At 44.8% G+C, this 537,028-nt stretch overlaps 2 protein-coding genes and 1 long non-coding RNA gene across 3 annotated transcripts; 1 reads left to right on the forward strand and 2 right to left on the reverse strand.

Annotated features, from left to right (window-relative positions):
* Positions 1 to 31,175: 31,175 nt before the first annotated feature.
* YJEFN3 (YjeF N-terminal domain containing 3) lies at positions 31,176 to 390,147 on the reverse strand. The gene is made up of 6 exons (XM_077475431.1): positions 389,895 to 390,147; positions 218,436 to 218,544; positions 114,952 to 115,062; positions 69,884 to 69,997; positions 64,693 to 64,846; positions 31,176 to 31,425 (listed from the first exon to the last, which is right to left on the reverse strand). The coding sequence occupies exons 1-6, from the start codon at positions 389,948 to 389,950 to the stop codon at positions 31,226 to 31,228; spliced, it is 744 nt and encodes a 247-aa protein (XP_077331557.1). The 5' UTR covers positions 389,951 to 390,147; the 3' UTR covers positions 31,176 to 31,225.
* Positions 139,744 to 170,691, forward strand: LOC143974257 (uncharacterized). The gene is made up of 3 exons (XR_013272190.1): positions 139,744 to 139,859; positions 146,950 to 147,018; positions 170,459 to 170,691. It is a non-coding gene; the product is annotated as an uncharacterized LOC143974257 (long non-coding RNA).
* Positions 390,148 to 450,105: 59,958 nt separating the features above from the next.
* NDUFA13 (NADH:ubiquinone oxidoreductase subunit A13) lies at positions 450,106 to 499,566 on the reverse strand. The gene is made up of 5 exons (XM_077475433.1): positions 499,402 to 499,566; positions 477,376 to 477,454; positions 453,126 to 453,197; positions 451,341 to 451,410; positions 450,106 to 450,277 (listed from the first exon to the last, which is right to left on the reverse strand). The coding sequence occupies exons 1-5, from the start codon at positions 499,493 to 499,495 to the stop codon at positions 450,158 to 450,160; spliced, it is 435 nt and encodes a 144-aa protein (XP_077331559.1). The 5' UTR covers positions 499,496 to 499,566; the 3' UTR covers positions 450,106 to 450,157.
* Positions 499,567 to 537,028: the final 37,462 nt, after the last annotated feature.

Below are 537,028 nucleotides of genomic sequence, written 5' to 3' on the forward strand. Positions count from 1 at the left end.
TTCTGGTCCAACTGTTTTGTGCTACCTTGTGCCTGCCATAGTTAAGTGCCTGGCCTTGCTATGAGGATCATAGGTTATAGCTACGCAACACTATGCCTTGGGGTGTAGGGACCGAAAAAAGCAGTTCACCTGCTATGTCTCAGTACAGCCTGAATCCAAGAAAAATATGGAAGCTGTCAATTCTAGGTATACAGAGCCAGTGAGGGTTACATTTTAAAAGTGCAGTACACTATTGCACCTTAGTACCGTAAAGCTACATTTATACAATAGAGTAATGTCCACTATATTGTCAAAGGTATTGGGATGCCTGCCTTTATACGCACATGAACTTTAATGGCATCCCAGTCTTAGTCTGTAGGGTTCAATATTGAGTTGGCCCACCCTTTGCAGCTATAACAGCTTCAACTCTTCTGTGAAGGGTCTCCACAAGGTTTAGGAGTGTGTCTATGGGAATGTTTGACCATTCTTCCAGAAGTGCATTTGTGAGGTCAGGCACTGATGTAGACGAGAAGGCTTGTCTTGCAGTCTCCACTCTAATTCATCCCAAAGGTGTTCTATCAGGTTGAGGTCAGGACTCCGTGCAGGCCAGTCAAGTCCCTCCACCCCAAACTTGCTCATCCACAGAAGTAAACATAGAAGTAAACACCCTACCTATGAAAAGCATTTTATTACATTTATTAGCCAGAAAAGCCTTGTTTGTCCTTATTTCTGATTTAGTTTCCTTTTGTTACCATACGTTGCCTGACTTTGTGGCTGAACCCCATACTACAGTAACCTTGTCAAATGATAGAGCCCTTACTGAACATGGAAGCATGAGGGTAACACAACCATGTAGCGGTAATTAACTGATCCACCTTTTTATTCGTTTTCGGTTTTCGACATACAGGAACAATGGTGGCTTTGAGAGTAATGTGACTGAGGCAATGCTATCAACAACTTTTTCCGTAGAGGCAAAAATATGGTAGATCTGTAGATGTGGAAATTGTGAACGAAGAATAAGGGTGGGAGGAGACATAAAAGAAAGCAAAAGTAAAGTTACGAGAAAAGGTGATAAGTGTGGTATAAGGGCTAGGGGAAGAAAAAGGGTCAATAACGGAGTAGCAGAGTAACATCAGGCCTACACTCCTCTAAAAAGGCAAGAGGTCTTAATGAAATCTCATAGAAAGGAAATGTGATGTCCATGGATGCCAAATGCAGAGAAATTTGTCTATTTTGTTGTGAAGTCTAGCCTTTATTTTATCATGTAAAAAAGTTGCTTCTGGATTTGGTCTCTCCCATGGAGAGGGTGGGTGTTCTCCAGGCCTTAGCAATTGTCTGTTTGACCATGGTAAGAATGAGCAATATCAACTTAAAGTTGTGTTTACAAATGTAAAAAGGCATGTTGGGATTGGATAGGGACTGGAAAATCTACTAATTCAGAAATCAACTAGTAGACATATTTCCAGAACTTGTGTGCTACAGGGCAGGTCCCCCCACACATGGAAAAACATTCACAATTGGTCACACTTCTGAAAAAATGAGTGGAGTAGTCCAGAACATACTGCAGTTAGCAATTCTATAAAGAGCTAGGTACCATCTTGTCATAACCATAAAGTTGATTTTGACTTCTGAAACATTAGTGTAACAGAATTTAGTAGTTTCCCATATTTGACTACAGTGGTGTATATCCAAGTCTGATTTGATGACCATTTTTGGGTGCAAGAGGGGAGTTGTTGGGAAGAGGCTGTCTGTAGAATAAAGTATAAAATCAAATATGGTGCATGTGGATCATTATCACATTTGTATTCAAATTGGGTGAGCATCCTGGGCTCATCAGGGTAATGAATGTTATGCGCAAGAAAGTGTTTAATTTGCAGGTAATGGAAGAGTTCTCATTATGGGAGTTCCTCTTGTGGTGGTAATTTAAAGACACCAGGTGACACAACATCTTTAAAGAATTTTCTTATTTATGCAATGAATAATAAATAGTATAGTATTGCAACATGTGGTAGCATTTGGAAGGTTTTGTCCTGCTACAGGTCTACTTAACTTTCCGATATGGGTCTTCCAGATAGGGTGCTGTGCTGGGATTTGTAGGGTGCAAGGATGTGCCAATCCAAATGTAGGCTGGGTAAAAGTATACTTTCTCAACTCAAAGTAGTATTGTAGGGGAACACCAGACTATCCCTATTCTGGCCCTGTTCCACAGGAATTTTTTCATGCACTAGGCCTATCTCTCCCTAGTCAATTTGTATCTGACCTTATCTGCACACTTCCCACAGAGCAAGGTGATCAGAATGGCACAGCAGGTTCTATATAACCTCAGTGGGTCTAATATGACTGCCCAAATCTCAGGAGAGCTATGTGTAAATGGTGTGCAGAGTGCTGCTACGGTAATAATTCACACAGTCAGGTGCAATGTAAAACTTGTATTGGAATAGTACAGTGACAGTTCACAACAAACCCGGTAGGAAGGCTGCCTGACCGGGTGCACTCATGGTTTCCAGTAATGTCAAGAGAGCGGGTATCAGCTGGACTGACAGGGTCTGTAAAGGGAGAAGATTGGGGCCCGGCCGTCTCATGGCCAAACAGGATGATGGCCAAAAGAGTTGCTAGTACTTTCCCTAACAGACAGATAATCTGTCTCTATTGACCCAAGATGGCTGCTGGGGTTACATGGGGCAGCAGCATACAATAGGATAGCTTCCCCAGTGACCCAGCAAACCATTGAGGAACCCTATTGACTTTCTCTCCAACAACAGTGTCAGTGCAGAAGATGCCACCTGCTGTGGAGAAAGTAGAATGCATCTGGCTACATCTGTGTCTAATCACACACAGATGCCCCCAAAAAGGGAACCCAGAGTGAGTCCTCTGCGTGGTTCCCCCAGCAGCAATCATGTGATGATTGTGTTGAGTGATGTTTGGGTCAGTGCCTCACTCTCCTTGCTCTGCCACCTGCTTGAGGGGCAAATTCTGCCAGGTGGGATAGCAGAAGCTGCCACCCAGAACCCTGCTACAGTCAAACTTTATTGGAAAAGTGTAATTACAGTGTTTAGCTGCAAAGTCAGGGAAAGTAAGGCCTCCATCTGCAATGTCATCAAAGCAACTTTTGTTAGTGGGAACATTTACCAGTTTGCGGATGGCTCAGTACATATTTTTATCAAAAGCAGAGCACATGCATGTAGATTTGTTTTTCCAGCAATGACATTTATGGAGCATGTTCTAACTGCTTAAAGGAGAAATTTGGCTATACTTCTACCACGAATCACAGAAATCATGTGTAGACATCAAAGAGCCGATCCAGGTTCTGAAAAGATCCCAACCATATGGTCAGAAATTATCTAGAGACCTGGATTGTCATTTGGCTCAGCCTCTCAGCGAGCCGCTGACAGCCTGAGTCAGCCGCTCCTGCCTCTTCCACCGCCCAGTACTCCAGTACTGACAGTCACGGCTCTCTGCTCCGAGCAGAGGGGGAGAACTGACCAAACAGCTCAGAGCCGGTGGAAGACAGATGCAACATCGGATCAATGCTGCATCCACATAGGGGAGTATATATATATATATATATTTCAAATTCCCATACTGCTCTTTTAACAACTGTCACAAAAATAAGTAATGCTTATCTCCTGAACATGTTCTTTGCCATGATCATATAGATTGATATTAAGATGTTAATAAGACTGTCACAAGGAAGGGAGCAACATGAAGAACAGTCACCTAGAAAGGCCCACACATACCAGCATCAGCCTCTTAAACTTTCCAGGCATAGTTAAATGCCTGTCTATGCTGGGTATTGTTTTGTATTTTGTATATTCTGAGTATTGTAGCTTACAGCCAATCACCAACCCACCAACCCTACAAATTCCTATTGACCCATCACTATATTAGGAAGTATAACTGGCTAATAGAAATGTGCAGGGTGGAGAAAGAGGTGGCATTACTTAGGCACAATTAGGAAGTACCTAAGCCAGGTAGGTGTGGGAGGCTGCTAGGTACCTGCAATTTGTATGTGCAGCCGTTTTCCCCCCTCCCCTTCTTTAAAATATACAGTATATGAACCCAAAGGTCTCTTTAAGCCTCCAATGATGAAGGCTAAACAAACATTAAAGTCTGATCCCCGTTGAAGGGATATTTTAGTTTATTGTTTGTTTCCCTGTATTAGCATGTATTATCAGAAACAAGCTGATCGTACTGCTATGAAAGGGAAGGGAGATCATGAGTGAGATCATGCCCCAAGAGACTCACCCTGGTTGTATCTGAGAACTGCATGGTGTGTGCGTGTCATACTTTCTTATCACAGTGGTCTCCAGGCCTGCTGGGTTTGAAGGATACTCTAGGCAGATACCTTAACCGAGGGACCACTCACCCCTAGACCACCCTACACCCCAACAAATGGCAACTTTGTTAGTAAACTGTTCATATCTTTGCAACTACTTAGTGTATCCAGATGAATTATACCTTGCTTTTTTTTCAGGACACTTTGGGTCTTCATTTGGTGGGTAATGTTAATGGATATCTCCTGACTTTTCAATGAAAAATTTTAATATTATCACAATCTGTTTCCTGGTACTAAAGAAAACTGTACCTGTGTATTTTTTTTTTACAAATAAGCTCTAGAGAACCATCTGGATCAAGTATATTGTAACCTTTTTAAATGTAGTCCTTGTTTTCATTGTGACCAGGTAGGGATGTAAGACCTGGTCAAATAGATCAACCACAGTCATGTACTTGTATTCAGTGACAGAGAGTGGCTTTTGCTTTTGTGTAGCTCACCCACATTTCATCTCTGCCACTGTCCCCTCTGGGTGGATGGTCGTCAGCTTATGTACATCATTCCAACCAGCAGTTCTTCTTGCTGAAAACTTTTTGCTGTGTCTCACTGTAAATGCCGTCTCACCAGCTGCTGTGGGAATCTTTTTTTCCCAAAGCAACTTATGGTCTCACATGCTCCTGTGTTTGCAGCATGCAAAAATCTAAAAAGCTGTAGCCTGGTACAGTAGCCATCTATGTATCTAGGTAGCTTTTTTAGAGAAGAAAAATATAAATCACGAGACAAATTTTCTGTTTATTCCTATATTTTCTGGGCAGCCTGAGGATTAACTTAAAAGTCCCTTCCTTCATATACTTTGAAGACAAACATGCACCCTGTCATGCTTTTGATCTGGTTGTGAATATTAACCCCATATCGGCGCTCTTGAAGTGTGAGAATTGCCTAAAATGGAGGAAGATTTTAGCATGCATTAATGATTTATCCTGTTTTTTTTTTGTCTGGTGTAAATACTGCAGAACATTTGTAGGATAAAAAAGAAATTAGTGTTTCAAATTGAATAGATCAGTGGTGTACTTAGGGGGCTTCTAAGGCCGCGTACACACGCGCGGACTGTTCGCCCAACTTTGTCCGTCCAACAGTTTCGGCAAACAGTCCGCTCAAACTTAGCATGGACGGACATGGCCACACACGACGGACGAACAGTTTGCTGAAACCGTGCGCGATGACGTGAACGGCACGTACGACGGGACGAAAAATACGACGTCCTATACACTGCATTATAGCTTTCGGCGTGAAAATCCTTTCTGAGCATGCGCGCAACTTTGTTTGACGAACAAGCCTACACACGAGCGGACTGTTCGCTGAAACAAGGTTTCAGCGGACAGTTTTACGGAATTTCCGAAAAACCTTGTCCGTCCAACTGTCCGCTGAAACTGTCCGCTGAAAGCCCACACACGAGCGGACTGTCCGCCCAAACACTGTTCAGCGGACAAAGTTGGGCGAACAGTCCGCGCGTGTGTACGCGGCCTAACACTCTGAGGGTGTTGTGGCCACCCAGCGTTTTCATACTGCGCATGTACTCCTGACCCCTGCATTCTATGTATTACGTATTTCTGACCCTAGAGCTGTCTGCATTATGCAGATCTAAGAGCTGCACCCTCTGCTTTACGTAATCCTAAGTGCTAAATTCTTTGATTTATGCATTCCTGTGTGCTTCGCTCTCTGTATAACTACTTTTGGCCTTGCTACACATGCCTGAACCCTGAACAATAAATATGTTACATATGCCATTTTCTGATGAAAAACTCACAAACACCTTGCAGAAATCATACTGGACTAAAATTAGCCAAATCTAAATTTATTTGGACTTAAATGGTTGGATTAGTGGGGGTTAATGACCCTGCCAGTATCCACTGAAATATAATGTCTGTTGTCATGCGTTGTCTGTTTGTTTGCATTTTTTTGATGTAGCAACCTGGGGTTTAGTCGGGGAGCTCCTCACAAATTTACTTGCCAAAAGTAGTTGGTCGACTGTTAGAGATCTATTGGTTTCTTCCTAAGTTTGGCCTTGTTGCACTTTTCTCTTCTACCACTAGGTGGCTGTGTACTTGGTGGTACTAGAGGCACTATCAGGTTATGACTATATAGGGTATCTCAACCAATGAGCAGGGGTTTTCTTGAATCTCTTGGCCTGTTGGGAGAACCTATATATTTGGGTGAGGTCAGGTGATCTATGTTCTGTGCCACCTGGACGGCTCTCTGGGAGGAGGTGTGTCATATGTGTGTCGGAGATAGGGCCTATCCTGGAGGCATCTGGCTGATGGGTTGTGTAAGGATGTATCCAGAAGTAAGAGGGCAGCGCAGGGTTGGGTCTGCGGCTTGCGGTCCAACCAGAAGTGATGGTTCTGTCGGCCAGAGAACCTGTCAGTGGTCAGAGGTAAAAGGGAAGCTGTCGCCACAAAAGGGACCAACCAATTTTACCAGGGACAACAGTGAGTAACTGAAGCAAGTATTGAAACCCTATTCTCACCGAAAGGGCACGGTGGAGAATCGGGGAACTTCAGGTGGTGATCATGTCAGGGACCCAACCCGCGAATGAGACGCTTGCAGAGCAGCCTTGTGAGTCAAGCCAGGGACCTGGCTGGTTAGCAGGGGTGAAGCTCGAGAAGTATCTGGAGTGCCAAGCTAAGGACCCAGCAGGGAAGTGTGGGTGATGCTTGAGGGGATACCACCGCAAACCTTGGAGGAGCTAAAGGGATTCAGAGTCAGTGAATCAGAGGGTCTAGTGAGAGACTGGGAGCTCAGTGTTGAAGAATTACAAGAGTTAGTTGTAGCGAAGCTGAAGGAACTGTTACGTTTGAGTTAGAAACTGTTAAAGACTGTTACCATAGGAGACAGCACTCCTGCTAGTGCAGATGTGGCTCCTTGCTGGGGTCTTTCCCTGCACAGCTATTGTCTTATTTAAGTCTCGGAGTCTGCCAATTGAATTAGCAACTATCTAAGGGTGTCCTAGCCCTAACCTTCTTTCCCCCAAAATTACAAAAACAACTCTTAAGAGAAATAAAAACCTCTTTTACATCCAAGAAGTGTCTGGCGCCCAATAACTTTGTCCACCTTGCACCCACTATGCCTCACAACCCACCACATACAGAAGCATGTCAGCTATCTTTGGTTTGGAAAGTTCTCATTAGACTGGACAAGGCCTAAGACTTTGCTACATTAATTTTGCCCCTACCTCACTTTATATCTAGGGGATATTCTAGTTAGACCCACCCTTCTTCTTGACAGTTTAACCTACATTCTCCACATGCATTGTATTCTGCTGGAGCTAGACTCACTATAATTTTTTGACATATTCAAACCTGTTTTGCAAAAGTTTTGGATTAAATCTTTCTACAATCTGTAAGATGTCATTTGGATCAAGTCACTTTCTGCCAAGCTACTGAGACTGTAACTTAAAAGAGAAGTATTGGATTTTTTTTATCCCATATTCATACTTACCTAGGTGGATGCAGCATCGGTTCGATGCTGCATCTGTTCCCGCTGCCTCTTCACTGAGAACCAAGCCATTGAACATCACGATGGCTGGGTTCTCTCACCTCCCCGAGCAGAGAGCTGCTGCCTGTCAATCAGCAGCTCTCCTGCTCTGCTCCTCCAAGCTCACTATAGCGCTGAGCTGTGGAGGGGCAGGAAACAGCCGTCTTAGTGGCTCGCTGAGAGGCTGAGACACCTATTAATCCAGGCACCTGGCGGATCCAGACTCCCAGGCTTGGGATAACAGAGTAATCTTGCTAGGACTAATCTTGGTGACGTCAGCAGAGAGCGGACTTCAGCCCGCTCCCTGCTGAAAACAGGTCGCAGGAGTGCAAAACGAACTGCACTCCTGGGACCCATAAGAGAAGCACAATGAGCTCAGGCAGAACTTATCCTTTAAGCTATCTCAACCCAACTTGATCAGTTATAGAGATCACATTTTCAGTGCTTAGATTGCAGAACAGATATCACCAGGTTGAGCAGTGATTTGGTTTGCATCAGCTGCTGTAATGCTGCCCTGTGCTTCCCCCTAGTACTAGGGCTCTTAGGCCCCTTTCACACTGGGGCGGGAGATGCATCGGCGGTAAAGCGCCGCTATTTTTAGCGGCGCTTTACTGTCAGATTTGCTGCACTATTCGCCCGCTAGCGGGGCAGTTTTACCCAGAGGCACTTTGCTGGAGGTATAGCCACGCTGCCCCATTGATTGCAATGGGCAGGAGTGATTTAGGAGCAGTAAAGCCCTCAGGGCTTTCACATTGGAGACAAAGCAGCGGCTGTTTCAGGGTGCTTTGCAGGCGCTATTTTTAGCGCTGTAGCGCCTGCAAAGTGCCCCAGTGTGAAAGGGGTCTAAGAGTCAGGAGAGCTGTCTGAAGTGACACACTCACCATATTTTGTGGCTAAAGCTTTATTGTCACATGGAGGCAGGGCCGGTGCTGTACTATTTTGCACCCTAGGCAAGACCAGCTACTTGCGCCCCCCCCCCCCCCCACTTCAAAAAAAAACTACTATGTTAAAAAACGGTAGAAAATATTAAAACATCTAAATATAAAACTGCTACATTTCTTTCAGCCCAATCCAGCAAAAAAAAAAAAGAAGAAGAAAACAGCCCAATCAAGCAAAGAGACAGCTAAATCCAGCAAAGATACATTCCCATATAACAAAGACGGTCAAATCCAGCAAAGAGACAGCCCTATCCAAAGAGAAATCAAAATCCAGCAAAGAGACATCCCCGTATAAAAAAGACAGCCCAATCCAAAGAGACAGCTGGAGGGTAGTGTGACAGGTGATGGTGGGGGGCGCAGTGTGACCGGTGGTGGTAGGGGACGCAGTGTGACAGGTGGTGGGCCAGTGTGACAGGTGACGGTGGGGGGGCCAGTGTAACAGGTGGTGGTGGGGGGCAGTGTGGCAGGTGATGGTGGGGGGGCAGTGTGACAGGTGGTGGTGGGGGGGCCAGTGCGACAGGTGGTGGGGGGGCCAGTGCGACAGGTGGTGGGGGGGCCAGTGCGATAGGTGGTGGTGGTGGGGGGTCCAGTGCGACAGGTGGTGGTGGGGGGGCCAGTGTGACAGGTGGTGGTGCGGGGGCCAGTGTGACGGGTGATGGTGGGGGCAGTGTGACAGGTAATGGTGGGGGGCAGTGTGACAGGTGATGGTGGGGGGCAGTGTGACATGTGCAAGAACTTCACTCACTGTGTTGGCTGTTAGTGTCAGCTTCTCAAGAGGCAGTCACGTTGCATGGAATCCTAGCTCAGCAATAAACAGCCCGTCAGAGCAGCCAATCATGGAGTCGTATGCTTGTGGATGCATGACCAATCAATAGCAGGGGCGGGCGTTCCGTGTGGTGGTGGGCGTGGCCAATAGCTTCCAGTGTGCTTTTCTGTCCCAGGGCTCAAGTCGGCATCGAGTAGGGGCAGGAGGATGGCGGCGAATGTATTGTCACCTGTTAAGTGTTCCTGCTCCGGGGCGGGACAGGACGGCCTCCCCCGTTATTGGGATTGGGATTGGGCTCCTCCCATTCAGTAAACAATGAGAAATGGCCCGAAGTGAAGGCAGACAGGAGGGGGAGCGGAGCACTCACAAACATGCCGCTCTGTGTGTGTGAGTGGAGCTGACGCGGCCAGCCGTGCTAGCGTGCTGTCATTGTGCGCGCCCTGTGCATGCTGGACTATGGAGAACGAGGCACTGACAAGCTCCCAGTGCAAAGTAGGGAAACCAGTGGTCCTGGCTGCGCCCTAGGCGGCAGTGCACCCTAGGCGGTTGCCTAGTCCGCCTAGTGGTAGCACCGGCCCTGCATGGAGGCTATGTATCGTTATCCGAGCATAGCAAACCATATGCTTCATTTTTTTCTCCGCACAGACATTCTGATGAGAAAGAGATACAGGGGAGGCTTTTATTAGAAGTAATCAATGTGATTGGCAATCACAGTGATTACGTGATTGACACCCAACCAACCCCCCCCCCCCCCCCCCATTCTCTACCTCTCGTTTTTAGTCCAAGACCAGAAGATAACAGCTACAGTGTTGGGGATGCACGATAGAGCCCATTCCCAGCACAACACTGATAAGCATACACATGGCAGCACAGCATGAGGCCTAGTTCATGCTGCCACATATATGCATACAGCCAAACTGAAGGGGTTAAAGTATATCTAAGCCCAAAATCAAACATGTAATGCATTGCGGTTTACCAGGTAGCTGCATTAGGCATTTAGTTTTTTTCACTTTATCTTCACCTGGCAACCCTGCAAATAACACACTTCCTGGTACTATAGTCACTCCACAGTGGAAAGACACATGGTTGCCACACAAGGTGAACACAAACATGTCTGTCTTTGTTCATCTCCATTAAATTAAGGTTGAAGGGATTAGCCAGCTACATAAGAAATTTAAATTGTTTTGCTCTCTGTAAATAAGTCAACTGAAATATATTACATTTTTGTTGGTGGGTTGGGATATCCTTTAAAGTTCAGAGAACACAGACTATTGGTTATCTTCAGTTGATTTTAGGGTACACGAATTGGACATAAACATTTTTTTTTTGTGACCGCCGCTTTGTCTAAGACCAGAAGCAGTAATATGATGTTAAAGCTACATTCTGGGCAAACAGCTAAATACAGCACCTTGAAAAACTATTTATACCCCTAATGCCGCGTACACACGACCAGACTTATGTCCAACAGACTTTCGAAGGAGTTCTGCCGGAGTTCTGACAGAGTTCTGACGGACTTTCCGAATGAGCGGACTTGGCCACACACAATCACACCAAACTCCGACGGATTCGAACGTGATGACGTACGACTGGACTCGAATAAGGAAGTTCATAGCCAGTAGCCAATAGCTGCCCTAGCGTCTTTTTTTGTCCGTCGGACTAGCATACACACGAGCGGATTTCTCGGTGGGAATTGGGTCCGGCAGAGTTCTTGCGGAAAAATTTGAAGCATGTTCCATTTCTAAAGTCTGTCAGACTTTTGCGAATCAAAAGTCCGTTGCAGCCCACACACGATCGAATAGTCTGCCGGAATCATTCCGTCAGACTTTTGATGTTGAAAAGTCCGGTCGTGTGTACGGGGCATAACATGACAAAATGTGGAAAATTTCAAGGGGTATGAATACTTTTCCAAGGCACTGTATATAAATAAAATACATATATGAGAGTTGTTTCATTTGCCAAACATTTTGGATTTCTGCCCTTCCTTTTCTGAGATTTACACAGCTCTGCAATCATACAGCTCAATTGGATCTAGCATGAGAGAAAACTTGATCTTTCTCTGCTGCAGTTTCACTTTCGCTTACAGGTCTGTTGCCCACCCTATTGGAGTAAAGGAAAGCTTACTTCTCTGTCACTCTGCCTTCTCCTTATTTTCAGCATGCTCCTTGCACTGCAGCACACCTGATTGGTAGATTCTTCATCCTCCATCTGAGCATAAACAAGACTGCCAGCGGCTAATTTAAGACAAATTCATATACTTGTAATGCTTGCATAAAATTGGGTGTATTAATTAATAAAGAGCTGCACTAATTTATGTGTTCCGCTTTATGAACTGAATATAGTCCGTCAGGCAGCTTTTAAAAAGAAGGATGTAGGGTCCTTTCACACGGGGCGGATCAGTTCTAATCCGCCCCGTGGATATCCGTGGATATCCGTTTGCTCAGCGGGGATCACTCCGTCGATCCCCGCTGAGCAGGGAGATGACAGGTCCGTCTCTGCACACTGCGCAGGGACAGACCTGTCACAGCGCCGCTCTCCCCTATGGGAGATCGGATGACGACGGACCGCAGTGCCCGTCGTCACCCGATCTGATCCGCAGACGGATGGAAAAATAGCTTTTTCCTCCGTTACACTTTTTCGGATCGGAGCGGGTCGGATGTCAGCGGACATGTCACCGCTGACATCTGACGCTCCATAGAGCTCTATGGAGCATCCGTTCAGGTCCGCCTGAAAAACTGACAGGCGGGCCTGAACGGAACGTCAGGCCGCGTACACACGCGGGGACTGTTCGCCCAACTTTGTCCGTCAAACAGTTTCGGCAAACAGTCAGCTCAAAATTAGCATAGACGGACATGGCCACACACGACGGACGAACAGTTTGCTGAAACCGTGCGCGATGACGTGAACGGCACGTACGACGGGACGAAAAATACGACGTCCTATACACTGCATTATAACTTTCGGCGTGTAAATCCTTTCTGAGCATGCGCGGAACTTAGTTTGACGAACAAGCCTACACACGAGGAGACTGTTCGCTGAAACAAGGTTTCAGCGGACAGTTTTTCGGAATTTCCGAAAAACCTTGTTCAGCGGACTGTTCGCTGAAACTGTCCGCTGAAAGCCCACACACGAGCGGACTGTTTGCCGAAACACTGTTCAGCAGACAAAGTTGGGCGAACAGTCCCCGCGTGTGTACGCGGTCTTAGTGTGAAAGGGGCCTAAAGTGGTTGTAAACCCATTTAAACAAACAAACAAACAAGAGAAAAGCATAATGAGCATAGCATTCTAGCTCATTATGAATTACTTACCTGAGATCGAAGCCCCCGCAGTGGTCCTTGTTCACTGCTCTGGTTGCCGACATCTCCCCGGGAGAGGGGGGGTTACTTCATCGCGGCTCCAGCGCTATGATTGGCCGGAGCCAAGATGACGTCACTCCCGCGCGGGAGCCACCGGTAACGGCACAGTACAACTGAAGCAACGGCATTTACGTGCCATTGCTTCAGTCTGCTTAAGTGCGCATGTGCCAATGACGTCGGCACATGCAAATACAGGGATATCTCATAAACTGTTCAGATTTAGGAGATATCCAGTGTAGCTACAGGTAAGCCTAATTATAAGCTTGCCTGTAGTATAAAGTGGTTGTAAAGGGTTTACAACCACTTTAGCCACTTGCCGACCAGCCGCATTCTGTACTGCGACAGAATGTCACAGCTGGGTGAAATGACGTTATGTAACGTCGCTTTGCCCTGTGGCTACTAGGGGCCAGCGCCCGCCAAGCTGATGTGAGTGCCCGGTGGCTACGATCACCACCGGGCTCCTGCGATCGCCGCTGATACATGGAGAACCGGAATCTGTGTGTGTAAACACACAGTTTCCGGCTCTCTGAGGGGAGAACAGACAGATTGTCTGTTCATACAGAGTATGAACAGCGATCTGTCATCTCCCCTGCACAGTCCCCTCCCCCTTCAGTTAGAACACACACTAGGGAACACACTAACCCCTTGATCGCCCAGTAGTGTTAACAGCAATCAATGCATTTTTATAGCATTTATCGCTGTATTAATGCCAATGGTCCCAAAAATCTGTCAAAATTGTCTGATGTGTCCACCATAATGTCACAGTCATGATAAAAATTGCAGATCACCGCCATTACTAGAAAAAATTTTTTATAATAAAATTGCCATAAAACTATCCCCTATTTTGTAGACACTGTAACTTTTGCGCAAACCGATCAATATACGCTTATTGTGATTTTTTTACCAAAAATATGTAGAAGAATACATATTGGCCTAAACTGAGGAAAAAAATAGTTTTTTATCTATTTTTGTGGGATATTTATTATAGCAAAAAGTAAAAAATAATGTATTCTTTTCAAAATTTTGCTCTTTTTTTGTTTATAGCACAAAAAATAAAAACCACAGAGGTGATCAAATACCACCAAAAGAAAGCTCTATTTGTGGAAAAAAAAGGACGTCGATTTTTTTTTGGGTGCAATGTCGCACGACCGCACAATTGTCAGTCAAAGCGACGCAGTGCAGAGTAAAATCTTCCGGGTTTGAAGTGGTTAAAGCCAGCATGAAAGCAACCTCCTCACCTGTGGGCTAAATTGGATGATTTATCATACCATAAATGCAAAATCACGATTGAACTGTCATTGTCTTTTAAAATAATGTATTGCTACCAAGATTTTACATCGCTAGACATGAGACCAATATAGTCTGTTTATGCAGTTTCACATATATGTCACACCACCAGAAGTTCACACAATTTATTAGGTCTGTTGGCTTCAACAGGCCAGGTAATAGATTCACATTTACAAGACTTTGGGGTTTTATTTGCTATTTACATCTCTGTAAGAGTAATTTTATGTGATTCAAGTCATGTTTCCTTACCAATAATTAATGGCAGTCATTGAAGCTTTCAATTCGAAAATTAAATTTCACTTTTGAAATTATGAAGCCTAACTCTGAGAGACTTAAAGGTTAACAACAAATGACAGTAATGATAATCTTACATGAGAGGTTTTCATGCTGATTTAACTTTTCGTTTTTAAACAAATATTTCTTGAAGTATGCAGATAATTTATTTATTCGTTCATTCATTCATTCATACCTAAAATCTTCTCTGCATCCTTCCAACTATACTCTTGCTTAAAAAAAAAATCTGTCTTTTTTCGATTTCGATATATCGATTTTAAAATATCCACCCGCACATACTATAGACACCTCAGTGCACAGTCACATCTGAATGCAAAATCTTTTGTTACCTTTTTATTAATTTGTGATTAAAACTTACTACACCATAGAGTTTTTTTGTGTGTCCTTGGTGGAGTCTGTTCCCTTATCCCCAGCCGCCATCTGAAGGGGGTCACGTAGTTGAGAGATGCCTACCTAGGATTCCTGTGGTCAAGGGCATTTTGACCTACTGCAAAAAAGTGGTCAGACACTTTTGGTGAGTTGCTATCTACCTCATGGGGAAGTTTTTATTTGAAGAAACATCAAACAAAAAGATTTAATTTATCTATGGTGTTGGGATTATCACTTTGGACTTTAAATATTTATTTGCTTATGTAATCACCATTTGCCTTTTTACTTTCATTTTGTATGTTTTTAGCGCCAACACCTTTATATTAGATTTTTCTATACTCTTACTTAACTTTTAAAGGTCATTCTACCCAAAACTGATACATTTTCTAGTTGCTTCTAGTTAGCCTTCTGCCAATGTTGGATGTCTCAGGGAGTCCCTTGGTGAGATCTCTCGTGCTTAAGCCATTATTAGAGGGTCCTAATCTTACTTTTGGACTATTTAATATTATATACATTTCCAAACAGTCACCCCACTCCAAAAGTGTCTTGCTTATATCACAGATATCTTTATTGTCATGACATACATCCTTGTGAAATTCATAGCAATTTCAAGCCTCCTGGCTGTTCATCAGTCATGATTGATGGAATGACAATAAAGAAACCTGTGATATGAGCAATACATTTTTGGAGTGTGGTGACTCGTTGGAACTCTGTCTAACTAGCAGTTTGAAGGCTGTCTGTCTCCAGCACCTGGTACATAGGTCATTCATCTCACCTATTTGTGAAGATATATTTATTTTCGCATAATCTTAAAAAGTCCAGAATAGGTCCTAGAGCCCAGAGGCTTTGTAGAGCTTTAGTTGGGTTAAAGCCTCCTTTCCTTGGTCCATATCTTACCTGGTAACTAGAACTCATTATCAGTTGTCTCAGCTGTCCACAGGCTTTTTTACGTATGAGCTAACAAATGCTCAGGGCTCTCTTGCTCTCTTTGCTGTTAGAACCAGCTAATGAGTTAAAGGATGACGGTTGACAGAACACTAAAAAGCTACAAGTGCTGCTTGCGTGTTTTAGTGAACCCATTAGGGGACACCCTTTTAGTTACGAACTGACCTAAGTTTAGTTTGGAGCTTGTATGAGAAGATGTTTTGTTCTGTTAATGCTATGGACTCACAAAGCCTTTCTGCATTGAACTGTGTTTGTTAACTTAGTGAATAGAAGTGCAGAAACCTGTTTGGAGTGTTCCTTGTATACACTATAATTGCTACATACAAGCTATTTAAATTTCATTTTAGAAAAAAAAATACCTTTCCATCTAAGTCTGCAGCTACCCATATTTCTCATAAACATATAAAAATGTTAATGTGGCTTCATTTCAGTAAAGAACTTTCCCCAAAGAGTCATTACCCACATATGTGGTTATCTACTGAGGTGTTGATTGAGGGCATAGTGATAATGCCTGCTCCTTCTGTTGCAGCTGACACCAAAATACAGTAGCTTGTGTTGGCTGGTGTCAGACCCTCAAGAGTTCATTGACATCATTCCCTCTATCATCTCACAGTACTCAGGGGTTAGTGATAGGCTATTATTCCTAAGCTCTGTCACAGAAAAGGAAGTTGAATGCTTGACACAGTTCCCGGTCTCTAGTAATGATTGGGAGTTGGCAGGACAACCACTGTGACAGCTAATAACAGTGATCATGCCCCTTGGACATAAATAGCCAATTAAAGGAACACTGGGGCTTTGGGTGAAGTGGTTAAGATGAAAGTCAAAACTATAGAAGACACTCACCCTACCACTAATGGGTCACCACAAATATGAAACACTCAGTCCTCTGAGTACATATTTCAACAACCTGTGCTGCAGAAGAAAGGTATACAATTCTCTCAGCTCCAAAAAATGTGCATGGAGACATTTCTATTATAGCCCTACTTTTAAATGTAAGCGTACCTAACTTTTACAATTTGTTTAATAAAAATCTAGAGTGCTGGTTTGCTTTGTTGCTTTTGTTAGACCTTCAAAGTGCAAGTAATTAATAATTGACCTGGAGAGGATTTTTTTCTTATAATCAGTGTCTATAAACCCTAACAATGAACTTCTACAGTTTGCTCCCATTTGTCTGTTAAATATACCACTGAAAGTTATTTTGTTTTATCTGTTTAAGAAGTGCAAGAAATTCAGAGCTGATCTGTGCCTTGTGCACACTTCCCAAGGTATTTCAATGAGTCTATATAGCCTCCCTATTTTTTTTTCGTGGGACTACAGCATGATAGTCTCTATGTGGTGGACAATGGGATAGGGGTGGGTTTGAGTAGTTTAGCACAAGACAACTTGGCAGAGATGACACTACTCCATTCACAACATTGCTATGTTGTCAGCCCACAACAGGGCTTAAAGTGGTTGTAAACCCTCCCCCACAAGTTTGTCCCATGTAAATCAGCATAAAAAACCCACGGCTTGTAGATATCTCCTTACTTGCTTAGTATTGTTGTAATTCTACTGTTCTTTAGAAAAACATCACTGAGCATGCCCAGATCACCCCTGATTTACGGCACACTCTCTATGTCTTACCTATCTGTTATCAGGACATCCTACGGCACACAGCTCTGAACTCCCAGGAGGCTGTTAATCACTCAGAGCTTCCTCCTACACACCATGTGACCATGTGACATGACATACAGTGTAAACCAGGGAATGGGACAGCATTACTGCAGACTTATCAGCTGAAGCTGATAGGACTCATACAGGCAAACACTAGATAATCAGCACAAGTAAATACTATGAAATAAAACAAGTCAGCTATGAACAGGGAAGCAGGGTTGCCATAGAAACGTTGGATTGAGATGGAGGCTTGGTTAACAGTACAGGAAGTGCTCAATGTAAGGGTGGAAATACACTCCATACACTGTGGACTCCACTGTTTAAAGAAACTTAAAGTTTCTTTAAACAGTAAGTAATATGCAATTTGGGCTGGATTACAGTGGCTATACCTTGATAATTACTTATTATAATGGACTAAATGAAAAGAAGCGGGAGAATTTACTTCCTCTTTAAAGCGGGAGTCCGCCGGGACTCCGCGTTTTTTTTTTTTTTTTTTAAAGCCAGCAGCTACAAATACTGCAGCTGCTGACTTTTAAAATAGTGACACTTACCTGTCCAGCGCGCCCGCGATGTCGGCACCCGAAGCCGATCTCTAGATCGTCTTGTCGGGTGCTGCCGCCGCCATCTTGGGTATGGGTATCAGGAAATGGAGCCTTTTCGGCTTCATTTCCCGGTTCCCTCCTGCGCATGCGCGAATCGCGCTGCGCAATAAGGATGGTCCCCGCTGCCTCTGGGATCTGTGTGTTTCCCAGCAGGCAGCGGGGCACTTGTGGAAAGGGGCGGGCACTTGCGGAAAGGGGCGTAATCTATGCCCCTTTCTGCAGAGAGCTATCCCGGAAGTGGGTGCAGAATACCTGTACTGTACAGGTATCTGCACCCCCCTCCCCCCTGAAAGGTGTCAATTGTGGCGCCGGAGGGGGGGAGGGTTCCGATGAGCGGAGGTCTACTTTAGGGTGGACCTCCGCTTTAAGTTTTAAGCTTATTAGATGGGAAAACTTGCATGTATTACAAAGATTTTTTTTTTCATCCTGGCATACATTTAGACTTCGTTTGTTTAAAAATAATTTGTAGTAATTTCTTGTTTCAACTGACACTGACAGGTGCAAGGATATTTTAAGAAAATTAGATGTCCACTGAATCTAAACTTGAAACAAAGCACACAACCCTGCCTTTTTTATCATCTGTATTATTTTGATTGATAGTAGCCATATTAATATTTTGTTCATGCAATAGGAAAAGAAAATGCCGCTCCAGGTGAGTGATGGATCCAGGTAGGCTGGGGAATGGACTCCTCCCAGGGTTGCTAGCCTCAGCTTGCTGTTCCTGCAATTTGGATAAAAGGAATGGATGGCTGCACACTGAGGTAGGGATGAATCTCTCTATTGTAAAATCCATAAGATGTATAACACTACAGGACAGGCAAACAGGTACAGGCAGACGTGTTTCACACAGTGACACTGTGCTTTTTCATTACCCTGAAATGCCCCACTGACATCCCTTAAATAGGGCTCCCCCTTGTGTAAAACACAGGTCAGGACGACGTCAGTGGAACATCTTAAATCACTCTCAGCTTTGTACCTGGTTAGAACAATGGAATCACATGAAGTCAATCAGAACTTTGGCTAAACATACTGAGATCAACAACGACATAGACATACACAGACATCATAGCCAGTCAAAAGCAGAAACAGGGAACGTGGGAGCAACCAAAAGAAAACAATCTATGTCTAAATAATCATCCCATCTAACGCCCCTGTCTTGCCATATAAACACTCTATATGAATTACATAAATAAAAAGGACACATATGATAAAGGCAAACAATTATTGAATAAAATGTTAGATGCATAGAATTAAATTATATTGTTGAAAACCACAAACAAAATGTGTTCTCATGCTATTTTTTTCACTCCTTATGCGTTTTCACGCATTTTGTGTACATATTGGTCCATATTCCTACCCTTATGCATGTTTGTATGTGGACATCATGTTTTATGGTAGCTCTCTTTCTGTGTGAAATGCATCTACCTGTACCTGTTTGCCTGTCCTATGGTATTGTTCATGTTACAGATTTTACAATAAAGAGATTCATCAATACCTCGGTGTGCAGCCATCCATTCCTTTTATCCAATATTTCTCTTGTGTCAGACTTATGTATATGACACAGATATGTTAAATATTTATATGGTTTAATATGTGGAGTCACTCCAAAGAGTATATATATTTGCAAAAGAATTCCTATCATAAATATGAAGCTTTTTTTTATTCACAGACATATTTTCTAACATTACAGCAAGTTTTTATAGCTGGGCATTTTAGATATTGTTAAGTGCAATTCTCAAACCAATTGCTTTTCCTCTTTGTAATGCTGAGTTCAAATCTTATGCTTCTGATAGAAATGAAATACAGGAGACCTTTTCTGTAGCCCAAATCCAAGCTGAATGGCCAAAAGTGTATTGTTTTCTCAGTTCTTATATACACACAAAAATGATGAATCATGTAAAACAAAAGTACCATAATAAGGGAAAAAACACAAAAATATCAGATAAGGAGTAAACAGCCTTTCTCCATCGTGTGGTCAGCAGATGGGCGTAGTCTGAGTGACTTTACACTTTTCACAATACGTATCTTATAACACAGCAATTTTGTACACATAATGTCAACTCATAACTTAAGCTGGAACTCTGATCCTATCATTTTCCCCCTTTGACATCATCCTTCTCCCAACTCTGGGTCCTTACTCATGAGTTATAGCCAATACTTTCCTGAGTACTATCCCTGACCGCGGGTTGTCAGAGGAGAACAATGTCCTCATCCCCCAGTTCCATATCAGCATCTCAAAAGCAAAGAGAATCAAAGAGAAGGGTGACGTCAACTCATAATCCCAAACTCAGAGTTCTATAGGGCACCCCTATTCATTCTTTTAACTTTCTTTTGAATTCTCAACAATTAATAATTGTCATTATAACAAAAGCAAACATAAGTATTAGTATAGGACTCAACATCCAATTAAGTATAGTAGTGGCGGTAGGAGACCATCCACTGAAAACATCGTACCAATGGTGGGTAGTTTCATCTCTTATCTGTGAGGATAAATGTATTAATTTTCCTTTATCTATAACTGCAGATATTAGATTATTTTGAAGGGTATGTTCCTGTGTCTCCTATGTGTTTTCTAAGTATTTCAGACTCTCTTAAGATTTGTTGTAAGGGCTCTAATGATATTATGAAAGGGGTAGTATCAGTAAGGTTATCTACCGTCCATTCTTGATTAAATATTCTATGTGCATCTGGTTCAAAAAGGAAAGTTTCATTCTGCCATTTAAGCATTTTAACATTCTTTACACATCCTGAAAAGGGAGCTGTTTTATTTAAACTTTCCATAGTTCCCTGATCATTTGTAATTAAACAAATATGTTGTGGTCCTATCTCCATAAATCTGTTTCCTACACTTACTGGTCTGGGACCCTTTCCCTTCTGTAGGTTCCTGTAGATTTGGGAATCTGGGGTAGAAAGTAACATTTGTGTTTTGTCAAATACTTCCCTCCATGTTTCAGATGGACCTAACTTATGACATTTATGTGGTGTGTTATTAAAGGGTGATAGTAAATTGTCCTTCCACTGGAAAGTTATGTTTACTTGTGCTTGTGACTTAGCTTTTATCCACACTACTGGTGAATCCACATTGTGCATCATGTAAAAAGGACCCTCCTGTCCTGTTACAGTGAAATTTCCTACAGTATACCATTCATAGTAAGGATATTGCGTTATACTCTTATCCTGATTTGTCCATATAAGATCAGTACTGTTTTCATGAACTGTTACATTGATACCGGGAGTCCATGTGTAAACAAACATTTGAAAACATTCAAGCACTATCATCATAGTTAGAAAGATCGTCATTCTGTTTCTCTCGGTTCAGGACTCTTTTTGCAGTGTGATGCGTGGATCCAGGCTGCTTTTCCCTCCAACTTGACCGATGTGGGAGTGGTCAGCAGTACTTGATATGGTCCTTCAAACCGTGGCTCTAAAGCTTTTCTGGTATGTTTCTTTACATAGACCCAATCTCCGGGGCTAAGTGAATGAGTACCTGCTATAGAGTTGGGATCTGGAATGGAAGCATAAACACTCTTGTGGATCTTGGTTAGATGCTGTTGCAATTGTATCACATATGCAGTCAAACTATCACATTGCAATTGCATACTCTGTGGAAAGTATAAACCTAATCTAGGTGCATTCCCAAAAAGTATCTCATATGGAGACAACCCTGTTTTTCCTGTTGGGGTATATCTTATGGAGAACAAAGCCAAAGGCAGGCATTCTGGCCATGGCTTGTTTAACTCTTGCATGGCTTTCTGTATTTTTAGCTTTATTGTCCCATTTACTCTTTCTACTGATCCTGAACTCTGTGGGTGATAAGGGGTGTGGAAACTCTGTTGAACCCCTAACATGGTCATCACATTCTGCATTACTTCACCTGTAAAGTGTGTCCCTCTATCTGATTCTATTGTTTCAGGTAATCCAAACCTTGGTATTAATTCAGTGATCAGTTTCTTAGCCGTGGCTTTTGCCGTGGCTGATTTTAATAAATATCCCTCTGGCCAGCCTGAAAATAAATCGATGCACACAAGTACAAATTCAAAGGGGCCACTTTTTGGCAACTGTATGTAGTCAATTTGCAGCCTTTGAAAGGGGTACTGGGCCCGAGCTTGGTGTTTTCGTGGCGTTTTTACCTTTTGTCCTGGATTATTCAGGAGACAGATTTGGCATGCTGCACAGTAGTTTTTGGCCATACTACTGAATCCTGGTGCTAGCCATCCTTGGTTCACAATTCTATACATGGAATTGGAACTGACATGGGTAGGTAAGTGGATTGCCGTGGCCATGGCTGGGTACAGAGACGCCGGTAGGCATACTTTACCTCCTGCCCTCCATACATTGTCAGGGTCAATTTGGGCTCCCATCCTTACCCACTTGTCTCTTTCACTGTCCGCCGCTTGCTCCTGTAGCTTGCTCAACTGTTGCCATGAAGGCTTTACTGTACTTACCTCTGCCACTGCCACTGTCTCAGGGTACATCTCTTTCTGAGCTGCCTGTTTCGCAGTTAAATCTGCGAAGGCATTTCCTTTTGCTTCCCTTGTCTTTGCACTTGTGTGTGCCGCTATCTTCAAGATGGCTACCCTTTTAACTTTTTGAAGATGTGTCAAAACCCGTTTTATTCCTTCCGCATGCTTTACTGGTGTGCCTGCTGCTGTCAGATACCCTCGAGCTCTCCATATATGGCCGAAATCGTGCGCTACGCCGTAAGCGTAGGCAGAGTCAGTGTAAATATTTCCTTCTTGTCCTTGTAAATATTCTAAAGCTTGTTCTAAAGCTTTTAATTCTGCTTCCTGTGCTGACATGTAGGCTGGTAAGGGCTGCGCTTCAATCACCTGTGTATCAGTTACTACTGCATATCCTGTGTGATATCTTCCTTTATCATCAGCAAATCTGCTGCCATCTATATACAAAGTGTGCTCAGCGTCTAAAATTGGTGTATCTATAACATGAGGGAACCCCATTGTCTCTTGCTCCATGAGCTGAAAACAGTCGTGTTCAACTATCTCTCTAAACAGAAGAGTGTCAGTTTCCTCATCTCCTTCCTCCTTATTCCCCCTTGTCAAATCTGGTGACTGAAGAGGCAAAAAGGTGGCCATATTGAAAGTTGTACAGCGCTGAAAAGTGACATTTGGAGGTAAAAGTAAAGTACACTGTAACCTTAGTTGCCTAGCCATTGAAATGTGTTTGGGCTGTACTTGAGACAAGATTGCATGTATGTCATGTGTGGTGTGCACTACAACTGGATTGTCTAGAACAATTTCTGATGACTTATCTACAGTGGTGTGAAAAAGTGTTTGCCCCCTTCCTCATTTCCTGTTCCTTTGCATGTTTGTCACACTTAAGTGTTTCGGAACATCAAACCAATTTAAACAATAGTCAAGGACAACACAAGTAAACACAAAATGCAATTTGTAAATGAAGGTGTTTATTATTAAAGGTGAAAAAAAATCCAAACCATCATGGCCCTGTGTGAAAAAGTGATTGCCCCCCTTGTTAAAACCTACTATAACTGTGGTTGTCCACACCTGAGTTCAATTTCTCTAGCCACACCCAGGCCTGATTATTGCCACACCTGTTCACAATCAAGGCATCACTTAAATAGGAGCTGCTTGACACAGTAAGGTCCACCAGAAGATCCTTAAAAGCTACACATCATGCCGAGACCCAAAGAAATTCAGGAACAATTGAGAAAGAAAGTAATTGAGATCTATCAGTCTGGAAAGGGTTATAAAGCCATTTCCAAAGCTTTGGGAATCCAGCGAACCACAGTGAGAGCCATTATCCACAAATGGCGAAGACATGGAACAGTGGTGAACCTTCCCAAGAGTGGCCGGCCGCCCAAAATTACCCCAAGAGCGCAGCGACGACTCATCCAAGAGGTCACAAAAGACCCCACAACAACGTCCAAGGAACTGCAGGCCTCACTTGCCTCAGTTAAGGTCAGCGTTCATGCCTCCACCATCAGGAAAAGACTGGGCAAAAATGGCCTGCATGGCAGAGTTCCAAGGAGAAAACCACTGCTGAGCAAAAAGAACATCAAAGCTCGTCTCAATTTCTCCACAACACATCTTGATGATCCCCAAGACTTTTGGGACAACATTCTGTGGACCGATGAGACAAAAGTGGAACTCTTTGGAAGGTGTGTGTCCAAGTATATGTGGCGTAGAAGGAACACTGCATTTCATAAAAAGAACATTATACCAACAGTAAAATATGGTGGTGGTAGTGTGATGGTCTGGGGCTGTTTTGCTGCTTCAGGACCTGGAAGACTTGTCGTGATAAAAGGAACTATGAATTCTGCTGTCTACCAAGAGATCCTGAAGGAGAATGTCCGACCATCTGTTCGTGTACTCAAGCTGAAACGAACTTGGGTTCTGCAGCAGGACAATGATCCTAAACACACCAGCAAGTCCACCACCGAATGGCTGAAGAAAAACAAAATGAAGACTTTGGAGTGGCCTAGCCAAAGTCCTGACCTGAATCCTATTGAGATGTTGTGGTATGACCTTAAAAAGGCCATTCATGCTCGAAAACCCTCTAATGTAACTGAATTAGGACAATTCTGCAAAGATGAGTGGGCCAAAATTCCTCCAGGACGCTGTAAAAGCCTCATTGCCCGTTATCGCAAACGCTTGGTTGCAGTTGTTGCTGCTAAGGGTGGCCCAACCAGTTATTAGGTTTAGGGGGCAATCACTTTTTCACACAGGGCCATGATGGTTTGGATTTTTTTTCACCTTTAATAATAAACACCTTCATTTACAAATTGCATTTTGTGTTTACTTGTGTTGTCCTTAACTATTGTTTAAATTGGTTTGATGTTCCGAAACACTTAAGTGTGACAAACATGCAAAGGAACAGGAAATGAGGAAGGGGGCAAACACTTTTTCACACCACTGTATAATTATTGACACTGCTGCTACCGCCCGTACACAGGACGGTGAACCTCTGGACACTGGATCTAGAGCTGCTGAGAAGTAAGCAACGGGCCTTTGTTTTATATGTGACTGTGTCAAAATTCCTGTTGCATGTCCAGTGATCTCAGCAATGTATAGATGGAATGTCTTTGTATAATCGGGGATACCTAGAGCCGGTGCAGAAATCAACAACTGTTTCAAAGTGACAAACGACTCATAAGCTACTTCTGTAAGCATATACGGCACAATTTTCAAACAATCGTATAATGGCTGCATCAAAGAGCTAGCGTGGGGTATCCATTGTCTACAATATGACACGATACCCAGAAACATACGCAATTGTTTGAAATTTCGTGGGGGTAAGATTCCCTTTATCGCCTGTACTCTCTCGTCTGTGAGATGTCTTGTTCCTTGTGATATGCAATGTCCTAAGAAGACAACTTTTTCCTGACACACTTGTAACTTTTTCCTGTTAACCTTGCAACCCTTTTTTGCCAAGAATTGCAAAAGTGCCAAAGTGGCATGGAGACATGTTTCCCTATCTGGACAGCATAGCAATAGGTCATCCACATATTGTAGCAATACACAAGAGTCTGGAGGTAACCATTCCTCTAGCACTGTTTGTAGAGCCTGTGAATAAAGGGTTGGCGAATGCGCCATTCCTTGAGGTAGGCGTGTCCTGCCTGTTGGTTGCCGTCTGCGTCAAACCGGTCTATAGGTCGGTGCGGACCTATTTCTGTCACAAATTGCTGAAACAGAGTAGGAGTCATTTTATGTCTACACAAATCTTCCCCGTCTTGCCATGTTGCATCATGTGTATCCATCAACTGTCTTACAAATCTACAAAACGCTGCTGGTTTTGCTACTGGGTCTGGGGCATTCTGTATTAGTGCCATAAGGGCGTCTGGTGTCCATGGTGCCCAGGTCCTTATCTGCATCCTACGAGTAACAGTAGGTGGGGCATTTGGATGGGCTACTTGTCCAAATTCCGGATTATTTACCTGTACAATGTGTGTATCAGTGCGTACGGGGGCTACAGTTTCTGGATGAGGTTTTTCTGCCCCACAATGCACACATTCTATTGCCCATTCTGGGTTTTGTGTTCCACAAACCTGACAAACCCATCCCCTGCCTTGGAGTGAAGGATATATCTTATGTGGTTTATGTTCTATGTCAGTGTATGGGGTGGAATGGCTGAGCTGGGGTCAACCAGAGCCTCAGCATTTTTTGTTCTTCTATCCTTCATGTCCCAACCATCACAATCTGGGTTATATTTCCACCCCTCCTCTTTTGCTCTATAAGAGACCTTAATTAAGCGCTGAACCTGATGCATCCATTGCTTCTCTAACACCTCTCCTTGTCTGTCCCTTTTTATTTCCTTCCACGCGTCTGGGTCTAAACCCGCTGCTCCTTTTACCTTAAATTTATGAAGTATAGTTTTTACATTTTGTGCTTCATCTTTCCCATATATGTTCTTAATTATCTGTGGCACCGTATAGTGGGCCACAGTTCCTTGACGGGGTTTTGTGTACCTCTGACCCATTCTAACAGTCCGTGCCTAGGTAGCGTGTGGGACACTGTTATATGTCCCAAAATAAAAAAGAAAAAAGTGTGTATGCGGGACCCTACAACAGTTCCTCGTTGCCTTCCTCCTAGGATGCTAGAATACTAAAAAACCTCCCCGGGATGAGATTTCTGAAATCGAATTACTTTATATGCTAGCCAACTGACAAATATTATGACCAGACTGACGGCTACAACATATACAAGCATTCCTTTAAGTGGCCAGGTATCCGACTAGATCTCCGGGCTTGTGGAGACCTTATTCCCCCTCCCGTATCTGGGATCCCTCTCGTGCACTCTTATCCCTGCTTTATGGAGCAGACAGGGCTTATACTCTCAACCCGCCTATGGTTTATGAATTAGATGTGAGGTTAAGCATAAGCGTCAGACCCCCCCGAAAGGGCGCATTCCGTTGCTTAGTTCGGCAATCCCCTTCTAACTCATACCATCCTTGACAAGGCTCATTCACTTTCTCAACAAGACAGACAGACAACAAATTATCAGCAAAACAAAGGTATTATAGTTCAAGACTCACCCCTACAGAGGTTGCAGTTAATATGCTGCGTGGAGACCCGTTTCTGACAGAACTGACTAAAGGCACAAATCAGGGAAGCTCAGAGTATAAAGAGAAATAAAGGCTTTCTCTTACCTGGCCAGGCTTTGTGGTCTGTGGTTCCCGAAGTGCCCCAGTGTTATGGTTCCGTCAGCTCCGTTCGTCCACCTCTTGTAGGATCATTGATGAGGTCCTTGTTCTTCGGGCGCCAAAATGTTAAGTGCAATTCTCAAACCAATTGCTTTTCCTCTTTGTAATGCTGAGTTCAAATCTTATGCTTCTGATAGAAATGAAATACAGGAGACCTTTTCTGTAGCCCAAATCCAAGCTGAATGGCCAAAAGTGTATTGTTTTCTCAGTTCTTATATACACACAAAAATGATGAATCATGTAAAACAAAAGTACCATAATAAGGGAAAAAACACAAAAATATCAGATAAGGAGTAAACAGCCTTTCTCCATCGTGTGGTCAGCAGATGGGCGTAGTCTGAGTGACTTTACACTTTTCACAATACGTATCTTATAACACAGCAATTTTGTACACATAATGTCAACTCATAACTTAAGCTGGAACTCTGATCCTATCAATATCAAGAAGACTATTTATGAATGTTTTCACCCAAGAGTCGCACATTTTTATAATTGTATTCAATTGGAAAAATATGTGAATGTTAGGAGAAGGTTGTATTTTGAGTGTATTGCCCCGTACACACAATCAGACTTTCCGACAACAAAACTGTGGATTTTTGTTCAAAGGATGTTGACTCCAACTTGTTTTGCATACGCACAGTCACTCAAATGGCAGCACAATGGTGTAGTGGTTAGCACTCTCACCTAGCAGTAAGATTGGTCGCTGGTTCAAATCCCAGCCACGACACCACCTGCCTGGAGTTTGCATGTTCTCCCTGTGCCTACATGAGTTTCCTCCCACAATCCAAAGACATGCAGGTAGGTTAATTGGCTTCTGTCCAAAAACTTGCCCTAGTATATGAATGGGGACCTTGGCTTGTGGGCTCCTTGAGGGTAGGGACTGATGTGAGTGTGCAATGTACAGGGATAGGGACAATTGTAGACACTCACTCAGGATGGACTGGTGTCTTTATTCAACCTTACTGACTATTTAAAGAGGAGGGCCGGTTTAAAAAAAAAAATGAAAAAGTCAGCAGCTGCAAACACTGTAGCTACTGACTTTTAATAAGCACATTTACCTGTCCAGGGTGGCCGTCCGAGGCTGACTCGGTCTCGGGTCCATTTTGGCTAAGGGAAACAGGCAGTGGAGCCTTGCGGCTTCACGGCCCGTTTCCTACTGCGCATGCGCGAGACGCGCAGCGCTTTGTGAATGGGGCACGCTGTATTCTGGAACACACAGTTCCCAGAACACAGCACGACCCATTACCCAGAAGACCCCACACGGAGGAGAGAAGACAGAAGATCTCCGCGGAGGAGGAAGAGGCAGATTAGGATGATGTGCCTAACAACAGGCATTTCTGGTAAGTTAAAAAAAAAAAATCTTTTTTTTTCTGATCTTTTTCTAATTTTTTATGTATTTTTTTTTTCAGGGTGGCCCTCCACTTTAACTATGTAAATGTTGGCCAACAATTACAAACGTAGTGACATACAAGATGTACGTGATATCTCCATTATGAACACTAGTTATATCTCCGGCACGTACTTGATTCCGAGCATGCGTGGACTTTTGTCCGATGAACTTGTGTACACACAATTGGAAAGTCCGACAACAGACATTTGTTGGCGGAAAATTTGAGAACATGCTTGGCAGAAAGTCTGACAACAAATGTTTGATAGAGCATACACACGGTCGGACATCCAACATTTGTTGTCGGAAAATCTGATCGTGTGTACGGGGCATTTGGGTGTACAGTGTGAAATATGTTGTTGTGGTGCCTGAGAGCCACAGTTGCAGAATATTTTGCAAGGAATGCATTACAGAATAACAAACTTTTATGTTTTGAAAAATACACCCATATACTTATGCTTTTGCTGGAGGTTTTGGGTGCACAGTGTTTTTGTTATGCATTCATAGGGGCAACTATATGCTACAGCTGTGGCTCCCAGGCACCACAACAGACATCTTTTACAGTGTATGCTCATACACTGTACTTTATAGTCATGTGCAAAAGGCCTAACTCAGGGAAAAGACCTACCCAAACTTAAAGTTTAGCCTCTCACTGACGCAGGGGAGCCAGAGCTGCAGGATTACATGACAAGATCAGTACACACATTTTTTATATAGGTTGGACAGGATAGGTAGGAGGAGGGTGAGGGATCATTTTTCAAAAATAGTTAGTTAGGCTTTTCTTAGACTTTAAGTATATATACACTATTGCATATAAATAGCTCATCTTTACTTTCCAGCTAACAGGTGGAACTCTGGGCCCCATTTCAAATTTTTAACCTTGGCCCTGTTGCTGTTGTAACTCATTGTTTATCGAGCTCTATAGCTCAAGCTCAAATATACACACAAAACTGAATAGGAATGACTTATCCCCCCAATTGGGCCATATGTAGATTCAGATAGACAATCTGAAGGAAAACAGCTTCTTCAATGTTCTCTTTATACAAAATCCATAATGATCAGTGTTTTAGGTGTTGCATTTTTTTAACTAACAATTTTATGTAAACCGGGGGTCAGAAGCCAGTAGATCACGGCCAGGTGACTGGTAGATCACGGTGTGGGCTTGCTGACCTGCCATCACAGAGCATCAAACAGAGTGCAAGATAGAGGGACTACATGTAAAGTTGGAGCTGTAGTAGGGAGCGAGAGCCACATAAGCAGATGCCTCCTCTGTAGCGCTGGCTCCTGTCTCATGTGGAGTGATACCAACTGCACTCCGCCTCTTATCCCAGGTAGTGGTCTCCAGAGTGGTGTCAGCAGCAGGAAAGAAGAGATCTTAAGGTCAGTGTGAAGAAATACACTGGGCATAATAGTATAGGGCTGCTTTAACACCGATTTTCTGGGATTTACCCACACCACGGGTGGAGTGCAGTGTACCTGCAGCTTTCCTGAAGATTAGCTGTGCTTAGCAATATACTTCAACTATATCCTGCGGATTTGTTGCGCTTTCTGAATGCAGGAGTTTTGGTGCACTTTTGAAAAGTGCACCACACCCGCAGGATATAATAAAAGTCTATGGCAAAGCGTAGCTAACCCAGGATGATCACCAATGTACTGTGCTGCACCCATGGTACAGGTAAACTGCAGCATATTAGTGTGAAAGCAGCCTTATAGGGGGCCTTATAGGGAGCTCAGCACAGTAAGGGTTCATTTACATTTGTAGTTGGGGGTGGTAAAGCTCCATAGTTAAAGATGTGTTTTTACCACCCCTGCCACAGCTGCACCCTCTTCAGCTGCAGTGACCAGGGTTGTACACATGTTGCAGCCGCAGCAAGAGTTATACGCCCTGTTATGGTTGATGGGCGTTGCACCTGCCATCATTACCGGGCAAGGTCATCCAGCGCCCAAGGCAGAGATGCCAAACTGCGCCTTTCCTTAGAGTTAGGGTGCCCCCATTCCTGTAATAAACCATTGGACCCAGGGCAGCCGCACCTCCTGCACACCCCTTGTCCCGGCCCTGCCTGCGAAGCATGACACATTCAAGTGAATGAGGCCATTCTGCAAATGCCCTGCAACCTTGTGCAGTACAGCAAACAAGAGGTTACAGCAGGCAGTGTTATGTTGCTTTAACCTTTTGAATACCGCAGAAGCATGCAGTTTCACTTTGCTTTAATGGGTTGCATTTGACAGGCAGTAGCACCCTCCAAAAGCAATGGGGGGTTTCATCCATGCTGCAGCATGTGTACACCTTTGGCTGCTGCCTCAGCAGCTAAAGGGTGTAGGGATTGGGGACAATAAATCTGCAAATCAGCTGCAGGGTTTTACCACCACCTAACTTTGTGCCGCTGCCGCTGCCGCTGCTGATCTTTGACATCTCTCATGTTGTTCAGGTAGGTCTCCACCACTTTAAGGTTGCCTACCCCTGATGTAAACTGTATAAAAATCTAAAATATCAGTTTGAAATGTATACAATTTAAAAATAAAAATGGCCTATAACCATTAAAATTTTCCTTTGACAGAGAGATGCAAGCTTTTCAAAGACAAGTCAGTTCCCCACATCACAAAAAAACACTGTACAATACAGAAAATGTACACATTTATTGACAGATTTAAAAACAGTTTTTTCATTCTAAATCTCCACCACACAGTCTGTCTCAGAATACTTTGGTAGGTTCAATTCAAATTTCTTCTGTATATCATAGGGCAGGAACCTCCCTGCAACAAAGTGACGTTTCCCAGAAAATTGAATGGCACATCTCTTGGGCGCAGTAAGGGAAATGAGTACCTCAGGACTGATGCCTTCAGTATTTCCAGCGTCCACATCCCAGCCTGGAAAACAGAGACACTCATCAATAAATATGTCCATATAACATACTGTACATTTGTATTCAAGACTCATTTGAACTTGAATCCTTGGCTTGCATACAGAGGACTTAGACTACCAACTCTGGGTTTCTGTTTTTTTTTTAAACCGGAGTACCCGTTCCCCCTTCCCCTCAAAAGGTGTCAAATGTGGCACCGGAGGGGGGGGGGGGGGAGACAGATGAATTGAAGTCCCACTTTTGGGTGGAACTCCACTTTAATTAGGTATCACTTGAAACACAAGGCAATGACTGCTTACCTTTATTGAGAAAATGTGGAAAGATCTCTTGATAACCTCTGCTGATAAATATGCTAGTTGTTTGACTGTCGTGCTCATGCCATGTCTTCAGCACTTTCTGAGTCACTAACCTGTAATAGGTATGCATATTATGGGTTTTGACCTCAATCTGCATGCCTGATCCAGGTCAATCTCTCAAATTATTACTGTCAGGGATAGCCAGACAATTAGCATTTTCAGGAGGAGGTCAGCAATGGCAATTATTCCTAGTACTGTCCTCCTTTAACGTATGATTTAAAGTCAAAGTAAAGCCATTGATTTAAACAGTAACATTCCCGGCATGCCAGGAATGCTAACTGCACAGTGGCTGTGCTCTCAACCAAACTGTCAAACCATCCATTGGCTGGTGTCATAACGGATCATATGTGCAGCACCGTGGCAGTTGAAGATTAAACAGAGGCAAAGATGGCAGCTTCAATAGGGAAGTTTACTTCCACTTTAAAGTATCACCATGTTTATTTGGATAAAGTGGGGAGGGGTTAGTAACCTTGTCAGATTTTACTGCTATCCAGGGCTCTGTCAGAGCAAATTTCCCCTTACTTTCTGTTTTGAGTGCAAACTTTTTCAAGAGAGTAAATGAGGGAAAATCTGCATCAGGGAAACAGACAATAAAAATGCTGTCAGGGGATCTAGCAGGGGTGGCCCATCCATTAAGGGTGCACCGGCGCCACCCCCTTTCTTCAGCCACCCCCCTCTATGTCTAATGGATAGATTCATGCATTGCATTTGATGAGCACAAGTGGTGGCAGATAATGGGCACAAGTGGCTGCCTATGATGGGCACTAATGGCTGCGTTTGATGGGCATAAGTGGCTGCATTGGGCACAAGTGACTGCATAAGATGGGCACAAGTGGCTGCATATGATGGGCACAAGTGGCGACATTTTATAGGCACAAGTGTCTGCATTTGATGGGCACAAGTGGCTGCATTAGACGGGCACATGTGGCTGCATTTAATGGGGCACAAGTGGCTGCATATGATGGGCACACGTGTCTGCATATGATGGGCACAAGTGGCTGCATTTTGTGTAAAGCAGCCCCCCTTTTGCAGGAGTGTCTCAGCTTCCCAAGACTCCTCTCCTCATCGGCTGAGACAGCAGTGCAATGGCATTGGCTCTCGTTGCTGTCAATCAAAGTCAGTTAGCCAATAAGGAGAGAAAGGGGACAGGGCCAGGCCGCGGCTCCATGTCTGAATGGACACAGGGATCTGCGGCTTGACTCGGGTGCCCCCATAGCAAGCTGCTTGCTGTGGGGGCACTCAACAGGAGGGGGGGGGGGGCAGGAGCATGGAAGAGGGACCCACTTCAAAGAGCAGATACAGTAAGTATAACATGTTTATTATTTTTATCTAAAATAAAATGAGACTTTAGTATCACCTTAAAAAAAAAACATTTTTACTTCACTACTACTTTACTTTACGTCTAAATTGCCATTGGAGAGTTTCCTTCACTTGCTGTTTGGTAAAGGGCTATCTTTGAGTGTAATGCCGCGTACACACGACCGAATTGTCCGGCGGACTTAGTTTGCCGGACCGCATTATGCCAGACAACTCGATCGTGTGTGGGCTCCAGCGGACCTTTTCATTGTAAAGTCCGGCGGACTTAGAAAGTAGTTTTGCATCAAAATTTGTCCGCCGGACTTGGCTTTCAGAGGACAATACGTTCGTCAGTGTGCTAGTCCGTCGAACTAAGAATGACGCATGCTCAGAAGCAAGTACGAGAAGGAAGCTATTTGCTACTGGCTATTGAACTTCCTTTTTCTAGTCCCGTCATACTTAGCAATCGCCGGACTTTTGGAGTGTCCGTGTGTGACCAAGTCCGTTTGTTAGAAAGTCCGCTGGATTGTTTACCGGACTAAGTCTGCCGGACTATTCGATCGCATGTACGTGGCATAAGAGAGTAAATCCCTCTAACAAAGTCCTGCACAGCAGTAAAAACCTGACAGGGCTTCTAATCCATCCCCCCATTGCATCCAAAATGAAAAAGTAAAAAAATACTTTGACTCTGTTTACACTTTCATGTACATTTGTCACTGCTTCCTACACAACATTAGCAGCTTAAAAATTAACGTCACTTGTCCCCTGAAATTGCACTCTATCTGAACCTAAGCAGGAAGCAGTGACAAATGCTAGCCCCTTCAACTATTTATATGTGTGTTCCCTTCACAGGGTTATGGCATTGTCACTGCATGTCCAATGCCCAGAGATATTAATCTACTCAAGTGTCTTTTGTATGCTGAGTATAGAATGAGAGAAGCCTTTAACACCCATTATTCTCTGTGATGTCCCATGGCACACTGATGAATCTAAAAATAATAAAATGACCCAGACTTAGGCAGGACACATGACAAGTCAGGGTTATGTCACAGTGTCATAAGGGTTAGATGTTATCAAGGGTTGCCACCAATTCAGGTTGAGGGGCTCCAGGATGTTTTTTTAAGAGGAGAATGATTTATTTATTACTGGTAATTCTAAACATTTTTATATACAGTAGGTACAGATATTTGCTGTATATAGCGCTTTACATATATATTGTATTTTCACATCAGTCCCTGCCCTCAAGGAGCTTACAGTCTAAGATTCCTAACCCACATTCATACATATGTAGTGGTTGGGTACCACTAGTTACTAACAGAGCTTGTCTTTTGAGTGTGGGAGGAAATCAAAGTACCCTGAGGAAATGTATGCATGCGCAGGGGGAACATGCAATCACTACCATGCATGTAGTATCATGGTTGCAATTCAAACTGATAACCCTAGTGCTGCCACCCTGATTTTTTAAGCACGAAGCAACTGTGCTACCCAAAAAAAAGTGGAGAAAACTGGCTTTGCAGTTTTCTCCAGGATTGGTAAATCCTGCAATGAGTTCTGGAGTCTGGAGTCTTTGTAGAGTAGGAGCATGCACAGCGCAAGCTGGGCAGTTTTCTAGCCATGAGATTAAGTGAGATTAGGTAGTAAATCCGTGTAGAGATGGGCTCAGAGACTATGCCATCCAGATAGATGGGGGGGGGGGGTTGACAATTTCTGTTGTATCATTATGGTGCTAAAAACTCCTGCAGGTACAAACTTTTTCTGTAAAAGGAATTCCTTTAAATAAAAGTGGGCAGGAAAGCTCCTAAATCTGGAGAGTGAAACTGTTCTTAAAGCTCTGCACTTGAAGCTGAATCCTCATCATACATATTTACGATAAGGTGTAAGTCCAGTTCTTGAGGGCATTTATAAAGCCCAAAATAGTTAAATTATTCCTGCAAGCTACCTTTATTTTGCACAGCAACAGCTGGGGAGCCAGTATGTACGATGAGGCCACAATGTAGTGCACTGGGAACAAGATTAGAGATTTTTTGGATACATTCTGGTGTCACTTTGACCGGGTGTTTAAAAATTGGTCTTTGGGTGTCGGTGGCGCCTTCCTACCGTAACCCTATAGAGGTAATCTTGATGAAAGCAAGAATTAGCCTTGCTGTAAAAAATGCAATGCTATGCACCTGTCAAACAGGTGTAGAAAAATTAATCTTTGGGTGTCGGGGCGCCTTCCTACTGTAACCTTATAGAGGTGCTCTTGATGAAGGCAAAAAAAATGCAATGATATGCATATGGTTGGTGTTTTTGCCACATTTGACGTGCCTGAGACACAGTTTGCAGATAGCAACAGTGCAATCTGCTGCAGATGTGCTGAAAAAGGCCCAGACAGCTGAGCTTTGGGGAGTGGACCGGGAAATAACAGCTGTAGAATGTGATGGAATATTGTGGCTGCTCTCTATTCTTTCTTGATGTTGGCCTCCTTGGGATTGTGCCGCCAGTTTCCTCCTCTGCTCTTTCTGGCACCCAAGTCGCATCAGTAACTTCATCATCATCATCTTCATCTCCTTCATCTTCATCATTACCACTGGAGACAACTTGGCAATACGCTGCGGCTTGGGGAACATGAATGCCAATTTGTCTACCAGTGTTCCTCCTTCTCTCTAGGCTCATGTTCCTGTCATCCTCAGCCTCAGAACCAACATCTGAATCCAATAATGGCTGGGCATCATCAAGAAGCAAGTGGCTGACGCTGTGATCAAATAACTCAGCTGACTCCTCAATGGCTGATGTTGTGGCTATGGGAGGAATAGATGTGGACAAGGAGGCAGGTTTAACCACTCTGGCAACTGCAGGGGACTGACTGCACACTTGTCTCTGCTTGCGTGACAGAGGATGAGGAGGATGAGGAAGGTTTAGTAAGCCAGTCTACCACCTCCTCTGCATGCTGTGGCTGGATAGCATGGGCCAACTCACTAAACAGAGGAAATGATGCCCTGCCTGAGGACTGACCACCATGTCCACCTTTGCCTGTGTATACATTTGTTGCTGCAAATCAAGGTGAGTACCCATATGAGTAAGCACTACGTTTAGTGTGACCTACCTACCCAGACCTACCTGGAGCGGTGGTAACCCCATCTCTTTATCTTGGACCCTTACAGTGCCATGAGAATGTTTGCCTCTCCTTGTTGTCCTCCCAGACATTATTGGGAGGCAGGGGGCAGTGCATATAAGCAAATGTAAAGAATAAGTTGAAATCTGTTCGTGGATGCACTTTAATCAATGTAAAGAGGTGTTTGGGGCACTTTAATATGAGTACTTATGCTACACAGACACACTCCACGGATACACTATAATATAATGCACCAAACGTACAGTGATGCACAGAACTATATGGCGTTAAACTGGCAGTACCGCACAAAACTATATGGCGTTAAACTGGCAGTAAAGCACACAAAAGTAAATGGCGTTAAACTGTTAGTAAGGCACAAAACAATATGGCGTTAAACTGGCAGTAACACACACAAAACTATATGGCATGAAACTGGCAGTAACACACACAAAACTATTTGGCGTTAAACTGACAGTAATGCACACAGAAGTAAATGGTGTTGAACTGACAGTAACGTACACAGAAGTAAATGTTGTTAAACTGGCAGTAACGCAATCAAATAGACAGAGTTCAACTGTCACTACACCAACGCTATCTAAACTGTCCCTACTCTAGCTATACACTAATGTAAAGATTACTGACACTGTCTCACTACTCTACACTGAAACTATCTGAGCTTTTCCTACTCTACACTAATGTATATGAATGACACAGTCTCACTACACTACAGTGAAACTATCTGAGCTGTCCCTACTCTAGCTGCACACTATGTAAAGCTGAATGATGGTCTTCCTCATTACACTCACAGTATCCCTAGACTGACACTAAACTAATATTCTATTCTATTATAATCTAACTAAGTAACTAATAGCACTTAACAGAGCCCTGTTCCATCTCTTTCCACATCAAACTCACACTGAAAATAGCTGCCATTGAAAGAATACTTTTATACTATGGGGCGGGAATGAGCCATGATTGGATAAAGTCATGATGACAGTGTGCAATCATAACTCTGACAGTGCTCTGTACCCTGACTGGCTGAAGCTTTCATTGCTTCAGCCAATTAGGGCTTGCAATGCACTGGTCAGCAGCGCAATGCATTGTGGTTTGTTCAGGGGGCTGAACAAACGGCTGAACAACAAGTTCGTAGGACATCCGAACAGCTAAAGTTTGGGCCGAACCATTGAGTTATTTTGAGGGGACAGCAAATTTACACTGTTATACAAGCTGTACTTTCACTACTTTACATTGTAGCAAAGTGTCATTTCTTCAGTGTTGTCACATGAAAAGATATAATAAAATATTTACAAAAATGTGAGGGGTGTACTCACTTTTGTGAGATACTGTATGTCCTTATTCTTATATGTGTCAATCTTCATTAGAGTGTCACATCAGACAACTCCTAAGAAGCTCAGTCTGTGCGCCTCTGGATAGAGGTTAGAAATAGCCAAGTGGTTTAACAAGATGATTGCCTGTAGCACTTCCTACGACCAATCTTTAAATAACTTGTGTGTACCAGGATGAAACATAATTCTCAAATAGATATTACAAAGAATTTGGGGGTCGCTATGGACTGATAACTAACAATGTAATATCAGAGCGAAAAAGTTTGGTAGATACTCAATTTCAGCAGCATGAACAAAGAAATGTGTTGATCAATGAATTTTTTGAATTTACATGCACAGCGTATATAAATGGTAACTATCCAGTAGGAGTAATAACTACGTGATTATGGATTAGCCATCATTATAAATGCTAGACACATAAGCTTCTGTTTAAGGCACAGTAGCATATTATTATGAGTATTACTACGATTGTGGTTAGAGGTTACAAGGTAGACAGAAAGAGATGGAATTGACAATCAACTGTTTCTTGCTGACATTTTTTCATTCATCCCCTCAGTTCATTTTTCTTCCTGTTGTTGAATGGATTTCCAGATGCAGATGGGCAGTGAAGTGTTTTCACATGACATCACGTCTACTGCCTCTCATCTCATAGCTCCTTACTCTAGAGAGTCCCATCAAAGCCATAAAAATGAGGTACAGAAAAACAATCTCCCAACAGTGACCTGTACTGTTAACCTTGAAATGTCTAAATGTGTAAAATGTCTAGTGTCTGCCTATGAGTTATGCTCATTTACTAAACACTTCCATAACTCTATTGCCCTAAAACTTATGAGAAAAACTGTTTGCTCCTTTTGATTACTGCGACCTACTTTCAAACTTTAAATTGGCATTAAACCCCAAAAAAACAAAAGTCTAATATATTGCAGCTTACTAATTGTTATATGTAGTGTCAGCATTATTTTTCTTTTTTATATTTCAATATGTTTATTAGTAAAAGAAAGAACAAATATCCAAGTTCCATACAGCCAAACAATTAGGTATACTGACATTAATTTTTCCGAACATCATACAACACTTCAGAAGGTAAACAAAATTACCATAGTACCCCATCAGCAGCTGTTAAAACAACCAAACAAAACAGCCTTAATATGTGTGCATAGTATTGGTAAGACACCCTAATGGTGTCCCACTGTATCCAAAGTATTTTAATAATAGGGGGTAGAGGAGACCCAGAATACCGGGAAACCCCGACCGCAGTTGCTGGAATGGTCCCGGGACCCACCACAACGTAGGGCCTCCTACTATGGCAGTTGTGTTGTACATAAACACTTCAAGAAATAAAATAATAAATAAAAAAAGGAAAAGAAGAGAAGAGGAGAAAGGAAAGGGAGAGGTAGAAGGAATGAAGGAAGAGAAGAAAGAAAGAGGGTCATCCTGGAGTTCTCTACGGAATTGAAATGTAGTCAATCCATGGATCCCATTTTTTATTAAACATCAACATCTTTGTTTTTTTATTAAGAATATGAGTGAGCTTATCATTGATCATAATCCACCTAAGTTTACTTTTAACCTGATCAAAAGGAATCTTATGCCGCGTACACACGAGCGGACTTTTCAACATCCAAAGTCCGAAGGACCGAGTCCGTCAGACTATCCGATCGTGTGTGGGCTGCAACGGACTTTTGATTCACCAAAGTCTGACGGACTTTAGAATATGGAACATGCTTCAAATTTTCCCGAAGGAACTCCGCCGGACCCGGTCCCCTTCGAAAACTCCGCTCGTGTGTATGCTACTCCGACGGACTAAAACCGACGCTAGGGCAGCTATTGGCTACTGGCTATGAACTTCCTTATTCGAGTCGGGTCTAGAGGTCGACCGATATATCGGCCGGCCGATATATCGGCCGATATTTGCCGTTTTTTAAATAATCGGCATCGGCCGATTGTGTTAATAAAAAGCCGATTCTACAGCGGGACTTTGAAATTACTTCTGTAAGAAGTCAGTGTGAGTTGCCTGAGTCGTCATAGCAACACTTTCCTCCACTCTGGGCAGACTGCCAAGAAAAGAACTAAATGTTACAATGTTTACACTTCTGAATGAATGATCTCATCTCTGTGTGTAGAAGTTCTCAGTTTAACCATTTAAAGACTAAATCTTTTCTGACACTTGTTGCTTACAAGTAAAAATCCAGTATTTTCTGCCAGAAAATCACTTAGACCCCCCAAAAAATATATATATTTTTTTAGCAGAGATCCTAGGGAATAAAATAGCGGTTGTTGCAATATTTTATGTCACACGGCATTTGCACAGAGGTCTTTCAAATGCATTTTTTTGGGAAAAAAATACACCATTTAAAAAATAAAAATAAAATAAAAACAGTAAAGTTAGCCCATTTTTTTTTTTTTTTTTGTCCAAAAGTTTTGACTACCTGTTTTTATTTAATATATAGGTTTTTTGTTTTTTTTTAATCTAGATCATACATACAAGTAAACTGATTGGAGGTTTGTTTTGTTTAATAAATGTTTAAAGCGGGAGTCCGCCGGGACTCCGCGTTTTTTTTTTTTTTTTTTAAAGCCAGCAGCTACAAATACTGCAGCTGCTGACTTTTAAAATAATGACACTTACCTGTCCAGCGCGCCCGCATGTCGGCACCCGAAGCCGATCTCTAGATCGACACTCGAGTGCTGCCGCCGCCGCCATCTTGGGTATGGGAATCAGGAAATGGAGCCTTTCGGCTTAATTTCCCGGTTCCCTACTGCGCATGCGTGAGCCGCGCTGCGCAATGAGGACGGTCCCCACTGCCTCTGGGATCTGTGTGTTTCCCAGCAGGCAGCAGGGCACTTGCGGAAAGGGGCGTAATGTACGCCCCTTTCCGCAGAGAGCTAGCCCGGAAGTGGGTGCAGTTACCTGGATTATCCAGGTAACTGCACCCCCCTCCCCCCTGAAAGGTGCCAATTGTGGCGCCGGAGGGGGGGAGGGTTCCGATGAGCGGAAGGTCCATTTTAGGGTGGACCTCCGCTTTAAGTGTAAGAAATTTTCTGTATCACTTATGAAGACTGCTTTCACACTGGAGCGGGCAGACGTTGATGGTAAAACGCAAGTTTTAGCGGCTCTTTACCATCATTTTAGCGGTGCTATTTGGCTGCTAGTGGGGCACATATAACCCAGCTAGCGGCCAAGGAAGAGGTTAAATGCGCCCATGAAGCACCGCTGCCAAATCGCATTGCATGCGCTTCGGCAGTGGTGCCCATTCATATCAATGGGCAGGAGTGGTGGAGGAGCGGTATACACCACTCCAAACGTGCTGCTTGCAGGACTTTTTTTTTTAAGATCCTGCCAGAGCATCGCCTCAGTGTGAAAGCACTCTGTCTTTCACACAGACTGCAGGGGAGCCATTTTGCAGGCACTTTACAGGCGCTATTTTTAGCCCAAAAGCGCCTGAAAAATGCCCCAGTGGGAAAGGTGTGTTAGATCAAGGGGGATTAAAAATAAATAAATAAAATAAAATCGGCCTAACATATCGGCCCAAAAAAATCGGCATCATATATCGGCTATCGGCCACCATGATTTCTAAATATCGGCATCGGCATCGGCCAGAGAAAAACCCATATCGGTCGACCTCTAGTCGGGTCGTACGTCATCACGTTCGAATCCGTCGGAGTTTAGTGTGATTGTGTGTGGCCAAGTCCGTTCAGCCGAAAAGTCTGTCAGAACTCCGTCGGAATTCCAGCAGAACTCCGACGGAACTCCTTTGGAAGTCTGTCGGACTTAAGTCCTCTCGTGTGTACGGGGCATTAGACTTTCTCCAGTTTCTTGCAATCGTGATTCTCGCCGCCAATAATATGTAGTTGATTAGTCTTGTTGATTTTTTGGGTGTTCCGTTGGGTAATTTATGAAAAAGTGCACTCTCTGGAGACCTGTGGAGGTTTACTCCCGTCACCGAATTGTTTAAATTAAAGATCCGTATCCAAAATCTGATTACAAGTGGGCATTGCCACCAGATATGGTGCATTGTCCCAATCTGTCCGTAGCATCGGAAACAATTAGATGAGGTAGAAGGATACATTTCAGCTACTCTAGTGGGTAGTGGGTACCAGGTACCAGCGTAAGAGCGTTTTGTAGTTGGCCTCATTAAGGGTGGTATTAATGTCAATTTTGGATAGCTGATAAGCAATATCTTGCCAATCTGGCAAATCAAAGGTGAGGTTCAGGTCTTTTTCCCATTGGCCCATATAAGCTAGCTTAGTACCTGGGTCAGTAATGGAGAAATATATGGCAGATATCTGACCTCTCTGTAATCCTGTAGTTTGACAAGTTAGTTTAAATGTAAGGGGGTAGTTTTCTTTTTTAAGTTTATTTTTCCTTTACTTTCATCTGGTGATCCTGGCAGTAAGCCTGTTTTTTTCAACTTCCTTTTACAGACCAAGCTGTCCAGGCAAAGTAGCGAGTTGAGGGTTAAGACTAGGGATGAGCTTCGTGTTCGAGTCGAACGTACGTTCGACTCGAACATTGGCTGTTCGGGCGTTCGGCGAAATCCGAACTCTTGGTCCGTTCGCGTCAAAATTCGTATGGCGCGCGCGGACCACAATGCACTGCGATGGCGCAGTGCATTGCTGGCTCATGATTGGCCAAGCATGCACTGTGACCCCGCATGCTTGGCCAATCGCAGCGCCAGCAGCGAGGAGAGCCATGATTGGCCACAGGCATCCTGCCTGTGGCCAATCATAGCTCAGGCTGTGTAGTGCACGCCCCACACTATATAAGGCCGCCTTTGAGGCGGCCTCGTGTAGTGTGTTGGAATCTGAAGCAGTGGGTGTTCTGTGTACCTTCAACACAGTTACACACCAATCGTTTTTGGCTGATTTCCTATCTTGCTCTTGTGTAGTGGTTATTGTCTGTGCCCTGACCGCAGTATACACCACTACACTATATTCACCTCACCTATATAGCTAGCTAGTGATCTATCTTTAACCACTTAACAACCGCCCATTGCCGATTAACGGCTTCAGGGCGGTTGTTTAACTCTGAGAGGCCGTTAATTAACGGCCTCCCAGAATTCTGCTCTCGCGCGCCCCCTGGGGCGCGCACTCGAGAGCATCCGTGACCGCCGGGTCCTGTGGACCACGATCACGGTAAACGGCCGCTCGTCGCGGCCGTTTACCACGTGATCGCTCCGTCAAATGACGGAGTGATCACTTGTAAACAAACCGGCGTCATGTTATGACGCCGGTTCCTCCCTCCCCTCTCTATACCGATCGGTACAGCGGAGGGGAAAGAGATCGGTGTCAGCAGCGATGTGGGCTGCATCTGCAGTGCCCACATCGCTGCTCACCGAATTTAACCCCTCAATTCCCTGCCAATACTCTGCAATACCAGTGCATACTCTGCAGTACCCTGCCATTACTCTGCAGTACCCCCCATTACTCTGCAGTACCCTGCCTTTACTCTGCAGTACCCCCCATTACTCTGCAGTAACCCCCATTACTCTGCAGTACCCTGCCATTACTCTGCAGTACCCCCCAATACTCTGCAGTACCCGCCATTACTCTGCAGTACCCCGCCATTACTCTGCAGTACCCTGCCATTACTTTGTAGTACTCCCCAATACTCTGCAGTACCCTGCTATTACTCTGTAGTACCCCGCCAATACCCCGCCAATACTCTGCACTACCAGTGTATACTCTGCAGTACCCTGCCATTACTCTGCAGTACCCCGCCATTACTCTGCAGTGCAGTACCCTGCCATTACTCTGCAGTACCCTGCCTTTACTCTGCAGTACCCTGCCATTACTTTGTAGTACTCCCCAATACTCTGCAGTACCCTGCTATTACTCTGTAGTACCCCGCCAATACCCCGCCAATACTCTGAAATACCAGTGCATACTCTGCAGTACCCTGCCATTACTCTGCAGTACCCCCCATTACTCTGCAGTACCCTGCCTTTACTCTGCAGTACCCTGCCATTACTCTGTAGTACTCCCCAATACTCTGCAGTACCCTGCTATTACTCTGTAGTACCCCGCCAATACCCCGCCAATACTCTGCAATACCCTGCCATAAATTGCCATACCCAGCCATACTCGGTGATACCCTGAAATACCCAGCCATAGACGCCCCCCACCCCTCACCGCCCTCCGGTGCTTCTACCAACTCGCCAGTACGATCAAAGCCAGAATCTTTTTTTTTTTTTTTATTTCAGGCTTCCCAGCCTAGAGGTGAGATGTGGGGGTCATATTGACCCCCAGATTTCACTGTAAAGAGGACCTGTCACCCCATATTCCTATTACAAGGGATGTTTACATTCCTTGTAATAGGAATAAAAGTGATCAAAAATATATTTTTGGGGAAAAAAATGTCAAACTAAAATAAATAAAGTAAAATGAACAATAAAAAAAAAAAAAAAAATTAAAGCGCCCATGTCCCCATGTGCTCGCATGCAGAAGCGAACGCATGCGTAAGCCCCGCCCACATATGAAAACGGTGTTCAAACCACACATGTGAGGTATTGCCGAGAACGTTAGAGCGAGAGCAATAATTCTAGTCCTAGACCTCCTCTGCAACTCAAAACATGTAACCAGTAAAAAAAAATTTATGAAGAAAAAATTACTAATCTGCTACATTTTATAACAGAAACAAAGAAAAATTCATTTTTTCGCAGAATTTCCGGTCTTTTTTCTTTTATAGCACAAAAAATAAAAAAACTGAGAGGTGATTAAATACCACCAAAAGAAAGCTCTATTTGTGTGAAAAAAAGAACAAACATTTCATATAGGTCCAGTGTGGCATGACTGAGTAATTGTCATTCAAAATGTGAGAGCACCAAAAGCTGAAAATTGGTCTGGTTATTAAGGGTGTTTAAGTGCCCAGTGGTCAAGTGGTTAATAATAGAGCTTGCAGTCAGTAGTGTTAGGAGATAGTGCGTGCTGTCTGCGTGCTCTGTACCCAGTACATACCGCTATAATATAGGGCAGGCCCCTACTTTCAAACATCCAACATACAAACATCTCCTACTTGCAAACGGAAGGAGACAGCAGCAAGTGAGATGAAAAAAGACGGATGGCAAAACAAATTATACAGGGGTGATAACCCTTCCCTATGTTTTCCAAAAAGCTTAAAAATAGTTTTTTTGACTGGAGCTACACTTTAAAAATGTACCAGTTGAAAATTACAAACAGATTCAACTTAACACAACAAACCTACACAGTCCCTGTCTTGTTTGCACCGCCTGTATACTGCTGTTCTGAGTATATAGGGCCTGGGGGCCACACGCATTTCCTTTTTTTAATATGGGTACAGGGTTCCCCTTAATATGCGTACAAGACCCAAATAGGCTGGTAATGGGCAGGGAGGGCTACCCATGCCATTTTTCTGAATGATTTTCAACCATATTGCAGGAACCAGATATAACATTAAAACCGCAAGCAGTTTTAAATGGTGTTATTTCCGTTAAATGTCATTTTGTGCAGGGACTGTTCTAAATACGGGAAACACGTGGCATTTCACAGGCATACTACAGACACCCCCAGGCACCATATTTAAAGTAATATTTCACTTTTTTTTTTCACTTTAATCGTCATTAAAATCAGTGCTCCCGCCAAAACGGCCGTTTTTAAAACTTTTTTTTGCATTGACCCATGTCCCCTGAGGCAGGAGTCAGGTCCCCAAACCCTTTTTAGGACAGTATCTTGCATATCAGCCGTTAAAATGAGCACTTTCCATTTCGAACGTTCGAGTCCCATAGACTTCAATGGGGTTCTAACGTTCGTAACGAACGCGGGGGCCGTTCGCAAGTTCTGGTGCGAACCGAACTGGGGGGTGTTCGGCTCATCCCTAGTTAAGACAAACCATTTTACACTGATAATAGAAATAGAAGCACTATAGAGACAATTACTAAAATAAATTAAAAATAGAAACAAAACAGCACTGCTCTAACAAACAATAAAGTGCTTATGTTAATATAATCAATACGATAAAATGAATTAACAATATAAAGTGCTTAGTGCAAATTTAGTGCAAACTTATAAAGTGCAATCATAGAAAGTCCATCCATATATATGGTGTGTTGAACTTGTGCAGCTTGTAATGTGCAGATCCTGGTGATATTCCATGCTCCCCTGCTGGGTCCCCACTCACCAACAGTAATCTTTTTTTTTTTTTGTTTTTTATTGAATATAGTAGGAATACAAAAAAAAGCACATCTGGTACATTAAAATTCAAAAGATTCAAATGTAGATCTGGTAACAACAAGCAGATCTAGTACATAATGTATAACAAAATAAAGGTTTATACAAGGGAGTACAATCAAAGGGCCATAACCAAGAGGTAGTTGAATACTGAAGATAAGGGACTGAGATGATGGGTAGTTAAATGGGGACTAGGTGGGATTTAGAGGTGTGGTGCTGTAATCAGAATTGTCCTACAAATCCCAAACTCTGTCAAATCTGTTCACTGCTTCTTCCACCTGAGCTGTCTGTATCACATCACGGGCTCCGTTCCCTGCGAGCGTTGCGACGCACGGGGACGGAGAACGGTGCCAAATTCCAAAAGTAAAACACACAGTATACATACAGTATAATGTAATCTAACATCCCCTTTGTCCCTAGTGGTCTGCCCAGTGGTCTGCCCAGTGTCCTGCATGCAGTTTTATAATATAAAAACTGTTCTTTATGCCTGGAAACTGGAGATTGCCCATGGCAACCAAAACTGTCCTTTTACATCAAAAGAGGTTTTAGACCAGCTAGAAAACAGCGATAATAAATTAGAATCACTCGCAGAATTGAGCGATATCGTTTTGTGGGGAGATCCGTCATCAAACACTGAAAAGTAATGACAGTGACAATTCTGCAACTGAGCAAATTTCAGTGTTTTTGATTTGATTACATTATTGAATCATTTTTATTATTATTATATTGTTATTTGGTATAATTATTTATAGTTATTTATTATATTATAATTTATGATTTCATTTTTCAAACTTTATCATACCCGAGATGCATGGGCGTCCGCAGGTAGGGGAATCAGGGATCGGATCTTAAATTCAGCACAGTTGCGTCGCTATCGGGGGGGGGGGGGGTCACCCGCCAATGGGGTGTCACCATTAAGGTGCTGTCAAGCCCCTCCATCAGTGTAGTGTGACTTTGGGCTCTTTTCCCTGCTCAGTCCAGCAGAGAACTCAGCGGCACTGTGACAGGAGAAAGGCGAGCTGCGGGCTATCAGAAGTTTCCCCCACTCACCCCCCCCCTTTGTCCTCTCAGGGAAAAGAGATGGCAGCTCTTACCAGGCTTTCTTCCTCGCCGCCGGCCTCTTCTCCCGACTTCGGGGGTGTTGTCCCCCTCTTCGGTTCTTCTGCCGGGCCACCGCGCCTTCTTATAGCTCTTTTACAGGCGGTGGCCCGGTCTTCTGTTGCCGCTGCCGCCTTCCGTTCTTCTTCTTCTCCTGGAGATGTTGACTCGACGCTCTCTCCGGCCACAATGCCAGGAACGCGCTGCGCGGCCACTTATATAGGGACAAGGGGCGGTGTCACATGGCTTTATGTCACATGGGTTGGTGTCACATGGTGACCCCGCCCCCTTACGATGTCACAGTCCCCATGTGACATCAACCCATGTGACCAACCCATGTGACATAAAGCCATGTGACACCGCCCCTTGTCCCTATATAAGTGGCCGCGCAGCGCGTCCCTGGCATTGTGGCCGGAGAGAGCGTCAAGTCAACATCTCCAGGAGAAGAAGGAGAAGAAGAAGAAAAATAAGAAGAACGGAAGGCGGCAGCGGCGACAGAAGACCGGGCCACTGCCTGTAAAAGAGCTATAAGAAGGCGCGGTGGCCCCGCAGAAGAACCGAAGAGGGGGACAAGACCCCCAAAGTCGGGAGAAGAGGCCGGTGGCGAGGAATAAAGCCGGACTCCTCCGCTAGCAAAGACCCCCGAAGACGGAAGACCCCCGGAGCTGTGCAATAAAGTATTTTATCTTGTGTGTTGTGTTTTTTTTTGTACTTTTATTTTACAGGTGAATGGGTAGGGGTACATTGTACCCCATACTCATTCACATAGGGTGGGGGGCCGGTATCCGGGGGCCCCCTTATTAAAGGGGGCTCCCGGATTCCGATAAGCCCCCCGCTCGCAGACCCCGACAACCAACGGCCAGGGTTGTCGGGAAGAGGCCCTTGTCCTCATCAACATGGGGACAAGGTGCTTTGGGGTGGGGGGGGCCGCGCGTCCCCCCCTTCCCCAAGGCACCCCCCATGTTGAGAGCATGCGGCCTGGTACGGCTAAGGAGGGGGGGGCGCTCGCTCGCCCCCCTTTCCTGGCCGGCCGGGTAGCGTGCTCGGACAAGGGTCTGTTGTGGACTTGGGGGGGACCCCCACGCCGATTTTTTTCGGCGTTGGGGTTCCCCTTTAAGTCCATACCAGGCGGCGGGGCCAGCGACGTCTCCTTTGCGGGCCCCGCCTACCTGGAGACCCGCTCGAAATGAGCGGACTTTTCTCCAGGCGGGAAAAGTCCGCTCATTTCAAAAGTACGGTGGACTGGCATACACACGGCCAGATTGTCCGCCGAAAAGTACGGCGGGCAGATTGTTGTGCAAACCGAAATTCTAAGGCCGCGTACACACGGGCGGACTGTCTGACGGACTTGGTCCACTGAAACGTGTTTCAGCGGACAATCCGCTCGTGTGTGGGCTTCAGCTGACTTTTTCAGCGGACAGTCTGGCGGACTAAGTCTTTCGGAATTTCCGTAATATTGTCCGTCCAAACTTGGTTTCAGCGGACAGTCCGCTCGTGAGTAGGCAAGTTGGACGGACTAAGTATGGCGCATGCTCAGAAAGGATTTACACGGCCGAAGGTTGCATTGCAGTGTATTGGACGTCGTATTTCTAGTCCCGTCGTACGTGCTGTACACGTCATCGCGCAAGCTTTCAGCGGACTGTCTGTTCGTCGTGTGTGGTCAAGTCCGAAATAGAGTCAGAAATAGAGGATAAAATTTGATTGTATTAAAGTTATGCAATATAGACATTGGTCAAATGGCTGCCTATTTATATAAGAAATTACATTGAAGACTGTTGCTCCCCAGAGCATCCAGTTGCTTTAACCACTTTAGGATCGCCGCATGTATATATATGTCGGCAGAATGGCACGGACGGGCACAATCACGTACCCGTACGTGCCTGTCTTCCAGCAGGTGGGGGGTCCGATCGCCCAGCCCACCCAAGTGCAGTATCGATCGATCACTGTCACTTACAAAACACTAAACACATAACTGCAGCGTTTGCAGAGTCAGGCCTGATCCCTGCGATCGCTAACAGTTTTTTTTGGTAGTGTTTTATATTTGAATCCTGAAGGCAGTGCTTGGTTTTTGGGGTCCCGTATGCGGCTAGGCTCCCAAAAAGTCCCCCACATGAGGTATCCCCATACTCAAGAGAAGCAGCAGAATGTATTTTGGGGTGTAATTTGACTTATGCCCATAGCATGTGTGAGCAATATATCATTTAGTGACAACTTTGTGCAAAAAAAAAAAAGTTTGTAATATTCCCGCAACTTGTGGCAAAATATAAAATATTCCACGGACTCAACATGCCTCTCATTAAATAGCTTGGGGTGTCTACTTTGCAAAATGGGGTCATTTGGGGGGGTGGGGGTTGTACTATTTTGGCATTTTATGGCCTTGGAAACTGTGATAGGTAGTGAGGAGTGAAATCGAAAATTTGCACCCTTAGAAATCCGGAAGGCGGTGATTGGTTTTCGGGGTGCCGTACGCGGCTAGGCTCCCAGAAAGTCCCACATATGTGGTATCCTCGTACTCAGGAGAAGCAGCAGAATATATTTTGGGGTGCAATTCCACATATAACTAAGGCATGTGTGAGCAATATATCATTTAGTGACAACTTTTTGTAAACTTTTTATTTTATTTAATTTTTTTGTGTCATTATTCAATCACTTGGGACAAAAAAAAAAGATTCAATTGGCTCAACATGCCCCTCAGCAATTTTTTGGGGTGTCTACTTTCCAAAATGGGGTCATTTGGGGGGGGTTTGTACTGCTCTGCCATTTTAGCACCTCAAGAAATGAGATAGGCAGTCATAAATTAAAAGCTGTGTAAATTCCAGAAAATGTACTCTAGTTTGTAGACGCTATAACTTTTGCGCAAACCAATAAATATACACTTATTGACGTTTTTTTTTACTAAAGACATGTGGCAGAATACATTTTGGCCTAAATGTATGACTAAAATTGAGTTTATTTGATTTTCTTTATAACAAAAAGTAGAAAATATCTTTTTTTTTCAAAATTTTCAGTTTTTTTCCTTTTATATCGTAAAAAATAAAAATCGCAGAGGCAATCAAATACCATCAAAAGAAAGCTCTATTTGTGGGAAGAAAATGATGCAAATTTCGTTTGGGTACCACATTGCATGCTCGCGCAATTACCAGTTAAAGCAGTGCAGTGCGAAATTGTAAAAAGACCTCTGGTCCTTAGGCTGACAATTGGTCCGGGGCTTAAGTGGTTAAGGGATCAGGGATGATTTATTTTCCCTATTGTGGCAAATTGTACTATACTTTTTATGGGTGGTTTTTTATGGGTTGTTTTCATTTATTTACAGGTCTTTTGGTTGAACTAAATTTGAAATGTGTCTTTTGAAGCCCACGTATATAAAATAGTATTTTTCATTGCAAAATGTAACTGTCTTTTAAAGTGGGAGTAAACCAAAATCTAAAAATGTATTCTATTACAGCCTACCAATCATTAGATGCGGTGGCTGCATCCATTTTCTTTTTTTTTGGGCTTTTTCCCCTCTGTTTTCACATGGTGATCTGGCCAATAACACACCTCCTGTATTAGTGAGACAGCACCCTGGAGGAAGAGAACAGGGGGCACAGCAAACAGCAGCATTGTCAGTCTGGGGGGGTTAAATGTATGAGCAGATTTAGATACACTGACAAATTGAAGCCAAACTCCAGCTCACGCTATATATTCAGTTACAGCAAACTGTTTTTTTTCCTTTTGGGATAAAGATTTTGCATGAATAATAAAAGCTGAACAATTTAATCACCCCTGCCACTGTCAAATGGTTTATCTCGTCCATATAAACTGACACATTCTGCTGGAAAGGTTGTGAAAGACAATAGACTTGCAGGCTGGATCACCAGATGAAAATAGAGGAAAGAAAGCTTAAGCTTTCTACTACTTTCTGTCTACTTTCCAAAAAGGGGTCATTTCAGGAATGTAGGTAATGTTGTGGTATTTTATTTTCTGTTAAACCAAAAAATAAGGGAACATTTTTTTCAAATTGTTTTTATACAGGAAAAATAGGAACCCAGGGGTTAATACATATTTTAAAAAGAAAACTATATCTATCTCAAAACAATTATATAAAAAATATTTCCTACCATTCCATTTGTTTATTTGGAGCATTTTTTTTGTTTTAGTTTTCTTTTGTTTAAAAATGTTCCAATGTGCAATTAGAGGGACAAAGTGAGGGGCAATTTTTTAGCGCATTAACAAACAACATAACTCTGAAGCCTTGAGACTGGGTTCATACAGGTGAACATTGCATGCCAGACATTGCATGTGATTCGCACCACATGCCTGTGCACATCACAAGCGATTTCTGAGCATTGCATATTCAGCCATACAGTTTGTATGGCTGAAATCGCACTTGGGCCAAAATGGTGCAGGACCCTTTTTTTTGCCTGCACTGGAATAAGATCGCATGGGTGTTCAGACCCATTCGAGTCGATTCCATTGAATTCCACAGTCCGCATTGCCTTCTGCGAACCAATTTGGGGGTGTCATTAACTTTATGTTGACACTCGCAGCGGTTTGTAGAGAACAGTGTAAACTTCCTGCCATTGAGATGTGATGCGGGAACCCGCACAGGAATTGCACCAGTGTGAACCCAGCTTGAGATCCTTTGTTAGGATAGACAGTGTGCACATCTAGGTATGGAATTATAACAATATCAGCCAGCATAATGCAGACAGGGTTAATAATGGAAAATATAAATTCACATTTGGAATTGTGGAAGTGAGGGGCTCTATTTCAGTGAAAGTTTTCCGCTTAATCAAATCTTTTTTTATTGTTGTATGTTTAGCCTCATACACACAATCGAACTTGTATTGCATACACACAGCAGGACTTTTTCAGTAAACTTTCACCAAATCACGTGGTATTTCTGCTCTTTACCGCTACCTTTGGTCAACTTCTGTATTGTTGTCTGATCTTTTGAACATGACCTGTTGGGATGCCTTTTGGACTGGAGTTGAGAAACAATGGTGTAAGGCGTAAATTTCAGATTTTAGGTCTCTCTTGCAGTTAGGGTTGCCTCCTCACCCCTTTATACCCAAACACATATTAATTACACAGGTTCTGTGGCTGATTAACCACTTCAGCCCCGGAAGGATTTGCCCCCTTCCTGACCAGGCAATTTTTTGCAATACGGCACTGCGTCGATTTAGCTGACAATTGCGCGGTCATGCAACGTTGTACCCAAACAAAATTGATGTCCTTTTTTGCCCACAATTAGAGCTTTCTTTTGGTGGTATTTGATCACCTCTGCAGTTTTTATTTTTTACCCTATAAAAAAAAGAGTGACAATTTTGAAAAAAAAAAAAAAACACAATATTTTGTACATATTGCTATAATAAATATTCCCCCCAAAAAAATTTAAAAAAAAAATTTCTTCATCAATTTAGGCCGATATACATTCTTTTACATATTTTTGGTAAAGCTTACATTGATTGGTTTTGCGTAAACATTATAGCGTCTACAAAATAGGGGATAGGGGATAGATTTATGTAATTTTTATTATTATTTTTTTTTTACTAGTAATGGCAGTGATCTGCAATTTTTATCGGGACTGCAACATTGCGAAGGACACATCAGACACTTTTGACACTTTTTTGGGACCACTGACACTTATACAGCCAACAGAGCTAAAAATAGCCACTGATTACTGTATAAATGTCACTGGTAGGGAAGGAGTTAATACTAGGGGGTGATCAAGGGGTTAACTGTGCTCCCTATAAAGGGGTTAACTGTGTTCCCTATGTGTGTTTCTCACTGTGGGGGGAATGTGGCAGGTGGTCAGGAAGTGGTTAAAGTGGTAATTAAACTCACTTAGTGCCTTATCTGCATTCAGTTAGCCTCAAAACCTGTGTAATTAATGTATGTTTGGGTCTAAATGCATGAGGTGGAAAGTCTACTTGCAGTACATAATTTGCAGTTGTCTTTAGAGACTTACAAATCAAATCATTTAAAATATTATTGTTAAAGTTTAAAATGTTCTTCGCAAATTACTAAGTAATACAATAGTACACTTGTGGTTGTAAGGAGGCATTAGATATAATGCAAGATGTAGCAAACATTTTTAAACTGAGCAGTAGTGGGGTTAGCGATAAAAGTAAATAGTGAGTGCAGTCTGAAGCCCCTTTGACATGACAGGCCCTTTTTCAGGCAGCACGGAGCAGTTCATCCATTAACTCCTATGGGGATATTGATGTCAGCGGGGATGTGTGCTCTGACACCGGTCTGCCATCCAATCCGCTAAAAACAGACGTATGGTGATACATTCAGCCATCCGGTTCGGATTGGATGAGATCTAATGAAAACGGACATGGTGTCTGTTTTCGTCCGATCTCCCCATAGGAATCAGCGGCAGTCTGACAGGCCTCTCCTGCTGAGCTGGTGGACTAAATGGATCCATCCCATGTGAATGAGGTCTAAATGTGCCTGCATAGACAAGAACGCAGGTGTATCAAGCCATACAGCTTATTACACACCTCGAAAGGCAGATGTTAAAAAACGTTCCTTTATGATGGCTATACTGACGTATGAGGATCAGATGTAAGTCCAACTGCCCTATGTTTGGCCAATAATCATACTGTCCATACCTTTTTATACATAATGTTTAAGTACTCATGCATGAGGGCATGGCCAGGACTGGCGTGTGAGAGGAAGTGTGTCTCACTGCTCCGCTGCAGCACAGGCAATTGACCCTCTCCCAGCAGAGATCCAGTGGTGACAGACGGCTTTCCAGCTGGCTACCGGCCTGGTCAACCTCCCGGTCCACCCATTGGCCCTCTGCATCCGCGGAATGGTGAAAAAAAGGAGGATTTATCAAGTCCAGAAATTCTTAAGGGCGGCACATACACTCTATCCAAAACTAAAAATAAAGTTTTGCCTTTAGATGTACTTTAAGGTAAAAATAAACCTTCTTCCTTTAGAACCACTTTAATGTGATATACATTGTAGGTATGTAAAGTATGAGGCCGAGGGGTGCTGAGAAAGCTAAAGTGGGCGGCAGCAAAAAGACACAAAAGAACCAGGTTAAGGAGTAACCAAAGGATATGCTGTATTATACCCAAAAGCTGGAGAGACATCAGGACCAGATCGGTGGGCACACAGTCATCACACCTGTCAGAACAGGACACACTGGGGCAGTCTGCAGGAGACACGGTGTGGCATGGAGAGCCTGAGTTCCCTGCAGAGCTGCTCCTCTCTCTGCCCACAGATCCTGATACTGAAGAACCTGAGCAACCGACTCTGTCTGAAATACTCAGAGTAGTGCATGTGTGTATAGCTACAGTGAATACACTTAAGGAACAGTTTGGGGGCCAAAGAGAGGACGTATCCTTGCTGAGGCAGGATCTTCAAAAAATCCAGGAATGCACGACTGCAGTGGAGAGCAGAGTAAGCGAGATTGAAGATAAATTGTCGCCAGTGGCTCAGGAAGCCAATGGAGCCCATTAGCTGGCCAAAGACACCAACAATAGACCTGATGACATGGAAAACCGTCTGAGACACAACAACATATGCATAGTGGGGCTGCCAGAGAAAACCGAGGGGAGAGATCCAACCTCCTTTGTTGAAAGGTGGCTTATTGAAATATTTAGGAAGGATGCCTTTTCCTCATTCTTTACCGTTGAGAGGGCTCATCATACACCAGGTTGCCCACCGCAAACAGGTGCCCCCCCCCCCAGGCCCATCCTAGCCTGCCTCCTACACTACAGTCACAGGGAAGCAGTGCTGATAAATGCCCAGGAGCTGGCAATATCCAGTTCAATGGCATCAGAGTGTCCTTTTATCCAGACTTCTCTACAGAAGTGCAGAGACGCCAGGCCAAGTTCTCAGATGTAAAGAGGCGTCTGAGGTCTCTGCAATTACCCCATGCCATGTTGTACCCCTAAGCTGAGAGTCACTATTAACCAACAGGCGCACTTCTTTGAATCGGCCCCAGAGGTGGCCACATGGCTTTATCACAATGAGCAGGCCCTACGCCACTGCAGAGAGGACAAAGAAGGAGATTGATGTGCACTACACTCCTGCAAGATCAGGCACCTGGTTCCTGTCTGCACAGAACTCTCTACAAGCTTTGTAAGGAAAGTTTTTTGTTACTTTACTGTTTTTTTTCTTTTACATAATAATTTCTTAAAAGAAAAAGCTCACAATTTGTTCTGCTGGGAGACATAATATTATTATGTAAACTTTGAGCTACCTTGTGAAGTTGAAAAAATGTGCCTTATCTACGTGAGAAGTAAAGAAAAATCGCTATATGTGTTTTTGTTCAAATTTGGATTACAGTGGCCTGTCCTGTTGACGGCCTGTTTTTTTTTTTTTTCCCCTTCCTCAACACAGGCTTTTTATGGCAGATACTCGACCCTGGAACTGTCACTACGCAAGACTTGCACACTAGTGCTGTGGTGCTTATGGTTTGTGCTGGCAGCCCTTTGCCGGTGGACAGTGTTCTCATCCAGTCTTCCCTCTAGGGGCTCTCTAGACCTAATCAGACCTGTGTATCTATGTCCCGAGAGGAGCTCTACAGATAATATACTGACAATATGTCCTTATTTGTGCCCATTTCTAACTGTTCCCAATGGTTGAAATACCAGTAATATCTTGGAAAATTAGGGGTCTAAGCTTCCCATTTAAACGCATGATTTCTACTTGTTTGAAATCATTCCATTCGGCCATCTTATGTTTCCAGGAGTCCCATTTAACTGCAGAAACCCTGATCTGTCTTAAATATTCTTGAGTGGGGAAGGCAAGTGTGGTGGTGTACAGCTCTATAGAATTCCAGGAGTTTGATGCATGTATAGCTTCAGAAGGGCGCTATATCTTTTTGCCCTGTTGTATTGGCTCGTTGCAATGTATTTTTGCATGTATATATATCCCTCCTCCATGTACGGTGGCGGTGCTCTGGACTCTGCTATCATATTTAGAGGGGAGACCGAAATTGCCGTTGCTGATAGTGTGAGACTTTAACTGCTGGCTGAGTCCCTCCATGGACAGGCACCCAGGTTTGGGGGGTCCTGTTGCATTGAGAGGATCTCCATGGCTAAGATTGCTTAATGAGGTGGGCTTTGTAGATATCTGGAGACATAAGAACCCCTTGGATAAACAGTTTTCCCGTTTCTCCAAAATGCATGGAACGTTGTCCAGAATTGACCTAGTGATCGGTAAATCGGCCATGCTCCCATCTGTCTCTGAGGTTGTATACGAACCCAACAGTGTGTCGGACAACTCACATATGGTGATTAGTTTAATTGTGTCCCCACTGTCCAGGCTGCCTAGGGCACCCTGGAAATTTAACACCTTCTGGCTGAAGCTATTTTCATCTCGCAAGGGGATGGAGCGGATGCGTGAGTTTTTTGCTAGCCACGATTCTGCTGACTCCCCTTTAGTGCAATGGGAAGCCTTCAAGGCTTATCTGAAGGGACTCCTTATCACAGAAATTGTCAAAGTTAAGCGTAATTCATCTGGACTGAGGGAGGAGCTAGAAAAACAGGTGCATGTATTGAAGGAGCAGAATGTACAGGACCCTACTAACTCGGCCAGGGAGGCTTGGCAGTCAGCTCAATCTGCCTATTAACGGCTGCTGTCCTCCACGGCGGAGAAAAAGTGGTTCTTCTCCAAACTGGCATTCTTTGAGGAGGGAAAAGCAGGGGACGCCTTCTGGCCAGGATTGCTAATTCCCAGCAGCGTTCCCCTGCTATTGGAGCTATTAGAACTACAGAGGGCAAACTGGTGCATTCCCCGGATCAAATCTTGCAGGAATTAGCAGGTTTCTATGAAAACCTGTATCTTCCTACTGGTGAGTACACCCTAGAACATTTAACAGGGTATTTACATGGCATTCGTTTCCCACAGCTCACAGGTGACCAAAGGAGGGCCCTAGATGCTCCACTCACTTTTAGTGATGGACGAACGTTTCGCCCGGCGGTCGTTTCGCGGCGAATTTCCGACTTTCGCCGTCCGCGGGTTCGAACGCCTTTTTCCGTCGTTCGCCCCGGCGGACTTACGTGTTTAATGTATACAAGAACTTTAACCTTTCGTGACACGTTTATCATGTGTTACAGGACAACCAATTGAGACATGACAGCTCATGGACACTTGGACATTCCCCCTAACCTATAAATACACCCGATCCGGTGGCCATTTTACATTCTTTCTTCTGTCACTGTAGGGAAAGGATCCTGTGTGGAGTAGGGACAGAGAAAACGCTAGCTATTTGGTACACAAAAGTTCTTTTCAGGACTGGTATAGGTGTTAGGTCAGCAGCCTGAGTTTCTTTTGTCAGTTTAGATAAAGGGACAGAGCGCTGTATGCTGCTATTTTAGGGACAGCTCAGCCAGATTAGTCTTTCTTCATCATCATCATCATCATCATCATTAGCTGTTACTATCAGGTCCACAAAAGAGCTGTTCCAGCTAATCGTTCCAGCCTACTCTTTTTTGCCAATTTGTATAGGGACAGGCAGGAAGCAGTGTGTCAGGCAGTGAGGATAATTTTAAAGACTTGCTGTTACTATTAGTTCCACAAAGGTTCTTTTCAGGACTGGTATCAGTGGTACGGTAATAGGCTTGTACACGTATAATATTCTTTCTTCCAAATATAGAAAGAATATTATACTTGACTGCTGCCCTTCTGCTGCAGTCTGCTAATCATTCACAACTCACTTGTTCCACAAAGCTCTTTATCAGGACTGGTAACTTGGTCTGTCTAGGGTGCTACGGTACATAGGCTTGGGTGCGGTACAGTCTGCTGTTCTGTAAGGACCGCTATCGGTCCACAATACATAGGGTTGCCGTGCACTACTGCTGACCGCTGCCCTATACTGCAGCAGTCCTTCAGCGGTATAGGGACTGACGCACAGTCTGCTAAACACTAATACACAACCTGCTTGGTCCACAAAAGTTCTTATAAGGACTGGTAACTTGGTATAGGGTGCTACGGTACATAGGCCTGAGTGCGTTACAGTCTGCTGTTCTGTAAGGACCGCTATCGGTCCACAATACATAGGGTTGCCGTGCACTACTGCTGACCGCTGCCCTATACTGCAGCAGTCCTTCATTGGTATAGGGACTGACGTACAGTCTGCTAATCACTAACACACAACCTGCTTGGTCCACAAAAGTTCTTATAAGGACTGGTAACTTGGTATAGGGTGCTACGGTACATAGGCCTGAGTGCGTTACAGTCTGCTGTTCTGTAAGGACCGCTATCGGTCCACAATACATAGGGTTGCCGTGCACTACTGCTGACCGCTGCCCTATACTGCAGCAGTCCTTCAGCGGTATAGGGACTGACGCACAGTCTGCTAAACACTAACACACAACCTGCTTGGTCCACAAAAGTTTTTATAAGGACTGGTAACTTGGTATAGGGTGCTACGGTACATAGGCCTGAGTGCAGTACAGTCTGCTGTTCTGTAAGGACCGCTATCGGTCCACAATACATAGGGTTGACGTGCACTACTGCTGACCGCTGCCCTATACTGCAGCAGTCCTTCATTGGTATAGGGACTGACGTACAGTCTGCTAATCACTAACACACAACCTGCTTGGTCCACAAAAGTTCTTATAAGGACTGGTAACTTGGTATAGGGTGCTACGGTACATAGGCCTGAGTGCGTTACAGTCTGCTGTTCTGTAAGGACCGCTATCGGTCCACAATACATAGGGTTGCCGTGCACTACTGCTGACCGCTGCCCTATACTGCAGCAGTCCTTCAGCGGTATAGGGACTGACGCACAGTCTGCTAAACACTAACACACAACCTGCTTGGTCCACAAAAGTTTTTATAAGGACTGGTAACTTGGTATAGGGTGCTACGGTACATAGGCCTGAGTGCAGTACAGTCTGCTGTTCTGTAAGGACCGCTATCGGTCCACAATACATAGGGTTGACGTGCACTACTGCTGACCGCTGCCCTATACTGCAGCAGTCCTTCAGCGGTATAGGGACTAAGAGTTTTGTCACAGGGTGATTTAAAAAATGACAGGCAGAGGAAGAGGCAGGCCCTTCCGCAGGGGTGGTAGGGGTAGGGCAGGAGCAACAGCCTTGAGCCAAAGTGGGAAGTTGCAGAAGGTGCGTTCAATTACTTTAAAGGACGCACCAGACTTGGTTGAGTGGCTCACTCAGCCTTATTCTTCTGCACCCTCCTCATCCTCTCGATCTGCACCCTCTTCTTCACTCTCTGCTATGTGCACCCCCAAAGACACTACCACCAACAACACCACCACCACCACATACCTTCCGCTTGAGTGCAAATGGGGGCCTTCATGCTCCAGTGTTTTAATAGGGACCCCCGTATAAAAAGCATGAGGGTCAAGGACCAGTACTGGGTGGCAACGTACTTAGATCCCCGGTACAAACACAAAATGGCGGAAATGTTACCGCCGTCGCAGAGGGCTGTCAGAATGCAGCACTTCCAGGCCTTGCTTCGAGAAATGCTGCATTCTGCTTTTGCGTGCGCTGGCAGAGGAGCAATTCCCACTCCCAGAGAAGGATTTGCGGGTACCAATCCAACAGCGCCTGCAAGAAGAGGCCGGTTTGAAGATGTGTTGGTGACTTCGGATATGAGGTCATTCTTTCAGCCGACCCATCGACAGGTGTCATCCGGATCCAGCATCAGGGAACGCCTAGACCGTCAGGTGTCCGACTACATTGGGTTAACGGCCGATGTGGACGCTCTGAGGAGTGATGAACCCCTAGACTACTGGGTGGGCAGGCTTGACCTCTGGCCAGAGCTTGCCCAATTTGCAATCGAACTGTTGGCTTGCCCCTCATCCAGTGTCCTGTCCGAAAGGACGTTCAGCGCAGCAGGGGGGATTGTGACCGATAAGCGTACTCGCCTAGCTCACGACAGTGTTAACTACCTCACATTTCTAAAAATGAATGAGGCATGGATCTCGGAGGAATTCAACACATGTGATCAGTAGACCATGTATATGTCTATAAACAATTTTTGGAATCAAGCACACAGACCTTCTTAATTCATTTGGCTCACTTCCCTGACCCAAAAAAGCACACCGTACTATATGCCCCTACCCTCCTCTTTGAAGAGGTTGAGCGGTGTCATATTTCTACTGGGGCTGCTTATTATGAGGGGTTCCCACCATCCCTGTGCTGTGCTGACTTCCTCCTGGGTGTTCTTATTATGAGGGGCTCCCACCATCCCTGTGCTGTGCTGACTTCCTCCTGGGGGTTCTTATTATGAGGGGATCACACCATCCCTGTGCTGTGCTGACTTCCTCCTGGGGCTGCTTACGGTGCTGCTGTCAGCGCTGTATGTCACGGAGCTGCTGTCAGCGCTGTATGTCACGGAGCTGCTGTCAGCGCTGTATGTCACGGAGCTGCTGTCAGCGCTGTATGTCACGGAGCTGCTGTCAGCGCTGTATGTCACGGAGCTGCTGTCAGCGCTGTATGTCACGGAGCTGCTGTCAGCGCTGTATGTCACGGAGCTGCTGTCAGCGCTGTATGTCACGGAGCTGCTGTCAGCGCTGTATGTCACGGTGCTGCTGTCAGCGCTGTATGTCACGGAGCTGCTGTCAGCGCTGTATGTCACGGAGCTGCTGTCAGTGCTGTATGTCACGGAGCTGCTGTCAGCGCTGTATGTCACGGAGCTGCTGTCAGCGCTGTATGTCACGGAGCTGCTGTCAGCGCTGTATGTCACGGTGCTGCTGTCAGCGCTGTATGTCACGGAGCTGCTGTCAGCGCTGTATGTCACGGAGCTGCTGTCAGCGCTGTATGTCACGGAGCTGCTGTCAGCGCTGTATGTCACGGTGCTGCTGTCAGCGCTGTATGTCACGGAGCTGCTGTCAGCGCTGTATGTCACGGAGCTGCTGTCAGCGCTGTATGTCACGGAGCTGCTGTCAGCGCTGTATGTCACGGAGCTGCTGTCAGCGCTGTATGTCACGGAGCTGCTGTCAGCGCTGTATGTCACGGTGCTGATGTCAGTGCTCTGTATTACGGTGCTGCTGTCAGTGCTCTGTATCTCCTGCACCCTCTTGTTTGCCTACCCTGGTCCCTGACCTTCCCTCTCCTCCATTGCCTTCATTAGCTCCATAGTCCTGAATTGTCAGAACAATTTCCCAAATAAAAAAAAAATGCTTGTAGTTATCGATCCCAAATTCACCTCATACATGTATTATGCTATTGTCCAGGTGGTGGGACTACGTGCTACCCCCTAATAATTACCCCGTGGCCGCAAATTCGACCTAAAGGTTTGCGAAATTCGCCTCCCATTGAAGTCAATGGAGCCCGCGGCGAACGGTCGTTTTCGCGAACGTTTGTGTCCGTTCGCGTTCGCGAAACGTCCCGTCGGAAGTTCGTCCATCACTACTCACTTTGGAGGAGCTGCAGACGACACTCGACGAATTCCCTAACTGTAAGGCCCCTGGTGTGGATGGTCTGCCCATGGAAATTTGCAAGCAGTATGTGGGATTCCTTTCACTTGCAGGGTTTAATACAGCTAGGGAATGACAGGTCTTACTCCCTTCTATGGCCATTGCCAACATTGTCTTGATATTAAAACCTGGGAAGGACCCCGTAGATACGGGTTTGTATAGACCCAAATCCTTGTTACAGAGTGACATTAAACTCCTAGCCAAAATCCAGGCACTTGGATTGAATTGGGTCATTATGTCTGTTGTGCACCCGTACAAGCCTGGATTCCTGCCCAACAAGTCCAAAGCGGTGAACCTAAGGAGACTCTTTCTGAATATGCAATCACCAGCAGATAACATAGGACAGAGGGCCCTGCTTTCACTGGGAGCCATGAAGGCCTTTGATATCGTTAAGTGGAAGTATTTGTGGGGGACTCTCCGGAGATTTGGATTCAGGGACACATACATTTCATGGGTCCTCTTATGCCGCGTACACACGATCAAACTATCCGGCGGACAAATTTTGAGTCAAAACTACTTTCTAAGTCCGCCGGACTTTTGGATAAAAAAAGTCTGCCGGAGCCCACACACGGGCGGATTGTCCGGGTGGACTCGAGTGACTGTGACATCATAATGGGCGGGGACATCACCCGGCGATGTCCCTATATAAGTCGCCGCACGCCGCGTCCCTGTCATTGCGGCCAGAGACAAAGACGAGTCAACATCTCAACAAGAGAAGAAGAGAAGCACAGAAGGCAGTGAAGAAGACCGGGCCACCGCCAGTAAAAGAGCTGGAAGAAGGAGCGGAGGCCCGGCAAGAAGAACCGAACAGGGGGACAAGACCCCCGAAGTCGGAAGAAGACCCCCGGGCGGCCCTCCGCTAGTAAAAGAGCTAGCAGAAGATAGCGGAGGATTCTGGCGAGAAGACCCCCCAAAATGGAAGAAGACCCCCGGAGCCGTGCAATAAATTATTTTTAACCCTTGTGTGTTGTGTTTTATTTACATTTTTTTCACAGGTGAATGGGTAGGGGTACATTGTACCCCATACTCATTCACATAGGGTGGGGGGCCGGTATCCGGGGGCCCCCTTATTAAAGGGGGCTCCCGGATTCCGATAAGTCCCCCGCCCACAGACCCCGACAACCAACGGCCAGCGTTGTCGGGAAGAGGCCCTTGTCCTCGTCAACATGGGGACAAGGTGCTTTGGGGTGGAGGGCCCATGGCCTTGTACGGCTCAGGAGGGGGGGAGCTCGCTCGTCCCCACCCCCTTTCCTAACTGGCCGGGTTGCACGCTCGGATAAGGGTCTGATATGGACCTGGGGGGGACCCCCACACCGTTTTTTTCCAGCGTAGGGCTTCCCCTTTAAGTCCATACCAGATGACAGGGCCAGCGACGTGTCAATCTCGCCGCCGAAGGCAGCGACATTGACTTCCTTCGCTAGTCCCGGCTACCTGGAGCCGCACTCAAAATGAACGGACTTTCCTCCTTGTGTGGGCAAGTCCGTTCATTTCAAAAGTACGGTGGATAGTCCGGCGGACTGTGTCTGCCGGAAAAGTCCCGTGTGTGGGAAGGTCCTCTCGTTTGGACAGTCCGACGGACTTTACGGCGGTTTGTCCTCCAGACTAAGTCCGCCGGATAGTCTGATCGTGTGTACGCGGCATTACTGGCATCGGGTAGTATGTCTCATACTTTTGCTTTGGGTAGGGGCACAAGACAAGGGTGCCTGTTGTGACTCTTGCTCTTTGCACTAGCCACTGAAACCCTGGCAATTAAAATCAGAGACCACCCGGGTATTGCCGGCTTCTGTTATGGAGACAGACAGGAAAAAGTGATGCTCTACGCGGATTATACAATGATTCTGCTTGGAGACATTAAAGTGGTTTGGTACATATTCAGGTCTCAAGATCAACTGGACAAAGTCCTCCCTAGGAAGGTTTACCTCCTGCTCATTGACACGGAAGGTAAACCTTCCAATGCTAGCTCCATATCACTGGCTATCTCCTTCAGGTACTTGGGGGTCCAGGTAACGCCCAGTTTCCGAGATTATGGGAGGCTGAATATCTCCCTGCTGCTACAAAAATTCCAGGATCAGATCAAAACTTGGAATTCACTCTGCCTGTCAGTAGCTGGTAGGGTGAACCTGATCAAAGATGATTCTAATGCCCCAGCTACTCTATGTGCTGCACAACTCACTGGTAGTGGTCCCTCTCAAGACATTTTGAATAGTGAACTCCCTATTCCGCACGTTAATATGGAAGAACCGCTCCCTAAAACTTGAACATCTGCAGCGCCCTAAGAATGAGGGGGGTCTAGCCTTGCCAAACCCCTGGCTGTACTATCTAGCCACACAGTTACAGCACCTGATAGTGATTAGTTGGGATACGGAGTGGTAGGGCGCCAATGGATGCTCCTCTGAGACCGTGATGCTGCATACAAAAAAGAGCGAGGCAGTTCTGGTGGCCCTTGAAGCTCTGGCCTTCAGTAAACCACATAAGATATAAATCAGATATCTGCAGGGAGTAACTGAAATTTAGCCCGATCTGGTCTAATGGAGCCTACCTTGAAATTGCCACGTTGTGGCACGGGGCCTTATGGAAGAGGTATGGGGTGCTATACATTAGACATATTTTCCATAACGGAGTACTGTTGTCATTTGAAGCTCTGCAGGAGCTGTTTGGTTTGTCGTCTTCGATGCACTTTTATTATGTGCAATTAAGGTATGCCGTGACAGCTAAAAGTAGATCTTCTGAATGGTCTACTTCTCCGACACTTTTTTTAACTTGATCAAAAGAGCCTCTACCACCGAGGGATTTACATAACAGTGTTATAGTATGTTATTGCAGAATTCTCTGAAAAAACACCTTCTGTGAATGCTGGATAAATGGGAGGGAGATGTAGGTCGAATGGGTACCAATGGGAGGAAGCTCTCCAGGTGGTGCCAATCTGTTCACTGAATGTCTCATAGAGGCTAACGCAACTGTAGATCATACTGAGGGTGTACTATACCCCACATAGAATGTATATTATGGGTCTCAGGCCCACCCGGCTATGCACTAGATGTACTAGATGTAAACAAGACCATGGTGACCTGATCCATCTACTGTGGAGATGCCCAAAGTTACATTCCTATTGGAAGGGAGTGGTGGACACCATAAACAGGATATTTCAGATTGTTATGCCTCTAGACCCAAAACCCTGTTTGCTCAATTTTCTGGAGGAGTTTGAATAGGAAGAGTGTACTAGAGTAGCAGTTACCAGAACCCTATTTTTGGAACGTAAGTTAATAATGATAAATTGGAAGCCAGAGGACCCTTCTACGATTAAGGAATGGATCAATGCAGTGGTAAATATGCTCCAGATGGAGAAATGCATATGTTTACTTTAATAAACTTTTTCTTTGGATAAAAAAAATAAAAATACTCATGCATGCTATGACGCAACCACAGTACCTAGCTGAAACCTGAAACCATGTTATTAAAACTTACACTCTGATATTGGAAAAAATAGGTGTTAGTTACCCACCTGATGGAATATCCAGACTGATAATGGGTATCTTTATCTGCTTCATTATTCCCAAAATAGTGACCCATGGCTCTTTATTACCTTCTTCGCTATTTGCCTCAATGCCCAGCACTGCGTCCACAACTAGATTATAGGCATCGTTAATTAACTGCACCTATAGAACAGAAAACAAAGCACCAGTTTCATATTCAAATTGCTAACATAAATAACAGAAGGAACAATTTTTGTCAGTCAGGAATAGAACTTTTTTATGGATGCATTCTTGATGGCTTATATGTCACCTGCAAATAGTAAAACACTATACTTCTACGATCACCTTTAATCTCTTTGCATGATGCAGTGATCTTCTTTTTTTTTTTTTTTTTTTTTTTCGCGACATACAGTATGTATGACCGAACAAGTTAACAGCTCACCTTCTGAATTTGCGCACTGAAAATTTGAGAAGCCTTCTACACAGCACCATGCACTAAGGTACTCTAATTGTTCCTAAATAATTATATGCGGCATATCTTGTGCTTTGTTCTCTATCGGCAGCTATTTTTCTTTAAATACTGATTCTGGCATTTATCACACAGAGAAGAAGTTAACGTGAAATTAAAATTACACATTGCTTATCACATTTTACTTTGGGCTCATGAAGGGTACAACCACAGGCTCAACTAAATGCTGCCCTTCTCAGCTGCACATCTCTATCCTTTGGTCCCCTACCACTCCATTAAGACACTGGTGGGAGAAAAGAGAGAAAGAAAAGAGAAATCCCTCAAAGCTTCCATGGGCTGAGACCTCCCAGAGCCTGGGCAGCCTATCTGCAAGCACTGATGATGTCAGATGAGAGGAAGGAAAGTAAGTCAGATGCTCTCAATTTCTAAAAGTACCAGCTCTTCACAAGAATACAAGAGCAAGGTAGTGAAGGAAAGTCGATTATGTTTAGCTGGGGATAGTGATAGTTAAAGGGGTTGTAAAGGTTCATGTTTTCTCACCTTAATGCATCCTACAACTGCCAACCAGCCCCCCCTCGTTTTACTTACCTAAGCCTGGAACCTGACCCAGCAGGGATGCTCTTGATTGTATAGATTGATAGCAGTGCAGCCATTGCAGAGTCCGGCATTCTGTGTCTATAGACGCAAATGTTGGACTCGGGAGTGCACCTGCAAGGTAACCCCCTCGGGGAAGCGCTTCTCAGAGGGGGTAATCAAATGTGGGGAGGAGCCACGAGACCCGCCGGGGGATCCAAGAAGAGCAGGTTTGGGGCCACTCTGTGCAAAACGAGCTGCACAGTGGAGGTAAGTATGATATGTTTGTTATTTAAAAAAAAAAAAATACCCTTACAATCACTTTAAAGCAGAACTAAACCTGCCCTATTCTTTAGGATCAAGGAAGCTGCCATCTTAAGCCCCATATACACTATTAGATTTTCTGCAGATTTTTGTCTTCAGATTTACCAAAACCATATAATATGAGGTCAAACCTTAAGAATTTCAATTTGTATGCAATCAGGCCACTACGTGGTTTTGGTAAATCTGAGGACAAAAATCTGCAGAAAATCTAAAAGTGTGTATGGGGCTTTAGCCTCTGTTGATCTGCAATTGCTATGGTGCTGCCAGAGGCATACCTAGAGTTTTTGGCACCCGGGATCCTACATCTGGTTCCCCCACATTAAAAAGTAAAAACACCCCACTGTGCCCCCTGCATACCTCTGCATCCCCCAATATCTCTTTGTCACTACTGTGCACCCTCTCTCCACAACTGCACCTCTGTACCCCCTTTACTTTACACAGAACCTTGCATCACTGGACCCCTTTACATTACACAGCTCCCTGTACCTCTGGACCCCTTTACATTATACAGTACCCTGCACCTCTGGACCCCTTTACATTATACAGCACACTGCACCTCTGGACCCCTTTACATTACACAGCACCCTGCACCTCTGGACTCCTTTACATTACACAGCTCCCTGCACCTCTGGACCCCTTTACATTACACAGCACCCTGCACCTCTGGACCCCTTTACATTATACAGCACCCTGCACCTCTGGACCCCTTTATATTATACAGCCCCCACAGCTCTGGACCCCTTGCATGTTACACGGACCCCACCCCCTACAGTACAGACCCACCTTCAGTGCAAACCCACCATTCAGTGCAGACCCCCCCCCATTCAATGTAGACCCCCACCCCCACTTGGTACACCACTGGGTGCTGCACATATGATAAGTAATGATACCAGCTATTTAATGGCATGACAGTTCAGCTGAGAGCTCAAATAACTCTGACAATTATCAGTTATGGTGTGCTTTACATGTTTCTATTTTTGTAAATAGTTACTAGGTTTAGTTTCATTTTAAGTGAACCAATTGCTTCTACCTGCATGATAAAAGGACCGGTTCACTTCAAAGAAACCTTGTACTAACCTCCTAAAGATAATAGTTGCCTAGATGGTACTTCACTCAATACTTTCTAAATCACTGACCTGACACATGCAGGTTAGAAAGTCAGAATGAAGTCAGAACCCCTCATCAGTTTACTTGCTTCAGGTCTTTGCCTTAAGGCCCATACACACGATCAGACTTTTTGACAACAAACATGCAAATTAGCTGGTTTGGAGCAACATCCGACCGTGTGTACGCTCCATCGGACAAACTTTTTTGGTTTTCATCAGACTTTTGTTGGCTGTGCGAACGGACAAACTTTCTGGCAACAAAAGTCCGATGGAGCAAAGTCTGATCGTGTGTACAGAAAACCATAGGACTTTTGTACAAAGTACAAACAGGCATGCTCAGAACCAATGCAAAAGATCAGACAACAATACAGAAGTTGACCAAAGGTGGCGTTAAAGAGCAGAAAAACCACGAGATTTGGTGAAAGTTGGCTGAAAAAGTCCTGCTGTGTGTATGCAATACAAGTTCAGGGCCGACGCCCTTTGTACAAAAATCCAAGGGAAAGTTTGTACAAAGTCCTATCGTGTGTATGAGGCTTTAGAGTATATCAAAAACATTGGATATGCATTGCACCCAGGCAACTAACATTTTCAGAAGGGAAGATCAGCAATGACAAGCACTATTCACTCAGTAAAATTTTTCCCCTACTAATGCATGACAGGCCTGTTTAAAAGTTTGTGTGTTTAAAAAAATGAGCCATGTGCCCCCAGGTTTAATAGTAAAAACGTAAATGCAGTCAGTAGCTCCTATTATAGAGAAATTAGTGTTTTTACGGCCAGCTTGTCAGAGGTCAGCACATTGTACTGTTTCTGGTGCATTTGCTGAGCTGAAAACAGACATGGCAGTGCAACACCTATAAAGGCCCATACACATGATCAGACTTTTTGACAACAAACATGCAAATTAGCTGTTTTGGAGCAACATCCGACCATGTGCACGCTCCATCGGACAAACTTTTTCGGTTTTCATCGGACTTTTGTTGGCTGTGCGAACGGACAAACTTTCTGGCAACAAAAGTCAGATGGAGAAAAGTCTGATCGTGTGTACAGAAAACCATAGGACTTTTGTACAAAGTACAAACACACATGCTCAGAACCAATGCAAAAGATCAGACATCAATACAGAAGTTGACCAAAGGAGAGCATAAAAAACACATGATTTGGTGAAAGTTGGCTGAAAAAGTCCTGCCGTGTGTATGCAATACAAGTTCTCGGCCGACGCCCTTTGTACAAAAATCCACAGGAAAGTTTGTACAAAGTCCGATCGTGTGTATGAGGCTTTAGAATCAGCCGTATACTCCTCTGCTGAAGTTGGGCGGTGGACGGACTGGCCATTAAACTTTGTGGCTATACCCTGTCTATCGCTCACCATATTCCAATGCTCTGGATTCCAATGGAAGCAGGCAGCACTGGAGCTGGTAAGCACAGTGCTGAAGCACAGACTGCTGAATAATAAAAATGCCTCTACGTTCACATCTATGCGTTTTCTTTGGGAGGTGTTTGCGCAGGCACAGCAGCCCATTTATTTGAAGAAGCTGCTGTACCTGCAGGAAAGGCAGGAAAAAGGTCCCCAACCATTTCTGAGACTGCAGCCACATGGGAAAACGGGATGTGAATTAATGGCACCCCTGCATTTTGGCTGCAGGCATGGGAACGCATATGATTTACATGCATTTCCACACCCGCAATAGTGTCAACCTAGGTTTACTTCACAGCATTGGCAGAGTGTGCTGTATCATAGTACTGGTTGGAAGCTGCTTGGTCTTTACAATGTTAAGCAACATACACAGGATCTGACTTTTTACAAACTTTCCCATGGACTTTTGTACAAACGGCGTTGGATGTAAAGCCTCATACACACGATAGGACTTTGTACAAACTTTCCCTTGGATTTTTGTACAAAGGGCGTCGGCCCTGAACTTGTATTGCATACACACAGCAGGACTTTTTCAGCCAACTTTCACCAAATCATGTGATTTTTCTGCTCTTTACCGCCACCTTTGGTCAACTTCTGTATTGTTGTCTGATCTTTTGCATTGGTTCTGAGCATGCCTGTTTGTACTTTGTACAAAAGTCCTATGGTTTTCTGTACACACGATCAGACTTTGCTCCATCGGACTTTTGTTGCCAGAAAGTTTGTCTGTTCACACAGCCAACAAAGGTCTGATGAAAACCAAAAAAGTTTGTCCGATGGAGCGTACACACGGTCAGATGTTGCTCCAAAACAGCTAATTTGCATGTTTGTTGTCAAAAAGTCTGATTGTGTGTACAGAAAACCATAGGACTTTTGTACAAATTACAAACAGGCATGCTCAGAACCAATGCAAAAGATCAGACAACAATACAGAAGTTGACCAAAGGTGGCGGTAAAGAGTAGAAAAACCACACGATTTGGTGAAAGTTGGCTGAAAAAGTCCTGCTGTATGTATGCAATACAAGTTCAGGGCCAATGCCCTTTGTACAAAAATCCAAGGGAAAGTTTGTACAAAGTCCTATCGTGTGTATGAGGCTTTAAACTGATGCCATAGACACAAGCCCAAAGCCCGTTGACATATGCCCTTATTCAAATAAAAAGTGTTAATGCACAACCATCCTTTAGTCAGGCCTAGCAATCAGTTCTAATCTATTTCTTCACTGTTACAATTGTTTCCTAAAGTAATTATATGAAAGCTGCTGAAGGTCCATGAACAACCACCCATTTAGTGTCAAATTATTTGATTACACATTTGAAATAGAATTATAAGCACTTACTTCTGTGGGAAGGTAGGATAAAAAGGGGATATCCATCTTCTCACACTGAATTGTAAAGTCTTTGTACAGATTATCGAGTGATTTCTTGGGGTAGAAGATTGTAGGTTCATAGTCCTAGAAAAAACAATTAGGGTTTAATAATTAAAACTTTAGAATCAACAGTTGAGTGGTGTTGACATGTAACTTTAAGGCTGGGTTCACACTGCAGTACAGAGCGGCTCACAGCAGGGATCCGGTGTGTCTCTGCTCACCGTTTCAGGTCCGATTTCGCTCCGAATTGTTGGCTGAATTCGGGACCAGCAGCTCCGGAAATATGTGAATCAGCTTCATTGAGAGCCGGTCACACCCTCCTGACATGCTAATTGGATGCGGAGAAAATCTGCATCCAAAACGTAATAGTGTGAACTCAGCCTAAAGTATTACTAAACCCAGGACCCTGCATTCACTATATCTGATCTCCCATAGTGCACATAATATGGAAATACAATTGTTTTAGTAAATATAAACTGATAAATACTCTTTCTCATCAGCAGTATATAGCACTCATGTCACTTCTATCAGTAAGTATGTGGTTAAAGCTGGTAGGATGAGTTTTATTTCTACTCTGACTATCCTTTGAGGCCACATGACCCCTGACCCTCTGCCTGGTCAATGCTGATTGGCCCTGTGCTGATCACATGTACCCTCCCAAGAAAAAAAAATTCTCTAGCAATACACAACAAACTGAGCATGTACAGAGTACCTCCAATGACTATGTACTATCAACAGAAGGATTGAGGACAGTAAAAGGGGTTGATCAGAGAAGGCAGTATCAATCAGCCTTTTTACACAATGGAGAGTATTAACCCCTTAGGATCGACAAGCATGCTTTACTGCATTTACAGTAAAGATTGTTTAACTGTTGTGGGTTTAGTAACACTTTAATAAAAGTTAAGAGATATAGCTATAACGGCTCAATTGTTATGGTGCCAACCAACATATCTGATACAGTACAGGGTGATCCCATAATTTATTTAGGCACAAATAGGGATGAGCCGAACACCCTCCGGTTCGGTTTGCACCAGAACTTTCGAACAGTCCGAAAATTTGTGCGAACTTTAGAACCCCAGTGAAGTCTATGGGACTCGAACGTTCGAAATAAAAAGTGCTAATTTTAATGGCTAATATGCAAGATATTGTCCTAAAAAGGGTTTGGGGACCTGGCTCCTGCCCCAGGGGACATGGGTCAATGCCTAAAATGCCTAAAATGTTTTATAAAAGGACGTTTTTTCAGGTGCACTTATTTTAATGACGATTAAAGTGGAAAAAAAGTGAAGTGTTTCCTGTGTTTAGAACAGTCCCTGCACAAAATGACATTTAACGGAAAAAAAAGTAATTCAAAACTGCTTGCGGTTTTAATGTAATATCTGGCTCCGGCAATATGGATGAAAATCATTGAGAAAAATGGCTTAGGTAGCCCCCCCTGCCCATTACCAGCCCCTTTGGGTCTTGTACGGATATTAAGGGGAACCCCATACCCATATTAAAAAAAGGAAAGGCGTGGGGCCCCCAGGCCCTATATACTCAGGACAGCAGTATACAGGCGGTGCAAACAAGACAGGGACTGTGTAGGTTTGTTGTGTTAAGTAGAATCTGTTTGTAATTTTGAACTGGTACATTTTTAAAGTGTAGCTCCAGTCAAAAAATCAATTTTTAAGCTTTTTGGAAAACATAGGGAAGGGTTATCACCCCTGTATAATTTGTTTTGCCGTCCGTCTTTTTTCATCTGTTCCTGTTGTCTCCTTTCTGTTTGCAAGTAGGAGACGTTTGTAAGTTGGATGTTTGAAAGTAGGGGCCTGCCCTATATGCTCTGCAGAAATGGCGGAACAAGGTGTTGGTGTTGCCACAACACTGTAAGCCCTCAAAGTGACTCTTGGTGGGCGCAAAATGTCATTCTCTTCTGCAGAAAAGTAATATAAATGAAATAAGATGTGTGTGTTTTTTTGCACTGGTACACTGCAAGTATGAGAAGTTGATGTGACAGATGTATATAAGTAACTAACCATCTTCCAAAATGTATAATTCAAATAGAAAAGATAAGAAAAATATATAATTTAATAGAATAAAATAGAAAGAATATACCACCATCTTCTGAAATTCAAATTTCAAATAGAATAAATTTGAATTTCGAAAAGTATGAATTCAAAAATTTTAAATTTGGATAGAAAAGATTATAATAAAATAGAAAATAGACTAGAAAAATTATAGAACAGAACAGAATAGAATATATTATATTTTATTCTGTTCTGTTCTATTGTTTTTCTAGTCTATTCTTTTATATTCTATTAAAATCTTTTCTATTAAAATCAAAATCATTATATACTAAATTCAAATTTCGGAAGATGGTTTTATATATTTATATTTGTATATATATATATATATATATATATATATATATATGTATATGTATATTTTTGACATTTGAATTTCGTATAGAATGAATTCGAATTTGAATAGAAAAGATTAGAATAGAAATAGAGAGTAGACTAGAACAATAGAACAGAATAGAATATAGATACTATCTATAAAATTGGGCCTTATGCACTGCTTGCTGGTGCCACAACACTGCAACCTCTCCCAGATACTCTAGTTGGAGTGCAGGAATGAGCCCTGCTGCAAAGCATTGCATTAAAAATTGTATTACATGCCCCTGTTAAACAGGGGCTGAAAAATTGGGCCTATACACTGCAACCTCTACCATATACTCTATTTGGAGTGCAGGAATGAGCCCTGCTGCAAAGCATTTAATCAAAAAATTTAATTACAGGCCCCTGTTAAACAAGGGCTGAAAAATTGGGCTGGTGGCATTACCCAGAACCAAAAATGTTCTTCCAAGATATCAGGAGGAAGAGGATAGACAGTCAACATAACAGGACAGTCACTCAGCATCAGCATAGGCAGTCTTGAAGGGATGTGATATTTCCAAAAAAATGATTCGGTTACATCAGCTTCAGGTGCTTGGTAGCTGGTGGTGATCTAAGACTGATTCATCTTTATGAAGGTAAGTCGATCAACCGAGTCGGTGGACAGGCGCACCCTGTGATCGGTTACAAAGCCACCAGCAGCACTGAAGGTGCGTTCCGAAAGAACGCTGGATGCAGGACAGGCCAGTAGCTCAATTGCATACTGTGCAAGCTTTGGCCAGTGATCCATCCTCAAGACCCAGTAAGCCAGAGGATTTTCGGTGGGAAAGGTGTCCAAGTCTGACCTTGCCCCTAGGTATTTCTGCACCATGTAAATCAGACGCTGGCGATGGTTGCTGGAACCGATCATACCTTGGGGCTGCGGACTAAAAAATTGTCTGAACGCATCGGTCAGACGGACACCTTCTCCACCGCTCCCTCCTCCCAGCCACGTACAAGTCTACGGATTTCTTGGGACTGTAAATCATCCCTACAAGACTGCTGCTGCTGAGCGCCAGGCTCCACCTCCATGCTGACACAATCATCCTCCTCCTCCACCTCCTCCGCCTCGTCCTCTTCCTGTGTGATGGGTGGGACAGCAGGAACACTGTCTGGATAAAGGGGGCCTTGAGAGGCAAGGAAGTCCTCCTCTTCCTGCCTCTGTTCTGCCTCAAGTGCCCTGTCCATTATTCCACGCAGCGTATGCTCCAACAGGTGGGCAAGAGGTACAGTGTCACTGATGCATGCACTGTCACTGCTCACCATCCTTGTGGCCTCCTCAAACGGTGACAGGACAGTGCATGCATCCCTGATCATGCCCCACTGACATGGTGAGAAAAAACTGAGCTACCCTGACCCTGTCCTGGTGCCGTAGTCGCACAGGTACTCATTGATGGGTCTCTGCTGCGTGTGCAGCCGCTGCAGCATGGCCAACGTTGAGTTCCACCTGGTGGGCATGTCACATATAATGTGGTTCTTGGGCAGGTTCAACTCCTTTTGGAGCTCAGCCAGCCAAGCACAGGCATTAAATGATCGGCGGAAATGCACACAGACTTTCCTGGCCTGCTACAGGACATCCTGTAAGCCTGGGTACCTGCCCAAGAACCGCTGCACCACCAGGTTAAGGACGTGAGCCACAAAGGGCACATGGGTCAGTTGTCCCTGTCGGAGGGCGGAGAGGAGGTTGGTGCCATTGTCGCAAACCACCAATCCTGGCTTAAGCTGGCGTGGTGTCAACCATCTCTCAGCCTGCCCCTGCAAAGCTGACAAAATATCTGCCCCAGTGTGGCTCCTGTCACCAAACAAACCAGCGCAAGCACAGCATGGCATTGTTTTGCCTGTGTACTTGCGTAGTCCCTTGAACGCCTACGGAGACATGGAGGAAGAAGAGGAGGGGGTGGAGGAGAGAGGGGTGTCACAACCATTAGTAGTATTTTCGAGGTGTGGTGGAGGAGCAACCTCCAACACTACTGCACCTTGTCCTGCATCCTTCCCAGCTGCCAGAAGAGTGACCCAATGGGCAGTGAAAGACAGGTAACGTCCCTGTCCATGCCTGCTGGACCATGAATCAGCGTTAATATGCACCTTACCGCTGACCGCCCTGTCCAGCTAGGCAAGGACATTGCCTTCCACATGCCGGTAGAGAGCTGGAATTGCCTTCCATGAGAAAAAGTGGCGTTTGGGGACCTGCCACTGAGGAACTGCACATTGCACAAACTCACGGAAGGGGGCTGAGTCTACCAACTGAAAAGGCAGCAGTTGAAGTGCTAGCAATTTAGCCAACCTAGCATTCAACCGCTGGGCATGTGGATGGCTGGGAGTGAACTTCTTTCGACGGTCCAACAGCTGGGGCAGGGAAATTTGCCTGCTACAATCGGACGTGGGTGCACTGCTAGCAGAGTGCCCGCAAGCGCTGTGACACACCTAATTCTACACCTTCATTCCTCTCAGTGCAATTTTCAGAGAGGACTGAAGGTCTAGTGGGGTTGGAGATCCCAGCTGATGAGGAGCAAGGAGAGGTCTGCATTGTTCTTTGGTGTGGGTCTTTGAGGTAAGCTTGCCAACGAGCTGCATGGCAGGTCAACATATGTCTGGTCAAGCATGTGGTGCCCAAGCGGCTGATGTTTTGGCCACACGAGATAGGATTGAGACATATGTTGCAAATAACAGAGGTGCGATCTGATGCACTCTTCTCAAAAAAGGCCCACACCAAAGAACTTTTAGAATAACACGCAGAGGCAGCGCCCTGCACAGGCAGAGCTCTGCGGTGTGATTCAGTCGGTGTGCTGCCCCTAAGCTGGCCCCCGGAGGGCATCCTGCCTCATTGGAGATGTGCCTCCTCCTCCTCTCTCCTACCAGGCACCCACGTGGAGTTAGTGCCCTCAACATCCCCAACCTCTTCATCACTGGAGCAAACCTGGCAGTATGCTGCAGCTTGTGGAACATGACTGCTAGATTGCTGTCCTTCTTGAGCATCCCCTCTCTCTGCATTCACGCTACTGCATTCCTCTAGCTGAGTATCATCATCAGAGCCTACAAAACACTGGGCATCCTCCTGGAGCATGTACCCAACACTGTGCTCAAAGAGTTTGGGGAATTCCTCAGGAGGACGTGGTGGGTCTAGGGAAGGAGTCACTGATGATGACATTGAGACGAGGGAAGAGGATGCGTTGGCAGCTGCTTTGCTAGTACCCTGAGCCTGGGTGAGAGAGGATGAAGAGGATGAAGAGGGCTTGGTCATCCACTCTACCAAGTCTTCGGCATGATGCCGCTCAACACGTCTAGCTGCCAAAAATAAGGACAAGCGTGTTCCATGGCCACGTGCTGATGACGATGCACCGCATCCATGACCAGCACTGTTGTCTCTAGACACAGAGCCTGCTTGCCCTGTTTAATTGGCTCGTGCCTGTCTGCCTCTCCTTGTTGGCCTTCCAGACATGGTAATGGCCTGAAGGGAGATGGGAAAACCAGCAGTTGGGTAGTGTATATTGTGCTGGAGGCACACAACACCCACTAACTCCTGCAGATGCCTGTATGATAGAACACCAGCAATAAAGGGTATATACAGGTGTATACTGGGCTGGAGGCACACAACACCAACTAAGTCCTGCAGATGCCTTTATTATAGAACACCAGCAATAAAGGGTAGATACAGGTGTATATTGTGCTGTGCTGGAGGCACACAACACCCACTAACTCCTGCAGATGCCTTTATTATAGAACACCAGCAATTAAAGGGTAGATACCGGTGTATACTGCGCTGAAGGCACACAGACAACACTCACTAACTCCTGCAGATGGCAGATGGCTCAATTAGAGAACAGCAATATAGGTAGCTACAGGTGTATACTGCGCTGGAGGCACACAACACCAACTAACTCCTGCAGATGGCTCAATTAGAGAACAGCAATATAGGTAGCTACAGGTGTATACTGTGCTGGAGGCACACAACACCAACTAACTCCTGCAGATGGCTCAATTAGAGAAGAGCAATATAGGAATATACAGGTGTATACTGCGCTGAAGGCACACAAACAACACCCACTAACTCCTGCAGATGGCTCAATTAGAGAACAGCAATATAGGTAGATGCAGATGTATACTGCGCTGGAGGCACACAGCACCCACTAACTCCTGCAGATGGCAGATGGCTCATTTAGAGAACAGCAATATAGGTAGATACAGGTGTATACTGAGCTGGAGGCACACAACACCCACTAACTCCTGCAGATGGCTCAATTAGAGAAGAACAATATAGGTAGCTACATGTGTATACTGCGCTGGAGGCACACAACACCAACTAACTCCTGTAGATGGCAGATGGCTTAATTAGAGAACAGCAATATAGGTAGATACAGGTGTATACTGCGCTGGAGGCACACAACACCCACTAACTCCTACAGATGGCAGATGGCTCAATTAGAGACCAGCAATATAGGTAGCTACAGGTGTATACTGTGCTGGAGGCACACAACACCCACTAAGTCCTTCAGTGGGTTCAATTAGAGAAGAGCAATATAGGTAGCTACAGGTATATACTGCGCTGGAGGCACACAACACCAACTAACTCCTGCAGATGGCTCAATTAGAGAAGAGCAATATAGGTAGATACCGGTGTATACTGCGCTGAAGGCACACAGACAACACCCACTAACTCCGGCAGATGGCAGATGGCTCAATTAGAGAAGAGCAATATAGGTAGATACAGGTGTATACTGCACTGAAGGCACACAGACAACACTCACTAACTCCTGCAGATAGCTCAATTAGAGAACAGCAATATAGGTAGCTACAGGTGCATACTGCGCTGAAGGCCCACAGACAACACCCACTAACTCCTGCAGATGGCAGATGGCTCAATTAGAGAAGAGCAATATAAGTAGCTACAGGTGTATACTGCGCTGGAGGCACACAACACCAACTAACTCCTGCAGATGGCAGATGGATCAATTAGAGAAGAGCAATATAGGTAGATACAGGTGTATACTGCGCTGAAGACACACAGACAACACCCACTAACTCCTGCAGATGGCAGATGGCTCAAATAGACAATAGCAATAAAGGGTAGATACAGGTGTATACTGCGCTGAAGGCACACAGACAACACCCACTAACTCCTGCAGACGGGGGAACGCGCTGGCAGCCTTATATAGTGTGGGGCGTGTATTACACAGCCTGAGCTATAATTGGCCACAGGCATCCTGCCTGTGGTCAATCATGGCTCTCCTCGCTGCCAGCGCTGTGATTGGCCAAGCATGCGGGGTCACAGTGCATGCTTGGCCAATCATGAGTCAGCAATGCACTGCGATGGCGCAGTGCATTGTTGGCCGTGAGCGCCACACGAACTTGGCGCGAACGGCCCACAGAGTTCTGGCTTCGCTGAAACACCTAGCTCATCTCTAGGCACAAATATCCTATTGTTTCTCAGACCCTTTGTTTACATTTTTTTTTCCACAAAGATTTTATTATTTTTCAAAAAGAAAACATGTAACAAAGATCGTTGTTTGAACAAAAGAAGCAGGTCAATCAGCAGGATGTATAAGCAAAGAATACACAGGGTACATCATATGCATAGCACATTGAATACACTGAACCGGCAGCACAATCGTGAGAATATGAATCATAACACGTGGAGGGAGGGTCTTCAATCCGTATCCCCTCCCTCCTTTGTTTACATTTTGCTGTAAATAGGATAATGTAGGCTGCATATACACAAGGAACTTTTGCAATGCAACAGTTGATCTCCAGAATTTTGCCAGGCAAAAGTACTGAGTACTGTATACAAAGTATGATTAAGACAAAATAAAATTTCTGAGGTGTACCACATAGGCCCAAGATCTAACAGCAGCAGTATGGGCAGGGACTGATGTGAATGTATAATATATACGGAATGTGCTGAGTAAATTGTCAGCAGTATATAAGTACCTATTATAAAAAAAATAGGTATGGGTCCACTAGTAGTTCCTGATAGACTCCAAAATTGCCTCAACAGGGATCCCCTGCTTCACATATCTACAGAGTGGTCAAGGGATGTTTTATACTAGTACAATATTACATTTCAGCAGCAGTGTGTGAGAAGCTGCAATCTTTTCATGAAGATTTTTCACATGCCCCCTGCCTAACTGGGTGGAAAGTTAAATAAATCTTCATAGATTTTTTCAACAAAAAAAACCCTGCAAGACAAAGGCATAATGAGCTAGTATGCATCGCATACTAGCTCATTATGAAATACTTACATTAGTTTGAAGCTGTTGCGTTGGTCCCTGTACATCGTTGTAACCAGTGACATGTCTCCCGGAGTTATTTTTGGTCATGGCACAGGCCCTTTAGAAACGACACGATCGAGCCGTTTCTTCTGTGCTCTTGCGCCAATGACGATGCCTGAGTTACAGAAACAGAACAACACCAGCAATAAGGGGTAGCTTCAGGTTTATACTGTGCAGGAGGCACACAACACCCACTGTAACAGCGCCAGGTTCACAAGCAAAAAGACACTGTCCCTGCCTATCCTGCTCTTTCCCTGTACACCAACACACTACACAAGGCCACCGCCCTGGTGGCCTTATGCTTAGCCAATCATGAGGCAGCAATGCACTGCGATGCATCAAATCCTTGAGACCGAGATAAACTTATTTGGTTCAGATGGTGTCAAGCATGTGTGGCCACAACCAGGTGAGGCATACAAAGACCAGTGTGTCTTGCTTACAGTCAAGCATGATGGTGGAAGTGTCATGGTCTGGGGCTGCATGAGTGCGGCCAGCACTGGGGAGCTACAGTTCATTGAGGGAACCATGAATGCCAGTATGTATTGTGACATACTGAAGCAGAACGTGATCCCCCTCCCTTCTGAGACTTGGCCGTAGGGCAGTATTCCAACATGATGACGACCCCAAACACACCTCCAAGATGACCACTGCCTTGCTAAAGAAGCTGAGGGTAAAGGTGATGGACAGGCCAAGCATGTCTCCAAACCTAAACCCTATTGAGCATCTGTGGGGCATCCTCAAACGGAAGGTGGAGAAGAGCAAGGTCTCTAACATCCACCAGCTCCATGATGTCGTCATGGAAAAGTGGAAGAGGACTCCAGTGCCACCTGTGAAGCTTTGGTGAATTCCATGCCCAAGAGGGTTGCTGGAAAATAATGGTGGCCACACAAAATCAAAATATTGACACTTTTGTGCACAATTTGGACATTTTCACTTAGGGGTGTACTCAATTTTGTTGCCAGTGGTTTAGACATTACTGGCTATGTGTTGAGTTTACATTGTAGGAAAGTGTCATTTCTTTAGTGTTGCCACATGAAAAGATATAATAAATAATATATATGTGTGTGTGTAAAACACCTTTTCATAATCAATATATTTATATTTGAAATAGTGCTGTAAGAAGAATATATGCTCGTATGTTGGCATTACCAGATATCCCAAACACATATATATAAAATCACATGACCACACTTGTATCATGAGAAAGTGCACAGTCCTACAACAAATTATTTAGAACAGCCATTTCTTGCCTTAGGATGACACATGGTGGCTAAGAGAGGCAATGCCTGAACAAATAACTGAATTAATATTTAGCCACATGAACCAATACATAGAAGTTCCACCCTCTGGGCTAGGCTTATTAAAATTGTATGAGCTTATTGTCCAGAACAGTATATAGGACCAGGATAGGAAGCCATTAGGACACTTCACAGAGGCACACACAAACACGCATTAGATCATACCATTCACATCTCATCATACAAAACACACTTCATCCATACGAAACCAGACACCTCATATACTCATCATCACGCCTCATCCTCTGACACTTTAAGAATGCCAAGACACAGTTCCACCCTAACGAAAAGCCATTTTGGAAAGGCAGCCATTTTAGGGGACTCTGGTAACAACCATTGTAAGCCAGCAGCTATTTGGAAGGGTAATTTTAATACATTGATCTTTTCAAGATTCATTGATTATTTGAATATACCTATTATTGATTTTTGGCGATAATTCGATTGTTCTTCCCCTGATAAAATAAACATTTTAGATTTAGATAACACAAAAACCTTTCACCCATGGTTAGTGTTTGGCTGAAGCCATTTATTATCAATCAACTGTGTTTACTCTTTTTAAATCATAATGACAACAGAAACTACCCAAATGACCCTGATCAAAAATGTACATACCCTGGTGATTTTGGCCTGACAACATGAACACAAGTTGACACAAAAGAGTTTAAATGGCTATTAAAGGTAACCATCCTCACCTATGATCTGTTTTCTTGTAATTATTGTGTGTGTATAAAAGGTCAATGAGTTTCTGGACTCCTGACAGACCCTAGCATATTTCACCCAGTGCTGCAGTGATGTTTCTGGATTCTGAGTCATGGGGAATGCAAAAGAATTGTCAAAGGATCTGTGGGAAAAGGTAGTTGAACTGTATAAAACAGCAAAGGGATATAAAATGATATCCAAGGAATTGAGAATTCCATTCAGCAGTGTTCAAACTCTAATCAAGAAGAGGAAAATGGGGGGCTCTGTTGAAACCAAACCATGGTCAGGTAGACCAACTACAATTTCAGCCACAACTGCCAGGAAAATTGCTCTAGATGCAAAGAAAAACTCACAAACAACTTCAGGAGAAAGACAAGACAAGCCTCAAACCTTCTGGCACAAAGTCATTTGGAGTGATAAGACCAAAATTCAGCTTTTTGGTCACAACCATAAACGCTACATTTGGAGAGGAGGCAACAAGGCCTATGATGAAAGGTACAGAGGTGGATCGCTGATGTTTTTGGAATATGTGAGCTACAAAGGCACAGGAAATTTGGTCAAAATTGCTCGAAAGATAAATGCAGTATGTTATCAAAAAATACTGGAGGAACATTTGCTTTCATCAGTCAGGAAGCTGCTCATGGGATATGCTTGGGCATTCCAACATGACAATGATCCAAAACACAAGGCCAAGTCGACCTATCATTGGCTACAGTAGAATAAAGTGAAGGTTCTGGAGTGGCTATCTCAGCCTCCTGACCTCAATATCATTGAGCCACTCCGGGGAGATCTAAAACGTGCGGTTCATGCAAGACAGAATTTACAGGAACTGGAGGCTTTTTGTCAAGAGGAATGGGCAGCTTTACCATCTGAGAAAAAAAGAGCCTCATCCAAAAATACCACAAAAGACTTCAAGCTGTTATTGATGTTAAAGGGGGCAATACACGGTATTAAGAACTGGGGCGTGTAAACTTTTGATCAGGGTAATTTGGGTAGTTTGTTGTCATTATGATTTAAAAAGAATAAACAGAGTTGACTGATAATAAATGGCTTAAGCCAAAAACTTACCACGTGTAAAAGAAAAGTTTTTGTGCTATTATTAATATTCTTTGAAAAATGGCCAGGAAATCATAAATGCTGCCAGGGTATATAATGTGTATATATATATATATATATATATATATATATATATATATATATATATATATATATATATATATATATATATATATATATATATATATATATATATATATAAATAGAGAGAGAGAGAGAGAGTATATATATATATATATGGGCCTAGAAGCTGTTAGACTATACCTGGAGAGGGGGTCAGGCCTTGTGCCCGCACAGATCGAGTTCATTATGGAACTTTTGGAATATGCAGCAAGTCACAACTATTTCTGGTTTGATAATCAATTTTTTTGCCAGGATAGGGGAGTGGCCATGGGGGCTAAGTATGCCCCCAGCTTGGGCAATTTATTCATGGCCAAATGGGAGGAGGACGTCATCGATGCCCCTAGGAGACCGGAAGTGGCCCTATGGGCACGATACATTGATGACGTCCTCCTCCTATGGGAGGGAGCGGAGACTGAATTACAATCATTTATGGCCAACCTCAATATGAGCAATAGGGGCATCAAGTTCAATTTTGAGGCCAGTCAGACAGAGATATGTTTCCTAGACCTTAGGATTAAGATAGAGGGTGATCGTTTTGTAACATCAACCTTCTTCAAAACAACCGATCGTAACTCCTACATCCCCCTAGACAGTTGTCATTATGAACCCTGGTTGAGGGCTGTACCTCAAGGGCAATTTACGCGTTTGAGGCGCAATTGCACTGAAATTAGTACCTTTGAAGATCAGGCTACCCTCCTTTCAAAGAGATTTTTAGAAAAGGGATATAATAACGATCACCTATTAAAAGCACTTCAAACAGCCCGAGCACAGGATAGAACAACATTGTTAGGGGACAGGAGACCTGGTGGGTGACACAATTGCACAAAATAGGATCCCATTTATCACCACTTTTTCAGCACAACATCGCAGTATTAAACAGCTAATACAAAAACATTGGCATCTGTTAACAAGTGACCCAGTCCTTGGCACTGTCTTACCATCCAAACCACAGGTGGTATTTAAGGGAGCATCAACCCTGGGGAGCAGGGTGGCACCAAGTGTACACGACCCCCCAAAAGCGAATAGATCTTTTTTTCAGGATATGAAAGGCTATTATAAATGTAGAAATTGTCAAGTGTGTACTTTAAATAGCTGTAAAGACAGGAAGATTTACAAGTTTTCATCCACGAGTACATCACGATCCTATGACATTGAATCCTTTATTACCTGCTCGTCCGAGGGAGTAGTATATTTGATTCAGTGCCCTTGCGGCCTCCAATATGTAGGGAGGACCAAAAGGGCACTGAAGACTAGGCTACATATTGGCAACATTAGGAGGGGTTTCGATAAACATCCGGTGTCACGCCATTTTGATGAAGTACACAATAGGGACCCCTCCAATACGCTATATGTGGGCATTGACAAATACAGACCCCATTGGAGGGGTGGGTCACTTGTTCGAGAGATCTCCAGACAAGAAATGGCCTGGATATACAGACTCAAAACTTATGTTCCGTTCGGGTTGAATGTGGACACGGACGTGAACACGTTCATCAATAATTCGTGAGGGCGCACACGTCCTTGCCACATTCTTCCAGTTGTTTGTTCACTTTGTGAATATCCTTTATAAAATAAGGAACCCCAGTTATTGTGGGGCCCATAATAGGGACTGAAATTGGTATGCTGTGGGCATTGTTTTGTATTTATTATTGAATAACTTTCCATGTCCTTTGTTGGAGAAATTTTTTGAAAATGGGGAATACAGTTTTATATGATGTTTTATTTTTACCAGGTCAAGGATGGTAGCTTTTCTAAGTCTGTTCACATACTATGTTCAATTTATGATATTGTGAGCTCTCCCCACTAGACTTACACTCTGGGCCGGTGGCTTTATGACATATGTCCAAAGGGGATACTTATGAGGGAGTCCCCAAGGTCAGAACTATGGTAAATCTTGGTATATCCCGATTTTAGGATCTTAGTGTGAAGTGGCATGTGGTAAGGGGTCACAAAAATCTGTCTATATGGAATGATGGGAACGTAACATTGATTTAACATTTTTTATATATCAATGGCAAGCCCAAGGGAGTCAGCAATGCCCTTTTTTTGGGGTTAAAATTATGGAGGTTTTTTGGTGTATTCCGATCTTAGGACGTAGCGAGGAGAGGGGTCTGGTGATTGACCCACCTCCATCTAATGCAGGCGGAGCCTCCATGTACCAGAACAAGTTCCCTATCATTTATTTTTAAATTCATTATTGATCGTATTTTTTATACTTCTATTTTATCATTTTTTATCTAATAATATTTATCTAATAATATTAAATTTTCCATCTATGGTACCTTTCTCCTCTTCTGTTGGGGTGATATCATGTTCCCCCAAGCTGTAAGAGTATACAGATTGTATTTTAAAGTAGCCTGAGCCTGGTATCTGGGCTGATATTTGTGGTAACCGTCTTTTGTCTATTAGATTATTAATGGAGACTTTGTTCTGTGTGTGACTGTGTGTGGTTCCACAATTGGGGCGCTAGGTGGTGCCCTAATATAGATGCTACCTTTGTGAGGGACATTAGCTTGACTCTATGACTAACAGGTGCGTGCCCGAGCGGACGGTGATTGGCTACCGGACGGGACGCACTGGAGACTACAGGCTGATGAAAATGAGGCTTGGTAGCTTCTTTAGTGAGCCATAGACTGGATATGACATAAAGAAATGGGAATGAGGCTTGATCCAGTATATGGCTATGACAGCGGAAGTGAGGCGTGGTTACTGTGGGCACAGCCAATGAGTGATGACGCCGGACCGGAAGCCAGCCGAGAGTGAGAACGAGGCTTGGCTTCAATGGACGGCCGTTAACCGGAAGTGGGGCGGCAGTAAACCGGAAGTGGGGCGGGAGAAGTCCCAATATAGTATTCCATGTTCATTCCCCCTTTTTAACAATTTTTCCCAAAGAGATAGAGATATACACTAATGTAAATGAGCGCACGTTACACTGAATATAGTTGAACACCAAATACTAGTAGTTTGCATACCGGACCTCGTCGAACCGGAAGTCATCACAGACTGAAAGCGAGGCTTGGCTTTACAGGATGGCTGTAGACCGGAAGTGGGGCGGGAGGATTTTTAACATGATGTCCCACGTTTCCTCTTCCCCTCTTTTACAGTTGGAGGTATGTACTAGTGTGGATGGCTGTGTGACCCAGGAGATTTAGTGGGATAACATATACCAGTGTTTCATGTGCTTGATCATTGGTTCCATTATAGTCTGGATAGACATTAGGAAACTAATGCGATTGGTTGCCCTTTGGGGGGTGTGGTTCTCTGACCCGGATCCAGTCTTTGATTGGTCTAGGGGGTGGGGATCTGACCAATCAGGTATGGACATCAGAATGAGGCTTGGTTTTGGCGGGAACAGCCAGGTGCCCAGAGTGAGGTTTGGAGGATAGAGACAATATAAATGGAGGTGATGCAGCGTGCCGCTCGTGCCCCTGGATGATGCAATTTTGTTGCGAAACGTGTAGGGCTGCATGGTACGCTATACATCACCTCGTGTTTGTGACGGTTTCCAGGAGAACGGGTCTGTCTGTGTGCGTCCGGCCGGCGCAACGGACTTAAGGCTTATTTTCTTCTATACATTTGTAAGTGCATTTTTATTTTTTTATTTTGAGAAATAAAGGGTTTTACACTATTTGGAGCTTTATCTTCCCTTTATGGTTCCGATGTCCCTTCTTTTGAGTCCTTCTTTGGGCCTTTGAGGAATACGCTTGGGAACAGGCCTTCTTCCCAATCCCCAGTAGTGGAACCAGGAGGAAAGTGAGGATCCCCCTTTGGCCGGAAGTCATCCTTACAAGTCTCGTGTGATCCTCTATAGTGGGGGGTCATGTTTTTCTGGTAAGCGGCAAATCTTTATCACATGTTGGTGGCGGATTGAACACTTACCCTCTCATTGGACTAAGTGGCTGTTTTTCCATGAATATGGTGGTTAAGTTTTGGAAGGACTTCATCTTCACACTTTATAATAATTGTTTTTGTGGTTCACTGTTTAAATACTGGATGTTTTTGTTTTATTTTCTTTTATGCCGATAGAGGCCCACATAACGGAAATTTATGTTGTAAGGGTCAATTTTTATGTTTATAAAGTTTTTTTATATGTGCTTTACACTATGCACACATGTTCACTAATTTATATATGGTTATTATACTGTGTTTTCAATTTTAAATTTTTGTGCACAATCAGTTGTCTGCATAAGTTAAGCGCGGCTTAGTAGTGTATTATATATATATATATATATATATATATATATATATATATATATATATATATATATATATATTGTTCCATTCATATTGCGTTGCAAAACCCACTAGCAAGTAAGTATTGCCTAAAATGTTGTTATTTTATGTAAGATTGTTGTCTATGTCCATCCACAAATTTACTATTTATTATGAATACATGTCTAGTGAATAAATATTAATTTAATTCAATATTTAGTCTGTATTCATATCATTCGATCTATGTTTTTAAAGAATTTAAATTGGAGAAAATTACAACATACATAACAGCTGTATTTGGAAATGTCTGCCATCAGCTAGAGTATTTGCTTTTCTGTTTCTGAATATAGGTTAAAATGCAGGTTGTTCTTAGTTAAAATCTTTTTTTTTTTTATATGCAATCCTTAGATTTATTTTAATCACTTAAGCCCCTGCCCATTTTGCTGGCCAAAGACCAGACCACTTTTTGCGATTCGGCACTGCGTCACTTTAACTGACAATTGTGCAGTCGTGCAACGTGGCTCCAAACAAAATTTACATCCTTTTTTTTTCCCCAAAAATAGAGCTTTCTTTTGGTGATATTTGATCACCCCTGCGGTTTTTACTATTTTGCGCTATAAACAAAAAAAGAGCGTCAATTTTGAAAAAAAACGCATTATTTTTTACTTTTTGCTAAAATAAATATCCCCTAAAAATGTATAAAAAACTTTTTTTTCCTCAGGTTAGGGCGATACATATTCTTCTACATATTTTTGGTAAAAATCGCAATAAGTGATTATTGATTGGTTTGCGCAAAAGTTATAGCGTTTACAAAATAGGGGATAGTTTTATGGCATTTTTATTAATAATTTTTTTTACTAGTAATGGCGGCGATCAGCAATTTTTATTGTGACTGCGACATTATGGCGGACACATCGGACATTTTTGACACATTTTTGGGACCATTGTCATTTATACAGCAATCAGTGCTATACAAATGCACTGATTCCTGTGTAAATGACACTGGCAGTGAAGGGGTTAACCACTAGGTGGCAGTGTAGGGGTTAAGTGTGTCCTAGGGGCATGGTGCTAACTGTGGGGGGGTGTGGCTGTGTTTTACACATCACTGATCTCTGCTCCAATCACAGGGAGCAGAGATCAGTGTAACTGTTGCTAGGCAGAACAGGGAGATGCTTGTTTACTTTAGCATCTCACCGTTCTTCCTCCCCGTGAGACGATTGCGATTGAGTCCGCGGGACCGCGATCGGACTCACGGAGGTCCCGACCGGCGCGCACCGCCAGTGGCACGCACACGATGGCATGGCGGCCAATTTAAAGGGATGTACCTGTATGCCCAGTTGCCTCTCCGTGCCATTCTGCTGACGTACATTGGCATGCGCCGGTCGGGAAATGGCTAAAACAGCTTACCTTTAAAATACTTTTTTTTGAATTACATCACTGGACACAGAGCCATAGTAGTTACTATGTGGGTTATAGGCCACCTTCAGGTGGTGGACAATGGCACACCCTAAGACAAGAAGTCCACTCCCTATATAACCCCATCCCACTACTGGGAGTACCTCAGTTTTGTAGAAAAAAAATACACGTGTATACCAAAAAGAAGGGAGGATCCTCTGTGTCCCCTGATGTACGTCAAAGAAAAGGATTTTACAGGTAAGCCGTTTTAAAAATCCTATTTTCTTATCATACATCACGGGAAACAGAGCCATAGTAGTTACTATGTGGGATGTCCCATAGCAATGCCAACTGAGGGGAGGGAGACACAACAAAAGTAGGACACTAAGAGACTAGAGGACTTATACTGCAGCCTGCAGTACACTGCGCCCAAAGGCGATATCCTCGTGACCTTTTACATCTATCTGATATAATCTGGTAAATGTATGGACTGAAGACCAAGTTGTGGCCTTGCATATTTGAGCCATGAAGGCTTGGTGATGCACTGACCAGGAAGTACTAACAGCCCTGGTGGAGTGCGCTTTAATATGAAAAGGTGGAATTTTCATCTTTAAACCATGAGCTTGAACAATCACTTGACAAATTCATTTAGAAATAATAGATTTCAATGCTACTGGTCCTCTTTTAGGACCTTCTGGCAACACAAAAAAAAAAACATCTGTTTTACGAATCTGAGCGCTCACCTTCAAATAGACCTTGACTGCTCTCACCACATCAAGAGACTGTAGTGACCTTTCTTCTGCAGAATGAGGTTCTGGAAAAAATGAAGGCAGAACAATATCCTGCTTTAAATGAAAATCTGACACTACCTTCGGTAGGAAATTAGGATGAGAACGCAATACAACCTTATCCTCATGAATAATCAAATATGGCTCTTTACAAGAAAGAGCAGCCAACTCTGATACTCTTCTTGCAGAAGATATGGCAACCAGAAAAACGAATTTCCTTGTCAAAAGGACCAAGGGAATATCTCGTATCAGCTCGAAAGGCTGTTTCTGTAATGTTGACAGGACTAAATTCAAGTCCCAAGGGTTCAGGGGTGACCTAACCCAAGGATTAATCTGCATAACCCTGTCTGCCTAGAATAAAACTACGAACCAGAGAGTGTAAAGCAAGTGGTTGCTGAAAAAACACTGAAAAAAGCCAACACCTGGCCTTTCACAGTACTCAAGGCCAGCTTCATTTCTAATCTCATCTGTAAAAATGCAAGGATCCTAGCTATGACATATTTCTTGGGGTGCCAACCCCTGGATTCACACCAGGAGACATATGCCTTCAAGACTCTATAATATATGACCCTGGAGACCGGCTTCCTAGCATTAACCAAAGTAGAAACTGCTGAACCTGACAGCCCACAGTCTTTCAGAATGTGGGTCTCAATAGCCAAACCGTTAAATTAAGTGTTTGTAAGGTAAGATGAAATACTGGACCTTGCGAGAGAAGGTCTGGCCATGGTAGTAGGGTCCATGGGTCCCCTACCACCATCTTTACGATCTCTGCATACCAAGATCTCTTGGGCCACAAGAATCACCTCTTTCCCTTCCTGCTTGATCCTGCAAAGAAGGCGCAGAAGCAGCAGAACAGAAGGGAACGCATATATCAGAGAAAACTGATCCCACGGAAAAACCAAGGCATCTGTTCCGCATGCCAGCGGATACTTTTTTCTTGACACAAAGTTGTTGATCTTTTTGTTGAACCTGGACGCAAACGGATCCACGTCCAGACAAGGCCATTTCTGTTTTGGACCATTTCCCTTGGACAGACGCTTCTTCCAGGACTGCTCCCCAGCCCAGAAGGCTGGCATCGGTTGTTACCACCTTCCTGGTAACTGGTAGGAAGGATTTCCCTTTTTGAAAATTCTTGGATATCAACCACCAACTGAGGCTTTGACGCACTTTGGAGGATAAACGCATTGGGCTTGGACCTTCTTGTTCCAAGAGGACAGGATACTGTTTTGCAGCAGTCTCGAATGAAACTGTGCATAAGGAATGGCCTCGAATGAAGCCACCATCTTTCCCAACAATCTCATGCAAAGTCAAGTAGAAGGATTCTTCTTTGCTTTGACCACCTGAATAAGTTCTCTTATGGAACTGATCCTTGCTTGGGGCAAGAACACCCTCTTCTGAGCTGTATGTATGATCAGACCCAAATACTGCAATCTCCTAGAAGGTTTTAAGGAGGATTTCTCTTGGTTGAGAATCCAACCTAGGTATTCCAGGTAGCTGACTGTGGTGACCAAACTTTGGTTTAAGTGGGCTACCGACTGATCTATCAAGTGCAGATCGTCTAAATAAGCTAGAATGGTTATACCCTAAACCCTTAATCTGGCTAAAGGTGGAGCCAGAACCTTTGTAAGCACTCGAGATGCAGTAGCTAGACCGAAAGGCAGATCTACAAACTTAAAATGAAGATTTTCTATCTCGAAGCGTAGATATTTCTGGTCAGCTGGAAAAATAGGTACATGGAGATAAGCATCCTTGATGTCGATTGGTGTTAGCAGGTCTCCACCTTGTAGAATGGAGGCCACTGATCGGATTGACTCCATGCAAATTTAGGATTAGGATTTTGGATCAGGATTTAGCATTTAGGAGCAGTGGCATTTTATTTGCGTTTTTTGTAGTACATCAGTGCGCTTCTGAAAGAATGATCAAACATTCACATAGACACACTCCTAAGCATTGAGGACAACCTTCCCAGAAGAGTTAAAGCTGTTATAGCTGCAAAGGGTGGGTAACTCAATATTGAACCCTATGGACTAAGACTGGGATGCCATTAAAGTTCAAGTGTGTGTAAAGGCAAGCATCCCAATACTTTTGAAAATATAGTGTATATAAACTTTCTAGCACACTAGAGGGTGCTACAGAGATATAAAAAAAAAACATTATAAAAACCCTTTTTCTATAAATGCTCATGTAGCAAGGTCTCCACCCTTTTCCAGTCTAATGAGGACCTCCAAGACCAAAGATAGCTGACATCCTTCAATATGTAGTGGGTTGTGAGGCAAAGTGGGTGCAAAGATGCTGAAAGTCATTGGGCACCAGAAACTTCTTGGATTTAAAAGAGGTTGTATTTCTTTTGAAAGTCCTTTTTGTATTTTTGGGGGAAAGAGGGTTAGGACCAGGACATCCTTAAGTAGTTATAGATTCAATTGGCAGACTCCAAGACTTCAGTAGGAAGACAGCCGCACAGGGAAAGGCCCCAGCAAGGCGCCACATCTGCACATGCAGGAATGCTGTCTCCTATGGTAACAGTCTTTAACAGTTTCTAACTCAAACATAACAGTCCTTTCATCTTCACTACAACCGCCACTTGAAGTTCAACACTGAGCTCCCAGTCTCTCACTAGACCCTCTGATTCAATTACTCTGAATCCTTTGAGCTCCTCCAAGGTTGGCGGGGGTCCCTCCCTCAAACATCACCCCTGCTTCTCTGCTGGGTCCCTAGCTTGGCACTCCAGATACTTCTCAAGCTTCACCCCTGCTAACCAGTGAGGTCCCTGGCTTGACTCACAAGTCTGCCCTGCAAGCATCTCCTTCAAGTGTTGGGTCCCTGACTTGATCACTGCCTGAAGTTTCTCGATTCTCCACCATGCCCGTTTGGTGGGAATATGGTTCCGGTACTTTCTTCAGTTACCCACTGTGGTCCCTGGTAAAGGTGGTTGGTCCCTTTGTGGCGACAGTCTCCCTTCTACCTCCGACCACTGACAGGTTCTCTGGCTGACAGAACCGTCACTTTTGGTTGGACTGAAACCCGCAGCCCCAACCCTGCGCTGCCCTCTTACTTCTGGATAGGCCCTCACACAGATCAAACAGCCAGATGCCCCCAGGATAGGCACAATCTCTGGCCTAGCAGCCCGGGCCGTACGACATGTGTCCACCCAGACAGCCGTCCAGGTGGCACAGCACATAGATTGCCTAACCTCACCCGAATATATAGGTTCTCCCAGCAGGCTAAGGGATTCAAGAAAACCCCTGCTCATTGGCTGAGATACCCCATATACTCACAACCTGACCTTGGGTTGCTCTTCTCATATCTAATACCGCTAAGTGCTCGGCCACCTAGTGGTAGAAACGAAAAGTGCAACAAGGCCAAATCAATAGATCTCTATCAATAAACCAAGATAACTACTCGTGGCAAGTAAATTTGTGAGGAGCTCCCTGACTAAACCCCAGAGTGCTACACTTACATTCCCTCTGTTCTCAGCTGCATAAGAGCTGGAGGGAGGAGAAGCAGCAGCACACTAAGCTTGCAGTGAATGGCTGTGCAGAGGTGGGGTGTCAGGACAAGTCTGATCATTGGAGTGACACTGAGTTCCCAGTATAGCAGGAGAACTGACCATGGTGTGCTCTACTACTTAGCGTGGTCCGTTTTTAATAGGAAAGCAAGGGGATTGGCAGGAATACCAGGGATTTCACATAAAGGAAACAATACAAGGAGAACAGGATACTTTCTCATCCAAGTAGATGGCACAGCAGGCACATATCAGGAATATGAAGTGTTGGTGTAATAAACGCTTGAATGCATATGGAAACCCTAAATCTTTTTTTTTCCAGTATGCTTGACATCATGCTTCACTGTATAAAGTTTTCTTGAACAAATATTTTTTGCATATAAAGTGCCTTGCAAAAGTATCCACCCCTTTTACCTATTTTGTTACATTACAGCCTTTAGTTCAATGTTTTTTTAATCTGAATTATGGTATATGTGATGGATTAGAACACAATAGTCTAAGTTGGTGAAGTAAAATTAGAAAAATTTATACAGAAATAAAATAAAACGATAATTGCCATGTGCGTATTTATTCACCCCCTTTGTTACGAAGCCCATAAAAAGCTCTGGTGCAACCAATTACCTTCAGAAGTCACATAATTAGTGAAATGATGTCCACCTGTGTGCAATCTAAGTGTCACATGATCTGTCATTACATATAGACACCTTTTTGAAAAGCCCCAGAGGCTGCAACACCTAAGCAAGAGGCACCAGTAACCAAACACTACCATGAAGACCAAGGAACTCTCCAAACAAGTAAGGGACAATGTTGTTGAGAAGTACAAGTCAGGGTTAGGTTATAAAAAAATATCCAAATCTTTAATGATCCCTAGGAGCACCATCAAATCTATCATAACCAAATGTAAAGAACAGCAAACCTGGCAAGAGATGGCCGCACACCAAAACTCACAGACCGGGCAAGGAGTGCATTAATCAGAGAGGCAGCACAGAGACCTAAGGTAACCCTGGAGGAGCTTCAGAGTTCCACAGCAGAGACTGGAGTATCTGTACATAGGACGACAAAAAGCTGTACGCTCCATAGAGTTAGGCTTTATGGCAGAGTGGCCAGAAGAAAGCCATTACTTTCAGCAAAAAACAAAATGGCATGTTTTGAGTTTGCGAAAAGGCATGTGGGAGACTCCCAAATGTATGGAGAAAGGTGCACTGGTCTGATGAGACTAAAATTTAACTTTTTGGCCATCAAAGAAAACGCAAAACTCAACACATCACATCACCCAAAGAACACCATCCAGTGTGACTGGGAAACTGGTCACAGTTGAGGAAAAGATGGCTGGTGCTAAATACAGGGATATTCTTGAGCAAAACCTGTACCACTCTGTGTGTGATTTGAGGCTAGGATGGAGGTTCACATTCCAGCAACACAATGACCCCAAACACACTGCTAAAGCAACACTTGAGTGGTTTAAGGGGAAACGTGTTGGATTGGCCTAGTCAAAGCCCAGACCTCAATCCAATAGAAAATCTGTGGTCAGACTTAAAGATTGCTGTTCACACAACTTGAAGGAGCTGGAGCAGTTTTACAAGGAGGAATGGGCAAAAATCCCAGTGGTAAGATATGGCAAGCTCATAGAGACTTATCCAAAGCGACTTGATAGTTGTGATAGCTGCAAAAGGTGGCTCTACAAAGTATTGACTTTGGGGGGAGAAGAGTTATGCACGTTGACTTTTTCTGTTATTTTGTCCTATTTGTTGTTTGCTTCACAATAAAAATCCTCAAACAATCCATGTTAATTCCAGGTTATGAGGCAAGAAAACACTAAAAATGCCAAGGGGGTGAATACTTTTGCAAGGCACTGTATGTTGCAATGTTTTTTACCTGTAGATTCAGCCAGTAGCAGTACTGCCTCACAATTAGAAGTTTTGATGTCAGTGTACCTCTTTAGCTGGCTATTGGACAGCCTATCAAGTAGGCAGCCCAATGGGCAGCTAAGGGATTTTGAATATCAGGCTGAAAACACTTCTGTTAATTGCAAGGCTTAAACCTCGTACACACGGTACGATTGTTGGTCAACCGAGCATCTGATTTTTGTCAAAGGGGCACGTGCCAGGATCTTGTCTTGCATACTAACGGTACACAATTGTCGTGCCACAAACACAAACATAGTGAGGTACCATGTGGAATTTCAGCTCTCGAGCTCCCCCCTTTGGGACCCTTCTATTAATTTTGTGCTTGGTGAGCATTGATTCCAAGCATGCATGCTTGTACTTTCGATTGTTGTGTGATGGATTTGTGTACTGACCATACAAAAATTTGATGTCAAGCCGAAAATTTACTAGCCTGTCATCCAACATTTGTTGGCAGAAAATTTGACAATGGCAAAAGGAGCATACTAATGCCGCGCACACACGGGCGGACTGTATGGCGTACTTAGTCCGTCAAAACACATTTCAGCGGACAATCCGCTCGTGTGTGGGCTTCAGCTGACTTTTTCAGCGTGCAGTCCGGCGTACTAAGAATTTCGGATTTTTCGAAATTCTGTCCGTCGTACTTTGGTTTCAGGGGACAATCCGCTCGTCAGTATGCTAGTTCGACGGACTAAGAATGGCGCATGCCCAGAAAGGATTTACACGGCGGAAGGGTGCTTTGCTGTGTCTTGAACTTCCTATTTCTAGTCCCGTCGTACGTGCTGTACACGTCATCGCGCAAGCTTTCGATGGACTGTTTGTGCATCCGTGTGTGGTCAAGTCTGTTCAGTCGAAAGTACGACGGACTGTCCGTCGGATTGTATGACGAACTAAGTACGCCATACAGTCCGCCCGTGTGTACGCGGCATTACGGTAATATTTTAGGACAGTCTGTCAACAGACAATCCCCTGCCAACAATCTTACCATCCCCTGCCTGCAACAGTAAGTGTTGCCATTAAAAGGCAGGTAAGAAACTTAGCAGCAAGTTTAAGAGTTGGTATACAGTGAGGTATAAAGCCAAATAGTGAAACATAGATTTTGGGTTTACATATTCTTTAACCCTTTTGCCTTTTGTAAATATTAAGTTGGCACCAGTGACAAATTCCCAGTTGCTACAGTGCCTTGAAAAATACTTCACACCCCTTGAAAATTTCCACATTTTGTCATGTTACAACAAAATTTATTTTATTGGGATTTTATGTGATAGACCAACACAAAGTGGCACATAATTGTGAAGTAGAAGAGACATTTTAAATGGTTTTCCAAATTTTTTACAAATAAATATATGAAAAGTGTGGTGTGCATTTGTATTCAGCCCCCCTGAGTCAATACTTTGTAGAACCACCTTTCGCTGCAATTACAGCTGCCAGTCTTTCATTTGTGTCAATTCTTCTTTGCAAAATAGCTCAAGCTCTGTCAGATTGGATGGAGAGCATCTGTGAACAGCAATTTTCAAGTTTTGTTACAGATTCTCAATTGGATTTAGGTCTGGACTTTGAGCCATTCTAACACATGTAAAAAATGTGGATAGAAATTGTGCAGGTGAAATACTAAATAATCAAAACAGCAGCTGACAATTACACAACAAAACATTTGTGCATAAAAAAATAGAAAACCCAGAATTGCTGTGCTAAAATAGGAGGTGATAAAACCAAAATACAAATGATATATACAGTGATAAGTCCATGAGAACATCTACAATATTAATGTTCAAATCTGTGAAGAAATTCAACATAAATAAAGTTCTTAAATATACGTGTCTCAGTGATGATAAATAGGGATGAGCTTGATGTTCGGGTCGAACATAAGGCCGCGTACACACGGGCGGACTGTCTGCCCAACTTAGTCCGCCGAAACACATTTCAGCGGACAGTCCGCTCGTGTGTGGGCTTCAGCGGACTTTTTCAGCGGACAGTCTGGCGGACTAAGTCTTTCGGAATGTTGGAAAGACTGTCCGTCGGACTCGCATTTCAGCGGACAGTCCGCCCGTGTGTGTGCCAGTCCACCCTACTTTTGAAATGAGCGGACTTTTCTCGCCCGGAGAAAAGTCCGCTCATTTCGAGCGGGTATCCAGGTAGGCGGGGCCCGCGACGGAGACGTCGCTGGCCCGCCGCCTGGTATGGACTTAAAGGGGAACCCCAACGCCAAAAAAAATCGGCGTGGGGGTGCCCCCCAAGTCCACAACAGACCCTTGTCCGAGCACGCTACCCGGCCAGCCAGGAAAGGGGGGCGAGCGAGCGCCCCCCCTCCTGAGCCGTACCAGGCCGCGTGCCCTCAACATGGGGGGTGCCTTGGGGAAGGGGGGGCCGCGCGGCCCCCCCACCCCAAAGCACCTTGTCCCCATGTTGATGAGGACAAGGGCCTCTTCCCGACAACCCTGGCCGTTGGTTGTCGGGGTCTGCGGGCGGGGGGCTTATCGGAACCCGGGAGCCCCCTTTAATAAGGGGGCCCCGGATACCGGCCCCCCACCCTATGTGAATGAGTATGGGGTACAATGTACCCCTACCCATTCACCTGTGAAAAAAAGTACAAAAAAAACACAACACAGGGTTAAAATATTTTATTGCACAGCTCCGGGGGTCTTCCGTCTTCGGGGGTCTTCTCGCCGGACTACGCCGCTATCTTCTTGTAGCTCTTTTACTAGCGGAGGAGTCCGGCTTTCTTCCACGCCGCCGGCCTCTTCTCCCGACTTCGGGGGTCTTGTCCCCCTCTTCGGTTCTTCTGCCGGGCCACCGCGCCTTCTTATAGCTCTTTTACAGGCGGTGGCCCGGTCTTCTGTCGCTGCCGTCGCCGCCGCCTTCCGTTCTTCTTCTTCTTCTTCTTCTTCTCCAGGAGATGTTGCCTCGACGATCTCTCCGGCCGGAATGCCAGAGCCACGCTGCGCGGCCACTTATATAGTGACAATAGGGCGGTGTCACATGGTATATGTCACATGGGCTGGTCACATGGGTTGATGTCACCATGTGACACCAACCCATGTGACATAAAGCCATGTGACACTGCCCCATTGTCACTATATAAGTGGCCGCGCAACGCGGCTCTGGCATTCCGGCCGGAGAGATCGTCGAGGCAACATCTCCTGGAGAAGAAGAAGAAGAAGAACGGAAGGCGGCGGCGGCGACGGCGGCGACAGAAGACCGGGCCACCGCCTGTAAAAGAGCTATAAGAAGGCGCGGTGGCCCGGCAGAAGAACCGAAGAGGGGGACAAGACCCCCGAAGTCGGGAGAAGATGCCGGCGGGGAGGAAGAAAGCCGGACTCCTCCGCTAGCAAAAGAGCTACAAGAAGATAGCGGAGGAGTCCGGCGAGAAGACCCCCGAAGACGGAAGACCCCCGGAGCTGTGCAATAAAATATTTTAACCCAGTGTTGTGTTTTTTTTGTACTTTTTTTCACAGGTGAATGGGTAGGGATACATTGTACCCCATACTCATTCACATAGGGTGGGTGGCCGGTATCCGTGGGCCCCCTTATTAAAGGGGGCTCCCGGATTCCGATAAGCCCCCCGCAGACCCGACAACCAACGGCCAGGGTTGTCGGGAAGAGGCCCTTGTCCTCATCAACATGGGGACAAGGTGCTTTGGGGTGGGGGGGCCGCGCGGTCCCCCTTCCCCAAGGCACCCCCCCATGTTGAGGGCACGCGGCTTGGTACGGCTCAGGAGGGGGGGCGCTCGCTCGCCCCCCTTTCCTGGCCGGCCGGGTAGCGTGCTCGGACAAGGGTCTGTTGTGGACTTGGGGGGGACCCCCACGCCGATTTTTTCCGGCGTTGGGGTTCCCCTTTAAGTCCATTCCAGGCGGCGGGGCCAGCGACGTTTCCTTCGCGGGCCCCGCCTACCTGGAGACGCGCTCGAAATGAGTGGACTTTCCTCCGCGTGTGTGGGCGAGTCCGTTCATTTCAAAAGTAGAGCGGATTGTATGGCGGACTTAGTCCGCCGTATTAGTCCGCTCAAAAAGTGCCGTGTGTGGTCAAGTCCGTTCATTCGAAAGTAGGACCGACTGTCTGTCGGATTGTCTGATGGACTTAGTTGGCCAGACAATCCGCCACGTGTGTACGCGGCCTAAGTTGGACTCGAACATTGAGTGTTCGCCTGTTTGAGCGCCGAGGATTGCTCCATAATGCACTGCGAGAGCTCAGTGTGTTGCTGTATGATGATTGGCCAAAGCATGCACTTGACCTGCATGCTTTGGCCAATCACAGCGCCCTCTGCTAAGAGCCATAATTGGCTAAAAGCAGGGTACCTTTGGCCAATCATGGCTCAGGGGGACTAAGTCCACGCCCCATACTATATAAGGCTGCTTACATGGTGGCCATGTGTAGTGTTGTTGGTGTGGACAGAGAGATAGCTTGATTAAGATTAAGCAGGCAGGTTATTCAGGTAGTGGCAGTGTATTTGATTTCTATATGTATACAGTCAGTCTAATATCCAGTGTAACCTATACCTACAGTGCATTCCGTGACGTACTGTTTCTAATACACTTCAGGCGGTGTACACAGTATCTAACACAGTGTTTACAGTGTCTACTAAACTTCTGGTGGTGTATATAGTATAAAATACAGTGCAGCCAGTGTACAGTTTCTAATACAGTGCAGGCGGTGTACACAGTATCTAATACGGTGTGTACAGTTTCTACAACACTTCTGGTGGTGTACACAGTACACAATACAGTGCAGCCGTAGTACAGGTGCTAATACAGTGCAGGATGTGTACACAGTATCTAATACAGTGTGTACAGTTTCTACTACACTTCTAGTGGTGTACACAGTACACAATACAGTGCAGTCATAGTACAGTTGCTAATACAGTGCAGGTGGTGTACACAGTATCTAATACAGTGTGTACAGTTTCTACTACACTTCTGGTGGTGTACACAGTACACAATACAGTACAGCCATAGTACAGTTGCTAATACAGTGCAGGCGGTGTACACAGTATCTAATACACTGTAGTGTGGTGTTGCAAAACAAAATATATATCATGTCCAGAAGGCCACCAAGGAGAGGCAGAAGCTCACAGGCCACTAAAGGAGGGCAAGTAGCCTCTGTGTCTACAGTCGACAGTGCTGGTGGTGGACATAGTGTATCCTCTGCAGGTGGCCGCGGGGCACGCTTGTCCATTTTTTCTGCTGCTGGCCATGTTATTGAGCCAGAACATGCAGAAGAGTTGGTGGAGTGGATAACAAAGCCGTCCTCATCCTCCTCGTCCTCTGTCACACGGGCTCAGAATAGTGTGCCTTCCAACGTAGCAGCTAAAGCAGCCTATACCACTGGCTCCTTGTCCACAGTCACTCCTTCTGAAGCCCCACCATCATGCACAGAGGAGTCCCCAGAATTATTCAACCACAGTGTTGGGTACATGCTGCTGGAGGATGCCCAGTGTTTTGAAGGCTCTGATGTTGGTTCCCAGGTTGAAGAAGGGAGTAACATGAGCCTAGAGAGAGGAGGTGACAAGAAACTCTCAGTCATGTTCCCCCAGCTGCAGCATACTGCCAAGTTTGCTCTAATGACGAGGAGGGAGGGGATGATTGATGAGGTCACTAACTGTACTTGGGTGTCTGAGAGAAGAGAGGAGGAGGCACAACTCCAATGAAGCAGGATGTCCTCTAGGGGGCAGCTTAAGGGCAGCCACCCTATTGCATCACACCACAGAGTTACGCAAGTGCAGGGTGTTACTGACTCCTCGCTGACATTTAAAAGTTCCTTGGTGTGGGCCTTTTTTGACACATGTGCAGCAGATCGCACCATTGCTGTTTGCAACCTATGTCTGAAGTAGATAAAGCATGGCCAGAACAGCAGCCGTTTGGGCACCACCTGCTTGACCAGACATATGACAACCTGCCATTCAGTTCGTTAGCAACAGTACTTGAAAGACCCACATCAAAGAAAAAAGCAGATTTCTCCTTGCACCTCATCTGGGATCTCAAACCCTACTATATCTCCAGTCCTCTCAAAAACCTGCACTGAGAGCAATGAAGGTATAGCAATAAGTGTCCCAAGTACTTGCAGCCAATATGCTAGCAGTACACCACCATCTGATTTTAGCAGGGAAATTTCTCTACCCCAGTTGCTGAACCGTAAAAAGATATTCGGTCCCAGCCATCCACATGCTCAGTGTCTAAATGCTAGCTTGGTGCTAGCACTGCAAACTGCTGCCTTTGCAGCTGGTAGACTCTGTCCCCATTTGTGAATTTGTGGAATGTGCTGTACCTCAGTGGCAGATTCCAAAGCGCCATTTCTTTTCACGGAAGACTATTCCGGTTCTCTACCGGCATGTGGAAAGCAATATTTTGGCCTTGTTGGACAGAGCAGCCAGTTGTAAGGTGCATATTACCGCTGACTAAAGGTCCATGGGCATGGGCAGGGATGTACCTTTCCTTCACGGTGCACTGAGTCTGCTGGCAGCTGGGAAGGATGCAGGACAGGGTTCAGTGTTGTTGGAGCTTGTTCCACCACCATGCCTCCAAAATGCTAGTGGTGATTATGCCACGGCTCTCTCCTCCAACCCTCTTCTTCTTCTTCCTCTATGGTCTATTCTGCAGATTTGTCCTCTGAACCAGCGGTGCTCCGTAAGCGTCCAAGGGGCTACGCAAGAAATTAGGCTAAAAGATGCCATGCAGTGCTTGAGTTGGTCTGCCTAGGGGACAGGAGCCACACTGGGACAAAGATTCTATAAGCTCTGCAGGGACCGGCTCAGAGGTGGTTGACGCCACGCCAGCCTCAGCCAGGAATATTTGTATGTGACAATGGCACCAACCTTCTATCCGCCCTCCAACAGTGACACTTGACGCATGTTCCATGTTTGGTACATGTCCTAAATTTGGTGGTGCAGCGGTTCTTGAGCAGGTACCCAATCTTACAGGATCTCCTGAGGCAGACCAGAAAAGTCTGTGGTCATTTCCGCTGGTCATACAATGTCAGTGCTCCCTCGGATGACATTCAAAGTGGATGCAACCTGTCCACCAACTGCCTCCTTTGTGACATGCCCACCAGGTGGAACTCAAAGTTGGCAATGCTGCAGTGGCTGCACATACAGCAGAGGGCCATCAATGAGTACCTGTGAGAATATGACACCAGGACAGGGTCAGGGGAACTTGGCTTCTTTTAGCCACACCAGTGGCTACTGATCAAGGATGCATGCACTGTCCTGTCACCATTTGAGGAGGCCACAAGGATGGTGAGCAGCAACAATGCATGCATCAGTGACACTGTCCCTCTAGTCTTCATGTCGAAGCACACGCTTCATGGAATCATGGACAGGGCACTTGAGGCAGAACAGCCGGAGGAAGAGGAGGACTTTCAAGGCCCCCTTTATCCAGATAGCATTCCTGCGGGCCCGCCAAACACACATGAAGTAGAGGAGGAGGAGGAGGAAGAGGATTGTGTCAGCATGGATGTAGAGGATAACACTCAGCAGCAGTCTTCCAGGGATGGTTTTCAGTCCCCAGAAACCCAATGAGTTGTACGTGGCTGGGAGGAGGTAGTTACAGATCATGTGATCCTTAGTGACCCAGAGGACTTAGAATCAAATGCCTCTGCAAACTTATGCTGCATGGCCTCCCTGATTCTGCAAAGCCTGCGAAAGGACCCTAGGATTTGTGATATCAGGGAGAGGGATCATTACTAGCTGGCAACCCTTCTTGAACCAGATTGGATCAGCAGCTATCAAGCACCTATGCTGAGGTAACTGATTGAATTTGATATGGATGTGGGGTCCCTTGAATACTGCCTATGCTGACTATACTATTCCTCCTCCACCTTGATGATGCTAGGTTCCAACTATATTTTTGGTTTAGGGCACCACCACCCAAGGCCCAATTTTTCTGCCCCGTTTAACAGGGGCATGTAATTACAATTTTTGATCTAATATTTCACAGCAGGGCCCGTTCCTGTGCCCAACAAGAGTAACCGAGGGCATACAGTGTTGTGGCACCACCACCACCAAAGGGCCAATGTTTCTGCCCCTGTTTAACAGGGGCAAGTAACTACAATTCTTGATATAATATTTCACAGCAGGGCCCGTTCCTGCACCCAACAAGATTAACTGTGATGCTTACAGTGTTCTGGTACCACCAACACCTAAGGCCCAATTTTTTGCAGAGTATATAGGGCAGGCCGTATGGCACAGTATTTCACAAAAGTGAGTACACCCCTCACATTTTTGTAAATATTTTATTATACCTTTTCATGTGACAACACTGAAGAAATGACACTTTGCTACAATGTAAAGTAGTGAGTGTACAGCTTGTATAACAGTGTACATTTGCTGTCCCCTCAAAATAGCTCAACATACAGCCATTAAAGTCTAAACTGCTGGCAACAAGCACCCCTAAGTAAAAATGTCCAAATTGGGTCCAAAGAGTCAATATTTTGTGTGGCCACCATTATTTTCCAGCACTGCCTCAACCTTTTTGGGCATGGAATTCACCAGAGCTTCACAGGTTGCCACTGGAGTCCTCTTTCACTCCTCCATGATGACATCACGAAGCTGGTGAACGTTAAAGATCTTGTACTCTTCCACCTTCTATTTGATGATGTCCCACAGATGCTCAATAGGATTTAGGTCTGGAGACACGCTCTGCCAGTCCTTCACCTTTACCCTCAGCTTCTTTAGCAAGGCAGTGGTCATCTTGGAGATGTGTTTGGGGGCCCAGTTTCCAAAGGGAGGGGATCATGCTCTACTTTAGTATGTCACAGTAAATGTTGGCATTCATGGTTCCCTCAATGAACTGTAGCTCTCCAGTGGTGGCAGCACTCATGCAGCCCCAGACCATGACACTCCCATCACAATGCTTGACTGTAGGTAAGACACACTTGTCTTTGTACTCCTCACCTGGTTGTTGCCACACGTGCTTGACACCAACTGAACCAAATAAATTTATCTTGGTCTCATCAGACCACATGACATGGTTCCAGTAATCCATGTCTTAAGTCTGCTTGTCTTTAGCAAACTGTTTGTGGGCTTTCATGTTTTGAAGAGGATTCCTTCTGGGATGACAATTTGATGGTGTGTGTGTGTCGTATGGTCTGGTTCTTCAATAGTCCATTGTATCTTTCAATAAAATCAGCTGCCTGTGGATTGTATGGGATGTGGCACAACCAGTACACTCTTGAATCTCTAGCCCACTGCTGTACTGTTGATCCAGTGAAGTGTGAGCCGTTATCACTTTGGACATGTTTGGGACAACCATAACCAATGACACGTTTCTAGAGCTGCTGAAGCATTGTGGCTTGATCTGCACATTTGCAAGGATGAACAAGTAAACGTCCTGAATAGGTGTGAACTGCAGTACAACAATATCTCAGTTTGTTGTTTTCCCGGGGCAGGGGACTGAAGTCAACCTGCCAAATCTCTGCAGCCCTCTCCCCCCTCTGAATGGACCCAGTGGAGTACTTTTGCAATATTCATTGTCACATTTCTCCACACACTGTACAGTTCCCTATTACAGTCTTTATCATGTCCATAGATATAAGAAATCCTCTCTGCTGTGCCCATTCATATGTTGCTTTCTGTCCCAAATGTCTAGATTGCTTGTGGGCCCAGTTGACCAAGTTCATCAAGACAGGATCACGTGGCACAACTGCCTTCACTTTGGTGATTTCATCTGCAACTCTGTTATAGGTCTCAAGGTCTGGAACTAGACTCCCACCTCGCCTTTCCATGAATCATTCAATCATTGGACTTCCACGTAGGCATCCAAGTTGTCAGTCCTTTAAAGCCTGCCCAGCTGTCAGTGTAGATAGTGACATGGGAAGAAGGATCCTCCTGAAGAGTCATCACTACAGCTTTCAACTGTGTCTGTACTAGGGTTGTAGGCTGCTGCTGTCTATTTACGCCCAGATGAGGTAACTATGACGGAACCATCAATGAACCATACTAACTCCTTCATGTCTTCCAACAGAGACTCAAAGGGTGAAGCCTCTTGAATGGGGGATGATTGCAGTACAGGAATTTCTTCTTCTGGCTGGGTGCTAGTGAAAGTAACAAGCCCTGCCAAATGTTTTGAATTTGTTTCTGACATCCCAAGCTGCAATACCCCCTCTTTCTTAAAGGTACTACGTCCATTTCATCAGTGTCTGGTTCTGGGCTACAGCTGCCCTAGTGGTCAGTCCATTATCTCTCACCCATCCTGCTATTGACAATGCAGTATGTATGGTGATTGTGTCCTTTGTAATGGTCTCTACATGTTGAAGTGCTGTGTAGGCCCCAAACAGGTACTTCTCTAGGGTAGTGTATATCTTCTGTGCCCCTGTCAGTTGTTTGGACCAAAATCCAATGGGTATTGCTCTCAGTCCTTTCTTTTTATTTGGCTGCCACAGACTCCAAGACATAGTACCATCCTGCTCCACTACATCCAGCTGAAATGCTACTCCTTGTCTCCCGGGTCCCAATCCCTGATGCTGCAAAATGTCTTCTTTAGCAGCAAGGAATGTGGTCTGCTACTCTGAATCCCATGAGAACTCAGTCTTTTTCCAGGTAACATTGTATATAGGCATCCAAATCAGTCCAAGATGTGGGATGAACAATCTCCAGAATTCCACAATTACAATTAATTTCTGTGCCTCCTTTTAGGTAGTAGGGGGCAAAAGCACCTGGATAGTTTGCACAACTGTCTCTGGAATTTTCCTCTGTGGCCCAGTCCACATCATTCCTAGCAATTTCACCTCATTGGCAGGTCCTTGGACTTTGTCTTTGTTGATACCCCACCCTCTGCTCTCAATGTGCTGCATCATCAGGTACAGTGCTTCAGCTACATCTTATTTTGTCCCAGAGATCATGATGTCATCAATGTAGTGAAACACAGTGACTTTCAAATTCAGCGTACTTAAATCTTGGGCAATCGGTCCATGACAAATCATGCAGAAGGACAGTGAAAGTGTACTGACAGCCATCCCACACCATAGCAAACTGGTCTTGACAACATTGAAAAGAAAGCCTTAGCCTGGTCTATCACAGCATGATATTCTCCTGCCTTATTAGCAATTTTCTCAACAATTGAGATCATATCCGGTACAGCTGACTTCAATGAAGGCACCACTTTGTTTAGACTTCTGTGATCCACAGTCTATACTGTTGGGACATACTGTATGTCCCATCAGGTTTCTTTACTGGGAACACCAGAGACCAGAAAAAACTTATAGCAGGTCTAAGGATTCCTACTCTCAACAGTTCTTGAATAGTCTCCCCAATTTCTTTGTGGCCTCCAGGAAGTCTGTACTGCTTGAGACAGACTGGCTTTTCTGGTGGAGGAGAATGTAGACGGGTCCATTTTGCATGACCTCTTCACCGCCCTAACCATATAAGCTTTATAAGGATACCCGAATATGAATGTACCCCTTTCAGTCTGAATTGACTGACCTTGAAGTACATCTATCTCAAGAATATTTTCGGTATTTTCGGTAGCTCTCATACCAAAACATTTGTCAAAAATCCTGATCCCTTGCTAATAGCCAATTTCACCTGTATCCTAACTGCTGGTGTGGTTTGCCCTCCCAAACCTTCTACATAAATCAATTATCCTTTGTGATGGGAAAGATTTCCTTGCAAAAGTGTAACTTCAACTCCTCAACTCCATTACATGTATAGGAAAAGATGACTTCCCCCACCATACAGTGACAGGTGCATATGGGCGTCGGTCTCCACTGCCCTCACTGCTATTACAGAAGACTCACATTCCCTTCGTAAAGGATAAGGAACCTCCCAATCCCCCTTTCTGAGTCTCTCTAACTCCTCCCCAGGATAAAGGGATTTGGGTTTGGGTTCATGTTCAGTTTTGGGAATTGATTTTGGGCTAACAGGAGGGGTCTGTTCTGTTTTCTCTAAGTCTAGGCTGATGTTATCTTCACTAGGAGTAGTGTTTCTAACCCTGACAGTTTTCCCTACTAAATGTTTCCACTTTGGACTCCACTGAGCAATCACATGGTAGGCCTCACATATCAGCAACAGTTGCCATTTCTGCTGGGGAGAACTTTCCACCAATCAGAGAACAGAACCTTTGTTACCATGCTGCTGTTGCTACAATGGAATCTCTAACAAATGGACAGGAATTCACAACCTTGTGTAACAGTCATGTTATTTTGAACCATTAATAGGGATGGCGAACGGTTCGCCCGGCAGTCGTTTCGCGACGAATTTCAGCTTTTCGCCGTCCGCCCGATCGGCGGACTATTGGCGCCGTTCGCCCGGCGGACTTCCGTGTTTACTGTGTAAAAGAACTTTGACCTCTGATGACACATCCATCATGGGGTACAGGACAGCCAATTGAGACATTACAGCACATGGACACTTGGACATTCCCCCTAACTTATAAATAGACCCGATCCGGCGGCCATTTTACATTCTTTCTTCTGTCACTATAGGGAGAGGTTGCTGTGTGGAGCAGGGAGAGACTTCAGTGACCCAAATCGCTATCTATTAGGTCCACAAAAGTTCTTTTAAGGACTGGTATCATGGTATAGGTGTTAGGTGTAGTTCAGGATATAGGTTTGAGGCAGTGCTGTGCTAGTGATTGTTGCAGCAGCCTGAGTGTCTTTTGTCAGTGTAGAGAAAGGGACAGGACGCTGTGTGCTGCAGGGACAGTCAGTTTAATCATTAGCTGTTACTATTAGGTCCACAAAAGTGCTATTCAAGTTATTGTGCCAGCAGCCTGTGTTTTATCAGTTTAAATAGGGACAGGCAGGAAGCTGTGTGTGAGGCAGTGAGGGACAGTCAGTTTAATCAGTAGCTGTTACTATTAGGTCCACAAAGGTTCTTTTCAGGACTGGTATGGTAATAGGCTTGTACACGTATAATATTCTTTCTTCCAAATATAGAAAGAATATTATACTTGACTGCTGCCCTTCTGCTGCAGTCTGCTAATCATTCACAACCTACTTGTTCCACAAAGGTCCTTATAAGGACTGGTAAGGTCTAGAGTGCTACAGTACATAGGGTTGAGTGAGGTACAGTCTGCTATTCCTTAAGGACTGGTATAGGTCCACAATACATAGGGTTGAGGTGCACTACTGCTGACTGCTGCCCTATACTGCAGCAGTCCTTTATCAGTATAGGGACTGAGAGTTTTGTCACAGGGTCATTTAAAAAATGACAGGCAGAGGAAGAGGCAGGCCCTTCCGCAGGGGTGGTAGGGGTAGGGCAGGAGCAACAGGCTTGAGCCAAAGTGGGAAGTTGCAGAAGGTGCGTTCAATTACTTTAAAGGATGCACCAGACTTGGTTGAGTGGCTTACTCAGCCTTACTCTTCTGCACCCTCCTCATCCTCTCGATCTGCACCCTCTTCTTCACTCTCTGCTATGTGCACCCCCAAAGACACTACCACCAACAACACCACCACCACCACATACCTTCCGCTTGAGTCACAGGAATTATTTTCCGATCCATATCAAGACATTTCTGATGCGCAGCCACTCTTGGTATTGGATCAGGAAGAGGAGCTAGCAACAACCGATACTCAGCAGTCTGACGACAGTTCCCAGATCAGCCCAAGGAGGAGGTTGGTCCCCGGTGTTGCTGCCTATTCCGAGATCTCTACTTATAGCGGTGGGGAAGGTGACGTTGATGATAACGTGTCTAGTGATGTCACGTGGGTGCCCACAAGAGAGGAAGAGGAGGGGAGTTCAGAGGGAGATATGGACCAGCAGATAGGGAGGAGAAGCAGGAATAACTTACATTGCACAGGAGGGACAAAGCAGACTGCAAATGTATCAGGAGCGAGTCATCGACCATGTACGGTCACATCTGGCACTCCCAGGACACCAGCACATGGCTCCGCAGTGTGGGCTTTTTTTAACGTGTCCGCTGCTGACAATAGCGCTGCCATCTGCAATCTTTGCAGTCAACGCATTAGTCGCGGTAAGCCCAACACTCACCTAGGGACGACCGCCTTAAGAAGGCACATGAGCAGCCATCACCGAGCCCAGTGGGAGCAACGGAACACACAAAGCCACACTCCAGGCTCTCACCGTCCAGCCTCGTCTTCTACTTCTCCTTCTCCTTTCTCCTCACAATTGTCCTCCACTCCACCTTCCATCACGCCAAGCTCACGTTTTTCTGCAAAAAGGCAGGCTTCCATGGGCCTAATGTTCGAGCGTAAAAAAATTATGACACCGGATAACCCTCTTGCCCAACGGTTGACGGCTGGCTTGTCAGAACTGATAGCCCGCCAACTACTGCCATATAAACTGGTGGACTCGGAGGCCTTTCGCAAATTTGTGGCCATTGGAACACCACAATGGAAGGTCCCAGGAAGGAAGTAAGTATTTCTCACAGAAGGGCATCCCAGAGCTATATGGCCATGTTCAGCGGCAAGTGAATGTATCTCTGGCACACAGTGTCGGTGCAAAGATACATCTGACCACAGACACGTGGTCTAGCAAACACGGGCAGGGAAGGTATATCACTTTTACTGCCCACTGGGTGAACCTTCTGACGGCCGTCAAGCATGTAACCCGTGGCACCCGTGTAGATTTGGTTTTACCGCCACGGATCGCATGCAGGCCTGGCTCTTCTTCTCCTCCTCCTCCTACTCCATCCTCCTCCCTCTCCTCCTCGGCTGACTCCTCCTTTTCCGCTGCTTGCGTCTCTTCCGCTGCGCCGCCCAAGCTCCCCAGAACCTATTCGACATTCCAGGTGAGACGTTGCCATGCCGTGCTGCGTCTGTTGTGCCTGGAAGCCAAGAGCCACACTGGCCCGGCACTCCTTTCAGCTTTGCGTTCACAGGCAGATCAGTGGCTAACACCGCTCAATTTGACAGTTGGTAAAGTGGTGTGTGACAACGGTGCCAAACTGCTTAGCGCATTGAAACAGGGCAAAATTACACACGTGCCATGCATGGCACACATCTTAAACTTGGTCGTGCAGTGATTCGTTGTCAAATACCCTGGGGTCCAGGACATCTTGCGGCAGGCAAGGAAAATCTCGGCCCATTTCAGAAGATCTTACACGGCCATGGCTCGCCTTGATGACATTCAGCGGCGACACAATCTGCCGGTCAGACGTCTTATTTGCGATTGTCCGACTCGATGGAACTCAACCTTCTATATGCTTGATAGGCTGCTCCAGCAGAAATGTGCAGTTAATGCCTACCTGTATGAACTCTGCGGCAGAACAGGTTCTGGGGAGCTGTTTTTTTTTTCACCGTGCCAGTGGCTGCTCATGCGCGATGCATGCAGACTTCTGCGCCCATTTGAGGAGATCACCAAACTGGTCAGTCGCAGCCATGGCGCCATCAGTGACATGGTACCTTATGCCTTCTTTATGGAGCGTGCATTGCGTCGTGTCATTAATCAAGCTGTGGAGGAGCGGGAAGATGAGGAAGTCGCAATGCTGGATGAATTCCCAGGGGGGGCTACTCTATCTGAGACAAGTCAACAACAGGAGTCTGAAGAGGAGTCAGAGGAGGATGGTGCCGGGGCGGATGAGGAGGAGCAAGAAGAGCATGCTTTAAATCTTTCTGGGATCCCTGTTGTTGTGCGTGGATGGGGAGAGGAGAATGAAGAGGATGACATTATCCTGGATGATGAGCAGGAGCAAGGCCACCACACCGCTTCCAGTTTAGTGCAAATGGGGGCCTTCATGCTCCAGTGTTTTAATAGGGACCCCCGTATAAAAAGCATAAGGGTCAAGGACCAGGACTGGGTGGCAATGTACTTAGACCCCCAGTACAAACACAAAATGGCAGAAATGTTACCGCCATCACAGAGGGCTGTCAGAATGGAGCACTTCCAGGCCTTGCTTCGAGAAATGCTGCATTCGGCTTTGCGTGCGCTGGCAGAGGAGCAATTCCCACTCCCAGAGAAGGAGTTGCGGGTACCAATCCAACAGCGCCTGCAAGAAGAGGCCGGTTTGAAGATGTGTTGGTGACTTCGGATATGAGGTCATTCTTTCAGCCGACCCATCGACAGGTGTCATCCGGATCCAGCATCAGGGAACGCCTAGACTGTCAGGTGTTCGACTACATCGGGTTAAAGGCCGATGTGGACGCTCTGAGGAGTGATGAACCCCTGGACTACTGGGTGGGCAGGCTTGACCTCTGGCCAGAGCTTGCCCAATTTGCAATCGAACTGTTGGCTTGCCCCTCATCCAGTGTCCTGTCCGAAAGGACGTTCAGCGCAGCAGGGGGGATCGTGACCGATAAATGTACTCGCCTAGCTCACGACAGTGTTAACTACCTCACATTTCTAAAAATGAATGAGGCATGGATCTCGGAGGAATTCAACACATGTGACCAGTAGACCATGTATATGTCTATAAACAATTTTTTTAATCGAGCACACAGACCTTCTTTCTTCATTTGGCTCACTTCCTTGTCCAAAAAAATCACACCGTACTATATGCCCGTACCCTCCTGTTTGAAGAGGTTGAGCGGTGTCATATTTCTACTGGGGCTTCTTATTATGAGGGGCTCCCACCATCCCTGTGCTGTGCTGACTTCCTCCTGGGGCTGTACCTCTGCTGTGCATATTATGAGGGGCTCCCACCATCCCTGTGCTATGCTCATTATGAGGGGCTTCCACCATCCCTGTGCTGTGCTGACTTCCTCCTGGGGCTGCTTATTATGAAGGGCTCCCACCATCCCTGTGCTATGCTGACTTCCTCCTGGGGCTGCTTACGGTGCAGGTGTCAGTGCTCTCTATCACGGTGCTGCTGTCAGTGCTGTATATCATGGTGCTGGTGTGAGTGCTTTATGTCACGCTGCTGATGTCAGTGCTCTCTATCACGGTGCTGGTGTCAGATCACTCTATCACGGTGCAGGTGTCATTGCTGTATGTCACGCTGCTGATGTCAGTGCTCTCTATCACGGTGCTGGTGTCAGATGACTCTATCACAGTGCTGCTGTCAGAGCTGTATATCACGGTGCTGGTGTTAGTGCTTTATGTCACGCTGCTGATGTCAGTGCTCTCTATCATGGTGCTGTTGTCAGATCACTCTATCACGGTGCAGGTGTCATTGCTGTATGTCACGCTGCTGATGTCAGTGCTCTCTATCACGGTGCTGCTGTCAGTGCTGTATATCACGGTGCTGGTGTTAGTGCTTTATGTCACGCTGCTGATGTCAGTGCTCTCTATCACGGTGCTGGTGTCAGATCACTCTATCACGGTGCAGGTGTCATTGCTGTATGTCACGCTGCTGATGTCAGTGCTCTCTATCACGGTGCTGGTGTCAGTGCTGTATATCACGGTGCTGGTGTTAGTGCTTTATGTCACGCTGCTGATGTCAGAGCTCTCTATCACGGTGCTGTTTTCAGATCACTCTATTACGGTGCAGGTGTCATTGCTGTATGTCACGCTGCTGATGTCAGTGCTCTCTATCACGGTGCTGGTGTCAGTGCTGTATATCACGGTGCTGGTGTTAGTGCTTTATGTCACGCTGCTTATGTCAGTGCTCTCTATCATGGTGCTGGTGTCAGATCACTCTATCACGGTGCAGGTATCATTGCTGTATGTCACGCTGCTGATGTCAGTGCTCTCTATCACGGTGCTGGTGTCAGATGACTATATCACGGTGCTGCTGTCAGTGCTGTATATCACGCTGCTGGTGTTAGTGCTTTATGTCACGCTGCTGATGTCAGTGCTCTCTATCACGGCCTCTACCCTGACCTTCCCTCTCCTCCATTGCCTTCATGCGCTCCACAGTCCTGAATTGTCACAACAATTTCACATATAAAAAAAAGAATGCTTGTAGTTGTCAATCCCAGATTCACCTCATACATGTGTTATGTCATTGGCCATGTGGTGGGACTATGTTTACACAGCTATTAATTATTTTGTGGCTGCAAATTTGACCTGTAGGTTTGCAAAGTTCGCCTCCCATTGAAGTCAATGGGGCCCGCCGCGAACGTTATGGTTCGCAAACTATCAGCCGCGTTCGCGGTCCGCATTCGCGAAACGTCCCGTCGGAAGTTCGTCCATCACTAACCATTAATACGTGTTCTTGAAATTTTATAAATAGGCAACTCATATCCTCATATTGATTAGTGGTTCCAAATTAATAACAACTACTGCAGTAGGGAACAGACATAAAAACATACACTTCCAAATAACTGTTCTATTTATTTGGTGTAATTATAGAGTTTTATACACATGATTACGTAGGTATCACATTAATATTTCAAATGTACTTTTATGGTAACAAGGGGCGCAACATAGGCAGGCTATATTCTAATCAGGACTAGAGAGGATGCAAAATGTAATCAAAACATTATTAGTGCCGTGTGCACAATGAGTGCAGTGTGCACAATGAATGCAGTGTGCAATACATAGGCAAACCATCCAAATATAGAATATAGTTATATATAAGCTCTAACGAGCAGGGCCCTCTGATCCCTCCCGCATTGATTTGTATTGTAAGGGTACTGCCTGCTCCATGTTGTAAAGTGCTGCGTAAACTGTTGGCGCTATATAAATCCTGTATAATAATAATAATAATATACAGAATTTACACATTTCCTTTACAATTCATATCCCAGACTTGGCAGACTATGGCATTATGGTGATGGGATTATGCAAATAGAACAGGGTGGTTTTACAAACTTTTATACTTAACATCATGTTCTTTGGCAATCAACAGCTGCCTTGACACAATTCATGGTGAATGGACTAAGGTGACTTAATTACACAGGTGGGGTTTGTTCTGGTACACATTATAATAGGTTCACATATGTGTGGCCTCGGTGCCCAGCATGTGGTCCAGTGCATCCCTGTTCACCGGTTCAGGTGCCATTCAGGTGAGAATCAGGTTGGCATTTTTGCCTGAATTCTCACCTGAACCGGACCCAAAGACACACAGGACCCCCTTTTGGAATGTGGACCGCAGCCAAGCTGAACCTCTGTGAACCAGGCTCCATTGTGAGCCAGGCACAGTCGTACCTCATGGGAATTGGATGCAGAGAGATCTGCATCCAATTTGTACATATGTGAACCTGGCCTCAGGGCCTGGACTTTTGCTGATGCCATTTGTTCCTGAGGCTTGTGACATCATTCAGAAAGCAGTGAGGGTTACTTTTGACCAATAGTTTACTTCCTTTTGACTTGCATTTTGGTTGCTTCAAGCTGCTTTTTCACACCTATAGACTAGAATGGCAATGTGAAGGCTGATTAAAGCAAGCAAGCAGCCCACTGACATAGGTCCTTAGTCATGTTGCATAGAAATTATGATACACTCAAAACTGAAAACAAAGTGTCCCTGTATATAAATCTGCTTCATCCACAGTTATCTTGTATTATTCACAATTAATTATATATAATAATAAAATAAAAATCTTCAAAATGCAATGCCATCTCAATATAAAAGAATGACAAATGTTCTGTAGAAATATACACAGCTAACATAAAGAGGCACTGTCAGTTTATCCTATATAGGCCAAGTGACAGTGACTGTGAAAAATCCCAAACCCCCAGATCAGCCAGCACAAAATACCTGATACATCTGGGTATGGGGGTACATATGACCAATCACTAGTCCTGGCTGTCATATGTCATAGGGGGTGACATCACTGCTTCCTAAAAGTTCTACCAAAATTCAACACCGGGGGAACAATTGCTCCAATGGGGACATGACAACGACAATCCTTAAACATTAAACAATTTATTACTATAATGTTTTGGTTGCTCATTTGTTTTAAAAAAATATTTACTGTGAATAGTTTTTTTAGAACTGTGTATGGTACAGGGCTATATACAGGAACACTTTGTTTTCCAGTTTTGATGACAGTGTTTTATTATCTGTGACTCCATCAAGATGTTGACTGCTTGAATAATACATTCCATCGCTGTACAGTATTGCACACTTCAGCAAAATAAAGTCTTCTACTTGTACGCAGCTGCAATTTCTATCACAGGCACCCAATTCTGTCAGCTGCTGCTAATAAACATATGTGAAAAATAAAATAAAGTTTTTGAAAGTATCATTAGGCATAGCAAAGCATCAGTCATTCAGAAATGCAGGCGTTATTAGCTCCCAAACAGCCACAACACCAGATTGAATAGTGACAGTTTTGACTATACTGCAGTAACAAAGTGGTAAATAATTTAGTAAAGATAATCTGATTAATTGGTGTAGTGCCTTCCATGCACAATACATCACCTCTCAGCTGGGACAAGATTGCGGCTGCACCTGCTCCCTAAAACCCCAGGAGTGTTTGTTGGTTATGTTGTGCCAAGCATGGTTGCCCCATGTGTCCAGATAAGCAGAATGTGTCATAGACATTAACAATTTTAAAAAAGTTGAATAATTTAAATGACAGGACAAAAAAAATGAATGCACTGTACTTTAGGTAAGATGGACGTGAAAAGAAGAGCAGAGGGGAAAGAAAATATAAATGGATTGGAGAGAACATTCTCTTTCTGACAGAATATGTATCAAATTAAACGCCTTTGTTTATAGTTTGATTTAGTGTATCCAACAGATTTTGAAGGCGCTCCAGCTTTCCGTGTATGCTACACTCCATTGCCTGTGTTATATGCACATAACAAGGTCCATTATGCCTAAGCAAACATTGTTTAACAGCAACCCCTTTAGCAAAAACAAAAGAACATGGAGAGATTGCCTGAGTAAACCAAAGCAGAGAGATGAAAAGCTGTTGAGGCAGAAAACCATTTTTTTAAAGTGGCTGTAAACCCTCTGAGTCAACTTAATGTTATCAGATACTAGATAACAAAGGCAGCTAATCGCTGCCTGTGAAAGTGCACTTACTTGTGTATTTTCCATGAAATTCGTCAGTTTATCTTTGATGACGTCATGCGCGATTGCGCAGTGTGTACTTTCATTAACAGCATGTATATAGTGCCATTTGTTTATTTCCGGCATGTCTGTAATTGACTATGTGCGAGCTTCCCCTCTGAACAGCACAGAGGAGAAGTCTCGCAATGCATGCAGGAATGATTCTAGTCTGTTCTGGTTCAGAATGCTCTGTTGCTGTAGTAACGGCAATCGAGATTGAGGCTTGGTAACGACGCTGCGGCGCATGAGCGAGATTTCGGCAGGGATACAAACGAAGGGCGGAAATGATATCCGCATCGGCTTCAGGAAAACAGAACAAAGAATGGTGTGGACGATACCCGGAAGAGAATTCACAATCAAACAACAAAAAAGGTACTTCTAACACTTGTTTCGGAGTAATTTATAGACCTCTTGATTAGCAATGTAAAACAACATTGTAGTATTAGAAAATTACGATTTTTTGGGCGGGGTTTACTTCCTCTTTAACTCAATATCCATGTGTATGCATGAGTTCTAATAAGTTAAACTTAGAATGTCAAAATGAAAAATAAAACAGAGAACCTTCATATTTTCACTATATTATAAATATTTTACCAATCCACTCAAATCACTTACATAAGTACGAAGGTTTCGAGCACAGACAAGGCCAATAGCACCATTCTCCTCTGAACCACAGATAATCAAAACCGTTGGTTGCTTCTTAGGAAGAGTTTTCAGTGGGTACACCTGGCAAAAAAGAAGGGAAAATTTTTTATCTGTGTGGAATACAACAAAGATGTGCATTTCAGGGAACTTGTGACCTTTTTTGATACAATTCAGTGATTGGCATGTGAAAAGGCTCACTAAAGATCAGGTCACATTGGTGATCCGATCACTGTTGGCAAAGTGTTAGCAATTGGATAATTAAAAAGAGCCATTCACCAGCCTCACTGGCCAAAATGCTTACATTAATATTGATTGGATCCTGGGAAAACATTTTCTTACCCCCCCCCCCCCCCCCCCACACACACACACACCACTGGCCTCTGCCATGCAATGCAATTTTGCTCTCCATCTGCTCTGAAAGCAGCTAGAATCAAAAGTGGTTTACTATAGCACATCAGGCAGCAATTGAGATTGGTTGTCAGAGGATGCAGCATATTATTACTGCTCACTGACTGGTTGCTAGACTTTACTGCACAACCTTTTTGCTCGCTGATTGGTTGCTAAAGGTTACTGCACATTATTACCACTCACTGATTGGCTGACAGCTTCCCAACCCACCCGCTGGAAGAAGACAATGGCTCCACAGGACAGATTCCCCCATCAACACTGACTGTGTTCACTTGAAGGAAGAGAAGAAAGATCCCTGGTGTCACACATCCATGGAGCCCTATGGTAATATGAGAGAGAAAATCTTAGCCTGGGCTCCTGCCAGGCCACGCCCCAAATGTGTATCACTCTGCCCCCAGAGCTTAGTCACCCCAATGACTAAGCTCCGTAAGGGTGGAGGAAAACAGGTTGGGGGCGTGGCCTGGTGGGAGACCAGGCTGAGGTTGTCTCTCTCATACACCATAGGACTCCGTGGATGTGTGGCACCGGGGATCTTTCCTCTATTCCCTCCAGTGGCTACAGGAGCTGAGACAAGCTCCATCTTTAGCTGGCACTTTTGCAGTGGTTGTAGCATAACCCACACTATTCCCCATAGTGATCGGGCCTAAATGGCACACGTAACAAACTGTGGGTCACAACACTGACTGTGTTGATGAGGAAATCAAGCAAATTTCTTTCCTGCAACCACGGTTTCAGGAAAGAAAATCGCTCTGTCTATGGCTGACCTAAGGCTCTCAAAACAGTACATCTGCTTGCCCCACAAACTGTGATCACCTCCAAGGCCGGCTGCACTCCCTTACCGAATCTCGCCAAATCACTATGAGCCTTGCAGAAGGCTCTGCCTCAGGGATCAGTACTCCAGTAGGAGCCATTTGATCACTGCTGAGGGTGGAGGTGGGAGGATCTGTCCCTGGCATGTTCTGCAGCGGGCCCCTTTCCTGCCATCTGGGGACCCCACAGTGGTGGAATACCAGGGCCAGATCACAAGTACAACCTTTGTGACCCTGGGTGTTCTGCCACTGGTACCACAGCTATAAGGTGGCTGGTTAGGTAGTTCTTAATGGCTCATTCCCTGGTGGTTGTAGCAAGTAGTGGCTGCAAAGTCCTCCTACCAGATCTAGAGACACAGCAGCAGTGGCCCCTTCAATCAGGTGTCGCAGGTTACCCGTGACTAAGGATGAGCCAAACACCCCCCTGTTTGGTTCGCACCAGAACCTGCGAACAGACCTAAACTTCGTGCAAACTTTAGAACCCTATTAAAGTCTATGGGACTCGAACATTCAAAATCTAAAGTGCTAATTTTAAAGGCTAATATGCAAGTTACTGTCCTAAAAAGTGTTTGGGGACCTGGGTCCTGCCCCAGGGGACATGGATCAATGCAAAAAAAAGTTTTAAAAAAGGCCGTTTTTTCAGGAGCAGTGATTTTAATAATGATTAAAGTGAAACAATAAAAGTGGAATATTCCTTTAAATTTCGTACCTGAGGGGTGTCTATAGTATTCCTGTGAAGGGGCGCATGTTTCCCCTGCTTAGAACTGTCCCTGCACAAAGTGTCATTTCGCAAGGAAAAAAAGTATTTTAACCACTTAACAACCGGCCCATAGCCGAATGACGGCTACAGGGTGGTTGTTTAACTCTGGGAGGCCGTCATATGACGTCCTCCCAGAATTGCGCGCACTCGAGAGCATCCGTGACCACTGGGTCCACAGGACCCGGCGCATCACGGATCGCGGTCGTTTACCACGTGATCGCTCCGTCAAATGACGGAGTGATCACTTGTAAACAAACTGGCGTCATGTTATGACGCCGGTTCCTCCCTCCCCCTCTCTGTACCGATCGGTACAGCGGAGGGGGAAGAGATCGGTGTCAGCAGCGCTGTGGGCTGCATCTGCAGTGCCCACATCGCTGCTCACCGAAAATTTAACCCCTCAATTCCCTGCCATTACTCTGCAATACTCTGCAATACCCTGCAATACTCTGCAATATTCTGCAATACCCTGCAATACCCTGCAACACTCTGCAATACCCTGCAACACTCTGCAATGCTCTGCAACACCCGCCAATACCCTACAACACTCTGCAATACCCTGCAACACTCTGCAATGCTCTGCAACACCCACCAATACCCTGCAACACTCTGCAATGCTCTGCAACACCCGCCAATACCCTGTAACACTCTGCAATGCTCTGCAACACCCGCCAATACCCTGTAACACTCTGCAATGCTCTGCAACACCCGCCAATACCCTGCAATGCTCTGCAACGCAATACAGTGCAACGCCATACTCTGAGATACCCAGCCATACTCTGAGATACCCAGCCATACCCAGCCATAGTCGGTGATACCCTGCAATACCCAGCCATAGACACCCCCCCCCCTCCCGCCGCCCTCCGGTGCTTCTACCGAATTGCCAATACGATCAAAGCCAGAATCTTTTTTTTTTTTTTTCAGGCTTCCCAGCTTAGAGGTGAGATGCGGGGTCTTATTGACCCCATATCTCACTGTAAAGAGGACCTGTTTGTTTGTTGATCAAAAAATGTATTTTTGGGGGAAAAAATGTCAAACTAAAATAAATAAAGTAAAATGAACAATAACATTTTTTTTTTTTAAAGCGCCCCTGTCCCCATGTGCTCGCATGCAGAAGCGAACGCATACGTAAGTCCCGCCCACATATGAAAACAGTGTTCAAACCACACATGTGAGGTATCGCTGCTAACGTTAGAGCGAGAGCAATAATTCTAGCCCTAGACCTCCTCTGTAACTCAAAACATATAACCAGTAAAAAAAAATTAAATCGTCGCCTATGGGGTATGGGGTATTCCACGAGCATGTGCAATTTTGAAGAGTGACATGTTAGGTATCTATTTACTCAGCGTAACTTCATCTTTTACATTATGCAAAAATTGGGCTAACTTTACTGTGTTTTTTTTTTTAAGCACAAATCTGTTTTTTTTCCGAAAAAAAGCATTCGAAAAATTGCTGCGCAAATACCGTGCGAGATAAAAAGTTGCAACGACCACCATTGTATTCTCCAGGGTGTTTGCTAAAAAAACATATATAATGTTTTGGGATTCTATGTAATTTTCTAGCAAATAAATGATGATTTTTATATGTAGGAGAGAAATGTCAGAATTGTCCTGGGTGCTCCAGAACGCCTGATGGCGCTCCCTGCATGTTGGGCCTCTGTATGTGGCCACACTGTGTAAAAGTCTCACACATGTGGTATCGCCGTACTCGGGACTAATAGCAGAATGTGTTTTGGGGTGTAATTTGTGGTATGCATATGCTGTGTGTGAGAAATAAACTGATAATATGACAATTTTGTGAAAAAAAAAAAGTAAAAAAAATCTTGATTTTGCAAAGAATTGTGGGAAAAAATGACAACTTCAAAAAACTCACCATGCCTCTTACTAAATACCTTGGAATGTCTTCTTTCCAAAAAGGGGTAATTTGGGGGGTATTTGTACTTTTCTGGCATGTTAGGGTCTCAAGAATTGAAATAGGCCGTCAGTACTTCAGGTGTGATCAATTTTCAGATATTGGCACCATAGCTTGTGGACTCTATAACTTTCACAAAGACCAAATAATATCCACCAATTTGTACTTATTTTTACCAAAGATATGTAGTGGTATAAATTTTGGCCAAAATTTATGAAGAAAAAATTACTATTCTGCTAAATTTTATAACAGAAACAAAGAAAAATTCATTTTTTTACAGAATTTTCTGTATTTTTTCTTTTATAGCACAAAAAAAAAAAAAACGAGCGGTGATTAAATACCACCAAAAGAAAGCTCTATTTGTGTGAAAAAAAGGACAAGAATTTCAGGTCCAGTGTTGCATGACTGAGTAATTGTCATTCAAAATGTGAGAGCACCGAAAGCTGAAAATTGGTCTGGTTATTAAGGGTGTTTAAGTGCCCAGTGGTCAAGTGGTTAAAATCACTTTGAATTGTCGGTTCCCTTAATACAGAGAACACTCAATGAGTGTTCTCTGTATTACGGGAGCCGACAATTCATTCATTGAAAAAAAAAAAAGCATGGTTCCCCTAAATTCAACTACCAGGCCCTTCAGGTCTGGTACGGATATTAAGGGAAACCCCACATCAAATTTTTTAAAAAATTGACGTGGGGGTCCCCCTAAATATCCATACCAGACCCTTCAGGTCTGATATGGATATTAAAGGGAACCCCACATCAAATAAAAAAAAATTGACATGGGGTCCCCTTAAAAATCCATACCAGACCCTTTATCTGAGCACGCAACCTGGCAGGCCTCAGCAAATATTTAGGGGGAACCCCACATCAATTTTTTTTTTAATTTGACACGGGGTTCCCCTTAATATCCATACCAGACCTGAAGGGCCTGGTAATTGAATTTGGGGGACCCCCACGCTTTTTTTTTATCAATGAATGAATTGTCGGCTCCGTAATACAGAGAACACTCATTGAGTGTTCTCTGTATTACGGGAGCCAACAATTCAAAGTGATTTTAAAAGACTTTTTTTCCTTGTGAAATGACACATTGTGCAGGAACAGTTCTAAGCACGGAAAACATGCATCCCTTCACAGGCATACTATAGACACCCCCCAGGTACAATATTTAAAGGAATATTACACTTTTATTGTTTCACTTTATTCATTATTAAAATCACTGTTCCTGAAAAAACGCGCATTTAAAAAAAAAAATTTGCATTGATCCATGTACCCTGGGGCAGGACCCAGGTCCTCAAACACTTTTTAGGACAGTAACTTGCATATTAGCCTTTAAAATGAGCACTTTAGATTTCTCCCGTAGACTTGTACAGGGTGTTCCGGCTTTTCGAATTTGCTGCAAACAGCCCAAATTGTTCACTGTTCGCTGAACAGGCGAACAGGCAATGTTCGAGTCGAACATGAGTTCGACTCAAACTCGAAGCTCATCCCTACCCGTGACTACTACAGTAGTGAGCAATAAGGCTTGGCAACATAGCCCTTTCGCTTTTGCAGTCTTCCCCACATAGTACTTGCTTGGTGGTTTTTCAGCAGCTCAGTGTCTCTCTGGGGGGAATTGTACCACATGTTCCTCTCACTAACTCCCCTAGAACACTGCACTGTCCTGGTGAATTTTTGCCCCAGGCAAATGTTGCTCCCTCCTCCTTTAAAAGCAGGGTATAGGTCAGGCACCATAGACTTCAGTGAACAGTTCATTCCTTGGGACTACATATACCATCATGCCACTACTCGAGTCTCTTCTGATTGGCTGCTTGTTCTGCTGAGCCAGAGGGAGAGGAAAGAGCAAGCAGTGATTAGACAGAACTGGCTGCTGATGGGGGGAGGGGGGGCAAACGGTTTGTGAGTACACAGACAACCCGCAGTTGTGCCTCTCCTCTGTCATAGCACAACTGACCTGAGACCTGTAGTGGCCCATGCAGCAGTGAGAGGGGAGATTGCACAGCAACACTGATGACAGGGAGGCCACACGTGCCACTGTAGCTAGGAGCGCCCCAAGATATTAAGTCTATGGTGGGCTCAAGGGGCAACTGCTTTGGGCCCCACATAAATGACTGAGCCCAGTACAGTTGTGCCTTTTGCCCCACCTTAACCAGTTGCCGACCGCCGCACGCCGATGTACGTCGGTACAATGGCACGGGCAGGCATAAGGACATACATGTACGTCCCTTGCCTCCCGCGGGTCGGGGGCCCGATCGGGCCCCCGCCCGGTGCCTGCGGCGGTCGGTATTCGTTCGGGAGCGATCCCGGACGAGGGGACGGCCATTCATTCATGGCCACCCCCTCGCGATCGCTCCCGACGAATAGAAATCCCCGGTGACATCACTTCCTCTCCTGTAATGTAAACACAGGAGAGGAAGTGATGTATTCTCTCCTCCGTGTCGGTATTTTTCGTTCCGACACGGAGGAGAGCGGATCAGTAAGTTGCACCAACACTCTACACACACAGTAGAACATGCCAGGCACACTCACACCCCCCCTTTACCCCCCGATCACCCCCCCAATTACCCCTGCCCCCCAGTCACAGTGACACCAATGTCATTTTTTTTTTTTTTTTTTGCATTGGTGTCATTTGTGACTGTAATAACTGTTAGGGCAGTTAGAGTTAGCCCCCTTTAGTTCTAATGTACCCCCCTAACCCCCCCAATAAAGGTTTAACCCCGTGATCACCCCCCGTCGCCAGTGTCACTAAGGCTGGGTTCACATTGCAGCGGTTTATGAGAACGAATGTGATTCGCACCGCACTGCAGTGCAAATCACATCCGATCTCTGTGCGATTCGAGTTCAGCCATTCGCCGCACCCGCCGCACCCGCCACACCCGCCGCACCCTCCGCAAATTCGCACGGGACCCTTTTTTTGGCCCGCAGCAGAATCGGATCGCATGGGTGTTCACACCATGCGATCCGAGTTTGCAGATCGCACTGCGATATGCGAACTGATCTGGGGGTGTCAGTAACATTTCACTGACACTCCCAGCAGTTCGCATAGGGCAGTGTGAACTGCCGCCGGGAGGCATGCGATGCGGGAACCCGCCGCGGATTCGCGGCGTTTCCGCATCGCTCCAGTGTGAACCCAGCCTAATAAGCGATCATTTTTCTGATCGCCGTATTAGTGTCACAGGTGACGCTTGTTAGGCAGGTAGGTATTTAGGTTCGCCGCAGCTTTTTATAGCGCCAGGGACCCCCATATACTACCGCATAAAGCCCCCTGATTGCCCCCTAGTTAACCCTTTCACCAGTGATCACCATATAACTGTTACAGGTGACGCTGGTTGGTTAGTTATTTTTTTATAGTTTCAGGGCACCCGCCATTTATTACCTAATAAAGGTTTAACCCCCTGATCACCCGGCGGGTGTCATTTGTGACTAATAACTGTTAGGGCAGTTAGGGTTAGCCCCCTTTAGTTCTAAGGTACCCCCCTAACCCCCCCAATAAAGGTTTAACCCCGTGATCACCCCCCGTCGCCAGTGTCACTAAGGCTGGGTTCACATTGCAGCGGTTTATGAGAACGGATGTGATTCGCACCGCACTGCAGTGCAAATCACATCCGATCTCTGTGCGATTCGAGTTCAGCCATTCGCCGCACCCGCCGCAAATTCGCACGGGACCCTTTTTTTGGCCCGCAGCAGAATCGGATCGCATGGGTGTTCACACCATGCGATCCGAGTTTGCAGATCGCACTGCGATATGCGAACTGATCTGGGGGTGTCAGTAACATTTCACTGACACTCCCAGCAGTTCGCATAGGGCAGTGTGAACTGCCGCCGGGAGGCATGCGATGCGGGAACCCGCCGCGCATTCGTGGCGTTCCCGCATCGCTCCAGTGTGAACCCAGCCTAATAAGCGATCGTTTTTCTGATCGCTGTATTAGTGTCACAGGTGACGCTAGTTAGGCAGGTAGGTATTTAGGTTCGCTGCAGCTTTTTATAGCGCCAGGGACCCCCATATACTACCGCATAAAGCCCCCTAATTGCCCCCTAGTTAACCCTTTCACCAGTGATCACCATATAACTGTTACAGGTGACGCTGGTTGGTTAGTTGTTTTTTTATAGTTTCAGGGCACCCGCCATTTATTACCTAGTCTCACTAGTGTACCCCTAAATTTAGGGGTGTCTACTTTCCAAAATGGGGTCATTTGGGGGGGGTTTGTGCCATCTTGGCATTTTATGGCCTTCAAAACTGTAACGCCCTTAGAAAGCCTGAAGGCGGTGCTTGGTTTTCGGGGCCCCGTACGCGGCTAGGCTCCCAAAAAGTCCCACATATGTGGTATCCCCATACTCAGGAGAAGCAGCAGAATTTATTTTGGGGTGTCATTTCACATATGCCCATGGCATGCGTGAGCAATATATCATTTAGTGACAACTTTGTGAAAAAAAAAAAAAAAAAAAAAAAGTTTGTAATTTTCCCGCAACTTGTGGCAAAATATAAAATATTCCATGGACTCAACATGCCTCTCAGCAAATAGCTTGGGGTGTCTACTTTCTAAAATGGGGTCATTTGTGGGGGTTTTGTGCCATCTTGGCATTTTATGGCCTTCAAAACTGTAATAGGTAGTGAGAAGTGAACTCAAAAATTTACGCCCTTAGAAAGCCTGAAGGCGGTGCTTGGTTTTTGGGGCCCCGTACGCGGCTAGGCTCCCAAAAAGTCCCACATATGTGGTATCCCCGTACTCAGGAGAAGCAGCAGAATTTATTTTGGGGTGTCATTTCACATATGCCCATGGCATGCATGAGCAATATATCATTTAGTGACAACTTTGTTAAAAAAAAAAAAAAAAAAAAAAAGTTTGTAATTTTCCCGCAACTTGTGGCAAAATATAAAATATTCCATGAACTCAACATGCCTCTCAGCAAATAGCTTGGGGTGTCTACTTTCTAAAATGGGGTCATTTGTGGGGGTTTTGTGCCATCTTGGCATTTTATGGCCTTCAAAACTGTAATAGGTAGTGAGAAGTGAACTCAAAAATTTACGCCCTTAGAAAGCCTGAAGGCGGTGCTTGGTTTTCGGGGCCCCGTACGCGGCTAGGCTCCCAAAAAGTCCCACATATGTGGTATCCCCATACTCAGGAGAAGCAGCAGAATTTATTTTGGGGTGTCATTTCACATACGCCCATAGCATGTGTGAGCAATATATCATTTAGTGACAACTTTGTGTAAAAAAAAAAAAAAAATTTTTTTTTTTGTCATTATTCAATCGCTTGAGGCAAAAAAATAAAATATTCAATGGGCTCAACATGCCTCTTATCAATTTCCTTAGGGGGTCTACTTTCCAAAATGGGGTCATTTGGGGGGGTTTTGTACTGCCCTGCCATTTTAGCACCTCAAGAAATGAGATAGGCAGTCGTAAACTAAAAGCTGCGTAAATTCCAGAAAACGTACCTTAGTTTGTAGATGTGACAACTTTTGCGCAAACCAATAAATATACAATTATTGACTTTTTTTTTACCAAAGACATGTGGCTGAATACATTTTGGCCTAAATGTATGACTAAAATTGAGTTTATTGGATTTTTCTAATAACAAAAAGTAGAAAATATCATTTTTTTTCAAAATTTGCGGTCTTTTTACGTTTATATCGCAAAAAATAAAAATCGCAGAGGCAATCAAATACCATCAAAAGAAAGCTCTATTTGTGGGAAGAAAAGGACGCAAATTTTGTTTGGGTACAACATTGCATGACCGCGCAATTACCAGTTAAAGCAGCGCAGTGCCAAAGTGTAAAAAGACCTCTGGTCATTTACCAGCAAAATGGTCCGGTCTGAAAGTGGTTAAAAAGGATCCTGGTAACAGTGACAAGGTAGCTTCTATACCTGGATGAGTGAGGCCTGGAACGAAAAAGACAGAAAGAAAAAGTAGTGCAGGGACGGGCATGACGGTGTGTTTAGGGGGGGAAATGCATGGGTTAATATGAAGAGATAAGAGGGGAGGGGACAGTGAGTAAAGTCCAGGGGGGAGTGGTACTATATAAGAAGGAGGCGGGACTGGGCTGGGGAACAGAAAGTTGTGGAGAAAGAAAGGAGGAGGCAGTTTTATCCTCACTGCTCCTCCATTTTGGCTGTCTCAGCTTATTTTACACTGTTGCGCGCAGGGGACCAGAGGGCGGCACAGAGGTGCCCACATGCAGGCAGCGGCCTATGCTGTCAGCGCGTATTTGTTGGGGCTTCCCCCCAGGATTGTGTCATCATAGGAGCCCTCTGGGGGAAGAATCCGCTCCCCCAGCAAAAAACGGATTCATCTGACCGCCGCAGCGGGGGTCCAGGCAGACACACCACCGCCGGCCGAGCTCGGTGGGTGGAGCGATGGGCCGTCATGGCGCCGATTCCCCGTCCGTACATCGTGGGACTGAGGGGCACTCGCCCCCCCCTGCCTCAGTTGCTACTAGGGGGGAGGCGAGGTGGGGACAAAGAAGCCACCGCAGGCACAGCTGTCGAGCCGGTAAGGGACGAGGACGGCAGTTCCGTGAGTGGGCGGGGCCTATCCGGGCAGCAGGGAGCAAGCACAAAAAAATGTCGGAGGTGAGCTGGTAACAGTGTGGCCAGGAGACACAACACAGACTGGCCTGCATGGAACCGCGGCAATGGGCGGAGGTTCAGAGGCGAGCCAGGCCCTAGAGCAGTGAAAGCTGCGATACGGGACTCCGCAAAAAAGGGGTAGTGTCGGAAGAAGAGGAGCCGTGGGGACACGAGCCAGTGAGAGAAGCACGCACCGCGGCTGTGGGAGATGCTCCCTGTCAGCCCGGTAAGTCCACCAATGTTTATAATGTTTTATTGTAAGCGGTATGTGGGATTTATTGGGGGGTTGAAAAGGGGGTGCAAGGATGGTAAGGGTTGCTCCGCTGGGAACAGCGGTGGAGGATGCTGGCCCACAAGTGGTGGGCAGTGCGCCTGCCAGTTCAGGGTCATGGGCACACCGGTGGGGTGGTCAAGCAGCAATAAGGCGGGAGAAGAAGTACTAGTTGGATATGGTAAGGATTGCGGACGTAAAAGAAATGTGAGATGTACGGGTGCTTTTAGGGTCCGCTGGGGAGCACATTGGACACAGGGGGTCCGGGATATGAGTGGCAAGGGTGAGTAGGTGGAGATCTTCTAGGTATGGCCTAATAAAAAAAAATAAAAAATAAAAAAAGATTTTACATTTAAAGGGAATAGGGTCAAGCAGGAAGATTCCAAGAAAGGACTTAGAAGAAGAGGTACAGATTGATTTTTCGGGAATTTGTTAAGCGGGCTGCAAGCATTCGCCATTACGGCGAATGTCATTGGCGTGAAGAACCCCAACCAGTGTTTGCCGTTGTTCGGTTATATGGAGGCCATGGGTGAGGAGCACAGGTTATAAAGGGGGATCTGCTTGGCTATGGTGTGACAAGCAGTTGTATAGCGCAGGGCGGTACGACCATCTCTTCACTGGGATCAAAAAGGTATTGGCCTATAGATGCGGTTATGTAGTAGGTGGGGGACCCCGAATCTGTTTCTTTGAGAGGGAGGGGTTACACGATCCTCAGGAATGATGTCCGGAAAAAAAGGGGTGTGTTGGCAGTACAACAAGAGCTCCCGTAAGTTTGGGGGTCTTGATGTTTTTTTAAGTACAAGTATTTAGGGGGTGGGGGGACCCCTTCCATTGTCTCGTGGCTTCAAGGAAGGACAATGAACGAGCAAGCCTAGTCACAAAAGGGATGACTTTGGAAGGGGGGTGGAAAGAGGTTGCAGCCTTTTTCCTATTGAGATAATAGGATAGGGAAACAGCAGGGCTGTTTGCCTCCAGGTTTGTTAATGGTGTATCCAGTGTGGGTGGTGTCTGAGAAGGAACCGAACAAGTTTCGCCTCATTCACCACTTATCTTTCCAAAAAGGGGGTTCTGTCATAACCCCGATGCGGTGTACTGTGTCCTATACCTCAGATACACAGCTTTATGGTGGGTTAGGCGTGATGGATAAGAGGGAGCCTATGGCATAATTGGACATAGAATCCGTGTTCCGCTTGCTTACAGTCATTCGGAGAGCTTCGGCTTCTGGATAGATGCTGGCAAGAGGAGTTTTTATTTGGATCGGTGCTGGCCCTTGGGTTGCTCAATTTAGTGGGCCATGGTTAGATGTTTAGTTCTTTGCTGGAATGGGGGGGTTAGAGACGTGTCGGTCAGTGATTCAATCATACATGAATGGGACGTTTGGTGTGTAGGGCGCCTTCCTCCGGTGTGTGTGCGATTATATTTTTTACATTGCAGCACATTGCGGATAGGTTCGTAGTGCCATTAGCAGCCAAAACAGGGGGCCAGACGAGAGATATTATATTATTTGGTTTTTGGGGCATTGTGAATGTTTCAGGTAGTGTCATCTGCTGGCAACCAGGTTTTTATTCGATGAGTGGGGTTTTTGGCCGACAGCTGCCGTCTGCTACAGTGGGGGTTTCAGACCCTTACTCATTTAAACAGTTTAATGGGGAACATAGGGAGGGTTAGAAGATTTGATACAAGTTTTTAGCTGCATATAACGGACAATCGGTTTGGATGCCGGCCCGGTGAGTAAGTTTGATAGAGAACACGGTGGGGTCAACGTGTTTGTGGTTTTCTTTCTTTTAGGGGCAAGGGGTACAGAACCTTGGCTCCAAGTTTTGTTGGGTGGAAGTGGGGTGTTCATTCATGAACTGGGGCTATTGAAATTTTCTAGTGGTTCTGGCTATGGAGCTGTGGTAAAGGTCATGCAGGAACCCGACACGGAGCTGAATTGTGATTACCTGGGTGTGGTTCACATGGGCAACCACAAATACTCGTTGTCACAACTGGTCATGCGGCGGCTGCACCATTTGGGGTTGTGCTGAGTGAAGTTGAACATTTCCTCTATGCTATTATATTACGAACATCGCAAAAATGGGGGCTTACTCCTTGCCTCTATTTTCAGTGGGACAGGTTCAGAGAGTTAGCCGGCCACAGAGAAGGGAGGAGTTCCCTACTTGGGCTGGATAAGGGGTATGGCATTGGAGTCAGCACAGGAGGTACCCGGGCAGTCAGTCAGTGAGTCCACATGGGCGGCTTATGTGATGGTATGAAGGGTGGTTTTTTGGTGCAGGAGTCTGGGGTCAAGCATGGCCGTGTGGGGGGTAAGGTTTTTGGTTTGGTACTTTGGTTCCAGGAACATGGTAAACGGGGTCGGTGACTGCCATTGAGTGGAAACTAGCGGGTTTGTAGCTTTTGTTTAAGCTGCTGGGCAGGGTGGAATGGACAAAGGAATTTGGATTGGGCAGTTTAAAAAAAAAATTAATGAGAATCAAAGGGTTAGAGGGGTGGAGGTGCTGCGGTTTGTGGTACCAGGTTGCAGGGTATGCTCTTGGAAAATGGTAAGGGAGTTTCTAGGTTTTAGAACAGATGGAATGGGGGGGGGGGGTTCACAAGGCTGGGAAGTATTGGCCTAGGTTACAGTTCCTGTTTGGGTGTTCTGAAAGTGCTGCAGGGACGCAACGTTGGATGGTGCAGAACACACTCCTTCCGCGTCGGGGCGGCTGTGGAAGCTGCCAGATGTGGGTTGGATGAGGCGGCAGTAAGTAGGACTGGTAGGTGGGAAGCGAGGAGATTCTGCACTTACATATGCCTTCGCTTTAAAAAAGTAAGAGGAGGTGGGGGGTAGGCTGTACATACAAGCCGTGTTGTTTGAGGAATGGGGTAAGCTGGTTTACGTTAAAGTTGGTGCTGCATTTGGCAGTTTTTCACCCAGATGGAGGTCTTGTACACCTTGTCTGGATTTCTTGGTCGTTTGTATGTTTGTTGGGGGGGCTAGGAGAGCAGATGTGAGACTGGTTGGCAGACAGTTGGGTATCTAGAGGAGGGAGGCATGTGTTCACAGGCTAGGGGTATACAGGCTGAGGCGGAACAAGATGGTATCGGAAGTGGAACGTTAGACGTGGAGGGATAGACCACCGGTTGGTTCGGTATGCATGTGGGTGGTAATGCTTTAGGGTCCAGACGATCAGGGAGCTGATTTTGGATGTTATGTCAGATATTTTAAAACTTCAGACGGTTTTCCTAACAGTATGCTGCTGGGGTCTGACATGGGTGAGCGGACGACAAAGTGCATGGCACGGTCCGTGGCAAAAAGTAACAAGACCTGCATCAGAGTTTATCAGGTGGTGGGGAGGTTTGTGGCTCAGAATTGGGGCATTGTGATCAGGCAAGTAGAGGTGGAAACTAACGTGGGCCTGTAATTGAGGGCGTTGACATACACCTCTCGGTTGTGGTGATTGTTGGCTGTGCACTGGGGCTGCAAGATGGGATCCAGCGGACCCTGGGGGTGTGGGGGAGCCCTTAATGGTAAGGTGTCATCCTTGAGGGCTGTGGCGGTGTTTTGTTGGTCTTTGACGGTGGCAGTAAACATATGTGATGGAAAGGGGTGGGAGGCTCATTGGCAGTATTTGCCCCTCCGGTGTATTCCAACGAAAGGTTAGCTGGAATACTGTAATAGTTGCACTGCGGGAAGGGGGTTGTTGGAGTACAAGTGGTATAGCAGTAAGAGACAAGTTGGGTACCTCTGAACTACACTGGTCAAGTGAGGCCTGGAATGGAAAAGACAGAAAGAAAAAGTAGTGCAGGGCCGGGCATGACAGTGTGTTTAGGGGAGACAAGAAAGGATGAGGCAGTTTTTCTCACCCTCCCTATATGTTGTCTGTGTTTGTTGGTTTATGTGTTTTCTTTCTTTCAGGAGCATGGCAGATGGTCGTCATGGCAGCAGTGGATTGGCAGTGTTTTGTTGGTCTTTGAGGGTGGCAGTAAACATATGTGATGGACAGGGGTTAGGGGCTCATTGGTAGTATGTGCCCCTCCATTGTATTCCAGCGAAAGCTTAGCTGGAATACTGTAATGGTTGCACTGTGGGAAGGAGGTTGTCTCCGAGCTGATTATCCGCTGGAGGCCTATCGTGTGGAAAAAGGTCCCACAGTGTATTGGGGGAATATGTGTTGGAGTTCGGGGGTGCCATCAAAGACCAACAGGCTGGAGTTAAACAAGTTGTTACGGATGTGATATTTTGGTATATATTTGATATTGGAGTTATTTATATGGGGAGAATAATAAATAGGCTGCTATGGCCATTTATACTCCAAAATTAAGGTGTGGTCTCATCATTTTAGAAGGGATAAGAAATGGGGATGTTGCAGTACAAGTGGTATAGCAGTAAGAGGCAAGTTGGATACCTCTGAACAACACTGGTCATGTATTTTCTGCAATGTATAAAATATATAAAAATGCCCCTGCTGCCTGTCTGTACTGTTCATTTTTAGGTAGATGATCTTCTTCACCTTCCAACTTTAGCTAACCTATTTCTAGCATGCTTACACTTTTGCTTGTTGTAAAGGATTAAAATAATAAACATGTTATACTTACCTTCTCTGTGCAATGGAGCAGCCCCGATTTTCCTCTTCTGGGGTCCCCCACTAGTGCTCTCAGTTGTTCCTCTTCTCTGTGTGCCCCCATAGCATAGCAAGCCACTTACTTTGGAAGTACACCTGCAAGATCATGCCTGTGCCAGGCTGTCTCTATAGATACACAAAACACAGCTCAGGTCTGCCTCCCTGCTCCCTCCTCACAAGATTTAATTGACAGCAGCAGAAACCAATGGTTCCTGCTGCTACCTCTGTGTCCTGTAAGTTATGGAACAAAGACCAGCTCCACTGAAAACGGGCTCAGCACTGGATCAAGATATAACTCAGAAAAGTATATAGGGAGGTAAGGGAGGCAATACTACCACTGGAACATTTTTTACCTTAAAGTGGTGTTCCACAGAAAAAAATCATTAATATTCCTAAAAAAAAAAACATTTGGAATTTTTTTTTTAACTCACCTCTAAATGCCTGTTGCTAGGGGGTCCCTCGTAGTCTGCCTCATTCAGTGCCTGGGCTGGTGACATCACTTCCTCTCGGCACAGGAAGAGCTCAGCTCTGTCCACTCCCTCCTGTCAGTCATCTGGGACATGTGACAGGTCCCAGATGACTGTGCGGCCAATCACAGCGCACGACTACGCTCTTGCATGTGCAGTGGGTGCCCCGGCTGTGAAGCCACAGCCGGGTGCCCACAGTTGTAATGCCAGCGCCGCCGAGCAGAGGGGGGGATGAGTGGGGCTTCGCTGGACCCTGGAACAGGTAAGTGGCCGATTATTAAAAGTCAGCAGATGCAGTATTTTTAGCTGCTGACTTTTATTTTTATTTTTTTATGGAAACTCCTCTTTAATGCAGGGAATGCATTAAAGTAAGACATGCCCTGGTTTTAGAACCACTTTAAGTATCAAACACATTTTAGAACTTTGATTTAGCAGGAAGCTTTCATTTTCATCAAGCTGTATTTGAATACTTAGGTAGATCTATGTCTGTATTCTAGCATTGCAACTTCCTGATCCACTTGTGGAGCAATATGTGAGCAATAATCAAATCATCAATGCTAGAATACAGACATAGATAAGCTTTACTTTTTGTTAACCTTTTCTTCTAATAAGGATCTAATAGTTTTTGATTCTTCCTACGTCTATGTCAATTTTTCTCAACTCCAGTCCTCAAGTACCCCCAACAGGTCATGTTTTCAGACTTTCCATTATTATTCACAGGGGATTTGATCAGTTTCACTGCCTTAGTAGTTACCACAGCCGTTTCTTCTGAGGGAAATCCTGAAAACATGACCTGTTTTGGGTACTTGAGGACTGGAGTTGAGAAACATTGCTCTATGTAAGTTACAAACAAGGTGTTCTTTAGTAGGGATGAGCCAAAGGTAAAGGTATTTCCTTGATCCAGAGGACAAATAACTCCCACAAGCTGGATCTAGCAATCACCGGATAGGCCTCTCTCACTGACCTAGCAGCCGGTGAGATGCTCCAACAAAGTCTCTGCCACAGACTTGATAAGTTTAGCGATCTTGTTATGCAATCCTCTGCCACAGAAAGGCACAATAAGCTTCTGGTTGCAAAATTAAAGAGTTTCCCCACAGTACCTGATACTTTCAGCCAACCCGGCGATACTGTGTGGTAGACAACCCAGGATGCATCCTCCAACTGAGTCTCCAGGCTTCTCCATGAGGCAGCGGCCTTATTGCTCGGTCCTCCTCAGAAAAGTCCTCCCCTGGATCCTCCAGTTGCTTGGCTTCTCCCCGCAGGCAAGACAGCACAGGATCATCTCTGGATCAATAGGCCCCAGAGCCTCTGGGCCTGCCTTTCAGTTGCGGAGCCTTAGGCCAGCCGGCCCCGAGACATTGAATAAGGCAGCACACACCTCAGGCCAGGAGGGCTATGAGGTCGGGAAAAATGAACCCCAGAAAATGCTGTTGGTACCTTAAGTACCCTTACCCAGAATTCACAACGGGTAGACCACTCCCACCGGGCTGTTTCTGAGTAAAAGGGGTACCCAATACATTTAGCTTGTTGCATTTCCAACACTTACCGGCACCCACGGTCAAGTGGAAATTAGCACAACCCAGCCAAACTGGTACAGAAGCCAGAACTTTAGCATTATTAGTCTGAACCAAACTGCAGCTTCAGACAAACTTAAATTTACAAAAATACTAGCATTGGTATTAAAAATACCAGCTCTGCATATGGATATTAAGGGGAACCCTGCACCCAAATTAAAAAAAGGAAAGGCGTGGGGCCCCCAGGCTCTATATACTCTGAACAGCAGTTTACAGGCAGTGCAAACAAGACAGCGACTGTAGGTTTGTTGTTAAGTAGAATCTGTTTGTAATTTTTGAACTAGTACATTTTTAAAGTGTAGCTCCAGTCAAAAAATCTATTTTTAAGCTTTTTGGAAAACATAGGGAAGGATTATCACCCCTGTAACATTTTTTTACTGTTTGTGCACCTCTTCAGAAGATTTCACCTCACTTTCTGTCCCAATGACAAATGTTTTTTGAAAATTTGGGGTTTTTAGTGAAGCAAGGATTGGTGATAAAGCATCAGTGGAGAGGAGACACGTTTTTCCCATATCAACTCTGAGCCCTTGTACACACGGTAGGACATTCCGACCACAAAATCCGTCTGATTTTTTCTGACGGATTTTGGGCCTGCCCTATATGCTCTGCAGAAATTTGGGCCTAAGGTGTTGGTGTTGCCACAACACTGTAAGCCCTCACAGTTATCTTGGTGGGCGCTGGAATGCCCTGCTGTGAACTATTATATCAAGAATTGTAATTACATGCCATTGTTGAACAGTGGTAGAAAAATTGGGCCTTTGGTGGTGGGGGTGCTGTTGCCACAACACTGTAAGTCCTCACAGTTACTCTTGGTGGGTGCTGAAACGGGCCCTGCTGTGAAATATTATATCAAGAATTGTAATTACATGCACCTGTTGAACAGGGGCAGACAAATTGGGCCTTTGGTGATGGTGAGGTGTTGGTGGTGTTGCCACAACACTGTAAGCCCTCACAGTTATTCTTGGTGAGCGCAGGAATGGGCCCTATTGTGAAATATTAGATCAAGAATTGTGATTACATGTCCCTGTTGAACAGGGGCAAAAAAATTGGGCCTTAGGCACTGGTGCCACAACACTGCAACACCACACAGAAACTCTAGTTGGAGCGCTGGAATGAGCCCTGCTGCAAAGTATTGCATCAACATTTTTTAATTACATGCCCCTGTTAAACAGGGGCTGAAAAATTGGGCCTTAGGCACTGGTGCTGGTGTCACAACACTGCAACCCCTCAAAGATACTCTAGTTGGAGCGCAATAATAAGCCCTGCTGCGAGATGGCAGCTGCTGGAGGATTAGAGGTGTACCGGGTATGGTGTGACGACATGGACCACTGGCTTTCTCTTTCTCAGTGGCGGAATTATCAGGGTCGCAACAGTCGCAAGTGCGACTGGGCCCTGTAATTCTCTGCCACTTCAGGGGGCCCACTGGCAGCCCGCCCGCCGCCCTCCGCCCGCCGCCCGAGGGGCCCACCTGACTGTCCGGCCGGGGGTGTGCGTGTGCTGTTATTCATTTTCGCTGACTCGCTTGTCATGCCGTGGTGAGGGGGGGCCGGGGGGGGGGCTTCCTTCACCAGCGAGAGAAGTGCTTGCTTGGCTCCGCCCCCGCCTATCCAGAGCGACTGTAAGGGAGGCGGGGCGGACACAAAAAAAAAACCAGCCAATTCAGTGAAGGCAGGGGAGGAGCTCTCTGAGTCTGAAGCAAGGCTTTCCTGGAGGAGCGGAGGCACGTTTCGTCGAGGAACTTTGAGTCTCTCTCTCTGCAGTCTGCTGGATTCTGAGGAGGGGGAATCGATCATCATCGATTGATTGACGGTAAGTCGCCATCCCCCCTCCAGATTGTGCCAGCCCGCCACCCCCCTCCAGTGCCACCACCTGCCCTCCAGTGCCACCAGCCCACCATCGCCCCTCCAGTGCCACCACCACCCCTCCAGACTGTGCCACCCCCTGCCCTCCAGTGCCAGCAGCCCACCACCCCCCCTCCAGTGCCACCACCCCCCCCCTCCAGACTGTTCCACCCCATCCCCCTCCAGACTGTTCCACCCCACCCCCCCCCCCAGACTGTTCCACCCCATCCCCCTCCAGACTGTTCCACCCCACCCCCCCGGACTGTTCCACCCCATCCCCCTCCAGACTGTTCCACCCCATCCCCCCCCCCAGACTGTTCCACCCCATCCCCCCCCCAGACTGTTCCACCCCACCCCCCCCCAGACTGTTCCACCCCATCCCCCTCCAGACTGTTCCACCCCATCCCCCCCCCAGACTGTTCCACCCCATCCCCCCCCAGACTGTTCCACCCCATCCCCCCCCCAGACTGTTCCACCCCACCCCCCCCAGACTGTTCCACCCCATACCCCTCCAGACTGTTCCACCCCATCCCCCTCCAGACTGTGCCACCACCCCCTCTCCAGTGCCACCAGCCCACCACCCCCTCTCCAGTGCCACCACCCCACCACCCCCTCCAGTGCCACCACCACCCCTCCAGACTGTTCCACCACCCCCCTCCGAACTGTTCCACCACTTCCCCTCCAGACTGCCTCCACCGCCCCTCCAGTGCAACCCCTCCCTCCAATGCCACCACCACCCCTCCAGTGCCACCATAGTGCCACCAGCCCACCACCCCCCCCCTCCAGTGCCCCCACCACCATCCCCCTCCAGTGCCACCACCATCCCCCTCCAGTGCCGCTACCCCCACCTCCCTCCAGTACCACCACCCCCCCTCCAGACTGTGCCACCACCACCCCTCAAGTGCTACTAGCCCACCACCCCCCTCCAGTGCCACCACCTGCCCTCCAGTGCCACCAGCCCACCATCGCCCCTCCAGTGCCACCACCACCCCTCCAGACTGTGCCACCCCCTGCCCTCCAGTGCCAGCAGCCCACCACCCCCCCTCCAGTGCCACCACCACCCCCCCTCCAGACTGTTCCACCCCACCCCCCCCCCAGACTGTTCCACCCCATCCCCCTCCAGACTGTTCCACCCCACCCCCCCCCAGACTGTTCCACCCCATCCCCCTCCAGACTGTTCCACCCCATCCCCCCCCCAGACTGTTCCACCCCATCCCCCCCCCAGACTGTTCCACCCCACCCCCCCCAGACTGTTCCACCCCATCCCCCTCCAGACTGTTCCACCCCATCCCCCCCCCAGACTGTTCCACCCCACCCCCCCCCAGACTGTTCCACCCCACCCCCTCCAGACTGTTCCACCCCATACCCCTCCAGACTGTTCCACCCCATCCCCCTCCAGACTGTGCCACCACCCCCTCTCCAGTGCCACCAGCCCACCACCCCCTCTCCAGTGCCACCACCCCACCCCCCCCTCCAGTGCCACCACCACCCCTCCAGACTGTTCCACCACCCCCCTCCGAACTGTTCCACCACTTCCCCTCCAGACTGCCTCCACCGCCCCTCCAGTGCAACCCCTCCCTCCAATGCCACCACCACCCCTCCAGTGCCACCATAGTGCCACCAGCCCACCACCCCCCCCTCCAGTGCCCCCACCACCATCCCCCTCCAGTGCCACCACCATCCCCCTCCAGTGCCGCTACCCCCACCTCCCTCCAGTACCACCACCCCCCCTCCAGACTGTGCCACCACCACCCCTCAAGTGCTACTAGCCCACCACCCCCCCCCAGTGCCACCACCTGCCCTCCAGTGCCACCAGCCCACCATCGCCCCTCCAGTGCCACCACCACCCCTCCAGACTGTGCCACCCCCTGCCCTCCAGTGCCAGCAGCCCACCACCCCCCCTCCAGTGCCACCACCACCCCCCCTCCAGACTGTTCCACCCCATCCCCCTCCAGACTGTTCCACCCCACCCCCCCCAGACTGTTCCACCCCATCCCCCTCCAGACTGTTCCACCCCATCCCCCCCAGACTGTTCCACCCCACCCCCCCCCCCAGACTGTTCCACCCCATCCCCCTCCAGACTGTTCCACCCCATCCCCCTCCAGACTGTTCCACCCCATCCCCCCCCAGACTGTTCCACCCCATCCCCCCCCCCCAGACTGTTCCACCCCATCCCCCCCCAGACTGTTTCACCCCATACCCCTCCAGACTGTTCCACCCCATCCCCCTCCAGACTGTGCCACCACCCCCTCTCCAGTGCCACCAGCCCACCACCCCCTCTCCAGTGCCACCACCACCCCTCCAGACTGTGCCATCCGCCCTCCAGTGCCATCACCACCCCTCCAGACTGTTCCACCACCCCCCTCCGGACTGTTCCACCACTTCCCCTCCAGACTGCCTCCACCGCCCCTCCAGTGCAACCCCTCCCTCCAATGCCACCACCACCCCTCCAGTGCCACCATAGTGCCACCAGCCCACCACCCCCCCCCCTCCAGTGCCCCCACCACCATCCCCCTCCAGTGCCACCACCATCCCCCTCCAGTGCCGCTACCCCCACCTCCCTCCAGTACCACCAGCCCACCACCACCCCTCCAGACTGTGCCACCACCCCCCGGACTGTGCCATCACCCCTCCAGTGCCACCACCACCCCCCCTCTAGTGCCTCACCACCCCTCCAGACTGTGCCACCACCCCCCCGGACTGTGCCAGTGCCACCACCACTCCCCCTCTATTGCCTTCACCACCCCTCCAGACTGTGCCACCAGCCCCCTCTAGTGCCACCACCACCCCTTGAGTGCCACTAGCCCACCACCCCCCCTCCAGTGCCACCACCACCCCTCCAGACTGTGCCACCACCCCTCCAGTGCCCCCACCCGCCCTCCAGTGCCACCAGCCCTCCACCCCCCCTCCAGTGCCACCCCCCCTCCAGACTGTCCCACCCCCCCTCCAGACTGTGCCACCCCCCTCCAGACTGTGCCACCCCCCCTCCAGACTGTGCCATCACCACCACCCCTCCAGCCTGTGCCACCACCACCACCCCTCCAGACTGCCACCACCCGCCCTCCAGTGCCACCCATCCCTCCAATGCCACCATCCCCCTCCAATGCCACCACCCTCCCTCCAGTACCACCAGCCCACCACCCCCCTCCAGACTGCCACCACCACCCCTCCAGACTGTGCCACCACCCCCCGGACTGTGCCATCACCCCTCCAGTGCCACCACCACCCCCCCTAATGCCACCACCCCCCCTCTAGTGCCACCACCACCCCCCCTCTAGTGCCACCACCACCCCCCTCCAGTGCCGCTACCACCACCCCCCCTCCAGACTGTATATAAGAAGTAGTGTTGCGCAGTACTGGGTTGGGTGATATTATCCTGAGAAATCAGTAAATTCTGTCCACATCACAATAATTAAAGTTAGATGTGTTATCGCCCAGACTAAAAGGGGATATATAAGAGGCTAAAATTGGCAAAATAATATTAAAAAAAAATGATGCTCAGGTGTGAACGAGTATGAGTGGGTGTCTTCTACGTCACAATGTGAATAACATAGTACATCCAATAATAAACAAAATAAATAGTGGTTCTTAATGCGATTAACACAAAATCGCATGAAAAGTGCCAGTGCTAGAAGGTGGATAAATCTGTAGAAATATCAACTACACCATAAATAAAAACCAATGTACATAAAAAAGTCGCTAAAAAACAGGAATTATGTGAACCGAGTATGATAGTGGCTAGGAAATCGCATAAAGTGGCAGTGCCAAAAATTATTGTAAATAAATGCGTATAAATATCTTTATACCATATGCTAAATTGTGTAAATACGGTGAACACATAAAATCATGTGACATAAACAAAAAACAAGCAATTGAAAACGTGTCAAAAAAAAAAAAAAATGAGATCTCTATAAAAATATTCGCAGTAAATGTGCACAGTGATTTAAAAAGCTATATTAACCAATAAAAAGATTGCACAATCACATATATCAAGTTTGTGTCCATTCAAGATGTGCGATAACTGGTGGTGATTATATTCAAAATCGCATGCAACAAAAAACGCATAAAGTGCTGGTATCAGATTTTTGTGTGCACTGTAAAGTAACGTTGCAAACAGTGATGGTATTAGTGATGGTGACTATATCCCACGTGGTCCTGTGTACTCAGGGTATGGATGTCCCCTTACCTTACAGCTGTAAGGTAACAGCGTTTAACATGTGTATCCTCACGTTCCTGGTGGTCTTTATCCCACGAGGTCCTATCCCCCTGTTCCACCCCACCCCCCCCAGACTGTTCCACCCCATACCCCTCCAGACTGTTCCACCCCACCCCCCTCCAGACTGTGCCACCACCCCCCTCCAGTACCACCACTGCATTGGGGACACAGGCTGAACTGGGGACACAGCTTGAATTGGTGACACAGGCTGCACTGGGGAAACAGGCTGCATTGGGGACACAGCTTGAATTGGTGACACCGGCCTCACTGGGGACACCGGCCGCACTGGGGACACAGCTTGCAGTGGTGAGACCGGCTGCACTGGGGACACAGGCCTCACTGGGGTCACAGCTTGCACTGGGGTCACAGCTTGCACTGGGGTCACAGCTTGCACTGGGGTCACAGCTTGCACTGGGGTCACAGGCCGCACTGGGGACCCTGGCCGCACTGGGGACACTGGCCGCACTGGGGACACTGGCCGCACTGGGGACACAGCTTGCAGTGGTGAGACCGGCTGCACTGGGGACACAGGCCTCACTGGGGTCACAGCTTGCACTGGGGTCACAGCTAGCACTGGGGACACTGGCCGCACTGGGGACACTGGCCGTACTGGGGACACTGGCCGCACTGGGGACACTGGCCGCACTGGGGACACTGGCCGCACTGGGGACACAGCTTGCAGTGGTGAGACTGGCTGCACTGGGGACACAGGCCTCACTGGGGTCACAGCTTGCACTGGGGTCACAGCTAGCACTGGGGACACTGGCCGCACTGGGGACAATGGCCGCACTGGGGACACTGGCCGCACTGGGGACACTGGCCGCACTGGGGACACTGGCCGCACTGGGGACACTGGCCTCACTGGGGACACAGGCCTCACTGGGGACACAGGCCGCACTGAGGACACAGCTTGAATTGGTGACACCGGCTGCACTGGGGAAACAAGCTGCATTGGGGACACAGCTTGAATTGGTGCAGCCTGTGTCACCAATTCAAGCTGTGTCCTCAGTTCAGCCTGTGTCCCCAATGCAGTGGTGGTACTGGAGGGCAGTGTTACTGGAGGGGGGTGTTGGTGGCATTGCCTGCATAAAACATTGTAATTTCATGAGATATATTATGAGGGCGTGTTTGGGGGCGGAATTAGGGGCTGGACATGGTAGGGGTTGGGTGGGGCAACAGATGGCGAGTAACCCTTGAGGCCTGGCTAGTAGCTTTGGCCTAGAAATTTTGAGCCCTGTATATGCAAAATGTTTTGCATTTAATTTCAATTTTAAACTGAATGAGTTGTTTTACAAGGTGATCGTTTACATATATTCAAGTAACCAACTGCAATTCTCTGTCTAGAATTCCTGTTAGGTCAGCTAGAACTTTGCCTTTCTGGTGGTCTTCCAAACAACGTGAGAAGTTAAGGTGGACCTTCACAAGCCGCTTGAAGACTTGCAACAGGCAGCTTTGCAGGTATGATGAGCCAATATCTGTACCAGATTCATATGTCAATGTCATAGACTCCAATTTCTGAGGCAGTTTATACACGGTGCAAATTTCTTTGCAGGAAAGAAATTTGCACAATTCCTCCCTCAGCACAGTGCTGACAGGGGAATCCATCGTGCCAAGCATTTGTCTTCTCTCGGCTGGGGGGGTTGGGCATGCAGGCAGGAGAAGACAGTGATTATTGCTTAAGGCTATAGCAGCCAGTAGCGATAGTTAGAAGAGAATTCGGCAGGATGGTTGTACACGAGTCGATTGATCGATCAACTTGGCACATTCAGGCTGGCAATTCGAATCTCTTCTAGTCCTCGGCCAGGATTAAAACAGTCTATGGCCTGCCTAAGACTAAAGCCCCGTGAACACGATTAGAAAATCGTAAGAAAAATACCGCTTTCCAACCGATCGTATGCTAATAGGATCATTAGTACAGGACTTTTGAGAGCTGATCATGACAGTTCATTTGATATTATCCAGTTGTACATGCATGAAAATTTTTTGTTGTACAATACCAGATCGGCCGATTTTCGTTAAATCGGTAGAGTTGTCGTTAAAAAATGCAATACAAATACATTACAACACATGACATCACTTCTGAAGTCTTATTCTGTCAAACAAGAATTTTCGTAACTTTCGTAAACTCTTCATTTTTGATATGAGATATATATACAGATGAAATGATTTTTTTTATATGTTTTTTTTTATTACTGTTACGCATTTTTACATTGTTCTATGTTCAATAAATATGTACTTCTATTAATTTACCTCCACAATGTCATTAGCCTCATTTAAAGTCTAGGGCTGAAACAACTAATCGATTATGAAATGAATCGATTACTATTTTCATAAGCGATTAAACGGCCAGTAACATAATGGAGTTAAAAAAAAAAAACTAAAATTAGCCCTTTATAGTACAAAAGAGCAAATAATTGCTACTGTAAATATTACTTTCACAGTTCTACAGTAAAAAAAATGAATCCCTTACAGTAGTGATTATTTGCTCTTTTTTACTATAAAGGGCTCATTTTAGTTTTTCTAACCCCATTATGTTACTAAATGTCTTGGACCTGGTTCATAGCTATGCGTTTTTGGTGCTTTTTGCAGAAACTAACTTCAGTTCATATACATGGTTTCCTATGGGACATGTTCACATCCTATTCTTTTTTTCAGTCGCTGTGTATTTGGAAAGGGTCAGGGCCTTTTTTTAACGCAAAACAATGCTTTTTTGGTTTAATATACTTCAATGGATAAGCTGCAGAAGCATGTAATATGTTTTTGCAACAATTTGTGTTTTTTAATCTGCCCAAAGGGAGACTTTGTTTGTTTTTTAAATAAAATAACAAATGATCTCTGTCTGATGATATTTACCAGATTCACCCTTTAATAGTATATACAGTATATATCCTCTATATAGTTTATACAGTATATCTCCTCTAATATTATATACAGTATATCTCCTCTAATATTATATACAGTATATCTCCTCTAATATTATATACAGTATATCTCCTCTAATATTATATACAGTATATCTCCTCTAACAGTATATACAGTATCTCTCTTCTGTCTGTTATTCTCAGAGTGGATTAGAAATTCCCTAGCCATATAGTTGGTTATTTATATTTACTACAGCATAGGGATATTTAAGAATAAATTGCCTTTTTTTTAAACTTTACACACCACACTTTTTAAAGGTTATTAACCGATTAATCAAAACAATAATTGGCCAACTAATCGATTATGAAATTAATCGTTCGTTGCAGCCCTATTAAAGTCCCAACTCTTCTTTATTTACATGTAGTCCTGGAAGGAACATTCTCCCTCCTCAATTTTTTTCCACACTTGTATCAACATTTGACCTAGGTACCACAGGATGTATATAGTGTGTGTGTGTGTGTGTATATATATATATGTATATTATCTAATTTGTACCTTGTTGCAATTACCTTGTATTACAGTTCTGTACAAAATCATAGCAAAAAGTGTTAAAAAAAATGTCACCACTGAAAGGGCTGACATGTTCCCCAAGTCTTTTTTCCGCATTTGTGTGCTCTGGCTATTTGATTGGCCGGTGTCACGATGACGTCACTCCCGTGCATGTGTGCAGGAGACCTGAGTTCTGGCACAAAGCTCTGAAGATCCGGCAAGGTAATCCTGGACCTTCAGAGCGCCCTGAACAAATAAGTTAAAAGGCGTAACTCCACTTTAACTAATGGCTAAATGATGGCAGTTGTGGACTGTCAGTATTCCCCCTGATGCTCAGCCAGCCATGCTTTATGGGAAAAAGTAATCCAAAATAGTGACAATGGTTATCTAGCATTGTATTATAGGAAAAACAACTTGTCACTGAATATTGACGTGCAGAATTATTTTTCTTTGGTGTTTGTGTGTTTTTAATGATCACAGCTTAGGTTTTACTTTGCATAAAAAGAACTAACTAGAGAGCTTATTCACTATCGCACAAATTCAGGCAATTTGCAGATAAAAAGATAGAGCACTTAAAGGGGTTGTAAACCCTCGTGTTTTTCACATTAATGCATCCTATGCTTTAAGTTGAAAAAAACAACTGGCAGTGACCGGCCCCTATCCCCCCATTTTATTTACCTGAGCCATGTATTTCCCTCGGTGGAGACACGCTCTCCCTCTCTCCACGGGGTCCTGGCAATTGGATAGATTGATAGCAGTGCAGCCATTGGCTCCCTGCTGTCAATCAAATCCTTGCGTGCTGAGTCTGGCATTCAGGTATATGGATGCAAATGCTGGACTCTGGAGCGTGCCCACAAAAGTAACCCCCCCCTGAGAGAGTGCTCCTCCTAGGGGGTTATCTGATGCAGAGAGGAGCCACAAGAGTCACCGAGGGACCCCAGAAGAGGACGATAAGGGCCAATCTGTGCAAAAGGAGCTGCACAGTGGAGGTAAGTATGATAGCTTTATCATTTTAAAAAATACAACAACAAGGGCTTACAACCCCTTTAACTTGGGCATAGGACTGAATAGGGAATAGAATCCCAGAATATGGCCATGCCCCACCTACACTTCTTATTCTTCTAATCCTTCACTTTGGGTAACCTTAGCCAGGTAGTTCCCAGCAGTCAATTACTAGGCCGCACCATGGTGGGAGTCCATTTACTATAAAGCTTCATCGAAAACAGCTAGTTTTTACTTATAATGACCCTGTCTAATCTTGGGTCACTTCTATGAAAGTGTGAGTTAATGGATCAATACAATGAATTTTTCAAAATGTGTGTGCTGCCCCAGAAATATAGCTGCACTATATATTTTGCATAATTTTGGTTAATAATACCCTAGTTGCCCTGTTCATTGTGAATATTGAACAATGCTAGACTCTATAAAATGTGTATCTGTTCATCTCGCATGTAATCCTAGGTATTATATATGGAGTGCCTTTTCTGAAGAGCTTGCATACCATGACTCTAATATACTTTTATTTACAGAAAATAAAAAATAAACACTTTTGCATCATAATGTCATCCACGCAGTCTAGAAGTGGTGCTCAGAAACGTAAAAAGGCTAAGGAAGAGCAGATGAAAATTCAAAAAATGCCTAAAATAAGTACTTTCTTTTCCACCCCTAAAACTGTGGTTGAAAGTTATAGAGATAGCAGTGAGGAAACTGAAAAAAGTATTCAGGAAAGTGTAAATATCTCACGGATCAGTCAGCCGACAGTTGGTGAAGAAACTTGCGCTATTGAATTTCCACTAGAAGATGACAGCAGTAATCCACTTGAAGGCTGTAGCACAATACAAGACCAACCTCTTGGCACCACCACAAATACAGATGAAGATGAAGATTTAGATTTGGTGAGCAGTAGAGCATCTTCAGGTGGTGCTATTGATAGTAGTATTGCTGGTGAGCAATATGTGACTGACAGGGGACATTACCCAGTTACAATAACAGATCCAAGTGTTAAAAGGTTTATATTAGCTCATGGCCCATGCAGACCTCCAGGACCTTTCCCCCGAGATAATGATACTAAGAAAAGATGCTTTTCTGTAAGCTATTATGAGCGAGTCACCAAGACAGGGCTTAAACTACCTTTAATGTGGCTTTGTTACTCTCCAAAGCTTAATGCAGCGTACTGTGAACCATGCTGGTTGTTTGCAGACCGTAAAAAAGTAGGATTTGAACCTGCATGGGCCAAAGGGATCCAGAAGTGGCAGAGGCTGTCTGCTAAAATTCAGATCCATGAGTCTTCACAAACACACATGGAAGCATGTGTACTCTATGATCAGTGGAGGCGTAATAAAACAATTGATGAGGAAAATGAAAAACAAATTAGACGAGAAAAAAACTTTTGGAGGCAGGTCCTACAAAGAATTGTTAATGTTACATTAACAATGGCAATGGCTAATCTAGCCTTTCGTGGTCACAGGGAGCGCCTGGGAGAGGTTAACAATGGAAACTTTCTCTCCATCATAGAGCTACTTGCAGAATATGACCCAATTTTAAAGGAACTTCTCCAGTTACCCCAAGGCACATTTAAATATTTGAGCCCCAAAATACAAAATGAGCTAATAGAAATTCTGTCCAAAAAAGTCCAAAGTGAAATAGTTTCTGAAATAAAAAATACACCATTTTATTGTATAATAATGGACACAACCCAGGACATATCCAAAGTAGATCAGATGAGTCAGATATTTCGTTATGTATCTGTGGAAAGAGATGCAAATCAACGAGCCCGCAGTATAACAATAAATGAGGCTTTCTTAGGGTTCCATGCCATTGAAGATCAGAGTGCAGCACAGATTGCTAGCAATATTGTTGCCTGCATAGAGAGCAAGGGCCTTGAAATATCAAAGTGTCGTGGTCAGGGTTATGATGGTGCAGCAACAATGAGTGGTGTCTATTCTGGTGTGCAGGCTCGGATAGCAAAGATGGAAAAGAATGCCCTCTATGTGCATTGTGCAGCACACAATCTAAATCTTGTCATTCAGGATGCCGTTTCTGACATACCAGAAGTTTCTAGATTCTTTGATGTGGTGAATAATTTATACACCTTCTTTGGGGAAAGCATACGCAGATGGGCCTTTCTCTCATCATTCACATCTGAATCTTCTGTCACACTGAAACGGCTTTGCCCTACACGGTGGTCTTCTAGACATGATTCCCTGCTTGCACTTCGTTTCCGTTTTCCAGACATCATGCAAGCTTTGTCAAAAATAATCCTTCTTTCATCAAAACCAATAGAAAGAGATGACGCTGCAAATCTAAAAAAGAAAATTGAATCTTTTGAGTTTGTGCTTCTTGTTGCCCTGCAAACTAAAATCTTGAACCATGTGAATGCAATTTCAAAAGCCTTGCAATCAAAAGACATGGAACTGTCTGGGGCAGTGCAGCTCATTCAGAATGCTGTTACAGCCCTTTCCAGCTACAGGAATAATTTCGAGGAAGCCAAAGAAACTGCAGTGACACTTGCAGAAAAATGGGCAATTGAAGCAAAGTTTTCAAATAAAAGAATTAAAAAAGTAAAGCGGCGCTTTGATGAGCTGTGTGTTGATGAAAGATTATCTGATCCAGAGGAGCGCTTTAAAACAACTGTATTTTATAGATGTTTGGATATGATTATAAACCAGCTGTCAGACCGCTTTACAGGAATGAATGCAGTCCTTCATAGATTTGAGATTGTTCAGCCTGCCATTCTTGCTTCTCAATCTGATGATAATCTGATTGCAGCAGCATCCAAACTGCATGAATTTTACAAGGAGGATCTATCACCAGATTTTCCCGGGCAGCTTCTTTCATTCCGTTCAGCTCTTCAAAAAGAGGTTCGCAGTTGTTCCACTGTAAAGGATCTTGCTCACCTACTGCTTGTTGAAAACAGTGCACTGTCTTCTACTGTCCCAGATGTCTGCATAGCATTACTGTTGTTCCTCACACTCCCAGTAACCGTAGCAACTGCAGAAAGGTCTTTTTCAAAATTAAAAATAATTAAAAGTTATTTGAGAAACTCCATGTCTCAGCAAAGACTCACTGGGCTTGCTTTGTTAAGCATAGAAAATGAGAGAGCTAGAAGACTCAACATCGAAAGCATTGTAGATGACTTTGCTGAAGCAAAAGCAAGGCGTCGTCATTTTTAATGACCGTAGTAAGTTTGCAGTTATATCTGTTCTGTTACAAGTTACACTAAATCAGCCTTTCTCAACTTTTTTTACCCCAGAGGAATCCTTTCATCAATTTTCAAGTCTTGGGGAACTTTTACTAAAACCTATCCATTAGGGGTCAATGGGAGGAATGAAGCCTACATTGGTGGTCAGTGGGTCTGTCTTTCTTATCGTGGTGGTCAGAATGCCACCTTTTAGACAGCTAAATAGATCAAATGGCCCTAAATCAAAGCAGATGCCATCAGATAGGAGGTCAATCAGCTCCAGCTCATGGAACCTCCAATAACCTCTGTAGAAACTCTAGGGTTCCTCTGAACCTTTGTTGAGAATTGCTGCCCTAAAGACTTTTTCAATTTTGTTACCAGTTACACTAACCTATTTTTATGGTTGAACCTCGCATGCTTGGTTCCAAGTTAAACTAACCAGTTAAGTTGAATGCATGCTAGTTTCAATAAACCATGCTAATATATATATATATACACACCTTTTCAATTTTACAGGTCTTTCTTCACAGAAACAAAGTTAAATGTGTGAAATAGTTTTTCAGTTCTAAAAAAAAGTTGGAAGTTATTGTTGGCCCTGTTGTGGACCCTTTTTTTGAAGAAGCTATTGGCCCTGTTGTGGACCCTTTTTTTGAAGAAGCTATTGGCCCTGTTGTGGACCCTTTTTTTGAAGAAGCTATTGGCCCTGTTGTGGACCCTTTTTTTTTTTGAAGAAGAAGCTATTGTTGGCCCTGTTGTGGACCCTTTCTGAAGGTTTTTAGTAAGTTTGTGTGTCTATACATATGTACAGTGTTTTTATATTTCCAAATTAATCTCATTCAAAATGTTATATTTTATGTCTTTAAATATATAATTGAAATGTGGATCTTTGACTATAACTTTGTCTAATGGATGTATATATCGCCTTGATTTATGGTTGTTCTTCATGATATTTTGCAGATCCATTATCATCATTGTGACCTGTCATGTGACCATGTCCTATCCTGAAGTTTCCTCTTGACAGTTACGGTAAGTTGAAATCAGAAACAGAAATGTTTTACTTTGTTGTACAGTGGAAAAAAAAAAAAAATCAAAATCATGCTTTTTTTTGGGGGGGGGGGGGGGCCTTCCTGATTTCTTGCACCGGGGCCCTGAGGTTTCTAGTTACGCCACTGCTCTTTCTTATCTCTTTCCTGTCCTTTCTCTACTAACTTTGATTGTATATGTGGCGGACTCTTGCTGCTGCGATTTCAGTGTAATGCATAGGCCTTATGGCAGGACTTACCGGGCTTCTCGGGTTTGGGAGTGGACAGCCGACGGTATGTGTTTGCTGACCCCCCATGCTCGGTCGACCACACACTTCTGCCTTGTTGTATGCGCCCCTGACTCATTATCACGGGTAGCGTGCTTATTTCTAACCATGCTATGTCTTGTGATTCCGCCTCTGCTACTATGCTTCTGTACTGTTCCTTTTTTTATGTTGATACTCAAAATAAGCCCTGCTGCAAAGTATTACATCAAAAATTGTAATTACACGCCCCTGTTAAACAGGGGCTGAAAAATTGGGCTTTAGGCACTGGTGCCACAACTCTGCAACCACTCACAGATATTGTAGTTGAGGCTCCACCTCCTCATCCTCCTTGTCCTCCTCATCCTCTTCCTGTGTGATCGGCAGGCCAGCAGAAACACTGTTTGGATAAAGGGGGCCTTGAGAGGTAAGGAAGTCCTCCTCTTTCTGCCTCTGTTCTGCCTCAAGTGCCATGTCCATTATTCCAGGCAGTGTGTGCTCCATCCCTGATCATGGCCCACTGGCGTGGAGAATAAAAACAAGCTCCCCTGACCCTTTCCTGGTGCCATAGTCATACAGGTACTCATTGATGGCCCTCTGCTGCGTGTGCAGCTGCTGCAGCATGGCCAACGTTGAGTTCCACCTGGTGGGAATGTCACAGATTAGGCGGTTCTTGGGCAGGTTCAATTCCTTTTGGAGGTCAGCCAGCCGAGCACTGGCATTATATGACCAGCGGAAATGCACACAGACTTTCCTGGCCTGCCTCAGGACATCCTGTAAGCCCAGGTACTTGCCCAAGAACTGCTGCACCACCAAGTTAAGGATGTGAGCCAAACAAGGCACATGGGTCAGTTGTCCCTGTCGGAGGGCAGAGAGGAGGTTGGTGCCATTGTCACAAACCACCATTCCTGGCTTAAGCTGGTGTGCCGTCAACCACCTCTCAGCCTGCCCCTGCAGAGCTGACAGAATTTCTGCCCCAGTGTGGCTCTTGTCCCCTGAGCACACCAGCGCAAGCACCTCATGGCATCTTTTTTCCTACGTACTTGCATAGCCACTTGAACGCCTATGGAGCACCGCTGGTTCCAAGGATAAAGTACAGGAAGAGGCCATGGAGGAAGAAGAGGAGGGGGTGTTAGAATCCCCAGTTGTAGCATTTTGGAGGCATGGTGGCGGAACAACCTCCAACACTACTGCACCTTGTCCTGCATCCTTCCCAGCTGCCAGCAGAGTCACCCAATGCACCGTAAAAGATAGGTAACTTCCCTGTCCATGCCTGCTGGACCATGAGTCAGCGGTAACATGCACCTTACTGCTGACCGCCCTGTCCAGCGAGGCCAAGACATTGCCTTCCACATGCCGGTAGAGAGCAGGAATTGCCTTCCATGAGAAAAAGTGCCATTTGGGAACCTGCCACTGAGAAACCGCACATTCCACAAACTCACGGAAGGAGGCAGAGTCTACCAACTGAAAAGGCAGCAGTTGAAGTGCTAGCAATTTAGCCAAGCTAGCATACAACCGCTGGGCGTGTGGATGACTGGGAGTGAACTTCTTTTGGCAGTGCAGCAGCTGGGGCAGGGAAATTTGCCTGGTACAATCTGGCGTCAGTGTACCAATAGCAGATTGCCCGCAAGCACTTGGCTGTGACAAACCTAATTCTACACCTTCATTCCTCTCAGTGCAGGTTTCAGAGAGGACTGAATGTATAGTGGGGTTGGAGATCCCAGCTGATGGAGAGGTCCGCTTTGTTCTTTGGTGTGGGTCTTTTAGGTACGCTTGCTAACGAACTGCATGGCAGGTTGACATATATCTGGTCAAGCATGTGGTGCCCAAGCGGCTGATGCTTGAGACATATGTTGCAAATAGCAGCGTTGCTTTCTGATGCACTCATCTCAAAAAAGGCCCACACCAAAGAACTTTTGGAATAACTCGCAGAGACAGCAGCGCTTAAGCTGGCCCCTGGAGGGCATCCTGCCTCATTGGAGATGTGCCTCCTCCCCCTCCTCCTGCTCTCTCCTATCAGGCACCCCCGTGGAGTCAGTGACCTCATCATCCCCTCCCCTCCCTCCTCATCACTGGAGCAAACCTGGCATTACGCTGCAGCGGGGGGAACATGACTGCCAGATTGCTGTCCTTCTTGGGCACCCACTCTCTCTGGGCTCACGTAACTGCCTTCCTCTAGCTGGGTACCATCATCAGAGCCTTCTAAAATGCTGGGCATCCTCCTGGAGCATGTACCCAACACTGTGGTCAAACAGTTCGGGGGACTCCTCAGGAGGACATGGTGGGGCTAGGGAAGGAGTGACTTATGCCATTGAGCCGTGGGAAGAGGCCGCATTGGCAGCTGCTTTGCCAAAGTACCCTAAACCTGGGTGAGGGAGGATGAGGAGGATGAGGATGGCTTGGTCATCCACTCTACCAAGTCTTGCAGCTCAACGTGGCCAGGTCCTGAAAAGAAGGACGAGCGTGTCCCACGGCCACGTGCTGATGAGGATGCACAGTGTCCACGACCAGCACTGTTGCCTCTAGACACAGAGCCTGCTTGCCCTCTTTTATTGGCTTGTGACTGTCTGCCTCTCCTTGTTGGCCTTCCAGACATCCTAATGGCCTGCAGGGAGAAGTAGCTGCACAAAGCTGGGATATATATACTGATTATACTGCAGCTAGCAGAATCAACTGCCTGCTTGTAGTATTATTAGTATGAGAACGCCGGCAATTTAATTCAGGTAATCTTTAGGTGCACACTGTGCAAAGGAAACTAAAATAAAATACTGTGACTCCCTGCCTGTATTTGTATGAGAACGCCGGCAATTGTATTCAGGTAAAGCTTTAGGTGCACACTGTGGAAATAACACAGTACACTAAGTGAAAATAATGCAGTTCCCTGTCTATCAGTATATTATGAAGAGAATAACAGGAACGGATCTAGCTAAACTGAATACAGTGTATAAATATATATACAACACATCTGGGATGCATATATATCCTCTATACACTGTAACTGAAGCTAACTAACTCGCCTGCCTATTCTATCTAACTTAAATCAAATGACACTGTCTCTCTGTCTAGCGTTCTCTTCCACCGCAACAGACTACACAAGGCCAACACGCAGGTGGTCTTATATAGTGTGGGGCATGTACTAAACCCCCTGCGATATAATTTGCCAAAGCCACCCTGGCTTTGGCCAATCATGGCTCTCTGTTTTTTCTGCGATGTGATTGGCCAAAGCATGCGGGTACTAGTGCATGCTTGTAATATAAAGGAAACATTCAGCGCACACTATGATCTAATATACACATAAAAAAAAAAATTGCAAGCTGAACACTATAAGGCAAATCACAAATCCTTAGAAACAGATATAAAATAAACAGAAAAGTGAAGCTCAATAAACAAACTTCATTCAATTCATAAAGTTCATAAACTGATGAAAGGCCAAAAGACTCTATGGATAAACACCCAGTGCAAAGCAAAGAAAACTTGTCGCGCAATGGGTACAGTTCATACAGTTCATATGCTGATGAGAAGCTGGATAGTATTGTAAATAAACACCCGGTGCACACCACAGTTTAGTGTAATATCATCTCAGTGGTAAATCCTCCACCAAACAGATAAGGTACTCTTACCAAATACGGAGGACCACTGAATGAACAAATGGTCAGAAAAGATTATTTCCACACATGGGTGAAGATGATGCCCCAATCCAGTTTAACCAGCGTTTTAGAAATCAGCCATACAAAAAAGGAGGGGAAGCGATCTCAGTGCAGACTGTACCGATCGTTTTTTATTGTAAAAATAGCAGCAAACAAGCAAACAGCTGAGAAAGTGCTTACTATATGGCTCAACAGCGTGCAGTATTTAAAAACGACATAAAAATAACAAATATGAAAGATTCAGACAACCACAATCCGTAGCTCTTCCCCCGTACGTACGTTATGTCCGAACGGACTTCGTCAGCGGTGGGTGGAACTACTATGCCACCCAGCACCCACCCAGCAGTACCTATATAGGAGTCTAAGGTCCACGTGAGGTGTCCGCAGTGTAAAGGATGTCGTGACTGGAAGACCATGAAGCGGAAACATCCACACATTATACACCAGCACCAAAAAGATGTGGGGACACCTATAGGCTAAATAGTATATGCCATACATTACAAACCGTGCATATTCACTACTGTCATATTAAATTACTAAAAATAATCATTACAAATCGTAAAGCATTTTTATACAGTAATTCATAAAATAAATAATACAGAAATATTTTTAATATGTATATATCAAAAACATGTACATGGACGAAAAAAAACCACGAGCATCTGAAAGGTATCAATAAATAAATAAAAAAAGTATGAAAGTTTAATATCTTCACTGCACTAGAAGATAAGTGTGGGGGAACGGGGGGAACCCCAAAATTTTAAACACTTTGGGTCTCTATTATGAAAGTATTTAAATTGTCTGGAGACATTATGAGTCTTCAGTCCTTTTTTGATGTTGTTTACGTGCTCTCCAATGGGAACGCTAAGCGGTCTCGAGGTTCTACCTACATATTGCAAACCGCAATCTCACTTGAACACGTAAACAACACCAATAGTATTACAAGTAGAGATGGACGAACTTCCGACGGGACATTTCGCGAACACGAACCGTGAACGCGGCCGAAGGTTCGCAAACCGCAAAGTTTGCGGCGGGCCCCATTGACTTCAATGGCAGGCGAACTTTAAAAACCTACAGATCATATTTCCAGCCACAAAATAATTACTAGCTGTGCACACATAGTCCCACCACATGGCCACTGACATAACACATGTATGAAGTGAATCTAGGATCGACAGCTACAAGCATCCTTTTTTTATATGTGAAATTTTGACAATTCAGGACTCAGGAGCGCATGAAAGCAATGGAGGAGAGAGCACTGACACCAGCACTGTGATAGAGAGCACTGACACCAGCACCGAGATAGAGAGCACTGACACAAGCACCGAGATAGAGAGCACTGACACCAGCACAGTGATAGAGAGAGAGAGCCGTGACACCAGCATCGTGATAGAGAGCACTGTTGGTGGTAGTGTATTTGGGGGTGCACACAGCAGAGAGTGAAGAGGGTGCAGATCGAGAGGATGAGGAAGGTGCAGAAGAGTAAGGCTGAGTGAGCCACTCAACCAAGTCTGGTGCATCCTTTGATGTAATCGCACGCACCTTCTGCAATTTGCCACTTTGGCTCAAGTCTGTTGCTCCTGCCCTACCCCTACCACCCCTGCGGAAGGGCCTGCCTCTTCCTCTGCCTGTCATTTTTTAAATGTGACAAAAGTCTCTAGAGAAATGCAGTATGTATGTGGAAGAAGGTATATAACACCCCGCTTCAATCTGTCATTTTTTGGGGCCACTGGTCTATCACACCAATTATAATACTTTTTTTTTTATTGCGTTTGTCACCCTTTGTAGTATCACTGCAGAACCGCTCAGCAGTCACAATGCTGCACAGTAGAAATGCACTATACTATGCTTTCTATATGTGCAAGTATTTTATACCTGTATTACACACCTATATACTGCACCAGTCCTTACAAGGACCTTTGTGGACCTAGTAGCTAGTAATTTGCAGACTGTACCTCAGTCCCTACACTGGTAAAGGACTGCTGCAGAATAGGGCGGCAGTCAAGTATAATATTCTTTCTATATTTGGAAGAAAGTATATTATACGTGTACAACCCTATATACTGTACACCTATACCAGTCCTTAAAAGGACCTTTGTGGACCTAATAGTAATAGCTAGTGATTAAACTGACTGTCCCTGCTGCACACAGTGTCCTGTCCCTCCCTGCACTGACAAAAGACAGGGTGCTGCAATCACCAGCACTGCAATGCACTGAACCCTATATACTGTACACCTATACCAGTCCTTAAAAGGACCTTTGTGGACCTAATAGTAATAGCTAGTGATTAAACTGACTGTCCCTGCTGCACACAGCGTCCTGTCCCTCCCTGCACTGACAAAAGACAGGCTGCTGCAATCACCAGCACAGCAGTGCACTGAACCCTATATACTGTACTACACCTATACCATACCAGTCCTTAAAAGGACTTTTGTGGACCTAATAGCTAGCGATTTGTGTCACTACAATCTCTCCCTGCTCCACACAGCAACTTCTCCCTATAATGACATAAGACAGAATGTAAAATGGCCGCCAGATCAGGTCTATTTATAAGGTGGGGGAATGTCCAATTGTCCATTTGCTGAAATGTCTCAATTGGCTGTCCTGTACCCCATGATGGATGTGTCATCATGGGTCAAAGTTCTTTCACACTGTAAACACATATGTCCACCGGGCGAACAGCAGCAATAGTCTGCCAATCGGGCGAATCGCAAACACGCAAAATTCGCATCGAAATGACCGCCGGGCAAACAGTTCGGCCATCCCTAATTACAAATAATCAAGTTTTTTATGGCATATGTAATACCAGTAGTTGAAGCTACGAAATCTTTCCTTCTCTTCACATTGTGTTTACATTGTTTACAAGGTGGACATCGGCCACAACCATAAAAACCAGTTAAGAAAGAAAATATCCTGTTTTCATTCAAAACAGGAGGGTCCACAACACTGGGGGCTAAAACGTCCCTAAGAGAGGGGCTTTCCTATAAATAAACCGAGGTTGTGATGGTAAAACGGTACCTAAAATCCAGTCTTTTTTTCAAAATATCCCAGTGCTTCATTACAATTTTTTAAAATTTCCTGTGCTGGATATTATAGTCTAGAATGGTCCTAAATTCTGAGCCATCCTTCTGTTTCTTTCTACCATTAGACTCAGATACCAGTGTAGCTCGATCAATGTCACCAATGTCTTGGATTTCCTTTGTGATAACATTCCTTTGATATCCTTTCTGAATAAATCGTTCAGCCAGTATCTCTGACTGTGCAAAATAATCTTCCTTCAGAGAGCAGTTGCGTCTGAGACATATAAACTGGCCCCTAGGTATATTGCACAGCCACAATCTATGATAACAGCTATCCAAGGGTATAAACCCGTTTCTATCTGTTGTTTTAAAAAAAGTTCTTTGTTTTGAAAGACATACCTTCCCTAAAAAATTCTAGATCTAAAAAAGATATACGAGAGGGGTCAGCATTCCAGGATAATGTAATATTTTTGGTATTTCCATTTAACTTAGACATGAACATTTGTAAGCTGGTCATATTACCCTCCCAAATAATGATTAAATCATCAATATACCTAAAATAACATTTAAGTTTTGTTGTCCTATTATGAAAGATGGTCTCCTCCTCCCACAAAGCCATAAACAAATTCGCAACACTGGGCGCGAAACGTGCACCCATAGCTACTCCAAGTACCTGCAAATAAAATTTGTTGTCATACCAAAAGTAATTTTTTGTCCGGCAGAACTCTAGGGCATCCAAAAGAAAATTCTTATGTATAATCAGAAGATTAGATCCATCAAGGGCCCATTTTACAGATCCTATGGCATCCTGATGGCCAATTATAGTATATAGAGAACCCACGTCTGCTGTGACAAGAATACTATCCTCACATGCAGGCGTGGATTCAATAATTTGGATAGCATGTTTAGTGTCTTTAACCACTTGCTTACTGGGCACTTAAACCCCCCTCAGTCCCAGACCAATTTTCAGCTTTCAGCGCTGATGCACTTTGAATGACAATTGCACGGGCATACAACACTGTACCCAAATGAAATTTTTATCATTTTTTTCCCACAAATAGAGCTTTCTTTTGGTGGTATTTAGTTACAGCTCGGAGTTTTATTTTTTGCTAAACAAACAAAAAAAGATGCAAAAAAAATCATGTTTTAATAGTTTGTTATAAAATTTTGCAAACGGGTCATTTTTCTCCTTCATTGAAGTGCGCTGATAAGGCGGCACTGATAGGCTGCATTGGTGGGCACTGATGGGCTGCATTGGTGGGCACTGATAGGCTGCATTGGTGGGCACTTATAGGCTGCACTGGTGGGCACTGATAGGCATAGTTAAGGCGGCACTAATAGGCACAGATAAGGCGGCACCGATGGGCACAGATAAGGCGGCACTGATGGGCAAAGATGGGCACAGATAAGATGGCACGGATGGGTGGCACGGATAAGTGGCACGGATGGGTGGCACGGATGGGCACTGATAGGTACCACAGATAGATGGGACTGATGGGCACTGATAGGTGGCACTGATAGGTGGCTCTGATAGGTGGCACTGCTGGGCACTGATGGGCGGCACTGCTGGGCACTGATGGGCGGCACTGCTGGGCACTGATGGGCGGCACTGGGGTGCAGCACCTTTGAGGCAGATTGGGTGGCACTGTGGGTGGCACTGTGGGTGGCACTGTGGGTGGCACTGTGGGGTGGCACTGTGGGGTGGCACTGTGGGTGGCACTGTGGGCATTATGGGCACAGACGGGGGGCACTTACTTTTACTTTGTTAAACTTCAGGATGGCACTGCGGGAGGCAGGTGGGCACTGGCAGGTGGCATGTGGTGACTTTCATTGCTGGCCGTGATCGGGACTGATGTCCCGATCACGGCCGCCGGTGATCGGCTTTTTTTTTTTCTCCTCGCGCTGTCAGCGCGAGGAGGAATAATAGCCGATTACCGGCTCCGTTCTATCACATGATCAGCTGTCATTGGCTGACAGCTGATCACGTGATAAGGGGTCGGGATCGACCCCTTACACGGATCGGTGATCAGGCGAGTCTCACGGACTCGCCGATCACAGAGCGCGCCGCGCGCGCCCCTCAGGGGGCGCGCAGGCCGCTCGTAACCGGGACGACGTCAATAGACGTAGTCCCGGAAATCTAGGTCCGCGCTAATGCCGTCATTCGGCAATAGCGCGGTACCCAAGTGGTTAAGGAAAGACGTAGTATAAGAAACAAGTGGTTTATTTCATAGTGCATGCTTGGCCAATCAGCAGCCAGCAATGCACTGTGATGCCGCAGTGAATTATGGGCCGTGACGCGCCACTCAAATTTTGCCCATAACGTTCGGAATTCGCCAGAAGGGCGAACAGAGGATGTTCGAGTCGAACATGGGTTCAACTTGAACATGAAGCTCACCCTATTCTCTAGTTCTTAAATATCCTACTGGATGTGTTGTGTATATTTCTTTAATATCACTGCTAAGGAATGCTGTTTTGATATCATAATGTTTCACAATCATATACAGTTGGGGAAACTTTGCTTTGCAACTGGAGCAAAAGGGGCATCATAGTCCTCATCATAGTTCCTCCTTTTCAGAAGCCACTTTCCTCCTTTTCCCAGAATACACATAAACCACTGACAGATTCAGCAATATTCTGTTCCTTTTCCTTGAATATTGGTGGTGTTTCTTGCTCAGGTTGTTGTTCAGTAGTGATGGACGAACTTCCGACGGGACGTTTCGCGAACGCGAAACGCGAACGGGCACAAACGTTCGCGAAAACGACCGTTCGCCGCGGGCTCCATTGACTTCAATGGGAGGCGAATTTCGCAAACCTTTAGGTCGAATTTGCGGCCACGGGGTAATTATTAGGGGGTAGCACGTAGTCCCACCACCTGGACAATAGCATAATACATGTATGAGGTGAATTTGGGATCGATAACTACAAGCATTTTTTTTTTATTTGGGAAATTGTTCTGACAATTCAGGACTATGGAGCTAATGAAGGCAATGGAGGAGAGGGAAGGTCAGGGACCAGGGTAGGCAAACAAGAGGGTGCAGGAGATACAGAGCACTGACAGCAGCACCGTAATACAGAGCACTGACATCAGCACCGTGACATACAGCGCTGACAGCAGCTCCGTGACATACAGCGCTGACAGCAGCTCCGTGACATACAGCGCTGACAGCAGCTCCGTGACATACAGCGCTGACAGCAGCTCCGTGACATACAGCGCTGACAGCAGCTCCGTGACATACAGCGCTGACAGCAGCACCGTGACATACAGCGCTGACAGCAGCTCCGTGACATACAGCGCTGACAGCAGCTCCGTGACATACAGCGCTGACAGCAGCTCCGTGACATACAGCACTGACAGCAGCTCCGTGACATACAGCGCTGACAGCAGCTCCGTGACATACAGCGCTGACAGCAGCTCCGTGACATACAGCGCTGACAGCAGCACCGTGACATACAGCGCTGACAGCAGCTCCGTGACATACAGCGCTGACAGCAGCTCCGTGACATACAGCGCTGACAGCAGCTCCGTGACATACAGCACTGACAGCAGCTCCGTGACATACAGCGCTGACAGCAGCTCCGTGACATACAGCGCTGACAGCAGCACCGTGACATACAGCGCTGACAGCAGCTCCGTGACATACAGCGCTGACAGCAGCTCCGTGACATACAGCGCTGACAGCAGCTCCGTGACATACAGCGCTGACAGCAGCTCCGTGACATACAGCGCTGACAGCAGCTCCGTGACATACAGCGCTGACAGCAGCTCCGTGACATACAGCGCTGACAGCAGCTCCGTGACATACAGCGCTGACAGCAGCTCCGTGACATACAGCGCTGACAGCAGCACCGTAAGCAGCCCCAGGAGGAAGTCAGCACAGCACAGGGATGGTGTGATCCCCTCATAATAAGAACCCCCAGGAGGAAGTCAGCACAGCACAGGGATGGTGGGAGCCCCTCATAATAAGAACCCCCAGGAGGAAGTCAGCACAGCACAGGGATGGTGGGAGCCCCTCATAATAAGAACACCCAGGAGGAAGTCAGCACAGCACAGGGATGGTGGGAACCCCTCATAATAAGCAGCCCCAGTAGAAATATGACACCGCTCAACCTCTTCAAAGAGGAGGGTAGGGGCATATAGTACGGTGTGCTTTTTTGGGTCAGGGAAGTGAGCCAAATGAATTAAGAAGGTCTGTGTGCTTGATTCCAAAAATTGTTTATAGACATATACATGGTCTACTGATCACATGTGTTGAATTCCTCCGAGATCCATGCCTCATTCATTTTTAGAAATGTGAGGTAGTTAACACTGTCGTGAGCTAGGCGAGTACGCTTATCGGTCACAATCCCCCCTGCTGCGCTGAACGTCCTTTCGGACAGGACACTGGATGAGGGGCAAGCCAACAGTTCGATTGCAAATTGGGCAAGCTCTGGCCAGAGGTCAAGCCTGCCCACCCAGTAGTCTAGGGGTTCATCACTCCTCAGAGCGTCCACATCGGCCGTTAACCCAATGTAGTCGGACACCTGACGGTCTAGGCGTTCCCTGATGCTGGATCCGGATGACACCTGTCGATGGGTCGGCTGAAAGAATGACCTCATATCCGAAGTCACCAACACATCTTCAAACCGGCCTCTTCTTGCAGGCGCTGTTGGATTGGTACCCGCAAATCCTTCTCTGGGAGTGGGAATTGCTCCTCTGCCAGCGCACGCAAAAGCAGAATGCAGCATTTCTCGAAGCAAGGCCTGGAAGTGCTGCATTCTGACAGCCCTCTGCGACGGCGGTAACATTTCCGCCATTTTGTGTTTGTACCGGGGATCTAAGTACGTTGCCACCCAGTACTGGTCCTTGACCCTCATGCTTTTTATACGGGGGTCCCTATTAAAACACTGGAGCATGAAGGCCCCCATTTGCACTCAAGCGGAAGGTATGTGGTGGTGGTGGTGTTGTTGGTGGTAGTGTCTTTGGGGGTGCACATAGCAGAGAGTGAAGAAGAGGGTGCAGATCGAGAGGATGAGGAGGGTGCAGAAGAATAAGGCTGAGTGAGCCACTCAACCAAGTCTGGTGCGTCCTTTAAAGTAATTGAACGCACCTTCTGCAACTTCCCACTTTGGCTCAAGGCTGTTGCTCCTGCCCTACCCCTACCACCCCTGCGGAAGGGCCTGCCTCTTCCTCTGCCTGTCATTTTTTAAATCACCCTGTGACAAAACTCTTAGTCCCTATACCGCTGAAGGACTGCTGCAGTATAGGGCAGCGGTCAGCAGTAGTGCACGTCAACCCTATGTATTGTGGACCGATAGCGGTCCTTACAGAACAGCAGACTGTACTGCACTCAGGCCTATGTACCGTAGCACCCTATACCAAGTTACCAGTCCTTATAAGAACTTTTGTGGACCAAGCAGGTTGTGTGTTAGTGATTAGCAGACTGTACGTCAGTCCCTATACCAATGAAGGACTGCTGCAGTATAGGGCAGCGGTCAGCAGTAGTGCACGGCAACCCTATGTATTGTGGACCGATAGCGGTCCTTACAGAACAGCAGACTGTACTGCACTCAGGCCTATGTACCGTAGCACCCTATACCAAGTTACCAGTCCTTATAAGAACTTTTGTGGACCAAGCAGGTTGTGTGTTAGTGATTAGCAGACTGTACGTCAGTCCCTATACCAATGAAGGACTGCTGCAGTATAGGGCAGCGGTCAGCAGTAGTGCACGTCAACCCTATGTATTGTGGACCGATAGCGGTCCTTACAGAACAGCAGACTGTACTGCACTCAGGCCTATGTACCGTAGCACCCTATACCAAGTTACCAGTCCTTATAAGAACTTTTGTGGACCAAGCAGGTTGTGTGTTAGTGATTAGCAGACTGTACGTCAGTCCCTATACCAATGAAGGACTGCTGCAGTATAGGGCAGCGGTCAGCAGTAGTGCACGTCAACCCTATGTATTGTGGACCGATAGCGGTCCTTACAGAACAGCAGACTGTACTGCACTCAGGCCTATGTACCGTAGCACCCTATACCAAGTTACCAGTCCTTATAAAAACTTTTGTGGACCAAGCAGGTTGTGTGTTAGTGATTAGCAGACTGTACGTCAGTCCCTATACCAATGAAGGACTGCTGCAGTATAGGGCAGCGGTCAGCAGTAGTGCACGGCAACCCTATGTATTGTGGACCGATAGCGGTCCTTACAGAACAGCAGACTGTACTGCACTCAGGCCTATGTACCGTAGCACCCTATACCAAGTTACCAGTCCTTATAAGAACTTTTGTGGACCAAGCAGGTTGTGTGTTAGTGATTAGCAGACTGTACGTCAGTCCCTATACCAATGAAGGACTGCTGCAGTATAGGGCAGCGGTCAGCAGTAGTGCACGTCAACCCTATGTATTGTGGACCGATAGCGGTCCTTACAGAACAGCAGACTGTACTGCACTCAGGCCTATGTACCGTAGCACCCTATACCAAGTTACCAGTCCTTATAAAAACTTTTGTGGACCAAGCAGGTTGTGTGTTAGTGATTAGCAGACTGTACGTCAGTCCCTATACCAATGAAGGACTGCTGCAGTATAGGGCAGCGGTCAGCAGTAGTGCACGGCAACCCTATGTATTGTGGACCGATAGCGGTCCTTACAGAACAGCAGACTGTAACGCACTCAGGCCTATGTACCGTAGCACCCTATACCAAGTTACCAGTCCTTATAAGAACTTTTGTGGACCAAGCAGGTTGTGTGTTAGTGTTTAGCAGACTGTGCGTCAGTCCCTATACCGCTGAAGGACTGCTGCAGTATAGGGCAGCGGTCAGCAGTAGTGCACGTCAACCCTATGTATTGTGGACCGATAGCGGTCCTTACAGAACAGCAGACTGTAACGCACTCAGGCCTATGTACCGTAGCACCCTATACCAAGTTACCAGTCCTTATAAGAACTTTTGTGGACCAAGCAGGTTGTGTATTAGTGTTTAGCAGACTGTGCGTCAGTCCCTATACCGCTGAAGGACTGCTGCAGTATAGGGCAGCGGTCAGCAGTAGTGCACGGCAACCCTATCTATTGTGGACCGATAGCGGTCCTTACAGAACAGCAGACTGTACCGCACCCAAGCCTATGTACCGTAGCACCCTAGACAGACCAAGTTACCAGTCCTTATAAGAACTTTTGTGGAACAAGTGAGTTGTGAATGATTAGCAGACTGCAGCAGAAGGGCAGCAGTCAAGTATAATATTCTTTCTATATTTGGAAGAAAGAATATTATACGTGTACAAGCCTATTACCGTACCACTGATACCAGTCCTGAAAAGAACCTTTGTGGAACTAATAGTAACAGCAAGTCTTTAAAATTATCCTCACTGCCTGACACACTGCTTCCTGCCTGTCCCTATACAAATTGGCAAAAAAGAGTAGGCTGGAACGATTAGCTGGAACAGCTCTTTTGTGGACCTGATAGTAACAGCTAATGATGATGATGATGATGATGATGAAGAAAGACTAATCTGGCTGAGCTGTCCCTAAAATAGCAGCATACAGCGCTCTGTCCCTTTATCTAAACTGACAAAAGAAACTCAGGCTGCTGACCTAACACCTATACCAGTCCTGAAAAGAACTTTTGTGTACCAAATAGCTAGCGTTTTCTCTGTCCCTACTCCACACAGGATCCTTTCCCTACAGTGACAGAAGAAAGAATGTAAAATGGCCACCGGATCGGGTGTATTTATAGGTTAGGGGGAATGTCCAAGTGTCCATGAGCTGTCATGTCTCAATTGGTTGTCCTGTAACACATGATAAACGTGTCACGAAAGGTTAAAGTTCTTGTATACATTAAACACGTAAGTCCGCCGGGGCGAACGACGGAAAAAGGCGTTCGAACCCGCGGACGGCGAAAGTCGGAAATTCGCCGCGAAACGACCGCCGGGCGAACCGTTCGGCCATCACTATTGTTCAGACCGTGAGAATGGTGACAATTTTATTTACTTTTGACACATGGGTGTTTCATCATTAATTAAACTTCTGATTGTTACCATGCAGAGTTCTGTAACCCTATTGAAACTCAATGTAGCTGAAAACTATACCTTACTTAGTACAATGCTCCCATGTTGTATGCTTTTCTTTAGGTATGTGTGTATTCGCTTTGCTTCCAAAGATTTTAGGTCGGATTTCTCTTCATCCCATAACTTATATGGAGTTATTTCTGGAGATAGCAGGTTGTCAAAATTGATTTTCCCTAGTATGTTGTTGGCATATCCACATCAAAACGCATGCTTCAGCCACTTTCATATAATGTGCAATTCATTCTTTCTACAACACAGTTTTCTCCTGAATTGTATGGTACGGTAGTCTAGAGCATTCCCTTTCACATCACAGCCCCCCTTAAATTACCATGCCCCTTTACAGTACAGCCCCCGTTACATTAATTTAAAGAGGACTGAAATGTAATGGGGCATTGTAATGTAAAAGGGGGCCTGTGATTTGAAAGGGAATGGAGGACACTGTGGGACTGCTTTAAAGGGGGAACTGGGATGTAAAGGGGGACTGTGGACACTGTAAAGGTGGGTTGTGTTGTGAAGGGGGGCTAAGGACAGACTCTGTGAATGTCCAGTGACCCAACGTTGAAGCCGACATCCCATCGCGACTTTGGCACGACTTGCATATGACTTCTTTAAAAGTCAATGCAAGTCGTGCCAAAAGTAGTGCAGGGACCATTTTTTTAATTTGGAGCGACTCAAGTCGCTCCTATTAGAACTGTTCCATTGCACTTAATAGGGCGTGACTTGTCATGCAACATGCACTCTCAAAGTCAGAGTGTATGTCGCACCAGCGTGAACTGGGCCTAAAGGGATGCAGACCCTGTCACTTTCCTCATTAGAGCCCTGCAGGTGCAGCAGTTGATTGATAATTATAAAACCACTTCCATACAGATACACATTGCTATTTCCTTAAAATCAGAAAAGGTAGAAATCTGCAACAAAGTTTGTTAAAATCCTTGCAATGTACATAGATCGCCCAGAGAGGAATGTTTTTTTCTCCACAAAAGTGGAGTTATTCTTTTTGCAACTTGTGTTTGTATGAATATTTCTGCAAACATTCATACAAAATTCTCAGTAAAGTTGATGGCTTGGGGGGAGGCGTGAAGGGGCATGCGGTGAGACGTGTTTGAGCTGAGCTCCGCCGGCAGTACCTTTATCCTACAATCCTGACCCCAGCAAACTGAATCACTGGCCCAGTAATATACCACCACAGTCTCGGTATCTAGTGGAGATATGGCGCCACCCCGCAGAACAGCTGATACGGCTGCCAAACTCGAGAAGTACCGACACCAAGACGGACAGACACAGGCCCAAGATGGCGGATCCCCGTCCTCCTCATCTGCGGTTCGTGCAGCCGACAAGAGTGAGATCCAGGAAGTGATCGCTGCAAGCCAAACATCCCTTACCACCAGGATAGAAGAAGTAAAGATTGGCATCTTATTACTAAGGCAAGATATGCAGCAATTGAGGGATAGAATCGTGGAATCAGAACAGTGCTTGGGCAGGGTAGAGGATGCCATCCCTTCATTGCAGGAGTCATCAGACCAGGTGAGTCGCCTCATTGCCCAACTCAACTCCAACAGAAGCAGGATGACCTTGAGAATCGCATGAGTTACAACTTGCAATTCATAGGTCTCCCTGAGGACACAGAGGGTAACAACCCAGCTACCTTCTTAGAGGAGCTATTAATCACAGCTTATGCGCGCGAGGCCTTCTCACAATTGTTTGTTGTGGAACACGCACACCGGATGCTCGCAAAGAAACCACCCCAGGGAGCAACCCCACAGGTCTTCATTGCTAAGTTCCTCAACTATAAGGATCACAATGCCATACTCCACTTATCCAGGGAGAAGGGCAACATACCCTTGCACAATCATCAGATCATAGCCTTTTCCTGACTTCTCTGCAGAGGTACAGCGACAACGTAGCCAATTCACAGACATTAAGAGGCTCTTGCGAGTTTGCCATCTGAAATACGCCATGCTGTTCCCCTTTCGGGTCGTTGGAGAAGACCATGTCCACTTTTTTGAAGAACCAAGGGCTTCCAGCGACTGGCTTGACCAGCTCAACCCTGCCTGAGCCATGAGTACTATATGGATCTATGCTATCTCCCATTTACCCACATCCCACTTTGATCATGGCCTGGGCCCCTGACATATACAGAGGTATGTGCACTCATGTTCAGACTGTCTCTGCTGGCTTGAGTTTCGTTTCTGTCCCCTGTTAGTGCATCCCTCTTAAAAAACACTGACTATATTAATGTCCATGCCAGATCACTGTTCTCATTTATTATGGGACTACCATATGACATATTACCGCCCGCGGACTTGGAGCTACACTGCAGTTAATTACCCCATCTTTACTACTGCACACGACCGGTGAGTCACCCTGGTCTCACTGCAGGCAGTAATCTTCAGAGGATTTTCGTTTCCCCCCTGGAAGATCGTTTGAGGAAACACCCTCCAAATAACTATACCTTACATGGTTTTAAGTGAGCTACCCCAACCGGAGACCCGCTATTTGTGGTGGAACCACAGCTCATTCCTGCCACGGATGTCTGGAGGTTGATTTGACGCCACAGATTTAATACTACAGGCCGTGTATCGCTTACCCTCTGGTAAGCGCATATGTTGTGTGGTGGAGGTTCACAAGCACTGGTGTTTCTGTTTGCACAGAAAAATTTGATTAAGTCACCATTTTCACTTCATTCACTGGACTTTTGATATAATTACTTTATTTCTTTTATTTTAGAATTTATTATTGTGATCACATATTACACATTTATTTAATCACATGTTCATTCATGAGTATGATTTTATATTTATTATGGTGATTTTTTGGTGTAATTTATTGTCATATATTATTACATTATTTTTGCTTAACTTTATGCGCACCTATATTCTATGTTACACTATAGACACCCCCCCCAGGTACGAAATTTAAAGGAATATTTCACTTTTAGTGTTTTACTTTAAAGAGGAAGTAAACCCTGATGGGTTTACTTCCTCTTTCATTCCCTGCAAAGGTAAAGCATAATGGACTACTATGCATCGCCCATTATGTGTCGCTTACCTGACACAGGAGCCAGCGAAGTCACCGCTGTACCCTGTAGTCCGGCACATCCATCTTCTCGGTGGGTCTCGCTGCTCCACCCCTGTCATTCGGCGAAGCCGCAATGACGTCGCTCTCGCGCATGCACATGGGAGCCGCTACTCGCGGCATATCACCGTTGACCGCGGCACGCTCAGTGTGCCTGCGCGACGCTGTCTACGGCGCATGCACCGTAGACAGCGGTGCCTGTCTTTCGGCAAATATCTCCTAAACCGTGTAGGCTTAGGAGATATTTCTTGGACTTACAGGTAAGCCTTAATCTAGGCTTACCTGTAGGTCAAATTTGGTTGTAAGGGTTTACAACCACTTTAAGCATTATTAAAATCACTGCTCCTAAAAAAACTGCAGTTTTTAAAACTTTTTTTTTTGCATTGATACATGTCCCTTGTGGCAGGACCCAGGTCCGCAAACACTTTTTAGGACAATAACTTGCATATATAAGCCTTTAAAATGAGCACTTTTGATTATTCATGTTCGTGTCCCACAGACGGTGTTCACGCGTTCGAAAACGTTTTTTGCCTGTTCGCATGTTCTGCTGCAAACCGAACCGGGGGTGTTAGGCTCATCCCTAATTGTGATTTGTCTATGGCTAGGTTAACCACTTCAGATCCGCGCTATTGCCAAATGACGGCATTAGCGCGGACCTAGATTTCCGGGACTACGTCTATTGACGTCGTCCCGGTTACGAGCGGCCTGCGCGCCCCCTGAGGGGCGCGCGCGGCGCGCTCTGTGATCGGCGAGTCTATGAGACTCGCCTGATCACCGATCCGTGCAAGGGGTCGATCCCGACCCCTTATCACGTGATCAGCTGTCAGCCAATGACAGCTGATCATGTGATAGAACGGAGCCGGTAATCGGCTATTATTCCTCCTCGCGCTGACAGCGCGAGGAGAAAAAAAAAAGCCGATCACCGGCGGCCGTGATCGGGACATCAGTCCCGATCACGGCCAGCAATGCAAGGCACCACATGCCACCTGCCAGTGCCCACCTGCCTCCCGCAGTGCCATCCTGAAGTATAAATAAAGTAAAAGTAAGTGCCCCCCGTCTGTGCCCATAGTGCCCACAGTGCCACCCACAGTGCCACCCACAGTGCCACCCACAGTGCCACCCCACAGTGCCACCCACAGTGCCACCCAATCTGCCTCAAAGGTGCTGCACCCCAGTGCCGCCCATCAGTGCCCAGCAGTGCCGCCCATCAGTGCCCAGCAGTGCCGCCCATCAGTGCCCAGCAGTGCCACCTATCAGAGCCACCTATCAGTGCCACCTATCAGTGCCCATCAGTCCCATCTATCTGTGGTACCTATCAGTGCCCATCCGTGCCACCCATCCGTGCCACTTATCCGTGCCACCCATCCGTGCCATCTTATCTGTGCCCATCTTTGCCCATCAGTGCCGCCTTATCTGTGCCCATCGGTGCCGCCTTATCTGTGCCTATTAGTGCCGCCTTAACTATGCCTATCAGTGCCCACCAGTGCAGCCTATCAGTGCCCACCAATGCAGCCTATCAGTGCCCACCAATGCAGCCCATCAGTGCCCACCAATGCAGCCTATCAGTGCCGCCTTATCAGCACACTTCAATGAAGGAGAAAAATGACCCGTTTGCAAAATTTTATAACAAACTATTAAAACATGATTTTTATTTTTTTATTTTTTGCATCTTTTTTTGTTTGTTTAGCAAAAAATAAAACTCCGAGCTGTAACTAAATACCACCAAAAGAAAGCTCTATTTGTGGGAAAAAAATGATAAAAATTTCATTTGGGTACAGTGTTGTATGCCCGCGCAATTGTCATTCAAAGTGCATCAGCGCTGAAAGCTGAAAATTGGTCTGGGACTGAGGGGGGTTTAAGTGCCCAGTAAGCAAGTGGTTAAAGTTCCTAACATGGAATGTCCGTGGGTTGGGAGATAAATTGGAGCGCACTGCAGTATTTTCCTTCCTTAAAAGTTGGGCGGATGTGATTGTGTTGGTAGAGACCCAATCTGTGACCTTGGATCCCCAGGGCAGATATGTTTTTTTACATGCTAAAATAGCAGGTAACAACATATTAATACTGGCCCGGTATATGCCCCCCCCCCCTTTAAATCCACCATTCTTAGTGAGGGATTCTTGCTCATGGCCAAATACCCTGTCGCGTTGGAAATATGACTGGGAGACTTTGATATGGTGGCCAATCCCTCCCTTGACTGCCTGGGACAGGGCTCACAACCACCCATGCCAGATCATGACACCAGGTTTAGCCGAGCTTTGACTCAGTAGACACCTGGCACCACATTTATCCCAAGTGCCAAGCCTCTTCATGCTTCTCTAACTCCCACTCTACCATGGGCGGCACAGTGGTGTAGTGGTTAGCACTCTCACCTAGCAGTAAAAGGGTCACTGGTTCAAATCCCAACCACGACACTCCCTGCCTGGAGTTTGCATGTTCTCCCTGTGCCTGCGTGGGTTTCCTCCGGGTACTCCGGTTTCCTCCCACACTCCAAAGACATGCAGGTAGGTTAATTGGCCTCTGACCAAAATTGGCCTTAGTATATGAATGGGGACCTTAGATTGTGGGCTCCTTGAGGGTAGGGACCAATGTGAGTGTGCAATGTACAGGGATAGGGGTAGACACTCACTCAGGTTGAACTGGATGGACTGGTGTCTTTATTCAACCTTACTAACTATGAAACTATGTCCCGAAATAGACCATGTGTAGATATTTAGTACCTGAATCCCCAGACTGCACAATGCTGGGTTTGGCCCCAGAATACTGTCTGACCATTCTTCTTACTGGATTGAGCTGGCTTCATATGACAACCCCCCTCCTCAGAACTGGAGGCTAAACCCCTTCTGGCTGACCATACTCCCTGACATGGATGGGTTAGTCATAGAATGGGGGTTCTTCTTCCAAAATAATACTGACATGTCCACCCCACTGACCGTATGGGAAGTGTTCAAAAAAAATGCTAGAATGCTCCTCACTGAATGCATTTCCAGATTCAGGAGAAATTCTAAGGTAACCTATACCCAAGCTGCCACGCAGTTAGCTGAAATGGAGGATGATGATGTGACATCTCCCTCACCAGCCACATTGGCACAGCTGAAGCTACAAACTAGGGCGGTTGACCAGCTGTGCCAGGAGTGGGCTCAGTACAAGATGTTCTTTTCAAACAAAAGATTTTCGTGCAGGGTGAGCACCCGGGCAAGCTACTTGCTTACTTGGCACACCTAGACTTCAGACCCCCAGTGGTCATTACCCTACAATCTTATACGATGGGTGATATTTCAGACCCGCCTTGATAGATAGTGAGATTCTTTAAGGAAGTATACACATCCAAAGTTAGCTATCCCTTGCAAGATCTGGGAAATCTTATTGGTACCCTTAAACGCCCTAAACTAACTGAAGAACAAGTTGAGATGCTTTAGGCCCCACTTTCAGAGGATGATATTAAACTCCTTATTTCACATTTTGCCAAAGCGAAGGCCCCTGGCTCTGATGGATTACCAATTGAATTCTAGACACACTTTTCAGAAACCCTCATCCCTAGATTTCTCCCTTTATACCAAGCAATATTCAAGGCCAATGCTCTCCCCGAGTCTATACGTGAAGCCATCATAGTTCTAATCCCTAAGCCAGGCAAGGACCCTCACCTACCCGAGTTGTATAGGCCTACTTCACTCCTAAAAACGGACATCAAAATACTAGCTAAAATACTAGCCCTACGTCTTAATAAGGTTATTCTCTCCCTCGTACATCCTGACCAAACAGGCTTCATGCTAGCTAAAAACACAGCCTTCAATACTAGACGTCTCTTCATGAACGTTCAGGCCTCCCACCATGACATAGGATCCAGAGTAATTGTCTCCCTTGACGCAGCCAAAGCATTTGACTTGGTTGAGTGGCAATACCCATGGCATTGTCTACAATGCTTCCGGTTTGGTCCCGATTTTGTCAAGTGGCTCACTATCATATATAATGCTCCTCAGGGTAGGGTGGTGGCTAATGGATGGACCTCTGCCGCCTTTCCACTTTCACAGGGGACGTGGCAGGGATGCCCCATCTCACCCGTACTGTATGCACTGGCGGTGGAACCCCTGGTGGTAGCACTTAGGGATTACTCTGATATTTACAGGCTAATCTCTGACTCAGTAGAGGAGAGGGTGGGGCTTTATGCCGATGACATGCCACTGTATCTCTTGGACTCAGACCCCTCCCTCCAGATGGCCCTACAAATTATCCCAAATCCTTCCCATTGATTTATTCCTCCCATCAAGAGAACAGGCCAGTCTACCCCTAGTAAGAGTAAGTACCCTTAAACACTTGGGCATACAGATCTCCAGGTCACTGACTCACTTTATTCCCTTAAACGTAGAACCTTTAATTCCACTCATTAAGTCTAAGGCCGCGTACACACGGGCGGACTGTCTGGCCAACTAAGTCTGTCAGACAATCCGACAGACAGTCCGTCCTACTTTTGAATGAACGGACTTGACCACACACGATGAACAGACAGTCCGCTGAAAGCTTGCGCGATGACGTGTACAGCACGTACGACGGGACTAGAAATACGACGTCCAATACACTGCAATGCAACCTTCGGCCGTGTAAATCCTTTCTGAGCATGCGCCATACTTAGTCCGTCCAACTTGCCTACTCAAGAGCGGACTGTCCGCTGAAACCAAGTTTGGACGGACAATATTACGGAAATTCCGAAAGACTTAGTCCGCTGAAGCCCACACACGAGCGGACCAAGTCCGTCAGACAGTCCGCCCGTGCGTACGCGGCCTAAAATTCAAACGTGGGCAAGACTACCGGTGGGGGTGATGGGACGCATAGGCCTAATTAAAATTATACTTTTACCTAAAATACTATATGTGATATGGCATTCCCCAACATACATGCCCTTCAAATACTTTAAAATCATGGATACACTTCTACAATTATTCATATGGGGGCCAAGTAAGCAGAAACTCTCTTCGAAGGCTCTACAGTGTCCGACGACATAGGGGTGCCTCGCAGTCCCAGATTTTGGGACCTATTACTTAGCAGCACAACTCTCCCACTTCTATCACATAGACAAATCAGATAAACACAGATATTTGGCCCTGGTGTCCAGCCTGGTGGACTCGCGACTCCCACACTCCTTTTGTGATGTACTGAGAGGGCTGAAGGGATCTCCATCACTCCGGACTCTCATTTCAGCATAAGAGGGTTTGGGACATGGTGACCTCCGGGATGGATTGCCCTGTGTTTCATGATAACACCCCACTATGGTATAATAAACTCCTTCTGGAGCTCCTCCAGGTACCTGACCCTTTCATCTGGATATCACGGGGTATATACCTACTGTCACACATTCTCCATAATGGAGAATTTAAAACCTTTGATTATATGCTATTTCGTTTTTTTCAGGTACGCCATGCTCTCCACACTCAGTTTACGGACACATATCCTACTTTATCCTCCCTGGACGTACTTGAGGTGATCTATCGAGAGGAACCACGTGTCAGCTCATATCCCTTTTCTACAATATGCTCACCACGCCATCTACAACCAAGCTAGGATACTCTATTAAACAGAAATGGGTAAATGGGATGGGTGAACTGGAGGATGAGAACTGGGGTGAAGTGTTAGGGACTGTCAGGAAGGGCATGCCAGCACCCAAGATGGCTGCCGAAGAAGACGACCTGTTACCTCTTCATGTCAGGAAGGGCATGCCAGCACCCAAGGTGGATGCAGAAGAAGATGATCTATTACCTCTGCCCCTGTCAGGATGCCATTGGTGTGCACGCACCATGTGACAGCTTTTGCCGCCCAAACAGGCTATTTAAACTCAGCCAGCTCCAGGTTCAGCGATCCCGCCAGGCACTCGTGCGACTCTGCATCTCGGTGCTTCCTGTCAGCTCTATCAGGGGCTCCAAGTCAGAGTTGTAAGAGAGGCCGTCCTCTGCATATCAGGCTCCATGACCAGGTATGTGACAGTAGCAGACAGCCATGTCCGAGCCTGTGCGAGGACCCTCTCCTATGGAGGAACTCTGCCAACACCTAGCCGGATTAACCCAAGCTGCAAAAGACTTACAACAGGGTTATACCCAGCTGCAAGGCCAAATAAAGACCTTGTCTGTCTCTGCTTCTGCTCAAGCACCTTCCACTTCTGGGATGCCAGCAACCCCCGCAGTTGTTATGCTACCTCCTGAACCCAGAGTTCCAACTCCTGAAAAGTTCCAAGGAGAATGCAACAAGTTCAGAGCCTTTCGCAACGCATGCGAACTCTATTTTTCGCTACAACCACGCACCTTCTCCCTGGAAACCACTAAGGTCGGGTTTGTCATTTCCTTGCTCCAGGGGGAACCGCAGGCCTGGGCCCATAGGCTCCTTGAACAAAAGGCCACATCTCTGACGGACTTAGCCTCTTTTTTTGGACCCATTGCTCAGTTATATGAAGACCCCCAGCAAGCCGCTACTGCGGAAGCTGCTCTTCAGATGCTTCGGCAGGGTCGCAGGGCCGTGGAGGACTATGTTTCTGAATTTAGGCGATGGAGTTCCAATACCAGCTGGAACGATGCTGCCCTGCGTCACCAGTTCCGCATGGGCCTTTCTGATCAGCTCAAGGATGAGCTAGCACTAACAGGTGTCCCTTCCACCTTGGAGACACTTATAAATTTGTCAATCCAGATTGACCGTCGCCTAAGGGAACGTAGGTCGGAACGAGCTACCGACCAGCTACCGACCAGTCACGCCCAGTATGGATGCCTCCAAGAGTGCCTGGTTCTTTCAGTCCCGCTTCACCTGCTCCTGCGCATCCACTTCAGATGCACCTGAACCCATGCAGCTTGGTCTCCTCCACCCTTCTTTGACTACGAAAGAACGCCAGCGCAGACGCCAGCTAAATCTTTGCCTGTACTGTGGAGGATCAGGACATTATGTGAGGTCTTGCCCAGTCAAAATCCATAAGTGTCTCTCAGTTACATCCACTTCTCCTCCATCTCTACCCAATAACTCTGCTCATCTTGCTCTTTCCATTTTGTTGCAGCTCCCAGGAGGAGTTATCCAGACTCCCGCTATAATTGACTCCGGAGCTTGCAGCTGTTTCATAGATTTAGCTTTTGCTGCCAAACATCACATTCCTCTACTACCCAAGGCTCAGAGACTTTCTGTACTTCTGGCAGCGGAGTGGCAGAAGGAGCAGGCAGGTGCGGAGTGGGGGACAAGCCAGGGTCGGATGCAGGCAGGAAACAGGAACGTCAGGAAGCAAGCCGGGTCACAACAGGAACAGAAGTCAGGTAGCTAATTGCAGGTTACACAGGGAATGCTGTAGAGCAGACAGCACTGAGCCTGAAAACTGGCTGAGTTTAAATAGCCTGTTTGGGCGGCAAAAGCTGTCACATGGTGCATGCACACCAATGGCATCCTGACAGGGGCAGAGGTAATAGATCATCTTCTTCTGCAGCCATCTTGGGTGCTGGCATGCCCTTCCTGACATGAAGAGGTAACAGGTCGTCTTCTTTGGCAGCCATCTTTGGTGCTGGCATGCCCTTCCTGTCAGGGACTCCTAAGCTGGTATCCCCCAAACTGTCTGACAGGCTTACACAAACTTACATTACCCACAGGGTATACCTAACACTGCAACACCTAGCTAAATTCTGCCCATCTCACAGCGCTCTGGTGTCCCAGGTGCCGGATCTCTGTTGGCACCTTTGATCATATCTTCTGGCAGTGCCCCCTGTTCCAGGGATACTGGTCACAGGTTGTCCAGTTCTGCACGACCAAATGGGCTCCCCAGTATCGCTGGATCCCAAACAATGCCTGTTGAGCTTATTTCCTGAAGATAAAATAGATAACGTTACATGTAATTTTTTACATGAAACGTTATTTATAGCAAGAAAGATAATAGCTTGTAACTGGATTCAGGCGACAGCCCCTACGCTGTCTGCTTGGTTGCCGAAGTCAACAACACGCTACCATACAAAAAGGTGATCTACACAAATAGAGGGTGCCCGACCAAATATAATGAAATTCGGATAGATGGTTAAAATCCTCTTCAACTTGCAGCTCATATGTTTGTCACATTTCATGCTTGTGCAATCTAACCCTTTCATTCTGTTTTGTCAAAATACTAATGTAAAATATATATGGTCTTCAACTTATATGGAAATAATTGACACCAGCATTACCGGTTTCACTTATGTTGTTTTTTTTTTTTTTATATATGTAGTTTATTGAGTTGTGAGATTATCTTCATTATGCGCATTAAAATGTACAATTACCCTGCATAACTCTTTTGTACAAAGGAAAAAAAAACTCAATAAACTTTTGTTTCCAATTAAAAAAAAAAATTTGATGGCTTGACGAATGTCATTTGAAAGTAGTTAAAATTTTTGTTTGCTTTCAACATAGATGCTGGAATGAATAGATTTCACTGAATGAAACATGGTTAGAAATTAATTTTTTTGAGAAAATGTTCAATCCCTCTTTGCATTTTCTCATTACTGCAGTCAAAAATGAACATCGCTTTGACATCACTAGTACTTAGAAAATCAAACAAATACAAAATAAATAAATACATAAAAAAAAAAACATAAAACAGAGGGGATGCCAGTAATTAACCACTTCAGCCCCGGAAGATTTGGCTGCTCAATGACCAGGCCATTTTTTGCGATACGGCACTGCGTCGCTTTAACTGACAATTGCGTGGCCGTGTGATGCTGTACCCAAACAAAACTGATGTCCTTTTTTTCCATAAATAGAACTTTCTTTTGGTGGTATTTGATCACCGCTGCGGTTTTTATTTTTTGTGCTTTAAACAAAGAGCGCCAATTTTGAAAAAAAGCACAATAAATTTTACTTTTGCTATAATAAATATCCCAATTAAAAAAAAAATAATAATAATTGTTTCCTCAGTTTAGGCCGATATGTATTCTTGGAAGGTGTTCTAACTGTTGGGGGGATGGGACTGACTAGGGGGAGGAGAGAGATCGGTGTTCATACTTAGTATAAACACACGATCTCTCTCCTCTCCCCTGAGAGAACTGGGATTTATTTGTTTAGATACACAGATCCAGGTTCTCGATCTATCACGAGCTATCACGCCCGCCGTGCACTCGCATCGGCTTTGGGCACGGGCCGTGGGTGTGCGTGCCCACGGCTAATACAGTGGGGTAAATAATTCTTTGATCCCTTGCAGATTTTGTAAGTTTGCCCACTTACAAGGAAATTAAGGGTCTATAATTGTTATCATAGGTGTATTTTGAAAGATAGAGACATAATATCAATCAAAAATCCAGAAACAAATGATGCAAATGTTATAAATTAAGCTGCAGTTCAGTGAGTAAAACAAGTATTTGATCTCCAAGCAAAACATGACTTAGTACCTGATCGAGAAACCCGTGTTGGCAAGCACAGAGGTAAGACGTTTCTTGTATTTGGTTACCAGGTTTGCACACACCTCAGAAGGGATTTTGGTCCACTCTTTACAGATCTTTTGGAAATCCTTAAGGTTTCTTGGCTGTCTCTTGGCCACTTAAAGTTTCATCTACCTCTATAAATTTTCTATAGGATTAAGGTCTGGAGACTGGCTAGGCTACTTTATGACCTTAATGTGCTTCTTCTTGGACCACGCCTTTGTTGCCTTGGCGGTATGTTTTGGGTTATTGTCATGCTGGAAGACCCATCCACGACCCATCTTTAGTGTTCTGGCTGAGGGAAGAAGGTTCTCATTTAAGATTTTACAATACATGGCCCTGTCCATTGGCCCCTTAATGCGGCAAAAGGGGGCCCGTAGATTTAGCAGAGAAACAGCCCAAAGCATCATGTTTCCATCTCCGTACTTTACTGTAGGGTTGGTGTGCTTAGGGTCATAGTCAGCATTTTTCTTCCTCCAAACACGGTGAGTTGGGTTAAAGCCAAAGAGCTCAATTTTAATCTCACCTGACCACAGCACTTTCTCCCAATCCTTCTCTGAATCCTTAGATGTTCATTGGCAAACTTCAGATGGGCCTGTACATGTGCTTTCTTGAGAAGGGGGACCTTGCGGGCACTGCAGGATTTCAATCCATGGTGGCGTATTATGTTACCAATGGTTTGTTTGGTGACTGTGGTCCCAACTGGCTTGAGATCAATCACAATCACAAGCTCCTCCCATGTAGTTCTGGGCTGATCCCTCACTTTTCTCATGATCATCCTTACCCTATGAGGGGAAATCTTGCATGGAGCTCCAGACCGAGTGTGATTGATGTTTATTTTATATTTCTTCTTCTTCCATTTGCGAATAATGACTCCAACAGTTGTCTCCTTCTCACAAAACTCCTTGTTGGTGGTCTTGTAGCTCATTCCAGCCTTGTGCAGGTCTAGAGTCTTGTCCCTGATGTCCTCTGACAGCTCTTTGGTCTTGCCCATGATGATGAGGAAGAATGGAAGAAAGAGAATCTTGAATATCTGCGATCCGCTAAACGCCTCAAACCACGCCAAGCTCGTTGGGCACTCTTTTTTTCAAGATTCTCATTCCATATTACGTACAGGCCAAGATCAAAGAACACTAAGCCTGATGCGTTGTCGCGCATGTTCGAAGATCCAAGAGACATCCTAATACCAGACACCATTTTACCAGCTGGCCTTTTGTCTCAGTTACAGCAAGCTTCTGCAGAAACACCCAGTCCTCCAGGGGTCACACTACAAGCAAAGAATGGACTATTATGGAGGGGTAAGCAGATTTTTGTACCTAAAGAGGTTCGAGCAATGATCTTGGTGGTTTGTCATGACCACCCTTTGGCAGGCTATTTTGGGGTTCATAAGACTGTCCAACTTGTAAAACGCTCATTTTGGTGGCCAGGATTGGAGAAAGACTGCGGAGCCTATGTAAATGCATGCACCACCTGCATCCAGAGTAAAAGTTCCCGTAACAAAGCTTGGGGATTACTCAGACCTCTGCCTATACCTGACAGACAGTGGCAGATGATTGCTATGGATTTTATAGTTGAACTTCCGCCATCTGAAGAATGTACTGCTATCTTTGTGGTAGTAGATCGCTTATCAAAGATGGCTCATTTCATTCCTCTAAAGGGTACACCTTCGGCTTCAGAAACTGCATTGGAGTCCCTGCAAATATTGTGTCTGATCGCGGTGTCCAGTTCACATCCAGATTTTGGAGGGCCTTGTGTGAGATCCTAAAGATTGAACTCTCATTCTCTTCTGCTTACCACCCACAAACTGATGGGCAGACGGAGAGGACTAATCAAACCCTAGAACAATACATCCATTGTTTTACTTCTTTTGTCCAGGATGATTGGGTATCATTATTACACCTGGCGGAATTTGCCTATAATAATGCCAACCATTCTGCCACCAAGCAATATCCGTTCTTTGCTAATTATGGATTCCATCCCACCTTCTTACCTAATCTTGTTGCAGAATCTTCCGTTCCAGCTGTCCAGGATACTCTGGTCTTTTTCTCTCGCAATAATATGTTGTTACAGGAAACTATCGCGAAAGCACAGGAAGACAGCAAGAAATCATTTGACAAGAAAAGAAGGGGGAACTGACCTTGCAACCAGGAGATCAAGTATGGCTTTCAACAACGAATTTGAAGATGCTATGTCCTTCAAGGAAGCTGGCACCAAGGTTCGTAGGACACTTTCCGGTAAGGAGAAAAATGAATGATGTTTCTTTTGAATTAACCTTACCTGAGTCTTTTAAGATCCACCCAGTGTTTCATGTATCCTTGCTGAAGCCTGTTGTGCCAGATCCATTCCTGGATCATAGACCAGGTCCTCCCGCACCTATTATTATTGATGGGGATGAGGAATTTGAGGTTGAGGCTGTTTTAGACTGCAGGAAAAGAAGGGGTCAGACGCAATATTTAATCAAGTGGAAGGGTTATGGTCCAGAGGAGAATTCCTGGGAACCTGCACGAAATGTACATGCCACAGACTTGATCCGTGCCTTATTCCAGCGGGAACCCGCAAAAGAGGAACCAGTTGGGCACCCGGAGGTTGCCCGTAGGGAGGGGGCAATGTCAGGGAAGACGGGCTTTCCATGTAAGATCCTGGCGTGCACGCATGGATACTAGCACTTTAAGGTCGCGTACACACGCGCGGACTGTTCGCCCAACCTTGTCCGCTGAACAGTGTTTGGGCGGACAGTCCGCTCGTGTGTGGGGCTTCAGCGGACAGTTTCAGCGGACAGTTGGCCGAACAAGGTCTTACGGAAATTCCGAAAAACTGTCCGCTGAAACAAGGTTTCAGCGGACTGTTCGCTCGTGTGTAGGCTTGTTCGGCCAACTAAGTCTCGCGCATGCTCAGAAAGGATTTCCACGTCGGAAGGTTGCATTGCAGTGTATAGGACGTCGTATTTTTCGTCCCGTCGTACGTGCCGTTCACGTCATCGCGCACGGTTTCAGCAAACTGTTCGTCCGTCGTGTGTGGCCATGTCCGTCCATGCTAAGTTTGAGCGGACTGTTCGCTCAAACTGTTGGACGGACAAAGTTGGGCCAACAGTCCGCGTGTGTGTACGCGGCCTAAGACACACACCTGTCACTAATACTGAAGTCAGGCGGGCTATTTAAACAGGGCTCCTACAGAGGTTCATTGCTGTTTGGTCTGCAGCTTCTGTGTTGTATTCTGTTTCCTGTGTGACCTCTGAATCTGATCCAGCTTGTCGTTACCTGTGATTGCCTACTGCCTGTTCTGATCCCGGCTTCCCTTTGACTCTGATCCTGCCTGCTGATTCTGTCTGCTGATCTTCCGGTACTACTTGGCTTGTGACCTGAACTCTCTTCTGCCTACCGTCTATGCCTGATCTGCCTGATTATTCCCGACCTGGCTTGTCTGACCCTGCATCTCGTTCATCCAGCCTGCTTCAGCTCCCAGCCCTGCAAACCAGCATCTGGTGTTGCTTGTGTGAGTTCATCCACTACCTGCCTGCTGATCACAACTACTACAGGGACTATTGAACTGTTTACTGCTGTATTAATATCAGTGGTCCGCGAGCCGGAGTTGTACGAGAGGCCTTCCTCTGCACGTCAGGCTCACATTCCAGGTACGTAACACAGACATGCTGGCAGAACGCTGTGACAAAACTCCAGGGGCAGAACACTATGACAGAATACCTGGGGCGGAAACGCTATGACAGATTACCTGGGGCGGAAACGCTATGACAGATTACCTGGGGCGGAAACACTATGACAGATTACCTGGGGCGGAAACGCTATGACAGAAATCCAGGGGCAGAAACGCTGTAACAGAAATGCAGGGGCAGAAACGCTATGACAGAAATCCAGGGGCAGAAACGCTGTAACAGAAATGCAGGGGCAGAAACGCTGTGACAGAAATCCAGGGGCAGAAACGCTGTGACAGAAATCCAGGGGCAGAAACGCTGTGACAGAAATCCAGGGGCAGAAACGCTGTGACAGAAATCCAGGTGCAGAACGCTATGACAGACGTGCCGGGCAGAATGCTATGACAGGAACCCAGGGGCAAAAACACTATGACCACCATGCTGGACAGAGCGCTATGACAGAAATACTGGACCGAACGCTATGACAGAAAAAGCTGGACTAAATGCTATGACCGAAACCTGGACAGAATGCTATGACAGAAATGCTGGACAGAACGCTATGACAGGAAAGCTGGACAGAACGCTATGACCGAGAATGCTGGACCAATTGCTATGACAGAAAATGCTGGGCCGAACGTTATGACAAAAAATTCTGGACAGAACGCTGTGACAGAAATGCTGGACAGATCGCTATGACAGAAATGCTGGACAGAACGCTATGACAGAAATGCTGGACAGAACGCTAAGACAAAAATGCTGGACAGAACGTTGTGACAGAAATGCTGGACCGAACGCTATGACAGAAATTCTGGGCCGAACATTATGACAGAAAATGCTGGAGAGAACGCTGTGACAGAAATGCTGGGCAGAACGCTGTGACAGAAATGCTGGGCAGAACGCTGTGACAGAAATGCTGGGCAGAACGCTGTGACAGAAATGCTGGACAGAAGGCTATGACAGAAATGCTGGACAGAACGCTATGACAGAAATGCTGGACAGAAATGCCAGACAGAACGCTGTGACAGAAATGCTGGACAGAACGCTGTGACAGAAATGCTGGGCAGAACGCTGGGACAGAAATGCTGGGCAGAACGCTGTGACAGAAATGCTGAGCAGAACGCTGTGACAGAAATGCTGGACACAAGGCTATGACAGAAATGCTGGACAGAACGCTATGACAGAAATGCTGGACAGAAATGCCGGACAGAACGTTAAGACAAAACACTATGACCACCATGCTGGACAGAGCGCTATGACAGAAATACTGGACCGAACGCTATGACAGAAAAAGCTGGATTAAATGCTATGACCGAAACCTGGACAGAATGCTATGACAGAAATGCTGGACAGAACGCTATGACAGGAAAGCTGGACAGAACGCTATGACCGAGAATGCTGGACCAATTGCTATGACAGAAAATGCTGGGCCGAACGTTATGACAAAAAATGCTGGACAGAACGCTGTGACAGAAATGCTGGACAGATCGCTATGACAGAAATGCTGGACAGAACGCTATGACAGAAATGCTGGACAGAACGCTAAGACAAAAATGCTGGACAGAACGTTGTGACAGAAATGCTGGACCGAACGCTATGACAGAAATGCTGGGCCGAACATTATGACAGAAAATGCTGGAGAGAACGCTGTGACAGAAATGCTGGGCAGAACGCTGTGACAGAAATGCTGGGCAGAACGCTGTGACAGAAATGCTGGGCAGAACGCTGTGACAGAAATGCTGGACAGAAGGCTATGACAGAAATGCTGGACAGAACGCTATGACAGAAATGCTGGACAGAAATGCCAGACAGAACGCTGTGACAGAAATGCTGGACAGAACGCTGTGACAGAAATGCTGGGCAGAACGCTGTGACAGAAATGCTGGGCAGAACGCTGTGACAGAAATGCTGAGCAGAACGCTGTGACAGAAATGCTGGACACAAGGCTATGACAGAAATGCTGGACAGAACGCTATGACAGAAATGCTGGACAGAAATGCCGGACAGAACGTTAAGACAAAAATGCTGGACAGAACGTTGTGACAGAAATGCTGGACCGAACGTTATGACAGAAATGCTGGGCCGAATGTTGTGACAGAAAATGCTGGACAGAACGCTGTGACAGAAATGCTGGGCAGAACACCGTGACAGAAATGCTGGGCAGAACGCCGTGACAGAAATGCTGGGCAGAAACCATGACAGAAATGCTGGACAGAACGCTATGACAGAAAATGCTGGGCAGAACGCTATAACGGAAATACTGGATGGAATACTATGACGGAAAAGCTGGACCGCACACTATGACGGAAATGCTGGAAAGAAACGCTATGTCGGAAATGCTGGACAGAACGCCAATACAGAAATGCTGGACCGAACGTTATGCCAGAAATGCTGGGCAGAACGCTAAAACAGAAAAAACGCTGGCAGAACACTATGACAGAAACGCTGGCAGAACGCTATGACAGAAACGCTGGCAGAACGCTATGACAGAAATGCTGGCAGAATGCTATGACAACGCTAGCAGAACGCTATGACAGAAAACGCTGGCAGAACCCTATGACAGAAACGCTGGCAGAACGCTATGACAGAAACGCTGGCAGAACGCCAATACAGAAATGCTGGACCAAACGTTATGCCAGAAATGCTGGGCAGAACGCTAAAACAGAAAAAACGCTGGCAGAACACTATGACAGAAACGCTGGCAGAACGCTATGACAGAAACGCTGGCAGAACGCTATGACAGAAACGCTGGCAGAACGCTATGACAACGCTAGCAGAACGCTATGACAGAAAACGCTGGCAGAACCCTATGACAGAAACGCTGGCAGAATGCTATGACAGAAACGCTGGCAGAACGCTATGACAGAAACGCTGGCAGAACGCTATGACAGAAACACTGGCAGAATGATATGACAACGCTGGCAGAACGCTATAACAGAAAACGCTGGCAGAACGCTATGACAGAAAACACTGGCAGAACGCTATGACAGAAAAAGCTGGCAGAACGCTGTGACAAAAATGCTGGACAGAACGCTATGACAGGAAAGCTGGAAAGAACGCTATGACCAAGAATGCTGGACCAATTGCTATGACAGAAAATGCTGGGCCGAACGTTATGACAGAAAATGCTGGACAGAACGCTGTGACAGAAATGCTGGACAGAACGTTATGACAGAAATGCTGGACAGAACGCTAAGACAAAAATGCTGGACAGAACGTTGTGACAGAAATGCTGGACCGAACGCTGTGACAGAAATGCTGGGCAGAACGCTGTGACAGAAATGCTGGGCAGAACGCTGTGACAGAAATGCTGGGCAGAACGCTGTGACAGAAATGCTGGACAGAAACGCCGGACAGAACGTTAAGACAAAAATGCTAGACAGAACGTTGTAACAGAAATGCTGGACCGAACGTTATGACAGAAATGCTGGGCCGAATGCTGTGACAGAAAATGCTGGACAGAACGCTGTGACAGAAATGCTGGGCAGAGCGCTGTGACAGAAATGCTGGACAGAATGCCGTGACAGAAATGCTGGGCAGAAACATGACAGAAATGCTGGACAGAACACTATGACAGAAAACACTGGCAGAACACTATGACAGAAAAAGCTGGCAGAACGCTATGACAGAAAAAGCTGGACTAAATGCTATGACCGAAACCTGGACAGAATGCTATGACAGAAATGCTGGACAGAACGCTATGACAGGAAAGCTGGACAGAACGCTATGACCGAGAATGCTGGACCAATTGCTATGACAGAAAATGCTGGGCCGAACGTTATGACAGAAAATGCTGGACAGAACGCTATGACAGAAATGCTGGACAGAACGCTAAGACAAAAATGCTGGACAGAACGTTGTGACAGAAATGCTGGACCGAACGCTATGACAGAAATGCTGGGCCAAACATTATGACAGAAAATGCTGGAGAGAACGCTGTGACAGAAATGCTGGGCAGAACGCTGTGACAGAAATGCTGGACAGAACGCTGTGACAGAAATGCTGGGCAGAACGCTGTGACAGAAATGCTGGGCAGAACGCTGTTACAGAAATGCTGGGCAGAACGCTGTGACAGAAATGCTGGACAGAAGGCTATGACAGAAATGCTGGACAGAAGGCTATGACAGAAATGCTGGACAGAACGCTATGACAGAAATGCTGGACAGAAATGCCGGACAGAACGTTAAGACAAAAATGCTGGACAGAACGTTGTGACAGAAATGCTGGACCGAACGTTATGACAGAAATGCTGGGCCGAATGTTGTGACAGAAAATGCTGGACGGAACACTGTGACAGAAATGCTGGGCAGAGCGCTGTGACAGAAATGCTGGGCAGAACGCCGTGACAGAAATGCTGGGCAGAAACCATGACAGAAATGCTGGACAGAACTCTATGACAGAAAATGCTGGGCAGAACGCTATAACGGAAATACTGGATGGAATACTGTGACGGAAAAGCTGGACCGCACACTATGTCGGAAATGCTGGACAGAACGCCAATACAGAAATGCTGGACCGAACGTTATGACAGAAATGCTGGGCAGAACGCTAAAACAGAAAAACCGCTGACAGAACGCTATGACAAAAACGCTGGCAGAACGCTAAGACAGAAACGCTGGTAGAACGCTATGACAGAAACGCTGGCAGAGCGCTATGACAGAAATGCTGGCAGAGCGCTATGACAGAAATGCTGGCAGAACGCTATGACAACTCTAGCAGAACGCTATGACAGAAAACGCTGGCAGAAAAATATGACAGAAAACGCTGGCAGAATCCTATGACAGAAACGCTGGCAGAACGCTATGACAGAAACGCTGGCAGAACGCTATGACAGAAACACTGGCAGAATGCTATGACAACGCTGGCAGAACGCTATAACAGAAAACGCTGGCAGAACGCTATGACAGAAAACGCTGGCAGAACGCTATGACAGAAAACACTGGCACAACGCTGCGACAGAAAAAGCTGGCAGAACGCTATGACAGAAAAAGCTGGACTAAATGCTATGACCGAAACCTGGACAGAACGCTATGACAGAAATGCTGGACAGAACGCTATGACAGGAAAGCTGGACCAATTGCTATGACAGAAAATGCTGGGCCGAACGTTATGACAGAAAATGCTGGACAGAACGCTGTGACAGAAATGCTGGACAGAACGCTATGACAGAATTGCTGGACAGAACGCTAAGACAAAAATGCTGGACAGAACGTTGTGACAGAAATGCTGGACCGAACGCTATGACAGAAATGCTGGGCCGAACATTATGACAGAAAATGCTGGAGAGAACGCTGTGACAGAAATGCTGGGCAGAACGCTGTGACAGAAATGCTGGACAGAACGATGTGACAGAAATGCTGGGCAGAACGATGTGACAGAAATGCTGGGCAGAAGCTGTGACAGAAATGCTGGGCAGAACGCTGTGACAGAAATGCTGGGCAGAACGCTGTGACAGAAATGCTGGACAGAAGGCTATGACAACGCTAGCAGAACGCTATGACAGAAAACGCTGGCAGAACCCTATGACAGAAACGCTGGCAGAACGCTATGACAGAAACGCTGGCAGAACGCTATGACAGAAACGCTGGCAGAATGCTATGACAACGCTGGCAGAACGCTATAACAGAAAACGCTGGCAGAACGCTATGACAGTAAACGCTGGCGGAGCGCTATGACAGAAAACACTGGCAGAACGCTATGACAGAAACGCTGGCAGAACGCTATGACAGAAACGCTGGCAGAATGCTATGACAACGCTGGCAGAACGCTATAAAAGAAAACGCTGGCAGAACGCTATGACAGTAAACGCTGGCGAAGCGCTATGACAGAAAATACTGGCAGAACGCTATGACAGAAAAAGCTGGCAGAACGCTATGACAGAAAATGCTGTCAGAAAACGCTGTCAGAAAACACTGGCAGAACGCTATGACAGAAAACGCTGGCAGAAAATGCTATGACAGAACATTGCTGGCGGAAGCTACCACAGAGACACCCGGGCAGAACGCTGACCGCAATAGAAACACCGACCAAAGAAAACAACCAACAAGCAAAAGCAGCAACCTGGGTGGACTGAGATCCTCCGTAACTGCAGCAGAGATGCCAGTCTGCGTTGTGGGGAGGAAAGGAGCAATAGGTGGGTGACAGCCCATCCCCCTTCTGAGCACCAGGACCCACAGAGAGATGCACACTTAGGCAGCCGGCCGGCCGATACCACCCCCCCTCCCCCCCGCCACATGAGCAAGGGGAGAGAGGATCCAGCGGGTGTCCGATCACCAGGCGGGCTCTCGGCAGCTCTGGTGACAGACGTGCACGGGGAGTGGAGCCAGCGGGCGGCCGACCACCCCCCCCCCCGCCGCCATGCGAGCAAGGGGAGAGAGGATCCAGCGGGCGGCCAGGGAGAATCACCAGGGAGAATCAGCCACCACGTGGAGCAACCAGAGCCTGGGGAGAGAGGAGCTGGGGGCGGCCGATCACCCCCCCTCTCCCCCCCACCAGAAGAATCGGCAGGCGGATGGACCACTACACACATGGGGAGAGAGAGGAGCTGGGGCAGCCGATCACCCCCCCTCTCCCCACACTGGAAGAATCGGGGGGTGGGTGGACAGAGCAAACACATGGGGAGAGAGAGGAGCTGGGGGTGGCCGATCACCCCCCCCCCCCCACACCGGAAGATTCGAGGGGCGGACAGAGCATGGCACCTGGGGGGGGGAGAGGAGCTGGGGCGGCCGATCACCCCCCCACCGGAAGAATTGGCAGGCCGCCATGTGGAACATGGTACCTGAGGGAGAGGGCGGGCAGGGAGAGTGGAGGTGGAATATGACAGGAGAATGCACCCCCGCTCCCCACTAGCATGAACGCAGAGAAGTGAGTGGTGGGGGATAGATGAACAGCCCTTCCCCCATGAGCTGCCTCCACCTAGAAAACACCAACCCTGGCCCTGACAGAGGAGGAGGGTTAAATAGTCTCTCAGACTCCTCCCACAAATACAGGCTGGCCTATGGCCAGCCTTCCCACGTACAGTGGTGTGAAAAAGTGTTTGCCCCCTTCCTCATTTCCTGTTCCTTTGCATGTTTGTCACACTTAAGTGTTTCGGAACATCAAACCAATTTAAACAATAGTCAAGGACAACACAAGTAAACACAAAATGCAATTTGTAAATGAAGGTGTTTATTATTAAAGGTGAAAAAAATCCAAACCATCATGGCCCTGTGTGAAAAAGTGATTGCCCCCCTTGTTAAAACATACTATAACTGTGGTTGTCCACACCTGAGTTCAATTTCTCTAGCCACACCCAGGCCTGATTATTGCCACACCTGTTCACAATCAAGGCATCACTTAAATAGGAGCTGCTTGACACAGTAAGGTCCACCAGAAGATCCTTAAAAGCTACACATCATGCCGAGACCCAAAGAAATTCAGGAACAATTGAGAAAGAAAGTAATTGAGATCTATCAGTCTGGAAAGGGTTATAAAGCCATTTCCAAAGCTTTGGGAATCCAGCGAGCCACAGTGAGAGCCATTATCCACAAATGGCGAAGACATGGAACAGTGATGAACCTTCCCAGGAGTGGCCGGCCACCCAAAATTACCCCAAGAGCGCAGCGACGACTCATCCAAGAGGTCACAAAAGACCCCACAACAATCTCCAAGGAACTGCAGGCCTCACTTGCCTCAGTTAAGGTCAGCGTTCATGCCTCCACCATCAGGAAAAGACTGGGCAAAAATGGCCTGCATGGCAGAGTTCCAAGGAGAAAACCACTGCTGAGCAAAAAGAACATCAAAGCTCGTCTCAATTTCTCCACAACACATCTTGATGATCCCCAAGACTTTTGGGACAACATTCTGTGGACCGATGAGACAAAAGTGGAACTCTTTGGAAGGTGTGTGTCCAAGTATATCTGGCGTAGAAGGAACACTGCATTTCATAAAAAGAACATTATACCAACAGTAAAATATGGTGGTGGTAGTGTGATAGTCTGGGGCTGTTTTGCTGCTTCAGGACCTGGAAGACTTGCCGTGATAAAAGGAACTATGAATTCTGCTGTCTACCAAGAGATCCTGAAGGAGAATGTCCGACCATCTGTTCGTGTACTCAAGCTGAAACGAACTTGGGTTCTGCAGCAGGACAATGATCCTAAACACACCAGCAAGTCCACCACCGAATGGCTGAAGAAAAACAAAATGAAGACTTTGGAGTGGCCTAGCCAAAGTCCTGACCTGAATCCTATTGAGATGTCGTGGTATGACCTTAAAAAGGCAGTTCATGCTCGAAAACCCTCTAATGTAACTGAATTAGGACAATTCTGCAAAGATGAGTGGGCCAAAATTCCTCCAGGACGCTGTAAAAGCCTCATTGCACGTTATCGCAAACGCTTGGTTGCAGTTGTTGCTGCTAAGGGTGGCCCAACCAGTTATTAGGTTTAGGGGGCAATCACTTTTTCACACAGGGCCATGATGGTTTGGATTTTTTTTCACCTTTAATAATAAACACCTTCATTTACAAATTGCATTTTGTGTTTACTTGTGTTGTCCTTGACTATTGTTTAAATTGGTTTGATGTTCCGAAACACTTAAGTGTGACAAACATGCAAAGGAACAGGAAATGAGGAAGGGGGCAAACACTTTTTCACACCACTGTATATGCCTAATGCAAATGTATTGCTAAAGCATTTTTGTTATGTGTTGTGCTTACTACTACTATATATTTACCCCATGGGTAGATTAGCCTTCATTTTATTGTGAGTTTTGCAATACATGGATACAATACTTTAAAGGACAGTGAGGCACGGAATGGAGAGACAGAGAAAACAAAGTAATGGAGGGCCGGCAAGGGGGGAGGAGAGACAACTAAAGGGTTAATATGGGTAGGATGTAAAGGGGGAGGAGGCAGGTGGAAATGAAGCTGGAGGTAGGATATAAAGGAGGTAGGCGGGGACTTCCGAGAGCAGTTGTGGGATATAGACAGAGAAGGAGAGGTTTCTACATGCTTCTCCTACCATGGCTGATGTGGATTTGATTCTGGCACGCTTGCAGGCGCCTGTGGCGAGGGGGCCCGAATGCCTACAATCCCAGGTGGCTGCCCTTATCCAGGATGAAGCGGAGGGGTGCTCGGAGGTCCCAGCCTCCCAGCGCCATCCCAGGAGCCCTTTAACTGACCCGTCGGCCCCTCCGGCGAATCGGACAGCAGCTTCTGCCACCGGAGAGACCAGGCGGAATCCTCGCCAAGGGCGGAGCTCGGGGGTGAGGCTATGGGCCATAATGGTGCCCGCTCCTTACCTACGAGGCCAGTGAACAGAGATATAGCGATCCCCCCTCTTCACATGCGGCAGCTGGGGGGGAGATTTGGCGTGGAAGGTGCGGTGCTACATCCGTGGGGGCACTACCAGATGCGGCTGGCGGTTTGGTGGCTCAGGGAGGCCAGAGGGACATGAGGCAAGACAGAAGCAGATGGGCTGGGCCTACCGGGGACTCCACGCGTGCAGGCCTGCACAGTGGGGACACGGAGGGAAGATCCACAGAGAGATGGCAAGCTGCAGCGTGGTCAGAATTCACAGCCTCCAGGCCTGCTTCACCTGGGGGGCTACTAACGCTGATGCTTCCAGCCACGGAAGTGCAGTTGGAGGGTGAAATATTGGGCACAGAAGAGGAGGATCGTCGGGAGATTGTGCCACCAGGAGAAACCGGAGCAGCGGCTGTGGGGAACAGGCCCAGTCAGCCTGTTAAGTTATTTGCTATATCTTCTGTTGCTGTGAATGAGGCACTGCACAGGTTGTTAGGTATGGGAGGCGGGGGGCTTACAGCATAGGGGGGGTTGCACCAGAGGCCAATGTGGTTGTATCATCTGGCCTGTGGGTGGTGGGCAGTCCGTCTGTCACCCCTGGGACAAGGGAGCCAATACAGGAGTTATTGGGGGGCCTGAGGGACATGATCCATTGCTTCGTGGTTAGCCAAGGGGTGCCTCCACAGGTAGCACCATGGGTTGGGGAGCAAACAGAGAAGACAGAGACTGGGGGGACCCCCAGGCCCTGGTGGAGCCCCTGCTATGCCAGCGGGAGGAGTGACAGTGGGTACGGCGGTCGGGGACAAAGCTGGGGAACCAGCAGCTGTGGGAAGGGTGGATGTTGTTAGGTTAGCAAATGCTGCAAAATGTGAAGTTTATGTTTGCTACGAGGGGCCGTTGGGGGCCTATTTGAAGCAAGAGGTCATGGACAAGATCGGCATGGGTGAGTATGTGGGAATCTTCTCATTGTTAACCCTTGATAAATTCAATTTGGATAGGGTCAAAAAGGAGGATGAGGAGAAGAGGAGGAGAACCCAGAACATTGCTTGGCATTGTTCTGCTATATGGACGCTAAAGGTGAGGCTCATATAATGTATGAGAGAACACATGGCTGCGGTATGACGAGCAGTTTAGGCAGGGTAGGGTGGTTCATCTGGCTCTCCGATGAGATCATAAGGATATCAGCCTCTGGATGTGCTTGATGTCTTCGGCTCGGGCCCCGAACCAGTTTTTTCAGGGGGGGCCAGGGGAACACCCGCCTCTGGACTGTCGGCCGGAAATAAATGGGTTGTACGTTGCCAATTTAATGAGGGCTCCTGTAAGTTTGGGGGGTCCTGTCATTTTAAGCATGAGTGCTCCGGATGCGGGGGGGAATCACCCCTTGTTCTGTTGCTTCAAAAAAGGGAAGCGTGCCAGGGACGTTGCTCACAAGAGGGACCACTCCGGTGAAGGAGGTAAGGATGCGACCTTTCCTAAATAGGTACCCAGATAGGGAGGCGGTGAGGTTGTTGGCCGAGGGGTTTTCTGAGGGTTTTAGGATACCATGCTCCCTGTCAGTGGTACCTCCTATGACGCGGAATTTGCGGTCTGCACTACAGAATCCGGGGGTGGTTTCTGAGAAATTGGCTAAGGAGGTGGCATTAGGGTGCATGGGTGGGCCTTTTATGGTTAAACGGCTGCGAGATTTGTTAGTGTCACCTTTGGGAGTGGTGCCTAGGAAGAACCAAATAAGTTTTGCCTTATTCACCACCTCTTGTTTCCAAAAGGGGGGTCTGTGAACGATGCCATTGATTCCAAAGCTTGTACGGTGTCTTATACATCTTTTGGCACTGCTGTTGGGTGGGTTAGGCACTATGGTCAGGGGGCACTCATGGTAAAGTCGGACATTGAATTGGCCTTTCGCTTGCTATCAGTATATCCGCACAGTTTTTGGCTGTTGGGGTGCTGTTGGCAAAAGGAGTTTTATATGGATCAATGTTTGCCCATGATTTGTTCCATTTCCTGCGCCATGTTTAAATTGTTCCACTTGTTCCTGGAATGGGTGGTACGGGATGTGTCTGGCCTGGATTCAGTGATCCATTATCTGGACAATTTCTTGTTCGTGGGGCCTCATTCCTCCAATGTGTGTGCGATTCTCCTGTCTATGTTGGAGCACATTGCGGGTACGTTTGGTGTCCCGTTAGCGGCAGAAAAAACTGAAGGCCGAGTACCGAACTTAGTTTTTTGGGCATCAAGATTGACACCAGAACCATGGATTGTAGGTTGCCGGGGGACAAGGTGGAAGGGCTCAAAGGAAGGTGCACTCCCGAGGTTACAGTCTTTGTTAGGTAAGTTGAATTTTGCGTGTCGCATTATTCCAGAGGGTAGGGTTTTTTGTCGACGGTTACAGCAGGGGTGCAGGCCCCCGAACCCATTTCATTGAATTTACTAGGAAACATAAGGAGGATTTAAACGTTTGGCACACTTTCCTGGAGACGTACAATGGGTGATTGGTTTGGATGGAGGGGCCTGTAAGTATTTTTGATTTTTAGTTGGTTACGGAAGTGGCAGGATCTAATGGTTATGGGGCTTTCTTCCAAAGGCAATGGCGCACAGAGGCTTGGCCTGGGTTTTGGATGGAGGCGGGTTTTACTCGTAACCTGGTACTGTTGGAATTGTTTCCAGTGGTCCTGGCTATGGGGATGTGGGGTACGTCATGTCAGAGCTTGAAGATTAGGTTGAACTGTGACAACATGGGGGTGGTGCAAGTCATGAATCGGATCTCCGTGTCATCTCAGCCGCAATTGCTGCACCACCTAGTGTTGCATTGCTTACAGTTAAACATTTTTATATATGCTATACCAGTGTTTCTCAACTCCAGTCCTCAAGGCGCCCCAACAAGTCATGTTTTCAGGATTTCCCTCAGGTGAAACGGCTGTGGTAATTACTAAGGCAGTGAAACTGGTCAAATCCCCTGTGCAAAATAATGGTAAGCCTGAAAACATGACCTGTTGGGGCGCCTTGAGGATCGGAGTTGAGAAACACTGTGCTATACATATCCCGGGCATTGACAACACTCTGGCTGATTCCCTGTCTCAGTTTCAGTGGGACAGGTTTAGGGAGCTGGCGCCAGCTGCGGAGAAGGAATTCCTTGCCTAGGGTGGCTTTGGAAGATTGCCTTGGAGTTGCAGTGGGATGGATCAGGAGGTCGGTAAGTGGGTCGACTTGGGCGACCTACAATAAGGTATGGAAAGAGTGGTTAGCTTTTACACGTCTGGCAGGAGCCGAGCTGGGTGGGTCTGAGATGAGGTTACTAATAGTGTATTTTGTTTCCAGGCATATGGAGGGAGGAGGGTCAGTGTCTGCCATTGAGTGGAAGCTGGCAGATTTGGCTTTTCTGTTTAAGCTTCAAGGCTTGACGGATTTCGCTAAAGATTTTTGGGTGAGACAATCGGTAAAAGGGTATCATAAGGGTCACTCTCAAAAGATGCTAGGAGGCTCTTTTTTTTTCTTTTTCAATACTGCAGGTCATTTGTGAAAACTTGGGTGGTGGGTGTTCTTCTGGTTATGAGGTACTTTTGTTCAGTGCCGTGTTTTCTACTGCATTTTTTGGAGCCTTTTGAGTGGGGGGCTCACTGAGCATGGCGAGGTGGGTAGAAGGGGGTCTGATGGTACAGGATGTGGGTATCAGGGAAGATAGGGTGGTGTTAAGGTTGCGCAGGTCTAAAATGGACCAGAGAGGTAGAGGGGTGAATGTGCAGCTGTTTACTGGTTCACGGGTTTGTCCGGTAAGGGTGGTGAGGGAATTTTTTAGGGTTCGTCCTGTTGGGGGTGGCCCATTTTTGTTGCATGGGGATGGGACCTTTTTATCTAGGTTTCAGTTCATTGCAGTTTTCCGCAAATGCCTTAGGGTGGCGGGGCTGGATTGTACATAATTCGCCTCACACTCCTTCCACATCGGGGCAGCTACAGAGGCTGCCAGGTGTGGGTTGGATGAGGTGGCTGTAAAAAGGTTTGGGAGGTGGGAATCCAGGAGATTCTCATGTGTGCCTTGAATTGTTAACTGATGGTTTAAAAAACAAAAGAACGGGGGGGGGGGGTGTAGGTCTGGGGGGCGTTGGTTTTTACTTGTCAGTTTTCATGCTTTGTGTGTGTGTGTAGGGGGGGGGGGGGTATGATGTGTTGGTAATTTTTACTATCTATCGTTCTGTAATGTAATTTCAGATGGACATGCATCGTCTGGATCTTAGGGCATTCTTATGTCTTTTGGGGTGCCAGGAGAGCAGATGTTAGGCCAGAAGGCAGGCAACTGGGGATCTTGTGGAGGGAGGCATGCATTAGGTGGTTAGGAATCCCTGGAATGGGATGGAGCAGGGTAGTGCCGGAAGTGCAACGGTATGCTCAGCTAGATAGGCCACCCGATGTGTTGGTTCTACATGTGGGAGGGAACGACATGGGGGTCAGATCCACCAGGGAACTAATTTCAGATGTGAAGTGTGATTTTTTGACACATCGAGCGGCTTTCCCGGGATGGTATTGGTGTGGTTCGACATAGTTGCATGGACCTCATGGTGTATGGCGAGATCGGTGTTCAGGATTAATAAAGCATGAATTAAAGTAAATAAGGCGGTGGGTAGATTAGTTGTCCACAACAGGGGACTGGCAATAAGGCACATGGAGTTCGAGATGAATGTGGGTATTTACCTAGGGGGAGACAGGGGCGGACTGACCATTAGGGCACTCGGGCACCGACTTAGAACCCCATGGCCAGTAGGGGGCCCCATGAGCAGGGACAGTCACACTCTGTTAGAAGGTGTTCTGTGGGTTCTGGGGTTTGTCAGTAGCGGTGTCATTGCTTCTAAATACATAGACTGCCCGGCGATGTATGTATTTAGAAGTTCAGAGTCTTCTTTCTGTCTCACCCCTGTGTTCTCCTGCACACTTGCTCTTTGTACCCATCAGTCAGATCCCCCCTTCAGTGCAGTGTGATGGGAGAACCCAGGGGAGGGACATAGCTACTGCCGACTACTGCACATTATATGCAGGGAGGGAGGTGAGAGAGTGAGGAAAGTTGTCCTGGAGGTAAGCTGCACACACTACAAAGTTTCATGTCAGGAGGACATTTCTGTGGGAACATGTGAAGGGTTAAGTAGGGTGACAAGGAGGGTTGAAATAACAGGTAACTGTGTGTAGGAGCCAGCAGAGATTGCAGCCCCCCCCCCCCCCCAAGCTGACAGGTATCTCCTAAGCAGGCACACTTTATACAAAGCACTATCTATCTACAGACACACCCCCCCATCACTCTGTGTATGTCCCAGATAATGGGAAGTTAATTTATGACCTTTCCATTTAACCCTGTGTTATGCACACTGTACAATGAAAAGTGTACACTCTCCACATAAACTGTAAACATATCATAACACAACGTTCATGGCTATCTGCATGGTACCACAACTGTATGAACACTGATCATTAGAGAACCATCTATGATTATGGCATGTTTTTCACATATCACGTGTAGGGCAGCTCAATAATTTCCAATAAATATTTTTATTGAATATTCAAAAGTAAAACAAGAATATTCTATTTACATATTGAAACAGTGTTGTCACAGAAATGCCTATGTAGGCTTCCAAAATAAAGAATTGCTTAGAGTAAGTTACTATAAGATACTATAGTCAAACTAGAAACTGTTAAGGTGTTTAAACATTTATATAATCCCTGTTTACCCCAACTGGAACTCACTATAAACAAGAGATTGCGGTTTAGTGTAGTAAAAGGAAGAGGAGGGAAGGAAAAAGAGGTAGGCAAGGGAGATGGTTGAAAGTTACCGTAGTCATCAGAATACCTTGGAGAGGATAGTGGTTCAGGAACAAATTTCATAGTTCTTAGAATTTTTCAGAAAATTTGAAGCCCTAGGTGGAACCCTTTTTGTGCGCTAACATTATTTCATAGTGAACCTGAGTATTCTCAAAATAACATCTGCTAGGTTATGGGCTAAGGTAGATTTCCATAGTTCAGTTATGGAGAGTCTTTCGGCTATTAGGATATTAGCAACTATAAATCTATGTTGTGGTGGGTATAGGTCTAGGTTTAGCCCTAATAAGGCTGTTTTCAGGTGTGAGTGTCTTTAAGTTTCTTGTGAGAGATGCGATAAAGGAGGAGATTGTTTTCCAGAAACCAGATAAAGCCTTACATCCCCATAGTGTATGTATTAAATTGCCTGTATAGGTATTTTACATCTCCAGCTGGTGGGGGGTGAGGTGGGAAATATTTTGGAGAGTCTGTATGGGGTCAGATACCAGCGGTTTAATTTTTTTTTGGGTGTTTTCCCAATGTTCAATACATGATGTTGATGTGCTATTGATATGTATGGCTTTTTGCCATTTTCCCATGAGAAGGTTTGAGAAAGGTCTTTCTCACATTTAATCATGTTTGAAGTTTTGGTTTGGAATGGAAAAGATGAAAGGAGCTTATATAAATTAGATATGCCCCTTTTCTTTCTACTTTTATAGGAAGTGAAAAATTCCCATAGTTCAGAAGGGAGTTCTAAAAAAATTTTCAGGATTAAAGTTTTTATTAAAAGTTTTAGCATTAGGATTAAGATTAGTTGTGATTGTGAGTTTATGTTCATTGGTAAATGATGGAAAAAGTTGATTCCCCGTTTAGACCAGGATGTTGTATTAAGACATGCTTTGCAATATTCAATTACTCTTAATGGTATTGGAATATGGGGTGGGGTGTTTATTGAGTGCAATTTCGATAAAGTAAACTTCCATGCTGCTAAGGTAGATTTAATTGTTAGGAAGTTGGGTATGTTTTTTTTTGGTAAAATGTAATGAGCTATGGATAATGAAAATAAATAATTTCCTCTTGTTATTTCCCGTTCAATGTTCAACCACAGTTTTTCATTAGAGTGCCTAAACCAGAATCTCATTTGGTCTAGAAGTGTGGTGTAATAATACAGACGCATATCAGGGAGGTTCATGCCTCCTATGGATTTAGTCATATTCATAATTGATAAAGCAATCCTTGTTTTTTTTTCCCATCCAGATCAAGTTGTTTAATTTTGAGTTGATTTGTGTGAAGAACTTTGTAATGGGATTGGTAGGGATCAGAAGTAATATAGGATCTTCGGCAATATTTGCATTTTAAATGCTGCTATCCTTTCAATCCAGGATAGCTGAGTTTTTTTTATCAATTGTATATCTTGGTTAATTTGGGCTAATAGAGTGGGGTAATTAACCTCATATAGTTTAGATGGTGGGTAGAAGTTGGATACCCAGGTAAGTAATGGAGGGATTATCCAAATTTTAACTAGAGTTTTGTCACAGATAATCAACTTGAGCTGGTGGGATATGCATAGATAATACAAAACATTTGTTTAGGATTAATCTTATAATGGGAAACAAAGGTGTCCAGGACATTGGTTACTTCGCTTAGAGAGGTGTCGGTTATGGATAGTGTTAGGAGAATGTTGTCCGCAAATAGTCCTAGTTTATGGTCTGTTTGTCCGATTTTAATGCCTGTGTGATATTGGTGTTAGATCTAAAGGATATCACAAGGGGTTCAATTGCTACCGACAATATGATGGACGATAGGGGACACCCCTGTCTACTTCCATTAGATAGATTAAAACGTTTAGAGATTTTGCCTGATGTGCATACTCTGGCTATAGGTGTCATGTAGAGTGACATTATGGCTTCATAATTGAATCCTGAGAATCCAAATTTCTTGAGGGTCTCTGCTATATATCCCCAATGCACTCTGTCAAATGCCTTCTCTGCATCTAATCAAAGAAGCAGAGAAGGAATTTGACTGTGATCTATATGATTGAGCAGATCAATCATTCTTCTGGTACTGTCTGGGCTTTGTCATCCTTTAACAAATCCAACATGGTCCGATTCAATTAGATAGGGTGTGATTTCTAATAATCGGTTGGCTATAACTTTAGAAAAAATCTTCAGATCAGAATTGAGTAATGAGATAGGTCTGTAATTAATTGGTGATGCCGGGTCTTTCCCTTGTTTTGGTATTGTAATAATAATCACCTCAAGCATCTCTTTGGGAAATGAGTATTAACAGCATAATTGAATACTCTGCATAGATAGAGATAGTATTATTTCAACCGCCTTAACCACTTGCCGCCCGCCCTATAGCAAATAGACGGCGGCAAAGTGGTTTCATAATCCTGACCGGACGTCATATGACGTGATCAGGATTATGAGCCACTGCGCGCCCCCGGGGGCGCGCATCGCGGCGATCGTTGTTGCGGGGTGTCAGCCTGACACCCGGCAACTACGATCTCGGTAAAGAGTCTCCGACGGAGACTCTTTACCACGTGATCAGCCGTGTCCAATCACGGCTGATCACAGTGTAAATAGGAAAAGCCGCTGTCAGACGCGAGTAGAGGAGAGCCGATCGGCTGCTCCTCTGACAGGGGGGGTCTGTGCTGATCGATTATCAGCACAGCCCCCCCGAGGATGCCCACACTGGACCACCAGGGACGCCACCAGACCACCAGGGATGCCAAGGACAAGGTATGCCACCCTAGACCACCAGGGATTTCAGTCAGTGCCACAATGGATGCCAATCAGTGCCCATAATGGATGCCAATCAGTGCCCACAATGGGCATCACTGATTGGCATGCATTATTGTTTGGCACTGATTGGCATCCATTAGTACAATATATTATAATACAATGCCGCCTATCAGTTCCCATCTGTGCCGCCTACCCATGCCCACCTGTGCCGCCTACCCATGCCCACCTGTGCCGCCTAACCCATGCCCACCTGTGCCACCTATCCATGCCCATCCATGCCAATCCGTGCCACCTATCAGTGCCCATCCGTGTCGCCCATCAGTGCCACCCATCAGTGCCGCCTATCAGTGCCACATATCGGTGTCCATCAATGCCACCTCATCAGTGCCACCTCATCGGTGCCCATCAGTGCCGCTTTATCATTGCCCATCAGTGTAACCCCATCAGTGCCCATCAGTGAAGGAGAAAACTTACTTATTTGCAAAGTTTTGAAACTGAAACAAAAAAAACATTTTTTTTTTCAAGATATTCGGTATTTTTTTTATTTGTTTAGCAAAAAATAAAAACTGCAGAGGTGATCAAATACCACCAAAAGAAAGCTCTATTTGTGGGAAAAAAATGATAAAAATTTCATTTGGGTACAGTGTAGCATGACCGCGCAATTGTCATTCAAAGTGCGACAGCGCTGAAAGCTCAAAATTGGTCTGGGCAGGAAGGTGTTTAAGTGCCCGGTATTGAAGTGGTTAAAGTATTCGCTGGGCAGACCGTCTGTTCCGGGCCTTTATTTAATGGCAACATTTGAATGACTTTCTTAATTTCATCTACAGTTAATAGATCGTTTATTTTTTACTGGTTAGTGGATTCTACAGTAGGGACCTTAATCTTATTTAGAAATTGAGTTATATCTAATGGTTGAGGTTGGGGAATACTTTGGTCCATCGTAGTATTCTGATAACGTGTCTGCTATATTTTGTGGGTTGTATAAGCCTGATTTGTGGTGAATTATTTTATGAATTTTCAGTTTGTTCTATTACATAATTGAAAAGCTAGAAGTTTACCCGCTTTGTTCCATTGTGAGTAGTAATTTCGTTTTTTAAGATATTTTTCGTGGTTAGAGATCAGTATCGCTTGAAGTTTGTTTCTGGTATCGTTAAGTTGTTGGAGAAGAGGAGGGAGTTTGGGGGATGCTTTATGTTCTTTCTGCAATTTGACAATTTTGGTTAGTAGGCTGGATACTACCTCTGATTTTTTTTTTTCCCTAGAGGCCATTTGGATCAGTAATCCTCTGATGTATGCTTTGTGGGCACACCATACACTAGAGATAGAGACTGCATCATTATCATTTAGTTTGAAGAATTCTTCTAATCTTTCTTTCATCACTGTCATAGCTTCCCTTTGAGACAATATATACCGTATATACTCGAGTATAAGCCGAGATTTTCAGCCTCTTTTTTGAGGCTGAAAGTGCCCCCCTCGGCTTATACTCGAGTCATCGCTGTCTGCCTGCTCGATCAGCGTGTCGAGCAGACAGACAGCGGACATTCTACCCTTCAAACGCCGCGCCTCCGCCTCCGCCTTCGCCTGTGATAGGCGGAACACTGAATTTCCCAGCAGCCTGTGTTCCGCCTATCACAGACATCGTCTCATCCTCGTACTACGGACGAGGATGAGACGATGTCCTTGATAGGCGGAACACAGGCTGCTGGGAAATTCAGTGTTCCGCCTATCACAGGCGAAGGCGGAGGCGCGGCTTTTGAATTTTAGAATGGCCGCCGAGGCGCCGACGAAGAGCGGCGATCCTGGCAAGGCACGGGACGGAGGCAAGGCAAGGCACGGCACGGGACGGGACTGAGGCAAGGCATGACACGGGACGGAGGCAAGGCACGGCACGGGACGGAGGCAAGGAGGCAAGGCACGGCACGGGACGGAGGCAAGGAGGCAAGGCACGGGACGGAGGCTCGGGACACAGGCTCGGGACACAGGTAGGCTGGACACACACACACACACACACACACACACACACACACACACACATGGACACACACACACAGGGATGGATGGATGGAGACACACACACACAGGGATGGATGGATACACACACACACAGGGATGGATGGATGGATGGAGACACACACACACAGGGATGGATGGATGGAGACACACACACACAGGGATGGATGGATGGATGGAGACACACACACACACAGGGATGGATGGATGGATGGACACACACACACACAGGGATGGATGGATGGATGGACACACACACACACACAGGGATGGATGGATGGATGGACACACACACACACAGGGATGGATGGACGGACACACAGGGATGGACGGACACACAGGGATGGACGGACACACAGGGATGGACGGACACACAGGGATGGACGGACACACACACAGGGATGGACAGGCATGTCTCACCCTCGGCTTATACACGAGTCAATAAGTTTGCCAGTTTTTTTGGGGGTAAATTGGGGGCCTCGGCTTATATTCGGGTCGGCCTATACTCGAGTATATACGGTAGGTGTTGTTCCTCCATAGCACATGGTTGGAATTTTGTTGTCCTAGGTTAATGACCAAAGACGTTGGGGCATGGTCAGACCATGTTATATTATGTATACGGGCATCTGTGATTTTTTGTAGGAGAGCTCTGTCAGTGATGAAGAAATCAATCCTAGAATAGGACTTATGAACATTGGAATAGAATGTGAAGTCTTTTTCCGTTGAGTAGAGGCACCTCCATGGGTCATGGAGGTCTTCTTGTGAGAGGATATCCTTCAATCCTTTCCTCTTGGATTGGATTCCTTTTGTGGTGTCTAGAAGTGGATCCATCATTGCATTGAAGTTTCCACAAAGAATAATATGGCCTTTCTGTTTTTGTTTTTTTTTGTAATTTTGAGTACTTTCTGGAGTAATTGTTGTGGGTTTTTGTTCGGAGCATAGATGTTAGTGATCGTCAATATTGAGTTTTCAATCTTTGCGACTAGGATGACATATCTCCGCTGACGATCAATTTTGGTATCCAGAAGTTGAAAAGAGATCGACTTTTTGATGATCGTCAGGACTCCTTTTTTCTTCTTGCGATTTTGAGATGAGAATATATGAGGAAATTTAGGGTGGGCGAAATGAGGAGAGTTATCTCTTGCAAAATGTGATTCTTGAATGCACAGGATGTCGCTGCCAAATTTTAAGGCATCGCTCCATAGGGCTTTTTTCTTAAAGGGGCTATTGATACCATTCACATTCAGTGATAAAAGGTTTAGATTAGCCATGTTGGATATATTTCTCATGTTTGAACAGCTTAAGATTTAAAGATAGTAGAACCATAGAGTAATTGCACGTTCCAATAGATTTGTAACTTACATGCTGAGGAGAGATTGTTTGAGAAGTTTTGAGGAGGAGGATAGTAAGGAAACGAGACTCATGGTCTAGAACAAGGGGAAAGGTATAAGAACAATTGAGTTGCCAAGCAACTATTGTGTGCATTACAGCTTGCACATTCATTGTGGGGGCTTGTTTAGCCAGAGGTTAAGGATGTGAGATTGAGGTCTCCCTGTGTAACAAAAAGCCTGAGGTGATTAGGCAGTGGTATTTTTGGAGGGACAGAGATAGTATGGTCTCCATTGGTGGTTAGCAAACGGACAAATCATCCATGACTCACATTCCAGATGTAATTTTTTTCCTTGGGGTATTTATTGGTAGGAATGCTTTCTTCATTGGGGAGTAGTCCCCACGTTTTTAGTGTTTTGATTATAGATTGAATGAGACATGTTGTTCCTTTCTATAATCAGTTTAGTCGGAATCCCCATCTGTAAATTATTTTATGATTGGGCAATATTTTGTTAATAGAGTTCAAATTTTTCCGTGCCAGGATGGCTGCCTGGGAAAGGTCAGAGTATAAGATTATTCCTACATAAGGATCTGGGAGTGGTGTATGGTGCCTTGCATATTGCATCAGCATATCCTTCGTTTGGAAAAAATTGATCTTGGCGATCACATCTCTTGGTAATTTTTCTGGAATATGCATGAGCAACCTGTGGGCTCCATCGATCACTAGTTCTTGGTTTTGTAGCGTGGGGATAAGCTCTATGATCATTTTTTGCAGGAATTTTTTCAGGTCATTATTTTTGACATTTTCAGGGATGCCGCAAAATGTGATGTTATTCCGTCTAGATCTGTCTTCAAGGTCTGCGACCTTGAGTTTTAATTGTTTGACTTCTTCTTCAAGTGCAAAATGGTCATCCACTAGTTTGTTATGGGCATCAGTCAAATTAGTCATTGTATTTTCAATGTAGTCTATTCTTTCACCTAAATCTTCTATTTCCATTTTGGATTTTTGTATAAATGATTTCATGTCATGATGAATTGCTCCTCTTAGTGATTTGAGTAATTCTTTTATGTCAGTATCTGTCATTGTTTTGCCTGATGTTGGGACGGAATCTAGTTTTCCCTCATAAGGGTTAACATCTGCATCAGAGTCAATGTTAATGTTACTTACTTTATCCTCTGCAGTAGACAGCTTTCTTCTGTGCTTTACAGGGCTGAAGACATCAGATTGGAATGCATCCTGATCTGTTAAGTGCTGCTGGGGGGCCAGCACCATTGTGGGGGAGGGGGGCCAGCGCCATTTTCCTTCTTAGGAGATCCGGCCGAGCTGTTGCAAGCCCCTAATTTGCGGGGGGTTTCTTCCACGGATTGCCTTTCCCCATTGTGGGGAAGAGATTCTCTGTGTCTTCCAGGATGTTGCTATGTCCTCGGGCACACTGGATGTCGCTGCTAGCCACTTCAGGGAGATTCAGAGAGCAGGAGCTCTAACAGTAAGCGGCCATTCAGTTCCGCCGACGGCCACGCCCCTCAGCAGCCCATTCATTTCAATGGGCTGCCCTACACGCAAGCAACATGGAAAAGTCCAGTTCGGCGTGCACGTTTGCAGATGCATGGGAGTGCCATTACCAATTAATAGAACTGCTGTGCATCTGATTAAAGGGTAGCTAATTTCTGTGCATGTTGGGAAAGCATACACCTTTTCATGCATTACTCCAATGCATAGATGTGAACTTAGCCATTGGTGTTAATTTATTAAAGACAGACTGTGCACTTTGCAAAGTGCAGTTGCTCCAGAGCTTAGTAAATGAGGTAAGGCCTCACTTTGTAAAGAATATCCAATCACCTGCAAGAAAAATAGAAAAAACTGCATTTTTGTTTGCACATGATTGGGCAATGGAAGTCAGCAGAGCTGTTGCTCATTTACTAAGCTCTGGAGCAACTGCAACTTTGCAAAGTGCACAGTCTTTTTCCCTTTAGTAAATCAACCCCATTGAGTGTTTAGTTAATGTGTTGAGTTTAAACTTTTGGTTATACCGGGTTAGAAAAATAATGGTCATAAAACAGCTTCACATTATTTGGACATACACAGAGTGATTGGGGGTTGCATATTATTATAAGAAGAGGTTGTTCTCTTTGAACAGTACTATTGTGTTATTTATTGTTTTATCTATTAGTAGATCAGAGCAGAAGTTTTTTGATTATAGACATCTAAATCTTTATCTTTATCTTTATCTAAATATATTTCAGCCCCTGCCTCCCCCCCCAGCTTGCATAACCCCCAGGCTACTTCATACATCCAGCTTACAGACATCACTTTGAGCTACCCCCAGCTGAGTGACATTCACCCCATAGACACTGCCACCGAAATAAATTCCGCCACAACTGACCCATCCCCACAAACTTTCTCACACCCCCATCCCATTGGTACTTGGGGGGGGGGGGGCATCTGCAGTTATTCCCACCAAGGGGGTGGTGTGTGGATACAGAGGGTGGGGGAAATAACTGAAACAGATTTTGTTGTGGCTCTCACTGCAGCAGCTGAAAGATTGGTTCAGTTATTTCCCTCACTCGCTGCAGTAACCTTGATTTCTCTCACTGCCTGGACCCCACCCCCTCACAGCGCTGCCGGCTACCCTCCTTTCCTCTCCTAACTGAATTTACCAGCCCCTTCCTTTTGAACACAGTGAGTGATTAATACTGAACACTCACTGTATTAATTCATAACTGAGTTTAACTGAGTTTATGAATGGGCAGTAGTCTCTGTCTCCTGTTCATTAATTTTCTGTGCAACTAAGGCTGCAGAGAAAGGGACTGGGGAATCTGTGTCCTCAGTACCTGTCTCTGTCTCAAAAGTGAGACTTCAGGGGGTCTATTTAGACCCCTGATACCTCACCAAAGACACCCTCCCCCCCAAAAGAGTTGTGAAAAAAATGTTTGTAATCAAATTTTTACTTATTTTTTTTAAATAAATTAAACATTGTAAAAAAAACATTTGTAAAAAATCTGAGTGGTGTTAAACTCTGTACTACCACTTGTACCTACAGTTAAGCCTATAATAAGGCTTACTTGTAGGTATGAATATCTCCTAAACTTGCACCATTTAGGAGATATTCAGAGTGCATGCAGCTGATGGCATCATCAGCGCATACACTCTGAAAGTCTGGCTTACAGTGCCAGACCTTCAGAACCCATGCTGTAAAGGTGGTACTCCCCATGAGAGGCTCCCAGTACATTTATTGGGTCACCAGCTTTAAGTTTCCTGCCACGCTTCATGTCACCAAGCTAGGTGCCCCTCCACAAAGGCCATGCCGCATTAATGTTGCATCAGAAAGATGGCTGCTTTGTGGTGGTCATCCATGATTCCCTAGTGCCCGAGGGCTCCATGAGTTGTCAGTCCACCCCTGGGAGATGGAGTGCACCTGTTGTGGGCATCGATTTATGGGCACTGGGTCTTCAAGATGGGATTGAGTGGGCCCTGCGGGTGTGGGGGGGCCCTTAAGGTTAAGGGGTCATCCTTTGCGGGCTGTGGCGATGTCTTTGGTCTTTGATGGTCACAGAAAACAGATGTGATGGAAGTGGTGGGGGGCTCATTGGTGGTATGTGCCCCTCTGGTGTATTCCAGCGGAACGGTATGCTGGAATACAGGAATGGTTGCACTGTGGGAAGGTGGTTGTCTCTGAGCTGATAATACGGCTGGAGGCCTGGTATGGTGAAATATGGTCCCGCAGTGTACTGGTGGAAAGTGTTAAGTGGAAAGTGTTACATTCGGGGTGCCGTCAAAGACCAACAGACTGGGTGTTAGAATTGTCATTACAAATGTTATATATATGTTAATTGGAAGTTATTTAATATTGGATTTAATAGTTTGTTTATAAAAGGCTGCTATGGCCAGTTATACTCCAAAACTCCTGTGTGGTCTATTATTGGTAAAAGGGGGGTAAGAAAAAGGGGGATGTGAAAAAGGGAGTTTTGAGGGTTAAGGAGTGGTATAGGAGAGTTGGGGATATCTTGAATACACTGGTCATGACTGCTATCACTTTTTGCTTTAGATTTCTCTGCTAATATCCATAGGCAGCTGGAGCTGACATAGGGTGTGGCCAGTTGTCCCTAAGTGCTCCCTATCCTTCACCTGGCCTTAAAAAAGGGAAATCAACAGCTGAGTCTGATAAAAAAGTTTTTTTACCACCCCACCGTACTGGGGTTTCTATTAACTGCTGAAGTCTCAAATCAGCCACAGCCTTAGGGACTTTATTAACTTCCACAGTCATAAAGCAACGGAAGTACTTGAATTTCTATTAACCCCCACAGTCACAAAGCAGCCATAAAAAGAAACAAGGGACAGACGACCACCAAAATCTCTGCTAAAACTCGCATCATGACCAGTATCTGACTGCTAAGGCCTGCAACTCAGGAGGCGCTTAATATCTAGAATTGAAGATGTTTTAATCACCCAGGTGTCACATGCTCAAGCAATTCAGCAGTTACATAAAAATCAAATAAACAAAGACTCAGAAATACTGCCACTCTCTGGTATGACATATTCTCAACACGGCCATGGCCTGTATCCACGTAAATTAGAAATCCTCATCTCCTTCCATAGTAAGCCAATGGGTTAGTGAACACTATTATGAACATGGAAAACCTCACTGCATCTTTGAAGAAACAAAAGGCTCAAATTCACAAGACATGGTTTTACTGGACTCAGTTTTCCCTCTCCAAGAAATACACAGAACTCCTCCAATCTAGTTCTGCATAAGCAGAGGAAGAGTGGACCAAAGAGAAGTTGACATAAACCAACCACTTGGCCTCATTGTTCTCCAGGTCTCCTATAAAATGCTGGCAGCTTAGCTGATTATGGTCCTATTCTGAGCAAATTCTCTAGTTCTGCCATTGGCACTTATAACCTTTTATGATACTACCACTTCTTGTTCTGTATTACAATTGTTAACGTAGACTCAATTACGTTGGTCTGGGTAACTTAATAAATTAATGGATTAACCTATGTTCTCATGATAAATGCTTAGTGGCCCCCGCTCAAGCTAACAAGGTATGATGAGGTAAAAACAGCCTCAGCTTGATTCATCCAAGCCATGCCCCCATGCAATGGCTTGGATGAATAGAGCTGAGGCTGCTTTTACTTGCTGCACACCTCATGGGTCGGGTGAAGTGTACAGCAGCTGGGCTATCTCTTCCCACATCTACGCCATGTTCTTAATGGTTATAATAAATAAATAAGTAAACACAGCTCCATCTTCAGATCCCATTACAGATCCTGACTTAGCAGGCACTTTGAAGGGATTCTAAACACAGTTTTAGAAAGACCTGCCACTGCTGAATTCTGCCTTGAAAGAGTCCACAGCACTCTGCATTCACCTTTCCTACCAGCAAAAAGCCATAAGATGCTTTCTATTGTCTGCATGTTTATGAAGTGAAGGAATTTATTCTCGAAAAGATCAGAGGCATACCTCACACTGATTCAGATGGAGCTCTGCTCACCACCTATCCAGACATGGCAAGAGGTGGGAAATACTTTGCATTTGAGAGACATGCTTTAAGATGTCTGTTCCACCTGGACTCTGGTCTCCCAGATTCCCTGTTTTATTTTTGCTAACCCTACCTGATGGAAATCTTGTGGCGTAGCTCCCTTCCGTTTGTATTAGACAGAGAATTGCGTGATGCTAAGGGAAGATTTATTTTCCTTTGAAAGTAAAGTAGACATTTTCCCCCTAAACACAAACTTCATGGTGCAAAACGATATTCTAAATCAAACAGTTATTAGGTTAATTACATGCAGCTGATTTCTACTTTCTGGTTTAGTGAGGTACTGGTGTCTCACAGATGTCCCCTGGGAAGGCCACATCACCAGTGCCTTTTTGCAAGATCTTAGGGTAAAGGGCTTTTTTGTCATTAAAGTTCATAAAACTATGGCCTCAGCATCATGAGTAATGCCATTTATGTCTTCATAGGCATGGTAACAGAACAATTAAAAATAGCATCACATTTCATAAAGTGCATGTGCCAGGTCTGACACTGACGTCATTGGTGGTCTGGCAGCATAAATGGAAATCCGGTCACAAATGATGTCTACTATTCAAGATGGCAGAGGAGAAGAACAAGATGAGTATTAGCATATGTCATCAAAGAATCCAAGGAGGCAAGAATGTATAATTAGATTAGGTTTATTTTGGTATAGTAAGCACAGTGAGGATGGCGGGTTCTTATGAGGGGAATGGCAGCCTGCTTTAAAGGAAACATAAGAGGAATGAAAATAACTATAACAAATATATACTGCCTAGACATGTGCATTCGTTTTCGTCCGAATGCATTTAAGTCCGAATTTCAGGTATTTTCGTTTTCGTTTTCGTTTTGACAAACGATAACAAAAGTGCAGAATCCGAAAAACAAAAGATCCGACATAAATAAATGCTTTATTTTCGTTTTCGTTGTTACAACAGTTCATATAGAATAGGAGATTTGACGTAACTCTGACAATAACAATCTGTGTCTATTGAACCTGTAGTCGAATGTGCCTAACCTTACCTCTATTAGTCCAATATTATATAGAGAAAATATTAGACAGAGAGAAAATATTTGACATAGAGAGAAAAGATTCGACAGAGAGAAAACATTCTAAAGTGCTAATTTTAAAGGCTAATATGCAAGTTACTGTCCTAAAAAGTGTCTGGGGATCTGGGTCCTGCCCCAGGGGACATGTATCAATGCAAAAAAAAACTTTTAAAAATTGCAGTTTTTTCGGGAGCAGTGATTTTAATAATGATTAAAGTGAAACAATAAAAGTGTAATATTCCTTTAAATTTCGTACCTGGGGGGGTGTCTATAGTATGCCTGTGAAGGGGCGCATGTTTCCCGTGCTTAGAACCGTCCCTGCAGGAAGTGTCATTTCTGCAGGAAAAAAAGTCATTTAAAATCACTCGCTGCTATAATGAATTCTTGGCTCCGTAATAGAGAGAACACTCATTGAAAGTCATTGATAAAAAAAAAAAGTGTGGGGTTCCCCCAAATTCAATTACCAGGTCTTTCAGGTCTGGTATGGATATTAAGGGAAACCCTGCATCATATTGAAAAAAAAATGGACGTGGGGCCCCCTAAAGATCCATACCAGACCCTTTATCCGAGCACGCAACCTGGCTGGCCACAGGAAAAGAGGGGGGACGAGAAAGAGTGCTCCCCCTCCTGAACCATACCAGGCCAAATGCCCTTAACATTGGGAGGATGCTTTGGGGTCTCCCCCCAAAGCACCATGTCCCCATGTTGATGGGGACAAGGGCCTCATCCCCACAACCCTGGCCGGTGGTTGTAGGGGTCTGCAGGCGGGGGGCTTATCAGAATCTGGAAGCCCCCTTTAACAAGGGGACCTCCAGATCCTGGCCCCCCATTTGAAATGGTAAGGGGGTACAAAAGTACCCCTACCATTTCACAAAGAAAGTGTAAAAAATTGTTAAATAAGACAAACACACTTTTGAAAAAGTCCTTTATTAAAAATAAAAAACATAAAAAAAGATTCCAGCAGTGGTAATCCACTCTTCCTCTGTTGTAAGGGGTACCGTGTCATGCTCTTATGTCGGGGCACTACTGGGCCATGCTCTTATGTAAGGGGCACTGTGTCATGCGCTGATGTAAGGCACTGTGCCATGTTCTGATGTCAGGGGAAACTGTGCCATGCTCTGATGTAAGGGTCCACTCTGCCCCTCTGTGGGCAATCTGGAACTGACACTACTTGGCACGGTCACAAACTCACATTGATGTCACTAGTGACACAGTGATAATACTGTACACTGTACTAATGCCACTGGCTGGAAAAGGGTTAACATCAAGGGGTTAACTGTGTGTCTAACAATGTGAAAAAGTGTGCTGCTTTATCTCCCTGCTAGGGATCATTTTCATAGGTATACAGGTATACAGAGTTCTGTGTGTTTTTGTGATATATATATATATATATATAGCACTGACCCCCTTAGGAGCTGCTGGTTTTATTGGGCTTACCGTTACCTTCTTTACCTCATCTCCATCTAAGGTTTCCCGTGGTAGATGGCCCAAAGAAATGCATAAGCTGACACTGGATCTTTCTTTTGTGTTATTTATTTGAAATAGAAACAAGATCTCTCAGTTTAAGGTAGAGGGTTAGGCAGGGCTCGAGTGCTGCGGGAACGCATGGGAACGGCGTTCCCGTACTATTTCCACAGCGGGAACGCCGTTCCCATTAGCTGTCTGAGCCGGGCTGAGGCTATGCAGCGCGTAGTCCGCGCCGCTCCTCAGCCGCCGAGTGACTGGTTGCTAGGCAGGGGCCGCTCCGCATCTAGCAACCGGTCACATGACTTCGGCCGTGCACGTGGGCACTGTCCTCCCGCTCCCCTCTACCCAGTGCCTCCTGTTGCCACAGCCGCAGCACTTTTCGAGTTTACTTCTTCTCCCCCCAGAACAGAAGGGAAGAGAATAAATACCAGGAGGTCAGTCACTAGTGTGTAAGTAAGTTGCATTCTGCAATACCCTGCCAAATTGCCAATACTCATCCATACTCTGCAATACCCTGCCAATACTCATCCATACTCTGCAATACCCTGCCAATACTCATCCATACTCTGCAATACCCTGCCAATACTCATCAATACTCTGCAATACCCTGCCAATACTCATCAATACTCTGCAATACCCTGCCAATACTCATCAATACTCTGCAATACCCTATCAGTATCAATACTCTGCAATACCCTGCCAATACTCTGCAATACCCTATCAATACTCTGCAATACCCTGCCAATACTCTGCAATACCCTATCAATACTCTGCAATACCCTATCAGTATCAATACTCTGCAATACCCTGCCAATACTCTGCAATACCCTATCAATACTCTGCACTACCCTATCAATACTCTGCACTACCCTATCAATACTCTGCAATACCCCGCCAATACTCTGCAATACCCCGCCAATACTCTGCAATACATACCCTGCCAATACTCTGCAATACCCTGCCAATACTCTGCAGTACCCTATCAATACTCTGCAATACCCTGCCAATACTCTGCAATACCCTATCAATACTCTGCAATACCCTATCAGTATCAATACTCTGCAATACCCTGCCAATACTCTGCAATACCCTATCAATACTCTGCACTACCCTATCAATACTCTGCACTACCCTATCAATACTCTGCAATACCCCGCCAATACTCTGCAATACCCCGCCAATACTCTGCAATACCCCGCCAATACTCTGCAATACATACCCTGCCAATACTCTGCAATACCCTGCCAATACTCTGCAGTACCCTATCAATACTCTGCAATACCCTGCCAATACTCTGCAATACCCTGCCAATACATACCCTGCCAATACTCTGCAATACCCTGCCAATACTCTTCAATACTCTGCCAATACTCTTCAATATCCTGCCAATACTCTGCAATACATACCCTGCCAATACTCTGCAACACCCTGCCAATACTCTGCAATACCCTATCAATACTCTGCAATACTGTGCCAATACTCTGCAATACTCTGCAATACCCTGCCAATACTCTGCCAATAAATACCCTGCCAATACTCTGCAATACCCTGTCAATACTCTGCAATACTCTGCCAATACTCTGCAATACATACCCTGCCAATACTCTGCAATACCCTGCCAATACTCTGCAGTACCCTATCAATACTCTGCAATACCCTGCCAATACTCTGCAATAACCTATCAATACTCTGCAATACCCTATCAGTATCAATACTCTGCAATACCCTGCCAATACTCTGCAATACCCTATCAATACTCTGCACTACCCTATCAATACTCTGCACTACCCTATCAATACTCTGCAATACCCCGCCAATACTCTGCAATACCCCGTCAATACTCTGCAATACCCCGTCAATACTCTGCAATACATACCCTGCCAATACTCTGCAATACCCTGCCAATACTCTGCAGTACCCTATCAATACTCTGCAATACCCTGCCAATACTCTGCAATACCCTGCCAATACATACCCTGCCAATACTCTGCAATACCCTGCCAATACTCTTCAATACTCTGCCAATACTCTTCAATATCCTGCCAATACTCTGCAATACATACCCTGCCAATACTCTGCAACACCCTGCCAATACTCTGCAATACCCTATCAATACTCTGCAATACTGTGCCAATACTCTGCAATACCCTGCCAATACTCTGCCAATAAATACCCTGCCAATACTCTGCAATACCCTGTCAATACTCTGCAATACTCTGCCAATACTCTGCAATACATACCCTGCCAATACTCTGCAATACCCTGCCAATACTCTTCAATACTCTGCCAATACTCTGCCAATACTCTTCAATACCCTGCCAATACTCTGCAATACCCTGCCAATACTCTGCAATACCCCATCAATACTCTGCAATACTGTGCCAATACTCTGCCAATACACACCCTGCAATACCCTATCAATACTCTGCAATACCCTGCCAATACTCTGCCAATAAATACCCTGCCAATACTCTGCAATACCCTGTCAATACTCTGCAATACTCTGCCAATATTCTGCATTACTCCACCAATACTCTGCATTACTCCACCAATACTCTGCATTACTCCACCAATACTCCGCCAATACTCTGCATTACTCCACCAATACTCTGCATTACTCCGCCAATACTCTGCATTACTCCGCCAATACTCTGCATTACTCCGCCCATACTCTGCATTACTCCGCCCATACTCTGCATTACTCCGCCAATACTCTGCATTACTCTGCCAATACTCTGCATTACTCCGCCAATACTCTAAATTACTCCGCCCATACTCTGCATTACTCCACCAATACTCCGCCAATACTCTGCATTACTCCACCAATACTCTGCATTACCCCGCAAATACTCTGCATTACCCCGCCAATACTCTGCATTACCCCGCCAATACTCTGCATTACCCCTCCGCCAATACTCTGCATTACTCTGCCAATACTCTGCATTACTCTGCCAATACTCTGCATTACTCTGCCAATACTCTGCATTACTCCACCCATACTCTGCATTACTCCGCCCATACTCTGCATTACTCCGCCAATACTCTGCATTACTCCGCCAATACTCTGCATTACTCCGCCAATACTCTGCATTACTCCGCCCATACTCTGCATTACTCCGCCAATACTCTGCATTACTCTGCCAATACTCTGCATTACCCCGCAAATACTCTGCATTACCCCGCAAATACTCTGCATTACCCCGCCAATACTCTGCATTACCCCTCCGCCAATACTCTGAATTACTCTGCCAATACTCTGCATTACTCTGCCAATACTCTGCATTACTCTGCCAATACTCTGCATTACTCCGCCAATACTCTGCATTACTCCGCCCATACTCTGCATTACTCCTCCAATACTCTGCATTACTCTGCCAATACTCTGCATTACTCCGCCAATACTCTAAATTACTCCGCCAATACTCTAAATTACTCCGCCAATACTCTGCATTACTCCACCAATACTCCGCCAATACTCTGCATTACTCCGCCAATACTCTGCATTACTCCACCAATACTCTGCATTACTCCACCAATACTCTGCATTACTCCACCAATACTCTGCATTACTCCACCAATACTCCGCCAATACTCTGCATTACTCCACCAATACTCCGCCAATACTCTGCATTACTCCACCAATACTCTGCATTACTCCACCAATACTCTGCATTACTCCACCAATACTCCACCAATACTCTGCATTACTCCACCAATACTCTGCTATACCCCGCCAATACTCTGCATTACCCCTCCGCCAATACTCTGAATTACTCTGCCAATACTCTGCATTACTCTGCCAATACTCTGCATTACTCTGCCAATACTCTGCATTACTCCGCCCATACTCTGCATTACTCCGCCCATACTCTGCATTACTCCGCCAATACTCTGCATTACTCCGCCAATACTCTGCATTACTCCGCCAATACTCTGCATTACTCCGCCCATACTCTGCATTACTCCGCCAATACTCTGCATTACTCTGCCAATACTCTGCATTACCCCGCAAATACTCTGCATTACCCCGCAAATACTCTGCATTACCCCGCCAATACTCTGCATTACCCCTCCGCCAATACTCTGAATTACTCTGCCAATACTCTGCATTACTCCGCCAATACTCTGCATTACTCCGCCCATACTCTGCATTACTCCGCCAATACTCTGCATTACTCTGCCAATACTCTGCATTACTCCGCCAATACTCTAAATTACTCCGCCAATACTCTAAATTACTCCGCCAATACTCTAAATTACTCCGCCAATACTCTGCATTACTCCACCAATACTCCGCCAATACTCTGCATTACTCCGCCAATACTCTGCATTACTCCACCAATACTCTGCATTACTCCACCAATACTCTGCATTACTCCACCAATACTCTGCATTACTCCACCAATACTCCGCCAATACTCTGCATTACTCCACCAATACTCCGCCAATACTCTGCATTACTCCACCAATACTCTGCATTACTCCACCAATACTCTGCATTACTCCACCAATACTCTGCATTACTCCACCAATACTCCGCCAATACTCTGCATTACTCCACCAATACTCTGCTATACCCTGCCAATACTCTGCAATACATACCCTGCCGATACTTACTCTGCAATACTTACCCTGCCAAGTCTCTGCAATACTTACCCTGCAATGCCCTGCCAATAATCTGCAATACCCAGCAATAATCTGCCATACCCTGCCAATACTCTGCAATACCCTGCCAATACTTATCCTGCCAATATTCTGCAATACCCTGCCAATACATATTCTGCTAATACCCAGCCATACCCATCCATGCTCAGCCAAAATATTATTGGGGGAGATGACGTGGATATTACAGTAGGGGAGATGTATATTGCAGTGGGGACTATATGGTGGTGACATTTTTCACAGGTTTTTGCAAATTCAATTATTATTTGCTGATCCGAAAAAAGATCCGATCTGTGACTCAGATCCAAGGAATGATCCGATCCGTGAGTTTTTTGATCCGTTGCCGATAATCTTGCACGGCAAGGGCAATGTTATTCCAGTTTGTGTGATATTTTCTAATTTGCTGTATTTGAATTTGGAACAGGGTGTATTTGTGTTAGAAATTCCCTGCGAGGGAAAGATCATCACCCATTGTGTTGATTATTCTGTTTGACAAGTTAACTTATTTTGTATTTGTAAACTGGCACTTTACAATAAATGTACTGTATTTTCTGTGAAATATATATGCATATGAGCGTACCTTTATTTATTTTTATTTTTTTTGGTGGGGGAGTGGATCTTGGGTGAGAGTTCCCACACTTTTTTCCCCAGCACTTGACCCCTGGGGTTAGGGGGAAGTTCAGGTACTTTGGACTGCCAAAAAATTTAAAGTCTTTATAGAAGGAATCCAGAGAATAACCGTTTCACAGCTGGATTTCTACAACCCCACGGACCTCCTCTCACTAGGCCTAGCAGCCGGTATGGTATTAAGTAAAGTCTCTGCCACAGACTTGGATGTAGAATACTTGAGAAAAGTCTCTGCCACAGACTTGAATGTGAAATACTTGAGAAAAGTCTCTGCCACAGACTTGAGCGTAACCAAGGGACATAGACAAATTTAGAGAACTATCATACGGTACCAATATCTCTCAGCCGGTCCGACGATACCGTATGAGTGTAGATCCATGAAATGTCCTTCAACTTAGCCTCCAGGCTCCTTCAGAGAAGCCAACCTTGTGCATAGCCTTCTCCTGAAGAGTCATCCCCTGGATGCTTCTCCAGTTGCTGGGCATCTCCTTAGACGAGACGGCACCAGACCACCCCTGAATCACCAGGCCCCGACATCCACTCAGGCCCGTCCCTGCAGCTGCCTCGCCTCGGGCCATCCAGAGCGCACAGCAGGAGAACACTCCCACTGGGCTGGTTCAGAGAAAACGTGGCATTCAATAGACCCAGCTACAATGCGTTCTACCACTTGTTGGCGGTGACAGCGACACCTGCGTCCAAGGAGAACCCAGTGCCTGCCAACTGGACTGGTACTGAAAACATAATTTAGTGAAATTAGCCCTAAAACCCAACTATGGTTTCAGGAATATTAATTTTGAAAAACATATAGTGCATGCTCATCAGGAGCCAGCGCTACATATATATATATATATATATATATATATATATATATATATATATATATATATATATATATATATATATTTTTTTTTTTTTTTTTTTAAATCACGTGTGTTTAAGCTTCTGTTTGGGGTGACACATTCAAATGCAATAGACTGCGCACACCTATGCCTATTGGAAAGAACGCAGGCCCAGATGGCTACATGGGTAAATGCTATAAGCTATTTGAATAGATCCTGTCTCTTTACTTCCTTAGTTTTACCAAGTCAATCACCCTTGGAATGCCCTTTTTCAAAAGTTAACCTAGCACACCTTTCAATTATGATACACTCTCTCCTCTGCCAAAGTTACAGGCCAATCGCCCTGATTAATATCAACAAAAAATATATATATACAAAGATTATGGCCTCTCCCTTTTATTCATTTACTGAGACCAAGTTGGCTTTGTTAAAGCGAGAAAAAGCCCTAACTTGCTCCTTGTGAAGACTTATAGAAAACGTTTGACCTCTGTCATTCCCACCAAGATATATAACAAAGTATTGAGATGAACTTTTGATATTGACCAAATACTTATTTTACACCATAATTTGAAAATAAATTCTTTCAAAAATCAATGTGATTGTCTGGATTTGTTTCCACATTTTGTCTCTCATAGTTGAGACTGGGAATAAACACCAGCCCTGGAAAAAATTTCATACCAGCCCCACAGCATTATTATACCAGTCCAACAGCATTACCTCAATATTTTCTTGTTCATGAAAGGGAAAACCATACATTTTAAAGCACATTTGATGACGAGTGTATTATATACAGATATGAAATCACATAGGGATATATATATATATATATATATATATATATATATATATATATGCAAATTCCAGTTAAAAGTGGTAAGTGGACAATCATCAAGGGGGACCCTAGGAACTCAGAACGTGGGGGGGGGCACCTTCCACAGAAAGAATACACTAAGGTAAGGGGGGTAGGTGCCCACCAAATGCAGCTTTACTCTGCCCGTGAATGCAGTCTCACTGTGCCCACAAATGCGGCCTCACTGTTCCCACCATTGCAGCCTCACTGTGCCCATCAAATGAAGCTTTACTGTGCCCATGAATGCAGCCTCACTGTGCCCATGAATGCAGCCTCACTGAGCCCATGAATGCAGCCTCACTGAGCCCATGAATGCAGCCCCTCCTGTGCCCCATGTCCTAGTCTGCAGTCCCTGTCTGTGGGAAGGTGTTTTGTTGATGCTCGGTACGGTACCTTGCATGCTAGCAGGATATCCATGACGGCCAGCATCAGGCAGTGTCTGTTCTCATTTTGGATGGGGACGGTGCTCCTTCCAGAGGATCTGTTTACTGTGAGATGAAGTGGTCCCTGGCCACCTGCACCTTAAGCCATCCCCATTTTCTGGCCCCAGTCAGCCTGTCCTCTGGTCCTGGGGAAGTGGAGAGTACTGGGTGGGAGCTGGAGAGAAGGGGGAGCAGAGAGTACTGGCGGGGTTGGAGAACACATGGGTGGGGGCAAAGAGCAGGGGGTAGTGGAGATCACAGAGGTGGGGAGCAGAGAGCGCTGGGGGGGGGGACTTGAGAGTACTGGGGGGGCCAAAAAGAACAAGGGTGGAGAGCATAGTAGGCTGAGAGCACTGAGGGGGCTAAGAGTGTGGGGTGGCGAAGAGCACTGGGGGGGGCAGAAAAACAGGGGTGGAGAGCACGGGGCTGGAGAGTACTGGGGGGTACAAGGAGTGGGGGGGTGAGCTTGAGAGCACCAGTGGGGGCCAGAAAGAACAGGGGGAAAAGCATGGGAAACTGGAGAGCATTATGGGAAGTGGAGAGCATTGGCAGTGTTGGAGAGCACGTGGGTGGGGGCAAAATGCAGGGGGGTGTGGAGAGTACAGGTGCCACGTGTTGGGGGGAGCCAAAAAGAACAGGAGTGGAGAGCACGGGGGTAGAGAGCACTGGGGGGGCTGGAGAGAGATGGGTGGAGATTGAGAGCACCAGGGGGCCATAAAGAACAGGGGTGGGGAGAATGGAGGGCTGGAGAGCACTGGGGTGGGGGCTGGAGAGTGATGGGGAGAGCTGGAGAGCACTGGGGAGGTGAAAAAGAACAGGGGAGAGAGCACTGGGGGGAGTGGAGAGCACTGGGGGGAGAACAGGGGGGAGAGCACTGGGGGGGGGAGAACAAGGATGAGGAGGAGAACACTGGGGGGAGTGGAGAGCACGGGGGGAAAAACAGGGGGTGAAGAGCACTGGGGGGGTGAAGAGCACTGGGGGAGAGCACGGGGGGTGAAGAGCACTGGGATGGTAGCTAGAGAAGGATGGGGAGAACTGGAGAGCAGGTTGGAGGGGCAGAAAGAACAGGGGTGGAGAGAACTGTGGGGTGGGGGGACAGGGGGGAGAAGAGCACTGGGGGGCAGGGTTGAAGAGCACTGGGGGGTGAAGAGCACTGGGGGGGTGAAGAGCACTGGTATGGTGGCTAGAGAAGGATGGGGAGAACTGGAGAGCAGGTTGGGGGGGTAGAAAGAACAGGAGTGGAGAGAACTGTGAGGGGGGGCTGGAGAGTGTGGTGGGGGAGGAGAGCACTGGGGGGGCAGGGACCACGAGGTAAACTGGGGGGCAGTAAAAGAAGTTGGATAGGAGGATCAGCAGGGGGACTGCATATAGAGGAAATGATCTTTCTATATTCCTCCATGCAGCCGCTGAATGCTTGATTCTCCTCCTCTCCCTCCTGCAAGCATTCAGCGGCTGCAGGGAGGAATATAGAAAGCTAATTTCCTCTATATGCATCCCCCCTGCTGATCCTCCTATCCAGGCACACATGGCGGGCTGTACGGGCAGCATCTCCTCCTCTTGATCACAGCGCTGGCTGGCTCTGTGTTCGGCAGCCGCTCTGTAACACGGCCCACCCCCCCAGACCACCTTGTGTGATAGGCGGAACGTTGATTCTATCTACTATCACACGAGCTGGTCTGGGGGGGTAGGGCCATGTTACAGAGCGGCCGCCGAACACAGCGCCAGCCAGCGCTATGATCTGCAGTAGAAAGCACCAATGCAGCCGCAACTAAAAGCGGCCCCAGGGCAGGCGGCCTACCGGGTATCCCGGTAGGCCAGTCCAGCCCTGTATATATATATATATATATATATATATATATATATATATATATATATATACACACACGCACACTATACAGACTGCACTATATACTCTGAACTGCAATATATGTACTATACGGACTACACTATATACTCTGAACTGTATTAGATATATATATGACACTAACTGCACTATATACTCTGAACTGCTTTATATATATACATACGAGACTAACTGACTGCACACTACACTATACTACCTGCCTAATCTCCACTGATTCACTATATATGGCCACCGTGTAAGCAGCAGCTTTATATAGTGTGGGGTGTGGACATAGCCGCTGAGCCATGGTTGGCCAAAGGCACCCTGCCTTTAGCCAATCATAGCTCTCACAGCAGATCGTGCTGTGATTAGCCAAAGCATACAGGTTAGGTATGTGGCACTCCGCAGCGCTCAAATTTGCGTGAATGTATCTTCTGTCTTCATCTTTATATACTGTTTAGAAAATGCACGTCTCGTTAGAATTTTCTCTTCCTGATTCACCTGTGGGTGTGGATTCTTGCCATACACTGGGAGACAGGTGATTGGAGGAAAGGCACACACCCCCTCACCACACATGCAAAGCTTGCCTGTGACTAGTTCAGCTTTGTGCTAATCCATTTATAGCTCCCTCCCGGACACAAACGTCAGGCTCCCGTCTCGGAGACCTTGTCAGAAGTTATCAAGCTGAAAACAGAAGAATGGAGCAGGAGAAAACTAGGGGACATAGTGCTTTGAAGAGAGATAAGAAAACTGCAGATATATGTGCCCAGCTCAAATTTCATGAATCAGGTTTACATCCGCTTTAAAGCTCTTGATTTTGCAACACATTGGCCTTGACATAAACATACACCCAAGGATTATGGCCTTCTATGTGCATCCTACAGCTACATACAATGAATGGGCTTATTCACCTCAGCAGCAGTTAAGATTGTCCATTTTCCCCTCTGCTCTTTATGTCCCTTGAGACCGTCCTAGCCACAATACTCAATCTCCATAAAAAATAGTAAGCATGTGAATAGAACAAACTGTCCAAAAACTGTCCACCTGTGTTTTAACCGGGAATTAACTCTCCCCATACTCAAGCACTGACTCAGTAAACTCAGCCTCCTCTCAAATTTCACAATCAAGTTAATTCTGACAATTTAACATCAGGCTCTCCCCCACAAACACAGTTCTCATTTGCCTGGCGAGAAGAAACATAGGCATTGACAGCCCAATACAAAGATCTTTTTAGACATAACTTCCAACCCCCCTTACAACCAGATTGTACGCGACCTGCACAGATGGGATAACCCTAAATTCTTTTGTTCTGGTTGCACTGGACTAATCAAAATTAAGTTATTACATTATATTTTGTTTATTCAGTTGATGCCAATTTCACATTGCTCAAGCTTGATCAGATCCCTAACATTCCAAGTTGATTGATGTTATCTTGTCACACAAAAAAGCCCCAAATCCAAGTCCTAACCAGAACTAAAAGCAATAGATGCATGACCTTCTGAGTCATTTGAAAATACTATGAGGCCTTATTAATAAAACTTTGGACTGGACATTAAAGAGATATCAAAAACAATGATTGGTTGCTGAGCAAGCCCTTGCAAGCCAAAAACTTACCACAGTGTGTGGTGCGTTTTTTGAAGCTGCTTTTCTTGTGCATGAGGCCTTAATGTAGACAAGGGAAGACTGGTTGAAAACAGGCCATACTTCAGCTAGTTACCTCTCTTTTTACAGTGCAACCCTTCTCCTTTCTCTACTTGTGTCCCCTTGTTCATCTGATTTTTGTTCACTGTTTAAAAGACTAATTTTCTACAATGTTCTAATACTGTATATTAATTATGCCTTGTTTTTATACGGATGAAAAATTTATAAAACTTTATTTAAAAAAAGTACGGAAACACATTTGCTTTGTTTCGTCAACACAACATACCTTAGTTACAGCCATTGCACAGCTGTGCCCCAGTATTTCGATAAACTGCTGTTTCCCAAAACGGTAGTCTTCCAGTAATTCTGTTTCTACGGCTTCTGCTTCCTGTTTACTAGAGAAAAAAAAATATTTTTTGTTTGTACTTCCCTTTTCACATGATCTAAATTAGGCAGTTATAATATTATTAGTTTTATCTGTCCCAAAGCAAAATTCCTTCATGAGATCACTTCGGTAGAAGTTGTAATTCCCTGACCTCTAGACTGCATACTTGCTCAAGGGCATTGATGCCACTTGCGGTGAAGACACATACTGGCCTAGAAGTAGTATACATACTATAAGTCAAAAACTGTCACCTTCCATCTGAGACTTATTTTACCTTATGACAAATTTGTGCAAGTATAAGTGCAGCATAAACAGAAAGCATTAACAGAGCCTTTTCAAAGCTTCCAGCAACCTTCAAGCAGCTTTCTTGAAGCCTTCAGAATCCAGTATCATCAGTGATTCCCAGGCAGGGATGTCTAGATCTTTGTCTCTCGTCAAGCTCCCTTTTTTCTCCCTTTTTTCACTTTTAGATGCTATCATTTTTTTGATTGAGAAAGGAAATCAACTTACCCAAAGGACCCCATTCAATTAAAGTAAAAATGAAATGTAGGAATACTTGTAGGTTTTTTAACCAGCTAGAACAAAGCCTGTTTTATGCCATCTTTAAAACTGATAAAGAACACCACTATGCTAAATGTGTTTGGTGTTTGGTGTTAAAGCTGTTGTAGGTGTTACCACCATTCTGAAGAATAAGGGTTGCATGGGTACCCCTACTATACCGTATAGTCAAGCATCAAGTATCCACTTATTTTTCACTACTCAAATGTATGGACCAGGGTACCACATCTATATTTGTGTTATGCTATGCAATACATCTGTTTAAATGTTTTTACACAAATGAATAACAGTCTTTTCAGGTACACCTTTGTCAGGTAATGTAAGGCCTGCTTCATCAGGGGGCCACAAGGGTATGATATAGCAAAAATCATTATCCAGAAGTGCTACAGATGGAGAAAAGAAACCCCAATAACAGCAAGTATAGGGGCAACAAACAGGAAGAGTTGGTCTCCCAGCAAGACTCCCTCGTACAATGGATCCCTATAAAAGCTGTTCCTTTCTCCAAAAAGTATTGCACATATATTACTATATAATTAGGGTATGTACCCAAGTACTCTTACTTTAATTTTCCATAAATCCCTGGTGACTCAGGTAAAAGATTTAAGCCACAGCTAGGTCTATGTGCACTGTTAGGGGTAAAAAAGACATCAAAACACAGCACCAACAACCTGCCACACGTGGGTGGGAACTGTCTTAATCCACCAGTGGGTACTTGGAGAAGAAAGCATATCATTTTTTGGGGGAAATAGTTATATTTACCATATAGACCCTTTGGTCTTTATTGCAAAAAAAAAAAAAAGTGAAGCTTTTCTTTCGAACCTAAACAGAACACAAATTGTAAAAACAGACAATCAAAAGGCAAAAAATCTTGACAAAAATCCAATTTTCATGTTCAATGTCTCCAACACATTTGCACATAAATAATGTTTAATTGCTAAGTAAATGATTATGAGTAATATACTACTGGAAGTATAATATCACATTCACCAAGAAATCCGATTTATGGTAACTGTTTAATTAAATATCATTTTATGTAAACAGATCATTTGCATATGTGATAAACACACCCACGCTTTATTCATCTAATACAACTGTTGTGTTTCTTACTGGACTGAAGAAATGTCTTGGGCTGAATAGCAAATACAACACCAGCTGTTAACCTCTTATGCCTGTACTGCAAGAAGGAGATATGGGAATGCATTTATATATACAGGGATGCTTAATGTAGAGCTTGTACACACGAACACCAGGTGCATGATGCTCCTGTTTATATTTCCTATGCCAGCTGAATTGAAAGGGGGTGTTCTTAAGGGAGACATTAGTAAGAACCAGTGCTGCCTGTGAATACTGATACATACTGATATTCACATTCTTTCCATTGCAATACTACAACGAAATAAAGCAAACACTTCACTTAACACCCATGCGTATTGAACATATAATTTTTATTAAGTATTACACAAAACACTTCACGTAACATCCATATGTATTGAGCGTATGATTTTCTTTACGTTTTAGGTCATTACAATGCACCATATGACATAATGTTGAAGTACAAAATCAAGGACAGCTTTCATGTACGGAGAGCTAACCTCTCTAACATATAGCATATTGTGTATAACAGTAATATGGTATCAAAGGATTTTTATTTACAGTCCCAATGAGATCATATCATAGGTAAACACATCGATAATGCAGTAAAGCTACATTGGATTGTTAGAGACATACTGTCTAAACACAAGAACAGTGTGTGTATAAGTAGTAGACAATCCAGGGTATGTAACCAAATAAAAAAAAACATTCAGCCTTCACCAACTAGATTTATAATAACAAGCTTCCCAACTAAGGAAGTGTGTAAGGCAGGCATGTCCAAAGTCTGTCCCTCAGGCCAATTGCAGCCTGCGTTCCGGTTTAATGTGGCCCCTCCTGGTAATTTGGATATACAGTTGTGCAATTAAGTTTACATACCCTGGCAGAATTTATGATTTCTTGGCCATTTTTCACAGAATATGAATGATAACACAAAAAAAATTCTTTCACTCATGATTGGTGTTTGGCTGAAGCCATTTATGATCAATCAACTGTGTTTACTCTTTTTAAATCACAATCACAACAGAAACTACTCAAATGATCCTGATACAGAAGAACTTGAAGAAAGATGGGCTGCATGCTCGAGTTGCCAGAAGAAAGCCATTACTACACAAATGCAACAAAGTATCCCGCTTACAATTCCCCAAACAGCACAGAGACAAGCCTCAAAGCTTGAGGCTCAAAGCCTCCCCTCTGATGTAATGCAGGTTTCCATTACATCAGAGGGGGGCGGGGTCACCCATATGTCATTGGGGAAGCCCGGCTTCCCCCACTAGCGTCAGAGGGGGCGGGGTCAGTTGACGGGTGGCCCCTCCCTCCTCATATAAGAAACGTCAGGCCGCCAGGATCCCGTAGTGTCTCCGACAGTGGAGACAGAGGATGCAGGGATGGACTGTGCTGGAGGGAGAGATCACCCGTCGCTGAACCAGATCAGCCATCACTGGACCCCGGAGAGATGATCATCCGTCGCTGGATAGCAAGAGTGGATTACCACCGCTGGAATCTTTTTTTTATTTTTAATAAAGAAATTTTTCAAAAGTGTGTTTGTCTTATTTAACAATTTTTTACACTTTCTTTGTCAAATGGTAGGGGTACTTTGGAAACCCTTACCATTTCAAACAGGGGGGGCCGGGATCTGGGGGTCCCCTTGTTAAAGGGGGCTTCCATATTTTGATAAGCCCCCCGCTCGCAGACCCCCACAACCACCGGCCAGGGTTGTGGGGATGAGGCCCTTATCCCCATCAACTTGGGGACATGGTGCTTTGGGGGGGCACCCCAAAGCATCCCCCCAATGTTGAGGGCATGTGGCCTGGTACGGTTCAGGAGGGGGGGCACTCTCTCACCCCCCCTCTTTTCCTGCGGCCTGCCAGGTTGCGTGCTCGGATAAAGGGTCTGGTATGGATTTTTAGGGGGGCCCCACGTCAATTTTTTTTATAATTTGATGCAGGGTTTCCCTTAATATCCATACCAGACCTGAAGGGACTGGTAATTGAATGTGGGGGAACCTCACTGCTCCCGAAAAAACTTCAGTTTTTAAAACTTTTTTTTTGCATTGATCCATGTCCCCTGGGGCAGGACCAAGGTCCCCAAACACTTTTTAGGACAGTAACCATTAACCTTTAAAATTAGCACTTTAGATTTCTCCCATAGACTTGTACAGGGTGTTCCGCGGCTTTTCGAATTTGCCGCGAACACCCCAAATTGTTCAGTTTGCCGAACAGGCAATGTTCGAGTCGAACATGAGTTTGACTCAAACTCGAAGCTCATCCCTAGTCCTGAGCAGTGCTCGGGGATTATTTGGAGCCACAAAAGATATATATAGTATCTCACAAAAGTGAGTACACCCCTCACATTTTTGTAAATATTTTATTATTTTCTTTTATTTTCATATGACAACACGGAAGAAATTACACTTTGCTACAATGTAAAGCAGTGAGTGTACAGCTTGTATAACAGTGTAAATTTGCTGTAGACCCCTAAGTGAAAATGTCCAAATTGGGCCCAATTAGTCATTTTCCCTCCCCGCTGTCATGTGACTTGTTAGTATTACAAGGTCTCAGGTGTGAATGGGGAGTAGGTGTGTTAAATTTGGTGTTATCGCTCTCACTCTCTCTTACTGGTCACTGGAAGTTCAACATGCAACCTCAGGGCAAAGAACTCCCTGATGATCTGAACAAAAAGAATTGTTGCTCTACATAAAGATGGCATAGGCTATAAAAAGATTGCCAAGACCCTGAAACTGAACTGCAGCACTGTGTCCAAGACCATACAGCGGTTTAACAGGACAGGTTCCACTCAGAACAGGCCTTGTCATGGTCGACCAAAGAAGTTGAGTGCTCAAAAGAAAAAGAAGTGCTCAGTGTCATATTCAGAGGTTGTCTTTGGGAAATAGACGTATGAGTGCTGCCAGCGTTGCTGCAGAGGTTGAAGGGTCAGCCTGTCAAGTGTTCAGACCATATGCCACACACTGCATCAAATTGGTCTTCATGGCTGTTGTCCCGGAAGAAAGCCTCTTCTAAAGATGATGCACAAGAAAACCCGCAAACAGTTTGCTGAAGACCAGCAGACTAAGAACATGAATTACTGGAGCCATGTCCTGTGGTCTGATGAGACCAAGATAAAATTATTTGGTTCAGATGGGGTCAATCATGTGTGGCGGCAACCAGGCAAGGAGTACAAAGACAAGTGTGTCTTGCCTACAGTCAAGCATGGTGGTGGGAGTGTCATGGTCTGGGGCTGCATGAGTGCTGCCGGTACTGAGGAGCTACAGTTAGTTGAGGAAACCATGAATGCCAACATGTACTGTGACATAGCGAATCAGCGCATGATCCCCTTCCTTCGCAGTCTGGGCCGCAGTGCAGTATTCCAACATAATGATCCCAAACACACCTCCAAGATGACCACTGCCTTGCTAAAGAAGCTGAGGGTAAAGGTGATGGACTGGCCAAGCATGTCTCCAGACCTAAACCTTATTGAGCATCTGTGGGGCATCCTTAAATGGAAGGTGGAGGAGCGCAAAGTCTCTAACATCCACCAGCTCTGTGATGTCATCATAAAGTAGTGGATGAGGACTCCAGTGGCAACCTGTGAAGCTCTGGTGAACTCCATGCCCAAGAGGGTTAAGGCAGTGCTGGAAAATAATGGTGGCCACACAAAATATTGACACTTTGGGCCCAAATTGGACATTTTCACTTTTCACTTTTGTTGCCAGCGGTTTAGACATTAATGGCTGTGTGTTGAGTTTTTTTGAGGGGACAGCAAATTTACACTGTTATACAAGCTGTACACTCACTACTTTACATTGTAGCAAAATACCATTTTTTCAGTTTTGTCACATGAAGAGATATATGAAAAAAATATTTACAAAAATGTGAGGGGTGTACTCACTTTTGTGAGATACTGTATATATCCAAATAACATGCCCAAGCTCATCTACTCACCACACACAGCCACAAGGGCAAGAGAATTCTTGTTGGGTAGTCTATTAGTGCTCAAAAGGAACACACTTGGACCGTATTTTAATGGTTCAAAGAATGTCAGGCAAAATGGTTGGCCCTCACGCATGTTCACTTCATCAATTCTGGCCCTCTTTGAAAAAAGTTTGGACACCCCTGTTGTAAGGGCAGAAAAATACTAGACGTTTATTAAAAAAAAAGGAGTTATCTCCAAAAGAAAAGCTTGAAAAGGCAAAGCTTGATTCATCAAGGGAACCAAGGAAAAAAATTGCTAAACTCAAACATAGAGCTGAATCCCACTGAAATTTATTGCAGCCTAATTTTGCCAATTTCTGGTCTTCAAATGTAACTTTGCAAGCTTTTTGAAGGTAAAGTTAACCTTTAGGAGTATGTTACATGATATGCCCATATTTAGGGTGTAGGCCTATACTGCCACCTCCCATTGCCAACGTTCCCTGCTCTGTGACAGCGAATGGGGGATTGTCTTTCCAGGTCTGATATAAGAGGTGGAGAAACTTGATGGCACAATCCCGGTACCATCTCCAATTGAACAATAATAAAAGAAATAATTTCCAGTCAATTCAATGGGAAGGACGAGAAAATTATAATTTTATATGTGCCAATAAATTCAATATACATATAGATAAAATACAATTTTTATTTACACAATAAAATAATTAAAAACCATATCACACAAAACCCATCAGTCAGTTGTATGATAAACACGATACAGATCATAGGCATGCACAGGGAGTGTGCCAGGTGTGCGCTAATCACCCCCATGCGGAGTAAATTCCTCCTGCTTCCCGGGTCTATGTCATTTGCCAGCTGCTTCCTTTTCTGAATGAGCACAGTGAGTTATTGGTACAGATCACTCTCTGTGTTCATTCATAACTGAAGCCTAGTAAACTGTGTTTACTAGGCTTCAGTTTGTGAATGAACACAAACCCACTCAGTACAGAGCACTTCCCATTGATTCACTGTCCAGTGCAGCTGACGCTGCAGAGAATGGGGCTGGGGAACCTCTGTCTTCAGCACTTTTTTCTGTCACAAAAGTGATGCATCAGGGGTCTGTTTAGGAGCCCCACTGGGGGCTTTGGTGATATTTCACCAAAGCCCCCAGTGGGGCTCCTAAAAGAAGTGTAAATAAAAAATACTGTAAAAAAATAATAGAAAAAAACCCAACTGACACCATCAACATTTAAATACATTTTAATATGTTTGTTTACATTTATATGTGTGTGTTTCTGTATATATATTTATACAGTGTATATATACAGTATCTCACAAAAGTGAGTACACCCCTCACATTTTTGTAAATATTTTATTATCTTTTCATGTGACAAAACTGAAGAAATTAAATTTTGCTACAATGTAAAGTAGTGAGTGTACAGCTTATATAACAGTGTAAATTTGTTGTCCCCTCAAAATAACTCAACACACATCCATTAATGTCTAAACCACTGGCAACAAAAGTGAGTAAACCCCTAAATGAAAATGTCCATATTGGGCCCAAAGTGTGAATATTTTGTGTGGCCACCATTATTTTCCAGCACTGCCTTAACCCTCTTGGGCATGGAGTTCACCAGAGCTTCACAGGTTGCCACTGGAGTCCTCTTCCAATCCTCCATGACAACATCACGGAGTTGGTGGATGTTAGAGACCTTGCGCTCCTCCACCTTTTGTTTGAGGATGCCCCACAGTCCGGTCCATCACCTTTACCCTCAGCTTCTTTAGCAAGGCAGTGGCCATCTTGGAGGAGTGTTTGGGGTCATTATCATGTTGGAATACTGCCCTGCGGCTCAGTCTCTGAAGGGAGGGGATCATTCTCTGCTTCAGTATGCCACAGTACACGTTGGCATTCATGGTTCCTTCAATGAGCTGTAGCTCCCCAGTTCCGGCAGCACTCATGTAGCCCCAGACCATGACACTCCCACCACCATGCTTAACTGTAGTCAAGACACACTTGTCTTTGTACTCCTCATCTGGTTGCCGTCACGCACGCTTGACACCATTTGAACCAAATAAGTATATCTTGGTCTCATCAGACCACAGCACATGGTTCCAGTAATTCATGACTTTAGTCTGCTTGTCTTCAGCAAACTGTTTGCAGGCTTTCTTCTCATCTTTAGAAAAGGCTTCCTTCTGGGACGACAGCCATGAAGCCCAATTTGATGCAGTGTGTGGCGTATGGTCTGAGCACTGACAGGCTGACCCTTCAACCTCTGCAGCAATGCTGGCAGCACTCATACGTCTATTTCCCAAAGACATCCTTTGGATATGGCGCTGAGCACATGCACTCAACTTCTTTGGTCGACCATGACAAGGCCTGTTCTCAGTGGAACCTGTCCTGTTAAACCGCTGTATGGTCTCGGCCACAGTGCTGCAGTTCAGTTTCATGGTCTCAGAAATCTTTTTATAGCCTATGCCAACTTTATGAAGAGCAACAATTCTTTTTGTTCAGATCCTCAGAGAGTTCTTTCCCATGAGGTGCCATGTTGAACTCCAGTGACTAATATGAGAGAGCGAGAGCAATAACACCAAATTTAACAGACCTGCTTCCCATTCACACCTGAGACCTTGTAACACTAACGAATTACATGACACCGTGGAGTGAAAATTGCTAATTGGGCCCAATTTTTGGCATTTCCACTTAGGGGTATACTCACTTTTGTTGCCAGCAGTTTAGATGGCTTTTTTAATGGCTGTGCGTTGAGTTTATTTGAGGGGACAGCAAATTTACACTGTTATACAAGCTGTACACTCACTACTTTACATTTTAGCAAAGTGTAATTTCTTCAGTGTTCTCACATGAAAAGATAATAAAATATTTACAAAAATGTGAGGGGTGTACTCACTTTTGTGAGATACTGTGTATATATAACACAAATATAAAAAAAATACACAATGCAATATTAATATAATTTCACTGTATACCATGGGGGGTGGAAAGAGAAAAGGAAGGAGAGATATAAAAAAGAAAAAAAAAAGGAGAACAAGTGCAAACATCTTAGGATCCTCAGGAAGTATTCCCAGACCTGCTGTTACTTTTTGAAATGGTTGTGCGGGGATCCGTGCACTGAGCTGCGTCATTCATTCACAGTTTCCTATGAATGAAAGAACTACAACTAAACTGCAACTGGTGCTAGGGTAACTGTGGTTTTCTCATTGATAATAATGCATGCCCAATCCAATTGGTTAATTTCATCTCTCTGGATGTTATCAGTTAATTAACCCTTTTGATGCTAATCTCATTCCTATTACTTCTAATATAGCTTTGAAACTTGTTTTTTTCTATTTTTACCCAAATCTTTCAATACAGTACAAAGAACAGAGAAGTGTTTCCAAACCCAATAAATGAATATTTTCAGATCTCGATCTTTAAAGGTGACCATACTGTCAGGTCACCTTGAGGCGAGGTGACAGATGCACACCGTAGGGATCAGGAGTGCACCACAAGGTTGTGGACCCTACGGCTGACTGCTTCAGACGGGAGACAGATCCCACTGGGGTTAGAGCGTAAGATTCCCTGGGGCGCGGAGTCTAAGAGCCAGCAGGTGTTCACCAGCGTCTCTAGTGGTGAGGATGGACTTGGCTGCAACTGGCTCCAGGTCGCGACCCCCAGGGTCCCCCAGCTGCTCGCACCCACAGTAGGCAACAGGAGGATAGGGATAGTGAGGGACAAAGCCAAGGTCGGGGCCACAAGCAGACAGGAATAGTCAGGGACACGCCAAAAGGTCAGGATCACAGGCAGACAGGGATAGTCAAGGACACGCCAAAGTCGGTAACGGAAAACAACAGAAGAGCACATGGCAGGTAACAGGAAGCTAACACACAAAGGTTGATCAGCCCTGTTAGCTTGCAGTGCACAGGTTAATATAGGGTTCCCTGATAGGGCCTGGGGTGGAGCCATGCTAGAGGAGAGGTTATAAAAACCACCAGGTGGAAGTGGCTGGCCTCTTAGTCAGAACGCATGAGGGGAGGTAAGCCACTAGAGGAAGATCACTGCATAACCATGACACATACGCTGCAATCAGTTAGATCTTAAAACAATTAGATTTAGTGCAAGAGCCTGTTTGATTTCCTATAATTTGAATCAATTGTTCAAGTGCGTCTTCCTATTACCTATTTTGCTGAAATATCGAGTTGTACAGAGATTGGCCAATCAGATTGCATAGTGCATGACCATCTTAAGTGCCAAATTTGGAATGTAGATTTGCCATGATCCACTTGTATTTTCCTAATGATATTTCTTGGGCATTATACAAGGCACATGAGAAACCACATTTTTTCAAGACATGCTAGAGTGATCAGGAATCTTCAAACTACGGCACTCCAGCTGTTGCGGAACTACACATCCCATGAGGCATTGTAAAACTCTGATATTCCCAGACATGACTAGGCATGATGGGAATTGTAGTTCCTGACCAACTGGAGGGCTGTAGTTTGAAGACCCCTGTGCTAGACCATTATTATGCCTCCAGAATTGGGAGTGTGGAATCTACCCAACTTCTCTCTGCTGGTGGACACAACCTACACCTATAGATATATATATTTTGGCAGCACAGTGGTGTAGCGGTTAGCACTTTCACCTAGCAGCAAAAAGGGTTGCTAGTCCAAATCCCACCTGTGACAACATCTGCCTGGAGTTTGCATGTTCCCCCTGTGCCTGCTTAGGTTTCCTCCAGGTACTCCAGTTTCCTCCCACACTCTAAAAACTTGCTGGTAGGTAAATTGGATCCTGTCTAAATTAGCCCTAATATGCATGAATATGTGTTAAGGACCCACACAAACACCACCCCATGTTAAAAAATAAAATAAAATTTTCTTAACATTCTTTACCTTGCCTCTTTTCGGGGCAAGGTAAAGAATGTCATCTGCAAGCTTTACATAACATAGGTTTGCATGCTAATGAAAAAATTGAAAACCCTTACACAGTCCATGAAACACACAAAACGCAAGTTCACCCAGTGTAGAGACAGAACTTTAAAGTGGGTACACCTGTTAAGGATGTCCTTAAATTACTAACCCAAAAAATAGACTCTCTGAGCTTGACCAGAAACATCCAAGTGCTGTTCACATATTTTACATGCCAATGATATGTTTTAAAATGTAATCTTGTGTATTTCACACACCTGTGAAATTTTTTCAAAGGATCAATTGTACCTTTTTTGATCTGGGAGATATTTTCTATTTAACCACTTCAATACAGGGCATTTTCACCCACTTCCTGCCCAGGCCAATTTTAAGTTTTCAGCGCTGTCGCATTATGAATGACAATTGCACGGTCCTGCAACACTGTACCCAAATGAATAGACATTGCAGCTGCCGGGGACGTGCCTGTGGGCACGTGCATCGGCTTCTGAATGACACACCCCCTAGACGGCCGGGAAGCCGAGGATGTGATATGACACCCACCCAGGGTGGGTGATCCCTCCTGCGGATGTCATTTGACTATGGGCGGGGAAGAAAGTGGTTAAAGTGCATTTTTCAATTTATATTGATATTAATTTGACAGTGTCTCTTGGGATAATTTTTATTAAATTTTTTGTCTATCCTTTTTTTGGGGGGTTGCACCGATACCCATACTAGTATCTAGTATCAAGTACTTTTACTCAGGCAAATGCTCCAATGCTTGATCTGATACCTGGGCAGTCGGGTGATCGGGGTTAAAGTTACAAGCACCAATCCCCACCCTGTATAGGTTTCAATAAAGCAGCTAACAGCTGCTTCTCCTCCTCTCCCTCCCGTGGCTTTTAGCTGCTTTATTGAAATCTATACAGAAGGACTGACTGTCCCCGTATCCTCCTCCTGTTCCCCTCTGTGTCCTCCTCCATGCTCCTCAAGGCTCCTCCCAGCCCCCTCTGTGCTCCTGTCCCCCTCCATGCTCCGCTACTGTCCCCATCCGTGTGCTCTGCTCCGGTCCCCCTCTGTGTACTCTACTCCGGTCCCCCTCTGTGTGCTCTGCTCCGGTCCCAGTCTGTGTGCTCTGCTCTGGTGCCACTCCATGCTACGGTCCCCCCTCCGTGCTCTGGTCCCCCTTCCGTGCTTTGCTACTGTCCCCATCCGTGTGCTCTGCTTCGTTCCCCCCTTCGGTACCCCTCCGTGTGCTCTGCTTTGGTCCGACTCCATGTTGCGGTCCTCCCTCTGTGCTCCTCCATCCCTTTTGTCCTCGATCTTTCAGGATGGAGAGAGGAGGAAGGAGCTGGTAAATCTGTAATTTACCGGCTCCTTCCTTTTCTGAATGAACAGAGCCAGTGATCACTGAATCTGTCCATTCATAACTGAGCTTTGTAAACTGTGTTTTACGATGCCTCAGTTTATGAATGGAGAGGAGCCTCTGTCTCCTCTCCATTCATCTCCAGTGCATCTGAGGCTGCAGAGAAAGGGACTGGGGAATCTCTATCCTCAGTATCTTTCCCTGCGTCAAAAGGGAGATGTCAGGGGTCTGTTAAGACCCCTGATATCTCACCAAAGCCCGCCCCCCAACAGGGCTGATAAAAAATAAATAAATCGTAATAAATCAATATTTAAAAGGTTACCCCCCAACAAACAAAAGAAAGCATATATCGGTAATAAGTATTGGTGAGTACTTGAAAAAAAAGTGCTTGTACCCTGTCTTAAAGTGGTATCGGTGCAACCCTAATTTTTTTCAAACATTTAATTTTATGTAGTTTACATGGAACTGATCCTAAACTACACAGTGAATTTACAGCATTATACATTCAAGAATAAAGATATTTGACAGTATCAAGTATGTAAATGCTAAAAAAAAAATTAAAAATGACTTTAAATTAGTAAAACTTACAGTTGTGATTGAACAATGACTGTAATGGCGTTTGCTATGTATACTATTGCTAGTGCTCCATTTTTTTATTTTTTTTTTAGTTTAAAGGCTCTCACTAGTCATGTTTTAAATGCAATATCCCCCTCCAGTGGTCAGGACAGGAGCAGCACCAAAATACTGCTCAAACGATTTTTTTAAATAAAATATTAGCATTTAAAAAGAAAAAAAAACAAACACTTCACTGAATATGTGCAATTGTTTAAGGTTTTCCATACTACGTATGCCACATTACAGTGGTAAAAATCTCTGATTTAGGGAGGGAGGGAATATTGCATGGAAACATAACATCAAAAAGATAAATTAATTTAGCTGCAATGTTAAATTCATTGCAGACTGTCAAATGAACCAAAAACTGATAAGAATAAATTACATGTTCTACTATAAAAGATTCTAATTTCCACCAGCTTATCATGAATAATTTTACTTGACATAATTGTATCAAATATGTTTACAAATGTGGAGTAAGCAATATATTTCAATATATTTCTAATTTCCCCCATAATTTACACCTAATACACATATCATTGGAATAGATTACAGTTCTAAGAAACCACCCTATACTATCCAGTCCAAATACAGGGCCCACTAAGAAGGAAAACATAGCAAGATTGAGGCTTGGCGTAAAGCCTGTAACAAACATGCATTGTCTCTTGTGCAATAAAATGCCCCTACCTGCCTGCTCACTGTCTTCTTCTGCACTGTGCACTGTGCATGCAAAGCTTAGCTCTGTGTGCCGGAATGACAGTCAACCTGGGTCACCCAATGAAGAGGCTCAAAGACCGGCACACAGAAAAATATGTTGGTTCTGGCAAGGGACCATTGGAAAGTTCTGCTTTAAATTACTATTCGAAAGTCAACAGACCACGAACAAGTTTTTGCAAAGTGGAGACACAAAATTCTTATTCTTTGCATTACTTGAACCTTCCCTTGATCCTAGGGTTGCCACTTTTTCTTCAAGTCAAACCTGAACACTTTAGCAGTGCCTGGGCCACATTTTGGGCACTCCAAAGAGAATAGATATGTGGCATGCATAGTGCCCCCTCACCCTCCTGTCAGACTCTGTTCCGAGGCACATTCCTGTCTGACTATTGTGTCCGGGTTTCAGGCAGACTGAACTCGGACACATGATTCAAAACCCTGACTGTCTGGGTGAATCCCAGACAGGTAGCAACCCTGCTTGACAAGCAGGGCCCTCTGGTTCCTCTTGTATTGAACTGTGCTACCTGCCTTCATTTATTAAAGCAAGCTGTTGGCACTATATAAATCCTGTATAATAATATAATAATAACAATAATAGGCTCATTGTACTGCTTTTTCCATTCATACTCTAGCCCTGCTGTACAGGTACTGTAAGAGGCTGATACCAAGTTAAACTCAGGTACTCACACTGCTTAGATTTAAAAAAAAATACATTTAATGATGTATGAATTATTACAGAGATTAATACATTTGTGTGTATTGTTTTTGCCTAGATTTCAGCTTTCACTTTTTTGTCACCTTCTTTAGTCATGAATATTTACAGGTATGGAGGAGCATCTGACCCACTCTGAATAATTTACTGTCTATTTGATTTAACTACATCAATACCATCCTAGGTATATACATGGTCCCCCTGTCCATGCGTCCGGCCCCCTGATCTACATACAGGGCATGGGACCATGGATTCCAATGGGGCGGGGTGTTTTTCTTTTAAGCCCGTGATTAGATCCAGAGGCTCTAATAGAGTTCAAAAAAGGGTGGGCTCTGGGTGCAGAGTACTGCACCTGAAGTCCACCCAGTTGTGTGAGATAGCGAATGAATATTCGCTATTTTTGACACTAAATCCCCTCCCCGCCAATCAGGATGCAGGTCGTGAGACCTATTTCCCAATTAGCCAAAATGTCAGGTGATCCTATTGGATGCCTAGCGGTGGAAGCCACTGGAGAAGCAGGCACCGGAACCACTGCTCGCACCTCCCTAAGCGCTGTGCTGGAGGGGACACCAGAGCTGCTGCTTGCACCTCGCCACCTGCAGTGCTGGAGGGGACACCAGAGCCGCTGCCCGCACCTCGCCACCTAGATGTTGCTTGCCACGCGTGCTGGAGGGGACACCGGAGCAGCTGCCCACATCCTGTCACCTAGATGGGGTAAGGATCAAAAAGCAGACAGCGGGGGGGTTTCGGTAGTGCCATACTGCCAGCCACCCGCGGGTGGGGGTGTTAGTGCCGCACCACCGCCCGCTGTGGGGGTTGTTTGCTGCCATTCTACAATTTCAAAGCATGACATGTTAGATATCTATTTACTCGGCATAATATAATCTTTTATATTTTACCAATAATTAATATAAATATTATATTGTATTTGTGTGCATTAAAATTCATTAAAGTATCCTTGACAAAAAATATTGCTCTACAGAGAATTTGCAACAACACAACCATTTTACTCTCCAGGGCCTCTGCAATTAATATATATATATATATATATATATATATATATATACAGCACTGTCTTAACCCTCTTGGGCATGGAGTTCAACAGTGCTTCACAGGTTGCCACTGGAGTCCTCTTCCACTCCTCCATGACGACATCACGGAACTGGTGGATGTTAGAGACCTTGTGCTCCTGCACCTTCCATTTGAGGATGCCCCACAAATGCTCAATAGAGTATAGGTCTGGAGACATGCTTGGCCAGTCCATCGCCTTTACCCTCATCTTCTTTAGCAAGGCAGTGGTCATCTTGGAGGTTTGTTTGGGGTCGTTATCATGTTGGAATACTGCCCTGTGGCCCAGTCTCCAAAGAGAGAGGATCATGCTCTGCTTCAGTAGGTCACAGGACATGTTGGCATTCATGGTTTCCTCAATGAACTATAGCTCCTCAGTGCCGGAAGCACTCATGCAGCCCCAGACGATGACACTTGTCTTTGTACTCCTCTCCTGGTTGCCGCCACACACGCTTGACGCCATCTGAACCAAATAAGTTTATCTTGGTCTCATCAGGCCACAGGACATGGTTTCAGTAATCCTTGTCCTTATGCCCTATACACACAGTTGGATTATCCAACGGAAAAGATTGTGTGTGGGCTCTGTCAGACTTTTTCCGTCGGAAATCCAGACGGAAAAAAATTGAGAGCTGGATCTAAAATTTTCCCACAACAAAGGAACGTTTGTAGAGAATTCTGACGGACAAAGTGCCACACATGCTCAGATTAAATTACGAGACCAAAGCTATTGGCTACTAGCCTCTACGCAACGAACCTCACCACGTTCTGAACGATCGGATTTTCCGACAGCTTTGTTCTACCGTGTGTATGCAAGACAAGTTTGCCACAAAATCCGTCAGAAAAAATCAGATGGATTTTGTTGTCGGAATGTACAAGGCATTAGTCTGTTTGTCTTTAGAAAACTGTTTGCGGTCTTTCTTGTACATCATCTTTAGAAGAGGCTTCCTTCTGCAGACCAATTTGCTGCATTGTGCGGAATATGGTCTGAGCGCTGACAGACCCCTTCAACCTCTGCAGCAATGCTGGCAGCACTCATACGTCTATTTCCCAAAGACATCCTTTGGATATGGCGCTGAGCACATGCACTCAACTTCGTTGGTCGACCATGACAGGGCCTGTTTTAAGTGGAACCTGTCCTGTTAAACCGCTGTATGGTCTAGTCCATTATACTGCAGCTCATTTTCAGGGTCTTGGCAATCTTCTTCAAGCCTAGCCCATCTTTATGTAGAGCAACAATACTTTTTTTCAGATCCTCAGAGAGTTCTTTCCCATGAGGTACCATGTTGAACTCCAGTGACCAATATGAGAGAGTGAGAGCGATAACACCAAATTTAACACACTTGCCCCCCATTCACACCTGAGACCTTGTAACACTAACGAATTACATGACACCGGGGAGTGAAAATAGCTAATTGGGCCCAATTTTTGGCATTTTCACTTAGGAGTGTACTCACTTTTGTACATCATCTTTAGAAGAGGCTTCCTTCTGCAGATCAATTTGCTGCATTGTGCGGAATATGGTCTGAGCACTGACAGACCCCTTCAACCTCTGCAGCAATGCTGGCAGCACTCATTAATCTATTTCCCAAAGACAACCTCTGGATATAACGCTGAGCGTGTGCACTCAACTTCTTTGGTCCACCATCGTGAGGCCTGTTCTGAGTGGAACTTGTCCTGTTAAACCGCTGTATGGTCTTGGCCACTGTGCTACAGCTCAGTTTCAGGTTCTTGGCAATCTTCTTATAACCTAGGTTATATTTATGTAGAGCAACAATTCTTTTTTTGAGATCCTCAGAGTGTTCTTTGCCATGAGGTGCCATGTTGAACTTCCAGTGACCAGGATGAGAGAGTGAGAGCGATAACACCAAGTTTAACACACCTGCTCCCCATTCACAATAAAGACCTTGTAACACTAATGAGTCACATGACACTGGGGAGGTAAAATAGCTAATTGGGCCTAGTTTGGACATTTTCACTTAGGGGTTTAATCATTTTTGTTGCCAGCGGTTTAGACATTAATGGCTGTGTGTTGAGTTATTTTGAGGGGACAGCTAATTTATACTGTTATACAAGCTGTGCACTCACTACTTTACATTGTAGCAAAGTGTAATTTCTTCAGTGTTGTCACATGTAAAAATATAATAAAATATTTACAAAAATGTAAATGGGTGTACTCACTTTTGTGAGATAATGTGTGTGCGTGTATATATATATATATATATATATATATATATATATATATATATATATAATGTAGTTAATACTCTACATTCATACATTTATTCACCAGTGCTGAATGTATAAAATATTATCATGGAAATTAAATACCAGAAACATAGGTTATAAAAAAATCTACCTAGCCTTCTTGCTTAACTATCTCAGGCTTCAGGGATGACATGTGCCCACATTAATTCACATCTCTGGCCCTTCTGAAAAGGCAGTGACAGGGGTGTCATGCAGCTGGAGTTCCCAGCTTGTTTAATCTGCATAATGGAATCAATCAAGGGCGTGCGACAACATGATACAGCTTTGTGATGACTGTAGTAAGTGGACAGACCAGGGAATTTTGGAGTGGATGCCTCACCCCTGGAGATCATGAGAATTATAAGAAGCCAGCATGTTATCCAAATTACCAACAACCACAACTGAAAAAGTACTTTTGTATGTGGTTGGCCTCTAAGCAAACAAATAGAATAATTTTCAGTTAAAATAACCATACAAAATAAACACTTAGCAAAACACAAGACTCCTGTTATCAAAAGAATCATGGCTACAGTAATCGTGTCAGTGGTAGAATAGCCGAACATTAATCATTTCTACTTTCTGAGGTGAGACAGAAATAGAACACACTCCTGCCATCATTTAATAAAATGTAAAAAATATACTGAAAGGTTTGAAGGCAGTACAGAATTCCACTGGCCTCTACAGTCAGCTGCTAGTATTACACTATAATGTATAATTATGTATGTCACGTCCTGTCTTGGGGTTTGTTGGGAAAAGATCCTGGATGGGCAAGTGGAGAGAAAGAAGGTCTCAGCCATAATGAGGGGAGGCCAAGAAGTTCTTACCCTAACCATGATCTAGAGGTGCTTGGAATCTGAAATTTTGCAGGTTTAGGAGGTGGATATCTTAGTAAGATACATTACAATTTTTGCTTTTGTAGGTCTTGGTGAATTATAGTTAAAGCCAAGAGAAATGGAGTAGGTGTCATGCTAGACAAAGTTGAATACCGAGCCCTGATTCCAAAAACAGCAACCAGTGGAATGTGCACAAAGCATTTTGGACCTGTACTACAAAGACTAGGAGGATTTTTTAAACAGATTAGTGACCATGATGAAAGCTGGGTATATCTATATGATCCTGAGACTACAGACTTCATGACGTCAGCACGACTAAACCGGTAGGCGTGGCTATAGAGAAGTGACCTCTTTTGAATACACCGCAGCAGCTGGCGGTATGAGGATTTCTTATAGTGAATCTTGCTCTGATAAGATGTTTGCTCACTGAGGAAGCTTTGTATATGATAGCCTATCTGAGAGCTCTGCAAAACTCCGGAAACTAACAGTGATTGGACGGCCACCCTGCCCATTTGCTCCGCGTCGACTGAGAGGAAAGCAGGTTGATTGGCTGGTTCCGGAATCTTTCAGCCCGTGTCGACAACCTTCGGAAGATCCGTACATGCTCACGCCCTCAGCGGCATGTGAGGGCGGAGTACGCACCTGTGATCCCTGCAGAGGGTTTGTCTGCCAGCGCTAACGACTCCGTTGGTCTGGAGTCCATCCATTGCAGTAAGAGTCCAACTTTTTTCCGGTATGGAAGTGATACTGGCAAAACCAGGAAGGTCTCATCAAACTTTTGAGAAGGACTGATTTCCCTGTTCTCTATAATTTGGGAACTTAAATCATAACCAGGATTTTATATAAGGACTTTTGAGATTGAATATCAGAATTTCTCACATGTATTTTTTGACTCATGTTTTATATATAATCTATATAGGATTTCATTACTCTTTACAGTATAGATTTCACGTATATTCAGCGCAACTTTACACATAATTTTTTAAAGAAATTATTAAAACATGAAAACATGCTTCATCACCCACCCCCAAAAAGGCTAAGGTGCAACATTGAGCCATTAATCAGGGCTCGGTATTCAACTTTGTCTGGCATGACACCTACTCCATTTCTCTTGGCTCTAACTATAATTCACCACGGCCTACAAAAACATAAATTGGCATGCATATTACTAATATATCCACCTATAAACCTGCAAATTTTCAGATCCCAAGCACATCTAGATCATGGTGACGGCAAGAACTTATTGGCCTCCCCTCATACTTATACCAGATCAGAAGACACAATTATGTATTTTTATGTTCTAATAGTGTAACTGCAGCTGACTTACAAACGACTCCTACTTACAAACAGAGGGAGACAAATCGCTATATATACCTGAGTATATGTGCATAATTCCATGAGGACTATGATTGGGTCCTTTGCTGATAATATCTACAGTATTTTTACATCGAGTGTATGTACTGTTCTTAACCACTTAAGGACCGCCTCACACCGATATACGTCCTCAGAATGGCACAGCTGGGCACCATCACGTACCTGTACGTGGCTCTTTAAGTGCCCAGCTGTGGGTAGGGAGCACGCCACTGGCGGCACACTCCCGACCCGGTCCTGAGCTCCGTGACCGTGGCCGAGGGACCAGCGGACCCGATCGCCACTGGTATCCCGCGATCGGGTCACAGAGCTGAAGAACAAGGAGAGGTCTGTGTAAACAAACCTCTCCCCGTGCTTCCTAGTGTGGATGTCACCGATCTTCTGTTCCCTTTTATAGGGAAAGACGATCCGTGACATCACATACCAGGCCACGCCCTCTACAATAGAAAAAACACATAACGTCACACATAAACCCTACACTGCCCCCTAGTGGTTAACTCCTTCACTGCCAGTGTCATTTACACAGGAATCAGTGCATTTAAATAGCACTGATTGCTGTATAAATGCCAATGGTCCCAAAAATGTGTCAAAAATGTCCGATGTGTCCGCCATAATGTCACAGTCACAATAAAAATCGCGGATCACCGCCATTACTAGTAAAAAAATATATTAATAAAAATGCTATAAAACTATCCCCTATTTTGTAAACGCTATAACTTTTGCGCAAACCAATCAATAGTAGGCTTGTGCAATTCGTTTCGTAACGAATCGAAATTCGGCCGAATTTTGCATCTTTCGGACATTCGGATGCATCCAAATGTCTGAATAAAAAAATAACGAATAACAACGAATACGAAAGAAATATAACGAATGAATTTGAATGAATTCGACATGATTCGGTAATTCTTTAAAGATCTAATGAAACAAAAGGTCAACTCAAAGTAAATCTTATAGTCCAATCAGCTAATTAATTTTGTGCCGCAGGATGGATTACTGGCAAAGTACATTCCTGAGAACTGAGTGAGAAGGGTGTTGTATTGTATTTGAGCCGAGGAGAAGAGACGCTGTCATTGTTTGTGTTAAAAGATTCAATAAACAAACGACTTTCCAAACTACGAATCATTATCACGAATGTCTATACATACATAAATAGCGAATTTCAACGAATACGAACAAATTAATTCGACACTCTACGAATAATAACGAATTATCCGAAAACTTATTAATGTAACATAACGAATATAACAGAACGAAATGATGTATTTTACGAATGACAACGAACCGAAACTAAACGAAATTTTCCGTTGTGCACAAGTCTAATCAATAGTCGCTAATTGCATTTTTTTTTTACCAAAAATATGTAGAAGAATACATATCGGCCTAAACTCAGGGAAAAAAAATGTTTTAATATATTTTTGGGGGATGTTTATTATCGAAAAAAGTAAAAAATATTGATTTTTTTTTTCAAAATTGTCGCTCTATTTTTGTTTATAGCGCAAAAAATAAAAACCGCAGAGGTGATAAAATACCACCAAAAGAAATCTCTATTTGTGGGAAAAAAAGGACGCCAATTTTGTTTGGGAGCCATGTTGCACGACCGTGCAATTGTCAGTTAAAGCGACGCAGTGCCAAATCGCAAAAAGGGGCCTGGTCCTTTGGCTGCAAATTGGTCCGGGGCTTAAGTGGTTAATCTGTACTTAATCTTTTCTTATATAAAGCTTGTGTTATTTTTATATTGGTGTGCATCTATATGATTATGGTCAATGGGAGTGCTGGGACAAGGATCACCCTTGGCCCAGGGCAAAGATGCCAAACTGCATCCCCCTTTCCCTTAGGCTTAGGGTCAGGGTGCCCCCTACCCCTGCAATAAACCATTGCGCCAGGGGCAGCCACCCCTCCTGCCCACCCCTTGTCCCGGCCCTGGTTTATGGTATATGCTGGTTGCAATAGTTCTTCTGCTTCCAATTACTTTGATTAGATTACTGGTTAATTTCCCATGGTGGGAATCCCCTCCGTTCACAGAGGTCCTGTCCTGGGTGGAGGCACTGACAACTTTATTGTCAGTTCCACTCTTCCACTTAGTGAAGGTTCTGGTTCTCCTATTTAACTACAGCTTTAGTGCAATATCCTGTTTGGGGAGGGCCATTTCTCAACACCCCCCCCCCCCCCCCCCAAAGAGAGCTACATTTGGAGGCACTGCTGAGATCAAAGTGGAATTAACAGTAGTACAAAGGAGCAATATAACCCAAAGTAGCACCCTCAACTTGCTCCTTAAGGAAGTATCTCCTAGACGCATTGGCGGACTTACCTTGTACTATTCCAGTTAAAGTGAAATTAAAGTCATTTTTTTTAATAACAAACATGTCATACTTACCTGCTCTGTGCAGTGTTTTTGCACAGAGCAGGTATTCCCCTCTTCTAGGGTCCCCCACGGACACTCTAGGCCCCTCCTTCCTGCCAAGTGCCCCCCACAACAAGCAGCTTGCAATGGGGCACCCAAGCAGGCTGGTTCCTGACCTCTTCTTGGAGAGCAGACACCCCAGGGTATTGAAAAAAAAAATTCTAATATATTTTTTAAACCTTTTACATATTTTTTCTTTTTGTACAATTCTTTCTTCTTTTATACTGACACCAGAGTGCTACAATGTCACCATAGTGACACTATACTGCTCTTGGGACGTGATCAGGATTTGTTTTTTTTTATAGACTCTAATTGTGTACTACAGTGATGATCACAACTATCACATGGTACCAGCCCCACGCATAGCGGCCTGGAACAATGATCTGTTTTCCGCTGTGTTCGGTGGATACATTAGATACAGATTGAGCGGTTGTGCACCCCCTAAGGCACGCAAATGGAAGGACTTATGACGGCCTCCCGGAATTACAGTGCTCCCACCCAGCCATTTTTTCACTATAGGTTAGGCGAGAGGTGGTTAAAGATATAAACTCTACATTTGCACTACGCATTATCAATCCCATTTGGCCGGCTTCTGTCAGATGAGCATGCTGGAAAACCAGCATCCAACTGACTTCCCATCCGTGCTCTTAGCCAATGGCAGAGAGTGCTGATCTGAGTGTTCTGGGGGGGGGGTCTGCCCCCCTGTCAGAACACAACAGCCCAGCGAGGGAGATCACTAAACTAACCTTGCATGATTAGTACAGTGGCTCTAACCAAAGCCGACAGTTTTTTTTTTTCGTTCAACCTGTGGGTTTGAATGAAAAAAATGAATAATGTGTATCAGACTTTAAAATGGTGACAGGGGAGGGAGCTGCAGCACTCAGCATGTGACTGTTATCCACAGCTGTGCTTGTCCTCTGTACTGTGTGAAGGAGAGTGTGTCCCTTTATTCCAAATAGGACTCCAAGCTGTAGGCCCTGGGAAGACTTCAGATCCCTGCCCACTGCTCCTAGAACTAAAAAAACAAAACACTTTCTTCTGTGTGTTTTCAGAACGATCTACAAAATAAATGTCTGCAGATACACAGCTACAACTTATGTTGAAGGATTTGTTTGATCTAGTTGTTTCATCTGAGGCTAGTCACTTCACTGTATATATGTAAGGGTTTATAACCAATTTACCATAACAATATAAAGATGGTTGCCATGCACAGCTGTTCCAGATTCTGTCTGTTTCAGTTTTGATAAATGCCCCCCCCCCCCTCGATCTTTTTAATTTTATATCTCAAATGCATGCTGAAATACAAAATTGTGCCTTAACATATTTCTGTTAATAAGTTGTTACAAAAAGCATGGGCATGTGGTTGTTTTTTTGTTACCTTTTTATGAAATAATACAGTGCATCTGGAGAGTATTCACAGCGCTTCACTTTTTCCACATTTTGTTATGTTACAGCCTTATTCCAAAATGGATTGAATTCATTATTTTCCTCAAAATTCTACAAACATTACCCTATAGTGACACTGTGAAAGACGTTTGTTTGAAATGTTTGCAAATTTATTAAAAATACAAAGAAAAGGAAAAATCCCATGTACATAAGTATTCACAGGCTTTGCCAAGACATTCAAAATTGAGCTCAGGTGCATCCTGTTTCCACTGATCATCCTTGAGATGTTTCTACAGTTTGATTGGAGTCCACCTGTGCTAAATTCACTTGATTGAACATGATTTGGAAAGGCACACACCTGTCTATATAAGGTCCCACAATTAACAGTGCATGTCAGAGCACAGACCAAGCCATGAAGTCCAAGGGATTGTCTGTAGACCTCCAATTGTATTGAGGCACAGATCTGGGGAAGGGTACAGAAAAATGTCTGCAGCATTGAAGGTCTCAATGAGCACAGTTCCCTCGATCAACCGTAAATGGACGAAGTTTGGAAACCCCAGGACTCTTCCTAGAGTGGGCCGCCTGACCAAACTGAGCAATCGGGGAAAGGGTCTTAGTCAGGGAGGTGACCAAGATCCCAATGGTCACTCTAACAGAGCTCCAGCATTTCTCTGTGGAGAGAGGAGAACCTTCCAGAAGAACGACCATCTCTGCAGCACTCCACTAATGGTAAAGTGGCCAGATGGAAGCCACTTCTCAGTAAAAGGCACATGATAGCCCACATGAAGTTTGCCAAAAGGCACCCGAAGGACTCTCTCTGGTCTGATGAAACAAGTTTGAATGGCAAGCGTCATGTCTGGAAGAAACCAGGCACCGCTCATCACCTGGCCCATTCCATCCCTACAGTGAAGCATGGTGGTGGTAGCATTATGCTGTGGAGATGTGATTCAGTGGCAGGAACTGGGAGACTAGTCAGGATTCAGGGAAAGATGAATGCATCAATGTACAGAAACATCCTGGATGAAAACCTGCTCCAGAGCACTCTGGACCTCGGACTGGGGAGAAGCTTCATCTTCTAACAGGACAACAACCGTAAGCACACAACCAAGATAACAAAGGCGTGGCTACGGGTCAACTCTGTGAATGTCCTTGAGTGGCCCAGCCAGAGCACAGACTGGAACCCAATTGAACATCTCCGTCGAGATCTGAAAATGGCTCTGCACCAACACTTCCCATCCAACCTGAAGGAGCTTGAGAGTCCTAGAAAGAAGAATGGGAGAAACTGTCCAAAAATAGGTGTGCCAAGCTTGTAACATCATACTCAAAAAGTCTTGAGGCCAAAGCTTTTATAATTTTAATAAATTTGTAAAGATTTCAAATAAACTTCTTTCACGCTGTCATTATGGGATATTGTTTGTAGAATTTTGAGGAAAATAATGACTTGAATCTATTTTGGAATAAGGCTGTAACATAACAAAATGTGGAAAAGTGAAGCAATTTTCCGTATGCACTGTATATAAGATTATATTGGATATTTTATTAAAACTTTTATGTTTACTCTTTCTGCTTTGAAGATTCAATAGAAAAATCATTTACATAAGAACAAGAGACAAACAGAATTAATGAGGGTTCCTAAGGGTTAAAACAGGACGGTGGTTAGCCGTTAGCCATGTATCTAGGAAAGTGTCAGTGTCTGCAAAATGAGCTTTTAATGACATTACTGCCCACACGCCTTAACAAGATTTTAGCAGATTACACACATAACTCCCTCCTGAGCGAAAAACACATTTATTTGTATTTATGTCTGTGTTCATGTCCCCGGGCACTTTCACAGTGTAAGGGTCTTGAACTAGGAAAGCTTTTGTATCGGGAATTTTTGTGATAAGTCAACGAAAGACTGAAAAGTATCCTATTAAAAGAAAAGTATTGTGGTCTGGAAAAAATTTGGTTTATTTTATAGATTTTTTCACAGATGTTTTAGATTTGTTTTTACTATAGGTGTACAATTTTCCTTTTAAGAATACATTTAACACAAGACAAAGGCTTCCCAGCACTATAAGGCCTCTTTCACATGCAGAGGCGGCTCTAGTCTTTGTGAGATCTTAGGCAAAACCTAGACATGAGGCTCCACTCATGTCCATAATGTGAAAAATAATTCAAGTGATAAAAAATTTACTGTATAAATTGCATATATTAAGAGCTTTAGGGCTCATTTACACTTGCTTCAGCTTCAACACACAATAACGGTTAGTTTACACTTGCTTCAAAACAAGGCTTCATACAGGCTTTGTTAAAGCTCTTTGAACGTCAGTCAAAGCCCCTGTCACTAATAAAATGTTTAGCTTACAGTCCTGTTTACACCTGCTTTTGCTTTGCTTCGGCTTTGCTTCAAAAATTATACCCCATGTAGCTTTAGTTTTGCTTCAAAGCATCTTCAGAGCCTCTATAGAAGTCTATGGCAAAGCTCCCTTGAAGCCCCACTGAAGCCCCACCGAAGCCCCACCAAGGCTCCACCAAAGCCTCATCGAAGCCCCACTGGAGCCTCATTGAAGCCTTATTGAAGCACCAAGCAGGTGCCAAAACGAGGGGTGGGAAAAACAGCATAGAAACTTCATTCACCATGGCAAGTGGGAACCAGTTAAACTATACCCACAAAAAAAGCAGTGCGTGGAAAACCACCACAAAAAAGCAGGGTATCCTCAACAGGAGTGATCACTCAAGACCGCACCAAACTGCAGAAGTAATGCAACAGTGCATTAACATAACAGTACTGCGTGTTTATTGAAAAAAACAGGAAAATATATATTGCATATTCAATTGCAACTACATGGCCGCCTGCAAAACTTCTCAGCCAAAACAAGCATCAGCCGATGCACTAATGTCTACCTTGTAGAACATGGTAAACGTATGGACAGACGACCAGGTCGCCGCCTCACACACCTGAGCGATAGACGATTGGTGTCGGAAGGCCCAAGACGTTCCGATTGCCCTTGTGGAGTGGGCCGTGACCAGAAAGGGGGGCACCTGCCCCTTCAAGGCGTAGGCTTGTACTACAATCTGTCTGATCCACCTGGAAATGGTGGTCGACGAGACCGTCATACCTTTCTTTCGACCAGCCACCGAAACGAACAGTGGACGAAAGCGCAGAAAAAGCCGCTTGTGAGCGGAAAAATAGGGCCCTTGCCTACGGCGTGGCTCCTTAGCCTTCCTGGCCTGTGGGAGTAAGGTACTCTTACCACCGGTGGAATTTTTAATAATGTCATCTATTCTAACTCCAAAGAGCCGGTCGCCAAGGAAGGGAAGATCTGTCAGGGCTTTTTTGGATGCCTGGTCAGCAGACCAGCATTTTAGCCAAATTAGGCGCCTCAGCACCACAGCTGACACTGAAGCCCTGGATAGCAGAGGGAGAGTATCCAGGGCCGCGTCACAGACGTATTTAAGGCCTTGCACTAGTTGGTCTGCTAGTTCCACGTAGACAAGGGAAGCCTGTTGCTCTCCCAATTCGTGGTGCAAAAGTTTTGCCCACTCAGTCAGTGTCTGCGACACAAGTGCGGATGCCAGTACAGGTCGCACGGCTGACCCCACAACCGTAAACATGGAACGAGCCACTGCCTCAGCCTTCCTGTCTGTGGGATCCTTGAATGCAGGAGTCCCCTCAACTGGGATCGTGGTTACTTTATTTAACCTGGATACTGGGGGGTCCACGACCGGAGGAGCCGACCATTTTTTGAGAAGGCTTTCCTCAAAGGCCCCGAGTGCTCCCAGGCGCAGAGGAAACAAAAGCTGTGTCGGTGGCAGTCGTCAGAATGAGCACTAATCGATCTGAAAAACGTGCTCAGGCTTCAATGAAAATGGCCACCCAGCGTCCAGTAAACAGACAGGAAACACAGGGAAAATGGCTGTGAGAGCACATGCAAGCTGCTGCTGGAGAAGACTGAAAAATGTGTTCAGGCTTCCAGAAAATGGCCGCCAGTGTCCTGAATAGGAGAGCACTTGGAAAATGGCTGCTTGAAGCCCAGAAAGACATGCTGCCCTCGCCCACACCTAAAATGGCCGCCGGCCAGCTTCCATGAGGCACAGAAGACAGAATGTGACAGAGACCCAGCGCTGCACCACAAAACACAGCAGACCCATACAGGATCCAGGACATCACCAGCCAGCCAGCCCCCTATCCTAGGTGAGAGCTCCAAGGGATCTGTACACATACACCGCTCAGCATGCAGCGTCCCCCCAGGAGGGGGAAGAGGGAAGATAGGGACAAGGAATAGAAGAGAGGGATGTGAGGGACCCCCAAATCGACCTCCTAAGGAATGCACAGCTGCTCAGCCCCATCGGGGTAGGGAAAGCTGTACTTGCCAGTCCTGAAGAGCTAGGAGACATTCCATTGCAGAACTACTCACTGATCAGTACAGGGTAGTTGGCGGCCTTAGCATACTGTGACACAGATATCAGTAGCCCGGTCATATGTACGCCCCAGAGCATAAAAGATCACTGACCACCTCTGGAGCTGAGGTTTTGTCGTGGCCTGCCGAGCCATAGCTGCAACCTGCACACGCTCGATGGCCGGACTGGGGAGACTACAAGGATAAGGGTATCCAGCCTGTCACCCAGCCGGCTGTTGATAGTTGATCACAGGATCATTCATCTTGCGCAAAAAGCAAAGCTTCTGCATAAAAAAGCATGGACTGATGGGCCCGCAGGGTTCCTAGGTCCTTCTCCTTTACTAGGCAAAGTAAAACTGAGGTCTGTCTGCAGACAGGAGGGGTCGTAGCCCGAGGAACCGCCCTCTGGGCGGAACTACAGTTCTGAGTGTTGTGTTACAACTATGCCTAGTATTCTCCTAGTGATAAGGCTAACAACCCATTTGTTACAGATAGGAGCTGTGTTGGTCGGTGACTATAAGAGAAATTATTTTTATAAAATGAAAATATATATTTACATTGCATAACAAAAATAGACGTAAGCAACAGCAATAAAAAAGTGAAACATTCTTAGGTAGTGTCCACCTTCTCTTTGGTATAGTGCAGAGTTTGTATCACTTGCAGATTAAGTCCAATCTGATGCTGCAAGAATCCCTGGCTCTCATAAATGACTCTTAATATCCCTTAATAGTTCTGATAGTAAAACAAGACCTCCTGTGCACTTTGTTCCATAGACAGTGTTTTGCAGAACAACCCTTACCCAATCAAAAGGTCTGAGGAGTGTGTTGTAGATGTGCTGATCGATTTATAATGCCAAGCGGACACACGTTAAATGCATACTTGAAAACCAGCTTGTCATGAAATGATGGGTTATTAGAGACAAAACGTGATATATATTTGATGTACATTTCTCCTAGAACAGTGATGGCAAACCTTGGCACCCCAGATGTTTTAGAACTACATTTCTCATGATGCTCCACTACACTGCAGAGTGCATGAGCATCATGGGAAATGTAGTTCCAAAACATCTGGGGTGCCAAGGTTCGCCATCACTGTCCTAGAAGGTCTACTGTGTCTTATCAGACTTCTGGACCTTGCACTATCATTGTGTTTGGTGTCTGCGAGGTACCTTCATTTATATATGTAGCGCCGGCTCCTGAAGAGCATGCGCTATGTGTTTTTGTCATTTAACTTTACCCTTGAACCGCAGTTTGGATTTGGGTTCAATTATCATAATTTTAGACCTCAGCACCAGTCTAGCTGGTTCTGCCTGACCATAGGTGGCGCTGTCACTTTTGGCAGGGATTGGAATGCAGTCTAGTTGGGTGCATTAAGGTTATTCTCTCTCTGAACCAGCCCAGTGGGAGTGTCATTCTTGCTGTGCCTGCTGGGAGAGGGTACTTAAGGTGCGGATGTCACGTGTTTCAGGGTTCTGATCCAGAAGTATGTTCTGACTGCTTGGTCCTGGTCCTCCTGAACAGCCCCCAGGACTCCCATGGCCTGGGGTGTGGATCCACCCGATCACACGTCTCGGGGCTGGCTAGCCCGAGGCAAGGAAACTGAAGGAACGATTCAGGGGTGGTCCAGTGCCGTCTCAGTTAGTGTAGAGGCCCAGCAGCTGTGGGGTTATCCAGGGGAGGACTCTTCGGGAGAAGGCCATGCAAGAGTTGGCTTCTCAACAAGAGCCTGGACAAGTTGAAGGACCCAAGTGAATCCAATCTCATGTGGTATCGCTGGACCGGCTGCAAGATACTGGTACCATACGAGGGTTCTACAAACTTTCAGTTTTACTCAAGTGTTCTATACCAAAGTCTGTGGCAGAGACTTGTTCTTGATTTAAACACCCTGTTGGCTGCTAGGCCTGATGAGAGAAGGACTATCCAATAAAGGTGAGGATCCAGTTGTAAATGGCTATTCTCTGGATTTTCTACTGGTGAGAGACTTTTCCTATTGAAGTTATAGATAACAGTACCTGGACTTTTCTACCTAAACCCTCTAACCCTACGTTGAGAGACTGTGTTGTTAACTATTTTTCGCAAGTAAAAATCCCTTTAAGTGGATCTGGCGTCAGTCTCTACAGTTCTTGGGTCATCTACCTCAGGAAACCCCAAGACGCATACGAGGTGAAGAAGGTAACGGTAAGCCCAATAAAATCAGCCGCTCCTTAGGGGGTCAGTGATATAAATATATATATAAATATATAATATATATATATATATATATATATATATATATATATATATATATATATATATATATATATATATATATTTATATATATATATATATATTCTACATTAATATAACCACTTTTTTAAGAAGGTAACATCACTACAGTACACTGAGGGTTTAAATTGGTTATAAAGGTAGAAGTTTTTTACCTTAATGCATTCAATGGGACTATGATCCATATATGGTGGCAGTGCCCCAAAGTGAGACACTTTTGGATCAGAGTCTACAATTTTATATATACCATCACCCAAGTTAATCTGATTAAATCTCTGCAGCATGCCCTACTGGGATGCATTGTGAAGGAACACCCACCCCCGGTTCCTCAAGGGGAACTCATTACGTTTATCTTTGTATCTGCAAAAATCACTATAGCCAGGTCCTCAAAGTCAGCCATTATACCCTTCGAAAATTTTAAACATAAACTTTCCTGGATAATGATAAACTAGTGTTTATCGGCTATTTTGAATGATAAATTAAACAGTTTGAAAAAATATGGGATCCTTGGGTTAAATATCTAACCAATGACCCCCCTTTCTTTCTCTTTATAGCGCCCTTCTATCCCTGGCCTCCTATCCTGTTACTTATGGTTTGCAGTATGTTCCTTCTTACAGGTTAGTCTGGCAGCGGGTTTGTTCCCATGTTTCAGAAGGTGTTTCCATCCTCCAAAGGGAGGCTGACTGATACTGTGTTCATGTGGCGAAAACACAGGAACAAATGTGAGCATTCCATCAGGTTGCAGGTTAAAATGTATGTTACCACCATATTATTTTATAACACCCTGAATGGATACAACCTTCAGGCAGAAGGTAGGGCAAAGTGGATTTAAAACATATCCAAAAAACAAGATTGGGCTTCAAGTTGGGGTAGTAGATATGGAACAAATAGCCTTTTATACTAGTTTGGGCATTTTGTATATGCAGTTTTACCTACTTTGGTTTCTATTTTATAATGTCTATTTTTTCTACAACAGGGGCTCTGTGACCTTTGTATAATAATTGCTTGCTTTTGGATTACTAATGGCAAATTTCAGAATGAGGCAGTAAATCTACACTGCTTGCTAAACAAATTTGGTCTACTGGTCAAAGAAAGTGAGATTTAGGACTAATGACCATCCTAAAGACTCCCCCCTGTGTGTCTGACATAAGACCTCCTTGGCTGTTACCTTTATGGTCTGCATTAACAGCAATCTCTCAAACTCTTAATGATACATTACTGAATATGCATTATCGTCATATGAACACATATTTTCTGTGTTTATTATCCTCAACAGCCTACCTAATGAGGTCCCCCCCCCCACCCCCACCCCCAGGCCCTGTAGCAGACACATTTACATTTTAGAAGTGGGCAGAGGCTTTCTATCTGCTGCTAGAGAGAATGTGCCTTTTAGAAACTGGCCATACAGCCATATAGTAGCCTTATTGCTGCCTATAGGCTTGACTGGGACCAAATTTTTATGTGCACCAATGCTACACCTGGGCCCCCATGCTAGCTACCTGAAGAGGTAGGACTAAAGACTGCCCCTTTACAGCTGTTACACAGAGACCTTCACCTATTTGCTCATGCTAAGAGGTACCTCTCGGGGAACATTGCACCATATCCTAGCCATTCACCTAGAGTGCTCTCTAGACTAGTAACAGTATTATTATTCACATTACAGTTAATGCTTCTATGTACTGTTTATTGTTAACTTTGCTGATTCATGACTTAATCCCAGTCTCATGATACGGAACTCTATTCTAAGTTATCTTGGCATCATGGGCGTCTGCAGAACTTTTTTCAAGGGGGGCATTCTTTTAAGGTCACCCATGCAATATAAAAAGATGTCCATTCTCTAGGCCATGGCATGCCTGGCCTGAGTAATTTCCAATACAAAGTGAAGCTGAATTATCTCTTATATAACGCATATATCTTAATAAAAACAGCCTATACAAAGTGAAGAAGATGAATTATCTCTTAAAGTGGTTGTAAAGACAAATTTTTTATTTATTTTTAAATAACAAACATGTTATACTTACCTCCACTGTGCAGCTCGTTTTGCACAGAGTGGCCCGAACTTGCTCTTCTGGGGTCCCTCGGCTGTCTTGGCTCCTCCCCGCAAGAACTAACCACCTTCATACAAGCTCTCATGCATGGTGGTTAGTTCGTGCGGGTGCGCTTCCGTGATATGGCCGTCGGCTATAGTCGCTCACTGTATCACTCGGCCCCGCCCCTGGCGCACTGCGTCATTGGATGTGATTGACAGCAGCCCGAGCCAATGGCTGCGCTGCTTTCAATCCATCCACTCTAGCCAATCAACGGCCAGGCTGAGCGGCGAAGAGGACATTGGGGGTGAGCCTAGCAGGTGAACGGGCTCAGGTAAGTAAAAAGGGGGGGCTGAAGGGGCCAGTATTGTCGGATGTTTTTTCACCTTAATGCATCCTAAAAACACAAACCTTTATAACCCCTTTAACATACACAGACATATCTTTCCAGTAATAGCTGTCCAACTTGCCAGCAATATATAAATCAAAATGCTCCTGCTAACGGCTGTTACCTGTGGTTCTTCTGTTGCTTGCAACTGTATATGTTACTCACTTAAGGTTAGGATTTCCTGTGATGTGATGATGAATAGGCACTGGCAGCGTATCACTCAGCGGCTCGGCCACTGACTGCACTGAGTGGGTGGCACTGGCCGGATCTACATAACAAGCAGCCAATCACTGAAGAGGAGCAGCAGAACAGCCAAGCTGAAGAGCCATCTTATCCGAGGATCGGGCTGGGGGTGAGGGGGGGACATCAGATGTCAGACGTTAGAACATAGAGCAGCCGGCTGACTCAGAAAAAGTCAGCAGCAGCCATGGCGGACACTGCAGCTGGCAACTGCAACACCTTTTTTTGTCAATTCCAGTGGCAGACAATTGCCTCCCTTGCCCCTACCTGCAGACGCCCATGCTTGGCATAGTGATTATACTGTACAGCGGACTGTGTCTGAACTTACTTATTCTTATATACTTATACTTATTCTACCCGCACCAATACACTATGGTTATTTACTAAAGCTGGAGAGCGCTAAATCTGGTGCAACTCTGCATAAAAACCAATCAGCTTCCAAGTTTTATTGTCAAAGCTTAATTAAACAACCTGAAGTTAGAAGTTTTATTAGGGGTTGATGACTTGGATGGGGTAGGGAATTATGGGATGCCCAACTTGAAAAATGTCCAGAAATATTAACAGAGGGAACAACTTCCTCACTATGTACACTGAAAATCCTCTTCATTCCTCCAGCAGCAACTTGGTTCACATTTGCAGCTCCTGCTGATCACTCCAGGGGAACTAACAGTCTTTTAGTGTTAATTCAGTGACTGGCCATTACAGTTTGGGAGCATCTGTCCCTTTTGTGGATTAAATAGCACAATGTGACGTGAACAGCATTTCCTTCTGCCTTCCTGTAGATCCTGAGCCCACTTCTACTGGGGCAGAAGATACCAGTCCACCGGGCTGCTTGTTTCTCCAGTTCTCCTGACTGGCACACACTTCCCTAGTCCTTCCTGGCTGGCACACTTCCCCAGTCCTTCCAGGCTGATGTGCTTCCCCAGTCCTTCCTGACTGTCACACTTCCATGGAGATTCCCCAGGGCAAGGATGAAGACTTAAGCACAATGCTGTCTTCAGAGAGCACAGCTGCAGCTAACAGTCTCTCCCCTTGTACTGTCCCTGCACCAGGCTGCGCTTACTCACTGTCTTGCTTGCTCTTTTCTGCTACCTCTTCTGGCATGAATCCTTCCAGTTGCCTCCAATGGTGGGATCCTTCCAGGACAGCTTTCCTAAATCCCAGCCCAAGGCAGGGCACCCCCCTACAGACTAGGGGTTTCGCCTTAAGGGCCACGACAACTTCTCCTCAGCAATCCATCTTCCACCCGACTCCCCTGCTGGCATGGCCCATGTCTATTTATGGGTTATCCCAGTTCCCTGCCAGCCCACTGCTGGGGATTGGCTGAGAGCCCATTAATATTCAAGGCAGCCCTTACTAACCCCTGCCCTCTAGTTATAGAAGGTTCTTCATCCTTCCAGATACCAGGGGGAGGCACCAGAGGTCTTCCAGGATCAGTCATCCAGCCCTGGCCTCTTGAAACCCTGAACCAATTCAGTGACTCAGGTTTATTCCTGTCCAGAAATTATTTTACCTACTCCCAACTCTGATAGCATACAATAGAGGGTGCTACACTAGTTTTTTTATAATTATGTGACAAAAGCAATGGTAGGTAGTAAATATAAACTTCACACCGAATCCTACATTGTAGAAGTCAGTAATTAAAAAGTATATTGATATACCATTGTACCACTTAATTCATATTAAATACAGTAAGCATAAATAAAGAAAATCAGATTAAAAGTTCAGCACAGCTATGGGCAAACATTCATGTTTCATTCTAAACACGCACACGCACAGCAGGGACCATGGCTGAATAATCAAATTCTGGATTCGGTTATTCAAGGGTATGAAGCTTTTAATTACATTTTTTAAATTACATGTTTTTTATCATTAGAATGACAGTTCAAAGCGTAGCACAATAGAATGTTCAGGGGACTTTCAACCAGAGTAGAAATGACTATCATTGGGTACAGTCATTTATTTTGGTTTTTAGAATCATACACAGTTATTGCTCAATTAATTTTTTTTTTTTTCATAAAAAAATTATTTCACGTTTATTCAACCTAATGCTGCTGCTGTCCTTCAGCCTCTTTTAGACACTTTTTGAAAACATTAAACAGGGACTGCTCTATCTACAATGGGGCCTAACATTTGGCTGCTAGACCCTTCACAGAGATACACCACTAGTTCTTTAATGAGCCTTTTTTTTAGCAATAGCACAGTCTGCACAATCAGTATGTCCACCCCTTGGAAAAAGAAAACCAGTAGCAGCAAAGTGTGGCTTCACAGACTACATGCAGTGTAAAATAAAATTGAAATCAGAAGCTACCCTAACGTGAACAAAAGCACTTGGATACAAAATGGCTCTGGGAAACAGAAGCAGTAAAGCAGAAAATATATTTGACATCAGTTACTAGGCAAAGAATTTTGTTCTATATATCTTTTATTAGGTCTTGCCTTTTGGTTTCAAAATTAGCTCAGTTCCCTGTGACCCAGAATAGCAATATGGAAATCAAAGCCCTTAGGTGAACAAACAGGTCAGTGGGCCTCAACATGTCAAATAACACACCAGGGTTTGCACTGAACATGCATCTCATAATCTGATTGTTTCCCCAGGTTATTCATCTGAAACCAAATACCATAATTCAACAAATCAGATTTAGAAAAAAAATTGCTTTTATGCATCTCAGATGAACACGACCGATTTATTTGATACATCAGTATTCCAGAGTAGCAGTATTATTTGCAGGTATGAATACTGTATGCATTAATACTATGCAAATTCATTCTAGATTGTGGAATTACAATGAGGACCGGAACTACGAATCTGGGACTCACAGCGTTAGTTGTCATGAGTTTATATTCTATGCAGAGGTGGGTCTCTAGTTAGGCAAGATAGGCGGTTGCCTAAAGCCTCGTGGCCGCCTAATTGAAGGGCCACCTCTGCTGACAACAATGCCACTGCAGCGGTGCGCTTAGGTGAATGCCCAGCAGCAGGTTAATGCTTCCTGTGAGCTCCATGGCCAGGCAGTGGAGAGAGAGAATGGAGCTGTGACTGTGTCTTGGCGAGGAGGAGGCGCCAGTGCTGTGTTGTCCAGGTGAGAAGAAGAGGAGGAGACTCATTCCAGCAGCCGGATTACCGCTGCTCCGGAGATGCATATGCCCCCCCCCCCGCCGTGACCTCCACTTGAGTAATCCCTGTACACCTAGAGGAGGCATCTGGAGTCTGGTATGCAGTGGTGAGGAGGGGAAGAGGAAGGTCCCACAGAGGAGGCATCACCAGCACTGTATGGAGCCGGTGGAAGGGGAGGTGAGAAAAAAGAGGTGTCAGGGCCTCCCCTCTCTGGGGCTGTCAATCAGTCCGGGGGGATCCGGGGCTCCAGCTGCAGGGAGAGGCTGTACAGCTACCATGCCAAAACCCCCTTCTGCAGCCAGCTACCACCAGCATGAGACAGAGCCAGGCCCCCCATCACGACTCCTCCAGCATCCCTCAGCCACAGACTGGCCTTTATATCCACTCCTGCCCCATCCTCTCCACTCAAAAGCAGGTGTAAACAGGACTATAAGCTAAGCATTTTATTTTGTGACAGGGGCTTTGACTAGCGTTCAAAGAGCTTTAACAAAGCCTGTCCGAAGCCTTGTTTTGAAGCAAGTGTAAACAAGCCGTTAATCTGTGTTGAAGCCGAAGCAAGTGTAAATGAGCCCTAAAGCTCTTAATATATACAATTTATACTGTCGTTTTTTTTTTATCACTTGAATTATTTTTCCCATTATGGACATGGGGCCTCATGTCTGCATTTTGCCTAAGGCCTCACAAAGCCTAGAGCTGCCTCTGATCTCATGTATAACATCAGAGCGCATTTTTTTTTTGATGCTTACTAACTAAACTCCCCCTGGTATAAGTGCCTTGTGTGTGAAATCACCTCACACATATTTGTACTGCATAATCCTTTCACAGCTTTTGTTTTATTGTTGGGCATTTTTATTACATTTATCTCATTTATGACAAACAAGAACACAAGCACTGATTTGTGCAATAAATAAAAACTATTGAATATAAAACCTAAAGCCACATGAAAAACACACTACTGTACATGACCAGCTTAGCAGTACTCATAGCGCCAACATCCCAAATTTGGAAAATTCAGAACAAAATTAGAGAATATGGGACTTTTTTTTCATGCTTTCCTTTGAAGAAGCCTATACCGGCGAAACATGTTGGAAGTAGAAGAGTAGTGTTGGATAAATGCTATACACACTAATGTTTTTAGCGTAATTATGTCTGAATAAATAAACATTATTGTTTTTAAGATTTTGTTTGTACTATTTGATTAAGCACCTAAAAAAGCACCATATTCTATATTTTTGTTCTGAACACTACTGTTACAGTTTAGTGCTCTAGAAAATACAATTATATTATTAAAACAAGTGAGAATAAATTCTAAAGTGCAACAGTAACACATGCTGAATATTAAAATACAATGATATAGAAAATGTAAAGCATATTCCAGAGGAGTAACTAGAACCTTCACGGCCCCGGTGCAAGGAACCATGAAAGGCCTCCTTGACCTCTGGTCCTAGGGCCAATTGCAATGATCCTGGGGTCCTTTTCTCCCATTGTGGGCCCTTGGTGGTCCCCCTTCTGACATCTTGGGTAGGGGTGGCAACTTTTCTTTAACCCAAACCCAAAACTTTAGCAGCACACAGCTAATTATTTTTTTGTAGTATACACTATACATATATTTTGTGATTAAATAACAATTCTAAATTTATATACTGTATTTAATCACATGAGCTCCCCCCCCCCCCCATATCAGAGTCTACATAGTTCTGCTTTACATCTGAATATGCAGAGTTTCCCTTTTACTTCTGAATCTATAGAGTTCCTCTTTACATATGAACTTGCAGTTCCCTTACACTCTAAGGAGGGACTGTGCAGACACTGATATAGGGGAGAACTCTGGGGACTTTGATTTAAGGAAAAACAGTGAGAACTCTGATGTAAGGGGGAACACTGCAGACTCTGATATAAGGGGGTCCCCACTTACATCATTGTTCCCAGCATTCATCTTTAAGCAGGCTTCCCAGAGCCCCCAATAGAGTCTGCAGAATTTCCACCTGCACTGTAAGGGTCCTTTTACACATGCGAACCAATTGGACCACCCATTGTTCTGTATGAGGAGACAGATGTAAACAGACGTGTCCATTTACATCTGCCTGCATTGGATCCAATTAAAACAGACGGATGGGGATCCATTCACCATCCGTCTAGTGGATTGGATGAAAGTCAGACTGGCCCATAGAGAAAAGGGGGCTGTGTCCATGTCTGCTCTGCACAAGTGGAGCGGATATGGACCTCTCATCTGCCTGCTCAGTGGGAGATCCCCTGCTGAGCAGGTTTATCTGCTTTGCAGAGCCAGCCCATATGAAAGGGCCCTAAGGGGGAGCTTTGATGTAAGAGGTGCTCTGGGAATCCTGATGTAAAGGGGTCTCTGCTCACCAAAGCCCCCACTTACATCAGAGTCCCCAGTTACAATACAGTCCACAGAGCTCTCCCCTACATTAGTGTGCTCAGAGGCTGGTGAGATAAGAGACAAAGGGAGGGAAGCTTCACTCACCATAGATGGAGGCTTGGGCCCTGGAGTTCCACCACTGTGGTCAGCAAGCAAGGCCTACTAGCCTGAGCTATACATGCACATAGGCTGGTAGAGCATGCTGGGGCTTGTAGTGCACCCCACCAGGGAAACCCCAGGGGCTCTGGAGGTGACAACGCTCTCTATTCAGTCCCTTCAATGACTGACTCACCTGTGTGCTGCTTTGTTTTCAATCACTGAGAGAAGGAATGCTGTCCTGGAGAGCTGTGGATCCCCTGTGGAGGGTTAGGGCATACATGGTACAAACTGGCCTTTCCTCCACTATCTAGCTGCAGGCTGGTGGATTTTGCAGGGGGCATGGAGCTGCCAGGGATTGGAACATGGGCAGGGCTGTGGGGACACACAGGGGGGAGGGGCAGGAGGAGCAGATCCTAGTCTCTCTATCTCTTTTCTCTCCTCTATGTGCGAGGGGGGGTGGGCTGTCAATGCTGGGTCTGGGGCTGGGCAGTGTGACAGAGAGTGTAATAGACACTCTCAGCTCAAAATTGTAGCCAGCTACCATGGAGCCATATTCCAGGCTTTGCCCCCCCCCCCCCCACCACATTGGCGGAATTCCAGGGCCCAGTAGCAAGCATGACTGCTATGACCCTGGTAGTTCTGGCACTTCCATATTCTATGAAGATCGAAAAAAAAACAGAAAGTAAAGTCCTATAACAGTCCTCTTTATCCAAGAAAAAAATATATAAAAAATTCCCAGTGCTGCCCTAATTAGGAAAAGAACACCATAAGGGATCCACCACCCTGTGTGTGTCAGGGCTGGGCTCAGCCCTTCCTTCTCAAAGCTGGCCGCTCAGCTGTCAGTTAATTACCAGCTTTTATCTCTCCACAGTGACTCACCTGTTGATGATATCCTGCTTGTCAGTCCTACCTACTTTAGCTGTGCAGTCCAGATGATCTCTGCCTCCGCCTTGGTCACATCTCTAGAGACGCTCTCCTATGTTCCTGTTAAAGACTTTCTTGGCTAACATTCCTTCTGGCTCCAGATCCTGCTTGCTGTTCTACTACGCTCCTCTCTGTCTCCCTGACGTTTTGGCTTGTCTGACTATCCGTTCCGGTTCCTGAACTATGGCTATGTTTTGACTATGTTTACTCTGTTTACCTTTTTGTATTATTACAGGCATACCCCACTTTTAAGTACACAATGGGGTTTATTTACCAAAGCTGAAAACTTCAAAATCAGGCTCACTTCTGCATAGAAACCAATGAGCTTCAAACCGCAGCTTGTTTAATTAAGGTTTGGTAATAAAACCTGGAAGCTCATTGGTTTCTTTGCAGAAGTGAGCCTGATTTTGCACTTTTCAGCTTTAGTAAATAAACCCCATTGTGTACTTAAAAGTGGGGTATGCCTGTATTAAACAAGTGTGATTTAACTGTACTTCTGTCTCAGCCTGATTCATGGTTTCTGACAGTGTGTCACATCAGATGGTGACTCTCTAAATTGTAGGAACATTCCTTAGTAAGCCAATCCCCTTCTCCTCAGTTCCTGTAGTGATGGTACACATCCAAGGGTACATAAAAAAAGAAAGGCTCCACTAGTGTAATATTGTCAAAGCACGATCTTTAATCTAAAAACCAGTACCCAGTCCACTCACATGTAAAACATCTTGTATGAAAACATTGCATAGCTTATAACATAATCAAGAGATCCCCTTCAGTCTCACCACCTTCCAGGGAAATGCCAAGCGCTCTCACAATGTTAATGTGATTATTCTGGTTGCCATACAGTCACACCAGGACATATGTTTCATCTCATCTCTTCGACTTTGTCATGGGGGGTCATTATATTATTGTTCCTTATAATAGTGATGCAGAAAAAAAATCTGAAAATGCAAAAGAACAAAAATCCAAAAATAAGAATGAAAATCAGAAAACTAGAAAACCCAAAAATTCGAAAATCTGAAATAATAACTAACTAATAATAAATTTAATTAAACTATTAAATCATAGGTTTTGGAATTTCCTTTCAAATTTGGCTGTTAGTGAATGTAACGAATACTAATTTATCCGAAATAACTAATGCCATATCTAAACAATGGAACATAAAAAATTACCTTTTATTATTATTATTTATGATTAATTTGTTCCGTTCCATTTGTTTCAATGTGGCATTCATTATTTCTGATAATTTGTAACTTCAGATAAATTCGTATTCGTTACATTCAATAACAGCCACATTTAATTAATAGTTAGTTATTATTAGTTAGTTATTATTTAGAATTTTCAGATTTTCTTTCTTATTTTCAGATTTTAAAATTTCCAAATTTCCGGATTTCCAAATTCCAAATTTACGGAAAAAAAAACAAGAAACAAATGAAACTAACACAAAAACGAACAATTTTTTTTTTTGCCAGTGCCTGTCTACTTATGCACATTAACATGTTTTTAAGCATAGGGGCCTAACTAAACATGCAATGATGCGTGCATAAATGTACAAGCATCCACACCGTGCATGTGAATTTATGAGCATGTCCACCACAGATACTGGTGCATAGTGAATGGGCTTGTTTAACCCAGGCCCTGCATGAGATCATTGCAGACTGGTCTTTCAGCTTGAGTTCCTGTGTTTTTTTTTTTTATCCTGAACCTGCTTAATCCGGTTATTGACCCAGCTTTCTATGTTTGCTGCCTAGCTGACCCTGACCTGGACTTCCAACCAAGATTTTGCCTACCAATTCTGTACCTCACTGCCAGCACATTGCCAACCCCTGCTCATCCCTGACCTTGATCCTGTTCACAATTTGGTGCCTTCTTGCTCGACTGTTACAGAACTCGGATTGTGACCTGGTTCTGCTCACTACTGAACTTTGTATATTCTGGGTGCCCTCTCCGGTGTCTTTCGGCTTTTTTGATATTAGCACTTCCAACTTCAGATCTTCAGTGCCAGCTTTCTGGCATTAGTACCCTTCCATTGCTCTTGCAGCCCCTGTCCCAGCTTCACAACGGCAATAGTCTACGGGACCATCCTCATAATCTCAGGTTCCTCGTACAGGTATATGACAGACAATTTGCAAAATAAAGGAACTGTCCTGCAAAAAGAGGACAAATGTAACCAAGGTGACCATTATTTAGTATGTTGCTCAGGAGTAAAACCCCAGTAAGCATACATAATGACCAACAACTTGTAGTTTGTAGATGACACTTTTTTTGCTTCCTAATTATTTCTAACTTTAAACTCAAATGATTACAGCTACACTTATTACCATCCATCATAGATTTCTTCTTCCAAAAAAAAGCAAAAAAACCTGTGAAGTTAGTATGTCCGTGTTAATGGCCTGACCTAATTTTCTCTATATTTCTCTCCTGCTGAGGTCTTTTCACTGTAACATTGTACAATCAACTGTAACTTCAGCATCCTCTCAAATTAGGCTGCTTGTCACATCTGCTACCTATCTATATGGCCATGTGCACCATATGCATGTCTGTGCAGTATAACATGTAGGTAGACAGATAAAGATACAGATGTAGCAATACACCTCAGGGAGCTCTCCCTTGCCACTGCAATTGTCATCTGCATGATTGTATGTGGTAATTATAGAGTTACCAGGGAAACTGCCTCACCGATACCCAGAGTTATTTGGAGCATCTCTGTAAAGGTTAGATGAAGAGGAACAATGTGTATCTGTTGTTTCTTAGATTTACTGACATACTATGTGAGCTGTAGGGGGATTTAAGGCTAGGTCCAAATAAACATAGTTGAGTGTTACCAGAATAGATAGACAAGATTATCTACATTTTCAGTGAACAGCTACAAACAAAACATACAAAGTAATGTGCTTACAGTACAGCAGAGCAGATCTGTCGCAGCCATATGGTTAATGCTAGTTTTGAGAATCTAAAGTAGTTTGAAACCAAACTGAATCTTCAAACGTGACAGTATATTACAAGTTAAACCTAGTCTGACACCAGACCGATGACCTATTAAAAGACAATTTCAAATTTACTTTAATTGTCCTGGTGCCCAACCTGCAACCCTTTGGCACTTATTGTGTGGCCCTCGGTGGGCTTGTAAACAGTTGTCTGTGTATTCCTTACTTACGTGCTTGGGTTCTAATAAAGGAAACTGATTATTTAGGCTCCTTTCACATGGGGCTGAGTCTGCTCCAATCACCAGCAAAAATGAAAAATGAGGTAGTCCTTGTCTGTGGTTTTTTTTTGGATGGACTCGGAAGTAGTCAGGTGTAAACAGACACAAGTGTGTTTACATCCGACTGTTCATAGGGATGCATGGAGCTTCCGGTCAGGTCCACCTGAAAAACGCACAGGCAGACTTGATGAAAAAGTCCCTGTGAGAGTTAAATAGGTTATTACTTTCATGCAATATTCATTGTTTTCCCCATTCCGTCTGTTCCCTATCCTCCGTTTATGTTTTGCCCTCTGATCCTTGAAAATGTGTCTCGTGTATAGAAATATATATAAAAAAAAAAATACGACTATAGAAAGCACAAAAGAGCTAGCACTGATTTGTAAAGGAGTTGTAATACCAGTGATCTCTAGCAGTCTTATGTGATGTGTCTCCAGTCTATGACTAATTCAGCTATCTTTTACATTTTTTTTTTGGCCCCACTCTATTCCACCATTCTAGCCTGGAATCACATCACATCTCCCAGGAGTGGCAAAAACAAAGAAAAAAGTGACGCTTCTATAAAGTCTCACCATGAAGTTTAATCAATGCAGTTGGCTTTTAAAATAGTCTTCAACCACACCACAATCCAATGCCTGATTATCACTGACATAATGTGAGTGCATCTTAAAGTAAATTAAAGCTGTTGTTTACAAAGTTAATACGCTTAGAGCGGCGCTGCTCTTTTTCTTTCCTTTTTAAAAATAGTCTCTGACCTAAGTCACACCCTCTGAAGTGTTGAACCCCAATTGAACTCATTCGTACAGGTTCCTCCACAGAAAAGAACATTTGGGATGAATAATGCCGGAGTACTGTGGCTCAGAACAGGGACTATTTTAGAAGCCAAAACTGCTTTGATTAAGCTTCATACTGAGAATTTATGAAAGTGTGGTTTTGTTCTTTGTTTTTGCCATTTATGCTGAGAACGATGAGCTGTTAAAGTCAGCACCCAGGGTTGAGGCTGACCAGAGGAATACAGCAGGGGCTTGGAGCAGTGCAGTTTTTTCCTTTGTGTCTACAGTAAGCAGGGTCGTCTTTAAGGCAGGGCAAAAGGGGCAGCTGCCCTGGGCACTTTCATTGTTGTGGGGTCCAAAGCAGCTACCTCATACTTGCCAACTATCCTGGTTTAAATTCCCTTTTCCATTGAAGTTTTAGTCCTGTGCTGTGTCCCGATATCTCAGTGTGAAGTGCTTCTACTAATGCTGCGCAGCAATGCCCTATTGTTGTGTACAGATGACTGACCTGCAGACCCTGTGTTTACATATAAATAACCAGCATTTATACGTAAATAGTGGCTGCATTCATATGTATATAGAGGTGGTATTCATATGTATATCATGCCCACGGAGGTCATATCCACCATCACCTATACTGAATGCTGCTCACTGGGGAGATAAAAGGGACATGCTTGAAAGTCCTGCATGCAACTGTAGTCATTCAGTCTAACATCAGCCTGTTCTATAAAAGGTAAGCATATTGGGAGGGGGGGTTAGTGTGGGGTGTGCAGAGGTAGGCAGAGAAGGAATTACAGTTTGGGGTGCACAGGTGGGCAAGGAAGGGATGTAGGTAAGAAAGGTGGATGCAAAGATGAGCAGAGGAGGCAGGTAGAGTTAAAGGGGTGGAGGGTTGGATTGGAGAGGATGGGGGAGATTTGGGGTGCAGGGGTTAGCAGGGTGCACCTGGAGCTGCTGTGCTCGTCCCCATCGCTGGAATGATCGGTTCAGGTATGAAAAAGGGGGCCATATAATGAAAAACTATGAGGTTTTACAACTCCAATAATAAAAAAATAAAAAATGTTTGGCAAGAAATATCATGCCACATCCTAATAAAGGGTGTAACATATAACATGTTACGAAAGGTTATCCTTTAAAGTGTTACTAAACCCAGGACCCTGCATTCACTATATCTGATTTCCCACAGTACACAGAACATGGAAATGCAATTATTTCAGTAAATATAAATGGCTAAATACCTTTTCCAATTGACAATACAGTATAGAGCAGTCTTGTGACTTCTATTAGTGTCTGGCTGAGCACTGGTTAAAGCTTTTAGGAGGAATTTTCATTCTTCTCTGACTATCCTATGAGGCTGCAGGACCCCAGACCCTCTGTCTGGACAGCGCTGATTGATCGGCACAGGGCCAAATACACCCTCCCAAAAAATGTTAATAAAACTCTCTAGCAATACACACCAAACTGAGCATGTGTAGAGTGAGTGCCCCAAGGATCTGTTCTATCAGGAGATGGTTTGGGGAATGTGGAAGAAGGGGAGGATCAGAGAAGACAGGATTAAACAACATTTTTACACAATGCGGACAATTAACCCCTTAGGTTCCCAGTAAGTATAACAAGCATGCTTTACTGCATATACAGACTGATTTTACTGTTGTGGGTTTAGTAACGCTTTAAGCTTGTAACTCAAAAGCCTCAAGCTATGCTCATGTGTGAACAGACACAACTGAAAACTATGGGATTTTGGATGTTGAATGTTTTTGAGCTTCAAAGCGCTCAGGTGTGAATGAGGCCATAGATGCAGTATCACCTATGTATCACCTATGTTAAAACTCAAATGTTGGTTTTCCACAACAAGGCCTCTACCCTTGGTACCTTTATACATTCTCCTGCATTGCTAACCAGTTTTTGTGCCCAAACTTTTATACAGTGGATTGTTCATAAATGTCACATCACCTATGCTGACTGCCTGCAGCTGTGGGCAGGAAAGACATTTTGTTGGTTAGACAGAGATCTTGACAATGTGAATAAGCATGGCGCTCACCTTAACAAGCATGCAACAGCAGAGCAATTTAGATTGATTTTGAAAAATAATTTAAGACTGGATTAACCACAAATCATGATTTACTCATTCCTATGTAGGATGGCTGTTTAGTATAATGTGTGCTTTTGCTTTCACTGGGAAATGAATCCCTTACCCCTTTTTTAGATTGGCGAGGAGTGATGATATGTAAATACCTGCTGTTTAAGAAGACAATACTGTATTTCACAAAGTTTCCTAATAACCATACTGTGATGCAGCAGATGTCACATAGTATGCATATTAAACAGGTTTTTCTCCCTCTAAATATACATGGGTAGCTGGACCCCCCTCCTTCGCCGCTCACATGCAGAGCCCTGTCTCTCAGCCAGAGATAGCTGAATGGAAACTGCTTCCTTTCTCCGTTTATCACTATGTGATGCCTGGAAATTGAATACGGTATATAATTAACACACATCTTCCCCCCTCTCTCTCTCTCTCCATGCATATATCTTATTAGAAGGATTCTGACTTCTTGGCACCTGCTGCCTGATCAAAAGCTTTTTGAAGCTAGAAAAATGTTTTTGGGCTTTATTTAGACTTCCGAAAGGAAGGCTAATACATGTGTATAACAGCCCAAGATGAATCAGACAAGAAAATATAATTCTCTTGTTTCTTTTGATGTTGGTGATCTGAATATGACAGTAATGTCCAAAGTGAGCGTGAACAGCCATGAGAGATCCAATTCTCTCCATCATAGAAATATGCAAAAGCAGCTTCTTACCTCACCTATTAAAATAAAGAACTGGTGATTTATAGTTCTATCTGTAAATGTTGTACATATAAAAAAAAAAGAGGAAGTAAACTCCCCTATTTTGTTTTTACCTATAGGTAAGCCTATAATAAGACTTACCTATAGGTAGTGTAAATATTTCCTAAACTTGCACCGTTTAGGAGAAATTTACTGTAAACTCCGGCTATTACATCATGAAGAAACGGCCACCCGTGCCATTTCTTCAGGGCCCGTGCCGTGACCGGCGGCTTGAGATTGCATGGGTCTGTATTTTTTCCATCATGAGAGAGAAAGGAAAAATCAGAATGGACACTGGTGTCACAAGAGTTGCATTTGTTCCATTCTGGTTCAACTCAGCAAGAGATCTGTTTACAGATCCCCTGCTGACAAAGAACAGAATACAGCCATGTGAAAGGGGTCGAAGTGTGTAGGAAGTCTTAGCCCTTGTACAGACACATGTTGGACATTCCCACAACAAAATCCGTCGGATTTTGTCCGAAACTTGTGTTGCATACACATGGTCGGACAAAGTTGTCGGAAAATCCGATCATGCATAACGTGATCTAGGAATTTGATCTGAGCATGCGTGGCACTTTGTCCGATCGGAATTCTCTACACACAATCGGACAAAGTCCGATCGGATCATGTTGTCGGAAAGTTTTATAGTCCAGCTCTAAAGCTTTGTCCGTCGGATATTCCGATGGAAACAGTCCGATGGAGCCCACACACAGTCGGATTATCCGACAACGCGGTCCGATCGGACATTTTCCGTCGGAATGTCCAACCGTGTGTACAAGGGCCTAAAGATTAAAAAAAAAAAAAATCTATTAATTGACCATTCTTACAATTTAAGATAGGCTACTTAAGATAGGCTAGTTTGAGATGGCTTTGGTTTGAGATGCTTCTGGGGTCATTCTGAATTTTTTAGAGGTGCATTTGACTTGCAGTTGACCTGCTTCAAGTGGGTTTTGCATACATATAGACAAAAGCCCCTAAACATGGGACAGACAGTCCAAAAGAGTGATGCTGTGCAACAGATAATGCCCAGCCCCAAAGCAACCAGCCATCTCCAGTCTAAACAAGATAATCATCTTTAGTTATTAATCATGCTATTGGCATCTACTGAGCTAATTGGGTTTGTAAATATAATTTTTTTACAGATTTTAAAGTTGAGGGGGCTAGAAAACTAGCAGATCTTCTCAATTAAATACTTAGAAATAATTAGTTTTCTATGTCTGTCCTGATTTTTAAAGCAAATATGTGATTTTCCCATACATGGTAAAAGGTTACTTAGATTCTAGCTCCAAAGCAGCATATAATCATCTTACCTTCGCTCCCCTAATGCTTCTTTGACCAGCCGAGAACAAATTACCCAGTACTTAGCATAAGAGGTAATCAGCCAAATGATCAGACATAGAGAAACTGTAAAAGCAACAATGCAAAACAGGTTCAAGATGGAAAAAAATGTGCATACACTGAAGAATCTGATTATGAAAGCTACACAAACATGGACTCTTCAACGCAATGTCTAAGTGAATCCATTAGGGTTACATGGCTGCATCACACCATAGTCTCTATAAAGCGGGATACACACTATACAAGGTTTGTTGTCCAATTTCCTTTAGGCCGCGTACACACGCGGGGACTGTTCGCCCAACTTTGTCCGCTGAACAGTGTTTCGGCGGACAGTCCGCTCGTGTGTGGGCTTTCAGCGGACAGTTTCAGCGAACAGTCCGCTGAACAAGGTTTTTCGGAATTTCCGAAAAACTGTCCGCTGAAACTTTGTTTCAGCGAACAGTCCCCTCATGTGTAGGCTTGTTCGTCAAACTAAGTTCCGCGCATGCTCAGAAAGGATTTACACGCCGAAAGTTATAATGCAGTGTATAGGACGTCGTATTTTTCGTCCCGTCGTACGTGCCGTTCACGTCATCGCGTACGGTTTCAGCAAACTGTTCGTTCGTCGTGTGTGGCCATGTCCGTCCATGCTAATTTTGAGCGGACTGTTTGCTGAAACTGTTTGATGGACAAAGTTGGGCGAACAGTCCGCGCGTGTGTACGCGGCCTTAGAGTTACCAAAACCATGTAGTACAAAGGCCTCCCTGATTGTATACAAATTGAAACTGTTGAGGTTTGACCTCATATTATATGGTTTTGGTAAATCTAAAAGAAAAAGTCTAAAAAAAATTGTATAGTGTGTATCCAGCTTAACCACTTAAGGACCGCCTCATGCCTATGTATTTCAGCAGAATGGCACGGCTGGGCGTAGATGTACGTGATTCTTTAAGTGCCCAGCTGTGGGTCGGGAGTGGACCAGTCGACCCGATCGCCGCTGGTGTCCCGTGATCGGGTCACAGAGCTGAAGAACGAGGAGAGGTCTGTGTAAACAAACCTCTCCCCATGCTTCCCTGTGTGGCTGTCACGATCGTCTCTTCCCTTTTATAGGGAAGGACGATCAGTGACATCACATGCCAGGCCACGACCCCCTACGATAAAAAAAAACACATAACGTCATACATAACACTACACTGCCCCCTAGTGGTTAACTCCTTCACTGCCAGTGTCATTTACACAGGAATCAAGGCATTTAAATAGCATTGATTTCTGTATATCTGACAATGGTCCCAAAAATGTGTCAAAAATGTCCGATGTGTCCGCCATAATGTCGCAGACACAATAAAAATCGCTGATCGCCGCCATTACTAGTAAAAAAAAAATATTAACAAAAATGCTATAAAACTATCCCCTATTTTGTAAACACTATAACTTTTGTGCAAACCAATCAATAATCGCTAATTGCGATTTTTTTTACCAAAAATGTGTAGAAGAATACGTATCAGCCTAAACTGAGGAAAAAAACATTTTTATATATTTTTTGGGGATATTTATTATAGCAAAAAGTAAAAAATATTGCATTTTTTTCAAAATTGCCGCTCTATTTTTGTTTATAGCGCAAAAAGTAAAAAACGCAGAGGTGATCAAATACCACCCAAATAAAGCTCTATTTGTGGGGAAAAAAGGACGCCAATTTTGTTTGGGAGCCACGTCGCACGACCGCGCAATTGTCAGTTAAAGTGACGCAGTGCCGAATCGCAAAAAGGGGCCTGGTCCTTTGGCTGCAAATTGGTCCGGGGCTTAAGTGGTTAAGACTCTATAACAACAGAGAGACAAGTATAGAATCACTACTTCAGTAAAAGAGTTGAACACAACTAAACCCCCGTACACACGGTCGGACATTCCGACCACAAAATCCATCTGATTTTTTCTGACGAATTTTGTCCGAAACTGGTGTTGCATACACACGGTCGGACAAAGTTGACGGAAAATCCGATCGTTCCGAACGTGATGACTTTTGTTCGTTATGACGGGACTACGTCGAGGCTAGTAGCTAATAGCTTTGGTCTCGTAATTTGATCTGAGCATGCGTGGCACTTTGTCCAATCAGAATTCTCTACAAACGATCGGAAAAAGTCCGATCAGATTTTGTTGTCGGAAAATTCGAGATCCTGCTCTCAAATTTTTTCCATCAGAATTTCCGACGGAAAATGTCCGATTGAGCCCACACACAATCGGATTTTCTGACAATATAATCCGATCGGACCTTTTCCATCGTAATTTCCGACCGTGTGTACAGGGCATAAGTGTGATTGCCCTTGCAATTGTTAATTTTCGATATGTACTCAGTTGTCTCCTAATAACATTCAAAACTTTAATAAACTAGATTCAACATAAATGTGATTGTCCTCTTAAACGGCATCTCTCTCAGTAAAGTCCATTGTAGCTCTGATAACATACGTGCATCACTAGAGGGATCCAAGAACAAAGGGTTATCCCACTGGAAATGTAGTACGCTGATAACAATTGGGTAGGGGCTGCCCACAGTAGCTGGGTATTCTTGAGAAGATGTGTGCTATTTGGCTCCTGCCAAATTTGGCTTTTTGAATGCTTTTAAGCGCAAAAGAGGGATTTGGGGATCTCTCCATAAAGGGTACCTGTCACTGCCTATCACTGTCAGTGATCAGAATTTTTTTTTTTAAAGGGACAGTGTAGAAAAAAAATAAAAATAAAATAAATAATGAAAAAAAAATGCATACGCAAGTCGTGCTCACAAATATAAACAGTTTTCAAACCACACATGTGAGGTATCGCTGCAATCAGTAGAGTGAGAGCAATAATTCTAGCACAAGACCTTCTCTGTTGCGCTAAACTGGTAAACTGTATACATGTTTAAAGAGTTGCCTATGGAGATTTTTAAGTACCGTACTTTGTCGCCATTCCACGAGTACATGCAATTTGAAAGCATGACATGTTAGATTATCTATTTACTCGGCATAACTTCATCTTTCACATACAAAAAAGTTGGGCTAACTTCACTGTTTTTTGTTTTTATTAATTCATGAAAGTGTATTTCTTCCAACAAAATTGCATTTGAAAGACCGCTGTGCAAATACATTGTGACATTAAATATTGCAACGATTTTATACTTTAAGGTCCCTGCTAAAAAATATATATATATAATGTTTGGGGGTTCTAAGTAATTTTGTAGCAAAAAGTAAGGATTTTAAAGTGTAAGCAACAAATGTCAGAAAAAGACTAAGACCTGAAGGGGTTAAACTCGCATTAGCAACATATTGTGTGAGTATGCTCATAAGCTAGTAGGAACTGCTCATTTGTAATAAAAACATATTATTTTATATATACTGTGATTCTGTAATTGCCAAATATGCTGCAGAAATCTCCCTCCACTGAGTCTGGCTGCAACCATTTTAAAAATTACTGAAGTTCCACTTTAAGCTTTTTATGTGTCACTAGCAGGTGTTTTATGTTCACTGGTCATGGATTAATATTACATTTCCAATTAATTGTGTGCCGAAGCATTGTCTTGGTGTGTCTCCACTTTTTTCTTTTTGCATCTTGCAGTCGGCACTGTTGGCGATATTAGGAGGTTTATTGGGTAAGCATTGAAATGGCTGGACAGAGTGAATAATATTAAATAGGGTTTTTTTTTCTTTGTATGTAATATTTGTAATCTATCACAATGTTTTGTTTTTGGATATAGCAACTACATTAACAGTGGTTTTCAAAACCCTTGATGAAGTAGTGAAACATGTCTGGAACAGATACCACATCACCAATTGTCTGTAAATAGACCATTTATGACAATGTAAAAGACAAGTTGCTGGATTTTAATGTATCAAAACTTTTAATGGTGTACCAATAAAATGTAAAAAAAAAATCAATATAATATATTCTATATTCTCTTATTCTATTTTTTTGCCACTGCTAAAATTCCCCAGAATATCACTTGTACATAAATGTCTATCCAGGGATGTAGTGCCTATAAACTATGTCACCAAACCACACTACAATGTAACTCTGGGGAAAATAAATAAATAAATAAATGTTTATTAAAACATTTATTCTTTATGTATGCTTATGTCTTTGTTTATAAATCTGTCAATAGAAAATAAAATCATATTGGTTATCATAAGTAATGACCAACTTAAAGCGGTAGTAAACCCGCATTTTTTTTTTTTTTTTTTTTAAAACCTGCAAAGCAAAAGGCATAATGAGCTAGTATGCACCGCATACTAGCTCATTATGAAATACTTACCTTAGAACGAGGCCCCGACATCTCGCCCGATCCACGCCGAGGAAGCCGACATGCTCCCTCGGCGTCTCTTCCGGGTATCGCGGCTCCGGCGCTGTGAGTGGCCGGAGCCGCGATATCGTCACTCCCGCGCATGCGCGCGGGAGATTTAAATCCGGCCGGACGAGCGCTGCCGGATTTTCGCGGAGAGAACCCCCTTGTGCGCATGCGCCGCTGCAGTCAGCGGCGCATACCGAGGGGAATATCTCCTAAACCGTACAGGTTTAGGAGATATTTTTTTTACCTACAGGTAAGCCTTATTATAGGCTTTCCTGTAGGTAAAAGTTAAAAAAGTGGGTTTACTTCCACTTTAAGGTCAAACAAACAAGACCACACAAATTGCTCTGGTCCAGAAGCGGAAGTGATTAAAGCAAACCTGTCATCAGGAGTCACTGAAAACCATGCTGTGTCTATGCACACCCCCCACTGCTCACAGCTATGATATTTGCAGAAGGCGTAATTTCCTAGATTATTTTTTATTCTTCCACATATTTGACTGTTAAATCCATGAACTGAACCTGTTACAAGCCTAATGTAGCAGCTGCCATCTTCATGAGCATACAGTGCTTAGTGGACTGTAATTCAGACAACTGCTATCCTTTTTTTTTTTTTTTTTTTTTAAGGGGAATTTGCCATGATAGTAAACCCCCTATGGCAGAACTGTGGGCATTCATTATTTATCTTATTAACTTCCCCAAAAAAATTTTTTTTTTTCATCTTAAAACTCTCAGAAAAGTCAGAAGTTATTAAGATTGTTCCAGATCAGAGGTTCAAAATACTGAAACCAGAAGGTTAATTACCTTCATGCATTAAAACTTCTGTGTGTTGCCCCCCCTCCCACTGCCCCCCTAATACTCACCCCCGCTCAATCCAGCAATGTGCACGGAAGCCTCAGCCTCCCCGAGTCTCTCTTTCCTCATTGACTGAGACACAGCTAATCTTCTGAAAATGCTTGTTGCTTAAAGCGGAGGTCCACCCTAATTAACAGTCCTATGTCTATGTGATCCCCCCTTCCCTAATCGCTAGATATCCCCCTTACCTTTCTGCTGTCTTCTTCTGTTTTCTTCTTCTTTCAAATTTTCTGTCTCTGGAGATTCCGGAAAGGGGCGGAGCCGCTGCGGAAATGGGCGGGGCTTCAGCGGCAGGTCAATTCTTCCTGTCGGCCGCAGGGGCTCCTGGGATCGTTGTTTTTATTTCCCAGGAGTCTGTGCGGCGCCCAGGCTCGAGATCTCGCGCGACCTGAGTTGTCAGCGCTCGAGCGGATTGATCTGCGCATGCACAAGATCGCAGATCTTACGGGCGGTGCATGATGGGAGTTTAGGAGGACTGTGCCCCGGAAGACAATGCCTGTGGGCTTCACATGCCCACAGGCAAAATGGAAAACGCCTGGAGACGTTTTCCTAATAAGTTTAGAAGAAAGAAAAACAGCTGCAAGAGACTCGGACAGCATTTAAAAGTAAGTAAAGTATTTAGAATAGTTAATTTTACAGATTAATGCGAAAAAAAAAAACGGCGGTGGAACCCCGCTTTAACTGTTATGCCGCGTACATACAACCGGACTTTTCGACAGACTAGGTCTGACGGACAATTTGATTGTGTGTGGACTTCATCGGACCTTTAATGTCGAAAAATCAGATGGACTTTAGATTTAAAATATGTTTCGAGTCCTGTCAAAAAATCCATTTGTCTGTATGCTAGTCCGACGGATAAAAAAACGATGCTAGGACAGCTATTGGCTACTGGCTATGAACTTCCTTATTCTAGTCCGGTCGTACGTCATCACGTTTGAATCCGTCATTCAGAAAGTCCGTCGGACCTCCACCGAAAGTTCGTCTGGGAGACCGTCGGACCTAGTCCGGTCATGTGTACGCGCCATTAGACACCTTTCCTTCACACTGCCGGCGCCCCGGCGTCAGCGGTAAAGTGGCGCTACTTTTAGTGCCGCTTTACCATTGTTTTAATGGCGCTATTCGCCCGCTAGCTGGGCAGTTTTAACCCCTGATAGTGGCCTAGAAAGGGTTAAAAAACACGCAAAGTGCTGCTACAGCAGTGGTATAGCTGAGCTGCCCCATTGATTTCAATGGGCAGGAGCGGTGAAGGAGCCATGTATACATGGCTCCTTCACCGCTCCAAAGATGCTGCTAGCAGAACTTTTTTGAGCGTCCTGCCAGCGCACCGCTCCAGTGTGGAAGCCCTCAGACAGCAGCGGCTGTTTCAGGGCGCTTTGCAGCCTGCAAAGCAGCCCCAGTGTGAAAGGGGTCTTAAGTTGACCCCATCTGTACTTTTTGAATCAGCAGTTTTTGGCAGGGGTGTTTTCGGGCTGGAAAAAAAACCCAGAACTAGTGGGTTTTAAGAGGAGTTTTTCAGCTGTAAAAATGATCTAACTCTGATAAAAGCTTAAAAACGCAGCTATTCTGCCTTTCATCAGCGTTTTTGAGCCATGAGCTTTTGCTAAAAAAACGCTAACAAACCCTACAGATAAAAAAACACTGAAAATCGCAACTGCAAAAACATTACAAAACTCACTGTAAAGCTACAGCTTTATACAGCTAGCACTACTGGTATTTTTATATAATGTACAGTGTGCATGAGACCTTATAAGAGAAGTATGGGAGTTTTTTTTTTTGGAATCATACTTGCCTATCTGTCCCTTGCCGACTCTAAGACCGAGAACCAATCGATCTAACACCACTGATCGCTCTGTTCTCAGAGCTCCCTGAGCAGAGAGCTGGTGAATGTCAGTCTCCACTCTCTGGTTTGCCCCCCCCCCCCCTCACTGGAGCGCTGGGCTGTGGAGGGGGCTTTGGCTGTACTTTTCCTTTAAGAAAGCCAGGGTATTGCAGACGGCCTATATGATTTTTCATTATATAATTTTCCAGATTGTATGTTTTTAAGTGCTATTTAAATGTTAAAGGATTGTTTAAGAAACGTTGTTTCAGTGACAGCTGATTGACCTCAATTTCTTCAATGACAAATGCTGTTAAGTCTGCTTAAAGATATCAGCAGTTAATTCAACAGATTTTTTTGGACTGAAGAGCTGATTCATAATTGTTCTTTTTGAAAGTTTTATGCACGAAAAAAACTTCAGAGGAGCCACACAAATAATAATTTCATTTGGCTAAAAAGTCACCACATCAATGACTAAGCTTTCTGTAATATATGAATACATTATCACAGATTGCAAGGACTAGAGAAGGTACGTAGAATGGACTTCTCTGATTAGGGTTTTATGTGTAGGGACTTAGGGCCTTAAGCTAGAGTGTCCCTAACTAAATTGAAGAGTTTTTTTACAACTAGATTGTAGAAAGACTGAGCTTTTCTGTGCTAGGTAAATTTCTCCTGAGCTCCGGAAACTGCCCACCGCTGTTGAGTTGTATGAATTATGAATATTTATCTACTTCAGCCAATCACTAAAGATGGCCATGGATAAATTGACATTTGGCCAGTTCAGCAGGGACTGGACAAATTTCAGTCTGTGTGTGGCTGGTTCAGCAAAAGTCAATCGTTAGAAAATCCCACTGTCAGAATACAATGTACTGGCAGGTGGGATTCCTCCATCCTTTTCATTCAGACAGAAACAACAAAAAAAAACCTTAATGGCCAGCGTAGGGGTTTTGGTCCAGTAAGGGAAGATGATAAATATTTGATGTAAACTTTCAGAACAGTCTCTTTTTCACTCCTGGCTTTTTCCTGATGAAAATTGCACTGTTTTTGGGTCTTGCTCCACACAGGGGCCTAGGGAATTTTATCTGCTTGCTGGAGCGTGCATCTAGGAGAAGCAGGGCAGGGAGATGGCTGCTTGTGTGGAGCATCTTTGGGAGAGTATTCTGTGCTGAAAAATGTCCTACAGAGTTTGGGCATTGCAAGAAGGTCTCAATGCTCATTAAAGTGGCTGTAAACTCCCAAGGACATACTTAAATCCTTTATGGACCTTCAAGCAGAATTTAGCCTACCTAGACAACAATTTTATATGTACCTACAATTGAGACATGCTTTCCAAGCCCAGGGTTGCATATCTACACTTTCGAGTCATCCCTTGTTGAGGGATATCTTTTACGGACAAGAGAAAAAGGGCCTGATACTTCATATCTACTCAATCGTACTATCATCTATACAAGCGACTTTGCCGTGTAGAAGGGGATGGACACAGGTTTTAGGAGAGATAAATGATCAAATCTGGGAGATGTGTTTGCAATCTGGGCCGATTATATTGGTCTCACAGTCACACAGGTTATCTCATTTATTTTTATTACACAGGGGTTTGCACAGGCAGGGATTGCATTGGCAACTATCATCTTGGATAAAGTATTCATATTGGATTAAGTATTACACTTCGGCTCAGCACTAACACAACTCTTCGCTACCCCTCCACAGGTACAGTATGTGTCAGCTCAACCACATCTTCCACCTTTAATTGAAATTGGCATCTGCTTGCTATTTCTGTGTATGGGTCAGCTCAATCACATCTTAATTGAAACTGGGATTTGCTTGCTATTTCTGTGTATGTGTCGGCTCAACCACATCTTCCCACCTTTAATTGAAACTGGGATCTGCTTGCTATTTCTGTGTATGTGATTTTGGTGCTCTATGCTGCCTTCAAATTCTTTACCTCTGTCCATATCTCTGTGATGTTTATTTTGCTTTCTTATTGTCTATACCAGTGTTTCTCAACCTTTTTTCTGTCGAGGAACCCCTGGCAAAAGGTTTGAGATCTCAGGGAACACCTAAAATAGCGTTCAGATCTACAGCTCACAGAACATTGCTGTGATTAGCGATCTGTGATATGACAACAATTATTTTAAGAAATAGCATTAAATAATTAGAACTTACCTATTTTATGTGTGACTTGTGCTGTTTGTGTCTGCAGATAAGCAGTGTACAGAGGGCAGGAGGTCAGGACACAATACAGGGGGGGCAGCAGGGCACATTATGGGCACCACAAGGGCAAATTACGGGGGGACACAGCAGAACATTGGGCACATAATAGGGCACATAGCAGAACACGGGGTATTCAGCAGGGCATAGGGCACACAGCAGGAAATGGGGCCCATCAAGGGGCGCAGGGCATGGTGCACACCATGGGGTAAACAGCAGAACATGGGGGAACAGCAGGGCATATCACAAGGCACACAGAAGGGCATGGGGCACACAGCATGGTACAGGGCACAGGGGGGCACATAGCAGGGTACAGGGTACACAAACAACATGGTACAGGGCACCCGATATTATACAGGTCACACAGCATTATACAGGGCACACAACAGGGCCAAAAACATGGTACAAGGCACAGCAGGGTACAGGACACACAACATGATAATGATACAGGGTGGTGCAGGGCACACAGCAGAGTACAGGGTACACAACATGGTACAAGGCACACCAGGGCACACAATATAGTACAGGGCACACAGGAGGGTATAGGGCACATATCATGGTACAGGGCACACAGAGTACACAACATGGTGCAAGGCACAGCAGGGCATATAGCAGGGTACAGGGCACACAATATGGTACAGGGCACACAGAAGGGTATACAACATGGTACAGGGCACATAGCAGGATAAAGGGTACACAATATGGTACAGGGTAAACAGCAGGGTATACAACATGGTACAGGGCACACAATATGGTACAGGGCACACAGCAGGGTATACAGCATTGTACAGGACACACAATATGGTACAGGGCACAGGCACACAACATGGGACATGGCGGTGTAGGGCACAAGCCACACAGCAGGGCACAGGACACGGCACACAGCAGGGCACTGGCATTCAGCAGGGTACAGGACAAAGTATACAGCAGGGCACAGGAAACATGAGGGTACAGATATACAGCAGCGTACATGACATGGGCACACAGCAGGGCACTGGCATACTGCAGGGTACTTGACATGGTATACGGCAGGGCACAGGAAACCTGAGTACAGGGCACAGGTGGCAGCAGAGTACAGGGCACTGGTGGCAGCAGAGTACAGGACATGGGTGGCAGCAGGGTACAGGGCACGGGTGGCAGCAGGGTACAGGATACGAGTGGCAACAGCAACAGTTTCAAATGCAGAGTAGCAGTGTTGTATATTTTTGCTTTGTGCATTCGCTGTAGTGCTAAGCCGAAGTGTAATACTTTATCCAATATGAATACTTTATCCAAGATGATAGTTGCCAATGCAATCCCTGCCTGTGCAAACCCCTGGCTGTGCATCCCCTAGAGAAGGCCTAAATTTATACTGCGTTTGGGTGGGAGTATTGCCAATTAATTAGTCAGGATTGCATAGGAGGTACACATGGCTAACAGAATGAACTTCTCACACCAAAGGCTGACTACAAAATACAGTAAGAGAGCAGAAGGGTCATGGTCATAAAGAAAAGAACAGCTCATAATTTAGGTATAGACCAGTGTTTCTCTACCAGGGCTCCACAGAACCCTAGGGTTCCTCGAGAAGTCCCCCGGGGTTCCGCGGCGATCTACCCGTCAATCACAGACAGCTGACGGGTAGATCGACTCTAAGCCAAAATGTAGAGTAGCGGGGGAAGCGGCTGTAATAAGACCTCTCATAACGCGATCCTTCCCACCAGCCCCTCCTTTCCTCCCATCCACCCCAGGTGCTTGTATGTGACATCACCTGGGGTGGATGGGAGGAAAGAAGGGGCCAGCGAGAAGGAACGCATTATGAGAGAGGTCTTATTACAACCGCTTCCCGTGCTACTCTACATTTTGGCTTAGAGTCAATCTACCCGTCAGCTGTCTGTGATTGACGGGTAGATCGCCGCGGAACCCCTGGGGACTTCTCGAGGGACCCTAGGGTTCCGTGGAGCCCTGGTAGAGAAAAACTGGTCCATACCTAAATTATGAGCTGTTCTTATCTTTATAACCATGATCCTTCTGCTCTCTTACTGTATCTTGTAGTCAGCCTTTGATGTGAGAAGTTCATTCTGTTAGCCATGTGTTCCTCCTATGCAATCCTGACTAATTAATTGGCAATACCCCCCACCCAAACGCAGTATAAATTTAGGCCTTTTCTAGGGGATGCACAGCCAGAGGTTTGCACAGGCAGGGATTGCATTGCCAACTATCATCTTGGATAAAGTATTCATATTGGATTAAGTATTACACTTCGGCTCAGCACTTCAGCAAATGCACAAAGCGAAAATACACAACAGACTTTGGCAGAACACTAAACAGGATACAGGTGACCTGATTCTCCGTCAAACTTTTTCATCTCTCATATCCAGGCTTCCGCTCAATCTCACCACTCTGTATCATGCACTTCTTACTTTTCCTTCTCACAGTTGCATCTTCTCTCCTTAAATTCTCTCTTTCACCCATCTTCTCCACCCCACAGCTTATATATATCATCCTCACTCCTATCTTCACCTTACTACTGCCCGTATCAGCTCCTGTCAATTCTGAACCCATATAACAATAAAACCTGCAGGACACTGGGACATGTCCCCCCACATAAGTCGCACTCCCATATCAACTCTCTCACCCTTGTGCTTCTCTTAACTTCTGGAGAGATTTTCCCAAATCCTTGACCACCATCATTTACCTTCGGCCAACATACCCAGCACCCCCCATCATCTGATAGCAGCCGCAATCCACACATCTCATTTCTATTCCTCTTCACCCTAAAACCAGCCTCTCCTTCTCCTGTGCCCTTTGGTATGCCCACTCTGTTTGTAACAAACTCACCACTGTCCATGACCTTTTTATCACAAACTCCCTGAACTTACTTGCAATTACTGAGACCTGGATCAAAGAATCTCACCTTTCTTCTCCTGCTGCTCTCTCCTATGGTGGCCTCCTGTGGACTCACTCTCCCAGGCCTAGTGGACAGAAATTAGGTGGTGTTGGAATCCTCATATCCCCTCAAGGCACTTTTCAGGTTCTACATCCATCCCCCTCTGTCCCTCTCCTCATTTGAAGGTCACTGTATTTGTCTATTTTCTCTGGTTTAATTGAAAATTGCTGTGATCTATCGGCCCCCTGGACTGGTATCAAGCTTCTTTGATGACTTCTCTGCCTGGCTACCCTATTTTGTCTCTTCTGAAATTCCAACAACCATTCTTGGTGACTTCAACATCCCTGTTAATCTTAACACTCCCACTACTTTTAAGCTGCTGAGCCTAACCTCCTCTTTTGGCCTAAAACAATGGACACACGCTTCTACTCACTCTGGTGGCAACTGCCTTGACCTCATATTCTCCTACCTATGCACTCAGCACAACCTCTCCAATATTCCTTTTCCTCTCTCTGATCACTACATTATTAGTTTCACTCTCTCCTTGTCTGCCTCTTCCTTGCCTTCTAACTACCAAACTATTACCCATAGAAACCTTCACCATCTTAACCCCTCTCTTCTTTTTTCTGCTACAGATTGTTTCTACGACAAAATCTCATCCTTATCCTGCCCCAAATTGACCACTTCTGTCTACAACAGTTCACTGTCATCCACCCTGGATACCTTCACCCCTCCTCACTACACACAGAATTAGGCCCCCGACCGCTACAACCCTGGCAGGCAGACAATATCAGAAGCCTCAAAAAACGTAGCTGTGCTCTTGGGCATCTGTGGCGTAGGACTAAGTCACAGCAAGATTTCAGCCAATATAAATTTGCCCTTCAAAAATACCATTCCTGCCTCCACACTACCAAACAGACCTACTTTATCACTCTCATTAACACCCTCTCACACAGTCACCGTCAACTCTTTTCTATCTTTACTCACTGCCCAGGAGATTGCTAATCACTTCAAAAATAGGATTGAGACAATTTGTCTCGAGATCTTCGCTCTACAGATATCTCCCTCACTGTACACTCCTTGTCCTCCTGCAAAATCAATACTTCCCTCTTTTAACCCAGCTACTATAGAGGAAGTCACTAAACTTTTTTCTAACGCCCACCTAACCTCCTGCCCCCTGGACCCTGTTTCTTCTCAAATACTACGGTCACCATTTGTCCTACACTCTTTAACTCATATCTTCAACCTCTCTACTGGCATCTCCCCCAACCCTCTAAAATATGCGCTAGTCACTCCAATACCAAAAAAGGCCTCACTAGACCCCACCAATCTTAAAAAATGAAGACCCATCTCTTTACACCCCTTTGCCTTCAAACTCCTTGAACTTTTAGTCTACAACCAACTGAGTGACCACCTCATTGAGAATAACCTTCTTGATCCTCTTCAGTCTGGATTTTGCCCACAGCACTCCACAGAAACTGCCCTCCTAAAACTCACAAACAACTTACTAACAGCCAAAACCATTGGTCATTATTCCGTACTCTTACTCCTGGACCTTTCCGCTGCCTTTGATACAGTTGACCACTCTCTCCTCCTCAAAAGACTAAATTTGCTTTGTCTCAATGGCCGCACTCTCCATTGGTTCGAATTTTACCTATCTCATCGCACCTTCAGTGTCACTTACAACTCCACTTCCTCCTCTCCAACTCCTCTTACCAATAGGGTCCCCAAAATTTCTGTTCTTAGATGTCTACTATTCTCAACCTACACGTCCTCCCTGGGTCAGCTGATGTCCACCCATGGCTTTCACTACCATTTATATGCAGATGACACCCAAATCTATCTCTCTGCCCGTCAGCTCACCCCATCAATCTCCTCACGCATTACTGATTTACTAACAGACATATCAGCCTGGATGTCAAACCACTTCCTCAAACTGAATCTAAAGCTGAGCTCTTAATATTTCCTCCCCCACTTGCCCCTTCCCCTGACTTCTCTATTAAGATCAATGGTACATCTATCAGTTCTTCCCCACATGCAGGGGTGCTAGGGGCAACCTTAGACTCTGAACTGTCCTTTCAGGCCCACATCCAATCCCTGTCCAAATCATGCCGCCTTAGCCTCCGCAACATTTCCAGAATACACCCCCTTTTAACTAATGACACCACCAAACTTCTAATTTACTCCCTGGTTATCTCTCGCCTCGACTACTGCAACTCCCTCCTAATTGGATTACCTTTACATAGACTATCCCAGCTTCAGTCCATATTGAATGCTACTGCAAGACTCATCCACCGTACCAACTATTCAGTGTCCTTCACCCCTCTCTGCTAATCCCCCCACTGGCTTCCACTCACCCAACTAATAAAATTCAAAGTACTAACAATAATTTACAAAGCCATCCATAACTCTGCCCCCAGCAACATCGCTAACCTAGTCCCAAAATACCAACTAAGCCGCTCTCTTCGGTCCTCCCAAGACCTCCTGCTCTCTAGCTCCCTTGTCGCCTCCTCCCATGCTCGCCCTCCAGAGCTCCTCCCATCCTTTGGAAATCCCTACCCCAATCTGGCCGATACTTCAACTTTTCTGGGAAGTCTGTCCACAAGGTTTAGGAGTGTGTCTATGGGAATGTTTGACCATTATTCCAGAAGGGCATTTGTGAGGGCAGGCACTGATATTGGACGAGAAGGCCTGGCTCTGTCTCCGCTCTAATTCATTTAAAAGGTGTTCTGTTGGGTTAAGGTCAGGACTCTGTACAGGCCAGTCATGTTCCTCCACCCACAACTCGTTTATCCATGTCTTTATGCACCTTGCTTTGTGCACTAGTACACATCATTTGATAGAGGGGGTGATTATGGTTTGGGGTTGTTTTTCAGGGGTTGGACTTGGCCTCTTAGTTCCAATGAAGGGAATTCTTAAGGCGTCAGCATACCAAGACATTTTGAACAATTTCATGCTCCCAACTTTGTGGGAACAGTTTGGGGAAAGTCCTATCCCGTTCCAACATGACTACGCACCAGTGCACAAAGCAAGATTATAACCCCTGTCCGATGTTTGTTTTTTCTTTTTTGCCATCTGTGTCCCATTGTGGAGATTTCCCTTCACTTCCTGTCCCATAGGAAGTGAGAGGAAATCCCTGCAAATTAAGGGAATTCCTTGGGGACCCCCAGGACACCAGAACTAGTGTCCCCATTGGAAAATGTATATTACTTTTCCGAGGACAACCCAAAATTTGGGATTTTCTTTTACTTTAATTTTCAAGGATAATGGTGAACAGGACAAATAGAGAAGTTGACTCTCGACAGCAATAAAAACTGACAAGTGTTCTAATCCCTCTCCACTCTATCCAAAACTACAATAAAAGTTTTTCCTTTAATTATACTTTAAATTCAAAATTCCTTGTGCTAATAAAAAAATCTTATTTTTTTTCTGTAGCCTACCCACCCTCAACACCCACTCCATTTCCAATATAATTTTTTTCTCTTTTAGATTTTTTCATTCCTAGTGGGAATCTCCCCAATTCCCTTTAATGCTCATGTTGGAAAATTAGTGGAGGTCTGTTGTATTCTTCCCCTAAAAATGTGGACCTTCTATAGGGAGTTATTTACTAAAGGAAAATCCACTTTGCACTGCAAGTGCACTTGAAAAAGCACTGAAAGTGCACTTGAAAGTAAAGTCGCTGTAGATTCGAGGGGGACATGCAAGGAAAATAAAAAACAGCATTTTAGCTTGCACATGATTGGATGATAAAATCAGCAGAGCTTATAAATCATTTCAGATCTACCCCTTAAATTTAGACCGACTGCACTTCCAAGTGCACTTTCAGTGAAGAGGTAGAGGGAGCGATGCTGGAAAAAGGATGGCTCCTTTCCTAAGGCACTATCCTAATCGGGAGGAGGCTCTTTTATTGAAACTGGATTTTTTTGGAGGCTTTTAGGATCCACAGTCATTTTTCGGATCACTCCTCCAATAACCAACAACTTACGATCATCTAGTTCGCATCCGGAGGTTGTTACATTAAAATTATTTAAGGAAGCTTGTTTGGGTCGCATGGCTGGCCCCTTTGGTTCTCCGCGATTGCCGAATCTTGTTGTTAAAGTTCCCCCTCACCTCTCCTATCCAAGGGGTGGGTCAGTCAATGACTCTTTTGATACTGCTGTATCGTGGGTGCGCTGGTATGGTCAGGGTTCATTGTTGGCAAAGACCGATATTGACGAGGCCTTTAGTTTGTTGCCTGTGCATCCGTATTGTTGCCACTTGCTAGGCTGTCATTGGCAGGGGCAGTTCTTTGTTGATAGGTGTTTAACCATGGGTTGTGCCATTTTCGTGTTCACTGTTCAAAAAGTTCAGTTCTTTTTTTGAATGAGCAGTTCCGGATGTTTGGGGCCTAGCTTCAGCCATCCATTATTTGGATGATTTCTTGTGTATAGGTCCTGTGGACAGTACTCTATGTGCGTCCCTGTTGGCTATGGTCCAGCATGTTTTGAGGTTTTTTTGGGTACCTTTGGCCGCGGACAAGACGGAGGGTTCAGTCATGGAATTGTGTTTTTTGGGTATTGTTATCGATTCCGTGGCGATGGAATGCTGTTTGCCTTTGGATAAGCTTGTTGATCTGAAGAGGACAGTTTCGGCAGCCATACAGAGCAAAAAAATTCAGCTTAAGGAGTTACAATCTCTCTTGGGCAAGTTGAATTTTGCTTGCGGAATCATGCCAATGGGACATGTTTTTTGTAGATGACTGGTGTCAGCTACAGTCATATAATGATGTACCGTCAGGGCGCCACATCATTATATCCGTTTGGAATCACTTGCAGGTTTGGGATTCCTTTTTGGCATCCTATGATGGTCGTTCTGTTTGATTAGAACACACCCGTGTTGCATGTTGGGGGTAATGACCTCGGCTTACCATGCTAACAGGAACTAGCCAGGGACATTAATTTGATTTTTTGAGACTTCTGTCCTATTTCATGGATACCATCTTTGTGTGGTCCGACATGGTGGCTTGGTTCACTTGATGTTTAGCTCATTCTGTTGAAAAGATCAACAAAGCTAGAATAAAGGTCAACAAGGAGGTGGCAATTTTTTTTGTGCGCAATAGGGGACTGCCAATTCGTCATAGGGATCTGGAGGAGGAGACCTGGCATTTCCTGAGGAGGGATGGTGTTCATTTAAATGCTGTGGGTATTGACTTGTGGCAGCTGGGTTTGCAGGATGGGATCCAGTGGGCTTTTTGGGTTTGGAGGGCTACAGGAACATTAGGTGTCACGCTCGTGTGCTGTGGTGGGTGGTCTATTGGGTCTTTCAAGGTGGTGCTGGAAAAAATACTGTAGAATTAGGGGGGTTGGGCCCATCTGGAGGTATCGGTGTCCCTTCCCTTCATAATAATACAATGGTAACATTGGGGGGGTTTTAAGTTGGTTGTTTCTGGTAGTAGGTAAGTGGTACTTGTCCCCGTTACTAAAGACTAATTTTTTCTTCATTTAAAAATAACAAACATGTTATACTTATCTGCCCTGTGCAGTGGTTTTTGCACAGAGCAGCCCTGATCCTCCTCTTCTCTAATCCCTCGCCGACGTTCCTGGCCCCTCCCTCCTGCCGAGTGCCCCCACAGAAAGCCATTTGCTATGGGGGCACCTGAGCTGAGCCACTGCTTGGCTAACACTTTGATTGACAGCAGTGGAAAACAATGGTGCCCCGCTGCTGTCTCAGCCAATGAGCAGGGAGAGTTCCAGGCAGCCTAGACTCTCATGCAACATCGCTGGATCGAGATGGGCTCAGGTAAGTATTATTAGGGGGCTATTGCACACTGAAGGTTTTTTATCTTAATGCATAAAATGCATTAAGATAAAAAACCTTCTGACTTTAAAACCACTTTAAGGTCAAACAGGTGTTTGCAACACTCTACAGTATCATATAACAAGATGAGTTAGAAGGGATGGAGCAGATTATAGGATTGTGGCAAAGAACCCATCAAAAGTAGCAGCTCATTTGGATGTAAGCACTACAATTACAAATTGACATCTCTGTTTTTAATGCAAATTTTTAGACAATGTCATTTTTTTTTTGCTTTTTGCAGGCCAGCTGGTAAGACATTTTTTCACATGGGCTCCACTTTGTATAAGAGCAGTGTAAACGGGAAGTTTTGACAAAGCATTTGCAGGACTTTAATCAAGCTTTTAAAGTACCATTCAGTTCCAGTTTGTAAATGTTGAACACAGATTCTAATGGGAGTGTTAATAGCCACTTTTAAGGCTTCAGCACTTCTTGAAGTTTGTTGAAAGCCTGTTTGCAGCTTGTTTAATGTGACAGTCAGCACTCCTATTTGGACCTGTGACCAGCATTTTCAAACTGGAACTGAATAATAATTTAAAAGCGTCAACAGAATATGCTGAAAAGTCTGCAAATGCTTTGTCAAAGCTTGCTGTCACACTGCTGTTATATAAGCTGAAGCAGGGCCGCTGATAGAAATCATGGGGCCTCGTACAGCCTACCTGACAGGGCCCCTTTCAGCTTCACCCTGGCCCGCCCCTGATCCCGCCCCTGGTCCCTCCTTCAGCCCCACCTCTGGCCCCACCCATTAACCCTTCCCCAGACCCCGCCTTAAAACAAAGTGTAGGTTTGTCTACAAATGATATTTGTTTTTCTCCAGCCAGTTATAGGTTTTATTATCCAAAAGAAATACTGTTTTCAGATGAGAACAGACTTCTTTAATATCTATATGTAATGCATAATAAGTATTGGCAGGGTATTGCAGAGTATTGGCAGGGTATGTATTGCAGAGTATTGGCAGGGTATGTATTGCAGAGTATTGGCAGGGTATTTATTGCAGAGTATTGGCAGGGTGAGTATTTGCAGGGTATGTATTGCAGAGTATTGGCAGGGTAAGTATTGCAGAGTATTGGCAGGGTATTTATTGCAGAGTATTGGCAGGGTATTTATTGCAGAGTATTGGCAGGGTATGTATTGCAGAGTATTGGCAGGGTAAGTATTGCAGAGTATTGGCAGAGTGAGTATTGGCAGGGTAAGTATTGCAGAGTATTGGCAGGGTAAGTATTGCAGAGTATTGACAGGGTAAGTATTGCAGAGTATTGGCAGGGTATGTATTGCAGAGTATTGGCAGGGTATTTATTGCAGAGTATTGGTAGGGTATGTATTGCAGAGTATTGGCAGGGTAAGTATTGCAGAGTATTGGCAGGGTAAGTATTGCAGAGTATTGGCAGGGTAAGTATTGCAGAGTATTGGCAGGGTATTTATTGCAGAGTATTGGCAGGGTATTTATTGCAGAGTATTGGCAGGGTATGTATTGCAGAGTATTGGCAGGATTAGTATTGCAGAGTATTGGCAGGGTGAGTATTGGCAGGGTAAGTATTTCAGAGTATTGGCAGGGTAAGTATTTCAGAGTATTGGCAGGGTAAGTATTGCAGAGTATTGGCAGGGTGAGTATTGTCAGGGTAAGTATTGCAGAGTATTGGCAGGGTAAGTATTGCAGAGTATTGGCAGGGTATGTATTGCAGAGTATTGGCAGGGTATGTATTGCAAAGTATTGGCAGGGTATTTATTGCAGAGTATTGGCAGGGTATGTATTGCAGAGTATTGGCAGGGTATTTATTGCAGAGTATTGTCAGGGTAACTGCAGTAGTAGTAGATGTTGAACTTCAAGCCCCCCCTAAGCAAGCACACACCTCACCTGTGTAATCGTTAGCTGCCTTGGCCCCAGCAGAGATCACTTCCTCCCTGTTCTTGAGTGTCCACAATATCTCGATTGCCCGGCCCCTGCTCTCTCTGCTCGCCTCTCTCACTCTGCTACTTCTTCTCACGCAGAGAGAGAGAGAGAGGAATATCACTCCGCGATACCATAATAGGATGCGCTGGCCGGGACTTGTGCGGCTGTGCCAGCATGAGGAGCGGGCGCAGAGGACGCATTCTTCCGGGCCCGAAATACAGAAAATAGTCCCTCCTCTGCAGCCACATAGTTAAAAGCACATTTTCTATAAAAAAAAAGTTTACCGAACGGGGGGGGGGGGGGGGGGGTGGTGGGTTACAGGAGTCGGGGAGAAGGTGGGATATGAGGGGGTGCGGGGATGGGATGATCAGTGGCTGGAGAATAATAATTTTAATTATTTTTTTTACATGAAAATTTACTTTGCTGTTCAGGTTGCCCAGGCCCCCCTGCTGGTCAGGCCCGGTACAGCAGGGCCAGTTGTACTGGCCTATCAGCAGCCCTGAGCTGAAGCCTGTGTGTGAAACAGACCTAAGTGTACTGGGAAACATTTGTTATGTCTGTAAAATTATATGTAGCACTGCCTCATTGGGATTGCTTTGTGTAAACTTCCCTGGACCTTCCCCTGATTATCTTGCACGCCAGTTACTAGGTGTTTTTTTCACAGGACCAACCTTACTCTCATCCACACGTTATCCAATAATCAATCCAAGGTGTTTGTTTTTTTTGGTATTTATTGTTGACACTTAGATGGGAGAAGGGAATAGCAGGATACTCCAACTGGAACTATTTACAGATAAGGACAACTCTCACTTGGCCTCACCAGGTTGAATGTGGTAGCAGACTCTCTGCTATACCATACTGCATTCGTATGGGAGAAATAAGTCCTTTGCTTGCTCTGGCAGCACACTTGATGAAACCGTTCTATCTTCAGTACACTTACTAGCATCCCCTTTGGCTGACACCTGTCCACTGACTCTACTAACTGAAGGGATGGCCCTCACAGGAAAGGACCCACAACAAAGATCTGTACTCACAGTAGGCAGGGACAGATCATTCCCGGTGTGTCTCCCTTCCAGTCTGCTTTGCAGGACATCTGCGTTGCAGCCCTCATGTTGATCACCTGAGGCTGTATGGCAGCCTGTGCAGAGGAGGGGCAGCCGCCCCTCCCTTCGGGATCCTGCTCGCCAGCTAAATACTCCAAACACATGTGCCCTTGGCATATATGCAGTCATCCAACATGCATTGAGGCACTTTCCTCTGCCAATGGCCAGGGCTGTAACTATGCCTATGCTCTCATGTGTCAGATTTCCTCCCACTGTTAAATATGCCCTGTCTTATTGGACCAGTGTGAAACATTCAGACAACATGAGCAGCATTTGAGCACCATGAGCAGACCCTATCAATGGATCTCTGCTCCCTAATAGGCAGAGAGCATCTATATTTACCTGGCAGCCTTCCTGGTAAGTAGAAGGACCCAGAAGCTATACTCTCTTCTAGCACCTACCTAGGAGGGTGCTACATATATTAGTAAACTCATGCGTTGCTAAATATATAAATAAATAAATAAATATTTGTGTATGTGTCTGAAACTGCCGCGACCACCAACCAAGTGTACTCAGATACTGTAAAACAAATTAAAATCTAAAAAATGGTGCGCTGTTCCTTTAAACATATATAGTACCAGGGGCATTGCTAGGTCTACAAAAGATCTGGGGCTAGAGCCCATAGCAGTAAAGGAAGTCATATGCTTGGGTGGGCATACCCATGTATATACAGTAATATACGTGTGTGTGTGTGTATATATCCCCAGAGAGTCCCCCCCCTTACATCAGGGTCCCCAGAGAGCCTCCTCCTTGCATCAGGGCCCCCAGAGAGCGTCCACTTACATCAGGGTTCCCAGAGAGCCTCCCTTACATTATGGTCCCCAGGGAGCCTCCCCCTTAAAGTCAGGGTCCCCAGAGAGCCTCCCCCTTGCATCAGGGTCCCCAGAGAGCCCCCCCACTTACATCAGGGTCCCCAGAGAGCCTCCCCTCCCCTTCTGGACCCCTGCAGAGACTCGGGGCTATGGGCCCCAGATTGGGGGGGGGGCTATAGCCCCAAAAGCCACCCCCTAGTACCCACTGTATAGTACTTTACAAAATAATGTGTACTGAGATAAAAATCAACGTGATAAATAATTTAACCTTAATAAGTCTTCTAACAACATAAATTAATAATCAATAAACATTTGATAAAAAACGTATGATTCAAAAATCATCCAGTGAACAAAGTGCTCTCAAATATAACAAGTGTCCATAATATAATATCAGTGCTCCAAAAAGTCCACACTTCAAATAGATAAGAATAGGATGAATATCCAGAAAATGCTTCAACCACCAATCAACTATGGATGCAATGCTCGTTCACCTTTAAACACTGACCTAAAAGGTCAGGTAATGCAGATTGTATTAACAGCTTTATTGACCCTCCAAGCTGCTCTTTACATCGCCTTCATGCGTGTTTTTCCCCTTTAAGAGGCTCACTCCACGGAAAAGGTTCAAATATATAAAAGAGATGCGCTCATTGCCCAATATGTTTGCATAGAACAATTTATTAAGATACTTAAATGCACTCACATGCAATACAACTTGGATAAAGCATATAGGGAGTTATTTACTAAAGGCAAATCCACGTTGCACTGCAAGTGCACTTGAAAGTGCATTGAAAGTGCACTTGGAAGTGCAGTCGCTCTAAATCTAAGGGGTAGATCTGAAATGAGAGGAAGCTTTGCTGATTTTATCATCCAATCATGTGCAAGCTAAAATGCCGTTTTTTATTTTCCTTGCATGTCCCCCTCGGATCTACAACGACTTTACTTCCAAGTGCACTTTAAGTGCACTTTCAAGTGCACTTGCAGTGCAAAGTGGAGTTTCCTTTAGTAAATAACCCCCATAGTGTTTTAAAAATCATCAGCAATCCTTTCCACTGTAGCTTACAGGTCCCAGAGACACCTGGAAGTCAGGATCCTCAGGATAGGCTACATATTGCATGCATACATATTGTGCTATCAGCGGATCTCTTTTATTTTAATTTGATTTGTCTGTGCTGTACAAAGCCCTTTCATGTGCACAGGGCGGGTGCAAGGATTTTTGTCTACACAGGCAAGGTGCATTTCGCCACCCCCTGTCCTTCCACCAACTCTCCTCACCATCCTCTGCCACACCCACCATTGTGACAGGAGGGCATTGTGACAGGTGGGGGGGCAGTGTGGAAGGAGGGGGCACTGTGACAGGATGGGAGCTGTGTGACAAGTGGGGGGGGCAGTGTGAGAGAAGGGAGCACTGTGACAGGAGGGGGTCAGTGTGACAGGTATAGGGCGTTGTGACAAGTGGGGGGTACTATGACAGGAGGGGGGCAGTGTGACAGGAGGGGGACAGTGTGACAGGAGGGGGTGTTGTGTGACAGGAGGGGGACAGTGTGACAGGTGGGGAACAGAGTGACAGGTGGGGGGCACTGTGACAGGAAAGTGTCTGTGTGACAGGAGGGGGGCAATGTGAAAGATGGGGGCAGTGTAAAAGATGGGGACAGTGTATCAGGAGGGGGCAGTGTGACAGGTGGCGGGGACTGTGACAGGAGGGAGCAGTGTTACAGATGGGGGACGCTGTGACAGGAGGGGGCAATGTGACAGGAGGGGGCAGTGTGACAGGTGGAGGGCAGTGAGACAGATGGGGGACACTGTGACAGGAGGGGGGCAGTGTGACAGGTGGGGGAAGTGTGACAGGCGGGGGGCAGTGTGACAAGTTTGGGGCAGTGTGACAAGTTTGGGGCAGTGTGACGGGAGAGGGCAGTGTGACAGGTGGGGTGCAGTGTGACAAGAGGGGGGCACTGTGACAGGTGGGGGGCAGTGTGACAGGAGGGCAGAAGTGTGACAGGAGAGGGGCAGTGTGACAGGTGGAGGGCAGTGTGACAGGTGGGGGGGCAGTGTGACAAAGGGGGCAAAGGGCACATCTGGGGGGCACTGTGACAGGTGGGGGCCACTGTGACAGGTGGGCGGCAGTGTGACAGGAGGGGGGACAGTGTGACAGAAGGACATCTGAACACACACTAAAGCTGCTCAAGCACTGAGTATTCTGCAAGAGCCAGGAATATGTTGTGTATTTGTATGCTACCGGGCGGAAACAGTTTCGGGGGCAGGAAGACCCTCTTACCTTACCCGGTAGGAGAAGTCTGGAGAAAAGAAGCAGGAACCAGAGTCAGGGACAGAGTTGGAAGGAGGATGGAGCAGCTCTGCACAGATGAGGTCTCCTCCTGCTGTGTGCAGCTGCAAAGCACATCATCGGTTGCAAGTGGTCCTAGCAACTAATGACTACTAGTCTCCTGTCACATCCGCTTGTGAATCAACCTTCTGGGGCTCTGGTATTTAGGGATGCTACACCCCCAATCTAGGAAACAGAAGACAGTTATTTTCGGATTCAGATTTTACTGCTGTCGTCTCTGATCCTCCCCTTCTTTCACCATTCCCAATCCATCTCCTGATAAAACAGAGCCGGGCGCGTGGTTTGGTGCCAACACGAGATGGCAGCCTAATCTCCGCTCTGTCCCACGGAGGTGCCGCTATCAGACTATCGAAGCTCCCAGTGCAGAAAAAATTGTAAAACCGAGGGAAAAAGCAGCACAGTCTTGGTCCCGCTCCCCGAGAGGCACGGACCCGGATCCTGGGCGCAGCATTCCGAACTCAACCACGCGAGGCCGAGGCTCAGGCCTGTACAGGGACACACTCCTCCAGCCTCAGCCCGTCTGCCTGGAGAAACACTCAGCCCATAGAGAGCCCCTCTGCCGCTCATCCACTGAACATGAGTGATCTCCAGTCAGTAGCAGCTGACATTAAAGACTCTTTTACAACTGCAATCACTGATCTCAGGAGAGACATACAGCGCATGAATATGAGGATGGACAACATAGAGGACACAGCAGCCCCGCCATGACACCACCATTCAACAACTGCAGCAGCCACCTCAGAACTATAATACCCAGCTCAGAGATATACATAGGCACATGGACGACCTGGACAACGGGGGACGCCGCCATAACCTACGGGTAAAAGGTATCCCCGAATCAGTAGAGCAAAACCAGCTAATGCAAGCCACAATACAGATCTTCAATGATCCCCATTGAATGTGAATGTCTCCATAGGGCTCTCAAACCCAGAGGCAGAGACACGGACCCTCCCAGGGACGTGGTATGCTGTCTGGTAAATTTCAGACTGAAAGAAGACATCTTGAGAAGAGCCAGAGAACGCCACAGCCTGCTATACCAGGGAACAGAGATCAAGATCTTCCAGGACCTGTCCCAAATAGCATTACAGAACAGAAGAGGTCTACGCCTGCTGCTTGATCTACTGCGCCATAAAGGGATCCAATATAGGTGGAAGTTCCCTTTTTGCCTATCAGCTTCAGCTACAGGGCACACTGCCAATCTTAGAGTCCCGGAAGACCTCAGAGGTTTTTGTAACACGCTGCAAATACTATTTATTGATCTGACAGACTGGTACAGAGCCTACCGTTCCCCTCATCTCCAGAGAACCAACTCACAGACAACCAACCATTAAGAGACGAGTTCCACATCAGAAGACGCAGATCATCCTCCCCCAGACAACTTCCTCAAAGGGATCAAAGGGATAGAGACCACCAAAGTCCAACATCGCCCCCCTGCAAACAGGCGAGCCAGACCAGACAAGTCATAAGAACGATACAACAAACCAGTAATGACAACACAGTCCCTGCTCTGCATCGTCACACCTTTCAGATACTCCTCATCTTCATCCCCCACTACACCTAATCTATACAGATCTACAAACTTATCCACTCCTCATTTCCAACCTGAACGAGCTGTCCAGCGTAATACTGGAATCCACACACCCTACTTGGGTTGACACTTCACCTGCTTTAACACTGAAGATGTGCTCCAAGATCAAGAACACTCTCCCAACCTACAGGCACACCAACTAAACGAACCACCCGGAGAAGACGATCCCCCACCACAGAACACTACAGATTCCAGTGCTTTTGGCCCCATAAAACATGCCGGCAATTGGAACTTCACACAAGAAACCAAGAACCGTATGAATACCTAACCATCCCTGACTTACTCTCAGATGGGAATCGACCGGTGACCGATAACACAGAACAGACACCTTACAATTCAAGCCGGACTGGCCCCCACTACCCTTATCAACCCATCCCTCTTTCTCCCCCCCCCCATATTTCCCCCCCTTTTTTTTCTTTTCTTCTCTCTCTCACCCCCTTCCCCCCCCCCCCCCCCTCACCTCTTACCCAGGTTGCGTATCCAGGACTTGAAGAGCTATACCACTAATACTGAATAAGTATAAGATAAGGATGTACATGTGGTTCATAACCGGCTAGGTATCATTCTGTTCCCCTCTGCACCCAAAGGTCCTCCCATAACGGCATACCACCGCAACCCCAAGAAACCTATACTTATTGTCTACACGGGTAGAGGGAAGCCCATACTACAGGGGAAATACCTCTCCCCTTAATATGCCCCACCAATATACAAGGTGCACATATTAGAATCCTCCAGGTGGTAGGGCCCCCCAAAGGGTTGATATACACCATCACTCCAACATTCCCTCTTACATCTACAATGCACCATTTAGTAACGAGTTACTGATGAGTGTTTCATTTCCTAACTGAAGCCACTACAGGGAAATAAAACCTAACGAGGTAAGGGAGTGACCTAGCATTAAGCAAACCTACAGATCCATATCTTACTGATCCCCTATCCCACTTCCCCAGAAAATAACTGCTTTGGCAAATCTCTATAAGCCAGCCCTCGCAAAAATAGCTCTCCCCCTGCACTCCTAATGTTCTCATAAACTCTCAGGGCAGAACATCATTCCCACCTATTCAAGAAAAGGCTTACCACTTTAATGAGTTAAATCTGTCAAGTTGTGTTTACCTGTTGTATGGTTATATAGCATATAGTTTATAAAGTTTATCCTGTTTATATGCTTGCCTACATGACAGGCTCCTCCTCTAGATACACTGTTTCAGAGAGATACCTCCTCTATACAAAGAAGACAGTATATCGCTCATAATATTTACAATGCTATTAACATACTATGTTTGGATATTGATATGAGATAGTTTATCAACCCTGCTTAATTTCTCTCTTTTGCCAAAAAGGAGACCTCTGTTCCACAATGTACAGAGATCTATGATGACCTCCAAAGGACTAGATGTACACAAGACTCACACTTGGACACCTTCCACTTCCCCACACAACGGGATATTGACTACAGCCGTTGAACCACACCGGACTTCATTCTACACAAGGGTAAGGTAGCTGCACTACTCATACCGTCGGTTATTACACCCTCTCACTACCTCCCCCACCCTACTAATCCTGGCCTTGCTCTCCCCCCCACATCTTCTTTCCTCCTAGCTCCGGGTCTCGCCTCCTCTGGTCTCCACCATAGCACCTCCTATTCTATCAACTGGGGACTCCTTAAGGGCTCCAAGCCCCCCACGGGTTACACTTTCTCACACCAACCACATCTGTAAACAGCTGACACCCCCCGTACTAACCCAATAAACATACAAACCACCAACACCATGGCCACTTTAAACAACGCTTTACAACCCATCACACTCAAAGTAGTCTCCCAAAATGTTAAAGGACTGAACATCCCTGAGAAGCAAAGTCAAATCCTAAATATGATGTCTAAATTAAAGGCGGATGTGGTGTTTCTACAAGAAACCCACTTTCGCACGAATAACATCCCCAAACTCACTAATTATATGTACCCGACCTCTTTCCACGCCACCAACTCATTAGCCAAAACGAAAGGAGTCTCAATTCTACTGTCCAAAAACCTTCAATGGCAACTGACTGACTCTCTCATAGACCCAGAAGGTTGCTACCTCTTCTTAAAAGGCACCATCCACAATCGAACGGTCACTTTAGCCAATATTTATAGCCCCAACACTGCACAGGTCAGTTTCTTCCGATCCATTGCAATCACCCTTGCAGGCTTTCAATCAGGAATCACAATCCTTGGCGGAGATTGTAATGTGACATTACAACCCCTCCTAGACTCCTCATCCGGATCCACAACACTGCCGTACAGAGCATTGAGACAAATCAACACATAAATACAAGAGCTCCTCTAATACGAAACCTGGCGCACCCAAATGAGAAAGATTACACTTTCTTCTCTTCACCCCATAATAAATATTCAAGGCTAGACTACCTCTTTCTCTCTCAAAAAGACCTCCCTCTCTTAAAATCCGCCACCATTGAACCCTTACTCCTTTCAGATCACTACCCAGTCACTCTCTCCCTAACACTCCCAGAAAGAAAATCAACCATGAAAATCTGGCGATTGGACCCCTCATTTCTCACATCAGAAAAATATATTGATCACATTCGCACCAGTCTACGCAATTACTTCCAGGAGAACAATAGCCCTGAGACAGCACCTATTACCCTCTGGGAGGCACACAAGTGTGTCATCCGAGGTGAGTTTCTAACACTTTCAGCGAATAGGAAAAAAGCGCAACAGAAAATATTACTAGAGCTTACCAACAAAATAAGGAAACTAGAATTAGCCCACAAACAATTTCAAGCCCAAGACACCTACCAGGAACTAACGCAAACTCGGAAAACACTTTTAGAAATACTTGACTGAAAAACCAGACGCAAATTCATATTAAATCAAAAATTATTTTACGAACAAGGAAACAAGTGCGGTAAACTACCGGCTAGAGGTATCCAATCTAAGAAAGCTAGCACTTACATCCCCGTAATCAAAGACTCTCTAGGCAAGTCGAGCTCGGCCCCCGCTGATATAGCGTCCCAGTTTGAGAAATTCTATACGAAACTCTATAATCTACCCCACCAACCCAAAGCCCCTACAGGACAGAACGCAAGAAGAACCCTTATTTTAGAGTTCCTAAAGAAATACAGCCCTAAACTCATTTTCACGGAGGATGCCCGTGAACTGGATAACCCCATATCTGAGGAAGAGCTCAAGAGGGCTATCAAACAACTAAAAAAGGGCAACAGCCCCACTCCGGATGGCCTCTCCGCACCCTATTTTAAAACATTCGCAGATACCCTGTCAGCCCCATTTCTAAAGGCATTCAACTCCCTCACTTCAACAACCATACCCTTCCATAGACTCCTAGAAGCACATATTACAGTCAAACCAAAAGAAGAGAAAGACACCACATCAGTTGCCAGTTACAGACCAATATCCCTACTTAATGTAGATTTGAAATTATTTTCCAAGATCTTAGCGAACCACCTCCTACCCCTCCTCCCATCAATAATAGAGAAAGATCAAGTGGGGTTTGTCCCTGGCAGGGAAGCCAGGGACAACACCATCAAGGCAATTAACCTACACCATTGGCTATCCACACAGAAACAGAGGGGATTCTTTCTGTCTATAGACCCGGAGAAGCCATTTGACAGGCTGGCCTGGGACTACCTGGGGGCGGTTTTACACCACCTAGGACTACAAAATCGCATGCTCAACTTTATCATGTCCCTATACACTACGCCAATGGCAAAGGTCAGGGTCAATGGCCACCTGTCAGACGCCTTCTCCATCTGGAACAGAACGAGATGCCCCCTATCCCCGATCCTTTTTATTCTAACATTAGAGCCCCTCCTACGCTGCCTACGATCTAACGAAAACATAAAGGGAATACCCATAGCAGGACATACCTACGAACTAGCGGCTTTCGCCGATGATATTTTGTTATTTTTAAGTGACCCATTAACCTCAATTTCAAACCTCCTTAGAGATTTTGACTTATTCCAACACATATATAACCTAAAGATACATTTCTCCAAATCCCATGCCCTCAACATATCCCTCCCGAAAGATCTAGTCACTCATTGTCATAATAACTTCCCCTTTGTATGGAAACAAGACACCATCACGTGTCTGGGAATCCAGCTGACTACACACCTTCCAGATCTCTATGCAAAAAACTTTGTACCAATGGTCCACCTGTGCAAATGGGACAAACCGCATTTTTCCTGGTTTGATTGAGCGGCCATTCTGAAAATGAATATCCTCAAACGTATCCTGTACTTATTGCAAAAAATACCCATCAAACTCCCCCCAGTGTTTTTCCAGACAATTAAAAAACTCTTGCTACAATTCCTGTGGAAGCACAAACGCCCAAGGATAAGCCACGCACAACTTTCAAAACCCAAAACCAAAGCGGGAATTGGGATGCACAACGATTTCCTAACGGACATATGGGCCCACGATTAGCCCATCGCTTCTTTGAAAATGGCAACTTCCTGGACCGTAGCTCACTCCCAACACATCCAGACAGTCCCATACTGGACATACTTCCAGATTCGCCATTTCCTTAAAACAATAACCTGAGACTCCTCTGTGTCGCGAGACACAACCCCATTTGAGAACCTCTGCTCCCAATCTACACCACAACGACATCTGATCTCAAGTATACACTCCATGCTATTTGCATCATCCTCCCTCAGAGAAGGGAAAGCATGCCAGGCGTGGGAAAGGGAACTACAAATAGACCTAACTGAGGAGAACTGGAAACGCATATTCACAATAGCGCACAAAGGCTCACTAAACGTCATGATACAAGAAAACAATTACAAAACCCTTTCTCGGTGGTATAGAACTCCTGAACTGATAAATTTAACCCAGAGACTTCAGACAGATGCTGGAGATGCTCGAATGAAAAGGGATCTCTCTGGTGGTCATGCCCGCTAATACAGACCTTTTGGAAGCAGGTACATGATATCACCTCTCAAGTGACCACATCTCATATGGAGTACACTCCAGCTTGGCTTATTTTCCACCACGCCTCCACATCAGCCCACTCATACAAGAAGTCCTTGGGGATAAACATGATTAATGCAGCTAAACTGTGCATTCCAGCCCATTGGGGATCACCCCATGCCCCAACTATCGCTGAATGGCTTACCCACGTGGGGAGAGTAGCCAAAATGGAGGAACTAATCCACATAGCACGAGACTCCCCAGAGAAATTCTCACGCACCTGGGCTTGCTGGACACCCATTTCTGTACCACAGAGAGATATACGTCCGCCATGGGCTTAAGGTGCCCTGAACCTGTCAATAACTAACCTAAATATTCCAGACATTGTCTCCTAGAAGACTACCTTATCAATAGGGTATACATTAGTTTTTATCCTCTTTTTGGAACGGACCCCGAGATGAAATCCCTCAGGGCGGGGAGCCCCGCCGGAGACCCTCTACGTCCTCAAGGCTTGGTGGAGTCCGAGGAGGTGACACTCTAGGATTCCCCCTTCCCCCCTCCCGCTTTTACTTTCCCCCTATACCCCCCCTCAAGCACCACCCCTCCGCCTTCATCCCCATACCCTGGTGGGCCCCCCCCCCCCACCTATCCGATGACTAATCTGCTTTAGGTGAACGACCGCTCCCCTGACTACCAATACCATACAAGACGGATGAAAATACTCCTATATACAGCCTCCCCCCATCGTAAAGATCCAACACCCACATGCCTGACTAGATATAATTGGACAGATATAAACGCTTACGATTGTTGCCTCCTATACAACTAGCCCCATACAGGAGCTATATTCCAAATAGCTACTTTGCTACACCTGATAATAGATTTCAGACCACGGTGGAGGCCTCCAGCTTTTTGACTAGCTCATCCGCTTAGTTGAATCCAAGGAGCAAGATCATATCACTATGTAAATGCTCATGTTACTCGAACACCTATTGTTTGTATTAAACTGTGTATAAATACTTTGTTCACAATAAAACTTTTATGGAAAAAAAAAACAGAGCCTTGGGGGCACCCTGCACATGCTCAGTTTGGTGTGTATTGCTAGAGAGTTTGTTTGTTTTTCTTGGGAGGGTGCATGTGATCAGCACAGAGCCAAACAGCACTGTCCAGACAGATGATCAGGCATTCTGCAGCCTCATAGGACAGTCAGAGGAGAATAAAAAACTCCTTCTACAAGCTTTAACCAGACACTCATAGAAGTCATTAGACTGCTATATACTGCTGATAAGAAAAATTAGGTGTTTAGCAGTTTATATTTACAAAAATAATTGCATTTCCATGTTCTGTGTACTGTGGGAGATCAAATATAGTGAATGCAGGGTCCTGGGTTTAGTAACACTTTAAGAGAGGAAGGGGGAGGTAAAATAATAAGCTGGAGTTGCACTTTCTGTAAAATTGAAATAAGCAATCAGGATTATTATGCTTTTATTCTAAATTGAATGGTTTAAAAAAGACATGTTAAATGCTAACTTAAAATAGATGTGTGAAATTTCCTGCCAATATTCTAATAACGTCAGAAGCTGCAATTTGTACCCGTGAAAACAAAACGACTTTTTCCTCATGCTTCTCTGTTCAGATGTAATTCAATCTCCTTTCAATAAGCATTTGAATATTAAAATAAAACTTCAGGAAGCACTATATATATATTTAAAGCTGAATATCAGGTATTCTGCCACTCTGTAAAGAGTGAAGGCACACTACGAGTTAAGTCTAAGGAGGCACATGACTTCTCCTGGACTTATCTCTGTTATTTACACTTGACAAGTCTAATGCTCTTCCAGGATGATTGGAGAGAAGCACACAGCTATGCCTGCCCCCCATCCCCCCCCCCCCATTGCCCATTCATAGAAGCCTTGGTATTTTGTGAATATGGAGGAGGGGCATGCATAGCAGCTGCAGCGACTCTACTGTTGAAGATGCAAAGATCAAAAGGATCAGTGTCAGGCTCTCACAGCAATTGCCTTCCTCCAGGAGTACTATAAATCTGTCAGATATAAATAACAGGGATAAGTCCCTTGACTTAAAGCGGAGTTCCGCCGAAAAAAAAAAAGAAAAGTCAGCAGCTACAATAACTGCATCTGCTGACTTTTAAAATAAGGGCACTTACCTGTCTAGGGTGCCCGCGATGTCCTCACCTGAAGCCAACCCATCCCTCAGCTCCGGGTGGAGGCGCCGGCATCTTCAGTAAGGGAATCAGGAAGTGAAGCCTTACGGCTTCACAGCCTGGTTTCCTACTGCCCGTTCTGAATGGTCGGTGCTGTCTTCTGGGACCTGTGTGTCTCCCAGAAGACAGTGGGGGTGGACGGAGGAGGGGCCGGACATTGCGTAGTTCACCGTGGATTCTGTGGCGCTCTTTTGCCAGAAGTGGGAGCAAATACCTGTATTAGACAGGTAGCTGCTCCCCCCTCCCCCTTGAACAGTGCCAAATGTGACACCGGAGGGGGTGGGTAGGGGGGACCGGATCAGAGGAAGTTCCATTTCTGGTTGGAACTCCGCTTTAACTCATGGAGGGTTATTTACTAAAGGCAAATCCACTTTGCACTGAAAGTGAAATTGAAAGTGCACTAAAAATGCACTTGGAAGTAAAGTCGCTGTAGATCCGAGGGGGACATGCAAGGAAAAAAAAAAAACTGTATTTTAGCTTGCACATGATTGGATGATAAAACCAGCAGAGCTTCCCCTCATTTCAGATCTACCCCTTAGATTTAGAGTGACTGCACTTCCAAGTGCACTTTCAGTGCAAAGTGGATTTGCCTTACGTAAATAACCCCCATGGTGTATCTTCACTTTTTACAAAGAAGCTCAATTCCTGGAATTCAATTTTAAACTGCCCCTTAACAAAATCACATTGCAATGTGTGAGAAACAACAACCCGCTCTGTGTAAAAACACTTATGCCACGTAAACACAAATGGAATGTCCAACAGAAAAAGTCAGACGGAAGCCTTTCATCATATAGTTCGATCGTGTGTATGCCTCATCGGACTTTTTTTTTTTACGAAAATTCTGACGGACTTAGAAATAGAACATGTTCTAAATATTTCCAACGGAACCAATTCCTATTGGGAAAACCGCTCGACTGTATGCTGTTCCAACGGATCAAAAACCACGCATGCTCTGAAGCAAGTACGGGACGGAGGCTATTGGCTACTGGCTATTCAACTTCCTTTTCCTAGTCCCGTCGTACGTGTTGTAAGTCACCGCATTCTTGACGTTCGGAATTTGGTTTTATCACATGTACGCAAGACAGTTTCAGTGGAACTCTGTCGGAAAAACCTTCAGAGTTTATTCTGACGGGAAAACCGGTCATGTGTACGCAGCATTAGATATACTAGCCATTCGCTTGGCTAATTTAAAGCTTTCCATCAGTTATCACATGGCTATAATGACAATGTGGCAATGTGGCGTCCACAGCGATTTTGTCAGTTTTGAGCAACCAAGTGATTGTAATTGTGCTAGAAATCAATCAGAACCACTGCAATAGTAATCAAAAGGTATTTTTAAACAATTTATGCCGCAATTTGGTTCCTCAAAAATGGGCCATAATAAAAAACCACTTAAGATTGCTGGCAGGGAGTTTACTTCTGTTTTTACAGTCAAACGCTGATAGAAATTGCAAACTGTATGCCCACATTACGTGTTTCTAAATTCCTCATACTGTGGGTCTAACAGTTACTGTAATAGGGCATACTAAGCAAAAATGAAAGATCCTCTGTCACTCTTCAATTCTGGTAACTGTAAAGGTGACTATACACCATATTATCTGATTGAACAATCTTCAAAGTACCAGAGCCTGCCTGAGTAAATACAATTTAAATTATGTTTGTCCTCATATTGTATAGTTTTGTTAAAGCTAAAGGAGATTGTATTAAAATTATACCATAAAATGTATAGAAACAGAGTTTTTTTCAGCTTGGACATGGTGCTATGCAGTTCCAGCACCTTCAGCACTGAATGTTTGTATTGACAAGGGGTGCTTGGGTGTACTGTAGTGTCTATTGTTGCTGAGGGGGTCTATTGTTTCTGGGGAGGATCTACCGTTGTGTAGGGGTTTCTCTTGCCGATGGCTGCTAGAGGCTCTATTGATGATGGCTGCTTAGGGATCTGTTGTTGTTGGCTAGCAGCTATAAATGCTTGATTGGATCTATTGTTGCTGGTGGGGGTCTCTTTTTGTTGGGGGTGATCTATTGTTGCTGGGAGGGTCTGTTGTTGCTGTAGAAGATCTATCAATGTGTATGGATAGTTCTTTTGTCGCTGACTGCTGAAGGTTCTATTGATGCTGGCTGCTGAGGGATCTATTGTTGCTGGCAGGGGTCTATTGTTGTTGGCTGCTAGAGAGTCTATTGATGCTGGCAGTTGATGGATCATTTGTTGCTGGCTGGCGTCTATTAATGCTGGGGTGGATTTATTGATACTGCTTAGGGATCTATTGTTGCTGATGTGATCAATCATTACTGGGGGGGGTTCTATTGTTTCTGGGGGGACAATGGCTTCTGGAAGGTTCTATTGTATTCTCTAACAGCTGCGGTACTAGGAGGTGGGTAGGCAGGCAGAGACAAGGACAGTGCTCGGAGGTGGGTAGGGGGCAGAGACAAGGGTAATTTGGGGAAGGGAGGAATACCTGCAAATATTCTCAGAGGAAAAAAAAAAGCCCTGTATAGAAATATATGTTTTCCAATGTTTGTATTGACAAGGGGTGCTTGGGTGTGCTGAAGCATCTATTGCTGCTGACGGGGGGGGCCTATTGTTTCTGGGGAAGAGCTACCATTGTGTAGGGCTTTCTCTTGTTGCTAGCTGCTTGATAGTGGCTGCTGAGGGATCTATTGTTGTTGGTTGGCAGCTATTAATGCTGGAGTGGATCTATTGTTGCTGGTGGGGGATTTCTTGTTGCTGGGGGGTGCTCTATTGTTGCTGTGGAAGATCTATCATTGTGTATGGATAGTTATATTGTTGCTGGCTGCCGGAGGTTCTACTGATGCTGGATGCTGAGGGTTCTATTGTTGCTGGCAGGGGTCTATTGTTGTTAGCTGCTAGAGGGTCTATTGATGCTGGCAGTTAATGGATCAATTGTTGCTGGCTGGCGTCTATTAATGCTGGGGTGGATCTATTGTTACTGGTTGGTGATCTCTTGTTAATGTTGTGGTCGATTATGGGGGGGGGGGTCTATTGTTGCTCATGAGGATCTATTGCTGCTGGGGGGAGTATGGCTTTTGGAAGGTTCTATTGTTGCTGGTGGGTCTATTGTATTCTCTTACAGCTGCGGTACTAGTAGATGGGTAGGTGGCAGAGACAAGGACAGTGCTCGGAGGTGGGTAGGGGCAGAGACAAGTGTGATTCTTGAAAGGAAGGAATACCTGCACATATTATCTGAGAAAAAAAGCCCTGTAGGAAACCTAGCATCTCTTGCCACCCTGCAACATAAGTGGACTGGCTCTTCAGCCAATAAATGGGGCTGTGCGTATGTAAAGTATATGGCTTGCATCACCAACAGCTTTTTTAAAGGAGATGCTGGGGTTGCAGAAATGTATAGAAATTCCTGTGCTGGGGGAATCACAAAGATATGCATACTGCAGCCATGTCAAGAATGAGTGCTGCACAGTTTTAAAACACTGCCCCTTGCAATGGAGTTTCCAATTATATTTACTGTACCTGATCACTATCTGCCTTTTTTGTGTCTTTTTGACATTTTGGTTTTCTTAGCACATGTGCATTTCGTTCCTTATAGAGCAATTTTTTATTTATTTTTTTCCAGCCATTGGGCCTTTCCAGGCACAAAGCAGCAGTGTTTGGATGTTGAGCACAGGCCTCAATCTGGGACCACACTGTATGCAATCTACGATTTGCTGTATAGGGTCAAAGATTGTGGATCTGGTAGGTGCATCCATGCATGCCCCCTTTTACAGCCACGCAACCATTCTTTTTTTATCTCCTTTTAAAATGAAGCCCAATATATAATGTTAGAATTACAATAAATGCTATACTGTATATTTAGAGTGTATATATATATATATATATATATATATATAACAGAAAGAGATAAAAAGAAAGGCAGCTGTGACACTGATTTTGTAATAAGAGAATTTACCCTGCCCTCCATCATGTTAGGTTCTAATTCCTGCCATACTGTATCTCTCTCGGTTTCCAGATGCGTCACGGGTGTTTCCATTTGACAGGCATAAAATCTCTCCATTAGCATCTGGAAATGATAATTACGACATATTCATTTAACGCTAATTAAAAAATTAGGATTCAATCACGGGAGACTTGGAAGAGGAACTGCTAAGTGCAGCTTTCACAGTTCCATCAGTCTTTATCTAGCAGGTGTTACAAGGGCTTATGATATTTCCCGAAATTTTATCTCCTTCATCAACCATCCTAGCTAAAATAGCACCTATATTATTTAACTAATAATAGTGATTCTGGTGCCTTTTTAAAATGAGGAGCATGTGCCATACCATTGCATCACTACTGCCCATGTTGACGCTGCACTAAGGACTGCATGCACCCATCTGGTTTTCTATATAAATGAATCTTCCTATTAAAAGAGTAAATATACATAATAGACCCAGTATATTAATTTGCACACTTCATAAAACATTGTAAAAGTAGTATGGAAGACCATAAGCCTACTGTAAAGAATACAGGTAGTTTATGAAGATACAGCTACCACTACATAAGCGTGCATGTCTGTTGGTACAAAATATACAACACAAACAATCTTCTGCGCTCAAGAGTCCATATTTAGGTTGTGTAGCCAACCCTTTGGATAGAATATGGGAAGTCAAAGTTCTTGCTGCCCTCCTCAGAACAATGGGTGTCCTTGGAGCTGAAACATATAGAAAAAAACACAAGGAGGGTGCACCGCCCTTGCACATTACGATAAAATTTACAAATGTGTCCTTGTTCCCATAGAGAGGAGGATCTAGCCTCCTCTCTACAGGAACAAGGACACATTTGTTCGTTTGACAACACGATTTAGCATATGATATAATATGATGGATTGGCATGGTGGGCAGGGGGGCCCATCCGGATGGGTGTGACAGGCTCTGGTGGGCATCACCCAGACATGTGAATGGCTCTATTTAGAGGGAACCTACAGAAAGTTAGTCAGCTACCACTGAGGCTCTGATGAATAGGGTACTCCCTCATAACGCACAAGCCGTTTGCGATACCTTCTGGTTCCTCCTAATACCTGGTTCAGGTTGCAGATGTCAAGAAGACACAGTTCCGAATTCTTGGAGCAATGTTAAGCCTTTTTTAAATGTTTGTGAGTATGACTCTTACTTTTATTATTTAAATAAATGTTATCTTTGGGAATGCACAAAGGTCAGTGCGCCCTCCCTGTGTTTTTTCTATATGGTACAAAATATACTCCTAGTTTTACTCTTATCTTTGGGGAATGTACATTTGTTGACCTGAAAAAAATCCCCCAAACCTCTGTACTAAATTCTGTTTATTATGGGGATCTCCTGACCTTAGACATGTACTGTTGTAAAGCATTAGAGCGGCAAAGTCTTCCCAGAGATTTTTCTGCCTAAGGCGGCAATCAGAAGACAAAAACTGTAATGCCCCCTACACATGATCAGACATTCCGACAACAAAATCCATGGATTTTTTCCGACGGATGTTGGCTCAAACTTGTCTTGCATACACAGTCACACAAAGTTGGTCGGAAATTGCGAACGTCAAGAACGTGGTGACGTACAACACGTACAAGCCAAGAAAAATTAAGTTCAATAGCCAGTGCGGCTCTTTTGCTTCATTCCAAGCATACGTGGAACTTTGTGCATCGGAATTGTGTACACACGATCGGAATTTCCAACAACGGATTTTGTTGTTGGAAAATTTGAGATCCAGCTCTCAAATTTTGTGTGACGGCAATTCCAATGGAAAAAATCTGATGGAGGATACAAATAATTGGAATTTCCGACATAAAGCGCCCATCGAACATTTTCCGTCGGAAAATCCGACCGTGTGTAAGGGGCATTATTATGCACAAGTCTGGTCACTATAAAAAAAAACAACAACTCTTCATGCCATATCTCCTCTTTTGTGTCCATGCACTCACCCTTGGTGTCTTTTATAGCCATAACAGGTCTGCACAAATTACAAGTATGGAAATGTGTAACAATATTATGCATTAAATATAGGTGTTAATTATGTACACATACTGTACAGTAATTATAGGTTTTCATATTTATTCTAGCATTTACCTGCACTGTGCTCCTGAAAAGTCAAACAATTTCCAAGAAAAGCATTTAAAAAAATCTCCACTTCACTGTTGCTTTATCAGATTCTTTTGACATGTGATGTAATGGGTCAAAAGACCATATGTGTTGAGTCTTGAATACTTTGAGGGCTAATCGGTGTTAAAAGGGGATATATATCAAAGCAAAATTTGTCCAAAAAATCCTTTTAAAAAACATTTTAATATATTAGTTTAAAAAAATGATCTTATACAGTGTAATGTGTGAGTATCCAAGGAAAAGATCCATAAGCCGCACATTATAAAGCAGACCCAGGTGCATGAAGTGAGATAAATGGCAGCCTCAGCCTGGACTCCAGCCAGGCCAAGCCCCAACGCCTTTCACTCCACCCCATGGAACTTAATCATGGGGAACACTATGGTAATCGAATTTTGTACTAATAACTCGATAAACTGGATGTGGTACTCCAGAGATAATAACCATCCCACAGATTCCTTGCATATGTATATATTGGCAGAGGATTTAATAGGGGTGATGTTCTGAAGTTAAATTAAAGTGGAATTCTAGCATAAATCTATCAAGTCTTACAAAATACTCTCTTTCCTCTGCTATCACCTATTCTGACTAACCTGTGTAAAAAAAGATATGTTTACTTGCCTATTTTCAGGCCGCTCCAGGTGCTAGGGAATTTTCTAGCAAGTTCAAATGCACATTGCAAGTTTATAAAAAGGATTAATGGAAAGGAAAATCAATGCAAGTATGCATGTAAAATACTTGATTTTACCTGCAATTGTTACATTTTTTGTAAATGGGTCTTTTTTTAAGACTGCTACTTTGCAAAATCCACTTATCTTACCATCATGGCTGGGACAAACTTCTTGCTGGCTGGGACAAACTTCATCTTGCTGCTTCTTAGCAAATATGCCTGCATGGTGTATTCGGTACTAATCTGCTTCATGAATGACTATAGATTTTCAATACAAAATCTAAGTGCCCTAGTAGTGTAGTTGTTTAGTCTCATATGCTAATACCCAGTGCCCCTCCCGCACTGCCACTTTAAAAAAATAAAATAAAAAAAAAGGTCAATAAGTGCACTGTGTTTGGGCACCGGATGCAGTGCACTATGGGAAGCGCCACATCTATGCAATCACAAGATTGCAGACGCTGTGTTTCATTTGCGGGCTTTTAACCCACCTTGTGGCGCGATCCATTGCGCCGAGTAGCTTCCGCATATTATATGCTATGCATTACGATGGCCATGGCTTTGAGTGACATTCGAGTTATGATGTCACTTCTGCTTTTATCTCCAAGTGCGCCAGAGCAGTGGACTCCTCTACTGCTGTGTGACTACACTGTCACACCGAGAGAAGACAATGCTGCCTCGGAGCCATGAGAGAGCCGGAGTATGTCCACAGAGCGCCGGTGAATGGAGCCATCTCAGCCATGTATGGGAAGAAGGATGGAGCCCGGGCTCACTGCTGTGCCGTGTATGGGGAGAAGGATGGAGCCGGGCTCACTGCTGTGCTGGGCTGTCCTGGTCTGTCTGCCAGGTGAGTGCTGGTCTCCATAGGAGAGACAACACGACTGAGGAGCAGAGATGTCTCTGATGATGGGGCGATGGAAAGGTAATGTTTGGCTGTAAATAATATTGATACTACTACTACTGTTGATATTACTATTGATATGAATACTACTACTGCTATTGATACTACTATTGATACTACTACTACTACTACTAATACTACTGATGCTACTGATACTACTATTGATACTATTGATATTGATACTACTACTGTTGATACTACTACTACTGATATTAATAACACATGAAAATAAATATGAATAATATGAAATACATGGGTTTATATAAAATCCTACTACAGATCCCAGCGGTATATACATGGAGATCAGTATATAGGAATAGATGTGATCTATTTATCTATCTATCCATCCCAGTATCTATCTATCTCCCATCCAATATCTGTCGGGAGGTATGGGGTTGGTTGGCCCTTTTTTTGCACCCCCCCCCCCCCCCAAAAAAATGGAACACCAGCCGCCACTACTAATACCTTTGGGTGCCATTAAAGGGCTTTTCTATTTCTGTGCAGGGACTATGAATTTTCCATCTCCTGTTGGCAACGGCACCCTTTTGTGTGACATGCTCCATTCAGTATCCTTGTAATAAACATGCATGACAACTACGATATGCTGTGTATCATCAATCACATCTAAGAGGCAAAGTATCTGCCTACTCAATTCTTTATGAAAATAAATTACTTGAACATACCTGTGCATCACTGCCACTCTTGTCACAATTAATGACAATTGACAATGGAACAGTTATTTTAACAATATCAAGTATAAAAGTAAATCTGAATTATTATGTATGCTATTAACAAATGTAATAGCTTTGAAAGACGCACCCATTATGAGGTGCAATCTGGGTTATATATATATATATATATATATATATATATATATATATATATATATATATATATATGAATTGTAAGTATGAAGCTGTAGAGAAAACCTGTCATGAAAAACAGAGAAACTGTCATTGCTGATTTTCTTTGTAAGAAAGCCGGTTTCTTGGTTGTCATGCTGATGCATTGACTTCAGTACTTTCTAGTATTTTATGTCTGTTTGAGTTTGTAATTCAGAAAGTCCTAAAGCAAGATACAGCATCATAAATTATTACTGCAATGGGGGCCCCATGTTTCTTTCATGACAGGTCTACTTTAAAGTGTATGTATAGGCCAAAAAAACATTCAGTAAATCTCTGAAATACATGTACATTTACCCATGCAGTATCCATTTAAAAGGGGAAATAGAGGCAGTCCCTGAGCTACATCCATCCGACTTACATACTTACAAATGGAAAGAGAAAACAGGAAGTGAGAGGGAATCTACCCCTAGGATGAGAAATTCACTCCCGTAATGCCGTGTACACACGACCGGACTTTCCGGCAGATTAGGTCAGACGGAATCAGTCCGTCGGACAATCCGATCGTGTGTGGGCTAATCCGATCGTTTTTCTTTTAAAAAAAATCGACGGACCTAGAAATAGAACATGTTTCAAATCTGTCCGACAGACTCAATTCCTATCGGGAAAACTGTTCGTCTGTATGCTGGTCCGACGGACCAAATACGACGAAGGGAAGCATTGGCTACTGGCTATTAAACTTCCTTTTTTAGTCCTGTCTCAAGTCATCATGTTTAAAATGAACGGACTTTCGAATGGACTTAGTCCATTCGTGTGTGGCCAAGTCCGTTCGTTTGGAAAGTCCGTTGGAACTCCAGGGAAAAAGGTGTCTCCAATGAAGCTTTATAACCAATCCTTGTTTAAACAACAACCCAAGATTTTCAAAATCCGATTGTCACAGGGACAGAAAGTGAGGTGAAATCTTCTGAACAAGGGCACAGACAGCAAAACAAATGTTACCAGGGTGTTAACCCTTCCCTATGCTATCCAAAAAATATAAAAAAAAATTTTTGGCTGGAGTTACACTTAAAAAAAGTACCTCTTCCAACTTACAAATTCAACTTAAGAACAAACCTACAGAACCTACAATTAGGGTTGAGCGGACACCTGGATGTTCGGGTTTGACAGGTTCGGTCAAACTTCGCAAAAAAGTTTGGGACCCCTACTTGACCCCGAACCTGAACCCCATTGAAGTCAATGGGGACCCGAACTTTTGAGGACTACAATGGCTCTAAAAAAGAAATGGAAAGGGCTAGAGGGCTGCAAATGGCAGCAAAATGTTGTTACGAGCATGGCAAGTGCTCTCCAAACAAATGTGGATAGGAAAATAACTTAAAATAACATAAAATACATAAAAATAAAAAATAATATGCTGGAGGCCCCCTTCTCAAAAGAAGATGTACAGGAAGTCATTAAGAACCTCAAATCAGGTTCTGCTCCAGGCCCCGATGGTCTACCTAACCCCTATTACAAGACATTTACCACCACCCTGACTCCACATTTGACACAATTTTTTAACACAAAGACACAGAGAACCCCACTTGATCCTCACCTAAACACAGCCTACATTGCAGTAATACCGAAAACGGATAAAAACCCGGAAGAAGTCAGTAATTATAGACCCATCTCCCTCATCAATAGCGACTTAAAAATCCTTACCAAACTCTTTGCAAATCGTCTAGATTCCTTCATTAACCGATATGTTCATAAGGATCAAGTGGGGTTCATCCCAGGCAGACAGGGTCCTGATCAGATCAGAAGAGCCATAGACATAGTCTCCATCTTCTAGGCAAACTGGCCAGGAGGTCCAAAACAATCAGGCATGCTTTTATCAGTGGACCTTCAAAAGGCCTTTGATTCGGTCTCCTGGCCATACATCTTTACAATCCTTTAACGTTGGGGCTTTGGCGACAAGTTTATGGGCCTGATCCGAGCTCTTTATTCAAATCCTAAAGCCTATATTAGGCTTCAAGGCCACTACTCCAAACCAATACATATAGCCAAAGGCACCAGACAAGGCTGTCCTTTATCTCCGCTAATCTTTGCAAAAGCAATTGAGACACTCGCCATCTGCATTCGCCAGGACCCCAACATACAAGGCTTTCAATGTGGCTCTCAGGTTCACAAATGTGGCCTGTTTTCAGATGACAAACACTGCCTAGTCACGGATTCCTATCTTAAGGAAAAAGACACATGGTCATTTCAGTCCTTCTCCTTACATTTACACCTAGGGGTCGGTGGTTAAGTTCTTCCTCTTGGGCACAGCTAGCTCCCATTGGGGGTGTCCAGGGAGGAGGTAAACCTCCAACCATTAACAGGAATACCAACCCTTCACTCTAACATTACAATGTCTGTCTAAAATGATTTTAAATTTTATATCTGACATGTGACACTCGATTCATCTTGTTGCACTGCCTGTAACCTTTCTATGTTTTGACTGAATCGATATTCTGAATGTCACTTTCAAATGTATTATTCTTGTTGTGATAGAAAATAAAATACTTTGAGATTAAAAAAATAAAAAATAATAATCTTGACCTAGGAGGACGAGGTCCATATGGAGTAGGAGGTTGAGATGGCGGTGGATGTGGCGGTGTAGGTGGAAGCGGCGGTGGAGGAGTACAAGGTAGCCAACACTGGTTTTTGTTTTTAATTTTTTTTTTAAATTAGGGTACACCCCAAAAGAGTGAGAAAGATCAAAAATACAACAATGGCTGGGTGTCAGGGCTGGCTTAGCCCTTCCTTCTATGGGCTGGCTGCTCAGCTGTCAGCTAATTGCCAGCTCCCATCTCTCTCCACAGTTACCAGCTGTTCCTTATCCAGCTCGTCTGACCTGCCTACTTAAAGCTGTCCAGCTCATTTCATATCTGCCTTCGCCTTGGTCACATCACAAGAAACTATCACCTGCAGTTCTGTTCAAAGACTGTATTGCTGACATCCCTTCTGGCTCCTTATCCTGCTTGCTGTTGCTCTACTTGGATCCCTGACTTCTGGCCTGGCTGATTACCCAATCTGGTTATTGAACTCTGGACTGGCTGACTACTCGATCCGGTTACTGGACTCTGGCTATGCTTTGACTACGCTTTCTCCATTTACCTTTTTATTTTTATTTAATAAACAAGTGTGATTTAATTGTACTTCTGTCTCGGTCTGATTCATGGTTTCTGACAGTAAGGCCGGTATACATGTCTATTCTGCACAAGGTACGGATAAGTCCTGTGGGATCCATGCCTGGTTCATTTTAATGAACATGAGCTTGTCCACATTGGCTCTGGACAGGCGGCAGCGCTTGTCTGTGATAAAGCCCCCTGCTGTGCTAAATACATGTTCAGATAATGCACTGGCTGCAGGGCAGGCCAGAACCTCCAAGGCGTAAAGGGCAAGCTCAGGCCATGTGCCCAATTTGGAGACCCAGAAGTTGAAGGGGGCAGGCCCGTCATTCACTACGTGTGCGCAAACATACTGCTCCACCATGTTGGTGAAATGCTGCCTCCTGCTAACACATTCCATATCAGATGGTGGTGATGGTTCTTGTGGCGTGCTGACAAAGCTTTTCACATGCTAACCCTGCCTTCTGAGGTGCTGGCGATGATGGCCATGAGCTGGTCTGGGTGCCACCCTGCTGTGAACATGGTTCCTCCTCCTCCATCTCTTCCTCCTCATCCTCCACCTCGTCATCCTCCAGAACTGTGCCCTTGTTGGACAATTGTGTACCTGCCATTTGTTGGTGCAGGAACCCACCCTCGGAGCCACTTGTGAATGACTGCCCTGAAAGCCTTTGAAATGATCCCTCTTCCTCCTCCTGTGCCACATCCTCTTCCATCATCGCCCGAAGCATTTTTTTCAAGGAGGCATAGAACTGGGATAGTAACGCTGAGAACGACGTCATTGGCACTGGCCATATTGGTGGAGTATTCAAAACAGTGCAACAAGGCACACAGGTCTAGCATAGAGGCCCAGTTATTGGTGGTGAAGTGGTGCTGTTCCGAGCGACTCACACGTGCATGCTGCAGCTGAAACGCCACTATCGCCTGCTGCTGCTCGCACAGTCTGGCCAGCATGTACAAGGTGGAGTTCCACCTTGTGGGCACGTCACATATGACACAGTGGGCGGGAAGGCCAAATTTACGCTGCAGCGCTGACAGGTGAGCAGCAGCAGGGTGATAATGCTGAAAGTGCGCACAGATGGCCCGCACTTTCTGCAGCAGCTATGGCATATGGGGGTAATTTTTAAGGAACATCTGGACCACCAAGTTCAGCACATGCGTCAGGCAAGGGATGTGCGTCAAACCGGATAGGCCCAGAATGCTACAAGATTTCGCCCATTATCGCACACCACCAGGCCAGGCTTGAGGCTCACTGCCACCAACCACTCATCAGTCTGTTGTTCCATGTCCCTTCACAACTCCTGCACGGTGTGGGGTTTTTCCCCCAAACACGAAAGTTTTAAAACTGCCTGCTGTCGTTTACCCCTGGCTGTGCTGAAGTTGGTGGTGAAGGTGTTACGCTGACCGGATGAGGAAGCTGTAGAGGATGAGGAAGCGGAGTAAGAGGAGTTAGCAACAGGGGGCAAACTAAAGTGCCCTGCAATCCTTGGTGGTGGAAGGACATGGGCCAAACTGCTATCCGCCTCAGGCCCAGCTGCCACTGCATTTACCCAGTGTGCTGTTAGGGAGATATAACGTCCCTGGCTGTGCTTGCTGGTCCATGTATCCGTAGTTAGGTGGACCTTGCCACAAATGGCGTTGCTCAGTGCACACCTGATTTTATCCCCCACTTGGTTGTGCAGGGAAGGGATGGCTCGCCTGGAAAAGTAGTGGCGGCTGGGCACAACGTACTGTGGGACAGCCAATGTCATCAGGCTTTTTTTTTTATTTTTTAAACAGGTAATGTTTATTGAACATTATTGCAGAGATTACAATCACAGTGGCATACACCGAACATTCAAAAGGCGTTGCGTCATAACCATAGCAGCAGATAAAAGACATTTTTCCATTACAGTAGCGATTATGTATCACAGTCAAGGAAAGTCCAAACATTGACATGTTATTTACTGTAACAGTACATCAAATTCCCTCATCACACGTGGCAGCCTCCTGCAGCCATTTATCCCATATTCTCTGATATTTAGCTGGGCAACCCCTATTTTTATATAATAATTTTTTGTATGGGAGCGTAAGATTAACTTCCCGTTTCCAGTCCTCAACCCGTGGTGGAAGGGGCCTCATCCACTGTCTAGCTATCACTTTTCGAACAGAAAACAAGGTTTCCTGCAGGAAAGTGCCAGTAGTTTTATCTAATACGTCAGGAAATACCCCTAGTAGACAAGGTTTGGGGTCTAGAGCCAAGGGCGAGCCCATAACATCATGTAGAAATGATACTACTTGTTTCCAAAGTTCCTGCAGTTTGGGGCAAGACCAGATAAGATGGAAGAACGTCCCAGTCTCAAGAGTACACATCGGGCAGAGCACAGATTGATTCATATTATATTTGGCGGTCCTGAGTGGGGTGAGGTATGCTTTATGCACTATGTAAATCTGAGAAAGCCTGTCCTGGAGCCTAGGGGACACCAACTTGCACGTCTCCAGAGCCTCCTCCCATTCCTCGTCTGTCAGTTCACCCACATCACCCTCCCAGCAGGACTTCAGAGCATACACTAGTCTCGCCGAGACGGGGGCCGTAAGCATACCATAAAAGCACGAGATAAGCTTTTTGGGATCAGTGTCCTTCACTATGGTGACAATAGGATTGGGAGCAGGCCGAGGCAATGACTGCGGAAATTGTGTTCTAAGTGCATGTTGAACCTGTAGGTACTGAAATAGCATAGTGTTTGGAATACCATATTCCTCCTGCAGCGCCTGAAACGTTTTAATCGTACCATGGTGAATCAGGTGATGCAGGTAGTATATTCCCCTCGATACCCATAACTGAACACTCTGGATCTTTTGAAGTTCCGGCAATTGTTTGTTATGCCAAAGTGGGGTATAGTCATTTGGTGATGCAACATTCAGTTTAGTGGATGCCAGATCCCAAATCTTTCTATAATGAAAAAGCATGGAGTGTTTACCTGGCTCCACGACTGAGCTCCCCGCCCCCGTCGAGATAGCAGCTATTGGATCATCTGCCATTTGTGCCCAAGTAGGGGAGAGAAGGGTAAGAAAACGTTGTTTATCAGTCTTGTCTATATGGAAAGCTGAGACAGTTGTGAGGCAACATAGTAATGATTTAGATCTGGAAGAGCCATGCCCCCCATATCAGTCGGGCTTTTCAAAGCCTGCCAAGCAAGCTTGTGTCTATTATTCCCCCATACAAAGGGTCTAAGGAGACATTCAAGGGATTTAAAGTATTTCAACGGCAAATATACCGGGGCATGCCACAACACATACAGTATTTTAGGTAATAGGACCATTTTAATCAGATTAACGCGCCCCCAAACCCCAAGGGGGAGACGAGACCAGGCCTGAATCTTAGCACGCACTAGGGAGAATAATGGTTCTACATTCAGCGCAATGTAATCTGCTGGATTCCTAGAGACATATACCCCCAGATACTTAATAGTACCGACTCGCTGTAGAGGCAGACTGGCCTGAGATTCTGACTGTGGGAAACTGTCAATAGGCAAAATTTGGGATTTTTCCCAATTTATACGAAGACCGGAAAAGCTACCGAACCACTCTATCTTTTGTAGGGCCTTTGCGAGGGAAGGGCCCGAGTCCGCCAGGTATAACAGCATGTCGTCAGCATATTGACTGATTTTTTCGGTTAGTCGACCCATCGTCAGTCCCCTGATCGCAGGGTCCTCACGAATCGACACCGCTAAAGGTTCAGCAGCCAAGGCATATAGCAGCGGGGACAGTGGGCACCCCTGTCTGGTACCTCTACTAAGGCCAAACTCCCGGGAGGACCACCCATTCGCCACCACCTTAGCCGTTGGGTGATGATACAACAGCCTCACCCACCGGATAAAGTTCGGGCCAAAACCGTATCCCGCTAGACACTTCCACAGATACTCCCATTCCACTGAGTCAAATGCCTTAGCCGTGTCAAGTGTCACCACCACACGCTCACCCACTGCCTCATGCGTTGCCTGCAGATTTATATAGAGCCTGCGTAGATTGAACGATGTATTCCGCTCCGGCATAAAGCCCGCCTGGTCAGCCTGAATCAGGCTAAGGATCACTCCGTTCAATCTAGTAGCAAGTATTTTAGCTAAAATCTTAATATCTACCTGCAATAGGGAGATTGGGCGGTATGATTCCGGGAAACCCGGATCTTTGCCAGGTTTGGGAATCAAAACTATCGTTGCCTCCCTCATGGACAGAGGCAATGTCAGTGTGTCAAAAAGACTCCCGTAGAGGGCAAGAAGCTTAGGCGCCAGCACGTCTTGGTAACGGGAATAAAATTCAATGGGGAGACCATCTGACCCCGGCGACTTGGATTTTGCAAATTCCGCAATAGCACCCACTATTTCATCGGTGGTCAGGGGGGCCTCCAGAGCCTGCACCTGTTCCTCCGTAACCTGGGGGAGGGAAACCTGAGCCAAAAAACCGTCCATCGGAGTGGTGTCGTCGGAGACTGTAGTGGTGTATAGGTCCGCGAAAAAGTCCCGAAATCTAGCTGTCACTTCAGAAGGGTCCGTGACCATTGTATCACCCTGACCCCGCAAAGAAATAACAACCGGGGGCCTGTCTTCCCTGTGTACCAAATATGCTAGCAACTTACCAGCTCTTTCCCCGGATTCAAAGTATTTTTGTTTGGTAAAAAATAGTTTCTGTCGGGCCTTGTCTTGGTGTAGCTGGGAAACCACCCTCGACTGTAGTCTAAGTGCATCTGCGTTTGTCGTAGACGGGTCATCTATGTAGGTGCGTTCCCTGGAGCTCAAATCAGCCTCAGCCTCAATAATGGTAGTGGCCGAGTCAGCTTTGAGCCTATTAATGTGGGCAGTCAGCACCGATCGAGCGTGTAATTTAAATGTATCCCACACTGCTGGGACTGAGGCCGTGTGGTCATTATCCTCAAAAATTTTTATCCACTCCGCTTCAATAGTGTCATCTTCAGGTAACAATGTCAGCCAGAACGGATTTAGTCGCCACGCCCGCGGAGGCCTACCCAGGGGCACGTCAAGCACTACAGAGTAGGGGCTGTGGTCCGAAAGTAGCCTGGGGCAGAACAATACTTCCCTGAGTCTGGGAGTGAGTTGTTTAGATATTAGTATAAAGTCAATACGGGAGAGAGAACCATGTGTGGGTGAGAAGCATGAATACTCCTTCTTTTGAGGGAATTTGTGCCTCCAAGTGTCCACAAGGTGAATGGTGGTTATAAGCCTGGACAACCTAGTGGTCCCAGCTTGCCCCACCATCAACTCGGGGGGTTTGAGCCTATCCAGGGAAGGGTTAAGCGTAGTGTTGAAATCCCCCAGCCAGATAACAGGGACCGCCGGATGTCTGGACATAAAAGATAGACCCTCAACAACCAACGTCATGGTAAATGGAGGGGGGATATAGAAAGCCATAATAAGGTAGGGTTCCCCATACAATTTAGCATGTAGAAAAACAAACCTGCCCTGTGGATCAGTAAGAATTTCGCAAAGTTCAAATTGGACAGACTTAGCTACAAGTACTGAAACCCCCCTTGAATGAGACGTGTAGGTGGAATGAAATGCCCACCCTATCCAAGGGCGTTTAAGGGCCATCTGCAGTCCACCCTCCACATGCGTCTCAACTAGCACCATCACTTCCTCCCTTTGCTTTTTGAGGAACGTGAAGGCTGCCGCGCGCTTAACTTTATCGCGCAGGCCCCTCACGTTCCAGGTAAGAAACCGTATAGATGCCATAAAGATTCATATAAAGCAATAGGTGCAGTCGGCTTACCCCCTAACAGCCCTCCTAGAAACACCCCCCAATACAGTCGTGTTTGATCAAGCCCAAACAGGGGCTGTATAGGCAGTAGTGGTAAAAAACATTCAGTAAAAGTAACACTTAGTTCAGATACATACTTCGATATATTTTTAGTAATCTTCTGCATAACAACCCTAACCAAACCATCCCCCTCCCCCACCCTACCCTGCACCAACCCCAACTTGTGCGGGTATGTTCCCTGAAAAACCAAACATGTCTGGCTGGGAAAACCAGTTTCAGTAAATCAACAAAAAGGTTTAGAACAATAAGTCTGGAAGAGGGTCGCGGCCATCGGCACCAGACGGCTAGGCAAAGCAAAGCCCCCTGTATAACAGTACACAGTGGTGACCCGGGTAAATAGGCAAAAGTGCCGGTTGCCGTCCAGTTCCAGTGATCAGCTCCCTCTTGACAAGAAGAAGTCCCAGCAGACAATGGAGCAGTGTTCCGCTGCACCGTGCAATTAGCCCATAGGCCTAACATGTCTCCCCTTGCTCCGGGAGAAAAAAAAAGGGAAAATCAAAATTGTTGAAATAAAGCAAACAAGTATGTAGTGCAGAAAAGGTCCCCCAACAGGGACACTAAGAAAAAAGGAAAAAAGTTGATCCATGAACGTTGACACCATCAGCCGGCGCAAATGTCCCAGAATCGGAAAGTTCAGCAGATCTCAAAGTAGAAAAGGGCATAAAGGTAACATACGCCGCAGATGCAAGCACCCTGGCGATAATAGAGCAGCAAGTAGAGATCAGGCGACCTGTCACAGTTCCAGAACACCAGGGGAGAGACGGAGAAAAAATTTGTTAGCTCACACGTCCCGATGGGTCTCAGGCAGCTCCATCTTGAGGCCCTCTGCGTTCCAACCATGCTATGACCTCTCTGGGTTGTTCAAAGAAGATCGCCCGGTCTCCTGCCTCCACCCTGAGGCGTGCTGGGAATAGCATAGAGTATTTCACTTGCTGTGCACGCAGTAATCGTTTGGCCTCCATGAAACTCTGTCGGCGTTTCTGGACGTCCGCGGAAAAATCAGGGAAAATTGCAACTTTAATATTGCCCACAGGAATATTACCCTTTTCCCGAGCCATGCGGAGGGCCGCGTCTCTGTCCTTATAGTTCAGGAGTTTTGCAATGAAGGTGCGTGGAGGTGCACCCTGAGGTGGAGGCCTGGCAGGCATACGATGCGCGCGTTCAACCGCCAGCATGGGGGAAAAAGACTCTCGGCCATAGGTACTTATCAGCAATTGTTCCAGAAAAGTTGTGGGGTCCTTACCTTCAGCCCCCTCCGGGAGACCAATCAATCGGATGTTGCATCTGCGTATACGATTTTCCATTTCGTCCTGTTTAGCAATCAGGATATCTATTTGCTTCTGCATGTGGTCAGCATCACTTTGCAGTGGTGGGAGAGCGTCTTCCATATTACTGATCCGGGTCTGTCTCCCTCACCCGGTCGCGCAGTTTCTGAAAGTCTTGCCTCAATAAAGAGATGTCCGTTTGCACTTCCTCAATTTGGGATGTAAGGGACGTGCGGCACAATGTAATGGCTTCAAGAAGCCTGTCCGTGTCTCCCGCCACACGCGGCCTTCCCGGCTCCTCCGCGCCGCCATTTTCTTCCCCCTCCTCACTCACATGTCGGCGGTATTGTGACAATCGCGCCGCCGCCGATTGTCGGGATTTCGAGGGAGACATACGTGCCGGAATGGAGGGACGCCTGCCAGACGTGGTTAGGTGAGTATCGGTGCTGTGGTGTCACAGGATCAGCGTGGGAGACAGGATTCCTCGGCGGAGCTCCGGAGACACGCATCCTACTCCATGCAAGGTCAGGCCACGCCCCCCGCCATCAGGCTTTTAAAACTCTGTGTCTCCACCAGACGGAATGACAGCATTTCAAAGGCCAGGAATTTTGAAATGCTGGCATTCAGGGCCAGGGATCGTGGGTGGGTAGGGGGTACTTTCTCTTCCGCTCCAGTGTTTGGGAGATAGAGAGCTGAACGCTTCCATGGGACATTGTGGAGATGGTTGGTGACCCAGGTGGTAGTGTTGCTGGCAGATCCTCTGTTTGCAGGTTGGCAGGTGCCACTGTCACTACAGAGGTGGATGAAGAGGCTGAGACTGCAGCAGAAGAGGAAGCAGGAGGAGCCAGAGACCTTTCTTGGTTTTTGAGGTGTCTACTCCACTGCAGCTCATGCTTTGCACTTAGATGCCTGGTCATGCAGGTTGTGCTCAGGTTGAGAACGTTTATGCCTCGCTTCAGGCTCTGATTGCACAGCGTGCAAACCACTCATGTCTTGTCAACAGCACATTGTCTAAAGAACTGCCATGCTAGGGAACTCCTTGGACCTGGCTTTGGTGTGCTCGGCCCCTTGCTGCATTAGGCAGTAGCAAGCGTACTGTCTAGGGGATGGACGCACCACTTTTGCACCCTGCTCCCTCTTCTGCTGTGCTGTTGGCCCTGTGCGACCACTGCCTCTTCCTCCGAACTACACAGGTCACCTGCATGACGTTGATTCCATGTGGGGTCGAGGACCTCATCGTCCTCCACATCATCTTCCACCTAGTCTTCACCCCTGCCCTCCTTGTCGGTCTGCACAATTGTGAAAGCAGCAGCAGTTGGCACCTGTGTATCCTGTGGTCCTCCCATGTACTCATCTTCAAACATAAGTGGTTGGGCATCAGTGCACTCAATCTCTTCTACTTCTGGGGAAGGGCTAGGTGGATGGCCCTGGGAAACCCTGCTAACAGAGTCATCAAAAAGCAGAAGAGACTGCTGCATGACTTGGGGCTCAGACTGTTTGGCTGATTTGCAAGGGGGTCAGGTGAAAGACTGATGGGCATCGGCTGCAGGTGCCAACTCTGATCTTTCAGCAGTAGACTGGGTGGGAGACAATGTGAAGGAACTGGAGACACTGTCAGCAACCCAATCTACTATCGCCTGTACTTGTCCTGGCCTCAACATTCGTAGAGCCGGATTAGGCCTGACCAAATACCGCTGCATGCTCTGTCACCTACTCGCACCTGAGGAAGGTGATTCACTTGTGCGTGTAGCTGGCACAGATCGACCACACCCTCTCCCTGCAACAGGAGCTCCACCAGCAGCACCACGACCACCGGGGGCAACCCCCCTTATTTGACGTTCTCCTCATATTTCTCAAATTTAAAATCTTGCCCTAAATGGGTGTTTTTAGAATAGCAGAATAGAGCAACAGTAGCTAAACAGTGTATCTCACATGTACAGATATGAAGTAAATGCTATTTAAAAAAAAACATTTTTGCCCTAAATTATTATTTTTTGGAATAGCAGAATAAAACAACAGTATCTAAAGTGTGTATCTCACACGTATAGATATGCAGGAAACACTGCAAAATAGCAGTTTTTGCCCTAAATGGGTGTTTTTTAGAATAGCAGAATAGAGCAACAGTATCTAAATGGTGTATCTTACACGTACAGCTATGCAGAAAATGCACCAAAAAAAAATTTGCCCTAAATTATATTTTTGGGAATAGCAGAATAGAAGAACAGTATCTAAAGTGTGTATCTCACATGTACAGATATGCAGGAAACACTGCAAAATATATTTTTTTGCCCTAAATGGGTGTTTTTAGAATAGCAGAATAGAGAACAGTATCTAAACGGTGTATCTCACACATACAGATATGAAGTAAATGCTATTCAAAAAAATATTTTTGCCCTAAATTTTTTTTTTCTTTGGAATAGCAGAATAGAAGAACAGTATCTAAATTATGTATCTCACACATACAGATATGCAGGAAACACTGCAAAATATATTTGTTTGCCCTAAATGGGTGTTTTTAGAATAGCAAAATAGAGCAACATTATCTAAATGGTGTATCTCACACGTGCAGATATGAAGTAAATACTATTTTTGCCCTATATTATTTTTCTGGGAATTGCAGAATAGAAGAACAGTATCTAAAGTATGTATCTCACACATACAGATATGCAGGAAACACTGCAAAATATATTTTTTTGCCCTAAATGGGTGTTTTTAGAATAGCAGATTAGAGCAACAGTATCTAAACAGTGTATCTCGCACATACAGATATGAAGAAAATGCTATTCAAAAAAAATATTTTTGCCCTAAATAATTTTTGGGGGAATAGCAGAATAGAAGAACAGTATCTAAAGTGTGTATCTCACACGTTCAGATATGTAGGAAACACTGCAAAATATATTTTTTTCCCTAAATGGGTGTTTTTAGAATAGCAGAATAGAGCAACAGTATCTAAAACGGTGTATCTCACATGTACAGATATGAAGAAAATGCTATTCAAAAAAATATTTGTGCCCTACATTATTTTTTTTGGCATAGCAGAATAAAATAACGGTATCTAAAGTGTGTATCTCACACGTACAGATAAGCAGGTAACACTGCAAAATATATTTTTTTGCCCTAAATGGGTGTTTTTAGAATAGCAGAATAGAGTAACAGTATCTAAACGGTGTATCTCACACATACAGATATGAAGTAAATGCTATTCAAAAAAATATTTTTCCCCTAAATAATTTTTTTTTTGGAATAGCAGAATAGAAGAACAGTATCTAAATTATGTATCTCACACATACAGATATGCAGGAAACACTGCAAAATATATTTGTTTGCCCTAAATGGGTGTTTTTAGAATAGCAAAATAGAGTAACAGTGTCTAAATGGTGTATCTCACACGTGCAGATATGAAGTAAATGCTATTCAAAAAAAATATTTTTGCCCTATATTATTTTTTGGGGAATTGCAGAATAGAAGAACAGTATCTAAAGTAAGTATCTCACACATACAGATATGCAGGAAACACTGCAAAATATATTTGTTTGCCCTAAATAATTTTATTTGGAATAGCAGAATAAAACAACAGTATCTAAAGTGTGTATCTCACACGTACAGATATGAAGTAAATGCTATTCAAAAAAAAATATTTTTGCCCTAAATAATTTTTTTTGGAATAGCAGAATAGAAGAACAGTATCTAAAGTGTGTATCTCACATGTACAGATATGCAGGAAACACTGCAAAATATATTTTTTTGCCCTAAATGGGTGTTTTTAGACTAGCAGAATAGAGCAACAGTATCTAAATGGTGTATCTTACACGTACAGATATGAAGTAAATGCTATTAAAAAAAAAATTTTTTGCCCTAAATTATTTTTTGGGAATAGCAGAATAAAGCAACAGTATCTAAAGTGTGTATCTCACATGTACAGATATGCAGGAAACACTGTGAAATATATATTTTTGCCCTAAATGGGTGTTTTGCAGCTATAACAGCTTCATCTCATCTGGGAAGGCTGCCCACAAGGTTTAGGAGTGTGCAGGGCTGGTGCAAGGATTTTTGACACCTTAGGCGAAACCTTATTTTGCCGCCCCTGGCTCCTCCCCTGACTCCACCCCATTTGCCCTGCCCATGTATCCACCTTTGTAATGAAGTGTCAATCAAATGCAGCCTCCCCAGTGCCCATCAAATGCAGCCTCACTAGTGCCCATCAATGCAGCCTACTAGTGCCCATCAATGAATGTTTGCTTGGTCCCATTCATACAGGAGTTGGGACACAGTCCTCCGCTGTGCCTCTGACACTATGTGCGAACAGAGCGGTGGCTGCCTGATAATGCTGTAACTTAGTTGCTTGCTGCAGAGAGAAGAGAGTAGGAAAACCAGTGGTCAGGCGCACTAGGCGGCTGCCTAGTTTGCCTAGTGGTAGCACCGGCCCTGGGAGTGTGTCCATGGGAATGTTTGACCATTCTTCCAGAAGCACATTTGTGAGGTCAGGCACTGATATTGGACAAGAAGCCTGGCTCGCAGTCTCGACTCTAATCCATCCCAAAGGTGTTCTATCGGGCTGGGGTCAGGACTCTGTGCAGGCCACTCAAGTTCCTCCACCCCAAACTCGCTCATCCATGTCTTTATGGACCTTGCTTTGTGCAGTGTAACAGAAACGTTGGAACAGAAAGGTGCAATCCCCAAACTGTTCCCACAAAGTTGGGAGCATGAAATTGTCCAAAATGTCTTGGTGTGCTGACATCTTAAGTGTTCTCTTCACTGGAACTAAGGGGCCAAGCCCAACCCCTGAAAAACAAAGCAAGGTCCATAAAGACATGGATGAGTGAGTATGGGGTGGAGGAACTTGACTGGCCTGCACAGTCCTGACCTCAACCCGATAGAACACCTTTGGGATGAATTAGAGCGGAGACTGCAAGCCAAGCCTTCTCATCCAACATCAGTGTCTGACCTTACAAATGTGCTTGTAGAAGAATGGTCAAACATTCCCATAGACACACTCAGGGCTGGTACAAGGGGGGGGCGAGGAAGCAGACGGAAGATGCAGAAAATGCCGGCACTAGACTCGGGCAGATTTAGTAATACTAAGACCTTATGCCGCGTACGCACGATCAGAATTTTGGTCGGAAACAGCTCTGATTTTTTTTCCCGATGGAATTTTCCTCAAGCTGTCTTGCATACACACGGTCATACCAAATTCCGACTGCCAAGAATGCCGTGACGTACAACACGTATGACGGGACTAGAAAAAGGAAATGCAATACCTAGTGCGCCACCCTTTGGGCTCCTTCTGCTAATCTCGTGTTAGTAGAAGTTTGGTGAGAGACGATTTGCGCTTTTCAGTCTCGTGCTTATTTCTGATCATTTTACTGCTGTTCCGTTTGTGCTTGTGGGTTTGTATCTGGTTTTCAGTGCGTTCTTGTCCACTGATTTCTAATTTTCAGCTCGCTCTTCACAGGCCTTGCTGTTCTTCAGTGCGTTCAGTTAGTTCGTTCTGACCAGCCAACCATTTTGAAGCCATGTTGTGCTTACATACTCGTCATAGATTTGTGCTGTGTGGGGGCTTGGTGTTGGGGTTCTTACTTTGACCAAAGCCTAGTACATGAACAGGGTGAGGAGGAGTTCATGGATGAAGAATTGGTTACTGCAGTGTGACCAATTCTCTCATATGCTTCTGCTGCGTGAGATCCAGGAGAATAATCCTGATGATTTCAGGAATTTTCTCCAGGTGACAGACCCCATTTTTCACCTTTTGTTGGCTTTGCTCACCCCTTATATTAGCAGGCAGGACACCTGCATGCGGCAAGCCATCACTCCTGAGCAGAGGCTAGTCGCCACCTTGCGGTACTTGGCAATGGGGAGAAGTCTACAGGACTTCAAGTTCTCTACAGGCATCTCCCCCCAGGCTCTGGGGATCATTATTCCAGAAACCTGTTCTGCTATTATTCAGGTCCGGCAGAAGGACTATATTAGGGTACGTTTTATCCTTTAACATCACATTATATATATTTAATGTTTGCTAATGTTTTATATTTATTTCATCATTCCATAATTACCCTAATTGTAATATGCTGTGAATGTCCTCTTTGTCCTTATGCATGCTTGAATCTTTTAATGCTCTTTTTTTGGCCTACATGCATATTTGCCTTCACTAACCTCCCCAGCATGCTATCCTGGGCCCATACACACCTAGCCTAGTCACTTAACAATGTATTTTGTCAACTCCATTGTAGTGCTTTACTAAAACATCCCCTAAAATGTGTACAAATCGTATTGTTGTCCTTAAATTCATGCACAGTGTCAGAGGCTTTTTGTAGGCTTACAAACTCATTTAGAACCCCCCCCCCTAAAATTTGCACAATGGGCCATCAGAGGGGGTGAGGAATCTGATAAGTGGGCATTTTTTTTCTTTCTTTCTTTCTTTAAATACGCATTCAAATCAATGTTATACTGATGTTGGCCAAGAATGTTTGTGTCTAATCTGCTTGCAATGCTTATGTGCAAAATTACTTTTTTTTTTATATTTTGACTCCACAGTTTCCTTTAATGCCACAGGAATGGCAGACTGTGGCATCCCACTTTGCCCATCGTTGGGACTTTCCCAACTGTGGAGGTCAATAGATGGGGGTCCTCATTGTCCCACCACCCCATTCAGGGTCATACTATTTTAACTATAAGGGGTTTCATAGTCCTGTGTTGATGGTGGTAATGTCGCGACATATGAGTTTCTCTATGTGGACGTGGGGAAGAATGGCCGGATGTTGGATGGTGGAGTCTTTGCCCAGACCAAGTTCTATGGACGTCTCCAGAGCGGTGGTTTGGGATTGCCACCTACAGAAGAGAACGTTGAAGGACTTACGTTTGTTTTTATTGCTGGTGAAGCATTTGGTCTGGCCAATCACGTGATGGGGCCATTCCCCCCGAGGACCCTCATTCCGGAGAAGAGGGTTTTTAATTACCTGCTGGCCAGAGCCCAAAGAGTCGTAGAGAATACCTTTAGGGTAATGGCCAGCCGATTCCGCCTATTTCTAATGGCAATCAACCTGCCGGAGTACAAACTGAACCACATTGTTTTATGCTGCTGCATCCTGCACAACTTTTTAAAAGGAAATGCTCCAAATTATAGAGCCTCAGTTGGGCCTGAGGCCGGACTTCAAGAACCAACACTGACGGCCCTGGAAGCTGTCCATCCTGGCTTGCCCCCCCAAAGCGCCCGTGAAGTGTGTGAAAAATATGTGGAATATTTTATAGGTGGGGGGAACATTGCTATGCCAGCTAATTTGTAAATATTTTTTAAATAAAAAAAAATTTATCTGATAAAATCTTGATTTGGATTTACTGCTTTTGTTTCTTTTATCTGTTTCCTAGGTTCTCCTAGTGCACTTGTAGTACCAAGTAGTTTTCACATTATTTAAATAATACCCATTGTCACTGTAAACACCAACTTAATACAAAAAGTGTTAATGAGCACTGAAAGAAGAAGCCACAAATTGTTGAGTAGAAAGCAGGTTGTAAAATGTATGTGTTAGGTGGTAGGGGGTTGAAGACAGGTGGGTATTTTGGAAGAATGCCCAGGAGTGATGAGATTTAAGTAAGTGAGTAGGATGTTAATTAAGAATATCCTACATTTGTTGAGGGTAAAGTAAGTGAAGTTAGAAGGTAAAGGAGAGATTTGAGTTATTTATTAAAGGAAGGTGTGCATTTTGCAAGGCTTTTCAATGCATTGTTCTTTTTATATACAAGCCGGGTTTTAGAGCCATTTTAGAACTGACATAGAAGAAAGAAAAAAAAAGTTAAGGAAAGTACATTTAAAAACGGGAAGTTAGCAGAGCTTGTTTTGAGAGTTAAAAGGGACATTCTATTTGCGTTGAGGAAATGATTTTAAAGGACAGCCGGGATGGGAGTTTTTGGGCAGGTAAGGAAATTAACACAGAGAGAGTTTTGTTTAAAATAAGGATTTTTAAAGTGTCACAGCTAGTTTCATTTGGATTATCAGATAAAGGGTGTTGTTAAACTAGGGATGTTTTAGTGTAGACTTACCCTGTTACCTTTTTTGTTTATTTGTGTGTCTGTTCGTTGATTATTTTTTTGTTGTTGTTTGCTGAAGTTATAATGAGTCGGTACAGGTGGGTTGGTGGGATGTGCAGATCAGTGGAGATCCCTGTTTGGCAACGGGCACGGGAAAAAGGTTCAACCAAGGGTAAAAAGAGAGAGAGCTGGTGGGGAGGCTAGAAACCTTGTTGAAAGCACCCCACCTCATGAAATGAGCAGCCCTGGTGCTGGGGTCTCGTGAGACTTTTGCAGGATTACGGTACCGGAGATTCATAGAGACATCAAGATGTTGGTTTATTGGGCAGTGATTAAATTGCTGCTGGAGGCACTGACAGGGGGACATGGTTACTGTTTTGAGGGTTCTGAGTTAGGTAGAGGGAGATTATGAATCTTCCTGCTTCCCCCCTCGGATTCCCCCAGATTCTCTCATCGCTCTCCGATTCTCCACCTCTGAGCTGGTGGGTTTGGGGGTGTGAATTCTGACATGGATCTCCGGTGAGGCACTAGGGTTGCAGCTTCATGGACTGACTGTTTCTGTCGGAGGGAGAACATGTTTAAACACTTCTCCCACGACGGTCTCTGCTTCATGGACTGTTTGTGGACTGTGGTTAGTGGCAGTCCTTGGGTCACCCTGTTTGCAGTTTTATAAGACGGACACATGGGTAGAGGGAACTGGTTAATGGAGAGAAATGCTTAATTTTATGTGTATGTGAATTTTTGTCTTGTCTTGGAATTCCAATTTAGAGTATAAGATTGTTTTTGTTTTCTGAAATTCAGATAGATGGTTGGATAGTTGATATATGTCCTATGATCCTGCTAAGACAGAGAGCATTTCTAAAGTGGGCAGGTGAGAGGGACAGAGTAGGGTACTCATCTGTGTGTGGTGCTTTAAGAGGATTGAATCGCGGATTTGGACAAAGACAGATTACTATTTGAGTGATCCCTCCTGTCCAAAGTACTGTTTAGCACAATGCACGGAGGTACATATCCGCTCGCAGAGATCTGTATTTTGTTTCGGGTGGAAGAGGGGAACAAACTTCAACTATATTTCCACCACGGGTTTTGTGGGGAGTATATTTTTGTATTTGTATTCCATAGTCAGCGAGTCAGGGACTTGCTGAAGTGGAAAATGAATGTTAAAGAAGGATCTGATTCAGAAAAGTTATCTATAAAAGGTATATGTTTATTGTTAAAATGTTGCAACTAGTGTCAGTCTATTCATGAAATATGTTGGGCATATACTAAGCCGATATTTACTCCATAGTAAATTGGGAACATTAAAAGGGGAATGTGACGTCACTGATAAAATTACCAAATGTTTTTTAAAGGAATCTGATCAGATGCAAATTTTTAGAGTCTGACTTTAAGACTATTTTGGGTGTGGTTGCCTATCCTTATATTATTAGAATTAAAGTGTGTTTTTTTCTGATAACAGCGAATGTGCTATATTTGTGCAAATTGTTAAATGTTTAAGCTGTATTAACAATGATTTATTTGAAATATTGATTCTGACAGGGTTGAGAATATAATAATTAAGAAATCCAGAATTCGAAAGTAAATAAACGGGAAGTTGTATATTCCAAGCGCTACGCCAGAGGAATTGTGGTTAGTAAAGGAAAAGAGAAGTAACTGTGTTGTGTAATTCTGGACACTAGAAAGAAAAATATTAAGGTTTAAAGGTGTTATAAATGAAATTAAGAAAGAATGGAATGGCCAGATGAATGTGGGATGAGAGAGAGTTGTTGTATGTGTGTCTGGAATGTGCACAACAAGGTGTCTCATATTGTGTTTAGGCCCATGTTATACTTTCCCTAAAAGTTTGGGGTTAAATTAAATTAAAAGAATTGATAAAGGGATTTTGGTAAAGGGTGAAAATTTAAAAAAATGTTTGAAGAAATTAAATGACTGTAATCAAGATACATTGCTGCGTATATTGAGTCCATGGGGTACTAAAATGTGATGGGAAGGATTTATTTGAAATAAGCGATCAGAGTGACTATTCTGGATATTTACCTTCTGAATTCCCAGGGTGTCAGTCATAGGGTGTGGGTGATGAAATGTTGTTTATCCATCAATGTTTTGTTTGTTGCTGATGATCAGACATATTTGCAAAGTTGGGAAACTTCTGAGTCAGAATATGTGTTTGGGTAAAATGTTCTGTCCTAGGTCCTTTGGGTCCACTTGGATCCCGAGAATAGAAGAAACGAAAGAGGTTTAAGTTTGTTGAAGTTCTGCTATAATACTGGATTTGGAAAAATGTTTAGTTAGATATATTGAAGCTATATAATGAAAACCCTTGCTGAGAAACATTTTCATTCCTGCATGTTTTACTTATGTTTGAGTCAATTAAGAATATTATTTTTAATATCTCTAATGGTTAAGGCCTGAATTGATCAGGTAGATTCTGTGATTACTCATGTCGGATGAGGAGTATCTGCCCCAGCCAGCCTGCATTCACCCACAGCTCTATTCACATGAAGAAATGCCCATCCCAGTCATACCCTACACCCCATCCATACCCTGCCCTATATCTTATCCTAATGAAGTAATGACTACAGCTTTAACATGGAAATCTTTGTTGTTCATCTTTGTTGTTCAAATACCATAGGAGGTGCTCAGGTGACTAAAGGCGGACTCCGGCTGGAAACTGTTCCTGCGAATGATACCTCAAGGGGGAGCCACATGACGCAAACATGGGGTACAAAATTCCTGTGAGCACCACATGAAAAAGATCCAGATGTGCCAGCCGAAAGTCCCCGGTCTCGCCCAACGCATCAGTTCCAGTCTGTCTGTGAATATCAAGTTCTGTCCTTAAAAAGAGGCAGTGTTTTGGGGTAGAGAATTCATGTCTGTACATATGAGTGATCACAGAATTGAACCAAAAGGTTTTGGAAAAAGTTGAGCAGAATGAGAGTTATAATAATGTGGACATTTTCTTTTCCTTCCTTTTCTGCAAATCTAATGGACATTCAGAAGCCATCCAAGAGACTTTTCTTTTTGAGTATTTCTTTGGGACTATTTTCTTTTGGCCTAAAGGCTATCATGCCCCTCCCACTTGTTTCTATGGACTGTCACGCCCCTTCCTCCCTTTTGCATTCCATGGACAATTGCTATGCAGCTGAGATTACATGTTTGTTGTTTCCTATTTTTGTATGTTTTGAAGGTGATCCGGGTGAGGGTCAGGGGATAATATTGGGATTGTTGTTGTAGTGTGTCCAGTACATGCTCGACAATTTCAGTGTATACTGTTTGAAGGGATGCTGGCATAGGCACTGTATTATATATGTATTGGTTCACATGTCATCTACCAGCCTCTGTGTTCTAGGGGGAGCCTTAAGGTTATATGTGGCCTACCCGATAAAATCACTAGTAACACACTTATTGGACATAGAGGGGATGTGCATTCAGAGTCTACAGGAACTCCACAGTGCTTGACATCTTAGATCGTGCCCTACATCACACTTCATGCATGCCTCTGGCCCCCATACTGAGATGGCCGAGCTACTTTCACAGCTTGCTTTTGCAGGATTCTCTGAGGGTGCCCAACAGGTCCTTAAGCAGACAGCCACTGGCCTTGGACAATAGCATGTACATTTGTTGTGGAAGACCATGCCATCCATGGATTCTGAATTATTCCAGGGGATGGTGTTACTTGGCCTCATTGGTTCTGATAGTGGTTATTCTCAGGGACAGTGAGGAACGTCACTTGCTCAAGGCTAGTGTTCGTCCTGGATGCCCCCTCAGACACCGTTATGCTAGGTCATTGTTTCTGGAAAAGAACATGACCTGGGCATGGTTTCTCTCAGGAGCCTGAGGGGGTATTGACACGATGAAAAAGCAAAATAATTGCTTGGGAGCCCCCTGGGTAACATGGGGGGTTTGGTCTCAATGCTGAATCCTGGATTAATCCTGGATTGGGGATATTGCAATCTGTGTTGTACTAATTTTGCTTATGGTATTACTTTTATGTGCCTGCTTCAGGTTTATTATGTGCATGGTTTCCGAGGTACTTGACCTTCCAACCCAGCTGCAGCTAATAGAATATATCTTAACTTTTACTATGGCCACTGGGATGAGTATGTCACCGTGAGAAGAAGTAAGTCATATTCTTCAAATTTGGCTTTTAACCACTTGCTTACTGGGCACTTAAACCCCCCTCAGTCCCAGACCAATTTTCAGCTTTCAGCGCTGATGCACTTTGAATGACAATTGTGCGGGCATACAACACTGTACCCAAATGAAATTTTTATCATTTTTTTCCCACAAATAGAGCTTTCTTTTGGTGGTATTTAGTTACAGCTCAGAGTTTTATTTTTTGCTAAACAAACAAAAAAAGATGCAAAAAAAAAAATCATGTTTTAATAGTTTGTTATAAAATTTTGCAAACGGGTCATTTTTCTCCTTCATTGAAGTGCGCTGATTAGGCGGCATTGATAGGCTGCATTGGTGGGCACTGATGGGCTGCATTGGTGGGCACTGATAGGCTGCATTGGTGGGCACTGATAGGCATAGTTAAGGCAGCACTAATAGGCACAGATAAGGCGGCACCGATGGGCACAGATAAGGCGGCACTGATGGGCAAAGATGGGCACAGATAAGATGGCACGGATGGGTGGCATGGATAAGTGGCACGGATGGGTGGCACGGATGGGCACTGATAGGTACCACAGATAGATGGGACTGATGGTCACTGATAGGTGGCACTGATAGGTGGCTCTGATAGGTGGCACTGCTGGGCACTGATGGGCGGCACTGCTGGGCACTGATGGGCGGCACTGCTGGGCACTGATGGGCGGCACTGGGGTGCAGCACCTTTGAGGCAGATTGTGGGCACTGTGGGTGGCACTGTGGGTGGCACTGTGGGGTGGCACTGTGGGTGGCACTGTGGGTGGCACTGTGGGCACTATGGGCACTGACGGGGGGCACTTACTTTTACTTTTACTTCAGGATGGCACTGCGGGAGGCAGGTGGGCACTGGCAGGTGGCAGGTGGTCCCTTGTATTGATGGCCGTGATCGGGACTGATGTCCCGATCACGGCCGCCGGTGATCGGCTTTTTTTTTTTCTCCTCGCGCTGTCAGCGCGAGGAGGAATAATAGCCGATTACCGGCTCCGTTCTATCACATGATCAGCTGTCATTGGCTGACAGCTGATCACGTGATAAGGGGTCGGGATCGACCCCTTGCACGGATCGGTGATCAGGCGAGTCTCATGGACTCGCCGATCACAGAGCGCGCCGCGCGCGCCCCTCAGGGGGCGCGCAGGCCGCTCGTACACGGGACGACGTCAATAGACGTAGTCCCGGAAATGTAGGTCCGCGCTAATGCCGTCATTTGGCAATAGCGCGGATCCCAAGTGGTTAAACTGTATTAAAACTTTAGATACATTTTTTTGGAAAAAAAGGAATCTTTTTAGGATTTAGATTCTCCCTAGTACATCAATCATGTTCTTCAATCTTTGTTCAATCACCTTGGTTTATCCTTTGATAAGGTCCAAATCCCGACTACAAGATGATTTCGTGGATAAGCCGCTGTGCTCTGTCACTGGTGAAATGACTGGATTTTGGTACCACAACCTGAACATCACCTAAAATAATAATACACACTATGTATTAAAAAAATGCAGGCAAACATCTATTATCTAAATCTGTGGTGTCCGAAATTCCAGCACTTCTTCCACCTCTCCTTCCTCCACATCCTGAGGTACCACAAAACTCTGCTCCCCTTCCTGAGGAGGTGGGGGGTTCATGTTGTCCTCCGACGGAGCAAGTATTTTTTCCTCTATGAGAATGAAACAAAAGGTATTCTTAGCACACAGATATTTGTGGCCAGAAATATGAATGTGAAACCTTGCTTGGAAGTGGTGTACAATTGTCTGTTTGGGCAGAGTTCTAAGTTGAAGACATGATTAATTCCCTTAACCAAGCTGGAATACTTACCTTTTTTGGACAAGTTTCACACATGGAGACACCCCAAGTATCCACTGGAGCACCTGTGTGGGTCACCCTAAAAAATGTGCTCTAATGTCCCACACTAATGCTCCTGAGTCCAGATGTGTAAACATCTGCTGAGTGTCCTCTCCTTACATTACACTGAATCAAGTTTGCAATTCATTCTAGTTTCAAAGACATCTAGACAACAATGTCCTAAACATCTTTTAATACTTTTAATACAAATTAGCATGACCAAATGTAGTTAACCCTGTATCAGCTAAAAACATTGTATTTAGTTGGCAAACAAACAATATTTCCTACGAACGATTACTGTGCCCACGAACATGAAAGTAGCCATTTTAAACTGTACAACAGTAAAGAAAAGCACATGGAGCAGCATGCAAGTTAATAATCATAATAGCAACACATGACAAGTACTTACTTTTTTGAAGCACTTTCTTTATCCTTCTGTACTGATCCTGTTCCGTTAATTTGAGGTCTGACCAGCATTTCCTTAATTGCTCCTTGGATCGATCGACTCTTCACCACTTTCGTCATGATTTTGGCCTTTCACAGATTGGGGTTTGGGTACGGTCCATTCTTGCCATCATAGTCAGCCCTCTTCAATATGTGGACTCCACCATCTCTTCAAAGGACATATTGGAGGCCTTAAACCTCCTCCTGGAATGGCACGTTTTGGCCTCCGGGCTTTTCTCCTCCTTACTACTATTAGTAGTGACCACCTGCTGTGTCTCTGCCATGTTTCTCTCCCACTGTGACGAAAGAGATGGGGCGGGGAATCTTTGAGAAAGAACGTCAGGGACGGGTGACATGGGCGGAGATTCACATATGAGCAGTGTATATAAAGTTAAGACGCATGTGTCATACGCACTTTCGGTGTGCTGAGGAAGGAGGACGAACGTTCTAACGAAGGTAACATCTTAACTTTGGTACATCAGTGGCCTATACTGATTCTAGATTGAGGCCTATATTGGGATAAAATTAGGAGAGTTTAGCCTGATATTTTGTGTTTTTGTCTTGTATTTTGTCCTGCAGCAAATATGAAACAATTCAAAGACCCTGAATTTATGGGCCACTTCATAGACAAATACAGGGATATGCAAAATTTGTGGGAGGTTAAACACCACTTATATCAAAATAAACCAGCTAGGAAGGCATCACTGGAGAAACTGCTGGAATATGTGAAGACGCGGGTCCCCGACGCAGACATCAAGTTTGTGGATAGGAAAATTGGTAGCTTGAGAAGCACATATTGGAAGGAGCTTAATAAGATCCAGGCTTCCATGAGATCAGGAGCTGCAGCTGAGGATGTGTATGTACCCCGCATGATGCAGTTTCTGGAAGACCAGATGGAACCTAGGAAATCACTTTCTACACTTCCATCCACCCTTCCCTCAACCCCAGCTGAGGCTTCTGAGGACCAACATGGGTCTTCCATCCTGGAAGAAGTTGAGGAGTCCTGGTATAGTATTTTTTAACATATTTATTGTCCGAAAATGATTGTTGTTAACTAGATGTTATTCTTGCTAACAGATTAATGATTTAACAAAAAGTGTTTGACATATCAATTGACAGTAGGAGCCAAAAATGAGTGTGACAAGAATGAAAAATGCTGGGGTCAGAATGATAGTGTTTTCTATTTATTAACATTCAATTTGCAACAGTCATGAGCTGAAATTTGGGTGTGATTGATGTCCCTTTTTCATACACAGGAAGACCTCAGCCAGGATGAGGCTCTGGAATGTGGCAGACAGGAGGAGGCGGGGGAAAGTGTCAGCCAGGAGATGGCAGGGCCCTATAGCCTCACCCAAATCCCGGGTGCCTCCCCTCCGCCTTCCAACAAAAAGGGCCAGGAAGGGGATTAACTTGGAGGAGGCAGCACTGGGTTTCATTAAGGACGCTAATGTGGCCCTGAAAAAAGCCCCCCCCCCCCCCCGCCGATGCTGAAGAGGCCTAAGGCTGCTATGTAGCTGCTAAATTGCAGCAAATGGAGGAGGGCCAACACCTCAGGTGTGAGAAATTTGTTTTTTGAGGACATTCAGAAGGGGTTGAGTGGCCAAATAAGTAATAACATGCACTTATGTATGCTCATCCATCAGGGACACCAATCAACCTCCTTGAGCTTTAAAAAGACAAGATAATAATGTTGTTGTGTAAAATTATGGAGATGACTAGAAAATAATTTCAAAATATAAAAAAAAGGAGATAAAAAAATAAAAATAAAATAAAAATCCAAACATTATTATGGAGATCTGGCTTTAAAAACAAAAAAAGATTATTCATGAGATCAGGATAAATAATAAAGAAATAAGTTTTGGAGAAGTCTGTGTGAATATGAGCAGCAAAACAACTTCATTCTTCTAGCATTCTAAACAAGAAGAGAATGCGCTGCATTAAACTATTAAAACAAATTCAGCATGATGAATGTGCTATGACCATTACAAACGGTATTTTTACCGTACCAATCGCTTCCATCTCGTAGTTGAATCTGAGCATGCGTGAGTTTTTGCGCATCAGAATTGCATACACACAAACGGATTTTCAGATAGGAACTTTTTCCAACCGAAAAATTGAGAGCATGCTCTCAATCTTTTGCTGGCCAAAATTCCGCAAGCAAAAGTCCAATGGAGCATACACACAATCGCATTTTCCAACCAAAGGCTCTCATCGGTCTTTTGCTGGCCGAATTTCCGATCGTGTGTACGGGGCATTACAGGAGGTGGGAAAGACAGAAGCCGACAGAAAATGCACAAAATGCCGGGGCAACTTACAGGTGGTGAGTGAGTCAGCCAGCCGGCGGGGGCAAGAGCTGACTGAAGATGCCTAAACACTAAGCAGTACAAGTACAGTGTCATTAGGTACTGCTGCTATTCCAGTAAAGATATGATCACTGTGGGTTTGAATGTTCCCGTTTCTTAATTGCTCTTGAACTGATGCTGTGCTATTAGATGAATATGGTTGGAGGCAATTGCATTTTTTTATACCAGACTATTAGGGCTCACTTACACTTGTGGTTGGGGGGCAGTAAAAGCATGCAGCTGAGTTAGTTCTGCACTCCTGTGACCCATTGTCAGCTAACAGCGGGTTAAAGCCCCCTTTCAGCTGATGTCTCTCAGCTGGTCCAAGCTCAGGAAAGATCCCACCCAATCTACCCCCATGCCTGCACTGGCAGCTGGCTCATCCTTTCAGCGAGCCGCTGAGAGCCTGAGCCAGCTGCACCCGCCCCACCACAGGCCAGCACTCCAGTGTCTGCTTTCTCCTGAAAGCTGAAAACTGAGCGATCAGCAGTCTTTGATCGATCAGTTCTCGGTCTTCAAAGCAATGGGGGACAGATGCAGCATTGGAACAATGCTGCATCCACCTAGGTGAGTATAAATGTTTTTTATGTAACCATACTTCTCTTAAGCTGCAGAGGCAGCAGCTGGGGGTTTACAGATGCCACAGCCATAATAATTTGATTTGCAGCTGCGGCAGAATTTACACCCCCTGCCACTTTCAGCATGCACTACCATCTGCCAAATGCAACCCATTCAAGTGAATAGTGCCACACTGCAACTTGCGTGCAATATAGAAAGTTGCATTGCAGTAGTTCAGTATGCAGTGCTTAAACCAGGTGGTAAGGAGGCAATATATGTCCTCCTCACCATCTATCAAACACACTTCTGAAAAGCAATTCAAATGCAGTTTCGTTTTTCAGAGGAACAACGGTCCTTTAAACATACAGTATAAACAGTAAAATCACTATGCAATAAAATGAAATAAATTAGTGTCCTACATGTAGCAAGGTCTCCGGCCTCCTTTAGTCTAATGAGAACTTCCACGGCCAGAGATAGCTGACATCCTTCTGTATATGGTGGTTTGGGAGGCATAGTGGCTGCAAGGTGGAAAAAGTTATTGGGCACCAGACACTTCTTGAATGCAAAAGAGATGTTTATTTATTTTACAAACTTTTGAGGGAAAGAGGATTAGGGCCAGGACACCCTTAGGTAGTTGCAATTTCAATTGGCAGACTCCGAGACTTCAATAAGAGGACAGCCATGCAGGGAAAGCATCCAGCAAGATGCCACATCTGCATGTGCAGAAATGCTGTCTCCTATGGCAACAGTTTTTAACAGTTCCTAACACAAAGCGTAACAGTTTCTTCCCTTTCACTACAATCACTCCTTGTAGTTCCTCATCCCACTGAGCTTCCGGTCTCTCAATAGACCCTCTGATTCACTGTCACTGAATCCCTTGCGCTCCTCCAATCTTCACAGTGGTATCTTCCTCAAGCGTCAACCCGCCTCTCTGCTGGGTCCCTAGCTTGGCACTCACAGATACTTCTCCAGCTTCACCCCACTGGTCTGCTCGGTCCCTACGTTGGCACACAAGGCTGCTCTGCAAGCATCACCTCCACTGGCTGGGTCCCTGACTTGATCATCGCCTGAAGTTTCCTGGTTCTCCACCTTGCCCATTCAGCGAGAATACTGCTCCAGTACTTGCTTCTGTTACTCACTGTGGTCCCTGGTAATAAGGCGTATGGTCCCTTAGTGGCCACAGCTTCCCCTCTACCTCCGACCACTGACAGGTTCTCCAGGCAACAGAAACATCACTTCTGGTTGGACTGCAAGCCGCAATCCCAACCCTGCACTGCTCTCTTGCTTCTGGACAGGCCCTCAGGCAGCCTAGCAGCCAGATTCCCCCGGGATAGGCCCAATCTCCGGCTAGGAGCCCAGGGCAACACGACACACGTCCACCCAGACAGCCGTCCAGGTGGCACAGAACATAGATCACCTGACTCCACCCAAATACAGTATATAGGTGCTCCTTGCAGGCCATGGGATTCAAAGAAACCCTTGCCCATTGGCTGAGATACCCACATATCCATAACTTGACCTTGCGTTGCCCTGCCCATATCTAGTGGTAGTAGAGACAATTGCAACCAGGCCAAACTTAGGGAGGAATCAATAGATCTCTAACAATCAACCAGGATAACTACTCCTGGCAGGTAAATTTGTGAGGAGCATCCCTGCCTAAACTCCAGGGTGCTACAATTAGATATGTGCTACAAACAGAAAGTGCTAGGCAAGCAAGTCTTTCATTTTATTGCACAGTGATTTTTATATGTTGATTAAAGCACACTGTTATCACTGTTAGGCCTCATTCATACAGGTCTACTACTGTCTACCATTGTCTGCATACTGGCTGTGCATCTACAACCATGTCAAATTGGGAGCAGTGGCTGCATCCGTGTCTATACTCACCTGCTTTCCAGTGCTGCAATGTCTCTGAGACATTGCAGCACTGGAAAGCAGGTCAGTATAGTTCAGTTTTAAGGATTCCTGCATTGTAGATGGATACCGTTTATTCTTTTTTTTAGTGTGCTAATTTGAACTCTCCACATTACTCCTGACCTTTGCACCATGTGTTAGGCACTCAAAACCTAGAGTAGAGTAGTCATAGTCATAGTCATAGTCATAGTTAGTAAGGTTGAATAAAGACACCAGTCCATCCAGTTCAACCTGAGTGAGTGTCTATCCCTATCCCTGTACATTACACACTCACATTGGTCCCTACCCTCAAGGAGCCCACAATCTAAGGTCCCCATTCATATACTAGGGCCAATTTTGGACAGAAGCCAATTAACCTACCTGCATGTCTTTGGAGTGTGGGAGGAAACCGGAGTACCCGGAGGAAACCCACACAGGCACAGGGAGAACATGCAAACTCCAGGCAGGTAGTGTCGTGGTTGGGATACGAACCAATGACCCTTTTTACTGCTAGGTGAGAGTGCTAACCACTACACCACTGTGCCGCCCGAGTAGGCGGAGGCTTTATTTAATCATACACCTTTAAGTCCTTCCCACTGTTACAGTAATTTGGCCACACCTACCACACTACGCACACCACATTACATCAATCAATGTGCCCATGGGTGCCCTAGGTCTTTCACACACCTAGCAATGCCCTTTCTGAGAGGAGTGACTGCAGAATAATTTCCATCAGAAAGAACAGACACCTCAAAGACTGCTAGAGGTAGGAGTTTTCTCTCTTCCTTCCAATTTCAGCCTACTGTAGACAGGAGAGAGAAGGCGCCCACTGAGAACACACCTCAATCTCAGGGTGGTGCCGCTGGGGAGTGACGCAGACTGCCCATCCTCCTGTCTCCCCTTGTCATGTGACATATCGCATGACCGGAGAGGGAAAGACGTAGAAGCTGCCTTCATTCCTAGTGGGTGCCACTCTGAGACTGAGGTGTGAACTGTACACATGGGGCACTGGGTGACCTTGTCCCAGCACTGGACACACTCCTAAACCTTGAGGACAGCCTTCCCAGAAGAGTTGAAGCTGTTATAGCTGCAAAGGGTGGGTCAACTCAATATTGAACCCTACAGACTAAGACTGGGATGCCATTAAAGCAGCCTTTTTCAACCAGGGGGCCTTCAGGTATCTTCAGGGGTGACTTGGCAAAATACCTAAAAATTTCCCAAAAATTGCATATAAGCCAGTCGGTGGATCAATCCAGGTTTTTAGCTATAAAAAGTCACAGTTTTCATCGTGCAGCATTAGATATTGTTCCCCTGTACAGCATTCTTGTTTGCCTCTCTCCGTCAGCACTGGGGTCACATTAGCTGAGTGAGGGAGAAAAACAGAGGGAAAAACATTAGAGTAGTAGTATGCAAAGGTGTATTTACTTAGAGAGAATAAATCATCTCTAATGTTGGGCATTCTATGTATGTGGATGTTACTGCATTAAAACTATTTGTTTTCTTTTTTACATTTTAGAATGGGGTGCCTCAAGATTGTGCAGAATTTTAACGTGACTTAAAAAAGGTTGAGAAACGGCACATTAAAGTTCATGTGTGTAAAGGCAAGCGTCCCAATACTTTTGACAATATAGTGTATATTGTTTGTAAACTGGGAATTGCCTGCATACTTAAAGTGCCTTGAAAATGTATTCATAACCCTTGTCATTTTCCACATTTTGTCATTGTGAAGTGGAAGGAAAAGATAAATGGTTTTCAAAATCTTTTACAAATAAATATCTGAAAAGTGTGCCGTGTATTTGTATTCGGCCCCCTTTACTCTGATACCCCTAACTAAAATCTAGTGAAACCAATTGCCTTCAGAAGTCACCCAATTAGTAAATAGAGTCCACCTGTGTGTAATTTACCTGCCCATTGTCATATGACGTCCCCAGGTGGGATCTCCCATCCTGGGCGTGCGTCATATGACATCCTCGGCTTCCTGACGGCATAGGAGGCAACGTGAGCCCGCCACTTCACCAAGGAGCCGATGCGTGTGCCCGACAGCCGCAATGTCCCCTGGGCACCCGCGATCACTCGTGACAGAGCAGGAACTTGGATCTGCGTGTGTAAACACACAAATCCACGTCCTGTCAGGGGAGAGGAGACAGATCGTGTGTTCCTAGTATATAGGATCCCCAATCGGTCTCCTTCCCTAGTCAGTCCCATTCCCCCACAGTTAGAATCACTCCCTAGGTAACACATTTAACCCCTTGATCGCCCCCTAGTGTTAACTCCTTCTCTGCCAGTGACATTTATAGAGTATAAATGTCAGTGGTCCCAAAATATTGTCAAAAGTTTCCGATCTGTTCGCTGCAACATCACAGTCATGATAAAAAACGCAGATCACCGCCATTACTAGTAAAAAAAAATAGAAATGCCATGAATTAATAACCTATTTTGTAGGCACTATAACTTTTGCGAAAACCAATCAATAATCGCTTATTGTGATTTTTTTTTACCAAAAATATGAAGAAGAATACATATCGGCCTAAAGTGAGGGGGGGGGATTGTTTTGTTTTTAAAAAAATTGGATATTTATTACAGCAAAAAGTAAAAAATATTGTGTTTTTTTTCAAACTTGTCATTCTTTTTTTGTTTATAGCGCAAAAATTAAAAAATGCAGGGGTGATCAAATACAACCAAAAGAAAGCTCTATTTGTGGGAGAAAAAAAATTATAAACTTAATTTGGGTACAGTGTTGCATGACCGCATAATTGTCATTCAAAATGTTACAGCGATGAAAGCTAAAAATTGGCCTGGGCAGGAAGGGGGTTAAACTGCCCTCTATTGAAGTGGTTGATCTTAGTATAGATACAGCTGTTCTGTGAAGTCTTTACAGGTTTATTAGAGAACCTTATTGAACAAACAGCATCATGAAGGCCAAGGAACACACCAGACAGGTCAGGGATAAAGTTGTGGAGAATTTTAAAACAGGATTAGGTTATACAAAAATATCCCAAGCTTTGAACACCTCACAGAGCACTTTTCAATCCATCATCCAAAAATGGAAAGAGTATGGCACAACTGCAAACCTACCAAGACACGAACGTCCACGTAAACTGACAGGCCGGGCAAGGAGATCATTAATCAGAGAAGTAGCCAGGAGGCCCATGGTAACTCTGGAGAAGCTGCAGGGATCCACAGCTCAGGTGGAAAAATCTGTCCACAGAATAACTATTAGTCGTGCACTCCACAAATCTGGCTCTTATGAAAGAGTGGCAAAATGAAAGCCATTGTTGAAAGAAAGCCATAAGAAGTCCTGTTTGCTGTTTCCAAAAAGCCATGTGGGGGACACCAAACATGTGGAAGAAGGTGCTCTGGTCAGATGAGACGAAAATTGAACTTTTTGGCCTAAAAGCAAAATGCTATGTGTGGCGAATATTTAGCAGTGCACTATACATCACCCTGAACATTGTGCAACATGGGGTTGGCAGCATCATGTTGTAGGGATGCTTTTCTTCAGCAGGGACAGAGAAGCTGGTCAGAGTTGATGAGAAGATGGATGGAGCCAAATACAGGGCAATCTTATAAGAAAACCTGTTATGCTGCGTACACACGATCGGAATTTTGGTCAGAAAAAGTTCTGATGTTTTCCTGACGGATTTCACTCAAGCTGTCTTGCATTCACACGGTCACACCACATTCCGACCGTCAAGAATGCGGTGACGTACAACACGTACGACAGGACTAGAAAAGGGAAGTTCAATACCCAGTAGCCAATATCTCATAATTGAATCTGAGCATGCGTGAGTTTTTGCCCGTCGGAATTGCATACACACCATCGGAAAGTTTTTGCGTCTGAAAAATTGAGAACATGCTCTCAAATTTTTGCTGGCGGGAATTTGGCCAGCTAAATTCCGATGAAGCATACACACGGTTGCATTTTCCGATGAAATGCTCTCATCGGTCTTATGCTGGCCAAAATTCCAATTGTGTGTACGTGCCATTAGAGTCTGCAAAAGACTTGAGACTGGGGCAGAGGTTCACCTTCCAGCAGGACAACCCTAAACATACAGCCAGAGCTACAATGTAATGGTTTAGATCAAAGAATATTCATGTGTTAGAATGGCCCAGTCACGGTCCAGACCTAAATCCAATTGAGAATCTGTGGCAAGACTTGAAAATTGCAGTTCACAGACACTCTTCATCCAATCTGACAGAGCTTGAGATATTATGCAAAGAAGAATGTGCAAAAATTTCACTCTTTCGATGTGCAAAGCTGGTAGAGATATATCCAAAAAGACTTGCAGCTGTAATTGCAGCGAAAGGTGGTTCTACAAAGTATTGATTGAGGGGAGCTGAATACAAATGCACACCACACTTTTCACATATTTATTTGTAAAAAAAATTGGGAAAACCATTTATCACTTTCCTTCCACTTCACAATGATGTGCCACTTTGTTTTGGTCTATCACATAAAATCCTAAGAAAATACATTTATGTTTTTGGTTGTAACATGACAAAATGTGGAAAATTTCAAGGAGTATGATTACTTTTTCAAGGTACTGCATGGTTCACATCAGCTGTTGCTTCTTATGAACAGCGATCTTAAAAGGTGTCTTTCTATCAATCAAAGTAGCTCTTAACCACATCTCCAAACTCATTTCATTATTTGGACTCCAGGTGTGTCAACTACTAACTCCAATTTACTTTTGCTGAAGTAATTAGTCTATGGGCTCACTTACTTTTTCTCCAGCACTGTGGCTTTTTAATAAAGACACCAGAAATTAGGATTGTTTGTTGTGTTATCAGCTTAAGCACATTGGGGGTTATTTACAAAAGGCAAATCCACTTTGCACTACAAGTGCATTTGAAATTGCACTGAAATTGCACTTGGAAGTAAAGTCGCTGTAGATCTGAGGGGGGAATGCAATGAAAATAAAAACCAGCATTTTAGCTTGCACATGATTGGATGATAAAATCAGCAGAGCTTCCCCTCATTTCAGATCATATTTTTTCTTGCTACTGTAACTAATGCAGAAAATGCTAGAACGAAAAAAAAATGTCCGTGTTTTATTTCCTGTAGTATATCTTGAGAGAATGGAAGCAATATTCAAGCAAAGGAACTATTTCCAGGACTAAGCAGGCTCTAAAAGAACTATTTTAATCATAACATTTTTTTTTTTACTTTTTTCTTCTAAATTAAAGAGGCTTTTGCAGGCTACATATCTAATTCCGACAAATGATTTTATCTTGCAGCAAGTTTGAGTATAATGCTGGGATTTTAAGTCAAGATGCTTTTAAACTAGCGCTTCTACCTTTAGTGGACGTACTACATACAGTGAAGCGATTTCTATAAATCTGGGCCCTGATTGGTTAACTGATGCAGCCTGGGTGACTCAGTATTCTCTACAGAATGGAGTCTCTTCATGACTGTTCAAGTGAATCACTGCCTGCAGCAAGAATGGCCGGATGCAAACCAAGTTAATGACAGGTCTAAAGAGCAACATTATAAGAACAACCATTAATGAGCGAAACACACATCTCCTGCCACAATGTTAACCCTTTGCAATCACGTGATAGCGTTTTTGCCTGTACAACCCTTTAAAATACATGTTTATCGCCATGAAGAGTATTGCAGCGTTAGTAGCAACAAAGAAAGAGTGATTGCCTATTTGCAATAAGGAATAGAGATGCTTCATCTCTGTGGAGGAGCTTGTTAAATGAAGTCCATCTATACAATTTTACCATGAAATAAATGTTGTTTACTAAGAGCTTCAGGATCTTTTCAGAAACTGATATCCCCATAAAGGTAGTGAATTACATTACTGCTTACATCAGTTATATTTGTGGGCTGATCTCGTGAAGGTATAAAATACATTCCCACCCAGATACTTCAACCTGGAGTATAGAAGCTGCTCTCCTATTCTTCCTTGCCACTTATCTTATTCATTCTAATTTAAAAGGTAATTGAAGTATGGTTCGCAGATGGCAGATATTAGTTCTCATAAATCTCTTTGCAGAATAGAAAAAGGACAATATCCTTTATTTTAAAGGGTAAGCAACCCCTAACAATGAACTTTATTTATTTGCTCTCTTTTAGAGCTCATTTACACTTGCATTAGCCATCTGAATGGCAATCGGCTAAGGATCCGCATTTCGAAGGGCATTGACAAGCTGTGTGAAAGCATTATGTCGCCTCCCCACCGCCTGTTTTAACGCATAAGAAGCCACACCACCCAGGGTTGCCAACCTTCCAGATTGAAATTTACACGAGACTCCGGTAGATTCGCTCGGCTCCTTTGCACCATGACGTCACATGACACACTCAGGCACTGCCTCCGCCTGAACCACCCCCCCACCGGCACCGCTTGAACACACTGTAGCAGGCACTCAGATCAGTCTCTGTCAGCTCTAGACCGGAGCTGTGCATGCTTATTTCCAAGCTGAGCGTCCAAGCCATGTTTTTTACTGGCAACCTTTTCTTGTCACTGGCATTTATTGGCAGGAGAAAAGTGGCCATTTTTTACCTGCTGCCAGTAAAAATACTGGCGGTTATCAACACTGACGCCACCACACAGCAACTGCGTGCATATGGCATGGCCCCATTCACCCAAATAAGTTGTGTTTGGCAAGCAATACTGCCAACAGGAGGGATAATTTTTGCTGCAACACTACAGATGGGCTCGGGCATGTTTGAGATCCTAGTACCAACTCACCTGCCTGATCCTGCCAGGAAGCCAACACTGCACACTGCTTTATAGCATTTTGGAATACCACTTGAAAGTGCTTTATTATATCGGTTCAATGAGCTGTTAAACAACAAAGGGAAAATGATCTTTGACATTTTTGGCCCTCTTACCTCTACTTATGTATCATTCTTTATGTACAGAGCACACATGGTTTGCTGCTCTGGAAATTGATCACTTACTTTTTGTTCTTTTCAAAAATAATAATAATAAATGATTGAAACAGAAAGAGAAAATTATCTGAGGCATGCACCGTAACCCACCTCCATCCCTAATTATGCAAATAAAAGCAGAAAAGTGGCCATGGAATTTTAAATGAGGTGGGTCACAGAGTAAATACATAATTTTATTATGACTTGCAAAAATAGGCAGAAATGCATTGCAAAAAATAATTGTACATCAATCCACAATAAAAACATAAAAAATACATATACAGTATAGAAAATGCATGTACTTTAATGGTGTGTAATAACAAGTATTCATGGGATGTCATTAAAAAATATATGATGATGTATGAAACAACAAATTCTGTAGCATCTTTGGAACACAATGCATTTGGTGGATCAGGAGGTTGATGCAAAAATGTTATCAAGTAAATGGAGATAGTACTCTCGTATAAATCTGTACAGAAAGAAAAAATTATATGAAAAATAATTCTTCAACCAGTCAAAGGGAGAATGTCAACAATAAATTACTGCCATGTCAACTCAGAGAGAGGGCTCAGCATGTGGGAGGAGAATTGAGGGCGCCAAGACAAACGTCTGCCCCGGGGTTGAGGCGAGAAAACGTCCACAGCAAGCCGGAGGGGAAGCACAGCCCAGACTAAAATGTGGTTTGTGAAATGTGTAGACATCTGTGAGCCAATGGGTACTGTACTGAATGTATAAAAAATTGAGAGATATGTGCAAATATGTGATGTAGCAAATGTTAAATAGTGTGTTTGATGGGTCCAAAGGGGACACCAAAGTAGTGAGATAGGAAGAAGGTGTAGCATGGGCGATAATGTGATTGTTGACAATAAACCAGGCACAAAAAGGGGGGGGGGATGGAGTGCAAAAACAAAAAGTCTATGGAATGGGGAAATATGCAATGAAGGTGGGAAACCACCCAGCAGGGTGTTGCCTCTGCGAAAAATCAGGTGTAGGGGGTGAATCCTAGTAGCTATCATTGGCAAGGCAGTGTGCACAATGAGGTCCTGGCTGGTCCCAGCTATATGCCTCCACGACTGGTGATCGCCCCCCCCCCCCCCCCCGATAACGCCATGTAGACGCCGCACCGGAGGCAGTCAATACCGATCCATCATGTGGCGTCAGATGGAAGCCCACAACCCAGTAAGCGATGCCAAAACAGTTGCATGCCACTGTTACTCGCTAACATTTTTGCATCAAACTCCTGATGGGTGGACATTAACAAGATCCACGAAGCGCTTTGAGTTCCAAAGATGCCACAGAATTTGTCCTTTCATAACTCATCATATATTTTATTATGACATCCCATGAATATCATGTGTTTAATACCTTGCTATACTGTACATGCATTTTCTATACTGTATATGTATTTTTTTATGTTTTTATTGTGGATGGATGTACAATTATTTTTTGCAATGCATTTTTGCCTTATTTTGAAAATCATAATAAAATTATGTATTTACCCTGAGACCCACCTCATTTAAAGTCCCATGACCACTTTTCTGTTTTTATTTGCATAATTAGGGATGGAGGGTGGTTATGGTGCATGCCTCAGAACATTTTCTCTTTGTTACTGTCATAATTGGGTGGAGGACACTCCGGTCTCCTACGATCTGATGCATCCCCACTTGGTTTATATGTATATATATATTCTGCTATTACATATACATTTCATCAATCTAGATGTTTTTTTTTGTTTAATACTCTCATCTTTTTACACTTCCGTGTCACTCCTGGTTTGGGGCTCAGTGGGAGAGTCTGCCTGGACCTGTTTGTTTCCGGGGTTGCAAAGCGTTGCCTGGCTTTTCTTTTCTTTCCCCATCTCTGTCCTCATCCAGGATGTGAGCAGATGCAGCCACGCTGCACATCAATGCCATGTCTCCCGCCCAGCACACGCCTGTTTCGGTGTTGCATGATGGATCGGTATTAGGCGATTCTGGTGCCGGGTCTACATGGCTTTGGCAGGGCCCCACTCACCAGTCATGGAGGCATATAGCTGGGACCAGCCAGGACCTCATTGTGCATGCTGCCTTGCCAATGGTGGCTACTAGGATTCACCCCCCCACCTGATTTTTCACAGAGGTAAAACCCTGCTGGGTGGTTTCCCACGTTCATTGCATATTTCCCCATTTCATACACTTTTTGTTTTTCCTCTCTGTTTTTTGGGGGAGTTTTTGGTCAGTTTTTTTCCACTTTTTTGTGCCTGGTTTATTGTCAACGATCACATTAGCGCTCATGCTACACCTTCTCTCTACCTCACTACTTTGGGATCCCTTCTGGACCCATCAAACACACCATTTAACATTTGCTACATATTTGCACATATCTCACAATCTTTTTATACATTCATTACAGTACCTTTCAGCTCACAGATGTCTACACATTTCATGAACCACATTGTAGTCTGGGCTGTGCTTCCCCTCTGGCTTGATGTGGGCCTTTTCCCGCCTCAACCCCCAGGACAGACGTTTGTCTTGGTGCCTCCAATTCTTCTCCCACATGTTGAGCCCTCTCTCTGAGTTCACATGTGAGTAGCTAAGTAATTTATTGTTGACATTCTCCCTTTGATTGGTTGGAGAATTCTTTTTTATATACTTTTTTATATATTTATTCCTTCTGTACAGATTTATAAAGATTACTATCTCCATTTACTCGCTAACAGATGCTACAGAATTTGTTGTTTCATACACCATCATCATTTTATTATGACACCCCATTAATATCATGTATGTAAAACCTTGCTATACTGTACATGCATTTTCTATACTGTATATGTATGTTTTATGTTTTTATTGTGGATGAATGTACAATTATTTTTTACAATGCATTTCTGCCTATTTTTGCAAGGCATAATATAATTATTTCCCTGTGACCCACCTCATTTAAAGTCCCATGACCACTTTTCTATTTTTATTTGTGAGCCGATAAACTCCTTTTCACTCAGCCTGTGCTGCACTCTTATCAGTTATTCTTCCAAGCTCACTCTAATCCGCGTCTTCCTGTAGGACAGCAAAAGATCTGTGGCCAGACTCCAGCTTGCTCCTGTACAGAATATTGAAAAAACATACGGACCAACAGGTTCTGCTAAAACACAATAGTTGAACAATGAGTCATCCACTTGGGATCATCAACGGGTGGACCAAAACAACTGGCCTGCACAGTAGAGTCAATCTTACTGTTGCACTCTGTAGAAGTCAGTAACAAATGTTGAGTTATTTTACCAGGCACTTGGGTGAGTCCACCTTGCTAGGAAAATCATGGGCAGAAACATAGCGTAGGTAGGTGAGCAAGGTAACATCAGCATGTCTGCAAATAGTCAGATGGCTTGTCTGCATTTTGCTGCTTCCTCCCAAAGAGAGCGTTCCTCTCTGTTCAGCCATTGCAACTCCAAAGCAGGATTTTTAAAAATGTGGGCCTCCCCTTTAGCCAATACATGGAGGTGACCAGGGTAGAGCATTGCATATTGTAAATCCAAAGCTCGGAGGTGCTTCTTTACCTCTGTGAACTGAGATCTTTGCTTTTGGATCATGGCAGAAACAGTGAGACCTTTGAGTTGTCAATCACAAGTGCATCGACCAAAATTCTAGCTTCAGAAAGGATGGCATTTCGATCCCTGTAATTGAGCATTTTAAAGATAATTAGATTGTGCAGGGAAGTTACCTTGCAGCAGTGGTCTTGGAGGGATCCTGTGTGCTCTTTCCACCGAAGACATAGAAGAAAAAGAGGTCCTTTCCAAAGACAATGAATAGCCATTGCACAATGAAGGCCACTGGGTTTTTTCCCTCTTTTTTTCTGGGTGGCCTATGGCCCGAACATTATTTCTGCACAGCCTATCCTCCGTGTCATCAAGGCAAGCAGCATGTTTAGCGGCAAGGAATTGATTATAGTACACATCATGTTGTAATGGTGCCCATTCATTCTCCAGTGTGCTGAGGTGCCCCTCTAATTCTGCTGTGCTTCTGCATATCCTGACGGAAGAAGCAGATTTAAATTTTGACCCCCTCAATTGCCAATGTAAGGGCTTTTATGGAAGAGTTACAGGAGGTAACTGCTGACAGAAAATCCTTCAAATTAGGGTCTGGCCTGTCGGGGGCTGGTATCTGAGCAGAATGCACCGCATAGATGTCCGCGGTGGTACTCACTGTGTCCCATTTCAGCAGAGAGGTGTCAGAATCCTCCAGCAGGATGGTGTCATTGGCTTCAGATTGATTGCCACTATGATCCTCCTGTTGATCAGGCAGTGAGGAAGCTCCCGAGCCATGTGCTTAGCAAAGAACTTATGGGCTGCCTCTCTGTACTTGGCCTGCCAGAGTGGGAAGCCACCATCTTGGCCCACATGGTCTGTGGCTGGGCAGGCAGTCAAGCTGTGTTTAGACATGCCTTCTTTCTATAAAAATGATACCGAAGCGTAGCCTAGAATTCAAGAAGTTGGCCAGAATCCAAGAAGTTAGTCCAGAATTCAAGCAGTTGGCCACTTCTGGTGTAGTGTGGGATACCCTGGAGGCTTTCATTAGAGATATGTGCATTAAAGTGATTGCTATGATTAAGACCAAAAGTAGACAATGGGCCAAAGATGCCAGAACATCTGTGGATAGGGCTGAAGAAGAATTCCTGTGAGATCCTACATCTAATCATGAGAGGGAGTGGATAGATGCACAAAAAGCGCACTATACATCAACAGCAAGCAGATAACAAGCGTTTCTTTACCTTTCAAACATATTTTGAAGAGGGTGAGAAAACTGGCCATATGCTGTCCATGATAGCTAGGTCTCAACAACCTTCACAGGTCATACACAGATTGGCCGTGTTGCCCACTCAAGTGGTTACAGATACTCCCTAAATTTTGCCTTCTTTCACAATGTTTATTCTTCAAAGGTCTCTGATCCTGCAGTCAAGCTGTCTAACTTCCTGTATGGCATTCCACTCCGGAAGCTTCAGGGGAAGATAAAAACCAACTAAATTCACCTCTTACCCTTGTGGAGTTACAACTTGCACTGGCCACATTCCCCAACTTTAAGGCCCCAGGAAACAATGGCTTACCATTTGACTTGTACAAAACATTTGGAGGAGTGCTCTTACTAGAGTTACTCTGTACGATTACTGATGCACATTCCGTGGATTCTTTGCCAAGCTCTAAGTAGGAAGCAATGGTAGTGGTCCTTTTGAAGCCAGGGAAGGATCCTGATCAACCTGAATCACTAAAGTCATGGCCATGAGACTATCAAAGGTGTTGACTACACTTATTCACCCAGACCAATCCGGATTTATACCTAATAGATCCACGGCAAACAATCTTCGTCATCTATATTTAAATATGCAGATCCCCACAGACAACCAGGGTCAGAGAGCCATCCTCTCATTCGATGCCTCTAAGGCATTCGATAGTGTTGAGTGGCATTACTTATGGCAGGTGTTAGAAAAATTCAACCTGGGGGAGATCTTAATTTCATGGATCAAACTACTGTATAATGCACCGAAAGCCTGTATCAGAATCAATAACACTTTATCCCCTCCCTTTGATCTGCACAGGGGTACAAGACAGGAATGCCCCCGTCTCCTTTACTATTTGCTCTGGCCATAGAGTCCCTGGATGGAGCCATTAGAGGGAACACGGCTATATGTGGGTTTAAATGAGGTGATCTGGAAGACAAATTGGCACTATGCGCAGACGATTCGCTTCTCTTGCTGGGCGACAGTTCTGCCTCACTGACAAGCCTTATGGAATTAATACATAGGTTTGGGACCTTCTCTGGGTTCAAAATAAACTGGGACAAATCCACACTACTATCATTGGATCCTCTTGTGGCTCCCCTACCCCAGATAGCAGAACAGATTAAGGTGGTAAATACCTTTAGGTACATGGGCATAGTTATCCATCCTAACTTAGATCTTTATATCAAACTCAATAAAAACCCATTGATTCAAAGATGTCAGGAAAAAACAGCTAGCTGGATTAAATTACCTCTCTCGGTAGTAGGCCACTGTAACTTGATAAAAATGGTTTGGAGTCCGCCCACCTTTATATGTGCTTCACAATGCACCCATCTGGATCTCTATCCATGTGTTTAAGAAATGCAATTCCATTTTCCACACATTAATTTGGAAGAAACAGGTTCCATGTATCAAGCTGGAAACTACAGGAAACTAAGGACTCGGGTGGCCTGGCAGTTCAAACTCCATTTTATTTCATAGCAGCTCAATTGCAGCACTTAATGGGCTGGCTGTGCCCGTGCCGGTTCTCTGATCCTATAAGGAATATTATACGCACACAACTGTCCGGTGATGGTCTTGTGGAATGCATAGAAGCAGGAGAGTTAGGGGCGCTACCATCTTACCCCACCTTGATACTCATAGACAGATATGGAGTAAAGCCAAGCAGCACCTCCAATATGCGGGATACACTAACTGGTCCGTATCTAAAACAATATGCAGTACCCAGAACTAGGTCAATTACAGGTTTTCTCCACCTGGTTTAGGAGTGGTGTTGTATATATTCCACAGTTGTACCATGGAGGCCTCTTGTGAGACTTTCAATCACTGCGCATGGAATTCAATCTGCCAAATACCTTATTTTTCCAATACTTGTAACTTAGACATGCTATATCGGCACAATCTACAATATCTAACTGGGAACTAACTAGGCCCACAATACTTACACAACTAGTTACATCAACGTCCCAGAAGGAACAGATATCCTGCCTATATGGCTCTCTCCTATGTCAAGTGTCTAAAGCAATGTCACTGAACTTCAGAGCTGGCTGGGAGGAAGGCATAGGGCACCTTTCGGATGAGGAATGGCCCACTATACTACATAATGTACTTAGCGTGTCACTCTCCTCATCTCAAAAACATACTCAATTGTTTATTATCCACCTCACTTATCGTACCCCCAATAAATTGCACAAATGGCATAGAAGGGACGATCCGCTTTGTCCTCGTTGTTTGGTGGACAATGGTACACATGCTCTGGAAATATCCAAAATTGCAAAGATATTGGTGCACAGTGATAAGTTCTATTAATAGAATTTGGAACCTTAAGCTTGAAGTAGACCCTAAACTCTGCCAACTTGGCTGGTTAGATGAGGAACTGTATACACCCCACACCTATATAGCCATTCTCAGGGTTCTATTTATAGCTGGAAAATGTATTGCTAGAAAATGGCTCTCAGTATCACCTCCTACACATCCGGAATGGGTTACGACTATAAATGACTCTCTTATAAGGGAACAATTGATGTACAAAAATCGAGGTAGCCCAAGGAAGTTTGAAAATATGTGGGATGCTTGGCTAGAGGTTCCTGGTTTAGTCCCTTTATGTCTGGTTTAAAATAAAATTCTCAGTGGCAGGACCTCATCATCTGCTTAACCATAGAAATGATTAGCCTGGCGGGCGGTGTATGTGACAGATGGGAATAATGTAGTAGGGCTCCATGTATAACTTAAATTGAAGTGGTATACTTGATGTGGTGGTATCTTGCTCTGCAATGATTGACTGTATTGTTTTGTTTTACCCAACGGTTAATGTGTAAATACAGTAAACACCCCCCGCTATTTAGTGGCATGTGGCACTCCTGCCCCACTCGATGGCCCTGTTATGGGCTGGGAGTGGAGTTGGGGGTTGGGTTTTAATGAGGACATACACAATATAACATAACTGACTGACAACAGACTCAGGTTTACTTTTTTTTAGAATATGTCTCTTTATTTTTACATGAAATGTTGCCTTATATACAGTATGAACACATACACTATGTAGCCGGCTGGCTGCAAAAATTGATACATTTGTGTCCTCTCAGTTATGTGATATGTTTGTTGTAAAATGAAAATGCTATCTTTATTTTCAATAAAAATGATCTGATTTAAAAAAAAAAAAAAAAACATGCAATGGCTGTGCAGGGCCCCCCCTGGGACTGGCACCTGTCTCCCTAAATGTGCCCCAGAAGCTTTCACAATTACTGTATATATTATTTTAGGGACTGCTGGATTCTCCTTATACATGCTCTAGTGCTGTCTAAAACTTTAGGTATTGGACCACTCTTCTGGTTGCTGTAAATATGGTATTCCAAGTAGACATACCCTTAGACCACAAAATACGCTTACTAGGCATACTTAATAGTCCCCAATTAACTATTAACTAAGGCAGCCACAGGCAGAGCATTATTCCAAGCCAGAAATCCTATATTGCAGCACTGTAAGTTGGAACATTCGCCAACTCATCAGGAGTGGATTGACCTCATGGGTCACACATTTAGAAAAGCTCATCTTTCAACATCGAGGGTGTGTCACAAAGTTTAATAAAGTATGGGACAACTGGTTATCTACACCAGGCTTATCCCCAATTGATCTTGTAATGGGCAAACTCCTTTAGTTGTCTAACTTTCTGGATTTGAATTGCTAAGAGATTTGTTGAGTTGGAATTAATTGGTGTGGTAAAACACTGTTTTGTTATAGATATGCCCGACTGATCTTATGGCGTACCCTGACGTCTTTGTACTGTTTTTGCTCACTGAGATGTATACAAGCTGTTTTTAGTCATGTTTCCTATGTAAATGTATGCTCTGGATGACATTGGGGGTTATTTACAAGTGCAAGTTAAAAGTGCATCGCTCTAAATCTAAGCCCTTGTACACACGGTCGGACATTCCAACAACCAAATCCGTTGGATTTTGTCTGACGGATTTTGTCTGAAACTGTTGCATACAAAGTTGTCAGAAAATCCGATCTTACTTAACGTGATGACGTTATTTCGTTAGGACGGGACTACGTTCAGGCTAGTAACCAATAGCTTTGGTCTAGGAATTTGATCTGAGCATGTGTGGCACTTTGTCCGATTGGAATTCTCTACACATGATTGGACAATGTCCGATCGGATCATGTTGTCGGAAAATTTAATAGCCCAATAGCCCAGCTGGAAAACTTGGTCCGACGGATACTCCAACGGAAACAGTCCGATGGAGCCCACACACTGTCGGATTATCCAACAACACGGTCCTATAGGACATTGTCCATCGCAATGTCTGACCGTGTGTACAAGGGCTTAGGGGTAGATCTGAAATGAAGGGGAGCTCTGCTGATTTTATCATCCAATCATGTGCAAGCTAAAAGGCTGTTTTATATTTTCTTTGCATGTCCCCCTTGGAATTACAGCGTCTGCACTTCCAAGTGCACTTGTAGCGCGAAGTGGATTTTCCTTTTGTAAATAACCCCCATTATGTTGTTTTCAATAAACCTTTTCCTGATTTAAGAAAAAAAAATGAAATCTGTTATAATTGATGTTGTGTGAGGCACATACCATTTATTTTCAACACAGAAAGCCCCATCACCAAAACCTACTGTCCATGGCTTATAACATTGTAAACTATTGTACCACTAGAAACAAGTTGGGAGCACCTATGAATAGCTTCCAGGTGCCAAGTCCTTAGTGAGCATGAGGCAAAGGGGGATACTAAAAAAGTAGCAATATGCCAGCAGCGCAACACTGATCAATGTTAAAGAGCGATGAATACTTCATTACTGAACATCAGTCTTCATCAATCTATGTCTGCCATTTGACGGCTGACAGATTGTCTATGATCACCCATAGGCCAACTTGATTGCTAAATTAAGTTATTGAAGGTGACAACCTGGTTTGTAGAGCACAAGGACCATAGGGAATGAGGATTCTTGGTTTTTTTTTTTTTTGTCTTTCCTCATGGGTACGTATTTAACAACATGGTTAAAAAGCAGATATAAGCAGTAAACACACAACAGCCAAACAAAATAAACCTGCAGCAATTTCTGGTAATTGGACCAATGTAAGTTTAGTTGCTATTTGTTAGTGTACTGTACACATTTCTGGATACTTTATATAGCCTTGCCTGCTTGGAAAATTTGTTCAGATATACGGTATATGCTACAAATTAGATTAACTTTCACTTTATATTAAAGCTTTTCATCGATTTTTCAGAATTAAAAGATTTTTCTCTGGGCCCGCTGAATGACTAGGACTGACAGTAATTGCAGATTAAAGGCTCACACACAGAAGTATCTATGGAGAGACCTCCGTATAAACAAAAGTGACATAGAACAGGGACAAGGTTTTATGGGGGATGGTAATGCAAACAACTCCTTTTGCCTTTTTAAATAATTAATTGTGCAAAATAGAAGCTAGTTTTGCAAATATATTCTACCTTAAAGTGGGTGTAAACCCTCACATATACCCAGTGAAGTCAACCACCTCAGATGATACACATGGATGAAACAAACCTCCCTACATAAGTTTTACTTGTATATCTGCTGTCTTCATCTTGCTGTATTATTTACATCATATTAGAATTTTCACTTCCTCATTCTGCGCTGGGAGAAAAGGCTTGGATTACACTGGGAGACAGCTGATTTGAGGAAAAGCAGCCCCCCCCCCTCCCCTCCACATTGGTAGGAGAATGAAAATGCTTTCAGAGCTGTCTTGTGGCAAGCCAAGCTCTCTGCTAATCTATTTATAGCAACCTCCCACAACCAGGGGCGGATCCAGAGTCTAGTCTCGGGAGGGGCACTTCTATAAAATATGTTTTTTTGGGGGCAATTTATATGGGAAATGGCTGGTATTGGCACTTTAATCATTACGGCACCATGGTTGTTATGGTGTCAGGATGATTGAAGCGCATTATTTCTATTAATACATTGTAATATAAAATTAAATGGTTCAACTCACTATAATGCAGAATCAATGGGAGCCCTGAGGGTGTCTTTCGCCATGTCGCCTGCCACCAAATGCGGATTGTCACTTGCCACGTCACTTGTCACCAAATGCGGATTGTTACTTGCCACGTCACCTGCCACACATTGCGGATTGCCACTTGCCACGTCACTTGTCACCAAATACGGATTGCTACTTGCCACGTAGCCTGCCACACATTGCGGATTGTCACTTGCCACGTCACCTGCCACACATTGCGGATTGTCACTTGCCACATAGCCTGCCACACATTGCGGATTGTCACTTGCCACGTGGCCTGCCACACATTGCGGATTGCCACTTGCCACGTAGTCTGCCACACATTGCGGATTGTCACTTGCCACGTCACCTGCCACACATTGCTGATGGTCACTTGCCACGTAGCCTGCCACACATTGCGGATTGTCACTTGCCACGTGGCCTGCCACACATTGCGGATTGCCACTTGCCACGTAGTCTGCCACACATTGCGGATTGTCACTTGCCACGTCACCTGCCACACATTGCTGATTGTCACTTGCCACGTCACCTGCCACACATTGCGGATTGTCACTTGCCACGTCGCCTGCCACACATTGCGGATTGCCACTTGCCACGTCACCTACCACACATTGCGGATTGTCACTTGCCACGTCACCTGCCACACATTGCGGATTGACACGTAGCCTGCCACACATTGCGGATTGTCACTTGCCACGTCACCTGCCACACATTGCGGATTGTCACTTGCCACATAGCCTGCCACACATTGCGGATTGTCACTTGCCACGTGGCCTGCCACACATTGCGGATTGCCACTTGCCACGTAGTCTGCCACACATTGCGGATTGTCACTTGCCACGTCACCTGCCACACATTGCTGATTGTCACTTGCCACGTAGCCTGCCACACATTGCGGATTGTCACTTGCCACGTGGCCTGCCACACATTGCGGATTGCCACTTGCCACGTAGTCTGCCACACATTGCGGATTGTCACTTGCCACGTCACCTGCCACACATTGCTGATTGTCACTTGCCACGTCACCTGCCACACATTGCGGATTGTCACTTGCCACGTCGCCTGCCACACATTGCGGATTGCCACTTGCCACGTCACCTACCACACATTGCGGATTGTCACTTGCCACGTCACCTGCCACACATTGCGGATTGACACGTAGCCTGCCACACATTGCGGATTGTCACTTGCCACGTCACCTGCCACACATTGCGGATTGTCACTTGCCACATAGCCTGCCACACATTGCGGATTGCCACTTGCCACGTAGTCTGCCACACATTGCGGATTGTCACTTGCCACGTCACCTGCCACACATTGCTGATTGTCACTTGCCACGTCGCCTGCCACACATTGCGGATTGCCACTTGCCACATCACCTACCACACATTGCGGATTGTCACTTGCCACGTCACCTGCCACACATTGCGGATTGACACGTAGCCTGCCACACATTGCGGATTGCCACTTGCCACGTCGCCTGCCACACATTGCGGATTGACACGTAGCCTGCCACACATTGCGGATTGCCACTTGCCACGTCGCCTGCCACACATTGCGGATTGCCACTTGCCACGTCGCCTACCACACATTGCGGATTGTCACGTAGCCTGCCACACATTGCGGATTGCCACTTGCCACGTCACCTGCCACACATTGCGGATTGCCACGTAGCCTGCCACACATTGCGGATTGCCACGTAGCCTGCCACACATTTCGGATTGCCACGTAGCCTGCCACACATTGCGGATTGTCACCTACTGTGTCACTTTTCTGCTAAGGTGTTCTTTTGTTGAGTCCAGAGTGAAGATAGGCAGCAGAGAGATAATGTAATCTCTCTGCTGCACACAGCTTCCTGCACAGTGAGAGCGGAACTGGAGGGATGCAGGGCAGTGAGAGATGATGTCATCTCTCTGCTCCCCTGCCCGCTGGCTTCCTGATTGGCCAGCAGCCCTCCTAAGCCGCCCAGCTGCCCCCCCTCACCCGTCCACTCTGCACAGTCACCCGCGGAACCGGGCGCGCTGGCACCCGCGGAACCGGCCGTGGGTACCCGCGGAACGGGCCGCGCTGGTACCCACGGAACCGGCCGCACTGGTACCCGCGGAACCGGCCGCGATTGTACCCGCGGAACCGGCCACGCTGGCACCCGCTGTGCATATTCTCGGAGGGGGCAATTGCCCCGTTGCCCCCCCCCCCCTGGATCCGCCGCTGCCCACAACACAAATCTCTGGCTGCTTTTATCTCCCCTCTCCAGAAACTTGTCAGATGTTATCATGCTGATAACAGTGCAACGAAACAGCAAAAATACACGGGACTTAGTGCTTTGGAGAGAGATAAGAAAACACTACAGATATGCAGTATCTCACAAAAGTGAGTACACCCCCTCACATTTGTGTAAATATTTTATTTTATCTTTTCATGTGACAACACTGAAGAAATTACATTTTTCTACAATGTAAAGTAGTGATTGTACAGCTTGTATAACTGTGGAAATTTGCTGTCCTCTCAAAATAACTCACACAGCTAATAATGTCTAAACCGCTGGCAACAAAAGTGAGTACACCCCTAAGTGAAAATGTCCAAATTGGGCCCAATTAGCCATTTTCTCTCCCTGGTGTCATGTGACTCATTAGTGTTGCAAGGTCTCAGGTTTGTAAAATGTGGTGTTATCGCTCTCACTCTCTCATACTGGTCACTGGAAGTTCAACATGGCACCTCATGGCAAAGAACTCTCTGAGGATCTGAAAAAAAGAATTGTTGCTCTACATCAGTGTTTCTCAATTCCAGTCCTCATGGCCCACTAACAGGTCATGTTTTCAGGATTTCCCTCAGATGAAACAGCTGGGGTAATTACTAAGGCAGTGAAACTGATCAAATCACCTGTGCAAAATAATGGAGAGCCTGAAAACATGACCTGTTAGTGGGCCATGAGGACTGGAATTGAGAAACACTGCTCTACATAAAGATGACCTAGGCTATAAAGATTTCCAAGAGGCTGAAACTGAGCTGCAGCACGGTGGCCAAGACCATACAGCGGTTTAACATGGCAGGTTCCACTCAGAACAGGCCTCACAATGGTCGACCAAAGAAGTTGAGTGCACATGCTCAGCATCATATCCGGAGGTTGTCTTTGGGAAATAGACAAATGAGTGCTGCCAGCATTGCTGCAGAGGTTGAAGGGGTGGGGGGGTCAGCCTGTCAGTGCTCAGACCATATGCCACACAATACATCAAATTGGTCTGCGTGGCTGTTGTCCCAGGAAGCCTATTCTAAAGATGATGTACAAGAAAGCCCGCAAACAGTTTGCTGAAGACATGCAGACTAAAGATATGAATTACTGGAACCATGTCCTGTGGTCTGATGAGACCAAGGTAAACTTATTTGGTTCAGATGGTGTCAAGTGTGTGTGGCGACAACTAGGTGAGGAGTACAAAGACAGTGTGTCTTGCCTACAGTCAAGTATGGTGGTGGGAGTGTCATGGTCTGGGGTTGCATGAGTGCTGCCAGCACTGGGGAGCTACAGTTCATTGAGGGAACCATGAATGTCAACATGTGCTGTGACATACTGAAGCAGAGCATGATCCTCTCTCTTTGGAGACTGGGCCGCAGGGCAGTATTTCAACATGATAAGGACCCCAAACACACCTCCAAGACAACTACTACTAAAGAAGCTGAGGGTAAAGGTGATGGACTGGAAAAGCATGTCTCCAGACCTAAACCCTACTGAGCATCTGTGGAGGAGCGCAAGGTCTTTAAAAACATCCACCAGCTCTGTGATTTCGTCATGAAGGAGTGGAAGAGGACTCCAGTAGCAACCTGTGAAGCTCTGGTGAACTCCATGCTCAAGAGGGTTAAGGCAGTGCTGGAAAAATATGATTTTTATAACTGCTTACCTGTAAAATCCTTTTCTTTTGAAGTACATCATGGGACACAGACCCATAGTAAATACTGTGTGGGTTATAGGCCCCCTTCAGGTGCTGGACACTGGCACACCCTAAACAGGAAGTTGCCTCCCTATATAACCCCTCCCATACCGGGAGCGTCTCAGTTTTGTAGCAAAGCAATACACATGTATACTAGAAAGAGGGATGGGACCTCTGTGTCCCGTGATGTACTTCAAAAGAACAGGATTGCCAACTGAGAGGAGGGAAGGGCACCATGAGATCAGAGGACTTATACTGCTGCCTGCAGTACACTGCTCCCAAAGGCGACCTACTCATGTATTTTTTTACTTGATAGAATCTGGTAAATGTATGGATTGAAGACGAAGTTGCGGCCTTGCAGATTTGAGCCATGGAGGCTTGGTGATGCATTGCCCATGAAGCACTAACAGCCCTAGAGGAGTGCGTTTTGATTTGAGAGGGAAGAAACTGCCTCTTTAAACCATAAGCTAGAACAATTGCTTGTCGAATCCATTTAGAATAGTAGATTTCCATGCTGCCTGTCCTCTTTTAGGACCTTCAAGTAATATGAACAAAACATCAGTTTTTTTAATGTGAGCAGTCGTCTTTAAGTAGACTGCTCTCACCACATCAAGAGAATGTAGTGATTTTCCTTCCATAGAACCGGGTTCTGGAAAAAAATGAAGATAGAATAATATCCTGTTTTGTTTTTTTTAACGATAAAGTTTATTTATTTTGAAAAGAAAAACAAATAAAACAAAAAGTACAGTAGAACGTTCTCAGTACAACATATTTGCAGTATGTATAATATCTTAGGCATCACTTCCATATATTCTAGAGTGACATTTCAGTATACAAGGGCCCATCGAGGTGTGCCTGGCAATACCATGGCTATTGATCAATAGTGATGGACAAACTTCCGACGGGACGTTTCACGAGCGCGGACCGCGAACGCAGCCGATCTTTCGCGGACCATAACGTTCGCGGCGGGCCCCATTGACTTCAATGGGAGGCGAACTTTACAAACCTACAGGTCAAATTTGCAGCCACAAAATAATTACTAGCTGTGCAAACATAGTCCCACCACATGGCCAATGACATAACACATGTTTGAGGTGAATCTGGGATCGACAACTACAAGCATTCTTTTTTTATATGTGAAATTGTTGTGACAATTCAGGACCGTGGAGCGCATGAAGGCAATGGAGGAGAGGGAAGGTCAGGGTAGGCAAAGAAGAGGGTGCAGGAGATAATCACCAGCAGCGTGACATAGAGCAATGACACCAGCACCGTGATAGAGAGCACTGACATCAGCAGCGTGACATAAAGCACTGACACCAGCACCGTGATATACAGCACTGACACCAGCACCGTGATAGAGTGATCTGACACCAGCACCGTGATAGAGAGCACTGACATCAGAAGCGTGACATACAGCACTGACACCAGCACCGTGATATACAGCACTGACACCAGCACCGTGATATACAGCACTGACACCTGCACCGTAAGCATCCCCAGGAGGAAGTCGGCATAGCACAGGGATGGTGGGAGCCCCTCATAATGAGCATAGCACAGGGATGGTGGGAGCCCCTCATAATATGCACAGCAGAGGTACAGCCCCAGGAGGAAGTCAGCACAGCACAGGGATGGTGGGAGCCCCTCATAATAAGCAGCCCCAGGAGGAAGTCAGCACAGCACAGGGGTGGTGGGAGCCCCTCATAATAAGCAGCCCCAGGAGGAAGTCAGCACAGCACAGGGATGGTGGGAGCCCCTCATAATAAGCAGCCCCAGGAGGAAGGCAGCACAACACAGGGATGGTGGGAGTCCTTATAAGGACCTTTGTGGAACAAGTAGGTTGTGAATGATTAACAGACTGTACCTCAGTCCCTATACTGATAAAGGACTACTGCAGCAGAAGGGCAGCAATCAGCAGTAGTGCACCTCAACCCTATGTATTGTGGACCTATACCAGTCCTTAAGGAATAGCAGACTGTACCTCACTCAACCCTATGTACTGTAGTACCCTATACCTTACCAGTCCTTATAAGGACCTTTGTGGAACAAGTAGGTTGTGAATGATTAGCAGACTGTACCTCAGTCCCTATACTGATAAAGGACTACTGCAGCAGAAGGGCAGCAGTCAAGTATAATATTCTTTCTATATTTGGAAGAAAGACTATTATACGTGTACAAGCCTATTACCATACCAGTCCTGAAAAGAACCTTTGTGGACCTAATAGTAACAGCTACTGATTAAACTGACTGTCCCTCACTGCCTCACACACAGCTTCCTGCCTGTCCCTATTTAAACTGACAAAACAGAGGCTGCTGGAACAATAACTTGAATAGCACTTTTGTGGACCTAATAGTAACAGCTAATGATTAAACTGACTGTCCCTGCAGCACACAGCATCCTGTCCCTCTCTCTACACTGACAAAAGACAGGCTGCTGCAAAAATCAGTAGCACAGCAGTGCCTCAAACCTATATCCTGAACTACACCTAACACCTATACCAGTCCTGAAAAGAACTTTTGTGGACCAAATAGCTAGAGATTTGGGTCACTGCAGTCTCTCCCTGCTCCACACAGCAACCTCTCCCTATAGTGACAGAAGAAAGAATGTAAAATGGCCGCCGGATCGGGTCTATTTATAAGTTAGGGGGAATGTCCATGTGCTGTAATGTCTCAATTGGCTGTCCTGTACCCCATGATGGATGTGTCATCATAGGTCAAAGTTCTTTTACACAGTGAACACGGAAGTCCGCCGGGCGAACGGCGGCAATAGTCCGCCGATCGGTCGGACGGCGAACAGCCGATATTCGCCGTGAAACGACCGCCTGGCGAACCGTTCGGCCATCCCCATTGATCAATGATCACCTCATTTAAGCCCTAATCCCATTCAGAGATAATTGTAGTAGATTCTAGATGGTGGGGGGGGGAGAGGGGGATGGAGGGAGAGCAGTGTCTACCAGGGAGCTCCATTGCTGCACTGTTGAGAGGGAGGGATCCTTCCACTTCATAAGTATCGCCTTTCTGGCATAGAAGGCTGTGTAAAACACAAACAGTTTCTTGGGTCGTGTGGTTTCAAGTGTGTCAACTATACCCAGGAGTAGAGGTATAGGGTCTCTTGGGACATGTAGCTTGCTTATCCAGTTGATGTCCCCGAGTACTCCATCCCAAAAAGTCTGAATGTGCTGGCAAAGCCACGTGACATGTATAAATGAACCCAGTGCTGTATTGCACTTAGGACAGAGTGGGCTGCATGTGGGGTAGATTCTGGCCAGATGTTCTGGGGTGTAATACACCCTGTGGATAAATTTAATTTGGGTGAATCTATCCCTCGCTGATATGAGAGGAAGGCATTGCTGAATCCCCTCCTCCCAATCATCCCCGGCAAGGGCCAGTATATCTGTCTGCCATCTGGAGAACAGCTGAGTCACCCTGGAGGTGTCCAGCCTAGCCAGCTCACAGTAAAGGATCGATAGCATTTTCCTCTCCTCCTCCCTACACAGCACCTGCTTGATCTTACTAGTCACTAGAGTAGCAGGAAGGGGAAATTGAGCGCGCTAAGCGTGACGAAGCTGTAGTTAGTGGAAAAACATGTGGTTGGGTACCCCCTTGTTACTTTTCAATTCATCAACGTATAAACCCTCAACGTTGAGGCTATGTTGGCTAGTGTCTTAATTTCATACAGTGCCCACAGCTGTGGATCCGGGATGGATCTAAAATGTGGTAGCCTAGGGTTTCCCCAAAGAGGAGTCTGCGGGGACCAGCTATTGGGTTGATAATATCCTGGTTTAGATAAAAACCTGATACTACCTGCGGTAAAAAGTTAGGATGAGGACGCCATACTACCTTATCCTTGTGAGCATTAATAATATGGCTCTTTACAAGAAAAAGCAGCCAATTCTGATACCCTACGTGCAGCAGATATGATTACCAGAAAAAATAGTTTCCTTGTCAAAAAAGGACCAAGGGAATATGTTGCATCAGTCCACAAAAAGGCTGTTTTGTAATGCCGCCAAAAACAAAATTTAAGATCCAAGGGTTCAGGGGTGACCTAACTGGGGATTAAGCTGTGTTACCCCATGAATAAAGTTATGAACCAAAGAAAGCAAAACAAGTGGTCGTTGAAAATACCGTATTTATCGGCGTATAACACGCACTTTTTCCCCCTTAAAATCGGGGGAAAGTCGTGGGTGCGTGTTATACGCCGATCCCCACTGTCAGTGAGTCTAAAAGACAGAGCGCCGCCAAAAAAGACAGAGCGCCGCCGAAAAAGACCGATCGCCGCCAAAAAAGACGGATTACCTCCGAAAAAGAACGAGCCGTCTGCTCGGCTCCGCTCGTAGGCGGGACTACGAGTGGAGCCGAGCAGACGGCTCGGTCTTTTTCGGCAGCGCTCGGTCTTTTTCGGCGGCGCTCGCTCAGTCTGTCTCGGCGGCGGGATATTTAAACATGGGCAAGGCTGCAAACGGCGCTGGGCAAACTGGAAATGACACTGGCAAGCTGCAAATGACACTCTGCAAGGCTGCAAACAGCGCTGGGCAAGCTGCAAATGATGCTGGGCAAGCTGCAAATGACACTGATTATTCTGCAATGATGGACAAGGCTGCAGATGCACACTGATAAGGCTGTATTGACGGGCATTTAAATGTACGTTTTTTTTTCCTTAAACTTCCCTCCTAAAACTTTTTTCCTTAAAATGCCCTCCTAAACTTGGGGTGCGTGTTATACGCCGGTGCGTGTTATACCCCGATAAATACGGTAATATCGATAAGGCCGAGACATGTCCTTAGAAAGTCCAGCTTTATTTCTCACCCCATCTGCAGAAAGTCAAGGATTCTACCTTTGACCTATTTCCTGGGGTGCAACCCCTGGTTTCACACCAGGAGACATATGCTTCCCAGACTCCATAATACATAATTATGGAGGCCGGTTCCCTTGCATTAATCAAGATAGAAATCACTGATCCTGATAGTCCACTTTCTTCAGAGTGTGGGTCTCAATAGTCAAACCATTAAATTTAGCATTTGTAAAGTAGGATGGAATACCAGACCTTGCGAAAGAAGGTCTGGCCATGGCGGCAGAGTCTATGGGTCCCCTACTGTCATCTTTACGATCCCTGCATATCAAGATTTCCTGGGCCCCGCTGGAGGCCACAAGAATCACCAACTTCCTTTCCTGCTTGATCCTGCAAAGAAGTTGTGGACAGAGGCAGAATAGGAGGGAATGCATAAATCAGTGAGAACCGATTCCACGGGAATAGCAAGGTATCTGTTCCGCATTCTAGCGGATCCTTTGTTTTTGACACAAAGTTGTCGATTTCTTTGTTGAACCTGGACGTAAACAGATCTATGTCTGGGATCCCCCATCTTTGAAATATTGACAGGAAGGTATCGGGGTGAAGGAACCATATTCCCGGGAACAACTGCTGGTGACTCAAGTAGTCCGCCTGCCAGTTTTCTATTCCTAGAATGAAGGCCGCCGGAAAGGTAAAGTATATTGTTTTCTGCCCAAGACAGTATATGATTCACCTTTCTCTGGGCCGCACAACTTCTTGTGCCCCTTTGGTGATTAATGTAGGCCATTGCTATGGAATAGTCGGATTGAATCCTGGCAGGACAATACCGTAAAGTGAACGTTCAGGCCCTCAGAACCAAGCGCTCTGCCTGAATTTCTAGAATGATAATGGGCAAGGTCATTTCTGATCTGGGCTACTTCCGTGGTAAAAGAAGGAAGGATTTTCCCCTTTGCAGATTTTTGGATATTAACCATAAACTGAGGCTCTGGCATACCCAGCCTACAGTACCTGATATTTCCAGGTGGCCCATCCGGGTGCTAATCAGGCCCGACCCTGCTTAGCCTCTTAGAACAGATGAGATCGATCGCTTTCAGGGTGATGTGGCCATAGGCTTTGGAGTCAGAAATATTGGGAATCTAGAGCTTGAACCCTTTGTTCCAAGCCGATAGGATAAAGTTTTGCAGCAGTCTCGAATGAAACTGAGCATAAGGAAGGGCCTTGAATGAAGCCACCAACTTTCCCAACAACCTCATGCAAAGTTGAAGAATTCATATTGCTTCAACCACCTAAATCAGTTCCTTTATGGCACTGATATTTGCCTGGGGCAAGAATACCCTTTTCTGGGTGTACCTGTGATCTGACTCAGTGTTTCTCAACTCCAGTCCCCAAGGTGCACCAACAGGTCATATTTTCAGGTTTTCCATTATTTTGCATAGGTCATTTGATTACTTTCACTGCCTTAGCAATTACCACAGCTGTTTCATCTGAGGGAAATCCTGAAAACATGACCTGTTGGGGCGCCTTGAGGACTGGAGTTGAGAAACACTGATCTGACCCAAGTATCTTAGCCCTTTTCACGGTTTTAAAGAAGATTTCTCCTAGGCTGAGAAACCAAACTAGATATTCTAGGTAGCTGAATGTGGTGACCATACTTTGGTCTAAGCGGGCTACAGAGAACAGATCGTCCAGGTAAACCATAATCGTTATACCTTGGGCCCTTAATCTGACAAAAAGAGGGGCCAGAACAAGGTGCAGTAGTTAGACCTAAAAGCAGAGCTACACACTGAAAATTAAGATTTTACACCTTGAAAAATAGATATTATTGGTGAGCGAGGAAATAGGCATATGGAGGTATGCATCTTTGACATCGATTGACACTAGAAGTTCTCCTCCTTGTAGGATGGAGATAACTGATTGGATTGACTCCATGGGAAAAAAAGAGTGGTTATATTCAGTAACTAAATTTTGATTTTTGAGATCCAGAATGTCCATTTGGATTTAATCAAACCCCAACCTCTGCTCTTACATGGGGGCCACCATGATCACTTTTTGCCAAAAGATAGTCCAATACTTGAGAGAAAGACTTCTTTTTCTCTAGATCCTTAGGAACATTTGATCTGAGAAAATGAGGAGATGGGAACCCTTGCAACTCCAGTTTGTACCTTGGAGCTATTGAGAAAGTCCCCCATTCGTCTTGACACTCTTCCTGCCAGATCCTTGGGAACTGCAGAAGAATTCCCCCTATTGAGCGAGCGGGGGCGCTTCCTCATGAGGAGGCTTCAGTATCTTGTAGGTTTCCTCCTCCAAGACCTCTTTTGTCCCTGGGGTTAATCCTAAGGATTACCTTTTGAACCTGGCGGTGGGCCGTCGTGACTGGCTGGAGGCTGATGCCCCTGGCACAGAAGAAGGAGCTTTAAAAACAAAAATACATTTACTCTTTTTCTTAAATTTCTTTGGATGTATTATCCAAAACATCCCCAAATAGCTGTTTCACCGCAAAAGGAAGACTAGCCAGGAGCTTCTGCATGGTGCTTATCAAAGGCACAGTGGCACAGTGGTGTAGTGGTTAGCACTCTCGCCTAACAGTAAGAAGGGTCACTGGCTTGAATCCCAACCACGACACTACCTGCCTGGAGTTTGCATGTTCTCCCTGTGCCTGCGTGGGTTTCCTCCGGGTACTCCGGTTTCCTCCCACACTCCAAAGACATGCAGGTAGGTTAATTGGCTTCTGTTCAAAATTGGCCCTAGGACATGAATGGGGACCTTGGATTGTGGGCTCCTTGAGGGTAGGGACTGATGTGAGTGTGCAATGTACAGGGATAGGGACAATTGTAGACACTCACTCAGGTTGAACTGGATGGACTGGTGTCTTTATTCAACCTTACTAACTATGAAACTATGAAGGTTGCAAGGCCTAAAGGATAGAATCTCTCAAAGCAGCTATTGCAAACATAAAGCTGCCAGTTCCTGGGCCTGCTTAGCAGGGTAACCTTGAACACCTGTTTAAACTGGTCTCTCAATGATTCCGCAATTACTGTCAGCGCAGACTGAGACACTCAGCTCAATCTTCCCCCTTCACTCTTGGTTCCGTTAACAAACCTTCAGGAACTGAAGACCCCCGGGGAACCCACAATCCTGGACCTGTAATAGCACCCCGCCAATAAAACTTTATGGCCTTAATACCAAAAGTACTGGATCCCAGGGTCCAGCTCTCTAAAAAGAGAAGCTTTTACAAGCAAAGACCTAGTTTCTTCGGACACGAGGCCCGGGTACCTTTAAATTTGGCTTAAAAGACACTTGAATGGTTCCGGCTACATAGCTAGCCCCAGCAAGGATTGCTCCAGTGGAGCTCAGCACAGCACATCTTGACTCAAGACCAACACCTTAGACACTAGCGAAAAAACTGAGATGCTCCCAGTATGGGAGGGGTTATATAGGGAGGTAACTTCCTGTTTAGGGTGTGCCAGTGTCCAGCACCTGAAGGTGGCCTATAACCCACATAGTACTTACTATGGGTCTGTGTCCCATGATGTACGATTAAAGAAATAATGGTGGCCACACAAAATATTGACACTTTGGGCCGAATTTGGACATTTTCAATTAGGGGTGTACTCACTTTTGTTGCCAGTGGTTTAGACATTAATGATTGTGTGTGAGTTATTTTGAGGGGACAGCAAATTTACACTGTTATACAAGCTGTACCCTCACTGCTAGCAAAGTGTAATTTGTTCAGTGTTCTCACATGAAAAGATATAATAAAATATTTACAAAAATTTGTGTACTCACTTTTGTGAGATACTGGGGGTTATTTATGAAAGGCAAATCCACATTGAACTACAAGTGCACTTTGAAGTGCAGTCGCTGTAAATCTGAGGGGTAGATCTAGAATGAGCGGAAGCTCTGCTGATTTTATCATCCAATCATGTGCAAGCTAAAATGCTGTTTTTTATTTTCCTTGCATGTCCCCCACGGATCTACAGCGACTTTACTTCCAAGTGCACTTGCAGTGCAAAGTGTATTTTCCTTTAGTAAATAACCCCCATTGCGTAAAACTGTTACATGATGGGAACAATTCCTGTGACAACCAGTAAGTAAAAATAATCACAAAATAGTTACCCCTAAATAATGTTCCATCAAATAGATGGACTGGAAATGTTTGCCCAATTCAACATTGTTTTCTGCGGATGATGCTGGGGTTAGCAGCGACACGGCACATTTATGGGGAATTCACTCAACAAGTCCACTTGCAGTGCAAAGTGGATTTGCCTTTAGTAAATAACCCCCACTGTATGTGCATAGGTCAAATTCCATGAATCGGGTCTACATCCACTTTAAGTCATTATTTTACATACCCCAAAGTGAAGAAGTTATAGAATTAGTTCCTTCATTTTGCCACCTAAGGGCTAGGTCCAGAACAACATCATTTAAGACCAACTCTCATACGTCGTAAAGAGAGAGAAATTGCCGTCAACAGATTTTGCAAAAGTGTCTCACATGCATTTTAACCACTTTCAGACCGGACCATTTTGCTGGTAAATGACCAGAGGTCTTTTTACAATTTGGCACTGCGCTGCTTTAACTGGTAATTGCGCGGTCATGCAATGTTGTACCCAAACAAAATTTGCGTCCTTTTCTTCCCACAAATAGAGCTTTCTTTTGATGGTATTTGATTGCCTCTGCGATTTTTATTTTTTGTGATATAAACGTAAAAAGACCGCAAATTTTGAAAAAAAAAGATATTTTCTACTTTTTGTTATTAGAAAATCCAATAAACTCAATTTTAGTCATACATTTAGGCCAAAATGTATTCAGCCACATGTCTTTGGTAAAAAAAAAAGTCAATAATTGTATATTTATTGGTTTGCGCAAAAGTTGTCACATCTACAAACTAAGGTACGTTTTCTGGAATTTACGCAGCTTTTAGTTTACGACTGCCTATCTCATTTCTTGAGGTGCTAAAATGGCAGGGCAGTACAAAACCCCCCCAAATGACCCCATTTTGGAAAGTAGACCCCCTAAGGAAATTGATAAGTGGCATGTTGAGCCCATTGAATATTTTATTTTTTTGCCTCAAGCGATTGAATAATGACAAAAAAAAAAATTTTTATTTTTTTTTACACAAAGTTGTCACTAAATGATATATTGCTCACACATGCTATGGGCAAATGTGAAATGACACCCCAAAATAAATTCTGCTGCTTCTCCTGAGTACGGGGATACCACATATGTGGGACTTTTTGGGAGCCTAGCCGCGTACGGGGCCCCGAAAACCAAGCACCGCCTTCAGGCTTTCTAAGGGCGTAAATTTTTGATTTCACTTCTCACTACCTATTACAGTTTTGAAGGCCATAAAATGCCAAGATGGCACAAAACCCCCACAAATGACCCCATTTTAGAAAGTAGACACCCCAAGTTATTTGCTGAGAGGCAAGTTGAGTCCATGGAATATTTTATATTTTGCCACAAGTTGCGGAAAAATTACAAACTTTAATTTTTTTTTATTTTTTTTTCACAAAGTTGTCACTAAATGATATATTGCTCACACATGCTATGGGCATATGTGAAATGACACCCCAAAATAAATTCTGCTGCTTCTCCTGAGTACGGGGATACCACATGTGTGGGATTTTTTGGGAGCCTAGCCGCGTACGGGGCCCCGAAAACCAAGAACCGCCTTCAGGTTTTCTAAGGACGTAAATATTTGACTTCACTCCTCACTACCTATTACAGTTTTGAAGGCTATAAAATGCCAAGATGGCACAAAACCCCCACAAATGACCCCATTTTAGAAAGTAGACACCCCAAGCTATTTGCTGAGAGGCATGTTGAGTCCATGGAATATTTTATATTTTGCCACAAGTTGCGGGAAAATTACAAACTTTTTTTTTTTTTTTTTTTTTCACAAAGTTGTCACTAAATGATATATTGCTCACGCATGCCATGGGCATATGTGAAATGACACCCCAAAATAAATTCTGCTGCTTCTCCTGAGTACGGGGATACCACATATGTGGGACTTTTTGGGAGCCTAGCCGCGTACGGGGCCCCGAAAACCAAGCACCGCCTTCAGGCTTTCTAAGGGCGTTACAGTTTTGAAGGCCATAAAATGCCAAGATGGCACAAACCCCCCCCAAATGACCCCATTTTGGAAAGTAGACACCCCTAAATTTAGGGGTACACTAGTGAGACTAGGTAATAAATGGCGGGTGCCCTGAAACTATAAAAAAATAACTAACCAACCAGCGTCACCTGTAACAGTTATATGGTGATCACTGGTGAAAGGGTTAACTAGGGGGCAATCAGGGGGCTTTATGCGGTAGTATATGGGGGTCCCTGGCGCTATAAAAAGCTGCGGCGAACCTAAATACCTACCTGCCTAACTAGCGTCACCTGTGACACTAATACAGCGATCAGAAAAATTATCGCTTATTAGGCTGGGTTCACACTGGAGCGATGTGGGAACGCCACGAATGCGCGGCGGGTTCCCGCATCGCATGCCTCCCGGCGGCAGTTCACACTGCCCTATGCGAACTGCTGGGAGGGTCAGTGAAATGTTAATGACACCCCCAGATCAGTTCGCATATCGCAGTGCGATCTGCAAACTCGGATCGCATGGTGTGAACACCCATGCGATCCGATTCTGCTGCGGACCAAAAAAAGGGTCCCTGCGAGTTTGCGGCGGGTGCGACATGAATTCAGCCATACTATCTGTATGGCTGAACTCGAATCGCACAGAGATCGGATGTGATTTGCACTGCAGTGCGGTGCGAATCACATCCGTTCTCATAAACCGCTGCAATGTGAACCCAGCCTTAGTGACACTGGCGACGGGGGGTGATCACGGGGTTAAACCTTTATTGGGGGGGTTAGGGGGGTACCTTAGAACTAAAGGGGGCTAACCCTAACTGCCCTAACAGTTATTACAGTCACAAATGACACCCGCTGGGTGATCAGGGGGTTAAACCTTTATTAGGTAATAAATGGCGGGTGCCCTGAAACTATAAAAAAATAACTAACCAACCAGCGTCACCTGTAACAGTTATATGGTGATCACTGGTGAAAGGGTTAACTAGGGGGCAATCAGGGGGCTTTATGCGGTAGTATATGGGGGTCCCTGGCGCTATAAAAAGCTGCGGCGAACCTAAATACCTACCTGCCTAACTAGCGTCACCTGTGACACTAATACAGCGATCAGAAAAACGATCGCTTATTAGGCTGGGTTCACACTGGAGTGATGCGGGAACGCCACGAATCCGCGGCGGGTTCCCGCATCGCATGCCTCCCGGCGGCAGTTCACACTGCCCTATGCGAACTGCTGGGAGTGTCAGTGAAATGTTAATGACACCCCCAGATCAGTTCGCATATCGCAGTGCACACCCATGCGATCCGATTCTGCTGCGGACCAAAAAAAGGGTCCCGTGCGAATTTGCAGCGGGTGCGGCGGGTGTGGCGGGTGCGGCGAATGGCTGAACTCGAATCGCACAGAGATCGGATGTGATTTGCACTGCAGTGCGGTGCGAATCACATTCGTTCTCATAAACCGCTGCAATGTGAACCCAGCCTTAGTGACACTGGCGACGGGGGGTGATCAAGGGGTTAAACCTTTATTGGGGGGGTTAGGGGGGTACATTAGAACTAAAGGGGGCTAACCCTAACTGCCCTAACAGTCATTACAGTCACAAATGACACCAATGCAAAAAAAAAAAAAAATGACATTGGTGTCACTGTGACTGGGGGGCAGGGGTAATTGGGGGGGTGATCGGGGGGGTGTGAGTGTGCCTGGCATGTTCTACTGTGTAGTGTCGTGTTGGTGCAACTCACCGATCCTCTCTCCTCGGTGTCGGAACGAAAAATACCGACACGGAGGAGAGATTACATCACTTCCTCTCCTGTGTTTACATTACAGGTGAGGAAGTGATGTCACGGAGCATTTTCATTCGTCGGGAGCGATCGCGAGGGGGTGGCCATGAATGAATGGCCGTCCCCTCGTCCGGGATCGCTCCCGAACGAATACCGACCGCCGCAGGCACCGGGCGGGGGCCCGATCGGGCCCCCGACCCGCGGGAAGGCAGGGACGTACATGTACGCCAATATGCCTGCCCGTGCCATTCTGTCGACGTACATCGTCGTGCGGCGGTCGGGAAGTGGTTAAAAGTGCTATATCATCAGCCAAATTCATGTATAAGTTCGAGACATGTACACGAATTTCCAATGTAAAATTTCCAACACACATATTCCTGAAAAAATGGCTGTCTGTGTAGGTGGATGCAGCAGCGACCATCAACGAGAAAATGTCACCAGCACACCATGGATCTCCAGACTGGTTCCAAAGCTTTATTCAGCTATTGCGTTATTACAGCAGAAGCAACATTTCGGGAGCCTCGCAGGACCCCTTCCTCCCATGCCTGAGGAAGAGGTCCTGCAAGGCTCCGAAATGTTGCTTCTGCTGTAACAATGTGATCACTGAATAAAGCTTTTGACCCATTCTGGGGATCCATGGTGTGCAGGTACATAAATTTGGCGCATGCTGCTCCACTTTTAGAAAGCATGAGGCACACTTTAACAAAATCCGTCTGTGCCAGTCTTTATGAATCCAGGGAATGTGTTGTATGCTTGGGGGGTGGAAAGCTGTTGGGAGACAAGCTAAAAGTTTACCACTAGAAAGTGTGAAATTAGTAGACATATTGCAGTGTGTGATTTTAACATAGACCATTATTATTACACCCGTCAAATCTCTAGAAAAAAGACTATAATTGTGCTTGTCATTAACATATTTTACTTAATATAACTGAAAAATTATCATGTCATGCCAGCAGAGCCAGATAGATGCTACCCGTGACAGTGCCATGTTATCAAAGTCATAACCATGGTGCTATTTCCACATTTATGTGATGTGAACTTTGAACAGAAACTGATCAACATGAATAAAACAAGATCTAGGACCACAGAGCCCTGTTATTTTTTTGTTTTTTACGTTAAACATAGGTTTTTATTAAACATACGGTGCATACATAGTATATTGACGTCATATACATACTCAAAGAAGATTTTGCATTGCATAGTTCAGATAAGTTATAAGGATGAGTACTATAAAAGCATAAATTACAATAAATGGAGCATCACATTCAACTGTACATGGCATAGTAGTTGCTTCAATTTACTGTGATTTTGCTACGCTACACACAGGTATCAGACTCTTGTAAACAGCGATCCCATATATTATTGTACTTATCGGGGCAGCCTCTGTTAATGTATACACATTTTTTGTACGGTAAAGTAGTATTCACTTCAAGTTTCCACTCTACCATGCTTGGGGGTGATTGTTTCATCCATTGGCTATTTTCCTAGCTGAGAATAATGTCTCATGCAGAAAGATTTTGGTGTACTTGTCAATGGTATCAGGAAGGATTCCAAGGAGGCACTGTTTTGGGTCAAGTGCTAGGGGTGAGCCCATAGTGTCATGAAGGAATGTTACTACTTGCTTCCATAGTCCCTGGATCTTGGGACAGGCCCAAATCAGATGGAAAAAAGTGCCTGTTTCCAGTCCACACAGCAAGCACATTGTGGACTGAGTTTGTTTGTACCTTGCCACCCTGAGGGGTGTAAGATACGCTCTGTGCAGAATATAAAGCTGTGACAAACGATCTGACAATTTAGGGGATACTGCCCTGCATGTCTCCAACGCCTCCCCCAACACCTCATCTGTCATTGAGCCCACCTCCCTCTCCCACCTAGGTTTCAAGTTATATGCAATTTTGGTAGATATGGGGGTGGAGAGCATGTTATAAAATGCAGAAATTAACTTATGGGGGTCTGTGACCTTAATAACTGCCATGACAGCATTAGGGGCAGATTCTGGGATTGAGTCAGGAAACTGAGACTGTGTTGCATGGTGGAGTTGCAGGAATCTAAAGAACATTCGGTTTTGGAGGGTAAATTCCTCTTTAAGAAAATCAAAGGTTTTAAGTTGTCCATCTTTTAGTATATGATGTAAATAGGACACTCCCTGTCTGGCCCATAAACTGGTGTCTTGCAAATTGGCTAATTTGGGTAGGTGTTTGTTGTGCCACAGTGGCGTGTAATCATTATGTCGTGGGATGTCAAGTTTAGAAGAGGACTCCTCCGCTATCTTCTTCTAGCTCTTTTGCTAGCGGAGGAGCCCGGCTTTCTTCCTCGCCGCGGCCTCTTCTTCCGACTTCGGGGGTCTTGTCCCCCTCTTCGGTTCTTCTGCCGGGCCACCGCGCCTTCTTATAGCTCTTTTACAGGCGGTGGCCCGGTCTTCTGTCGCCGCCGCCTTCCGTTCTTCTTCTTCTCCTGGAGATGTTGACTCGACGCTCTCTCCGGCCGCAATGCCAGGGACGCGCTGCGCAACAATTTATATAGGGACAAGGGGCGGGGTCATCGGTTGATGTCACATGGGTTGATGTCACATGGTGACCCCATTCCCTTATGATGTCACAGTCCCGGAGGATGCTGGGACTGTCGCCATGTGACATCAACCCATGTGACATAAACCCATGTGACATCAACCCATGACCCCGCCCCTATATAAATCGCCACGCAGCGCGTCCCTGGCATTGCGGCCGGAGAGAGCGTTGAGTCAACATCTCCAGGAGAAGAAGAAGAAGAACGGAAGGCGGCGGCGACAGAAGACCGGGCCACCGCCTGTAAAAGAGCTATAAGAAGGCGCGGTGGCCCGGCAGAAGAACCGAAGAGGGGGACAAGACCCCCGAAGTCGGAAGAAGAGGCCGCGGCGAGGAAGAAAGCCGGGCTCCTCCGCTAGCAAAAGAGCTAGAAGAAGATAGCGGAGGAGTCCGGCGAGAAGACCCCCGAAGACGGAAGTCCCCCGGAGTTGTGCAATAAACTATTTTATCTTGTGTGTTGCGTTTTTTTTTTTTGTACTTTATTTTACAGGTGAATGGGTAGGGGTACATTGTACCCCATACTCATTCACATAGGGTGGGGGGCTGGTATCCGGGGGCCCCCTTATTAAAGCGGGCTCCCGGATTCTGATAAGCCCCCCGCCCGCAGACCCCGACAACCAACGGCCAGGGTTGTCGGGAAGAGGCCCTTGTCCTCATCAACATGGGGACAAGGTACTTTGGGGTGGGGGGCCGCGCGGCCCCCCTCCCCCAAGGCACCCCCCATGTTGAGGGCACGCGGCCTGGTATGGCTCAGGAAGGGGGGCCGCTTGCTCGTCCCCCCCTTTCCTGCCCGGCCGGGTAGCGTGCTCGGACAAGTGTCTGATGTGGACCTGGGGGGAGCCCCACGCCGATTTTTTTCGGCGTTGGGGTTCCCCTTTAAGTCCGTACCAGGTGGCGGGGCCTGCGACGTCTCCTTCGCGGGCCCCGCCTACCTGGAGACGCGCTCGAAATGAGCGGACTTTCCTCCGCGTGTGTGGGCGAGTCCGTTCATTTCAAAAGTAGGGCAGATAGTACGGCGGACTTAGTACGCCGTATTAGTCCGCTGAAAAAGTGCCGTGTGTGGGCAAGTAGCTCGTTCGGAAAGTCAGACGGACAGTCTGGCAGGAAGTCCGCCAGACTAAGTCCGTCGGATAGTCCGCTACGTGTGTACGCGGCATTAATGGTACTATGTTCCATCTAAAAAGCATAAAATGAATCATGACTTATCACCTTTATGCTGAAGAGAATGTGGGAAGGAGGGAACCCATGCTCATATATGGTGGCAGTGTAGCTTGATCCAGTTATATTGGGTAGAAATGTTGGACTTAATTAAAAAGATTTACGGGACGGAAATAGAACTAGATCCCTGGAAATGTTTGTTCCATACGACTGGGGGTTCTAGGAAAAAGTATAGAGCAGCACTCACTCCATTTATGCAGCGAAAGTATTAATCCCGAAACACTGGAAAACAAAGTAAATACCAAGGATAAAGGATTGGTTTAGAGAAATAGATAGAATGAGGACTATGGAAGAATTAATATGCCTTCAAAAAGGGAGCAGGAATAAGATCTCAGGATACCTGGAAGAAATGGCTAGAATTTAAACAGTCCCAGATTTATTTGGGAATCATGGGGAATGGACTGAGCACCCAGGGGCTAGTCCCCTGATGCCCTCTCTCCTTCCCCCTTGCCCTATGAAGGAAAAAGGAATATAATTCCCTCCCCCCTTTTTCCTTTTTCCCCCTCCCTCCTTTTTTTTTATTTTTTATTATTATATTTTATTTATTCATTTTTTCTTCCCTCTCCGCACAAATTAAAGGAGGATGGTAATGGGGCTAGAGGGAGGGGAATTTCTCCTCTCTACACCTAGAAAGTAGGAAAAATAGTCATGGGTAAGAAGAGAATAGTATGGTTTATAATGGGGTAATGTAGTTTACAGGGGGATAGATAATCCCCCCCCCCCTTTTTTTCTCTTCTTTTTTTCCTTTCTCTCACTACATGAAGGTGGATAACACTGAGGTAGAGAGATCGGATTCTCTTTCCTTGAAAGTAAAATATAAATAGAAACGGTTACGTGGGGATATCGATTTTGAAGATTCCCCCCCCCCCCCATGCTTCCTGGTTTTTCCTCTCCTTTATTTTTTCCTTTCCTCCTTTTTTTTTTTTGATAGTTAGTAGATGGCCCAGGAGAATTAAGAGGATATGCCGTGGTGTAGATTTATTTTTGTATTTTAATGTATGTTAAAGGATCGATCCATTCAAGTACCTAATGTAATTTTTCTATGTATTTATGTGTACCTTGAAAATGTTGAGTATTATCATGAATGATTTGCAAATTGTCTTGCAAAGTATCTAAGATTTAAAAAAAAAAAACGTAATAAAAATAATTTTAAACAAAAAAAAATTAAAATTCCAATATATATATCCTATAGTTTGTAGACACTATACCTTTCGCGCAAACCAATCAATATACACTTATTGGGATTTTATTTTACCACTAACAAGTACATATTCATCTAAATTTATCAAGAAATTCAATTTTTTACATTTATTATTGGATATGTTTTACAGCAGAAAGAAATTATGATAATTAAAAAAAAAAAAAAAGTATCAGTCTTCTTTGTTTATAGCGCAGTCTCTGCTCTAATTCATCCCAAAGGTGTTCTATTGGGTTGAGGTGCGGGCCAGTCAAGTTCCTCCACCCCAAACTCACTCATCCATGTCTTTATGGATCTTGCTTTGTGCACTGGTCCAAATTATTTGGTAGAGGGGGGATTATGGTGTGGGGTTGTTTTTCAGGGGTTGGGCTTGGCCCCTTAGTTCCAGTGAAGGGAACTCTTAAGGTGTCAGCATACCAAAGTATTCTGGACAATTTCATGCTCCCAACTTTGTGGGAACAGTTTAGAGATGCCCCTTCCTGTTCCAACATGACTGCGCACCAGTGCACAAAGCAAGGTCCATAAAGACATGGATGAGCAAGTTTGGGTTGGAGGAACTTGACTGGCCTGCACAGAGTCCTGACCTCAACCCGATAGAACACTTTGGGATGAATTAGAGCGGAGACTGCAAGCCAGGCTTTCTCGACCAACAACAATGCCTGACCTCACAAATGCGCTTTTGGAAGAATGGTCGAACATTCCCATAGACACACTCCCAAACCTTGTGGACAGCTTACCCAGAAGAATTGAAGCTGTTATAGCTGCAAAGGGTGGGCCAACTCAATATTGAACCTTACGGACTAAGACTGGGATGGCATTAAGTTGCATGTGCATGTAAAGGCAGGTGTCCCAATACCTTTAGTATTATAGTGTACTTTGTAGGACAGATATCAATATGCAGCTTATTTAGCTTTTCAATGTCTGCAATATTTATTGCAATTTATACAGAATGAGGGAGGATTAGAACTGTGTGTTTTTTATGGCTTAGGTTCAAGTAAAGGGTTACATTTAGGCAGATAACTGACAAGTTTTCACTTTGGAGACAAACACAACCAACTGTCCATTTATGGTAGGAACAGTTTCCTGTAGGCTAAAGAAAGTGCACCACACATAGAGTGTCAGAGTACAGAAGTGATTGGTGGCCATGGTGAAAGGTAGGTATTGTTCTAAAGAATATATTATTGTAACACCATGCAATGGATGTAATGAATAAGTACTCTATGCACTGAACAAGATGATTGAGACAATTATAGGAACTCACCTAAATAAAACATTGGAAATAATAACATGTAATTAGCACAAATAATTCTTATCATTTAGAACTCTTTAACAGATGAAAACAACCCATATCACAGTTTCACATTCATTCAGCACTGACTCCCTTTGTAGATATACTGTATAATGCCTGTCAGCTATTGCTGTTAAGATTTGAATGGGGCAGTACCTCCTCCTATGGTCACCAGCCCAAAATAAATTATTTGCACTGGCTTAAGGGGAAAATACATTGCTTAGGTCTATGTCCGCTGACAACTGCCATCATCCGAACCGATCCTGCCCGCAAAATCCAGACGAATGCTGGTCCTATTTTCCATCCGTCTGGCGGATCGGATGAAAACGGATTCCACCTGATTTTCCCATAGAGGAGAGCGGGATTGTGCCCGTGTCTGCTCTGCACATTGAAGTGGACAGGACCTGTCAGCCAAAGCGATCCATCGCTGAGCAAGCAGAATCCACAAGACTGAGGCGCCTGTGTGAAAGGGGCCTTAAAGTGGTTCTAAAGGCAATTTAATTTAAATGATAAAGAATTCAAACTTACCTGTTCTGTGCAACAATATTGCCCGCGCTGTCCTCTTATTCTTACAAGTGCCCCCATAGCAAATCATGTGATATGGGAAACCTGTGCAGGCGTGCTCCTGAGCCAAGGTGTGTGCGTTCATGGACACACACAGTGTGTCTCGTCCACACCCCTGCTCCCTCCTCCCAGGATTTAACTGACAGCAGCAGGAGTCAATGGCTCCCACTGCTCCCAGGGTACCCTGTGAAAAGAGAGGAGCTGCAGCCAGGACAGCATTGGATCGATAGAGATAAGAGTTTGGAGGGGGGGGGGGAATAGTGGGGTGTTTTTTCACCTTATTGCAGGGAATGCATTAGAAATAGCCTTTAGAATCACTTTAACCTATATACCAAGATGTATTCAGGAGTATGGGCCATGGTGATGAAGTAAAAACGAAATGAGGCCACTAGCCAGTACAACATAAAGTCCAATAAAGCCATCTCTTTAACTTGGAGATGTTTGTCATACAAGCAAACCTTTGTAAAGGTTCCATATATGCACTTTGATGTCGCCTTGATAAAGCGGACCTGTGTGCCCCCGAGATGTCAAGTGATTATATTTACCTGTATGACATGAATCTATAAATATATATAATTTTTTAGACTTCACAGTGTGCTGGCCATTCTCTACATTTAGGATTTTAAACAACACACCTAAGTACTTTTCTATGATTTGTCTTGTTTTAATGTTTGATGCACATGGTTAAAGGGGGTTATACTGTATTCATAACTAACAAATGATTGCAATCATGAACTGTTTAACATGAGTCGCAGTTGAATGCAAATGTTTTCCTTTAACATAACATTTGTGCATATTTATTTAGAGCAAGCAAGAGTAACTTTAATGAGAAGCCAAATGTGAAATTGGTTGCCTGTGTATGTATGGTAGTAGGGCAGGGGTGCCCAACCGTTTGAAGAGTGAGGGCCACTTAGGTGACTTGGTAACCGGTCGCGGGCCACGATGAGTGGAACAGGCAGATGACAGATCCGTGTCCACTTTGCATATGCAGAGCAGACACAGCCCACTCCTACTATATGGGCCTCTGATCATATCCACCCAGATGGAAGGGAACGGATCCTCTTCTGTTTTTTTTAGCAGATCAGATTGAAGGTAGGCGGTTGTAAATGGACACAAGTCTGTTTACATCTGCCTCTCCATAGAGGTGAATGGAGGGTCCGATTGAGTCGGACCAATCGTGTGAAAGGGATCTAAGGCTGCTTTCACACTGGTGCACTGCAGTTTACCCACACCGCAGATGCAGAGATGCAGGGCAGTGCACCTGTGGCTTTCCTGTGGGTTAGCTGCACTTTGTCATAGACTTCTATTATATCCTGCAGGTGTGGTGCACTTTCTGAAAGCACGTCAAACCCACAGGTAATAACAGAAGTCTATGGCACAGTGCAGCTAACCCTGTGGATCACTTTGATCAGTAACCACTGCAGAACAGATATGCCCTTATATACCCTGGGGTTTTAGTAATAAAATTACCTTTAATAACAGTCTTCTATTCAGGTATTGCTGGCTGTTGCTGTCCCAGGCAGAGTGCATTCGGTATCACTCCACCTATGACAGGAGTTGGCCCTATATAGGAAGAATCCGTTTACGCAGCTCTGCTCTGCAGCTGCTTGCTTCCTCTACCGCCGGCTCCGTTCACAACACTGATGCTCTGGGATGGTGGGTTGGCAACCCAAGATCTAGGCTTTTTGCAAGCCTGCCATCCCAGAGCTGAAGGTCATGGGTCATAACAGAAGGCTCTGTGGGCAACATGTGGCCCCCGGGCCACTGGTTGGGCACCCCTGTAGTAGGGTGTCCTATGTCCTATTCCATTAAGCAACATACAATGAATAATTTGCTGTTTGGTTCTACTTCTTTGAATTCAAAACAGAATTAAGTATGAAGTAACAGATTTTCAGGGTCCAGCTATATGACAAAAGAATAACATCCATGACAATGTATTACATGAGCATTACAGGTAATCACTAAACATTGAGGGTATTTTACGAAAGACAACTCCACTCTGCACTGAAAGTGCACTTGGAAGTGCAGTTGCTCTAAATCTAAGGGGTAGATCTGAAATGCGTGGAAGCTCTGCTGATTTTATCATCCAATCATGTGTAAGCTAAAATGCTGTTTTCTATTTTCCTTGCATGTCCCCCTCGGATCTACAGTGACTGCACTTCCAAGTGCACTTGCAGTGCAAAGTGTATTTTCCTTTAGTAAATAACCCCCATTGCGTAATACTGTTACATGATGGGAACAATTCCTGTGACAACCAATAAGTAAAAATAATCACAAAATAGTTACCCATAAATAATGTTCCATCAAATAGATGGACTGGAAATGTATGCCCTATTCAACATTGTTTTCTGCGGATGATGCTGGGGTTAGCAACGACACGGCACATTTATGGGGAATTCACTCAACAGTTACTGTCCAGTGTAAATATGAACTACATATTCAGGGCAGGACTTAGGGTGGTGGGGGCCCCTGGACTTGAGTCACTTTCGGGCCCTACCGTCTATACATTACCGTATTTATCAGCGTATAACACGCAGTCCCAAGTTTAGGAGGGAATTTTAAGGAAAAAAACTTTTAGTGAAGTTTAAGGGAAAAAACTTACATTTAAATGCCCATCAATGCAGCCTTATCAGTGTCCATCTGCAGCCTTGTCCAGTGTTATTGCAGCCTTGTCAGTGTAGCCTTGTCATTTGCAGCCTTGTCATTGCAGTCCTGAAGTTTAAAAATGGCACAGCCGAGATACAGAGTCCTGTGTATCTTGGCGGCTCTCTGATCCTCTCGGCGGCTCTCGGGTCCTCTCGACGGCTCTCGGGTCCTCTCGCAGTCCCGAGCGGAGCCAAGAGTAGCCGAGAGTACTCGGCTCGGGCTCAGTCACGCCCAGTCCCTGTGTTATGTCCATCATTGGGACGGGACTGTGAGCGGAGCCGAGCCGAGTACACTTGGCTATGTATCTCTGCGGGGCCCCCTATTGGGCGGGGCCCATGGGCTTGAGCCCAGTCAAGCCCAATGGTAAGTCCTGCCCTGTACATATTGCACCTCCATAGAATCTAACTTGATCAGAAGCATTTGAATTTTTAATTTTTCAACTTTTGTAAGTCAGTTTTTCCCCACTCAATGTATCACTTAAAAGTTTATAGTATTTAAACTAAGACCTGGTGCATATCAGTCTTTTATAAGGGTATGTTGTAACACAAAGGCTGGAGCGCAATGTAGCCTGGCTGCATCAGTTCAGCGCTGATGTGTCGATCTCAGGGTATGGCACTATTCTTTATTTTCTTTTTAAAGAAATGTACTGAAATATCACACAGACATCTCATAAAGTTCAATTGGCCACCATGCGTGTGAGGCAGTGGATTGCCTCACACTGCACTGCACTAAAAAAAAAGTACTGCATGCAGTTCTTTTTTTCAGCCCATGCACACCACTGCAACACATTGGTGTGAACTGGGCAGATAAGAAGACAGGGGCTTTTGCCTTGTTGTGCAGTGGGACTGCGCTAGAATAGCTGCCCAACGCAGTCCTACCACATCTGGTGTAAACATACCCTAAGGCCACATTCACATCAATGATTGGGGCTGGAGCGAATTGTAGTAGCAGGAATCTTCTGAATCCTGCTGTGACTCTAAGGCTGGGTTCACATATATGTGAATTGGATGCGGATTTCACCACATCCAATTCGCATGACAGGCGAGTGCGAGTGACTCTCAATGGAGCTGGTTCACACAGGTCCAGGGCAGCCGCGGTCCGGATTGCAGAAGGGTCCTGTGCATCTTTGGGTTCAGTTCACGTGTGAATACAAGCAAAAACTCAGACCTGAATCACACCTGAACCATTGAACAGGGAAGCACCAGACCTAGGGTTGCTGCCTCAACTTTTTAAAACCAAACACAGTAATTACACAGGTTCTGTGACTGATTAAGGTGGTTATTAAACTCACTCAGTGTCTTATCTGCATTAAATTAGCCCCAGAACCTGTGTAATTAATACAGTGGTGTGAAAAAGTGTTTGCCCCCTTCCTCATTTCCTGTTCCTTTGCATGTTTGTCACACTTAAGTGTTTCGGAACATCAAACCAATTTAAACAATAGTCAAGGACAACACAAGTAAACACAAAATGCAATTTGTAAATGAAGGTGTTTATTATTAAAGGTGAAAAAAAATCCAAACCATCATGGCCCTGTGTGAAAAAGTGATTGCCCCCTAAACCTAATAACTGGTTGGGCCACCCTTAGCAGCAACAACTGCAACCAAGCGTTTGCGATAACGTGCAATGAGGCTTTTACAGCGTCCTGGAGGAATTTTGGCCCACTCATCTTTGCAGAATTGTCCTAATTCAGTTACATTAGAGGGTTTTCGAGCATGAACGGCCTTTTTAAGGTCATACCACAACATCTCAATAGGATTCAGGTCAGGACTTTGGCTAGGCCACTCCAAAGTCTTCATTTTGTTTTTCTTCAGCCATTCGGTGGTGGACTTGCTGGTGTGTTTAGGATCATTGTCCTGCTGCAGAACCCAAGTTCGTTTCAGCTTGAGTACACGAACAGATGGTCGGACATTCTCCTTCAGGATCTCTTGGTAGACAGCAGAATTCATAGTTCCTTTTATCACGGCAAGTCTTCCAGGTCCTGAAGCAGCAAAACAGCCCCAGACCATCACACTACCACCACCATATTTTACTGTTGGTATAATGTTCTTTTTATGAAATGCCATTTGTGGATAATGGCTCTCACTGTGGTTCGCTGGATTCCCAAAGCTTTGGAAATGGCTTTATAACCCTTTCCAGACTGATAGATCTCAATTACTTTCTTTCTCAATTGTTCCTGAATTTCTTTGGGTCTCGGCATGATGTGTAGCTTTTAAGGATCTTCTGGTGGACCTTACTGTGTCAAGCAGCTCCTATTTAAGTGATGCCTTGATTGTGAACAGGTGTGGCAATAATCAGGCCTGGGTGTGGCTAGAGAAATTGAACTCAGGTGTGGACAACCACAGTTATAGTATGTTTTAACCACTTTCAGACCGGACCATTTTGCTGGTAAATGACCAGAGGTCTTTTTACACTTTGGCACTGCGCTGCTTTAACTGGTAATTGCGCGGTCATGCAATGTTGTACCCAAACAAAATTTGCGTCCTTTTCTTCCCACAAATAGAGCTTTCTTTTGATGGTATTTGATTGCCTCTGCGATTTTTATTTTTTGCGATATAAACGTAAAAAGACCGCAAATTTTGAAAAAAAATGATATTTTCTACTTTTTGTTATTAGAAAAATCCAATAAACTCAATTTTAGTCATACATTTAGGCCAAAATGTATTCAGCCACATGTCTTTGGTAAAAAAAAAAGTCAATAATTGTATATTTATTGGTTTGCGCAAAAGTTGTCACATCTACAAACTAAGGTACGTTTTCTGGAATTTACGCAGCTTTTAGTTTACGACTGCCTATCTCATTTCTTGAGGTGCTAAAATGGCAGGGCAGTACAAAACCCCCCCAAATGACCCCATTTTGGAAAGTAGACCCCCTAAGGAAACTGATAAGAGGCATGTTGAGCCCATTGAATATTTTATTTTTTTGCCTCAAGCGATTGAATAATGACAAAAAAAAAAATTTTTTTTTTTTTTTACACAAAGTTGTCACTAAATGATATATTGCTCACACATGCTATGGGCGTATGTGAAATGACACCCCAAAATAAATTCTGCTGCTTCTCCTGAGTACGGGGATACCACATATGTGGGACTTTTTGGGAGCCTAGCCGCGTACGGGGCCCCGAAACCAAGCACCGCCTTCAGGCTTTCTAAGGGCGTAAATTTTTGAGTTCACTTCTCACTACCTATTACAGTTTTGAAGGCCATAAAATGCCAAGATGGCACAAAACCCCCACAAATGACCCCATTTTAGAAAGTAGACACCCCAAGCTATTTGCTGAGAGGCATGTTGAGTTCATGGAATATTTTATATTTTGCCACAAGTTGCGGGAAAATTACAAACTTTTTTTTTTTTTTTTTTTTTTTAACAAAGTTGTCACTAAATGATATATTGCTCATGCATGCCATGGGCATATGTGAAATGACACCCCAAAATAAATTCTGCTGCTTCTCCTGAGTACGGGGATACCACATATGTGGGACTTTTTGGGAGCCTAGCCGCGTACGGGGCCCCGAAAACCAAGCACCGCCTTCAGGCTTTCTAAGGGCGTTACAGTTTTGAAGGCCATAAAATGCCAAGATGGCACAAACCCCCCCAAATGACCCCATTTTGGAAAGTAGACACCCCTAAATTTAGGGGTACACTAGTGAGACTAGGTAATAAATGGCGGGTGCCCTGAAACTATAAAAAAATAACTAACCAACCAGCGTCACCTGTAACAGTTATATGGTGATCACTGGTGAAAGGGTTAACTAGGGGGCAATTAGGGGGCTTTATGCGGTAGTATATGGGGGTCCCTGGCGCTATAAAAAGCTGCAGCGAACCTAAATACCTACCTGCCTAACTAGCGTCACCTGTGACACTAATACAGCGATCAGAAAAACGATCGCTTATTAGGCTGGGTTCACACTGGAGCGATGCGGGAACGCCACGAATGCGCGGCGGGTTCCCGCATCGCATGCCTCCCGGCGGCAGTTCACACTGCCCTATGCGAACTGCTGGGAGTGTCAGTGAAATGTTACTGACACCCCCAGATCAGTTCGCATATCGCAGTGCGATCTGCAAACTCGGATCGCATGGTGTGAACACCCATGCGATCCGATTCTGCTGCGGGCCAAAAAAAGGGTCCCGTGCGAATTTGCGGCGGGTGTGGCGGGTGCGGCGAATGGCTGAACTCGAATCGCACAGAGATCGAATGTGATTTGCACTGCAGTGCGGTGCGAATCACATCCGTTCTCATAAACCGCTGAAATGTGAACCCAGCCTTAGTGACACTGGCGACGGGGGGTGATCACGGGGTTAAACCTTTATTGGGGGGGTTAGGGGGGTACCTTAGAACTAAAGGGGGCTAACCCTAACTGCCCTAACAGTTATTAGTCACAAATGACACCCGCCGGGTGATCAGGGGGTTAAACCTTTATTAGGTAATAAATGGCGGGTGCCCTGAAACTATAAAAAAATAACTAACCAACCAGCGTCACCTGTAACAGTTATATGGTGATCACTGGTGAAAGGGTTAACTAGGGGGCAATCAGGGGGCTTTATGCGGTAGTATATGGGGGTCCCTGGCGCTATAAAAAGCTGCGGCGAACCTAAATACCTACCTGCCTAACTAGCGTCACCTGTGACACTAATACGGCGATCAGAAAAATGATCGCTTATTAGGCTGGGTTCACACTGGAGCGATGCGGAAACGCCGCGAATCCGCGGCGGGTTCCCGCATCGCATGCCTCCCGGCGGCAGTTCACACTGCCCTATGCGAACTGCTGGGAGTGTCAGTGAAATGTTACTGACACCCCCAGATCAGTTCGCATATCGCAGTGCGATCTGCAAACTCGGATCGCATGGTGTGAACACCCATGCGATCCGATTCTGCTGCGGGCCAAAAAAAGGGTCCCGTGCGAATTTGCGGCGGGTGCGGCGGGTGTGGCGGGTGCGGCGGGTGCGGCGAATGGCTGAACTCGAATCGCACAGAGATCGGATGTGATTTGCACTGCAGTGCGGTGCGAATCACATTCGTTCTCATAAACCGCTGCAATGTGAACCCAGCCTTAGTGACACTGGCGACGGGGGGTGATCACGGGGTTAAACCTTTATTGGGGGGGTTAGGGGGGTACATTAGAACTAAAGGGGGCTAACTCTAACTGCCCTAACAGTTATTACAGTCACAAATGACACCAATGCAAAAAAAAAAAAAAAAAATGACATTGGTGTCACTGTGACTGGGGGGCAGGGGTAATTGGGGGGGTGATCGGGGGGTAAAGGGGGGGTGTGAGTGTGCCTGGCATGTTCTACTGTGTGTGTAGAGTGCAACTCACTGATCCGCTCTCCTCCGTGTCGGAACGAAAAATACCGACACGGAGGAGAGAATACATCACTTCCTCTCCTGTGTTTACATTACAGGAGAGGAAGTGATGTCACCGGGGATTTCTATTCGTCGGGAGCGATCGCGAGGGGGTGGCCATGAATGAATGGCCGCCGCCTCGTCCCGGATCGCTCCCGGACGAAAACTGACCGCCGCAGGCACCGGGCGGGGGCCCGATCGGGCCCCCGACCCGCGGGAGGCAAGGGACGTACATGTATGTCCTTATGCCTGCCCGTGCCATTCTACCGACGTACATCGGCGTGCGGCGGTCGGCAACTGGTTAACAAGGGGGGGCAATCACTTTTTCACACAGGGCCATGATGGTTTGGATTTTTTTTCACCTTTAATAATAAACACCTTCATTTACAAATTGCATTTTGTGTTTACTTGTGTTGTCCTTGACTATTGTTTAAATTGGTTTGATGTTCCGAAACACTTAAGTGTGACAAACATGCAAAGGAACAGGAAATGAGGAAGGGGGCAAACACTTTTTCACACCACTGTATGTGTTTGGTTTAAAAGGATGAGGTGGCAACCCTAACCGAATCCCATGCTGTGAACCGCTGCCGCACATATGTTAACTCGGCCTTAGTGGTTAGGTGTGGCTGCTGACCCTGTTCACTATAATGACAGGTCGGCGGCAGCCGCAGCTATTCACGGCTCTCCGCTCAACCGGCGGTTACTTGCGGTGATTGCTGGATGTGCGGAAAGCCGAAAATACCGGCAGCCTCTGGTGACCCATCAGTATAGTGAACGGGGCTGGTGGCAGCACCTAGTTGCTGAAAGCTGCAGCAGGGATCTCCTGCTGCTACAATTCATACTGGCCCTAATTGCAAGTGTAAATGTAGCCTAACTTTTTGAACAGACACCAAGATTGGAAAAGGAAGGGGCAATCCTATGAGTTAATCAGACTCTGCTGCATGGACACATGCTGAGGGAAGCAGACATAAGAGAGATACCTTTATCAATATACTGCTTCTCCCATATTGGCAAATGACATGCTGGTGTGGAAAGATGACCAAGATGTACTACTTAGCTGAAGTAAAGAAATGTGAGGTCACCAACCTGATTGCCTTATCTGGCAGGGTTGTGTAAATCTTGAGACTAGACCGACAAGATTATTGATCGGAAATATAGTATAATGTATGTATATAAGAGATTAATGCTAAATATGTACAGTTGTGTGAAAAAGTATTTGCCCCCTTTCTGATTTTTTATTTGCATATTTGTCATACTCAAATGACTCAGATCATCAATCAAATTTTATATTAAACAAAGATAACTTGGGTAAATACAAAATGCAGTTTTTAAATGATGGTTTCATTTATTAAGGCAAAAAAGTTGTCCAAACCTGCCTGGCTTTATGTGAAAAAGTAATTGCCCCTTATACCTAATAACTGGTTGTGCCACCCTTGGTGGCAACAACTGCCATCAAATATTTGCGATAACTGGCAATGAGTCTTTCACATTGCTGTGGAGCAATTTTGGCCCACTCTTCTTTGCATAATTGTTTTAATTCAGACACATTGGAGGCTTTTCCAGCATGTCTGTGTAAGGTCATGATACAGCATCTCAATTGGATTTAAGTCTAGGCTTTGACTAGGCCACTTCAAAACCTACATTTAGCTTTGTTTTAACCATTTGAAAGAGGACTCGCTGTTGTGTTTTGGATCATTGTTCTGCTGCATAACCCAAGTGTACTTGAGCTTGCGGTCACAAACTGATGGCGGGACATTCTTCTTGAGGATTTTCTGGTAGAGCTCAGAATTCATGGTTCCATCCATTATGGTATGTCATCTAGGTCCTGAAGCTGCAAAGCAGCCCCAGTCCATCACGCTACCACCACCATGTCTGACTGTTGGTATGATGTTCTTGTAATGAAATGTTGTATTTGTTTTATGCCAGAAGTAACAGGACGCACACCTTCCAAAAAGTTACATTTTTGTCTCATCAGTCCACGGAATATTTACCTAAAAGTCTTGGGGATAAGTAAGATGTTTTTGGTAAATGTGAGATGAGCCTTTGTGTTCTTTTTGGTTAGCAGTGGCTTTGGCCTTGGAACTCTCCCATGGATGCCATTTTTTCTCAGTCTCTTTCTTATTGTTGAATCATGAACATTGATCTTACCTGAGGCAAGTGAGGCCTGCAGTTCTTTAGATATTGTTCTGGGTTCTTTTAAGCCCCTGTACACACGGTCGGAGATTTCCACAACCAAATCCGTCGGATTTTGCCCGTTGGATTTTGTCCGTCGGATCTTGTCCGAAACTGTTGCATACACACGGTCGGACAAAGTTGGCGAAAAATCCGATCTTTCAGAACGTGATGACGTAATTTCGTTACAATGGGACTATATTCAGGCTAGTAGCCAATAATTTTGATGTAGGAATTTGATCTGAGCATGCGTGGCACTTGGTCCGATCAAAATTCTCTACACATTATCGGAGTATATCCGATCGGCCCAGTTGGTCGGGAAATATTTCCAACATGTTGGAAAATTGGGTCCGACGGAATCAGTCCAATGCATACCACACACAGTCGGATTATCCGACGACACGGTCCGATAGGACACATTCCAACGGATTCTCCGACCGTGTGTACAAGGGCTAAGACCTCCTGGATGAGCTGTCATCATGGTCTTGGAATTTTTGTAGGCCACTCCTGGGAAGGTTCACCACTGTTCCAAGTTATCTCCCTTTGTGGATAATGTCTCTCCCCGTGGTTCACTTGAGTTCCAAAGCCTTAGAAATGGGTTTGAAACCCTTCCTAGACCGATACATGCACATTACTTTGTTTCTAATCTGTTCTGTTAGCATGCTTCATTTTGTCAGACAGCTTCTATTTATGTGATTTCTTGATTCAACAGATCTGGCAATAATCAAGCCTAGGTGTGGCAAGTGAAATTTAACTCAGCTTTCAAAACAATTGTGGTTAATCACAGTTCATTCATTATTTGGAATGGAAGGGGCAATTACTTTTTTACATAGGGCCAGATTGTTTCCCTTATTAAATGAAATAATAATTTATAAACTGCATCTTGGATTTACTCGGGTTATCTTTGTGTAATATTAAAATTAATTTGATGATCTGAATCATTTAAGTGTGAGAAATATTCAAAAAAAAAAAAAAATCAGGAAAGGGGCAAATACATTTTCACATAACTGTATCCCAGCTGTTTTTAGCTGTTTGCCTGGAAATCTGCTTTCATCATACTTTTTGAGCCATTTGTATGTTTACTTTAACTTATAGCTGATATAAATTATCTTTTTCTCTGGTGAAACAACAGAAGATGGATTACTGAAACCAAACTGGGACATTTTTAAATCATGTTTAAAACAGGAGGGTTAAAAAAAGCTCTTATAATGATATTACATGACCTACAAATTACATTCTGAACAGTTATCATTCACCAGAAGTCCTCCAAAAGATCTTTTCACCAAGGAGCTGACATAAATTTCCAATCCCAATTATTGGAAACCTGTCAGAATAGCTTTAACCTGTCACAGCCAGAAGAGAGTCTAGTCCTGTGGCGAAGCAGATCCCTACAGAATTACGCACAAACGGCACATTTCCTCAAAACTAGCACCTCTCCCAGATCTCTATCAATGGCATCCTCCTCTTCTAGATGAGAGCCTCGGCTGTGACAGGTGACAGACAATCTGAGAGGCTACCTTGTAAAATCAACTAGGTTTTTTTATCATTCTTTGGTGCCAGTTAGGGTTTATGCTGTATTCTTTTGTCCAATTATCATCTCAGCACATCAAAACCAACCATATAATATACTTTGCAAATAACTTCCATTCCAGTAGAAAAGGATAAGCTCTTCCAAGAAAATATTTTTGAGTTATCAACAGATCCTCATGGGACGTATCTTCATTTAGTTTCTTATATATTTTAAGGACGTCATCTGCAAGATTCCCTCATTCCCCCAAAAGAGTACCTGGCACAAGTTGGTTAACGTTATCTCTTACTCTGTGTCCTTTTAGAGCTGTGACAAGTGGTAGGCGTAAAATGGATTCATTTCAGCTAAAGAAAAGTTGATCATTATGCTAAAGCCTGAAAGAGTCACAGCTGAGTTGACACAAAAGCTCTGCAATCATTTCCCAGGTCATCTCAGTATGAGCTCCCCGAGTGCACAGAACACTTATTTATTTCCATGACACTTGTATAGTAATTGTGGTATTGTTCCTTCGCCACCACAGCTCAGCACGACGATGATACTTAATGGTTTTGGTATTAAACAGTAGAAAAACATTATACAACGCAGAGGAAACCTATTGGCCAGAATAAAAGCTATGGGATCTACGTGTGTCTCAGATGCAAAAGAATTGTACGTTGATTGGTAAATATATTACATAACGAAAAAAGTCAACAATACTGTTCTAGAATGTATTCCATACCCACACCCTATTTCTTAGCTTCTAGCAGCAGCCAACCTTTCCTAGATTTCAGAATAATAAAATATTAAGATGGCAACTGACAATTGCCTTACCTGATATATCGTAAAGGTTCTTGTCCATCCTTGGTTTCAAACCCTGAGTTGCTCATTTTCCTGCTTTGCGGCTACCCTCGATGTCTCTCTGGCTCTAGCTGTACACAGCTGAGTGTCTCTGTGTGCTTGTGAGTGGGGAGACAAACCAGCCAGTCAGCAGCTAGCGGCAGTGTATGAATTCCATCGGATTGGATCGTCTTTGCAGGTACCCAGTCTTCATCATTTTTTAACCCTTTAGAAAAAAAAATCTACGACTCTTCCATGCCTTCCGCAGTAAGCCTTTAGCAGTTTAACACGAATATGTGATATGCTACAACCGGTCATAGACAAAATGAAATAACGAATGCCACAAAGGCTGACAGATGGATCATTAACTTTTGGAGCTGAAATACATTGTTTGGCACTATACAGAGTAATGGCAACATACTGGGTTCTCTTTAGTATTCATAAATGTAGTGGACATGCACACTTCAGATAATGTAAATGGGAACCTTTGCTAAAGACTACATATAGCTTGAAGAATGTTTGCTTTCTTTGTCAATTAAGCATAGATGGAGGGGGTAATCAGTTTCATGCTTTCTAAATCTATCCCAGATAGCAAGGAGAGCTTTCCACATTTCTGGCAGTGTTGAACTGTAATTCTGTTAACTTGCTGTACATTTTTACTGGCAAGTTTTACACTCCATTATTTGGGGGGGGGGGGGGGCGACAAACAAACCACCCAACCCCCCCTTCAGTCGGTCGATCGATCAACCCCCCCCCCCGTTGATCCGCAAACAAAACCCCCATCTCTTGCCCGTTTGCCAAGCAGCCCCTCACTTACCCCATCCAGGTCCCCAGGAGCTTCGGCAGTTTCCCCTTGCGTCTCCTCCTTAGTAGCTTCCCCCCTGATTGGCTGGGAAGAGAAGCAGGGAGACAATAGTGAATATTAATTGTCACACAAGTGGGTGGGCTTGGGGCACAGTGACCACCCTTTTTGAAGCCAGTTAGAGCCTTAGGCTCTAATCATGTGCTTCCAAAAAAAAAAAACTGCGAATTGAAATCCACGCGTCTGGCGCGCTGCATGCAGATTAGGGGCCAGGCGCATGGTTTAGGGGGTGGCGGCCCTGTGCCTCTAATGGAGCGGCCACCACTGCTTGCAGAGCATTTGAAGCACAAGTTCTAGTTGACACTTTTGTAGCAAATCTCTAGCAAGAGCAAAGTTGCAGTGGTGAGTCTACAGCAAGAGCTCTGCAAGTCTACAGCATGAAAATTCAACCACAGTGACCCCTGTGGTGGGATGACTATTGCACAACATAACTGAACCAGAACTTGCAGCAGACTTGCAGAATGTTTGCAAAGAAAGTTTATCTGGAGTCATGCAATGCGGACCTGCTGCAATTGTGCAACAAACTTGTGAAGACTGGAAAGTCTAGCAATAGCTTAACAAGTTAACTAGTTTTTCAAACTTGCAGCACAATTGTTTGCTATCTGGGATGCTTAGCAGAAGACTAAACTCACAGCAGAAATACACACATGTGAACTGTCCAGCTGCTAATTTATACACCTCTGCCAGACAGCACAGCCAGGAGAGTGAGACACCTCTTTTACTCACTAACTTTAACACATTGCAAGTAAAAAGACAGGAAAATAAAGTATATTGAATACATACTTGCAGTGTTTTTCCTTTCCATTAATCATGTTTAAATGACTTACAATATGTCTCTGATCTATCTAGCAAATTTGACTACTTCAAAAGGGTCCTTTTAGATGGACATCAGCATCTACCAACTTCTAAAAAGCTGCTGTGAATGGCTTTTCAGAGGGCAGCAGAGTAGTTGTGGCAACTGTACAGCCTCATCAGGCTCCAACGATAGAACTTAGCTGGGGGGTCAGGGGGCAGTAAAGAAGTGTCTTTCTGGCTGACTGAGTGAAATAGCCCAAAGAGTCAATCTCATAGCGGAGGCCCCTCCTCATCTATGAGTGTCTAAATCCTGTCTAGCTTGATCTAGCTCCTCTGCTGCTCCACACAACTTGAGCTTTTATGTGCCAAGGGGAGGGAAGGGGAATGCTATATAGTGTCAGTTGAGTGGCAGCTCTGATTCTGATGGAGCTGCTGACATCACGCCCAAGATGGTGGTGCCCAGCAGCAGTCTCAAGGCTTTTGGATGTTTACACTAGGGTTGCACCAAAATAAGATTTTTATCGTCGAGAATGAGTTCCGATACTTTTGGTGAAGTACTCGTTGATACAGAGTATCCATACCTTTGCTGTGCAATTTGAGCCCATATAAAATGAGGGCTCAAATCGCACCGCAAAGAATCGCATGCAATTCGAACGGGAATGTTGTGTGATTATTGTCCGAATCGTATGCGGTATCCCCACTGCTTTTGTGTGAACCCAACCTGAAATCACTATGACAAGCCTGGGTTCACACAGGAGTGGTGTGGGAAACTTCATGCAATTCGGACAGGAATCACACCACATTCCTCTTCAAATCAGGGTGCGACATTCATTTTGTATGGGCCCAAATCGCACAGCAAGATATCGGTTTTGGGTAATAGGGGAAAGATTTATGTCATTTTTATTATTTTTTTTTTTTTTACTACAAATCGCTCTCCTCACCCCTGACAGCATGGAGATCTGTCTGTTTACATTGACAGATCTCCGTTTTGTCTCTGTGTGGAGCAATTGCGGGTGCCCGGCGGCCATCGCAACCGCCAGGCACATGCACTGCTCCGGTGGTGCACATGTACCCCCTAGTGGTCAAGAGGCGAACCAACATTCATTTACGTTGCTTCGCCCAGGGGAGCCATCCTGCCGCAGTACAACTGCGGCGGCTGGTCAGGAAGGGGTTAAAAACCACTCCCAAAGTCACCAAAAGTAGTGCAGGAACTACGGCATCGCACCGATTGAAACAGTGCTGTTGCCGATACTGTTCACATGACAAATCGTGCCGAAGTGAACGAGGGGCTGAAACTGGAGTCCAGGCAAACAGCCAAATACATTACTTTAACTTACAGGTCTCCTCCCCACTCCCGCCCTATGACTGGAGAGTGAAAGGAGAAGAAGCATGCTGATGAGCTCCTTTCTTTCGCTCTCAGCCCTCTCCTCCTACCAGTGTGCTTATTGCATTGTAACACACCTAATGGGTTCCTTGTAATGCTTCTCCACCTCTTTTAGTTCTGCTGTACAGGGACTGAAATAGGCCAATACAAACTCAAATTCAGGTACACTGCTGGCATTTTTACACGTGGATAGCAGTGATGATAGCAGTGATGATAGCAGTAATGGCCCGTTCATTAGGGGCACAGGGGCGCAGCCCCCCTAATACGCCTGGCTCATAATCTACATGCAGGGCGCCGGACGCATGGATTACAATGTTTTTTTTAAGCACATCATTAGAGCCTGAGGCTCTAATTGGCTTCAAAAATGGGTGGGCTTGGAAAGCAGAGCACTGCTCCCTGAGCCCACCCAGTTGTGTGACAACAGCAAATTAATATTTTCTCTTGCCTTCCTGATTCTCTTCCCAGCCAATAAGGAACGGGTCCCAAGACCCGATTGGCCAGGGAGTCCTAGGACCCACTTCCTGTTCAGCCGGGAGGACAAGCAATGGGATGCATGCGATGATGAAAGCACAGAACTCAACATCCCGGTGAGATGCTGGCCTATGTGGGACTGGCTAGATGGGCTGCGGCGGTGTCATATGTGGACAGTGAGTACTCATTTCTTCAGATTGCCTGTGCTGTCACCACCACCTTCGCTGCCTTCCTGCCCGTCTCCCGTGGTTGGGGGGGAAAATCACCACCTTCACGCCCATTTTCCAGAGGGTGGGGAATTGCCGCCTTCCCATCCATCTGCCGCGAGGGGGTGGGGTTTGGGGTGGCGCCAGTTTGAGCACCAGCTGCCACTGATGGATAGGGATCTTTATTTTCAGCTGTGTCATTTTTTTAATGCATTGGGCTCATCTGAAAATAACTGGCATTCATTTTTTATATAATGATCCTTATCCTGATGTGTTAGCTCTGTGAATGGAGTCTATTGGTCAGTATAGACCAGTGTTGATGATGACATACATGCTTTTGTAAGTTTAAAGTGGTGTTTTGCTTAAAAAAAAAATATTAAAAGTCAGCAGCTACAAATACTGCAGCTGCTGATGTTTAATAATCAGACACTTACCTGTCCCAGGGTCCAGCAATGCGGGGGATCGAAGCCCTGCTCATCTCCCCAGCCGCTCGGCGGCGCCAGCATTGTAACTGTGGGCGCATATGCGAGTGGCGCCGCTCGCCATGATTGGCCCAGATGATTGACAAGAGGGAGGGGGCAAAGCTGATCTCCCTTCCTGCGCCAAGGGAAGTGACGTCAAGAGCCCAGGCACTGAAGGAGGCAGACTACGAGGGACCCCCTAGCAGGCATTTAGAGGCGAGTAAAAAAAATTCTCCAAATGTTTTTTTTTATTCATGCACATAAATTACATTTTTGTTTTTACCACATCACCTGCCACATGCTGCGGATTGTCCACTTGCCACGTCACCTGCCACCAGATGCAGATTGTCACTTGTCACATTTTACGGAATGTCACCTGCCACGTCACCTGCTTGTCCACTTGCCACGTCCTGGATTGTCACTTGCCACGTCACCTGCCACACATTATAGATTGTCACTTGCCACGTCCTGGGTTGTCACTTGCCACACATTATAGATTAAAGGTAAAAAGGTAGTGGTGCGCGGTACTATGGTGAAGAATCTAGTTAAAACAGGTTTAATATATTCAATAGGTACTCAAAAGATTAGAAGATAAATGTAATATCGTCTCCACTACAAGTAATAAATGGAGCGTAGAAAAAGAAAAGACAATATATGTATATAAAAAATATAAAATATATATATATATGTATATATAGTGAGGGACCCTCACTCCTATGCGTAGTAGTATTTTGAGTGGTAGACAAATGGATAAGAAAAACAATTAATGATAAATAAGACTGGTGGTCCCAATGCGATTTTTTAGGTAGCAGAGTTGCATAAAGTGGCAGTGCTGAATATAAAGAAGGTCCCTGAAAATAACTACTACTGTATTTGTTTCAGTGACTAAAGTACTATACATAAAATAGTGGACGAAATAAAAAATATATATAAAGTGAATCACCATGCGATTTGTTAAAAATGATGAAAAACGCATACAAAGTGCTAGTGCTGAACAATAAATAGATCTGAAAAGAAAATCTGCTAAGTCAAAGTATATGTGTAACAGTGTACAAAAGTAATCATTAGCTAGATAAGGCAAAAGATGTAAGTAATGCTTGCCTTGTGACTAAAGAAATCGCATATGGTGTTAAAGCCAAGGGAGGGTTAAGCAAAGTGACTCTGTGCGGGTGTCTTTATACCATAGACTTAAATATCGGTGCAGTGCACTAAATTGAATCATACAATCAAAGAAAATAAATCAAATTGTTAAATCAAAACAAAAACGCATAAACGATCCAAGTGTTGGTGAGAGGGAAACAACCCCCTGGGAATAATCCAAAACAGAAGGAAAAAGGTGCACAGTGTTGGAAGCTATAAAAAATATAAAAAAACAACAATGGAACAGTAATCCTAGTTAATCCTTTCCCTGTAAAAAAGGAAAAACCCCTACTTGGTGGATCTGGTATATTCTTTACCAGTTTATCCCTGATGGTTGGGGCTCGCCTGTACACAAATTTAAATTTGTGTACAGGCGAGCCCCAACCATCAGGGATAAACTGGTAAAGAATATACCAGATCCACCAAGTAGGGGTTTTTCCTTTTTTACAGGGAAAGGATTCTTCCCCTGCAAATGATGCTACGCATGCACTAAGACAAAGCGTCCTAATGAAAAGAGAAATGAGTTTACCTCAACCAGCACAGGAAATAGCTATGGCATCAAAGAGTTCATTTGCTGCAATACGATTGGAGTGGTATACGCATTGGAATGCAGCTGTGGCCTTCAGTACATAGGCCGTACCAAGAGACCACTCAAGGTACGCATAAAAGAACACGTAAAGAACATACTGAAGGGATTCGACAAGCACAGCGTATCTAGGCATTTCGCGCTACACCACAAGAAAGACCCCTCCCAACTTAAATTCTGGGGAATCGAGCCCTATGTTAAACATTGGAGAGGGGGTCATAGAGTAAGAACCCTCAGCCAAATCGAGTCCAAATGGATTTTTACATTAGACACTTTCTCGCCAAAGGGACTTAACGTGGAATTTGACTTGAATTGTTTCATTAGCGACTTTTAACCTTTTTTCAAAACCTCTGTCAACTCCTCTTTACATATAATTTTTAGACCATTTTATATATATATATTTTATAGTCCATATACTAGATCCTTGGTGCACTATAACCACTCTTTCAGAATAGCCAAACACCATATACTCTGACTATCTGCATGCAATATGATCACCTGAGTCACCAAATCGCATTAGTCGCATGTTTATACGACACATTTATATATGGATGGGCTCACACATATGTATGCACCGTTTTATGGATTTTTGGTATTTGTGTTTAAAAATACTCGGAATATGTTTGAATATGTTTGAATAACCCCGCTCTAAACGTCATTTCCGGGAGTAATGGGGATGTTTTTTTCCCCTCGTTTTTTCGTTCTCCCCCTCTTTTCTCCTATTTTTAATATATTGTACCCGATATAATTTTTTTATACATATTTTTTTATACTGATTTTTTATACTAATGAATTTTAGATTATTCTAATTATTTTTAATTTTTAATTTTCTTGGATCTTACTATATTAACTTTCCTCATCAGTAAGATCTTACCACTTATTATTCAAATTTATTTTACTATTGTCATTTTCCTCTCCATATGAATTAAATATATAATTAAATAGTAATTTTTAATATGTAAATAAATATATAATTAAATAGTAATCTTTTTAGATAGATTATTCCAGTATACAATTTTATACATCAGTTGGATATTTCCCCATTTTCCACTGCATATACAATTAACCATGAGTGCCCCGTTTTACAGAGTCCTAGACTTATTATTATGGTTATCATTATCCAATTTATTCAGATCTTCGTTAACTAGTTTTATTTTTAAACAGAGGATTAAGTATCTCCACCACAAGGCCATATAACTCATCCGGTTTGCATATTCTGATTAACTCCGCCTGCCTCTCCCTTCTCTACGAGTGAATATGCTGCTTAAGTCGGGCGGTGATATCCATATGCAAATCCGTCTGAGATACCTCCAAAAAAATGGCCACTTGTTTATTTCCGGCTAACAATACAACAAACCCGGTGTGACCACCAAAAAAATGGCCGTCCGCACACTTCCGGCGACCTGATACACCGCAAAATGGCCGCCGGGATACTTCCGGGTCTTCCCCAAAATGGCCACCAAATAAGCAATTAATGGCTCTATTTAAAGACACTTCCCTGAGCACTAGACATCCCCTGATGAAGTCACGTGACTGTGACGAACACTAGTCGGGACGCTACCGGAAGTGACGCAATCGAGCTCGAGGCTCGTTTATACACCATACAAAAACTCTGTCTGTTTGTGAGTACCAAAGCTGTTTTTATAAATAAATTTCAATACTGTTGAAAAATACTATACTATGGGGCTCCCTTCCTCCTTATCTGTTTAACCCCTTGCATAAAACCGCCGAGGTATACCACCAATCCCCCCCCCCCCACGCTGAAGTACCGCTGAGGGACCACTTACAGAGACCAATACGGCACAGTAGGCAGGAGACGCCAGGACCCGGGGACACGTGAATAGGACCTCGAGGGATAAGGACCACCAGGAACCCTGAGGATACATATACCATATGCTGTTACCTTACAGCTGTAAGGTAAGGGGACACCCATATTCTGATTACACAGGACCACGTGGGAGATATCCACCATCACCATTATCACTGTTTAAATCTCTACCTTATAGTGCACATATATTTTAAGCACCAGCATTGCAGGCGACTGTCTTGTTACATGCGATTTTGGGCTAATCGCCACTTGTTGTTGCACCAGCTGAATGGACAATTTTAACTAGGATTACTGTTCCATTGTTGTTTTTTTATATTTTTTATAGCTTCAAACACTGTGCACCTTTTTCCTTCTGTTTTGGATTATTCCCAGGGGGTTGTTTCCCTCTCACCAACACTTGGATCGTTTATGCGTTTTTGTTTTGATTCAACAATTTGATTTATTTTCTTTGATTGTATGATTCAATTTAGTGCACTGCACCGATATTTAAGTCTATGGTATAAAGACACCCGCACAGAGTCACTTTGCTTAACCCTCCCTTGGCTTTAACACCATATGCGATTTCTTTAGTCACAAGGCAAGCATTACTTACATCTTTTGCCTTATCTAGCTAATGATTACTTTTGTACACTGTTACACATATACTTTGACTTAGCAGATTTTCTTTTCAGATCTATTTATTGTTCAGCACTAGCACTTTGTATGCGTTTTTCGTCATTTTTAACAAATCGCATGGTGATTCACTTTATATATATTTTTTATTTCGTCCACTATTTTATGTATAGTACTTTAGTAACTGAAACAAATACAGTAGTAGTTATTTTCAGGGACCTTCTTTATATTCAGCACTGCCACTTTATGCAACTCTGCTACCTAAAAAATCGCATTGGGACCACCAGTCTTATTTATCATTAATTGTTTTTCTTATCCATTTGTCTACCACTCAAAATACTACTACGCATAGGAGTGAGGGTCCCTCACTATATATACATATATATATATATATATATATATATATATATTTTTTATATACATATATTGTCTTTTCTTTTTCTACGCTCCATTTATTACTTGTAGTGGAGACGATATTACATTTATCTTCTAATCTTTTGAGTACCTATTGAATATATTAAACCTGTTTTAACTAGATTCTTCACCATAGTACCGCGCACCACTACCTTTTTACCTTTTGTCTTCTCCAATTGGGGTTCAAGTACCCCATTTCAGTGTGTGCAGCGGTGCAACAATTAGGTTACTCTTTGATTAGGCGCAGGAATATTCTCTTTTACACATTATAGATTGTCATTTGCCACGTCCCGGGTTGTCACTTGCCACATCACCTGCCACACATTACGGAATTGTCACTTGTCACGTCACGGATTTATACTTGCCACGTCACCTGCCACACATTACAGATTGTCACTTGCCACACGTCATCTCTCAGCTGCCCAGCTGTCTGCACAGTGAGGGAGGAACTGCACTGCAGGGATACTGCACTGCACTGCTGACCCCCGACATCTGACTGGCCACGTCACAGATTTTCACTTGCCACGTCACCTGCAACACATTACAGATTGTCACTTGCCACACATTACGGATTGTCACTTGCCACATTACCTGCCCCACGCTGCAGATTGTCCACTTGCCACGTCACCTGCCACATGTTGCGGATTGTCCACTTGCCACGTCGCCTGCCACCAGATGCAGATTGCCACTTGTCACACGTTGCGGAATGTCACCTGCCACATGTTGCGGATTGTCCTCTTGCCACGTCCCGGATTCTCACTTGCCACGTCACCTGCCACACATTATGGATTGTCACTTGCCACGTCCCGGGTTGTCACTTGCCACATCCCCTGCCAAACATTATGGAATTTTTGCTTGCCACACATTACGGATTGTCACTTGCCACGTCACCTGCCACACATTACAGATTGTCACTTGCCACACATTATGAATTGTCACTTGCCACATCCCCTGCCCCACGCTGCGGATTGCCACGTCACCTGCCACCAGATGCAGATTGTCACACGTTGCAGAATGTCACCTGCCACATGTTGCGGCCTGTCCACTTGCCACGTCCCGGATTGTCACTTGCCAGCAGATTATCAGTCAGGCAGCAAACAGATAATATCATCTCTCAGTTGCCCAGCTGCCAGCACAGTGAGGGAGGAACTGCACTGCAGGGATACTGCACTGCACTGCTGACCCCCGACTGGCCCCTGCCCCAACATCCACCAAGTGACAGACTGGCCCCCGACATGCCGCCATTGCCGCACGGAGACTTTGAACTGTGGCGCCACCCACTGCACTTTACACACACGCACTGGCAGCGGGGCGCGTCAGGTTCTCTATTGAAGACCAACTTCTGGTCTTCTTAAAAATGGAGGCCCTCTAGCGGCCGGCGGCAAAAAAACTGGAAATTCAATTTCCCGGGACAAACCGAATTTCCCGGGGCATCTCCGGGACAAAATTAATTCGGGACAAATGTCCTAATCCCGGGAATTTCCCGGGAAATTCGGGACAGTTGGCAACTATGCAACAGCACCAGAACACATGAGCAGCCCTAACTAATAAATTGCAGCATTCTGTTAAGCAGACCTGCTGAAGATAGATTTGCCTCTAGCCTCACTGTTAGGCGCAAGAGCAAATTACACTAACCTATTTACATCCTAGCACCTATACTAGGAGGGTGCTACACTCACCCCCACCATATACTCTGCTGTACATGTATTTACACCATATGAACAATAACCGGAGTGTATTGTAACCCCCCCACCAAAGTAAAGGTGGTTAGAGGGGTTAAACACAATAACCCAAACTATCTACACATTTAAACATGTACAATGAAGGATTAAGTCTTTGGCCAAAGATCAACCTGGAGAGAGAACATAGATTAGGTACACCCTACCAACCAAAATATTTGTACAGGAACATTCATTGAAGGACCGTCCCCTTAGGAATACCCCTTCAACAAAGAAGTAATGCAATTTGCTGTCCAAGCCACTACTGGGCACTGATGGTACTGTCCATTCAAGCGGATACATTTTGGCTGCATTTTGTTCACGAAGGTCCGACAGAGCCCTGGAAAATAAACAAAACAAACAAGCTAAATAGCTAGATGCCTGAACAGCCATTACTAAGACCAAGGTCTCTCAATAATTTTCAGTGCCCCGGCTCTGCTAACCAAAGTTCTAGGCCTGAGCACAGGGCTCAAGTCCTGCGGGAACGCATGGGAACGGAGTTCCTGTACTTTTTCCACAACAGGAACTCAGTTCCCGTTAGCAGCCGCTGTGTGGCAGGTGCTACACCAGCAGCCACCAACACAGCTTGCAATAGTAAGTGGCGCACACCAGGGATGGACTGACCATTCAGGCATTGCCAGTAGGGGGCCCCATGACAGCTTCCTCTTTGATCTACCTGTCAATCACAGCTAGCTGATGGGTAGATCAGGTCCCTGCTGCTAAGAGGTTGTATTTAGTCAGACCTCTCGTGATGTGCTCCTCCCCGCCAGCCCCTCATGATTTTCTGTCTCCTCACCCCCCCTCCCCCAGTCTCCTGCACACTTGCTCTGTGTGTCCCACTGAATGTCCCCCTCCTCTATCTTCAGTGCCATATGATGAGAGAAAGGGGAGGAGGAGCACAGCTATTGCTCCCCACTGCTCACAGGACATGCAGGGAGAGAGGTGAGCTGAGGGAGGAACATCAGTTTGGGGCGGTAATCTGAGCACAATACCTGGAAAAGTTTAATGCTAGGATTGAAGTTTATGTGGAAATATGTGAAGGGTTGGAATAGCAGCGAGTGTATGTTGGAGCCCTGCAGAGTTTGCAGCCCCCCAAGCTAACATACATCTCCTAACCAGGAACACATCACTATCTCCCCAAGCATTCTGTCCAGATAATGTGCAGTTAATTTATGACCTTTCCGTTTAACCCTGTGTTATCCAAACTCTGTTCAATGAAAAGTGTAAACGCAACACATAAATACTCTATATACAAAATAAAATTCCCCAATAAAGATTAGAACATGATGTTCACATTTGCATGGAAGCCCAATTGAATGAATGCTGATTATTCCGAGAATTGCCATATTTATGTTTATTGAGGACTGTTTTGATTTTTTATATACTAACAGTTAAGCTTCATACACACAATACGAAAATTGGATGGAAAATGCCACTTTTGAAGCGTTAGTGCATATGAGTGTATCATTTTTATTTTTTTGGTGGGGGAGTGGATCTTGGGTGGGAGTTCCCACACTTTTTTCCCCAGGACTTGACCCCTGCCTGAGCAGAACACTATTGGCCGGGACTCCTTCCCCTGCTGAAGAGATAAGGATCTTCGCAAAGTGTCCATGAATATAGCAGGAACCCTCCTCCTGCTGATGAAACAGGAATCTTCGCAAAGTGTTCATAAATTCTGGTCCCACATCAGCAAGTATCGGCCAGGATGCTTCCTTGTGCAAAAGGAAAAGTACAGGTGGCATGACTTTTGCCCCTCGAGGCCAGACTTCCATGGAACATAGCTGAGATTTTCTTGCACTTGGTGAACTTGAGGTTAAACAGCCACTCTCAGGCCACACTGGTTGTTTAAGCGAACTGCAAGTCTCAGCCAATCCTGTAAGTGAAAGTGTAGCTCTCGTCCTCTTTTATTGCAGAGATGTAGGGAAAAAGAACAACTTGAAAGGTGGAGAGATGGCTTCCTAAATGTCAGCACTTAAATGGTAACTCAAACTCAGCCAAAGCAAAAGAAAGGGGCTCTGGTTCATGCTCAAAAACAGCAGAAGGATAACAGTCTCTCCCATTTTGTTTTCCAGCAGTAGAAGTCTGGATGAGGAATTCTGATCTCTCCTTTTGTGTCTTGGACGGTGGCAGACCATTCCCTGTCCTTGCGGCCAGTTTTCACAACACTTATCCAGTTTATCAACACTTTATCCATGTATATCAGGCATGTCCAAAGTCCGGCCCGTAGCCCTGGTTATTTAAAAATGTATATCTTTTGTGGCCCCCAACGATCTCCCAGCTCCGGGGCCACAAAAGATATATAGGCTGGCTGACTCAGAGGGAGGAGGCGGGACGAGTGCCGTGCACACAGGAGGAGTATTTCCTGTTTACACGCAGCCTCTGTAATAGGAAGTTCCGTCTCCGGCGCTGCCATTGGATGACTGTTCTGTCTATCAAAGGGGGCGGTACTTTCTCTTAAAGAGGCTGCTGTGTAAACAGGAGATTCTCCTGTAGGATCTCTTTGGTGCTCGTCCTGCCCCCCCATGTCCCCTCCAAGGCTGCATTGATGGAAAATGGTGAGTGCATTCCTGGCAATTGTGGGGCTGCATTCCTGGCAATTGTGCGTGCATTCCTGGCAATTGTGGGGCTGCATTCCTGGCAATTGTGGGGCTGCATTCCTGGCAATTGTGGGGCTGCATTCCTGGCAATTGTGGGGCTGCATTCCTGGCAATTGTGGGGCTGCATTCCTGGCAATTGTGGGGCTGCATTCCTGGCAATTGTGGGGCTGCATTCCTGGCAATTGTGGGGCTGCATTCCTGGCAATTGTGGGGCTGCATTCCTGGCAATTGTGGGGCTGCATTCCTGGCAATTGTGGGGCTGCATTCCTGGCAATGGTGGGGCTGCATTCCTGGCAATGGTGGGGCTGCATTCCTAGCAATGGTGGGTGCATTCCTGGCAATGATGGCTGCATTCCTGGCAATGGTGGGGCTGCATTCCTGACAATGGTGGGGCTGCATTCCTGGCAATGGTGGGGCTGCATTCCTGGCAATGGTGAGCGCTGCATTCCTGGCAATGGTGAGCGCTGCATTCCTAGCAATGGTGGGCGCTGCATTCCTGGCAATTGTGGGTCTGCAAATGGGCACTGACCCTTATTTTGCTTCACAGTTCAATTTAAAATAAAAAAATTTGAAACCCTCTTAAAGTGATAGTCTGTATATGCCAATAAATACAGTACATCCAAATAATATGCCTGAGTCCAGCTCTTCACCACACACAGCCACAAAGGCAAGAGAATTCTTGTTGGGCCATGTATTAGTGCTCGGACCAACACACTTAGACCGAATGGCAAAATGGTCGGCCCTCACGCATGTTCACTTCATCAAATCTGGCCCTCTCTGAAAAAAGTTTGGACACCCCTGATGTATATTAAATGCCCCACACTACAGTTCTGTTTGATGGACAGGAACTGCTGTCGTAACCAGGATTGGATTGATTCCTGAAAAGCTTCAGAATAGGCATGAAATCCCACGCCACTTCTTCACACCATGAGACCCTCTTTGTCTCGACTTCTTCCATGATTTCCCTGGGAATGTATGAAAAGTCATACCCGTACTCCAGGGCTATTCGCCTTTGGACTATCCTCTGGAAACGGGGGAGAATCTGGGCAACGCATCATGGTCTCCTCTACCTTGCGGTACATAAACTTCCTTTTGTATGTAGTTCTTGTACACTTCATTTTGTGCTTGTACCCTGCAAAAGGTGCGAGGAGATGACAAATCAGGCCTCCTTTCCACATAGGCCTGGCAGAACCCCAGATTCTTGGCACACCGAATCAACTGGGCATCACTCTTTCTACTGTTCAGCTCGGAACACTGGGAATCACTCTCGGGCTCCCAGTCCCATCCAGACTCTGTCACCGACCTCCAGTCTCCCATCCTCTCCTCTAGGGACCTGACAGTATTCTCAAACCTTGGGGACCCCACATCCACAATTCCAAGTTACTCCTCTCCTGAAGAGTTCACAGACTTCAGACTGGACCTTCTGAATCTCTGCAGCAGATGTTGCAGCTGAAGTAGGGTCTGCCGTACTGGCTATTCTTCATGGGCCGAATGCTCCTGATTGCAAAGGCGCACTTCTCTAGGGTCTGACGCAGCATGGCTTGGGTATATAGCACTGGTCCTGACCCCAACACTAACTTTATCTCACTGCTATCTCCCCTCTGAGCCACAACAAGAGTATTCCAGGCTTCAGCAGTATATCCTGTCTCCCAGTTTGCTAGCAGGGTAACTGAACAGATGTCACTGGGGACTCTTTAATAGCATCTCCCCACAGTGACCACACTGACCTCCGACCCGCAGCTTAAGAGTAAACCTTTGGCATCCGCCACATACCAGGTGTCCTGTCTCGTCGTCACTGCATAGAACCAGACTCCCTCAGGGTGGCTGCCACACTCCGATGTCTGTCAGTGTCCTGCCTGGTAGTTCAGTCAGCTGTAGTTGAAAGTCACCACCTCCCGCAGCTCCGGTACTTGCCATAGCACCTGCCATCTTGATGCTCCCCCTGGTGGTTTCTCCTCAACTGCACTCCGATATGGTGCCATAACTCCGCCCCTCTCCGGATTGGCCGATCTCTGGCACATGCTCTGCCCGCTCCTCCCAGTAAGCTGACTCATGCACAAGCTCTTCTCCTGTTGTGCAGGCCCCCCGAGCACTCTTTTTCCCATGCTCCAGCTGAACCATCTCTGTGCTGCTCGACTCACTTGCAGCAACAGTCTGACATGTTACAATGGCACACACTCCGACATCAGGGTTCTCAGCTGCCCAATTGGTTTCACAAGCCAAGTTAAACTCTTCCACTGCTACTTCAGTATTAACACTCTACTGACATGCTCGCTCTACCATTATCAGCCACTACTATAATGTAGAGGGTAACTTCCATACCCGTGGTGAACACACACAGTCCTGAATTAATTCCTTCACCCTCACCACTTGAAAATGTTCTGTGACTGGTCGTTATGTAGTGAACAAATTCCTCTGAGGTGCAAACACTGGGGAAGTTCCCGGTGTTCCAATTCCCGTGCCCTGAGTTAACTCTATCCCCGCCATCAATTACTTCAGTATTAATAATATGTGATATAATACCTTTTCTGCCATTTGCAAGCCGTGCTAAAATGCAGGTAGTAACATTTGAGTATTTCCCAGATAGTCTTAACTTCTTCACTAGGCACAAGGTATTTTCGGAAGCCAGGTACACACACACACACTTTAGCTCCACGTTGTCAAAGACCAGTCTTGGGGTGTTGTTTTGTAGTTTTATTTTTGGAAGAACTTGGATAGGGTAGGGAATTGTAGTATGATTCTCCAAAACAAAACTATACACAGATTGAGGACTCTAGGACTCCCTTGCTGGGAGCAGATGGCAGACTCCTCCTGTGTAGCAGTGCAGAAATAAAGAGCATGAGCAAAGTCTCTTGTAATGAAGGACAGGTAGACAAAGCTCTTCGGATCACTAGCCAGTGATCCCTTTAGTTGGACACTTAGCTGACTGTATTAGCACAAGGGAGTAGCCAGGTAGAACAGGCCCCTAGATATGCTCAGGGGTACCTCCTGTAATTGGCACAGTCTGCTACATACTCATGCTGGCCATTTGCCTAACTCTCACCCATGCTCCAGAAAGCTCTACTAGTTTCTTGAAGGTGGGAGGAGTCCAAGCAAACCCAACAGCAACAGAATACATGAGCCTGCTAAAACCTGCTAAAGATAGATTTGCCTCTAGCCCCATTGTTAGGCGGAAGAGCAAATTACACTAACCTAACTATGTACATCTTAGCATCTATACTAGAAGGGTACTAAACTTACAATTCTACTTTATTCTGTAAAAGTTAAAAAAAATAGAGTAGAGTAGGGACTGGCCAGAGAGGGATTACTTTGACAGAGTTGGCAGGTTTAAACATGTACAGTAAAAACATGTTTAAACATGTAAAGCTGAGCTTGGAATATTTTCTCATGACTTTACCATTAAGATCAACGGCACCTCCACTCATGCCAGGATGCTGGGTGTAATTCTGGACTTTCCTTCAGTTCCACATCCAATCGCTGGCTACTTGTTGGCGCTTTAACCTCCGCAACATTTCCAGAATCCGCCCCTTCCTGACTAACGATGTCCACAAAACAATTAATTTACTCCTTAGTTATTTCCGGCCTTGACTACTGCATCTCTCTCCTCACCTGCCTACTCTTACACAGGCTATCCCCACTTTAGTCTATTATTACCCCACCATATAAAATTCAAAATACCATCCACAACATCGCCCTCAGCTACATCACCAACCTCGTCTGCAAATCGTCCTCCCTGCTCCCCCAAGACCTCCTGCTCTCTAGCTCCCCATGTTACCTCCTCACATGCTATGCTCTCCTCCAGGACTTCTTCAGAGCCTCTCCCATCCTCTGGAACTCCCTGCCCCGGCATTTCTGGTCAGCCCCTACCTTGTCCGTCTTTAGGTGATCCCTGAAAACTAATTTATTCAGGGAAGCCTATCCCACACCAACCTAAGAACTGTACCAGAACCAAATCCATCAGACCATCCCCGCAGCTATTACATTTTGTACCACCCCCCCCCCACCCCCTTTAGATTGTAAGGGCCCTCCTGTATTGTAATTGCACTGTCCCCCCTCTACATTGTAAAGCACTGTGCAAACTGCTGACGCTATAGAAATCCTGTATAATAATAATAATAATATATGTGAACCGAAAATCCCCGTTTTTATGCAGTTTGTTAAAAATGTGTAAGAGTGTATGGAATTGTGCAGAGAGTTGATCCAGAGTTTTTGAGCCCCTGGACTCATCCCAAGCCAGGCCCCTAGACTCATTCCGAGCTGGGTCATATATTGGCACCATATCCACTGAAGTATGCTATAAGCAAGTAAGTACAGTGCCTTGAAAAAGTATTCATACCCCTTGAAATTGAAAAATTATAAATGGTTTTCAAACATTTTTACAAATAAATATGTGAAAAGTGTGGCATGCATTTGTATTCAGCCCCCTTTACTCTGATACCCCTAAATAAAATCTAGTGGAAGCAACTGCCTTTAGAAGTCACCTAATTAGTAAATAGAGTCCACCTGTGTGTGATTTAATCTCAGTATAAATACAGCTGTTCTGTGAAGCCCTCAGAGGTTTGTTAGAGAACTTTGGTGAGCCAAAAGCATCATGAAGGCCAAGGAACACACTGGACAGGTCAGAGATAACTTGTGGAGAAGTTTAAAGAAAGGTTAGGTTATAAAAAAATATCCCAAGCTTTGAACTTTTCACGGAGCATTATTCAATCCATCATCCAAAAATGGAAAGAGTATGGCACAACTGTAAACCTACCAAGACATGGCTGTCCACCTAAACTCACAGGCTGGGCAAGGGAGCATTAATCAGAGAAGCAGCCAGGAGGCCCATGGTAACTCTGGAGGAGCTGCAGAGATCCACAGCTCAGGTGGGAGAGTGTGTCCACAGGACAATTAGTCATGCACTCCACAAATCTGCCCTTTATGGAAGAGTGGCAAGAAGAAAGCCATTGTTGAAAGAAAGCCATAAAAGGCCACAAATAGTCTTTACTTCAAGGGGTATACTATTAGTCACGCACTCCACAAATCTGGCTTTATGGAACAGTGGCAAGAAGAAAGCCATAAGAAGTCGTGTATGCAGTTTACGAGAAGCTATGTGGGGGACACAGCAAACATGTTGGAGAAGGTGCTCTGGTCAGATGAGACCAAAATGTAACTTTTTGACCTAAAAGAAAAATGCTATGTGTGGGAGAAAACTAACACTGCACATTACCCTAAACACAACATCCCTACGTTAAACATTGTGGTGGCAGAATCGTGTTGTGGGGATGCTTTTCTTTGCAAGGACAGGGAAGCTGGTCAAAGTTGATGGGAAGATGGATGGAGCCAAATACAGGACAATCTTAGGAGAAAGCCTGTTAGAGTTTTCAAAAGACTTGAGACTGGGGCCATGGTTCACCTTCCAGCAGGACAACAACCCTAAACATACAGCCAGAGCTACAATGTTTTCGGTCAAAGCATATTCATGTGTTAGAATGGCCCAGTCAAAGTCCAGACCTAAATCCAATTGAGAATCTGTGGCAAGACTTGAAAATTGGCGTTCACAGATGCTCTCCATCCAATCTGATAGAGTTTGAGCTATTTTGAAAAGAAGAATGGGCAAAAATGGCACTCTAGATGTGCAAAGCTGATAGAGAAATACCCCAAAAGACTTGCATCTGTAATTGCAGCGAGAGGTGGTTCTACAAAGTATTGACTCGGAGGCTGAATACAAATGCACACCACACTTTTATAGATATTTATTTGTAAAAAAAATTTAAAACCATTTACCATTTTCCTTCCACTTGACAATTATGTGCCACTTTGTGTTGGTCTATCACATAAAATCCCAATAAAATACATTTACGTTTTTGGTTGTAACGTGACAAAATGTGGAAAATTTCAAGGGGTGAATACTTTTTCAAGGCGCTGTATTCAAAATAAGTCCCATTGGTGTTGGTGGGATTAAAATAAATTAGATCATTGGTATCAATAAATAAGTCCAATGATTGGTGTCAATGAGAATAAAAAAAAGACCCATCATTAGTGTCGATGTGATTGAAATAAATTAAACCAGATAATAACCAGATAATATGAATAACATCAGTCTCATCATTGGCGTTAACCACTTGCGGACTGCCTGCAATGTACTGCGGACGAGCAGCCAGTACAGGCAAAGTGACGTACTGGTACGATGCTACCTGTTTCTTGGTTTAGGGTGCACTGTGATTCATTGCTGGGACCTGCCGATTGACTGTGTCCAATCACAGCCCAGAGTACTATGCTGATAATCAACACAGGGCTCTGTACAGAGGGAACAATCTATCTGTTTCTAGTACTATTAAAGAAAATATTTAAAATTCCAGTATGTGTATATATATATATATATATATATATATAACATAGTTTGTAGAAGCTATAACTCTCACGCAACCCAATCAACATACACTTATTGGGATTTTTTTCTACCAAAGACATGTAGCAGAGTACATTTTGGCCAAAAATTATGAAGAAATTAGATTGTTAACATCTTTTTATTGGATATATTTGATACCAGATTTCAAAATTTACAGTCTTTTTTCATTTATACAATAAAAAAATCCAGTGGTGATCTAATACCACCAAAAGAAAGCACTATTTGTGTGGAAAATAATGCTATAAATTTAATTTGTGTACAGTGTCGCATGACCGAACACCATCCCTATCAAACTTGTCACTGAGTGCTCTGAAATTCCTTGCTCCGCTCTGTGGGATTCTGGGGCCAGGGCAATTTTATCGACATAATTTAACCACAGCAATAATATTCAAAAAAGAAATAAATCTGCACCCATGGATATGAAGGATATGGAAATGGTTGATGGTTCACGTTTATGTTACCCATAAGCTGTGAAGGGGGTTTTTTGCTCTCAGGGCAGTAAGGATGTGGAACTCTCTTCCACAATCGTGGCATCGGCAGGCATTATGGATAGCTTTAAAAGTCTCTTGCAAGTGCATCTTAGTGAAAACAATATAAGAGTTATGGGAAATTATTTTTCTACTCCATTAACTGGGGAGCATGGTCTATAAATTTTACATCCCCCCCATTAGGTGGAACATTGTAAAGTACCTTGTTGAACAAGTTCTCCACCAATCAAGGAATCACAAGTTGATGTGGTAACTACCCAGTCATTTGACAATCGGTCTCCATTTTACCATGAGTTCCCAGATATCTGTGGTAAATAGAATGCCAGTTACCTACCTCCTCATTGCCAATGCGACTGTCCAATTAAACTGCTTCCAGGGGCAGAAATACCTTTTCAATCTGTCAGAATCTGAATTAAAGGTGCTCAGGAAGTGGCTTAATGAGAATTTAAAAAAGGTTTTATTCGACACAAATAACGTTTCCTGCAGCGGCAGCCTTGTTCTTTGTTAAAAAAAAAGGACTCCACCTTGCGACCGTGCATCGATTACAGGGACTTGAATAAAATCACTTGTGCTTTTTAAGGACATTTTCCCGCACAATATTTATTAAGTAATTTTTAACGAAGATATTTTTAAGATACAAAATCAATCTATATGACACAGTCTATACATGTGAAACGTATTCACGGAGACAAGTGATCATACAAAATAGTTACATTTATTGGTTGACAAAAGACAAATATTTACATGAAATTTAAAATACAGATTGCATTACTTGATCATTTGACAATTAATGGAAATACCCTCAAACTGGGCGTAGTAGTACCTTGGACTTAATTATCACCATTATCACTTCTCGGTAGAATCAATAAACTTTTGATAATTGACAATTAAACAGAATGTCTGTATTTCAACCGTTACTATACTGCAGATAAGTAAGTGGTTAACAATGTGAAATAAATTAGACATTAGTTTGTCAATAAAATTGGCATCTATGCAAAAAGAAATTTATAATGAAAAATTTAATTTAGAGAAAAATCTAAAAGGCGGTTATTGATTCGGGAGAACGATTTTCAATAATAGAATATTCAAAAACATCAATATTTAAGAGAACATAGAAGATATAATAAAAAATATTTACCCATTTCCAATATGGCTATTAGTGTGGATTGTTGGTTACCAGGAATTTTAAGATGGCTGCCGTGGCTTTCAACATGGATTCTCTTACAGAGGAATTACTTTGTGTGACCTCTGAGTTCCAAGGAGCAGGGATCTTCGTGAATGTAAAAATATGTATTCATGCATGGTGCATGAGTATCAGTTTGTCTGGGAGTCTTCAGGTGTCCCTTCTCAGGGGGGGTCCCTAAGCTTCCCCTTGAGCTCTCTCCTCTCCTCTGACCATCTTTTTAGTTTCTTAAATATCCTCTTAAACAAAAAGATCATAAAATTATACTAAGTTCTGCCCAGAGGGTATGTGTTCCCTCCTCACTGGCAGGCAACATGTAATGGTTAGCTTTCCCGGGAGTCTCGTGATTTTAAGGTAATTACACCTTCAACCACCAGGTGTCTCACATGTGTTTTGTGGTTTATCTTTATCTATAAGTGATATGTTTAATTTTATATTGTGTATTTTTTTGTACCTTAGTGAAAATAATCTCTCAAACTGGGAATTCTACTAACCACATACTATCAAATACGCTTAGCATAATTATTGATTAATCACTTGCATAAAATGGTGATATATATGCATATCAATGTATATCTATTAATCTTTAGTCCATTTAGAAAGGACACAGGTTAGATATATATCAAACAATATCACATACAATTATTATCTATATGGATACATGTATAATTCGGGTATCCAATCAATATTTGTTTGTCTAAACATAGGTTAAATTCTTATACATTCATATCATGATCATATGTTTGTCTTAATACTAATTTGTTCCTAAAAAAAATTCTACTAATAACCTTATACTTTCATATATATTTTCTTTATAACCGATTTCATCAACTCATCGGATACCACAATTATAATGTCTCTGTTGTGACCTATATATAATTTGAATGGCTTAGAAAAGATATGTATGATACTACCAGATACATGCACCTGTAATTAAACTCTCGGTTTCTATAACTGTTATCATCCTAGCGTATAAATATCTCCTGCCATTGTCTCATGAGAAGCTAGGACACTACTGACTACTTGGCTTATTGATCTCTCACTTCCTGAGACAATGGGATATTTGTTCTGGTCATTCAGGTTTAATGACTGTTAGTCACAGGTACATCCTAAAGCCACGTACACACGGGCGGACTGTCTGTCCAACTTAGTCCGCCGAAACACATTTGAGCGGACAGTCCGCTCGTGTGTGGGCTTTAGCGGACTTTTTCAGCGTGCAGTCTGGCGGACTAAGTATTTCGGAATTTCCGTAATATTGTCCGTCCAACTTTGGTTTCAGCGGACAGTCCACTCGTGAGTAGGCTAGTTCGACGGACTAAGTATGGCGCATGCTCAGAAAGGATTTACACAGCGAAAGGTTGCATTGCTGTGTATTGGACGTCCTATTTCTAGTCCCGTCGTACGTGCTGTACACGTCATCGCGCAAGCTTTCGACGGACTGTTTGTTCATCGTGTGTGGTCAAGTCCGTTCATTCGAAAGTAGGATGGACTGTCTGTCGGATTGTCTGACGGACTTAGTTGGCCAGACAGTCCGCCCGTGTGTACGCGGCTTTAGTATAGCCCAAACCTTGCCATATATATTTGCACGGCCTTCCTTGTCCATTCAAGGAGATAGATAAGAGTTTTTCTGGTGTCTGTGACAAATAGGGATGAGCTTCGTGTTCGAGTCGAACGCATGTTCGACTCGAACATCGGTCGTTCGTGCGTTCACCGAATTCCGAACGTTTGGGCCGTTCGCGGCAAAATTCGTGTGGCCCACAATGCACTGCGATGGCGCAATGCATTGCTGTCTCACGATTGGCCAAGCATGCACTGTGACCCCGCATGCTTGGCCAATCGCAGCGCCAGCAGCGAGGAGAGCCATGGTTGGCCACAGGCATCCTGCCTGTGGCCAATCATAGCTCAGGCTGTGTAGTGCACGCCCCACACTATATAAGGCCGCCATTAAGGCGGCCTCGTGCAGTGTGTTGGCGTCTGAAGCAGTGGGTGTTCTGTGTACCTTCAACACAGTTACACACCAATCGTTTTTGGCTGATTTACTATCTTGCTCTTGTGTAGTGGTTACTGTCTGTGCCCTGACCGCAGTATACACCACTATATTCACCTCACCTATATAGCTAGTGATCTAGCTTTAATAATAGAGCTTGCAGTCAGTAGTGTTAGTGCGTGCTGTCTGCGTGCTCTGTACCCAGTACATACCACTATATACACTTACATAGCTGTTCTCTATTTGAGCCCGATTGTCATCTGCAGGAGTTATTGGAAGTTGTGTGTGCTTCCAGCACAGCACAGTATACATCTGTATATACCCCTTTAACTCTGCTGTTTTCTGGTTATTGTCTGCGTGCCCTGACCGCAGTATACACCGTGATATTCACCTCACCTATATAGCTAGTGGTCCATCTTTAACAATAGAGCTTGCAGTCAGTAGTGTCACTCAGGAGATAGTGCGTGCTCTGTACCCAGTACATACCGCTATAATCCACCTACATAGCTGTTCTCTATTTGGGCCCGATTGTCATCTGCAGGAGTTATTGGAAGTTGTGTGTGCTTCCAGTACAGCACAGTATACATCTGTATATACCCCTTTAACTCTGCTGTTTTCTGGTTATTGTCTGCGTGCCCTGACCGCAGTATACACCGTGATATTCACCTCACCTATATAGCTAGTGGTCCATCTTTAACAATAGAGCTTGCAGTCAGTAGTGTCACTCAGGAGATAGTGCGTGCTCTGTACCCAGTACATACCGCTATAATCCACCTACATAGCTGTTCTCTATTTGGGCCCGATTGTCATCTGCAGGAGTTATTGGAAGTTGTGTGTGCTTCCAGCACAGCACAGTATACATCTGTATATACCCCTTTAACTCTGCTGTTCTATAAAAAAGGCATCTGCAGGAGTTAGTGGGTGTTGTGTGCCTCCAGCACAATATAAACTACCCAACTACTGTTTTACCCAACTCCCTTCAGGCCATTACCATGTCTGGAAGGCCAGCAAGGAGAGGCAGACAGGCGCGAGCCGATAAAAGAGGGCAAGCAGGCTCTGTGTCTAGAGACAACAGTGCTGGTCGTGGACGCGGTGCATTGTCATCAGCACGTGGCCATGGGACATGCTTGTCCTTCTTTTCTGCAGCTGGACATGTTGAACCGCAACATGCCAACGACTTGGTAGAGTGGATGACCAAGCCCTCTTCATCCTCCTCATCCTCTCTCACCCAGTCTCAGGGTAGTAGAAAAGCAGCTGCCAACACATCGTCGTCCCTCCTCTCAATGTCATCATCAGTGACTCCTTCCCTAGACCCACCACGTCCTCCTGAGGAGTCTCCTGAACTCTTTGAGCACAGTGTTGGGTACATGCTCCAGGAGGATGCCCAGTGTTTGGTGGGCTCTGATGATGACACTCAGCTAGAGGAAGGCAGTAGCGTGAGCGCAGAGAGAGAGGATGCTCAAGAAGCACAGCAATCTGGCAGTCATGTTCCACAAGCTGCAGCATACTGCCAGGTTTGCTACAGCGATGAAGAGGGAGGGGATGATGAGGGCACTGACTCCACGTGGGTGCCTGGAAGGAGGGAGGAGGAGGAGGAGGAGGAGGAGGAGGAGGCACATGTCCAACGAGGCAGGATGCCCTCCGGGGGCCAGCTTAGGGGCAGCACACCGACTGAATCACACCGCAGAGCTCCGCCTGCGCAGAGCGCTTCCTCTGCGCGTTATTCTAAAAGTTCTTTGGTGTGGGCCTTTTTTGAGACGAGTGCATCAGATCGCACCGCTGCTATTTGCAACATATGTCTCAAGCGTATCTCACGTGGCCAAAACATCAGCCGCTTGGGCACCACATGCTTGACCAGACATATGTTGACCTGCCATGCAGCTCGTTGGCAAGCATATCTCAAAGACCCACACCAAAGAACAAAGCGGACCTCTCCTTGCTCCTCATCAGCTGGCATCTCCAACCCCACTAGACCTTCAGTCCTCTCTGAAACCTGCTCTGAGAGGAATGAAGGTGTAGAATTAGGTGTGTCACAGCCAAGTGCTTCCGGGAACTCTGCTAGTGGTACATCCACGTCCGATTATAGCAGGCAAATGTCCCTGCCCCAGCTGCTGGACCGGCGGAAGAAATTTACTCCCAGCCATCCACATGCCCAGCGGTTGAATGCTAGCTTGGCTAAATTGCTAGCACTTCAACTGCTGCCTTTTCAGTTGGTAGACTCGGCCCCCTTCCGTGAGTTTGTACAATGTGCGGTTCCTCAGTGGCAGGTCCCCAAACGCCACTTTTTCTCACGGAAGGCGATGCCGGCTCTCTACCGGCATGTGGAAGGCAATGTCCTTGCCTCGCTGGACAGGGCGGTCAGCGGTAAGGTGCATATTACCGCTGACTCATGGTCCAGCAGGCATGGACAGGGACGTTACCTGTCTTTCACGGCCCATTGGGTCACTCTTCTGGCTGCTGGGAAGGATGCAGGACAAGGTGCAGTAGTGTTGGAGGTTGTTCCGCCACCACGCCTCCAAAATGCTACTATTGGTTGTGACACACCTCTCTCCTCCACCCCCTCCTCTTCTTCTTCCTCCATGGCCTCTTCCAGTGCTCTGTCCTCAGAACCAGCGGTGCTCCGTAGGCGTTGCAGGGGCTACGCAAGTACGCAGGCAAAACGATGCCATGCCGTGCTTGCGCTGGTTTGTTTGGGGGACAGGAGCCACACTGGGGCGGATGTTTTGTCAGCTCTGCAGGGGCAGGCCGAGAGGTGGTTGACGCCACGCCAGCTTAAGCCAGGAATGGTGGTTTGCGACAATGGCACCAACCTCCTCTCCGCCCTCCGACAGGGACAACTGACCCATGTGCCCTGTGTAGCTCACGTCCTTAACCTGGTGGTGCAGCGGTTCTTGGGCAGGTACCCCGGCTTACAGGATGTCCTGAAGCAGGCCAGGAGAGTCTGTGTGCATTTCCGCCGATCATTTAATGCCTGTGCTCGGCTGGCTGAGCTCCAAAAGGAGTTGAACCTGCCCAAGAACCGCCTTATATGTGACATGCCCACCAGATGGAACTCAACATTGGCCATGCTGCAGCGGCTGCACACGCAGCAGAGGGCCATCAATGAGTACCTGTGCGACTACGGCACCAGGACAGGGTCAGGGGAGCTTGGTTTTTTCTCACCACGCCAGTGGGGCATGATCAGGGATGCATGCACTGTCCTGTCACCGTTTGAGGAGGCCACAAGGATGGTGAGCAGTGACAGTGCATGCATCAGTGACACTGTACCTCTTGTCCACCTCTTGGAGCATACGCTGCGTGGAATAATGGACAGGGCACTTGAGGCAGAACAGAGGCAGGAAGAGGAGGACTTCCTTGCCTCTCAAGGCCCCCTTTATCCAGACAGTGTTCCTGCTGTGCCACCCATCACACAGGAAGAGGGTGAGGAGGAGGAAGAGGAGGATGATTGTGTCAGCATGGAGGTGGAGGCTGGCACTCAGCATCAGCAGCAGCAGCAGCAGTCTTATAGGGATGATTTACAGTCCCAAGAAACACGTGGACTTGTACGTGGCTGGGAGGAGGTAGCTGCGGATCATGTTGTCCTTAGTGACCCAGAGGACTCCGGACCGAATGCCTCAGCTAACCTACGCTGCATGGCCTCCCTGATCCTGCAAAGCCTGCGGAAGGATCCTCGTATTCTTCGGATCAAGGAGAGGGACCATTACTGGCTGGCCACTCTCCTTGATCCACGGTACAAGGGTAAGGTTGCCGACCTTATCTTGCCATCGCAGAGGGAGCAGAGGATGAGACATCTCCGGGAGGCCTTGCAGAAAGCTTTGTGCAACGCGTTCCCAGAGACTGGGAGATCACAAACTCCTGGTCCTGGACAACGTGTTGCTGAGGCATCAGTCAGAAGGAGCGGTGGAGAAGGTGGCCGTCTGACTGATGCTTTCAGACAATTTTTTTAGTCCGCAGCCCCAAGGTATGATTGGTTCCAGCACCCATCGCCAGCGTCTAATTTACATGGTGCAGGAATACCTAGGGGCAAGGTCAGACTTGGACACCTTTCCCACCGAAAATCCTCTGGCTTACTGGGTCTTGAGGATGGATCACTGGCCAGAGCTTGCACAGTATGCAATTGAGCTACTGGCCTGTCCTGCATCCAGCGTTCTTTCGGAACGCACCTTCAGTGCTGCTGGTGGCTTCGTTACCGATCACAGGGTGCGCCTGTCCACCGAATCAGTTGATCGACTGACCTTCATCAAGATGAATCAGTCTTGGATCACCCACAGCTACCAAGCACCTGAAGCTGATGTAACCGAATAATTTTTTTTGAAATACCACATCCCTTCAAGACTGCCTATGCTGATGCTGAGTGACTGTCCTGTTATGTTGATTGTCTATCCTCTTCCTCCTCCGCTGATATGTTGGAAGAACATTTTTGGTTCTGGGTGATGCCAGCAGCCCAATTTTTCTGCCCCTGTTTAACAGGGGCGTTTAAGTACAATTTTTGATGCAATGCTTTGCAGCAGGGCTAATTCCTGCAATAAAACTAGAGTATATGGCAGAGGTTGCAGTGTGATGGCACCAGTGCCTAAGGCCCAATTTTTCTGCCCCTGTTTAACAGGGACATGTAATTACAATTCTTGATATAATATTTCACAGGAGGGCCCCTTCCTGTGCCCACCCAGAGTAACGGTGAGGACTTATAGTGTTGTGGCACCAGCACCACAACCACCAAAGGTCAATTTTTCTACCACTGTTCAACAATGGCATGTAATTACAATTCTTGATATAATCGTTGACAGCAGGGCGCTCCAGCGCCCACCAAGAGTCACTTTGAGGGCTTACAATGTTGTGGCAAAACCAACACCTTGTTCCGCCATTTCTGCAGAGCATATAGGGCAGGCCCCTACTTTCAAACATCCAATTTACAAACATCTCCTACTTGCAAACGGAAGGAGACAACAGCAAGTGAGATGAAAAAAGATGGACGACAAAACAAATTATACAGGGGTGATAACCCTTCCCTATGTTTTCCAAAAAGCTTAAAAATAGTTTTTTTGACTGGAGCTACACTTTAAAAATGTACCAGTTGAAAATTACAAACAGATTCAACTTAACACAACAAACCTACACAGTCCCTGTCTTGTTTGCACCACCTGTATACTGCTGTTCTGAGTATATAGGGCCTGGGGGCCACACACATTTCCTTTTTTTAATATGGGTACGGGGTTCCCCTTAATATGCGTACAAGACCCAAATAGGCTGGTAATGGGCAGGGAGGGCTACCCATGCCATTTTTCTGAATGATTTTCAACCATATTGCAGGAACCAGATATAACATTAAAACCGCAAGCAGTTTTAAATGGTGTTATTTCCGTTTAATGTCATTTTGTGCAGGGACTGTTCTAAACACGGGAAACACGTGGCACTTCACAGGCATACTACAGACACCCCCCAGGCACCATATTTAAAGGAATATTTCATATTTTTTTTTTCACTTTAATCGTCATTAAAATCAGTGTTCCCGCCAAAACGGCCGCTTTTAAAACTTTTTATTGCATTGACCTATGTCCCCTGAGGCAGGAGTCAGGTCCCCAAACCCTTTTTAGGACAGTATCTTGCATATCAGCCGTTAAAATTAGCACTTTCCATTTCGAACGTTCGAGTCCCATAGACTTCAATGGGGTTCTAACGTTCGTTACGAACGCGGGGTCCGTTCGAAAGTTCTGGTGCGAACCGAACCGGGGGGTGTTCGGCTCATCCCTAGTGACAAAACATCCTTTTGTTCAGGCAACATCTTGTCTCAACACAGGCTTGTAAAACTTACAAATAACTAATCCCCTGAACCTTTGGAAAAACATGTAAGATCCTGTATTTTGCTTTGAAGTTCTCCAAGGGGGTCACAGTTCAATAATATCAACATTATAGTTCATCCACTTTTTTTTTTTTAGGCCTACTGAAATCTCTCATCTATGCCAGTGAATATTAAATGTATTTCTTCATGAATTCACAACACACTGTTAAAAACCTTTATCCGCTTCCCTTAATCTCTGAAATGCTGGAAAGACTCAGTTTTGCCAAAGTCTTTACAAAACTAAACTTACCCTCGGCATATAATCTTGTCTGCATTCATCACGGAGATGAATAGAAAACCTCCTTTAGAAATATATATGGGCAATGCAAGTCTTTGGTTATGCCTTTTGGCGTTTGCAACACTCAACCCTTCATCAATTATGTTTTTCGTGATCTGTTGAACTAGTTTGTGATTGCTTATCTGGATGATATTCTCATCTTTTCTGATAACCTGGAGAAGAAACATATGCATGTTTGTTTGCACTGTCTTTGAAAAATTAAGGAAGAATTTACTTTACATAAAACTAGAGGGGGGGCATGGCTTGGTGCGTGAAGGAAATGGTTGCCTGAACACAGAGCTCCTGGAGACCCGTGGGCCCTCGAGCCTTTCTCTGGCACTTTCCCTGCACTAGAATGAGCAGATTGGGGCGACACATCACCGGGAACTGCACACGCTGGATTACCTCCTCACAAACCCGCAGCATCCCAGACATCTTCCGCAGCAAGACCCGCACCACCAGTGGCACACGATTCAAGATGGCGCCGACACAAGGAGAGGAGGACAAGCTGAGCGAGGGCTCACAGTCGGCAGCGGAAGACATGGTAAGCAGAGCGGGACATGCTAGCCATCCCCTTACTCTGGGCGACATGACAGCTATCGCCACAGACATTAAATACAAATACCCTCTATTCAGCCATAACCGGCCTGAAGGCTGACCTCCTATCACTAACTGAAACAATGGCCGCTCTGGAGGAAAGAGCAGAGGACAGAAGGGACAGAGTCATATGGAGACTGGAAGCCACGACAGCTTCACACTCAACCCACTTCACTGAAATTAATAGACACTAAGAATACCTCGATAAGAGACTCAGAAGAATCAACCTCAGAGTGCGGGGGATCCCTGAGACGGTCGGTGTGGACCAGATCCCTTCTGCCCTGTGGTCAATTTTTAACAACATTCTGAAAAGGCCCACAGACACCCCCATTGAATTCATGAGAGCGCAGAGGGCCTTGAGAATGAAGCCCCCGGAGGATGCTCCACCTAGAGACATCCTCGGTTGTCTCCAGATCTTCCTATTAAAGGAGAACATCCTGGATCATGCTCGGAAGAACAACCAAATTCTCTTTAATGACAGCACGCTTGCTCTGTTTCAGGACTTATGCCCCATTACTCTGCAGAATAGAAGAGCAATGCACCCCCTGCTATAGGTGCTGCGAGAGAAGGGGATTGTTTACAAATGGCGTTTTCCCTTTGCATTACAGGCCAAATTGAGCGGAAAACAATATATCCTGCGGATGCCGAATGATCTCCCTGACTTCTGTGCAAGCCTGAAAATCCCAGTCACCAACCTTCCCGACTGGTATGCAGAGTTTAAGGAGCCTCCATTGGACTGTAGCCGGGACAGCTCACCTCACTCTACTCCTACCAAGTCTCCACCGAAAAAAAGAAAGTTTGGCAAGCAATTGAACCCCAATGCGGGTCGTATGCCATATGCTTCCAAACAGGCAAAACACGGGAATCAGACCTGATGGTTCTCCCCGGGTTTTCTAGAGGTCCACCACCCTGCGCAAGAGCTGCCTAGTACTTTGATGGCAATTTCTTAACAGCCCCAGCTTTCTACATATGTGAAAGTAGTTCAGTTTTTCTATTTAGAATCTTACCCACAGTTTTAATTACGTCGAACCCAGTTAGTGTCCACAGAATTACTTATGCACTGTTCTGATTACAACAACTCCTGGATACTTTCCATCTTTGTTGCTGGACTATGTCCTTTGAGGGTCTGGGAAATCAGGCCCAGACCAGAGATTTCTGGGTGTGCTATCAGTTCCCCGGGAGTCGGGTGACAGCAATATATGCAGGACCCCAGTATTCTGTCTAACGGTCCACGGTGAGAATCGTGTTTTTTTTTTTGTTTTTGTTTGTTTTTTCTTGTTGCCCCCCCCCCCCCCCGCCACGGAGCTGGCTGTGGTAGGGTGAGTACATTCATCACCTTTCGCCTAATGCAAAAGGGCTGGACTGCCACATTGCAGAGCTGCCAAGTTACCGAAGACACCCATGCTGTCGTTTTTTTTAAGATCCCTTTTTCGCATGGGATTGACAGGCTTTGATCAGACCGTTTAGAACCAGGACCTGTTAAAATCCAAGCAATGGCCCAGAGAGACTACGATTTGCATAGCAGGGTCTTAGGTTCTACATCTCTAGCTCTTTCTCAGGGAACTCACGGTAATAGAATGTATGATGATTCCATGAGAGACATAGTGAGTTGTGCTGCGTGAATACCACTGGCACATAGTTGCCACATTTTCACTTAGCGGTGCCAGAGATATTATTGCACGTTAACTAGACATATGTTTGCTGAAATAGGGGCTACGGGTCCCCTGAAAGTTGCTCTTATTTATTATTATAACTGTTTTAGTATTTAAGGTTTAATAACTGTTACTTTGACTTCAGGCAGGTATTGCCCGAGCAGTGCTCCTCCCATACACCCCCACAAGTGGGAGCTACAGGGCTCCCACTCCCCATATGTGTTTTTTTTGTTTTCTTCTTCTTCTTCTCTCTCTCTCTCTCTCTCTCTCTCTTCTTCTCTTCTCCTCCTGTCCCTCCATTTATTTTTCCTCGCTCAGGGGACCATTAGAACCAGACTATAAGATAGAACGATGATATACTCATCCTTGGGTCACAGCCCCACCTTAATATCCCACAACGTCAGAGGATTGAACATACCGGAGAAGAGATCATCCCTACTCAGAGAACTTAATAAGGTAAAACTCCTCTTTGTTTTTTACAAGAGATGCATTTTCACGCCACAAAATTCCCAACCTATTCCATAAGAATTTTCCTAATGTATACCATGCCACAAACTCTGAGGCAAAGACCAAGAGAGTTTCAATCCTCATAAATAAGTCTGCAGGCTTTGATGTTTAGGTAGCAGTATGTCACCTTCCCACCTTATATACTTACTTGAGCCCTTAATCAATCCAGCACTGTGCCCATCCGAAACGACTCTCTCTTCTACCTGCTCTCACAGGCTTGGCTGAAAATTGAGGGAGCCATTGGCTTCTGCTGCTATCAGACAAATCCTGTGATGAGGGAGTGGGGGGGGCAGGGTTGAGCTGCACCGTCTGTGTCTATAGATGCAGACAGCGCGGCTCAGGGTTGAGCCTGCAGGTGTGCTATGATATGAATATAAAAATAGGTAACTACTGCATTTGTATCCACAGCAGAATTGAGTAAAAAGCAGCTAGCACAATATTGATCAACAACAACACAAAAAATATATAAAACTGGTGCAGCTCTTAATAGTAATGAATGAGTCCATATAAAGCTAATCCAGAGAGGGTGTATATAAAAAAATAGTATGTAGCAGTACAATTATGCCTGGAACCAGCGCCATCTTGTGGTTGTGGGGGGTATTAAACAATTCATAGATTAACATAACAATGTTATAACATTCATATTTCATATTATAAAACCCATATTACACAATTCCAAAATAACTTTTAAAATTCATGATATAAAGAATACTAATATTGGAGTCTATAGTGTCAAACTATATACCACTCATATCAAAGAGAAATAGGTTGGAGATAAAATTTTATGTCATTGATCAGCACATCCGACTCAATGTTCATACCAAAGGGGCTGTATGTTTTAGCTTTATAAATCCAATGGGTTTCCAATTTGGAAACCTCCCTAATCATATGACTCCCCTCCAGCTCCCAACAAACTTGTCCACACCCAAACACACAGTCCTCTTCAGATTCTGGTTATAATGAATTGCATACTGTTTCGAAAGACTATGCTTTGGCTAACCTTTTCCAGACATGTGCAGAGTAAAATATTTCGTTTCAGAATTTCGTTTTCGTCCGTAAAATTAATTTATTTAGTTACTCCCGAAATTCGTTTTTATTTATTTAGTTTTTCGTTCAAAAATTGCATTCGTCCGAAAATCCACATGAATTACGGTCAAATCTGTCTTTGAAGGCTTATGGTGTCTGTCGAATGTATAAAGAAGCCTGTATTACGGAGCCGACAATTCATAATAGCTGCGAGTGATTTTAAAGGACTTTTTTTACTGCACAAATGACACTTTGTGCAGGGACAGTTCTAAGCAACAGAAACATGCGCCCCTTCACAGGCATACTATAGACAACCCCCCCCCCCCCGTACGAAATTTAAAGAAATATTACACTTTTATTGTTTCACTTTAATCATTATTAAAATCACTGCTCCCGAAAAAACGGCCGTTTTTTAAAACTTTTTTTTTGCATTGATACATGTCCCCTGGGGCAGGACCCGGGTCCCCAAACACTTTTTAGGACAGTAACTTGCAGAATCTTTTCTCTCTGTCAAATCTTTTCTCTATATAATCTTGGACTAATAGATGTAAGGTTAGGCACATTCGACCACAGGTTCTATAGACACAGATTGTTATTGTCAGAGTCACATCGAATCTCCTATTCTATATCGAACTGTGGTAACAATGAAAACTAAAATAAAGCATTTATTTATGTCGGATCTTTCGTTTTTTGGATTCTGTGCTTTCGTTATCGTTTGTCAAAATGAAAACGAAAATAGCTGAAATTCAGACGAAAATGCATTCGGACGAAAACGAATGCACATGTCTAACCTTTTCTTATATTAGTCACATGTTCTTTCAACCTGATCTGGAGCTTAGGGGTAGTACACCCAATATACTCCAAGTTGCACAGGCACCTAATAAGATAAACATTCTTAAAGGTGCAAGTTATAAAAGGTTTATTTGGGAAATGTTCATGAGTGGAATTAGACTCAAAATAATCTACCTTCCTGCACCCCTGTGCATTAATCTTGCAGATGGAGCATTTCCTACATGGAAAAAAGCCACCCAAATTATGAAAAAAAGATACTCTATTTGGAGGCTCTATAACATTCGGGTCAACCTGAAGTCTAAGTGGTGGAGCTCCTCTATAGACCACAGCAGGTGCCTCCGGAAGAAGAGGTCCCAAGACCCTATCATTCCGTAATACATTCCAATGTTTGCATAGAATCTTTTTTTATTGCGTATTGCTGGGTGGAATAGATAGTAAAAAATGCATATTTAAAGGAGTCAGTAGGTGCAACATCTCTTGGAACCAACAGCTCCTCTATATTTCTTTCAGCAACATGCTCAAGTGCTTGAACCAACTCAACTGGGCCATATCCCAATTCCATAAACCTAATACTGAGAGTGGAGGTCTCCTGCAGGTAATCATCATAATTTGTGAAATTCCTCCAAAATCTCAAAAATTGTCTGACAGGAACAGACCTCAGCCAAGCAGGATGGTGACCGCTTTTTGTACTGATAAATCCATTCCTGTCAGTCTCCTTAAAAAAGGTAGACGTGACAATAGCTCCATCCACAACCTTAATCTGCAGGTCCAAGAAGTGGATCTTGGACCTACTAGATTCATGCTGAAGCAGAATGCCCTTGTCATTGGTATTCAGTGTGACCATAAAATTGTCCAATGAACACTGATCACCATCCCATATGAGGAGGACGACATCTATGTACCTTTTCCAGATAATTTACTTCGGTCTAGGTCTTGCATAGATGATGTCCTCCTCCCACTTAGCCATAAACAAGTTGGCCATGCTGGGCACAAACTTGGCCCCCATGGCCACCCCACTGTTCTGCAGATAAAAGGATCCTCCAAACCAAATATAGTTATGTTCCATAGCAAAATCTGGAAGCGATAGGATATACTCCCTCTGGATTTCCACCAGATCATCAGATTCGAAATAGTGTCTCACTGCCTCCCGACCATGCTGATGGGATATGATTGTATAGAGGGACGATACATCCACAGTGGCAAGAATGTAAGCATCCCTGCGCCCAATTGTTTTGAGGATATTAATCATCTGCATAAAGTCTCTCAAAAACTATGAAGTCCTAGTCACCAGCGGTTGTAAGAAGTGATCAATATATTTACCCACCTGGGCAGTAACCAAATTTATACCACTTATAATTGGCCTTTCTAGGGGGGTGCACAGGGTCGTTATGTACCTTAGGGAGGTAGTAGATCACTGGTAACCGGGGAGCTGTTGGAACTAAGGACTTCTCCTTCTTGGAAAGTATGTTCTTCCGATAGCCTTCATCCACTAAGGATACAAGTTCCTTCTTGAATTTGGCCGTAGGGTTAGCAGCAAGAGGGAGATAAGTGTCCCGATTGGATAGTAACCTGGACATCTCAGATTTATAGACCCCAGAGTCCAGAATAACTATGCTCCCCCCCCCCCCCCATCTGCAGTGCGTACCACTATATCCCTACGTTGTTTTAGGAGGTCAAGGCCCTTTTTGAATATATAATCACTTTTCTTCCACTTGATCTGCAATTGTACCAAATCCCTTGTGACCATATCCATAAATACTGAAATAAAGGGGGCCAAATTACCCGGTGGATTCAAAATGGAGGCGTTAGCCAAGGAGGTATTCTTAACTCATGAGGTAACAGTTTTGTTAGTCTGAAAGGGGTTTGTGATCAAATACCTCTTAATAATCATCTTTTGGACAAACTTCTGAAAATGTATGAAGGTCTCAAACTTATTAAGTGGACGTGGAGGAACAAACTTAAGACCATGATTCAGTACATACTTCTCCTCACTGATAACAGCAATACTCAATTTAAAAAGGTCCAAGTCCTTAAGACCCACCTTCTTTTTTGAGAGGACCCACCTCCCCCTCCGGAGCCTCTTTTGGGTTTATTAGCCTTTTTGCGTTTGGGAACCCCCCCCCCCCCAGGAAAACCTATTTAAGGTCCTGATCGGATTCCCATTTGGGAGGGAGGGCCGTCTGCGCCTCCCTCTACCTCTGGCCCGGCCACAGGGAACTCCCCTAAATGGAGGATTGGAGGGTTGAGGGTGATCATAGAATGAAATCTTAACTATACGTGAGTGTCCGGGTGTGGATGAGGGAAGAGTTTGATTTGAGGCATTGGGGGCTAAATCAACCCCTTCTTGCTCCACAATTGTCCCAGCAACCACTCCCACTTTAGTCTGCCATTTGAAAACCTTATTGTTTTTATAATCAGACAGGTCCCTAAGGTATTTTTTCTTTTTCTTGATCTTTTGTTCAGCCTCTTCCTTTTCTAAGTGTTTCTTTAAATTTTCCAACCTTTTGCTATAATCGTCATTAGCCTTACATGGATTAAGTTTCGCTTTAACCTCATGCCGATATGTGTCGGCAGAATGGCACAGGTGCGCAAAACAACATATGGGTACATTGTACCCTTTAAGACCCGATGCATGTGTTTTTAAAAAAAAATTTGGGGATATTTATTATAGCAAAAAGTAAAAAATATATATATTTTTTAAATTGTCGCTTTTTTTATAGCGCAAAAAATAAAAACCGCAGAGGTGATCAAATGCCACCAAAAGAAAGCTCTATTTGAAGGGGAAAAAAGGTTGCAAATTTACTTTGGGTACAGCACTGCATGACCCCGCAATTGTCAGTTAAAATGACGCAGTGCCAAATTGCAAAAAGTGCTCTGGTCAGGAAGTTGTTAAGGTAGCTAATTTCTTCATCCAGTTTCAATAATTTTTGCTTTTTCTTACCAAGCATAAAGTTCAGCAACCCTAACCCTGCTTTGTTAAAATTTCGTAATTTTGGGATTGTGTAATATGGGTTTTTATAATATTAATATCCCCAACAACCACAAGATGGCACTGCTTCCAGGCATTGTTGTACTGCTAGATACTATTTTTTTATATATGGTAATGTTTTATTTCATTTTTATATTTGTGCTATAATCATTTTTTCGTAACTGATCAGTTGAATAACATGTGGTATTTTTTGTATCGGTTCTATTACCAGATTAGTTCCTAATGCTTTATCCATGGAACACAATTTTAAACCAATTATAGCTGCCTTCTTATAGCTGTGATTAAGCTTGCAGCTTCCAGTGATTGGAACACAGCCTATTTCTACCGTTTATGTATTTGTCCCGCATATACAAATTACTCGGCGCCTGTCAAAGCCAAATCCCTGACAACGTCATTCAACAACGAAACGTGAAGGGAGGAGTCAACGACATGACACTGGTGTATGCTGGGATGCAGCGGCCATCTTACTGGTGGGGAATTCTGGATGTTTTCTATGAAATTTTAGCATGTACCTTTGTGGAGCATGTGAGTGAATCTCTTTTTATCCTAATAAATGTGAATGGAATTAATGCCCCATGAGGCCTATTTTTTTACATTTTTATGGGACTGACTAATCCGTGGGGGTCACTGTCGGAGCATCGTGTGAGGAAAGCTGAGATCGGAATGTATACATGTTTGACTTGCCTGCTTTGATTGAAGAGTCCCCTTTACAATCCAATGCCCATTTGACCTTTGCTATGAGGGTCCACTAAAGAGGGTAAGCAGCAGTGTGATTGTGTGCCGGTGATGGTTTGCTCTTTCTCTATTATCTGGTGACCACCTCTGATGTGAATTGTGTTGAACACCCTCTCTGGATTAGCTTTATACAGACTTATTCATTACTATTAAGCGCTGCACCAATTTTATACATGATACGAATGACCATTCACCCGAATGCATCTTCACTGTAATTGAGTAAGATGTGCGCTTACCAGAACTCGACTCCACATTATATGAGTCTAGATGATGTCACATCTGACTAAACATGTAGGGCGGAGTCTACGTCTGTCAACAACGCGTTTGTTTGATCTCTGTACCAGTGGATCCTTACCCCGGAAATATTTATATTCATTGCTTGATTTTTACTGGATTCTTGTAAGTTTCAACGTTGATTTCTAATAAGCCATCATACGGTTTTACACTATGTGGATACTCTTCTTTTCTTTATAGGACATCCATGAGAGCGATTAGGAACCAGCAAGGTCCACCATGACATTATCTCTACCTCTTTCAAATGGATGTATTTGCCATGATTTGTGATTACTACTTATCGAGACTTATAATATGGAGTCTAGAGTTCTGGTAAGCACACATCTTACTTGATTACAATGAAAGTGCACTTGGGTGAATGATCATTTGTTTCATCTTGGACACGTGCTTGATGGCTTTATTTCCATACATTGCATTTACTATTTATCCTCACATGGAAACATGTCACAGACTGCTGTTATTTTTTTTGCGTTCACTATTTTTTGCTCACATAGCACAGTAATTCAGGTTTTATATGTTGTTACAAAATTTGTTGTATTATTGCTAGCAGTTTTTTTATTTTTTTGCATATCTTCCCTTATCACCTGTGCCATCATTTTTTTTTTATATATACATGATATGAATATGAAGCAGCTTCCCATGGTGGTACCCCAAGAATAGGAGGAGCCAGGAGCACCGACGGGGCCCCAAGAAGAGGAGGTTTGAGTCATACTGTGCAATTCCATTGTTCAGAGCAGGTAAGTATAAACCTGTTTGTTATTTTTTTTATTAAAAAAAAGAGGCGTATACAATCACTTTAATGTCTTAAGCCAAAATTAAATATGACAGTGGGAATAAAGAGTTGCTGGCAATTGAGGAAATCTTTTCTGAATGGAGGCACCTGCAGGCTGGAAAGGGCTAATCATGCTGTAACTGTTCTCACGGATCATACAAATGTGGAATTAATTTGTTCTGCCAAGAGATTGTCTTCTAGACAAGCACACTGGTATTTATTCTTTTACAGGTTAAATTTTATTATCTCATATCGACCTGGGTCAAAGAATGGTAAGGCCAATGTCTTATCAAGGCTATTGTTTGAGCCTCTCCAGAAAGGCAACGCTGAATGTACAATCCTGCCTCAAAATAACTTCCTGGGGCCACAAGTTCCAAGACATGAAACTTATGAGAATGACATACTTCCCAATCAACCTCCTAAGGACAGTAACCTTGAATACATGAATGGCAAGTGCATTGTCTCTATGTACCTGAATTAGCTTGGGACGAAGCCCTCAGATTGGTGCATGACTCAGTAAGACAACCCAATCTCCTTTGGGATTACTCTAGCCACTCTCTGTTCCATCAGGACAATCAATTGCTATGGACTTTATGGTTGATCTTAGTCCCTCAGAAGAGATGACCGCTATATCTTGGTAGTCGCTGACCATCTCTCTAAGATGGCAGACTGTGGAGTTGATGGTTCGACAAATCTTTAAACTGTATGGAACAATTATCCCGAATTATTGAAACTGCAGGGCCTTGACAGATAGTCCTCGCAAGGCCTTCTTTACATCCCACAACTATATCATTGTCAATTAGTGAAAGATTTTCAATCGCTGAAAGAGGAATTTAATTATATAAGAGATGAACCATAAAAGGAAAGCATCAAACTTTCCAATATCATTGACGACGACATCCCAAAACGTATGAATAGATAGATCCACACAACAAGGAGATCACAGTACCCCCTGGTACAGCAGGACTTTTAAGGCAGACCAAAATATGAGTAAAAAATATATTACAAATGTATTCACAAAAATAATACACAAAATCGTTTTACAGGACAGTATAAAAATCCATACATATATCAATGCATGGAATCATACATGTAAATATATAGCCTGCACAACATCAAAGGTATCATATAGGATTTTAAACTGTGAACTCCAAAACGCCTGACATGCTTCAGGAAAACATTCCCTTCTTCAGAGGCATATCTAAAGCCTCATACACACGATCTAACTTTGTACAAACTTCCCCGTAGACTTTTTTACAAAGGGCGTTGTCCACAAACTGGTTTTGCATACACACGATCAGACTTTTTAGAAACAAACACGAACGTAGTGACGTTACAACATACTGACAACGCTTCAAAAGAGGACGTTCAATTCTCTTGCGTCACCCTTCAGGCTCCTTGTGCTAATTTCGAGTTAGTGGACGTTTTGTCGGTGCTGATTCGCGGTTTTCCGTTCTGTGCGTTTCGTGTTAGTTTCCGACCGTTTTGGCCAACTAGCCATGTTGCGCGATCCTAGGAGAGAGCATGCTATTTATGGGCTTGGAGTTGTTGCTGTGACTTTATCCTGGTTTAGGAATAATCAGAGTTGTAGGGTGAGGAGTATTAGGGCCAAAACTTGGCTACTTAATCGTGACCAATTTAGCCATATGCCCTTATTGCGTGAGCTGCAGGAGAATAATCTGAATGATTCACGTAATTATCTCAGGATGACAGACTCCTGCTTTCAGCAACTATTGTGCTTGCTGTCCCCCTATATCATGAAGCAGGACACCTGCATGAGAGCTGCTATTCCAGCAGAGCAAAGGCTCATAGCCACCTTGCGTTATTTGGCAACAGGGAGGAGTCTCCAGGATATCAAGTTTACCACTGGTATCTCTCCCCAGGCTCTGGGAGTCATTATTCCTGAGACATGTAGTGCCATCACCCATGTCCTGCAGAAGGACTAAATTTGCGTAAGCCCTTGTTCCGACGGAAAATGTCCGATTGGACCGTGTTGTCGGATAATCCGACCGTGTGTGGGCTCCATCGGACTGTTTCCATCGGAATATTGTACAGGCCAAGTTTTCCAGCTTGGCTATAAAACTTTCCGACAACATGATCCGATCGGACCTTGTCCGATCATGTGTAGAGAATTGGACAAAGTGCCACGCATGCTCAGATCAAATTCCTACACCAAAGCTATTGGCTACTAGCCTGAACGTAGTCCCGTCGTAACGAAATAACGTCATCACGTTCTGAACGATCGGATTTTCCGACAACTTTGTCCGGCCGTGTGTATGCAACAGTTTCGGACAAAATCCGATGAATTTGGTTGTCGGAATGTCCAACCATGTGTACAAGGGCTACGTTTTTTGCTTTAATATCACCTTCATGTTTTCCAATTCATTTTATATTTTTTGTATTCCATTCTTCCCATTTTTGTAATATGCTGTGAATGAATGTCCTCTTTGTCCTCATGCATGTTGTTACCTTTTTTGTGGCCTACGTGCATATTTCCTTTCACTACCCTCCCCAGCATGCTACCCTGCGCCCATACACACCTAGCCTAGTACTTAACACTGTATTTATTATGTTTCATTCATTACCCTAAACACAGCCTAAAATGTGTCCCAATCTTATTCCTGCCCTTAAAGTCAGAGTGCAAGAGTCCCTTTTTTGTGTTTCACAAACCCCCCCCCCCCCCAAAAAAGAAAACAATGCTAAAAAATGCAGAGTAAACCAATACAACGACTATCTGCAGATTTAGCTAAACACATACACTGTGTACCTTATTTTTTGAGTTAAGATTGCTGCCTAAATTATTAAAAGAATGTAGTGCAAGTTATACTTTGGTTATGATTAATTTATCATTATGAATGGCTCCCTGTGCTGTGCCAGCTTCCTGGGTTTTTAACTTCATCATAACGAATACTCATAATTAATTAATATTTTTATTTATTTTTTACGATGTATGTCAAAATGTGTCTAGATTTTGACAATGTGCATTCTTATTTTTGTTTTATGCCACTTCTTACATGTCCACTGGCCTGACAATCTTGTAAAGATGGATGGGTTGGCCAAATTAAACTTACATTTTAATGCATTTAGTTCTCATGGAAGTGTTTACTTGTCCAAAACATCTACCCATTCAACTCCAACCTCCTAAGATTTTTAGAATGTGCCACCAGAGGGAGTGAGGGAGCATATAATTGTAACTTATCATTTTTATTTTAAATACACAATTAAATGTTAGTATATTCTGTTGCCCCACAATGTTTGTGAAATATGGTTGCAATTTTATGTACTCAGGTATTATTTTTTTGATTTGTTTGATTCCACAGTTCCCTTCAAACACCCAGCAATGGCAGGATGTGACGGCCCAGTTTTCCAATTTATGGAATTTCCCCAACTGTAGAGGTGCCATTGATGGCAAGCATGTGAGGATAGTTCCACCGCCAAAGTCGGGATCCTATTATTTCAATTGTAAAGGATTTTGGAGCATAGTTCTGCTTGCTGTGGTTTCAGCCAAATATGATTTTTTGTACGTTGATGTTGGGATGAATGGGCGTCACTCTGATGGAGGTGTGCTGATGCATACAGAATTTTATTATGACCGGCTGCAGAAAGGGACCTTACATTTGCCACCTGCTCAGGACAATATTGAGGGACTAAAGTTTGTGTTTGTGGCAGATGATGCCTTTTCTTTGGGGGAACATATTCTAAAACCCTTTCCAATGAGGAACCTAACCCCAGAACAAAGGATTTACAATTATAGCCTCTCTCGTGACCGAAATGGTAGTTGAAAATGCCTTTGGCATACTTTCCAGCAGATTTAGTCGCTTTTTAACTGCCATAAACTTGGCAGAATATAAAATTAATCATGTGGCGTTATGCTGCTGCATCCGCCAAAATTTTTTAAGGAGGAATGCTTCCAGCTATATTGCCTCAGGGCAAACTGATGAGGCTTTTTCCTGAGCGCCTATAGGCGATTCAGTTCGCATTGTGCGCTATACAAGTATTTCATTCATTCATTTATTCATTCATTCATCAGCTGAAGAGGCTGTGATGCCAGCTCTTAAAAGTGCGCGTGCTGGTTTGGGCTCCCAGAATGTCCGTCTTGTCCGTAAACAATATATGGACTACTTTGTCAGTAGAGGGGCAGTGCTTTGGCAGCAAAATGTTCTTGCTAACTTGTAAATAGTTTACTTATTCCTAAAATACTATTTTTAATCTTAACTACTGTTGTCTGTGTTTCTTATGTTTGCAAATAGCCATGATCTTTGTCCTTTTTACCACTAGTTTAACCAACCTGATGGGCTACATGAGGTGACAATCTCTCTTTGAGCTAACTTTTATATCGTGCTGTATCTCAGCTACACACATTTTAGAGTACATGGTCAATGTAACTACAACTTAACCACTTGACCACTGGGCACTTAAACACCCTTAATAACCAGACCAATTTTCAGCTTTTGGTGCTCTCACATTTTGAATGACAATTATAAGTCATGCAACACTGTACCCATATGACATTTTTGTCCTTTTTTTCAAACAAATGGAGCTTTCTTTTGGTGGTATTTAATCACCTCTTGGTTTTTTATTTTTTGTGCTATAAAAGAAAAAAGACCGAAAATTCTGTAAAAAAATGAATTTTTCTTTGTTTCTGTTAAAAAATGTAGCAGATTAGTAATTTTTCTTCATAAATTTTGGCCAAAATTTATACCACTACATATCTTTGGTAAAAAATAAGTACAAATTGGTGTATATTATTAGGTCTTTGTGAAAGTTATAGAGTCCACAAGCTATGGTGCCAATATCTGAAAATTGATCACACCTGAAGTACTGACGGCCTATTTCAATTCTTGAGACCCTAACATACCATAAAAGTACAAATACCCCCCAAATGACCCCTTTTTAGAAATAAGACATTCCAAGGTATTTAGGAAGAGGCATGATGAGTTTTTTGAAGTTGTCATTTTTTCCCACAATTCTTTGAAATATCAAGATTTTTTTTTCCTTTTTCACAAAATTGTCATCTTTTCAGTTTATTTCTCACACACAGCATATGCATACCACAAATTACACCCCAAAACACATTCTGCTATTACTCCCGAGTATGGCGATATCACATGTGTGAGATTTTTACACAGCGTGGCCACATACAGAGGCCCAACATGCAGGGAGCACCATCAGGCGTTCTGGAGCACCCAGGACAATTCTGACATCTCTCTCCTACATATAAAAATCATCATTTATTTGCTAGAAAATTACATAGAACCCCAAAACATTATATATTTTTCTTAGAAAAGACCCTAGAGAATGCAATGGTGGTCGTTGCAAATTTTTATCTTGCATGGTATTTGCGCAGCAATTTTTGGAAGTTTTGTGCTTAAAAAAAACCCCCAGTAAAGTTAGCCCAATTTTTGCATAATGTGAAAGATTAAGTTATGCTGAGTAAATGGATACCTAACATGTCACTCTTCAAAATTTCCCATGCCCGTGGAATGGCGCCAAACGTCGCTACTTAAAAATCCCCATAGGCGACGCTTTAAACATTTTTGCTGGTTACATGTTTTGAGTTAGGTCTAGGGCTAGAATTATTGCTCTCGCTCTAACGTTCATGGCGATACCTCACATGTGTGGTTTGAACACCGTTTTCATATGTGAGCGGGACTTACGTATGTGTTTGCTTCTGCATGCGAGCACATGGGGACATGGGGCGCTTTAAATTTTATTTTTTATTGTTCATTTAACTTTATTTATTTTAGTTTGACATTTTTTTCCCCAAAAATACATTTTTGATCACTTTTATTCCTATTACAAGGAATGTAAACATCTCTTGTAATAGGAATATGGGATGACAGATCCTCTTTACAGTGAGATATGGGGTCAATAAGACCCTGCATCTCACCTCTGACTGGGAAGCCTGAAATAAAAATAAATTATTATTTTTTTTTAAATAAAAAGATTCTGGCTTTGATCGTATTGGCGAGTTGGTAGAAACACCGGAGGGCAGCGAGGGGCAGCCCCCCTGTTGAATCATGGCTCCAATCACTTGCTGACACTCAATTAAGCTCACTTCCGTGTAAGCAAGATAGTGCAGACGGCGTGAGATTCAAGCTTGGTTTTAGAAAAAAAAGGAAACCGGAAGTGTGCGGCTAAGCTGCATATCTCATAATGAATACCATCCAATTGCGCGGACTTGTGGATATCTAGGCTAACGTCTAACAATTGCGGCTCAGGCCTCATCATAGGCAAGTGCCAGGTACCGGAAATGCTCAGCTAAAACGCTTAGCGTACAATATAGAGGACTAGCCTCGTTCTCAGCAAGGATCGGACAGTCGGACGCACACCTAAAGAAATTATTAAAGTTATCACATCTTGAACAAGATGTATGCCTGAAGCAGTGTCATGCCAAAATCGTTAGGGGACATAACCAACTAAACTGTATAAAATACAATATATAAAATTGTATTAAAAAAAAGTCTCCATATTAATTTAAAAAAAAAAATATTTTTGGTACACTATATGACATAAAAAAGAACCCACAATATGCGTGCCCTTATACAATGTATTTTATCTGTATAAAACGTATTGTGCAACCCACGTACTGCTTATCGCACAGGCAAGTGATCATGTACACAACGTACCTAGTCACACAGGTACAAAATGTCTTAATAGGGTAAGTTTTGTTAGTCTCATTCGATTTAAACTCCAAATTCTTGCGTTTCCCAAAGGATTTATATCAACATACTGTGCACTTTTTGCATGGAACATAACCCACCATGTTGTGAAAAAAGGTTGGACGCTCTGGAGGGTCAATAATATTGGGGGCAACTCTGCTCTTTAGGGAAAGAGCCCCCCTAAAAATAACTTTTGCTTGTTCAGGTAAGATGTTACCTAAAATGTGGTAATTTCTGAGTACATTTCAGTGACGATTAATAATAGCCTTAATATCCTTGTGCTGTACTGAAAATAATGTACGTATGGAGCACTTAAAGGATTCATCAGGTTCACGTGGGGGTTTCTTCATCAATAGGGAGCTTCTGTCAACTCATGCAACGTTTCGTAATTCACAGTCAATGATAACTGGATCATACCCTTTTTCAATGAATCTTTGTTTTAATGGCAGAGCCTGGACTAAAAAAGTATCAACGTTAGTACAGTTCCTACATAGCTGCAAAAATTGGCTTTGAGGAACCGACTCAAGCCACAACTTATGATGGAAACTGTCGATAGGTATGAAGCTATTACGATCAGTCGTCTTGAAATGAGTTTGAAATTTAAATTGACACAAGCTGATCTCAATTTCTAAATCTAGAAAATTAACCTTAGTTGAACTAAATTCAAATGTCAAAGATATCCCTCTATCAATTTGATTAAGAAATGTGAAAAACTCCACCAAGGACTCAGGGGAGCAATTCCATAGGAGGAGGATGCCATATATATACCTAGCCCACAGAACAAATGATGATCTGTGTTCAGAACAGATGACATCTTCCCACTTGGCCATAAACAAGTTGGCAAGACTTGTGGCAAATTTAGCCCCCATTGCTAAGCCTTTCTGTTGCAAGAAAAAAATTCTGATCAAGCCAAAAATAATTGTGAGTTGTAGCAAACTGTAATAATTCAATAATATAATGACTCTTTCTACCTCTAAGGGAAGGGACACGTTCCAAAAAATTGGTAACAGCCTCAATTCTCAAATTATGTGGAATGCAAGTATACAGTGATGCTGTAACTAGCAGATAATCTCCCTGTATACGTACACTGTATACTGACACTCTCAAGCAGTTTGATAGTATCAGTGGTGTCCTTCAAATACAATGGAATCCATTTTACTAGTGGCTGGAGGTAGAAGTTAATATACTGACCAATGCGAGATGTTATTGAGTCTATACCACTCACTATTTGTCTCCCGGGTGGATGAAAGGGGTCTTTATGAATCTTCGGTATATGATATATTGTCGGAATTCTGGGGGCAGTGGGTACCAAATAAGCTTTTTCTTTCTTATTTAAAATCTGTGTTTATCCAAATCTTTTTTAAATTGATTAGTACGTTCTTTATAAGTATCTCGATCGCCTAGGATCCTGTACATCTCTGTAACATAGTCGGATTTGTCCATTACGACAATTCCACCTCCCTTGTCTGCTGGGCGGACTACAAGGTCCTTCCTATCACATAGTGGTGAGGCCCATCTTTGGTAAGGGGTGACTACAGAATTTCTTGGCAGGTAACATAACTAAGTCTTTAAGAACTAAATCCTTACAAATGGTAACTGCAGGGGCTGTAGGTACTGGTGGGGGCAGAGGTTGAACAAAAAGGGATTTGACAATCCCGAGTGAACCGTCCCTGAGGTAGCTGCTCTTTCCATATATTGAGAAGTATTAGATGTGAGATAATGCTGGATATAAATTTTTCTAACAAATTTCTGAACATCAATGTTAAACTTATCCAACTTCCTTGGGGGGGGCGAACTTGAGTCCTTATCCAAGACAGATAATTCTTTGATTCTTTGAAAATCCTTATTTCTATATGTACTAGGTTCATATTGACTGTGATCACATTGAACTTGATCATATTCATTACTCTCATTACTGTGAGTATTATGAAGGGGAGAGAATCTATTATAGGTGCTGACAGGGGGATAGTTGTAATGCCAAGAATCAGAATCATAGGGGGCTGCATAGTCATTGAACCTCCTAGGGGAGTCACTTAAGACTTTGTTCCCCTTCTCATAGTGATAAGGATTCCTGGAATCACGTTGATTACCCCTAGATCATCCTCTTCCACCTCTTTTGTTATGTTTAGTACCACTCCCCCTAGATGCTTGGGGTGGAGTGTTATAACTGGGATATCTACGTCTATGGGGACCTAGATGGCCTCTATTATCATAAGGGCTCCCCCTAGGCATGAGTAAAGGCTTAGGTGCACATTATTTGGTTGATTAACCCCTCTCGAGGTGTTATCATGATGTGTGAGCACCTGATCAGCCATAGTGGAGGAATCAGGGGTGGCTGTAGGTATCAACGTCTTCTACTATCCAAATGATTTTTTTTCTTAATTAATATGGAGACTGTTTTTTTAACACAATTTTATATATTGTATTTTATAGTTTAGTTGGTTATGCCCCCTAACGTTTGTGGCATGACACTGCTTCAGGCATACATCTTGTTCAAGATGTGATAACTTTAATAATTTCTTTAGGTGTGCGTCTGAGAATGAGGCTTGGACTGTGCATGATTACGTTTTGGATATTCAGTAATAGGATTGGGAGTGATATCTCTCCTATTGTTAACCACTTAAGGACCGCCGTATTGCCATTGTACGTCATCACAATGGCACAGGCAGGCACAAGCACGTACATGTACGTGCCTGCCTTCCAGCGGGTGGGGGGTCCGATCGGACCCCCTCCCGCTGGATACGGCGGTCCGGTTCGCTCCAGGAGCGATCCGTGATGAGGGGATGGCCGTTGGTTTCTGGCCACCCCCTCTGGATCGCTCCTGGCCAATGACAAGCTTCCTCCCACTGTGTATTGTTTACACAGGAAGGAGGAAGTGATGTCATTCTCCTCGGGGCGGTCTTTTTGACCGGACTACGAGGAGAAGACTAAAAGTAAGTGCACCAAAACACTACACTGACACATAGGTACACAAACCCCCCCCCCCCCGATCGCCCCCCTCCCCCCCCCCAGTCACAGTGTCACTGATTGCATTGATCATTTATTTACTGATCACTGCATTCAGTGTCAGTTGTAACAGTTAAAACTGTCAGGGCAGTTAGTGTTAGGTCCAGGGTAGCCCCCTATCACCCCCCAATAAAGATTTAACCCCCTGATTGCCCCTAGAGTTAACCCTTTCACCCCCTTTTGCCAGTGTCACTAAGCGATCATTTTTCTGATCGCTGCATCAGTGTCGCTACTGTCACTAGGTAGCTAGTTATTTTTTTAGGTTCACCGCCAGGTTTTTATAGCGCTAGGTACCCCGATATACTACCCAATAATGGTTTTATCCCCCTGATTGCCCCTAGTTAACCCTTTCACCCCCTTTTGCCACTGTCACTAAGCGATCATTTTTCTGATCGCTGCATTAGTGCATTAGTGTCGCTAGTGTCGCTAGGTAGCTAGTTATTTTTTTAGGTTCACCGCCAGGTTTTTATATCGCTAGGTACCCCGATATACTACCCAATAATGGTTTTAACCCCCTGATTGCCCCTAGTTAACCCTTTCACCCCCTTTTGCAAGTGTCACTAAGCGATAATTTTTCTGATCGCTGCATTAGTGTCGCTACTATCGCTAGGTAGCTAGTTATTTTTTTAGGTTCACCGCCTGGTTTTTATAGCGCTAGGTACCCCGATATACTACCCAATAATGGTTTTAACCCCCTGATTGCCCCTAGTTAACCCTTTCACCCCCTTTTGCCAGTGTCACTAAGCGATCATTTTTCTGATCGCTGCATTAGTGTCGCTAGTGTCGCTAGGTAGCTAGTTTTTTTTTTAGGTTCACCGCCAGGTTTTTATAGCGCTAGGTACCCCGATATACTACCCAATAATGGTTTTAACCCCCTGATTGCCCCTAGTTAACCCTTTCACCCCCTTTTGCCAGTGTCACTAAGCAATCGTTTTTCTGATCGCTGCATTAGTGTCACTAGTGCCGCTAGGTAGCTAGTTATTTTTTTAGGTTCACCGCCAGGTTTTTATAGCGCTAGGTACCCCGATATACTACCCAATAATGGTTTTAACCCCCTGATTGCCCCTAGTTAACCCTTTCACCAGCGATCACAGTATAAGTGTCACTGGTGACGCTGGTTAGCCAGTTAGTTATTTAGGTTCCCCGTCAGGTTTTTATATAGCGCCAGGGACCCCCATATACTACCTAATAAAAATTTGAACCCCCTGATTGCCCCTAGTTAACCCTTTCACCACTGATCACCGTATAAGTGTTACGGGTGACTCTGGTTAGTTTGCTTTTTATAGCATCAGGGCACCCACCATTTATTACCCAATAAAGGTTTAACCCCCTGATCACCCGGCGGGTGATATCAATTAGGTTTTAGGGTCAGGGTCTGCGTCGCCCCAGGCAGCGCTAGGTTAGTGCCAGTACCGCTAACACCCACACGCAAAGCATAAACCTCCTGTAGTGGTATAGAATCTGAACAGATCAATATCTGATCTGATCAGATCTATACTAGCGTCCCCAGCAGTTCAGGGTTCCAAAAAAAACGCATTGTTAGCGGGATCAGCCCAGATACCTGCTAGCACCTGCGTTTTGCCCCTCTGCCCAGCCCACCCAAGTGCAGTATCGATCGATCACTGTCACTTACAAAACACTAAACACATAACTGCAGCGATCGCAGAGTCAGGCCTGATCCCTGCGATCGCTTTTTTTGTAGCATTTTATATTTCAATCCGGAAGGCAGTGCTTGGTTTTCGGGGTCCCGTACGTGGCTAGGCTCCCAAAAAGTCCCCCACATCTGGTATGCCCATACTCGGGAGAAGCAGCAGAATTTATTTTGGGGTGTAATTTGACTTATGCCCATAGCATGTGTGAGCAATATATCATTTAGTGACAATTTTGTGCAAAAAAAAAAAGTTTGTAATATTCCCGCAACTTGTGGCAAAATATAAAATATTCCATGGACTCAACATGCCTCTCAGTAAATAGCTTGGGGTGTCTACTTTCCAAAATGGGGTCATTTTGGGGGGTTTTGTGCTATTTTGGCATTTTATGGCCTTCGAAACTGTGATAGGTAGTGAGGAGTGAAATCAAAAATTTGCACCCTTAGAAATCCTGAAGGTGGTGATTGGTTTTCGGGGTGCCGTGCGCGACTAGACTCCCAAAAAGTCCCACACATGTGGTATCCCCATACTCGGGAGAAGTAGCGGAATATATTTTGGGGTGCAATTCCACATATAACCATGGCATGTGTGAGCAATATATCATTTAGTGACAACTTTTTGTAAAAAAAAAAAAAAAAAATAATTTATTTTTTGTCATTATTCAATCCCTTGGGACAAAAAAAAAATATTCAATGGTCTCAACATGGCCCTCAGCAAATAGCTTGGGGTGTCTACTTTCCAAAATGGGGTCATTTGGGGGGGGTTTGTGCCATCTTGTACTTCTTGACATCATGCGTTGATCTTTTAATGTTAATGCATATTTCCCCTTCACTTCATATGCAGATTATTTCACCGAACATGCAGAAAAAAAAAAAACCACAAAGAAACTGCAATTGTGTTATACTGCAAATACGCAATGTTTGCTGCTGCTTTTACTCGCAAACCAGTGATGTGTGCACGTCTCTAATAGAGCATCGGGAGGAGGAGCCAAGTGACGTGAATCCTTCGGTTGCACGGGAAGGCTGTGAGGAGGAGTGCTCACCTGATGCTCTATTAGATATTATTTCTGTTTTATATTCTGGCGCCTTTTCTGCACAAGAGCACCTTATCATTGATTGTATGAAGCCCACATACCATACACTATGTGATGTCAATGTGCAATTAAGGTTTGTGTAGGGAAAATTTACATGTACCCCTTTTCAGTATATTTTTCTTGGCATTTTTGTTTAGCAATTTGTGTACCATTTACAAACACTTTTAGCACTTAAAGCACTTTAATTATTTTTGTTGACAGAAAATTTTGAAGTTTACATAATCGGCTACATAATAAGATTGCACCTTTATGCACATTGGGCACTTTATTTATGTATGTTTTGCACATATTTATGTACGAGAGCACTTTTCTATGGATATAAGAATAGGGTGTACCCTACAAGTCCATGTAAAGTGTAGACACAATATTGTGTTTAATTTTACTTTTTGATAATTTAATAGGTTTTTAGCACACTAATATTTATTTTAATTTACATTAAATTTCTGATGTCATAATGTCTGACAGAGTACAGTTTACTTCAAAATTTTGGGAAAGCTTTTGCCCAGCTTTAGGTGTAACCATGAACTGTCCTCTTCTTTTCATCCTCACTCTCATAGTCAGACTGACTCTTTTTAGGGATTTTAACCAAGCCTCCACAATTTGATAGACTAAGGTCACAGTTAGAATAGGGTAAAAAGGCAGAGAGAGTTTAGCCGTTTTTCAGAATCCTTGATGTCAAGAATGCCATCTACTGGTCTAGTGCTTACCCTGTTAAGGTGGGTCACTGGCAGATTTTATAAATTCCTTTCCAAACAGGAACAAATCTAGAAGGTGCTCAGGGGGCCTTCCTAACACTTTGGGACAGGGGCAGACTGACCATTAGGGAACTCCCCAGGGTCTCCATGAGCTGGGACAGTCACACTCTTTAAGAAGGTGTTCCATTACAACTCAAATGCGGGGTTTGTCATTAGCAGTGTCATTGCTTCTAAATACATAGACTGCCCAGCCATTTAGAAGTTTCAAGTCTTCGTTCTGTCTCAACCCTCAGTGTTCTCCTGCACTCTCGCTGTGTTCCCCTTAGTCAGATCCCCCTTCAGTGCCGTGTGATAGGAGAACCCAGAGGAGAGGCATGACTACTGAATGCTATACGTAGGGAGGGCGATGAGCTGAGCTTTTGAGTGATGAAAGTTTTTGTGCAGGTAAGCTGCTGCAGTACACACAATACAAAGTTTCATGTCAGGAGAAAATGTTTGTGGCAACATGTGAAGGGTTAAGGGGGGAGGGAGAGGGCGGGGAGAGAGGAAGAGGGGGGGGGGAGAGAGGGAGAGAGAGGGAGAGAGAGGCAGAGAGATTGCAGCCCCCCCCATTTTATTATATCTTTTCATGTGACAACACTGAAGAAATTACTTTGCTACAATGTATGTAGTGAGTGTATAGCTTGTATAGAAGTGTGCATTTGCTGTCCCCTCAAAATAACACATAGTCATTAATATCTAAACCGCTGGTAAAAAAAAAAAAGTGAGTACACCCCTAAGTTAAAATGTCCAAATTGGGCCCAAAGTATCAATAGTTTGTGTGGCCACCATTATTTTCCAGCACTGCCTAAACCCTCTTGGGCATGGAGTTTACCAGAGCTTCACAGGTTGCCACTGGAGTCCTCTTCCACCTTCCGTTTGAGGACACCCTATAGATGCTCAATAGGGTTTAGGAGTCAGAAACCATCAAACCAGGCTGAGACAGAAGTACAGTTAAATCACACTTGTTTAAACAATAAAAGTAAAAAAGAACAAATGTAGTCAAAACATAGCCAAAGTTCAGTAACCGGAACGGATAGTCCACCAAGCCAGAAGTCAGGGATCAATGTAGTGGAACAGCAAGCAGGATCTGGAGCAAGAAAGGATGTCAAAGCAAGTCTTGAACAGGATCCAGGGGATGGTTTCTGTGATGTTGACCAAGGTGAAGGCAGAGACCTTCTAGCCTGGACGGCAACAGCTGCGTAAGTCTCCGAAGGGAGGGTATCATGTTCTGCTTCAGTACGTCACAGTACATGTTGGCATTTATGTACCTCAATGAACTGTAGCTCCCAAGTGACAGCAGCACTCGTGCAGCCCCAGACCATGACACTCCCACCACCATGCTTGACTGTAGGAGAGACACAATTGTCTGCGTACTCCTCACCTGGTTGCCGCAACACATGCTTGACACCATCTGAACCAAATAAGTTTATCTTGGTCTCATCAGACCACAGGCCATGGTTCCAGTAATCCACATCCTTTGTCTGTTTGTCTTTAGCAAACTGTTTGTAGACTTTCTTGTGTATCATGTTTAAAAGAGGTTTCTTTCTGGAACAACAATTTTATGCGGGGTAGAGTCTGAGCTCTAACTGGCTGACTGCCCCACCCCTTCAACCTCTGCAGCAATGCTGGAAGCACTCATACCTCTATTTCAAAGTCAACTTCTGGATATGATGTCGAGCACATGCATTCAACTTCTTTGGTCGACCATGGCAAAGCCTGTTCTGAGTGGAACCTGCCCTGTCAAACCGCTGTATGGCCACCGTGCTATAGCTCAGTTTCAGGGTCTTGGCAATCATCTTATAGCCTAGGCCAGGGGTAGGCAACCCCAGTCCTCCAACTGTTTTGAAACTACAAGTTCCATGAGACATTGCAAGACCCCAACAATTGCAGGCATGACTCCTAGAGTCAGAGGCATGATGGAATTTTTTCGTTTCACCACAGCTGAAGGGCCAAGGTTGCCTACCGCTGGCCCAGGTCATCTTTATGTAGAGCAACAATTTTTTTTTAAGATCCTCAGAGTTCTTTGCCATGAGGTGCCATGTTGAACTTTTAGTGACCAGTATGAGAGAGATAACACATAATTTAATACACCTGCTCCCCATTCACACCTGACACCTTGCAACACTAACAAGTCACATGATATCAGAGAGGGAAAATGCCTACTTGGGCCCAATCTGGACATTTTCACTTAGGGGTGTACTCACTTTTGTTGCCAGCGGTTTAGACATTAATTGTTGTATGTTGAGTTATTTTCAGGGTAAATTTACAGTTATACAAGCTGTACACTCACTACTTTACAGTGTATCAAAGTGGCATTTCTTCAGTGATGTCACATGAAAATATATAAAAAATATATATATATATTTACAAATATGTGATGGGTGTACTCACTTTTGTGAGATGAGAGAGAATATATATTTTTAAATAAAAGAGCAGAGGCCCTTTGGGGTTGGTCTGCTAAAACCAGAGTGTACAAAATCTGGTGCAGCTCTGCATAGAAACCAATCAGCTTCCAGGTTTCTTTGTTAAAGCTTAATCGAACAAGCTGAAGTTAGAAGCCGATTGGCTATCATGCACAGCTGCGCCAGGTTTTGCACTCCTTAGTTTTAGCAGATCAACCTCAAAGGGCCCCTGCTCTTTTAATGATATATTGAATAATAAAATCCACAGATGTCCTCCCAGAACTGGAGAGCAGTGATGTAGCCGTCTTTTGGTTATAGCATGGTAGGAAACAGGTTAAATATTTAATAAGTCCCTTGTACAGTCCAGATATCATAACCACTTCTGATGTGCCCAGAGAAAGACGTCAGTGTTATCCTCCCACCATCCACAACTAGTGGGCAAACAATACCTCTTGACAAAATATACTGACCCTCTATGTAATGAATGGTCAAATAGCACTTATTTAGAGGCTTCCAACTTCAAGCACATCCAGGGTTCCACAGCTTCCGTCAGACATCATCCGCCCACACAGGTTCAGCTGGATCACTTTCTTGTGCCTGGGACTTAGTCCTCACCAGAGGTCTAAAGGAATCTGGCTCCCATATACACTATATTGTCAAAAGTATTAGGACACCTGCCTACAGACAGACACACACAAACTTTAATGGCATCTTAGTCCGCAGGGATAAATATTGCGTTGGCCCACACTTTGCAGCTATAACAGCGTCAACTCTTCTGGAAAGGCTGTCCATGGGAATGTTTGACCATTCTTCCAGAAGTGCATATGTGAGGTTAGTTTGGACAAGGTCTGGCTCACAATCAGGGCCAGTGTTACCACTAGTCAGCAGCCTATGGTGTACTGCTGCCTAGGGCACCCAGCCACTGGTGTTCCTACTCTCTTCTCTGTGCAGCAAGTAACTAAGTCTCACATTACATTGACTGAGTTCACAAATGATTCTTCCAGATCTCTATGTATTGTATGGATGTATATCTGTAGTCATGGTGCCGTTTTAGCAAAATCTGTTATGTTTTTGTATAATACATTTCTAAGAAAATTTGTTTTTTTTAAAAAAAAAAAAACTTTTTTTGATTGCTATGCGATTTTTTTTCATATGTAATGTTTGATACCGTTAAAAGTCCCATTGAGGCTAGTCACCTCTCCCCCTGCTTTCCTTGTTTATATTGAATACTTGGGATGTGGTATCATTTTGTTTGGTTGGCTTCACTTCATCCTTTAAATCTTACATTTCAAGGATTTAAGCCTCATCGTCCCACTGGCCAGCTGGGGAGACACAAGAACACATCCTAACCTTTATCTTACCTGATGATTTCATGCAATGAGCTCGTCGGGAGTGTCTAATACTTTGGGTGGGTCTCGGTGCTGTCCTGAAAGACTACTGGAAAAGGATGTTACCGGTAAGTAACCCAGTTTTTCCCCATCCATCTTTCAGGACAGCACCATAGAGAGGATAAGCGAGCACCTTACCTTAGGGTGAGAGTACTGCCTGCAGTACTTTACACCCAAATGCCTGGTGTTTTGCTGACAGCAGGTTCCGCCTGTAATGCTTCACGAATGTGTCAAAACTGGACCACGTTGCAGCCCTACAGATCTGCTCTGGAGAAGCACCAGCCCACTCTGCTTGAGAAGTTGCCATTGCCCTGGTGGATTGTGCCTTAATACCCTCCAGGGGCTCCAACCCCCTTGCTACATAAGCCCTAACAATGGCTAACCTTACCCATCTGGCCATTGTACGCCTAGAGGCTTTGGATTCCTTCCTAGCCCCTGAAAATACTACAAAAAAAGGAATCAGACTTCCTAAACGGTTTTGTACTATCCAAGTACTGAAGGACGCACCTTCTAACATCCAATTTATGAAAAACGTTCCTGTTCCCTCACAGGGTTCGAATAGAAGGTAGGCAAAATAATTTCTTGACCTCTGAAAACTAGAGGCAAAAAGGCCGGATCGGGTTTTAAAAAAAAAAAATAAAAAAAAAAATCACACTGTTCCAAAATACCTGAAAAAAGGGTGCCCTAATTGAAAGGGCTTCGAGTTCACTCTCCTTGCCGTAGTGATCACCACCAAAAACACAGTTTTGAGGGCGATCAATTTTAGCATACAGGTCTTCAACGGCTCAAAAGGTTCCCTTATAAAGGGCCTGTAAAACTGAAGAAAGATCAAAACCCAGTCACCTTCTCTCAGCCTTTTTCCTGCTGAGGAAATCTGCTACCTGGTTTTGCTCCCCCTTTAAATGAACCGCCGAAAGGGACAGAATGTTTGCTTAGGCCCACCTGAGAATAGTTTCCGCCAGGATCCACAGAGATCTGCTTTTGGTACCCCCCTACCGCTGAGGAGTTGTCCAATCAGACTCGCACGTGCTATCTCTGTAGTTCCGTCTGAAAGGCTCTGAGTGCTAAGGCTATAGCTCTCAGTTCCCTCCAATTCAAGGACTTCTTTGCGTCCTTCAGCAGCCAGGTACCCTGAACCATCCAGGAGTCTGGATGTGCGCCCCAACCTGTGCCGCTTGCACCAGTCGTGATAGTCCTGGAAACTGGTAGCTGACACAGCTTTCTTTACAGAGATCTGATGGCTGCTCTGGAGTGACACCATTGCCCTGTCCACCTTCTGGATCTTTTCTAAGGGAAGGAAGTCTTTCTGCTTTGTTGAATCTAACATTTAAACCAAAAAAAAAGACCTTTTGTGATGGCACCAAGATGGATTTTCTCCAGGTTCAAGAGCCACCCTAGATTTTCCAGGATGTCTCTTGCTACCTGTAGATCCTGAGCCAACTGTTCTGGGGAAGAGGCAAACAGGAGCAGATCGTCTAAGTATGCGACTACTGATATGCCTCTGAGAAGCAGAAAAGCCAGGACCTCAACCATGACCTTGAAGATGCGGGGGGGGGAAGAGGATAGCCCAAAAGGGGAGGGCCCTGAACTGTATGTGAAAATGTCCCTTCTCTGGTATTTACCGCCAACCTGAGGAACTTCTGGTGTCCTTCTGCAATGGGAATGTGCAGATAGGCATCTTTCAAATCTATCAATGCCATGAAGCAGTTTGGGAGAAGAAGTGCTTTCACCAAGTAGATCGAATCCATTGGGAACCTCTTGTAGATGATAGAGGTTTAGAATGGGCCTGAACTTTCCCGACGGTTTGCGGACCACAAAGATGTGGGAATAGAAGCCTCTGCCAGTCTCTCCTGTTGGGACTCGTACTACCACATCTTGTTCCTCCAACTCCTGTAGAGAGGAAAGAGCTGACGACCTTTCTGCACATTTCGGCAGCTCAGTGACAAATATTTTTATGTGCTAGAGGAAATACCAGAACTGAGGGGCCGGTGAGGCCTAAATCCTTGAAATGTAAGGCGGCGTTTTCCTGAGATGGGAGGAGCCAAGGTCTCTCCATGGTGCTGTCCTGAAAGACGGACGGGGGGAAAAATTAAGACTGTTTATTGCAAAGTTCAATAACATGTCATAGTAATTAAAAAGGAGGTGCACCATCTAGTGGTAACTTGAGAATATAATAAGGATCTGTAATTGCAAAACATGTTAAAATAAAAAATTTTTTGTTAATTTAGTCAATTGGTCTTTTTCATAAGAATCTCCAAATTTATTATACAAGGAACCAGCATGTCAAAATAAAGACAACCTTTTGCTGCTACCTGGAATCCATGTGTTTTTCCTTGTGTGAGCTTTGTTGGGGACAGATATAATTTAAAGGTTTTACACATCTATGAGAGAATGATACTGATCTTTATTTTCGTAAGCAGTTTACATTTGTTAACCAGCTCAGTGTCCTTTTTTTTTTTCACCGTCCTCTTTGTATAATTATGTAAGGTGCTCCTGTGTGTGCCTTGTAAAAATAAGCTGCTATATACCCAATTTGTGAGGGCTGATCGGTGACCCTCAGTCTCTCTCCTCTCTCGCATGACAGCTGCAGCAGGCGGGCCCTGTCCCTCTCCTGACTGATGTCAGCTCAGTGGGGGATCCTCAGCCCCGCCCACCGCAGCTGTCAGACCGAGTGAGGAGAGAGGTAGCGGGACTTGTGATCGCCAATCAGCGCTCGCAAAACTGGTATATTGCGGCTTTTTTTTTTTTCAAAGCATAAACACAGGAGCACCTTACATAATTTAGAAAGAGGATGATGTAAAGTACATATAGTGGCTTAACCACTTTAATGATTTCTGAGATTTTTAATGATTTCTGCAACTGGAGATATTGAATTAGAAGTTATGTCGAAGAGATGCCTTCCTTTTTTCTTCCTTTTACCTTTTACTTTGTTTAATTTTTTTTATATATTTGTATTTTTTTTGACAAACTTATTATGGCTCTGCAGTGCACTGTAGCTGTAGACAACCAATGTTTACACCACCGGTCTTCCAAACTGCAGCCCTGGGGGCTAAATGTAGGCCTTTGTTTGCCTGTATCTGGCACCACATCCTCGCACCCCAATGATGCCACTCCCCTCACCGACAGGATTAATGGAGCCCTATTCCTTCCACCGACGCCATAAAAGGGACACTATTAAAACCTGTGATGAGGCATTGCTCGCTTCCACTGACCACTGCCTAGCCCATCCCAAAGCCTAAAAAAAAAAAAAAAAAAAAAAAAAAGACAGTAAACTGGCCCTTTGCTTAGAAAGTTTGGAGACCCCGGGTTTACACTTATTAGGTTCTTGGAATCCATGGATGAATGAAAAGAGCTGGAGGTAGTATAAAAAAAAGGTCGACCTAATATTTTGCAGTGCAAAATCAAAAATGAAAACCCTTGTATTAGGTCTTTAATCACAGACCACAATAAAAAAAAATTTTTTTTTTATATATATATATATATATATATATATATATATATATATATATATATATATATATATATATATATATATATATATATATATATATATATATATACACACACACACACACAGGAAATTAAAGATTAATTCCTCGATTAATCGTTAATTTTTTCGGTTAATAAAAAATTATTTTGATCGATCAAAAAAAGCACTTAGATCTTTTCTTTCTACCCATGACCTGGCGTCCTTGCTGAGATCTAAGGAGATGTGAGAGAAGTTTATGGTCTGTGTTAACCCTTTTGATACCCGCTTGCATGACCATCTGTTTGCACAGGGGTCCATGCCATAAGGGGAGTGATTAGTTAGACCGGAGGTGGAGGGATTGTCACGCTACTATGGAAAAAAAAAAAAAATGACTTAGTGCTACAGTTTGAATTTAAAACTGTGTGTGAACTGTGAGGTTAAGTCAAGGATTCTGGAAACTAACTAGTGTCGGGTGATTGTCCATAGTGTATACCACATTTACCGCTGACTAATGCAGAGTTGCAATGCAAGGAGATCAGCTAAAAGTAGTTTGATCTGTATGTGCGTTATAATTAATCGAAATTAGTCGATGGAAAAAAAAAAAAATTTGATTAATCGAACAAAAAAAAAAAAAAAAATTGTAAAATAATATATATATATATATATATATATATATATATATATATATATATATATATATATATATATATATATATATCTCTATATCCATATCCCCAGACAGCCTTACCTATGAAAGTCATGCCACAGTTCCTTGCAGATGTCAGAGTATGGCGGGGGGGAGGGGAATGGAGAATGAGAGCTTAGCTGCTGGTTTTTAGCAAAAAGTTAAAATTTGGTCATCAGAAAGTTTACTGGATTAGCCTCCATGTTTTGAGGAAAGAAGGCATTTGAAATGAAATAGTTGATGGAGCATATTGTGGGAATACTACGATACATAAAGTGAATTCAATGGTTTAATTTCATGTAGGAAGAAAAGAGTAACACACACACACACACACGGAAGGGGGTACTTAATGACCTTTCACTAATTTCTTCTGTTGGAGTGGCAAATCAAGTAAGTTTAAGTAAATTGGCAAATGGTGATGTACTCTGGAGAGCCGAAAAATGATAAGCCCACAGAAAATCACCAAAATGTATGTGTAACTATGCAATGAGAGATCTGAGAGCCAAGTATCTGAATTTCAGATTTATTTTTAATGTTACAACTGCAGTCAAGATGGAGGGGGTTCAAACATACCACCTGAAACTATATTTTTCATTTTCCAAATCTTCCTCAGAGCGCAGGTAGTACAGCTCCTCTAAAACAGGGGGCACCCAGCGGGCTGTATGAAATGCAGATTCTCCAACCTGTCAGAGAAATATCACATGTGAAAAACAGACCTTGTGCCAACAAGAAAAAAAAAAAAAAAAAAGAAAAAGAAAAAGAAAAAGAAAAAAAAAAAAAAAAGGAGAAAACTTCCCAGGTTATATTAAACAAACACTACTACACATAAAGACTAAATTTTGTTTCTATAAAGCATTTAGCACTGTACTGAATAGAATGGTTTGAGTCAACTGAAATGTATTGTACAAAGATTTTCAATCATTAATAGCAACACTATAAAATACAAAGTATTACACTGCCTATAGTGACCTTGTACTCCAAATAGAAGCCCTTTGTCCCCCATGTCATCACTGTGCCTTGTAGCAACTTATGAGTGAGCAACATATTGTCATTAATGAGAACACTATCTATTCACATTTCACTCTACAATAAAATACATAATCTCAATGCTGGGACTGGATCCTTTAGCGCCCAAGGCAAAAAAAGCCCCCCCTTTCCCCACATCATGAGCTGTGAGCTACATTAGCAGTATAAGTTGCATGATCTGCCATTCCGTGCCCTTCTGCTGAAGCCTCCACTTCTGCTTCCCTGTTGGCCTGGTCCTTAAAGTGTTTGCAAAGTCTTTTTTTTTTTTTTTTTTTTTATAAAACAAAGCACAACATGTTATACTTGCCTCCTCTGTGCAGTGGTTTTGCACAGGGCAGACTGGATCCTCCTGTTCTCGGGTCCCTGGCTGGAGCTCCTGCCCCGCCTGTGAATCTGCTTGCTGTGGGGGGGGGGGCCCCCGAGCCAAGCTGCAGCTCTGTATGTCCATTCAGGCACCAAGCTGTGGTTCGGCCCTGCCTGCTCTCTCTCCCGATTGGTCAACTGAGCTTGACTGACAGCAGCGGAAGCCAATGGTGCCGCTGCTATATCCCAGCCAATCAGGAGGGAGAGTCCCGGATGGCCGAGGCATTTGTGGACATCGCTGGAGAGAGATGGGGCTCATGCAAGTATTGTGGGTCTTGCTGCACAGACAGATAAAACATTAAAAAACCTTATGCCTTTACAACCCCTTTAATAAAATCAAGAAACTGGTTTTCCTACCTTCCAGCCTGGGACACCTTTCATAATAATGGCCTCCTCTTCCAAATTTTTTCGTAAAGTCCGTAACACCCTTTTAAAAGAAAAGCCGTTACAGAGGTTGAAACTGCGTACAGACAAAACAATCGTAGTCACCATCATTTTTACTATCCATAAACGAAACCCCGCAATCTAGATTAAAAAATTAACCTGCAAACAAGGACAGTAAAGTGCATCCACACATAGGACACAAGGTCCCTACCTATAACATTTGTTTTTACCTATATTTTATTATAATTTGCCTATACTGACTAGTATATCGCAAGCTTATAAAAATTCTAAGAATTTTAAAGAAGAGTGGAAAGGTGATTCGAAATTTCATTTGAGCCCCAACAAGCGCAGCCGGAGGCAGGAAGGGCTCAGACACAGTACAAAAACCTATGCACACCTACCCTTTGATTCACTTCTAAAAGTTTAGAGGCTGAAATGGTTGCCGACATATATGCAAATGATATAACATTTTATTTAACCACTTGGCGCCCATACTACGTCTATTGACGTCATGGGCTTTTGGTGGTTATATCTGAATGATGCCTGAGGCCACAGACATCATTCAGATATCGGCGTTTTCAGCCGGCGATTCCCAGCACCATAAGAACGATCATATGGGCTGTTCCGCCGCTTGATCGTTCTTACGGGCAGCGGGAGGGGACGCCCCCCCTCCCGCCGCCCTCCGGTGCTTGTACCGACTCACCGTTTCCATCGGTGAGTCGGTCACAGGATCCGCCGCCCCCCGCTAGTTACCATAGAGATTTTTGGGGGACCAGATCGTCCCCGGAGTCTCTATGATCGTTCGGAGGCCGGGCGCAATGTTATGACGTCACGCCCGGCCTCGGTATTCAAATTAACGGTGCCGATTTGGCAGGGAAGCCAGGATTTTTTTTTTTTTTTTTTTTTTTTTTTGGGGGGGGGGGGGGATTTTATTCTTCCCAGCCTAGAGGTGAGATATGGGGTCTTATTGACCCCATATCTCACTGTAAATATGTCCGATCGTGCCATATTCCTATTACAAGGGATGTTTACATTCCTTGTAATAGGAATAAAAGTCAATTTTTATTTTATTTTTTAAAAAGTGTCAAACTAAAAAAAATAAAAATAAAATTAATAAAAAATAGTAAAGCGCCCCTGTCCCCGTGAGCTCGTACGCAGAAGCGAACACATACGCAAGTCCCACCCACATATGAAAACGGTGTTCAAACCACACATGTGAGGTATCGCTGCGAACGTTAGAGCGAGAGCAATAATTCTAGCTCTAGACCTCCTCTGTACCCCAAAACATGTAACCAGTAAAAAAAAAAAATTAAAGCGTTGCCTATGGGGATTTTTAAATACCAAAGTTTGGCACCATTCCACGAGCGCGTGCAATTTTGAAGCGTGACATGTTGGGTATCTATTTACTCGGCGTATCCTCCTCTTTCACATTATGCAAAAAAAATTGGGCTAACTTTACTGTTTCTTTTTTTAAGCATGAAACTTTTTTTTCTGAAAAAAAACGTGTTTGAAAAACTGCTGCGCAAATACCATGCGAGATAAAAAGTTGCAACGACTGCTATTGTATTCTCTAGGGTCTTTGCTAAAAAAAACATATATAATGTTTGGGGGGTTCTATGTAATTTTCTAGCAAAAAAATTAGGAATTTTACATGTAGGAGAGAAATGTCAGAATTGGCCTGGGCGCGAAGTGGTTAAAGTAGTACACCAATAAGGACAGAATGTCTTTACTAGGAAAGAGTACAGATAAAGGAATTACCTCCTATCATCTTCCGCCTGGATTAAAGGCATCAGTGCAATTCGAGACTCTTGCTCTTCAATGAATAGTCGCCTGGATTTAAAAAAAAAACAGGGAGGTAAGATGAAGGTCATTACAGAAAAGGGAAATCTAACAGCTAACTGCCTTACTTTGAATATTAAAAATTAAAGGGAACACTACTGGTTTACTAAAAAGTATTTGTGGGTATAGTTTAGCGGGGGATTCTAGAAGTATATAGTATCTTATGCACATTTAATCAAATATATATTTAATCGGAAAAATGAATAAACTTTGAGAAACCAAGACTTTCAGCTAACAGATGCCATCACTCAGTAGGTGGGATTATAGTGTAGTTCATGAAATGCCACAGCATGTTAAAAAAAAAAAAAAAAAAAAAAAAAATCACACACACTAGAAATTCCATTACTGGTAAGGCTAACTGGGAATTTGCCTCATCTTCCAGAACAGCAACCTGAGAGGAGAAGTAATAAATTCTACCTCAGGGTGGGACCAATTCTGCCAAATCTGCCTGTCCTGTTGCAAAAGAACCTCTAAAGAGTTTGACGAAGGTATCTTAGCTAGACCAAACAGCCCCCTTGCAAACTTGCTCCCACCTTACTTGCTCATGAAGTTTGAAAGATGGGAAAGATGTGGTAGAATTCACTTTAAAGTGGAGTTCCATCCAAAAGTGGAACTTCTGCTCATTGTACCCCCTCCAGTGACACATTTGGCACCTTTCATAGTAGGTGAGGTTGAAAAAAGTCCAACCTGTGTGTGTGATTACATGTCAGTATTACATTGTATATTCCTGTGTGTTGTGGTCGTTCAGGTGCTTGTCTACTAGTTTATGCTCCCCACTGTGGAAGGGAATTCCACATCCTTGCCGCTCTTACAATTAAGAACCCTCTACGCAGTTTAAGGTTAAACCTCTTCTTATTTTAATGAGTGGCCACGAGTCTTGTTAAACTCCCTGCCGTGTAAAAGTTTTATCCCTATTGTGGAGTCACCAGTACGGTATTTGTATATTTAAATCATATCCCCGCTCAAGAATCTCTTCTCCAGAGAGAATAAGTTCAGTGCTCGCAACCTTTCCTCATAACTAATATTCTCCAGACCCTTTATTAGCTTTGTTGCCGTTCTTTGTACTCACACCATTCCCAGTACATCCTTCCTAAGATGTGGGTTGTAAGTGATAAGGGGGTGCTGAATATAATAAACCTTGAATGATAACAATAAAGTGCTCTAGTGCTTAATAATACCGCAGGTATCTTACTAGTCAATACATGTTGCAATATACATTGAATAGAATCAATCAACTCAAAAAATTACCATATACATAAATGTCCATGTACATCAAAAAACTGTGAAACTGAAGTGGAATAAATCCTGTGTCCCGTCACCGCTTAGGAGAAATGCATAAACACGTCACCCGGTGAATTATGGTAAGTAGCCCACTCACCATGACCCCTTTATTTAAAAAGGAAGGTCAGGTGAAGCTTTAGCAGGTTTAGGGAACTGCCAACCTTGATGGGAAAACTCTGCTTAGGTGTACCAGGAGTATTGTTTCAATTCACGTTTGCTGAAGAAAATTTGTTTGTTTCAAAGATTATATGCCATCAAGTTCTTCACAAAGTTTTTTTGGCTCCTGATCAGAAAAAAAAAAAACAGATGTAGGCTACCTACCCTGTCACCTTCATGTAATCCTTCATGTTTCAAGTCAAAGAATACCCCGTCAGCTTGTTTTTCCTTTTCCTGAAGCTCAGTCTTTCACTCAGGCTTGGGTCTCTGTCCTGGACAGCATGGTTTGAGTTGATTGATTCTATTTATTCAATGTATATTGCAGCATGTATTGACTAGTAAGATACCTGCGGTATTATTAAGCCTAAGAGAGCACTTTATTATCATTTAAGGTTTATTATATTCAGTGCCCTCTTACCACTTACAACCCACATCTCACGAAGGCAAGTTTTGCACTTTGAGGGGAGCAGCTTAAATATTATTCACACATTTTTTTAATTTTAGTCTAAGTGCGGGGTATTCCATTTTCTTTTGGTTTATTCACATCCTTCCTGAGGACTGATGCCCACAACTGGACAGCAACTCTAGGTGCAGCCACACCAGTTTTGTAGAGCGGGAGAATTATAGGTTTCATCTCTGGAGTTGATCCCCTTTTTAATGCATGCTAATATTCTGTTTGCTTTGTTAGTAGCAGCTTGGCATTGCATGCCATTGCTGAGCCCAACATCCAATAGGACCCCCAGGTCCTTTTCCATCCTAGATTTCCCCAGACGTTCTCCCCCCAGTGCATAGATTGCATTCATATTTTTGCCACCCAAATGCATTATTTTACATTAAACCTCATTTGCCATGTAGTTGCCCACCCCATTCATTTGGGGTGGGAGGGGGGACAGAATACCTGTCTTTCAAAGGTATCCTGTCCCCACTTCTGGGATCCTCAGCCGTGGATATATGCGTCATTGCTCAGGCTCCCTCCTCCTTTCCCGACCACCGGGCCAGTAGGCAAGAGGAGCAGAGCCTTGCACATGCGCAGTAGGTTTCCCGCCGTGAAGCTGTAAGGCTACACTGCCAGGTTCCCTTACTCGCAATGGAGATGGCATGTACACGGCAGCTGATGGAAGCATCAGCTGCGGTGCTGACATCGCTGGACTCCAGGACAGGTAAATGATTGTTCAAAGTCAGCAGCTGCAGTATGTGCAGCTACTGGCTTTTAACTTTTGCAGGCAGCAGTGGGTGGACCTCCGCTTTAAGGAGGCACTTGAAATACTTCTTGGAAAACAAAGGCTATAGCTTGTTTAATCTTTCTGGCAGCAATGGCCTTGGGAGGTTTGTAAGCCCTTACTTGTACCACTGAAACCAATAAGATGATAATTCAATCTTCTGAAGTATCTAGTAGCTTCTAGATAGCGGACTAGACATCTTTGAATATCTAAAGCAGGGATGTCGAACTAAATTTAATTGCTGGGGCATCAGCATTATGGCTGCCCTCAAAAGGCCTGGTTGTATCTGTAAGACTATATAAAATTTATCCAGGGCTTTTTTCTTAGAAAATAGCTGCAAGAAAGTAACCACATCCGCGCCCCCCCCCCCCCCCAGCAACATTGAACAATGGGTGTGGCAAAATTGCACAGTTGGAGGGGACAATAAATACTAGGAGTGAATTATGTTTGGTGTTCAGGAATGTGCTGTGTACAAAATGCAGTTTCCGGGGTGCGCTATGCACAAAGTTCAGGTGTAGGCTGTGTATAGATTGTAAGATTGTGGAGTGTGCTACATTCAGAGTGCAGGGTTTGGGGATGTGCTATGCACAGTGTAAAGGGTTTATCGAAGTCTCACACTTCTCCTCGGTTGTGGCCTCTGTGCCAATCTCCCTCTGTACACATCTCCGTCCACAGCCCTCATCTCTCCCCACCCCCAAAAAGAAGCTTCCTCACATCTCACTTACCCAGCCTGACTCTAGCACCTCCCAGCAGTGTAGGCGGCACCACCTCTCTCACTTGCAGGGAGATTATTGGTCGGCATCTGTGCGTTTGAGCACAGATGGGGATCAGTGCAGTTTACTATGCGATACGCGATGGCCCACCCTGCACCTCCCTTGTTCTTGCCAGGCGAGGGCCACATGAAATCACCCAAGGGCCGGATTCAGCCCAAGGGCCTTGCCATGTGATCTGTTCTGAAGAACAGAAACTCTTTGGGTTTACAGGGCTATTGCATAAGGCAGACAGAAGAACTCCCTGGGTCCTAAGAACTAAAATAGTCGCCTTTTGTATATACATAGGGTCTGGCTTCAGTATCACTCTAGAAAATAGATGCCCAATGCTAAAAAACAAAGAGGCACCAACTGATCTAATGAAGTGTGCTTTGACAGCAAATGACAAAACCTTATCCTTACCTTATAGGTTTGAATGAAGAACTACCTAATCTATCTAGAAATGATGTAACAAGAGTCAGGCAGTCACTCATGGGGACCTTCAGATATGATGAAAAGAAAGTGAAGTCATTCCTAAGGAAGACTTGAACAGCTCATACAACATCCAGTACAAATAGAGAAAATCCAATGGAGAAGGACAGAGGGAGGAAAGCATAACATTAATGTGAAAGGAGGAAACCACTGTAGCCAAAAAAAACGACCTAGGGCTCAATACAAACTTGTTTGCATGTAGAATAAGAAAGGGGATGCCAACTCAGAACTCGCTCTGCAGAAGCAACCCTGTGGATGAGTGTTGACACAAGAGTATCTCTCAAAAGGATCAAAGTTCAGTTTTAGAAGAGCCAAAAAGAACCAGGCTGAGAGCCTAGGTTTCTTGGGTAGAATTTCATTGCCACACACTAAGTGCACTACACCTTGTGCTAGGATAGACCATGCAAGTGGTGGATTTCTTAGCTTAGAGAAGCGTAGGAATCAGAACTAGACAGGCTGATAACTCATGGGACTCAGGTTTCAACAGCCATGCTATTTAAGCTGTAATAAACACAAAAGCAAACATGTTATTGCAGCTTACCAATTCTTAGATGTTATGGCTGCATTCATTTTATTTGTTAGGATTTTTTTCCCCTTCATTTTCATCTGATGATCCAGCCAGCAAGTCGGTTTATCAAAAGAACAAGCTGTCTTTAAGATGACTTTAAGACACTCCTTTCACCTCTATGGAGCGGCGGATGTCAGCGGTGACATGTCTGCTGACATCAACCGATATCTGATCCTGTCTGTGAAATCCAGACGGATGGGGACCCCATTTGCCATCTGCCTGGCAGATCAGATAACAGACAGTCAGTTCCGTTTTCATCCAATCTCCCCATAGAGAGCGGGGCTCTGACAGGTCAGTTAGTGCACAGTGGGCGTAGACGGGCCTGCCATCCGCCTGCTCACAGGGTCATCGGATCGATCCGCCACTGAGCAAAGCAGAGTCCGTCAGGCGGACTGCCTGTATGAAAGAGCCCTAACAGCTTTATCCTAAAAAGGACAACAAAAACGGGTTTGCTGTAACTGATTATAAAGTATAAACTGGAGTTTGGCTTTAATTGATTATTGTATTTAACCACTTTCAGACCGGACCAATTTGCTGGTCAAAGACCAGACCACTTTTTGCGATTCGGCACTGCGTCGCTTTAACTGACAATTGCGCGGTCGTGCGACGTGGCTCCCAAACAAAATTGACGTCCTTTTTTTTCCCACAAATAGAGCTTTCTTTTGGTGGTATTTGATCACCCCCGCGGTTTTTATTTTTTGCGCTATAAACAAAAATAGAGCGACAATTTTGAAAAAAAAACGCATTATTTTTTACTTTGTGTTATAATAAATATCCCCCAAAAATATATAAAAAAACATTTTTTTCCCTCAATTTAGGCCGATACGTATTCTTCTACATATTTTTGGTAAAAAAATAAAATAAAAATAAAAATCGCAATAAGCGATTGATTGGTTTGCGCAAAAGTTATAGCGTTTACAAAATAGGGATAGTTTTATAGCATTTTTATTAATTTTTTATTATTTTTTTTTTTACTAGTAATGGCGGCGATCTGTGATTTTTATTGTGACTGCGACATTGTCGGGGACTCATCGGACATTTTTGACACATTTTTGGGACCATTGTCATTTATACAGTAATCACTGCTATATAAATGCAGTGATTCCTGTGTAAATGACACTGGCAGTGAAAGGGTTAACCAGTGGGTGGCAGTGTAGGGGTTAAGTGTTCCTAGGGGTGTGTTACTAACTGTGGGGGGGTTGGGCTTTCATTTAGTGTACACTGATCTCTGCTCCAATCACATGGAGCAGAGATCAGCGTCACTATTTGCTAGCAGAATGGAAAAATGTTGTTTACACAGCATTTCCTCCATTCGGCCGCTCCGTGAGACGATCGCGGGGATGCCCGCGGCGATCGAGTCCGCGGGTCCCGCGACCGGACTCACGGGGGTGCCGACCAGCGCGGGAGCGCGCCACCGGCCGCGCGCTCCCGATGGCAGGGCGTCATCGAATATTGGACGTACCTGTACGCCAATATGCCTGCCCGTGCCATTCTGTCGACGTAGTCGTGCGCTGGTCGGGAAGTGGTTAAAGCTGCTAGTATATTTAAAAACATTAACATCCCCCAAGACTGGAAATGCTGCTGTCTTTTGTTCCTTTGTGCTTATTCATCCAGAGTGGGGACACGTTAATATAGGAGGTGTGTTGCTGGCCAGATCCCCAGGTTAAAAACAGATGACAAAAAAGGCTAGACAGGTAACAAATGCAGCCATCACATCTGATTGCCAAGCTGCAATATATTAAAATGTTTGGCTTTGGGCTAAATGCCAGGAGTATGTTCAAGTATCATGTCCTCCTGGGTCAGTCCAGAATGCCCTCCATCTTCAACCTACAAAGCAGATGAGGGAGGAGCTGTGGCACTAAAATCAGGATTGGATGAGAATTAAGTATTGGAGATAACCAAATGACCCCAAGCTCCAGTATGCTGATCTGGAGACAAGCTTCTTCTTGAAACCAAGGCCCAGGCACCAAAGGCGTATCCAAAAGACTTTTCCCCAGCCGGTCAGACTAACATCTTTTCTGAGAATCTTTCAGACCTAAAGAAGGAAGATTCCCATCCAACTCCAGAGCTGGATTCCTCAATCGGCCAAAGTCAAACTGGGCCTGGGTGTCAGGTGTATCTGTAGGTTCCGAGATGGTGGCGTATTGTCCAATGCAGCAAGAATGTTGAACTGTGATGGTCTGAAGTGGAATTAGGGATGCAGAACTGCCTCAAATAAGTAAACCATTATTCCCCGAACCCTCATGCAGTGACAAGTTTGGACAGTTCTTGGACTGCACAGTCCAAATATGGAAGAAAGTCTCCAGACTGAGCAGTATGTAAATAGAGATCCACAAACAAAGCAGTGAGTAGGTTCCAACGCAACCTCTGAAGAGTCAGAATCCAACAATGCTCTGTTGAGTCTGAACAGTCTGTTGGATATAGAGTGACAAAATCTTTTCCGATTGTTTCCCTAGAACAGTGGTTCTAAACTTCTGTCCTCAGGACCAACTAAAAGGCCAGGTTTGCAAGATAACTGAAATACAAATCACAGCAGATATCATTTGCTGCTCAGTGATTGCAGTATTCTTTTACAAAAGTTTTATTAATGAGTAAAACATAACAAGAATATCCAAATGATTGCTGGTTACATTAGATATCAAAAAAAGAGGAAAAAAAAATAAAAATAAAAAAATCCCGACAGCAGAATATTACATGTATAGCATGGTGTACATCAACATGAGTGCTGAGAAACAGTGAAAAACAAAAAACGCACCCAAAATGAACAATCACTTATAAATAGATCAAAAGGACGTTATATAGGAGAGGAGAAAAAAGGAAATATAGTGCAATCTGTCGGGTTTGACTATTTCCAACCATCATAACCAGCAAGACTAATGTGGGTCCTTCACAACCTAGGTCGGAGGAAGGAGTACACATATGGACAAGAGAAAGGAAGAAGTAGGTTAGAAGCAAAAGTCAGAAAGAGGGTAGAGAAGATAGATAGGAAAGACCAGAAGAAAAAGAAGGGAGAGAGTCCGTCCCACTAGGGGAAGGGGGGGTGCACACAGAGCCCTTAGATTGACATCAAGCGACTATCAAATCTGGAGGCCGGGTTACAAGATATCCAGGGACTCCAGGTTCTAAGAAATTTATTGTGTGTGTCGGAGGTTAAGGACGTTAGTTTCTCGTTAACCATGATGTCATTCATACGATTTTTAACTGCCTCAAAGCCGAGTACAGGAGTTTTCCAAGAGCGCGCAATGGTCAATTTTGTTGCATTAAAAAGATGTTGGGCTAGTTGGCGCTCTGGGCAAAGACGCTCTTGGATAGGTTTACAAAGTAGGGCTTCATATGGATCTCTTTTCAGGTTGGTATGAAACATATTTCGTAGCAGTGCATAGACCCTGACCCAGAGTCTGCAAACTTTTGGACATGTCCACCAAATATGTGCCATAGACCCGGTTATCGGGCAGCCCCTAAAACAATGAGGAGAATAAGAGGGGATAAATCTCGCTAGCCTGTCGGGCGTATAATACCACCTATAAAAGACTTTATATGCATTTTCTAGAATAAGAACATTTCTTGAACTTTTCATGAGAGATAATGTCAGTCTGCCAGTCCTCCGGGTCCAGCCGTCTCGCTAGGTCCTTCTCCCATTGAAGATAATATTTGTTTACGGGGGGTTTGCTAATAGAAATTATAGAAGAGTATAGTAGGGATATAGTCCCCGGGGTGTGAGGAGTAGCCCTACATATCTTTTCAAAGGAGGTCAAAGTGTACGGAGTAGGCTGGGCCCGAAGGAGTTGCTGGAGAAAGTGCTTGATTTGTAGGTAACTATAATGTTCCCGCAAGGGAATGTCATGGGAGGAACGAAGCGTTTCAAAGGAGATTATTTTCATAGGGGTAGTGATTGCAGTATTCTAGTCTGCATCGCTCCAAGGTAATATTAATAAACTGGCCTGCCAGTCAATCCTGAGGATAGAGGCGAGAACCACTGCCCTAGAAAACCATCCAAGTATGCTATTATGTGGATGCCCTGTGGACAAAGGAGCTAATACCTAGGTGAATATCTAAGGTACAGTGAACATATCAAAAAGGGAAGCACCTAGTAGTGTTACTTGTGTAGATCCAATGAAGAGAAAGGGACATGCAAAGTAGACATCCTTATGTCCACAGAGGTCCAAAAGTCTCCCAGATGGAAAAAAAAAAAGAAAAAAAGAAGAATGACCTTGTAGATTCCACACAGACCTACTGTACACAGATGGAAACAGAGTGCTTAAGATTCAGAATGGGGCATATGCACCCATTTGCCTCACAATTGCAAATAGAACAAAAAAAAATAAATAGGAATTTTTGTACTCACCGTAAAATCCTTTTCTCTGTAATTCACCGACCGACACAGCTCCTCTCTTAGCCATTGGGTTGTATACCTCACCTCTAGTAGAATACTAGGCAAAAAGTTGTAATACAACACTCACTTAGAACTTTCAGATCCGCCCAGCGGGTGGTCCCTTAAGTATCAACCCTCCTGTCTGCCAGCAGACCTCAGTATGTCAACAAGCAACTTTACATAAAGATAAAAAGGAGGGGCGGGTGCTATGTCGGTCGGTGAATTACAGAGAAAAGGATTTTACGGTGAGTACAAAATCATCCTATTTTTTTTTCTCTTATATTCACCGACTGACAACTCCTCAGCCATTGGGACATCCCCAAGCAGTGCCAAATGAGGGGTGGGAAACAGCATAAAACTTCATCAACCATGGCAAGTGGGAAACTAGTAAAAAAAAAAAATATATATAATAAAAAAATACCCACAAAAATAGTGCGTGGAAAAATCCACCACAAAATCAGGGTACCCTCAACCGCACAAAAAACCTGCGGAAGGTAATGCATTAACTTAAAAAAGGTACTGTGTTTTTAATCAAAAAAAAAAAAAAAAAAAACAGAGGGAAAAAAAAAAAAAAAGAAAAAAAAATATTGCATATTCAGTTGCAACTATACAGCCGCCTGCAAAACTTTGCGGCCAAAACAAGCAGCCGATGCACTGACATCTACCTTGTAGAACTTGGTATACACGTGTGGACAGATGACCAAGTCGCCTCCTTACACATCTGAGCGACTGAAGTTCCGATTGCACTTGTGGAGTGGGCCGTAACCGCAAAGAGACACCTGCAACTTTAAGGCCTCATGCACACGAGACGCAGTTAAACGCGTGTTCAGAGGCAGTTGGACACTTTTTTCAACTGCTCCTGAACTCATTCAATGTTATCCTATGTGTCCATGCACACAGTCTCGCTTTTTGCCGTTTTTATGCAGTTGCGTTTAACCTCGTTTTTCCAGAAGCAAAAAAAATGGGTTCAGACGCAAAAGTTTCCACGTTTCAGACGGAAAACGCGGTAAAACGCGGCAAAACGCCGCTACCGCGTTTTGCCGCATTTTCGTTTATAAACGTTTTTAAAGGTGACTTTTTTTACATTAAAAATCTCAAAAATGATTGCAAATGATGAAAAACCATTAGAAAAATATTTTAAACAATTGCAATTGCAAGTGGACAATCCACAACTTGTGGCAAGTGACATGGCAGGTGGCAAGTGACGTGGCAAGTGGACAATCCACAACTTGTGGCAGGTGACGTGGCAAGTGGACAATCCACAACTTGTGGCAAGTGGACAATCCACAACTTGTGGCAAGTGGACAATCCACAACTTGTGGCAGGTGACGTGGCAAGTGGACAATCCACAACTTGTGGCAGGTGACGTGGCAAGTGGACAATCCACAACTTGTGGCAGGTGACGTGGCAAGTGGACAATCCACAACTCGTGGCAGGTGACGTGGCAAGTGGACAATCCACAACTCGTGGCAAGGGGACGTGGCAAGGGGACGTGGCAAGGGGACGTGGCAAGGGGACGTGGCAAGGGGACGTGGCAAGGGGACGTGGCAAGGGGACGTGGCAAGGGGACGTGGCAAGGGGACGTGGCAAGGGGACGTGGCAAGGGGACGTGGCAAGGGGACGTGGCAAGGGGACGTGGCAAGGGGACGTGGCAAGGGGACGTGGCAAGGGGACGTGGCAAGGGGACGTGGCAAGGGGACGTGGCAAGGGGACGTGGCAAGGGGACGTGGCAAGGGGACGTGGCAAGGGGACGTGGCAAGGGGACGTGGCAAGGGGACGTGGCAAGGGGACGTGGCAAGGGGACGTGGCAAGGGGACGTGGCAAGGGGACGTGGCAAGGGGACAATCCACAACTTGTGGCAGGTGACGTGGAAAGTGATGTGGCAAGTGGACAATCCACAACTTGTGGCAGGTGACGTGGCAGGTGATGTGGCAAGTGATGTGGCAAGTGGACAATCGACATCTTGTGGCAAGTGACGTGGCAGCTGACGTGGCAAGTGACGTGGCAAGTGGACAATCCAAAACTTGTGGCAAGTGACGTGGCAGGTGACGTGGCAAGTGGACAATCCACAACTTGTGACAGGTGACGTGGCAAGTGATGTTGCAGGTGATGTGGCAAGTCACGTGGCAAGTGGAAATCCACAACTTGTGGCAGGTAATGTGGCAAGTGGACAATCCACAACTTGTGGCAAGTGACGTGGCAGGTGATGTGGCAAGTGACGTGGCAAGTGGACAATCCACAACTTGTGGCAAGTGACGTGGCAGGTGATGTGGCAAGTGACGTGGCAAGTGGACAATCCACAACTTGTGGCAAGTGACGTGGCAGGTGACGTGGCAAGTGGACAATCCACAACTTGTGGCAGGTGACGTGGCAAGTGGACAATCCACAACTTGTGGCAGGTGACGTGGCAAGTGGACAATCCACAACTTGTGGCAGGTGACGTGGCAAGTGGACAATCCACAACTTGTGGCAGGTGACGTTGCAAGTGGACAATCCACAACTTGTGGCAGGTGACGTTGCAAGTGGACAATCCACAACTTGTGGCAGGTGACGTTGCAAGTGGACAATCCACAACTTGTGGCAGGTGACGTTGCAAGTGGACAATCCACAACTTGTGGCAGGTGACGTGGCAAGTGGACAATCCACAACTTGTGGCAGGTGACGTGGCAAGTGGACAATCCACAACTTGTGGCAGGTGACGTGGCAAGTGACGTGGCAAGTAGACAATCCACAACTTGTGGCAGGTGATGTGGCAAGTGACGTGGCAGGTGATGTGGCTGGTGACGTGGCAAGTGGACAATCCACAACTTGTGGCAGGTGGCATGGCAGATGACGTGGCAAGTGACGTGGCAAGTGGACAATCCCCAACTTGTGGCAAGTGACGTGGCAAGTGGACAATCCCCAACTTGTGGCAAGTGACGTGGCAAGTGGACAATCCCCAACTTGTGGCAAGTGACGTGGCAAGTGGACAATCCCCAACTTGTGGCAAGTGACGTGGCAAGTGGACAATCCCCAACTTGTGGCAAGTGACGTGGCAAGTGGACAATCCCCAACTTGTGGCAAGTGACGTGGCAAGTGGACAATCCCCAACTTGTGGCAAGTGACGTGGCAAGTGGACAATCCCCAACTTGTGGCAAGTGGACAATCCCCAACTTGTGGCAAGTGGACAATCCCCAACTTGTGGCAAGTGACGTGGCAAGTGGACAATCCAAAACTTGTGGCAGGTGACGTGGCAAGTGACGTGGCAAGTGACGTGGCAAGTGACGTGGCAAGTGACGTGGCAAGTGGACAATCCACAACTTGTGGCAGGTGACGTGGCAGTTGGACAATCCACAACTTGTGGCAGGTGACGTGGCAGTTGGACAATCCACAACTTGTGGCAGGTGACGTGGCAAGTGACGTGGCAGGTGATGTGGCAAGTCACGTGGCAAGTGGACAATCCAAAACTTGTGGCAGGTGACGTGGCAGTTGGACAATCCACAACTTGTGGCAGATGACATGGCAGGTGATGTGGCAAGTCACGTGGCAAGTGGAAAATCCACAACTTGTGGCAGGTGCCGTGGCAAGTGACACGCTAAATACAAGTACACTGCAGCTCTCACAGCTGCTGCTACTCAATCTGGTCTCACAAAATTGCTGAAATAGTTAATACTGTTTTTTTGAGCTGGGGAGGGTCTATGATGTTAGCTTAACTAAATGCTTCTAGACGCAAACGCAGTAAAAATCGCTGCAAAATGCGCGTTTCTAAACGCCGGTTTCAGCTTTTAAAAACATGTGTCCAGCAGCGTTTGCATCTGCGTCTCGTGTGCATGAAGCCTTAGGAATAGGCTTGTACTACAATCTGTCTGATCCACCTGGAAATGGTGGCTGATGAAACAGCCATGCCTTTCTTGGGACCAGCTACCGAGACAAACAGCGAGTCTGACTTCCAAAAGGGAGCAATTGTAGACAAATACACTTTCAGTGCCTGAACCACGTCCAGAGCATGAAGGGCCACCTCCTTAGGGTGTTTCGGCCTAGGACAGAGATATGGTAACAATGTCCTCATTAATATGAAAAGCTAAGACCACCTTCGGTAGAAAGGACAGTTGCGAACGCAACACCACCTTATCCTTATGGATAACCAGATAAGGCGACTTTGCAAGACAAGGCCACCAGTTCCGAACCCTCCTGGATGATGTGATGGCCGCTAGAAAGACTACTTTCTGGGAAAGAGTCAACAGGGGAAACTCCGATAGTTTCAAGCGGCGGTTTTTGAAGTGCCGATAACACCAGGTCCAAACCCATGAGGGCAACTGTGGAGGCACCGGAGGGACTACATGACAAACCCCCTAAACAAAAAAGGTACTCACTAATGAGCGAGACTCCAGGGGTCACTGAAAAAAAAAAAAAAAAAAAAAAAAAAAAGACAGTCAAAGCTGAAATTTGCCCCTTAAAAGTGCTTAAGGCCTCATGCACACGAGACGCAGTTAAACGCGCGTTCAGATGCAGTTGGACAGTTTTTTCAACTGCACCTGAACTCATTCAATGTTATCCTATGTGTCCATGCACACAGTCTCGTTTTTTTCCGTTTATATGCAGTTGCGTTTAATCTCGTTTTTCCAGAAGCAAAAAAATGCGTTCAGAAACAAAAATTTCTGCGTTTCAGACGCTAAACGCGGCACCCGCGTTTATATGCGTTTTTAAAGGTGACCTTTTTTTTACATTAAAAATCTCAAAAATGATTGCAAATGATGAAAAACCATTAGAAAAATATTTTAAACAATTGCAATTGCAAGTGGACAATCCACAACTTGTGGCAAGTGACGTGGCAAGTGGACAATCCACAACTTGTGGCAAGTGACATGGCAGGTGGCAAGTGATGTGGCAAGTGGACAATCCACAACTTGTGGCAAGTGACGTGGCAGGTGAAGTGGCAAGTGAAGTGGCAAGTGACGTGGAAAGTGGACAATCCACAACTTGTGGCAAGTGACCTGGCAGGTGACGCGGGAAGTGACTTGGCAGGTGACGTGGCAAGTGGAAAATCAACAACTTGTGGCAGGTGACGTGGCATGTGACGTGGCAAGTGGACAATCCACTTGTGGCAGGGGACGTGGCAAGTGATATGGCAAGTGGACAATCCACTTGTGGCAGGTGACGTGGCAAGTGACGTGGCGAGTGGACAATCCACATCTTGTGGCAGGTGACGTGGCAGGTGACGTGGAAAGTGGTGTGGCAAGTGGACAATCCACATCTTGTGGCAGGTGACGTGGCAGGTGACGTGGAAAGTGGTGTGGCAAGTGGACAATCCACATCTTGTGGCAGGTGACGTGGCAGGTGACGTGGAAAGTGGTGTGGCAAGTGGACAATCCACAACTTGTGGCAGGGGACGTGGCAGGTGACGTGACAAGTGGACAATCCACATCTTGTGGCAGGTGACGTGGCAGGTGACGTGACAAGTGGACAATCCACAACTTGTGGCAGGTGACGTGACAAGTGGACAATCCACAACTTGTGGCAGGTGACGTGGCAGGTGACGTGACAAGTGGACAATCCACAACTTGTGGCAGGTGACGTGGCAGGTGACGTGACAAGTGGACAATCCACAACTTGTGGCAGGTGACGTGGCAGCTGACGTGACAAGTGGACAATCCACAACTTGTGGCAGGTGACGTGGCAGGTGACGTGACAAGTGGACAATCCACAACTTGTGGCAGGTGACGTGGCAGCTGACGTGACAAGTGGACAATCCACAACTTGTGGCAGGTGACGTGGCAGCTGACGTGACAAGTGGACAATCCACAACTTGTGGCAGGTGACGTGGCAGGTGACGTGACAAGTGGACAATCCACAACTTGTGGCAGCTGACGTGACAAGTGGACAATCCACAACTTGTGGCAGGTGACGTGGCAGGTGACGTGGAAAGTGGTGTGGCAAGTGGACAATCCACATCTTGTGGCAGGTGACGTGGCAGGTGACGTGACAAGTGGACAATCCACAACTTGTGGCAGGTGACGTGGCAGGTGACGTGACAAGTGGACAATCCACAACTTGTGGCAGGTGACGTGGCAGGTGACGTGACAAGTGGACAATCCACAACTTGTGGCAGGTGACGTGGCAGGTGACGTGACAAGTGGACAATCCACAACTTGTGGCAGGTGACGTGACAAGTGGACAATCCACAACTTGTGGCAGGTGACGTGGCAGGTGACGTGGAAAGTGGTGTGGCAAGTGGACAATCCACATCTTGTGGCAGGTGACGTGGCAGGTGACGTGACAAGTGGACAATCCACAACTTGTGGCAGGTGACGTGGCAGGTGACGTGACAAGTGGACAATCCACAACTTGTGGCAGGTGACGTGGCAGGTGACGTGACAAGTGGACAATCCACAACTTGTGGCAGGTGACGTGGCAGGTGACGTGACAAGTGGACAATCCACAACTTGTGGCAGGTGACGTGGCAGGTGACGTGACAAGTGGACAATCCACAACTTGTGGCAGGTGACGTGGCAGGTGACGTGACAAGTGGACAATCCACAACTTGTGGCAGCTGACGTGGCAGCTGACGTGACAAGTGGACAATCCACAACTTGTGGCAGCTGACGTGACAAGTGGACAATCCACAACTTGTGGCAGCTGACGTGGCAGCTGACGTGACAAGTGGACAATCCACAACTTGTGGCAGCTGACGTGGCAGCTGACGTGACAAGTGGACAATCCACAACTTGTGGCAGCTGACGTGGCAGCTGACGTGACAAGTGGACAATCCACAACTTGTGGCAGCTGACGTGGCAGCTGACGTGACAAGTGGACAATCCACAACTTGTGGCAAGTGACGTGGCAGCTGACGTGACAAGTGGACAATCCACAACTTGTGGCAAGTGACGTGGCAGCTGACGTGACAAGTGGACAATCCACAACTTGTGGCAAGTGACGTGGCAGCTGACGTGACAAGTGGACAATCCACAACTTGTGGCAAGTGACGTGGCAAGTGACGTGGCAAGTGACGTGGCAAGTGGACAATCCAAAACTTGTGGCAGCTGACGTGGCAGCTGACGTGGCAGCTGACGTGGCAGCTGACGTGGCAGCTGACGTGGCAGCTGACGTGGCAGCTGACGTGGCAGCTGACGTGGCAGCTGACGTGGCAGCTGACGTGGCAGCTGACGTGGCAGCTGACGTGGCAGCTGACGTGGCAGGTGGACAATCCACAGCTTGTGGCAAGTGACGTGGCAAGTGGACAATCCACAACTTGTGGCAGGTGACGTGGCAAGTGGACAATCCACAACTTGTGGCAGGTGACGTGGCAAGTGAACAATCCACAACTTGTGGCAGGTGACGTGGCAAGTAGACAATCCACAACTTGTGGCAGGTGATGTGGCAAGTGACGTGGCAAGTCACGTGGCAAGTGGACAATCCACAACTTGTGGCAGGTGACGTGGCAAGTGACGTGGCAAGTGGACAATCCAAAACTTGTGGCAGGTGACGTGGCAAGTGACGTGGCAGGTGACGTGGCAAGTGACGTGGCAAGTGACGTGGCAAGTGGACAATCCACAGCTTGTGGCAAGTGGACAATCCACAGCTTGTGGCAGGTGGCATGGCAGATGACGTGGAAAGTGGACAATCCACATCTCGTGGCAAGTGACGTGGCAGCTGACGTGGCAAGTGACGTGGCAAGTGACGTGGCAAGTGGACAATCCAAAACTTGTGGCAGGTGACGTGGCAAGTGACGTGGCAGGTGACGTGGCAGGTGACGTGGCAAGTGACGTGGCAAGTGACGTGGCAAGTGGACAATCCACAGCTTGTGGCAAGTGACGTGGCAAGTGGACAATCCACAGCTTGTGGCAAGTGGACAATCCACAACTTGTGGCAGGTGACGTGGCAAGTGACGTGGCAGGTGACGTGGCAAGTGATGTGGCAAGTGGACAATCCACAGCTTGTGGCAAGTGACGTGGCAAGTGGACAATCCACAACTTGTGGCAGGTGACGTGGCAGGTGAACAATCCACAACTTGTGGCAGGTGACGTGGCAAGTGACGTGGCAGGTGATGTGGCAAGTGACGCGGCAAGTAGACAATCCACAACTTGTGGCAGGTGATGTGGCAAGTGACGTGGCAAGTGGACAATCCCCAACTTGTGGCAAGTGACGTGGCAAGTGGACAATCCACAACTTGTGGCAGGTGCCGTGGCAAGTGACACGGCAAATGCAAGTGTACAACTGCTCTCTATGCTGCTGCTGCTCACTCTGATCAAAATAGCAGAAATAGTTAAAAAAAATGCTTTGAGAGCTTGGGGAGGGTCTACATGATGATATCTTTATAAACGCGTTTAAAACGCAAACGCGTCTAAACGCGGCATGCAAACGCGGCAAAACACGCGTTTCTAAACGCACGTTTCAGCTTTTTTTTAACAGAGGTTTCATCTGCGTCTCGTGTGCATGAGGCCTAACGCCAATTTCTGGTCTACTCCTTGCTCAAGAAACAGCAGAGTCCTGGATATGGAAAAAGAGCGGGGATGCCAACCTTCTCCTCACACATGGAGATATACCATCGTCCCTGGATGGCCTACATCTTCGAGAAGATTTCCGTGCTCTCAACATAGTTGGGATCACCGAGTCTAAAAAACCCCGGTTCCTCAACACCTGGCTCTCAATAGCCATGCTGTTAAAGCCAGCAATGGTAAAGCCGGATGGAGAATCGGACCTTGAGACAGAAGGTCCTCTCGTAATGGCAGTCGTCAGGGAGCGCCTGCCACCAGACGCACCAGGTCTGCGTACCAGGGACACTGAGACCAATCTGGGACCACCAGTATTACTGGAATCCTTTTGGCTGCCACTCTGCGATCAGACGTGGTAGCAACTTCAGCAGGTACTGATTCCACAGAGCCACCAGCGCGTCTGACGCTTCTGCCCACGGATCTCTTATCCTGGACACGAACCTTGGCACCCCCCCCCCCCCCGATTGATACGGGAGGCCAGAAGATCCACGTCTGGTGTGCCCCACCTCAGGCACAGTAACCTGAATATCTCCGGATGCAACGCCCATTCTCCTGGGTCCAGCATCTGGAGACTCATATTCCGCCTGCCAGTTCTCCACTCCGGGAATGTAAATGGCCGACAAAACCGGTACATGTCCCTCTGCCCACCGAAGTATGTGAGCGACCTCCCGTGCCACGGCTGAGCTTCTAGTCCCCCCTTGGTGTTTGGCATTTGCCACTGCAGTGGCGTTGTCTGACAGGATCTTGATCGGACGTCCTTGCTGTCTCATTGACCATGTGGAGAGGCACAGCCTGATCACTTTCAGTTCGAGCAGATTGATCGGCAACTTGGATTCTTCCATCGACCAGAGGCCCTGCGTCGACTGAACCCCCATTATTCCACCCCAGCCAAAAAGGCTGGCGACTAGTGTGATCACTGTCCACTTTAGAAGTGGAAACGACTTTCCGGCCTGAATCACCAGGGACCTCAGCCACCAGATCAGTGATTCTCTGACTGGCTCACCTGAATCCGACGATCCAGGGACAACGGAGATTTGTCCCATTTTGACAAGATCTCCTTCTGCAGGACTCTGGTGTAGAACTGGGCAAATGGTACAGCCTCCAGGGAGGCCACCATGAGACCCAGGACTCGCATGAAAAAGCAAAGCGATGACCAGCTGCGGTTCATCAGCAGTTTTATCGCGGATCTGAAGTGTGCAGCTTGTCTGAAGGGAGAAAGACTCACGCTTCCATGGAGTCTAGCAGCAAGCCTAGGTACTCCAAACGCAGAGTTGGTACAATCACCGAGTTCTTTAGGTTCAACAGCCACCCAAATTCTTGCAGAGTCTGCATGGTGATCGCCACATCCTCCTCTGAGGCGGAAGATGCTCTCAGGAGGAGATAGTCTAGATATCCCACAATCGTGATCCCACGTTGCCGTAGCAACATCAAAACCGGAGCCAAAACCTTGGTAGAGACTCGGGGGGCTGATGCCAGACCCAAAGGAGAGCCACAAACTGGTAGTGTGCTTCCTCGACTGCAAATCGCAGAAACTTCTGCTGCCACAGGCATATGGGTATGTGCATGTACGCATCCTGGATGTCCAAGGACGCCAAGGAGTACCCTTGGAGTGCAGCAACTACTGGGCGAACTGATTCCATTCTGAACCTCTGCACTTTAACAAAGTGATAGAGGGCTTTTAGGTCCTAGATTGGACGTACCCCTTCCTTCTTGGGAACTACAAACATATTTGAGTAGAAACCCTGAAAGCATTCCGATTCCGGTACAACCACCCTGCTACTCAGCAGGTCCCTTACTGCCCCCAAGAGGGTCTCTGAGCCGGGGATATGGGTATGCTGGAAGGGAAGAATCTGTTTGCGGACCAAGAGCGCAACTCTATCCGAGGGGACCACCGGGCTGCAAATGCCGAAGACGCCCCCCCCCCCCCCCCCCCCACCTGAGACACGGGTGAAGGCAAACCTTCATGTGGTAGCACTTATACTCGCATGCTTGTTAGGCTTGCGGTTCCAGGGACGCGTTTGTCCGTCCGTGGTCATCCTGTTGGGCTGGGGACATTATACCAAAGCTCCAGGCGGACGGAAAAGCAGTTAGTGAACGGAAAAAGAGAGCCCTTGCCTATGGCGTGGCTCCTTAGCCTTCCTGGATTGTGGGAGTAATGCACTCTTACCACCGGTGGCATGTTTATTAATGCCATCCAAAGAGGCTCCAAAGAAGGGAAGATTGGATGCCTGGTCAGCAGACCAGCATTTTAGTCAAATCAGGCGCCTCAGCACCACAGCTGACACTGAAGCCCTAGATACAGAGGAAGGGTATCCAGGGTCGCATCACAAACGTACTTAGGCCTTGCACTAGTTGGTCTTCTAGTTCCACACAGACAGGAGAAGCCTGCTGCTCTCTCAATTCGTGGTGCAAAAGGTTTGCCCACTCAGTGTCTGCCACACAAGTGCGGATGCCGGTACTGGTCGCACAGCGGAGCCCGCAACCATAAACAAGGAATGAGCTACTGCCTCGGCCTTCCTGTCCATTTACCTGGATAATGGGGTCCACGACCGGAGGAGCGACCACTTTTTGAGAAGGCTTCCCTCAAAAGGGGTAACGCACCGCTATGTATTTGGGGACCGAAAAGGTCCGTTGCGTGCGACCCCATTCCCTGTAAGTGAACTTGTCAAAATAAGTCAGATACAGGAACACCTTAGGTAAATGTGCTGGCTTGCGGGACCCAAAAAGGGACCGTTACATCAGCAGGGAGACCTGCTGACTCCTGAATTTTCAGGGTATCATGCACAGCTGTGATAAGTGCTCCAACAAGCGTTTTTTCGCACCCAGACCCGGACAGGGACTCATCCTCACTGTCCAAACGGTACTGGTCAGCGTCATCTGAAAAGACAGATCAGGGGTCACCAGCCTCAGCAGGGCCGAGTTTGCGTCAGGGCTCTCCCCAGAGGACGGGGGAGGGGGACACGGGCCTCCTTATTGCACCCGTCTTCCCACGCACCGCCTCCATCTTAGCAACGAACGAATTGAGGACCGCCATCAAGGTGTCCATGGGCACTGCGCAGTCTGCAGGTGACCCGGTTGCAATTGCATAGATTTTGGGGGAAGGAACACTAGTTTCTGAAGCCATGCTGACCCTACCCTGTCCGTCAACCTAAGGGGACTTAAGACAGTGACAGTCCCACCCTCCCTGCTGTCGCTGACTGAGGGGTTCATTCTCGCCAGACTCACCACCCTGAGGAGTTCTGCGCTGTCCACAAGTGGTGCCTGTAGTCCCTGAGTGCTCCGAAGTGCAGAGGAAGACAAAACTGTCGGTGGCAGCCACTGGAATGATCGGTAAGCGATCTAGAAATATGCTCAGGCTTTAATAAAATGGCCGCCCAGCGTCCAGTACAGAGACAGGAAACACAGGGAAATGGCTGTGAGCACATGAGCTATGCTACTGCTAGAAAACACCGAGAACATGTTCAGGCTTCCAGAAGATGGCCGTCAGTGTCCTGAATAGGAAATCACTCTGAAAATGGCCGCTGAAGCCCAGCAAGCCATGCTGCCCTGCCCACACCTAAAATGGCCACCGGCCATGCCATGAGGTGAAAAATACACAGCGCTGCCCTAGACCACAGCAGACCCTCTCAGGCACCTCCAGATAACAAACACAGGACCACCGCTATCCAGCCAGCCCCCCCCCCCCCATCCAGATGAGAGCCCTCAGAGATCCCCTGACACAGACCGCTTAGCAATCACATGCAGCATCCCCCCCCTCCCCCCCCCCCCGAGGGGGGGAGGGAGGGAAGATAGGGACAGGGGAGATGAGAGGGAGGCGAGGGACCACCGAATCGACCTCCCAGGGAATGCCCAGCTGCTCAGCCCCACCGAGGCAGGGTGAGCCGTATTTACCAGTCTTGAAGCACTGGGAGACATTCCATGGCAGAACTACTCTCTGATCAGTACAGGGTAGACTGCTGGCCCAGCATACTGTGACGCAGACATCAGTAGCCCGGTCATATGTATGCCCCGGAGCATAAAAACTCACCAACCACCTCTGGAGCTGAGGTTTTGTTGTGGCCTGCCGAGCTGTAGCTGCGACCTGCACACGATCGGTGGCCGGACTGGGGAGACAAGAATAAGTGAACCAGCCTGTCACCCAGCCGGCTGTTGATAGACAATCACAGGATCACTCATCTTGCACAAAAAGCAAAGCTTCTGCATAAATATAAAAAAATAAATAAAAAAAAAAACCCTGGGCCCGCAGGGTTCCTAGGTATTTCTCCTTCACTAGGCAAAATAAAACTGAGGTCTGCTGGCAGACAGGAGGGTTGATACCCAAGGGACCGCCTCCTGGGCGGAACTGAGAGTTCTGAGTGTTGTATTACAACAGGTGAGGTATCCAACCCAATGGCCAAGAGAGGAGCTGTGTCGGTCAGTGAATAAGAGAAAACTTATTTCAATTTTGACTCCCCGAGAGACGTGATATTCCGCAGAAGTATTATGGTGCATTAGTCTTATTTTTAGCTACTCGTTTCCTGTAGAGGGAGGAACCAATCATCTCTACGTTTGCTGTCCTGAAAGATACTTAGACCCCTTTCACACTGGGGCGTTTTTCAGGCGTTTTTCATGCGCTTTAGCATTAAAAAAAAGTGCCTGAAAGAAGCTGCAACTGCAATCCCAATGTAAAAGCCCGAGTGTTTTCACACTGAGGCGCTGCGCTGGCAGGGCGTAAAAAAAAAAAAAAAAAAGTCCTGCAAGCAGCTTCTATGCAGCGCTTTTGGAGCGGTGAATACAACGCTCCTAAAGCGCCCGTTCCCATTGAAATCAATGGGAAGCGCCTGTAAAACGCCTGAAAAACGCTATTGGCAGCAGCATTTTGTGGGCGCTTTTAACCCTTTATTTGGCCACTAGCAGGGGTTAAAAGCGCCCCAATAACACTCGAAAAACGCTGGTAAGGAGCTGCTAGTTTAAGCGGCGCTTTACGAGCGTTTTTCGGGCGCTGACATTGTGAAAGGGCTCTTAAAGCACTTGGGCTTTCACATTGGGACTGCAGATGAGGCTTCTTTCAAGCGCTTTACAGTCGCTTTTTTTTAACGCTAAAGCGCCTGAAAAACACCCCAGTGTGAAAGGGGTCTTAGGCCTCATGTACACTGCTGCTGTTAAAACTGATATTTAGGAGCAGTTGGGCATTTTTTTCAACTGCTCCTGAACTCTCCTCTGTTATCTTATCAGTAAATGTACACAGGGTTTCTAGGCAGTTGAGTTTAGAGGTTTTTTTTGGGACACAAAAAAAAAAAAAAAAAAAAAAAAAAAAAAAAAAGGGTTCAGAAGCAGTTTAGAGGCATTTCAAGAGGCGCGTCTAACAGCGGCAACTCGCGTTTAGCCACGTTTAGTTTACAGGCTTTTTTTTTTTTTTTAATTGCCAAAAATGAAAACTTTTTTTAAAACGCTTCTAAAACGCAAACACCGCTAAACGCGGCATGTAAACGTGGCAAAATGGACATTTTAAACGTAGGTTACCATCTGTCAAGTTAAATCGTTCAGGAGAGGTTGTAAATACATCCCCGTGTACATGAAGCCTTAGGGAAAACAGAAAATAAGATGACATCCAGTGACTGAGTCAGCCGTATAAAAGTACAACATTACTGTATGGTGCTTAGACTCTCCCAAATTCATTCAGCTATCCCATATCCACATTTTAGCTCTATGGACATCCTCTTGGCTTCTGTGTTTTCTTCCTTAACCACTTGCAGACCGGACCATTTTGCTGGTCAGAGACCAGACCACTTTTTGCGATTCGGCACTGTGTCGCTTTAACTGACAATTGCGTGGTCATGCGACGTGGCTCCCAAACAAAATTGACGCCCTTTTTTCCCCCCACAAATAGAGCTTTCTTTTGGTGGTATTTGATCACCCCTGCGGTTTTTATTTTTTGCACTATAACCAAAAATAGAGCGACAATTTTGAAAAAAAAACGCATTATTTTCTACTTTTTGTTATAATAAATATCCCCCAAAAATATATAAAACATTTTTTTCCCTCAGTTTAGGCCGATACGTATTCTTCTACATTTTTTTTTTTTTTTTTACCAAAAAATATCGCAATAAGCGATTATTGATTGGTTTGCGCAAAAGTTATAGCATTTACAAAATAGGGATAGTTTTATAGCATTTTTATTAATTTTTTGTGACTGTGACATTGTGGGGGACCAATCGGACATTTTTGGGACCATTGTCATTTATACAGTAATCACTGCTATATAAATGCAGTGATTCCTGTGTAAATGACACTGGCAGTAAAGGGGTTAACCAGTGGGTGGCAGTGTAGGGGTTAAGTGTTCCTAGGGGTGTGTTACTAACTGTGGGGGGGTTGGGCTTTCATTTAGTGAACACTGATCTCTGCTCCAATCACATGGAGCAAAGATCAGCGTCACTAGTTGCTAGGCAGAATGGAGAAATGTTGTTTACACAGCATTTCCTCCATTCGGCCGCTCCGTGAGACGATCGCGGGGATGCCCGCGGAGATAGTGTCCGCGGGTCCCGCGACCAGACTCACGGGGGTCCCGACCAGCGCGGAAGCGCGCCGCCGGCGTCGCGCTCCTGATGGCAGGGCGGCATTGAATATTGGACGTACCTGTACGCCAATATGCCTGCCCATGCCATTCTGTCGACGTACATTGTCGTGCGCTGGTCGGGAAGTTGTTAATATATCCTGAGTATTCCATTTATTAAATAATTGTATTGTCTTTACCTCTGTATGTGCGATTTCTGTTGGTTTCATCGTTTTAATGTTCTGACTGTAAATAGGACTCAGAGCATGCATATAATAAAGCATACATTTTAGTTTAAAGATTCAGCAGTCCACAGAATTTCAGATACCTCCTTTCTCTATTCCACTTGCCAACGCTCCAAATTCCATACATTGAGACTCCTATACCAATAGCAAACATAGTAAAACCTGCAAAAAAGACAGGGAGACATTATTTACAATATTATAGAACTCTTTAGACAAAATATTACACTCAGATGGGCAAGAACTTTTTCTGATGAAAGTATATGCTTGCATGCTATAAGAAAGCATCTCAATAAGGTGCCAGATTGGGTATTAAGTGGAAAAACCTCTAACCATCTGCTGCATATATTGCTTCAGTAAAAGATATGCCTGGTACAAGTGACAGAACTTCTTTGCATTTTTTTTCCCCCAAGATGGCCATTTAGGCTTAACCGCTTGAGATCCGCGCTATAGCCGGGTGAGGGGCGCACGCGGCGCGCTCTGTGATCACCGAGTCTATGAGACTCGTCTGATCACAGATCGGAGCAAGGGGGTCGATCTCGACCACATGATCAGCTGTCAGCCAATGACAGCTGATCATGTGATCACAACAGCCGGTAATCGGCTATTTTTCCTCCTCGCGCTGACAGCACGAGGAGAAGAAAAAAAAAAAAGAAAAAGATCACCGGCGGCCGTGAGAGGGACTTCAGTCCCGATCACGGCCAAGTCATTAGTGCCCACCTGCCCCCTGCCAATGCCACCTAAATAAAGTAAAAGTGCCACCCATCAGTACCATCCATCAGTGGGCACAGTGCCACTCATCAGTGCCCACAATCTGCCTCAACAACAGTGCTGCACCTCATATGCCACATATCCATCCCCATCAGTGTCATCTACCAGTGCCCATCTTTGCCCACCAGTGCCACCTCATCAGCACCCACCAGTGCCACCTCATCAGCGCATTTCAATGAAGGAGAAAAATGACCCGTTTGCAAAATTTTATAACAAACTATTAAACATGATTTTTTATTTTATTTTATTTTTTTTTTTGCATCTTTTTTTGTTTGTTTAGCAAAAAATAAAAACTCTCAGCTGTAATTAAATACCACCAAAAGAAAGCTCTATTTGTGGGGAAAAAAAATGATAAAAATTTCATTTGGGTACGGTGTTGTATGACCGCGCAATTGTCAAAGTGCATCAGCGCTGAAAGATGAAAATTGGTCTGGGCAGGAGGGGGGGGTTTAAGTGCCCAGTAAGCAAGTGGTTAATGTAGAAGTTAAGCCAAAAACAAAGTGCCCTTTACCACTGATGCCCGGGCGCTGGCAGTGTAAAATTTCCACTAGTTTTAGCTGCGCTTTACGAATAATGGGTTAAAGGGTGCTGCCCACTGATTCCACTTTAGGAGTGGTGTATACACTGCTCCTAAAGCACCTCAAAGCTGCTTGCATGACTTTTTTTACATCCTGCCAGTGCAGCACCCCAGTGTGAAAGCACTCAGGCTTTCACACTGGGAATGCAGATGAAGTTTTTCAGGAGCTTTACAGGTAGAGGTCGACCAATATGGGTTTTTCTCTGGCCGATGCCGATATTTAGAAATCATGGCGGCCGATAGCCGATATATGATGCCGATTTTTTTGGGCCGATACGTTATGCCGATTTTTTTTTAATCCCCCCTTGATCTCATAAAATCTAACACACCTTTCCCACTGGGACATTTTTCAGGCGCTTTTGGGCTAAAAATAGCGCCTGTAAAGTGCCTGCAAAACGGCTCCCCTGCAGTCTGTGTGAAAGACAGAGTGCTTTCACACTGAGTGCCCGTTCACACAGGGGCGACACGACTTGCAGCGCGACTCACAGACGGGACCTGCACACGACTTCAGCAGCAACTTGCAAAACGACGACTGTATAGAAGTCAATGCAAGTCGCCTCAAAAATAGTACAGGAACCTTTTTCTAAGTCGGAGCGACTTGAGTCGCTCCTATTAGAACGGTTCCATAGTACAGAACGGAGCGCGACTTGTCAGGCGACTAAGTCGCCTGACAAGTCGCGGTAGTGTGAATGGGCACTAAGGCGATGCGCTGGCAGGATCTTAAAAAAAGTCTTTGGAGTGGTGTATACCGCTCCTCCACCACTCCTGCCCATTGATATGAATGGGCACCACTGCCGAAGCGCATGCAATGCGATTTGGCAGCGGTGCTTCACGGGCACATTTAACCTCTTCCTCGGCTGCTAGCAGGGTTTTATGTGCCCCACTAGCAGCCAAATAGCGCCGCTAAAATGATGGTAAAGAGCCGCTAAAACTTGCAGCGTTTTATCATCAACGCCTGCCCGCTCCAGTGTGAAAGCAGCCTTCATAAGTGATACAGAAAATTTCTTACATTTAAACATTTATTAAACAAAACAAACCTCCAATCAGTTTACTTGTATGTATGATTTAGATTTAAAAAAAAAAAAAAAAAAACTATTAAATAAAAACAGATAATCAAAACTTTTGGACGAAAAAAAAAATGGGCTAACTTTACTGTTTTTAAAAATTTTTTTTTTTTTTTAAATGGTGTATTTTTTTCCCAAAAAAAATGCATTTGAAAGACCTCTGTGCAAATGCCGTGTGACATAAAATATTGCAACAACCGCCATTTTATTCCCTAGGATCTCTGCTAAAAAAAATTTATATATATATATATATATATATATATATATATATATATATATATATATATATATATATATATATATATATATATATATATATATATATATATATATATATATATATATATATATATAATTTTTGGGGGGGTCCAAGTGATTATCTGGCAGAAAATACAGGATTTTTACGTGTAAGCAACAAGTGTCAGAAAAGATTTAGTCTTTAAAATGGTTAAAACTGAGAACTTCTACACACAGAGATGATTTCATTCATTCAAGTGTAAACATTGTATCTTTTTGTTATTTTCTTGGCAGACTGCCCAGAGAGGAGACAAGTCGTTTCTATGAGAACTCAGGCAACTTACACTGACTTCTATTACAGAAGTCATTTCCAAGTCCCGCTGTTCTAAATCGGCCTTTTTATCAGCACAATCGGCCGATGCCGATTAATTAAAAAAACGGCAAATATCGGCCGATATATCGGTCGACCTCTATTTACAGGCACTATTTTTAGTGCTAAAGCACCTGAAAAACACCTCCAGTGTGAAAGGCGTCTTACACTAAAGCTACTCTCAGTCACATTCTAAACCATCTGACCCTGTAAAGAAGAAATCCCTATACCTACAGTACCTGTTCTGCAGCCGCTATGGTTTGGTCCCACGTTAAAGTGGCAGCTTCAGTGTGTAAGCATGTGCAGGAGAGGCAGCTGACAACAGAAGCCCCATAGTAACCCTGTGACATTTCCCAGTCATTGTCGGTTCTCTCCTGCACACAGTATCCACTGTTGGAGATGGGACTGGATCAGCTTCAGAAAAAGGTATGTATAGCGATTTCTTCTTCACAGGGTTAGATGGATTAGGAGGAAAGGGGAGGGGGGTGTTCCTTTCCCCAATTAGCTCTCGCACACTGTGTAACTGCAGCCTCTGCGCCCCCTCCTCTGATGACAGATGAAGAAAGATTTTTAACATGATCTGTCCCTTTTGAAGGGGTGTAGAGAAGACTACAGATAAACAAGTAAAACTTATGTAGGAGAATTTGTTTAATCTCTATGTATCGTCTGAGGCTATTCACTTCACTGGGTATATGTGAGGGTTTACAACTACTTTCAAGATCTCTAAACAGCCTGAATCCAGAAGGGGCTCTTCAGGGACTTGTCTAGGGCTGAAACAACTAATCGATTAATCGACAACTAATCGATTATGAAATTAGTCGATTACCATTTTCATAATCGATTAATCGGTCAGTAACATAATGGGGTTAAAAAAAAAAAAACTAAAATGAGCCCTTTATAGTACAAAAAGAGCAAATAATCACTACTTAAAATATTACTTTCACAGTTCTACAGTAAAAAAAAATGAACCCCTTACAGTAGTGATCATCTGCTTTTTTTGTACTATAAAGGGCTAATTTTTAGTTTTTTTTAACCCCATTATGTTACTAAACGTCTAAGCCCTTGTACACACGGTCGGACATTCCGACGGAAAATGTCCGATCGGACCGTGTTGTCGGATAATCCGACCATGTGTGGGCTCCATCGGACTGTTTCCGTTGGAATATCCGACGGACCAAGTTTTCCAGCTTGGCTATAAAACTTTCCGACAACATGATCCAATCGGACTTTGTCCGATCCTGTGTAGAGAATTCCGATCGGACAAAGTGCCACGCATGCTCAGATCAAATTCCTACACCAAAGCTATTGGCTACTAGCCTGAACGTAGTCCCGTCGTAATGAAATAACTTTGTCCGACCGTGTGTATGCAACAGTTTTGGACAAAATCCGACGGATTTGGTTGTCGGAATGTCCGACCGTGTGTACAAGGGCTTAGACCTGGTTCACATCTATGTGTTTATTGGTGCTTTTTGCAGAAATGCACTACAGTTCATTTACATGGTTTCCTATGGGACACATTCACATCTGAAAGGGTGGGGGACTTTTAACACAAAATGGTGCTTTATTATTAGTTCAATATACTTCAATGGAGAAGCTGCAGAAAAGCATGTAATGCGTTTTTGCAGCAATTTGTGTTTTTTATTCTGCCCAAAAAAAAAAAAGCAAATTGCAGTAAAATCATGTGCGCAAAAATCAAAACGTACAGCAAAAAGCACTGCAGAAACAGATCAAAAGCAAACTGCATAGGTGTACCGAGCCTTATGCTGGTCCTACGGATCCATTTTCAGATGAGAATATTCAGACAAAAAAAATCTTTGTACAATCGCTAAATGAAATCATTTTGTTTGAAATTTTCACTTTTTAACATTAATGTAATTTCTGAACGGAAAACCACACACACTGCCTGAAAATTCCTTTGACTAAGAAGTTTTCTATTATTTCCAAATTGTCCCGTCACTGTGGTTGAAAATGAAAGTCAATTTTTTTTAAAGGTTATTAACCGATTAATCGAAACAATAAATCGGCCAACTAATCGATTATGAAAATAATCGTTAGTTGCAGCCCTAGACTTGTCCGAAGAACACATAACTTTTTGGTGCCGACATTTAACGTTGTTTCTTTCAAGTAGAATTCCTGCCTAGCATTAGATATTCAGCATCTTCTACTACAGAGGGCTGCTGGCTGGTATTTTTTAAACAAGCAACACAGTTGTGTTTTTGTGCAACTTTCCCGCAACTTGAACCAATGCCTGTGTAATCTTGAGGTCTATGGACCTCAAGTTGCATCACTGTCGGACCAAAGTAGTGCAGGAACTACTTTGATGCCGCACAGATATGAACGGTACACATTGGAAATCATGGGGTACAACTTTTCACGTGACTTTGCAGTCCCAAGTCACACAAGTGTGAAAGGGGCCTTAGAACAGGGCTTGACAAATTTGCTTGAAATCTAGGAGCCAGCTTAACCACTTGCAGACCGGACCATTTTGCTGGTCAAAGACCAGACCACTTTTTGCGATTCGGCACTGCGTCGCTTTAACTGACAATTGCGCGGTCGTGCGACGTGGCTGACAAACAAAATTGACGTCCTTTTTTTCCCACAAATAGAGCTTTCTTTTGGTGGTATTTGATCACCCCTTCGGTTTTTATTTTTTTGCGCTATAAACAAAAATAGAGCGACAATTTTGAAAAAAAACGCATTATTTTTTACTTTGTTATAATAAATATCCCCCAAAAATATATAAAAAAACATTTTTTCCCCTCAGTTTAGGCCGATACGTATTCTTCTACATATTTTTGGAAAAAAAAAAAAAAAAAAAAAAAATCGCAATAAGCGATTGATTGGTTTGCGCAAAAGTTATAGCATTTACAAAATAGGGATAGTTTTATAGCATTTTTATTAATTTTTTATTATTTTTTTTTTACTAGTAATGGCGGCGATCAGCGATTTTTATTGTGACAGCGACATTGTGGGGGACCCATCGGACATTTTTGACACATTTTTGGGACCATTGTCATTTATACAGTAATCACTGCTATATAAATGCAGTGATTCCTGTGTAAATGACACTGGCAGTGAAAGGGTTAACCAGTGGGTGGCAGTGTAGGGGTTAAGTGTTCCTAGGGGTGTGTTACTAACTAACTGTGGGGGGGTTGGGCTTTCATTTAGTGAACACTGATCTCTGCTCCAATCACATGGAGCAGAGATCAGCGTCACTAGTTGCTAGGCAGAATGGAGAAATGTTGTTTACACAGCATTTCCTCCATTCGGCCGCTCCGTGAGACGATCGCGGAGATGCCCGCGGCGATCGAGTCCGCGGGTCCCGCGACCGGACTCACGGGGGCCCCAACCAGCGCGGGAGCGCGCCGCCAGCGGCGCGCTCCCGATGGCAGGGCGGCATTGAATATTGGACGTACCTGTACGCCAATATGCCTGCCCGTGCCATTCTGTCGACGTACATAGTCGTGCGCTGGTCGGGAAGTGGTTAAAAAGTTAGGAGCCAGGTCTGTAACGGCGATCCGGACCTGTCCCTGGCCTGACATGGAGACGAGTGAGGGGAAGATAGTTTTTTTTTTTTTAAAACACGCCCTGTCCCGCCCGCATATGAAAGCGGTGTTCAAACCACACATAGGAGGTATTGCCGTGATCGGTAGAGCGAGAGCAATAATTCTAGCCCTAGACCTCCTCTGTAACTCAAAACATGCAACCTGTAGAATTTTTTTAAACGTCACCTATGGAGATTTTAAAGGGTAAAAGTTTGTCGCCATTCCATGAGCGGGTGCAATTTTGAAGCGTGACATGTTGGGTATCAATTTACTCAGTGTAACATTATCTTTCATAATATATAAAAAAAATTGGGCTAACTTTACTGATGTCTTATTTTTTTATTAAATAAATAATTGTTCCCCAAAAAAGTGCACTTGTAAGTCCGCTGCGCAAATACGGTGTGACAGACAGTATTGCAACAACCACCATTTTATTCTCCAGGGTGTTAGAATAAAAAATATTTATAATGTTTAGAGGTTCGAAATAAAGGGAAGGAGATAGGCAGGCAATAAAAAAAAATAAAAAAAAAAACAGGCAACGGAAGCTCCATTAGCATTGCTGGTTGTCATACCAACGGCCACCACAAAAGGTGCCAGATTCCAGAAGGAATCATAGGACCGCAGAAGGCCTCAAAGCCGCGGCCTCAATTACCGGCCGTCGGCGGAACGGCCCGACGCGATCACGCCGGGGGGGTCCACAGAGACAGGATACCCCCAGCTGTGCTGCCCCAGGTCGCTAATTCTAGTCGCAAATGCGACCTGGCGCCCGGGTTTTGTCGAGCCCTGCCTTAGAAGCAGGGTAAACATAAGAAAAAAATCCAACACTATCATATTCTTGTCTGCTGCCCTTTGCTACTCCTCCCGCCAAATCTTCACAATTTAAATAGGAATGTCAACGTTTTAATGCCGCCACTTCTGCAGCTTGATGTATAATCTCAGCAAGGTGGTGTGCTGAGACAAAGTAACTCCCATATGCATAAGGCAAATAGTTGATCAAGAGGAAAGACTCTGAAACCATGTAGAAGGTTGGAAGAAGATGGGAGAAGAGAGCTGACATCACAGCAGTGGAAGGGTTTACTTGCAATGCAAGTCTGCCTTGATATACAAACATTCTATACATACTAGCATATTTAGACAAACAGCTCCAGGGGATCCAAAAATTGTATTTTTAGTGGCAAGTTTTCTTCCTGCTTCAACCACTTGACCTCCATAAGGTTTTACTCCCTTCATTGGCTGAAATCTGCTTCCAAACGCATGCCGTGTCCAAATATATGTACGTTGCCAAACCTGCACCCACTTGCAGTTGACAGGAGGTTAATGGATAAATATAGCCAAAGCTACACTAGTTCTACACTCCTGTGACCTGTTTAAAGCCAACAGAGGGCTAAAGCCTGCAGTTAGCTGACATCACTCAGCTGGTCCAGGCTCAAGAAAGATCCCAACCATGTGGTCACGAGGGCGTCCAATGTTGTTACTTGAAACAAAAGCTCTACCATCACCCCTCTTCTCCAGTGCTGCAATCTTGAATTGAAAACATGCATGCACAGACACACCATGAGACTCTGCCAGGTATATGGGACTTGAGAGAGAGAGGGCGCGAGAGCGAGAGAGCGCGCGAGAGCGAGAGAGCGCGCGAGAGCGAGAGAGCGCGCGAGAGCGAGAGAGCGCGAGAGAGAGCGAGAGAGCGAGAGAGAGAGCGAGAGAGCGAGAGAGAGCGAGAGAGCGCGAGAGAGCGCGCGAGAGCGCGCGAGAGCGAGAGAGCGAGAGAGCGAGAGAGCGAGAGAGCGAGAGAGAGCGATCACAAATGGCTCCTGGAATGGCTTCATCACACATTCCAGGAGACAGTTTGTGAGATGTTGCATGCAGAGAGGGGCTGAGGTGTCATTTTGGCCTATGCCAAAGTTAAAGAGGAGTGCCATCTGAAAAAAAATTAAAAAGTCAGCAGCTACAAATACTGCAGCTGCCGACTTTTTATAAATGGACACTTACCTGTTCCAGGGTCCAGCGACGTCGGCAGCAGATGATGAGCAATCGCTCGTCTCTCGGCTGCCCCCGCCGCCATCCTCTGTCAGGGAATCGGGAAGTGAAGTGTTGCGGCTTAACTTCCCGGTTCCCTACTGTGCATGCGAGAGTCGCGCTGCGCGTCTTCACTGGTCCCGCTGTGTCCTGGCAACTGTGCGTTTCCCAAAACACAAGGGGGGGGGGGTGCATTTGCGGCTAGCTATAACCGGAAGTGGGAACAGATACCTGGATTATACAGGTATCTGCACCCCCTGAAAGTTGCCAATTGTGGCACCAGGGGGGGGGTTTGTTCCAATGAGCATAACTTCCACTTGAGGGTGAAGGTCCACTTTAAGAAATATAAAAAAAATAAAAAAATAAACACACAAAAACACAAACTTTTTTGGACAATGTGCAAGAGGAAGGGATTAGGCATAGGATGCAGGAGAGAGGACCATGTAAAATTAGGTCAAGTTCCACTTTAGGAATCTGGCTTTTAAAAAGGTGTCATAATGCATTGAACATTTTAAAGAGTTGTCACATGTTTTGAATCTCACTGTACATGTCATAATGCATATTCATGTGCCACAATATGTGTCTTGATATGAGTGTCAACAGCTGTTTTGATGCATTTTCCTTGAGTTAAATGAAAAAAAAAAAAAAAAAAAAAAAATTTGGACAAAAGGCATAAAAGCCCCCTCTTTTTGGATGGAGTGAGGGTTTTGTAGCCATGTGACCCATTGGGGAGATTTCCCTTCACTTCCTGTCCCATAGCCAAAACAGAAAATCCCTCTAAAGTGTAGGAATACCTGATTGTCCCCAATGATACATATCCCCACTATTCCCGTTCGGGAGGACAGCCCAAAATATGGGATTTTCTTTCGCTTTCGGTGATAAAAAGTAAGCAGGACAAGTAGAGAAGGTGAAACGGGGGCACAGACAGCAATAAAAACCTGACAGATGTTTTAATCCCTTTCAATTTTATCAAAAAAAGTTTTGCCTTTAGGGACCTTTCAACACTAATGAGATTTTGATGCATTACCATTACCCTTACAATAGAAGGTGCCTTTTTGGTGCACTTTTGAAAAACTGTAGAAAAGATACAGCATGCAGGACATTGAAAGTGTAGCACATCTGTAGTGTGGAAAAAGTTGATGTCGCGCTATTCTTACTCTATTGTAAGAGGGGGGCTGTTACACCTTTTACTCTAATACTATATAAATGACTTACAAATAGTATGAAGGGTCAATGCAATATTTGGGTATGTGAAATTCTAGATGTTCTATATGGCTTGTAATTGAATGTGGTGTGGGTATTTTGTAGAAAAGAGTATTATAGAATAGAGTGCCAAAAAATAAATAAAAAAAATAAAATAAAAAGTACTGTAAAAAAATCTATAAACCCACTTGCAGAGGTGAAAATACCCAGTAGTGTTGAGTGTATATAAACCTTGCGAGAATGTATTAATGTAGGATATTATCGCATTGTAATCCCATATAACAATTTAACCACTTCAGCCCCGGACCAATTGTCAGCCTAAAGAGGAAATAAACCCTGATGAGTTTACTTCCTCTTTCATTCCCTGCAAAGGCAAAGCATAATGGGCTACTATGCATCGCATAGTAGCCCATTATGTATCACTTACCTGACACAGGAGCCAGCGAAGTCGCCGCTGTCCCCTGTAGTCCGCCGCATCCATCTTGTTGGTGGGGTCTCGCAGCTCCGCCGCTGTCATTCGGTGAAGCCGCGATGACGTCACTCGTGCATGCGCACGGGAGTCGACACGCGCGACAGCTCCATTCTTGGAAATGCCGCGCTCAGTGCGCCTGGAGATATTGCTTGGACCTACAGGTAAGCCTTAATCTAGACTTACCTGTAGGTCAAAGTGGTTTGTAAGGCTTTACAACCACTTAAGGACCAGAGGTCTTTTTACAATTTCGCACTGCGCTGCTTTTACTGGTAATTGCGCGGTCATGCAATGTTGCACCCAAATGAAATTTGCGTCCATTTCTTCCCACAAATAGAGCTTTCTTTTAATTCAATCTTATTTTTATTGAGATATAGAAGCAAGATAGGAGGGGGAAAAAAAAATACAGAATATTCCAACATATTCATGTTACATTGTTACATAAACATAAAAAAAAGAAACCACAGAGAAATCCACTCTACTACAGTGGTGTCGAACTGTCACGTGGTTAAAGTGTTTGTTTTGAGCTTCGATTTAGGTAGTATGGTAAGAGAGCCTGTAGTCCTACCATGATTAGTCTAAGTTAAAGTGGGTGTGTGTGCACCACTATCCTCTCAGCGGGTGCTGCCCACTCATTACAGGTAGACTAGGGCTATTGTGTTCATTCTGGCAACGTTCACTCTGGGGGGGGGGGAGCTCTGTATGTGCCACCATGCTGGTCTAATGAGACTAGAGGTCATAACTTAAGTAATCGGGTATTACTGCAACTTGTATAGGGGAGGGAAGAAAGGGGGAAGAGAGTGAGGAAAGAGGGGTCAGGACAGTAAAGAGCTTAGGGATCAAAAGATACATTCCACCCTGATCACACAGCTGAGCTTTCTTTTGATGGTATTTGATTGCCTCTGCGATTTTTATTTTTTGCGACATAAATGGAAAAAGACCGAAAATTTTGAGAAAAAAAAAATATTTTCTACTTTTTGTTATAAGAAAATGACCAGTTACACTTACCGGTAACGTCTTTTCTAGGAAATCTTCCAGGACGGCACACCTGAGAGAGATGACTGGTCCACCTGACAGGAAACACAATCAACAACAAATTTAAAAGTCCCCACCCCTCCCTCAGACCCTCAGTTATGGTAAAGAAAATCCCACACCAGTGTCAGAGGGAACATTCTGTGAAGAATTAATATACCACACCAATAAAACAAGGGTAGGGAGTAGGCCTGCCGTCCTGGAAGATTTCCTAGAAAAGACGTTACCGGTAAGTGTACCTGGTCATTTTCTCCAGTCATCTTCCAGGACGGCACACCTGAGAGGATAAGCAAGAAGTTCAGGCCTACCTTTAGGGCGGGACAACCGCTTGTAGGACCTTCCTGCCAAATGCCAAATCCTGAGGGGACAACAGCTCCACTCTGTAGTGCCTCAGAAATGTTCTATGGCTCGTCCATGTTGCTGCTTTGCAGATCTGGTCGATTGAGGCGCCTGCCCTCTCTGCCCAGGAGGTCGCTAGGGATCTGGCTGAATGCGCCTTAAGGCGGGTTGGTACTGGTTTACCTGCCCGTCTATAAGCGATGGATATGGTTTGTCTAACCCATCTAGCTATCGTAGACTTAGATGCTTGAAGACCCTTTTTCTTCCCTGAAAAAGTGACCAATAAATGACTGGATCTCCTAAAGTCTTTCACCCTTTCTAAATAGACTAGGAGACAACGTCTGACATCTAAGAAATGAAATCTTTCCTCTTCCTTATTCTTAGGATTCTGGCAAAAGGACGGGAGAATAATCTCCTGTGTTCTGTGAAATAATGAAGCTACCTTTGGCAAATAAAGAGGATCCTGAGTGAGGATTACCCTATCCTCTAGGATGCGCAAAAACGGCTCTTTAATCGACAGAGCCTGTATATCACTCACCCTCCTGGCCGTAGTGATAGCCAGGAGGAAGGCCAACTTAAATGACAAGAGTCTAACCGAAATTTGAGCCACCGGCTCAAAAGGCCCCCTTGTTAGGGCATCTAATACCAGGGACAGATCCCATGGAGGGCAACTGACCGACCTAACTGGAACTACCCTTTCCCTGGCTGACAAAAATCTTTTTATTAGCGGCTCCTGTCCTAGCTTCCTATCAAAAAACACGGACAGGGCTGCCACCTGGACCTTTAGGGTGCTAACTGCCAAACCCTGGTCCACCCCCTCCTGAAGAAAGTCTAGGATGGTAGGTATCATCTGGAGAGCCCCCTCCTTAGACTGTAGCCAGTGGGAGAAGACTTTCCAGACCTTTGCATAAATTTTTCTGGTGACGCCTTTCCTACTGAGGAGAAGAGTATCTATCACTTTTTCCGAACAGCCCCTGTCTCGGAGTATTTCCCTTTCAATAGCCATGCTGTCAGAGAGAGACGACCCGGGTCGGGGTGAAAGATTGGACCCTGACTGAGTAGGTCTCGTTGCACCGGCAGACGCAGTGGGGGAGCTATCGCGAGACTCTGAATGGTGGGAAACCAAACTCTCTTGGGCCACCAGGGTGCTATCAGTATCAGGTCTGACCTTGAGTAGGCTAATTTCTGTAGGACTCTGGGAAGGAGCACCAATGGGGGAAAGGCATAAGCCAGCCTGAAATCCCACACTTGTACAAGAGCGTCTATCCCTTCTGCTTCTTGATCCTTGTAAAGGGAGAAAAACTTGAGACCCTTCGCATTCTCCCGGGAGGCGAACAAATCTATTTCTGGCTTGCCAAAATGTCTGCACACCAGGGAGAAGATTTATTTGCTCAATCCCCATTCCCCCTGAAGGATGGGCTGTCTGCTTAGAAAATCTGCTTGCAGATTGAGTGAGCCCCTTATATGAATCGCTGACAGTGAAAGGACCCTCTTTTCTGCTTTCACAAGGATCTGTTGTGCTAACCGTCTTAGTTTGTCCGACCTTGTCCCCCCTTGGTGGTTTAAGTATGCCACCGTAACCAGGTTGTCTGAGAGGACCTGAACCTCCTTGTCCTGCAGTTCCTCTCGGAAATAGTCTAGGGCTTTGCCTACTGCCAGAAGCTCCCTGAAATTGGAAGACTCCCTGGCTTGGCTGTGGTTCCAGGACCCTTGGGTATATTGGTCTCCCAGATGAGCCCCCCAACCCCAAGCGCTGGCGTCCGTGGTTAAGACCAAAGGGTTTACCTGAGACCAGGGGCGACCTTTCAACAAATTCTGTGGGTCGAGCCACCACCGCAGAGAACGAGATACCTCCTCTGTGATGGTTACTCTGTTCTCTAATGTTTCTCTTTTGCCTCCCCATGAGGCAAGCAGAAAAGCCTGAAGCTCCCGAGAATGGAGTTGTGCCCAGGTTACTGCCGGAATGCAGGCCGTCATGAGACCCAGCAGTCTCATTATACATCTCAGAGAGGCTTCTCCTCTTTCGAGAAGGGTGACAACCACATTCTGGACCTTCGTTACCTTCTCTGTTGGTAAGAATACCTTCTGTGCCTGCGAGTCTAACAGGTAGCCTAGGTATAGTTTGGACTGAGATGGAGTCAGTGAGGACTTCTCCCGACTGACCATCCAGCCCAAGGTCTCCAGAGTTTCTAACACGATGTCTCTGTCTATTACTGCTTGCCTCTGATCCACACTGTAGATCAGCAAGTCGTCCAGATAGGGTATTAACCCTATCCCCTGCAGGTGTAGGTATGCTACTACTTCGGCTAACACCTTTGTGAATATCCTTGGACTTGCCGCCAGCCCAAAGGGAAGAGCCCTGAACTGCCAGTGTTGTATCCTCTGCTGTATGCAAACAGCGAAGCGTAGGTACTTCTGGTGTTCGGGAGCAATGGGTACGTGTAGATAAGCGTCTTTTAGGTCCAGGGTGACCATAAAGACTCCTCTCTGTAGATGTTTTCTTACTGAGTAAATACTCTCCATCCTGAACTTTTTGTGAAGCAGGTAACGGTTGAGTCTTCTCAAATTTATTATCAACCGAAATTTTCCTGAGGGTTTTGGAACCACAAATACGTGTGAGTAAAAACCCTGTGTAAGCTGATTGGTTGGTACTGGAGTAATAACCCTTTGCTCTGCTAGCTCCTTTAGATTTTTCAGTAACCCTTCTGCCTTGGTTGGGTCCCTGGGAGGAAAAGTAACCAAAAATTCCTGTGGGGGATGAGTCTGAAATTCCAGTCTGTACCCCACTTCTAAAAGGTTTAAAATGTATGGACTCTGCATAATCCTTTCCCACTGTGGAAGGAAATCGCTGAGTCTTGCGCCTACCTTTACGGTGGCGTCATTTGCCTTCTTTCTGAGAGGCTCCAGAGCTGGAGAAAAGAATTGCACTTTTTTCTTTTCCTTTTCCCAAGTTCCATTTCCTCCTTTGTTCAGCTTTCCCCTTATGATGGGTCTTTGAATAGGGGCCTCGAAAAAATTTCTTACCCCTTTCCTTCTTGGGCCTTACAGGAAATTTCTTGCCCTTCTCCGTAGATCGGGACAAAACCTGATCTAGGCCTGAACCAAACAGCAAGGAACCTTCAAAGGGGATGCCGCATAGGCGAGACTTGGAAGTAAAATCCCCATCCCAGGTCTTGACCCATAGAGCCCTCCTGGCAGAGTTCAAAAGTGCTGCTGCTTTAGCTGTGGTCCTAACAGTCTCCACTGCTGCATCTGCCACATATGCTACTGCTCGACTGATTACCTCCAGCGAGTCTACGATCTCTTTAGCCTCCCTACTGCGGGAAACATGATCCATTAATTTGCCAAGCCAGGTGTCAGCATTTCTGGCTACACAGGCGGAAGCTAGGGCAGGCGCCATTGCCGCCGCATTCGCCTCCCAGGCTCTTTTGAGTAAAGTTTCCGACTTTCTATCCATCTGATCCTGGATATTACCAGAATCTTCAAAGGATAAATCGGACCTCTTAGATACCTGCGCTAAGGCTGCATCCAAGCGAGGAGCTGTAAAAAATTTTTCCTCCTCCTCATCTTCAAAGGGACACCTCCTTTTCCAAGCTTTCAGTTTGAGAAGCTTGCGTTCAGGTTCCTTCCATTCTCTGAGGATTATCTCCTTCAGAGACTGGTGGATGGGAAAGGTTCTGGACTGTAACCTTCCTAAACCTCTATATACTCTATCCTGTGCTGAGACTTGAGCAGAGGGAACCTGAATATCTTCTGAGGTGTAAATGGCTTTTAATAAACCTTCCATGTCCTCACTCGAGAACAAAAATCCCCCAAGCTTAGCCTCCCCCTGGCTATCTTGGTCTGAATCTTCCTCTCCAGAACTACAATCTGGGACCTGGCCTTCCTCCACCTCAGATAATAGGGAGACTTGGCCCTGGGAACTTTCCGCATAAGATGTGGAAAAGTTTTCCTGTAACTGAGGAGTCTCTCTCTCTCTGACGGTACTTCCTCCAAACCCTTCACAAGGGTGGACTGAAAAGATTGAAGGGTAGCCAACATTTCTGCTTGTAAGGCCCTACATTCTTTCACGACCTGAGCGGTCTCCTTGCCTGCGAGCTTGATGATACATCGATCGCAGAAAGGTTTGGAGTGGTCTTGTGCCAACTTAGAGTTACAGTAACCACAACGCCTGGACTTTGAAGTAGCCTTTCCCTTAGACCTAGCAGCTGACCCCTGGGCAGAGCTTTCGGTCCCTGGGAATAGTCAAAAAATAGACAATTTAGCTACACAAGTCCTAAAAAGGGGCACAGGAGCTCTACCCCAGAGAACCCTGCCCCTAAATAAAGTTGGATCACTCACCCCCAGTGGCGACCTCAACGGCTGTCTGCTCAGACGGACCTTCCTCTTCCATGGCGATTTGCTGCCCTGCAGGATCGCTGGATCAGGTCTCGAGCGTCCCCTTGTTGTCTTTTTTTCAAGTGCTGCCTCCGGGAAAGCGTCTTGTCGGACGAGGAGACTGGGTGTATCACAGCACACCCGTTCTGTTTGAAAAACGCGCCGATCGGCGCCATCTTTAAGGAGGTCCGTCGTCCGGAAATGACGTACGGCCTCTTCCGGTCCTGCGCCTGAGGCTGGAACGAACGCCGGTGCGTCCAGCCGTCCCACTTCCAGAACTCGACACCCGGAAGTGACGCCCTTGGACTTCCGGACATGCGCTGTGGCGTTGGAACGCACGCCACTCGCATTCCGTATAGGGACAAGCAGCAACTCACCACTCCACCAACGAAATGTGCAGGTAAGAAAAAAACAAGACAACAGGGGAAATAGCGCTACTGGGACAACTCCCCTGTCCCACGAGGCTTTTACAAGGCTCCCTAAGGAGACCTTGAGTGAGGAATACCCCCCCCCCCCCCCAAGATTTCTCCTGGGGGTATACAAGGGAGCACCACAGACCCTGTCTGTTTAAGTCCCAGGAAAAAAACCTAACGAAAAACACGGGGTCCCAGACCCCATAAGAAAAAATTTTAGAAAGAAACTTGGTTTCGCTGCCATCCTGTGGGAAACACAATCAAGAACTGAGGGTCTGAGGGAGGGGTGGGGACTTTTAAATTTGTTGTTGATTGTGTTTCCTGTCAGGTGGACCAGTCATCTCTCTCAGGTGTGCCGTCCTGGAAGATGACTGGAGAAAAATCGAATAAACTCAATTTTAGTCATACATTTAGGGCAAATTGTATTCAGCCACATGTCTTTAGTAAAAAAAAAATTCAATAAGCGTATATTTATTGGTTTGCGCAAAAGTTATAGCGTCTACAAACTAGAGTACATTTTCTGGAATTTACACAGCTATTAATTTATGACTGCCCATTTCAAGAGTTGCTAAAATGGCAGGGCAGTACAACCCCCCCCCCCCCCCAAATGACCCCATTTTGGAAAGTAGACACCCCAAGGAAATTGCTGAGGGGCATGTTGAGCCCACTGAATTTTTTTTTTGTCCCAAGTGATTGAATGACACAAAAAATAAAAAAATAAAAGTTTACACTAAAGTTGTCACTAAATGATATATTACTCACACATGCCATAGTTATATGTGGAATTGCACCCCAAAATATATTCTGTTGCTTCTCCTGAGTACGGGGATACCCCATATGTGGGACTTTTTGGGAGTCTAGCTGCGTACGGCACCCTGAAAACCAATCACTGCCTTCAGGATTTCTAAGGGTGCAAATTTTTTATTACACTCCTCACTACCTATCACAGTTTCGAAGGCCATAAAATGCCAAAATAGCACAAAACCCCCCCCCAAATGACCCCATTTTGGAAAGTAGACACCCCAAGCTATTTACTGAGAGGCATGTTGAGTCCATGGAATATTTTATATTTTGCCACAAGTTGCAGGAATATTACAATTTGTTTTTGTTTTTTTTTTGCACAAAGTTGTCACTAAATGATATATTGCTCACACATGCTATGGGCATAAGTCAAATTACACCCCAAAATAAATTCTGCTGCTTTTCCCCGAGTACGGGGATACCACATGTGGGGGACTTTTTGGGAGCCTAGCCACGTACGGGACCCCGAAATCCAAGCACCGCCTTCCGGATTGAAATATAAAACGCTACCAAAAAAAACTGTTAGCGATCACAGGGATCAGGCCTGACTCTACAAACGCTGCAGTTATGGGTTTAGTGTTTTGTAAGTGACAGTGATCGATCGATACTGCACTTGGCTGGGCGGAGGGGCAAAACGCAGGTGCTAGCAGGCGTTTTGGAAGGCGAGCACGTACATGTACGTGCCACTGCACCGACGTACATTGCCATGCGGTGGTCCTTAAGTGGTTAAAGAAAAAATAAAAAAACACACATACATTTGTTGATTTATTTATTGATATATATTATTTTTTTCCTTCTTTAAATTGTTATATGGGATTTCAATGCGATAATATCCTACATTAATACATTCTCGCAAGGTTTATATACACTCAACACTACTAGGTATTTTCACCTCTGCAAGTGGGTTTATAGATTTTTACAGTACATTTTTTTTGATTTTTTTTGGCACTCTATTCTATAATACTCTTTTCTACAAAATACCCACACCACATTCAATTACAAGCCACATAGAACATCTAGAATTTATCACATACCCAAATATTGCATTGACCCTTCATACTATTTGTAAGTCATTTATATAGTATTAGAGTAGAAGGTGCAATAGCCCCCCTCTTACAATAGAGTAAGAATAGTGCGACATCAACTTTTTCCATATATATATTTTTTTATTGGACACAGTTTGGTTCACATTGGTGTATGCAGCTATTCATATAGGTAGCCTTTACTCGGAGCAGCGCAGGAATAATCACTTATCACATCTGTAGTGTGAACAGTCACATAGGACTTAATAGGGAATCGTTTTTATTTATTTATGTACTTATATAGCATTTTCATGTGCTTTGGTCATCCTGGAAAAGGACAATAAGGCTAGGTTCACAGCTATGCAGGTTGCAGTTGATGCATTACTGCGTTTTGCATTTTTGAACATTGGTGCGTTTCACTTTTTTTTTTTTTTTTACACGAATAGGAAAGTATGACTGTTCTTTTCATGTAGTGCGACTTTGATGCGACTTCATACTCTCTGGCACTCAAGTAGCACCATTGTGTCCAATGTCTCATGTTAAAGTTAAATGTTATGGTTAAGAGCTATGGTTTGGGTTAAATGTAAGCATTAAGGATTAGAGTTGGGTTTAAGGTTAGAGAGAGGTACTCATTAGGGTTAGCATAATTGTTAGAGTTTTAACCCTAATGATTACCGCAAACCTTAGCCCTTAACCCTAAAATTTAACCTTAAAGTGGCCTCAAGGTTTTTCACCTGAATGCATTCTATGGTGAAAAACCCTTTGTACTGCAGCTCCTCCCAGACCCTGCGCCCTTATTTTACATAAACCCAATCCGATACACGACAGCAGCGGCTCCCATCACTGTCTCCCTCCTCATTGGACAGATTGATAGCAGTGGGAGCCATTGGCTCCCACTGCTGATAATCAAAAGCTGTGGCGAGCATGCACTTGGGCCCTCGTGAAAAGCGGCTTTCCGTGGAGACAACTGCTGAAGAGGGGCCTGGAGTGCTAACGGGGGACCCCAGAAGAGAATCAGGGCTGCTCTGTGCATAACCATTGCACAGAGCAGGTAAGTAGAACATGTTTGTTATTTTAATTTCAAAAACTAAAGAGGGTTTGGGACACTTTAACCTTAAAGCTCCGTTTCCACTAGTGCGACTTGTCATGCAACTTTGGACACAGTCACATGAGAAGTCACAGCCTATTGATTTCAACGGCACCAGTTTCCATCTATGCGACTTAAAGGGGTTGTAAAGCTTTGATTTTTATTTCTAAATAGAGTCCTTTAAGCTAGCGCATTGTTGGTTCACTTACCTTTTCCTTCGATTACCTTTCTAAATGTTTTTTTTCTTTGTATGAATTTCTCACTTCCCGTTTCTCCTCAGTAAACTTCACACCATCATCCGAGCGGTGTTTAGTCAGCCAGAACAGCTTACCGAACTGCTTACTGAGGAGGAACAGGAAGTGAGAAATTCAGACAAAGAAAACAAAGAAAAAAAAAACATTGAGAAGGGAAATCGAAGGAAAAGGTAAGTGAACCAACAATGCATTAGCTTAAAGAAACCTATTTAGAAAATAAAAAACAAACCTTTACAACCCCCTTTAAAGCTGTCGCGGCTTTGAAAAGGTTCCTGCACTATTTTGATGCAACTTTAATACTGTAAAGTTGCATCAAAATCATACTTCAAAAGTTGCACCCTAAATCACACAACTTTGTAGTTATAGTGGAAACGTAGTCCTAGTCATTTTTTTATCTATTAAATTTTCTGCCCTTGTTGTTTTAACTTTGGATAGTAAAGCATTTTTTTTCTGTGAGTAAATACCTTATACAGCCCACTTCCTGTTTGTCTAGTAAAAAGCCTAGGCTTTTGACATCATGCACAGCTCTCTCTCGCTCTTGTGAGAGTTTGACAGGAAGGGAGGGGCAATGAGTCATAAGAGAGCTGTAGAGCTGGAGGGGTGTGCGTGTCTGTGTAAATCCAGGAAGTGAATAGGCAGCAGCTTCAGCTGCCCTCAGTTAAAATGGCTGCAGCCAGACTTAGTGGAGGGAGATTACTGCAAAATATTTCTGCAAGTACAGCATATATAAAATATGCAAAGTGGTTGGAGGGAAGCTTCAGAATGGCAAAGATGTTTTTATTACAAATTATGTGAGCAGACTGCAGTCCCTTTTTAACCTTGATATTTAACCCAAACATATGACTTTGGACACAATGGTTTGATGTTACTTGAGTGCCAGAGTGTAAAGTCGCATCAATGTTGTACTCCATTAACAGAACGGTCTTAAATTCCTATTAGCAAAAATAAAAAAACAAATACAGAAAACACATCAAAAAATGTTACACTTGTGTTTATGGCATTGAAGTATTGAAGTCTATTACATGCAATCTGCTGCAGGAAAAAAGTCCCTAACCCTTTCCAAAAATGCACCAGCACCTTAGATTGAAGCCCCCCGCAGTGGTCCCAGTACACATCACCGGCCGGCGACACGTCTCCCGAAGTTACTATTGGTTATCGCGGGTTCCAGCGCTGTGACTGGCCGGAGCCAGGATGTCACTCAGGCGCATGCGCCGCCAGTAACGGCACGAACGTGCCATTGCTTCAGTGTGCTTGTGCCGATGACTTCGGCCCATGCAGACACCAGGGATATCTCCTAAATGGTGCAAATTTAGCAGATATCCTGGGTTTTCAGATTTATGCGCTGTCGCACTTTGAATGACAATTGCGTGGTTATACAACACTGTACCCAAACTACCCATTTTATTTCCCACAAATAGAACTTTCTTTTGGTGGTATTTGATTACCGCTGGGATTTTTATTTTCTGCTAAAAAAAAATGTTTTTTTTCTTGTTTCCGTTACAAAAAAACTTTGTGAATAAAAGTTTTGCTGATGGGCACTAAAAGGTAGCACAGATAGGTGGCACTGTTCACTAATAAATGGTACTGATGGATGCCAATCAATAATGCCTGCCAATCAGTGATGTCCATGGTGGGCACTGATGGGCATCCATTGTGGGCACTGATTGGCACCCCTGGTGGCCTAGTGTGGCATACCTGATAGTGACATCCCTGGTGGTCTGCGCTAATAATTAATCAGCACAGACCCCACCCCTCACAGACACGAGTGAGGAAAAGCCGATCATTGGCTCTTCCTGTTTAGACTGTGATCAGTCGTGATTGAACATGGTGGATCACGTGGTAGAGTCTGAGACTCTTTACCTGGATCGGAGTTACAGTGTGTCAGACTGACACACCGCAACGATCGCCACAATGTGAGCCCCCAGGGGCGCGCAGCAGTTTGATATCCTGTTGGATGTCATATGACGTCCGGTCAGGATATTGAAACCACTTTGCCGTTGTCATTTTGATATATGAAAGTGATTAAAGCACACCAGTGCAAAAGGGAGTTACACTTTAGTAATCTACGGTGTTACCATTAATTTTAGTTTTCAAAGTGATTGTAAAGGTTTTTGTTATTAAAAAAAAAAAAAAAAAAAACACATGTCAGTCTTACCTCCACTGTGCAGCTCGTTTTGCACAGAGTGGCCCCAAACCTGCTCTTCTGGGGTCCCTCGGTGGCTCTCACGGCTCCTCCCTACATCAGATAACCCTGGGGTGCCATTGAGAAACAATGGAACTGGAATGTTTTTTCCAGACATTTGAAAACAGAAACAAGCATTTCGGTTACACTCAGGTGTGGAAACAGCCTAATGAAAGGCATTCAAGTGTCTGTGCTGACCATGGCAGATTCCAGTCACCATTACCAAAATACAGCACAGAAAACCACAGCTAATAACAGAAACATTTCCCCTATCCTTAGTAACCAGCCTGAGTCTAATAGAAGCGAAAACCAGGACACACTCTCCTCCTTCCACCCTGCTCCCAGACACCCACCGCTAAAGCCCCGACGAGGCAGGTTTCTTTTATAATCCACGGAGCCGTATCCCCCTGGAGGGGGCATGTCCTGCTTCACCTTGGACGCAGCCATCTTCCCCGCCGCACAGCCCCGAGGCCTGACCTATCCGGAATCTGAAGCTGTCACGTGACCAAAGGTCATCACGACGGCGTCAGCGTCCGCGCTCCGACGCCATATTTGTTGTGGCAGACTTCCGCCAAGCTAAGCGTTGAAGCACTCAATTGCATTGTGCTCGCTTTATCCGACGACCATTTTCCCTATGATATTAGAGCGTCATTTTATCTGAATTATGTGAAAGTATACATTTATAACATTATCTTGAAGATGTACAAAGACCAAAAAGGTTCTTGGTTTTACCATTTAACCACTTGAAGACCAGGCTTTTTCTGGCATTTTTCTTAACCATTTTTCTTAACCCCTTCATGACCAGGCCATTTTTTTTAAATATGGCACTGCGTTTCTTTGACATTTACGCAGTCGTGCGACGCTGTACACATTGCTCCTAACTGTCCCTGATTTGGAGCAAAGTCCCCCTGTCCTCCTCATTTTGGTATGATCTATATGGCTATATATAAAATGCACTTTTTATCTTTCAAAAAGTGTTTTCCAGTGTTAAACCTTTCATTCAAATTATAAATCGCTGCATTTGTAAATTTTAAAAGCCAGTATAAAGGAATAGTAATGGTAAAAAAGTCCCTTGTGGATTTGATTACCTTTTTTTTGGGTTAATTCTCCTTTAAGGGGGTGTGGCAGGGGGTATCTCATATGCCTAGTAAGTGTCCATCATTCCCATCTCAAAATGTTTGCTGTACACAAATAAAACATGTCCTGTTTTTCCCACATAGCGCTTTCTTTTGATGGTATTTGATCACCTCTGTTTTTTTTTTTGCTCTATATACAAAACAAGACCAACAATTTTGAAAATAAATAAATATATGTTTTACTTTCTGCTATAAAACATTCCTAAAAAAAATGTAAAGAATCAAATGTGTTCATGAGTTTAGGCCAATATCTATTCTGCTACATATTTTTAGTGAAAAAAAATATCCCAATACGTGTATATTGATTGGTTTACGCAAAAGTTATAGTGGCTACAAACTATGGTATAATTTTATTTATTTGTACTAGTAATGGCGGTGATCCGTGACCTATAGTGACTGCAATATTGTGGCAGACAAATCAGACACCTAACTGAGACAATCTTTGGGGACCAGTGACACAAAAAAATGTCAAAAAATATGCACTGTACTACTGGCAGGGAAGGGGACGATCAAAGGGTTAACTGTGTTCCCTAGGAGTGCTTGCTAACTGTGGGGGATGTGAAGATCCGTGTTCTGCCTTTCTCCAGAACGATCTCCCGGACGTCCGCCGAGCTGTTGATTGGTTCCTGCTGTGTCCAATCACAGTGGGAGCAGGTCGCCAGCGGACCCCAGACCCGGAAAGTGCCAGATCACTTACTCGGATGCAAAAAATCATATCTTCTGCCATAATCCCGGTAAACCAATTGCAAACCACAGTGTATATATTCGTATTGTGGTTATGCTTTGCTTACGTTTGCTCTGAGCGTCTTTGGTCATTTTGAAGGGTTTATTTTTTTACCGTTAGTACAGACATTTTTGCAAGGGTGTCTGAGGCCTGAACTTTTTGTTTTCACCCTCCTCCCACCCGCTTTCCTTCCCCCACGCCTCCCCCTTCCTTCTACCCTCTTCTCCCCTCCCCTCCCCTTCCTCCCCCCTCATACCTTCCTTTGCCCTCCCCTTATCGCTTTTTCCTCACCATGGGATCTCAACCCTGAGGCAAACTGCTTGATTTTTAATACTGATTGGGTGGACAACACACCCCAACCCTAGACATATATCCATAGATACAGTTGGTGGCCCCACATTGGCATTTTGTGGTGGCTTCTGTATCTTTATTGGATAGCTGTCTTTATTTTGAGTGCCTGAGTGAATTTGTATAAGTTGATTTGTTTTAATTTAACTATTTTAACTAACTATTTTTGAGACTATTTGACCTCTTGGCAATGGACGTTCTTGGTGTCGATTGAGCGGGTTCCATGACTAACATTCAGGGCACCTGTCTGGCAGGTCAAAAGACAGATGGAGGCCTTAAAATATTTTTCAATAGGATGTTTAACCTATTAAAATGTAATTCACATTTGCACTGGCACAGAGTATTTTAAATGATATGTCACAGAAAATACTTTTCCCCTAGGACTTAGGCTGCTTTCACACTGCAGCGGGAGCGGCGTCGGCGGTAAAGTGCCGCTATTTTTAGCGGCGCTTTACCGTCGTTTTAGCGGCGGTGTGCGGGCGCTAGCGGGGTGGTTTTAACCCCCGCTAGCGACCGAAAAGGGGTTAAACCCGCCCGCAAAGCGCCGCTGTAGCGGCGCTTTGCTGGCGGTATTGCCGCGGTGTCCCATTGATTTCAATGGGTAGGAGCGGTTTAGGAGCGGTGAATACACCGCTCCTTCACCGCTGCAAAGATGCGGCTAGCAGGACTTTTTTCACCGTCCTGCCAGCGCATCGCTCCAGTGTGAAAGCCCTCCGGCTTTCACACTGGAGTTAAAGGGGCCGTTTTTTTTCAGGCGTTACACAGGCGCTATTTTTAGCGCTGTATCGCCTGAATACCGCCCCAGTGTGAAAGCAGCCTTAGTGCCCGTTCACACAGGGGCGACGTGACTTGCAGCGCGTCTCACAGACGCGACCTGCACACGACTTCAGCGGCGACTTGCAAAATGACTTCTGTATAGAAGTCAATGCAAGTCGCCTGAAGTCGCCCCGAAAATACTACAGGAACCTTTTTCTAAGTCGGAGCGACTTGAGTCGCTCCTATTAGAACGGTTCCGTAGTACAGAACGGAGCGCGACTTGTCAGGCGGCTAAGTCGCCTGACAAGTCGCGGTAATGTGAACGGGCACTTAGGGTACAGGAATTTCCCACTATTAAAGACCCTTCCCCGGAGCAATAGCCATTAGAGCAGACCCTGAAATTGTAGGCCTTAAAAGGGGCTCGACAGGGGAAAAATTGGGCTTTATGCAGATGACATCATACTGTATCTAGCTTATCAGGGGCCGTCTCTCCAAGCTGCACTGAAGATTATTGAACAGATGGGCAGTTACTCAGGATTCAGAATAAACTGGGATAAATCCCAGATCCTTCCCATAGATATTTTTCTTCCGTCTCTCATAATACCTGCACTACCTCTTAAAAGAGTGTCAAAGATCAAATACTTGGGAGTGGAGGTCACTAGTAATCTTGGGGGATTATACACAGCTAAGCACTGAACCACTATTTGAAATAATCAAAACCAAAACACAGGCATGGTCAGAACTACCATTAGGGGTGATGGGATGAGTAAATATAATAAAAATGATTATATTACCTAAAATACTATAGATGGTTTGGCATGCTCCCTTATACATCCCCCTAAGGGTCTTCAAGCAAATTGAAGCCATTCTTAATTAATTTGTATGGGGGAATAGTAGACATAAATTGTCCTGGCACATACTGAAGAATCCCACAGATATGTGAGGTGTTTCACTCCCAGATCTCCAAGACTACTATTTGGCATCCCAGCTTTCCCACATATATCACTTCAATTCAACTGAAATTCAGAGATATAGATCCCTAGTATGCGATAAACCTGGATACCCAGCATATACGTCACTCCAAGCCATTCTGAGAGGGAAGCAAACAAACCCAAAGACTTCAAGATACAACACAGGAATGCTCAAAAGGGGGAACAAGGGGGACATTGGGACTTTACATGAAGTATGTGGTAGCAAGAGAGCAGAAGGTGAACTAATAGGAATTTTATAAAATTCCTATTAGTTCACCTTCTGCTCTCAAATTCCTATTAGTTCACCTTCTGCTCTCTTGCTAGCACATACTTCATGTAAAGTCCCAATGTCCCCCTTGTTCCCCCTTTTTGTTAAATATAATAGGGATGGAAACGCATGACCTTACCAGGCCATGGTTTCATTTAAAGTTCCGTGGGATGGAAACACATGACCTTACCAGGCCATAGCTTCGTTAAAAGTCCCAATTAATGTCCATTATGCAACACAGGAATGCTACTGCACTACCAGAGGGTATGGAAATAGCTCTTAAAAAGCAAAACATAGGAATGATGCATTTTCACACCCCGCTATGGCTTACTAGACATATGCCTGAGTTAGAGATGCTACCGGATTTCGACAACTTGGGCCCGACATGGAATAATATTTTTACACCAACTATTATCGAGCTCTGGGCTAAAATCATTTCAAATGCTAAAAGAGGAATATAAACTCCTGAATTACTTAACATTTAAATACCTGCAGCTTAAGCATGCAATAAGGTCACAAATGCCAAGTTTGGAGATAGAACTGGAACCCCCTCCAGTGTTGAATATAGTTATGGGTAGGGATGAGCCGAACACCCCCCGGTTCGGTTCGCACCAGAACTTACGAACGACCCCCGCGTTCGGTACGAACGTTAGAACCCCATTGAAGTCTATGGGACTCGAACGTTCGAATTGGAAAGTGCTAATTTTAACGGCTAATATGCAAGATAGTGTCCTAAAAAGGGTTTGGGGACCTGCCTCCTGCCTCAGGGGACATGGGTCACTGCAAAAAAAAGTTTTAAAAACGGCCGTTTTGGCGGGAGCACTGATTTTAATGACGATTAAAGTGAAAAAAAAAAGTGAAATATTCCTTTAAATATGGTGCCTGGGGGGTGTCTGTAGTATGCCTGTGAAGTGCCACGTGTTTCCCGTGTTTAGAACAGTCCCTGCACAAAATTACATTAAACGGAAATAACACCATTTAAAACTGCTTGCGGTTTTAATGTTATATCTGGTTCCTGCAATATGGTTGAAAATCATTCAGAAACATGGCATGGGTAGCCCTCCCTGCCCATTACCAGCCTATTTGGGTCTTGTACGCATATTAAGGGGAACCCCGTACCCATATTAAAAAAAGGAAATGCGTGTGGCCCCCAGGCCCTATATACTCAGAACAGCAGTATACAGGCGGTGCAAACAAGACAGGGACTGTGTAGGTTTGTTGTGTTAAGTTGAATCTGTTTGTCATTTTCAACCGGTACATTTTTAAAGTGTAGCTCCAGTCAAAAAAACTATTTTTAAGCTTTTTGGAAAACATAGGGAAGGGTTATCACCCCTGTATAATTTGTTTTGTCGTACATCTTTTTTCATCTCACTTGCTGTTGTCTCCTTCCGTTTTCAAGTAGGAGATGTTTGTAAGTTGGATGTTTGAAAGTAGGGGCCTGCCCTATATTATAGCGGTATGTACTGGGTACAGAGCACGCAGACAGCACGCACTATCTCCTAACACTACTGACTGCAAGCTCTATTATTAACCACTTGTTAGCCCAATGTTTGCATAAAGTGAAAGATGAAGTTATGCTGAGTAAATAGATATCAAACATGTCACTCTTCAAAATTGCACATGCCCGTGGAATGGCGCCAAACGTCGCTACTTAAAAAATCCCCATAGGCGACACTTTAATTTTTTTTTTACTGGTTACATGTTTTGAGTTGCAGAGGAGGTCTAGGACTAGAATTATTGCTCTCGCTCTAACATTCTCGGCGATACCTCACATGTGTGGCACATGCGAGCACATGGGGACATGGGCGCTTTAATTTTTATTTTATTTTTTTATTGTTCATTTTACTTTATTTATTTTAGTTTGACATTTTTTCCCCCAAAAATATATTTTTGATCACTTTTATTCCTATTACAAGAAATGTAAACATCCCTTGTAATAGGAATATGGGGTGACAGGTCCTCTTTACAGTGAAATCTGGGGGGTCAATATGACCCCACATCTCACCTCTAGGCTGGGAAGCCTGAAATAAAAAATAAAAAAAAGATTCTGGCTTTGATCGTACTGGCGAGTTGGTAGAAGCACCGGAGGGCGGTGAGGGGTGGGGGGCGTCTATGGCTGGGTATTTCAGGGTATCACCGAGTATGGCTGGGTATCTCTGAGTATGGCTGGGTATGGCAATTTATGGCAGGGTATTACAGAGTATTGGCGGGGTATTGGCGGGGTACTACAGAGTAATAGCAGGGTACTGCAGAGTATTGGGGGGTACTACAGAGTATTGGGGGTACTGCAGAGTAATGGGGGTTACTGCAGAGTAATGGGGGGTACTGCAGAGTAATGGCAGGGTACTGCACTGCAGAGTAATGGCAGGGTACTGCAGAGTATTGGGGGTACTGCAGAGTATTGGGGGTACTGCAGAGTAATGGGGGTTACTGCAGAGTAATGGGGGGTACTGCAGAGTAATGGCAGGGTACTGCAGAGTATGCACTGGTATTGCAGAGTATTGGCAGGGAATTGAGGGGTTAAATTCGGTGAGCAGCGATGTGGGCACTGCAGATGCAGCCCACATCGCTGCTGACACCGATCTCTTTCCCCTCCGCTGTACCAATCGGTACAGAGAGGGGAGGGAGGAACAGGCGTCATAACATGACGCCGGTTTGTTTCCAAGTGATCACTCCGTCATTTGACGGAGCAATCACGTGGTAAACGGCCGCTATGAGCGGCCGTTTACCGTGATCCGTGATGCGACCCGGCGTTCACGGATGCTCTCGAGTGCGCACACCTCGGGGCACGCGAGAGCAGAATTCTGGGAGGCCGTTAATTAACGGCCTCACAGAGTTAAACAACCCCCCTGAAGCCGTTAATCGGCAATGGGCAGTTGTTAAGTGGTTAAAGCTAGATCACTAGCTATATAGGTGAGGTGAATATAGTGGTGTATACTGCAGTCAGGGCACAGACAACAACCACTACACAGCAGCAAGATAGGAAATCAGCCAAAAACGATTGGTGTGTACTGTGTTGAAGGTACACAGAACACCCACTGCTTCAGATGCTAAGTAACACACTACACGAGGCCGCCTCAAAGGCGGCCTTATATAGTGTGGGGCGTGCACTACACAGCCTGAGCTATGATTGGCCACAGGCAGGATGCCTGTGGCCAATCATGGCTCTCCTCGCTGCTGGCGCTGCGATTGGCCAAGCATGCGGGGTCACAGTGCATGCTTGGCCAATCATCGGGCAGCAATGCACTGCGCCAACGCAGTGCATTATGGTCCGCGCGCGTCACTCGAATTTTGACGCGAACGGCCAAAACGTTCGGAATTCGCCGAACGCACGAACAGCCAATGTTCGAGTCGAACGTACGTTCGACTCGAACACGAAGCTCATCCCTAGTTATGGGTGAAGAACCCTCTAAACTCATATCAAATATCTATTACATTCTCAGATTAAAAAGGAATGTAGCAATTACCCAAAAGGCCAAAACTGCACGGGAACAAGATGTAGTCTCAAATGAAGATGGCGACTGGGATGAAATAATTGAGGGAGTCAAGACAGTATCCCCTAAATTGTCAGATAGGCTGACGCAACTATACATTGTACACAAAGCCTATTAAACCCTGTTGAGAATGACCAAACTGCAATGCACATTTAGCCTTCTATGTCCTGGATGTTTAGCAGCTCCGGGTACCTTCTACCATTTGATATGGAGCTGCCGGAACATACAAACATATTGGACACAGATTATTCACTTTTTACATGACAACATGGGCTCCTCAGTGGTTCTGGACCCTAAGTTATGTTTGCTGGGGTTGCTGCCTGATGTGGAAATAGACAAATATCAGACAGTATTTATATATGAAACACTATTTCTAGCACGAGAAGTGGCGAAACTCTGGATGCAGGCAGCACCTCCCAATACACTGTTATGGAAAAAAGATATTAATGACATACTACCATATAGAAAACTGATATACACACACAGAGGATGCTCACACAAATATTTTAAAGAATGGGATAAATGGCTGGAGGATGGAGAAACATGTACATAAAAACACCAAATACCCCCGGCTACTAGAACACGTACCTGTAAGACACTAGGTCAATGGAAAACAGTTACAAGGATCCCTTATTTCTCCTCAAAGTAAACCAAGAATCAAAGTGTGTCAATACCTTCAACAGATTGTATGTCAAGGAGCCTGACATATACTTTTCACATATAAACTTACCCATTATAGATACTATAAAGAGTTATATGTCTATAGCAACGCACTAAAGCAAGTCTGTGTTAATCTATCCCTTTGTTTGAAAATTGTACCGGTATGGAATGGAACATGTACTTTTTTCTTTTATTAATAAAGTTGGTTTTTCCAACTCAAAGACCCTTTCCCCGGGAAAAAACACTCACCACTTGCAGGCTGAAATCACTCATCATCCAATAACACTTACCACTTGATGGTGAAATCAATCGTCTTAACACTCAATATACACACTTTACCAGCATCCAAACCTTTTCTGCCAAGTTGAAGGAGGTGAAGGATCGCTTAGAATTAATAAAGCAAAGTTAAAAAGTTAAAAAGCAAAGTAAATTTGTCAAGATAAGTTGGCATTTTCAGAGGGTTGTGCTTACAAGTGGACCAGTAGGAACCCCGGTAGACAGTGACCCCCCACAAGGCAATTTTCCCCGTAACCCTATTATAGACTCTGCTGAATCTGACTCATCTCTCTCTTCCTCAACAGACAGGCTCAAGTTCTATGGGTGCGCAAGCTGCAAACTCTTCACTTAAAAGATTACGGTATGGTGGTGGTGTAAGAAGGGCAAAAGATCCACTAAGACACCTAAACACACAAGTGCCCACCCCTGTGGGGAATCAGGCCTCTGATGACAGTATTTCTTCTCCTCTATCCACTTTACACATGACTATTGCCAACATTTTGGGATCCTCTTTATTATCCTTTAAGGCTGTCAAATCTAATGATGATGGGTTTTTTAGAATTTCCAACACTAGATTTTAAAAAACAACAGAGGGCCTTAATGCCGCGTACACACGACCAGACTTTTCAACAGCAAAGGTCTGATGGAACAAATCCGTTGGACAATTCGATCGTGTGTGGGCTCCATCGGACCTTTGCTGTCCAAAAATCTGACGGACTTTAGAAATAGAACATGTTTCAAATTTTTCCATCGGACCCAGTTCCTATGGAGAAATCTGCTCGTCTGTATGCTAGTCCGACGGACGAAAACCGATGCTAGGGCAGCTATTGGCTACTGGCTATGAACTTCCTTATTCTAGTCCGGTCATACGTCAGCACATTCAAATTCGTCGGACTTTGGTGTGATTGTGTGTGACCAAGTCCGTTCATTTGGGAAGTCTGTCGGAACTCCGCCGAAAGTCCTTCGGGCCCAGTCTGCCAGAAAGTCGTGTGTACGTGGCATAAGAAGGGCAAAAGATCCACTAAGACACCTAAACAGACATGAGCACAAGTGCCTACCCCTGTGGGAAATCAGGCCTCTGGTGGCAGTATTTCTTCTCCTCAATCCACTTTACACATGACTATTCCCAAAGTTTTGGGATCCTCTTTATTATCCTTTAAGGCTGTCAAAACTAATGATGATGGGTTTTTTAGAATTTCCAACACTAGATTTTAAAAAACAACAGAGCACCCATGACACTTTTGTTCTCAAGCCCCCACCTCCATCCTCCCACCAAACACCCCAACTATGACACCCAGCTAAACATCATTAACCTTACTTCCATTGAACTTACCTCTGATGAGACCTCTGCTCTTCAACTGGGCCTGGGATTCTGCTCGTTAGACTCCCTTAATGTAACAAACACAATCAAAGATTTTTATCTTTTTGCACAAAACCTTACATTTAAACTTATATTTGACAAGGACCGACAGAAAAACAACCTTGAGCGTGAACTTGTTGAGTGCACCAAGCATTTTACCATGGAGGAGTTTTGTGCCCTCTGCAACCTCATGATGCACTACGAGGAAGGTGCCACTGATGACAACATGGCCTCCCTGATAGGTGACTCTAGAGGAGCCACGTCGTCTCATATGCCCACCAACAGTTCTTCCTAGGCCCATTCTGGTCCCTTAAAAAAAATCAAACTAAAATCTCGTAATTTTCCTGATCTGCTGACCTTCCCCGCCCTTTGCGCATTTCTACTCTCAAAAAGCAGAGCTAGCAGGATATTCCATTGAACCTTAATCCCAAACAAATACAAGCGCTTAAATCATTACATAAACACACAGACATAGTTAATAAACCATCCGATTAGGGCGGCAACATCATCCTAATGTCTCATGCGCAATATCAAACAATGCGTTCTACCGTTCGGAGTAATTAAAACTGGTATAAACTTATTCCTCCTACTACTGTTCAGATTTGTGTTGGTGAACTTCGAAATCTATGTACCAAGGCATTCTGGCAAGGCCTGATATATCGAGACACCTTGGATTACCTTATCCCTAAATTTCCACAGGTCCCCACTTTTTACACGCTACCCAAAACTCATAAAAATGTTCATTCACCCCCCCCCCCCCGGAAGAACAATTGTCTCCAGGATTGGGTCTCTTACAGACGCCAGTAAATTTGTAAATGCCTTTCTCGTGCCTCGTGTCCGTGGTCTACCTTTCATATGTACGTGACACCATGGATCTCCTTAAACACATCGAAGGGATTCAGATCCCTGTTTGTGGCTATAGATATCAAAGCTTTGTATTTAAGTATGCCCCACGAGCAGGGTGGCCCGGACAGCTGAATATTTCTTGATGGAACAGGACCAGACCACTTGGCCTGTCAATGATTTTATTGTATAAGTACTTCACTTTATACTGACAAGAAATTATTTCACCTTTAATGAACAACTTTATTTGCAGACCCAATGGATTGCAATGGGAACCTCCTGTGCCCCCTCATATGCCAATTTGTATTTAGGTGGATGGGAAAGGCAGATCATTTGTGACGATCATTATATACAATTATTTGACCATGTACTCCTGTGGTACAGATCCATTGACAATTTATTTATGGTGTGGACTGGTACACAATATATACTTTTGGAATTTATCAAAACTCTCAATATTAATGATTTGAACCTCAAATTTACCTTTACATTTGATGATCTGATCCCCTTTCTGGATCTGACTATCATCAAACAATCTGATGGAAATTTTTTTTTTTTTTTATATATTCTTTATTTCTATTTTTCATAAATTATTCATACATTGTTTTACAGATCTTGAGGGTGGGGTCGTATAGTGTAATACAAAACTACCGACTCCTTACCCCTCTCTTCTTACAAAATACATTTAAAAGAGTACATCTCCTCCCTCCCTCCCCCCCCCACGGGCAAAAAAAAAAAGAAAAAAAAAAAAATCGGGCGGAGTTGTGCCCCCCAATCTCCGCCCGTGTCCTTCGTCCTCCTCCTCTACTCCCTACTCCTGTTTACTCAACAAGACAGATCCCACTCTCTATAAATGTCAGCCATTGTTGCCATTTCCCTTGGATTGTGCTCTCTGGCTCCAGGGTTTTATTGATCGAATCTTCAATCAATCTACTCTGCTCCACCCTCTTCACCCACTCTAAGATTGTCGGTCCCTGGGGATCTCCCCAATGAATTGGAATTACGGCTTTGGCTGCATTCAAGAGATAGGGGATAAGTGTAGCTTTATACTGTCTTACTCCCATGTCTGTGTCGTGGAACAGGCAAGACCATGGGCATTTCCTAATCCTCATTCCAGTTATCAGGTAAATATTTTCTATTATCTTATCCCAGAAAGGTCTTATTTTTGGGCAGTCCCACCAAATGTGTTTAAACGTGCCTTGTTCTTTACATTCCCTCCAACACATCAAGTCCTCTCCTTTTCTTAATTTCTGCATTCTTATGGGTATCATATACCACCTCGCTATTAACTTGTATGCCATTTCGTATGTTCGTGAGTCTTTCGCTAATGTATATGTCATTTTTAATATTTTTCTCCTATGTTCGTCGTTTCGAAGAGTCCCCAATTCCCTTTCCCATTTCCCTAAGTATATAGGTAATTCCCCTTCTCCCTCACCTCTTAATATTTTGTATACTTTGGATATCCTTTTCACTATACTTTGTGGGTCCTTAAGTAATTTTTCTAGTGGCCTTAAATCATTCATTCCTCGTAGGGGCTGTGGAAGCCCTTGTGTGAAATGTGCTAGTTGATTATATCTCCATTTATCTAAGGGTCTGTTTCCCCATTGTTGAGTGATTTCCCTATATGTTAAGATCCTATCTCCTATCATCACCTCTCCCAGTGTTACTTCTACTTTCTGTGCCCATCTACTATAAAACATTCGCTCTTCCATTCCTGGTAAAAAATATTTTGTGTCTAATAGTGACATTAAGGGAGAATTGCATGTCCAGTTGTGTGACTTATTTATTTTATCCCATGTTCTCAGTGTAAGCCTTGTGATCGTGCTAGTGCCTATTCCTAGGTTCCTTACTTGGGTTGGTATCCAAATCATTTTTGTTAAGTCTGACCCACTTAAACTCATTTCCAACTCTGCCCAGTTCTTCCCCTCTAAGTTATGTATCCAATCTACCATCCTGGATAATATTATGGCTTCATAGTATTTTTTAAAATCTGGTAGTCCCACTCCTCCCTTTTCCTTCTCTTTTACTAGGACCTTGTAAGCAATACGCGATTTTTTGGGGTACCATATGAATGCAAGAACAAGGGATTTTAATTTTCTGAAAAAACTACTCGGGAGGGCGATGGGGAGCATTTGGAATGTATATAGTACCGTCGGCAGTATGAACATTTTTATTACGTTCACTCTGCCTATCCACGATATTCTTTTATGTTTCATATTTTCCGTTTGGGATTTAATTTTATTAAGCAGGGGTATATAGTTTGTTAAGCAGGGGTATATAGTTTGTTTCATACAATTTCGTTTTTTTTGCCGTTAATTTAATCCCTAGGTAGCTCAGTTCCCCTCCACTCCATTTAAAAGGTAGGCTTGCGGTTAAGTCTTTCTGTATTTCTTTAGGTACATTCAAGTTTAATATTTCTGATTTAGATAAGTTGATTTTAAAATTAGAAATTCGTCCGTATTGTTCTATTTCCTTCACTATCATTGGTATTGATAGTCTGGGGTGTGTCACATACAAGAGCAGGTCGTCCGCAAATGCAGACACCTTATACTCTTTCCCTCTTACTGTTATTCCTCGTATGTCCTGGTTGTCCCGGATTGCTGCCAATAATGGCTCCAAGGCAATCACAAAAAGGATCGGGGAAAGGGGGCATCCCTGTCTCGTCCCGTTGAATAATTCAAAGGGGCGAGACAGGGAGCCATTCACCTTAATCCTAGCTGTCGGTTTTTTATACAATGCTTTTACCCTCTGCATCATTCTCTCGCCCAGCCCCAAATGCTCCAGGGTCTCATTTATAAACTCCCAATCTGCTCTGTCAAATGCCTTCTCGGCATCCACCGACAAGAGCAGAGTGGGAGTCTCTCTTCTAATTACTTCCTGTATCAACATTACTGACTTTAAAGCGTTATCCCTTCCCTCTCGTCCCCTGACAAAACCCACTCGGTATGGATCCACTTGGGGAGGAGGGATTTAAATCGTTCCGCCAAAATTTTCGCATAAAGCTTTACGTCTACATTCAGTAATGAGATCGGCCTATAACTTTCCATCGCTGCTGGGTCCTTTCCTTCTTTTAAAATCAATGAGATATGGGCAATCAGGGCTTCTTCACAGAAGGTCCCCCCATCCCCCACCTCATTATAATAATCACAGAGCTTGGGTGCTAGGAAATTTTTTAATTTTTTGTAGTACGCAATGGAATAACCATCTGGTCCGGGACTTCCCCCCATAGCTGTTTCCTTAATTGCCCTTTCCACTTCCATTACTGAGATAGGGGTCTCTAGTTCCTGCAGGGCCTCACTTGTCACTTTTACGCTTTTAAACTTCTCTAGGTAATCCCTGGTTATTTCTTTCCTTTTCTGATTTCCCACCCCTCTCCTACCTATGTTATATAATGCACTGTAGTATGACTGGAAGTTCTCTGCAATGTCCGATGTTACGAACTTCATCTCCCCCTCCCTATCTCTAATCCTCGATATATAGGTCCTGTTCTTCTGTTCCTTTACTCTTCTGGCTAGCCACTTACTTGACTTGTTGCCCCACAGATGTCTCTCCCTATTTATTCTATGGAAAGCTGTCCTCCTCTCTTGTTCTAGATATTCTTCCAGTTCTCTTTTTTTTTTTTTGTAGTTCCTGTGATTCCTGGAGCCCTCTGGGTCTGGTAGTTTGTTCCAACTCCTCAATCTCCTTGTATAGCTGTCTCTTCGCCTTCTCCCTGTCTTTCTTTTTCCCTGCGCCAATTCCAATCAAGATCCCCCTGATGACCGCCTTATGGGTCTCCCAAATAGTAGCCTTCGAGCATTCTCCTGTGTCATTCGTCGCATAGAAATCACTTAATTCCTGCAGGATTTTTACACTTACATCTTGTTCAAGGATGAGTGAGTCATTTAATTTCCACGCACTTCCTATCCCCGTCTGACCCTGTATATCAAGTTGGACTCTTACCGGGGCATGATCGGACAAAGTGATTGACTTAATTTCTGCTTTTTTTAAGAAGGCTACCAATTGTTGTCCTACAAAGATATAATCTAATTTTGTAAAAGTTTTATGCACTGAGGAGAAATGGGTATAGTCCCGATCTTTCTGATGGGTAATCCTCCAACCATCATGTAACTGAGCGTTGTTAAATGCTTTATTTATTTTCCTATACTGATGCTCTGCTCTCTGTGAACCACCCCCTGAGGAGTCCAGCTTAGGATCCAGGCACCAGTTTAAGTCACCAGCCAAGATTACCATTCCCATTCTAAAGTCTTCTAATTTGCTTAATACTCTCAACAGAAATTTCTCTTGATTGCTGTTTGGTGCATACACGTTAACAATCGTACATTTCATATTTTCCAATTTGCCCTTTAAGAATAGGTATCTCCCCTCTGGGTCGGTCAGTCGGTCTTCAATCTCAAATCTTACTGATTTTTCAAAGCCAATCGCTACTCCCCTGGAGTGCGTTGATGTGGAATCTCCATAGAACCACATTGGAAATTGATGTGATGATAAACTTATACCGGAGCTACTAGTAATGTAGGTTTCTTGAAGGCATATAACTTTTCCCCCCATAAATTGTAGTTCTTTATTGATTTTGTACCTTTTTTCACTTGTGTTTAATCCCCTTACATTGTATGTTATCACGTTAATAAGAACCATTGGTATCTATTATTTTACTGCTTCCCACACACCGACTCAGAGTGGGTCCACCCATTCCAGTGGACCAGGAGGACACGAAGGACAAGCAAGAAGGGAAAAAAAAAAAAAAAAAAAAAAAAAAAAAGACACAACCCCCCCTTCCGCTGCCCAACCCCCCGAATCCCCTTCCCCCCTCCCTCCCTCTCCCCCAACTCTGCCACTGCAGGCGTTGGTAGGGGGTCTCTCCCCCCTATGTATGTACATGAACCTGACCCTGTCTCTCTGACAGTGTCTATACTTCATGTTTCCTTGGGGGTTCATACCTGGTAGTACCTACCCAATGACGACGGTTCCCTCCCTCCCACCTCCTCCCCTCCCTTCCCACTGGACCCCTCGAGCCCTCAACATTGCTGTCCCCTGTATCTGTTATCTTCCTCTCCATCATTCCTCTCTTTAGTTCTCCTTCTCTGCCATCTTAACTTTCTTTGGGGGGAGTGCGTGTCTATCTCCTCCTGCCAACCAGGTAGCGGGGGGGGAGTAATCTCTAGGTTCTCACAAAACCTTCTTAGGTCCTCCGGGAAGCGAAGTACCGCCGATCGGCCGTCTCTTCGCCCCCACAAACACGCTGGGAAACCCCACTGATAAGAGATGCCCGCAGCGGTCATAACTTCCGTTAGGGGTTTTAGGAGTCTTCTTCTCCTCAACGTTTCTGGGGCTAAATCTGAAAATACTCGCAGTTCTGTACCTTCAAAGGGGATCCCTGAAACTGCCCTCAATTTCTCCATTATTTGCCCCTTCTCCTCTACATAGTGAAACCTCGCTATCACATCTCGTGTTGTTTCCCTGCTTACTCCTCCCCTGTCTGCTATCCTGTGAACCCTGTCTAATTTTATGTTCTCAGTTGGATCTCTTTGTAATAGTGGGTTAAAGACCTGCTGCACTATTTTACTCAGCTCTGCGGCGCCATATTTTTCGGGGATACCTTTAATACGAACATTCTTCCTCCTGCTCCTATTCTCCTGATCTTCTAGTTTGTAAAGGAGGGACCTATTTGTTCTCCGTAGGTTCTGCACCTGTTCTGCTATCTCCTCTATTCTCAACTCCTGGTTGTCTATTCTCTCTTCAACCTCCTCTACCCTCTCCAGAACTCTACCTATATCTGCCCGTACTCCTGCTATTTCTGTCTTTAAAGCCGCCTCCATTTTTGCAAACATTTCTCCCAACATCTCTTTTATTGGGGCGGGGTCCACTTGGGGATTGGGTCGCAGGGTCTCTTCCTCAGGGATGGGTTCTCCCATTGCTCTTTCCCCCCCTTTCTCCCCTTGACCTCTGTGCGAACTTTGGGTTATAGTACTTATAATACTTGGGCTTATTTCTTTCATCCCCCCACTTCTACCCCCTTCTGTTTTTGCACCTTTACCTTCTTCTCCTAACTTCTGTCTACTCGGCCCTGACCTCCTTCCTCCTCCCTGTTTTGGGCTTTCCTGCCCCTCCTCCAACATGCTGGTATTCACATTATTACATGCCATATATCTCTGTATCCCACCGGGACTGGATATCGGGGGAGCACTTTTACCTGATTTTGTCTTCCCCCTCATTTTCCCACCTCCTTTGCTTACACACCAATATACAGAAATATCGTTATACACCTGCGATAAACCCAAGAGAGAAATACGAAAATATAAGTATAGTGTTCTTCCCCGTCAGCCTATGTGGACTGACGGAGTTATCTCTTGGGGGAGTCTCCGATCGCACCTTGAAGAGACTTGATACCTTTCTATGGCGATAAATTGGAGAAGGGTGCACACAATAAAGAAACAAAAAGAAGAAGAAAAAAAAATAAAAAAATAAAAATAAATATGAAAGGGGAGACAAGGGGGTATATTTATCCCCGTCAGAACTCAGTCATACACTTGGAGAAAGTCACGTTGATCAACCCACTACTAGGGGAGATAATCCTCTATTTCTTACGGTCTTTTCAGGCGGGTCCTTCCGCCCCAAAATGGCCCTTATTTAATGTCAACCTGTACTCTCCTCACTTACACCAGGATATACAAAAATGTCCGAATAAACCTTCCGTGTACCCACTAGAGATGTACAGGGATAAAAAGGGAGTTTTCTTTCCAGACACTCGGGCTGGGGTGATGTAGTTATCTCCTGAGGAAATCGAATGGCGTAGGTGGATAGTTTATATCCAAGTGGGTCAAATCTTGGGGGGTTGATATACAGAATGGTCTCGGCTGATGTCTTGCTACTGCCTAAAAGGGGTTTAGATCCTCCTCGCTCTTCTGAGGCAAGGTTTTGGAGAGATAAACACAAGAGGAGGTAAGGGGATATGCGTGTCTCAGATAAGACTTTTCCCCACTCCTGAAAAAGAGGCCCTCTGGCCACCGACTGCCAGGCCAGATACCGACACTCGAACTCCACTCTACCACAGTTCATAAAGAGTCACTTCCATGTAGTTTTTCCTTAACATTCAGGTAGGGGGGATACCTTCATTCTTGGGGGGGGGGGGGTCTGGTCAGGGAATCGTATGTAAACCTTCTATGAATGTTCACCATCCATCATCCACCCATATATTTCCAGGACGGTCTGAAGAATTTCAAAGTTAATCACAATACTTATTTTACTTGCTTCGTGGCTGAAATACCTATTGCACCTTACCATCTAAAGGGCTATGATATTTTGAATCTCTATAGTTTGGAGGGTGGTAGGACCCTTTTCCCCTCTTATTGAGCAGACATGGCAGTCCAGGTTAGCCACTTTGCATCTTATCACTTCAGGTCGCCTGCAATCATTTCTATATCAGTCCTTATTCAGTAGGCTCCTTATGCAGCAATGTATAGCAGTTTACTCACTTCATATCAGGTTCCTGCTCCATCCCCCTTACCCCGTCCGGTACCTTTACACTCAGGCTCCGTCCCTCATTGCTTCCGGTTGCTGGGTCCTTGGCTGACACTCGGTCTGTTGAAGCTGCCCGTTTAGGGTCCGACCAGCTGATCACCGGGCCGTCTGCTGAGCTGTCGGGCTGTTTCTCCCCTCTGCTCTGATCAGACGCGGCTTCGGGTTACCATGTCCCGGCTCTCTCTAAAGCGTCTATAGTGTCTGCCGTGCAGCTGTGGGACTTCCTCGTGTCCAAGCCTCGATCTCGGACCCGGCGTCGGCGCTCTCCTCATACGTCGGCGTCTGTCATAGGCTGCGTCTTCTCGCGGGGATCCAGTGGGTCATTCGTTCGGAGGAAGGAGGCGGATGCGGAGACCGTCCTCACCGCGCGCCTACGTCATGGTACTCCACCCCCCCGTCTCTGATGGAAAAATTGGCACCGATCTATATCACAAACCTACAGCTGGCAACACAAGGTTGCATGCCTTCAGTGCCCATCCTCAGCCTCTGGTTCGCATTATCCCATACGCTTAATATTTGTGCCTATGTAGAAACTGCACTGGGGGGGGGGAGACTTTTGGACCCAAGCAGTCTTATTGTGATATTGTCTCCTACTCAGGGGCTACTCTCGTACCAACTTGAGAAAGGCCTTTAATCAGGCCCTGGCATGTACCAGGACTTCACTACTTTATGATCCCCCAAAGCCACAACACTGACACAGTTAGGGTCATTATCAAATATTCTCCTCACCACCATCAACTTAGGAAAATTCTTTCTGATCATTGGCATTTGCTGACTGACCATCATATCTTGGGCAAACATGTTAGGCCTACCGAGCTTGTATTCCAAAGGGCCTCCTCTCTACGAGACCATTTGACCAACAGCCACTATAATCTTTCAGAATGATCCCCATCTGGACCTTGTGGAACTTCCCAATGTAAACAATGGCCACGCTGCCCTTGGGTACTCTAGTGTACCACGTGTCAATTACCTAATGGGGAAATCTTTTCTCCACGCAACCCCGCCAATTGTGGCATGATGGGTGTAACCTAATGATTTGTAAATGTAATGCTTTTTATGTGGGTAAGACCATTTGGAAATTCAGACAAAGGAATGGAGATCATCTGTATTATTCTTCCAAAGGCAAGTTAACAACAGTCGGCCGAAATATTGGACTATATCTTTGATTCGATTTAACAACAGTCACATTTTTGGTCCTCGTGGTGGTCCCTCTGAGCTAAAGAGGGGGCGATTGGGACAAGACCATCTTACAACATGAGACTATGTGGATTGAATGGCTAAATGCCACTATTCCACTAGGCTTAAACAAGATGTTATCATATAAACCTGTTCTATGAGCTCTGGTGTTCCCTTCTGGGTCGCTGTAGCTTTGCCCAATATAGGTCCCATGAATGTCATCGGCTCCTATATGGTTATGTGCTATTAGTCTGCTCATTGCCTATTGGAGGTCTTACCTTGATAAAATGTATGCCTTTTATGTTTTTGTTTAAGTAACTCAATGTTTGTTTACATCGAAAATGGCTTAATCTCATTGTAAATGCTTAAGTTTTTCTCAGTAGTTTTTGTACAGCGTTTCCTTGGTGAGTCCCTTGCTGCAGAGGTGCATATTTAGCAACACTTTATTCCCTGGTGGATATGAGACTCCCCTAGTGGGGGTGAACTTCCCTTTGGAGACCGCCCCACACTTGCACCGTCTACGTTCTGGGCCCCACCGCCCATTTGATGTGCACCCCTCGCGCTAGCGATGTCCGGGGAGCCAGGCCCAATGACGTCATGCGCTGTCTCGCAACGGTGTCGATCGTTTTCCGGGCTGGGGAGCTCTTAAGCAGGCTATGGCTCACTTGAGAGCATTGTGGATACCATATATATACCCCCAAGGGGGGATATTTTGTTCACCATCTTCTCAGGTAAAGATCCATCCATGCTGTTTGGCTACACCTTGACTATGCGCGTCAACACATTTTACCTCCGCCGCTTTATATTGATATACCTATCCTTGTTTTGTGTCTGTAGATTTGACCCGACTGATCAGTCTCTGTATAGACCCATTCAGTTGTGTCTGCAAATATTCTCCACCAACCCCTTCTCACTTTCCGGTGTGTTGTATCAGGTAGGCTTATGTACCTATACATTGATTAACTTTGGACCCTCCATCTATCTTGGCTTTGTCTTCCATCCCCTTCATTTTAACCCCCTATCGCCCCTCCCCTTCCTTTTTCACCCTTCTCCCACCCTCCTTCCTCCCCTCCCCCTTCTTCCCTCTTTTGTTTCTCCTCCCCCCTTTTTCTTCTACCCTCTTCTCCCCTCCCCCTTTTCTGTTTCCTCCCTCCCCCCCTTTCCCTCCCTCTTTCACCACTCGCCCCCTTCCGCTAAGTCCATATCCAGCCATATTCTTGATGCAATATATATTTATTTTACCCAGATACATTTTCTATCTGCCTAAATCTCCCATGGGAGGACACTGTGGTGTTCCGATTGTGCCTTTGGTTTTGGACTCTCGGGTAAGCAACTGTGCACTTATCTTGCTGTTTTCTATGTGCTCAACTGAATTTCATGAAAGCTTTGCTTAATGATACATGTTTGAGTGGAACATATAACTGTATTCTATATGTTCAGCATAATGACTATTGTTATTTATCTTGTAGATGTATCCTCCTTCTTAAATCATGTTTAGCCCTGGTTCACATTGGTGCGATTTGACATATTGCATGCCAAATCAGCGGCAATGGCACCATCCTAATCGGTGCGGAGCTGCACAGATTTCCAAAAGTAGCTTCTGTACTACTTTTGGTGATTTCAGGGTGCAATTTCAATTGACATCTGTACAGAAACCCGCACCGATGTCTCTGAAATCATCCTCAAAATTGGGACTTGACATGCAGGAATTAAATCGTGCGAGTTCCCGCACTTAGTGTGAACCTAGGCTTATGCCGCATACACACGAGCAGACTTTTCGACGGACTAGGTCCGACGGTCTTTCCGACGGACTTTCTGAATGAATGGACTTGGACACACACAATCACACCAAAGTCTGACGGATTTGAACGTGATGACGTACGACCGGACTAGAATAAGGAAGTTCATAGCCAGTAGCCCATAGTTGCCCTAGCGTCGGCTTTCATCTGTCGGACTAGAATACACATGAGCAGATTTCTCGATAGGAACTGGGCACGGCGGAGTTCCGGCGAAAAAAATGTGAAACATGTTCTATTTCTAAAGTCCGTCAGATTTTTGGACAGCAAAGGTCCGATGGAGCCCACACACGATCGAATTGTACGACGGATTCGCTCTGTCGGACCTTTACTGTCGAAAAGTCCGGTCGGGTGTATGTGACATTAGTCCTTTATACAGTATGTATAATAAATTCAATATTTTATCCTAAAGTGTATTGTGCTTATCGGTATAGGATAGTCCATTCGTTTTCCTCTCCTAGTGGAGAACAGCATCAGCAACTGTCTCCACCCTGTTTTACATGCTACTCTATAGAGGTGAATGGAAGGTCTGATTGGGTTCACCTGAAAAACAGAAAGCAGAACCCAATCATGTGCAAGGGGTCTAAGGCTGCTTTCACACTGATGCACTGCGGTACCTGCACCTCAACCTTCACTTCTTCCTCAGGATTCCTGCAGGTATCACTGGCTGCTGCTGTCACCCAGGCTGGTATATCTGGTGACTTCTGCTGGCTGTTACTGCTGCTAGGTAATGCTGGCCATCCCCGAGCATCAGTGTGACAGGAGCCAGCGCTGGAGGAAGCATACGGCTGCAGTAAAGAGCAGAGCCAATGCTTCCTGTATCGCTCCTGTCACAGGTGGAGTACATTTGGTATCACTCCACCTATAAGTAGCCCTTCCCTATACAGGAAGCATCCCCTCTGCTTCCTCTAGTGCCAGCTCCATTCTTCACACTGATGCTCGGGGATGGTGGGTTATGAACCCATGATCAGGGCTTACCAACTCACCATCCCAGAGCAGGAGGTGGCAGGCCACATCAGAGGGCTGGGCACCCCTGCCCTAGGGAATAAAATGGCAACTGTTGTAAGTTTTTTTTAAATGTTACACAGTATTTGCTCAGCGGTTTTGCAAATACATTTTTTTGCAAACTTTAAGAAAAAAAACAAAAAAAACACATAATAGTTACCCCAATTTTTTGTAAAATGTGAAAGATGATGTTATGCTGAGTAAACAGATGGCTCACATGTCACACTTTAAAATTGCGCACGCTTGTGTGATGGCAAAAAACGACGGCACCTAAAAAGCTCCATAGGCGATGCTTTTAACCCCCCTCACAGGTTACCGGTTTGGAGTTAGTTCTAGTACTAGAATTATTACTCAACTTCTAACGTTTGCAGCCATACCTCACATGTGTGGTGCGAACACCATTTGCATATGCATTCGCCTCTGTACGCAAGCACAGTGGGATGGGGGCGCTTACTAAGTTTTTTAAATTTATTTTAAGAATGCCCAGATGTGAATGCAGCCTTATTATTTTTAGCCAATGGAAAGCCCAAAAAAATGCATTTTTATGTATTTTTCCACACGTTCATACATTTTCTAGGCACTCCTGTTAAAGTCTATAGGGGTCAAAAACTGCTTGTAGCTCAAAAGAAGCTCATGCAACTTTTTGCTTCAAGCAATGATATTCTCCGGAGTGAACAGGCACAACTGAATGCCATAGGATTTTTGTATGTTGAGCATTTTTGGAGCTTTGAGCTACAAAATGCTCAGATGCGAATGGGCACTTAAAGGTTGTGGATAAATTACTGTATTGCATAATTTGGAGTATTATTGGATTACAGACATGTACCAGTGGCATCAGTTTGCCCCCATTCACATGGGAAACCAGGAGGTTGGCAGAACAGGCGGTGGATCAATGTTTTTACAGCCCACCTACAAACAGACATGGTAGACATTACTGTGGCCAATTTTAACACTACATGCCAAGTTTGGCATTGCCCGTCAGACTCTCCTATATAAGTGAATAGGACCAAACTCCTTGCTCATAGTTGCGGCATGGTTCCACAATGAAAAAACACTGTTTAGCAGTTTAAAAAGCCAAGAAAAAGAGAAAAACCTTGCATCGCAAAGTGGCAGTATCACCGTCTGAATGCCTGCAAACCTCTTTTCACTGTCCTCAGAAAAGCTATCAACCACATATAGCTTTTTATGGGGCAGTAAACACTGCTGCCTGTGTGAAAGTGTTAAGCTGGCCATATATCGGGCTGAACGAAAAAAAAAAACTGAACTGACTGCCCCACCCACACAATCAAGGTGGATGGGGGAATACTCCTTTGCAATTGTTTTCTGACTGTGGGAAGACTTCTTCACTGTCAGAATACGCAGATCAATGCTTCATTTCTTTGGTGAAACTATCCGCTGCGGAGTTCTCAGGCATTCTCACAGGAGATCTCTCCTCTGTGTGCCCGTTTATGAAGTGGTGTGGATCACTTCTCCTTTTGAGGAGTGAAGCGATCTACAAATGCTTTGAATTTGATAAGCAGTGGTAAAGACAAAACCAAACCAAAGACATGCAGGTAGGTTAATTAGCTTCTGTCCAAAATTGGCCATAGTATATGAATGGAGACCTTGGATTGTGGGCTCCTTGATGGTAGGGACCAATGTGAGTGTGTAATGTACAGGGATAGGGACAATTGTAGACACTCAGGTTGAACTGGATGGACTGGTGTCTTTATTCAACCTTACTAACTATGAAACTATGAAACTTTGTGTATACTAACAGTCTCAGAGGAGACTGCCCACCTCATGTATATAAAATAATTACCTTACAAAAAAATATATTATATATACATATACATACACAGTGCCTTTAAAAAGTATTCATACCCCTTGAAATTTCCACATTTTGTCATGTTACAACCAAAAACTTAAATCTATTTTATTGGGATTTTATATGATAGACCAACACAAAGTGGCACATCATTGTGAAGGGGAAGGAAAATGATAATAGGATTTTTATAACAGCTTACCTGTAAAAATCATTTTCATGGAGTACATCAAAGGACACAGCGCCATATTAGTTACTGTGGGTTATAGGCCACCTTCAGGTGATGGACACTGGCACACCCTAAGACAAGAAGTCCACTCCCTATATAACCCCTCCCACTACAGGGAGTACCTCCGTTTTAGTAGCAAAGCAATATATGTGTATTATAAGAGGGGAGGGACCTCTGTGTCCCATGATGTACTCTAAGAAAAGGATTTTACAGGTAAGCTGTTATAAAAATCCTATTTTCTTTATCGTACATCACGGGACACAGAGCCATAGTAGTTACTATGTGGGATGTCCCAGAGCAATGGCAACTGAGGGGAGGGAGACACAACAAAAGTAGGGCACCATGAGACTAGAGGACTTATACTGCTGCCTGCAGCATGCTACGCCCAAAGGCAATATCCTCACACTTTTTTACATCCACCTGATAGAATCTGGTAAATGTATGGGCTGAAGACCAAGTTGTGGCCTTGCAGATTTGAGCCTTGGAGGCTTGGTGATGTACTGCCCATGAAGCACTAACAGCCTTAGTGGAGTGCGCTTTGATTTGAGCGGGTGGAATCTTCTTCAAACCATAAGCTTGAACAATCACTTGCTGAATCCATTTAGAAATAGTAGATTTCGATGCTGCCTGTCCTCTTTTAGGACCTTAAGGCAACACAAACAAAACAGAATGTAGTGATTTTGCTTCCGTAGAACAGGGTTCTGATAAAAAATGAAGGCAGAATAATGTCCTGGTTTAAATGAAAACCTGACACTACCTTCGATAGAAATTTAGGATGAGGACGCAATACTACCTTGTGAATAATTAAATATGGCTCTTTACAAGAAAGAGCAGCCAACTCAGATACCCTTCTTGCAGAAGGTATGGCTACCAGAAAAATGTGTTTCCTTGTCAAAAGGACCAAGGGAATATGCCATATTGGCTCAAAAGGCTGCTTCTGCAATGCCAACAGAACTAAATTTAAGTCCCAAGGGTTCAGGGGTGACCTAACCGGGGGATTAAGCCATGTTACTCCCTGAATAAAACTACAAACCAAAGAATGCAAAGCAAGTGGTCATTGAAACAAAACCGAAAAGGCCGAGACCTGGCCTTTGATAGTATTCAAGGCCAGCTTCATCTCTAACCCCATCTGCAGAAAGTCAAGGATACTTCCTGGGGCGCCAACCCCTGGATTCACAACCAGGAGACATATGCCTTCCAGACTATAATATATGACTCTGGAGGCCAGTTTCCTTGCATTAATCAAGGTAGATACCACAGGACCTGATAGCCCACGCTTCTTCAAAATGTGGGTCTCGGGGCGTGTCCGGATGTAAACAGTGGCGGACGTCTATTGTGAGAGCTCAGCTAATCCTGCAACCTAATCCGCTGCCATCCGCATTTATTTGGACCTGTTGGGAGCCAGACACCTTACCCAGCTGACCATCTAGGTGCCCTGTGGGGTTTGGAGTCAATATTGCCCGGAGATCCTGCTCTGGACAGCCCGAGAGCCTTTTTCCCTGGACACTCACGCTCGCCATTTTGACGATCCGAGGCTTGCCAACACCGGCCTTCATCCGCGCAAACCGGGAGGTAGGGGATCCTCATCCACCCTCATATCCCTCTCCTGCATCCTCTCTGCACCCTCCGGTGGCCCGGCTGAGCTCCGGGGACGCTCGTAGAGGCCGCGGCCTGGTCCGTCCTAGTGCGCTGTCCTACAGCGGTCATCCCGCGGAGGAGCGGGGCGGCCGGCCTGGCCTTGGCTCGGAGGAGCGGGCCGTCCCTCTCTTCGCCTGAAGAAGACTCCAACCCCGGTCTATACAGTGCTGGGAGGGACAGGGAATGGATCCAGGCCTGGAGAAGCAGCCATATTGCTCCACCCAAACGCTTGTGGCTGGGTGGTATAGCGGCCATCTTGATACACCCGGGCGCGGGGCTGCCGCTCGCCCATAGCCAGGTCACGCCCCTCCCTCGCCTGATGGAGATGCCCAGGCTGCCACACCACTGTCTATAGTGTGGCACATCTAAAACTTAGTCCCCAAATTGCCTGCAAAGAGGTAGCACGGCCCCTGGCCTAGCAGTGGTCATCTTGCTCCACCTGGCTTCTGGCTTATTGCTGTTATAGCGGCCATCTTGCTCCACCCAGTGCTGCTATTCATGCCTAGCCACAGTCCGCCCCCCTCCTTGGCCCCAAGAGCACCCCAGACTGTCATACTGCTGCCCTGCAACACATATTCCAGCTCTCCCCTGCTCTTACAAACGCCTGGAAGGAGGGCTGCTCCCAGTTCCAATCCTGTGGCCATCTTACTCCACCCGGACACTAACACTGCAACAAGAGCCCACTTCCACCGCCAACACGGACCGCATTAGCTGCTTTACCACTTCACCTATGGGGGCGTGTGGCTGTTGATGGCCGGCTGACGATATGTACCGCTGAGCTCTGTGCTATCCCGACAACTGCAGGCTGTGTTCCCAACTAATCATACCCGACTTGCTGATGGCGGCTTCCAGCTCTCATCCTGCTGACTTTGCTGAACTACAACAAGGCTCTATCCAACGTTACCTACTTCGTACAATCTCACAAGACTCCCGTGCAGGGAAAGACAAGCTCTCGACAAGCCGAACCCCAGGCAAACTGAAGCCTCCTCCCCCGACTACAGCGGCTTGCCCTACCACTGGGAACAACTCAGTTGCACAGCCGAATCCCCCGATGTACCCTCCGGATCCCCTGGCCGGATTTACACTGTCCCCTACCACAAACGTAGCCGTTGTTCCAGAATAGATGCCTTCCTCAGCCTTGAACAGGGCTCCGGGCTCCACATCCACTGCCCTACTTTCTGCCTTCAGGGCTGACTTTGATTCCTGGGCCTCCAAAATGGAAACTTCTCTCCAAAGTGAACTGAATGCCCTCAAACAACGGGTTTCGGCATCGGAGACTGCAATTTCTACAATGGCCACCACCCAGAAGATCATACGGCCCGTATAACGACACTTGAACTCGCATCTACGGCTCACCTCTCCCGGTTGCGGCAACACCAGCTCCGAATAGAAGACAGTGAAAACCAGAACTGCAGGAATAACATCCGGCTGCAGGGTGTCCCGGAGGCAACCTCGGGTACTGACCTCAAACCCCCTATCATTGCTATCCTAAATCAGGTCCTGGAGAGGGAAGTTACATCCCCTATCGAATTGGATAGAGTGCACAGAGTTGGGGGTGTGGGGGGAGACGGCAGGGATCGCCCTCGTGATGTCCTTTGCCGGGTACACTACTATACTCTGAAGGAAGAGATCTTGCACAAGGCCTGGCGCCTGGGCCCACTGGACTTTCCTGGATCCTCCATACACCTGTACCCAGATCTTTCCCGCAACACGCTGTACATGCGGCGGGTGGTTCGCCCACTGCTGGAATTGATTCGCCAGGTAGGTGCAACGTACACGTGGGGCCACCCCTTCAGCATCAAAGTGACCCGGGAGGATAACCACAAATTTGTCCTATCAGATCCAGACCAGCTTCCTGCCTTCTTTCTCTTCCTGGACCGAGACTCTATCACCGTCCCAAATTGGCTGGATCCTCCAGATGACCGTCAGCGACTACTGGGTCCTCCTCTGCAACGCCGGAGACACTCACGATCTAGATTTGTTCCCCCTGGTCCCAGAATACGGAGAGCCACATCACCAGAAGACTAATCTGAACTCTCTCTCTCCACTAGGAGGTTACGGGTCTTGTCCTTGATACAGGCCAGGTTTGCCTTAACAATGTTCCCTACGCTCTGTTTTTTCCTCCCCTTTGTACATTTGTTCCCCTCCCATTGACTCCTGATAATTGTGTAATTTGAATGCTATGGGTGGTTTAGCTGTCTGACTAGGCTTGTGGATTCTTCCATTGCCCTCCGCTGGTGCAGTTGTACTAGCTGAGGCTCTGGAAGGGTAGACATTACCACTGATGTTGCTTATTGAGTTGCAGTGGACACACTCATTATGTCTCTTGGATAAAGCTGTTATAAATGTGGTAATTGGGGTGTTCAACCTCCTCCGGACCACATAGGAATATCTGAGCGTTTATGTTGTCCCCAGCCAGTTCATACCTTGTTTTTCACTGCTGTTTTTTTTTTTTTTTTTGTTTATACTCCTATAATGTTTATGTAGCCCGAGGGTACCATGGTATTAGCTATACATTCTATTTTTTAGTGCCTACGAAGTTGAGCATTAGACGCCATGGTCATTAGGTATGTTACACTTATGCTATATGTGCCTGCTAAATTGTCGGGATCACAACTCAGCTATTCTAACCTCGTTCTCTCCCCCTAAATAGGATCGGCACAATTCGTGCCTACTACATGATATTTCACGAAAGTGTTACGTTTTCACGGACACTCTAGGATTCTTCTGGAGCAGCCTTACCCCAGGGGCTCTCTCTGACCTGCCTCTTTTCCATCTCTCCCCCCTCCTTTCTCCCTCCCCGTCTGTCTTTGGACATCTCTTCCTTTGCTCCGCTACCCTTCCTATTGTTGTCTTAATTGTTTAGTTTATTTTTTATTTATTTTTATTTTTATTTTTTCTGTCACTCTGTCATGGCCCACACAGCGACGTCTCAACCCAGGATACAATTTTGTTCATACAATGCGAATGGCCTCAATACTGCCGCTAAAAGAGGACAAATCCTTTACCAGATGCACAAACGCCTAGTTAATGTGCTTCTGCTACAGGAGACACATTTTCACTCTGCCTCCACTCCTTCCTGTTCCAGCAGATACTTCAACAGATGGTTCCATAGTACTAACCTGACCCAGAAAACCAAGGGAGTGTCTATTGCCTTTCATAAGATGCTCCCTATAGAAGTGCTTGATCATCTGTCTGACCCTCAGGGAAGGTATGTTTTCGTGAAATTCATGTTATGGGGCACCAAATTTACGGTAGCTAATATTTACCTCCCAAATGTCAATCCAGTATCATCTGCGTTGCAGTACCTGAAGATTCTGTCAGGATTACTGGAGGGTAAGCTTGTCTTGGGAGGGGATTTTAACACACCTCTAGAACCTCTCTTGGATTCCTCCACCTCGCGATCATGTCTCTCGTTCCCCAAACTGAGGGCACTGAAACGTGCATTCTACGATCTGCATCTTATTGATGTTTGGAGGGTGCTACACCCCACATCCCGTAACTATACCCACTTCTCTCACGTACATCACACTTATAGTCGCATAGACTACTTAATGTGTGACCACAGCTACCTAGATTGGTCCCCTGCATGCACCATAGACCCTATGGTTTGGTCTGACCACTCTCCCATTCACATGACATTCTCAATCCCCTCCACTCCGATTAGGGAATGGACATGGCGATTGAATGACTCGTTGCTTAAAAACCCGGAGTGTGTGGCAAGGGTTACGATTACCATATCTAACTATTTTGCTGACCATGCCTCTGATACGACGTCGCTGCCCTTTCAATGGGAGGCAATAAAAGCAGTCCTATGTGGAACCTTGATCCAACTGGGTACACGCCTAAAGAGGGAATGTTCAGCCGCCATCACGGCTGCAATCCAAACTCTTAGGAACCTAGAAACTGAACATAAACGATCCCCGACAGTGACCACGCTGGCTGAGGTTTCTAGGGCATGATCTCAACTCAGAGAACTATATGAGACCTCCGCACACACATATTCGGATAAGCTTGCTTTCCACCAATACAAGTTTCAGGATAAATGTGGTAGGTCATTGGCTCGATCCCTGCATCCCAAAGCATCTTCCGCTTTTGTGCCCCATATTCGGGGGGCGCGGGGGGGATTGGTCTCCTCACCCTCTAAGATGGCTGAGGAATTCAGGGACTTCTATCAATCTCTGTACAATATCCCTCTGTCTTGACAAGTAGGTTCCCTTTCTATCGAGTTGGCAGACAAACTATCCTATGTCTCAGAAACCGCGCTCCCTACATTAGATGGTGACACCATTGCTGACCTGGAAACCCCTATCACTGAGGACGAAGTTACCAAAGCCATAGCGGGAATGCCAAGTGGAAAGAGCCCAGGCCCCGACGGCTTCACTCCTAAGTTTTACAAACTTTTAGCCACCCTTCTCACACCCTTTCTAACTAGGATGTTCAACTCCTTGACAGAGGGATCTAAGTTCCCTCCACAAACACTTGAGGCCCACATCTGCCTCGTCCCAAAACCAGACAAAGACGCCACTCTCTGTGCAAACTATCGGCAGATATCCTTGATTGGTGTCGATTTGAAAGTCTTTGCCAAAATCCTAGCCAATAGATTGCAACCATTGTTGCCCAGGATAATACACTTAGACCAGGTCGGCTTTGTGAGCGGCCGGGAGGCTAGGGACAATACTCTAAAGACCCTCCTTCTGACTAATTATGCCCGGTCCCATAATATTCCACTATGCCTCTTAACAGTCGATGCGGAGAAGGCATTTGACCGGGTAGACTGGCAGTTCCTCCGATTATCCCTGCAACAAATAGGCTTGGGAACTAATATGGTAGCGAGAATAATGTCCCTATACTCCTCTCCGTATGCTAGGATTAGACTGAATGGTTCATTATCTCCAGCCTTTTCTATCTCCAACGGGACACGTCAGGGGTGCCCATTGTCCCCCCTCCTCTATGTTCTAACTATGGAACACTTGGCCATTGCTCTATGCAACAATCCTTCTATCCAAGGCATAACAGTCGGGCCCACTCATAATAAACTCGCCCTATTCCCAGATGATCTGCTCCTGTACGTGACTCACCGACGCACATCCTTACCCTCAGTACTGCAGGAATTCCAAAAATTCGGAGCGGTTAGCAACTTCAAAGTTAATTATAGTAAATCAGAAATCCTTAACATATCCATGCCTAAGTCGGACATACGAAGACTCTCGACTACTTTCTCCTTCAAAACTGGTTCCTCTTCCATTAGGTATCTTGGAATCCAAATACCGGCGGACGTGTCCCAGCTCTTTGCTCAGAATTTTGCCCCCCAACTCCTTAGGGCCCAGGCAGATCTAGCTACATATACGTCCAAACGGCTCTCATGGCTAGGTAGAGTGCATGCCTTGAAAATGGACGTTCTTCCTCGTTTCCTGTATTTGTTTCAAACCGTTCCTATCCACATACCTAATTCGTACTTTAAGAAATTACGCCAACTGTTCTCCAAATTTATTTGGAATGCTGCCCGCCCCAGAATACGGTATGAAACATTATCTCGTCCAAGGGTTCAGGGGGGGGGCGGAGCCCCGGATGCCTCCCTGTACCATAAAGCAGCAGTGCTCACGCGCATACTAGATTGGTTCCACCACTCTTCCACCAAGCTTTGGGTTCAGTTGGAAAGTTATATGAACCCAATAGAACTCTCCGCCCTCCCATGGACCTTGCCCACGGTCCGGGGGGGGGTCGGGCCCCCTCAACGACCTTACTCATCACACAATCCAGATTTGGGACCGTATGCTGACCAAAAGGGGCTTATCAAAATACATGGGGCCTATGACTCCCTTCTTTGGGACCCCGGCCTTTCCTCCAGCTATGGGTGTATCAAAATTCGGACCATGGCAAAGAGAAGACCATAGGAGACTTGCCCAAGTCCTTCGGGCAGATCCCACTTTAAGGACAGATACCCCTACCAGTCTGACCTTCCGACATCCCATGCAGTGGATGCAGAGACAACAGACCACCTCCTACATCCGGACTTTCCCATCCATTCCAGATATCCTTGCTGAACCGACAGGGTTTGAGGAACTGATCTTGCAGGCAGAACCTCCAGCGCATGTGGAATCTCAACTTTACTCCCTCTTGCTCAATATCTTTTCCCCTGACCTCCCTTCGTTTACGGTGGCCTGGGAGACAGAACTACAACACCCTATCTCTCCTATTGACTGGCAAAAAAGTTTTATCCTGACGCACAAAATCCCTCGCCACTAAGACCCAGGAAAAGGGATTTAAACTGGTAATGAGATGGTACAGATGCCCATCGACTGTACACCATTTCAACCCGGAAGTACCAGATACCTGCTGGCGGTGTCTTAGCTCCCGGGGAACCATGTTCCACATAATGAACAGTTTACTCTCACCTGGACATCATGGTCCATGTTCGGATACTCCTCTGAGTTTATCTCCTGGGCTGAACATGGCCTGGACGACGTCGCCCTGGGACCATGATAGAGTGATCCTTGTCCCCTATCTCTATGCCCCCTCTTATATGCCCTTGATCCTTTTTCTTTTCTATATATTTCCATACACCCCTAGGAATCCATCTAGCTAATGTACCATGGCTTCGACTTATCTATTGTTTCTGAATCGATGTAAGAACCCCACGTAATATTTTTCCTGCAGATTTTTATATAATTTCGTCTGTTGCTCTGCGCAGGGGTCAGCCTTGATCCCCCTGGCTGAACTGAAGACGAAGGGTTCTTTAGCTTATATACTTTATTTATTTTATTATATATATATATATATATATATATATATATATATATATATTTTTTTTTTTTTTTTTTTTTTTATTTATTTATTTTTTTTTTTTTCCCCCAAACAAGGATTGTTATCATTAAAGGTTTCCTGGTAGGCTTTCTATACATGCTTTCAATCCTTTTATCTGTACCATGGACATGTTTTTGTTCAGACACATACGATGCATATTGTTGGTGTATCTTGTTATTGTTTGTAATGTTTAATTTCTCTTTCTCAACCTTTCTCCTGAATAAAATAAGATTGAATTAAAATGTGGGTCTCAATAGCCAAACCGTTAAATTTAGCATTAGTAAGGTAGGATGGAATACTGGATCTTGCCAGAGAAGGTCTGGACATGGTGGTAGGGTCCATGGTTCCCCTACCGCCATTCTTATGACCTCCGCATACCAGGATCTTCTGGGCCATGCTGGGGGCACAAGAATCACTGACTTCCCTTCCTGCTTGACCCTGCAAAGAAAATGTGGAAGCAGCAGAATAGGAGGGAATACATAAATCAGTGAGAACTGATTCCACGGGAACACAAAGGCATCTGTTCCGCATGCTAGTGGCTCTCTTGTTCTTGACACAAAGTAGTTGATCTTTTTGTTGAACCTGTACACAAATAGATCTACATCTGGGATCGCCCATCTCTGGCATATTGCTAGGAAGATATCAGGGTGAAGGGCCCATTCTCCTGGGAACAACTGCTGGCGACTCAAGTAGTCCACCTGCCCTTTTTTCTATTCCTGGAATGAAGACTGCCGATAGGCAAGGTACATTGTTTTCTGCCCAAGTTAAGATATGATTCACCTCTCTCTGGGCCGCATGACTTCTCGTGCCCCCTTGGTGATTGATATAGGCCACTGCTGTGGCATTGTCGGATTGGATCCTGACAGGACAATTCCGTCAACTGAGCATCCAGGCCCTCAGTGCCAAGCGTGCTGCTTGAATCTCTAGAATGTTGATGGGCAAGGTAATTTCTGATCTGGACCATTTCCCTTGGACAGTCGCCTCTTCCAGAACTGCGCCCTAACTTGAAAGGCTGGCATCTATTCTTACCACCTTCCAAGTAACTGGTAGGAACTGAAATTCTTGGTTATTAACCACCAACTGAGGCTCTTGGAGGCGGACGCATTGAGAAATCTAGTGCTTGGACCTTCTCGTTTCAAGCTGATAGGATGCTGTTTTGCAGCAGCCTCGATTGAAACTAATCATAAGGAACGGCCTTGAACGAAGCCACCAGCTTTCCCAACAACCTCATGTAAAGTCGAATGGAAGGATTCTTCTTTGCCTTGACCACCTGAATCAGTTCCTTTATGGCTCTGATATTTGCCTGGGGCAAGAATACCCTTTTCTGGGTTGTATCTATAATCGGACTGAAATATTCTAATCTCCTTGATGGTTTTAAGGAGGATTTCTCTAGGTTGAGAATCCAGCCTAGATATTCCAGGTAGTTGACTGTGGTCATAATACTTTGGTCTAAGCGCGCTACCAACTGGTCTATCAAGAGTATATTGTCTAGGTACGCTATAATTGTTATACCTTGGCCCCTAATCTGCCTGGAGGAGGGGCCAGGACTTTTGTAAACAGTCGAGGTGCAGTAGCTAGACCGAAAGGCAGAGCTACAAACTGAAAATTAAGATTTTCTACCTCAAAGCGTAAATATTTCTGGTGAGCAGGGGAAATCGACACATGGAGGTATGCATCCTTGATGTCGATTGATGCCAGAAGTTCTCCTCCTTGTAAGATGGAGACTACTGATTGGATTGACTTCATGCGGAAAGAGCAGATATTCAGGAACCGGTTTAGATCTTTGAGATCCAGAATGGGTCTGACATCTCTATTTGGTTTTGGTACCGTAAAAAGGTCTGAATAAAACCCTAATCCCTACCCTTGCATGGGGACCATTGAGATCACTTTTTGAGACAAAAGACGGTCCAATGCTTGAAAGAGAGACTTCTTTTTCTCTGGATCCTTGGGAACGTTTGATCTGAGAAAATTATGAGACGGAAACTCCCAGAACTTTAGCTTGTACCCTAGAACTATTGAAGAAGTCACCCATTTGTCTCGACACTCTTCCTGCCAGACCCTTGAGAACTGCAGAAGTCTTCCCCCCACTTGAGCTAGCAGGAGCGCCCCTTCATAAGGAGTATTTTGTTTTGTAGGTTCCCTCCCCCAGGACTTCTTTTGTCCTTTAGGTGGACCCTGGGGTTTAACTTTTGAACTTGATGGCGGAGGCAGTCATAACTGCCTGGAGGCTGATGCCCCTGGCACTGGAGAAGGAGCTTGTTTAAATGAAACATGTTTACTTCTCTTTCTAACTGGCAAAATAATACTTTTTCCACCAGAAATTCTTTGGATGTATTTATTCAAATCAACACCAAACAGCCGTTCATCGTGAAAAGGAAAACTAGCCAGGAGCTTTTTGCATTGCGCCTCGGCTGACCAATTTTTCAACCATAAGATTCTACGCATATGCACCAGCGCAAGCGTAAGAAGAATAGAATCCCTCATGGCGTCTATTGCAAAACATAACGCCGCTGGTGGTTCAGTTAAATCCTGGGTCTGCTGGTCAGGAATAACCTTGAGCACCTGTTTAAACTGGTCTCTCAAGGATTGGCATACACCAATTACTGCCAGCGTAGGCTGAGTCACTGAACCTGCCAGAGAAAAAGTGCTTTTTAATAGGAATTTCAACTTTTCGTCCATTGGATCCCTAAGCATTTGAGAATTATCTACTGGACAAGTCAAACTTTTATTCACAGAGGATATATCAGTGTCAATTTCTGTTATCTCCCATTTTTTGTGAATTTCTCCTCCATAGGATAAAGTGTTGAAGACTTTTTAGGAGGAAAAAAATGTTTATCTGGGTGATCCCACTCAAAATGCATAAGCTTTTCCAGCAATTAATGGACAGGAAAGGCATGCACGGCTTAAGGAGGCTTTAGTGAATCCAAACAAGTGGGTTTATTAACCGACTCAGTTAAAGTTAACAAAAATGTGGACCATATCAGTAAGAGATTACACCAACAATCTATCAGATTGTGAAGCTGATCCTTCCGCATTTCACCCCTCAGAAGGGAGTCATCAGCCTCTTCATGGTCCCCTGAAGGAAATTCATCTTCCCTCACCCCGAGATCCTCAGTTTGGGTAATGGAAGGGGACCCGTCGCATTTCGTCCCACACTGAGATCTACCCCGAGATCCTCAGTTTGGGTAATGGAAGGGGACCTGTTGCGTTTCGTCCCACACTGGGATGCGAATAAAACCACTAACCTATCTTCCAAACTTCTTCAGTGATATAGACAGGGGCTGCAGTGTTGGAAACAATTTTCAAGCCTTGCCACATATTCTTAATTGGATTTGGGTCAGAACTTTGACTGGGCAATTCTAACACATGAATATGCTTTGCTCTAAACCCTTCCATTGTAGCTCAGTGATATAGACAGGGGCTAAAAGTTTAGCTTTTAGGCCAAAAAGTTCAATTTTGGTCTCAGCTGACCAGAGCACCTTCTTCTATATGTTTACTGTGTCCCCCACATGGCTTCTAGCAACCTGCAACTGGCTCTTTCAACAATGGCTTTTTTCTCATCACTCTTTCATAAAGGCCAGATTTGTGGAGTGACCCACTCTAATAGTTGCCCTGTGGACAGATTCTTCCACCTGAGCTGTGGATCTCTGCAGCTCCTCCAGAGTTACCATGGGCCTCTTGGCTGCTTCTCTGATTAATGCTCTACTGGTCCAGCTTACCAGTTTAGGTCTGGGTCAGCAACCAGTAGATCGTGGCCAAGCGATTGGTAGATTGCATTTGGGGCTTGTAGACCCCCCCATCTCAGAGCATCACACAGAGTGCAAGGCAGAGGGACTATTTGTAAAGTTGGAGCTGTAGTAGAGAGCAAGAGCTGCATAAGTCGATGCCTCCTTTGTAGCGCTGGCTCGTGGCCCATGTGGAGTGATTCCAACAGCATTCCACCTCTTATCCGGGCTGGCAGTCTGCAGAGTGGTGCCAGTGGCAGGAAAGAGGAGATCTTCAGGTCAATGTGAAGCAATACATTGTGCATAATAGTATAGGGCTGCTTTCACACTGATGTGCTGCAGTTTACCCACACCTGCCAAGCATGACCCATTCAAGCAAATGAGGTCTCTCTGCAAATGCCTTTCAACCTTGTACAGTACAGCAAACAAAAGGTTAAAGCAGGCAGCATTGTTTTGCTTTCTCACCACCTTTTTAACCCCTTGGATCCTGCATAAGCAGGCAGTTGCGGGCACTTGCAGAGTGGCCCCATTTACTTGAATGGGTCATGATTGGCAGGCGGCAGCACCCACCCGAAGAAACGGATGATTTAATTCCTGCTGCAGGATGTGTGCACCTTTGCTTCAGAAGCTAAAAGGGGGTAGAGATTGAAGATGGTAAACCGCAAATCAACCGCAGGGTTTTACCACCCCCCAACTTAGTGTGAACAAGCACTAAGGGTGCCGCTGCATAATGCAACTAGGGGCTCATTCACAAGTGCAGCATGTACCACTGCTCCCCTGAAATGTGATTTGCCAGGTTGTGGGGAGGAGATATATTTCCTTCTCACCACCTGATTTAAAGTGGAGCTCCACCCTCTTTTTCAAGTGCCCTGCATCCCCTTCTTCTCTGCCCCCTTAAACACATTTGGCATATAATTATTTTTTTTTTTTTTAACTCACAGTTTTATCTTCAATAGTTTTCTTGCTTCCTGTTTCCGGCCGCGGCCTGAATGCATCATCCCCTGTCTGCTATGCCTCCTGGGAGATGTTTTTTATCAATCCCAGAAGGCACTAGGGGCCGCTGGGCTGTAGTATCGCGTGATTTCCGAACCGGAAATGACGCAATACAAGGCGGCGCCGGCGGCGCCATTTTAAGTAAGGGCAACGTGACCTTTGTTGCCAGTGTTTATCCAGCATCCATAGCAACAGAATCATCATTGCAGAGAACAAGCGCCTGGAAGATCAAGAAAGAAGCTACTGCTCATCGGTAAGTGTGAGATGTGCTGGGGACATGTGCTTTTGCAGTGAGATTAGATTAGATGTTTTTTTGTCTGTGCTGTGCGGTGGGGAGGGGAGGGGAGGGGACATGTAATGTGAGATGTTTTTTTGTCCTGTGAGCTGTACTGTGCTGTGAGATGACATGGATTTTTGTCCTGTGATATGACATGGCTTTTTGTCCTGTGA

This window comes from Lithobates pipiens, unplaced genomic scaffold, assembly GCF_037356315.1.
Source record: "Lithobates pipiens isolate NorthernLeopardFrog02 unplaced genomic scaffold, aLitPip1_a1.2 Scaffold_13, whole genome shotgun sequence".
NCBI classification, from domain to species: domain Eukaryota; kingdom Metazoa; phylum Chordata; class Amphibia; order Anura; family Ranidae; genus Lithobates; species Lithobates pipiens.

What these genes read in the sequence shown, in the direction of transcription:
- YJEFN3 (XM_077475431.1), bottom strand. Translation starts at nt 389,950, where the DNA reads ATGAGCAACTCAGGGTTTGAAACCAAGGATGGACAAGAACCTTTACGA. An exon ending in GAACCTTTACGATATATCAG is followed by an intron (nt 218,545 to 389,894) that starts GTAAGGCAATTG and finishes TTTTTTCTCTAG; the next exon opens with TAAACAGGAAGCAGAAGCCG. An exon ending in CAGTCTGGATATTCCATCAG is followed by an intron (nt 31,426 to 64,692) that starts GTGGGTAACTAA and finishes TCTGTTTTCCAG; the next exon opens with GCTGGGATGTGGACGCTGGA.
- NDUFA13 (XM_077475433.1), bottom strand. Translation starts at nt 499,495, where the DNA reads ATGGCTGCGTCCAAGGTGAAGCAGGACATGCCCCCTCCAGGGGGATAC. An exon ending in GCCTCGTCGGGGCTTTAGCG is followed by an intron (nt 477,455 to 499,401) that starts GTGGGTGTCTGG and finishes TCTTTTTTGCAG; the next exon opens with GTTTTACTATGTTTGCTATT. An exon ending in AAGTGGAATAGAGAAAGGAG is followed by an intron (nt 453,198 to 477,375) that starts GTATCTGAAATT and finishes TTTTAAATCCAG; the next exon opens with GCGACTATTCATTGAAGAGC.